Source organism: Rhipicephalus microplus, chromosome X (assembly GCF_043290135.1).
Source record: "Rhipicephalus microplus isolate Deutch F79 chromosome X, USDA_Rmic, whole genome shotgun sequence".
NCBI classification, from domain to species: domain Eukaryota; kingdom Metazoa; phylum Arthropoda; class Arachnida; order Ixodida; family Ixodidae; genus Rhipicephalus; species Rhipicephalus microplus.
The window spans coordinates 31,352,793-31,929,508 of record NC_134710.1 but is presented as its reverse complement, the minus strand read 5'-3'; the positions used below and the strand labels follow the sequence as shown (position 1 = coordinate 31,929,508).

The window sequence follows — 576,716 nt, the reverse complement described above, 5'->3', positions numbered from 1 at the left end:
CTGCTTTTTGCACTTTACTACACTATAATTGACTTCTTCCAACTCGCCCAACAAGCAACGTTGCTTCTTAATGAAACTTTAAAAACCCTTATCGCCATGTGGTCAAATCACGAAAATGCCATCGATGAAACGCCTATAAAAGAAAGGTTTCAGAGTTGAATTTTCAATGAAGTTAGCTTCCAAAATGCCCATATATAATTGCATAGTTGGGACCTACTCTAGTGCCCATAGATGTCCCGTTTGTCTGAACATATATCGTGAGTTATCCAATTCAAAGTTGTTTTTTTTCTAAGATGAGCTTCATGATGGTACCAATGGTTTCGCCATCAACTGGCTTGTCAAAACTCAAATCCTCGTAAGCTTTTATGTGAGCGAAATGTCATCGTTGTGTGGAATGTTTGTGTACAACAAAAAGACATCAAGTGCAACCGGAAGACTACCGTCTGAAGCACCTACATCTAAAATGTCTTTCAAGGAGTGATTTGTACCCTCTATAAATGACTAGAAAGTAGGTGGAATCCTGTTTACGAGACTACCGACAAACCTGGATAGATTTCCAGTAAAGGTTCATATCCAAAAAATGATGGGGTGTCCGAGGTTATTCACTTTGTGCATCTCGGGCAGTAGATAAAATCTACCTGCCACTGGGCTGAATGGAACGAGTGAACGGGCTGTCGCTTTATCGATCTTTTCGTTCTTTACAAATGTTAGTACGTTCCACAAATCGACCCCGTAGTCGTTTGTAGGATCGCCACAGAGGTCCGTAAAAGTTACGATCGGACAGCATGCCTCTCACGTTCGCTTATACAGGGTGTTTCAAGAAATGTGCCAAAAATTCTTTAAAAATCGCAGAAAGTGGGTATCTGCGTGATATTTGTGGCATTCACTTTCCTGTGGTAGAAGGCATCATCAGATGTGCTCAAACAATAATTAAGGTAGTACTTACAGAAATAACACAATCAACTTTTTAACCAGTGGAGATTGCCGGTCGAGTCAAATGGGCAAATTCAAGCCCTTCCTAAGAATATTCCATAGCCACTTTGAAATTTTGGAAAAGCGGCTGCTGGTAATCACCGCGAAGCGATGCAATGAGCCTAATTTAGCTGGCGAAACCTAAACCAACGCACGAAACAGCGCATCTACCGTTCACCTCGACAACACCCTCAGTGACACTGTTTCCCCCAATCCGAGGGAAACAGTGTCGTGATTGATGGCGTTGTAGAAGTGAATATTAGATGTGCAGTTTGGGGCGCGCGTTTTGGTTTCGCCAGCTAAATTGGCTATGATGATATATGGTGTTTTTTGGCGCAAGGGTCATTTGTTGGCCAAAGAGCGCCATTTTATCTTACTAAAAATATGGACAATGATTGTGATAAGCGGCTGTATAAGGGCCATAAAATTCCTCGCGATAAGGCGGGTAAGAACATGCAAGTAATAAAATGATGACCATGCCATGAAAGATGTGTGTGGTGTGAATGATGACAAAAGTTGGTGATAATAAGACGATGTTGGATATGTATGGCATTAGCACAAGTGCCTCACTCGTTCATACCCTTGCGTCCAAGGGCCGTGAGGCAAGTGCTTTCCTGTGTAGCCACCGCAGCAGAAACCTCTCTAGAGAGGTCGTGCAACGGTATGCCCGGGTATATGATATGAAAATTATGAATTTCCTTTAAAAACGCTAATAATGATTTGTGACTAAAAAGCGGTTCCCTACCGACGAACATTGCAGGGTGTAAAGGTATATGTTGTCGGTAGGATAGTGGGAAGTGGTGTCTCCTTAGAGTGTCTAAATGTTTACATTGAATTAAAACGTGAAGAACTGTTAATGTCTCACCACATTTATCACACAATGGTGGATCACCACCGGATAAAAGATGTGTGTGTGTCGTGTATGTGTGTCCTATCCTGAGTCTTGTTAGTGTTACCTCTGTTAGACGTGATTTTGATACTGGTAGCCAATGGCCAAGGTGTGGCTTGATAACGTGTAGTTTGTTTTGTGTGTGTGTATCCCACTTTCTCTGCCAGTAGTTCCTGAGGTTTCGTTTGAGAGACGGCTTAAGATCAAGGGCCGGGATTGATATAGATGTAATGACGGTGCTCTCATGGACGGATGCAGCGAGCTGATCCGCCCTCACGTTGCCTAGGATCTCACGGTGCCCTGGCACCCAGCACACTACAACATGTTGTTTGTGTGTGTAGAGTGTGCACAAAATGGAGTAAAGTGAGACAAGGACTGGGTTTTTTTGTTTTTTAAGACTGTGCAGAGCCGTTACCACACTGAGGGAGTCTGTATAAATTACTGCTTTTTGTATTTGTAATTGTTTGATGTGTTTAGCTGCCACCAGTATCGCGTAAGCTTCCGCTGTGAAGATACTTGTGCGTGGATGTAGAGGGCCAGCATCCGAAAAGGATGGGCCGACAGCAGCGTAGGACACAGAGGAGTTAGCCTTGGAGGCATCTGTGAAGAACTCGGGACGTGTGTATTTGTGTTGAAGTTCCAGAAAGTATGTTCGGATATGGGCAATAGGTGCATGTTTTGTAGCCTCTAGGAAAGACACATCGCAGTCTATAGTCTGCCACTGCCACGGTGGCGGGTATGCTACAGGAGCCATTAAACTGTGTTCGAGTGACACTCCAGTGTCCTCAGCTAGACCCTTCAGGCGAACTGAGAAGGGCTGCCTCATTGAAGGCCTGTTTTGAAAAAGAATGGAGCTCGCCAAGTCATTAATAGTAGAGTATGAGGGGTGCCTCTTGTCTGCTTTCACCTTAAGGAAATATACAAAGGACATGTAGGTTCTTTGCAGATGAAGCGACCACTCATTTGACTCAACGTAAAGGCTTTCTACGGGGCTGGTGCGAAAAGCACCCGTAGAAAGGCGGATGCCCAAATGGTGCACGGGGTCCAGCATTTTCAAGGCACTTTGAGTGGCAGACTGATAGACAACGGCCCCATAATCTAAGCGGGTACGAATAAGGCTTCTATAGAAGTTCACGAGGCATTGCCTATCACTACCCCACGTAGTACGTGACAACACTTTTACAACATTCATGGCTTTTAAACATTTTGTTTTTAAATACTTTATGTGTGGTACGAAGGTCAACTTGTTGTCCAAGATTAAGCCTAGGAATTTATGCTCCGCATTCACAGACAGACGTTGGCCGTTCAGTTCAATGTCGGGTTCTGAGTGCATGCCTCTTTTTCGGGAGAACAAGACACACGTGTTTTTTCCTGGGTTCAGCCGGAATCCGTTTTCCTCTGCCCATTTGGAGACCTTGTTTAAACCTAACTGAACCTGTCGCTCACACATTGCTAGGTTGCATGACTTAAAGCCAAGCTGGACGTCATCGACATATGTGGAATAGAACATGTTGCGGGGAATGGACAGGTGCAAGGAATTCACTTTTATAATAAAAAGTGTACAACTAAGTACACCACCTTGCGGTACTCCCGTTTCTTGCACAAATATTTGGGAGAGAGTACTGCCCACACGGACGCGGAATTTCCGATTGGACAAGTAACTCTCGATTATGGAAAGCATTCTACCGCGCACACACAGGTGAGACAAGTCTCTTAATATCCCAAAAAGCCATGTTGTGTCGTAAGCCTTCTCGATATCGAGAAACACTGAGAGGAAGTATTGTTTGTGGACAAAAGCTTCTCGGATCTGTGCCTCGATACGCACCAGATGGTCGGTGGTGGATCTACCCTCCCGAAACCCACACTGAAATTGGTCGAGCAGATTGTGTGTTTCAAGGAAATGTAAAAGTCGGCGGTTTATCATTTTTTCAAAAAGTTTACAAACGCAGCTGGTTAGTGCAATGGGCCTATAACTTGAAACTGAGGAAGGGTCCTTGCCCTGTTTCAAAATAGGGATAACAATAGCCTCTTTCCAGGAAGCAGGGATGGTGCCTGAAAGCCAGATAGCATTGTATAGAGAGAGTAAACTTTTTCGCGTTTCGAGCGGCAAGTTTTTCAACATTTCATATGTGACACGGTCGTAGCCTGGAGCGGAATTATTGCAAGAGTTTAGTGATGTTTGTAGCTCAGCTAAGTTGAAAGGTTGGTTGTATTCCTCGTAATTTGTGCACTTGGATTCTAGTTTCTGCTTTTCTATCTTTGCTTTGTGTCTTTGGAAAGCTTCAGTGTAGTGTAACGAGCTAGACACCTGCTCGTAGTGTGCACCGAGGAAGTTCACTTGATCTTCCAGGCTATCACCCTGTGTGTTTATGAGTGGGAGTGAGTGTACTTGTCTTCCTGCTACCCTACGAACCATGTTCGAGACTTTAGCCTCTTGTGTATATGAATTTATCCCTGATAAAAACTTGTGCCAGCTTTCTTTTCTGGCCTGCCGACGCGTTCTCCTGCCTCGAGATTTTATTTTCTTAAAGCTCTCAAGGTTTTCCGCTGTCGGCGAGTCCCGCAGCAACCTCCATGCCCTGTTCTGTTCCTTTCGCGCATTTTGGCACTCAGTGTTCCACCACAGAACGTGTCGTTTGCCGGGCAGTCCAGATGTTTGTGGAATGCACTTAGTTGCTGCGTCAGTAAGAAAAGCCGTGAAGTACTGCACAGCTTCATCTATGCCTAACCCGCATATGTCAGTCCAATTTAGGTGACTAAGCTTTTGAAATCGTTCCCAGTTGGCTTTGTTTACCAGCCATTTGGGAACATGTGGAGGACATTCATTTATTATTGGTGTACTCAAAACTAAAGGGAAATGGTCACTTCCGTATGGATTATTTATGACTTTCCACTGAAGTAATGGTACAAGTGAAGGAGATGCGATACTGAGGTCTATGGAAGAGTAAGTTTTGTTGGCAAGGTTATAGTATGTTGCCTCTTTCCTATTCAACAGACAAGCACCCGATGAAATGAGGAATTGTTCAATGAGACGACCTCGGGCATCACAGCGAGAGTCACCCCACAGACCATTATGTGCGTTCAGGTCCCCAAGGACCAGATAAGGTTCAGGTAGTTCGTCGATTAAAGACTGGAATTGAAGTTTTTCAAGGCGGTGGTGCGGAGGTATGTACAAAGAGCAAACAGTGACAAGTTTGTTTAGAATAACTGCTCGGACAGCCACCACCTCGAGGGAAGTTTGAAGGGGTAATTGTGTGCATGCTATACCTTGACTTACTATAACCGCTACACCACCGGATGGTAGCATGGCATCATCTCTATCCTTTCGGAAGATTATGTAGTTACGTAAAAAGTTTGTGTTAGTTCGTTTTAAGTGTGTCTCCTGTACACACAGCACTCTTGGATTGTGCTCATGGAGGAGTTCTTGTAAGTCATCGAGGTTTCGAAGAAGGCCTCGGATGTTCCACTGTAATATTTCTGATTGATTTGTGGGGTTTAACGTCCCAAAACCACTATATGATTATGAGAGACGCCGTAGTGGAGGGCTCCGGAAATTTTGACCACCTGGGGTTCTTTAACGTGCACCCAAATCTGAGCACACGGGCCTACAACATTTCTGCCTCTATCAGAAATGCAGCCGCCGCAACCGGGATTCGAACCCGCGCCCTGCGGGTCAGCAGCCGAGTACCTTAGCCACTAGACCACCGCGGCGGGGCACTGTAATATTTCTGTCTGCATATTTAAACAAGAGAGATACTGCTGTGTGTACAAAGAGTATCCTGTGTTGAAGTGAGCCTGTTAATTCAGGTGGCAGGACGGTCGTCCGGCCCCGTTATTGGTTTTTTATTTTTCTTAACGCGCTCCAAGGAGGCGCGCCGCTCTTTTGGTACCAAGGGTACCGTTGTATCCATTGCCTCCCCAGAGGCACTGGTTGCCCGCACATGCGAGCTGGTGGTTCGGATTTTAGGCCTCGCCTGGTGAGGGGAGGCCTTGAGACCAGAGGACCCTGGAGTCTCCGGCCTCAATTCGCTAGGCGGCGGAGTAGACTGAACTACTGCCGCCTTGGGGGCAGGTGCCACAGCCGTCGGCTCGCTCTGCGCTGGCCGAAGGAGTGACGAGGGCTGGTGCGGCGTTGCCCCCTGACGCGCCGCATCAGCATATGTAGCGCCATAAAATGGCGACACTCTTCGTCTTGCTTCCTTGAATGTGATATTTTCTTTAATTTTCAATGTGATAATTTCTTTTTCTTTTTTTCCAAAATGAGCAAGACCGTGAGTATGCGGCATGATTTCCGCCACAGTTCACACAGTGTGATGGTTCTTCGCAATTGTCAGAGTTGTGGCCTGACACTCCACATTGTGCACAAGTTTGGTGACCACGACAGCTTAGTGAGCCGTGGCCATACTTCTGGCATTTGAAACAACGACGTGGGTTAGGTATGTATGGTCTGATCGACGTCTTAGTGTACCCTGTTTGAATACTTTCTGGCAGATTACTGGAAGCGAACGTGAGTATTAGGTGTTTTGTTGGTGTTACCTTGTTGTCTCTTCTGATGGTGATCCTTTGTACATTGGTCACATTCTGACTCTTCCACCCCTCCAGAAGTTTGTCTTCAGTCAAGCCGAGCAAATCAGCATCAGATACTACTCCACTGGTTGTGTTCATGGATCAGTGTGGCGTTACAGTGATGGGAGTGTCACCAAAAGTTGAAAGATTCTGTAGCTTTTCAAACTGTTCTTTTTCTCAAACTTCAAGGAGGAGGTCTCCGCTGGCCATTTTGGTAACTTTGTACCCGGCTCCTAGAGTTTCTGTGAGACATCTGGCTACTACAAAGGGGGATACAGTTCTGGCTTGCTTGCTGCTTATCTCACTATGTATAACATGAAAATGGGGGAAGTTCTCAGTTGATCGGTTGAAAAATCCTAAGTCTTCGGTGCGTACGCGCTTTAAGGCGGTACGATCACTTAATAATGGAAATGCTCTACGCATGCCAATTTAATTTTCTTCAGAAGCGTTGGCGGCCACCCACCACGGAGCCCAACGAGGGGACGCTACAAGTTTGCGGGTGCTAAAACCTGCAGACGCCAGCCGTACAACGCTACTATAACCCAATGCGCCTAGACCAACGTAGGCTATTTGCACAGGGTTAACCCTAGCCGCCAGGAAGTTTGGAAGTAAACAGAAGAGAGGAGAAGACAGGACAGATAAATAGTAAGAGATAAAGACGAAGATGTAGGGAGAGAGAGATAGGAAAAGGCGACTGCCGATTTCCCCTGGGTGGGTCAGCCCAGGGGTGCCGTCTACGTGAAGCCGGGGCCAAAGGGGTGTGTTGCCTCTGCCGGGGGGCCTTAAAGGTCCAATCACCCAGCGTCAGCTCAACCCCCAGGATCCCCTTTTCCCCGGACACGGCAAAGCCACGCACGGCTAGGCGTGGGAGGGAGCCGAAACTCCCCCGTTAGCTCGGGTCCGTGGTGTCGCTACACACCAACCGCCTACTTGCGCAGGCGCCCCTGCGGGGCAGCTAAATTGGCTATAATTCATCACTCCACGGTGATTATACAATGTCCGCTTATCCAAAATATCAAAATGGCTATGGACTCGTAAGAAGGGCTTGAATTAGCCTGTTTCACTCGCCTGGCTATCACCACTGGCTAAAAAGTTAATTGTGTTAATTTCTATAATTACTGCCGTAATTATTGTTTGTACCCATCTGAAGATACATACTGCTACAGGAAGGCAACACCGCAAGTAACACGCAGATACTTCTTTTTCGTAATTAAAAAAAATATTGGACCCATTTCTTAAAACACCCCGTATAGTCATATATACTAAGAATGACAATAGCACCACCTTTGTCTGCCGGCTTAATTATGATTTCAGGGTTATTTCTAGCGCTTCGAGTGCCCTTTTTGTTCATAGGTTATGCCAATGGGGAGCGCGAGTTTTGTAAGAATCTATGACGTCTTGTTATACAGCCCTGATATATAGGTCTAAGCACAGGTCGCGTTGTGGCGGTGGGGTTTAGTGCTTCTGCTGAGGGAGTACCAGCCCGCTTTGACGGTCACTGTAATGACCGTAGAAATATCCTTTAAGGCGCATGTATCGGGTGGAGTTGTGAATGTCCTTAATAAGTTCAAATCGATTGAACCCACCGTTTGCCTGACAAAAACTAAGGCCCTTCGATGAACAAGATACCTGCGCGTCGGAAAGCATTTCCGAAGAAAGATTTATAACATTGTCATGCAGTGCTCGTTCTCCTTTATCGGCTCAATCAGCTCTAATGGCTTGACGAAGGGAGCAAGTTAGCACGCATGTACTTTTTTGCTTGATAGTATTTAGTTTTGCAAACTTATTTTTCTGGTAAGCTACCAAGTGATCAGATTCGAGTAGCGTTATCTGCGATAGCAGAAGCGCTTCTTTCTGAAACAGTTGTTTAGCGCGTGATTTCTTGTGGTCTATAACAATGCGCGTCAAATTTAGCGAAGCACTTTGTAAAACTTGTTGCCATCTCGCCTTGTGGTGAGCGGATAGCTCGGAAGTAGCTGCATTTAGTCGCAATTCTAACCCTTTGGGCAATTTGGACGATGTTAGATAAGTGGTGAACGTTGACGCATAAAGCTCAGCGCGAATGCTTTTGTCAGCTAGTTTTCTAGCATGTGAAAATGTATCGGGATATGTACAGAATGCAGCTTTACCAGTGAAAGGTCCAGGAAGTCACTTGGACACTGTGTACCGGTTTTGACAAAAAAAAAAGCTCAGGCGTTTTTTTTTTGTAGAAATTGTGAGTATAAATCCCTAAAACGCGCCGACTACAAGTGGGGAGTTTTCGACCATCGCCACCCGAAGCGTGAAGAAACTACGGACTTTCTCTTCGTGGAAGAGTATTGTCGCAGGCGGATTCCTGGCACCTACGCCTTCCCGTGCCCAAAATGCAGACTGCCCAAAGGGAAAGCGCACGAGTTGGTTTACTCCCTATAGGGAGTGTACCGCGTGCTGATTGTGACGCTTCGTTCATGGGGGAAGCAAACAACTTCCCCGAGTGGTTACGGACACCGGCGGCAGCGACGGACAACTACAGTGCCAGAATCGGCCCTTGTAATCTCACGAGAGACTGTTGTAAGGAGCCAACTCTTGTCAAACGGGTGGTGCAGTCCACCTGCCGAGTTTAGGTCTATCCTCTCAATAATCAGGGGATTGAGGGGTGGGGAGGATGGGGAATGCTGGGCACTCTCCGACAGCTTTGTACCAGCAAGAAGAGCTCAAAGAAGAGCCGAGCTGTAGTTCATCGCGGAGAGGACGTGCTAAAAATATTAGAACACTTTTTTTTTCTAAACTGACGAAAGGAACTGACCAGCGTTTCCGCCTTCGTCCTGCGACTCGTCTTGGCTGTCTCGACGACCTGTCTGCTGCAACTGCTTCCTCTTCCAGGTAAGGATGGGGTCGGGATCATAGCCCCGCTGCCGCAGTGTCTCCAACATCTCTTTGCGGCGGCGGTTCTCGATCTTGATGATGTTGCCGATTTTCTCGAGAATGAAGCGTGCCTGGTTTTCGAGGCGCTTCGCTTCAGCCGACAACAGACCGATGAGGTAGGCCTTTCGATTGACATACCTGCAAAAATTAGATACAAAATCAAATAATGTTTCCAGTGAAAGACGTTCGATCGCTGTGCTACCCAAAGTGGCAGAAAATCACGGAAATAGCAGAAAAAAAATCATAATCAAACTAAACCAGACCAAAAATGCAATCTTAAAATGCAATGTTTCCAGTGAAAGACGTTCGATCGCTGTGCTACCCAAAGTGGCAGAAAATCACGGAAATAGCAGAAAAAAATCATAATGAAACTAAACCAGACCAAAAAGGCAATCTTACTACTTCATTTTAATGCGTGACGCGCCGTGTTTTCTTTAGCGGAGGCAACTTGAAATTCGAAAGTTTAGTTGCACGGTTACCACTCGCTCACAAACCCTCGCAACCAACGTAATAAAACTCACGCTTGCAGGCGCGTATCGAAGAAGTCGCGCAGAATGTCCTCGGGGGTACGAAACGTCCTCAGGACGCCCTTGGAGTCAAACAGAACCATAGAGGACGTCGTGAGCGTAGTCTGCAGCTTGAACGCCTTGTGCAGTCCTTCTTCGCGGGCTTTGGCCAGCTTCTCTTCAGCCATGGTAACCACGAAGCGAACGGTGGTGTCTGTGTGGTACTCCTTGTAGTCGGATATGAGCGGCGGCACTTTCTCTGTGCCATGCAGCATAGTCTCCAGCACCGTTTCCTTGTACGTCTGAGTCCACACCCGGACCGGAAGCTCCGTGATCTCGATGCTGGTGGAGTTGAGCACGGCCACCTCGCCGCTCACGATGAACCTCTGCTCTTCGACCTGAGCAACAGCAGCGCAGACAAATTTATTACCACACAGAACAATCAAATTAATTAAAGGGGCCCTGCAGCACTTTCCTAGGTTTCCATAAAATGGCTTCGTTCCAGGAGTTCATTGCCTCACGAATTCACCGCTGCAAAAATGCTTGGAAGCCGTCGAGTACGACCAGAGTTGGGAATTTGTCGCTTTCTTCGCGTCCCGACGAGCGCGCTGGAAGCTAATCAAGGAGGGATGGCAAAGCGGAAGTAAGTTACGTCACAAGATGTAGATCCTACAGTTCTGGCTCACACCCAACCTTGGGGATAGGCGAAGAATCGGGTAACTTACAAAAAAATATATCTAATTCCTATAAAAGAGTATAATATTTCGTTTTGAAACCACAAAATCATTTTTAATCATTCTTAGGACAAAAAAGGTTACACAAATTAATTCGTACTGAAATGGAAATAAATTATTATTACATAAGAAAATTCGCTGTAGCCTACATTGATTAAGGACCTAGGTAACTCAATTTATTGTATGAATCTGTCTAACGAAATCTAGCACAGCCTCGGATACCTTCCTGTTGCTATGACTAAGGGTAAATCTACCTATGGATAGTGAGTTTGAAGTTAAATCTAATTTAATTATGTTTAACGACGTTTTAGATATATTTCTTAATGCAGAAAACTTTCTTGACAACAGATTAAAAAGTGTTTTATTGTTGCCTCTACTCCACAAAAAAACAAAGGGAGTGTGTCAGGTCGGATTTGTATAAATAAAACTAATGGTGAAACACGACAGCGTAACCTAGTGGTTGTCACTTCAAGACCTCTGTCATGACATTATGTTTTCCACAGTGCAAATAGATTATTAAAATACGGGGAATTTCTTCGAGATGGTGTAGAGAATTCCGACAGCATTATTTGTCTCCGAAATTTCGCTGCTCCTATAAAAGCTGTTGTAGGAGTAATAATAGCTGGTCCGCCTTACAGATTTAGTTGTGCATCAGCTGTTTCGCTTACAATTAAGCCTTTGCGCCCAGGTACCCATACTAATTTAGCATTAGGTAAGCGATTCGGTACTGTGAATTGAACTCTTTCAATGCTTTCAAATCACTGGGGGACGTGAGCGCACAGCACACTGATGACGAGTCCGTTTTTATTATGGCGGAATATATTTATGACCTCAATTTACGAAAGGCTAATACCATAACTAAAAATTCCGTAATAAAAGTGAGTGAAAAATCTGGAATATGGAGCTGCCTTTCAAGCTCTACTATGATCGAATTCGTAACAGTCAATGTCCGATCAGAAATGGACCCTTCAAATTTTTAGTAAGCTTCACCTTATTACACTCTTATTGCGGTACAGCTGCTTTTCATGCTTCACTACACTCGCAAATGTATTGACTCAAGAAAACACTGAGTCCAATATGATTGATTGATTTGTGGGGTTTCACGTCCCAAATCCACCATATGATTATGAGAGACGTCGTATTGGAGGGCTCCGGAAATTTCGACCACCTGGGGTTCTTTATCGTGCACCCAAATCTGAGCACACGGGCCTACAACAATTCCGTCTCCATCGGAAATGCAGCCGCTGCAGCCGGGATTCCATCCCGCGAACTGCGGGTCAGCAGCCTAGTACCTTAGCCACTAGACCACCGCGGCGGGGCACTGAGTCCAATATGAAGATGACAGATGTGGCAGAGGGGGGAGCAAAATTTATGCTGTTTTGGACCTGGAATTCAGGCAGAAAGTCCGAAAAATGAGACACTGAAAATTTTAGTCTCCAAAATTTGAGATGCTCTTGGCAGCGAAGAAAACTTTCTTCCAAGGAGAAGGATTGAGTTCTATGGACTTACAGGAAGGCCACGCGAACTACAAGGACGCTCGAGTTGAGAACTGATCCGTAGTCAATGTAAAATGCAACAGTGCTAAAAAAGTGCGGGACAACCCCTACTTGGAGGTAGAGCATCAGCCTCGCATGCAAGAGGTCCATGGTTTGAATCACGGTGCCGTACAATTCCCAACCGGATCGAAAAAACGCCTAATGATGAAATTGCACATAAAAAAGGCCCTGGGGTGTGGCCTCACTGGCGACCACAGCAAGTAATGCACTCCCTCGCCACAGCAGGATTGGTCACCCTGGTGCAGTACTTCGCCCCTACCTCCCTTATGAAAGTACCCATTAACCCTTGGCTGTCAGTCCCCAGCGGCTGCGAAGCAACCGACAAAGGTGGCTGTCAGACCTGCACCGCAGCGGAGGGTGCTAAGCATCTCTGGGTCCGGACAGGCGGTCATTGGAATCTAAACTTGGCTACGTTGAACGATAGAACGTAATCTCTTTAGGAGAGCCTAGCTGCGATATTCGAGGAATTAGAGGGTGTTAAATGAGGTGTCATAGGTCTCAACAAAGTTAGGACACATGAGGCTTATACATTGCTGAAGGACGAACACGTCCTATGCTATCATAGCTTAGTTGACAGAAGCAAAATAAGAGCAGGGTTCTTTATCCCTAAAAAGCGGGCAACGAAGAAGTAATATAGCATTAGTGAGAGAATAGCAAGTACCGTAATTAAGCTAATAAGAGGCACTGCGAATTCAGGGTATCAACGAAGCCTAAACTAGCATGCTGGAAGAAATCTAGAGCAGATCCACAGCCACCACAGTCCATCAAGAAAGTGACAAAAACCCAATACATGATCTCCTTAATGCTATTCACCACGTGGTTACAGGAGATTTTCAGGACCCTAGATTGGCAACGTATAAAAGTTATTTGAGAGTATCTTATGAACTTGACATTTGCTGATGACATCGCATTTATGAGTATAACTCAGGGGACGCATTGTAGCTCACGATTACTGAACTGGACACAGAAATCAGAAGAGCAGATCTGAAAATAATATGCATAAAACTAATGTGCAACAGTCTCGGCAGAGAACAGCGTTTAGCAATAGGTGGTAAGACAGTGAAAGTTGTAAATGAATATGTCTACTTAGGACAGATAGTAACTGCGGAGCCGAACCATGAAAGTAAAATAACTAGAATAACAAGGATGGCGTGGAGCACTTTGCCTCAAGAAGAAAGTATATAACAGCTGCATACTTCTAGTATATGTACCTACGGGGCAGAAACCTGGAGTCTTACAAGAAAGGGTCCAGCTTAAATTGAGGACAACACAGCGAGCGATGAAAAGTAAAATGACAGGTGTAAACTTAATAGACAGGAAGAGAGCAGTGTGTATCAAGGAACAAACGGTGATTAAGGACATCATAGCTGGAATCAAGAAGAAATGGACATGGGCCGGGCACGCAGCGCCTATACGCAGAATAACTGCTTGGCATTAAGGATAACTGATGGGATTCCAAGAAAAGTCAAACGCGTGAGACGGAAAATTATGTGGGCAGATGAGATTAAGAAGTTGGCAGGTATAACGTGGCCGCAGAAAGCACCGGACTGGGTTGATTGGCGGAACATGGGAGACGCATTTGCCCTGCAGTGGGCGTAATCAGGCTGATATTATATACTACAAAGTAGAGGACGTGCATTGAGATTTCCCAACGTATCATACATTCATTTGTACATGTTTCAATACTGTGATCATTTTAATATGTCGCGCAAATTGAAACCACTGTTTGAGTTCGCCTTACTAACCATAAGACGCATGCCACAAGCCTACCCAATTTACCTCTGTTCAGGCCCGTTAATATTCCTGGTCACTATTCTGATGAATTAACAGCTACTATACTAAAATCAGGTTCGCGAGTCATTCCTCATACGGAAGTTCAGTGCTGTCTCATCTAGCATAAAGAAAATTCAAGTGAGCTGGAGTTTCTTTCAGCACAGAATTAAATCATAGCAGCCTATCACAGTCTACTCATAATCGCTGTATACGCAGATTTCGGCTACGTTTTCCTTCGATCGTTCTTTGCATTTTTTTTTGTGCTGGATCTTCGTACCCCTTCAAATTAACGCATCCAGTGTTATTTATACAGACATTTGGCTTCTTTGTTTGCTATATTTGTTTGTTGAAATTATTTTCTTTCTTTGTCTATCTTAGTTGTTCAGCTGTATGCTATTCCCGTGATGTTCCATGAATACGCTAGTGATGTCTTTACACACCTTTCTAGTGCCCATGCTCCTGTCACTGCATTACTATAGTAACTTACTGCAGTGAATATTGTGCGATACTCACAGATCACATATTAGGGTCCCTTTATATTCCGTGTCTACATAATAAAAGTGCATTTCAGTATCGTGTTTTTCCTGATGGAGGCTGGTCCGCGGCTGAAACGATGGAAAAATAAACAGCTTTGGTTTTGCACGTCCTCTACTTCACATTGTTGGAACTAGTGGATGAAAAGAGATTATATATATATATATATATATATATATATATATATATATATATATATATTTGTGTGTACATATGCGTATGTATGTGTGTGACAATGTTAAAGCAAGCCGCCTCACCTGGTCTATGGATCCACGAAAGTTTTTGAACCATGGCTTAAGTATATTCGGCTCATCACCAGAGATCATCCTCCGCAGATTGGCAACTATATCACGAGGATTATGGTTGGGTATCTTTGTGCTCCAACCGGTGCCGATTCCCTCTGCACCATTCACGAGAACCATGGGGAGCACCGGGATGTAGTACTCCGGCTCAATGCGCTGGTTGTCATCGTACAAGTACTCCAAGACTGGATCGTCCAAAGTGGGAACGATGAGACGCGCCAGGGGTGATAGCATGGTGAAGATATATCGAGGGCTGGCCGCGTCCTTGCCACCCTGCAGCCTTGTGCCAAACTGACCGATTGGCTGCAGCAGGTTGATATTGTTGGAGCCGACAAAATTCTGCGCCAAGTTGATGATGGTCGACATTAGGGAGGCCTCGCCGTGATGATACGCAGAATGCTCGGCCACGGACCCTGCCAGCTGGGCGACCTTAATTTCGCGCTTGTCGTTGCGCTTAAAACAAGTGAAGAGAACCTTGCGCTGTCCCGGCTTCAGCCCGTCCACCAGGGACGGGATCGAACGCTCATTGTCCATATTGCTGAACAAGATGAGCTCCTTGTTGACGAAATCAAGGTAAGTCACGTTCCTCGTGTCTTTTCCGTACAGGTAGAGCTCGGGCAGGCCCATCTCGCGGCGCTGCTTGCGCTCCTCCATGCCACTGCGGAGCCAGTCTTTGCGCTGTTCGATCATCTTCTTGCTGAAGGCCAGCTCTATGGCGTGATCATCTTCGTTGCCTTGGTACCGGAACGTGATTCGGTGCCGCAACATGTCAGTGAAATACTCCTTGGCCTCCTTGGAGGTGCTAGTGCCGAGACCTTTGTAGTACTTGACCTTCCAGCGCTGCCAGTCGTCGGTGGTGGTCTTCCATTCTTCGAACTCGGGCAGCGAGTAGAAAGACAGCTCGTTGCTGCCGCGACTCGCCTTCACGATGGGTGTGATGAACTCCTCGAGGAACGGAAGCTTGAGAAGCGACGGCCAGTTGTGGTGGATGAAGTTGATGAGAAGGCCCTTGATGTGTGAGCCGTCCTGGTCTTGATCTGTCATGATCATAAGGCGACCGTACCGAAGAGTCTTCAGGTCGTCCATTGTCTCGTACTTTTTCTTGTACTGCAGATCAGAAAATAGGAATGTGTTGATTTTTTTTCATTCATTGTATTTTGTAATTTTAGTACTTGTATCATCTAGTATTAGCAGAGCTGACTATTTGATGATTGATTGAGATGTGGGGTTTAATGTCCCAAAACCACCATATGATTATGAGAGACACCGTAGTGGAGGGCTCCGGAAATTTCGACCACCTGGGGTTCTTTAACGTGCACCCAAATCTGAGCACACGGGCCTACAACATTTCCGCCTCCACCGGAAATGCAGCCGCCGCAGCAGGGATTCGAACCCGCGACCTGCGGGTCAGCAGCCGAGTACCTTAGCCACTAGACCACCGCGGCGGGGCAGCTGACTATTTACAAAGCACTAGCTGGACAATGTTAAAGCAAATAATCGCGTTTGGTGCGGAACAAAAAAAAAACACTAACCGTAAACAAGAGATACTCATTCATAAATCTAGTTCGCTTTGTAATATATACCTTCCTAAGTAGCTTCAGGGAGTGGGTGAAGCTCGCACGCCTTTACAGGTATGCAACTGACATGACGTAGTTTACAAACAGCTTTTATTAACACTCCTGGAAGATCATGATTAAGGATGTCTTACTACACAATACAAGCCGTAATGAACGCTTTAGCCATTGCCATTACCTATCTCAGGAAGAGGGTTTCAGCCCATAAGAAATGCGTAAAGTGGAGCATCTGGACATGCTCCACTCGTGTCGAACATGCTGCGCGTTTTCCAATAAGGTGAAACTTTTGCTGCTTAAATGTACTTCTAGTATGCAAAAGTAGCACGTTAAGTCAACCGTCTAGTGAAGCTTTGAGCATTTATGTGGGCAGCTTTAGCGCATTGTTTGGTGATTTCAAGTCATCTTTGATAGTGAAAGACACTGATTAAAGAAGTAAGCTCGGGTAATTTTCCTTGTCCTTACCGCTGTATGTTAGTCGTTGAAGGCAAAATTACTGACCTGGAGACCCATGATCTTGATAACATTGTTGATCTCGGCATTTTCCAAGATCTGCTTGTGGGTGGCCTCCCGCACATTCAGCATCTTTCCCTTCAGCGGAAACACGCCGAACTTGTCGCGGCCCACCACTGACAGGCCCGACACGGCCAGGCTTTTGGCCGAGTCTCCCTCGGTTAGGATGAGCGTGCAGTCAACCGAGTTCTTGGTGCCAGCGTCGTTGGCGTCCTCCAGCTTTGGAATGCCCTTCAGCTTGGAGTGTTTCTTGGACGAACACTTCTGGCCTAGCTGTTTTTCGGCCTTGAATGTTACCCATGACATAACGGACTCCACGACGCCGCACTTGAGCATCTGCAGAATAAAACGAGGTATGCTTTAGGCAACGTCCATTCCGTCAACAAAAAACAACTAAATTCGTTAAACAACAAAGACGTGTGGAAATGACTGATTGATACGTGGGGTTTAACGTCCCAAAGCCATCATATGATTATGAGAGACGCCGTAGTGGAGGGCTCCGGAAATTTCGACCACCTGGGGTTCTTTAACGTGCACCCTAATGCACCCTAGTACCAATAAACCAATAAACCGTGCACCAATAAACGTGCACCCTAATGCCGCGTGAAAAATCCATCAGGACGGAGCAGTGTTGTGATAACAATCAGTGAAGTCGAGAAGGAAAATATTGAGCTCATCCTTTCTGCTCTATATCATTTACACTTGGTTTTGTTGGTATTCTTTATCATACACTTGATTGATTACAGTAATTCTGAACTACATTTTATAGAACTTCTCAAGTGATAGGACCACGCCGCAAAAACGTACCACACAGTTGCATTAAAAATTTGTAAGCGCGTTTTCGCGCCTTCGCATTTTCCTCAGACAACTTTAAAGAAAAGGTTGGCTCACGGGGATACACAAACGCGTGCGACGCATCGAAACGGCTGCGGGTAATCTCGTCGAATAGTGGCACACGCTACATGTAGGCGAACAAATGCAATGGTCTTCATATGAAGTTCAGGATATGTTTTTATTGCACGCCTAACACACTGTCGTACTGCTCGAGTTTCCGGCCAAACGTGTCTCAATGAAGCTCTGAATTGTGTCGATGTATCAAAAACTGCAATAATACCCCGTCAATATTATTCATTAAGACCACTAAACCTAGATATATTCATAGTGCTATATGCATAATGCTAGAGTAAAAAAGCTGGCTTTTTAAAGTTGATTGAACTATCCCAAAGGACCGTAATTATTCTGCTCTCCTCTGTGCATCGTCGCTTTCGCTGCTTCTCAACACTGCTGCTTTGGAACTGCATACACGTATCCGGCTGATGAAGAAATGATTAACAAACCTGGCTATAGAACTTGTCGCTGAGCTCGCACTTCGAACCAAACTTCTTCGCAGGCAGCGTCATGTTCTCCTTGGTCTGGGAATCGAATGTTGGATTTTCAATGAGACAATTGACGAACATCCACAAGTAGTCCTTGACTTGCTTGCTCTGTATCTTCACACCTGCTTTGTTTTTCTTCTTGACGTTTTCCAAAACCTGCAATACATCAAGCATAATTAGGGCCCGTCATGTGAACATTAATAGCAACCATGCGAGTCTTTCATAAAGCAAATAAAGAGTCACTACAGTCAAAGAAAGAAACCAGAGGTATGTACTATAGGACAAGTAAATACCAATATGAATAGGATAGTCAAAGGAGCGGAGGAGTTTTGTAGAGATCTGTACAGTAGCCGGGACAACCATGACCATGATGTAAAAAGTAGCAGTAACCCTGATGACATCCCACCAGTTTTGACAGAAGAAGTGAGAAAAGCCTTGGAGGGAATGCACAGAAGCAAACCTGCTGGTGAGGATCCGGTTCGGGTAACATCAGATCTGCTGAAAGACTGAGGACAGATTGCGTTAGAAAAACTAGCCACTCTGTTTACGAAGTGTCTCCTGACGGGAAGAGTACCAGAATCTTAGAAGAATGCTAGCATCATCTAAATATATAAGAAAGGAGATAACAAGGACTTGAAGAACTACAGGCTGATCAGCTTCCTCTCCATCGTATACAAGATATTCACAAAAGCAATTGCTAACAGAATTAAGACAACCTTGAAATTCAATCCACCAAAGGATCAAGCAGGACTTCGAACAGGCTACTCAACAATAGACTACATTCATACTATCAATATAGAGAAATGTCCAGGATACACCCAACCACTTTATATTGATTTCATAGATTACGAGAAGGCATTTGATACAGTAGAGAGATCAGCAGTCATGCAGACACTGCAGAATCAGGACGTCTACGAAGCATATTGTTACTTGAAGGTACACCCCTCAGAGGCTCAAATGCCACCATAGTTCTTCATAAAAAAGTGACAGAATACCAATAGAGAAGGGTGTAAGGCTGGGGCATACAATCTTCCCAGCGCTATATACCACGTGCTTACAAAAGGTTCCCATAGGCATAGAATGGGAAGAGTTAAGAATAATAGTTAATGAAGATTACCTTAGTAACCTGCGCTTTGCCGAGGGCACTGCACACTGCTGAGTAACTCAGGGACAAATGGCAATTCATTAATACGAAATTAGATAAAGAGAGTAGAAAGGTAGGTCTTCAAATTATTCTGCAGAAAACGAAAGTGATGTACAACAACCTCGGAAGAGATCAGCCCTTCAATATAAGTACGTATCAGAGCACTTGAAGTTGTGAACAAGTGCACCCACTCATGATAGGTAACCGGGGAGCCGAACCACGAGAATGAAATGACTAAAAGAATAAGAATGGGGTGGAGAGCATTTCGTAATCATTCTGAAATCATGACGGGTAAAATGTCATTATCCCTTAACAGGAAGGTATATAACAGGTGCACCTTGCTGGTACATACCTACGGAGCAGAAACTTGGAGGTTTACAAAGAGGGTGCAGCTTGAATTGAGGACTACGCAGCGAGCGATGGAAAGGAAAATGATAAGTGTAGCCTTAAGAGACAAGAAGAGAGCAAAACGGGTCAGGGAACAAACCTGGGTTAAGGATATCATAGTTGAAATCAGGAAAAAGAAATTGACATGGGCTGGGCACGTAGCGCGTAGGCAGGATAACCGCTGGTCATTAAGGATAACTGACTGGATCCCCAGATAAGGTAAGCGGGTGAGAAGGAGACAATGTTAGATGGGCAGGTGAGATTAGAAGGTTTGCGGGTATGAAGTGGCAGCAGCAAGCACAGGTCCGAGTTGACGGGCGGAACATGGGAGATGCCTTTGTCCTGCAGTGGACGTAGTCAGGCTGATGATGCTGATGACGACGACGACAGACAAAAAAAAGGAACCAGGTAAGCACGTAGTCAGGGTTGGCCCACCAAGCACACACCAAAAATACACGCAAGCTGGGAACGACCACACTGGAACGCAAGCGTAAACAGTATCACTGTCGGTGTTACACATACGAAGCCTAAAACGACGCGAAACAACTTATATGCACCTACAGAGCCCCCATTTTACAATGAGCAGCTAGTCAAAAGTGGTACAGACTTCCCAATGTTCGGTACTCTTTTATGCTGCAGATGTCATTGTGCTGAAAGAGAAAGACGCCTGTGATACTTGCCTTTTTGACTACGTGGTCGGAGACATAGTCAACGTGACTGCCTCCCTTGGTGGTAGCGATGCCGTTAACGAAACTCATCTGCCGGAACTCGCCCGAGGCACTCAAGGTCACGGCCACCTCCCAACGGTCACTGACGAGCTCGTGGGCTACAACGAGCGGATTGCCCGTTTCGTCTTCCTGGTCTTTCAGGAACAGCTGCACGTACTCCCTGAAGCCCTTCACTGGCAGCCGCTTACCGTTCAGGTAGACCTGGGTGAAAAAAGCTTGTACACCATCACATAAAAAAGAAAAACTTTCGAAGTGAGCTGAAAGAATGTCCACTGACGTAACTTGCACGAAAGGTTTTACTGCCTTACAATGCATCACCACCAGTGTGAACCTTCATCACAACTTAGTTTTAAATACTCTAAAACCTGCTTGTCAACGCCCTCCACTAGAACATTTGAACACATTTTTGAGTCTTTCAGAAAACGTCGAAACTTACACTACAACTCAGATTCAGAATTCGCTTGAACCAGTTTTGAGGCTGCTTTTGCAATATTGAAAAAAAAACTCGTGAGCAATACGAGAGCGATGCAGTTTCGAAATTTAAAATAGCCAATAACATTCTCAGCAGGCTTTAAACCAAAAACATTAATGAAGGCTTTGTGTAACAGATGATGATGATGATGATGATGATGATGATGATATATGTTGTTTAATGGCGCAAGGGCCATTGATGGCCAAAGAGCGCCAGGAAATGATATCGGATGGGAGCAATGGTTATGGTAAATGGCTGTAAAAGGGCCTAAAATTCTGCGCTCTAAAGATGCGTAAGACATATATTTATTAAAATCATGAAAGTGAAGTGAAGCATGCCTGGTGAGAATGAGTCTTTAGTTATCATGACATCATAAAATAAAATCGTTATATTAGCACCGATTTCTCGCCAGCGCCCTTGGTTCCAAGGGCCGGGAGACAGGTGCTCTTTTGGATGTAGCATCCGCAGCAGCAGCCTCTTTTCAAAGGCCGTGCTACCAATCACTTGAGTAGATAACATGGAAAGTATTTACTTCCTTTAAGAATGCATTCAATGCTTTATATTTAAAAAGAGGTTCGCGACCAATAAACATAGCTGGGTGAAGGGGTATGTGTTCCTTGTACGCTAGTGGAAAATGTTTTTTCCTGTAAGCCTCTAGCTCAGAGCATTCAAGGAGTATGTGAAGTACGGTAAGTGGACGGTCACATCTGTGACAGCTGGGTGGGTCACCACCAGACAAAAGGTGTGTGTGCGTGCTGTGTGTGTGTCCTATTCTAAGCCGACAGAGACTGACCTCTGTACGGCGTGTTTTCGACGTGGGTGGCCTGTTACCGAGGTATGGTTTAATCAAGTGTAACTTGTTATGAGTTTGTTGATCCCATAACTTCTGCCAGTAAGCTCTGAGCTTTTTCTGTATGTTTGGTTTTAGATCCATTATAGGGACAGCAACTGAGGAGTTGGCAGAGCTTCCGTTAATTGACCTGGCGAGCTGATCGGCCAACACATTTCCTTCGATCTCGCGATGTCCTGGCACCCAGCACACGACGATATGTTGCTTGGAAGTATAGGCCGCGCAGAGTATTGAATAGAGGGATATAATTATAGGGTTTCTGTGTTTTTTTTTAAATTTTTCAATGCTTTTACGACACTCCGGGAGTCTGTGTATATAACTACCCTTGGCGTATTCAATTCTTTGATGTGTTTAACCGCTACGAATAACGCGTAAGCCTCGGCTGTAAAAATGCTTGTGCTGGTGGACAGAACGCCGGCATCCGAAAAGAGTGGGCCGACCACCGCATAGGACACGCCAGTATGGGACTTGGATGCATCAGTATAATATTCTGGACAGTCATATTTATGTTTCAGCTCTAAGAAATACATCCGAATGTGTATGGGGGAGGCACGCTTTGTGACAGCTACAAAAGATGTGTCACAGTCTATAACGTGCCACTGCCATGGCGGGAGCCGCAAAGCGGAAGGGCTGAGGTGGTATTCAAGCAGAGGGACATCTGTTTCTTCAGCTAGGTCTCTAACACGCAGCGAGAAAGGGCGTGCCATTGCGGGTCGATTGTAAAAAAGTTGAGAGCTGGACAGGTCGTTGATGGTGGAATATGCAGGTTGCTCACTGTTCGCATTTACTTTAAGGAAATATATGAAGGAAGAATATGTTCTCTGCAGATGGAGTGACCACTCGTCCGATTCTACATAAAGGCTTTCAACTGGGCTTGTTCTAAAGGCGCCTGTGGTTAGGCGGATGCCTTCATGATGAACAGGGTCCAACATTTTCAGAGCGCTTGGCGTGGCAGAGTGATAGACTATTGCCCCATACTCAAGACGTGTGCGTATAAGGCTTCTATACAGATTCATGAGGCACTTTCTGTCGCTGCCCCACATTGTTCGCGACAGCACGTTCAGGATATTCATTGTTTTCAAGCATTTATTTTTAAGATGTTTTATGTGTGGTACAAAGGTTAACTTCGCATCTAAAATTATACCTAGGAACTTATGTTCTGTGTTTACGGGTAGACGCTCACCCTTAGCGACCAGTTCAGGATCAAGGTGCAAGCCTCTTTTTCGTGAAAAAAGGACACAGGTGCTTTTCTGTGGGTTCAGTTTGAACCCGTTTTCATCAGCCCATTTGGATACCTTGTTAAGGGCGAGCTGAACCTGTCGCTCACAGATCCCAAGAGAACACGATTGAAAACCTATCTGCACATCGTCGACATATGTTGAATAAAAGATATTACGTGGAATGTACAGACGGAGAGAATTCATTTTTATAATAAAGAGCGTACAGCTGAGCACCCCACCCTGTGGCACTCCGGTTTCCTGTACAAATGTTCGGGACAGAACATTGCTCACTCTAACACGGAAGGTACGATCAGACAGATAGCTTTCAATGACACTGAACATATTACCGTGTATACCTATGTGCGAGAGGTCTCTCAATATTCCAAACCTCCACGTAGTATCGTAGGCCTTCTCCATGTCGAGGAACACAGATAAGAAAAACTGATTATGAACAAAAGCCTCACGTATGTGTGCCTCGATACGTATAAGATGGTCGGTGGTAGATCGGCCCTCTCTAAACCCGCACTGGTATGGGTCGAGCAATTTCTTTGTTTCTAAGTAGTGGAGTAAGCGGCAATTAATCATTTTTTCAAATATTTTGCAGAGGCAGCTTGTTAACGCTATAGGTCTGTAACTTGATACAGTAGAGCGATCCTTTCCCTGCTTCAAAATTGGAATTATAACCTCCTTCCAGGAGGAGGGGATCACACCTGAAAACCATATGCGATTATAAAGAGAGAGGAGCGTTTCTTTAGTTTCGGAGGGTAGTTCCTTCAGCATCGCGTACATTATGTTGTCAGAACCTGGGGTAGATGTATTACAGCAGCTGAGTGCTCTTCGCAGTTCTGCTAAGCAGAATGGTGCATTATATGCCTCATTTCTTGCGGATTTTCTATCTAACTTTTGTTTTTCTATTTGTGCCTTGTAATTCTGGAAGGATTCGGAGTAGCGTGAGGAGCTCGATGTGTGTTCGAAATGTGTGCCAAGAAAGTTGGCTTGATCCTCCAAGCTTTCCCCGAGGCTATTTACTAGTGGAAGGGAATACGTTTGTTGGCCCTTAATATTCTTTACCTTATTCCACACTTTTCCCTCGTCTGTGTACGAGTTTATACTCGATATAAAATTTGTCCAGCTCTCTCGTCTAGCTTGTCGACGCGTTCTCCTCACCTGCGATTTGACCCGCTTGAAATTTTCCAGGTTTTCTGCTGTAGGGGAATCGCGAAGCAACGCCCATGCTTTGTTCTGAGTGGTCCGTGCTTTCCTGCATGCGTCGTTCCACCATGGGACTCACCGTTTAGAAGACATGCCGCTCGTTTTGGCAATACATTTAGATGCGGCATCAAGTATAAAAGCTGTAAAATACGTGACAGCGTCATCTATGGTCAGGGCAGACAGTTCAGTCCATGTCATGTATGTAAGAGTACCCTTCCCAGTCAGCTGAGTCAATCTTCAATTGAGGAACCTGCGGGGGTAGTTGATCTTTGTTCGGCGCACTCAGGATGATTGGGAAGTGGTCACTCCCATAAGGGTTTTTAAGAACGTTCCACTTAAAAACAGGTAAAAGGGATGGCGATGAAATGCTAAGATCTATGGAGGAGTACGTGTTGTTTGCAAGGCTAAAATACGTAGGCTCCTTTATATTTAAAAGACATAAACTAGAAGAGAAAAGGAGCTGCTCAATGAGACGTCCTCGCGCATCACAGTGAGCATCGCCCCACAGGACATTGTGTGCATTAAAATCACCTAGAACCAGAAACGGCTCTGGGAGTTCGTCTATTAATGATTCTAGATCATGTCTGTGTAGCTGTTGATGCGGTGGTATGTACACAGAACATATGGTAATGAGTTTGTAAAAAAAGTGCAGCTCGAATGGCCACTGGCTCAAGGGCCGTTTGGAGCTTCAAATGTTGACATGCTATACTACGATCAGCTATAATGGCTACACCGCCAGACGGTACGACAGCATCATCCCGGTGTTTTCGGAAAATAATATATTGTCGTAGGAAGTCCTTGTGCTTAGGAGTTAAGTGCGTTTCTTGCACACATAGCACTTTCGCGTTGAACTTACTCAGAAGTTCTTGGACGTCATCTAAATTTCTAAGTATTCCCCTTACGTTCCACTGTATGATGTTGTCCATAGTGGAAAAAAAGAAGGGAAAAGTGCTGTGTGCAGAGAAGACGGAAATTAGCTCATTTTACAGGGCCTTTGTCAGGCCCGGTGATTGGCGTTCTGGCCTGTTTGGGGTGGTCGAGCGAAGCTCGCCGCTCCTTCAGCGCTTCCTGCGCCGTTTGGCTTGGACTGGTGTCCATAGCCTCTTGCGAGGCACTGGACGCCCGCTCTACAGAGCGATCTGTGCGTCGCTTAGACTTCGCCTCGATCGACGAAGTCTTTGTCCCCACCAAGCTGGGGGTTGATGAAGCCCCTTGGCCTCGTGATTGCCCTGGCTGCTGCCAGAGCTTGTAGAGGTTACTGGTGTGGACAGGTTGAATATGGGCAGGGCAGCGCTGGCTGCTCCCGCCGCAGGGGCTTGTGGCATTGGCCTCGGCACGCTAGGCGCGGTCCGGGCAACTGCCAAGGACCTTTGTGGTGCCGCCCCTCGTTGCACCACTTCGGCAAAAGGTGTATTTAGTGCTAATGATATAGAGGCCCGTTGTCTTGCTTCCCTGAATGTGATATTTTTCTTAACTTTTATAGTTATTATTTCTTTTTCTCTTTTCCAGGCTGGGCACGCTCTGGAGTATGCGGGGTGACTACCTTCGCAGTTAGCACAGAGGACCTCGTCATGACTACATTCATCAGCACTGTGGCCGGTTGTGCCACACTTAGCACACATCAGCTGTCCTCGGCATCTCTGGGATGCATGACCAAATCACTGGCATTTGAAAAAACGCCTCGGGTTTGGAATGAAAGGTCGGACATGGAGTTTTACATAGCCAGTTTCGAGAGTCTCAGGTAAAGTGGTTGAATTGAAGGTGAGTATCAAGTGCTTTGTTGCTATTTCATTGTTGTTATGTCTGATTTTGATGCGCTGGACATGTATCACACCTTGGTCCTTCCATCCATCAAGAAGCTCTTCTTCACTCAGTGTCATCAAATCTTCGTCCGATACCACGCCCTTCACTGTATTCATGGTACGATGTGCGCTCACAGAGACGGGGATGTTACCAAAGGCTACAAGGTGCGAGAGTTTATTGTGCTGTTCTTTGTCTTTTAATTCGAGAAGCAGATCACCACTTGCCATCTTCGTGGCCTTATAACCGGTTCCAATGGTCTCTCTCAAGCACTTGGCTACAAGGAAGGGTGAGATTGCTCTAGCTTTTGTAGATGATTGTTCGCAGTGGAGGACATGGTATTTTGGGAAAGTTTCTCTGTTTTTAGGCCAAAGTAGTAAAGTTGCGTCGGTGCGTACCCTTTTCGAGGCACGATCAGTTAGAGAAGGGGTCGAGGATCCCATGGGAAAATGTGAATTTTTCGGTAACGGCGCCTACCACCCACCACGGAGTCCAACAAGGGGACGTGGCAGAGCATGTGGGCATGTCTGCGCAACGCCAGCAGTACGCAGTTACTATAACCCAATATGGTTTACCCTAATTTGGATAGCCACACAAGGTTAACCCTTGCCGCCAGAAAAAACAGAAGTAAATTGAAGAGAGGAGAGAACAGGAAAGATTGAAAGTAAGAGGGAAAGACGAAGATGAAGAGAGAGAGAGACAGGAAAAGGCGACTGCCGGTTTCCCCTGGGTGGGTCAGCCCAGGGGTGCCGTCTACGTGAAGCCGGGGCCAAAGGGGTGTGTTGCCGTCACTGGGGGGGCCTTAAAGGTCCAATCACCCAGCATTGGCTCAACCCCCAGGATCCCCTTTTCCCCGTACACGGCAAAGCCACGCACAGCTAGGCGCGGGAGGGAGTCAAAACTCCCCCGTTAGCTCGGGTCCGTGGTGTCGCTACACACCAAACGCCTACTCGCGCAGGCGCCCCTGCGGGGCTTGTGTAACAGAGGTTCTCAGATGGCTGACTAGCAAGAACCAGATTCGCTTGGAACGAATATGTATAATGCAATCGCTAGGACAACGCCTCACCGCTGAGCATTCGTTTAGACCCTAAACATCTAGTGTTCTTCGTATGTCTTCGGTTGTCATGCAGGGTATTTCCAAGGCATTAAGTGTAAGTAGGGAGTTTCATTTCATACCACAACTTCAAGACTGGCTGGCAGCATTCACTGTCCATTATATGTAGTTTCATATTTGTCTACGCTTTATGGCGTCACTTGGTAAAACAATACTTTCATTCCATCTATTTCACGAGCCCATTGTCAATGGCAGCTGCTGCGACTAAACTTCATTTCCATCTTTCCCCTAGGCAAGGGTTTTTGTAATGGTATGAAAGCTCTAAATTATCCATTCGTTGCAGCATTCACATGGTGTTAAGCTTGTTTCGGTGATAAACTGCTGTCACGCAATATTACATCTGTTAACGTCACATACTTGCAGTAAGGTAGAGAGATGGGAGAGTTGAAAAGTATGCATACTCGGAAAATTGGCGTGAGTAGTAAATGGGCGCAAAACGATAAGGACACAGTGTTCGTACTGTGTCCTTCTCGTCTCGGGTCTGCCGTGTTTGTGCTGATTTTTAAAGTACGCGGCACACTTGCCTACATGACGCCCGTATTGCAGAAGCTTGAAACTCATTTGGTGTTTTTCCGAAGCAGCTTCAAGCATTGAAGTGTGAAGTGGTGGAATATTGGACTGCTACGTACATAGTAAGATATCCTGCAATAAGAAGGATTGAAGCGTGAAGTGGTAGATTATTAGACAAGGTGTTCGTTTAGGCTGGTTGGTTCATACTTGCAGTAAAACACCACCGGAGAAAATAATAGACTAGACAAGGAGAAGGACTCGTACATGCAAGCGCCTTGTGTGTGCGTGTCCTCAGCTTGTCGGTTTTCTACGGCGCCATCTTTACTGAGAATATTTGACTGTTACGCGCTCAAATGTTCTACCACTTCACACTTCATTCATTGAAACTGCCTCAATATTTGAAATTTCTTGGGCTCGGTTCCAGCTGGACATCTGAACTTTCAATCTTTGCATTCATGAGAATTTTTCGCTCACTGACAACGCCGGCAACATCGACACCGCATGTTCCGAGAAGTACGCTTTTTAAAGTACTCGCGTTGAAATAAGAGCACCCAAAAGGCTATCAGAATGCTGTGATGCAAAAGGCCGGCAGGTGAGTGCGAAATGTGGTGATTGATTTTTTGATATGTGGGGTTTAACGTCCCAAAATCACCATATATGATTATGAGAGACGCCATAGTGGAGGGCTCCGGAAATTTCGACTACCTGGGGTTCTTGAACGTGCACTCATATCTGAGCACACGGGCCTACAGCATGTTCGCCTGTATTGAAAATGCAGCCGCCGCATCCGGGATTCAATCCCGCGACCTGCGGGTCAGCAGTCTTCAAACCAACTCGTCCAACTTTACGCACTCTTACTTGTTTATATGAGGGCAATTACTGGTGCATCGCATCTATTTACGTGAATTCGCTGAACCAACTCATCCAGGAAAAAGTTTAAGGAAGGTGTATTGTACTAACGCGCCAGGCGGAATGAAATTCGAGGGGTAATTGAACGCACAGACCCTAAACCGAGGGGGGTCTGTGACCTAAATCAAAATGTTGAAGATCTTCCATTGCGTCCGAATTGTCAGAGTCTCTTGCCGACACTTGCCTTCCGAAGCGAGAGGTTGGGTGATTTGGACACATGCGGGATGTTCCCGTGAAAGGGATGACGGCCAGGCTCGTACTTTCGCTTGCTGAACCACACAGCGCCGATAACAAAAACGACAGAAGACAGTTCAACAACGAAGGACGAAACATCCTCAGCCACCTAACCCAGTTGCAACAAATTTAATGAAGTTTTTCTAGCATTCAGTAATCTCACCATCAGCAAATTACCGATATGAACTCCTATAGCACAGGAACTTATCTGCGAGCACACCCTCCGACACCGCGTGGCAGATAGGGGGCAGAAAACGGGGTAAGTTTGAGAGAAACAACGTCTCGCGTTCTATTGCATTCAGTAAACGTGGATTATGGGGTGCAAAATTTGCACAGTAAATTTTTTAAGACGCTTCGTGCACTTTCGTTGAAATATTTGGAGGAGTGAACGTGCCTAGAACGAGGAAACTAGTCTGTGAAAGAAAAATTCTGTGTGGAAAACATTAAAAAAAGCCAACTTCTGCAAAGTGTCAGGCTGCTCTTCATAGCCTTTCTCTAATAAGCTCTCTACTCACGGCTACAATATGTACCTGCCATGGTGAAAAGAATAGCTTGCACCTGACAGAACAGGAAAAAGTTTCGCGTTTGGCGTAGCTTCCCTGCGTCAATGTAAACGCTCGTTCGTGAGAATTGCAGAGCTGATATACAGAGCCACCGCAAAGCGAAAATGGACATCAGAAGCTCCTTTCCACGGAAAGCCGATACTGACGCTGCTGCGCCATGTTTGATGAAGAAGATACAACTTTCCGTGCTAGACCGCGATTTTGAATCCGAAGATACTTCTAGCACCTCGACCGAACTTGAGGAGCCTCAAACATCGAGGCACCATCTCGACATCGGCTGCACCCTCAAGTCTGCTCTCGCCGGTAAGCTTCACCACAGCAAATAGTATCCAATCTGCCACAGAAAATGGTTGATCACACCGACAGTTGGAGGGGGAAAAAAAGACTATTGGAATTCAATTCATCGCTTCTTTTTTACTCTGAGGAAAAGCACTCAGCGTGGTCACCGCCTTAGCATGCCCCACTATAGTGGTCAGCTAACCGGCAACATGCATGCCTTTTGCGTTATTTATTTAGTGTGCTCCTTGTTTTGGCCTTTAATCTTTAATGTGGTAAACCAGATTTGGGCTAGCTTCATAAAAAGCTGGCAATTTAATTTTAACATTGCGTAATAGATGGTTCTGTCGTTCTCGTACCGAGAAGCCAGATGCCACAATCTGCACTCATGAACATTTACTCATGCTAAGGAAACTGCAGTATGGACCGTATTAGTTTAAAATAAAACTTCCGTAGGAGTATGACATCCTTCTTCGTATAGGAAGGCTCATCCGTCACGATGCACAGTAGAGCACCTTCATTAAACAAAGAGTTAACTCAAAATGGTGCAAAAATTACCGCTTGGTTTCGAAATATGCGGACAATTTCTCATAATTTTATGTTATCCAAGAACTTTCTAATTGACTACGATTTTTGTTCTAGTCGACAAAGGTTAACTTCTTTCGGTGATTTTAAAACTACCGAAAAATTTATTGATAAGCTCTAGGACCAAAATATGCCGAAGGTTCTCAAATAAGAACAACCGATCTCCGTCCAGTTTATGTCCCACACCCAAGATTGCGTCCGAAGGCAAAAATGAATGGAAGTTGTCGTGGCAGTTCTCAAAAAAGGAGCGTACAATTTTGTATCTTTTACTTGGTTGCAAGTCTGTTGACGGTCCTGTTGCTATAAATGTTGATACAGAACAGACGCAGCAGCCTTGCTGCATGAAAGAGAAAGACGACGACTGCTGGTTTCTGATGAACTGGCGCCATCTTGTTCGCCGAGCTCTGTGCATCGCATATAGTTTAATAAATAAGTTACTCGTAACATTATTTGACTATCGGTTTCAACAAGGCATATCTAGCATTGAATTTTATAGTGAAGATAACATAGAAAATGATAAAATATTTTCCCAACTTCAGTGAAATAGTGGCCGCTAAATTGTCGGATGGTACCGAATTAATTTTTACACATGTCCAGCATCACTAGCCTTGCAGTAAACGTGTACCAAATGTATGTTTTAAAATGACTGTAAAAGCGGCGTCATGTACGTATTTCAGGCGTTTATGGGTACAGTAACAATTTCAAGTAAAACTTGAAGGAAATTTAAATGCGGGAACAACAATACGGCGATTACATACCGAGGCTAGCCAATGTTACACTTATTGTTCTCGTTTTCCTAGTTGCAGACAATGACTTAAAACGGAAACTTCGGACTAGCCCTTGGACGCCTCCAGATGCGCCGTACATTTTTCGAGCGGACGCTGCAGAGCTGGATCAAGCCAGGGCATTTCGACCAGCGTGGCTATCGCAGTATCCGTGGCTGGCTTGTTCCAGTGGGCTTAAGGGTGCACTCTACCCGTCACTGGCTTGAAAACGACACATTGGTGGCAGAGGACGACAAGGAGTTTTTGACGTCAGTGCCTTCAAGTACAAAATCTGTCACGAGTCCGCCAAGGAGCAAGAAAAGTGCGAATAGCACAAGGACACAACCGAAAGAAAATACAACTTCCTTCGCCTCTTCAACAAGGCAACCGATGTCACAATGCAGCTGGACACAGCCGCAAAGGAAAAAGCAGAAGGCAATAAGCAGAAACTTATCTCCATTACAGCAGCTGTGCTTTTCTGTGGCATGTTCACGATTTGCCTCTGCGATGTGAACAATCACAAAGCGGGATTTTTCAGGACCTTCTCCGATTTCACGTCGACGCTGGAGACAACGCGCTGCAAGCACATCTCGACAAGAGCGCCAAAAACGCAAAGTACACATCAGCGAGCATTCAAAACGAGCTGATAAAAATCGGCGAGGACCTTAGGGAGAGACATTGTGAATGCGTGCAACAAGTCCGGACAGTATTCGCTGCTGTCAGATGAATCTGCGGGCATATCAGGCACAGAACAGCTTGCTATTCATATCTGGTTTGTAAACCCAGATCTCAAGGCTGTATGAGAAGATTTTTTTGGTATGATTCTGCCAGAAATCTCGGACGCCGAAACCATTTCTGCCACAACTCTGAAGGCTGTTGACGACTTCGGCCTCAATGCTGAAAACATCGTAGGCCAAGGGTTCGCTGAATGCTCTTGAATGGTGCGTACAGTCTAGAATCAAGAAACAACACCCTCAAGTTATGGACTTTCATTGTGCTTCATATCAGCTGAACTTAGTTGTGAACAAGGCAAGCGCGGTGGCCGGTATTGGAAATGCGGTGGCATCCGTCAAAGAGACAATCAAGTTCTTCCGGGAGCGCCCCCACAGAAGGAAGAATGCGCCTTCGCTACCCTTGCTTTGTAAAACTAGGTGGACCTCTAAGTATGTCTCTTTCGCCAACACTTCATTGGAGTCATGGAGGCCCTGACAACACTGTCATCGTCTGCGAACAGGCGAACGCGGGAGACAAGACATCAATTATCGTTCAGCCTATGCACCCCTTCACTTTTAGTTTGCCTCACCATTATTGCCAGATATTCTGCTGTGCTTTAACTGGTCACAAATGTGTTACGAAGCCGAAGATGGACATTTTAAAGATGCAGCAGCATATGCGGCTCTCTACTGAAACAATTGGCAAGCACAGGGCAAAATCGGAAGAAAAAATTAAGTACCATTATTCTACGACCGCAGGAGAGCACAAATCAGTATGCCGCGAATCGGTTGCGCGCCAAAAGCATGGGAACTCCAGAAGAATTACTTGGTCTCTCTGCTCTCAGCGCTGGAAGAAAAAATGTAGAGCGCGATGCTCCCACATTTGTGCTACTTTATTACATCCATACGCGTTGAGGAAGCTCTCGAACTAAGATTTTAGGAAGCATCTCTGCGAGTCTGTTAATAAATACTTCGACTATGACAGCTTCATCTGTGAAGTGTAACTTTTGGCGTCGGTCATGGATGAAGGCAGACTTCAATAGAGACCTGATCGATCTTCTTGCATTTGCTGAGGGGATATATCCCACCATCAGTCGGGCTCATAGAACGGCCATAACCTTTCCCTCCGACAACGTGTTGTGCCGAACGTTCTTCCAGCACGATGCAGCATGTGAAGACGTGGCTTTGTTCGGTGACGACAGACGACCGCTTGTCTAGACTCTGCATGCTCTCGCTCCATCGTGAAAATTTTTAAAAGGAAAGACAAAGCTTTCTCCGAGAAAGTTGTACAACAATTTGCTATGCGCGCGCCAAGACACATGCCGCTCGCATTTAGAGACACTGAGTGAACGTACGGATAGGTTTCTAGCATGTACGAATATACGGTAATTCTGCCTAGCAGCATGTCAATTAACTGCATAACTGCATGTCATTTAATGTGGAAAAAATATAGAAGAGGAAACAGTTTCCCAGCAATTTCTGACTGCAAGCTGCATTGTTAACCAGAAAATCTGAATTCAGGGCTGCCTGCCTCAGCAGTGGTAATATTCAGCTTTGTGCCTCGTCGTCTCATAACTTCTAAAAATTCTATCTTGATGCCGAGGTGTTCCTACCTTTTGTGTGTGTGTGTCGATCTGTCTGTCCGTGTCTGTCTGCCCGCGCGCACGCATACGTGCGTGTTTGATGCGGACGTTATTCAATAATCTGAAACTTTTGTGACCCTTCAGATCAGAAAGATATCTTCATTTTCACCGTTGTGATCAGCCCCCCCCCCCTCCGCAGCTACATATTAGATGTGCCCCCCCCCCCCCCAAGGCCGAATCCTGCCGACACCCGTGCTGTGATGCAAAGCTACAGATCAGTTTCCCCAACGTGCGTTCACCTACATCGAAAAATATTTAGATAAAAGCTTTATAGTTCCACCTTCCTAAACAGAAGCGTGGCCGCCACAACCGCAACTCAAGCACAGGCAACTGCAAGTAACTATATTAGGTGAATGCCGTAGTGTTTAGCAAGGCCTGTCGTACGTGTCATTTGCTGGCGTAACGACGGAAAAATACAAGCCTCACGTACTTTCACTCCCTGTGTGCAGCCGGCCACGTCATACGCCCTGCGGGACAGCAGCGCCACTGTGTCGGCGTCCAGCTTGTGCATCATGAACTTGGCAAGGTCCGGATAGAAGGTAATCTTGGTGAAATCCTCGCCCTTGGCCTCCACCTTGATCTTGGGTTCGGTGGTCTTTCGCATATTGTCCTCCCAGACCTGCGAGGATGGCCTTGATAGTTACACCTTTTTACTTTCTGACGCTAATGTTATGCTTAGTCTACGTGAGACTCTGCGCTGGTGGTGCCTCATAGGTGAACTGACTAGCTGATACTTAATACCCTGATCATTATATGCACGAACATGTACATAACATGTTCTTTCACATGCTTGACAGTAGATCAGTAACTTTCTAGACAATTAAAATGTTTCATTGCGTACATTCGGCCAAGAAAGGCGACGCGCTAACTTTCAGCTGCATGTTTTCAAACATTCAAGAAGCCAAGACATTCGAGAGACTCACCTGCTTAAAAAGCTTCTTTTCGGCTCGCGAGTATGTCTCCACAATGAACTTCTTGCTGAAGATGTTGCACAGCTTGGCACCATAGCCGTTGCGGCCACCGGTGACTTTCTTCTCTTCGTCGTTGTAGTTGGACGAGGTGAGCAGGTGGCCGAAGATGAGCGTCGGCACGTGCATCTTCTCTACGCGGTGCTCGACCACGGGAATGCCCTGGCCGTTGTTCCACACGGAGATGCAGTTCTGCTCTGGCTGTATATCAATCTGGATGGACAAGAAACGTGTTTACGTTATCAAAGCAGCAACATTTTGCCCCTTGTACGTCAGATACTTCGTGAATGCAATTTTTATTCATTGATGTTTGTGTGTGAGAGAGAATAAAATGAGGGAAAGGCAGGGAGGTCAACCAGAAACTCGAGCATTCGGTTTGCTACCCTGCACTGCGATGAAACGGCAGCAATGAAACAATAGAGGACGTTCTCTGTCACTGCCCTTGTACAGAGTGCAAAGACGGCAGCTAGCTGCTGCGTTAGCTCGACTTGACGACAGACCCTTGTCAGAACAGTCAGTGCTTGAAAGGCGACATGATCTATCTTCGCACAGAAAATCAGTGAAGGCCTTATTGAACTTTCTGCGTGGTAGTGGCCTATTGAATAGACTATGGCACCCCAGCTCACTTTTTCTCTTTCGAGCATACATTCATTGGTGTATTATTTAGTACATATACAGTCAAATGATCAGCAGGGGAGCACAGTGCGCAGACCTGCACACTTCATTCAACCGAAGAAAGTGAAAACACGCCTTATAGGATGCATTGAATGTCCCGCACCTGACATTAGTGAAAGGAGGAGTCCTATTTTGAAGACCAGGTGTTCCTTCGAAGATCTCCTAAATATAAGTATACGGGCCTGTTGCATTTCGCCGCAGTCGAAAATGCGGTCGCTGCGACCGGAATTTGATCCTGCTAGCTTCAGGTGAGCAGTGGAGCACTATAACCTTTAGACCACCATGATGAAAATTGCTTCAAGTGATGCAAGACCGTTCAACAAGTAATGTCACTGAATACATCACTTCAATACGTCCGCGTCTTCGTGACGTTCATCAGCATTCCCCGTTAAACGATTTTTTCATGTCTTCGTAGCATTCGGCCGTGCTGACGGAGCGACAAGAATAAAGTCGACGTAGTCGCGAAAAGGCGTGAATCAGCCGTGGAATAAATCTGTTTAGGTAACGCACATAGGCGTACCAGCCGGAAGGGGGGAACAACGGGAACGCGAGCCCCCCCCCACCCCCCACTGAGAAAAGTTGGGGAACCTGAGCCCCCCCCCCCCCCACACACACACTTTTGATAGCGTTCACTACCGGCTGCACGATGAGAAAACCAAGAACTAAGGCAAAGTTTTCCTTCACCACAGTAATCACTCAGTTATACTGTTACGAGGAAATGAAAATGTTACCAGTTAACATTTTAACTGGGGTTCTTTAACGTGCACCCAGATATTAGCACACGGGCCTACAGCATTTTCGCCTACATCAAAAATGCAGCCGTCGAACAGCTCATATTATATATATATATATATATATATATATATATATATATATATATATATATATATATATATATATATATATATATATATATATATATATATATATATATATATATACACACACAACTTGCCATGGGCATGAACCGAACCTGCGACTTTCGAATAACGCGTTCGATGCTCTACCACTCAGCCATAAGCACGGCAGCTATCCCCCAGCCACTTTAATGGGTTATATATATATATATATATATATATATATATATATATATATATATATATATATATATATATATATATATATATATATATATTCGCCTCAGGAGTGAGGTAGGTTGTTTGCCCTCCCCCCTTTTTGCGAACGAAAAAGTTGGTGTGCCACTGGTAACGCAATGTAGCAACATTCTTGTTCATCTGCCTCTCCGCTACAGTAGTGGCTACCCGGCCCATGAAATACCATTCCAGAAGATTCCACCAGACACTCGCACCGAGCCAACATAGCTCTGACCCGCCCATCATCATCGCGCGGCTATAAACCATGGTGCGCTACATCCTGTTACCACTGCAATTGCCCAAATTTTCGCCAAGTCCAGCTATCTTGCTCATCAAGAAGGAGGCTCGTTTTTATCTCCGTAACATCATCTCCCAGCAGGACGCCGTCACGGTGGCTATGCTTCCTCCTGCTCTGCTATTCGTCGTGCTTCCTCCAGGGCCGAAGGTGTACGACCGACTTTGAGGTCTCTTGCACGCCCTACCACAAGCTACAGCGAAAGGTTACTAGCTCCTTGACGCGATAAACGTTGCTTCCAATCCTGAGGCTGTCACAACCACGCAGCCCCAACAAGCCAAGTTGTCCGATTCCACAGGGTTTTGGCGATAAGGCATCAATCAGTTCACAGGTATTCAAGCAGTCATCCAAAGACATCGCTTTCAACCCAGCTCCCGAGACTATGCCGTGCACGTCACGTGCCGCGAATGGGCATCGCCTTACGCCAACAGCTTTGTCTACAACATCGGCTATTGCCGACGCCGGCGCTCGTCTAGAAACGCAACTCCGTCAAACAGTACCGACATCAGCATGTGGTGTGCCAACGCCAGCGGCCGTACAAGAACTCGCAGAAGCTACGTGGATACCTCTCCGTCAGATACACGAACAGCTCAGTCATCAGGCGCCGCCGTGCCACTCGATTGTTCTCGACGACGCTCATAGCGTGCGCGCTCCAGCCCTGCTGCGCCCGCACTCGGAGTCACCGCCACCGCGCCGACGCTGCGCAGAACGCTTATGTTGTTCACTTGCGCACTGTAATTGCTTTTTTCCCTCGTGCTAATGAGCGCGCTGGAAGCTAAGCTGAGAGGGACGGCATGCGGAAAGAAGTTACTTGGCACACGCGTCGTCACCTTGAGCTGACAGTGGCGTATACAACAACTCTTTCGCGAGTGGGGGGGGGGGGGGGGGGGGGGGCAAACCTATTTTACTCGAGAGCCGGTATAATATATATCAAGAGAGAACATCGACGCACTCACACCTTAATATAAATTTGCATATACAGAGATTACACAACGCCACGAAGATACCATGAAGTTCAATCACAGTTTAACAGAGCGATTATTGGCGCCCTTAGCCCAATTTCCTCGTCCAATAATGCGACGCTCATCTTGCTATCACGCCCCTTTCTCTGATTATGCTTCGTCGGGATGGAGATGTACCAAGCGGCAACGAGAATACATTCACGTTTAACGGGGCTATAGCTGCCAAACATAAATGCATACATTCGGCAAACCCTCCTTTACCAGTGTATACACTAAACATTTATTTAACTCTGTAAAGGCGCGTTTTACTTTCGTGTTTTATGCCGATTCCCGTGACGGGGGGGATCAACCATGAATTTTCAACGAATGATTGCCGTTATATTTTTTTATAATGAGTATTACTTTTTCTTGCAAATATTCAGGCTCGTGTGTTTTAGAATTTGCTTTGTTTGCTAATAGTCTGAACACTATTTCTGGAGCGTGCAATTAATGTTATTTCTATTGTTATATTACTCTTACCTTATTACCTACTTCTCAACCCTTTTCTTTGAAGATGTACAATTTCTTGTGTTGAGGGCGTAATTTATTGTTTACACTCACAGTATATGTACAAACATTGCTTAAGGAGCTCCCAGGCACCTGCATAAATACGTCAATACAAACGGTGTAAACAAAATTTTTCTTTGATAGAACAAAATGTGGGTGATTATAACCTTAAACTATCCCTCGTTGCTTCCTTTTGAAATGGTCGTAAACAGTGTCATGCACACAGCACCAGCTTGTTACGCGAGGTACATATGAGGCGAAAATGATCCATCGCGTAATGACTACTTATGCACGACCGCGTAAAAAAAAATAGAGAATAAACTATTTTTGATACGGCATATTGTTTGCTATTGGTTCTACGGCATTGAAAGTTTTCCGTGTGCCACAAAATCATGACGTCACGACGCCAGATAACACCTCCCTCGGAATGTAATGCAGGTAGGCTAGCTGCCAATCGCATAAGCAGCGGCTACTTATAGCAGCTGGCGAGAGGGATTATGAGTATAAGTAAATCCACTTGCAGCATAACGTTGTATATGGTAGTTTGTGCATGTATACATCTCTATGAGCTCATACTTTCTGAGAGAAAGAGGAATAGAGAGAAGTAAGCAAGGGTGCACGTGTGTGCTTCTTTGTTGTCCGAGATGTATTTCGATCTGTAAAAGATTATTCAAGTTGAGTCAGAACAAACTAGCCCGACTCTTAACTGAGCCTCTGTAGTGCTAAAAACTGCGGTCTTACACCTTCTCCCCGGTCTGGTGGGTCAAGTTGTGGGGCAAGCTTAAAAGCTGAGCTTAATTCCTACCGAGCTCGAGTCCACTACTTTATTCGGGGCCACTTCGCAAGCTTTTGCTGTGGCTCCAAGTTACCATAAGCAAGGCTGATCAGGTTTATCAGAGACTAAAGCGGAAACAATTTTTGGCGTTTCAGTGCGGAAAAACTTAAGCATCAAAAACGCTTCGTTACCTTCATCGGCTCTCAACAGCTTCGACAGAGCAGCGGTGATGATATATTCTTTTCGAAGAAATTTACTTTCTAGAAGCAACAAATGATTTGACCGGTCTTTAAAAATTTTGATCGTTCTCATCCGTAACTGCCCTAACAAGTCACATAAGAATAAAAGCATGAACAAGTTACGTAATATTATATGGCCCCTGTTCAGTGCTTGCCTGCTCTGCAATACTACAGCACAATACACGAAAGCATCGCAAGGCGACCCACACCGCAAAGAGCCTAAAAGGAAAATCCTCACAGTGGAAATGTTCACTATGTTACAACATAGCCTCGTAATTTTTTGATTCTCCCGTAAGAACATAATTGAGTGATTGCTGTTGTGACGAAAAACGTCGCCTTATTTGTTGGTTTCCCCAGCGTGCAGCCAAGAGTGCCCACTGTCGAAAGTGGGGGGGGGGGAGGGGGGCTCAGGGCTCAGCTTTTCTGCCTCAACTTTTCTCAGTGTGGGAGCTCGCACTTCCGCTATGCTTGAGCACTTCTTTAAGTGCGAAGAATTTATTCGCGAACTCTGGCGACTTTTACCGTATCTATCTATCTATCTATCTATCTATCTATATCTATCTATATCTATCTATATCTATCTATCTATATCTATCTATCTATCTATCTATCTATCTATCTATCTATCTATCTATCTATCTATACGCCTGCGACTTCTGCCTTTCCTGGCCGTTTCAATGATAGGGTCTATACCAAAATGGGTATGGCATAACATGACTGTATGATGAGAATAACTGACTTGTCATAACATGAAAATGTCATGAGACATGTATATCATGAATATCATCAGTTACATGTTATGGTCTTGCTCTTGCGGTAGTTTCCTTCACATGACAGTGTAAAACTTGTACGGAATGACATGACTGCATGGTGAACATACGTGACAGGCCCTCACGTGGAAATCATGATATGCATGTCATGTAAGTCATGACTACACGCCACGCTCATGGTGTGCTTGCGGTCATTTCGCTAGCTTCACATATACCAAATTTGGTATTACGTGACGGGAATGGACGACAAACAAATGCCAGGCGCAAACACGATAATCATGACGTCGAAATTGCGTACGGCATAGCTCACGATCACCTGCCGATTTCAAAGTGACATATCAACCTTCCTCATGCGTTCCCACTGTACGTGGAATCTGCCCGTTTTTTTTTTTTTTCTTCAAACATGCGGTGTTCCTTCAGTGTGATCAAGAGCGCTCGTGGGCACGTGGTGGCGTCGATAACTATGCGGCTCACGACACTCAAATAAGCAAATGGCCGTGAATTCGGGTATATGGCGTAGTCATTTGGACATATGGCATCATGTTTAGAAGGAATATTTTCTAGCATACTTTGAAAATTTCTCTTATAAATTCCACACCGCGTCCTGTGCGTTTGGCTCGCGTGCTATCTGGAGCCTCGACTACCGAGTGGCATCGTTTTGGACCATGCTCAAAAAGTGTTTCAGGACCCCTATAAGCTATATAAGACAAAGCATATCACAGACAAAGTTACTGCACCAACAGAACGCGTGCCTCTTCATACCTTGATGCAGTCCATGTTCTTGTCCCGCTGTTTGTTGTCAGACGCGTTCACCAGAATCTCGTCGAATATCTTGTACAGGCCGGGCACGAATGTGACGCTCCTGTGCTTCATGCCACCGCCGCCGTCGTCGTCTTCGGGGTCGTACACCCACATGTTTTGCGTGACGGGCTCGACGGAGCCGACGTACGTGTCCGGGCGCAGCAGGACGTGCTCCAGCTGGCTCATCTTCTGGTAGATGCGCTCCACCGAGAGCCTCTTGCCCTTGAATGCGTGGGTGCTTTCCGCCATGTCACCCATGCCGTTTCCACGTCCACCCGCCGACGCAGCAGAGGCAACGGGCGGCTCACCCACGTCTTCCTCTTCCAAGTCGATGACAGAAGACATGCCGCTGCTTCGCGCCTGCAACACGGCCCTTTGTTCCTGTACAATCTGCTGGGGGAAAAATTCACGAGTACTTTAAACTAATGGTCCCGTAAGTCTGTCACTTCAAGGCTGCTCACCTTTACGTTACTTTTGAGTATTTTCTTGTTGGACCCCAAGCAGTGGCACCTAATTCAGTCACTGTTGAACGTGCACCGCAAGTCCTGCTGCTGTCTTCCGTGCCATGACCAGCGACAAATCTCGGCAAAAAGAGGCGGTGCTCACTCCTAAACTTGCATTTGCCTGTACATTGATTCGGTGAACTTATTGACAGACAGAGAAACTGCAGCGCACTCGGGCTAGCCGCCGGCCAAGAACAGTGACGCCCATCTAGCAAGCTAGCTGCATGGTGCGTAGTTGCCAATCTGCAACTGGGAATAAAAAGAAAAAAACCTTCAAATCGCTGTTACAAGGCGAGATAAACAAACGGCATGCGCATTCGGAGGCTTTCTGGCGTTTTGAGCGTGTCCGTGAACACGTGACAGCTCGTGAATAGGCCATGTGCAGTAAACCAAACAGCGATATCTATGCAGTGATGATAAAACAGGTATGCATGGATGAATGCATGCTACGAGCGTAGTCTTTATGGCGTGGTGGTGACATGTGCTCCACCAGACTCAACAAAAGCGGAGGCCCTTTTGTAGAAGTAATTATCCTAAATTTAAACAAAACGTAGATATTTGCTACTAAAAACGCCTCGCTTTGGGCAACACCACTTGTGTTAAAGCAACGCCACCTAGATTATTGGCTCAGGCCTCTGTCGGGTCCGATCGGGAGTCAGGCCAGGCCGGACTGCTGATTTTTTTTTTTTAGGGGGCGGGGCTTAGGCTCTCGCTTTGAGTCACTGGGCCGGGTTCGGGCGGGTAACTTCAAGGATTGCCGGGCTTGAGCCGGACCCGGACCGATGACCACGGTCTTTGAAGTGCTCTAGCGCGATTACTTGTTCCATGGCGTTATGCGGTTGGCCACTCGGCCATCATGCATGCATCCTTTCTGTTCTAACAGCGAGCTATTTTCCTCAGCTGGTTTTTGTTGATTCAAAACTACATGGTGCCTCAACGACCGTGTAGTGGCCTTTTGCAGCACTGCTCAGCATGCGCGTCGCGTCGTCTGTTCGGCGTTCCCGTAGCGTCTGTGCACACGCGAGTTTTAAAGACAACAGTCTTTCTTGGGGTACCTCGACGCAAAAGTTCTGGTATGTCTGTCAGTAAATTTGTCTGTTTGCGCCCGGTAACGATTTTGCTAAAGGCACCAAACGGTACGTCAAACGGCAAAGCGCGCACCAATATTGCTCAAGCTTCAGCGTTCATACTTGTGCAATTGTCAATTAAAAAGTAATTATTGCTCATATCTGAGGTACAATTACAACACGTCAATATTTTGTATGTGTGGCTTTATACTAGAGAAGGCACTGTCGTGATCCCACCGCTGATCACCAGTTGTTGTGATCCCGGGGTGCTGTGGTAGCGTGGTGTAGCTTCGGGTTGAGGAAACGAGCGCTTACAAGATGGGGATACGAAAAACAAACAAGGTTTATGGCACTATTTACAAATATTTACAGCATGAGGTTAAGAGTTCACAAACCACGAGCGTAATGGTTAAACCTTTACTTGGTTCAGAGCCTTCACAAACTACGAACGTGGTGGTTGAACCTTTACTTGATTCAGAGCCTTCACAAACTACGAACGTGGTGGTTGAACCTTTTCTTGGTTCAGAGCGACGTCCCGCACTCAGCGGCGTCCTTATAAGCCCTGTCGGGCTCCTCCTTCTTGCGGGGAACACCAATCACACACACACGACCGGTGCAAGGTACGAGCAGGCACGGCGCACGTGAACATCCAATTTCGAGTCAAGATCACTGCACTTAAAGGTGGCGCCAGAGAGGCTCTTGCTCGTCGTGTATGTCGCTGGTCGAGGGGTCCCAAGCTTCGGACAGCAGACATCAAACGGTCCGCCAAACGGTCCGCTCAATTAGCCGGGCACTTTGTGGCGGCGGTCGCCGTTTCTTCAAAGGAATACGCTCTTTGTTGTCCCCTCCGGAACGGCTTACAGCTTCGTGGCGACAGGACGTCTCATCCGCCGGCTAGCAGGGACAATAGCTGGCGAGCATAGACATTCGGCGAGTCGGCTACTTGTTTGGGGATTAAAAGAGCGCCGCTCCCCCGTCATCTCTGGACGCTGGTTCCGAGAAAACTGGAGTTCCAGGCGTGGGAACGCGGCCCGGCTACGCTTCTCAGCGACAGCATGGCGCCTGCTGACGCCGGTCATAACAGCTTCCCCCTCGCCAGATGAGTCACGGAGGGCAGCGGTCAACACTGCTGCTCGCAGGGACGACGAAAGGGTCCGTAGTCGAATCCCAAGAACTCGTCTTCGCTTGTGGCATGGTCTGAGTAAAGGCCGAATCTTCGACACCGTTTCTGCAACTGGACCACATGCACAAGCAAGCACTCGGCACCCTTCGAACAAACCAAGCCAAAAGAGGGATGGCAAACCAATTTTAATTACTAGCTTCAACAAAAGCTCACACTCAAAACTCTCAGGACTCACCCGAGCTGAGAAAGCAGACGTGCTACCTTACAAATTTCACATAATAAGTTGCACGAAAAAACTCAAATATCAATTTTGATACATCAAGAGCACCCCAGAATGGCTTAGAAAGAGCGGCTGAGCGCGTCAGCGTTTCCATTCAATTTGCCCCTTTTTTACCTAATGTCAAAATGATATTTTTTTTGTTTTCCTTTAGAATCAAGCTCCGCCTCACAAGGCGACTGTTCCTCGATGTCATGGTTTGCAGCCAAGGAGACAATGGTCTGTATCTACTTTAAATTTAGCCCTCCCCTGAGATAACACTGCCACTGATGAATGCTCTACACAATGCAGGCGCACTCCTTTCCTGAAGCGCAGTACGTTATCTCACGAGCCCAACTTCTAGCGCAAGCAACGCGCAGCTTTGCTTGATACCATTGTCGTCCTGATATAAAACAGCAGGCTCCTTTTCATCGCTGACCACTTTAATCGGTTCTGTCCCGCTGAGAGCATCAGTCAGGAACTCGGATTCAGTGAGCGCTAATTTTGTCCGAACGTCCGTCTTTGTTTACGGCCGCCCATAATTGTCTACCACTGAGACATAAAGCTCACCAGCCTCCCAAAATCTTAAACTACACTGTGACCTAACGGTCTACCTCAACGTTTAGGGAAAGCTTGATAATATGCTCATGATCACTAGATGAATCATTCTTCAAAGAAGACAATGACAAAAAATATAACAAACACTGCTTTCTAGCAGGTTTGTTCAGTTAGTTACCTGCCTTTGCTAACGCATTTGATTGAAAAAACCACTGAGTTCTTCTGAGCATTTTCAATTACTCTTAGTTCTACAGCGTTGCAGAATACACAGCACTACTAACCAAAAGCTTAATCCTTAACAATTTGTCCAATTGCTCATCCTTACGTTATGTTGTAATTCTTTGTGTCCAACACAAAAATAATCCTAGGTGCGATACTCATCAAAAGCACCTCACAATAATGCACAAGTTTTATGCTAAAATCGTGCCCCAATGACCTTCAATTCTTAATGCGCGCAACGACAACTCCACTGTGTCGCGCCAAACTTAATCAAATTATGAAATCATTCGGTTTATGCTAACATCTTCCTCAAATGCTCATTCACACCACATCCCCATGGCAGCGAAGGCATACGATGTCACACTAAACCTTTGAAAAAACTAGAAAAATGACACATTTTCTCTGTTTTTACTTTACGCAAATTTTCGCACTAGTGATTAAAGTACTTCTAGTTCGGCGGTTTTCCTTTTCAAAAATTTACACCGCTTTACATTACTTACAAAATTAAACAGACCAATATGCATCTCCAATTCAATAATCAGTAGCCATACTTAACACGCACGTGCAACCATTGTTAAAACTGACCGCCCCCTTTTCTCAACTAGATTCCTCTGAATCGCACCCGATGGGGTCGTGGTCCCGGCAGTTTTGGAGCACGCCCGAGGCTACAAAATGCACAAACACTAAGCAGTGCACTTCCGTCACACCTAATTTTACACTTCGGCCTATTCCCCGTAGGAATTTGAAAGTGACGCCAGTAGCTCGGAGGGAGCCTGTGCCATTTTCTCTTTGTATTCAACCCTGCGCGGTATTTAGCCACTCTGCCCTTTCGACTTTGACCCTTCGGGCAAGGCCGCTTTTCCGAAGTCGTTGAGCTGAACCGCGCGCTTCGTTGGGGTGACGCACCTCCCTTTCTCCCTCCACACCTGACTCGCCGCTTGTGCCTCCATGAACAGCCCCATTGACGTTTCCTTAAACGGATTAGTGGCCTAACCTTTCGTCTTTCGCGGGGCGGTGTGGGACTAGTCCTATGCTTAGGCAGTGCCGAACGCTTTCGCTTCTTCCTTTTTCTGCGATGTTTGCAAACCTGCTCGGTGTTATCGCTGCACTGCTGAAGCGTGGCGTTCTTGCCCTCAACAGCCACTGCGCTAACCATGCCTAAATTTGACAATGTCGAAAGGTCCCCCTGAGGCACGAAGAAGGTTTCCAGCCTCTTACTGGGCCCATTAGGGCTGCTGGCACCCTCTTCATCCACGCAAGGAGCGTCTTTCGACATCGTCCCCACCTCGAGACTGGCCAAGGGCTCGTTCTCGACATGCTCTAGATTGACGCCTTCGAGAATTCGCGGGCCCTTTTCTGGCGCAATCTGTTCCGTTCGCGCTTTAGGAGGCACCTCAACTTCCGGCGCTTTGCGACGCGCCTCGCTTTCAGACTCTTGTGCGAGTCTTTCTTTCTTTTTGCTAACAGAAGTTCCGAATCTTCTGATCAGCTCTGCTTTGATAATTTCATAGTTGTTCGCGTGCTGCTCACTGAGTCGCGCAACAACGTCCGCTGCCTCGCAGGGCAGAACCGTGCGTAGCTTCTGAGACCAGGTGTCTCGCTCACACTTAAGTTGACTACACTTTCGTTCAAAGAGTCTGAGATACAGGCCCATATCCCATGATACCTCATATGGCTGCATGTACCTAGACATCTCGAACTCTGCCTCCTTTTCGAGAAGTACTCCTCGCTGGGGTCCCATTCTCATACGCAACTCATAGTCTTGTTTGAAAAACTTTAGCTTGAGGCCTTCTCTTTCGTCTTCACTCTTTCCTTCCATCTGAGCTGCTCTTAGTTTTCTTTCGATGATGAGGTCCCATTCTTCACTTAGTTCCTCATCATCAGCCCCCAAATCATTAATCGCTTGAATGATTATGGGTTTTCGTGCCAAACCCTTTGTATCGATCCCCAATTCCTCACACAACAGCAACAAGTCCGACTTCTGCAGCTCCCGTAAGTCCATGATCGTACTGAGTGCTCGCTACTTCCAAAAATAACTTCCCGAAACGGCGAAACTGAGTCTTTCGGCAAAGTTAACTACCAGTTCTAAAATTTAACCCTCTTTTAGAACCTGGTTCACTCAAAGGAAAAGCCAAGCACTCACCCATACGTGATCCATGTCTCAAGCCAGCTGCTTCTCCTGGGCCGACTGTTGTTGTTCCTTGTAGCTTCGAATCCCTCCGCTGCCAACCAGTTGTCGTGACTCGGGGTTCTGAGTCGTAGCGTGGTGTAGCTTCGGGTTGAGGAAACGAGCGCTTACAAGATGGGGATACGAAAAACAAACAAGGTTTATGGCACTATTTACAAATATTTACAGCATGAGGTTAAGAGTTCACAAACCACGAGCGTAATGGTTAAACCTTTACTTGGTTCAGAGCCTTCACAAACTACGAACGTGGTGGTTGAACCTTTACTTGATTCAGAGCCTTCACAAACTACGAACGTGGTGGTTGAACCTTTTCTTGGTTCAGAGCGACGTCCCGCACTCAGCGGCGTCCTTATAAGCCCTGTCGGGCTCCTCCTTCTTGCGGGGAACACCAATCACACACACACGACCGGTGCAAGGTACGAGCAGGCACGGCGCACGTGAACATCCAATTTCGAGTCAAGATCACTGCACTTAAAGGTGGCGCCAGAGAGGCTCTTGCTCGTCGTGTATGTCGCTGGTCGAGGGGTCCCAAGCTTCGGACAGCAGACATCAAACGGTCCGCCAAACGGTCCGCTCAATTAGCCGGGCACTTTGTGGCGGCGGTCGCCGTTTCTTCAAAGGAATACGCTCTTTGTTGTCCCCTCCGGAACGGCTTACAGCTTCGTGGCGACAGGACGTCTCATCCGCCGGCTAGCAGGGACAATAGCTGGCGAGCATAGACATTCGGCGAGTCGGCTACTTGTTTGGGGATTAAAAGAGCGCCGCTCCCCCGTCATCTCTGGACGCTGGTTCCGAGAAAACTGGAGTTCCAGGCGTGGGAACGCGGCCCGGCTACGCTTCTCAGCGACAGCATGGCGCCTGCTGACGCCGGTCATAACAGCACACATAAGTAGCCCCGCCGTGGTGGTCTAGTGGCTAAGGTACTCGGCAGCTGACCCGCAGGTCGTGGGTTCGAATCCCGGCTGCGGTGGCTGCATTTCCGATAGAGGCGGAAATGTTGTAGGCCCGTGTGCTCAGATTTGGGTGCACGGTAAAGAACCCCAGGCGGTCGAAATTTCCGGAGCCCTCCACTACGGCGTCTCTCATAATGATAGGGTGGCTTTGGGACATTGAACCCCACATATCAATCAATCAATCACACATAAGTAATTCTAAGGACGGTAGCGTTTATCACGCTGCGCTGACAGTGAAACGCGACGCTCAAAAAGGGTAGTGTTTCCAACGTTTTGCTAAGACGACACGGTGGTGGCACCTGCCCGTCGCTTTGCATTCTACACCTTATCGCGTTATCAAGACAGGCGCGCATCTTTCTCCGTGCGCGCGCACGCCTTCCTTCGTTTTCGAAGATAACTGCCAGAGAGCGCACGTGTCTTACGTGCCTCTATGCGCTCGTTCGCCTTCGCTGCACGGATCAAAACTTTCCAACGCAGCACTTCCAGAATACAATTCACCAATTTTCTCGCGCAGAACATTAAATAAACGTTTTGTTCACTCTCTCCACACGCAAGACTATCGTTTTTCGACGACATTTGCAGTGAAACATGCAGATATGGAGCCTGTTTTTTTTAATATAGCCGCATTCTGATGAGCGTATTATCTGCAGCAATGCATACTTAGCATAAAAATGAGGTTTTCCTCAGATGTTGAATATTCTGATGAAACTCCATGCGTCAGCGTGGCCGTCGTTAACAATCTGAAATGAAGCACTGCGCGTTCTTACAGTAAATCAAATATTGAAGGAGAAGAAACATTTATTACGTGCCGTATACGTGGAGCTGAGATACAAAATGCGGGAGTTCACTGTTGGTCAGGCAGCCAGGAGACTGTCGAAACGCTCCGCTGCGAAGTGCAAGCGCGGCACTTCGCAAGAGGCCACCGTACGCACGAGAATCGCGTTCCGAAAATCCCACTTTATTTTCTCCAACTCCTTACATTACCATGAGGGCGCGACTAGTCAGTTACCATTTATACACGCTCTCTATACCCCCCCTTCCGAAGCAGGAATGTATTATGTTTAAGAAAACCCTACAGTCATGCAAAAACACGCACAAATCAGTCACAAGGTCAGAGCCTCAGTCTGCGTGGAGTCTTCAAACGTCCCCTAAAACGTGAATACCGAGCACCAGGAGACCCCTGAACTGGTGTACTTTCACGCAGCTCGTTGTCCGTCGCAGACTGACCAGTTAAGGCATCCTGACTGTGGTCACCTGCAGCATCTCACACCAGGCCTGGAGATTCAACGGTACGTTCATGAACATACATGCAGTCTTCTGTCTGTTGTACGGGCGAGGGTGCCTTGGATGTATTCCTCGAAGAAGCGGATGGAGAGTGCATAATGCAGACGGGGAACTGACGCTTGAAGGAATGCTGAAACAATTTTAATAAAGAACGAGATTATGGTGTCATGATACGTAATTTCGTGCCACGAACTCGAAAATCAAGCCGAAATTTTGTATGAACTAATGCAAATAATTTTATTTTGCCGAAAACAAACAGGTGCTGGGGACGTCATTGCGAGTCTCGCCGCCACAGTGATTGGTCGAAGCTCCATGACGTCACTGTCAGGAAAGTGAGGAGAGGACAGCCAATGTTTGATTGGTATGTGGGGTTTAACATCCCAAAACCACCATATGATTATGAGAGATACTGTAGTGAGGGGCTCCGGAAATTTCGACCACCTGGGGTTCTTTAACGTGCGCCCAAATCTGAGCACACGGGCCCACAACATTTCCGCCTCCATCGGAAATGCAGCAGCCGCAGCCGGGATTCGATCCTGATACCTGCGAGTGAGCAGCCGAGTACCTTCGCCACTATAGACCACGGGGGCGGGCAGTACTGTAAGAAGTACTCTAAACACAGTGAACGACAGGTACAGGGACCGTTCGGAGCAACGGCCTCTCGTCGCACTATTGAATGGACTAGTCTACGAAAAGGCATTATTGCCATGAAGCGCCCCATCGAAGCAGACATCGTTAATCACCAATTTCTGTTAAGCGTATAGGGCGTAATCCTCGTCCAGGCGAAGCACGTTTCGCAGGTCAAGGAGGGTTCCGCTTACAACAAGGGATGAGAGGAACGCAGCATGTTTTTGTACAGTCATAATTACATTTCGGTGTTGCTTACTTTGCTGAGCGAATTTTTCGCTGCCGATGTCTGTGACTTCATGCCTATGGGGATGATTTTATGTTAAACTCGGCATGTCAAGCAGCCCCGACGCAGTGGTAGCATTTAGTCAACTTTTTTTTTTAGCTTACTGCTCGAATCCAAGCATGTCTGCGATACGCAATAAGTAATTTTTCGTAAGATATGCTGCACGTTGGCAACACGATTTTGCACACGTTATTTTTGGGGGCAAACTTTCAGTTGCACTGTGACTTGATAGCAATGAAGTACTCCAATCGTAGAGGTTATATTGTGCAATCTGCGAGGGCAAGCTAATCATTGATGAGAAATGTTCACTTTGTCCCAATCAAAAGTGAACGTGTGACCGAACTATACCTACTCAGATAAAACTAGCTTTGTCACTGCGTATATGCGGTAAAACATTTGAATACGTGCAAAAAACGCGGAATTTTTTCGTTTTTTTTTTTGCAGCTTTCGTCACTCGGCTCCCTGAAACGATAGCGTTGTGGCAAGGTGTCTTTTGATGTTTGCAAGCCTGCAGCCGACTTTTTTCTTTACGTCAACAGATTCAGAACTATACAGTTCATTCTATTCTTCTACCTTACCTGATATGCTCCTAAAATTCTCAGCAGTTCTGGAAAACAATTAACCCATCATCTATTGCCCCTTCATCGAACATTACACTACGAGACGAACAAAATGTTTCAATTCCCGAACACAATACTGCGCAAGTATTGAATGAAACCTTCTGTTCTGTATTCACCATTGAACCAGACGGTGACCTTCCCCATGCCCTTTTTGTATGCCACCCGACAATGTCCAAAATTATTATTCAAGTCAATGGTATTTCCAAAATCATGGACTCATTAAAGCTCACTTTATCAATTCGTATAGATGCAATTAACATAAAAATATTGCAGAACACTAAACTTGTAACAAGTGTGATTTTATCTCACCTTTTCCAGCAATCACTCTCATCTGGAGTGGTGCCCCAAGACTGGAAGGTAGGCAAGGTCATTCAAATCCTAAAGAAAGGTAACTCGCACTCACCAAAAAACTATCGTCCCATTTTGCTCACAAGTGTATGCTCTAAAATAATGTAACACGTAATCTATTCCCACGTAGTCAACTTTCTCCCACCTCCTCATTTTTTTCATAAAAACCAACATGACTTTCAGAAAGGTGTTTCATGCGAAACTCAACTAGCTCTGTTTACTAACGACGTTAGCTCTAGCATTGATGTAAATATACCTGTAAACGCACTCTTTTCAGACTTTGAGAAAGCTTTTGACAAAGTTCCTCATAAACGCTTGTTCCTAAAACTTTCCTGTCTGAACCTTTACCCATTAGTTTTCCGTTGGATTTGGGACTTTGTAACTAACCGCCAGCAGTTCGTTTACGCTAATAATCTTTGTTCGTCTTTACGCCCCGTCATTTCAGGTGTGCCTCAAGGCACGGTTCTATGATCTTTGCTTTTCCTCATATATATTAACGACTTGCCGAATAATATTAACGACTTGCCGAATAATAATAACTTCTGACCAGCAGCTAATGGCTGTCCAGAGAGCCCGCGAAGTCGCCGAGAGCCTTAACCTCCCGGCGCCATCGTGGGTGGGGCCCCCTGACAGTACCCCCTGACGGGGACATTCTCGTCCTCTCAGGACCAAATAAAGTTCTAAAGTTCCTTCACTGACTGACTGGCTGGCTGGCTGGCTGGCTGGCTGGCTGGCTGGCTGGCTGGCTGGCTGGCTGGCTGGATCACCTCGTACTCTCATCACCAAGCCAGCCCATCGTCATTCAGACCGCATAAATCATGGAATAGCTATTTACCTGCCAAGTGCTCAAACTGCGCACCTTTCAGCTTTTTTTGTCAAGGCCACGCAAGATTTGAATGGCCTTCCTCCTCACGTTGTATAGCAATCCAGTATCAACAACTTCAAAGCAGCGATCGAACATCTATGCCTTAAATCTATTGTAATGGCCCACCCCTCATGTAAAACCCTTCATTGGGGCCTTTGAGGTATTGTAAATAAATTAATAAACAAATAAATTAATATTTCACCTCGCAGCATACGTGCATTCATGTTTCCAGCCCTTACATCGGCGTGAACAGGAGCATCCTCAAACCAAACAAAAGTTTCAGTGATTGGTTTACCAGTGATGAATGGATGAACGCTGGAGTTGTTCAGAGCACAGTGCACCATAAGTCATTTTTCAGAACGCGTGAACTCCGACAAGAACTGCCAGCGAATGCAACACGAGGATTTACGCTCCTATGCACCGTCCATGCCAGTTGGTTGTCTGTTTCGGGCATTCTGATGCGAGTCGCTGGAATTTCACTGCTGACATCAACTCCTTCGCGTTCATTCACGTTTGTGGTATTTCATTACAACACGACAGAAACTACCAGCCTTCCGTGTGGGCGAAATCACAAACGTGAGACATTTCACGCAGAGTAAGATACTGGGCGAGCGTAACCTTACCGGTACCTGAAGAGAAGTGGAGGAAACGTATACCCTCAAATCCTTCCGCCAGGCGAGAAACGCGCGCTAGTGTTTAAGGTAGAACTTTATCAGCCGACATGTATCGTCGCTTAAGTTCTCGTTTCTTGCATTCAGGGTCACTGCCCGAACATTGCTGAACTCGTTCCTTCCTAGCAATGCGAAGTCACCCCCTTGAAATACGCAGTCTATACGTACTGCTTGGTAGTTCGTGTCCCGAGTCAATCAGCGCCCTTCTATGATACTCAATAGTCGCACCGAAACGCCGTACGGTATAACTTGATGACTATTCCCCGAAAAGCGACGCTGCTCCCAGTGCACACTTGACAACTGGTGAAAATGAGAATACCGCTTGTCACAGGCAGGCAGCTTCATCGAAGTAGCGTGGCAGTGGCTGGCGCGGAAGAGCACTTTATGCTTTCAGTATTTCTGGCCTTTTCTGGTCTATTTAATATACCACTTCTATGAGCGCTTTAAAAGTCATCGGCACACCTTGTAGATGCTTTCTTCGCTTCTGCCACAGAATATTCCCGAATCCGTCACTCTTCCCACTGTCGAGAAGTTTACTGACGTGTGCTCGAACATTATCTCAACTTCGGCATTGCAAGTGGAGTTAGCAGTATGGGTTGCCAAATGGAAGCGAGAGAAGCGAGAAATGCTGAGCATGTCTGCGATGCAAGTGGTTGACGATTGCCCAGAACCATTCTTCCCAAACGAGCACCATCTTCTAAAGATTCTGAAAACTCTGCTGGTGAGCACAGCTGAAGCAGAACACTTTTTTTTTTGTCATCGCTGAGACGCCTAAATTTGGACCTGGGAGCTACGACAACAAATGAAAGATTGTTTTGCATAACTCTCTGAACATCCATCGTGAAATAAAAGTCCGCCTGGAAGACATTCTCTCTGTTCTTTATCGCGAACGTAGACGGCTTCAATTGAATGTGTGTGTGATATCAACCATAGGCACCAGCTCAATCAACGATGAAAGTTAGCTGATGTTATTATTGGATTGAGATGTTCTGATCAACAATAAAAACATAGTCGTTAATGATCAATTGAAGGGGTTTAACATCCAAAAAGCACGGTATGACTACGAGAGACGCCTTAGTGGGTGCTGCGAAAATTTTACCACTTTGGTTCTTTAGCATGCACCTAAATCTGGACCACCCTGGCGGGTAGTAAAAAAGACCGTTTTGGTAAAATCCGTATGCGCTACTTTTCGTCCAGCTGTAATGAAGCAAGTTCAACTGTATGAGAGTTATTGCTGAAAATCACTTTGACGGCATGGCAGAGTGATTCCTTTCTCTCCCGTGGCCTACTCCTCGCTTTTCAGTGGCACCTTTCACTTGCAGACGTGGTTCGCGGATACGAAAGGATACGGCAATGCAACAACCCAAATTTGCATGTGAAAATTCTCGCAAATTTTGGGTAACATATGGGGCATATATAATATGGCATGTAATGCGCAGGATAATCTTCGTGTCAAATGAAAAAGATAATTAACAGTATTATGCTATGTAATGTGCCTGTTTGCTGCTTGAGACATTGCTTGCACAGATTTTCTTTCATTTCTTGTAAAAAATCATGGTTACTATGTATATTGCTCGTAATTTTACGTGATAAAATGCCCACTCATGTTTCTTCATTCTGTACATTTCTTGTAGGGCGTCATATTGCTAGTTGCAGAAAGTGCTCGGTGTGCCCTTCTGGTCATGTCAATGTAAACAAGGAAACAGATGAAGTGAATCGATATATATAATTTGTCGTATATTTTTTCCGCTTTATGTTCCTTATTCTTGCGCTGTTTGCCACAGTGCTGAACAATAAAGCTTGTGCTCACTACTGCTGCCCACACTGCATTTCTCATTACGCTGCTTTAGGTTTATAACCACCATATTTTTTATTTATGAGCCTAAGTTACACGATGAGTATTTTAGTAGGTATTTCTAAGGCAGTGATTAGCCTGCACGTTTGCCTAGCTGTGTTGCACCTTCGTCACTAAACAACACTTTGAAGTGCCTTAGACGTTAGGGCATAATAAAGATATTTATTGCACTTTAGCGTAAAAGCCGAGTTAGGTGTATAAATAGAATCGTGCGCGTGTGTGCACGTGTGTGTGTTTAGATGTTAGTAGGACGTGCAAAGGCTAAATAGAAATGTTATTCGTTGTCTTGAGTATATCTTAGCACACGTACGAAGAGCCACACTGTAATATGCTTGAACGTGACCTATTAGACCTTGGACTGTGTCTGGCTATTCGCAATAAAACTAGAATCTTCCTATTAAAAAATTATAGTGATCGACTCTGGCAAGATCTGTTCCGGCGGGTACGAATATTCCACCACTTGAGCATTAATCCCGTCGCCGAGCCAACTTAAAACACTCGCGGCCGAGATTCCTTCCCAAAATCTCAGAGAGTGCTAAGCCTTGAGAAACACCACGACACGTTTTTTTTTTTTTTCGTATGCAGACATTATTCATTGTAAAAGCGCCCAGCAATGATATTGTGATAGCAGCAGCACTTAGTTTCTAAATTATGTCAGTGCGAAGTGACAAAAAAAATAAGTTGAGTAAGTGGCAGGGGGGGGGGGTGTTTGACGAAAAATTTCGAGGGGTTTGAACCCCCCCTTGGCTACACCACTGACTATAGTGTGGATCCCTTTACAGGACATCAAATGTTCAGCCGTTTCCTCCTCATCTCCACACGCACTACATAACGTGTATGTGCCTTCGTATTTGGCTTGGTACATCTTCGTCGGCAATACTCCCGTTCTAGCCTCGAACAGCACAGAACTACCCCGAGAATAATCGCAGATATTTTCTTTTGCAATTTCCTGCTTGAAAGTTCGATGGGTCTCCACTGATGATTTCGTAAGCATTCCGATCTTTCACATGTCCCTATCCGTTTCCTTCACCTTCTTCTTAACCGATGTTTCCTTTTGGCTTGGTATTCTGCTGTTGTCTAAATACTCGCTTGACAATTTTCGAGTTCGCTTCCTCCATTTAGTATCAATATTCTTCATTTACAAGTAGCTGAAAACATTTCTAGCCCAACGCTCCTCTCCAATTTTTCTCAATCGCTTCTCAAATTCTATCTTGCTGCTATAGCTTGCCTGCAACGATGTTCACCCATGTCACCCTGTACCCCCTGATTTCGGGTATTCCTGTGTGCTCCAAAGCAAGTTTACCTATGCCACGTTGCTTAATTTCTAATCTTGCTTGAACTTCTGATTTCGTGCACAAGACCGCATTGCCGAACGTCAAACCCGGGACCATGACACCTTTCCAAATCCCTCTCACAACGTCATACCTATTGTAGTTCCACAGTACCCTATTTGTTATTACAGCTGCATTCCTGTTACTCTTAGTCATTTTTCGTGCTCCCTTAGTCTTAGTCATCTTTCGTGCTCCCTTAGGTACTCAGTCCCGTTATTTATCCATACGCCCAAATATTTGTATTTATCCACTATTTCAAGCGTCACTTCCTGTTTCTTATGCTCACTGCCTTTGTTATCATTAAAAACCATGAATTTTTCCCTGCTGAACTTCAAACTTAACCTAACTCCCTCATTACCACAGACGCCTATCGATACCTGCAGATCTTCCTTGTTGTCGGCCATTATTACAATATCATCTGCATAAATCAATGCTGGTAATAACTGTTCAATGTGTTTTCTTTGCTTGGCAAAAGAGAGGCTGAAGCCGAGTCTACTCTCCTCTAATTTTGCTTCTAGTCCCTGCAGATACATAACAAAGGGGACAATGGACATCCCTGTCAAAGCCCGCGTTGTATCTCTGTAGGTTCAGATACCTGTTCTTCCGATTTTGCAAAATTACTGCCATCTGTCGGCCGTTGTGTGCATAGCCGTCATGTTAAAAGGGGGGGGTGATTCTTAAAAGAAAGAAAAGAAGAAGAAAGTGAGCCCCGTAACTGTCTGCATCATAGTGCAACACCTCAATAGTGGCTCACGAGGGATGGGGAGGATAAGGAGGGTTTAAACGGATAGGGAGGATTAAATGGGGATATAGATAGAGATAGGGCAGGGACAGAGAGACCCACAAACTGAAATAAGGAGAAGATAGGAAAGATGGGCACAGTCGCAGGAGCCCGATGACGGGGCACCACTCAGCGAGACTTCTCGTCGGCATCAGGAGATTGCGTAGGGCGAGCCAGTCGGCCAGAGCTGCGCAGTCGTCGGAGATCGCAGGGGCACAACCGGTCGGCATGAAATCCAGCGAGTGAGTCTGTTAGATGCTCCGCGTAGCGCAGTACGCACAGGTCCGCGGGTGTTTACGTAGACGTATACGTAAGGCATATCGACGTGAGGTGTGTATTGGCTGATAATCGCAATGCCGACGTATTGCTGCGTCTCGTGCAGCACACTGAGAGGAACTCTGAATGCGGACAGATGAGATTTCAGCTGAGAAGGACGCGTGTTCTTGCGCTCCCGTCTTTACCCCGATCTTTGCTCCGCGCTCTTGGCGCGCAGCCCTTTTAAGGGCTACATGGCACCTCAGCGAGGCAACCGGAAGAAAACAACGCAGCAGGATGCCGTCGTGGCAGCCTCGGCATCATCATCAGTGCCAACACAGCAGCAGCAGGCACAATACAAGCCGGCACGCTCCAAGAAAACCCAGCCACAGAAGGTCAGCAGCCATCACACTGCCACCCTCTCCCCGGCTTCGAGCAAAGCGAAGGTGCAGACCAAAGCTTCCTCGTCTCCTGCCAAGGCCGTGGCTTTCTGCGAGGGATACCCCCCTGGCAGCAACACTTCCTCATCTCGTCCTTCTACTGCGGCCTCCGAGCAAACGGCGTCTGCCCCCAGTGCGCGTGGCGTGCCCCAAAGCACCTGTCCGCGTTCCGATAGTCCCCACGTCGTTGGCGACCTTCCTTCGAGTGAATGTGCGGCCACCATCGTCTTTCGGCCCGTCGGGAAGAAGGCTAATTTCCTGGCGGCGTCGAGGGATGCAATCGCCGCCTTTCTTTCGGGGTTCCCAACCACCCAGCGTGTGCGGGTCAATTTCCGGCGCAACCTCGTTATTGTCGACACCCACCTTACCGCCCATTTGACGGACCTACTCCAGGCTTGGACGATCTGCGAGACCAAGGTTCGAGCCAAATAACTCGACCTGAACACCTGAGTTGGCGTGGTTTTGGAGTGGAGCAACGATCTCCTTCGAGGACGTCGCCGACTACATTGCTTCACTAGTGCCCCTCGTGTCCGGTGTACGAAGAGGCAACTGCCTCACCCTCACCTTCGCTGGGACTACCGTCCCGCTGGATATACTGCTTTACAAGCAAAGGCGCCCTGTTCGACCCCGCCAGCCCCGGCCCCTGCTGTGCTCCCGTTGCAGCCGCTTCGGGCACGCAACCGCCACCTGCTCTCGAGACGAACAGTGCCGGCGCTGCGGCATCAAGCACGCCCCAGGCTCGTGTGCAGCAAACCCCCACTGGATAAACTGTCGCGGAAAATATCCTGCAACCAAGCCGTGCTGTCGCATCACCATCGCAGGGCCGCGGTCATCATGGCCTCAACCGACGGCACCGTGACTCACCGCCAAGCCCTGGAGCACGCTAGGACCCCTGGCAGCAGCGCTTCCATCATCAAGAAACGCTCCTTCCAAGATGCAATCGTTGGTACCCGCGACACGACCTCGAAGGCCGCCCCTCGTCCTACAACGAGTGCGCCCGTCGTCCCCACTACAACGACTATGGCCTCGCCCTCATGCACAACTCAGCCGGCCCCTGCCGTCGTCCAAAAGCACTCGACGGCGACGCAGACACTACGCGCTTTTTCCCAACCGCCAGTTCCTGTCGCCGTACCCAGAAGCGCGACGCCTGAGACCGCTTCCTCGACCTCGCAGGAACTTGACATCAAAACCAGGAATGACATCTTGACTGGTCTTGCTTCGGGACTTCGAATTGTGCTCATGACCCTCCCAGTTCACTCCCACGAGTACAATCTTTGTGTTGTGTCTCTGCTCGCCTTCGAGTCCATGGCTCATCGGTTTGGCCTCTCCCTGGACGAACCGGCTGCACTTCGTTAGTTCTTCCCTGGCCCGTGTTAAAACGTGCACATCACTGTACCCTCAGCCTTCTTGGGGGTATTCTGTCAACTACGTGTGACATGCGGGTAATCTTGCGCGCGCGCCTCTGGCAGATCGAATGCGCCTTTTTTTTCCTCTACTTTTCTCTTGCCTCTTTTCTCGTGTCCCTTTAATTCCAATTACCCCATCCCCAGCGCGGAACTGTGGAGGTGCTCTCGTTTGAGAGAGGCAGTAACGAAACTGCGCTTATTTCTTCCTCTTTTCTCTTTTCTAAGTCACTTCAGTTCATGCGACATGACTCGCTCTCTGTATTTCGTGCCGACCGGTTGTGCCCCCGCGATCTCCGATGAAAGCGCAGCTCTGTCCGACTGGCTCACCCTACGTCATCTCCTGCCGCCGACAAGAGCTCTCGCTGAGTGGTGCCCCGTCCTCGGACTCCTGCGACCGTGTACATCTTTTCTATCTTCTACTTGCTTCTGGGTGTCGCTGTCCCTATGCCACGCTCTCTCCTTCCCCCTCTATCTCTATTCCTTTAATCCTATCATTTTAATCCCTCCTTACCCACATCCCTCGTGAGCTACTGTTGAGGTGTCGCACTGTGATGCAGACAGTTACGGGGCTCACTTTTCTTTTCTTTTTTAAGAATAACATAAGAACTCGGAGTGCTGAAGAAAAAAATGTAAGCCGTAAACTTTGTCCCCTGTTTTTTTTCAAGCTGATGGCGTTTCCAGCATGAGCTCCAGCTACTGCTCCTGGAATACGTGTTTGCGTTCTCATTTCTATACAAGTAAGACGTGCAATGGCATTTGTATTCGTGTTCCCATAAATTGCTGCACGCTGAAGCAAGGCAGTCTTTGCAACGTTTTCGCTAGCAACCATTTACCAAGTGAAGGCGACTCATACATTTCACGCTGAAGTCACATTCATGCAACGATCTTTATCGCAGCTAATTGCGTGTGCCTACATTTCGTTGAATGTGTTTTGTTTATTATGTTGGGGTAACGGCACACGCTGAATTAGAAGCAAGTGCGCGTCATCGGTTCGTTCTGAGGAGGGAGCAACGGTACTGAAGCGTACTTAATTTGTTTCGTAGAAAGGAGAACGCAAACACGTATTTCGGGAGCAGTGGCCGGAGCTCACGCTGGAAACGCCATCAGCTTGAAAATAAAGGGGGGGTGGGGGACAAAGTTTACGGCTTACCTTTTTCCCCATTGAGAGAAGGGGAAAACAACATATCCCACATGAATGGAGGCAGGACTTTATCATCAAACCACTTCCACGCAACATGCATCCTCAGTTCTTGACTTGTGGGGTTTAACGTCCCAAAACCACCATATGATTATGAGAGACGCCGTAGTGGAGGGCTCCGGAAGTTTCGACCACCTGGGGTTCTTTAACGTGCACCCAAATCTGAGCACACGGGCCTACAACATTTCCGCCTCCATCGGAAATGCAGCCGCCGCAGCCGGGAATCGAACCCGCGACCTGCGGGTCAGCAGCCGAGTACCTTAGCCACTAGACCACCGCGGCGGGGCTGCATCCTCAGTTCCACGAACATCGACGTCGGGCACGGGCAAAAGTTCACGACACCTACTCAGATACTGAGGGCGCCTTCTTTGTCGATGCAGCTGGACCAGTGAACGGCAAATATACAGCAAGCTTCATTTGTGGAAAACAGGTTGATTGTATATCAGCCCAGGACAGAGATCGACACAACTAGTATGGAAGAAGCAGGAATCTCCCTCGCCCTACGAAACCCAAGGTCCACTTTCGTTCTGACAGATTCAAAAGCAGCCTACCAAAATTTTTGTAAAGGCTACATTGGCCCCATTGCGCATTGACTTCTTACACAACTCTCGTCCTTACGCTCAGAGGGCGAAAGAAAGCAGCTGATATGTATATCCGCCCTTTGCGGTGTTAGAGGCAATGAGCTCGCCCATGCCTCGACCCGAGAATTTCTCTTCCGGACCTCCGACCCCGGCATATCGCACCCACCCTCGGCTATGCGTATGGACCCGCTCCTAACATGGACAGATATTCTAGAACATCAAAGACTCGAAAGGTAGAAACTTCCGCCCCTGGGGCCAAAGCCCAGTAAAGAATCTCAGGTAGCGTGGCGTCGCCTGCAGACCTCGTCTTACCCCACTCCGTACATACTGTCCAAGATAGATCCCGACACATATACCACAGTGCAGGTTCTGCGTCACTAAAACAGCCACCCTGTACCAGAAGGTATGGGAATACCCACACAATCCACCTCTACAACCCAGAGCACAGCACAACACTGTAAGGTGGGAGGCAGCTCTGTCCAGCTCGGATCCGAAGACCAAAGAGGCCCTCGTGAGACGAGCGAGGACAGCGGCCCGTGCCAATGGGATCCCGGACTAAGGAACTCACTCACCGACATTCTTTCCTCGGTCGCAAATGAATGTTTTATTCTCTCTCTCTACCTTTTTCCCCTTCAGCATTCAGAGTTCGTATCTGTGTGACGCAGAAATACGTCGGCATTGCGGTTATCAGCCAATACATGCCTCACGTCGATACGCCTTACGTATACGTCTACGTAAACACACGCGGACCTGTGCGTACTGCGCCGCGCGGATTCTCTAACATGGCGGCTATGCACACAACGGCCTACAGATGGCAGCAATTTTGTTGTTTACTCGAACCTCGCGAGAAAAAAAAAACATCCGTAGACATGTTGTGAGAGGTCGCAGATACTGCATTCGCAATAAATTCGCGAATGCAAAACCTCTTCAGTGTCCCTTTAAGACAAGATGTCTACGACTCCTGACTAGAACACTGTTTGGCGTCTGGATCACATAAGAACGTGGTCTTTGAGCAGGACTCAGAACTGTAGCCCACACTTTGACGTCTTGCAGCCACACCTCTTCTCCTTCATTTAGGGCACGGAGATGCTTTGCAGCATAGTGAGTATCGAAGTTCCTGGCTTGCACTTGTCGTTGTCTTTTGTCCCTGTCTTCAAAGTCATTGGTGGACGGCCAGTCCAGCTGGAGCTTCTTTCTCAGAACTGGGATGCACGTTCAAAGGGAGCGTCCCATCAGGAGCTCAGCTGGAGTATAGCCACAGATGTCTGAGGTGTTACGGTAAGCGAATAAGGTTAAGAAGGGATCCATGGCTTTTTTTAATATGCCCTTATTAGTCTGAACTATTCACTCTACCTCCCCGTTCGATTGCGGATAATGGGGCTACTTGTAATGTTCCGGAATCTATATACCTCGGCAAAGTTCCCAAATTCTGTACAAGCAAACTGTGGCCCATTGTCGCTGATCACGGTATCTGGAATGCCATGTCGTTCAAAAATGCTTTTCGTTGCGAGGATGACCGCATCAGCCCAAGTGGATCGCAGTGAAATTACTTCCGGATATCTAGAGCGGCGGTCCACTACCAGCAAGAAATCTTCAACATCCATATGGAATAAGTGTATGGTGACTTGCTCCCAAGGTGAGGAGGGAGCCTTGGGGTTGATTAGAGGCTCAGCCGGCTAGATTCTAGTAATAGCACAAAAGCGACAGTTGGATATGGCTGTCTTGTATTAGCTAGTGATGCCAGGCCACCAGAGCCAACTTCTGGCTAAAGCCAAACACCGGTTGATGCCTTGATGGTCATCGTGCAGTCATTCCAGCATGTTCTTGCGCAAAACATTTGCTACCATAACCCCATCACTAACAAGCCTTCAGAGACAGAGAAGTTTCTACGATATTCCCGAAAAGGAATCATGTTAAGGGGTAACCAATCATGTCTGGGCCAGCCTCTAGTAGAGTATTCTGCTAGGGTAGCGCACTCTCTATCCAAAGTCTGCTGGGCTTTGAAGTTATCCAGACATAAAGTCGAAGGGAGAGCCGCAAGTACCTGGGATACCTCCACGTTGTTTGCTGAAACTGGGTGAGACTTGACGGTCCCTGGACAGAGTGTCCGTCGTGGCTAGGAATTTACCTGGTACATATCTGTTAGAGAACTGGTGCGGAATCAGTCGTATCCGAAAACGTTGTACCCTTGTAGGCATGACGTCGAGGTCAGCTGAACCAAGCAGCTTGGCAAATGGTCTGTGATTGGTCTCGATGATAAACTTGAGGCCCCGCAATAACTCGTCGAATCTTTGGACAGCCCACGCTACAGCCAGAACTTGCTTTTCGATTAGGCTGTATTTATGCTCTGCAGTGGTGAGAGCACTTCATGCAAAAGCGACCGGATACCTTTCGCCGTTATGTTGGTCTAGTAAGAGTACGGCTCCAAGTGCACAAGAGCTAGCATCGTCAGATACAATTGTTATTAACCGCGTTACACGTCATAACATGCGGAAAAGAGGCACAAAAATGGGTCATTTTTAGGGATTCGCAGGCCGCTCTAGCGTCGCTGCAAAGTGATAAAAAACTCTGTCTAAACGCTTGCCTATTATATGAGACCTTAAAAGAACACGCATAAGCAAGAGAAATGAACCACGAGATCGCATTTCAATGGATACCAGGTCACTACAGTATTCCAGAAAACACTGCAGCGGATGCCGCGGCAAATAGGGCCCACAATAACGAAGGGAAAATTTTTCTGCCAATTTCACGCACAGAAATGCGTCTACTCCTTAGACAGATAACCTGTAGCGTCACCAAATACAAATGGTTCGACGAAAAATCTAAAAGTTCAAATTTATATTTAATAGACCTTTGCATAAAACTAAGCATTCCATCAGAGTTAAAGAGTAAATGGGAAATTTGAAACATCGGTCCACCCCCTACGGCTTGGTACAGGATTTATGCGACACTTCCTGCACAGGATAAAACGTGCGCCTAGTACAGACTGTTCGTGCGGCCACCTTAATTGACCAAAACGTACATGAGCGGCTTCTGGAGTGCCCGAAATATGAGACACAATAAAAAGTATTACGAGCAAGTTAGCAACTTTTATATATAGGTGGCCTTTCACGGTGATGGAAATAATAGGTCCATGGCCAACTGCACATCTTCAAAAAAGAGCACTTGTCGCCTTCAAGAAGTTTCTTGAAGAATCAAATATTTTACGGAAATATTGACCTACGTGATGTCGCCTTCACGCAAAAGGAAATGCGTAATATTTAGTTAGCTTGTTTCATATGTATAATCATTTGCCTCAGTGTGAACTGACCTTGTGTGTGGAACTTGTGTGCGCCAGGATCTTTTTTTTTTTTTCTGAGGGGGGGGGGGGGGGGGGGGGGGGTCCCAGACGACAATTGCGTTTCTTCAGGGGCGTGACAGGTGGTGGTGGTAGCGGTTAGAAGACGAGAAAAGGCACCTAATTTCTGCAACCCGGTCGGGAGCACGGCGCAGTGCCTACGACAGGGAGGCGCAAAGCTTACGCGTTGTGTTTTGACAACGCTTGCTCTTGGGGTGTTGGGGAAGGGGGGGGGCGAACGAAGGGGGCAGGCGAGAATTCGGCAGGAGGCTTCAGCCCACCCGTGACATTCCACCCCCCCCCCCCCATAGTGTCGCTGGTGTAGTCGAAACATGCGAGATAATGATCGTACCCCACTGGCTTCGCCCACTTGATTCGTGGAGATGCGTGGATTTGTTTGTTATTATTATTGTATCCATTTGAGTGGCTGAGATGCGGGGGCTGCGCGTGCGAGGAGAATCGAGGAGGGAAACGCGCGTCCGAGTGGAAGGGAGAGTATTTTCCTAAATAAAGAGATTTTATAACTATATGCGCTGAACAATGCTTTAACTTTCCTATTCATTGTCGGAATAAACGTATCGCTAGCGCGCAGGCACTCGCCACATGTATGTTTAGGTGGGTTACTGTATCAACCAGTTACTGTATCATATGTTTAGGCGGACTGTACCATGCTCACTTTGCGTGGTCGGCGGTTATTCAAACATTGATCGTTCTGTTACAGCTCTACCATTGAGTGGTGCAAAAGGGATCGACTATCTCTCATGCGAGAGCGATTATGAACATTTACCGAAGGCGGACACGCCTCTACGCACACGATGAAATAAGAAGCACTGATACCAGATTAATACTGACGATGTTCGTCCATCAATTTCCTACCTTTGACCCCTCCACGCCTAATTCGATAACCGTCCCCTTCACTGGAGAGGAGGCGCTGCGGTCACCGAGGTGAATGGACGCTCTTCACGTCGGCTCCGTTCTCATAGAATGATTTTGCAGCGAATACAGCCAGGAACCGCTCGGATTTATATACCATCTGATTCTTCTCGTCACCGAGAATCCGAAGAGACCATATTCTAAGGTGGGTGATCATTTTTCGAGATTTTACGACCGAAAACCAGCCCCCACCAAGCAGCGTCTACTATTCCTACGACCGGCGCTCCGCGTCGACTGGGGCAGCCTCACGATAGCCAGGCCTCGGCGTTCGCGCCATACAGGCCGTAATCATCAATAATGGAGGTATCGCAGCAGAATGAAGACGCCACCCAACGGGAAGACGAAGACGTCACCCAACAGGAAGATGACACAGGCAACGGGTGGACAGAAGTTCGGAACAGAAAACGTGCGAAGAAAGGTAGCCAGGAACGCCGTGGTAGCCCTAGCCCTATCCGAACACCTAGAACACGCGGTGCAAATCTGATATCCCGGATAACCAGAGCCAGCAAAATGCCAAGACTGCCGATAGGCGACTTCAAGATAGTTATAAGGCCAAGAGGAGGACTGCAGCTATCCAAGCTCAGCTTAACGGAGCTAGACAAAGCTGTGTATGAAGCGGCCGAGATCCCTTATGAAGAAAAAGAGACGGACACGATTTGTCCGAATAATTTTCAGAACATTTTGGTCGTTAGCACCCCAAACCAAGACCATGCAGACAAGTACCAAGGCATCAAGCACATCAAAGCCAACGACAAGCTGTATGAGGTGGGAGCATACGAGACGGCCCCGGAACTCACTGCCAAAGGTGTAATCAAAGGAGTTCCTTTGAACGAAACCCCACGGGACATCACCGCAGCTATTATTACAGCCCGAAATCCTACAGCGATCGCAGCCAAACGTCTTGGCAATACCACGACAGTGATAGTCCTTTTTGACGGCAGCAGAATCCCGACGCACGTTATGTACAGAGGAGTGCTCACACGCTGTTCACTATACAGGAAACAAGTTGACTTTTGCAAACAATGCAACAGACTTGGGCACAGGAGTGACATGTGTTGGAGGCCAAACGACAAGCTATGTGCGGGTTGTGGAACGCCTGATCCGAGCGAGGACCACCACTGTCAGCCACGATCTCAGCTGTGCGGCAAGGATCATCCCACGGCTGACAAACTCTGCAAGGCCAAGTTCAAGACACCCTACATCGTAAAACAACGCCAGTAGTTCCGACAATTTCAAGAGACGCTCGAGGAGAACTACCCCCCTACCACCAAGCCAACCGAACGCGGGAGGTCCAAATTCCGGACGAGGGCCACGCCTGGGTTCAGATCAAGGTCCTGGTCCTGCGCAACGCCCCGCGGCCACACCACCCAGTCTCCGGGACCGAGAAGGCGCACTACATCCCGTTCCAGATCCCGGTCTAAGCCAAAGGTGGCAATGGCCATCAAGGGAACCCGGCATTCACGGTGAGCTGGTCAGACGTGGCTAAAGGGACGTGCCCTGAGCCTTCGGGGGAGACTGCGCATAATGTCAGTGATATAGCGGAGCTGAAAAAAGAAAACGCTGAGCTTAGAGAATTGATATCACAACTTACTCGGAAAATTCAAAGTCTTAAAAACTGCACAAATAGAACTTCTAGTCAAATGCGTTCCGCGGCCCAAGAGCGCCTCGAAGAAATGCCAGATAACCGAATGGACGAGGACAGTACCCCGCCACCTCTTAAAAGGAAAGCTCAGGCGTCTAATGACAAAACTACGGCGCAAACCTCGAACATTAATCAAACATTGTCCGAAATACAGTAAGCAGTTAAGGAATAGGCAGAGGCAACCAACAACCTCTCGCTTGCAATATCCATGATCATGAATAGACTAGATAAACTCGAAGCTAACGTAGCCAATCTCAACCCTAGGACACCTCCGGTACTTCCAGCTACCAATCTTCCGATAAGCACTGAAGGAAATTCACACTTATCTCAGGGCACCACATCAGTGGCTATATCAACTAATTTCATGAGGCCTGCCTCCTTTCACCCTCCTCCCTCTTCGATAGCCAACTCAAAATAGGGAAGCCCAGAAAAAGGGACTTAATTATTTGGCAGTGGAATTGCAGGAGCTATGAGGGGAAGAGAGCAGTCTTGCAACAACACCTTAGAGACAGAACCAAACCGGATGTTCTAATTTTGCAGGAAACCCATGCTTTAGCTAAGATACCGGGATATCAGGCGATTGGCCCCTCAACAGGGGATATTAGAACACTAACCACTTTAGTAAGGAAGGGACTCGTAGCAATCTGCCACGACACCCGCATCACAGAAATTGAACATATACTCGTACAACTTGCCCCTAAAAGAAAAAAATCTCCGAGCATATTTATTCTGAATTTGTACAGCAATCCCTCACGCATACGACAACGCTTCCTTCTTCTCTTTAAGAAGGCCGTAGATATAGCGGGACCCAATCCACTCGTCATAGGTGGAGACTTTAACGCTGCACACAGTGCTTGGGGATACGGATACACAAGAGCCAAAGGAAAAACGTTATGGCAGGATATTCAAGAAACAGGCTTAACTCTCATCACTGACCCCGACTCCCCTACGCGTATGGGAACTGGGCTTGCAAGAGACACCACTCCAGACTTAACGTTAGTTCGTAACGCGGGGACCGCTAAATGGAAAAACACATTCGATGATCTGGGGAGTGATCATCGAATATTAGAAATCAGGATAGAAACCATGGCTGCCGCAAAATTCAGAGACAGATTAGATAGACTGACTGGGATAAGTTTCGGAAAGTCAGAAACGCGAAAAAACAAGACCCTATCAGCAATATAGAAGATTGGATCAAAGATGTCAATAACGACGTCAGCGAGGCAACGCGAAGTATCACTTCAAGTCCACCCCTAGAGCAGATTGATAGCCGTCTCGCACACATGTGGGAGGCCAAGCAATCACTACAGAATAGATGGCGGGGACAGAGGCACAACAGGCCCTTGCGCAAGCGCATAGCCAAGCTCAACAAACAGATCGAAGAACATTGTAAGCAGCTAAGCAAACAGCAATGGGACCAAATTAGTAATAGTCTCGATGGCCAAATGAATGCTGGTCAGACATGGCGCATGCTCAAACACCTGCTAGACCCAGATAACACCAAATCAGCACACAAGCAAACCTTGCGTAAACTGGTGCACCAGTATAACGGCAGTGAGGAGGACTTTATCGCTGAGGCTAGCAACACGTACATTCCCGCCATGCCTGTCATAGAGCACGGACCATATTCCGGAGGCCGAAACGAGCTCTTAGATGAGGAGTTTACTGTGGCTGAAATCAGGGCCGCGCTACAGAAGCTAAACACCAAATCTGCACCGGGACCAGACGGGATCACTAACAGAACACTACGGAACCTTGACGACCAAGCCATAGAGAACATCACGCAATATATTAACGAGTGCTGGACCGAGGGCACTATACCAAAACAGCGGAAAAAAGCTAAAATAATCCTCATCCCCAAGCCCGGGAAACCCCCCGATCTATCGAATTTACGCCCCATATCACTAACGTCTTGTGCTGGGAAGCTGATGGAACACGCTTTTCTAGACAGAATCAACACTTCTCTTGAGGAGAACGAAATCTACCCAGATTCCATGTTGGGGTTCCGCACACGGCTCTCCACGCAAGACGCCATGCTGCAAATTAAGCAGCAGATTCTAGGTAACAAAACAAGAGCTACCCGGGCGATCTTAGGGTTAGGCCTTAAAAAAGCCTTCGACAAAGCATCGCATACGGCTATCTTACATCAGATCTGCCAATTAAACTTAGGATCAAGAGCGTATAACTATGTCAAGGACTTTTTAACAGACAGAACGGCATCTATCGTAATGGGAGAACTGAGATCTGAGGAAAGGCTTATGGGTAGTGCTGGTACCCCGCAGGGTTCGGTCATATCGCCAATGCTGTTTAATCTCATAATGATAGGACTCCCGGCGCGGCTGAACTCAATACACGGAATACATCATTCTATATATGCAGATGATATCACCATCTGGGCGTGTGAAGGTAGTGACGGAGAGATAGAGCACAGACTACAGGAGGCCGTCACCACTATTGAGGAGTATCTTGATGGTACTGGCCTCGAGTGCTCGCCAGATAAATCCGAACTCCTCCTCTATCGCCCCACGCTTAAAGGCAGACCACCCAAGGGATACAACCGGGACCGTGCTTACGAAGAGATCCAAATTCACACCAAAAACGGCAGGACTATTCCTATAGTGCAACAAATCATAGTCCTTGGACTCATCATCGAGTCTAAGGGTACAAACGGTGAAACTGTCAAGAGGTTAGTAACCAAAGTCACCAACGCAATACGGCTAATCAAGAGAGTCACCAACAAACACCAAGGCATGAAAGAGACTAACGTCATCAGGCTTATTTATTCATTCGCCATAAGTCACATTATATACGTAGCGGCATATCTAAACTGGTATACAGCCAAAAAACTCAATATCATCGCACTCATACGAAAGGCGTACAAACAAGCTTTGGGCCTTCCAGATAGCACCAGCAACGAAAAACTGTTTCAACTGGGCTTACATAACACTTTAGAGGAGTTGATAGAAGCGCAACAGATTGCCCAGTTGGAGAGGCTAGCCAGCACGCGCACAGGACGGAGTATCCTTGACAAGTTGGGGATAAATTACCATAGGCAACAAAGAAGTAAAATGTCGGTTCTAAAGGTGATCAGGGAAAAGATTCAGGTCCCCAATCTGCCCAAAAACATGCACCCCGAATTTAATCAGGGCAGAAGAGAAAGCCGCGCTAGAACTCTGCTTAAGGCCTACGGCAGAGACAAGGAAGCGTTGCTCGTAGACGCAGCGGAGTACCCTAGTCACAAATCCTACGTTGCGGCAGTAATAAACACCAACCACAAATGCGTAAACGCGTGCTCCATACGCTCGGATAATTCAGAAATCGCGGAAGAGGTGGCTATTGCACAGGCCATAATTTCCCCAAAGTGTAGGTATGTCATCAGCGACTCGCAGTCAGCAATCCGTAACTATGCACGAGGAAGGATATCTCCCGAGGCAGCCAATATACTCCTCCGCAAGGCAAATCTCATATCATCCGAGGAATTCGAAGAAAGGTATATTATATGGTTCCCAGCCCACACCCCGTGTGCGTCGCTCATTCCCAACCTCAACGAGGAGGCTCACCACGTAGCGCGAGGTCTCACTTACCGCACTCGCAATGGAGCTTCACATGAGGTACTGGGAGGAGATGAGTGGTGGGAGAGGGACAGAATGTTTAGGTTCTGCGACATTATCCTATTCTACCAAAAGTCAAGGCGCAGATTTCCACCACCTAGCTCCACATTAGACAGACCTCAGGAGGTTGACTGGAGGCGACTTCAAACTAGAACATTTCCCAATCCGAAGCACCTAAATCGCATCTACCCGGAACTATACCCAGATGACTCGTGTAAACTATGTAGCATGAGACGCGCCTCCCTAGAGCATATGTTATGGGAATGCACAAAGATACAGGACGCCAATGCAGTCTCCCCAGAACAGCTTGGGGCGCGGTGGAAAGCCGCGCTGATCAGCTCAGATCGGACAGATCAAATATGGGCCATCCAGCGAGCACGGGAGGCGGCTGAGAGACAGGGTCTCTCCACCGCCCCTGGTGCGGCTTAGGCCCACGCCTCAATCCGCTGGTTAAATAAAGTTTGCTCACTCACTCACTCACTCCCCTTCACTGAAACTGACTGAAATTATTTCATTCATAGTTCCCTAGGCTCTGCCCTAGGTACTGACAACGCCTCCTCTAGAAAGATGCCTGAGGAATGGCTCGCACTCCCAGCGGAGTTGGCCTGCCTTCAGTTTTAAACAAGCTCCGCGCAGTGGCACTCGCGACCGACACTATCATCGCGGCGACGGGTTGTACCAGCTAAGCGTTCTTCATCTGCGGCCCATAAGGGCGCGTCAGTCGAGAGTTGTTCAAGACCTGCAATTGTGCACCACTGTTTCGGAGGCTATGTACAGTGTTGCGTTGTTGCACCGTCCGCCACAGGTGACGCTAGCGACCAAGAACATTTTCAAAATGAAAGAGAAAAAAAGTATGGCAGCTGTTTTTTTTTTTTTTCTCATACGGCAAGCATCTTCCTAGAGGAGGCGTTGGTACTGACAACGCCTTCTCTAGAAGATGCCTGCCGCATGAGAAGAAAAACGGCTGCCACACTCTTTCTTTCCTTTATTTTAGAATGTTTTCGGTCGCTAGCGTCACTTGTGGCGGATGGTGCGACAACGCAACACTTTGCATAGCCTCCGAAATAGCGGTGTACAGTTGCAGGCACGGAGGAAGGAAACCTTTCCTTCCTCCGTGGTTGCAGGTTTTGAACAACTCTCGACTGACGCGCCCCTATGGGCCGCAGATGAAAAACGCTTAGCTGGTACCGCCTGCTCCCGTGATAATGATGATGATGATGATGTGATGGCGGCCGGCCCCTTTGCAACGGGGGAACACACTCAGTGTCCTGGCCTCAAAAAGAAAGGTGGGAAAAGAAAAACAAAAAGCACAGAGAAAAAAGAAAGGACCAAGAAAAGGATCCACACTCTTGAACGACACAGGCAAGAGACGCGCACACAGTGGTCTAGGTCCTAAGTCCGCCGTATAGTTGCCCACCACTCAGTAAGCCGCCTTTTCGTGGCTGCGACCGCGTACCGTCCCCCCCCATTGTCGCTGCTTCCATCTTCATCAAGCCTTTGAAACCCGAGCGCCTGTGGGAGGGTTGCACCCTCCACCTGAGAAGTTGGGAGACTCCTGCAGTGAAGGACGAGATGCTCCTGTGTCTCACTCGCTACGCCGCAAACTCTGCACAGGTTGCTGACCACAGTGGCATCAAACTTTCTGCGGTACTCCAGAGTGCGAAGAGCCCCAGCTCTCGCCTCGAACAGGAGGCTGCTGCCAATGCTATTGTCATAGAGGCGCGACCCACAGATGCTGTCCTGGTGTTTCCTGTAGCACTCGAGAGTGGACTTCGCCTCCATAGCTTCTCGCCATCGGGTTTCTTCTGCTTCTCTGACTCGCATGCGGACCTCGACCGTCCACTTGGCTGCTGTTTCAATAGGACTGGCTTCTGCAAAGAAGCCATACTTCTTCTCCAGCTGGTAGAGTCGTCGTGTCCAGTCAGTCCTCATGCATGTTGCCGAAAGGTACTCGAACACGCGGCGCGCCCATCGAGTGCGTCGCATGAGCGTGAGACGACCCCGATAGGCAATCTTGCTGGCGGCTTCCCGAGCTTCAAAGCTGGACCATCCGACGTCTCCCTGAATCGCCTCGTTGGCCACTCGATAATGGCAACCGAGCGCTGCACGGCCGACCTCTCTCTGCTGACGCTCCAACCACTCCCGTGTCGTTGGCGATATGCACACTACCGCGTTTCCAAACGTCAGGCCCGGCACGTGAACCATCTTCCACAGGTCCCGGATCATCTGAAATCGGTTGCAACCCCATAGGCATCGGCGACGAAGGATTCGTTGAGCCTGCAACGCAGTCTGTCGAATCACAGTCTCGTGTAGACTATATTTTGCTGCATCCACACACAGGGTGACGCCCAGGTATCTGTAATCGTTGCGCGTGGCCAGCAGTTCTCCTCCTAAAGTCAACGCTGCTGCATCGGTACTCCCTCCAGTTAGACGGACAACCGCCGATTTCTTAGTGTTGAATCGAAGTCCAAGACTCGCGAGTTCCGTCTGGCAGATGTCGAGGAGGGATTGCAACTCCTGGTTACTCTCTGCCATAACCACCAGATCATCTGCAAATGCCAAACCAGGCAGGTGGAAGTTCTCTTCAGCACTAGTTGTGCTGAAACGCATGCTGAATCCGAGGTTGGAGTTCAACAAGGCCCGCTCTATTCTGGATGCGTATAGAATGTACAGCAATGGTGACAGTGGGCAGCCCTGCCTCAGACCCTTATTTACATGAATTGGGCCAGTAGTTATGGCACCCAACTGCACACTCACTACATTGTCACTGTACAACCGTTGTATAGTGGAGATTAGCAGCCGGGGCAGTCCAAGGTCAGACAGGCATGCAAAGAGAGGACCGTGCGGCACGCTATCGTACGCTTTTTCAACATCGAGGAAGCAGCACAACAGCGTTCTCCCTTCCCTGCGAGCTATTTCTGCACACTGTGTGACGACGAACAGATTGTCATCCAGACGTCTGCCTGGCCTGAAGCCATTCTGAAGCTCGGTCAGTAGTCCCTTGGTTTCCGCCCAGCCACTCATCCATGCTTTGATGACCCCCGCGAACAAGCGATACATAACACTGGTGACCGTTATTGGTCTGTAGTCCTCTATGTTCCTCGCATCTCCGCCCCTTTTGGGGATAAGAATCACCTTCCCTTCATGCCATTCTTTAGGGATGGGCTCGCCTTCGATGATGGCCGTGAGGATCTCTGCGAGCTGTTCCCTCGAGTCTTCTCCCAAGCACTTTAGTACGCGCGCTGGCATGCCGTCCAGACCAGTGGCCGTTCCAGCCCTAATCCGCTTCAACGCCCGTTCAACTGTGAACCTTGAGAGGGCCCAGGGTGGTTCTGTTTGGCTTGGGGGGCGTTCGGTATTAGGACTGATTGCCTCCTCTTTACTAAGGGTGGTGTCTGTATTCAAGTCTGAGGTCCCGAAAATCCGGGAGAAGTGCTGTGCAATGTATTCACAGGGCTCTCCGACTGGTTGCCCCGTTGCCGCATCTATGAGAGGAGGTGGCGGGGGGGCGGCTCTGTCCAAGGACCTAATGTATGTCCAAAATTTGTGTGCTGCAGATCTTCCTTCCTGTCTGATGGACTGGATCAGCCTAAGGTTGTAGTCTGCTATCTTGCACTGAATCAGGGTCTGTACCTTGTGTTTACGGTCCAGATACACAGCCCACTTCTCTGCACATACCTCAGTGTCAAGGCCTTTGACAAATCTTCGATGTTCCCGATTTGCTTGGCGGCGCTCCTTCCACGCCACCTCCACTTCTTTGTCCCACCATGGGTTCTGTGGCCTGCGTCCCGGCCTCTCCTGGACCATCTGGGTACGCATTACAGCGTCCAGTGCGCGCATGAACTCACTGTACGAGCGGGATTCCCGCCGTTGAGGACTACTTTCAAAATCCTTGGCGACCCTCTCCACGGACTTGCTCGGCAAGTACATGCCACGCCTGGGTGGAGGTGACATGCAGCCTGTTCGAAAGCCGCCCTTAGAGAACAACAGCCGTATGCGATTATGGTCACTTCCAAGGCTGAACTGGCCCTCTTCATCAATATGCACTTGTGCTATGCGAGCGGCCAGTTTTGCAGTCACCAGAGCATAGTCTATGGTAGAGCAATAATAGTCTTGGTCGCGAGCGCCACTGCGCGGCGCTTGCTCAAAACTGAAGGCAGGCCAACTCCGCTGGGAGCGCGAGCCATTCCTCAGGCATTGTTTAGAGGAGGCGTTGGTTCAGTACATGATCACGTGATACAAATATGTCGCGCGCGGCTGCAGTCACAGAACTACAGTCACTAGTGTACTAGCGCGGCTGTTGTGTTGAGGTTTTAGCGTTTTGTTTTGTGGTTTCTCGTTTAAACGTTTTGAGGCGTGGCGTCGTGACATAGATAATTATGTTACAATAGCTGTCATTAGAGAACAGCAGGGGTTCAAACAGCTAAAATTTGGCGGGGTGATGTCACTGTTTGTGAACGCCCGTCAATGTGCCTGACCGGGTTGACACATCAATACAATGTTTTCAGGAGCGCGCATATTCATTGTGCCTACGGGTATTGGAGGCCCACGGGTGCGACTCTACAAGAGCAAAGTGGTTGAGCTCGGGGCCACAGTTGTGGGCGACGAAAAACAGGCCACGCACATAGTCGTGTCGGAGTCGTTGGAAAGAGACCGTTTCTCCAAAATATTGGACCCAGAAAACTTGCCTACAGCTGCGAAAATCGTGAAGTGCACGTGGCTGAGCGAGTGCTTGAAGAACAGCTCATTAATGCAAACAACAACGCACGAACTGCCCTGGAAGTCATCGCCAAGTACGTGCAGCGACAGTAGTGTTTCGTCTAAGCGAGCGAAACTTGAGCTTGCAGATTGCGTAGATCAGCCTGGTGCGTCTCTGGGCGAGAAATCCTCAATGATGCAAAAAACTGTGGTTTCGGTACGTCCAACCTGCGCATTGATCGTTAGTTTTTTTTAAAGTTTATTTGCTCTGTGGTTTTACAGGAGCGGGAGCAGAGGCTAAGGCTGTCCAGCCTGAAGAGGCCACTGATCCCGATTGCAGTTTGGCACGCAGGCCGCTGAACGCCGCAGTATTATAACATATGACTAGTACAATTTCTGACATTGCACAATAACAACAGAAATAAGCATATAGTCTAATTAATGATCCTAAACATAAGGTTTGCCACACAATGCAAGTTGATTATCTGATGTTAGAAATCTAACACAAACTATATTAGGCATACTTAATATGCTGTGTTAATGTTTGCGTGGAATCTATGAGACCGTGTGGACGATTTAATTATGTAGGTATTTGTTATTTGACATGTTGTCCTCCATATTGGAATTCTTTAGTGTTGCTTGTGCATGTTCCAAGTGTTGAGTGTATGTCCAGTAATTATAAATATGTATAATCTTTTCATTCTAATGTTTGAATCCAGGACAAGTGGGTTTGTGCAGTTCCCTCCACAGACGTGCTTGTGAACAAGAATGCCCACATAACAGACCAGTTGGAGGTGATGCGTACTGCACCAACCATGTGAGCTTTCTGACAAACCGAGGTTGTTCTATTACAGGCCATGGTTGAAACTTATCAAAGCACTAAGGATCACTGGAGAGCACTAGGTTATGAAAAAGCCATCATGCAGCTAAAACGGCATCCTACCGAGATCACAACATGGGAGGTAATAAAGTATGTAGGAATACAACTTTTGAAACACTATTTAACAACAACGGCACCAAAGTATGTGTTGTAGCAGAGTTTACACAGCTACATTCTTATTTCTTCAATTCTAATTCACTTTAGTTCAGTAGATATTTGTTTTGACGTATAGTGAGCAGTGTTAATAAAACCACATGAGGCCTTGACAAAAGATAAATAAGTTACAAAAGCATATAAATCTCGGCTAATGTCGCTCAATTGTTCTAGCTGATGAAACCAAAGAAATATTGTTGTCTCCCTACTACAGTTACATAATCTAATGGCAGAATGCGAGGCCTAATTTTGAATTGTAAAACACCTTGGTGGTGTGCCGGGAAAGCAATGAAGATTATGCAAGGAACCTTTGGAGTGATTTCAGATTGGCCAGATGAGAGACGTATGCATCAGTCGGCACTTGTTGAATTTTCGAAAAACAGGTATTTTTACCGATATGAACACCCCAAAGTCAAGGGTGTGGTATCAAGTCATACCATTGTTAGTTCAAACCTTAATTTCTTTATATGTTCCTGTTGCTCATTTTTCTTGTATTATTTTCATTCAGGTATACATTAAATATTAAGCATAATCATAAATGAGTCTCAGAATGCAATATATCTTGTTCAGTTTGTGCTTTGATGTATGCAGCATTCATCTGTATCTAAAATGAGTACTGTGATTGAAATGAAGCTTGTTAGGGTTGAGGCTCGGGCTTATTGGTTCATGCCTATAACTTGGAAATACTAGCACAGACTTTTGGCTGAACACAAGACAAGGAAGGCAAGACAACAGAGCTGTTATCGTGCCTTTTTCATCTTGTGTCTTGTCAGAAATTTCTGCATTTTTGCTGTGTTTCGTTCATTTTGCACAGATACCTGCTTTCTATATATTGCACTTGTTTTGCAATAAACTTTGGTTGTTAGTTCAACGTCTTGTCTGCATGTTTATCTCATTCTGTCTTAGCACTGTTTTATTTGTCATCTATTATGTGCCAACCAGCCCAATGAAGCACACTGCACATTAAAGGGACACCTAATATAAAGAATTAGTTTTGATATAAAAATTATTGATGACAATTCTACTGTAATTAATTTTGCCATCATAGGTTTATTGATAGAAGATAAAATGAAGGTCAGAGTTTCATTTTTAAATTTCATGCTGAAATCTCTGCATATATATGTCAGCATGAGATCACAGATTTCAAAGTGTTTCTTTTTGTTCGGTGCCAATGAAATTTGCCAAAATTTGGTATAATAATCTTCCTCAAAGGGCGATGTTCTTCATCTTTGCCAATTAGAACTATGTAGACCTCAGTAGACACTGTCCGAATCTGTGGCAACACGACTATTTAAAGGGCCAGTAAACAACCCCTAGGTCCGAAAATTATTGTAAAGAGAAATATGTGCACTTGTATTTCGTGAACATGCTGCCGCAAGAATTTTTTGAATATGTGCTATATTAAAAAAGTTACAAGGGCTAGAACATCGTGTTCAGCTGGTTTCAAATATTCACGCGGTCTTGCCACCCTTCTCCTTCAGGGGAAGGGGAAGGCGTGGCCCGTTTTCGTGACTCTGCCCACTTCGGCAATGTGACAAGACGTCAGTAATTGACGTCATGGGTGAACTCGATCAGTCACAATGCACTTCCGCTTGCTGCGATGCCTCGCTGTTTTACGTTTACCTGGTGCCGATGCTTCTCCGCAGCCCAGTCCCTTGATTTGCAGCCGACAACGATTTGCAGCAAAACTGTGTTGCAAAATCGGGACATTAAGTTGGCCCAATTTTTTCTGAGTTAAATTTTTTGGGAGCAGACTGCCGCACCATCTGGGAGCAACAACACAAAACACAAATAATGCACTTATAGTGGGTGTGCATATCAACAGGTGGCATGAAAATCTGCTCACTCCCGAAGACTGGGTCAGTGAAGTGTCCCACTTTCGAAAGTTTCGATGCATGGAGCCTATGGGGAGTTTCGCAACTCCTATGATTGAATAGCTCTGTCGTAGCTGTGGGTGGGAAGAGGAACTGTTGTTGACTTCACTACTATTTGTTGAGACCTGGTTTAGAGCAATTGACAAGCTGCGTGCTGCATCACGTTGCCGAGTTGTCATCACTACGCGTGCAAGGAGATTGGTCAGGCGTAGGAAAAGAGCACGGGGATTGTTTTTCAAAATGAAGGCTGTGCGCGGTGCGCAGCTCCGTAATATTCAGAAAACGTGATCGCTGCTGTCTACTCTATGAATTACCAAGCTTGTTTGGGGGTTGTAAAAAAAATTTGGAGCCTGTTGCCTGGCCCTTTAATGCAGAAACTTCAAAGTGGTGTCACCACCTGCATTTCATTGGTGCACGTTTTCTCGCTTATCAGGAGCCTTCGTGAGGCAAAAGTTGTGTTTTTGGTATTGTGAACGGGTAATTTACCTACAAAAAAAATCGTTTTTCTCTATAGGGTTTTTTTAATGTACAAACGAATGTTAGAATCAGCTAAGATGTCATTATTTGTTTCCTGGCCACGTGCCCGTAAATGTCTCTATTTCAAAGCAGTTGCTGCAAGTACATGTTGCTGAAGTTTCTTTTCCACTGATAGGAAGCCAGGGCCCTGCCTAATGTAGGGAAAAGGCTGGCAGACAAAATATGGGAGATTGTTCAGCAGGGCAGGCTTCAAAAGCTGGAAGAATTTCAAAGCCAGGAGAATCTTGTTGCACAGAACTTGTTCACAAAAATCTGGGGTGCTGGGCCAGCAACAGCACAAAAGTGGGTCCAGCAGGTGAGTTCGGACTTTTTCCATAGCAGCTTCATAGATAGATTTATGCCTAAATTTGCCAAGTATGCCGGCAGTGTTTTGCTGTCTACACAGGTGTGTTCTCCTCTGCTAGAATAACTTGCCTGCATTGATGAAAACTAACATACAGTAATGCCAGTTAAGGTATGGTGCTGTTTTTAGAAGTAATTGTAATGTAAATGAGAATAGAACGAAGAAAATTGGAAGAAAACGTGACTTGCCATTGGCAGGATCCGAACCTGCGACCTTCGAATAACACGTCAGATGCTCTACCACTGAGCTACAGGATATATATTGTCCACTTTGTAGGGTCCACTTTGTAGGGTATATATTGCAGTGAGTGCTCCATACTCGGTGCAGTGGCGACATGTGGTGCTGACTGAGACTCCCAAGTTTCCATACACATACATACCCTATTAAGTGGACGGAGGGATTACCTCTACTAGCTCAGTAGTAGAGCATCGTACGCGTTATTCGATGGTCGCAGGTTCGGATCCTGCCGTTGGCAAGTCATCTTTTTGTCCACTTTCTATTGTTCACATTTACATTACAATTACTTCTAATAACAGTTCTCATACTTTCCCTGGCATTATTACCTATTAATTCTCATTAAAACTGTCTAACAATGAAAATGAACCCTTAAAATTTTACACTTTCCTTTATTCATAGCGAGGGTCTAGTTCTGGCAGACTTGATGCCTTGAGGTGGCATGCGAACTATTATTGGTCAGCTGCCATCTCGTAACACATACTACGTGACACCAAAACAGGCAAAAAGAGTGTTGCACACTTGCTGCAATAACAACAGGTGGCACTAAATGAAGCTCCCACTCTTACATGTACATATATACCCCACCAAGTGGACGGAGGGATAACCGCCACCGTAGCTCAGTGGTAGAGCATCGAACATATTATTCGAAGGTTGCAGGCTTGGATCCTGCTGGTGGCAAGTCATCTTTTTTTCCACTTTTCTTTGTTCACATTTACATTGCAAGTACTTCTAATAACAGCCCCCATGCTCTCCCTGACATTATTGTCTATTATTTCTCATTACTACTGTGTCTAACAATGAAAACGAGCCCTTAAAAATTTCCGCTGTCTGCATCGGGAGAAACAAGAATGTGGCGGTACTCTCTTTCTTTCTCTTCCCTCTTTCTTTTTATGCTGCAAGGGTTTTCGTTCACTGGAAGCACTTGCTGCCAAAGGAAATCTGAGCAGCCAGCAGAAAATCGGGCTCAAGCACTTCCATGACTTCCTTGAGAAGATGCCGTCTGCAGAAGCAGAGTTGATTGCTGACACAGTATGTCAAGAGCGTGAGATAGCCTTTTAACCATTGATGTGTTAACAGTGCGGTCACTGCAGGTGAAGAAAGCAGCCCTGTCAATCCAGCCTGCACTGGAGGTGATTCCGTGTGGCTCCTATCGCAGAGGCCGAGCCATGTGCGGTGATGTTGATGTCCTGATCACGCACCCTGATGGCAAGTCTCATGAAGGCGTCCTCTGCAAGATACTGCAGATCCTTCATGAAAGCCGTAAGTTCTCTTGAAAAACAATCTTTACTGCAACAAACAAAAGTGTGTCTGCATCATAATATGGCATATTTCCATTTTGTTGAATCGAATTCATGTCATGGCATTAAGAAATACAGTACGACTGGAACTATGTGTATGGTATTATACTTTTTTGTATCGTCATCACTTTAAAAAGTAAGTGGCTCTTTACTTTTTGTCAGTTCAACATTGCTTGACACTTTTTGACAATTCAAAGCACAGGGAGTATATTTATTTATTCATTATTTATTAGAAATACTTTCAGGGCTCTAAGCCACTATTGAAAGGAGTAGTGGGAGAAAGAGTTAGATGTACAGTTAACATAGAAAATTTTTCAAAGCATTTTCTAGAGCAGCCCTAACCTCTTGATCTTCTGTTATGCTAGCAGTCGTAGCGAGAAGGGGATTCCAGGGGACGCGTGTTCTCAAAGCAAAACATTCATTACACACTTATGTGTGATACGACGGTAGCTGGGTCCACATTATAGCAATGATTCCTCCTTGCTGATGTGTAACAACAAGGATAAACTAAAGCATCTTTTAAAGTGTTGTAATGATAAATTTTGGGGCATTAGTAATGTGAATAATTTATTAAAATGAAACATGCTGTGCAATTTGGAACAACTGTGAGAGTTTGAATGCAAGTCATATTAGTGGGATCCCATAAGGTGCCAGCTTACTCTAACTTACAATGTACTGAGGTTTTATAAAGTAAGTATGTGGACAATTCGTTGTAATGTGGTGAAAAACTTGCGTGCTTTTACATTTAGCTGTATTGTCATAACCCATTTATTGCATCGTTACAATACTCTATCTAGGTCGCTTTTGCAGCTTAAAATAATCAGTATTATCAATATATTTCTGCTAAAGTACCCAGTCGTCTCCGAATAGCCAGATAGTTAAAGACATTTAAAAGGCAAGGCGGAAGATCATTAACATAAATTAACAAGAGTAGGAGGACAATAATGGACCCTTGCTGGACACCAGATGTTACAGCAAAATTGGGTGAACAAAAATCGTTAGCTGTCTCTAACTGGCTGCTGCTAACTGGTTTAAAATTTCTTAATCTATGCAACTACACCTGGGTCTAAGTTTAAGTGGTTGATTGTGAAGATAAGTAGCTTGTGTGAGACAGTGAAATGCTTTAGCAAATTTGAAATATATGCAGTCAGTGTGAATTTCAATATTGCATTAATGAATAAGTCATTACTAAAACATAGCAAATGCATTTCACACTGCTTTAAGGCATCCATGCTTATAAATACTTAACACGGAATTGAACTCAAGAATTAAATGAGGTGTGGGTGTATTATGTTTTTGAGACATTTACTGGAAGGTATGTTAGTACCTAATATCGGGCAGTAGTTATTAGGCTAATGTAAATCAAGTTTCTGCATAGAGGCCAACTTCCTGAGGTAATTGTAGACATCTGTAATGACAGTTTCAAAACTTGTAGCATGCTTGGGCTTTGCCTTTTAGACTGGAACGCAGTAACATAGTTGAGCCTCATTTTCATCACCTTATCATTTGCTAGCTACGCTTTGATTCTCAATGGACATTTTAGTCATGCTGTGAGGAAAATGTCTGTGCGTATAGCATTGACTGCTTTAAACTATCCTAGAATTGCCAGTGCATGTACAGTTGTGAAGTGTCCACCACACCTTATTTTATCATTTTATGAATTACTGAAGTAGTTCCTACACAGTTGAACACTTCGTTTGTGCAATGGCTGATGATGATAGTCAATTATGCCTGAGTGCTTTATAATGTGTTGGTACCACCCACTCGTTGCACAATCCACATAGCGTGACAACTTGTCTGATTCATCTGCCATGCAATACTACATGCGGTAATGCGATAAGTATAACCAATATTATTGCACCAACTGCATCAATAATTTGTCTTTTAATAATGTGGGAATGCTGTAGGGGTGCTCTTAAAAGAATGTGTAGAAAGCACATTGTTCAGAATACTGCTGCAATTGCAAAGGACCACTGGAACATTAGATTGGAATCATTGAAGATGTTGCATCTTAGTACTGTTAATAGTGCTCCAAAATGTACAGGCTTGAAAGGCAGCAGCAAAGAAAGAGTTTTACGAAAGAATTCCTTCTTAGCTTTCGAAATCGCAGTACAGAACTGGCAGTAAGATTTTTTTTTTCTTATAGGAAGACCATTGATCAGTACTGGCTGTTAATATTGTACGTCAAAATGCCCATTCCTTTTTGTTACACAAACACTTAAAGGGGGGACATGGTGATTGATTGATTGATTCGTGGGGTTTAACGTCCCAAAACCACCATTTGATTATGAGAGACGCCGTAGTGGAGGGCTCCGGAAATTTTGACCACCTGGGGTTCTTTAACGTGCACCCAAATCTGAGTACACGGGTCTACAACATTTCCGCCTCCATCGGAAATGCAGCCGCCGCAGCCGGGAATCGAACCCGCGACCTGCGGGTCAGCAGCCGAGTACCTTAGCCACTAGACCACCGCGGCGGGGCAGGGGGACATGGTGTGTGGAGATATTTTCTGTATTTGTGGACCAAACATGATGAAAATATACATGCTTATGTAGTTTCTCCTGCTGATTTCGAATATGCAAAAGTTTTCATTGTAGGTCAATTATTTAGAAGATACACAATGCTGCCACTCTATTGTTTTCGGAGACAATAGAAAAGAAAGGGCTTATCAAAAAGTAAATATTATTGCATAGCTAGACAGTGTAATCAGCAATAATTCAATGCTGCAAGCAGATTTAAAATAAAGAAAAAGTAGTGATTCTGTAAATGATGAAAGTTGAGGAGTCATGTCATGGCTATCATATACAAAGAAATTTAATACCTTTTTAATACCTTCTAAACTTATATGGGCAGCAAATGGAAATTCTGCTCTCAGCACTTTGCAATACACAGATTGGGCTTTACGATAATGAGAAAATTATTGCTCTAGCTGTTCTAGATTATAGATATCTAGATATCAACCCGACATACTAGTAAAGTCACCAAAAAGCATGTTTTCAGAAAACTGAGAAAAAGAAATAAAACTCAATCATTTACATAACTGCACTTGAAAATGCTCAGTATGCACCGGGCATGTAGTCCTTTTGACTATGAGTCCCTTTGTGGTGCTTTTTCAGGGACTGGTGCATGTTCTCCTTTGCTTGTGGCTTCTTGACTAATGCTGCCGTGCGCCGTCGATCCTTTTCAGCCATGCGGCTGCGGCTTTGCCAGCTGGGGATTAGGCTCAACTCTTTCATAATGTCTTCTGATGCCTTTTTGTTGCCTGCATTGAACTTGAGCACTGCTTCTGCCACAGCTGCCTCCACCGTGAATAGCGAAGCACGTCGCTTCTTTGGTGCCAGCGCCCTGATCATTGAATGCAGGCATTCGTTGTCATTTTGGGTTTTCCCTCGCTGGCATCGTTGCAACAGCTTTCTGTCTGACAAGCACTCATAAATGGGAAGTAAGGCTTGGCAGACATGTGGAGGAAGCTTTCGACGATGTTTGGGAATGGGCTCCCCCTTGGCCTTTGCCGCATTTTGTTTGCACCAGGAATTTGGACCAGGTGGGCACAGAGTGAGCTTTGCCACATCATCATTGGACGTGATGTGATGATAAGTGGCCATCACTGCTGTGTGCACAGCATCAACATTACCACTGTGTGTCTTCAGAGCCCACCCATAATAATTGGTGAGCTTGGAGATCAGGTCTCCTGTCAAGCGGCCCTTTCCCCCAAGACTCTCAAGGCCAAGGCCTTTGTGTTTTGCAATCAAGTTGGGCAAAGCAGTGCCCAAATGCTTTTGGACATGATTAATAATGCAGTCCTCTTTTTCCACTGGGATATACCCATAAACCTTAACTTCTTGTAGCGCAAGGTAACTGCGGCTGTCCCCGTCGCAAAGCACCGTGGTGTAGCGCAGGTTGTGCCACTCAAGTGACTTCTTGAAGACGACGAGGGCAGCCTCAACCTCCATTTCTCCAGCCTTCTTGTCACTGCTTTTCTGACACTGGTGATGTTCCTTCACATAAGAAGGGTCACCTTCCTTTGGGCCCGACTCGCATCCAACACAAAAGTTGCTCAAAACAACGAAGTCAAGCACCAGCCCGCTGAACAATTCTATGACGGTGTCGAGACCAATATGCGACGAATGACTACGAGTCATCCATGACCCATCAAACGACATCGCGATGTTTCCCATGTGGCCTATATTAAGTTCGGCGTAAAGTTCGCGAACCGACCGCGCGCAGTCGCTCGTCAAATTGCGTGCAGCACGATCGGCCGCGGGTGCCAACTTGGTCTTCATGTAGTGTTGCCACGTTTTTGTGTGAAGACCCCGACAGCTGATGCCCATCAACGAGAACGCATCATTCAGCGCGGTCTGTCTGTTCCCCGTTGCCTGCATGGCATGCGCGGCCAAAACGTTCACAGCAAAAGGTTTAATCGTTCACAGCAAAAGGTCACAGCAAAAACGTTCATCGCTACGTACGTGCGGCGAGCTCCACAACGACGCAGTCTCCCCACAGGTTGAACACACAAAACGCAACTTCACGGCGAGTCCGAATTCCCGGTCGTCGCGTACAATCTGCAGTTCTCCGTTGCATGCCTTGCGCTTTGCGAATGCCAACAAAGCACTGTTCACTGTGTCCAAATCTATAATTGTGAACGTGGTTTCATCAGGCGGCCGAGCTGCTTCGTCGGCACCGTCAACCACGAATGCGCGTTTCTGCTCCGTCGCTGCAGCGGATGACAACTCCGATAACTTATCCTCGGCTTTAGCTCGCTCCTCTTCCAAGTCAGATTGCTGTCGATAGATAGTATCTAGACGCACGCGACCGCTGCTCGAAAGCTCCGCGGCTGACGGACTTTGCACAGGCTCCGTGACAACTGATGCGGTAGCTAGGCCTTCTGTGGTAGCGTCGACGACTTTGCCATAGGTCGCAAAGAGTGTAGCGTCTCGGGGGTTTTTCTGCATCACGGAGCGCTTCTTGAAATTCGTGACTAGCGTCCTTCACAGCTTTTTCGCACCAAACTTGTGCCGCATGCGGAATTTGCGTTCAGGATTTGACATCGTGAAACTTCTCCGCTGACACTGAGGCAAAATGGCGCATATGGACGTGCGCCTCAATACCCGGAGCAAACGAAGCCAGGAGCCTCCATCAATAGGAAGGCAAGCTGAAGTCACGTGCATGAAGTAGCGAATAGAAAGGCACTCTGATACGTACTTCTTTTTGCCACTCATTTTACAAGCTGCCAATGGTGGAATTGGACCCATTCTGGCGGGAATTTGAAGGCGAAAGACGGCTCTCTCAAATGAGACCAAGCGGGCCGCGCTGGCACACATGAAAGGGCAGGGGCACGTCACAGAAAGTGTGCGATTTCAACATCAATTTCGGCTCAGATTTAGCTAGAAAGCGCCATATAAAGGGTCTTAGCCGCTAAAATAATGATATTATAGGCATGAAATTCGCGGTATGAGTGCACTAGTAGCTGTAGATTTCAAAAACGTAATAAAGAAACTAGTTTTTTTGCGATTTTTCAGTCTCCACAACCCGTGTCCCCCCTTAACATGCTATTATAATTAAACTATAAAGAACAATGACTTTCTGAAATTTTCATTTTTGACACTTAATAGTCAATTAGTGACAATAGTTTGTTTTTATGCTGGAACTATTTGTCCTCAAACAATCACTGTTCAAAACCAGTAAAAGATAATTAAACAATAGAGGCCTCAAATTCTCTATTTATTCCAGCAGTGTCTGTCTACTTTGCTGTAGTCTTGGGTAGCCCTAGTTGTTTGTTTGTTTGTTTGTTTTTAATAGAAACCCGTGTTCGTAAAGTTATGTGAATCGGAGTGGTTACTGATTCCTGGTAAACGACTAAAGGAGGAGGCTTGGCATGTTATAGTGACCAGTGCGTAATGTGTAAATGTGGTAAAATGTAAGTGTAAGTGCGAGTTATGCGTGTGGGAGAGTGAACGATTCTCATTGAGTTTAATTCGTGTCAAAAAAGTTCAAAATATTTGCTCACAACTCGGCCATGTTTTAAAGGGATCATGTCTTTAACCCACATTATGTCTGGAAAGATAAAGACGCCAATGATAAAAAAGGGCAATTTTTGATATCTGATGGACAGCCAATGAACAACATTGTGCAGATCATCACAGAGTGACAGTGATTACAGATTACATCACAGAGTGACAGTAGTTCGTGACCCATAGTAGTTACGGAAAATTGTTTTGCGAGAATCGAAGAGCAGCAGCCCACCACGGCGGAAGGGAAGATGAGGTGCAGCCTGAGCCTCGGCTACCAACTTTGGGCAGTCCAGCAGGCACGTGAGGTGGTGGTGAGACAGGGGCTCGACGTTGCCTGGTCAATGAAAGCTCATCAGGACCAGTAATAAAGTTGTTGCCAACTAACGAATCAAAGAGCATGCATACACACGCAGGCTCAAGTGAAGCTAGCATGGACTAACATGAGAAGCAAAAGTATTAGCTACTGTCAACAAAACACCACCACTGAATAGGTAATCATAGTCACACTTGTAAACGTTGTAGTACTTTTTTTATATTTATGGAAAACACACGAAAGGAATTGAGTGAAGCTTAGTTGTAAAGCTTTGGTAGCAATAGTTATATTTGGGCCAAATGTAAGTTACACCATGATCTGTATTATTGAAATTGTATTTCATCGGCTCTTTTGGCTTGTACCTTGCATACACTTAAACATGATCATCTTTCTTTCTAAAAAACTATGGTTCTTTGATTGTGTACACAGGGCCCACTAAGGTGGTATGCCGAGAAAAAATTCTCATCTTGTGAGAGATTTCCAAAATTTTCTCAGGTATGTAATGTCACAAAAAACCTATTGAAACACTAATTTTATGTTTTGTGCATCACAGTTTTTCTGGGAGAGGCTAAATGTTACCCTCTTTAAATGTTACAGTGTTTATTGATTAGTTTGGCATTTAGATGTTATTTATTAGCCTGTGATGTTGTCATAAAAATATGCTTCAATCACAATTTCCCCATAACAAAGATACATGTAAGGTAATGCCAAAAACGAAAGTGACTATTGTAGAGAATGTTCATCTATAAACAAGCCCTGCCTTAGAGCACAGAACTCTTGTAGGACATGCACCAAACCATTCCACTCACTGCATGTGTAGGAAAGAACAGACAAGGTATCAAAAGCAGATCACAATCATAGTATTTCAGAAACAGTGAAAAACAATTAGTAAAGTAAAAGCCTAAAAAAAAACTGTGCACAGTTCAAAACCCTACGAGCATCTGGAAAAAAATACATAAAAATTTACATATACTTCATAACAAAGCCATCTAAAGAACATCGATATGCAACAGTTGTACTCACTATTGTGCAACAAAATCATCAGCTCGCTAGTGCAATTGCCTTTTTTCCTGATGTGAAAATCTTCCAGCACCTCTCGAGCCAGCTCATCCCGGCTCCTTCCAATTAGTCGCGCGTGATCTAGCTGCGGTGTATAGACACACGAAGCACAGTGGAACGTAAATGAGACCCTGTTCTATTCTTAATTGATAAAGAATGCTTCCTAAAATGGTCATTTGTACGGTGCCCTGTTTGGCCTATGTAGACCTTGCCACGGCTGAGGAGGATTTCGTAAACAGTGCCCACAGCACAACGCAGAAAGGGCTTTGTGTGCTTCTTGGTACACGCTGCCCTGGCACTGCTTGATGTACAGGCACAGAGCCCATAAAGCTTATTTGGGGCAAAGAAGACCACAGGCACATGGTGCCGATTTGTAATCTCTTTTAGGTTGTGAAAGATTTTGTGCATGTGTGGCACAACATGCGGTCTTTTTCTCTATCCTAGCGATAGCCCTGGCCTTCTGTGTTCGCCTTTCACTCTCTGGAGCAATGTTTCGGACACACTGACTTAGACTGAACAAGGAAGTCTGAATGCAGTAAGCCATGATCACTCAATGAATCACTCCGGGATCACTCAATGCCGTGATCACTCAATGAAGTGAATGCAGTAAGCCGTGAAGTCTCAATGCAGTAAGCCGTGTTCATTGTGTGCTACATGAATTGGTCAGCACGGAATGAAAACACATTGTAGCGGGATCATATGAAAGAAGTTCTTTTCTCATTGTAGGGCTGAACTTCCAACACATATGACCCTCACCCAGAGTTAAAATGTCTAAAGACTGCAGGCTCTTGTCATTGGGCAGCTCATGGGTAAAGGACAAGCTTTTTTCATGTTGTTGAAACAGGTTCAGAACCACATCTACCTCTCTAGAGTGCGTTACAAGATTATTACAAGTTGAAACCACAAGGAAATTGTCTACATATCTAAAAATTTTTGCCTGGGTCAATGGCACTTACTAAAACATGCTCGCTGGAGGCTAAAAAAAAATGCTGCACAAAACAGGTGCAATGCAAGAGCCAATAAATATGCCCTTTCTTCCAATAAACAAATCACTAATAAAAAAGACAAAGGTGCTATAAAAGTAAAATTCTAAAAATGTCATTAAGTTGTTAATAGCTATGCCAGAAGTACTGATAAATGTTGTGTCCCCATATTCCTCAATGCATTCCCTTACAGAAGATGAAAGTTCATTATGGGCCACTAAATAAAAAAGGTCCTCAGTTGAGATCGAAAAATCATACCTTATATCACCTTTGCTCTTCAAAAAATCCTCAATGTCACAAGAGTTCTTTTGTTGCAAACACATCTACAAACGCTAACGTATTTAAATTTTTCAACAGATAGTGACTCACTTTTGCGGCTGTCAAGTACCATTTTCCATTACAATTGACCTAAAAATTATATTAGTCTCGTACTTTTTCACATGAAAAAAAGGCATTCGAGGTAGTACCTTTGCATTTGAAAACTTATTTTGCAAGATTAGCTAAATTAAGGCTTCTGCACTATTTGATGGTATGACTTGCCTTTTTCCAAGAAAGTGGCTTCTTGGTTACTCAGTGCTACCAATAATTGTCTAATGCAGTGTTGTGTCTTTCTTATCATTTTTATTCTTGTCAAAAGTGTGCTACTTCACTATACAGTATAATAATTAGTCACCAACAAACACAGATTTCAACCCTATTGTCGCACCAAGTTTATAGTTCTGCCAATCATGAAAGAGGAAGTCAAGAACTTGAAACTTAGATGGTCATAGAATTGAAATTGCACATAGGCATCGCTTTCCTGGTGTTACTCTCAACTGAGAGCTCAGATTGGCACAACAATCTGAGATCTGTGATTTTAAAAGCCATGTCAATGGCCCGCACATTTTCTCCATTGCACAGCAGGAACAAAGTGGGATGGAACATCTACATCGCTACTCCATGTCCATTGTTCTCTTGTCTGGCAGAAAATTGCATAGTCTGCGCCACTTCTGCATAACATGTCCCAGATGCCTCTACACTGACTTCAGTTGCTACAAGCACGCATCCTGTGTCCAAGGATTCCACAGGCAGCATTAAGTTTACTGACACTATCAAGAGTTATACCCTTACGTCGGGTAACACTATTGCTATTGTCTACTTACACATGTTTCAACATACTAGTATTCATATGCCACTTCAGTATTTATTGATCAGAAGGCTTCACCTTTCCCCACAAACTCTTTCATGGGCACCATTTGATAAGATATCTCATGTTAGTCTTCTTTCATTATAACATCATTACTAGGTCGTATCCGCTGATAACTAGTACCTGAAGGCATGAGGTCAAAAGGTGCCACGTAGAGCAATGTTAGATATTGATGTTAAAAAGTATTTACGCCATCATTAAAAAGCCAATTATACACTAGTGCACTCATTAATCAACTCACTGAGATTCAGATGTAGCCGTGAGTCTGAGTATGAGCGAGTGCAGCTGAGCAATATTTTGGTAAGATTGAGTCCAAGTGAGTAGTTAACAAAATTTTTAGTTAGCGTAAGTCCAAGTGAGTCTTGTTAAGAAAATTTTGGTGAGTCTTAGTCCAAGCAAGCCCTAAGAACAACGTTTGTCAAAGTATATTTCTTCAGTGAGTCCAAGTGAGCTCTACCTGTTTTGTTGACCTATGTTAATGACCAAGTGATGAGTGGTGGTATCATTCGCCAAGAAATGGCATCCACTCTTTCATTTACTCACTTCTTTAAAAGAAAATTACAGTTTTGGGACAAGGACAAAGCAATAAATATGATAGCAATAAATTATACTTTTATACAAAGTAAAACAGCTAACTCTTTTGGATCCAATATCGCATAACTCTACAAAATGCTGATGTCACACAATACGGTCGCTTCAGGTAGACACACTGTTTTCTTTCAATCTGTCGTCTTAATGCAAAGCAATGAGAGCATCTGATAAGGAGAAATCTGTTAAGGACGAATCCACGCAAATTTTTGTGTTCGCTTTCACCTCATGCTGACTCGCCTTCTTTCAAAATAGACGGTGGCGTCATTACTGATGCACTAGTTATATCTGATGCTTTTAATAACTATTTCCAGTCTGTGTGTATTACTGACAACATTCTTTCTCTGACAAGTATTCCTTGTTCTGAACCAATTAGTAATATAGAAATAATGAGTGAAGGCGTCCTCAGCCTTACCTTGAAATTGAATGTAAAAAAAGTGCATCGCCGTGGACGGGATACGAAATGCATTTTAGTTTGCTACTCCCTGTAGTGATCCAAACATTTAACAATCATATTCAATAAATCTTTATCCCCTGGCACTGTTCCCTCCTCATGGAAGATGGCTAAGGTTCTCCCTCTCTTTCTCTCTTTAAATTAGGCGATAAGCAGTCTCTATTAAATTATAGACCGATATCATTGACTTCTCAGTCATGTAAAATGTGAGAACTAGGCTTGTGCGAATAGTGAATTTTAGGTTCGAAGCGAATAGTGATTTTGATCAAATAATTTCGAATCGAATTCAAATGTTACGTATGATATATAAAAAAAGGGAATATTTATCATTACCTAACTAACCTGCACAATATTTCTTTTGAACTGAAAGAAGCGCTCTATGCAAATGGCATTTTTTTTTCCATTCAAAGGAAGTCGAAACAACCTTGAGTAGTAGTTTGGGTAGGATGCAAGGGATAACCTGTAAGATACTTAAAATTTATTATACTTGGAGCATATAAGCCGTCTTAACAAGCTTAATAAAATGAATTGATTTGAGGGTAACATGTTCCTTTAAAGGGGCCCTGCAACACTTTTTCAAGTAGCCATGGAGCCGGTAAACATGGTTGTTGCCTCACAAATTTACCGCTGCAAAGTTTCTAGAATCAATCCAGTACAAGCGAAGTTCAAAAAAATTGTCGCACGCTGCAATTGCATTCTTTCTTCTCATGCCAACGAAATAGCTGGAAGCTAAGCAGGGAGGAATGGCACGGCAAAAGAAAATACGTCACATGCTCCTCGTCACCTTGAGCACCTCTTTTTTTTTTTTTTTTTTAATTCGAATACGCGACTTTTTAGTGCGATCGCGCACATACTCGTGGACAATGGGCAGCCTCCCGCAGCGGCTCCGGTAACGATGAGCGCGCCATGCTCAATTCAGCCAATGGCTGTGACCAGAGCCGTATATTCATTCTTGGCTGTGGCAAGTGATTTTTGAGCTTGTAGTGTCATTTACCGAGGGAAGAAAGCAATTTTTAGCTTTGAAAATTTATTGTGAATTACAGGCCGCGTGCTGCGCTATAATATTTGCCTCGTGTGTTTTCGGTAGCCTCGACTATCGATTGGCAACGTTTTCTGATCATGCTCAGTAAGTGTTGCAGGGCCCCTTTAAATTTGAAAGGTGGCTTATCGGCAAAGCGAATTTTCCTTGATTAGGTGCTTTCACGGCATACTGACATTGCAGTGAAACCACCTATACAAGTGGTTACCTGCGAACTAATATACATCTATTCGTTCATTGCGAATACTTCGAAAATATTCAATAATTTAAATTTAAATTGAAGTGAACTTGAATACTCAAATATTCATTCAAATATTTGAAGCATTCAAATATTGGCACAAGCTTATTTAGAACATATCATTCATAAACATATTATGCTCTTGTTGGAATCAAATAAATTACTATCTCTCAGACAACATGGGTTTAGACGTGGTTTTAGCACAACAATGCAATTAGTCGAATTCACGCATGATATTTTGCTCAGCCTTCATCATGGCGATCAGGTTGACGCTATTTTCATAGAATTTGCAAAGGCCTTCGGCACAGTATTACATTCTAAACTCTTTGCTAAACTCGACGCGATACTAAACAATCCTCAATTGGTTAACCGGCTATCTAGCTTTTTGTCATCACGATCCCAGTTTATTTGCCCCGCCGCGGTGGTCTAGTGGTTAAGGTACTCGGCTGCTGACCCGCAGGTCGCGGGATCGAATCCCGGCTGTGGCGGCTGCATTTCCGATGGAGGCGGAAATGTTGTAGACCCGTGTGCTCAGATTTGGGTGCATGTTAAAGAACCCCAGGTGGTCGAAACTTCCGGAGCCCTCCACTACGGCGTCTCTCATAATCATATGGTGGTTTTGGGACGTTAAACCCCACAAATCAATCAATCGATCCCAGTTTATTTCCTACAGGTCAACCAACTCTGTTGTTATTAATGTAACATCTGGAGTGCCTCAAGGGTCTGTTCTTGGGCCTTTACTTCTTACAGCGAAAGCTGTTATGAGACCAAAAATCGGGTCATGTGCGACGCCGTAGTCCGCCACCACCGCCTGTAACCATTATAGCATGAAATAAGAAAAAAAAACTAGTACCAAGGACGCAGTGGGGCTCGAACTCGGGTCCACTGCCTGCCAGCCCAGTATTCGTCCACTGAGCCACGCTAGTGCTTGGGACTTGTTCGCAGACTTCCCTTAGGCAGACTTGATGTCGAGAAAGAAATCACGTTAATATGAGTCATAAAGTGTTTTAGAACAATAAAAGAACAACCACACATTACACAATGCGAATAGCATAGCGAGTGGGTCGTCCAATGCTCCGACCCATTACAAAAGCTTGTTCTTGATGACCTATTAACTGTGGCACATACCCACTTCAGGCATCATTTTTCATCGTTGTCAGCCACTGCATGAACAATTGGCTCAACATTTTTTGCAAGTGTTTATCGGGTACCACGCTTCTCAGAAGAATCGCGAAGAATAGCATAGAGAATGCTGGCCTACTATCCAGAAATTATTATTAATGCCGTAGTGGGTACCCAGCAAGTGTGCTTTCAGCAGTTACCCAAGGAGTGTTTTCAAAGGCTCTCAAAGGCTGCTCTTCTAGCTTTTGCTGTGACTGTGCTGCGCCCTCCACTCAGGCCTGGCACTTTTTTTACTTTACGTGAACAACTTGCCTGCCGAAACCTTTTCTCCAGTTTGTTTTTATGCTGACGGTGATTGCATTTTGTATGAAGTGGTCAAAACACACAGCGACCACTATCGCTTGTAGGAGTCGTTTGCTGGGTTTTGAAATTGGTGCGAAACCTGGCAGATGAACATTAACTTTAAGAAAACCATGTTTATGTCTTTTTGTAATAAATTGCCCTCTGTTTTTGATTACTCTTTTGATAACTGTCGTGTAAGTAAGGCTTTCGAATATAAGCTCCGTGTTATTTTTACACACAATATGTCATGGTCTAAGCACATCGCTATATATATAACAATGCATTGAAAACACTAGGCTATCTACGTCACAGACTGTCTAAATCTCCAAAACACACAAAGCTGCTCTTATATACATCACTAGTTCATCCTGTACTTGACTACGCATCCATTGTCTGGAACCCATATAAGCAGTGCGAGATTCAAGAACTGGAAGCAGTTCAGAAAAAAGCAATAAGATTCATATGTCATCATTGCAATCGCAATTTCTCACCCTCTTCTGCTCTATATTCATTGAAATTAACTCCACTTCATTCGCATTGCTGAATAGAATCATTTTGCTAATCATCGTTTCCTCCACAGTTTAACTGTCAAATAACGAGGAATACATAAACTTTGCCCCACAGTCAATGACGAGAAGCGATCACAACCTAAATTTGAGGTCTTACTACGCTTGAACTACTATGTTCAGGTTCAGTTTTTTCCCACGTTCCACCGAAGACTAGAATTAATTACCTGGTCCTGTTCGCTCATGCCCATCGCAGAGTTTTGCAGCCGAAATTCACAACACATATATGTGATATACGTTGATCTGTTTGTAAATTGTATTTATTTGTTCTTTCTTTCCATGTTCTGATATTTATGCCTTAAAGGGCCACTCACCAGGCCCCATACCGAATTTTAGTTAGACAGTGGAAGTTGTTGGGTGTCCGATGAGGAACGTTTTGCCACAAAATTTTTTCGAATCGGTTCATTACGAGCGGAGAAAGCAGGTTTTTTGAAGCAGCGCGAAACAAGGGTGAGGGGAGGCAAGCTTGAAACCCTTGCCGCTCCTCCGCGTAGCCTTCGCAAGCCAAATCTCTTCCCCAGCCTCTCTGGCATCCGACCAAGAGGTGACGTGCTCATGACGTGCCCGAACAAGCCCAGCCCCCGTACACACGAGCGGCGTTGCTTTGTGGACCAGCGTTATTTTGTGGTCTTCTGCCTGTTTCTGCGGGATTGTTTGGAAACGCTGGCTTAGACGTGGTAGAGTAGATGAGCAAAATAAGTGCGCGAACGCGTAGGAGCGTATCACGGCGGTCGTCTGCTCAATGCGCTGACCGCGGGGACCCAAACGCATGCGAAACGCTGTCACATTAGCCCCGCATCTCGTAGCATTTCACGGGAAAAAATGTCAGAAAATCGCGCACAATTTTTTATTGCGTCTCATTATTTATTTCAAGTTTTATTCATCTCTTAAAGCAACAAATACATAAACTACGCATGTTGTGTTAAATAATTTTTGCCATGTCACGTGGTATAATGTTGACAACGTCAGAGCAGAGTCGTCTACGTAGAGGACCAACGTCACCGCAATGCCGTGTACGTAGGGCCATTCCTACGCCCATGTCATGCCCTCATTCTCTACGCGTGCGCCGGCAGAGGGGAGGGGGAGCAGCTTTCATCTTGAAATTTGATGACCCATTACCGCGGCGCGCAGCATTGCAAATTTTGGCAGACCTGATCATGTACGCCTCGTCTACGCATTGCGCTTGTCAGCTCAAAATTGTCAAACCGGGTGAGTGGCCCTTTAATGTTCACACGACATTATTATGTCACCTGTTTGCATTGTTCTCATTGTTCTTAGTTATCTTTCTGTGTATCCTTGTTTACCCACTCCTGCCATAGTGCAATTAGCATTGCAGTATGTGCAACTAAATAAATAAAATAGAAGGGTATACCACCAAGGTAACACATGTGCCATTGCTCACGACCACACCCTTATGATCAAAGCTTGGAGTTGCAGATCAAGCGTCGCAGCTCCTTCCTCCAACAAAAGATGACATTGTTCCCTCTCTGCTTGAGGAGCAATCGATATCGATAACAGGCCTCACACATGGGGTGGTGTGATCACATGCGCCCTCCATGCAATGGACATGGCCGTTTCCTTTCATCTCTTCTTTAGCATCATCAAGGTGTGACAAATTGAGCTCTATTTGATTCAGTGGACAGAATAATTTTAGGCTTCTCCATTGAAACTGTAAACCCCTGTCTCATCCCCCAGTAAGAATTTTCTTCGTGAATTTTTCTTTAGAATGCAGCCTGCCTCAGAAGCTCTTTCAGTCATACCTCCTTTTTGTTCATATGACAAAAGCTGTGGCTCAAATCTTGCTGCTATGTTATCAGTTTCGCTCAACCTCGTCAATTCCTGAACAATCAGGCAATGGTGGCAGTGAATCACTTCATTATATCTCCGGGCTTGAATCAATTTCTATTGTGTTCACGGTCTTCCCGAACAATCATTCTTTGACTAGTGTACTGGATTCGTTAAATTATTTCTACCGCTTGTGCATTGCAGTCTTCTGTAAAGACAAGTCCCAAAAGCTGTTATTAATATTTGACATGTCTTCGGAAATTTTCAACTCTTTATTCAGAATTTTGTACAAGCCTGCTGCTTCTCTGACTTATTCATTTCAGTGTACAGAAAAAAATTATGAATACAGTTGACACACAAATGCGCACGATTCAAAGTGGCATATGCATGATTCCAGCTTTTACACTAAACACACAACTTGGAGAAATCTGATACGCTTGCGAATTTCCCAAATGTGCTCACATGCTGACACAATTCAAAAGCCTTACTTCTTAGGGAACAGATGCACTTTTACAAAAAAAAAAAAGCCCATTTATGTTGCCTCTATGAAATCTTGGTGACTTTCATAGGGGCTTTTTTTTTTTTCCAATGGTATTCATGCACCAAGGAATGGAAGATCACCCCCACCCGCAAACAGGCTTCGAATGGCTGCATAGGAGATCCAGATGTTCTTACGGTGTTTTGAAAGCCTAATGGGGTAACCAGTTCATGTGGCAGCTGGTGGCTTTCATGCTGCTGTTTGGCTTTGAAAACTCTGAGCTGATTCACTGTGGTATACATTGAAAGCAAGGGCCTTTGTGTCGCATTGTTACCGCCTTTGTTCTATAGTTATCACCCAGCACTCACTGGTTATTGCTACCGCACAGCCACTTACAAAGGCTCATTACTGCACTTGAATCACTGAGCAGTGTATTCCTATTGCTTACTGTTTCCTAGCTTCAGTTCTAGTCTGCATCCCAGAGGTACAGCAAATTTTCTTGTGCAAAGCTATCTGTGATGTAGCTAGAGATGGGGCATCCATATAAATAAAAAAGTTTTTTTGATAGAGTCCTTCTTCGAGATGCAAATTCCTTACGAGTGGCAAAACACTTTGCTTGGCAAGATTTTCTACCAGCAAAAAACATTTAGTGAAAATCTGGTTTGTTCCCAGAGGTACCAAGATTCAAAAGTACTTATTACTGCTAACTCTGATAATTTACTGTTACAGAAGCTGTGATTGTAGTTGCCTCTGCATGCACACATATCATGTAGATTCTTCAAGAACATTGATTCCTTTATTTTACATTGAAACACTCGTTCATGTGCTTATACAGACTTTTTGACTGACGATCTTGCTGTACCACATGAGGGCGGCAGTCCCAGGAAGTACATGGGTGTTTGCAAGCTACCAGGAGAAGGCAATAAGGTAAGAGGGCAGCTACCCTTCTAGAACATCATTTTTCATGCTACCCATCATAGAATTGACTTTCTCTCTGGATATCTACAAACATTATGCTGTAATAGCTATGTAATTATACACTTGCTGTGGTAGCATACAAGCTGTCAAAGTGCTGTGCTGCTTAGCGCAAGTACATTGGTTCGCTTCATGGCTACATTGGCTTCAATAATATGGGGGCAAAAATATGGAAGTGCCCGTGCAAGTAAATTTATGTGCACGCTGAAGAACCCCAAGTGGTCAAAAGTAATCTGGAGTCCTTACTACAGTGTGCCTCATAATTGATCATGGCTTTGGCACATGTGCCATTTTCAGGCACTAACATTGCATGGAGGGCATGAGGCTTCTGAAGCATCATGTTTACACCACTTGAGACAATGAAGACTTAATTTAAGAGATGTCATCACGCTGGTGCTGGAATATGAATAGAACCATAGCTTCCCCAGATGCCGCTCACTCAGCAGTAGCTCTCAGATGCTCTATTTGGCGTGTATCTTAATGTTTAAGATGCATGATTGATGTAAGATTTTTAAGCTCTAGTGGCAGAAATTTGTATAATGATGATGCATTCTTATGCAATTCATTATAGATGGACCACTCGCACTTTACGGGGTAAAAATATGATAGCACATGTCTGACGAATATGTGGGTCAATCCCAGAGTGCAGTCTAACAGCATCTCAAAGCTATAGCTGTCACAATAGAATAATGGCGAAAACTGGCATGTGATGCATGCACCATGCACTGATGTCATTTGACAGTGCAAATGTCAAATTCATTTTATGCTCTCTACTGTTTGCTGCTCAAGCACCAAATTAAAGTGACTGCCATTCATGAAATGGCCAAGAATTACCAATAGGCTAGAGGAAAAAGATATTAATTAAAGGAGGGAGTCATGAAACACCTTCTGTCAAAAGAAACATCACTACATCATACCTGGAAGCATGCGATTATATAAAAATTAACTGTTGCTGCTGAAATAGTTGTAAATCATTTTTTTTTTCACATGTCTTGTCACCTGCATACCTGCCAAGTCTTCTATTGCGTCTTCTACTTTCCTGTCAATTCCTGGAAACCACACTTTCTTCCTGATCAGCTGTTTGTTCTTCACCAAGCCTTGGTGACCTCTATGTGCGAGGGAAACAATTTGGGCTTGTGTTCTTTCAGGGATTACTAGTCTTGTTCCTGTGAGCACGATGTTGTTTTCGGAGACTGTGAGCTCATCTTTGGTTCGCGCAAATGGTTTCAGCTTGCCGTTCTTTCACATGTCTTCACAGGCTTTTGGCGCAGTTGTCTGCAAAGCCTTAATCAGAAGCTGCATGTGAGAGTCAGCAGTGTACATTTTCTCGCCTTCTTGCACAGTAAGTGCCTTTGGAATAGTGGATGTACATCACCTTTGGAAAGGTGATGTACTCTTTTGTTGCACAAGTTTCTTGACTGTTGACAACATTGTTGCTGGCTGGTGTGTGTTTTGAAAGGTAGTCTGTCCGGTTGTCCTTTCCTGCAATGTGTTCAATGTTGAAGGTGTAGTGTTGTAGCCTAAGGCTTAGACATTCGAGTCTTGCTGAGAGCTTGATGCTTGGTTTTCGTATGGTGGACACCAGGGGCAGGTGGTCTGTCTTCACTTCAAAATTGCCTTCTGCAAGGTACAACCGAAAATGCTCAATGATTGTCACAATGACCAACATTTAACGGTCAATGTGGGGGTACCTTCTCTCTGTGGGAGTTAAAAGGCTCTGCTGAAGTACGCCAAAATGCTGCGACTTTTGTATTTTGGGTCTTTTTGCGCTAGCACTCCCGCTATCCCTTCTGGTCCAGCGTCTGTTATGATGTGGGTCTCTTTTGTGTCGTCGAAATATGTGAGAGTGCGCATTTAAACTATTTCTTTCTTTACACTGTCCAGGGCGTTTTGGTGCTCTCTATTCCAGCAAAATTCTGCATTGCATGTGTGAGCTTCCTTAGTGGCTCTACCATGAAAGCTAAGAGAGGAATGAAGCGGTTGCTATAGTTTATCATGGCAAGGAGACTTATCACCTCAGTAGGGTTTTTCAGCGGTGTCATTGCTGCTACTGCTTCAACCTTTTCTGTGTGTACACTGACTCCTGCAGAGGAGATCACATGTCCGAAGAACTTCAGCTTGTTAGTGCCCAGGACGCACTTGTTTTCATTAAGAGTGAGCCAATCTTCTTCTAGATGCTTTAATACCAGACCAAGTCTTCGGTTGTGTTCTTTTGCGGTGCGTCCAGAGATGAGGATGTCATCGCTGACATTTATTATGCCGTCCTCATCCGGAAGTACTTCTCTTATGGCATCTTGAAATATTTCTGCTGCAGCATTTACGCCGAACAACGACCTGCCTCTTGTATCTTCTTAGTCAACAGTGGGTGGAGAACGTGGTTATTACCCTGGAATTTTCAGCCAGCTCGAGTTGATGGTAGCCCTCTTTGAGGTCCAGCTTTGAAAAGTAGGCAGCACCATTTAGAATGATGATGACATCTTCTACGGTGGGCATGATGTGTCGCTCTCTAGCAATGGCGCTGTTAGCTTCTCGCATGTCAACACACATTCTCACTGCGTTAGAGTCATGACGTTTGGGAACAATGACTATTGGTGACACCCAGGGTGTTGGTCCGGTCACTTTCTCAATAATGTCAAGCTGCTCCAGGCGTGTGAGTTCATTCTCCAGTGCTTTCCTCAATTGGAAAGGGATGCAGCGGTGTTGTCGAGCTACTGGTCTGACGTCTTTTGAAATGTTAAGCTTGACTTGGAAGTTCTTGAGCTTGCCGATCTTGCCAAACAGCTTTGGGAACTCTTTCTTCACATCAATGCTGCTGTGTTCAGTTACCAGCTGAAGTATCGTGATGAGCTTTAGGTCTGATGCTGTCTTGTAGCTCAGGAGTGATTGGTGTGCTCCTCTGACGGCATATACAGCAGCTTCGACAACCTCGCCTTGGGCACGAAACGTTGCTGAGAACTTCCCCATGACTATGATTTCTTGAGTGACTCCATACGGCACCAGCTTTGTGGTTGTGCGTTCCAGCTGTGGCATGTGTAGATGCTTCCGCCAAGTCGTCTCACCGATGACGTTTACTCCAGCTCCAGAGTCTACACAAAACTCAAGTGATGGGCTATTGATAGACACTGTTACCACTGGTAGTTCTTGGCTCTGGCTTTGCGCATGAAAGACATAATCTTCGACATTTGTGTTTTGCTCTGTGCTTGCCGAGGTACACGTGGCATTGACAAAATGTACGTTTGGTCTTTGTTTGCAGAACTTGGCAAAGTGATTTTTTTCTGACACTTGTGGCATGTGGCTCCCCAAGCTGGACAACTCACTTTGCCTCCTTTGTGAGGCCACGCTCTTCCACAGCAGGTGTATTTCTGGGACTGCTTGCTCTCTGGTCGGTCGCTTGAAGGGTTGTGCTTTGTCTGGTTGATCTGAGGCGGGCCGCGCCGCCACTGCTTCTTCTTTGAAATCGCCTGCACCGGTTCGATGCGCTCACGGCTTTCCATGTTGGCTGCTTGAAGTTCTGCTGTCTCGAGACTGCGGCCAATTTCTATGAGCTTCTGTAGTGTAACGTCACGCTCTCATAGTGCACTTCGGCGCAGCTTAGCTGAGTTGGTGCCTTCTATCAGTTGCGAGACGATCTCTTGTTCTTCACTCGCAAACTCACACGTCGCGGCCAACTTTCGCAGTCTAACTTGAAACTGGTCGACAGTTTCCTCGGTGCTTTGCTTTGCTTGACGAAACACGTGTCTCTCGTACACCATACTTTTTTTTTTTTTTGCACGAAATGTGCGTTCAGCTTGGCTACCGCCATGGCGTAGTCTGTGCCTCGATCCGGAAGCGTCAGAAAAATATCGTGCAATGCATCTCTGGCGTAGTGCAACAGCATCGTGCATTTGTGAGCTTCATTTTGTATGTTTGGTGCTAGCTGAAAGTTTTCAAAACGTGCCTGCCATTTCATCCACCGGTGAGCGAGCAATGTTGGATCGGAGTACGGGTCGAATGGCAGGAAGGCGGGCAGAATGGCTTTCATGTTACACTTCTTTGTGCTCTATCTCTCTCTCCAGAACAGGTGATACTCGTCACCAATTTGTAGTGTCTCTACTCCCGGTCCGCAAGTGACATCTATTTAGGAGACAGGAACGCTCGGAAGCAAAGAAACTGAACGTACTCTTTATTTTCTAGTTGCCGGCTGCCATGCCTGCCGCAGTCCTCTCCCCCGTCCGCGCCTGCTCGTTGCATCGGGTTTAATCTTCGATGCATAGGGGGCGCTGCTTGTTGCCTAACTCTTCTGCAGATATTGTGGTGTCGAGACCATTTTCAGTGTCGATTTCCTGCATAGGAATGTTGCCCTTAAAAGGGCGCTGTACTGCCGTATAAAATGACATGCCATGTTGAGAATAAACAGTTTCCGCATGGCCTCAGCAGCTGGTGGCACCGCCTAGCAAAGGTGCTTGCATAGACACCTTACAAAGCACAGTGAATTCTGTGAATAGCTATCATTGGAACTTGCCCAAAAAATAATCTGAATAAACATTAAATACTGTCCACATGTTTGCAATCTTACTTAATTTTACAGAATACGGCTCAGAACAGAGCTCATGCTGGAGTGTTATCAAGAGTGAATGAATCACAAGCACTTGTACAGGTAAAAAAAAAGTAATTCTCAATCAAAATAAGTAGTAAACGCAATGTGTGCACACATATAATGATACTCATCATGCACGTGTATATTGAGCATTTCATAACCAATAGTAATTTAAAAGCATATTTCAATGGAAAGTCATTATTAGAACAAGTGCCTATATGCACATACATAACTATTCATTCAACGAACTGGGAGCGCGGAGGAACACACACAAAAGCCAAAAAAGAGGCACACAGCGTCTTTGCTTCTTCTGTGTGTTCCCCTGCACTCTCAGTTCGAACGAATATGAACTACCAACTAGCCCACCTTTCTATCCTGCTGCACACATATATATACACACCTATAGTATATACATGCATACTTGACACATGCCACATGACACAACACTAAGGGAACTATTATGCAAACACATGCATGTAATTGGTTGGAATTACGAGCGTAAAAAAATTTCTATTGTGACAGACCTAAAAAGGAAAGTGTTTTATGTTATGATCTGATTGAGTTAAATGAGTGAATTTTTTGTAGTGACTCAACCGGCAGAGCATTCGAGTCTGTAATCGTTCGAGGCAAAAAGGAGAATTTAGATGTGTCAGTACGTGTTCGAAATGGTGTTATTGATTCAGCATGGCGAGTTCTAGTTTCTCGTGACGTCAGAAGTTGTATAAGCAGAGAAGCTTGCAGTGCAGAATGCTTATTTTTTAAATGAAAAATTAACTTTAATTTCAGGATTTTACAACAAAGCTGAAGTTCTTGTATGTTATTTTTTTGTATGATAGCTGTTGGGGAGCCTGTCATGTAGTACTTAAAGAAGATAAACCTAATGCATTTACATTGAAGCAGTTCTATGGCATGGATGTTTTTTTTTTTTGGGGGGGGGGGGGGGCAAATAATGCATGCATACTCAAGAGTAGGTCTAATAATGGTATTATAGGCTAACAACTTCACCAATGGCATAGCAAGGCAAAGTGTGTATACTTGAGAAAGCATAATTTACAGAAGGTGGATGCGCAAATGTTAGATACATGCTTATTCCACTTTAAGTTCTTTGTTGCTGCTCTGACAAGGTACTTATATTCACTTACTTACTTACCTCTTTGAAAATGTGAGTTTGAATAGCATATGAAAAAAAAAAAAGGAATAATTTTTTCTTCTTGTTATGTTTGTGTAGACCGTTTTATCTGAATTCAGTTTCATGTCCCATTGGTTACTCCATTGAAAAACATTTACTAAGACAGGTGTTTAAATGTTGCTGATCATTCATGGTGATAACAAGACACAATCATCAGCGATTAGCCTCATTCTAATATATTCAGAGACAACTTTAACATTATCATTTATTTACATTAACAAAAGAATAGGAGTCCCGAAACACTTTTCTGAGGAACACCTAATGTAACCTGAAGTGTTGATGAACAGTGATCGTTTATATCAAGAAACTGTGTTCAATTTGACAAGTATGCAAGGACCCAATTTACAATAGTCACAGAGGCTGATTTATCAAGAATAGATGCAAAGATATGTATGACAGTTACCCATTGAGAGTCAGTGGACAAACTCTTCCTGAGTCCATGTTGAAATGGTGTTAATGTATTGTTGTCGTTATAAAATCAGTGATGTAGTTAGCTACAACATGCTCAAGAAGCATGTCGTTTCATGACAACACTATGTGTTACTTCCATCTGTTCATTTCAAAATCAACAAATCAACATGTGATGGCATCACAGCAGGAACAAGTGATGGATATTGGAAATTAGGGCGATAACTTGAAATTGACAATGTATCTCCTTGCTTCAATATCAGAACAATTCATGTGGTCTTCCAATCGTTCAGGACACAAGAAGTAGAGAGGGAGGCGCGGAAAATGATCCCAAGGAAATTGGCAATCATCTATGCATATCAATGCAGAAGGTACTGGGAATGTTATCGGGGCCTGACAATATTGAGAATAAATACAGCACCTGAAAGTGACACAATTTCTGTGGAAATGCCACGATGTATGTGGCATGTGGAAATGCTTGTATTTGTATTCTATTTCGAGTATCACTGGCATCAGTGTGATGATTTCTGGAAATAATTACACTGGAAATAATGGCAAGCTTAACCTGGTGGCACCTTTGTGGTTGGCACTTTTGCTGCCCAATTTTTTTATCTAGATTCTGAATTAACTCTATAGTGAGTGCAGATGAGTGAAAGACAGTAGCAGTGGCAGTAGTTGCAAGTTAGAACAAGTTTGTTGCTTAGTAAATGAGTACCAGGAGTAAACAAACACATTACTTTGCCTTTATTGTACAGTTTGAGTACTGTACTTCCTTCAAAACAATTTCAAACTTTGGCTCATTACACGAAAAGATTTGGCTGTGTTATGAAGGGATATTTTTGCAACAGCAAGTACGCCATTCGTAATCCTAGAGGAGGCTTGTTGAGCCAAAGGATGATGCAAAAATGAAAGGTGAGTGATGACATTTCATTGAATTACCCTCATCAGTTTGCCCATGACATCACTCAGGTGCTGGGAAATATGAGCGTTGGTGTTGCTCAGTGCTGTTAAGTAGAATTCCAATGTGGTCACTCAGTCAGTGGTTGTAGTTTTGGATGTCAATGGGTGCATATCAGTATAAAGTATAGAGATCAGTGCAGGGTGATGATGCATTTCGATAAAAGTTGTCGAAAAAATGAGTTGACTGCGATTATGAACCGTGACTACTTTTTAGTGAGAGTAGATTAGTAATTAGTGTTCATAGTGTGAATGCAAGTGAATGCATTGGCAGTACGTAGTGTGAACACAAATGAGTACAAGAGGTACTTTGGTGAATGCGAGTGAGTGTCGTGAGTTTGAGTAGATGCAAGTAAGTATCTGTTAATGTGAGGGGCACATTCATAGCTTTCATTGAGGGACAGAAAAGAGATGAAACAGATTTTGACAACACTATGTGTTACTTCCATCTGTTCATTTCAAAATCAACAAGTTGACATGTGATGGCATCACATGCAACGACAACAAAAGCAAGACATGAAAAGGTATGGCCTAAACAGTAGGAATTTGTTATCGTTGCTGTTGAATGTGAATTGATAGAATAAGCACTGCTTGGGCCTTGTAGGCGAAGTCCCTTGTAAAGACAGGGATGTTAGATGTTTGTGTGGCTTTTATCGCTTCTTACCTCACTCCTTTTGTAGGAAACACTACAGCTAGTTTTGCAACGTCACAATGGGTAGTCTACAGTATCATTGCTTGCGTTATGATGCTGATAAAAGTTTACTAGTGTCGACAGCTCACTAGAATAAAGCCATGAGGATAATTGGTGTGTTAAAAACATGAGTGGGCCAGCCATTAAAAATTAATCCTGCAGGTTCACAAGACAGGTTGCTCAGAATAGGCACGTAGAGATACAGCTTTCATTTTAGTGCATTGCTGTGCAGTTTTCACACTAAAGGCAGCTATATTAAGTCGACGCTGATTGTTGAAATAGCGGTCCAGAAACCTCGTAGTGTTACTTTTTTGCCAAGGAAGTGCTTATTTTGAAATAAAATCACATTTTAGTTGTCCGCATCGAGTTAGCGCACTTCAAATTACCCGCCTCAAGCAGAATGTGTCGCGTCACTGTTGCTGTGCCCAACGTTGCCCGGCTTTACTGCATGGGCGCCGACACTAGTAGCAGCAGAACGAAAGCAGCAGGTAGCCACAGCAGCAACAACGGACATTGAACAATTTCCTGCCATGGCCTGCGAGATGACAGGGGTGATTGGTTCAACTGGACCCCGCTAGATGGCGCGACCTGTCAGATTTAACCAGGCATCAACTTTTGAACCACTGACGCCATTCCCCATAGTAACGTCTCACAGTTCTTTTTTCCATGAGTCAAACAGACAAGAACAAGCGGCATTTTATTACGTCTCTCGGTGCACAGAAGGTTGTTCATTTAGTGCAGCTAATTTGATTACTAGTGATTTATTGTAAGTGGTACCTCTCACGCAATGGGATCTTTTTGTGAATGTCCCATTGTAGCACATAGGTTCTCGTGCATTTCATTTAATTTCTCGGTAAGTAGGGCACTGTTGTTAATATTGTCGTTTTAGATGCCATATGTTAAGCTTTCACTCTGACATAAATTGTTTTCACTTTAGTGTCCCTTTAAAGAGGCCCTGCAACACTTTTTAAACATGATTAGAAGACGCTGCTTATCGGTAGTCGAGACTCCTGTCTATATGTCAGCCAAATAATGTATCACTGCACATAACATGTAATTCACAGTTACTTTTCAAAGACAGCTAGAAACTGCCTTTTTTTTTCTCAGCAGATTACATTATCAACAGGCTTGACAGTGTCAAAGTAGGGACAGACATGGCCATTGTCTCATTTGAGCATTCTTGTGCTCTATAGTTACTGCAGCAGCCATGGAGTGTCACCACAAACCAGTACGGCACTCTTTAGTGTGCTAGAATTGCACAGTAGGTAAGCAGATGCATTCAAAAAAAGAAGAGAAAGATCTTAAGGTCATAACATGCTTAATATGTTCTGGTGCGCTAGTTGATCAGAGCTGTTTCATCAGTTATCATTATATACATTGACATAGCTGTCCCTCTGTCTTCTTAGTTTTCAACATACTCAACGTAATGAAAGGAGAGAGAAAAAAATGCTTCAAGTGTTCATTGAACCCCCGTACTTCTGCTCATGTAGGACATTTTCAGGGAAAATGCGTAAAAAACATGGACAAAGGAAGAGCATAAGCACCTTCAACTAATCTGTCATTGCATTGTCATGAGTGTAATTGCAGCCCAGATTTCCGAGAAACCAGAGTAATTGGGCACAAAGAACATACAACTTGTGAGCTTGTTGAAGTTTATTTTATTTTAAAAGCCGGAGATAGCTGTGTCACTAAGCCCTCTGTGGCATTGCACCCATCAGAGATTGGCTATCTTGATGCGCAACTGTAGGAGGTTTTTGGTTTTCGAGCACACGTGTGGTTTTTGTATTTATTCTTTCTTTATAATCTTTGTACTTTCAATAAAAGTTTCAATTGTTAGTATGTGCTTTTGCTGTTCCTTTCTCTCTTCGTCCACGCTTTTCGCACCTTTTTTCTTGAAAATGAAATACCAACTCGCCCAACAGTCCATTCTTCTAAATCATCTAGGACGGTTTTGTAAAATCTTTGCTGAGATCAATTCTTGAGGCAATAGGCACAGATAGAAAGGTCGTTGAATAATTTTTTGATAAAGAAATTAAGGCCTCTTTTTAATATGCAGTTTTGATTTAGATTGAAGAAGCAGTAAGCCTGTTCACATAAATTGGGAATTGGAAACAAAACACGGGTTTTTGTTTTCGTCATACCTTCTTCCTTGTGATTGTAATTGCAGAGCTGGGAGGGGGGCTTCACTGTCTGGGCTAACTTCCGCCCTTAGTCAGTGAAGTTGCTTTTGTAATTTATATTTAAAAGTTTATCTATGCATCACTTATTCATTTGCATGGTCATTATACATGTCACATTCAGGCTCTATACACGTCCAGATCATAGTGCATTTAGTGATTGGAGCCGCATAAGATGATGTGGTACACAAGGGGGAGGGGTACTCTTGCCCCACCATAAGTGAAGTTGATAGGTTGGTTCATCCAACTGGCCAAAGTGCTTTGTTTGTTTCCTTTTCTTGTCCAGTGCCTTGCATGGTTACACGTTTATTCATTGGTCATGTGATTGAGTCGTGACAGCCCTGCCAACTTATGTCTTTTTTTTTTCCCCTAGCACCGACGGTTGGACATCTTTGTGGTGCCCCAAGAGGAATTTGCCTGTTCTCTGCTTGCCTTCACTGGCTCTGCCCATTTCAATCGTTCTATGCGTCTTCTGGCACGTCGCAAGGGCATGTCTCTGAATGACCACGGCCTTTATGCTGATGTATACAGAACGGTAAGGGCAAGAACAGGTAGACCCTTCATATGTTTATAAAAAGATACCTGAGCTCCCTGTACTTGTGATTCAAGGCATAAGCTGAATCGACTTCCCATCTTGAGCCTTGCTGCACTGCAGCACATGGGTTTTGCTGCCTCTCAGGCAAAAACTGGTCGTTCATGTCCTCGCTTTCACCCTTCACTATGCTCTCACCATCTTCATGCACCTTGCATGCATTGTTCACTCATTTCTGCATGTGTGGCCTCATAAATTGGTTGCACTGTAGATTTAAGAAGATATCAGAGGTTGAACAATATTTCATGGTGTGAATCTCAAAAGGAGAGTGGTTAATCAAATATTTTTGTGGGATCGAGCAGGTCGTCTAAGACAATGCTGTTTGTGCAAACGCTGCGTGTCAGGGATGAACGGCCATATTTCCACTGTGTGAATATTGAGGTGACTGCACGAGTTCTGCAATGACGTGACTGTTAAAATGAATCTTCGTTGTGACAGTGTTGTCTGCTTAGAGCTGTCAGCAAACAACCATGCTTTCCTGTGCATTTGTCTCTCTCGGAATCTGATAGCTTGGAGACCAAGTTTGCCATGTGGCTTTAAATTTATTATGGGCTCAATACACATATGCCCTATTAAGTCACTGGCAGCATTATAATGTGCAGTGTTTAAATCCATGAGATTTTCACTTTCACCAAGGTTTGCTTCGGGATAACAATTTCTGATCACAACTTTAGTGCTAGTTTGATTTTTTTTACACCTCACTTTGTCAGCATAATATTAAGTTTAAGGAAATTTTTAATGCCCACTGTAATCATGCTTGTTTACAGCAGTGTAAAGTTTCATTTCGGGTAAAATATATAGATGCCAGATCACACACAGTGTGCGCTAATTTTAATGTCACTTTGTTTTTACTGCTCGCTTGGTCAGCATAATAGTGTACAATGCTCACTGTGGTCATGCATACACAGAGATTTATCCCTAATGATGACCACGCCTGATCTTGTGAAACCATTTATAATTTTAATGTTGCTTTGGTTTTTCTTAGAGCTCTTTTACAAAGCGGCAGCTTTGTAACGTCTGCAACACTAGTGCGTACAAGGCCATGATCATTTCTGGAATTTTACGTGCCAGAACCATAATATCATTATGAGCCATGCCCTATTGTGAGACTGGATTAATTTTGAGCACTTGGGTTTCTTTAACATGCAACTAAATCAAAGTACATGAATGTTGCTGAATTTCGCTTCCATTAAAATGCAGCTGCCATATACGGCAACTGAACCTATGACCTCAAACTTATTTATGCAATGTCTGCTTAGCTCTCACTCTCACAGCAGGTTGAATGCAAATAACAGTAATGATAATATGTGGGATTTTACCTTCCAAAACCACGATATGATTATGCGAGGCGCCATAGCGGAGGGCTTCAAGAAATTCGACCATCTCGTGTTCTTTAACATGCACTGGCATCGCACAGTACCTGGGTCTCAACCATTTCCCCTTCATTGAAATGCGACTGCTGCGACCAGGATCACACCTGCGACCTTCGGGTCAGCAGCTGACTATTGTTGCCACTAATCCATCGTGGCAGATAGTCTGCATGCGGGGTTAGTATATGCGCTTGGTGTAATCATGCAGCTACTCTTTACTATGAGCCACTGAGGTGATTGACCAAAAAAGTCATTCTGAGAAAACAGACTTTAAAAGTTTCTAACACATATTTTGGTCTAAAATGACCCTGCAAAGTAGCTAGAAATGTTTTTTTTTTTTCCTTTTCCCCTTTTCCTGCTTGTGTTGCAACTGTTCTTGAGCCTTTTTTACATGGAAAGGGCCTTTCTTCGCTGCCCGTTAATTGCCGGCATAGCACCATCAGTTGCCGACATAGCGCTGAGGTTTGGTTGCACAGCAACAGGTTCGCTATCCTCCGCGGCTAACTTCTCGCGTCCAAAAACGTGTTGGCAAATGCACAGTCGACGACGCGGTCGCACTGTTCGGGGCCGTAATCACTGCAGTTAGCGAGCGCAACGCACCAGGCACACTTGAGCACGAAACGCCTACACCAGCCTCACTTGTGATGACGGAGCGTTGCGCCGATTCTCGATCTCGCGATAAGCATCAATGCAGTAGTCGTCTTGAAGAGATGAAGGAGAACTTGCTCGGCATCGATGCGACTGTCGCCCATGCGTTGGCGCGTAAACGTGTCTCACCATGCGTACAAGCTTCATCGGACGCTTTCTTGAACAGAAGGCGTGCCGAGTCATAAACTTTGCCCTTCCCATTGTTAGTGACAGAACAACAATCAGCGTCCCGTGGACATGGCGAAAGATCATCTTGTAAAGACGGTGAAAGATTGAAGAGCACGCGTGAGAACCGAGCGAAATGACTGCAAACGGGAAAACAATGCACGCCAAGAGAACACCAGCGCTTGTAAGGCCGGCACCGGAGCAGACGGCGAGCCAGAGGAATAGGTGCATCATCGCGCGCAGCAGCCAATAGGAGCTGCATGATCATGTTAAACCCCACAAATCAATCAATCAGGAGCTGCGTGATCACCCACTCCCTCGAGAGGCGCGCCCTTCCTCCAATCACGGCTTTGCATCCGAGCCGCGGGAGATTTCAAAACTTCGAGAGCCCCCCCAATCATCAGTGATTCTCGCGTGGTCATGCCGCTGCTGCTGCAGGTGGCAAAAAAAAAGATCAAGAATTCGCAAGCAAAACAAGACCAAGATGGCGGAACTGAGTAGCGTGGTTGAGAAATTGCAAACGCGCAAATTGGGGTGTTGTCAGCGTTCGCTGGCCACTCGCCGGCTGCCGTGGCATGTTATGTAATTTATTTGATGTACTTTCGCGATGAATTAAACATTGATATGTACAGAAGCAGATAGTTTGTAAGACATACTACCCAAATATGTGATTTTCAAAAAATCGACTTTTTTGGGATTTTTCGGTTTTCAAAGAACGCGTCTCCCCTTGAGCATCTTATAAGAATCCGCAAATTATCGGAGCAACGTACCTCACATGTGAATTTTAGTTCCATCCCTTCATCTTTAAGCATGTTTAGAATGTATTTACTTTCCCATTTTCAGCGCGTCACTTGTTATAAAAAAAATTTTAAAAATCTATAGCTGTAGCACTTCTCAGCTGTCTTGTTTCAATGGCCCAGTCAAACCACGATGGTATTAAAAGCCAAAGCGCGTTATGAGCAGTTCATCATTGAATAACTATGAATTCAGTGTTCCAGCTCACATTCCTCACGATAGCATGTTTGAACCACATGTATCTGTAGGCAACAACTTGCATGCAGCTAATCTTCTGTTCGATGTACATCCGTCCAATAATACCTACACTGACAGAATTATTCATTGCACATTTCATGCATAGATATACATGCAGGTGCATTCAGACCTTATCAACAAGCGGCGGCGTGACCTTTTTTTTCGTTTTGTGCTCGCACGGCGCCAACGAGCCGTGGGCGGAGCAAGAACCGGTTCTCTCAGCGTACCAACTTTTACCACAGTGCTCCGCATGACCGCAGGGCATTGTGGGATTGCTTGAAAAAAAGGTCTGTTGTCAGCATGACATGCATGCCCACACTTGGTCTTCTGCGGACTGCACCTGTTCATACATGCCGGGTAGCGTATATTTTAACCAAACGTATGTGGGGTGAAAACTGGTTGACAACAACACTCCATTACTGTTGGCTAATGGGCCTTAGCCGGGACCACAGAAAAATTTGTCTCACCCAAGACTAACTGTGTTTTGTAGACATGTCATCTCATTATTTCTAAGCCTCTCATTCTTGTCTATTATCAACTTCAGCCATTCACAACATGACTGAAGCGTTGCTCGGAACACTGCTAAAGCACTGATAAACTGATTACCATAGTGAAACAGTGGTTGCTGACTCAAAGGTCACGTGTTCGATCCCAGCCGTGGTGGTCGCATTTCGATAAAGCCGAAATGCTAGAGGTCCTAGTACTATGTGATGTCTGTGCATTCCAACACCAAATGATCAGAAGGTTTATTGTACTGAAAATAGCAGGTTTAATGTACTTTTACATCCAAGGTAACTTCAGCCCACCAATTTATCTGCTAGCAGCAACTCTACCTCATTTTTACTCTGATTGATATATCCGGGTTTAACGTCCCAAAACCACCATATGATTATGAGAGATGCCATAGTGAAGGACTCAAGAAATTTCAACCACCTGGGGTTTTTTAACGTGCACCCAAATTTGAGCACACGGGCCTACAGCGTTTTAGCCTTCATCGAAAAATGCAGCAGCCGCAGCTTGATTAAATCCCGCAACCTGCGAGTCGGCAGCGAGTACCTTAGCCACTTGACCACCGCGGTGGGTCAAAAATGCCGCCGCCACAGCCGGGGTTACTCTCACTGGGCCACCACTGCTGGAAGTAAAAAAGCATAAGAAAACAAGAATAAAAGCAAACCTTTTGAACTGAAGGTACAATGCTGTTGATGCTTCACAGTGGGAGTATCAGCAGAGTCTGTGGCACTTCCATCAGTCTTCGGTGGTGGCTGGCACTCAGTCTTTGAAAAAAAAAAAAACAAGCGGTCAAATTTTTGCTTTTTGATTAGGCGAGGGGTAACCTTGTTTTTCCAATCATGCACTCTGGTTTTGTTCTTCGTCTGCAAAGAAAACGGAGCGTAGCAGTACACACAACACAACCAAAAAAAAAACTGAGCTATAAAAGCTCAGAGATTATGTACCTGATCACAGATGCAAATGCATGCTGCAGTGTGTTGCGACAGCGAGATGTACTCTCACCTCTTTCTTCTTCTTGGAGTATACCTCAGTCAAAACCTTGTGACGTTTCTTTAAAGTCACCTCTTGAAAGTCTCAGTCATCACCATCACACAGAGACCCCAGCTGCGGCGGCTGCATTTCCGATGGAGGCGGAAATGTTGTTGGCCCGTGTGCTCAGATTTGGGTGCACGTTAAAGAACCCCGGGTGGTCGAAATTTCCGGAGCCTTCCACTACGGCGTCTCTCATAATCATATGGTGGTTTTGGAACGTTAAACCCCACATATCAATCAATCAATCAATCAACCATCACATAGAGACTGATCAGCCACGGCTAAGTGGTCATTTATAACGACGACACCAGCATAGTTACTTAGGTCAATTCCTTCCAGAGCATTTCGCTTCTCCTTTTCAAGTTTTCCATTTGGTTGGCCTTACTCAGACTTCTTGGTGTGTTTCCTGGCACTCACGTCAGTAAGAGCACCTTGAACTCCCACTAGGTCCTGCAGGTTCACCTCGTCCATCCGGTACACCATGGTGGTTTGAGGGGGCTCTTCCTTGGCACTCACATCTCCTGGCCACTGCTGTTGCTGCTGGCGTGACTGACTTCCTGGCCGTGAGCCACCCCCACGGCCCATTCTGGCAGGTGTCCCCCCACCCCCGGAGTCCCTGTGTTGCACAGCGCCTCAATCATTGCGGTCACTAGGAGCTCCTCCTACCCCTCAGCATACTTCCCCACCAGATCGGCGGCATTTCTGACCTCCACCAGGGGCCTTCGAGCTAGTGGGCAAGCTCTTCTTGGATCCCGGTGACTGTTTGCGCACACTTTCGTCGAAGCCTCATCTATCTGCCACATCACTGCTTTCAGAAGCAGTTTCCCAGTCTTAATTGGCAACATCGGACAGGGCATCCTTACTTGGTCCTGCACCACGGCTTCCTCGTCCCTTGTTCCTCTCGGAATTGTCCTGTCTGCGAGGCTAGTTTTTCTGAAAGCGTAGTGGCAGTGGCTCCATACGGTTGGGGCACCGCACAACAGGACGACTACTGTTAGACCGTGGCTTGTTTACCTGGTTGGTAGATCTTTCCTTGCTTGCTTCTTCCTCATTCTTGCCATCCTCAGGTTTTCCAAATGCCGCTTTTAAAGTCGGCGGCCCATAACCCCCAGCTTGGTACTGACCTCTTGAGCTTCGGCCTAACGACATCACACCTCTACGACCTCGCCGTGAAGGCTCCCCTCGGGAAGAGAAGGCGCTTTTCTCTTGCTTGTTTTTAGCCTCATCTCGGCGAGGCTTGTGAGCACGACCAGCCTCTTTTGCTGTCCTATTTTTCCAGTCAGAATGGGGACAGGCCTGGGGCACAGCCGATTGATGGGCTTCTCTTCCTCAACACTAGAACTCTCCTCACTACCATCGTCCTTTTTGCAGTCAAAGCAGGGCCCACGCTCAGTCCTACTCTGACGATACTCTCGGCTGCACCCTCTGTAACTAACATTGCCACTGCTGTAGCCATTACCACCACGGCCCCCACGGCCACCTCTGTTAGCTTCATATCTTCCCCCACTTCCACCACGAGAATGAGATGCCGGCATACGCTTCTCAGCATCATCTTTTTTAGTAGCTTCCTTCGCCTTGTCCTCATCTGCACGGGATTTGTCCTTCCTTGACATCGTCCTTTCCATCATCCTTTGCAACTCCCCCCCATCACAGTGCACAAAGTTCTTCTTGCTTGGACCTGCACTGTTCAGCTGCTGCTGAGTAACAGGAAGTGGATGGTGTGTATGCCGATCCCGCCTCTTACTTTCACCAGGAGCAGAGGAGTGTGGAGTGTCAGACCAGTCTGGCACTTGCGGTTTATTCTTCACTCGCTCAGCTGTGATACGATGTGACTTCATTTGCGGCAATGACATCTCTTGCCGTTGATCAGCAGGAGGCCTGCAAATGTGATACCGAAACAGTACTTGTAAGCTTGCTGAAGAGGCTCAAAGAATTTTGAACTGCAAAATATTCCTCGTAGTAATGCACACTTTAGGTAATAAAAACAATACAAACATGAATTCACACAAAATTTCAGCATATTATAATAGACAGTTCATAACGAACAACTCTTGATAAATCTGTTAGAATAAACAAGGTACATATTCAGAAAGTATGCCAAGTTAGTTACTTTCATAGGAACAGTCATTACCTACTATAGAACTTCACTGATATGTTTTTTCGAAGATCATATACAGTCAAATCTCGGTATACAAATCTCAAGGAAGCGCTAGAAATCAGTTCTTAATGTGTCGTCTACCTTTGCTGGGTATACATCTGCAATTGCGTTATTCCCTAATAAGTGCCAAAAATAAATAAATCTGAAATATGACTGAATGCATGCACATTTGAGGACGGGCATGATCTTTTCCTGATGAGTGCAGATCAACTGCTGCAATATGAACTCTTCCAAGTGCGCACTCGTTTTATGCACTTCCCAACATTGGCATTAAATACCAGTTCTTTGCATTAGCAAGCCCTACTGTTCAAATGTAGTTTTCGCTCTCATTGCTCTCACCGCCATTTCCTTTTGTTCCAATGTAGTCTTCGCTCTCATTGTTCTCGCCGCCATTTCCTTTTCTTCTGAGTCACCCATTGGCTGGGGTGACCGACACGTCATCTTTTTTTGTGTGTTTGTGTTCACCGTCGTGGTTGTCCGTTTGTGAGCGTCTGCTCTTGCGATCGTGCGTGTTTTTCGATGCACCGTGTTTCCGCTTTGTACCGGCACTTTTTCACCGCAATCGAGATGCCTGGAGACTTGTCTGAAATCATCGACGTGAAGAGCTTTCGGAAGCCGTAAAAAACGGCCTTGCAACAAGAAGGCGCCGGCCACGAGTGCCCTTTGGCAGCTAGTTGCAGTCGCGGCCGAACCCGTTGGATCCGCCGGAAACTTTAATGACGCTATCTACTGACGACGCCGTGGGACCAAATTCGACGAGCGATACACTTCGGATTGATGCTGCATACTACTCAACGGCGGAGCAGGCGCAGCGAGTTGAGAAAGTCGGCTACCCAAAAGTTTGACCTCCTTGGAGTCGGCGCTTGAGAAAGGTTGAGAAAAGAAGACAAAAGAAAGGTCATGAGATTTCATTTGCATCAAGTAAGGTAGTGTAACTATGCACTTTGTAGAAAACCCATAGTCTCTCAATTTCTATTGCTACACGCAAAGCTTGCACTCATCTTTCTCAAGAGCATCAGGGTACTCCACGTAGCTGAGCGGGGGGTCCTTTGCGAAAACAAAGTCCTGGGGGACTGTATTATCCGTTGGATTTCCTGAGATGAGAGTTGCTGTGTAAGCTGCTGAACCACGTCGTCAGAATTGATGCTCTCACTACTGTCTTGACCACGTATACATCAGTGCTGCAGAGTTTCCATTCCGGAATTGGAATTATTCTGGAATCATTCCACATTTTCGTGCCCCCAGGATGGAATGGGGACAACGCTTGGAGGAATGAATTGGGAATAGAATCATGTGCCTTTTTGCACGGAATGGAATGGGAATGGAATTACGTTTTCTTCCGAAAATGAATAAGTGAATTGAACCTTCATTTTGTATAAGAGGATGGCTCTCGGTCGCAGTTTGGGAACTGGTGGGGATGTTAGGGATTGTTGGGTGTACAGCGCAAGCATAATAAAGTAACGTCAGTTCCTGTTAATTCGTTTTCAATAGAGGTTCAATAAAGTCGCTCTCGTGCGAGATGGTGTACCTCTACACCACTTGAAACAGCCCACTTAGTAGTGCTGTAGCCGGCGGAGGGGTTAGGGGGTCCGACATTCATTTACTGTCTGTTTTCAATTGTACATGTATATAGTAACGCCTAAATGCTGCGCTAGGAGTGCCTTCGCAGAACATATTTAGCACATTTCTTCTATATGCTGTTTTTCAAACTTCAAACATTAGTAAGTCAATTTAATATTGCCTTCGATTTAACAATAAAGCAGTATTTTTAAAATAGCTTGGCTGATCATAAGCATGGTACATTTATAAATAGACTGTGTTGCTCCAAAGCTTGTCTCTATTCTTTACGTAACCGCGATGCTATGCCGTTAGTATTCGTCATGCATAACTATGGTGGTAGTGTACCTTGCTTTTGTGGTTTGTGATTTTTCGTATTGTGAGCTACACTGGTCAAGGTCAAGCAGTTTCGCGTGGCTTATCAGGAGCTGTGCTGCGCATGCCTGAGAAGCAGTGATGTCACATGGCACACAGCTAGTGCGCCGGAGGCCTGGAAGTTCCTGGGGCGACGTGTCGCTAGTGGGCTGGCGCTTGACTCACGTGAACTCGCTCGCTAGTTCGTCTGTCCATCTGTCTGTTCATCCAAAGCTCGCACTACGTATATCTTGACATAACCAAGCTTAGCCAATGTTCGATTTTTTTACTTTTTTCCCTCCTCGGCAACATCCTAGCTGCCTGCTGCCTGTCCACCCTTCACTTATTTGTTTTTGCTTCTGTCGCCTTCGGCGACTAGGACGCATATTCTGAGAAGCTCTTCGTTAACTTGTGATGCGTATTGACGCTGGTACGATGCTCAAGCCCACTGCAAGCTTTCGTATATCAGCTTGTGCGCCATCTCACCTCATACTAACACCCTCTCGTTATGCAATACTGCCCATCCTCCCCTCTGTCTAGACACATTGGTGCCTTTGCCTATGACATATGTCACCAGGTATCCGTCTTTGGTAACATCTTTTGCGTACTTTTGCAGTTCTCAATGCATCTGATAGCATCAGCTTTACAGGCGCTCATTCTGAACTAGATAAAATTGTCTAGATGGCTTTCCTATGCTGAAGAATCACAGGAATGGAATTGAGCTTCCCGGCCATTCCCAGAGTGGAAATGAGCTAAGTTTTTTCCTTTCCGAGAAACACACTGGTATATGAGCAATGATCACTGAGGCACTCAGACATTTCTACAACATCATCTGCATGAAGTGGTCCATACACAATGCATCGTCGTGAAGTACCAACCACAACTCTGGCACCTCTTCGTCTACAGGCACTTTGCAGGTCTCTCCTTCCTGGCATCGTTTCTGAAGGAAAACTTTTCCTCATCTCACTCCCTCGCAAGCTGCACAGTCTACTCATTTTCTTAGGTTGCACATGGGAAAGCAGGACGCGTAATGGGGCACGCCATCAGCGTGGAGAGACGTGCGAGCTCTAGTCAGATTCAATTGTTGTATCCGATATTGTGGCACTCGAGCATCGTAATAAGCGATTTATTTCACCATAGAAAGCATACAAAAGGGGGCAGTGCCATCATTGTTCATTGTTATATCTGATATATTGTTACAGACAGTGTCCTTGTAAGTGGACTCGACTATAATCAATGTTTTTTATGGGTGCTGTTAAAAGGGCTGAAACATAGTTTGTATTTCATACAGAAGCCTTACTTCTATGGTAGAGGGAACCAAGAATAAAAACACAAGAACGTCATGGTTTCATAGCCCTTTCAGATGCCATAGATGAAAAAACTTTTTTTGAATGTCTCACGTAGGTACATTATTTCAAGGCACTCACTATTCTATTACAACAAAAATAAATTCATAATATTTTAATTTATGCATGTTATAGTTACTGATCCTAATAAAAATATCTATTTTTTCTAAATTCATTGATGCTCTGTTTTTTCATAAATATAATGAAATCTCATGCTAAAAATATAGTGCAAATTCATTCTTGGTTGCATTCGTTTTTGAACAAATAAAAATTATACTTTTCACAAGGCTCGCAGGAAGTGGCACATGAAACGACTCATCAAACGTGGTAGTGCCTTCAGCAAAGCAATCGTATGCAACAGTACCCTGGAAAATGAAGTTAAATGAAGACAAACTTATTATGCGGGAGGTTCAATCAATTCAAAGTTCAATATATTGTAACAAACAAATACAACGCCGGAAGCTAAAACAGCTATTTATTTATGGAAAGCTTGTGCCGCCCACTAAATACACAAGGGTTGACCTGAGTTTGCGAGAGAAATCCTCGTCAACCTCTTCTTTTTGCGTCTCGCCGCGTGCCGCTCCTTCGAAAAACCGCCAGCCTTCTTTTTCCAGCACGTGATGTCGTGACACGTGCAGCCAGCGTTGCATGGCGCGTTTGGCTTGTCAGTTGGTCTGGCAGAATTCATAGGAGCAGGAAGCGGCGCAAGACTTCAGTATGTGCCGAACAACATGCGGCAATATTGTGCTCTTTCTCAGCTCCTAGCTAATACAAATAGCAAAGGCAGGTGGTGTACACAATTCTGTACATAACATTTCGAAGAGATAAGTGAGGTTGTTTGTTTCGGTGAGGTAAAAAGTTTTTTGCCCCAAAGCTGCTCAGCCTATGAGAGACACCATAATGAATGACTGCAGATGATTCAACTGCCTAGAGTGGTCGAATCAAGTTTGTTGGAATGAGACCCTCATTACGAATGAAGGAAAGAGAAAATTTAAGGCCTCATTTTCAATTTTATTATACACAATATTGTTATGGGGAGACGACAGAAATGGTGTATTTACAATATTTACACAGTCACAGTAATTGGGTAAAAACTATGCTTGTCCGAATATTCGAATTCGCTTCGATTCGAAATTACATTATTGAGAATTTCAAAGTATTCGCAATGAACGATTAAATGCATATTACAAAATGTACCACCTGTAAAGGTGGTTTTACTGCAGTGTAGAAGTGCTTAACCGTGAAAACACCTACCCAAAAGAAATCCACTTTGTCGCGAAGTCTCTCTTCAAAAAAGGGTCCTGCAACACTTTTGAGCATTGTCAGAAAATGCTGCTGATCAGTAATCAAGGCTACTGAGAACACGCAAGCCAAATATTATAGTGCAGTACACGGCGTGCGACTCACAATGAATTCTTAAAGTCAGCTAAAATTGCTCTCTTCTTCAGGCAAATGACTCCACAAGCTCAGAAAGCACGCGTGAGGTATTTTCATTCCCCGTGCCATCACCCCCTGCTTAGCTTCCAACACTTTTGTTGGGACGAGAAGAGAGAATGCACTTGGAGTGTGTGACAAATCTTTGCCACGCTGCGCATACTGGACGAATTTCAAGATTTTTGCGGCGGTGAATTCATGAGGCAATAAGCTTCTTTAGTGATTCCTTTCCATGGCTACTTGAAAAAGTGTCATTTTATTAAGCTTAAAAGCTTGTTATAATGGCTTATATGTTCTAAGTATAATGAACTTTAAAATGTTAAGTATTTTAAGGGTTATGACTCGCATCCTGCATAAAGTCAAATCCTGGTACAACTCAAAGTTTTTCGACTTCCTTTGAACAAAAAAAATGCGTAGAGGTCCTATTTCAATTTTTTTTTAATATTGTGCATGTTAAGTCATGATAAATATGCCCATTTTTTTATATGTCATATGTACTATTCGAATTAAATTCGAAATCATTTAACCAAAATCACTATTCGCACAGGCCTAGTAAAAACAACCAAGGAGGCGAGAACAGGAACCACCTAGTCCTTGACTTCTTCGTCCTCTAGGTAAGCGGCACGATATTAATGAGAACAACTTGATGCCTTTGGGTAGGATGCGAGGGATTATTGGTCAGCTGCCGTAATAAGGTCACATGCTACGTGATGCCATAATTCCACACTCGCTGTCATGCTACTCTCAGTGCTGACTAATATATATATATATATATATATATATATATATATATATATATATATATATATATATAATAGTAATGAGATCTAACAGGCAATAATGCCAAAAAAAGTAGAGGGGAAGTTATTAGACCGAATTGTAATGTAAATGTAGCAAGTGAAAAGATGACTTGCCGGGGTCAGGAACCAAACTTGCGACCGCTCAATTGGTTAAGCATCAGATGCCAAAGAAGGTAGTAGGTTTGGTCCCTGCTAGCGGCAAGTTAGCTTTTTGTGCACTTTTCTTTCTTCGCAATTATATTACTATTATACCACTAATAACATCGCCCATACTTTCCTTGGCATCATTGTCTGTTAGTTCTCATTAAAAGGGCTATGACACCATTCATAATCTGCGTCATGTGGTTAATTCTTGGCTCTTGACAAACAAGCTGGGTATATTTCAGTGCATTTGATTGGGCACTAATTTATAATGAGCGTTTTTATAGCACGAGTGGCCCAAGAGTTGGAAAACACTGGTGCACTGACGAGTCGTGACGTAACAAGGCGTTTGCTTTCTGGGCATCTGTATTTCGACAGACTATTTTGTTTTGTTGTCAGCTGCATGTAATGTTGAGCTATTACTGCTTTCTTCAGCGCAGCATCGAAAGTTGAACAATTTGCAGTAGTTGAAACTTGTGCGGAAAATGATGGCTTACTCCATGAAGCATATGACGTCTCACACACCATGGAAAACGGTGTTCGCTGGCAGTGGGCAGGGTCTTATTGCGACTCCGGGTCCCGCGGGTCTCGTTTTGGTATTGGGCCTTCGTCCTAGGGCTCGTTGTCCAACAAGTCAAATGAGGGGCTCGTAATAACGACAAATATTTATTTACCTGGTTGTTACAAACTTCCCTGGTTGTGACATCGGCGACCTTTCAGTTCAGGTGTGCCTGTGCACCACCTTTTTTAAAGCCTTTGTCCTTCCATTTTTGCGCTATTACACTGTCGAGCCGATTAATCTGCGCTACCACTGACAAAACCTGACGCTGGGTTCTCCTTAACCCCAGAGCTTAACTCTTGAAGTTTTGCGTTGTTCCCAATTTCTGGGCAGTTTTTAGCGTCAGGCAGATTGTTTTCATGTCGCTGCACAAAGCATGTCTCTAACGCCACACAAGCACCGTTAATGCTTATGAAGTTGGACCTCTTGAAACGATCTTCTACCGAACTTGTGCCTGTTTCTACACCTGCGATAGCTTGGCAGTGTACCTTCTCACCCTCTGAGGCATTTTCCATGCTATCTGTGGGAAATACTTTCAATAGTCCCTGATCCTTTTTGGCCGTACTGTCGGGTTTCAGTAGCATCACGTGTTCGCTGCATTCAGAACTATCTTCGTCCTTTTCTCTTTTAACATCCAAAAGGTCATTCCCCTGCTGAGGCGTGGGCGCAGTCTCCAGCTCATCATTCCATTCAATGACCCTATCAGGGCAACTTTAACTAGCCTCGGTCCCACATGAAACGCCTTTAGGCTTGTTACAGTTTGCATACCAGCCATAGTCCCACTCTCTACATGCAATACCTTCGCACCATCGGAGAGTTGCCTGGGTGCGATTTCACTAGCAACGACCTGTCGCTCGTTTCTCTTTGCAGAAGGACCTGTTTGCGTGTTCCACTCATAGAGACGCGTACCTTTCTCGGGCGGTACCTCACAAACAGCGGCTTCCTCTGTGACTTTATAATGCACCGTACATGCCACTTCATTGCACCTTTCGTGCTCTACACATCTTTCACATATACACGCCGGACAACGATGCTGATGCTGTGACCAAATTTTACAATGCATCGTTGCTATTTTGTCGTATAATGCTCATATTTCAGACTCATGTATACGTTTTCTTTCGGCCTTCCTTTCAGCTTCCCTCTGCTCAATGTCCTTGACATACTCTGAGAGGGCCTTATAGTTCGTCTCTGTCCCAACGATCAGCTCGATCAGTTCTTACCTTATTATGGAGTCCGGCCGACGAATGATTCCTGTCTTGCAACTAAATAACCCTGACAACAATGACAGCCCTAGTTTTCTGCCTTGCTTCAAGTTACCTGTTAACTTAGTCTACAAAAGCTTCCAAAGCTCTGACACGGAATCCTGTCCTGTCACTGTTAACCTTGCAGCCACCCACAGAATATAGCTTCAACAAGCTATCTCACAATTATCCGTTTGACGCCAGTTACCCAATGGCCAAAACAGCTCTGTTATTGTTAACTTTGTCATCGCCCACATGCTATAGACTAAACAAGCTATCTCGTAATCCACCTAACGCCAGTTACCGAATGACCAAAACAGCTGTTCTCCCCACCAGCTTTTAATTAACACATTAGTAAATGCCTGGTAAAATTTAACAGAGAAAGTCGGCACTCACCCGGCTCGCAGCCATGCCTCCAGCGTCGTGCATCTCAGCAGTGCTGTTCGGCTGCCTCTCAAGAGGATGAGCTTGTAGCATCCGACCATTGTCGTCCAATTGCCTCTCGGAAGTTAATTAGGTCGTAGCATCTGACTGCTGTCGTCCAGTCATTGCTATGGTACTTGACTGCATCTCACCGCTGCCATCCAGTTATTGTGACTCCAGGTCCTGCGGGTCTCATTTTGGTAGCAAATATTCTCTTGTAAAGCGCAAGGGAATATACACCAAAGTACACAAAGGAAGATCTGAAAAAGTCAGCGTGTGTCCTAAAGCACAAGGCGAAATATTTAGTCACAAAGAAGTGAAGTGGGCAGCATCCCTTTGTCTCCTGGGCAGATATGGTTGGACAGACCAGTCTATGTTAAAAAGAAATTCTACAAAAACACAACTATGTTTTCAAAATGTCACTAGCATGCTGTGTAAGCTTGCAACACACTGATTTTAGTGAGATGTCTAGCCAGAGCTTCAAAAAAGAACAATTTAGAAGAAACAAGTGCTTCAAAAAATAATCAAATTATTCCTTACTGCTTTGCAAGTGTACCACATATGGGTTAACATGCAAACCATAGGACTTAGTGATAAGGAAGTCAACTTTCTGAAAAAATAAATTCATGTGCATACAACTTGGTGTAAATAAGAAACACCATGAGACCCCATGCCATAAAGTTTTCTGAATATACACTAGAGGGAACTCTGGCACTAGTGTCTATGGGAGCCGCAACGCACGGCACTTCAGCAAGCCTGGGAATAATGGGTAGTACACGGGTTTGTCTAATTGTTGTACTTATTTGTCCATGTGTGTTCGTGTGGCTTGGAGTTGTTTTCTCATGAAACAAGAATCAGCAAATGTTCAGTGGTTGCGCTTCACTACCTTAATCTTTTAGTCTTACCATTTCAAATCCGGTCACGAAGTTCGGAAGGGCCCATTCTTTCCTTCGAAACAAAGCCTAAACACAGCAATAAACGAAACCATAAGTGCGATTTGCCGCCAGCAGGTACGAAGACTAGGCAAATCCGTGTACTACCCATTATTCTCATGGTCGCTGAATGATGGCAGCACCAAAGTCCCCTGTAGTTAATTTTAGGAAACTCTATGCCCCACGCATCTTGCTAATGACTGGGATATTCAAACCTTTTTAGTTGCTCTAATAAATAGTGTATGTGTATGCTTCATGTGTTTTTGGTTACTTTGTTGTTCACACCTTTCTTTATAGAAGTATTGCTCCACAGTGCATTTAACAAGTTAGCTTGTAAGCTGGCATATGTCTTAGCACTTTGTGACTTGCACCTTGAGCTGCAATTTTCTATTCCTGACTTTTTCCACTTTCTGTGTTAATGTCAACAATTTTATAGGTGACATCGACACTGTGTGCATTCACCTTGCCAGCTTTGGAACTTCTAATGTCTGGAAGATACACAACGTACCATAACAAAGCTAAGCTTATAGCAGCTTCCTGCTTGCCCCTTTTTCTGGCACCATCTTCACTTATGACCCCTGCCCTCCTATCAAGGCTATGGTAAAGGTGTAGCTCCAAAGTCCAGGCCTACAGGCACCAGTGCCAAACCATGACTGGAACTATTCTTGTCTTCCCGTAAAGCATAACTACACTTGCCACAACGGCACTATGCCTGTCTTCCAGCACAGATCACAGAGGCACACCATACCTTCCTTTGCGATTGCATTGGCCGAGCAAGTGATGGCACAGTGCCCTGCCAGTAAGGGAAAAGGTTGGCAAAGCATTCATTACTGAACAACTGAATTTGAATGTTCTAAATTAGGTAATACAATGTCCACCCACCTGAAGCTGTGCACTGGAAGACTATATGCATCATGCAGGCCAATGATGTTTAGAATTGTTGTGTTCACGTAGACTTTCAGTGCGAACCACTCTGTCAGTCTATATCTGCCCTCAAGACAAAGTGACATAGATCTCAGCAGAAAAAAATGTAGATGCCCTTTTATGCTCACTTATTCTGTACAGACAGCATAAATAGGTGAACCACGCTCACCTAATGATGATGGTACACAGGCAAGCAAGCAAGCGTGTGGTGCTCGGCTGTTGACCTCGAAACGAGGGTTCAATCCCAGCAGTGGGGATCGCACTTAAGTGGATGCAAAAGGTTAAAGATCCATGATTTTAGACCTAGGTGAACATTAAAGAACCCCGGGTGTTCAATCTTTCCGAAGGCTTCCATGGTGATGTGCCATAATCGTGTCATGGTTTTGCCGCGTTCAACTCTAGGTATTATTGTTACAGGCAAGCAAGCAGTAGTTTGTTCTACTGTTGTTCTTTCTTTAGACAACGCTTTCGGTGGTTTTATCAGCTTGTAAGTTCTTTTAGGGGCGAAGCTCCTTAAGGCGTGGGCTGTGCGTCCCCTGTAGCCTGTATGTAGCCACCTCTAGTTTAGTTCTTGCAGTGTTCACTAGATGGCGGTACCGTCCCCTGTATGTAGCCACCTCTAGTTTAGTTCTTGCAGTGTTCACTAGATGGCGGTACCGTCTCCTGTATGTAGCCACCTCTCGTTTAGTTCTTGTAGTGTTTACTAGATGGTGGTACTTGTAGCTGATGATGAAAAGATGCAAGATGTTATAAACTAGAAAGCGGTACTTGTAGTTGATGAAAGACGCGAGATCTTATAAAATAGGAATGATGTCACATATGGTGCGTGTCATTGGTTGAAGGCAATCGTTCGATTTAGTGCGGCGACGTACGCTAGGGGGAGCGATGTAATAAAATCGAGTGGGCAAAATGTACAGAGGATTCATGGTTTACCAGGTTTACCTCCGGAGCTTCGCCCACTCATCATCATTCACTTCGTGGATATGGCGGAATTTTTTCTGAAGGGGGAGCTTGTGTATTTTATGACTTGCATATTCTAATTAGGGATCCCAGAAAAAATTTTGGGAAACACAGATTGAAGCATTGGGTCTGTATCTGTGCCTTTGTTCATGCTTTGTTTGTATGTATGTGCTCTTTTCATTTTTTCAAGACTTTTTGGGGCTATAGGTACATTTATGGTGGTATAATATGAATTAAAATTTGACTGTCTTTCATGTTCTGAAATGCATTGGCTTATATGTACAACCTTCCTTTTCCTAATCAGTTTCTTCTTTTTTGTATAAATATTCTATTGTCAAAAGCCTACTGTATCACCTCTAATTAATCGAATGACTTGCACAGGCAGTTTATGTCCAGTGTATTTTTTTAGAGCATTTTTCTGGCTCATAAGTCTGGAATTAAAAATATAAATTTTTAACTTGTAGAATATTTATGTGATGTTCGGTATAGTCACTGCTGGAAAAAGATCAACCTTCTTCAGCCACTGTGTCTTTAACAATTATAGTCGAACCTCTTTATAAGAGACACTGGTGTAAGAGACAAATTGGTATAAGATGCCAGTATGCCTACTTTTATATATAGGTGTTGATAAAAAAATGCATATGTGGTACCCTGCTCATAAGAGACACCTCACATAACAGATGAAAATTTTAGCCCGGTGCATGCCCTTTGCATAGCTGTATGGTGTTTTACTTATGAGTTGTTATGAATAGCAGAGCATTGGATATTTTTTAAATGGCAGGAAAAAAAAAATTAGCTCTGGTGATCTAAATTAAGCTGGTCATGTATGTCTGAGTGGGTACATTCTGGATTAAACCAGAGAGCCAACTGTAAAGGTTATCAAGAGTTCACTGTAATTTCAGTTTTCTTAGAGGGATACTGACACCAGTTTTTGAAGCTTACTTTACTGTCCAATACAAAGCTCCTTTTTAACAAGTGTGAAGGTCAGGAAATGCTAATAGGATACTTTATTTTAACATAATTTTTGCATGTCGCACCAACTGACATCGACACTAGTGGGATGCCAGGCTATGGTATCAAATTCTCACTGGTATGACTTCTTGCGATGACGTCAAGTGCCGAAACATTCAATACGGCTGCTTGTGCGCTGTCAACAGTCACGTAGTGAAGCAGCCATGGAAACGTCGTGATATCTTATGCAGGCATCTAACCGTAAAAACCTCTACAGTGTTGTGACATCAGGATGCAGTAGGAACGGAGACTAGCTTTTAAAAACATGTAATTTATTTTTCGAGGTGCACTCCCATTTACCAGAATGTTTTCTTGGCTTTTGAGGATTTGGCCTCTCATCTTATGCGAAAAAACAAGTGAAAATTTATGTAAAAACAAGTTTGCATATTTTTAGGCAGTAAATGAAACAGTTTGAAAGGTGGTAATCATTTTTATCTGTTTTGCCAATTTGGCTTGTTATAAAGACACCTATCTACAAGTATTTCTGTATAGACTAGGAACTATATAAATTAAGATATGCATGGTCTTATCGTCTGAGATTTCAGTTAATTAGTGCATATGTTGTTTGTTTTTTTCAGGGAGAAGAAAAAATAGGACATGGAAAACGGCTTCCCACGCCAACAGAGAAATCCATTTTTGAGCACCTTGGGCTTGAATATCGACCTCCTGAAGAACGAGACCATTAGCTGTATACTTTATGCAGTGTGGAGTTTATAATTCATCTTGTTTAAACTTTAATTTTTACCGGGGTATCTCTGAAAAAATGTGCAATATGCTTATCAATGGGCTTTTTTCAAAATATAGGACATTATAAATATTGATGTATCGGTTATGAGAGCATGCCATTGTAACACCTTGGCCTCTCTGGTGTTACATTGGGATACCACATTCCACATGATACCTTCAACTGAACCTTCACCACAGTCTTCAGCAAATGGAGAACATTTGACCATGGCAACAATCAGACTTGTAACGTTATGGAGAGTGCTAATAATCACTGGATCAGGATCTCAAATTCTCCATTGTGGTAAGATGATACAAATAACTCTTCTATTTCTTCCAAATGATAATCTAATCCAGGTGTCTAAAAAACATGCAGACCTTTTGTGGAGTGGCCCGCAGTTCACACGGAAACAATGTTTTATGACTTTGCTAAATAGTAGTGGCATTATTTTCTTGCCTATTGCAGTTGGGTTAGTGACAGGGATGGCACTGCTCTTAAGCGCTCTTTTGTTTGTGAGGCACCCAATGCTGTCACTATGAGTTTAAACGTCACTGTGAGACGAAAGCTCTATATTTTAGAATCGACGTCCAGATTTTCGTCATTTTGGTAATTTGTATCAGTATGTTTTTTGAAACCTGACATCAAATCCCCTTCATAAATAGATCATATATGGGTTATGCCAAAGGCATTCTTTCAAACGGCTAGGTTACATGACATTTTCTTCAAATTTTATCTGCCTGGCACCTTTTTTCACACTACATCTGGCAACTGTGGCTAGCTGGGGTGAGTTTGAGTCTGCTGATCTAATCTGACAGAAGAGAGAGAGAAAAAAGAAATGCACTCATTGTTGGTGGCTGCACAAAGACGCGCTTTCAGAAAATGAGACAGCGCCCTTCAATACATGTTGACCAGAATGCTGAAACAGTAGTCGTCCAAAGCATGCAGAGTGAATATCAAGATCCAGTGCATCCAAAGGCCGCTTCTCAGTGCTGAACATTATGATGCTCATTTTCTAGTTCTGTCCTCTTTCTTTCTCTCTTTATTTTTTCTGTTAAGTACTTCACAGATAGGCCAGCTATCACTCGGAAGAGCGCATTTGTGTGCAAATATGTGGACATCTGTGTTGTCGCATTGCAATTTTTTCAAATTCTGGGGTTTTACAGCCCAAAAACCATAACTTGAGAGGCGTGTGAACTTGAGCCTGTCAGTACACATTCATAATAAAAAACAGCTAGAAAACAACAAGATACATACAAAACGGGACACAGCACTGCCTGTCTGTTTCTCAGTGCTCTGTCCTGTTTCTTCCGTCTCTTCCTTGTTCTTTTTGTGCTGTTTTTTACCATAACATGCTTGTGGCGGAAGCCATTGTGGCATGCTCCAGCTTAAGTTTGACTAGGTGATATTTTTCATAATGTACCAAATCTATGTACTCAAGCGTTCATGCATTTTGCCCCCATAAAAGTGTGCGTGCCGTGACCATGATTTGACCTTGCAACCTCGTGCTTAGAAAGTGCGACTGCATGATCATTACTAAGCTGCCGTAGTAGATTGCATCGAGATTGCATTGAGACAGATTCCAGCTACATATGAAGGTAGGGTTTCTTGCAGCGATCTGGCACACTTGTGCACCTGCCATGGTTTAGGCACAGCAGCAGTATAGTAATAACTGCTGACTTTCTACCGCCATTTGTGAAGCTTTTACCTTTTGCAAAAGTTGCTTCCAATAAATTTTGCCAAACTAAGCACTTAAATGTTAAAAATGCTTCGACTGAACAATGATCCTTCATGACATGTGCATTAAATTCGATAGAAGGCTTTGTCATTTCAACAATGTATGCACTCCCTTGCTTTCTTTCTTATTATACAGTTTAACCCCTTTATAAGAGACATGCACGGGGGAACATCTTGTCTTTTATATGAGGTGTCTTTTATGATCAGGGTACTACATTACACATGTTTTAATCAACAATTCTTTTTTTTTTATGCAGCACACTAGTGTTTCTTATACCCCAAGTGTCTCTTATAAAGAGGCTCAACTGTATTAATAGGGAGTTTCAGCTTGTATTTATGCTTCTTTACGTTAGCGTGTTGCCGGATACCGGTTTGAGTTTACTGTCTTACCGGAACGCATATCTTTCAATGTTTTAGCTCCTCATACGTAAACATTTATGTATGTACATAAATGCGTATACCTTTATGTTTTTGCAAACCATAAATTGTGATGCTAACTACATGTAAACTGCATTTAACATACATAGGATTGAATCACCATTGAGGTAAAATCACGAGACATTCTTTATCGTGTATAGTATCCTCGTATGTGCAAAATAGTGAAAAATGCAAGGTTACTGCAACGATGGTGTCGCCATCTTGTAACACTTTGTGCAACCACAGTCATGAACACATTGGCTTACACGTTATGTTTTTGAAGTGAGAATGATTAAAAAGATAACTCATTTGTAATAACACCACTACATGGTTTTCGCACCAGACATATAATGCGCGGTGTTTCAGCCATAATTTGTGATTATCTGGTCCACTTTGGCCCCCCTAGATAGCATAATCCATCCAACTTGCCGGAGGATCGCACGTTCACGGCATCTATGTCTTAAGCCATTCTAACTTTGGTAATCTGGCTGAAACAATGTAATCCCTATCACCGCTCGCACTTCAGCTTATTTCAACTCGACGGCTCGAGTCCCCACAGTGCGGATACCGCTAGTTCCAACGAACAAAGGTGAATTTGGGAGATAGGGCGGGAAACGTAAAGCCTATCTAGTGGAAAGCGTAAAGGTTTACATTCCAAAAAGACACACACATGCACAGATTCTATTCGTTATCCGGTAAGATGGTAACGTAAAGAAGTATTCGTACAAGCTAAAAGCCCCTAATAAATGAACTGGCCTGCCAAGCACTATGTATGTCCTCAGCATGCTTCACTGTAGCATACCACTGCTATTGCTATGCAACTACGTTTTTTTTTTTTTTTCAATTCTTTTTTTCTTTTGTGATGGAGCTATAGCTGCTTAGCAGGCCAATGTGTTGCCACCCTGCATGTAACACACCACAAAAATGCAGACAAATTGCAGGAATGATAACATCTCCACTTCTTTCTCAGGACCACTCAAATATTCTGTCACATGCTAATACTGGGTATGATTGGTACACATACTGCTGGTTCAATGTGCTAACTGGTGAGATTGTTTCATGTGTGAAAACTAATAATTTGCCATCGACAAAAACTTCCATGGCATCGAAATTCAGCCTATCCGTTCCCCTGATGTCTTGATTTCTCTACACTTAAAGTGATCATGTGATAAATAGTAAGTATATAGCTAGACAACAAGCTCCTGATTTTTCGCATAGAAATATCCAGTGCCCTGCGAGATGAAAACGAAGACATACCTAAATGCTGTACAGTGTGAAAGTTGTTTATTTTTAATCTGGATACCTTCACTGGGTCAGTCTATTTCTGAGGGTAGTGCGATGCAAGTAAGCGTTATAAGAATAAAACAATGCAGCTGCTAATTGTACAAATATTGATAAACCTGCTTATAACAAACCTTCATATAACGACGTTTTTTTTTTTTTCTATTCCCCGCCGTTACTCCATAGAAGCACATGTATTTGCTACCTCTATGTAACAAAGTGAGTGCAGAAGACATTCTTGACATAACGAAGTTTCGCCGCGGACAATCTCGGAAGTTTGACCCGGGTTTTGTCATTTCGGCACAAGCATCCATATTCTGCGGTTGTCCCATCGCCGACGAAGCGCCGGTGGCACGCCCGTGGCCTCGGCGAATCCCAGAGGAGAGAGCGCTCGTTATTGCGGGCGGGTGTGCGCAAGGCGGTCGGGTGGGCCTGCGGCCCACGACTCGGCATTGCAGTCGTGGTGGTGATGGTAGTTAAAAGACGAATAAGGCGCCTCATTTCTGCAGCCCAGTAGGGAGCACGGCACACCGCCTATACACCTTTTCACAGGAAGGAAAAAAAAAAAAAAACGCCATGATGGGCCGTGCGCGGGAGTACAAAGGCTAAGGGCGCAGCGTTGTCAGTGCATTTTCGAGGGGACGCGCCAATTTGCACAGCCCAAGGAGGGCTATGGCGGCGCCCAGGGAGGCGTTTATAAAAAGATGAATTGCGGTCGTTCTTGCCACCAAGGGCGCATGAGCGGATGTGCCCTCTGCCTCCATCCAAACAAAAAAGAAAACTACTTTTGCGTTGACAGTGCCACGCTTTTAGATAGCATCACTTACGCGGAGTCGCGCTTTTCCTAATGTAGTTTTCCGCTGTGTTCGTGTCGTTTGCTCTTCGTGTTTGATGGCGTGTGTGCGTGCATGGTTTCACTACGTGCGCCCGAAGCCGTTTAACTTTGCTTTTGTTTTTTTAATGTGGACAACCGTGTCTTCACTACCGAGAGGATGTCAGATTATGCGCTGATGGAAACACTCTGAGACCACGGTGATGACGACGAATCTTTGGAGCTCGACTCATCACGCGCGCTTCCGTCTTGCGCCGCGAGGTCGCAGGACCATAGCCTTCGTGATTAGCTCTGGCAACAACACGACGGCACATTGAATGCAACGCAATTAATTCGATAGCAACAATTTGAAATTTTAAACGAAGTAAGGCTGGCAGCCAACTCTTTTGGGTCCGATATCGTGGAACTCCTACAAGACGCTGGTGTAAGCAAATACGGCCACTCCAGCCAGAAGGGATATTTTCGCACATTCTCTTCGCGTTTAAAGCGCACTGATGCTTGCCGAGATAGCACGCACGCCAGTGATCGAGACCGCACTCTTAAAATCAAAAGTTCACATAAGTAACCCCCCCCCCGTGTTTTTTCATGCTCAATCAAAACGGGTGGTTTCCTGTATTCTGTTTGAGAGTTTGACGGCAGTTATATCACGCGGGGGTTGTTATCGTATGCGCCCTCGGGGCGATAGGAAGTGTTTCGGTTCCCCCGGTGGCACGAACCATTTCGAGGCAAAACGGTTCGGTTCACCCAATAGCCGCTTAAAACCGGCTTGACTTGGCTTAAAGTGTATGAATAGATGGCGTTAAAATCGGTGTGTTAAAAAACACTTTTCAGGCGATTCGGGCGTTCTTTATTCTGTGGTTCAGGTAGAGTTCCTCACTAGCTTGTGACACACAGTCTGTGGCGGGTTCATCGTATTCTAGTCGTGATGTTTTTTTCTCCGATGTTGGTGTTGGATTGGACTGTAATCTGTTTGAAATGGCGAGAACCGCCTCTGCCCGTGGGGTCGTGGTCGCTTTCTGTTGTTAGAAAGTGATTCATACGCAAGTCGCTGCCGCTTTTCTTAATTCCTGTGATGTCGCCGTGCTTATCGAGTAGTTAACGTCATTCGCCCGAAGCACAGAATTAACACCTACCAGCCCCAAGTGTTTGCCACCAAATCTACAAGCAATGACAACGAGCATAAAATAAAGGCCTTTGGAACGCGATTTGTGAATATTGGTCTGATGCATGTACTACGCGGATGTATGGTAGGTGCATGCGTGTTGCTTGAGGACCGATCAAACAGCTGGTGTCACTTGGGAGGAAGTATATACTGTGCCAACGCTTTCATTGAAGCTTGTTCTTGCGTAAGTGCGCGTGATAGATACGGCATGCACAAGTTGGAATTAGAGAACGTTCTTGTTCGAGTGGCTTTATTAAGCAGTCACAAATGATGGCAATTTGTTTGCTTAGCAGTGTGTGTTTAGATTGGGGTAACCAACAGCGAAGGTAGTTGTGTGTGGGTGAGGAAATTAGTTTCCTTTGTCGCGGTGCCTTCCAAACAAATCCGTTATTTCTTCTCTTCATTGCGTCGGTCTCTTGATGTGGCACTAAATTTTGCTATGTGCTCTTCGTGACACTTCCTCTCGCTCTAGAATGCTCTAGTAAAAGTTGACGCTAAAGTTCAGCTGAAGTGTTTAAAGTTCCTTGCAGCTAACCACAGCAACATTTCTTTGTCTATGTGATCAGACGGACGCTCGTTACTTGGCATGCCTTTTATAACGCAAAACGTTTCTTTTTTTTTTTTTTCATTTACTGAACAGTCCGGAAAAAATCGGGGACATTTGTCCCGACTGGGACAGCGCAGGCAAAGTCTTGGACAGTCCAGCGAAATTCGGGACGGCTGGTAACACTATTTTAGGCAAGTGTATAACAATGAAAAAAAAATGTAATAAAATAGAAGTTTCATTGCTGGGAGCATTGTCGAGCTTCAATTGCTAACCCGTAAAGGTATTTTTAAAAGTTAACATTGCCGCAATACAGCAGTGTCATGGGGTGAAGTGCTTGCAGTGTATTGCAGTAAAGCATACATTATGCGCGCGTGTGTGTGTGTGAAATGGAAGCGTAGCACTGCTATTAGGCCTAATGCGATGCGCCGTGCTTTGTCTCATTACTGGTCATGCGACAGACGGCATCAGCACCAACTTCAACTTTTGTAAAGAGTCCATATGTTCCCCCCATAATTGTTTTTTTTAATTGTGGCAAGTGATTCACACTGCGGTAAACTTCTAGTATATCGCATGAATAATTTAAAATTGTTGCATGACCCCTAATAAAGAAGTGAAAGATACCTGTGACAGACTCCTTGGTACTCCAAATTTTGTGCCATCAGATATGTGCTCTAAGATGAAAATGATCATTATTAGTGAAATATATACTCAGGCTAGGTATTGAAGACGATTGTGCATGTTTTGCAAATTTCCTTTTAAAAGCTCATGCTTCACTTTATCGGGCTTTCTTTAGTTATTAAGAAAAATAGCTCCCCAAGAATGGTCTAAAATTAAACACACAGTTTGTCATGGGGCAAGTTGAGCTTAGCAAAAAAATGATTTATGAAAACCATTCTGTCGCTAACTAAGAGCAAGCTGGTTTCAGGAAACATGTTGACCTGAGATGATGGCACGTGTTCACGCATCTTATAAAGGCTGCTTGTTGTTATAATGTGGCTGTAATTGGACAAATGTCTGTCATCAGGTGTGGAGATACATCGCATCTCTGATGATCAAATTTTGAAAGAATAGGTTTTCAGGGGATGCTAAAAACTTTTTTTGAAGGGTTGAACATTAGAGAGCATTACTTTATTAAAGTCTCATATTTCATTGGGTTAGCACTGAGGCTTGCAGGTATGTTAAATGAGCATGGTCACTTGAGTAACACTCAGAGGTCAATAATTATAGGGTGAACAGCAAGGTATGTATGAAACAGGATTATGCAAATTGCAGAAATAGACATAATGAAGTTGTCGAGAAGACTTTGTTAACAGTACATTTACAGGCTTCATGCAGAATTTGCTTTCCAGCAGGGTGCATTTACTTTCGCTGATGCTTTCGATGGCATCATTGCAGTTCATAAGCACTGGTTTTACGGACTGCACATGATGATCTTGTTTTTTCAAGGTTCATGTACTGATTAAAAAGTATAGGATCTAGAAACTTACATGCTGTCTTAAGGCATAATCAGGCTCACCATAGAGGTAAGTGGTGAGATTTTAGTTAGTTGTATGTGGGAGGTCTGTGTACATAACATCATAGTAATCTTGCAATGCTGTAGCTTTATTTGTCTAACGAGTGAAGCTTCTTTTCCTGTTAAAAATTTCTGCCAAGCAAACAAGTTCCAACAGCAGGATTGGCCCTTGGACAAAACAGGTGGTAAGAGTGAGCTCATTCCCAAGCCCTTCGAGAGTACCCACTGAAGGAACTAGTACCTATAGGGCAAAAATTCCAGTGCACCAAGAAGGGCAAGGGAGGACGGTGCAGGTTAACATTTCAGGAGGGCATCTTCTGGACATCATCCTTCTCTAGCCACAAGCTTGTATGGCCAATGTTTAGCAGACTCCTACTAACATAAACTAGGTATAAATGTTGCTTCTCTATTGCAAGATGACACACCATATACCTTTTGAGAGTCTCCTCACCACAAGCTCTTACATTAGCCTAAAAATATTTTTTTTCTACGGTGCCCTTTTTTTGTCCTAAACAGTTGTCTGAAGCAACAATATGCACATTGTGACAGTCTAGCTGGTGACCACAGAGATGGCTCCCGCCATCACGATGTATACTCCACTCAAAATGTAAGACACTGCAAAATCATAGTCCGGTGTGCGTGTATACGACCTTGGACATGCAAGCAGTGACCACTTCTCTTGTGTTCTCTGCACTGGCGAATGCTTGTTGCACACCTGTTCAAGATTGTGACAGTGAAATTAGTTCTGGCAATGCTGTCTCAGAGGTAAGACTGTGTACGCCCTTAGGAACACCATGGTGGAGCGAGCAGAGATTCATATCAAATGTAGTAATAAACTGGCAACACCATGGTGATACAAGCACACTTGCATTAATTTATTACATTTTTATTGAGGCAGACATCACACAGCTAAGCCTAGTTGTGATCTCTTTTCATTTTTGTCTACATAGTTTTTCCGTTGGTCACAGCACAGGAAGAAAAATTTCTCTGTGGGAGCACCATATTTTAAGCTTGCATGACTCCAATGAAGCACTGTGCGAACAGATATATTGAAAATGTCAATACTTCGGGTCCTATAAATGGTGAACTGGTTGTCACATTCAGCCGGTGATCCTGCAGAAGCTTTAGCATATACTCTAAGGTCATTTTTCATCAACAATGCCACATACAATAGTTTAACAATGGTTGTTAATGGGCAAGATGATGCATAGCTTCAGGGAGCTAATTAAGCTAAGGGGGAAAATTATAGACGCCTAAGCACCACTGGAAAAATGAAAAAGCACAGAAAAAAAGCATCGGTCGCAGCTGAACTACAGAAAATATTTACACTGCACCACACATTCGCATCGTCTAGAATTTTCCCTAATAATGTTATACCAACCTGCCTAGCAGCAAGTACTTCTAAGGTAATAAAGTGCAGAATGACACTTTCATAAGACAGGGAACAGGACGCAAGTTAACTGCCATCTATCTTTGTTTGTGGCTTTGGTAGAAAATATATAAGGAAACAGACACATGTGAAGAGTGACAGTGTGCAATGTCACAGTCATCAAAAACATCACTTAACATTGCCTGCTCGAGAAATTTTCCTGGTTTTCAAAGTTTCAACAAATGTGTCACAATTAAATACACCACTTCTTTTCCAGCTTGAACTGCTTCCAACAGTTCACATCTATCAGGACTGCTGCCTGTAATCTTTGTCTGGTATTTAATCTGAACTGACATGCCCTAATACTTACACACAATCAGCCATATTTGTCTGTCTACCCTTAACAGCCTGTAAGTTCACGTGTAACAACACACGCTCCACCCTTCCTGTGGTCATAGTCCATACGGGTCATTATATCATTCAGTTAGCTGCCTAACTATAGTTTCATTCATTCACTTCATATTTCTTGAAAATAGAGATATGTGAACCCTACAACTGCTTTGCAAAAAACAAATGAAGTACCACACTTGCTATGATGGCTTAATTAAAAAAATTATTTCATGATGATGGCCCAGAAGCTTTCTCTAAAAAACATGTAAAGCCCATATGGAGAAGTATGCGTCCCAGGGAAATTCTGCAACTGCCAAATTCGAAGAGTGTGCAAAATATTCTACGATTTCGCATACCAAGTTGAATACTGTTCTATTTGATTCAGTCGCCATTATTTGTAGAACTAAACATTTTTTACTAGTTTAATGAAATTTAAAATGTTAAGTGCACTGAAATAAAGCGAAAATGTGTAAAAGTATCATAAGTTTCATCCCTGGCAGGTTATACGCATTAAACACGACAGCTTATCTAGTGCAGCTGGCTGCTTCGCTCTAGGAAAGTAATTTTGCTACCTATACAATTGTCACTTACGCTTTCTTAACACTTCTGTAGATTTTAAGGGCTTGATGTTTTCGCCAAATACTCGATTCCTACTTTTAAGATTTCTAGGAGTCCTTATCATAGCTGCAAAGGGAGATACAGCCAGTATTTGATGTACTTGTTTTTATATTGCAATGGAAATAATACATCAACTGGGAAATAGCAATGAAACATTTTGTGTTAAATTTTATTTCAAATTCGTTTTGCTGCACAACTTGTGTACCAAACAGTGGCTGACAACCATTGGGTGTATTTGCACCATGCTCTGCCATGACGAAGCACATGCATGAAACCTGAGAGACAAAAGCTCATGCATGCAGGTGCAATTATTATGTAGTCATCCCTTGAAACATCCTTGGTAATTTTAAATACTTGGCTGGGCAGATGTCTGTTAAATTATTCTCGAATGTCCAGGCTGGCTACAAAATGAGCAATGCTAATAATGTTCTTGGCTTGTGCCACAAATTTTTTACCACTCGTTCTTTAAAAATATTTCCTAACGCTGTTGTTGTACAACCAAACAAGAATATGTACATGCTCTTTAGCATACTGTTATTCACAAACTAAATGCCAGTTCATTAAAACTCAAGATAGTTAAACATTCATATTCCATAATTACGATCAAACTGCAGGTGAGTTACCACAACAACCAATCTTCCACTGATGTCATTATGTTTTCATTATGAATTTAGTGATTTGCATGCTTGCTTCTTTTTTTAAGAGTATGCATATTATTATACAAGACACCACAACTAACTCATTTATCAACTTCAGTATTTTATCACTTTCAATTAACCATCATATTGCAAAGTCTTGAAACAAGTCACTTTTAAGACCCACAAGTTTTCTTGTGCCCTTACAGTGCATCGAAGGCCCTGAAGTGTCAAACAGGCCAAAAGGCATTGGTAAGGCTTGTTCATAGGCATTGGACAAATCTGTTTACAAAATGTGTTAAAGGCACATGCGTGCACATGTTTTGGTTTGATTGTACGTTAACATAAAGAAAGGAAGAAGTGGTGCGACATTTCTCGCACAAGCCAAGCATGTGGTTAGCATTGCTAACTTTCACTTCACTTTATTATCTTAAAGACCCCGGTGAGGGGGTATTACATAAGGGGTAGGTTAACAAATGGAGGTTACAGAGAGTGATCTTCTGACAAGCAATATGTATTTATGTTTTGCGCAAACGTTGATGAACACGTGATGGCTGCAATGTCACGGGGAAGGCCATTCCAGTCCACTGCTGTGCGAAGAAAAAATGAGGCAGCAAAAGTAGTAGTGCCAGCGCGTGCGCATGCGATTGAATAAGAATGGGTTGTGCGGTGAGATATGCACGTTGGTGGGATAATGTAAGGTGCTTGATTGAGGAAACTGTGAAAGAACTTGTGAAACAAACAGAGGCTGGCGATGCGGTGATGCACAGAAAGATTATCAATATCAATGTCATGTTTTAGGGATGATATGCTTATTTCATATGAATATGAAGAGTGAATGAACCTAGTGGCACGATTTTGTACAGATTCTATTTCGTTTATTAGGTATATCTGGTGCGGGCTCCAGATGGGCGCTGCATATTCTAGTTTAGGTCTGATGAGCGATTTGTAAGCCAGAAGTTTTATGTCTAGTGGTGCGTGACGCAAATGACGCTTTAGGAAACCGAGGGGTCTATTCGCGGATGATATGATGTTGTTTATGTGAGTGTTCCAGGAAAGGTCAGATGTTAAGGTGACGCCTAGGTATTTATGACTGAACTTGTTCGATAGCGGAATTAGAGATTAGGTATGAGAATGATAAAGGATTACGCTGGCGTTGAAATGAGGCGAGTTTGCATTTAGTAGGGTGAAGTAAGCTTCATTAACTAATGATCACACCACTGTTGCACGAAATCCAGATCCTGTTGGAGTGTAGTTTGATCAGAAATGTTAGTAACTGTGCGATAGATGACACAGTCGTTGGCAAATAAACGGATATAGGAAGATACATGAACAGGAAGATCATTAATATATATTAGGAACAAGAGGGGTGCGAGTACAAATCCTTGGGGGACGCCGGATGTTACTGGGAGGGAGCTAGAACGGGTATTTTTAATGGAGATGAACTGAGAGCGGTTAGTAAGAAATTGTGTGGTCCATGCAAGAATGTTGGGTGCAGGTTCAGCTGGGAAAGTTTTAACAGTAGGTGTTTGTGCGGTACCTTATCAAAGGCTTTTGCGAAGTCGAGAAAGATTGAATCGGTCTGAAAGGGATGGTCGAGAGAAGAGTGTATATCATGAATAAATATAGCAAGTTGGGATTCACTGGATAATGATTTACGAAATCCGTGCTGGGACAAATGAAAAAAATTGTTGGTGTCAAGAAAGTTCATGATGTGTAATTATATGATATGTTCCATGATTTTGCAGGGGACGCTTGTTAGAGAGATGGGTCAATAATTTAGGGGGGACTGTCTGTTACCTGATTTGTGGACTGGAATGACCTTTCCCTCCATCCAGTCGTCTGGTAAAATTCCTGTTTCGAGTGACAATGAGAACATCATCGAAAAGTACACTGCAATAATTTCCTTAGTATTTTTTAACAATTTAGAGTTAATATTGTCTACGCCAGCTGATGATGAAAGTTTTAATTTGTCAATGAGTGATGAAATGCCACTAATGGATAACACAACATGGTCCATCACTGGTAATGTCGTAGAAGGTGGCGTAAGAAACGGTACGTTGGCTTCTTTAGTGAACACTGATGAGAATGCGGTGTTAAAGATATTGGCACAAACAGTGTCGCTTACGTCTTTATTTTTATCGTTTCTAAGCGTGATGTCTCGTGTTAGTTGCAGGTTTATGATTTCCGAGAATTTTCTAGGGTTAGATTTCAGAATTTTAGTTAAATCATTGTGATAGAATGTCTGTTTCGCTTTTCTAATTTCAGCATAATAAACTTCTTCCGCAGCATAGTACTTGCTCCATGCACACGCATTACCATTAAACTTCGCAGCTCGAAAGAGGTGCTTTTTTTATTTTCAAGTGTTTTCAAACTTGTGGATAACCATGGTTTATTTTTATTGGCAGTAAAGCTCACTGTGGGGATGAATTTATTAGTCAAGTCAGTTATCTTGTCCTTAAGCATTAGCCAGCTGTCATTGAGAGAACAGGAACCGAGACTGAGTTCGAAGTATGATAGCAAATCTTGTAATTCACGATTAATTAATTCATAATTACCCTTATCATACAAGTGAATCGTTTTGCGGAAAATGGAGCGTATTTTTGGGGTGAAGTTAAATATAGTATGGATGACTTTGTGATCGCTGATTTCACGTAAGTATGCAATAGATTTCAAGCTTTCGGGGCTATTTGTTAATACCAGGTCTAAAATGTTTGAGGATTCACTAGTGACGTGCGTTAGTTTGGTTACCTGTTGGATGAGGTTAAAGTTGAGGCAAACATCGACGAATTCTCTCGCTTCAGTATTTCCCGAGGTTGGTGAAACCTGATTGAGCCAATTAATGGAGGGAAAGTTAAAATCCCCATAAAGCAGAACACGTGCGTTAGGGTGTTTATTAGTTAGCTGGGATAAGATTTCGTTAAGTTTGCGCGGGAAGTCTCGGTCAGTTCGAGGGGGCCTATAGCATACGCCAAGCATTATTGCTTCGGGAGGGGCATGGCATATTACCCATAATGATTCTAGTTGTGAAGATGTGTTGATTAGAGAGCATGATAGTTCTTTTTTAGTGGCGATGAGTATGCCTCCGCCACGTGAATTTTTACGATCGTGACGAAAGAATATGGTATTTATCCCGCACTAACTTTATAGTTAGTGCGGGAGTTTCAGATTAATTCCAGCCTATTTTTTAGCAATATATCTATAACATGTGGTACAAATAGTTTCTGTTAGTAATTTCACAAATGACAACACTATTATCAGCAAATCATGACGAAATTTAGATGATAGCAAGGAAGGGGCATTGGCAGTTAAAATGAGAAATAAGCTGGGCTTAGCTGAGCACAAAGCGAGTTCAATTTCATGCGAAGCATTCAAAGTACTAAACTTTGTTCGGTAGTGCCAAGGTCCAGATGACTTAATTTTAAGGTAAATGTTTATGACTGACTCTCTCACATGTGTTAGAAAATTATAAAATAATTCAGTCTATGAATCACTCCATCAAGAGAATGGCACAATTTATGAGTAAATAAGTGGAGTCTAACTTTGAAGCGTAGTTTTAAATCTATACTGCGTAGTGTTGTATGAAATGTAGGGTGATATAGAGGTACTTAGCTGCTGAATAAGCTTTGTTAGAATATAATAATAGTAGTGGTATTACAACATATGTGCAAGTTAAAATGAGGAAAAATAATAATAAATTTTTAAATTTCAGAAGAAAAAAAGAAAATTAAAAAAAATTACAGCATATTCATGGAGTGATTGATTATGAGTGGGGTGAAGCGTCCGTCCATGCATGCGTCTATGTGTTCGATCGCGTTTGAGAATGCAGATGACACATGGGTAACACCGATGAGACGCGTGCCAAAGGAGCCGAGCGCAAGTGTCTTTAACGTGCCCGCCACTCTGCTTCGTTCATGCCCCACCAACGATCCACTACGTATGGTGACTATAAAGGAGACTGAGAGATCCGCTCGTTCCATGCATATCCAGGCACAGCCCCCCATGCAGCCAATCTGAGAGTAGGGGTACAGCGCCATCTAGTTATCTTTACCCAACTGCAGTTTCTATTTAATTCTTAAGAAAGCGCTGTCTATTATACTGTTCGGCAAATACTGCCTTCCTTTCTTTGTTTTCAATTCTCTCGGTTATGCGTGATGCTTGTACCATATCTAAGGACACAGTGAAAGATGAGGCATCAGTACCAAAAGGACTTATTTGGTTTGCATTCTTTCATGGTTTGGGGCAAGTATGAATATTTATAGCAACTTGATTTAAAAGTGTATTTATTATGTGTTTGTGAGTGCCTGTAAGGTGTTAACTTAAAATGACAGAAAAAAATTACTTCTGACGTGTCGATGTTTATGTCACTATGAATTAATTGAAATAAAATCTTTAGTTTTGCTATTTTTGCCCTACCTTGTAGTGTTAATGGACCAGCTTTCGTTTGCAACTCAGTAGGAGAATTCGTTATATTGAATTTATTATAAATATACCTCACTGCCTTCCTGTGCACCCCCTTTTAATCCTTGCAATTAGTTACTTTGTATGTGTAAACCCCACAATACTATTATAATCATGTTAGTAATATATTCATTCATTATTATTAGTATTATTATTGCATTGATAACATTGCACTTGATTTGCAGTTTACTCATTAAATCTGTATTTCACTGTTACACTGTTCAAGGCAGTATTTATAATGTCCTTACAAAGACCTACATATTTTGACTGCATTTAATGGACTCAGATATATCAGCCAGTCTTGTGGCACACCCTACAAGACAAGAATATTTTCGTCATTTCAGGACATCCCGGGGATGTTTTGGATTTTTGAACGAGGTATGTATTAGGGAATGACTGATGCACGGCTACCTGTTTTTTATGCAACCTTACCTTATCTCCAAAAGATCAGGTGATGGCAGTATGAGGCAAAGGAGTTAGACCTTTTCAGAGTAGCTTTATGCCTTTCTATAAATTGCAGTGCCATGTCCTCCTCTGGCAGAGAGGTGCTAGGCAATAGGAGGTAAGGGAGTGCCAGCCCGTTTAAACTTCGATGCAGCACACAGCAATATTTGGTTGTGCATATGTCCTGTGCTTTACACAAACTGTTTTTAGTTGTTTGCAATGCTTGAAATACCCTGTGCCTTTTTGAAATGAAACTTGTACTGGCATACAATGAACTGTAAATGTTGTCAGCATTAGATGTACAAAAAAAAACCATCATGAAGGCAATGTGCCTTATCACTTATTTGCCTTGCACTACAGCTATTCTGGGATGAAGAGAATGGCCATAAGGAAGATAATAATAATAATAATAATAATAATAATAATAATAATAATAATAATAATAATAATAATAATAATAATAATAATGATGATGATGATGATGATGATGATGATGATGATGATGATGATTCACACCAACTGGTTTCATTATAACAAATGATTCCCGCTGATTCCATTTCCAGGCCAGCTGGTTTCATTTTCAGTCTCGAGTGGTTCATGCTGGGACCAACTGGAACATGTTGCTAATGTGTTGGCTTGTACTTAGTCTCAGCTGTATACAGCCATGGTTTCAGTTAAAGTGAACAGAAACCGTGGAGTATTTTCACCTGGAAAGGAAAGAATGTAGAAAGTGATGCATCCAAAGGCAGAAAAGAAAACAAAGAGGAAAGATAAAACGGAACAGAGCAAGAAAAAAAAGGCGAGCTCTCAAAGAGAAAGAGAGAAGAAAAGAGAGAAAGAAGGAGGCACACGCACACTGAACTTCTCTCGCCCTCATTTTTGAGGGCTCCTCGTTTTTTCCCTGTGTCACTTTTTTACCGTTACCTGGCTAAATTTTTGCTCCTATACACAGATCGACTGAATCGACGGCGCACTCAGATTTAGCGTACATGCTCGTTGTCACATCCTGTCCCAAAATTCTCATGCCTGTCGTGCCAGAAAACAGCTTTGCAATGAAAATCACTATCGTGCAGCTCAGGAGCTGTATCATGCACAGATCATAATGTCAGCCTGATCGCACGAAGTAACGGTAATAACTTAGTAGTACACCATGCATAACACAAACGTTCAGTGGGCCTTTAAGTTATGTTGTCTTAACTGCAAAAGTGCAAGTTGTGCTTTGCCAGCATTTTCCTCAACTATGAGGCATACACTACAGCTGTGTTTTGTGTGAATATAAAAGAGAGTACTGCTTAAAATGTCAAGTACACTGACTATACAATTAAAAATATGGTAATCGGCATTTCTAAGAGTTACATTTTCTTGTAAAAAACTGACACATACTTATGTCAAGATTCGTGCCGAAAGTACGTCTTGCCCAAGGATATTTCTGAAAAATTCAGCATATTCCACGTAGCTCCAAAATCGACGTTATGCGAAGCATGCGGAGGCATGCTTAGCGTGACCATGTTGTGATTTTTTTATAGCGGCACGTCATGAAATTATGCCAAATATACGTCCAAATTTTCCACACACAGACATACATTGAAGAATTCCAAGTGTTTATATAACCAGTTGTTTGCACTTGTGCAATGATGCAAACATGAACTTGAGCATTAGGAACACCAGAATCAATAAACTGGTATGAAGTGCTGGTGCTAGTGAGGATGGTAGCCCTGGACGCTGCTGCATAAATCAACTTCAGTGCATGGCACCTAGCAACAGTTGACGTCAACCCGATATCACAGCTGCATCATAGGAAATTGGGCGACCCTTAAGGTTCGCTTTCAAGAATTGAACACGATAATGATACCCTGGCCCTAGTGCGTACTTCAAGCACTTGGTGCATGAAATATTTTCGAACTTGGTATGCACTCACTATGTGGTCTGAAGGAAATGTGTGCAGCAAAATGTGTGCGTTTTGTTATGGCTGGCCACCTTTTAACTATGAAGTCCTTAAGATAATCACATTTTCTGATGCCTGATTACAATGCACACTTGTATCAAGAAATATTACTGTGATATTACATATTGAATTGTGAAGGCAGTATACAGGACACATGTGTTTGCAAAGCCTAACATTATTTTCACTGCATTTTCAAGCAGATGAAGTTATTTTCCTTAATTTCCAAGCAGATGTGTGGCTGTGCGGTAGAACGCCTGCTTGCCATGCAAACGGCCTGGGCTTGATCCTCCCGCAAACTGGGAAATTTTTTATTACTTATTTTATTTGCATCTTTCTTGATTTTTTCCGATTGCTCACAAGGTTCATCACTCACAATCAACGATGCCCACGAGATTTTTAAAACTATCGCGTTAAAACTGGCATAAAAGGGTAACAATGTATGACCGATTGAATAAGCTTTTGCAGCTTATGCCAAATCACATTGGTGTGATGTTGAAATCCCTAGGTCCATTGTTAGACTACCAAATGTCATGGTTTTCACTTTTATGTCTGGTTAGGGGTACAGCAATTAACTGGCCAGGAAGTGTAAATAGATCTTTATTTGGAAACATGCAGAAGTATGATAAAGTCAAGCTCCCTTTCCCTTGAGTAATTTGAGTTGTATATGTACTTTGAAATGGTGTTTGAAAATCACAGCAGCTGTGCCATTAGACAGCTTCGTGGCAAAAGCTTAGTATCGAGTTCTGGAGAATTTCTGCACGTTGCCTCTGCAGCCCAAACAATCGTTAATCTGGCTTAAAATTATATAGTATATATATTGCATTCTCACTTTCAATTTTGCTTATTATGCAATTTAACTTACCCTTCGTGAATTCATCGATATTTTTCACATAATAACAGAAATTTGCAGAACGTCATGCCTAAAAATAGTGTGACACAATCTTCACTAAAATATGGCCATCAGTTTATGAGAAAAAAGTGGGACGCATGTGGCTCATCGACCCATGAAGCATCTTTGAATAAGTGGGGCAACACGTCACATTGTCTCATAAGGGCACTAAGCTGTAATTCTGCTGCCAAATTTCTTGCCCAAAAAGGCCCAATGGAAGCAGTACAGAGGAACACTTCTAAAACTGTGGGAGAAAAATTGCAGTGAACCTTAATTTCAGATTTTCTACGCAGTTCTGCGCCTCTGCCTGTGGCATTGAGTCTAGTGGCTCTGTCCCAAGGTCTTCACATACACGTCCCCTTTCAGCTTGTGTCTGTCTTGTCGGTAGGTGGCGATAATATTGAAACTCGTTGAAAACAAGGAGAAAACAGCAGGCATAGATGAGTGCACGCATTCATATGAAAATAAAGAAAAAGGAGAATATTGCTTTTCATTCACATTTAACGAAGCTGTGTCTATGCATGTCTTGTCTTGTATCTGCAATGAACAAGGGCGAACATCTTAGTTAAGCCTGCATTTTCGCAAATAATTAAAATTGTGGTAATGAATCATGGCAAGCCACTTTGACGTGGTGTCAATGCACTGAATGCTGTAAGTGTGTTAACAAATGCTGCATCATATTCGTGAACTCTATTCAGGTGCGGCATATTTGCTTTTCTCATATATCTTGCATGATTTGATGATCTTGAAAATTCGTGTTCTCTTTGGCTTCCTGGCTGTATGAAGCAGCAATTTTGCCATACTGTTCCTTTGGCACGAAATTTTAGCAACAGTATCTTAGCCACAGCTTTTGGTCTCATTGCCTCTCCTCATAATGATAAAAAATATCAAAGAATGTGCTGTTTCGTGGCATCCATCAAACATGAAAAAACAGTTATGCATGTATGCTATGTTGTTAGGCTATGCAAGGAACTGCTTCATCATTTTTCATTCGAGTGCACTTCCACAATGATTTTAGGCAGATATAATTTTTGCAATTTAGGAAGAAAATCTATAGTTGCATGCTAAAATTCTTTAAAAAATCTGAACAGAAGAATACCATAAATTTGAAACTTTAGCTACCTGGTATGCAATATGACACCGGCTGAAAAAAAAATATTAGCAGAATAAAAGATTTTAAACTCGGCGTATCACTGATACCATGCATTGTAAATGTGCAATATATAGTTTCTCAGTTTCCTTAATGTTTCTGGTACACCACAACTGGAAGGCATTGTGCTGATGGCAACGTAAAGTGGCAGAGAAAGTTTTACTGAGGAAAAAGTGGGATGCATTTATCTAATTGATGCTCAGCAGTGGAGCTTCCTCCACAGCAACAAAAAACCTGCATTTAACCACAGTGCATGCACACACCATCTCTCCAGCACTTTGCTCATGCACTCTGTCATGGCAGAATTTGGTACCAATGCAGTGAACAGCTGTAGGCCACTGTTTTCAACATGTGTTGCATATAAGACTCCATCAGCAACAACGGTTGGTGAAAACTGTTTCATTGCCTTTTTTGTGTTGCCAATGCGTGATTAGACATTCTGAATTACGAGCTTTCCAGTGACATAAAAGAAATGTACATTAAAAAAATTGATTGGCCGTAGGAAATAATCAAGCCCTCGAAATCCACAGAACCGTTGAGAAAGGGTAAGTATTCATTGGTACAAGCACATTCCTGGAGCTGAGTAGCCAGCTGCGCTACACAACTTCTCAAGTCTTTTTTCTTTTAATGTGCCAGGGCGGATGCTGTGTATCATACTGTTGCACAAGTTTTCTTTTATTTTGGTGTACTTAACATTTTAAAACATTAGTAAACTTTTAAAACATATACAGTTTTGCAAATCGTGACTGTTGAATTGAACACAACAAAATTAAATTTGGAGTGTTAAATCACTTAATATTTCTAGAGATTGAATCACACTTGTCTAAAACACCCAGCCGACCGCTCCAGTTGCTGCTTTCTGCTGAAATATGTTAATGCCGACGCCGTATGAATATCTAACATGGCATACGGCGTGCTAGGCCTTTGTGCGATAATTTAAGCGTGAACAGAAGCATGTAGCTAAGGTGACGTAGAAGCCGTCACTAACAAGAGCCATGCGCTCCGCTGCTCTGAACAAGTGTGATTCCACCTGTACAGCTGCAGTGTTGGCATTTTTTTGGTGCATGAAATTCTCCATGTTCACTTTACATCTGGTCTATTATATAAAAACATGGAAATAAAAAGAATAACAAATAAAACCTTTTAGGTCTGAGTGAGAATAGAAGCCAAGCTGCTTGTGTGCCAAGCAGGCATTCTACCATAAAGCCACGTGCCTGCTCAAAAATAATTTTCATGCTTTACAAATACATGCGTCTAGTATACACGCTTCACAATACAATATGTAATATCGCAGTATTTCATGGTACAAATGTGCATTGCCACTGGCCATCAGAACGTGTGATTATCATAATGACTTCGTTGTTTAAAGCAGCCACGAAAAACAAAAGGCACAAATGCTACTGGAGTATTCTCTTAGGACCATGTACTGGGTGCATATCAAGTTTAAAAACATTTCATGCACATAGTTGCTCATGGTTTAAAGCATACTACACAGTACCTGTATTGCGTGGTCTATCCTGTGTCCCATCTCTGCGCTCTTCGAAGTAACTATGTGTACGTATCAACAAGCTCGCTTAGCCACCATTTAGAAATCCATTACGCAGACTGCAACTATATGCGAAACCCTTACTAGCACAAGCCACTTTAAACATTGATTACGTAGTAATAATCTGTAGTATGAACTTTTCAAGTAATGTTACCCTGCAAAAAGTATGCACTAGGTGGTTGGAGTATGCACTAGGGATAGGATATCACTGTTGTGTTCTACTAAAACCTTGAGGGTCCCCTAATTTTTTTCACCAAACAATTGTAAGATTCATAGATAGTAATGTTCCACAAGCATGGTATTGTAAATAATCACCCTTTTGGCCTATACTGGAAGAGTGGAGGGGGTGTCGTTAGGAGTGAATTTACAGGCTGTTAAGAGTTTATGGAAAATTTGACAGATTGTTGTGTAAGTATGCAAGCATTAGGGCATGTCAGTTCATATTAAATACCTGAAAAAGATCACAGGCAGGGGTCCTGATAGGACTCTTGAAAGCATTTCATCCTAGGAAAGAAGTGATGTGTCATTGACACATCTGTTGAAACTTGGAAGGTCAGAAAAGTATTTCAAGTGTAGGTATGTGACGTTTCTTGACAGTACATGACTGTGACATTGCACACTTCCATACTGCACATGTGTCTCTTTCCTAACATACTTGCTAGCAAAGCCACAACAGGGTGTTTATCAATTAAAATTTTTTCAAATGTAGTGATTTTTCCAGGTTTTTCACATAGATTAAAAGCAAACTCCATGACCATAATGTCTTCTTGGAAAATGTGCAGTGAAAAGAACACTTTAGCAGTAAAAAAATAAAATAAGAGGCACTCATATAAAACAAATGAACACATTTTACACACACACTCATAATGTTGTGAGTGTATGTGGTAAATATGAAAAAATGTGTGTATCTGGTCAAAACAAAACTTGCGACCCAGGCACTGAGGAAGTTGGCTGTTTGATTTTTGGAACAACCAGAACACAACCACACAAATAAAATCAACTGTAGCTGCAAGTTTGAAGGAGCCTGCGATAGTCCAACAGTGCAGCCAATGCTGCTAAGAAACGTAAAAGTGGCGCTATCTCGTGGCATTCGTATAAAACAAGGATGCAACAGCCCGGCCAGTTGGCTTACTGGAGCACATTCTAGTTCATTATAATGGCTATAGCCTGCAGGCTATTTAGGATTGGATTAGATTACTTTGATTTAGACTGCTGTATTTACTAATGATTTGCATCCCCGTCTCATTTGTACATGTCTAAAATATACTTTTCAGCAAAAAGGAGTACTTACGTATTTTATGCGACCTTGTCTTGACAACGACTAACAACAATGTTGCGACAACGAAACTGTACAGCAAAATTTACTTTATCCTTTCTTTCACTCTCTTTTTTTTTACACAATGCATACATGCTTGTTGGTGTTTTATTTCTCTGGGTTCTGACACGTGGAGCACAATCAAAGTACTCAGACACCTGCAATAAAAGCTGCGGTAGCGTTTGAAGCGCTGATGTTTGAATATGGGGTGGAAAAAAGAATCTGTCAGACCGCAATTGCTTCCCCGATTCCATAGGTAAATAAAAGATGCAGAATCGTGAGTTAGGCGAATTGGTGAGTGTTCACCGTAGAATATTTTACAAAGGAACGGGTTAGAAGCAGTCAGAGAGGGTCACAGCGCTGATTTCACAACTGAAATTTATTTGGAAAAGGAAAGAACATATATAGAAAATATTGACTCATCAAAACTATGCACATGTACACATTTGTTACAACACAGAATGATTCATGTCTTCTCTAAGACCTTATGTTCTTCATCTAGACGAGTGTTACATGAAATACTTATGCACTTGTTGTTAGATCTAATGAAAATGCTTTGGCTACTTCACACATGCGCTAATCAACATGTAAATATTTGATATTTGTTTTCTACAAGTGGGGCACACACAGGGCTGGGTAGTATCGCAATAGTATTTAAGAGATACTTTTGAGTGTCTGTATTGCTGTATCGAGGCACTTTTAAAAAATGTATTTGTATCTCAGTAGTGAAATACTTTCACGGTGTATCGCGTGTATCGCGATACTATCCAGGACACGGGTATCTTGTTACTTTTTTTTTTTTGTAAATGAGCTGAGACGTGTTGACAATGGGGAAAAAAATTTCTGCTGTGACCTTGGCAGTCCACGGCAAGATATGCACCCACCATTTCTACATTTCTGCTGAGGGCGAAACTGACTCCTACCTTCTTGAAAGCGAGCTAGTTGCTTTGCTACTCGCATCCCATGATGTGTTTGAATGATGGCCTGCTTCAGCGTGACAACAATGTTATACTGCTATATTGAATTCTAGCACAGATATTTTCATTGTGAGGAGTATTGTATACTGCACAATGGGCGCCATTTTTTAAATGTATTTCCTCATGCCAATTGAATGAGTAGTGTTTGTTTTTCTCGTTTTTTTTTCACTTTTCTTTTGCAGCACCCATTTGAAAAACTGGAGCTTATTGCGGAAGCCACAAATCACCCAAAGAGAATTTGGTGCCATGTGCCATCTACGATACTTCTTTCTGCAGAGCATTTCTGAAAAATGCCACCATGGCCGAACAGCGATTCGAAAGAGGTCTTTTTGAGTTTCCTTTCGCATTCCTTGTTTTGTCCGTTCTTAATTCTTTCTACCTTTTCTAAGATGTTTCTAGAAAACACTAAAACTTCAACTGGAAGTTCGTTTGTTTATGGTGGTTCCAGCACTTCGCTTGAACTATGCTCCTTTTAGCATAACTAATAGTGTTGCTGTTGAGTTCCGGATTTCAGTGTACAATGCGTGTGACTGATGCTCTCATATGGCATAGTTTTATATTGCAACTGATATCTGTAAATATGTGGTTATTAACAATTATGTTAATAACCACATCCTTTGTAATGTCTTAATTCTTTGTAATGTCCTTTAATCCTTAATCCTTTGTAATGTCTTAATGACACTCGGAGAATGGCGAAAATATAATAAATCAATTTCATTTGCAAGTTTCAATGTGCTGCACATAACAAATGTTTGTATGGAGTATAACTATCTCTGACATAGACAAAAGTATTTTAGTATATGTATTCTGGAATACTTTTTTGTCTTTTTGCAAACGTATCTCTGAAATATCCTGTCACATGAATTACAAATTTATCTCAGTATCTGTATTTTATGCTTCCAAACCACGCATTTCGATATCTGCATTCCAGAATACTTTTTCGGGCATCTCTGCCCAGCCCTGAGCACACATCCACATGGCCTACAACGAGCTGCCAAATTAGACGTGATTTTAGCATCTGATAGCATTAGCCCGTGCTCTCTTAAGCACACGTTTATGTGATGCCCCATTTCACCTAAATATTCGCAGCTGCAAGACAGTGGAATCCCATAAACCACGCCAGTAGTGCAAGGAGCATATCTGTGGACATGACTGGAGACACATTTGTTCCCTTTCCCTGGCTGCTGACACAATGCTCTATCCACCAAAGTACACACATTATGCACTTTATTACGTGCTGAGAATGACATGTTTATGCAATAACGAGCACCAACATTTTTCAAACCATGTGCTATCCTGTGTATGTATAGGATAAATGCCTGCCTCTTTTTCTTGCTAATTTCTAGTGCACTAGAATCACAATGATAAAACTTCTCGATCTTTGAAATAAGTTTTTCCGACAAGGAGCAAATCACGTCACCCAGAAAGCCAGAATTTGCAAGGCGAGCAACTTGTGCATCAAATGCATGAGCCAAAAGGTGCTCGCGTAACTTCTGAAGAGCGGCACCCAGCACAGTTGATGCAATGGCTCCCTGTATGGTTTTGAGTGGCCAGAATTAAAATTTAGAATTGGCTTTATGAATCTAGGTTGGTATTGCTATATATGTGATCTTTGATGAAAGCCTGTCTTAAATCAAGAAACTGTAGCTCATCAATTTTTTGAAACTCCAAAGTGAAACGCTGACATTTCGTTTTCCTTAACATCTTTCTTTATATTAGCAACCAGTAAAGAGCAATTGTTAATGTCCAGTAGAACTAAGAAGTCATGGACATATCAAACAGTGTGTGATGATAACCAATTCAAATGCTTTTGCAGCTGCCCGTCGACATACCCAAAAAAAATATAACTAATTACAGGTATATTCATGATTCAATGCAGATACCAGATTTTTGGACAAAATTATTTCCCTTCCAAGACACAACGGTAGAATTCAGGTGGCCTGCATGAGCTCTAAAAACGATGCAATAGAGATGCCACACTGGCACTGAAACAACAACTCATCATTATCTTCTCTCATGCACTGCTTTATACACTTCAAATCTTCACATTGGGGCAAACAATAATATAAATCTTTTACGTCTATACCGAATGCATTGCGGCACAAAGAAGGTTGTTCACTTAGTGATAAGATGATAGATTCTGAGTTAGAAATTCTTAGCGGATCACAAGTCTTCAAACGCTCCGAATTTCTTTGAATATACTCTGAAACATTTATTTACCAAGTGTCTTTTTCTGAAACAACAGCTCTTAGTGGCAACATGAATCTTCACTGAAATAAAAACTGATAGTTTTTGCCTTTTTGCTTTTTTCACACTTGCCGCTACATGTTCCTGATTGAGCGTTAGTAACAGGGCATAAACTTATTCGTTCAGTCACCCGATTTGTGCATCAACACTTTTTTTTTATTAATATATACCCTAAAGGCCCATTCAGGCATGACGCAGGGGGTTTTAGTTATACAATGAATTTGCAAATCAGAACATTGCCATTATAAAATTAAAGTGGTAAACAATGTAAAATACAGTTCCATAGACAAAGATGCAAAAGGAAAAAAAATTGTGGCATGAATTAAAACTCAATAAGAGAGACACAGCTATAGTGCAAAAAATATATATATACAGAAAATTGCCATGAAAAAAATTGCCCCCTATCTGCATATTTGACCAAAAATGTCGTCGAAAGACTATTGTATTTCGCCTGAAAAGAGTGAATAGACAGAAATATTTATTTGATGTTTTGCACGAGAGAACTGGTGAATGGGATCCTGGAAGTGTTGCGTGAGACATGAAGGCCATCTGGCGGTAATTTCAGAAAACGAAAGGATGGCCTTTGTTATAGCGAGCACGCAGCACGCAGCATGCGTGCAATCTTGGAGGCCATACTTTGTAGATTTCAAGACAGGTAGCAGCACAGTATCGTCTTAGAAAAGCGTAGGAGACTCGCCTTTCTATGCGAAGCGTCGCATTGTCAGCTGCAGTGCTCAGAATTACTTATTTATACCTTTTCTAGTATAAATAAACACAGTGCACAATATTGACGTGTTGATATTGTGCCTCAAATATGCTCAATATTTGCTTTTTATTGACAATCGTACAAGTATGATCGCAGAAACTTGAGCAATACTGGTGGATGCTGTGGATGTGGTCGCACTTGAGCCTTTTTGCTGACAGACAGACCAAAATTTTTGCGTTGGAATATCCCAAGCAAGACTATCATCTTTAAGGAGAAAATATATTTACAATGAAAGAAGAGTAAAAATAAGCACATACATGCACTTACAAACTCACACAGATAGGTAAGTCATATGTCCAAGAAAATATTGAATTGGTTTACAAAGGCGGCATGATCAATGAATCAAGCGGTGTCGCTCGGCAGTGTGTTCCAGTGATGTGTGCTTCGAAGTAATGTGAGTGTTGATACATAATTGTGTGTACCAAAAAAGGCTGTATTTTGAATTGGTTGTCAATATGTTTCAAAATATTATTAGGTGTGTTTGTGCAAGCTTTACGAAGGCAGATTTACTACGATGAAATCTATGAAAATGCAACAACAGCAACGACAGTCTGCGTGTTTCAAGAAGGGGTAATGAAAGTGAGTGTGTAATATCTGTAGTGCTGCAGTTGCGAGAATACTACTTGGTGATAAATCCTGCTGCTTCATTTTGTATTGATTCTAGTTAATCGATGAGATATGATTGATGTGGGTTCCAGATGATGGATGCATATTCTATCTTTCAACGGACAAGTGTAGTGTACGCTAGCATTTTAGAGGTATAGTTCACCAAGTAAAGGTTTCTTTTAATAAATCCAAGTGCTTTTGGCACCTCACTAGTTATGATATCGATGCGCTTATTTTAAGGCAGGTCAGAAGATAAATGAATTCCAAGATATTTAAATAGGGATACTTTTTCAATGGGGAGAGCTTGAATTTAATATTGACTCATTTCTGTTTTATGTGCTCTTGTAAACGTCATGGCTTTCGTTTTGGAAGTGTTAATTTGCCATGGTGACACAAAATGTGAGTTTATTAGGGTCCAACTATAATGACTCGTTAGCTTGGGTACTGTCAATTTTTCTATAAATGATGTAGTTCTATGTAAATAATTTGATAGTAGATGACAAACCATGTCCAATGTCGTTGATGTAAATGAGAAACAAAACTGGTCCCATGATTGATCCCTGGGGAACACCAGACTTTGCATGTGAAAGTGAAGATGCATGTTCATCCACATAAATTGATTGGCTGCAGTTGCTCAGAAAATGATTTATTCAGCTTTTTTCCAAACCAGTGGCTACCTTATCATTATACATAGAGCCATCTAGAGTTGAAAAGAAGCCTTCCTTGTCAGCAACCAAAACATGCAACTTAGCTTCCAGATGCGTCTCAGACAGCATGAACACCGTTGTAAGGAGTGACCAGGCTATGTACAACAAAGGCAAGCTGAAAAAGCCAGTAGGCTTTTTTTGTGAAGCTAAGTTGCGTGTTTTGGTTACCTTCATGCTACCTTCATTTACGTACTCTTCTATGAACATAATGATAAAAAATACTCATGGATTTAATAACACCATCTCAAGGAAATGAAATGAGAAGAGAGCGTGCTACTCTTGAAATATCTGCAATAAGTGCATAGCGGAGGACTTTTGCAGCTGCATCGCCAATAATAATAATAATAGCAATAATATTATACAAGGCAAAACATAGCCCAGCTAACCTCTTGTGATGGCAGTTCTAACATAAGCACCAAACTAAAAGGCCTTCAAGCCAAGCCGAATTTGTGGCCACGACAAATATGCACAAATTTACCGATGTGAGAAATGCTGTGCTTGGAAAGTCAGATGTGATATGTGATATGTAGAAGGAACATACATCAAAATAGTGCATGTACCAACATGGAAGCTAAGGAATGCTTTAGTCAATGGGAAGAATAAGCTGCCGAGCGAACTTACTGTAGTCTTCTTTACACTGTAGTCTGCCACGAGTGTGACAACATGTCAGTCTATGAGACCTGTGATTTCAATGAAAGAGTTAAACAACACAACAGTTCAAAATGAAGTCACCAAATCATGGGTGGCCTTGGATGCCCTCGCTGAACATGCGGAATATACAGGCTTTCAAACTGACTGGTCAAGCAACCGTGTTCTGGTCGAAGAAAACAAGCTTGCATAATGCCAGCACCTGGAATCCCTGCACATTCACACAGCTGCACATATACTCAATAAGATTTATGGAACGCTGACCATATACTTTTGGTGCTTACATCACGCACCTAGTCATACTTAAATACGATGTACTTTTCTTATGGCTGTCATTCAGAACAATATCAGGTGCCCAAACATCAGTAAACTTTGTGTTATTTTGGTCGGTGTATCCTTTTGTTTGTACACTAAGAAGAAACAGTTATGCATTGCCTTTTTTTAGGCCTCTTCTAGCTCTTCACTGTAGTTGCAGTCGAAGGAGTGACTTTTTGAGTATTGATCAAGGGTAATGCTTATTTTTGTGATGGTGGCACAGACTGCCGCCAGTTTCCATGAATTAGCCAGGTTTTACCAAAGTTTTTACAGTTTTCCAGCAAGGCCCCAATTCCCCGACTTTCCCAGGTTGGTAGACACCCTGCACAAACAAAGATAGATGGCAGTTAACTTGCGTCCTGTTCCCTGTCTTATGCAAGTGTCATTCTGCACTTTATTACCTTAGAAGTACTTGCTGCTAGGCAGGTTGGTATAACATTATTAGGGAAAATTCTAGACGATGCGAATGTGTGGTGCAGTGTAAATATTTTCTGTAGTTCAGCTGCGACCGATGCTTTTTTTCTGTGCTTTTTCATTTTTCCAGTGGTGCTTAGGCGTCTATAATTTTCCCCCTTAGCTTAATTAGCTCCCTGAAGCTATGCATCATCTTGCCCATTAACAACCATTGTTAAACTATTGTATGTGGCATTGTTGATGAAAAATGACCTTAGAGTATATGCTAAAGCTCCTGCAGGATCACCGGCTGAATGTGACAACCAGTTCACCATTTATAGGACCCGAAGTATTGACATTTTCAATATATCTGTTCGCACAGTGCTTCATTGGAGTCATGCAAGCTTAAAATATGGTGCTCCCACAGAGAAATTTTTCTTCCTGTGCCGTGACCAACGGAAAAACTATGTAGACAATAATGAAAAGAGATCACAACAAGGCTTAGCTGTGTGATGTCTGCCTCAATAAAAATGTAATAAATTAATGCAAGTGTGCTTGTATCACCATGGTGTTGCCAGTTTATTACTACATTTGATATGAATCTCTGCTCGCTCCACCATGGTGTTCCTAAGGGCGTACACAGTCTTACCTCTGAGACAGCATTGCCAGAACTAATTTCACTGTCACAATCTTGAACAGGTGTGCAACAAGCATTCGCCAGTGCAGAGAACACAAGAGAAGTGGTCACTGCTTGCATGTCCAAGGTCGTATACACGCACACCGGACTATGATTTTGCAGTGTCTTACATTTTGAGTGGAGTATACATCGTGATGGCGGGAGCCATCTCTGTGGTCACCAGCTAGACTGTCACAATGTGCATATTGTTGCTTCAGACAACTGTTTAGGACAAAAAAAGGGCACCGTAGAAAAAAAATATTTTTAGGCTAATGTAAGAGCTTGTGGTGAGGAGACTCTCAAAAGGTATATGGTGTGTCATCTTGCAATAGAGAAGCAACATTTATACCTAGTTTATGTTAGTAGGAGTCTGCTAAACATTGGCCATACAAGCTTGTGGCTAGAGAAGGATGATGTCCAGAAGATGCCCTCCTGAAATGTTAACCTGCACCGTCCTCCCTTGCCCTTCTTGGTGCACTGGAATTTTTGCCCTATAGGTACTAGTTCCTTCAGTGGGTACTCTCGAAGGGCTTGGGAATGAGCTCACTCTTACCACCTGTTTTGTCCAAGGGCCAATCCTGCTGTTGGAACTTGTTTGCTTGGCAGAAATTTTTAACAGGAAAAGAAGCTTCACTCCTTAGACAAATAAAGCTACAGCATTGCAAGATTACTATGATGTTATGTACACAGACCTCCCACATACAGCTAACTAAAATCTCACCACTTACCTCTATGGTGAGCCTGATTATGCCTTAAGACAGCATGTAAGTTTCTTGATCCTATACTTTTTAATCAGTACATGAACCTTGAAAAAACAAGATCGTCACGTGCAGTGCATAAAACCAGTGCTTATGAAGTGCAATGATGCCATCGGAAGCATCAGCAAAAGTAAATTCACCCTGCTGGAAAGCAAATTGTGCGTGAAGCCTGTAAATGTACTGTTAACAATGTCTTCTCGACAACTTCATTACTTCTACTTCTGCAATTTTCATAATCCTGTCTCTTCATACCTTGCTGTCAACCCAAAAATGATTGACCTATGAGGTGTTACTCATATGACCATGCTCATTTAACATACCTGCAAGCCTCAGAGCTAACATAATAAAATTGAAGACTTTAATAAATTAATCCTCTCTGCTACTCAGCCCTTCAAAAAAAATTTTTACCATCCCCTTCAAACCTGTTTTTTAAACACTGAACAGGCACAGTGACGTGACTCATGAAAGGCATATCCGGAGCTTGTGGTGCAACTAAAATCTTTTTGGAGCAGCATAAAAGCTGCCTGAAGCTTTTAAGCTAGAGCTGTTGCACCACATGTTACAGGGAACTAGTTCATGAACATATGCATGCATGTTCACTTGGACTTTTGCTCAACATAAACGTAGGCTTTTTGCTTTTTTGCAGACATCCCCAATTTATATAAAGCTACCTAGCGCTTTCCGGGAATTCACATGGCATTTCTAAATGACTCTGGCTTTCAACGATAGTTTAGAGCTACAATACTGAATCACAGACTGGTAAGACTATTTATGCATTGTATTTACTTTCCAAAAAAAAAAAAAGAGTCTGATTATATTAATGCATTTATGAGTACAACCTAATCGTTCAATCTGTGGAGAAGTGGTTGCTGTCATCGTTTATGTACAGAATTGTTAGGTCCCTGATTAAAGAGCACTTCATAAAAAAAGGGTTTTGTAACTGGTTCTTACTGCCAATTATTTATTATGGCTCGACAAAATATAGAGTTATGGGGGAGTAAGTAGTTACACTTGGCAAACTGTTTGACATGTACAGTCGTCGAGGTCGAGAAGCCCAGCCGAGACATACCGGAATAGTGGAACACCATGCTTTCTAGAAGAAGTAAAAGTGATTGTACAGCATGCGGTACTGCTGATAAAATTTGCCCACTGTATGGACTTAAAACTTAACCACCTTGTATGAAATATTTTGAAAGTAAACTAACAAATAGGACCACAAATAAAAAAAAAATAAGTGGTCAGTTCTATATGCAGGTACTAAATTAGTGTATTTTAATACAGTAAAGCAAGACTGTTGTCCAAGCACAACTAGCTCATTATTACTTTTATCTGACAGTAACCACAACAGTTAGAAACTATTTGGCTGAAGTCACGTGGTAACTTTTGTAGTATAAGCGGGTTCAGATTGTTAAGAAAGTTGGTGCCCAGCAACGTTTTCAACTACATTGCACGTTCATGTCCACTGTGATAACATCTTCAAATCGCAGGGGTAACGTATGGATTTCAAGCGTATGCCATATACTTGCAACCTGAGAGAACACAACAACGAAGAGTGCACGCATGCTTGACACAAGTAATGAAATTTATGAAAAAGATGTAGCAGGTTTCGTCTCTTGGTGCAGATCCCTGCAGGCACTTACCTAATTCCCACCCCATTTTGCCAACAAGCAGCCCATGTAAAACGTTCGAACATGCGCTATTATGTCGGGTCATAACCAGTTTCCTCTAACCACCTTGCACTTAGTTCTGGCACGACATACGTTTCAAAGATCTATTTCTAGCAAACTGTGTGAGTAATTGTAGACCATTCTTCAACAGTTATTTTTGTGCTTATTCGATAGGAAAACATGAGCTACAAATTTTCTAAGTTTCTAAAATATGAATGGTAATTGAATTGTGAATGGTAATCTACACCCAGCCTTAGCATATATTTCCTTTATAATCATTTTCAATTTGAGGCATGGCACAAATTTTGAAGCACGACTGAAGCCTCTCATATGCATGTTTCGTTTATTTGAAGGTGCCATTTAACAATCTTGAATTAATCCTGCAATGAACTAACATCTGAATGCCTTGCGAATTGCCTGCCACAAAATATATTTTACTAGGTAAATTGTTCTGTGATTGTTACACAAGCTGAAGATGATGACGATACTGACTGCCGCATCGTCACTGATGAGGCAGAGGATAGCGCGTGTACAATTTAGGTGCACACACGAGGCCCAATGTCAGTGCTACATTTCCAATTTAAACACGAGCGCGCGCAATATGTATGCTTTACCGCAATACACAGCGTGCACTTCACCGCAAGGCACGACTGCCTTGCGGCACTGTTTAATTTTAAGAAGACGCTCAAGGTGGCAATTTTGAGCGAATATTTATAGTGCTCCCAGCATATCTTCAACTTTATTTCTTTTTTTTTTTCTTTGTATACACCCACAAGAAAAGACATAGCTTAGAAAACAGATTATCGTATTCGGCGACAACATATTTAAGCCACTTGGAAAATAACGTCGTGTGAACGCCTGGTAATAGTCCATCGCTTCCAACTTGTGCATTTCGTATCTGTCTCACGCAGTTACGCAAGAAGAAGCTTCAATGAAAGTTTTGGCGCAAGCATACACTTCACCGAAGCGACACATCGATCCTTACGCTACACACGCACTTACCAGACATACACGTACGGCATACATCCACAAATAGCATAACACACGGTGTTCATGATCGGGCAAGTCGTTACCACATTGCTTATAGACAGTATTACAGAACGAGACCACGTATTCATGCGCAGAGGCGGTTCTCGCGAATGCATGAGGCTCCCGGCCAAGCAAAGACCACGGATAAATAACCACCGCACTTAAAAGATCCTCACAAGCTAGTGAGGAATCTTAGACCTTTCGTTCCCACCACCTAAACGTCCCCCAAAAAATGTCCAACACGGCGATTCTGTCGCCGTCTATTCATACGTTTTCAGCCAAGTCAAGCCGGTTTTAAGCGGCTATTGGGTGAACCGAACCGTTTTGCCTCGAAAAGGTTCGTGCCACCCGGTGGCAGCAAACGCGGCCGGGGCGATAAAGATGGGCCGGCTTATTTGATCTCGTAGCGCTCGTGTCGTAAAAGTTACGATGCGCGGGGGCATGTTATCAATTTGGACTAGTTCATTCATGGCGGCGATAGCAAGAACCTGCCAAAGGTGTCCAAATCATTGCTATCGATTAATAACGCAGTTTTTTTACCGCTCAATAAGTGTTTCGGGTTGGCTCTGCCTTCAGTTCTCCTTTGTTTCATTTGCGCGTTTTTTTTTTAATTCTCGTATCGAACTTGTATATAACGATTTTTGGGGGAATTTGTCAATTTCATTATATCGAGGTTTAACTGTACTCTCAAACCTCTATATAGCGAACCTGAATATAATGAAATATTGGTTTTAATGTAGCAAATAAAAAATGTTATTGCAATAGATATGGTGATAAAAATATGCCTTTATAATGGAATTTTTGATGTAAGGGACTTATTTTTGTGTAAGATGCAACTTTGTAATAAGGAGGTATGAGTGTACTGCATATCGGCAAGTGGTTCAATTTGTATGCAAAGAGGAGTCGCGGCATGACTGTGTGGGAGAACGATGTGTGTATTACACATTGGAGGAGCTGTTTGATACTCGAGGTGGGCGTGGATAATAATGTGTTTTAATGGTGCATTATGGTAGAGTTCCTGTTGTGAAGAAAGAATCACGAGGCTCCAAATTGTTTTATTTGGTAATACATATATATATTCCGAAGAAGTGCAGTTCAATTTCAGATGAATTTCTTCTTAGTAGAAAGCTTTAATGTCCAAAGCAGTTTGCATAAATCAGTCCACATGCGTCGTTTGTATTCTCTGTGACTGGGAGTACAAAGAAGCACAAGGGCATGCATACACGGACGGCTTGAGTCGTCGACACTAAAACTCTCTATTTACAAGACTGTAAAAACCAGGGCCCCAACCGTTGTGGCATTTTCAATTTTGCAAACAAAAGGTTGGAGGTACTATATTATTTTTTTTTATTTAAATGGACCTGAAACAATTTTGACTACGGTCGAACCCTTTTATAAGATAGATAGGACACCACATAAGATAAATAGATAGGACACCAGTGTCCCGGGTTGATAGGAAAATACGGATTGCTAGAAAAATCGAGAGCTCTGCAATCACCAGCGATGCCAGCGTTTCCCATGAGTTGAGGAGGCAAAAGAGAGGTGAGAAGGAGAGTATGACATTGTCCATAGCTGCGTAGCCCTGAATTTGTGGTGTGAATGGTTTGATGACGCTCTAGCCTAAACGCTGACAAAATTTAAAAAAATCGTTCCAAGGTCCTTCAGGGTAATTCGTTTCACGGTAACTTCTAAATATTTATAAAATGTGCCATACTTTTTTTCTAGAACGCAGTTGGTTGATTATTGGAAATATAGTGGACATACTGCAAGATAAAACCCTCATTCACTTGCTCATCAGGGGTTTGCATAGGAAGACACCACAAAGGTCTTACAGTAGAATGATACTGTCAGTACCATTATGAAAACTTTATAGTAAACTGTGCACTTGTCTGGCACAGGTATTTAACACTCCCCCCCCCCCCCCCCGATGACCCCCTAATGTTGACAAAAAAATTACTGAGCTCAAAAAATGTGCAACACACAAGGAAGATACACAAGGGACACGGGCTACTTTCAAATGTTTATACAACGTCGTCATGAAATAAATACCGTTGGCACAGAACAGCACATAGCTGCAACAGTGTGACGATAGTTACAGCGCGAGAACAAAACGACGACACAGAGACAAGAAGGAGACGAAGCACTCTGTGTCGTCGTTTTGTTCTCGCGCTATAACTATCGTCGTGCCATACCAACTAGCCCAAGCTGCCACACTTCTATGCAACAGTGTGGATGACAAGCAAGTTGGTGCTGCTTTGTGAACACATAAAGCAAAGGCCAGATGTAAAAGAAATGTGGCTTTTTTAGGGCCTAGTTAGTGCATACTGGCACACCTGAAATGCTGCCCCACTCCCAACCCACTAGGAGGATCCGAACTACCCTCAAAGATTGATTCCTGGAGGCCAATCCATTCTCCTCCTCACACATTTTCAGAAACGCTTCTCTCACCGGACGCGTATATTTCCAATGATTGTAGATTTGTTCACTACTGATGGGAAGTTGTCTTTTTGTCCACTTTAAATTCTTTACATACACGCTGGACTACATAGTTAACAACAACAAATTATATCTTCTAAACCTACTTTGGCTTCATTATGTTGTATTTGATAAAGAAATGATCCCTTGATTCGTTCTTCTTTTTGTTTACCAGGCATTCATCAAACCTTTTTTGGGGGGGGGGGGAATTTAAAAAAGGAGTTTTATATTGCAATATATGTGTGTCACCGTCATTCTCTGGATCGAGTTGAAATACAATAAAAGTCTACAACTCTGTGGGTGCCACGATATATGTATATCACAAATCTGGAGACTTACAAAGAGGGTTTAGCTTAGATTGAGGACGACGCAGCGAGCAATGAAAAGGGAAATGATAGGTGTAACCTTAAGAGACAAGAAGAGAGCAGAGTGGATTAGGGAAAAAACTGGGGTTAAGGATATCATAGTTGAAATCAAGAAGAGGAAATGGATATGGGCCGGGCATGTAGCGCGTAGACAGGATAACCGCTGGTCATTAAGGGTAACTTACTGGATTCCCAGAGAAATCAAGCGTGTTAGAGGGAGACAGAAGATTAGGTGGGCAGGTGAGATTAAGAAGTTTGTGGGTATAAATTGGCAGCAGCAAGCACAGGACCGGGTTAACTGGCGGAACATGGGAGAGGCCTTTGTCCTGCAGTGGACGTAGTCAGGCTGATGATGATGATGCTAAAGGAAGGGAAAAAGATTTTTTAAAAATGATGTGCGCCGTCTTCGACGCGCGCTTCATGTATAAATTCCAGGGACCACACTTTTAACTCACAGAAAATCTATGCCTTTCTCTATATGCGTCAACCAGGCCCGTATCCAGGGGGGTAGCCTGCCCCACACCCCCTCGAAATTCTAATGGTTGCATGTATCTTAACGAAAATAATAACAAAAATGGGTGTTCTTCAAGGCCTTCAACAAGTCCCCCCTCCACCTTAACCCCCAGAAAAAAATTTCTGGCTGTGGACGAAGAAAAGGGGGGGGGGGGGGGGTCTATCCGCTCACCTTTGGAAACTCGCCTATGGGCCTGTCTTTTTCCGGCCTTCGTACGCGCCCAGAACACCACACACCCTTCTGAATATCTCTGTACTCTAATTTAAGCCACTAAATAACGTGCTTCTTTTAATTACTATGAATGCTTCGCCTCCCCGGAAAAACACATTTTTTTCCCTCCACATGCGGTCACATCGAAATCGAAACCATTTGCTATACTATCATCATTTCCGACCGCCTTCAAATGGGCCAATCAAGCACTTTTTGCAAGTAGCTGGCCTACGCAGCTGGTAGGTGTTCTGTGGCCTACGCGCCTACGCTTGTGATTTGTCCGAACGTGAAGCTGTTACTGCTGTTATTTGGTGTTTTTGCTAGGTATCGTCGTGACTCGTTGAAGCCGAGCTGTGCTATTTTATGACCTGCGAGTATGAACTGTGGGTGAGCGTTGCAAGACAGGTTGACAATGAGTGGGATTCTTACAGACGAGCAGAAAAGGCTGATCGAAGAAAACCGACAGAAAGCTCTAGCTCGGCGAGCCGAACGGCAGAAAGCTGGGGCAGCGTGTGTCGTGCAAAATGAAACCTCACTTGGTCCACCGAAGTGCCCCTCACTAGCCGTGCAGAAAAGCGTAAAGAATGCGCCACTCTCTTGCAGTAACTCTGCAGGTTTGCCCGAAAAAACCGTTCCACGCCAATGGAGCCAGGGTGCGAAACCTGGTCAAGAAGTGCCGCAGAGGGTAAATGAAGTGACGTTCGCTGCACCATCGACAAAGCCAGTGTCTGGTTCGTGCGTCATGATATCCGATGATCGGTTTCTTGTGGAAGCGCCGTACCACCAACAAATGATTGAAATATTTCGCACCATGCCTTCACGAAAGTATGATGCGGAGAAGAAACGCTGGAGCTTTCATATTACTTGCCACAATAATTTAATGGAGAAACTTAAATGCCTCAGGCCTGCAGTATTGGTGGCCGAGATTCCTAGGCTTGTCTTGAGAGCATTTTCAGAAATTCCTGAGAATTACGAAGTCAGTCTGAACAGCCTCGACTGCAAGCTCGAACAGGCGCTTTTACCCTTCCAAAAAGACGGTGTCCGCTCGGCCGTGCTGCGCAGGGGCCGCATCTTGATTGCTGACGACATGGGTCTTGGCAAAACTATACAGGGCATTGCGATAGCTGCGTACTACCGAGAAGAATGGCCTGTGCTCGTGGTGACGCCATCCTCGGTGCGGTTTACTTGGAAGGAGGCTTTCTTGCGCTGGATGCCATCGCTGAACCAAGATCAAGTGACAGTGTTGGTAACTGGTAGTGACAGTGTTTCACCGTGCCATCAAGTGATAATTACCAGCTATGATCTTCTGACAAAGAAGACTGAAGACTTGTGTGGTAAGTTCAGTGTTGTCCTTCTGGATGAGAGCCACTTTATCAAGAACTCAAAGACTGCACGAACAAAAGCATGCCAGAAGGCTCTTTCCAAGGCTAAGAGAGTAGTTCTTCTCACAGGCACACCGGCATTGTCAAGGCCAATTGAACTGTATACACAGATATGTGCTGTGCAACCAACATGTTTTTTAAGCATGCATGAGTTTGGCATTCGATATTGTGATGGCAAGAAAAACCAGTGGGGCTGGGACTTCTCTGGCTCATCCAACATGCACGAGTTGCAGCTGTTACTTGAAAAAACTGTGATGATACGTAGACTTAAATCTGATGTACTGTCACAGTTGCCAGCCAAGCAAAGGCAGGTTGTGTTGCTCGACCCTTCACTTGTGAAGACTACTGATAAACTGCTGCAGTTTATGGCTCGTGAAATGCATAACACCCAACTCAAAGTCGGGGAGAAAAGGGGTGTCCTGCTGGCATATTTTCGTGAAACTGGCATCCATAAGGTCAAGGCTGTGTGCAAATACATTGAGGATTTGGTGGAAGGTGACCAAAAGTTCCTTTGCTTTGCACACCACCAGGTAGTCTTGGATAGCATTAGTGACCTGCTTAATAGGAAGAACTGCAGCTATATTCGCATTGATGGCAAGACATCATCCGAGTTGCGCAAGCAACATTGTGACAAGTTCCAGTACAACGACATGTGCAAAGTTGCACTTCTGAGTATCACAGCTGCAAATGCTGGCATAACACTGAGCTCCGCAAGCTTGGTTATCTTTGCAGAACTGTTTTGGAATCCAGGCATACTCACCCAGGCTGAGGACAGAGTGCATCGAATTGGACAGCAGAACTCTGTTGTTATTCAGTACCTTGTGGCAAAGGGCACAGCTGATGACTACATCTGGCCACTTGTGTGCAACAAGTTGGACACTTTGGGAAAAGCAGGACTGAGCAAGGATAGCTTTTATGATGTAGATTTAAAGATATCTGCAGACTCGAAGCAGCCAACCTTAGAAGACTTCTTCATTGAAGACGAGCAGTGGCCTGATTTCGCTGATGAAGATAGCAGCAGTGATTGTACTCAAGCAAAAAAAACTAAGCTTCAGTAGTGTGTCATTTTCTGTGCACATTAACAAATGGACTGGTATGTTTTGTAATATCTTATATTTTGGATTTTACAGTAGTACTGCAGTATTAAAACAAGTAAAATTAAGTGACAGATGTGGCGTGCGAAGTGCTGAATACACGCCAGTTACTTCACGGTTCAACTAGTTTTTGTGAAATCAAGGAGGAGAGAATCCTCACTTGATGGTTGCACAGCTTGTGAATCTCTTTGATATTTCAAGTTTGCATAGAACTAACAGTTGTGCACACAATACTGGGAAAATAAATGGACACAGATTTGTCTTTATTTTATTCCTGTACTTCACGTAAAGCTCTGACTAAGCACATTTTGCTAGAAAGGACACTGTTATAATACGCTAACTGGCCATGTTTCATCATTATGGCATAGTTATTGTGTTGTGTTTCTCAATGTTGAAGTCAGGCTAGTGACATACTATGGGCTTTGCGTCTGTGTAAGTCAAATCTGCTACCTTGTCTTTTTGCTGGTTTTACTAATTCAATGTGAAGACAGTTTTGTAGTCAAAGGCAGAGCCATGCGTGATAAAAATGACGTGCCATAACACTGCCATACACACCATATCTAGGAAGAGTGAAGAAGTTCCTGATATAACAAAATTCTATTCCCCGGCAAGTACCTACAGAGTTCAATTTCACAATCAATCTGAATTATCTAAATAAACTTGACTGCCAAACTCAACTTAGCTGAGTTTATTCCCAAAGTAAATTAGGTTAACTGTGCTTTTTTTAGTTTTGACAAATACGGGTTGTTTTATCGAGCGTGCACTATAACACTCTCATATTCAAAAATCTGGGTGCTCTAGTCAAGGCACCATTTTTAATTTGACTAGGCTGCATGCTGTGCCCATGCATTGAACAATGTACTTTTCTGTCAGTAGTGCTTTTAGATACCATATGGCATTGGGGTGGTGGCACGGTGGTGGTTGCTCTCGTTATTTTATATTTTATGCATAACAAATGGCACTAATTGTCTCCTTGCAATCTTGATCAACCTGGTCTCTCAATTACTGCATTCATTTTTCATGTCTTTGTAGATCAGGAGCCTCTCGTAGCTTCACATAACTTTTTAAATGGCCTGCATTGAGTGGACATGAAGCGTCCCATGTCCAGTAGACATGGGAGGCTCCATGTCCAGGATGCCTTAACATGGCTTGAGTTAGTGGCTAATACGACTTGAAAGCTTTTGGGTGTCACTATGCAACAATTACAGATCTCAACCAAAAAATCACTTTCGTGATTTTACAAACTTCCTGATTTATTGAAGCAATTCGAGCATGGCCATCATTTTGTTTAATTAAGGTTCAACTGTGTATACAAAAATAGATTATTAATTTCTAAATAAAATTGAGAGCACCTCTAGAGGATTAAATTTGGATAGTTAGGGAAATGAAGACCGATCAGAAACAGTAGGCGAATGGGCAAAGCGGACTACTCTTTCAGTAGAGCATGTGCCTTTGTAGGTTGACCTGTATCTTTGACACAGTAACGTAAAAACAGCTGTGGTATATTGATATAAACTACGAAGAAATAGTATGAAGCAAATTTCATCAAAATCAAGCCAGTAGTTTGCAAATTAGTTCTGCGGAAACTCGCAAGGTTTCCCGCAAGGTGGTGGGTTTCCGCAACTAAGGCAACTAAGAGGCTTTTCTTTCCGAGACATCCGTACAAATTTTTTTGTAGCTTTGTGCTACAAACGGGTGGTTTTTTTTCCTTTTTCATAAGCCAGTAGTTTATATTGAAAAAAAGTGGGAAAACACTGTCCAACTGCCTCATGAGAGCACCATGTGGCGATTGCTTCAATGGTTATTTGGAATGAAACGACCCAAGTAAGTGGCGCAGAGTATCACTTTTCAACTAGTGAAGAGGAAAGCTGTGTGGGCTTCATTTTGGCAGAACACCACCTGTAGTTGCACCTCTTATGAGCCTTCAAAGCGTTCTGTTCTGTCCTTGAAAAGCTTACTTCACTGCAAGCACCAACTTTTTTTTTCTTGCTTATTTGATTGTCTCTACTTTGCTGTCAAAACTGTCTAGGACAGCTGCTGTACCTGAATATGTGCCTACTTTTCAAAAAGTATGTGATATAAAGGAAAATATTTCCACGCAATAATATCTGCAATGGCACTGAGGAATGAGCGGGGCAATTTTACTGGGGATTGTTCAGATGCATTTATCGGTTCAAGTTACTATGCAAATTCATGAAAAAATGTCATGACTGGAAGCTAAAAAGACTTCTTGGAAAAACCAGAAGGAGAGGAAATCATGCGGCATTTTAATTGGTAGGTTCTATTTATCTGAAGAAGAGGAAAATTTAAAGGCTATCATAAAAATTTGATCGACCCTCAATGCCATTGTAACACTTCCACCCTTCTAAAACCATGGTAAAAAAATTTTCTTGGGACTACAAAGACCTATATGGGTGACTTATCACTGTGCCAAGTGCGACGGGTGATTAAAAGAACATTTCTTCTTGAGATGGAAAAGTCAAATGGATGTGTCCCACAGTCGCAAAACGGTTAAAGCAGCTGCTGTTATAAAATTAAAGCACAAATTTACGGTAATATTCGCAATACCTGTTAATACAGTCAGAACCAGTGGGGAAGTATTTCTACAGCAGTGACAAAAGAAAAAAAATGCACATTTAATTAAAGGCTCGTTTTCTTTGTTAGACACAACAATAATGAGAACTACCAGACAACAATGCTAAGGAAAGTAAGATATTATTAGGAGTAATTGTTATATAAATGTGAGAAAGCGAACGAAAAGATGACTTGCTGCTGGCAAGTCATCAAGCCTGTGACCTTCGAACAACGCGTCCGTTGGTAGAGCGTTGGGCACGTTTTCAAAGGTCACAGGCTTGGTCCCTGCTCGCGGCAAGTTATCTTTTCGTCCGCTTTTCTCTCTTCACATTTACATTACAATTACTTCTAATGGAATCCCCTATACCAGGGTGTCTACCAATTTCCTTTTTCAAAATTTCCTGACTTTTCCAGGTTTTCCACTATGATTTGAAGTAAATTTCATGACCGCTACATCTGCTTGGAAAACTCTGTGCACTGAAAACAGACCCCTGTGTGATGAAAAAAAAAAATCGGGCGCTCCAATAAAGAAAGTAAATAAATGCACCACAAGTGCTCAGAATGTTCTGAGCACGTGCAGTAAATATGAAAAAATAGGTGTACTTGGCCAAAATGAAACCTCCGAGTAAGAAAGTAAGCAAGTTGGCTGTTTAATGTTTGGAAGAACCAGAAAGCAAACACACAAGTTAAAATTAACTGCAGGTAAATCTTTAGAGGAGCCCACGGCAGTCCTAACAGGCAGCCAAAGCTGCCAGAAAACAGAAGTGGCACCATCTCGTGGCATCTGTTTGAAAGGAGGACGCCGGAGCCTGGTCAGTTCTGCCACTGCAATATATTGTAGTTCACTATAGTGGTTATAGCCCAGGCTGCTTAGGATGTGCATTGGATTAGATTGACCTGTATTTACCGACTTAACTATTTAGGATGTGGATTGGATTGGATTTGATGCGACATGGACTGCTGTATTTACATCCCCACCTAAATTGCACACCTCTAGTACATACTTTTGAGAAAAAAAACACTACTACACTAGCACCACGTCCCTTTCGTCGAAGCTCCATGAGGCTCTGCGGAGCCCCGCTCTTAACGACCAAACCTGGGCGACCCAGCACGCCCATGAGGCGGCGTCGAGGCAAGCCCTTGACGTTCTTTCATGGGAGGCCTAAGCCCAGCCACCTAAACCTGCTGGTTTCTTAAAATAAAGTTTATTCCTCTTCCTCCTGCTGGCGTATTCTGTGCACCTAGCCTTACTGGATATTTTTCCGTCTTTCATTCTTTTCTTTTCCACGACAAGCACTTGCATGTTGATGTTTTATTTCTCTGGGTTCTGACGATTAGAGTTCGACAAAGTCCTCAGATGCCTGCAATGAAAGCTAGGGGTAGCATTTAAAGCGATAACATTTGAACATGTGCTGGCAAGAAGAAATCTGTCAGGGTGCAACAGCTTCCTCGATTCCATAGATTTATCACAGATGATGGCGGGTTACCTTCGTTTGTGCACTCTTTCACATATAAGGCTAAAAAAATAATCACAGATTTCATAATACCATCTCAAGAAACTAAAATGAGAAATTTAGATGTAGTTACCCAACACTACCCTTCCAACACGAGCTACTAGCAATGAGTGTGTAGCTGAGGACGTTTGCCGTTGCATTGCCAATAATAATGATGATAGTAACAATAAAATAATAATAATGAAATGCATGACATAGCTCAGCAAGCCTCTGGTAATGGCAGTCCTAGCCAAACCAGAAGGCCTTTAAGCTGAGCCATATCATGGTCAAGACAAACATGCGCAAACTTAACGACGTGAACTATGTTGTGGTTAGAAAGTCAGATATGCTGCATGATATGTAGAAGCAACAGACATCAACATAGTATGAATGAATATGAAAGCTAGGGAACGCTTTTGACAACTTGAAGGACATGTTGCCAAGCAAAAATTCTCACTGTCTTTTTTACTTTAGGCTGCCACAATTGTGACAATCAATACATCGGTGAGACCACCGATTTTAAGGAAGGAGTTAAACCCCCCCCCCTCTGGTTTGTGATCACCCAGAATCGACCATCTACGAAAAGTTTATGTTCCTCGCTAACACAACACGAAAATGACGTCGAGAAACTACGTGACCTCATATGCCCTGGCTAAACATGTGGATTCTACAGGCCACCAAACTGACTGGTCAAGTGTGCGTGTTCTGGCCAAAGGAAAGCTTGCACCCTACCTGCGCCTGAAATACCACCACATGCAGACGACTGTTCATATGCTGAACAGGAGTGGTGGAACACTTTCAACAATGTACTTTCGGTGCTTACGTCACGTGCTTCGGCATACATTTAATTTTCTACTTTCAGTTTTTTTATAAGTTACAAGATCAATAAATATACAGGTGAGGGTCCCAAAGTAAAAAAAACTAGTGGGATGCTGTGCCTTTCTTATGGCTATTTTTGTGAACAAGGCTTCTGTAGTGAGAACCATAATGTCAGTAAACTATTATCTTTTGGTAGGTGCATCCTTTCGTGTCTTTACTAAGAAGCAACAGTTGCACACTGCTTTTTTTTTCACACAACTTTTAGCTATTCACTGTAGTTGCAGCCGAAGGAGTAGCTTTTAAAGCTTTGATCTAGGGTAATGCTTATTTTTGTGATGGTCGCACAGGCTACAGTCAGTTTCCATGATCAGGCCAGATTTTTCAGAAATTCCCTGACTTTTCCATGACTTTTCCAGGTTTTCCAGGTTGGTAGACTCCTTGTATACTACCCTTGGCATCATTTTCTGTCAGATCTCAGCAGTGAGAGTGCTACATGTGTCTATTCAGTATATGTAATATTGTCATGTGGTGCTCATGGGTGATGTTTATATTTTCATTATAACTCGCCCTCCTGAAGCACTTGAAGTAATCAAGCTTTGCCAATACGATTTCCCTACAAATTTGCATTCTTTTTTTGTTTTTTGTTGTCGGCACACTTTTATTCAGTGAAAGACACCTGATCCCTGAGTGCTGTATCTGGAGTAGTCTTTTCAATGAGGGGTTCTTTTAATGATTACTAGAGAGGTTTACCAGACGGCACACCCAGTATGCTCCTCCAAATGGGTATAATGAAGAGTCAAGTGGTAGACCAAGTTTGCAACAGATGCAGAGCATACATCAAACTCACTACAGCACGAAATTAACTAAAGCATTTCAATGAGGTCAGTGTTTTTAAGAGAAAGTTCAATGGTGCTTTCACAGCAGGTGATGCATTATTTTTGTCAGTCCATGGGCGGTAAACATCTCATAGCTCAGGAGACAACAGCCTAATGAGAATGTTCAGTTTTGACACAAAAGCCTCTCTTTCTTTCCTACAAGAGCTGACGAAGTGGAGTGTCTTTTCAACACAGCATACAGGTCACACTTGCGACTTTGTTCAATCTGGTGTAAGCATACCTGTTTGTCATTTGAGGCCACAAGGCATGCAAAAGTCACGCGCTTATTGGTGCAGACCGTTGAACCATTGGTGTGTCTGACGAGGCAAAAGGTGGAGTGATTCAACGCTCCCTGCCATGTACACACCAGGCTACAACACCACACTCATATTGTCTTCAAGAGCACAATAGTTTATACATGGCCCCTGAGGTACCTTGGCCAATATGAAGTTATTGGAACACCTCTAGCACTTATCAGCAGCTATTTAAAACATAGAACACAGATAGTTCATGTGGGTAGTTCACAATCAATTGCTAAATTAGTTAATGGTTGCATACTTGGACCACTACTTTTCCTCTTGTTTGTCAATGATTTATACTCACAGCTAGTCAATGTTACTGTGATACTTTATGCAGATGACACAAATCTACTAATATCAGACAGGAACAAAAGTTTGTTAATTAACTAAGTTGATTGGTGTGTGAGATTTAACGTCCACAAAACCACCATATGATTATGAGAGACGCCGTAGTGGAGGGCTCCAGAAATTTCGACCACCTGGGGCTCTTTAACTTGCACCCAAATCTGAGCACACGGGCCTACAAAAGTTTCGCCTCCATCGGAAATGCAGCCGCCGCAGCCGGTATTCGATCCCGGTTCCTGCAGGTCAGCAGCCGAGTACCTTAGCCACTAGACCACCGCAGCAGGGTTAAATTAACTAGGTTAATGCTGTGCTTTACAGTCTTTGTCGCTGGTGCACCATTAATGCCATCACACTTAACCATACAGATTTTTTTTCCTTCCTCCAAAAGACGGAAAGTCTTAGCACATAATAGCATTATCTACAACAACTGCTTAGTAAAGCATGTCAATCACAAAATTCCAGGGAGTAGTCATAGGTTCTCACCTAAAACTTCATTTATATGCATGTAACATTGTTCTGAAAGCCTCATGCAGATCACACATTTTTTGTAAATGTCCGACACTTCTTTTCAATAGAAATATTAATTAAAATTATTATGCATTCATTCATATATAAGTGACTACATTGCTAAATGGTGTTACACATGCAAATCTCAGTCTAAATCCATACTAAATATCCAAAAAATAGCTCTTTATACAATAATAGCTAATCATGTGAATATTAGAGGTGACAATTTATTTCCAAATTTTAATATATCAAGTGCCCAAAATCTAGTTACAGTATTGATTCTAGAACATTAGAATATTTCACAGTAATCTCAACTTATTGGTGATGTCCACTTGTCTACCACCTCACGTTAGCATTTTTCATGCTACCGACTTTTACTACCTCAAATAAATGGCAACTACAAGTGTCAAACTTTGGAATTCAGAGTAACTACAATTTGGAATAGTCTTACTACCAATGTAAGGACAATCATGTCTCTTCACTTTTTCCTAGTACTACTAAAGCATTCACTCCATATCAATTCATCCTGCCATAGTAATTTGTAGTCATGTTGAATTTCGTTCAGATTTGCATGTACAAGTATTATATAATTGATTGATATGTGGGGTTTAACGTGCCAAAACCACCATATGATTATGAGAGACGCCGAGTGGAGGACTCCGGAAATTTTGACCACCTTGGGTTCCTTAACGTGCACCCAAATCTGAGCACATGGGCCCACAGTAAATATTATATAATGAATGTATTTAGTTTTAATTACTATAAATTATGTCATTTATACTTTTATTATTCAGTAACAGTGATCATTCTGTGTTAATATTTGTTTTCTGTATTTTATAAAATCTGAATTGTCTCGCTGTGCTATTGTCATTTAGTGTTCTTGATGTTGTAATGCTGTTGGGAACCTTTCAACAATTTTGTTAGTTCCCTAAATGTGCGAATACATGTACTATAAAAAAGACAGAAATAAACTTCAGAGAGAGAGATGTAACGCAGAAAGGCAGGGATTTTAACAGGAAAACAAGTATCTGGTTGGATACCCTGCCCTGGGGAAAGGGAGACAGAAAATTAAGGAGGGAGATAAGTAGAAAAACACACACAAAATTAACGCACGAGTGTTTGACTTCAAAGCAATATGTGTAGGGGCAGCTATTTAGAATTTTGCGCTAGACCAGTGAACAGTTGGCTTCTTTTGAAGTGTTTATACCGCTGAAGTAAATCCCTTAATCAAAAGTTCTACTAGAAGAGACATATTTAGGACTGAGTTATATGCAACAAGGGTATGCATTTTGTACAGATGCACAACTATGAGGCTAGAATCTGGACAAAAATTATGTGCTTCAGACTGCTTGTAGCCTGCTCCCAGTGGATCTCTCTCTAGGGCCATGTAACAATCAGAAAAACAAGTTTGCAGTCAAATATTGCAGAGCTAAGCTTTTTCTCGGGTAGACTTCATTCAGAATCAAACCTTGTAAAACACTTCTAAATTGTACAAGCCCGAACTCCCGAAGGTGTATTCTTCTACATATTTTTTTTTTTCAGACACATTGCACGTGCCCAAGCGAAGTTTGTTGTGGTCTATATTTCTTCAGTGACCTTACGCATGTGCATTGCATGGTGTCAGTGCTTTGGTAAGCAACGCGGTTAGCATCATTTAAAAAAGCTAGGGGCATACTGTGTTTACAATGACAAGTACTGATTGCGAGACATGTATTCAAGACACTAGTTTGTGTAACATTTGTTCGTACTGCTTCACGGTGCTCTGGTTTACGAATAACAGCCGTCCGCTCGGCATGTACAGCTCCACAATGCCGCGTAACAGTCCAATTTTGGCATTTAGTTCCGCTGGCGTCAAAAAAATGATGTGCGCCGACACGCTTTGAATAATCAACTTAAGCCCGTAAGCCGCAAGACCGACGTTTTCGCTTTCGTCACATATGGCCACAAAACAGCAGTCGCCAAACGAATGCCACACCACAATGCTGTCGCCCCCGTCGACGTCGCTGAAGAAAAACTGTCCTTTGCGTTCTGTCAAGTGCATCGTGACATCGCTGGACGAGCTGGAAACCTCGGGCGGCGTGTTTTTCATGTCTTCTACCGCGCTCTGATAAACACGTTTCAGCAGATCAGATCTGGTCTTTTGCTCCTCATTCATTTCGCTGGGCCCTCGAGCCGAATTTAAGTCGTCGGTGTCGCCACTGGCAGTGACACACTGGACCTCGCTGAACGGTGGCCTCTCGCTCCAACCGTAGAATGCCGAGTAAATAATCCCCGACGTTTTTTCAGACACCGATGCAATGAAAAACGCCAGAACCATCTTCGGAGTGGAACGATTGTGCATACACGATACGATCAAGGGGGGGCGTTTCTCGTCGTGAACTATCGCTGTGCTTACAAGCAGGATAATTTCCACTTAGGCGGAAGCTGCTTGTCCAAAGTATCCAAAATTACAGTGTACTAGAATTGCTGCATCCGAAGCGAAGTCACAGAACACCTACAACAGTCAGCTTCATCGATTTACCAAGTCCCGGATCGCGGACGGCCCGCGGACACAGAACACCTACTCCTCGGCCCACAGGTGCTTACGTCACATGCACGTGATCTAAAAGTCCCGAGCGGCCTCGGGCCATCTGCGCGCTTGGTGCTGACTGCATCCGCTGTGGCGTCTGCTATGCCGTCTGCTCCCTCCATAGCTGAAACACAGGTCACAACGCTGACTCATTTGCAACCTAAACAGCAGTTATGTAGTGAATTATACCTATTTCTGTTGTGATGCAACTTGCTGTAAGTGAACTACTCGAGCGCGAGTACATCGTAGACCGACACAGTCGTTCTACCGCTGTTTCTCCTAGCGAGTATAACGCGTGTTTGCCCGACCTTCGGGAATACGCACATGCTCGACGTGGCTCAGGACACTGACGACAAGAACTGGGTGCGCAAACAATGTGAAATACAGAAACATGCGAGAAGCGGACAGAAAAGCAAAGAGAGAGTAGCGCATAAAAATTTCCCGTGTCTAACTTAAGATGGCCGCACGTACCGCGCTGTCGTCTGCTAAAAAGAAATTGTTCGGGCGGTCCCGGGCCAGCCGCAGGCCACCAGGCTTGCGAAAAACGAACATGCATTCAAGCAATCCCGGACCAGTGGGCGTAGCTTCCAGTTGGTCCCCGAGAAAAACGAATGCGGCGCCGTCCGGGGCCATCCGGGACGTGTAAGTCGATGAAGCTGAGTGGCGAAGCCGCCATTAGTACCGCCATGCAAACGCGTACCACTACAGAACACCTACCGGCAATACCATGATCGGCACCAGAGAACAATCGTTACCTCAAAACCTATAAACTATGTCTATTTTCTTTCTCGCTTTCTTTTTTTTTTTTATGGTTCACGATTTTTGCGATCACTTGCACTGCCGACTCGAAGCAGACGTATTTCGTTTCGAAAACTGTCGCCTTATGCATTGATGCTACAGTGAACTTTTGGTTTTGCCAGCGCGCGAGAGACGGTTCGGCCGCGTCTCACGAATGCGTCTGCGGCGTCTTATTTGAAAATTGAGGTTGGAGCATCAATTGCTGGTGAAATGGTTCGCGAAAGTGTCGTTGTTTGGTAGGTAATCGTTGTTTTGTCGTGTTTGGCTCGTATTCTTTCTTGTGACGTGAGAATCATCTGGTTTCTCGTGATAAAGAAAAACGTGCCGAACCAGCACGCTAATTTAGCGCGTCTCAAACCCATATTTCGTGCCGTAATAATAAGCCCTATTTCCTTGTAGTGCAAGTGCATGTAATAGACTTTCTTGGTAAACTTTACAGCGTTGACACGAGCGAATATGCGAGGAACGGCGACTTTGCCCCGTCGCGTATCGAAGCGCAGGCAGAAGCAGTAGAAGTCGTCTGTAACTCGACGACTGAAAACCCAGGCAGTGAAGTGGCCCTTATGACTATGGTGGGGTATGTGACATCCTCATCGGATCAGGTTGTGTTCATGGCGCGTCGTTTTGCTGTCCTTGATCAAATTGTTGTATTTTTTTTTTTTGTCTGCACAGCCCAGAAGTCCAGGTGACGCTCACCAATGACGTCGAACGACTTCAGCGCAGACTCGCACAGCTCCAACCCAAAGGCTACATTAATTTTGTGGCAGCTGTCCATCTTGCCCGTGTATGTAATTTTCTTCGCCTTTTGCAAAAGGCAATATCGGGATAATCAGCCCAAAGAAACTTTTAACTATCGATGCATTACTCGTACTACACGTAGAGAAAAAAAAAAGAAAGGCTACACCTTAAGAAGAAAGCGAATGAGAAGAACTAAGCGCAGTAATTTGGGCGAATTTGTACTGATTCATAATGTATATTGCCTTGTATCTTGGGTGTTAATTATTCTGGACACTGTCAAATTTTCGCTATGTTGTTACATTCCGCCATTGAGCGATGCTGGTTAACCCAGTGAACTGCTATGACCTCTACGATTGGGCCAAAAGTCCGCAATTACGAAATTAGACAGTATGGTAGAATTAGACAATGTCCAGCTTGTCTGCTCACACGCTCCTAATAACATCATGAATGAGATTGAAAAATATTGCTTGAGCTCGATCGGCAACACGAAAAAATAGAATATATATATATAATCAATCGGAATTGATATTTGGAAGGTGATAGGCACGTTCGACGATCATAACATTTAAATATATTAAGTAGAAATTAAGATTATATTGATTTCAATCAAATGTCGTCTGCTTTTAGAGGCAAGGACCGCCATGATGATACCGTCCGACCAGTTTGCAGAGGGGCAGAGTCATATCATGGAAAAAGCTCGTAAATTATAGAACATTAAAGGGACCAAACACGAAAAAGCCAGAACGCTTGAAATTCTGTAATTGAACTTGCCTGGTCACTCGCGTCAGAACCAGTCCGCAGCGAGGAAAGCGTCCCACTTCGCAGATGGGAATATTCTTCCAGCGGGAAGGGAAATTGACCCCGGTAAGATTTTTACACGAGAATGATAGCTCACGATTAAGTAGTTATCTGATGCTAGTTTTTTTTTTTTGGGGGGGGGGGGGGGGAAGGGATGTTGTCAAAAAATTCTCGGGCCATGCTATCTGATCCGAAACCAAAAGTGCAGTCGGCATGGCCAGCGTCAGAGCTAGCGCCGTTGCCATCAGTAGAGGTAATGGCGGCCTAAACGAAAATGTTGACGGAAACCGCCGTGACGACACTTACTTTCAGACTGATCGAAAAAAAAAAAAACTACACTGATTAAATTTCATACAGGAAGCACGGCAAGCGGCAACAATTTTCGTGCCGTGTTCCTGGCGTTCCACCAGAACGGGTTAGCGAAGTGGTCAGTCTGGCTTAAGCCACGGTCTGTGTTCGATTGCCGAGAGGACGTTCAATTAACGCGGAATGTCAAACGCGCATGTTTTGTTCTTCGTGGCTATAAAGTACTGCCTGACTATAATGACAAACGATGTCAAGTGAACAGTTTAATTTCTTAAAGCTAAAGCTCGCTGGTATAAGTTTTTTTTTTTTTTTTTTTTTTTTGTCGTCGTCGTATTTTCTTGATAAGTCAGACGCGCAATCAAATTATGCTTAGTTTAGGTGATCCAATGTCATTTTGAAGTGAATTTTCTACATTGGACCTTTAGATGCGGGTGCGTCTATGGTTCCTATTTTTGCTTCAATTCGGTCAATTACATAGCTGCCAAATAAGTCAACCATGTATTTTTCCCCTGCCTCTTGCTTAATTGGGCCAATTTAGTCGGTGATTATAGGGTCTAAATGATGATGGTCGGCTGTACATCCTCAAAATCTCTAAAAGGGCAGTTGAACACTCCAAACCTACCCCCCCCCCCCCCTTCCTGCAATATAAATGGCTGTATCTAACCACACGAATAGCCCTCCTCAATACCACCATCATCGTTGATTCCTGAAAGGCTCCTGTTTAAGTATTACATAAGAGGAGAGCACATATAGAAGAAGGAATGTTGAAGCAGTCATGAATTATGTATAAACAATAACATTTAGAAGGACACAGAAGGTGGAATGCCATAATGTTCACACACACATGAGGGGCAGTCATTATCAATGCACTTGCTGTAAGGTACAAAACAGCAAACGTGGGTCAAAGTACATTAGGCATTGATAATCATGAAGTTATTTAGTGTAGTACAAAATTTGTTGGGTTTGATTACTGTGTCGACAGATAAACTACTCCATTCTGCAATAGCTAGTGATGAGAAAGGGTTACCAAAGAATTTAATTGAGCATTGAAGACCTTGAAGACTGAGGCTGTCTCAGTAACATTGTCTAGGGAATGGAGTAAGGAAGTAAAATAATAGAAGGGAAAGTGAAGAGCCAAATGCAGAACCAGAGTTTGGTAGTCAGAAAGAAGACCAGCTCCACCGAGCAAAGCCGTGTTCTGTGGTTAAACAGCAAGTGGGACGAGAAACGGTGCGGGCAGCAGAAAGAGGAGAAGCAAGGGCCAGGCAAAGGGCACTCATGAATCTTCGCAGTGGCTGCGTGGAAGAGAGTCTCTCTCAGCTCTCCTGTTATTCCTTTTGCTCACTTATTCCTCTAATTTCTTACCTTACACTGATGTTTAAATATCCTTCTAACTGCAAAAAGTGCTATAGTGAATACAAGGAGAGAGAGAAAGCGACAAGCCAGTGCAGCCACAACCAACCTCTCACACTGCTTGTGGTCAGAGAATAAAAAGGATCCCTGAAATTACAGATTCATATGAGAACATGGATACTTCCGTGATTGCCTAAAATACTGTGTTAATAAATGGCAGCTGCTAATAGGTTTCACATTTTATGAAAAAAAAATTCACATCATAAAAATTATATCTCCTGTGAAATGTTAAACTTTGCTAGCAACGTGCTCTACAAAGTTCAAAAGAAAAAAAAGGTAGCGCATAACATTGAAACCCAACTGTTCAGTGTGTGAACACTAGAAGCCATTATATGCATAAAAAACACCATTATATACGAAAAGAGACTGGGTAGAACATAGACTACCAGCTGCTTATCATACGAAACACAGAAAGCTATTCATACAAGCCATACAGTGTTCTTTTGTATGGCTCCCAGCCATATACAAAAACTCTGAGGCAGCCTACCTATTGTGCCACATGAAATCACAAAAAAACTCTGCATTCATATTGCCACCATTAGTAAAAAGTGTGCCGACTATCTTTTCCTGGTAAATATTCTTTTTTATTTTTTTTATATTACAAGGGAAAATTCATAATGACAACACTACAAAAACAATATAACCGAAATTTAAATAAAACTATGTCAGTGTTACAAATAAGTTCTGAGGGAACCCGCAAGATGGCAGAAGGGTTAAGAAAAGTGAAATAATAAAATCACTTGTTAGTAGGGTGGCTAGAATTGGGAGGTGTGAAAACCAGCGGCTCCAAGCTGGCCCCGATTCTAGATACTGCAGCGATGGTGCTGTAGTCTGAAGCGCTGCCAGCCTGCTCGGTGCGCCGCTCATGCATCGGCATCGTCCGGACTCTTTTTTTGGGGGGAGGGGGGTAAAGTCATGCTGCATCACAGCGGGGGGGGGGGGGAAGTGAAGCGCTCGTGGTGCATGAGGCCTGGTAGAGTTGGGGGGGGGGGGGGGGAGTGCTTGTTATATACCACCCCTTTCCGTCTACCTAAGCCCGTGCACTCGCGTCGGTCGTTGCTAGATTCTCAGCCATGAAAGAGTTTTATCAGTGACATAAACAGCTTTATGAATTTGCAAACCATTTATGCCACACTGAAGAATAATTAATAAAAGTACTGCAAACCTTTCGCCAGTGAGATAGCCAGACATAAATAGAGCGTCAATTAATGCGGGCTCGCTGGTGTGTACTGTATTGTCGGAAACACAGCGCTGGTCTTGTCGCTTCTGTGTGTCCCAGGCTAGCGTTATTTTCCCAAAAAATCAAACATAGATCAACCATTCATAATGCCACCATGTTTTTATCAAATGTTATTTTAAATGAACTACCGTTTACATGTTTTGTGAAGGCCAAATTTATCTTCATCTTCTTGATATTTATCTACACAATTACAGAGCAAAAAAAGAAAGCTTCTCCATGCAGGACACTATATGATTTTGAAAGTTTTCTAGCATTCTAACATTAACACGCAATAACCTTTGATAAATTGCATTCTCTTATACTATTAATTTTAGCTCAACAGTGCTAGTAGCTCTGTCCATTTGTTTGTTGCCCTTTATAGAATTCTGAACTTGAATTACGTTTGAGGTTGAGCCATCACAGAGCCAGCATGTTTTTAAATTTGTATAGGAAGAAATATGGTGACTAGTTTTATGGCTTTAACCACATTTAATTAGCACCATATTATGATGATGTATACTGTGGATGTTTTTTTTGCTATTGCCTGGGTTGAATTCCCATCAAAGGAAAATAATCGCTCGATCCTGATGTAAACGAATGTGACCACAAATTTTTCAAACTGCTTACATGTTCAAATATAGCCAATATCTGTAATACGCTGCTTACAATGCTACAACAAGCTGCCTACTATCTTTGAATGCAGGTGAAATGTGCAGAAAACATGCGTCAGCCTGCTTTAAAATAGTTGCTTAAAGCTGTATAGTCATGGTGGGTTTAATAGCCCTTAAATATCCACTTTTCTAGTTATCTAACTTTTCAGCTGTTTTTCAATGCTTTATATGGACACGATGTGTGAATTTTTCTTATTTGGGCCTACAATACACAAGGTGAGCCTCGCTGCATTGCTCTAAATACTTGATGAAAATATAATGTTCTAAAATCGAAAAAGAAAACACAACGTTCAAATGAATACACCTACCAAGCAATCGTTCGAACTTTAAGAGTTCTACAGATAAAACATTTAGTAATTTAGTGACTGGTGTTTGTCATACATGCACGTAAAAACTTTTGCAGCACTTGTTCAGGTTCTCTACACTTAACTTGAGCCAAACATTTTTTTTTCTTAGATGGCTGAATTTTCCTGTATAGCTCTATCCCCATTATACTTGTGGTACGAGCCGGGGTACTTCTATATACTTTTTATCTTTTTGGTCCCACAATAAAAAAATATTTGTAGCTCTACCTCACTGGGAAATGGCGAGCTTCTAAACTGCAAATCTGTCAACATGCCGGCGCACGGATAAGCGACACCTTTTTCGTGCATGCTTCGTGCACCCCGAAACGCGGCGCCATACATGAAGCACGGTCCCCGAGTTTTCTCAGTTTCATAGACGGCATTCCTCTTAATGCACACTAACACAAAGTACTCGAAAAACCACATCGAATGCCGAAGTAGCTGGCAAGCTCCCATCGCAGTGGCCAACTTTACCCTCTCCCCCATGTTAGCTGGCAGCGCCTCCAACTAGAACTCCATGTTTTGGCCTAACGGAGATATTGCACAAGGTGGCGCCTCTAGGCAAGGGAAACATGGCTCGCTTTTCACACCTCCTCATTATAACCACCTTACTGTTAGTAGCATGAAGCCACAAGGAAATCCGCACGGGTTTTCTTGTGACTTCCTGCTACTAACAGGTGGTTGTCTTCTTTCCCTTTCTTAACTTTTCTGCCACCTTGCGAGTTTCCGCAGAACTCATTCGAAATTCTTGTACCCATGTGCTTTGAGTTGTCGATGAATCGTGCTGTCAATAGCTAGCTTTTTGGTTGGCTCAATCGGTGCAGCGACCGCCCCAAAAGGCTGTCGGTTCTGGGTTCGTACCCCAGACCAGGACAAATTTTTCGGCAACAAAGAAGCTTTTCTTTTTGAGAAATTCGTATGGATTTCCTTGTGGCTTCGTGCTACAAACTGGTGGTCGTCTTCTTTCTCTTTCTTATGTCAATGTTAGTGGAAACTCAGGCCAATCAAAGCATTAAACAGCCCATAGGCAAAAACTTGGGTCCGGAGTTGCAATTATGTATGAGTCTTCAAAAAACGTGCAGCTATGCAAATTTTTTTTTTGTAACAGTGGAATTATACGCTAATGGTGGTCTAAAAATAGCCCCCCTCACTTGATTCGCTCTTTCCTTTGCTATGCATCATTCATCGGCTAATCTCTCCTTGCATCCAAAAGTGGCGAGCACGCCTACCTACAAGCAGGTTATTTTTGTGGATAATATAACTAGGTGCAAATGGTGATGTCACATCCACTTCTGGAAATACCGCAAGGCCTGGAGAGGACAAGGAATTATTTCTTTGAACTTGAGGTGCACCTGTAGATCATAGGTCTGCTGCATTTGGTATAGATGATCATGACGACATTGTCTTAATGAGCGTTTTTACTTGAAATATTGTTACAACGTTTTTGGAGATGGTTTAGGGGCCCTTCAAAGCAAATGATAGAAACATGACTGAGAGTATGCCAAAATACTTGAAACCTAATACGTGGCTATTTTGACTCCTTGCTTCATTTGGGATTCCTTTGTGATAACCATGCACACTTTGCATTCCAGAAGGCTTCGTTTTTTTTAAATTTTCTGGCACAACTGTCAAGGTTTTTGTAAAGTGCTATAAACAGTTGTGAAAACGAATATCACTGCTTTGTTCTTCAAGCTGTGGGATACTTAAACAGCTTATTCTGTTGTATATTTGTTCAGTTTCATTGCCAGGTGTACCTCTGATGGTGATGTGTTTAAGTGTGTTTTGTTTTCTAACAAGCCATTTGGAAGTTTGCGCTTGAGATGTCTCTTTCTAAGGCTTGTATTTTGTTGCGCATCCAGTATACATTGAACGAGATGTACAGTTTTCCACTGATAAGGGTGTGTGTGAAGAGAAAATAATTAAGTACTGTGCACAGAACATGCCACTTTTTATGTACAGCTTTTATTTGCAGCTCATTTTATACCTTTTATTTGCAGGTGATTCTCAGGAATCAAAGAGAGAAAAACCGCAAGAAGAGGATTGTTATTTTTGTTGGAAGTCCAGTCTGCACCACTCCTGAAGAGGTGTGGACACATAAAAGCTGCCTCAGAACAAAGACTGTAATGAATGTAACATTTTCTTACTCTTTTTTTTTTTTCAGCTCACAGTACTTGCTACACTATTGAAGACAGAGAAAGTGCATGTGGATATTGTGAACTTTGGGGAATATGTGAGTTACACACTTTACATTTCTGTTATATAAAGTTGATTACGCTTGCAGTAACATTCTCTTTGATGCTATCCAGGTGGAAAACTATGGGCAGCTGACAATTTTCACCAGCATTCTTAATGGAGATGGTACCAGCAGGTATGGCTCTTGCTATGAAAATTCAGAATTCGTCCAGTCTGGTTTTGAGCTCTGCTTGTACTAAAACATTGAGGAAACTACGTTACCTTGTGTACTTAAGGTGGTCATCTCTCTCAGCAACTCTAGTAACAACCTTGATTACTGTGAGTATGCAACGAGCTCTGCTTTATAGGCGGAGTTAAAAAGTGGCAGCAAAAGTGTTGTTGCGCCTGTGCGATTACAGGTTACTTATTTATTTGAGCAATACTGGTGATCTCATGGGAGACCGTATCAGGAAAGGCATACATATAGACAGAAAAGAAGCACCATCGAATCATTTATACAATGAAAAATCATAAGTAACCGACACATGATCAGTAGTAGCAATATGTATGGTATGAGTACAAATCGTGGCAAAACCACAAATTACAGAATCTACAGTGACATGGTGCACAATGATCTCATGAAGTTGTTGAAACATGTAATCCGAATACACGTTCTAGAAAAAAAAAAAAAACAGTGAATGTTACAGAAAGTGCTCACTGTGCACAAACAAAAGAACTAAGTTGGTTCCATACTCGTACGGTTTTAAGGAAATACGAATGTAATGGCATAGTAGAGCTCTATTTAACGTTCCAGTGCGGTTATTAGCCTGGGCTATAGAGTTTCTTATAAACACACTAGAGGGAACTATGGCGCTAGTGTCTATGGGAGCTGCAACGCACGGTGCTTCAGCGAGCATGGAAATGATGGTTAGTGCACAGATTTGTCTAATTTTTGCGACGCTGCATTTCTACTGCACGCAGATGACACTAGTCTTTTTGTTTCCGGAAAAAATTCATCTGAAATTATTGGCAGGACCCAAAGCGTACTTTCAGATGTGCTGTGGTGGTCTACTGCTAATGGCCTGTGAGTAAATGCGAGAAAAACAAAAGCTGTCGCTTTCAGATCTAGAAGTATGAAAATTAATCTCCACCAATCATAAATGCTTGATAAAATACCTGCGTAAATCGTGGAGAAACATAAACTTGTCGGCATTTTTTGGCTCATATGGTCAGGTCATGTCGAATCGTTGACCAAATCGTTATCCCGTGCTGCTGCTGCTCTGTCACAATGTCAAAATTTTCTTCTGAAAAAAAAAAAAAAAAAGCTAAGATGCAGATCCACCACGCTCTGTTTTCCTTGCATATATATTACTGCCTACTTGCCTGGGCCACCACAACCTTGGGCAACATAAAAACAATTCACTCATTGCAACAAAGAGCACGGCGCTACATTGCGAATTTACCACGCAGTATGTCTGTTGGTTCTTTGTTCGATCGCTATAAAATAATCAGTCTGAAACATATGTGCAACTTTCAACTAATTTATGACTACTTCTTTGCAAGAAAACAATTTCAAACATTTATTAAAGATTTATTAAACATAAGTGTACAACACACGGATTCATGGGCCAGAAGCATGGACAGATGGCTTGTTCCGAGCTCTCACACAAACTGTTTCCTACACTTCCTTGGATACACCTTACTCTCCGTACTTAATAAATATGTAAGTACTTTTTTGTGTTTACAAAAAGAGAAATGCATGAATTTTTTGTCACCCTTGCATCGTGTTCTTTATAGTGTTTTTTATTATGTATAATACGTCACCAGAATGAAATCATTACGCTTTGTATAACATTCTTTCTCTTTCTCGTGGCTATTGCTCATGAATGCAGATACTGTTGTTTAGTTTGCTCATTGTCTGTTTGTTCTACTGTTATATTTATTTGTATAATAGTCTTCCAACTTTTTAGTTCATTTCTCCTGTTTTAAATGTACTATATACATTAAAATATTGAATTTTGAAATCGCTGCTGTGTACATGGGTCCTCAGGCATTCTCAAATAGTTTTTAGAACCTCTTTTCACTTGAGGGACCCCCAACTTGTTGGTAAAAAAAAGCTTGTTGGAATCAAAAATTGATTTGATTTTTTATTTTCCTACTTTCAACTCTGGTTGGCTTCGTGTCGCTTGAAGTTGCTTTGTGATGAAATGACAATCAGCAAATATTCAGCAGTTGCACTTCACTGCTTTCAGGCTCACCATTTAAAACCCGAGCACGGAGTTTATAACCGTTCATTCTTCCATTCGAAACAAAATCAAAACACAACAATAAACGAAGACAGAAGCGTGTTCGAGGCCTGCAAGCACAAATCCGTGTACTACCCATCACTCCCTGATTGCTGAAGGATCGCAGCACCAGAGTACCCGTTAGTTAATTCTAGAAATCTCTATTGCCTGAACTAAAAAAACCAGGTGGTTGACAGCTAAGGGGGGTAATCTCTTGGCATTAGTCCTGGCTTGCTGGACAGCCCAGAGTGGGTCTGCATGTTCTCAGTTAGTCAAGACAGTGCGCCAGCATTATTCAAGGAGAACCAGTTTAATGCCGTGCTCTTTGTATAACTGCAAATTCATGGCGATTCGTGTCGTGGCATAATGTATAGAAGGCCTACCAACTTGGTTGACAGGCATTCAAAGCCTGCACCTTTCAAGTATTGTCAAATTACTCCATAAGGACGACCTCAAGTTTCTGCAAGCCGATAAAGACAGTGGCTTTGTCATCTTGTTTACCCAAGAGTATTGAACTAAAGCTGACACAGCCCTACAACACAATTTCAGAGAGGCCAAGGGCTACCACCCAGCCAAAGCAAAAAACCTAGCCATACAAAAATGTGAAAAAGCTGCCTGCTGAAGCTTTCAGTTGCAATGAAAGGCTCCAAAGAAATGTGCCTTTCAGTGTTTTTCTCTGAAAAAAAGCATAAAGAAGAGTCCCCCTTCCAAGTGATTGTGTCTGAAGTTGGCAGCGGTGCATGGGCAATTACTTGCAAAAAGGCCTGGCACTACGCAAAGTTGATGACCTGTTCCTCATCTGCAAGATGTGTGAAGTATTGAGGTACCCAAAAGTGTCTTGTCCTAAAGGTGTGCAAGCTTTCTCAATCGATATAAAGCACCTCTATTACTCTCTGCTCCAAGCCGCCTTTGCAGTTTGTGTGGGAGACGGAATCGAAAGATCCAACCACTTCCGAAATTCCTTCGACACGGACATTTCGAGGTTCCTGGTCTTAGTTTCTCTGTACCTCAGCTCGACCGTCATAAAACAAAATTAGCACTTGTATGTGCAAAAAGATGGCATCTGCATCAGTTGATGCATTGCTCCAATTCTGAGCGACTTGCTTCTGGCCCATTATAACAGGCAACTGCAAAATTTGATCGAAGCATCTGGTAGGGTGAAAGTCTTGCTGTACATCAACGACTTTTTGATTTTTTATCATGAGATCATGGCAGAGGGCAGCAAGGTCAACGAGGTTTTCGAGTCCTTTAATTTAAACTATCCAGGACTTTCGCTTACAAGGAAGCTTCTTGGGACCTCAGGATGAAGTTTGGTACAGAGCACATTTGTTGGGGGCACTTACCTCATTCTATGAAAGACTTGCTTCCATTGCCACCTCATCATTCTAAGCTTGTCAAATGGGCTAACACACTCTCCATTATGAAGAATGCTCTTCATAGATTGGCATAACTAGAAATCGCTTCTAGCTATGCCAATCAAGTTTGCCAATTAAAGAAGGCAGGCTTTTCTGACCTGTTCCTGTCCGGGTCGGCCCAAGTAATTTTGAATGAGCACCACAAGATGAAAAAAACCTCATGCTGCAGATGTCAGGGAAAGAGTGGCAGTCATACCCTATCTGCATCGTATTTCACAAAAACCAAGAAAGCGGCAGCAGATTCTAGATTAAGGGTGGTGTTCTCGGTGCCAGTCAAACTGGGATCACTGAGCAGAAAAGTGAACTCCCCTCACCCAAACGCTTCCACTTGCAAGCAACATGCTACGAGATTTGTTTCATGCAAGATCGAAGCCGTCTACGAAATACAGACGTCTTGTGGTGGATGCTACGTTGGTCAAATGGGTCGCTCCATGAACGACTGGCTCTAAGGGCACAAGAACAACCTCTAGGATAAAAGTGGAAGCATTCTGGCTATTCACTGTGCCCTAGTGTGGATGCACTCCAAGTTTTAAACAGACGCGCATCTTACGTAGTTATCACGATTTCCGCACCAGGGAGGTCTATGAAATGTTTAAGATTCATTCCATTGGGCCATCATGTGTAAGCGCTTCGTACATATCACTAACCAACAAGGAGGTTAATAGTTTCGCAATTGCACTTTGCAGTTTGATCTAGTAGCCAGAGACGCATGTGCAGTGCCTCCCTTTCCTTCATTTGCTTTCTTATTTTCTCCCTCTTGCCAAGGTGTATATACTTGTTCACATGAAATAAATGCTCATAAAGCGATAGGGTTAACTTTAAAAGACCCCTAAAAGACCCCTGAAAGCGAAAGTTTTGTTTGTGAGTTTTTTACAGTAAATTGTAGCTATCTGGTAATGCCGAAACTATATTGTAAATGCTCTAACGCATCATATAATTAATGTTAGCAGCGTTGATTCAGAACTGTCTTGCATCGGTTCGAAACGCACACCTAAATATCGTAAGAAACTAGCGCCCCACAGCAGAGCAGTGCCTGAGACTGTTTTCAAATAGGGGGACCCGCGTGTGGTGAAGAATGAAACGATGTAGGTGTTTTGAGCGTGTCCCCCTCAGAAAAAAGAAAGCAGTCCTGGCAAAAGCAGCCAAACCTTCCTTGAGGACAGCCCAACAACAGAGCGAGATAGTGACGGACAATAGTCCTCGCAGGGTGCCAGTTGAGGTATTGTGCGCTCCCCACAAATATTGACCCTGCAAAGTCACTAGGGGAGTCCCAGTCTACATCAAACCAAAGAAAATGTTGATTGCACCTGAATACTCCAAAGAGCATGCACACTTACTTTAAAACCAAATTAAAATATCTTCTAGGCTACGCTCGCCACTAATAGTCGGTCAGAAGTGTCCCTCATGCTGGACTATCAAACACAAACATCTTGAGTTTACAAGTTTGGTCTCAGGGGTCCTTTAAAAAACAAGAAAAGGACAAAATGAATCCAAAAACCACAGATGTAGCAAACAATGGAGTTGACAAGAAAGAGATACTGAAAGTGGTTAACACAATCTTGCTTTGAGGGAGAAACTAGACGGAACTGATCAAATTTGTTTTTCACAAACTGCCAGGTATAGGAGCCCCACTGTTAACTAGACAAAGTGATGCTTCTCTGATCTGCTGCCGATGCTTATGCTTATATTTTGAAAATATCATTGGAAAGCATGATTTTAATCAATACATGTGAGTATTTTCACAAGTCTGTAACTAATCAAGAAAAATTTCAGCAGCATGAAAAAAGCTAATAGACAGAAGGGGCCGACACGTAGTAGTGCTGGTTATATGAATTATTGGTCTGTGTTGCCTCCTTTTTTGCCTGTGTATTTTCCGCACTGTTAATATTTTTCATTACGACACATTTTTCATATAAATGAAATAAAACATATGTGCAAAACAAAATGGCCACCATTACAAGATAACTATCGCCACTAAGTGTTTTTTGGATTTACACCAAGCGCTACTACAGTACCTAAAGACAACAGGCCTGAGTGACCACTTGTAGACTGCATGTGCTCCCCTGAGTGTGCTCGTGATTGTGTGCAACTTTTTTTCCTTTCTCCTATCTCTTTTTCCCCTTCATCCCTTCCCCCAGTGCAGGGTAGCAAATCAGATGTGTATCTGGTTAACTTCCCTGCCTTTCCTTGCATCTTTATCTCTCTCTCTTTACACCACTGCAACTGGTGGATTCAGGCCCCACTGTTCAAAATTCTTTTTTATCCACCCACATTCATGTCAATGTATGTTATACGAAGTTTGTGGCTTCTAGCCCCATCAATGAAAAGGGTGTTTTACTGTTGACTTTATATTAATTTCAATTGAGATCATAATTACTATACTGTACAGTTAAAAGCAATAGATAATGTCCCTTGTGCTTTCCCTACCGTAATTGTTTGTTGGATATATTTTCTTGTGTTTAACAACGCAACAACAAAAAATGCCTTTTGCATCTCCTTTATACACTTTGATACATTACATGCTGAAAATACCTTACTGTAATCTTATTTACAGTATTTTCAGAATCACATTAGGATTATGTTGGTTAACATTAAAAACAAACTCGTGCAGTTATTTAATTATCAGTTCTGGCCAGCCATATTTAGAAATTAATAAAAAGTTGGCCCTCATTGTTTGAAAAATGGAGTTTAAGAACCTCAAATTCAACAGCTCTAATATTATTCATTCTTTAATTACTGAAAAATTTTGCAAATTAGTTTATAAAAATAACTGCTGAGCCAATAGCTATAGCTATTGGCTCAGCAGTTATTTGAGGAGAGATTTATGAAAATATTGAATTTTGTGTTTGAGCATAACAGGCCACTTCAATGTATATGAATTCAAAGAAGCCTTCTCCTAGTGTCAATAATGTGTATGTGTGTGTGTGTGCGCGTGCATGCATGCGTGTGTGTGCATGCATGTGTGTGTGCATGCATGTGTGTGTGTGTGTGTGCAACATTAATTTATATTTAGCTCATAGACATGTGGACATAGCACAGTTGAACTTCATGTACCATGATGAATCTTACACAGTTACAGCATTTGAGTTCTTGTGATATGAGCCACCTAATTGATCTTACCAAAGCATCTCTTCAATTTGAATGATGTAATATATTTGGCAGGAAAAGTGCATGGTATATTACACAAAGCCACAGTGAATAGTGGATTCCTGTGATCACTCATGTTTTCCTATCTGAAATGCAAATCTTGTCGAATGCTAGTGGATAGTCATCCACCACCCAGTCTTACCTGAAACACCCTGTGGTGATTGGATTTTCTTTTTGAGACAGCTGCTTTTGGGTCAAATCACACCTCAAAGTAAAGCAATGAGGCTCTGCTAGGCGAGTAAATTTATCCAATTGGCACAACAAAAAAAAAGAAAATAAAGCAAGCATTAAAAGTACATGCCTCATGAGGACTGTTATTGCAGATATGAAAAGTGGTGACACAAATAAATGGCCTTGGTGCATTCCAAAATCTAGTGGTCAATTCACTGCTGTCCAAACAACTATGCAGCTCACATTTCTATTGAATTATTTTCTGTAAAAGAAAGCACCTTAAATTATGTTGGCTTGTATGAGGCCATTCTAGGATTATGTATTATTTATACATAGATTAACGTGCCAAAACAAAGAAATATGAACACAGTTTCTGCGACTCAATCCCCTGTACACATTGCAGCACAAATGGTCATAGGGCTGAATCATCTTAGTTGTTCAATTTTATGTGCCTGTGCCAGACCAGGGCAGTGGTAAAATCGGTTCCCTTACATACTGTAGGTGCGTATAAACATTCCTCTTGACTAAACTTTGAAAGCCACTTTATTTTGCGCTGTTGTTAGATTTCAGTGAACAGTATTGTGCAAGTATTTTCAGGCTTATGATTGCCATAGTGACGATTGCATATAATCAAGGAATATTCTGGTTTTGTGAACCCTGGTAATGTATGGTATCAGTTAGTATGTAACCAGCCCCTTTTCTTCGAACATTGTTTGTTGTCTAATATGTGGCATTTAGCACACCTGCATAATTAGTGGCACACTGAATGCAAGACTGCAATAACACTGTTCATCACCAAATTGCTTCTACGCACTGTAATGTCCGACAATAATTGAGATCTTTGCCTGCTAGTGCCCAAATTTGTGCCTTACTCAGCTGACCATACATGCCTTCCCTGCAGCTCATGCCTGGTGACAGTGCCAGCAGGCAATATCCTCAGCAAAGTGGTCGCTGGCAGTGCAATAGTCCAAGGTGAAAAAAGCCAAAGAGACCCCAACTTTTATCTTGATTTTGAAGATGATGATCCAGCTTGGCTTCTGGTAGGTGGAACTTCTTTAAAATTGTCTGCATTTGTGTCACACACATGATGACATTTTTCATAAATCAAGAAGCAGCTCGGTATTGACTTAGTCGGCAGTATTTCAATAGCCTTATGTCACTTGCTTCGTACATCTTAAAGAGCTAGTAGACAGGCTTCGACGTTTTTTTACAGCCCCTAAAAAAGCTCAAGTAGACCATGGCGATCACATTTTCTGAATATTACAGCGCTGCGCAGAACCTCCATTTCAAGAAACAGTTCTCACGCCTCTTTTCTTTGCCTGACCGATCCCCCTTGTATCAGCAGCAATGCAAACTTGGCCATTGGCAACTTAACTTACCTCTGTCAATTGGTCTTTTGCCTTATGAAACAATGCCTTGGCCCTGCGGTGATGCAGTTTCGGCCGCGCAGTTCGCATTTTCATTTTTCCGTCCTGCCCTCTGCCATTTTGTGGAGCCCGAGACTATCAGAAGAAGCGGTATTGCCAGAACGAAAGCCTCCAAAATAAAGACGCGTCTCGCTGCTTTGTCGCTAGGGAAAAGGTTCACCTCGCACTGTGCTTCCTCCCCATGCTGCTATGACACGTGCTAACGAATGCTTTACGCCAACAGATAATAATGTGAAAAGCAATGACAGTTTGATGTGCTGTACATATATGCAAGGCATCACGAAAAAAAAAAGACCATCATGTGAAGGTTTTTTATTGCAGGTCTTGTAGTTAGATGGCAACCTGCTGACTTGTCATTATGCAGAGCACTGACTTTCATCAATTACAAAAATGACAAGCAATAACTGCTGTCAGCGAAGTGTATAGATATGTCTTATTTTAAGCAGCTAAATAAAACCATAATAAGTACTTAAAAAAAGAAAGACAAAGCTTTTTGATTCTGGCAGACATTTTATTAAACGTAAGTGAAATTGGTCGCACATTTAAAAAGCAATTTAAAAGCAGACCTTTTCATGCATGGGCATTCTCTAATTATTTTATGCAGGTCTATAACAAGTTGATGAATGTATTGAAGTATCTCAAGATACAATTGGCATGTACCGTATAGGATACAGTTGTTGCAGTAATATCTTGTATCATATCGCAGCACAATTTCAAAGGATCTTTGCTTAGCCCTGGTAATCGGCAAGTGCATGCTATGCGAGTTTGATTTACACTCCCTACTTTTCAGGCATTGCGCGTGTCTCAGGCCGAGCAACTATATCAAGAATACAAGGATTACGAGTATTACGAGGATTACGAGGCCTGCCGAGAAAGGGCTGGTTCAGCAGGCACTGATCCAGAAGCTTCTGACTTTGCGAGTGCATGTACGTGCTTTTAAGTTATCAACTTGTCACATGATGTTCGACTGAATGTGTGATGCCGTGAGATTTGTTTTGGCACTGCTGGTATTGCTGATGGCTCTCTAGTTTTCTTTAAGTACCATTTTTTTTTGCAAAACCTCATTCTTATTTTATGACTTAGTGGAATGAACTGAATGCCACCAAAAGTGGTTATACATGTGCTATTTAAACTGATCGAAACATTGAAATTCTACTCAGAAGATACAACTGTCCTGATAAACAGACTTTATTTGACAAGTTTATGACTAGTTGGTTGTACGTTTAGAAGACTGTCAGCATGCAGCAGGGCAGCGATGTCACATTTCACCAAGGCACATGCTGGGGTCACAGGTTCCTGTCCTCTTCCCTTTCTCCATCTCTCTTTTACAGTTAATGCTGAAATTTTACAGCTAATGTTGGTTTTGACTTGAATACATAAAATAGCAATAAAAAAAACAAGTACAGAGAACAAAGCACACAAAACAATCGCTACACTTCAACTGAACATTTTACTCTGAAAACATGACTTATAGAGAGAAAACAACAAATAATCTAAACTGATAGCAACGTCACCAATCCACATTGCAAGTTACACCTGCCAAATGATGCATTGTGCATATGTGCCCTTCCAAAAAGCCAATTTCTTTTTCTTTTGTTTTGTTCAATTGAAAGCACACTTACAAACCTACCTGCCTCTCCCTGTTTATATACATGGCTTCACGGATCTCACGTCAGACTTTGTTTACATCACTCTCTACCCCTTCCACAAAAGTACTGAGGCATGCCCCACCATTTAGGGGCTTTAACCCAGCTGGGAGCACTATTTACTGCCGGTGCTGTTTGCAGTGGTTCTGTGAACTGTAGTGGGAGCCGAGTGGATTGAGAGATGGGGGTAACGGCGGTCGGTGTTATTATGCCCATGCTCGATGCATGAAACGTACCATATGTTACCTCCTCTAGTTCACAGTGAGGCAGCTGGATGGGACAGCTTGTGAAGAATGCATTAGCTTCAATAAAGAAAAAATTGAAGAAAAGTTACTACTGGAAGATGGCAAGAAAAGAAATGTTCAAGACTTGGTGTTTTGTGTCGCCTACCAGCCCACGCCATGGCACAGAGCGACACAAGAAGAATAACATTATTAGGAGTAGCTCTATCAACAATATCACCAAAAAGATGTTGCATTTAACTCTATCATCGGTGTATCTAAACACAGCATTAATAAAAGTATGGAGTTAGGCATGTTGGTAATTCATAACTGGTCACATAACAGAAAAACTTGAAAGAGGATGAGAGAAGGGACGAGGACAAGCTCTTCTCTTGCCCTGTGGCAAATTTTTATGCTACATAAACAGTACAGCATTAAAGAACAGCTAGCATGTACGTTCTTCATAGAGTGGGTATAAAATGGAAGCATTCATACCGTTTGGATTTTTAGAAAAGTGCAACATGTGTGCCGTATGCTGTAATTCGTGTGTTGTGCCTGTCCACAGAAAGTAAGATAGTGTACATAAAAAAAAAGTGTGGAGGAAATAGATGACAATTGCTTAAACAACTTTTTACATTTTTTTTTAAATTAATGTCTAGTTCCATAACAGTATAGCTTTTTAACAAAGACAAGTTTCATAGATGCATATGTCCCTCCCAGGGGTGTAGCCAGAAACTGTATGGTTTCAACAACACTTTATGTATGTTCATGTGTGCATTTATATGCGTGCATGTACATATGCGCTAGCTGAATTGAAAAAATGGAGCGGTTTGATGCTCGCAACCCTCCTCTTGGCTACACCCCTGATCCCTTATCAACCTTTCTTAGATGGTTTACATAATTGAAATTGTCCTACATGCCTGTTCTGAGGTTCTGAGTCGGAACGTAATACCTAAAGAGCCAGTGAACAACGCCGAGGTCCAAAATATGTTATGAAGAAAAATATACACACTTTTGCTATGTCAACATGCTGCCACAAAAATTTTGCAAATGCATGCTATAGTAAGGAAGTTAGAGGGATTATAACATCTGTTTCAGAGGGTTTAAAATTTTCACATGGCCTCGCCTCCATTCCCTGCCATAGGAAGAAAAAAGGTGTAGCCTGTCCTCGTTACTTCGCACACTTTGGCAATGTGACACGACGTCAGCAATACATCAGTGGTGCGTGGCCAATGATCGAGCAGGACATCCCCGACATGAGCACTTGGGGGAAAAAAATTCAGTTCGAGTAGCACCTCTACCCTGGCAGTAAACTAGCTAGACGCTCCTCTGTAATGGAGGCTTTCGGTCTGACAATGCCGTTTCTCCTGGTAGTTGTGAGCCCTACAAAATGGTAGAGGGCAGCACGGGAAAATGGAAATGCGGACTGCACGACTGAAACTGCATCGCCGCAGGGCCAAGGCACCGTTTCGTAGGGCAAAGAGCCAATCGACGAGCTCAGTGGGGTGTAATGTTGCCCATGGACAAGCTTTTGTCAGACTGGATGTACTAAAGGATTGGTAAGGCGAGGGAAACAGGCGCAGGATTATTTTTCGAAATGGAGGGTCTGGAAATAGAGAAAATGTGTTTGCCGCAGTCTACTGTGCGAGTTGAAGAGCTTGTTTGCGGGATGTAAAAAAAAACAGAGCCTGTTTACTGGTCTCTTAAGTGCAGTTTAAGTATTTTTCTTTGGAAGCAAAAGTGAGCCCATTGACGGTTTGCATGAGCATAAAAAAACTGCACAGGCATAACTGAAAAGCATGAGCATAACCGAAACCGGGGTTCTGCTGTTATGGAGCAATTCACAATTATTTTTTATCAATGACTACAATTACATAAAATAAAGTGCCTAGACAACACTCATAATTTATAGACACTCATGCTTGTGAATGATATCTCCTGGTATCCTCTAACGTCCTTCCGCAAGCAGTGAAACGTGCCGAGACCCGATCACATATTATGCAAGTTTACGCTTATTAGAGCAGTGTTTTATTTTGTGAAACAGAGAACTGTGATACTACAGCCCTGCATATTGTTTTTTAAATGCAAACATTGCTGAGATGGAGTTGTGGAGTATTGTTACACAGGGTGTGTAACAAGCACACCATTTCTATTGTACAACTGAAAATATCTCCTCCCAAAGAAATATCTCAACAAGCAAGTTAATAGCCCAGTACTATAGTTTGTTATTTGTGAGTAACTCGTAGTCTATAATTAAAAGAACTAGTGTATCGAACCTGTGTCCGCATGAACCTTTGTACTTTTACAGTTATTACAATTTGGCAGGAATCACATTTAGGAAAAGCCCCGCCGCGGTGGTCTAGTGGCTAAGGTACTCGGCTGCTGACTCGCAGATCGCGGGATCGAATCCCGGCTGCGGCGACTGCATTTCCGATGGAGGCAGAAATGTTGTAGGCCCAAGTGCTCAGATTTGGGTGCACGTTAAAAAACCCCATATGGTCAAAATTTTCGGAGCCCTCCACTACGGCGTCTCTCATAATCATATGGTGGTTTTGGGACGTTAAACTCCACATATCAATCAATCAACATTGTGGGAAATGCTGCTCTACAGGAACACCATTATTTTCGGAAGTCTGATTTATTCAAGGGTCTGAAAAAAGTAAACAAAAGAATTGATGAGCCAAGTGCTTTGGGAATGTGTTTTTGGATACAAACTAGCAGAAATGTAATCTTGAACTGCTTGATTATAGAGGTACTTTAATGTTCACTGATGCAAAAACCTTCGAACTCTGGTGTCTTGTCCTCTGTAAGGCAGTGTGAAAGTACAGTCGAGCACGATTTGAAGGTTATCATGCAAGCGTCAACCGGCCTAGCATCTAAGGGCCTAGTTGGCACATTTGGTAACAGTGAAAAATCAAGATTACACAATCTCTTTTCCTTCGTTGGCTACTTTATACAGAAACAATCTCCCCTGCGACAAAATCTTCACCAGGGCTGCGCAGATACCAAGAAAAGTGTTCTAGAATACAAATATTTAATTACATATACAGACACTAAGACACATCTGTCTTTGGCGTAGCAGGATATTTTGTACATACATCTGCCAAAAGCCGAAAAAAGTATCCAGAAAAACAGTTACACAAATAGAAGTATTGAAATAACTTTTTGTTTAAGGATTCTAATAATTTTATGATATACATTTATGAAAGTCCAGTGTAATATTGTAAGCAATGTTGCAACACACTAAAACTTGCAAGTGATGCTTATCGCCCGGTTCACTAATGAACACGAGTGACTATAGAGGAAGCGTATTATTATTTTACATAAAAATCTGCTTTGCTGTGAAGGTTGTGCCGTTAACAGCATATGTGTGACAGCAACTTGTCAGTCTGCTTGACAGTGGCAGTGCAGCTCTAACACAAGACCTGCCAACTTGTCTTCAAAAGAATTAGGGCTGCTGCACCAGCCTTAAAAAATAATGACATTGTTGTCAAGACAAACAATACTGCCTCTGTGGATCTGCCATTAGCAATGCAGGTGATTTACTACGTGGGCCATTCTTTGCGGGTGGCGAACCCTTTGCCGTCCTCCTTGTGTTGCTGACTGATGGTGCACCCGAAGTCTTCCTTTCCCCTTTGCAAACTCGTCAGATCATTTTGGTCAAAAAAAAAAGTAACAAGAGACCCGTGTCCTGCACAGTATCATGATACGATCGAAACATTGTGATAGTACTTCACTATTGAGATGCAAATACATTTTTCTTATGTATCTCTAAACAGAAGCACAGATACTCAAAAGTATCTCTGAGATACACTATCACGATACTCTTGTATATCACCTTGCTCTTCACCCTTCCTCTTTATTTTTATTTAAGCTTTCCATTCATTGCATGTAAGCATCGGCTCTTTTCGCTGCGGACAATAATGAAGTGTTGAAAAAGATGTGTGCAAAACTGGTGCTTGGCACTGCTTCATTTGAACTTGCAAGTTGCCCAAAATGTACAACATTGTCATCATAAATAATGAAATTAAGATGTCTTCCTCAGGCAGGAGTGGTCGCAGCTGAAGGAACAGCAAAAAGAGATTGAAGCTAGTTGGATACGTCCCTTTCTGTGAGAGGATTCCGGGTCATGTTGCTGTTGTAGCTCCTGGGTTGAAACTCATGCGATAACCTTCAAATCACTCTCGACTGTATTCCCACTAGAAGATGCATGTTGGCACAGTAAAACGGAGCAACCTATTGAGCTTGAAAGCCTCAGAGGGGCAGAGTTTGTTTGAATAGTACTTATGCAATGACTGGTTTCACATTATTTTAGTGCCTGAGCATCTTCCAGTACTCCCACCTGATGTGCTGGCTAAAGATAATGTCCTGGGTACAGATGAGACCGATCTGGTGCTAGATGAGGTAAGTAAAGTTTAAGTCGTGACCATGGCCTGCACTGCCTCAAGCTATGTCATGCGATCGGCAAAGCTTCAATGGTTAATGTTATTGTGCAGGATTGGGATTTGGTTTACGGCGAGTTCGGTGAATTACTCGACGATCCACACTTTGTTTTGTCCATCTTGGCGAGCATTCATGGGGCAGAAACCCAGATAAACGACCAAAGTACTCCAGCAGATGTCATTGATGATGACCAAGCCAAGAAATTGGTCGCACATTTAAAAAGCAATTTAAAAGCAGACGTTTTCATGCATGGGCATTCTCTAGTTATTTTATGCAGGTCTATAACAAGTTGGTGAATGTATTGAAGTATCTCAAGATAGAATCGGCACGTACCGTATAGGATACAGTTGTTGCAGTAATATCTTGTATCATATCGCAGCACAATTTCAAAGGATCTTTGCTTAGCCCTGGTAATCTGCAAGTGCATGCTATGCAAGTTTGATTTACACTCCCTACTTTTCAGGCATTGCGCGTGTCTCAGGCTGAGCAACTATATCAAGATTACGAGGATTACGAGGCCTGCCGAGAAAGGGCTGGTTCAGCAGGCACTGATCCAGAAGCTTCTGGCTTTGCGAGTGCATGTACGTGCTTTTAAGTTATCAACTTGTCACATGATGTTCGATTGAATGTGTGATGCCGTGAGATTTGTTTTGGCACTGCTGGTATTGCTGCTGGCTCTCTAGTTTTCTTTAAGTACCATTTTTTTTTGCAAAACCTCATTCTTTTTTGTGACTCAGTGGAATGAACTGAATGCCACAAAAAGTGGTTATACATGTGCAATTTAAACTGATGGAAACATTGAAATTCTACTCAGAAGATACAACTGTCCTGATAAACAGACTTTATTTGACAAGTTTATGACTAGTTGATTGTACGTTTAGAAGACTGTCAGCATGCAGCAGGGCAGCGATGTCACATTCACCAAGGCACATGCTGGGGTCACAGGTTCCTGTCTTCTGCCCTTTCTCCATCTCTCTTTTACAGCTAATGCTGAAATTTTACAGTTAATGTTGGTTTTGACTTGAATACATAAAATAGCAATAAAAAAACAAGTACAGAGAACAAAGCACACAAAACAATCGCTAGACTTCAACTGAACATTTTACTCTGAAAACATGACTTATAAAAGAAAACAAGAAATACTCTAAACTGATAGCAACGTCACCAATCCACATTGCAAGTTACACCTACCAAATGATGCATTCTGCATATGTGCCTTTCCAAAAAGCCAATTTCGTTTTCTTTTGTTTTGTTCAATTGAAAGCAAACTTACACACCTATATGCCTCTCCCTGTTTATATTGTTACGGGGGAATAAAGTATACACTGGTGAGCAAATTCGTACTGGCGAATATACTGGCGAGCTAATGCGTACGACGCTGCTGCAGTCCGAGCACGTTCCCGTTCAGCACTTCGTCGTCGTCATCCTCAGGCATCTACTTAGCCCGTGACATTACCCGCCGGCGGCAGAAGCACCGTCCCGGTGCGATCAATTCTCGTGGCGTGAGAAGTATGGCTTAAGCCGTGAGACGTGCACTATATATCGGTCGGGACTGAAGCTGGTACTGACGTGGTATGGAGTGGAGCTATCTCATAGGTCACGCTGGTGACCTTGCGTATGACGCAGTAGGGGCCAACGTAACGGGACATTAGTTTTTCGCTCAGACCAACACGACGTGATGGTAACAACAGCAAGACGAGTGATCCCGGAGAGTAATGTACGACACGGTGCCGGCGATCGTAAGCACTCTTTTGGTTAAGCTGCGAGGCACATAAACGATCCCGGGCGATTTGGCGGGCGATGTCAGCTCGGGCCAGGGCATCACGAGCATAAGCAGTCGATGAGGGGGCATCAGATTGGAGCATGGTGTCCATGGGCAAAGGCGGGTCATAACCGAACAGTAGGTAAAAAGGGGGAAATCCAGCTGTATCATGACGTGAAATATTGTATGCGAAGGTAACGAAAGGTAAGTGAATGTCCCAATCTTTGTGATCCTTGGAGACGTACATCGCTAACATATTCGTCAAGGTACGGTTGAGGCATTCCGTGAGGCCATTGGTTTGCGGATGGTACGCTGTAGTGAACTTGTGGTGGGTAGAGCAGGATCGCAGGAGCTCATCGACTACTTTAGATAGAAAACAGCTGCCGCGGTCGGTGATCAACTGACGAGGAGCACCATGACGCAGAATGATGTCATGAAGAAGGAAATCGGCTACATCAGTAGCGTAGCTGGTGGGGAGGGCGCGTGTAACGGCATACCGCGTTGCGTAGTCGGTAGCATTAGCAATCCACTTATTACCGGTGGCCGACACGGGAAAGGGTCCTAGAAGATCGAGGCCGACTCGGGAAAATGGCTCCTCTGGTACTTCAATGGGCTGGAGGGTACCAGCAGGTCTCAGAGCAGGTGTCTTGCGGTGCTGGCAGAGGTCGCATGCCGCAACGTACTGTCGCACAGAACGGTAGAGGCCAGGCCAAAAGAATCGGCGGCGAATGCGGTCATACGTGCGTGACACCCCTAGGTGTCCAGCGGAGGGGGCATCATGCAGCTGGGCCAAAACGTCTGAGCGAAGATGCACAGGAACAACGAGTAAAAGCTCAGAACCATCAGGGCGGGTGTTGTAGCGGTGCAAGATGTCGTTGTGAAGAACGAACAGTTGTAAGGAGTGGTCAGGGTGGGGAGAGTGCAGACCATTGATAATAGCACGCAAAGAGGGGTCGCGGCGTTGTTCAGCAGCTATGTCGGTGAAGTCGGTAATTGAAAGAACGAGGGCCTCTTGCTCATCTTCCCTCGTGTCAGGAGGATCGACGGGGTAACGGGACAAGCAGTCGGCATCCTTGTGAAGTTGTCCGGATTTATAGGATACGGAAAAAGTGTACTCTTGTAAGCGCAGCGCCCAGCGACCAAGGCGTCCCGTAGGGTCCTTGAGTGAGGAGAGCCAGCAAACCGCATGGTGGTCGGTAATAACTGAGAATGGTCGGCCATAGAGGTACGGTCGGAATTTCGCAATGGCCCAGACGAGAGCTAAGCACTCGCGTTCTGTGATGGAATAATTTTGTTCCGAGCGCGACAACAGTCGGCTTGCATACGCGATGACGCGGTGCATGCCTTGTTGCCGCTGCGCGAGCACTGCGCCTATGCCGTGGCCACTGGCGTCAGTACGAAGCTCCGTGGCGGCAGATGGGTCGAAGTGTGCTAGGACTGGTGGATTGGTGAGAATGTCAACGAGCGACGAGAAGGCGTTTGCTTGCTGTTGGCCCCAGGTGAATGCGACATCCGTTTTGAGGAGGCAGGTTAGAGGACGGGCTACTTCAGCAAACTTCTCGACAAAACGACGGAAATAGGAGCACAGTCCCAGAAAACTTCGGACGTCCTTGGCTGAGCGGGGTGTGGGGAAGTCACGAACTGCTCGGACTTTCGCAGGGTCTGGTTGAACGCCCGCAGCGTTAACAAGATGACCGAGTACGCAGATTTGGCGTTGCCCAAAGCGGCATTTGGACGAGTTAAGTTGCAAGTTGGCACGTCGAAAAACATCAAGCACTGCGGACAGACGGGTAAGATGGTCGTCGAAAGTAGTCGAAAAAACAATAACGTCGTCAAGATAGCAGAGGCAGATGGTCCACCTCATGCCTCGAAGGAGAGAGTCCATCATGCGCTCAAATGTCGCGGGGGCATTGCATAATCCAAAAGGCATCATCTTGAACTGATAAAGTCCATCAGGAGTTATGAAGGCCGTCTTCTCTCTGTCTTTGTCGTCCACAGCGATCTGCCAGTAGCCTGAGCGAAGGTCTATTGAAGAGAAATATTTGGCACCATGCAAGCAATCGAGTGCATCATCTATGCGCGGTAGGGGATAGACATCTTTCTTGGTAATATGGTTGAGATGGCGGTAATCAACACAGAATCTCCAGCTATTGTCCCTCTTTTTAACAAGTACAACGGGTGAGGACCAGGGACTAGATGAGGGTTCGATTATGCCCTTATCAAGCATTTTATCGACTTCTCGCTGTATAATAGCACGCTCCGGGGCTGACACACGGTAGGGTCGTCGGCGAATGGGTCGAGCGTCACCGGTGTCGATGCGATGGGTTACCACTGATGTCTGGCCCAAATTACGGTCGCCGAAGTCAAAGATGTCCTGATAAGAAGCAAGCACACGGCAGAAAGCAGAGACTTGTTCAGAGGTGAGCGTGTCAGATAGCATTGGCTTGAAAAGATCGGAACAGGAACGTGACGAGAACGACGTTGACGAAAAATCGGGTGGCGAATCGGTGGTTAGAGCCGAAACTGTGTGGTCGACCAGTGGTGTAAGATGCGCAAGTGACATGCCGCGAGGAATAACTTGCGCTTAGAGGCCGAAATTGAGGACGGGAAACGAAGTTCGGTTGTCCTTAACGATAACCACCGTGTTGGAGAGTGCAACGTTGCATGTCATGGCGACGTCAGAAATTGGGGCAGCAACATAATCACCATCGGGTACTGCAGGATATGGCGAGAGTTGGACTTGGATTGCGGCTTGCGGCGGAAGTCTAAGGAAATCGACAGAGCGTAGACGAGGTGGGCTGGTAGAGACGGTCTCCGAAAAGGATGGTAGTTCGAGCCGAAGAAGACCTTTGGAACAGTCAATGAGCGCAGCGTGTGAAGTCAGAAAGTCGAGTCCAAGGATGAGGTCATGAGGGCAATTTTCCAGTACAGCGAACAGAACTGAAGTTTGATGCTCAGAAATTGTTAATCGTGCAGTGCACATTCCAAGCACAGCAGGAGTACTCCCATCCGCTGTACGAACGGTAGGTGCAATCGCAGGCGTCAGAACTTTTTGGAGGCGGCGGCGGAGGTCTGAGCTCATCACAGATATTTGTGCACCGGTATCAATAAGAGCAGTTATAGGTAAACCATCAACGAGAATTGTAAGGAGGTTGCACCACTGGTCGGTAGTAATCAGAGGATTTGCAGTCCGAGTCGTGTATGCAGCGTCACCTCCGGGGGCTGCACCGGCTAGTTTTCCGAGCGACGGTCGTAGGGAGACCGAGAACGGCGGGGTTGGGGCGAGCGTGACTGACGACGCACGAGCGATGGCGAGCGGTTGGTCCGACGTTCTGGATTATGCTCTGCACCTGTCTCAGCACGGTAGGACGGGGCATAAGGTGCACGTTCAGAGCGAGGCCGCCAGTCATAGAAGCTCGGTCGAGGTGATGAGGTCCAACGACTGCGGCAATGGCGAGCGATGTGTCCTGTCCGATGGCACGTGAAACATATGGGCCGATCATCATGAGTGCGCCATTCAGCTGGGTTTCCCCGTGGCGCGAACGTGCGGTTCGGAGTGGCAGCCGCAACGACTGGAGCCGAGCTGGAAGTAGCAGGGGCATTTTGATGAGGTGGCGAAATGCCCATATTCGCGATCTCTTGGCGAACCACGGCCTGTATCATTGAAACAGTATCGAGGTTGTGTCCTGGTGCGCTGACGCTAGACATAGCGGGAGCCATAGCCTCGAGTTCCCGACGGACTATTCTGGTGACGTTTTCTGGCGCTGGTGGTTGGTGTAGTAAGGGCAAATCTTCGCAAGAGGACGTAGTCGCCGTGTTGGGAAGGCGGTCAAATCGGTGAACTATGCGCCTACTTTTTGCCTGTTCGAAGCGACGACATGCTTCGATGACCGACTCCACCGTCGAGCAGTCCTTGCACAGGAGAAAATTGAAGGCGTCATCCGCAATTCCTTTCAGGATGTGTCCGACTTTGTCCTCGTCGAGCATGTCCTTGTCGACCTTGTGGCACAAAGCCAACACGTCCTGGATGTACGCGATGTACGGCTCTGTGGATGTCTGGGCACGAGTCGCAAGGTCTTTCTTTGCGGCCACTTGACGTCCGAAGGGTTTCCCAAACAGATAGCGCAATTTCTGCTTACAGACGTCCCAGCTAGTCAATTCTTCTTGATGTGTCTTGTACCAGAGTTTTGCCGTGCCATGCAAGTAGAAGATGATGTTCGCCAACATAAGCGTCAGACCCCAATGGTTGCTGCTGCTGACGCGCTTATATTGAACCAGCCAGTCATCGACGTCTATGCCACTTGTGCCGTTGAATGGGCCTGGGTCACGAGGTTGCACAACGATCGGCTGCGGGGCTGACGGATCTTGTTGACATTGAGTAGCCTGGTCAGTCATCGTGGTAGCTGCAATGCGCCGTCCGCTGCGAAGATCCAGCTCATTGGGCTGTATAGCGAGTGGTACCCTGCACCTTCCACCAATGATGTTACGAGGAATAAAGTATACACTGGTGAGCAAATTCGTACTGGCGAATATACTGGCGAGCTAATGCGTACGACGCTGCTGCAGTCCGAGCACGTTCCCGTTCAGCACTTCGTCGTCGTCATCCTCAGGCGTCAACTTAGCCCGTGACAATATACATGGCTTCACGGATCTCATATCAGACTTTCTTTACATCACTCTCTCCCCCTTCCACAAAAGTACTGAGGCATGCCCCATCATTTAGGGGCGTTAACCCAGCCGGGAGCACTATTTGCTGCCGGTGCTGTTTGCAGTGTTTCTGTGAACTGTAGTGGAAGCCGAGTAGATTGAAAGATGGGGGTAACGGTGGTCGGTGTTAGTATTCCCATGCTCGATGCATGAAACGTACCATATGTTACCTCCTCTAGTTCACAGTGAGGCAGCTAGATGGGACAGCTTGTGAAAAATGCATTAGCTTCAATAAAGAAAAAATTGAAGAAAAGTTACTGCTGGAAGATGGCAAGAACAGAAATGTTCAAGACTTGGTGTTTTATGTCGCCTACCAGCCCACGCCATGACACAGAGAGACAGAAGAAGAATAACATTATTAGGAGTAGCTCTATCAACAATACCACCAAAAAGATGTTGCATTTAACTCTATCATCTGTGTATCTAAACACAGCATTAATAAATGGAGTTAGGCATGTTGGTAATGCATAACTGGTCACATTACAGAAAAACTTGAAACAGGATGAAAGAAGGGACGAGGACAAGCTCTCCTCTTGCCCTGCGGCAAATTTTTATGCTACATAAACAGTACAGCATTAAAGAACAGCTAGCATGCACGTTCTTCATAGAGTGGGTATAAAATGGAGGCATTCATACCGTTTGAATTTTTAGAAAAATGCAACATGTGTGCCGTATGCTGTAATTCGTGTGTTGTGCCTGTCCACAGAAAGTAAGATAGTGTACATAAAAAAAAAGTGTGCAGCAAATAGATGACAATTTCTTAAACAACTTTTTACATTTTTTTAAAAATTAATGTCTAGTTCCATAACAGTATAGCTTTTTAACAAAGACAAGTTTCATAGATGCATATGTCCCTCCCAGGGGTGTAGCCAGAAACTGTATGGTTTCAACAACACTTTATGTATGTTCATGTGTGCATTTATATGCGTGCATGTACATATGCGCTAGCTGAATTGAAAAAATGGAGCGGTTTGATGCTTGCAACCCTCCTCTTGGCTACACCCCTGGTCCCTTATCAACCTTTCTTAGATGGTTTACATAATTGAAATTCTCCTACATGCTTGTTCTGAGGTTCTGAGTCAGAACGTAATGCCTAAAGAGCCAGTGAACAACGCCGAGGTCCAAAATATGTTATGAAGAGAAATATACACACTTTTGCTATGTCAACATGCTGCCACAAAAATTTTGCGAATGCGTGCTATCATAAGGAAGTTATAGGGATTATAACATCTGTTTCAGAGGGTTTAAAATTTTCACATGGCCTCGCCACCATTCCCTGCCATAGGAAGGAAAAAGGTGTAGCCTGTCCTCGTGACTTCGCACACTTTGGCGATGTGACACGACGTCAGCAATACATCAGTGGTGCGTAGCCAATGATCGAGCAGGACATCCCCGACATGAGCACTTGGGGGAAAAAAATTCAGTTCGAGTAGCACCTCTACCCTGGCAGTGAACTAGCTAGACGCTCCTCTGTAATGGAGGCTTTCGGTCTGGCAATGCCGTTTCTCCTGGTAGTTGTGAGCCCTACAAAATGGTAGAGGGCAGCACGGGAAAATGGAAATGCGGACTGCACGACTGAAACTGCATCGCCGCAGGGCCAAGGCACCGTTTCGTAGGGCAAAGAGCCAATCGACGAGCTCAGTGGGGTGTAATGTTGCCCATGGACAAGCTTTTGTCAGACTGGATGTACTAAAGGATTGGTAAGGCGAGGGAAACAGGCGCAGGATTATCTTTCGAAATCGAGGGTCTGGAAATAGAGAAAATGTGTTTACCGCAGTCTACTGTGCGAGTTGAAGAGCTTGTTTGGGGGATGTAAAAAAAAAACAGCCTGTTTACTGGTCTCCTAAGTGCAGTTTAAGTATTTCTCTTTGGAGGCAAAAGTGAGCCCATTGACGGTTTGCATGGGCATAAAAAAACTGCACAGGCATAACTGAAAAGCATGAGCATAACCGAAACCGGGGTTCTGCTGTTATGGAGCAATTCACAATTATTTTTTATCAACGACTACAATTACATAAAATAAAGTGCCTAGACAACACTCATAATTTATAGACACTCATGCTTGTGAATGATATCTCCTGGTATCCTCTAACGTCCTTCCGCAAGCAGTGAAACGTGCCGAGACCCGATCACATATTATGCAAGTTTACGCTTATTAGAGCAGTGTTTTATTTTGTGATACAGAGAACTGTGATACTACAGCCCTGCATATTGTTTTTTAAATGCAAACATTGCTGAGATGGAGTTGTGGAGTATTGTTACACAGGGTGTGTAACAAGCACACCATTTCTATTGTACAACTGAAAATATCTCCTCCCAAAGAAATATCTCAACAAGCAAGTTAATAGCCCAGTACTATAGTTTGTTATTTGTGAGTAACTCGTAGTCTATAATTAAAAGAACTAGTGTATCGAACCTGTGTCCGCATGAACCTTTGTACTTTTACAGTTATTACAATTTGGCAGGAATCACATTTAGGAAAAGCCCCGCCGCGGTGGTCTAGTGGCTAAGGTGCTCGGCTGCTGACTCGCAGATCGCGGGATCGAATCCCGGCTGCGGCGACTGCATTTCCGATGGAGGCAGAAATGTTGTAGGCCCGTGTGCTCAGATTTGGGTGCACGTTAAAAAACCCCATGTGGTCAAAGTTTTCGGAGCCCTCCACTACGGCGTCTCTCATAATCATATGGTGGTTTTGGGACGTTAAACTCCACATATCAATCAGTCAACATTGTGGGAAATGCTGCACTACAGGAACACCATTATTTTCAGAAGTCTGATTTATTCAAGGGTCTGAAAAAAGTAAACAAACGAATTGATGAGCCAAGTGCTTTGGGAATGTGCTTTTGGAAACAAACAAGCAGAAATGTAATCTTGAGCTGCTTGATTACAGAGGTACCTTAATGTTCACTGATGCAAAAACCTTCAAACTCTGGTGTCTTGTCCTCTGTAAAGCAGGGTCAAAGTACAGTCGAGCACAATTTGAAGGTTATCATGCAAGCGTCAACCGGCCTAGCATCTAAGGGCCTAGTTGGCACATTTGGTAACAGTGAAAAATCAAGATTACACAATCTCTTCTCCTGCGTTGGCTACTTTATACAGCAACAATCTCCCCTGCGACAAAATCTTCACCATGGCTACGCAGATACCAAGAAAAGTGTTCTAGAATACAAATATTGAATTACATATACAGACACTAAGACACATTTGTCTTTGGCGTAGCAGAATATTTTGTACATACATCTGCCAAAAGCCAAAAAAAGTATCCAGGAAAACAGTTACACGAATACAAATATTGAAATAATTTTTTGTTTAAGGATTCCAATAACTTTATGATACACATTTATGAAAGTCTAGTGTGATATTGTAAACAATAATGCAACACACTGAAACTTGCAAGTGATGCTTATCGCCCGGTGCACTAATGAACAGGAGTGACTATAGAGGAAGTGTATAATTATTTTACATAAAAAATCTGCTTTGCTGTGAAGGTTGTGCCGTTAACAGCATATGTGTGACAGCAACTTGTCAGTCTGCTTGACAGCGGCAGTGCAGCTTTAACACAAGACCTGCCAACTTGTCTTCAAAAGAATTAGGGCTGCTGCACCAGCCTTAAAAAATAATGGCATTGTTGTCAAGACAAACAATACTGCCTCTGTGGATCTGCCATTAGCAATGCAGGTGATTTACTACGTGGGCCTTTCTTTGCGGGTGGCGAACCCTTTGCCGTCCTGCTTGTCTTGCTGACTGATGGTGCACCAGAAGTCTTCCTTTCCCCTTTGCAAACTCGTCAGATCATTTTGGTCAAAAAAAAAAAGTAACAAGAGACCCGTGTCCTGCACAGTATCATGATACAATCGAAACATTGTGATAGTATTTCACTATTGAGATGCAAATACATTTTTCCTATGTATCTCTAAACAGAAGTACAGATACTCAAAAGTATCTCTGAGATACACTATCACGATACTATTGTATCACCTTGCTCTTCGCCCTTCCTCTTTATTTTTATTTAAGCTTTCCATTCATTGCATGCAAGCATCGGCTCTTTTCGCTGCGGACAATAATGAAGTGTTGAAAAAGATGTGTGCGATATTGGTGCTTGGCACTGCTTCATTTGAACTTGCAAAGTTGCACAATATGTATAACATTGTCATCATAAATAATGAAATTCATATGTCTTCCTCAGGCAGGAGTGGTCGCAGCTGAAGGAACAGCAAAAAGAGATTGAAGCTAGTTGGATACGTCCCTTTCTGTGAGAGGATTCCGGGTCATGTTGCTGTTGTAGTTCCTAGGTTGAAACTCGTGCGATAACCTTCAAATCACTCTTGACTGTATTCCCACTAGAAGATGCATGTTGGCACAGTAAAACAGAGCAACCTATTGAGCTTGAAAGCCTCGGAGGGGCAGAGTTTGTTTGAATAGTACTTATGCAATGACTGGTTTCACATTATTTTAGTGCCTGAGCATCTTCCAGTACTCTCACCTGATGTGCTAGAGGATGTCCTTGGTACAGATGAGACGGATCTGCTGCTAGATGTGGTAAGTAAAGTTTAAGTCGTGACCATGGCCTGCCCTGCCTCAAGCTGTGTCATTCGATCGGCAAAGCCTCAATGGTTAATGTTATTGTGCAGGATTGGGATGTGGTTCTCGGCGAGTTCAGTGAATTACTCGACGATCCAGACTTTGTCTTGTCCATCTTGGCGAGCATTCATGGGGCAGAAACCCAGATAAACGACCAAAGTACTCCATCAGAAGTCTTTGATGATGACCAAGGCAGTGAAGCTGCTGATGAGAATGAGGATGCCGAAGACGAGCAGAAGCCATGAGAAGAAAGCTAGACATGTGCCTTAATCAAATTTTATTTCCTGATCTCACTGTGTATGCGAGCCTGAGTTATTGTTTTTTTATAGCACCATAAATAAATGGTCGCTTTCATTTTTAATAAATTTTTAGAACCACCCATGCTCCCTGCATGCATTGTTCTCTTAGTTTTTTTAACCCAAGAAGAAGCAGCTTATTGCAGGATTATTCGATGGCTTCTTTTCCATTGTGCTTGTGTCTTCATTACATTCAAGGTAACCTATTTGATATTTTATTTACCATTTTCAATGTGCATTACATATTTTGCAGACACTGCAATAAGCATGCTTGGCTCATTGGTGCAACGTGCTGCGAATTTTGAAAGGAGGCCCACACTATTTTATTTGCACATTATTGCGAGTTTTGTATTTGGCAGCAAAAACAGTCACAGGCTTTAAATCTCGGCACATATAAGAGACTCTTTCTTGTGTCTTAAAAAAATAATTCCATCACATAGCAGGTCATCACAATAATTCTGATGGAATCACCAGGCTCTGAGGAAAATTCACCGCTCTCTAAGAACACCACGAACAGCATGTTATAGGAAATGTCACTAAGATAGTGATAGTTCATTGTGCATAATTATTCACACGAATGTTATACAGTACCAACAACAACTAACAGACAATAAAGGCAATGAGAAAGCAGGTGTGATTGATGACTGCCTAGGAAAAATATATGAATAAGTAAATTAAAGTGGAAGACATGTTTCTAGTGCAGGCTCCAACTGAAAATTGCTGAAACATTCAACAAATATGAGACATTAATGCAGCATCCTCAAATATAGGAATTAAGATGTTTCTGTCCGTTGACATAAAAATTAATTCATCAACTGCTACCTGTTATTTGGCCAGCATATGTTGGCACTGGCACCTCAGTGTGTAAATGTGGAACTAGATGAAAAATTTCTCAAATGCCCAACACCTGAATATTCCAACAGCAAAGCAAATGGCAAGCAATGCTGATTACAAGGGGGCCCACACATAGTGAAATGGTGGCCATTTTATTTTTATAAAAATATGCTTTATTTTCAGTCATATAAAAAATAAAATTACATAAAATAAAGAATGAGCATGAGCATCTGCCCTGGCTCAGAGAAAACTGCGCTCAGTGGCACTCCCAATAATTCAAACAAGTCGCAATCCGCAACAGTTCAATTGAACTAGAAGCCCCTGGTTTTTATTGCTCCTCACAGAAGTCGGCCCAGAGTGGTCACTAAGTTGCAAAACCAAACCAATCCAAATTTACTAAAGATGCAAAACAATAAAAACAGCAGCATTTCTGAGATGACAATTTGAACACCGCACTGAAGCTCTTGGGCAAGCTGCAAGTGATGCTTATGGAGTTGTGACAGAAGAAACACAACTGCAGATAACTAATTACATTTATTTATTATTGCATTCACTCTGCCACGCAAATAAAAGTGTTTTGAGGCATAAACAGCAGGATATATTTCACATTAGGGGTCACTGCTGACATGAATGTATGTTGGGGCTATTTTCTGGCATATCACGACCTCATCAATGGATTCTGTTTGCTGCTTGAGCTCCATGAAACTATTTATTGAAATCACATGTGACAAATGTGCCTACTTTACAATGATGAGTGGAGAGCTAGGTTGCTTCTTTGCATCCTGCCCGCACTGTGTGGTACAATGTTCATTGATTAATGTGGCGCCCACCCGCTTATTCAAACTCCACTTAATTGACACACACACACAGACAATGTGGATATATATATATATATATATATATATATATATATATATATATATATATATATATATATATATATATATATATATATATATATATATATATATATATAGAAATTGGCTTGAGCGGACAAACGTGCGAAAACTTTTATTGCTCCTACGTTTCGGCCGGGGTCCGGCCTTCGTCAGGGAAATATATATATATATATATATATATATATATATATATATATATATATATATATATATATATATATATATATATATATATATATATATATATATATATATTTGAGACACAACTTAGCAGTTGTCTTTATTTCTAACAGTTTCGTCCGGTGGACCAGTCTTCGTCAGGATTTGTGTGTGTGCGCGTGCGTGTGTGCGTGTGTGCGTGCGTGCGTGCGTGCGTGTGTGTGCGCGTGTGTGTGTGTGTGTGTGCGTGTGCGTGTGTGTGTGTGTGTGTGTGTGTGTGTGTGTGTGTGTGAGAGAAGGCAGGGCCCTGCATAAAACATTGAAAAAATAAAGCTTTCGTCCTGCGCATCCTCTGTATATCAGTATATATGCACAAATAAAAGAATGGGGGACAGAGGGCTTACTTTATTGTTAGCCTATATATATATATATATATATATATATATATATATATATATATATATATATATATATATATATATATATATATATATATTAATGAGAGCCTTTATATGATCTGCAAATAATGTGTCTCATGCATCATATTTTACTTGAGAGAGAGAGGGAAGAAATATCAGAAAGGTAGGAAGGTTAGCTGGGCTAAGTCCAGTTTACTACGTACCTTACTTTCCACTGTGCTTTTGATCATAAAAACAGTGCAAGAACAACAAATGCACAACGGGCATTTGTCTGAACAACCAACTTGTCCGACTTATTAACGTTATGAGCTTTCTCTGAAGCTCAAATGTTAAACCTACTGAGTTAAAAAAGTGCTCTTTTTCATTTGTTTAATTACAGCTCATATAAGCCACCATAATCAAATTACAACGTTCAGGCGTTGAGCAGCTGAATATCCTGTCCAAATATGCCAGAAACAATGTAATGGGTGATTGAGAGACTTACTTGAAGAAATAAAGTAATGCAGAAAGAATGATACTAAGCAGGATTTGGCAGCATGTCTTCCGAAGTGCAATTTCCCTTTAGCACCTATCTAAATGTAATTTGTAGCCACCTCATCCAAAAGTATGTCTTTTTTCATTCCCCTGACTGTGTCTGGCAAGGTAACCTCACCAAATATTTTCCAACGTGTTTTCTGTAAAAGCAACAAAACACAACACTTTCAGAGAGAGATGACATGCTAGTGTATATAAATTGATGCAGCCAAAAAAATTACACAAATACATTTTAGAGCAAAACAATTTGAATGATTTAGATCCGCATGTCTGTTTGTCATTATAGTATTGTGTCCTGAAAGTCCCAGCTAGCAGTTTAAGACTTGTGCGACCAGGGCCGTACCCAGGAATTTTTTTCGGTGGGAGGGGGGGGGGGGGGGGTTGCGTGTAGAACGGCTGCCATATTTTAATATTGACACAGGCTTATTTTCGTGAATAAAACAAGTACATCGCTTACTTGTAATAATTTGATGGTACTTTTCCATTATTTGTACCCAAATAAAGAAATTGGTATGTCAACCTCAAATTCTGGTTAAAGCAAGAAATAAGTTTGGACAATAGCACCACCAAAGCCGAGGACACTGCGACCAACGGCTCCTGATGAATTAACACAATGTAACCGCGGTACAAAAACGGTATGTATGTGTTACAAGCTGCCACTCTAGCGTCGCCAGCGCGAAGTCGGCGACGGGAATGGCAGCAGGTTAGGTCGTTCCGTACGTAAGCAGAGACAGTGAAGAGATCAGAGACGTATGTGGGGAAAAACAAAACTTTAGTGATATTGCAGCACTGCAGAGGAATCTAGGAATATTGCAGAGGAATCTAGTACAACACTTAACACCAACTAACAAAATACATATAAAATCAATAAATCAGCTTACAAGAGAGAAGTATTACAAACTACACAAAACTAACCAACAATAAAACTACAGATGAGAAAGTCCAAAGGTATAAACAGGTGAAGGGATACCTGTGATGACCGGCAGCGTTGAGTCCGCGACGATCGGATGCGAAAAGTCAGAGAGAGTTCTGGCACAACTGCGATGTCGGCGGTGTTGCAGCGCTGGTGTTTCCGGGAGGCTAGTGCTTGAAGCCGATCTCGGGCAGGTTGAGCTTACTCGAGATTCAAGTACCGATGCCTACGTTACAGACGTTGATTTCGCATCACAACTAGACGAATGGCTAAGTTTAGGTGGCCAGCCGACACGGAGCCATAACCACTTAAGGGATACTTCTTGATCTTCTTCTACGTTGGTCTTCTCTATCTTCTCTATGTTGGTCAGCAACTAGACTGCTTAGCAAGGCGAAATCCTGCTCTTAAATCGACCTCCGTGTCCCCTGATTCTCGTCCTGGGGGAAAATAGACCTCTACATGGGTCCAATCATGTACGTTTCATTGTTAGAAACTCCACCCTAAAAATATATTGACCACGTCCCTTTTTAATTAGGAGAGGGTCCTCAACTGAGCGAGAGTGACAACCTGTTGGGGTTCTCTCATACGGCTTGTCCACAAGCAGTTTTGCCCGTGAGAATGGTCAGTTTCCTTGGTTTCAGCCGGTGCGTCTTGCAGTCTACAGCTAGTTCGGGGTGCATCACGGCCTGTGACGACCCTGCCGACGCCGCTGTAGGTACAAAGGATCAAACATCGGCGACTAACGTTTGAAGAAGAACACCCCATTCAGTACTTCCCTGCACTAAAGGCCAGTGAACGAAATGAGCGAACGGTTCCACCGGTCAGCGGGGGAGTGCGGCGCCCGTTAATTTGCCGTTACGCTGGGTCGCAAAAATGGCAGTCCGTGACAGCATGTATGCAAGCAAACAAACAAGTCGCCCGACATTCCGACCTTCTTGTTACCGTTCGCACATTCTGGTTGCTGGATAGTTTCCTCGTAATTGCGAAAGGATAGAAGGGTTGAAGCTTGGGCTAGCTGGGTTTAGCTTTTAATCGACTCTTGAAACATAGAGGGAAGTTTAAACGAGGAAGTTTTTCCTTCTCGGCAACTTGCGAAATTTTGTGAGGACTTGTTCTGGGGTCACTTGAAGTTCTCGATGGATGCTGAGCAGTGCTAGTCCGGTCAATCTGTCGTTGTTCATATGATTTCGAAAGAAGCTCTTCAGCCTTCTCAGTGTCGAAAAAGTCCGTTCCGGGGTCGACGTCGACACGGGTAAAGTCGCCAGGATAGAAAGTAGGCTGTAGATGTTCGGAAAAAAGTCGCGGTTGGACATCTCTAAGGCCTGTAAAGCACAAGCTGGGCGATTCTTTTCTTCGATCTGGCAGCATTTGTTTACCCACAGTGTGAACTCTGCTTCAATGACATGAGCCGAAGGAATGTCGCCAAGGTAAAACTGCACTGCATCATCAATATCAGAAAGGCTAGCCGATGCGCAGAATTTCGGCAGCAGCATGTTAAGGCCAACCACGACCTTCTTATGGGCATCGAACCGGACTCTTAATTGATTTTCGAAGTCAGCCAGCAAAGGCAAATACACATTCCTCCGGTAGTATTCTTCGGGAATAGCAGAAGGTGCGTTGCTTCTTTGCATCTGCCTTCCAGTGATGCGTGGTAGGGCCATCTCAACATTTGTGATCGTCAGCAAAGAGAGCGACTTCAGAAAAATCTTATTAAATTCCATTTCCGCACTAGCCCTTTTTGTGGAAAGAATGTCTATAACATTCTTTTATGTGATCGCACGCTTGATCCAAATCACAGTCAATTTTTTGAAGAAACTTGCAAAGTGGCAGTGTCAAAGAGAAGAGGTCGCTACAGATCTGAAGCGAAACGACAAACTCGGGCTTCGTAATGGCATTGAGCAGTTGAGAAGCTTTTGATGAAGTATCAGATGACGCGGCCTCTTCTTCCAAATATTCGAGGAATTGTACAATATGCACGTACAGTTCAAGGAAACGCTGAAGTGCATCGTGACTCTCTATCCACCTTGTTTGGCAAAAGGAGAGAACTGATTTTCTTTTTTCTTGTGTTAAATCTTCTACTTTGTCTCGCAATTGGTTCGTCCTCTGTGGCGAAGCTCTTACAAACGTACAGGTTGAGGATACAGTTCCCAAACAGTTGCGGATGCTGGGGAGTTTGCATACGTGAAGCAGAGCAAGGTTCAACGAGTGGGCGCTACAATGCACGTACAACGCTTTGGGCGCTGTTTGACGAATGAAGGCTTGAACACTGTTAAGGTGGCCGCTCATTGATGCCGCGCCGTCGTATCCTTGCCCGCAAAGTAGGTTCAGGTCAAAGCCACGACCTCTAAGGCTGTTCAGGATTGTGCTCGCCAGCGCCTTGTCAGTGAGATCGTACACGGGAACGAAATCTACAAAATCTTCTTTAAGAATGGGCACTCCCGACGTGTCGTGTCCAACGTACCTTACACATAGGGAAATGTGGGCGGTGCGAGATATATCAGTGGCCTCGTCAGCTATAACTGAAAAACACGAACCTGAGTTGACGTTTTCCACTATCTTTCTTTGTATGATTTTACCACAAAGGGTGATCAACTCATTTTGAATTTTTGGGCTCGTGTACAGCGCATTCGCCGGAGATGTTTCCATGTGAGCTCTCAAGGCGGCATCTCCACATTTTGCTCTCATCCTAAGCAGTGCGCGGAAATTTCCATCATTTTTGAATGGCAGCACTTCAGACATATTTATTGGACCAGAGTCGTCTGTGCCGTGAAGCTATACTTCTTGCCTGCCATAGAAAAGGATTGTTTCTATTATTGGCAGCAAGTTCTTGCGGTTTTCTTCCGCCTGCTTTTTAAGGCCGTGGTCAAGTTGTGTTAAGATGTCATGCTGTGAGCAGGACCGGACTGCTAAAAAGTTCTCCGATAGCGTTGTTGACATGGCGTGATAACTGCTGGATGCGCTGCTCTTAAAGGCGTCCATGGCTTTCTTGTAATTGGCGAACTCCTTAGTTAAAAAACAGCCCAAGCGCTGGTGCTCCCCTTTTCCTGCACACTCGCTTGCGAAGACTACGCAATATTTGCATAATGCTCCTTGAAGCTTCTCTGAATAAACAAGACATGGGTAACGATCTACCCAGTGAGGTTGGAACTTCAGATTCCTTTTCTCTGTGGCTGGATAATCATAGTTAGCCGGAGGGGTCCACGGATTGAGCAGCAGCTTCTCCATCGTCTCTGGATCATTTACATTATTGCTTTTCGAGACAAACAGTCCCAAGTCGAAAATATTCGCACTCGTCGCACAGAGGGGAGGCGAACCAGAATGTGTAGGTGCCATGCCCCTCACCTTCCTTGGGCATTGCCCAGTGGTAAAGGCGTCACTTTGCCCAGCGTTGACTGTAGAACAAAGATCACTTGGAGTTGCACTGCGGCCACCATCATTTCCCGGCGGCGCATGGGTGTCCTGCTTGTGTTCGTTCTCAGGTGATTCATATAAACCGGTGCATTCTCCTGAGTCGCTACAGAAGTTCGGACGCGCTTGGCTTTCCACCAGTGCTGAGGAGGGCGAAGTTTTATCCTTCGAAGGAGGCGGTTCTTCTCCGTCCGCTTCATCGGTTCGAACTTTCTTGAAGTAAGACACAAGATTCCTTTGCTTCGTTGTTGCAGAGTGTCTTTTCATTTTGCTGCCGCAATTCTGTGCACGCACACAGAAGTGGCCAGTGGCTCCAAAAAGACGTTTGCGACTGCTTCGACTGCCTGGCGTGAACAGGGGGCGATGTTTTCTTCCTCTCTTATCCACTTTACAGTGGCTAGAATGTAGAAGTGTGATGAACGCGCCGGCTCCCGTGTGGCGTATGTGTTTTCTGAACGCCGCTACAGCTGGTGTGCATGCAGGCCCATTATTCTACTCCAGCTGCAGCAAACTGGATTAACGCTACTTAAAGACCTTTTCACAGAAGACTCCATGGGCACTGCATACTCCCCTTAATATATGTGAACCCCCAAGAAAGCACTGCCCAGACATTTGCACTCCTGTGGTACAGTCCAGAAAGGAGGTGTTACTCCATTTCTGTGAAAAAGTCACCTTTTCACAGACGGCTCCCTGGGCGCCTGTGTAATTCTCTCTGGGCTGCGCTAATTAAATAGCCGTGACCCCCCAAAAATGCACTTTGTAGGCTGTGACGTCAGCCTCTGTACTCCCGGGCGCAGCCCAGCTTGGCGGCGTTTTTTTTTCTACTGTGAAAGTTGACCGCTGATGCCGGATTGTGTGCCGGCTGTATCCTCGCTTTGTGCGCTTTGTAAGGAGGCGCATATACCTTCTGTGTACAGAAGAGGTAGATTTCCTTGCGTGTGGTTAAGGTTGTTCGAAGTTGCTCGGATATGCCGGTCTTTCAGTAGATGTCATCTTCAATGATTCGTTTTGGTGGCGAGGACTACAGTTTGAGAAAAGTTTGCCCTGCAGCCTGCGTCCTCGGAATGCGTTGCTGAGTTTTTCCGCTTAGGGGTTTCGTTCCCTGGCAAATTTGCGCAGGTCGTGTTGGTGTTGCCGTTGCTGTCGAACTGTTTACCTTCACAGAAGTAGACGCGCTTTTCGTAGGAACCCAAAGCCGACACGTGCGGTCCGCACAGACGGATAACTTCTCCAGGGGCAATGCACAAGGAAAGCATCTGGAATCAATAAAAGAGCTGCTACGGTGTGAAAGACGAAAAAAAAAAAAAAGACTCGAAGGAACGCGAGGGCGAAGTGCAAAGCTGTACAAATAGGGCAGGTGCGCTCTGGTAAAAGGGTAGGTTTGAAGAAAGGAAGAGGGATGCAATGCCAGGAAAGTTGCAGTGTAACTTTGGCAGCTGGTGGCCGCTGTGAAGGCGTGTAAATATTTTAGTATCACCCAAAAAGTTAAAGCATCAAAAAAATTTCGGGGGGGGGGGGGGTCAGAACCCTTTCACCCCCCCCCCTTGTTACGGGCCTGTGTGCAACTTTATCTACTATTTGACAGAAAGAGTCCCTCAACTTCCCAAAACCGGCAAAAAGTGATATTAAGTTGTCTTGTATATATATATATATATATATATATATATATATATATATATATATATATATATATATATATATATATATATATATATATATATATATTTCAAACTCTTCTGCGCACCTCTTTTCTCAGACGCAGCCAGTCACAAAAATCATTATAGTAAGAGCTTGCTGGTTTGACTGTCACGGTACCAGCACAATTATTCAAATTGAAATAATGCTGAATTACCGAACGTATTAAGAACACAACAAACAACTCTATTACAGCATTGCGTTTTCATTTCCTCGATGAGCACGTAAATCGAGTGCCTACTTTGCATAAAAGCAGTGTAAAAGCTGCCACTTTCGTCATTCGCGATATTCACCACGTGCGGCTGACGACCGCTGTCTTCAGCCAAAACGTGGTCTAACCACCACCACCACCACTACCACGAAGCACATTTTTTTTTTTTTTTTGTTCGCCGCAGAAATGGCTGCACACTGATCAGTCATCCAGATAAATTCCTTACAACAGCACAGTACACCTACCACTTGACAACAGCAGAAGAGGCGCCTGCGGCGAGTGACGCGAGAGGCGAAACTATGGTCCCTAGAATAGGGACCGAAACGAACGGGCCCACGACTGCAGGTATCCCGTTTTGGCGCATCGTAACAACTGCACCGCAAATTCCAAGACTACAGACTTACCTCTGTATCTGCTCGAAGACATTTCAGAGTTCTTCAGGTCCACAGTATCGCTGTAAAGCAGCTAAACTGCGTAGCTCAGGCCACGAAAGAAGTACAAATCGCGCGCGAGTGGAGCACGGCATGGAGGAAGGACACAGCTGCTTGAAATTAAAAAAAAAAAAAGGCGAAACAACACAACCACTCTACTACACTTTAATAAATGCAAAGTTGGTAAGTTGTATTTAACAACAAATGTTTTATTTCCTAATTACTGAAAGCCAGTAACATGAATATTCTTTTGCATTGTTTCAGGTTTTGAAAGACTGAATTGATTGGCGCGGTGTTTAAACTATAGATTTAATTCGTTTAAACAAACAAAGTTGATCGAAATTTCTGTCATTCACTAACACGCACAGCTTTCCCGTTTCTAAGACTGGAAATTTCAATTAAACACGTGATCTGTATGCTGGAAACATATTTCATCGTTATTGTTAATTATTTTTACAATATTTCTATTTTCACTTTTTTTTTTTCCTTGACTCGATGATCATTAATTCCCGAAGCAAAATCTAGCTAGCTTCATTTTGTGTGTGATGGGCGCCGGGTCACAGTCAGAATTATTGAAGCCGGTTGAGAGCACACAATGTGTTCGAGACAGGATATATTTAGGATATCCCTTGTGGGACATATTTAACTCGCATCAATTTGCTATCCCTCACAGGTCCGTTGATGTCCGCGGATCGCAGTTTTTCCGAATGTCCGACGAATATTGCATTTTTGTTGGGAAACCCGTCTCTGATTATATGGGAATAACACTACCTTCCTTATCAGACCAACTCGGTAGGCCCCTTGGTAAAATGTTGGTATCTTCATAAGGCGAGCAAAGCATGGCGTATGGAACATTTACCCACACCGCACGTTCCTCTAGCTGCTTCGCATTAGAAAGTAGCACTAGAAAGTATTTTCGTATTCCAGCTGTTGGCTTCACTCCCCACCACACACACAAAAAAATGGTTCAAAGTATTGTTTTAACAATAAATAATTCATTAAACGAAAAATGTGGAAAAAGTTATCATCATGCATTATCATGATCATCATCAAGCAGCAATTTTTCACTACTGACGACTTTCAGGAAGCGTCCTGGCGACTTCGCCAAAAACAAAAAAAAAACAAAAAAAACAAAAACGTTAACAGCACTGCCTGAGAGATCGTTTCCACCCGCGATAGTTCTGGCCACTACGCCGTACGACTTGTGGTCAGTATACCGATGTGGACGTTTCGAAAGAAGTGTTGGGGGGGGGGGGGGGGGTCCTTTAACACCTTTTCCTTGACCTCTGTCTCTGGTGCAGCAGCCTCAGCTGACCGAATTAACTTTTTTGCTAAGGTGTCTCAGAAATACCCCGCTACCTCAAGGATAAATGTATCTCAGTATCTATTTTAGGCTTTCGATTCATGCATTTCGATATCTCCTTCCTGAAATGTGTATCTCTGCCAACACGCAGCTGAAGCTTTACAGAACAGAGGCAGTGTGCGACTTGCCCGCGTGAAACGTCCACCAAATCACGCGGAAAAAAAAATGACTAAATTCCCCGACATCTGGGTGAATCTGATTCACGCATTTAACATTGATCCAATGAAACGGAACTATGTAGACGATATGCGCGCGGTCAGTTCGCAAGTCGGTTTCCTTGATCACCAATTTCCAGGAATGCACATCAGCGAACTCGCAGCACCCCGCCCCGTCTTGATAACTGTCTGCATGCAGGAAAACAAAAAGTAGGCGCTCGAATAAAATTGGGGACAGCGCCGTTGAAAGCAACTTCGTGCGGGAAGTGGGTCAGCCCTGCGGCCACGCGATGTGCTACACCCTGGGTACGCCACTACAATATATATATATATATATATATATATATATATATATATATATATATATATATATATATATATATATATATATATATATATATATATATATATATATATATATATATATGGTTGCTGCCCACGGCAATTTATCTATTTATCTTTTCACCCACTTTTCCTTCTTCACATTAACATTACAATTGCGTCTAGTAACTCCCCTTCAACTTTCCTTGAAATTATAGTCTGTTACATCTCATTATAATTGTGTTAAACACAGAAAAATGAGCCCTCAAGTATACACTTGTTTCTCTTATTCATTAACGAGGGTCTCGTACTGGCAGACTTGGTGTCATTAGGTTGTATACGAGGGACTATTGGTCAGCTGCCAGTTAGTAATAGGTTCGCGTGCTACGTGACGCCAAACAGGCTCATAAAGAGTGTACCACACTCGGCCACTTCGTCCACGTCATGACCCCGTGACAATCTATACAGATGCTAAATTACGAAAAGATTTGACCTCCCCCCCCCCCCCCCACTATCACTACGCCAAAGCGCTGTGCACTACATGAAGATACGAGAGGCACGCAAGATAAGCACTATTGTGGGACAAACATACACAAAAAATGGGAACGGTATAGTGATTTCACACAGTGTTGACAGCACGGATGTATGAACTTTTTGTTTTCCTTCTGCAGCTAGGGATACATTTTGGCGAAATTATGGCTTCACAACGAGCTGTCTTGTATGCTAGCTCCCATGTCTTTGGAAACAACGACCGTTTTCATATATGCACGAAGGAGCCCAATCACTTACTTGCTCGCTGGCTGGCGATACAGTAACAGTTCCATGTTCCTGACGTCGATTTTGTGTTATATAGCTGCAGACACTTCGAAGCAATCAAGAAAGGGAGGGTGCCTGCTGCGATCATCTGGCAGTGATGGTACTTCATCTGCTTCTGCAAAGGTCGCAGGATCGAATCTCGGCTGCGGCCACCACATTCCGACGGAGAGCTCTTTATTGAAATGCAGAGAAATTAGTCGGCATATAAAATTCGCTGACTTGCTACTCTGCGTAGGGAAGGGGATTGAGGATTAAAAGTACGAATAGGAAGAGAGAGAGGAAGAAAAAAAAGAAAAAATGTATATATAGATGATAGAGTAAAAAAAAAAATAGGAGGCGGACTGCTAAAGGCCTGTGCGCTTAAATTTAGCCAGCACTGGATGGTCAATGGCACCGGAGCCCTCCGCAATCTTATCATGGTGTTGGGACGTAAAAAGTCAGCAATTATTATTAAGAAAAAACAGGGTAAGGAGTCAATTGATTTCAAATAAGTCGATTGGTGACAAAGCTCAATCTGGACCAGAAGGTCAAGTTTTTCTGCGCGGTGCTATTCGAAAAAAAAAAAAACTAACTCACCTGTAAGCAAAAAACGTGAAAAGCGCTTTGAAGCTATTCACGACTGAACGCATCCATGCATCCGCAGACAATATTAGGCTAGTCATACACACTTAAGATTACACGCATAGATAAAAGCAAAACTGTAGGGATAAGCTGATTGACTGGTCTGATATGTGGGGTTTAACGTCATAAGATTACGAGAGACGCTGTAGTGGAGGGCTCCGAAAGATTCGACCACCTTGGGTTCTTTCACGGGCACCCAAATCTGAGCACACGGGCCTACAGAATTTTCGCCTCCATGGAAAATGCAGCCGCCGCAGCCGGTATTCGATCCCGCGACCTGCAGGTCAGCAGCGCCGAGAATCGTAGCCACTAGACCACCGCGGCTGGGCTGTGGATAAGCTATTATAGCGCGACAAACTAGCTGGGTCTTATCACCGGTTATCTTCATTCTCGACTGCTAACCCTTTAACCAGATTCTCCACCCCAGCCCTTAAACAAAGAACGTGACTTGAGTCATCTGCGTCCTGGCCGCCAACCATAACTTTTTATTTTTTTTTAACTTAAATGCTCGAAGTATAAATAACAATGGGAAGACTTGTTTTCAAAGCAATAGTTTCAAATGCTGCCCAACATTGAAAGCATATTACAATCATAAGCATATTGTATTGAGTGTGTGTCCGTTCTCATTCTCAAGCACTGTATTTATGGAGATCCTCTGGCTCAGACAATATGCGATTCCACAACTAAACGCAACAGGTAATAAGTTCGAAATTCGCGCTGCTAGGCGATTTTAACCTCGATGATTGTAAACAGCTTGCGAAACACTTAGGCACGTGTTCCAGGCAATCAATGCTGTAAGAAGTCACGTACGCCAAGAAACACACATCAACAACGTGGAGGAAGAGATGAGATGGTGGAACAGCTATATAAATACCGACCATGATCAGTTTACCGCGCTCTCGACAGTGTTAACGTTTCTGCAGAAAATGTAGAAGACATCCACTGAAGTTCGACGAGTTTGAGGTGCAAGAATATTTGTAAACAGACGTCTCGTGAGCATGCTTAGCGTGAAACATGACGTGCCGCACGATGCTTTCAGAACTTTCAGCAACGCCTAAACCGCAACTCGAGGAGCAGCGTATGCGTAGCGCACTTTAGTCCGAGGCGCTCACCGCGACGCCACCAATTGACTGCGTATCTTCGGCGATTCGTGCTACAGGCTTCGCGACCGTATGCGAGACGTCGTACGCCCGCAGCCTCTGCAGAGGCCTCCTTGAATGTACGCATCTTCCTTGGCTATGAAACACGCAAATTGCGACAAGCTCCACAAACCGCTAATGCTATACTATTTTTTTTTTGGTTAACGTTCACATTTCACCAGAGCGAAGTATATTCCAAATGTTTCATTTGCAACCCATTCCTCATCCTGCTCTGACGTTAGCAGACTGATGGTTCTCAACTTCGCGAACTGATTTGAAATGGCGAGCCTGAAAGGTGAAGTGGAATGCTGAACATTTGCCAGTTACCTTGCAACAGAACAACCTCACGCTACGCAAAAGAACGTGAACAAGTTTCCGTACTGTCCATTTCTAGTGGCTAGAAAGGTCGCACATTCACGCGCTGGCTGAAGCACCATACGGTGCAGCTCCTAGGCACTATAGCGCCAGTTTATTCGTAGACTACGGATAGGTTTAGAGTGCCGCCATAATGACCTTTCATAGAGGACATGGTAACACTTTGAAGAGGTCGTGGGTCGAAATCCAAGCACTGCGCATCTACGATGTGGTGCACAAGGTGCTGCCACGTTAAAATCGAAGTGTGTGCCATCTTCAGCTAATAGAAGCTCATTTCTTTCATACATCTCTTGGGATATACGTAAAACCACTCCGCAGCCCTAGAGAGAACGAAGCTGCAGCGCCAACATAAAATTTTAAGTGAACGAGATGCAGAAGCCCAGTTAAACCTACCAGCTTCCTCCGACATGCAAGCTAGAGTGGTTGAGTTAAAATATTTTCAGTTAAAATTTTCCTAAACGTCAATGTAATCTTACTTTTATATTGCCTTTGTTGGGGCTATAACAATCATTTAAACATGTTACTTTGTTTCCTGCAACATGTATCTGCAAGCATCTTGGCACAAACAGATTCTAGCAATAACTAATCTGCATGGAGCAATGTTCAGTGTCAGTTATAATACAACATTGATTGCAGTGTTACTATAATGTATTAATCAGCAAACAAACTAAATCACGATGGGGGAACACTGGCACATACATTGCGAATCAAAGTCTCTGGAAATCTTAGTCCGTGTTGGCACGCCAGCGAGTTTAGACAAGTATACATACCAAGGGTTAAGTCAGTATCTGTGTGCACATCGATCTCCATAGTCATTTGCAGCTACCAACACAAGGCAGTTATGGCAAAGTGCCTGTGAACTAACAACAATGCAACTCGGCAGTTTCAATTCAAGAATTTATTGCAAAACAAGTTCCTCTGTAAGGACTTCTAGATGATGACCCACCCCTTTCCCTATCTACCAGTGACGTGTTGATGTTTTTTTGCTTTTGAGAAGTCCATGCGTTGAGAGGAAACTTGAGAACAGTTCAGTTCTTGGTTGAATTTACAGAGTTCGCTTTCAGGTCACAGACTGCGGGGCCGCGAAGGCCCGCAATCTACATGGCACCCACTAGAAATCTTCCACTTCGCTGGGCAGCGACTTCTTCACTTCAGACCACTGATTGCACCGACGAAACAGGCCATAACACTTCACACAGACGCACAAGCACAGCACCGCGGCTCCAGGGAGTGCGGCTGTACCACCGAAAATGAAAAACACTCCGCGAGAAAAAAAAAAACGCACAAACCGTTGAACACCACACGGCACTGAACACTTTCGATGACGCGGACCTCTTGACCTTGATGATGTAGACTTGACCTTCAAGAGCTTCATTTACAAGTGGGTGCCATATAGATGCAGCCTGTGCCTGATGCATCTTTAGATGTCTTCAGGACCTTGAATAGTTCAATTCAGATGACGCTTGGCAGCTTTCGTTGTGCTGGAGTCTTCTTGTCTGTAACAACCAAAAAGGCTTTAATGGTCTCAGCAATTACAAACAGTGGCTTGCGCTGGCAGAGTAAGCTGAAAAAAGCAGGCTTTTCTTAACTAGCGCAAACTAAGCACAGAAAAATGTGCATTCTAGCCTGTGTGCCATGGGCAGTTATGCAATCCTGACAGTTGCAAATCCTCGCACTGAACATTTATTTTGCAGAGCAATTTGAATTTGCCACGAATATAGGCCAGCATATATTGTGCATTATGCAGCTTGTGGAAACAAGCTGCCTCGAAGTTGGCCCTCTGGAATGCACAGAAAATTTTGAGGCACACTGCAAAGAAAAGAAAGAAAACTTACCAGTCATAAAGGCCTCTTCGAGCTAAGTGTGTAGGCTCCTTGTGCACTTGTCCTGCTGTCTGTGATTTAATGTCGTGTTGTGACAACACCCAGTGTACCTTTAGTGTCGTGCGCTGCTAGGGCGACAGCACGGCAGCTACCCTCCAAAGCATGTTGGCCCACTGCCCACGGCGGCACAGTGAACAGCCCAGTGACAACTACCCGAGCTAGGCACAGTGTAGCCAGCCGACACGCCCGACAAAGAAATGGTTAAAAAAAAGCGTGCACTAAAGCCCCCCACGACAGCCCCAGTCGGCCCCGTAGCCCAAGGTGGACTCAACGTTTTTTTGAATATGCGAAGCAAGCCAGGGCCCATCGCGACACGACAACCCCACGGGTAACCTCGCCCTCGGGTCAGGCAAACGGGTCCTAGCGAGAACGGCGCTTGCAACAGCCAGGCCCTGTTTGTTAACACCCGCGCACTTCACAGTACCCCTTGCTGGGGTGCCCCTGGCTGGGGGGCTTCGCGCACACACACACACACGAGCGCAGAGCTTGATCTTCGTCTTCTTTCGATGTGCTTGCAGCTGAAGGCATCCGCTAATGACACGATGAAAACACCACACACCACCTAACGCTACCGCCGAAGAAAAACAGGAGCCTGAAACCGGAGCAACCGCACAAACCAGCGAGGGTTTAAACCCGTGCCGAAATTCCCGAGAACCAAGCGACGCGACGGAGCGCCGCGCACGCGAGCAGTAGTATCCCCAGTCTGGCTAGGCCCATGTTAAAAAGAGTGAGCTAAGCAGCTCTGAGATGCAGTCAAATGTCTTAGGGCCCGGAACGTCCGAGAGGTGCACGCAGTGGTTTAAGGTGCCAATGGTGGTCATCAGCCGGACCGCTCTATCCACTGGCCAGGGGGCGGACGTCTTCAGCACTCCACGAATCAGCTGGGCAACACTGGATCGTGTCATGAGAACGGCGCCCAAGACTGTGACCCCCGCAAGACCACGGTGAGCGGCCTCGGCCAAACGTGCCCCATGGCTGGCCACAGGCCCAGCTGAAGTCGCAGTATCGGCCATCCCCAGGTCGCACAGTGCAGCTAGCACTCACGTGCGAGGAGAGCGTGTGCAATGCACACCTGACGCAGCTTTCTCACCTATACACTACATACCCACTGGCCCACGTGTTCCACACCACTGAAGCGTGTGCGACCAAGCTACACGCATGCTCTGAGAGGTATGCCACAAGTTTATGTGCCGCGGCTACTTTATGCAGGGAAGCTGCTTCTGTGGCGACCGTCAGCGGAGAGCCCAACAAGTTGGGCGGCTCGTCCACTCAAGCTCGATGCCAAAGCCACCAGAGGTTCACAGCCGAAGACGGAGGGCGTCTGACCTCAAATACCTCCGCCAAACAACAGGAGCCCACCAGCGGCCGAACCACCGGGCCAGAGAGGAACTGCGCGCCCCTACTGGGTGCCCGCTGCCAAAGTTGGGCGCCACAGGAAGTGCGGCACAGAAATTCTGTGAGTAGTGCACACCGCGAACCCGACGGGAAGCAGTCCTGAAACGCTCGGAGGCTAGGTAAACAACGTATCACAATCAGAGTCGGAGGGCGTCTGACCTCAAAAACCTCCGCCTACAGACAGTATCCGCCACCCACCGAACCTCCGGGCGAATCGGGCGCAGCTACCATGGGCACATACATCCATAGGGCCTTGCTGCTCTTTCGGCATTAGGGCTCAGGCGGGAACTCCAGATAGCCGGGACGACCGCAAACGCTCGGAGCTTAGAGAACCAACAGTTTGCCGCCAGAGTCGAAGGGCGTCTGACCTCAAAAACCTCCGCCTACAAGCAGAACCCACCAGCCCCCAAAGCTCCGGGCGAGTCCGGCCGCAAACCCCGAGAGAGAACCACAGCCTTCGACGAGCCATCATGGACGTCTACTAGAGACGACGACCAAAACCCAGAGCCGTCTTCCTTGATGGGCGGGAAGACTCCACGTGAGCTCGGCGGCTATAGGCAACAGCCGGTTTACCACCAAAGTCCAAGGGCGTCTGACCTCAAAAACCTCGGCCTGAAGCAGAACCCGAAAGCCGCCAAACCGCCGGGCACGCCTGGCCGCCAACCCTGTGGAAGTGGCGACTCCAAATGGGTTGAACAACGATTTATCCACAGCCCGACCAACAACTTTCAAGGTCGGCTTTATGAAGGCCTCTCAGAACATGCACTGCTGGCCTTACAGGGACGCCCCTTTGTGTTTATGTTCCCTGCACACTGACAGCTGATGTGCCTTGTCTGGAGCGTCCCTTGACTGCTTGGAGCCAGGTCTCCCAGTGCCGGTAGATAGCTGAAAAAAAAGAAAATCTGCATTACACGTGAGCGGGTACACTGCCAGAAAACGATACCTAAAGAATGAGTGAGCGCATGCCCGTGGCAACATTATGCAGCTCCCGACCACACATTCACGACGCGGTGAAGCCCTATTTGTGAAGAGTGAGTTTCTCTAGCTGACAATTATGAATTCCAAGCCAAGTGCTGTACAAAGTTCAGCCCGCTCTCAGAGCCTCGACTGTCTCTGGGGAAATTTCTGGGCATGTTGACAATAGCATTGCAGGGCACCCTTGAAAAGAAAAGGCGAGTATAGCACAGCTGTTCAGAAGCACAAGTTTCAACAAGTGCACTTTACAGCACTAGCCAGCAGAGATCACGAGGTGCAGGCTAGTGCTGAGCCTGAAGTCTAAAGCTCAAAATTCTCAAGGAATACTAGGGAACGACACTTATAAGTCTAAATCTGAATATGAAATGCCACCACTGAAAGCAAAACACTGAAAAGGAAAGCAGGCATGATTGATCACAGAACTGGTTACGCCAATGAACAAAGGCAACAGTTTTATTGCGATAGCAATCAGACACACTGCTGGACTTTAGCTGCCGGTGTCAATCATCGTGTATGTGAGTGAGTATGTATGTGTGTGTATATATATATAATGCAAGAAAAATTATGTTAAGACGTGCACGGAATCAAACATTGGACCTTTGAAGTGTGAGGCATTTGCCACTGCACCACAAAGGAGCACCTCTCTATGTTCAAATCTACCACGTACGGACTTAAGGGCATGAGAGAAATGGTGCAACGAGTTCGCGTCGCCACATCGCCCTGACGCTGCGCTGTACACTCATCTCCCATGCGTGCTTTGCCCCATGGATAGGGAACAGGATGGACACTAACGCATGCACTTATCTCGCAGTGGGGACAATGGTACATCTTGGCTGTCCTTGGGCTTCCAGAGGAACGATTCTGTTACCGGACGCACAACGGTCATTGCAATCGTTCCACAGTGTCCGTTTGGGAAAATGGCATTTAACATTAGTGTATCTGTACCTGTGAGTACGTTTCGTGCATCATTTCCAACGCAGGGCACGTTTTGATGTGCTTGCCTTTCTAAACATAACCTAAATGGTTGCTATCACATTCATTCCTTAGCCATTTTGGCAAAGCTGCGACTTGGTGAACGCTGGTAAAGGAAGCGGCCCTCTCCTGGCGGCATGGCAAGATGACAGTTCAGTTTCGAAATTCTTTCAAACTTCTTTCAATAAAATGTACCCCAGACGCCACCTTAAGACTTAAGTGTGCAAAGAAAATGCATTGTGGGGTCCCTTGAGAGTGCCACCAAAACAACAAACTAGCAGCAGCCTACAAAACTTTCTAACACAGTAAAACTTTCTAACACAGTAAATAGTACAGTTCATACAATTCATTTATGAAACAAATCAAGACTTCCGATACTGCAGGATGGCAAGATCATATTAATCACCTTGCCTTCCTCAAATGTAGCCTAGCGTTCTCTGGAACAAGTTCACAAAACAAAGACGAAGTAATACAAGATCAACCTATGGTAAACAGCAGTTAAATCAACACAATTTGATGAAGACAACGATAGGCTAAGAAAGCCCCTGGTCATTTATACAAGGAGCGTTCTTGCATACCAAAGGTATTTATGAGACTGAAGCCAACTAGTGCAGCAAAATGAACCAATCGTAATTAAAATAACCATAGGTACACGCTCAATCCTTGGCAACAGTGAAATGCAGTCCATAAAGTAGATTCTTCAAACACGCATTCTTAAGCAGACATTTAGGATTCAATTCTGGGCTCCATCTTTTTTCGTGCTTTGCATAAGCCACCATACTAGACATTGTTAACGGGGAGACTCTGGAGCCAGTTTGCAGCTGGCATGAGAGCATGTGCGCATCATGCCACCTCAGGCCCTATTGCAAGAACACTGAAAATCTCAAGGAGGCGTTTGGTTTACTCCAGAAAAAAAATGGACATATTAGAAACTGAACTGTCCGGTTACTATGTTTCGCTCAAGATGAACTGCACTACTAACGTAGATGTTTCCTGCTTTTTAAGGAAGGCCCCCCAAAGCCTTTTTCCTTGTGGCCTTCGTTTTGTTTCTCTTCACATAGCAACGGCAATACGCGTTTTGCATTGGATGAAGAACCGATGTCACATGCACCCCTCCCCCAAACTTCAGACCTGTTGAAAAAAAAAAAAAAAAAACATAAGTGGTGGTCTACACTTTCTAACTGCTCTGGCACCACGCCAACACAACTACCAACTGATCGACCGAAGCACTGCGCATGTGTGCAACAACCTTTTGAGTAAGTTTTAATTGCGAATTCTTTAATGAACAGAGCGCAAGTTTCAGCCTTCGGAGGAGGTGCAAGTCAGAAAATGAGTTAGGATGCAGCAACGTCAGTTCCTTACAGTATTTCCACTTGAGAAATTATCGCAGTTTTTGTATATTGATACTTCTGTGCCTGTATTACTGCGAGGCTAAATGCAGACAAAGGTAGTTGGGCATACAAGGCTGACAAAAAATATGAAGGATAGCCATGAAGGATAGCGATGACCGCTATTGGTGCTTTAGGAGCAAACGATTTTCCACACAGAAGTGCTACCAAGGCATTTTAAGGGGGGGGGGGGGCAGCTTGAAATAACAGACAGGGGCGTGGTAATGACATTTTGTCTTTACTAGACGAAAAAATTCATAGCATAAAAATACTGTTGACGTGTGCTCACAGTGGCTCCACTCATTTGTCCTAATTGTGGATAGGTGGACTACAAGCACTGAAGTGAGGGGGTGCTAACAAAGGCTATGGGGTGGGGGGGGGGATCACTCTTACTGCCCCCCCTCCCCTGGATCCGCTGTTGGGTACAACAGCGGAAATACAATTCGGAGCTATTTTGGGAGCAGCAAAATGTTACTTTGCTGAAATGCACAAATGCATCCCCACTTAACACTGAAGGATTGAGAGGCAGCCCTGACAATGTGCTCATACTTTCGGGTCCAGAGAGCCAATCTGGCTGCTTGGACTAATGGGGTCTCGGACTAGGCCCAGCTTTACAACTCACACCAACGGGGGCACCCCCCACACCTTGAAAAAGAGGGGAAGGGTATCCCCCCCCCCCCCTTTGGACAGTGGTCACTGTTGGCTGCACACTGGGGAAGCTAACAAGGCAAACTTCTGTCACAACAGTAATCACTATATTCTCACGGGAGCATGATAATGTTACGAAGCTATGTTACAACATAAGAGGAGTTTCGCTAACATGTTCGCTGTGATGACTTTCCTCGTAGCCTTTTTGCGGTGCAGGTCGCCTATGCAGCCCTTTCGAGTCTTGTGCTTACAGAGCAGGCAAGCATTGAACAGGGGCCCTATAAAATGGCATCACTTGGTTATGCTGTGACTTCATGCAGTTATGAATGGGAACAACTAAACTTTTAAAAAAAAATGGACCGGTCAAAGCATTGGCTGCTTCTAAAAAATCTTTTTCTAAAAGGACAAATCATTGCTGCTCTGTCGAAGCTGTTGCAAAATGAACGATGAATCGCTTTTGATAAGTTTTTCCGTACGCCAAAAAGTGTTTCCACTTTATAGTCTACGATAATAAACATGAGCAGCCTTGGTAACTTAACGAGCCATAACGGCAGCTTGCAAAATGGCCACGAATAAAGCAGTGGGCTCAATGGCAAGCTAAGATTGCCCCAACGCGATACCAAACCAGGGAGAAGGCAGTCTTTGTATAAGGGGTGGGCTAGTTGGTGTGTTCACTCGACACATGCAGCCCCACTTATTCCTCTTTCTCAAGGCAAGTATGAGCTCTCGAGATGTATACACACACACAAAATACTAAACACTTATGCTGCAAGTGGAAATGTTTATTCAACTCCTAATCCATCTCGCCAGCTTGCATGTACTGCTGCTTATGCGATTATTACATGTAAAAGATGCTCTCCAGCTTTGTGACAAGTAGGCGATTTTGTGGCTAAACACTGAACCAATGGCAAGCAATATGTGGGAAATGGTTCATTCTCTTATTTTTTATGTGGTCATTACATAATGGGTATTTTTTGCATTATTGGCTAGTGCTGTGTGCATGACAGACTACACTAATTATACAGCTAACGACCATTTTGAAATAAAGCAACGAGGAATAGTAAAAAATAATTGCCCACTTTTTGTTCACGCTGTCTTGGCATATTTGGGGGACCGTTGAGAAATTCTAATACAAATACGAGTGTAAACAATACTATGCCCCTGACACCACAAATTATACAAGAAAAGGGTAATATAGCAATATCAATAGTAACTGCACACTATATACAGTGTCCAGACTTCACAAATAAGGCAAATTTTACTATGCCCCTGACACCACAAATTATACAAGAAAAGGGTAATATAGCAATATCAATAGTAACTGCACACTATATACAGTGTCCAGACTTCACAAATAAGGCAAATTTTACACATGCCTGAATATATGCAATAAAGTGTACTCCTGAGAATGTAGCAGCAATTATTCCTTGAAACAACATTATTTGTTGCTCCCTCTGTCAGGAATCTGCATATAACACGCAAGTAGAACGCGCTTGTACAGAGTTAAATGTTTACTGTACACTGGTAAAGGAGGGTTTCCCGAATGTATGTTTCGGTGTTTGGCAGCTATAGTCCCGTTCAACGTGGATGTATGCTGATTGACACTTGGTACATCTCCATCCCAATGACTGACATTCATGGTTAATAAACTTTTGTGGTATCTGTAGATGTTAGCCACGAAAGCATAATCTGAGAAGGAGGCGTGATAGCAAGACTAGTGCCGCATATTCGACGTGGAAATTGGGCTAAGGGCCATTGCCTAGGCCTGTTAAAGTGATTGAACTTCATGGTATCTAAAAAAGCGCGTCCTGTCACCTGTTTATGCAAATTCATATCGAAGTGCGAGCGCGTTGATAAAAAAGTTCTCATATATACATCCCGGCTGATGACGGTTTGCCCCCCCACCCCCCCCACCCGAACCGAAAGTTTTGAGGTACGTCACAGGGGCCAGAGTAGGCATCTCTAGAATGCTAAACTTAGTCTGCTAGTGGGAAGTCAAAGAAAACTTGCGAAAAAAAAAAAAATAAAGACCGGCGAACGAAATACCGGCAGCTGTGCAGTCGCGCTCAAAATGACACTCCCGCGTAGCCTCACGAATTCACTAGCCCTCATTTCCTTTACTAAACGCGTTTTTCTCACTTGGTCCCGAATAAATAGTTGAAATAAAATCAAGTTGAAGCGATGCGCAACTGTCGGAACTCGTGAGGCCACGCGCTCCCGAGTTGCAAATCACATTGAGCGCGCCTCTCAGAAACCCAAACGCCCTCCATTTTGCAGACAGGCGGCTTAGGAAAAATCTTGCTTCAATCGCCGCCCAACAGCCAGGACAACGATATTCTGCTATTTATTCCCGAGTAGCCGCATCTCTTCCAAGAGGCACGTTTTGGGCGCGTTCTGAGGGGTGTCGCTATTCTCATTATTTAATGGAGTTGCACGTGTTCACCGTAAAGCGCAACAGGAGAAAACAGCGGGCCTAACGTACGCACAAGGTTCGACTCGCAGCTCCCCACGACTGCATTCAGCAAATGTTCAAAAGGTCTTTTGATGCAAACACTAGTGCAGGCAACTGCCGGGAGAATGTCATTGCCAATACGCCGCGATTTCCCCCCATTAACATACCCATCACAACCATTTCTCAACACGAAAGTCGAACACCGTAAACGACGTCCCCCGAAATTCAGCCAGCCAACACTGCCGTCGGAGCGAGTATACTTTTGCCTTACGGGGTCACTGGACGACAAAAACACGGCATTCGGGATTGCATACGCATAATTTCTTCAACAATGCTACAATTCAGCGGCACGTCCAAATTATATGCCACGGTGGTGTAGCGAGTGTTGACCTGCAGATCGCGAGATAGAATCCCGGCCGCGGCGGTTGCACTTTTCAATAATATCTGAAGTTTTAACGTCCTAAACCCAACTCTCTGCGGCTTCTATTTTCTCGCAGCTACAACTTGTCTTTATATTTTTCGTAGTTTGATATGTAGGGTTTTACGTCCCAAAACCACCACATGATTATGGGAGACGCCGTAGTGCAGGGCTCCGGAAATTCACACCACCTGGGGTTCTTTAACGTGCACCTAAATCTAATACACGGGCCTACAGCATTTTCACCTCCATCAAAAACGCAGCCGCCACAGCCGGGATTCGATCCAGCGACCTGCGGGTCAGCAGCCGAGTGTCTTAGCCACTAGACCACCGTGGGTGGTGGTCGCAGTTTCGATGTAAGCGAAAACGCTTTGAGGCTCGTGTGCTTAACCTACAGGTGGCCGAAATTACGAGAGCCCTTCACTACGGCGTCTCTCAAATAACGGTTTGTGAGGTCAATCCACAGATATAACGTCTAGAAATGGCCAAGTCACCGAAGGTCGATTTGACGAGTACCAAAATAAGCATAGCAAGTTTTCACTGTGCCATCACAAAGATCTTTAGCTCGTTAAAAAACGTTTAGGAGTAACGGGGCAGTTGAAAAAAACGCTCTTTTCAGAGTGAGCAAGCTGCTGTCTTAGCACCGCACCAAAAAAACACGTTTGGGTAGTAAAAAACCTATGAAAATGCAGCCCGCAAAGCCACCCTCAAGTTTGCGCATCAATTTGCTGCGACGTAAATTCCGACTGTCAGCTGGTGACGACACTGACGTCGGCCGGGAAAAAAACACGATCCTTTGAGAGCCAGAGAAATGCCAAACTGAAGAAAATTTTGTTTAACCAGTATGGCTATACACAAAAGACCATATAGTAAATCTGAAAATGCGCTATTACAATAAAATTTTAGAATAAAGACTGACCATTTTAAACGAACGAATGAAGCAACTTTAGACATTGAATGTCCCATCAAGTAGTTTAAAAAAGCCTCTTGCAGCAGAAATAGGCGCATAGCAGCAGAGGCATTACCGGGACATTTCACTGTGCTTGCACGACAACGAACTGCATTAGGGAAGTCCATTCTTAACTCAGCTCGGCGCAACTAAACGTAAGTAAACGGCTGCATCTAATTAAGACATTACGCTATCACCAGTTGACTGCACGAGTACTTCGCTTAAGGCAATGCGATAACAGCAGCTACTACTCGCACTAGAAGAAAAAAAAAAAAATGTCGCGCCTAGAAATTTCGTTCAAAGGTCACTCACCGTACGGCGCTTGGGTGACCGCAGATAATGTTGCTGAATAAACGGGCTTTGGAGACTTGAAGCCTAAAATACAACAAAAGTTTCTTTTTAACATCGAACGAAAGAACATGTGGGAAGCGGAAGAAAGCAAGAAATCGCGCTGCATTTTAGTGCACAATCAACCGATGGCCTGCAGGTCTAGCTTTTATCAAAGTAATTCAATTGAGCCTCTTTACACCTACCGCTACCGTCGAAGACCACTATTCGCAAGGCTTAATTCTGTATTATGAAAGAGGGTACGAAGGAAAAAAAAAAAACATGGCTACCCCAACAGTCATCGGTCTCGCACCCCGATGAGCTAGTCCAAAAATGGCTAACATGGCATGCGCCGCCATTGGCGTACTCTGTTTAAAATTCCCAGGTAAGCATTGGCCTACTTATGGTGCGCATATACGACACTAAATATCTATACGCAACCGCTCCCAACCGGCGACCACCGAAGACGGTCGGGAATGGCGCCAAATGCCCCCGCCGGAAACAAGCGCCATGATGCCAAGAAGAGGATGCCGCGAGTGCCGCCGGCCGCCATCTTGGGAACGCCGGCACCCGCCATTCCGCAAGGCCTAACAACAAATCTGCCTCGTGCCAAACATAAAGAACACCACCACGACACAATTTCCCGTTTAAACTGACATGCTCGTCTTGCAAGAGCCAACACTCTGGTTGGTTTGTCGACGAAGTGAGAACGTCGCTAAACCCAACCGCCATTCCGCGCCCATCTGCGCCATTGTCTATTGTTGCCGCCATGGCACTCGATCCATAAGATCTAGCAAAGTCACCCGTTTTTCAGTATAAAACAACGCGCCCACCTGCGCGCAAGTCCATGGTCAGCAATTACGTCTCATCCAATGCATTGCGGCCCCTCCATTCAGTTTTCTTGATTATACGCCAACAGAAAACTGGAATGTTCCCGCTCAGCAAAGGAATCGCAAAATGTCGATTAATAAAATAAAGACTGCGTGAGCGCGAATGCAGAAGAGACACTTCGAATTGGCTGCTCGTCAACAGCGTCGGGGTAAAAGAAAAAAAAAATTATACGCACCACCATTTTGACTGCTGAGGCTCCTTGGCATGGTCGAGAAGTCGTAGCGTAGAATGACTTTTGGTTAGTTTGCTTTAACATAAGATTCCATAAAGCCCGTCTGGAAAAGGCAGCACGCAGTTAAGTGCCGCGCAAACAGTTAAGGCCTTTGTTAGCAACTACAGTTCCAGCACGAGACAGCACGTCCGACCTCCACGACGGCAAGGCAGCAACTGACGTTGCCTCGCTTGCCGCGCGAACAAAACTCCCCCATAGTTAGGGAATGTCCCTGGTCGTCCGAGGACACTTAGGACAAGCAAGGAAAAGTCGCTATCAAATGATGACCGTAGAACAGTCACACTTTCCTTCCTTATAGTCGTCTAAGAAATGTTATTAATCCCATAAAAAGCTTGAAATCGTTACTCACTACCCTGCGTACACCATTTGCTTCACTCCAGCCACAATATGGCCACTCAACTGGAAAGTACCTGAAAGGGCCGTTTGATTTCAGGAATGTCCCTAAGTGCAGGGATTTCTAGAATATTCTCGAATCGAATGACGTTGAAGGCAATTTCGTGATAGTGGCCATGTCTGAGCAAACGGTCAGGTTTGTGGGAGTGCGATACACAGTCGTGTGATCGCAATAAACGACACGGTTCAGACAACCGCATATCATCGGTCAGTTCCAAGCAAATGTAAGCCTGTTTTTCGCGAACAGCAGGGCGCTGAAGGCTCTGCACTGTGGGACAGACAAAGCAAGCTGCTTTTCGCGGCTTCTTTTTCTTCCTACAACCAAGTGGTGACGCTGCCATATGGGACATTCTTTGTCCTATATCGCACGGCACTTTTAAGCTCCGCGATCGAGTGAATACACGGCGACGAGCATTTATATGCGTCCCGAAAGCAGTTGGAACAGAAGTGTACATAGTATTCCGCAGTGAAATATACTGTGTGCTTTTCTGTATGGAACGTCGTATGAAATATTGTTATAACCATAAATACTTCCTGTTCATTATGTCCCTCTCAAGGTGCAACGTGCGAGGCAGCATGCATCTATTGCGGGATATAGAACGATTTCGGCGGTGAAACTTGCGATATGCTGGTTTTTACGTGTACGGTCGCTGGATGCGCGATAGATAGAAGGGGAAGGGGGGTTGACTGCCGAAAGAGGAAATCTGTGAATTTCGTGGCCACATTTCCATAGGGGTGGAATGGCAAGAACAAACGAAAGATGCCAGCGTGTCGACCATGAGTGTATGTTCAAAATGGTAAGTGGCCAAACTAATCGTGCGGTGCGTAGACACAACGGTGTCGCTCACAGCCATCATTAGGGTGGCCACTGACCCACGTCTTTATTAATAAGGGCTTTCAAATTCCATCACGTATTGAACCCACTCACACGTACGTACGTACGTTCCATTCGTATGCATGGGACAAACCTTCGAACGTAAGTAGTCGCGCAGATATATCAAATGCAGCATCAAGGGCGTTAAGCGCCGTTTCGGGGGGCACCTCGCATGACGCACTTCGCAAGGCTTCATTAAACATACCCTAATTATGTGTTTCCTTCAAGCGCTTCAATTCGTAAAGCTACGGGAAGACACACACTTCAGATAAAAGAAAACGCAATGCAGTTGTACAGTTCGTGTTTTTTTTTTTGGGGGGGGGGGAGGGGGGGGGCATGCTTAGGGCTAGGTGCGTGACACACTTTGCGGGCGAGTTTGAAGTTACCTGAACTACGATTCGTCTGCGCGTGTTGATCAGGCCGTTTATATTCGCTGACTATGCTCCCGGCTTGCTGTATAGCAGTCAAGCCCCGTAATACACACTGCCATCGCAGGAGCTGAACGCTCGACCAATATTATTTCCTTAAGTTATGTGCACAGTAAATAGTGTGCAAACTACGACATACGTAGTAATAAATGTGCACATGTAGTTCAAGGAAGAAAAAAAAAAGAGTTCGGGGGCCCCAAGTGTAGGCCTCGTGATTGCGTCGAACGGGCTCCAATGATTTCAACGCAGTGGCAGACATTTGCCGGGTTTCCAGCCGGCTTCCCGCCCGTTCGCCATGTTGTGCCAATTCTTATTTGTTTCTTGTCAATGTAAGCCTTCCCCAGACCAGCAAACCGGTTTTTCTCCCTGGGTACCGCTTGTTTCTAGCTTTCCACGCCCAACCTGGGGAAAGAGAAGTTACATGCAGGGGACATAGGGATCAAAAGTGGCGCCTATATGACCAAAGTGGCGCTGCATAGTGCTTGTCCGGCTTCTCCGTTTAGGCACCGGTTTTTTTCCATGCCACCACACACAAACAAAACAAAAAGAAAACATGAAACGGTCGTGAGGACACAGAAAAAAAAAAAAAAAAGAAGGGACGCCGGCCCTGGGCACACGCGTTCCTACGTATACGTACGCCGTAGTTATCGCATAGCCTGCATACACGACGTGCTTCTTCCATTTATAGCGGCTGAAAAATAAATAAATAAAAGCAGACACGTAGAGGTCACGCCGTCGTTGCTGTACACAGACACACAAGGGGGAAAAAAGCGGGAGGAATGTAGGAAGTGAGGCACACATCAGTGCTAAATGTGTTGTACTTCAACAGTTACTATTTCGCGACTTGTCAACATATGATCTGACGGGGACATGCTGCGCGATTATTCCACCCACAGCATGTTCTCGGCAGCTCGTACTTGCTTGCGACGATGCTCTAACCTTTTCGGAACCGGAGTTGTCAGGACTAATGGCTGAAATGTGTGTTATTCTTGTGACAGCAGCTACAAATGCACTTGCGCCAAACATGAAAACCGTTGAGAGAAAAATGCGTAATACGATAGCACACTCGCACACTTTTGACAGCTCGGGACCTATATATAATGACTGCAACGCTGTGTTCTTGAGGCAGCAGCTACGAAACGTTGAGAAAATGTAACGTGTATGCACATTCGTATTTGCTTGCGACTACTTCAACAGTTGCTATTTCGCGACTTGTCAATATATGATCTGACGAGGACATTCTGCGCGATTATTCCACCCACAGCATGTGCTCGGCAGCTCGTACTTGCTTGTGAAGATGCTCTAACCTTTTCGGAACCGGAGTTGTCAGGACTAATGGCTGAAATGTGTGTTATTCTTGTGACAGCAGCTACAAATGCACTTGCGCCAAACATGAAAACCGTTGAGAGAAAAATGCGTAATACGATAGCACACTCGCACACTTTTGACAGCTCGGGACCTATATATAATGACTGCAACGCTGTGTTCTTGAGGCAGCAGCTACGAAACGTTGAGAAAATGTAACGTGTATGCACATTCGTATTTGCTTGCGACTACTTCAACAGTTGCTATTTCGCGACTTGTCAATATATGATCTGACGAGGACATTCTGCGCGATTATTCCACCCACAGCATGTGCTCGGCAGCTCGTACTTGCTTGTGACGATGCTCTAACCTTTTCGGAACCGGAGTTGTCAGGACTAATGGCTGAAATGTGTGTTATTCTTGTGACAGCAGCTACAAATGCACTTGCGCCAAACATGAAAACCGTTGAGAAAAATATGCGTAATACGACAGCACACTCGCACACTTTTGGCAGCTCGGGATCCTATATATAATGACTGCAACGCTGTATTCTTGAAGCAGCAGCTACGAAACGTTGAGAAAATGTAACTTGTATGCACACTCGCACATTTCTTACAGCAAAATGCACAGCACGCCGGTTGGGCGCCGATGACAACATCGAAACAGCGATTCTTTTGTGCACGTTGGTTGCACAAAAGGCCGTCCAGAAGTAACTGTACGGATGCACCATACAGTCATGGTCGGCATATCGCCATTTTCACCTGAAAGGCCGGTCATGTACAGACGGAATCACATTTGTCTATAGCATTAGTGCGTCGCCGTGTACGCTGTTGTACGCAGCTACTTTTTCAAGTTAGCTACGTGCGGTTAACTATGTTAGGCGTCATTACGGCATTGGTATTTACACGTTCAACAGAAAACGGCAGCTAAAGTGGCCGACTGAGCGCTTAAGGCAAGTGTGAGGCCGTCTGTACGTTTCTATAGCAACTCCCGCAAACAAGTTTTCGGATCATGGTGCATTTAACACGGGACGGTAGTACCTTGTTAGGGCTAACTTTCACAACTGCCACTTTTGAAACCCTTGCTTCGCCTACGGCGATATTAGAAGCAGTATTGAAAAGAAAAAAAAAATGTCATGTCGAAGCTCTGAATGTGTCGATAACGACAGATAAAGCTGATGCACACGTTTATGGAGCATACGGTACTTTCAGAGCTGTTTCAATATTGCTGGCAGACCACGTACTCGAGCTACTAAATTCGGCGAGATTGTTCATGCCTATTCAAATGCGTAGCGCGACTGAGACAGGGCACTAAGAAACACCGATATCTCGGTCGCGCCGAGCTTCTGAATTTCCGCGGATTCTCTCCTTGTTTAGCAGGCGCTCGCGCCAATCGTCCGGCGAGGCGCTCAATTGTTCACAGCCATCACTATCTAGGATCCATTCATAAAGCTTGGCTGCAAGTAGTTACCTGTATTGGAAATTGTCGCTATGCCATTGTAGTGATTATTTTGCACTGCACGTAAGCTTCCCTGTGTAGCGTAACACTTTTGAGACCTAAAACGTTGTCAATCCACAAAAACCAGTAAATTGTGACTCAAACCTGCACTTTCCAATTGGAGGAAAAAAAAAAAAACACGTAGTTTCAAAGGAGTTCTAAAAATCTACTAACAACTTTGCCTAGCTACTAGTCTCCTCTCCCAGGTTTCCACGTGCTGCACATAGCTGCTACACTACGAGATTATTTCAGCTCTGCGACTGAACAAGGAATTTGTTCACATTCTGCATCTGCAACTATGCATGCAAGCATTCTACATATGAAATCTAGACTAATTATTGCATTGGCTCAATAACTGGCTGTGTGTGTTGGGCAAAGGAAAACAAAATAGTGTATTGCAAGATCGCCAGATTGCATAAGCACACAGGAGATTTAACTGTACAGTCACACTAAATACGTGTTGCAACATGCTGGCTGTGGTTAAAGTGACCCCAAGCTTGAACAATGACAGCTACAATGTTAAATTGGTTCAGACGATACTGCTAATTCAGATGGTTTACTTCAATTTCTTTTTCTCTATGTAGGTACAACTTTGCAGTTTTGGCACCATTTTGAGTACAGACAGCGTGTTGCAACTCTTATGGAGTGCGACTACACTGTGGCAAGCACGGCAATCAAGCCATTCAAGCACAAAGAACACAAACACTTTCAATTTTTATTCACAGTTTTGTAGGCTGAAAAAAAAAAAAAAAAGCTGCTCCAGAGCTTTCTTGAAATAGGTACGCCTTTCAGCTACACTGCGTTCCAGGAGAAGACAACAGAAGCAGCCAGAAATGTCTGAACGACCATCACACCTCCATCTTGCAACACCTGGCATGAGACCCAGCAAACGTTCCTGGCTACAGAACAAACACGAGGTTGGATGGGCAAGCACATGTCTCCGATGATAGAGCAACACAAAACAGGGGCAAGCACCACAACAGACCAACTTTGAGACAGGCTGTGGTAAACAGCACACACAAACACACACACACACTATAAGATGGGGGGGAAACAAGGGCACAGGAAACAACAAATGGTGCATGTGCACACGAGTCCCAGGCTATGCCAAAACACTGCACTTAGCCGGTGACTGCCATGGCGGCCACCGCTAGACATGGGCCCAAGCAAGCAAGAGGGGCAACAAACACCCTGCTAGGTCTAGCACCTAGCACGTGCTAGGGTCATGGTGCCACCTCGCACATAGACTGGGTCTCTCCCAACAGCATCGCAATATGTACACTTCCTGCATGTGGAGTTGCATGCAAACAAGGCTCTGGGCAAATAAGCTAATCAAGCATCTCCCAAGTGAATAAATAAACATAGTAATGGCTGGAAGTGCTCTTCAATTGGCAGTTGACGAGCCATCTAAGAAATGTGGCCACCCTTTGAGCTTAATAACCTTTCTTCAAACACCCCGTCTGGACAGACAACAAAAAGTAAGAACAGAACAACTGTTTTTTATTTATTTTTGCTATTGCAGTTACAGTTCCCTTTGGAACCCTCAACATGCGTCTAAAATTCAAAATGCCACAAAATGACACGATAAAAGCACTAAGTATGCATACTTTTTAGGTGTATATATATATATATATAATGTTTGTATATATATATATATAGATATTTATATATGAAGAAAGAGAGATAGAGAAAGATTTTTATTACACATATTAAAGAATGAGACAAACATACTGTCATGTCTAACTGCGCAGAACTGCACAACAAAGACAACCATTGCTTTGGCTAGCCTCAACATTAACACCAACTGATGTACACCAGCCTCAGTTTATATAGAACAAAATCTGCTTGGTGCTCTCGTCAAGACGTAAAACAATATAAAGCTTGCTGCTCCCTCCAGTCACAGCATTATAAATGTTCCACAAAATAAAAGCTGTTCATCCAGCACTGCTCAGCAAACCAACTGCAACAAAGGTACAGTTGAACGTTTACACAACTGCTCGACCCAATATTCCTGCATCTTGCAAGAAATTTCAAGAGCAGCAACTAAAAATGCAAAAGTTTGCTTGAAATAAAAATTGGATAAAAAAAGAAAGCAAAAAAGGAACACTCATAGTTCCCACCGAAAAGGATGTCCTCAAGCATTTGCAACAATATAGACAAGAAAACTAGAGAGCTCTTGAAGCGTTGTCATCTGCCATTGCAGTTCATTTTTCTTTAAACCAGCCATAGTTTGGTGGCAGTGCCTGCATCAGTCCTGGGAAGAATGAGCTTGGGTGCCTGGCAGTTTTTCTTCAGCAGAGCGTCACACCTGCACACGGCAAAGTAAACATAAAACAGCACACTTAGCCACACACATCTGTCACAACAGGTACCACTGCAATGATTTCACAAGTGAATGTGAAGCTGACTTCCCTGTCGAGCAAGCAAGTTAAGTGCACTCCAGCTAGAGAGCGTTCAAGAAACACGCTTTGCTGGCTGAGTGCGTAGCCTCACTGTCAGCAGTTGGAATGGTACAAACATGCAATGCATATAAAAAGACCCAGACACTCATTTTGGTTGTTAGACAACTTGTAAAAAAAAAAAAAATACAATTTTGCGTTTTGCAAGACGTGAATCATGACAGAAAAAAACAAAAATTTATTTCTTAAGAATAACAGCAATGTTGAGATTTCCCATTCAGTCCGTACTGGTGTGAACATGTACCGTCAACTCTTTGCCCAGTAGCATCCAGCGTATTTTACAATGTACACATCATTTTTCGCGAATAGAAAATACACAATCCAATGTTCTGATCTTGCTGACGAGCATTTTTGAAGCAAGAGGTTGGAGTAACATACTCCTACTCTCGCATATTGACTAGGGTCTTTATTTTCTAGGCTAAAGTTGGTAAACTTTCCACAAAAGAGTGCACATTGAATGCACATGATGCAAACGTTTTCTAAACCGCCAAACCTCATCAGCAGCTCATCAACTTGCCCACTTGGCAGGGCATAACACACAATAGTGAATTACACAGAGTGCCCTCAAGCTACTCTGAAATTGCCTCAAAACCAGTTCAGGAACCAGCTGCGATGAAGCATGGAGTTGTGCAACCCCCAAGAAGAGAACTGCTTTAACCACCATCTCCTTGCATCACTGTCTGAAAAACGTGACAATTTATTGATGGTTATGGCACGTAGCACAATACCTATCAGCTGTTGCCATTCCTATTGGCCATGACTATTGATGCCAAGAGTTTGTACAGTTGTGTATATAAACCACAATGCTTTCTGGGATGGCACTACGGTGCATTGAATACTTTCTTTGAGCAAGAATGGTTACGCAAAAATTAGACCTTAGTGGAGCAATCAGCATTTGCCCGATTTGTGGTTGCTCCAGCCAGGAGCCATTTTGCACATCTTGGGCAGCATACAGAGAAGAAAATCTCTGGCATATGTCATGCAATTGCAGAAAAAATTTGAGAAAAGTATGTCGTGTATGGTCTCCAGCTGGCACCACACTGTAAGTGTTCACTACATAAACCATTGTATCTGGAGTCCTCGCAGTTGCTGTGCTGTCATCCACACACTGTAAGTGTTCACTACAGAAACCATTATATCTGGAGTCCTCGCAGTTGCTGTGCTGTCATCCAAAGAAGTTTGGTGAACAGCTGAAGGCAGTACACATTCTTTTATGGCACTAAATCATCTTCAAACTAACAACCATGAGCCTCCTCATTAAAATGCTTTGGCAGAAAATATTAAAGCCCTGTCAGCCTTTGATAAACTAACAGCCATGAGCTTCCTCAATAAAATGCTTCGGCAGAAAATATTAAAGACCTGTCAGCCTTTGAAGTCACAAACTAGATGTGAAAACCCTTCCAAATGCTTCCAACAAAGTGCTGTCCCAATCTGGAAACAGTGAACGCTGCACTTAGCTGTTGTAGAAGTTACCAAAAAATGCGACTATGCGTGCATGTCAGACATTTCAGGGATATGAATTGGGCCAATATTTGTCCATGGCAGGATGGGCCAAACACGTCAACAAAGGGTCGACTCAAAGAGCGTAAGAAACAATAGGCCAAAGACGACCAACAGAAAACAGCAGTATTAGGGTTTAACGTCCCAAAATCACCATATGATTACGAGAGACTGAGACATATGATTATGTTTTTTGTAGTAATTATGATGTGAATGTAAAGACAGTAAAGTGGACGAAAAGATAACTTGCTGCAGGCAGGTACGAAACCGGCAACCTTCAAATAAAAGCAACGGTCTGATGCTCTACCAATTGAGCTACAGCAATGGTCATCTTTCCATCCACTTTATGATATATACGTCCATTTGAACCCCTGAGTGTTATCAGGGCTGCTAGTAGGCATGAGTGCGAGCGTGGAACACTTTTTTGGCCTGCTGGCATCACGAGGAGTGAGCTCGTGACCACTTTATCTTGAATGGAAAGAACATGGAGTAAGTTCGCTACTGCTGTACAATGGTAACTTTTCAGTACAAGTACTACTGTCATCCTGATGTCAGTGACATTCTCCTCTGTACATATAACTTCACTGAGACAGCAATAAGCTGAAAAGCAAACTTTGCAATGAATGTCTGATAAAAAATTTTAAATAGTATGTTGGCCCCCTCCCCCCAGTGTCTTAGCAATAAAGAGAAATCACAGGTCAACCATGGCAAAAAGTGCACCATTCTCTATAAAGCCAGCCCAAGGACCATGCGCAGTACGATTCAAATACAGACAGATAACTTTCTTAGTTTCACGCCTATTTGAAGCACACTCGCACCAAGCAACCGAGGGCACCACAAAAACAAAAATTGTGGGGAAAACGAATAGGCCGTGGCTAGGTGACAGATGAGCAGCTGACTCACTTGCAAATAGATGGGGGTTACTGGCTTCGATTCTGCCACTCGGAGGCAGCCTTCTCTTTGTCCTCTTTCTCCTTACGGTGCTTCTTCTTCTTGAGAAACGAAGGTGTCCGCAATCCCCCCTTCTTCTTCTTCTTGTCCTTCTTGGGTGACTCACCCTCGACGTCCTTCACTGGCGAGCTCTGCTGATAAAGACCAGAATGCCGCAGGCATGTTCGTCAGGACTAACTAGCTTATAAGCCATTTTTTTTAACGATAAAAACCCAACACAGTTCACCTCACAGCATATGAACATAATTACACTGCTTCATAATGACACGTCAGTAGCTTTCAACTCCATAGTCTCTCTGAGAACCTGCATAAAAAAACCTAGGCAAGCAAATTTTTTGCCAATATGTTAGGATACATACTAGAGCTATGTACTGTCGCAATAGAAAGAAATGCAAACAACGGAACACTTGACTTCCCACACAGTCAGCACAACCTAGCATAAGTCCACTAATCCTAGAGTGCGTGTCCACTGCCAACATGCCCTGGCAGTTGGTGAATGGATCTTTGCTTTCAGTTGGTCCAACCGTTGCGCTAGAATCTTTTTTTCGGTTGGGGCTCTCGCACCACACGAGTTCTGATGTTCGCCATGTCTTGCAGGTAATAAGCTTTCATCTACTGTGGCATTGCTCCTCACCTAACGTCATACGCACACGATGCGTACTGCAGATGATGGAGAGCCCAGAGAGCCCTACTCAGCTCTGAGCATCCGAGTACCTGTGAAATAAATTATTTTTATAAACAGCAAGTCCTGTGAAGAGGGGGCTTTCTTTTGTGAATTTTTTATTATTTGCCAAGCAGACCTGAGTGAATGCCGACCAAGCTGGCACTAAATATTTGTAATCTTATGCGCGCAATCATTATGATGGTATGAAAGCTTTTTGCATTATGCTTGCTGGGCATATTGAGAAGGCAAGCTTATTTGCCAGTCATGTCTGTCACTCTGAACACACGCGTGGTATGATAGAGTCGACCGGAACAAGATTTTTGTGCTACGGTGGAGCTGATAGGAAGCACAAGTTTGTCCACCTACAGCCACAACATATCGGAGCTGGACACACACTCTCGGACTAACGGACCTATGCTAGGTGACACTGACTGCAAAAAGCGGTGTGTTCCGCTATTTGCATTTCTTTCCATAGCAACAAAGTGATTATATCTCCAAGAGCGCGAGAACACAGATACTGAAGATCCATAAAAGGTTGATATAAGAAAGCAGGCTTCACACAATGATTCGGAATGCAAGAAGTCCAAGCCCTGTGTATCCTACCAACATCTCAAATTTAAAGAAATTAGCACTACCTTTCATAGAAAGCAAGCAAATCACTATAACTGGGCAATCTTCAGTGAAAGTGATGAGAGGTCAGATTTCATCTTTCGTTCCTTGTAACTTGAAGTAAGGCTATACTAAAATAACAGCTTACAGGGCATACAAATACTAACTGCAATGCACCATTTAGTGGCCTCAGGCTGCACTGTCAGGCAATACTTGATATCTATGATATACTTGAAGGGGCTGTTTATATGAAAACCGACAAGACCGAATCTATCACCAAGACAAAAAGATTTGAAGTGATGAAAAGTTGCTGAACAACGAATGCTGTCGCAGCCAACATCTGGGCAAGAAGAGTCATATTCATCAGGGACAGCAATGAATGCGCAGTTAATTTGACATGATAACACGAGTGTTGCTCAATGCAAAGCTAAGCGCTAGTATGCACAACTGCATGATGTTGAATGATAACCGAAGACAGACACAAAGATTGAACAATGGCATGGCGGTAACAGCCTTGTCGAGGTATTGCTAATACAGCCTTCACCCGATTTTCTTTATATAGTCGATACCTCCACAAGTTTACAGGTAGTCTCTTCCTGGTTTCTCCCTAAAATACTTTATCACATGGAAATACAATTGACAGGCAGAGCCTTTCCAGTGTACAGGCAAGTGCACCAGTTTATTTTTCTTGACTTTTAATGCGAGAGCGTTGGAAGAGCTCGCTGTGCAAAAATTGCGGCGTCGGCAGTGGAATCATTGGTTGTGAGCGAAATATCATTTTGTGAGTGACCGAAAAATCGAGAAACATGCAAATAGAGTAAATGAAAATTTCGGGGTTTCTGTAAGGCTCGAACTCGGGCAGTCTGCATGGCAAGCAGGTGCTCTCCCCAACAGCCAGACACCTGCTTGGAAATGCAGTGAAGAGAACTTTCTCTACTTGGAAATGCAGTGAGAACAACATTCAAACTTTACAAACACACGCATCCTGAATAGAGGCTTCACAATACGTGTAATCATGCAGTCATATTGCGTGGTACACGTGTACATTGCCATTGGGCATTCAGAAATGTGATTATCATAACAACTTCGTCGGCCACCCATTACAAAAGGCACACGTATTACTGCGCGTATTCTCTTAAGGCCACGTAGCAGATGTAGTGTAAGTGTGAAGACATTTCACGTGAATGATTGGTCATGGTTTAAAACATGCTACACATTACACAGAATGCAGCCAAATAAATGCAAAAGCTACACTGACACAAGCCACTTTCAACTTCATCGTAGTAATCCCCAATTTAAACTTCTCGAGCAACATCATACAATAAAAAGTATAAAAAGTATGTACCAAGTGGTTGAAGTACGCACTAGGGACAGAATATCGCTATTACGTTCAATTCTTAAAGAGAAAGCTTACGTATCCCCAATTTTACTCTTCTCTGGCGTGAAATCCCTCGGAGCGGATTTGACAATATTAGCAGTTTTGGCTTTTAGAGGTGCCCTATTTATTTGATTATTAACTACAGTATCCCTCCCCTCCTTGGTGCCCCCCCCCCCCCCCCCGCCAAAAGGCACCACAGTAAAATGTACGAAGGCTACATCCTAAATAGCTGGAAGATTGAAATTATTTACCATTTTAGGGAAATGAAAAGGAAAAAAAGCAGGAAAAAAAAGCAAGTCTGCATCTTCCACGGGAGTGAGAACCATGAAGGTATTAACTATTTTAGTAGTAATGCCGTCCATTTGCTAATCAGATAAAAAAAAAGCTATTCCGATTAGAACTTTTTGTTGTACATTAATTGAATAAAACCAATGAAATTTTAAGAAAGCTGAGGCACCATCCACAAGCGTGGTACAGCAGTGGTGTGCTCTCAAAATGCACTGTGATTGAATTTGACTGATGCAATGACAGTCCTACTTGTGAATAAGTCGATGTCTCTTACGTTGGCTGCTGGGAGCTGCATGACATGGCGAACTGATTACATGTTCAGCGGTTCCTAATAAAGTGTTTACATAATGTTAGAACTCTTTAGGGCTTAATACATGAGCCAATATTCAAAATATTTTGCTCAAAGAGAACTGCCACATCAGACCAATACATCTCATTTAAGAGCAACTCTGCTATACTGTGCAAATAAAAGGCAAAAAAATTTTAAGATAATCTGGGGGGGCTTTCTTTCGTTAAGCACACGCACGCACACACACACACACACACACACACACACACACACACACACACACACACACACACACACACACACACACACACACACACACACACAAAAAGACCTGTTCAAATAACACTATGTTGTAACTAACTGACATGTTTTCTTCGAATGTGCTCTGGATGAAAATACAACAGTATTCATTCTACTATATGGAATCTCAAGGGAGCAGAGAAATGGCGTTGGACACGACTACAATAAAATTTACATATCACCAAAAATAATTTTTGATTCCTTGTCGTGCAGCACCTACACGTGGTGCAGCAGACCACTGCACCAATGCGCCGCTATTGTTGGGAGTAGTGAATTGCACCCACTGGCACGCTACGAATAGTCATCTCTTCGTCAGTTACTCTCGTGTTGTATGCAAGTATGTGTGCGCGAGGATGAGTTTAGTAAAACGGGTAGGCTTTCATAAAGGTAACAATGCACGACTTTTTTCGGGCCCCAAACAAAACGAAAGAACATAAATTCACAGAACCAATTGTGTTTACGATTTCAGCAGCACTGACGCGCGACAATGTTTTTAAAGGGCGATTCATGTGGCTGGATGGTGTAAAGCTCGAAGCATAGCTAGGCAGTTACCAACGAAGTTTGTAAACGCAATCTTATTTTGCCTGCTTATTGTTGAGTAAATGATGGAATTCGTGTCTGACATGTGTTGGATAACCTCTTGCAATATGCGCAGGTAATGCGTATAGCTGCTGAGCTGCATTTCCACGTAGTTTTCTGTGCAGTAGTTCAGCTACATTATGTATTAAAATTTAGGCCGATAGTCTTGTTAAAATTTCTTTGCACCAAACTCCAGGGTCAGCTTAGATTAAAGGATATGAAAAACGTGCCATTTTTCATTGAGAAAAGTGGTGCACAAATAATACCACTGAGACGGCATTATAGCCGTTAGTAGCCAAACCAACACGTGGTTTAAGTACACACAAGAGGCTGCCTTGTTTATCTTTGTGGCCAGTGTTGAGGCGAGCCGGTAATTATTTCAAGCCGCTTCAAGTAGTGTGGTGTAGCTCAATGGCGCCAAACAGGCGGTGTTATAGCAAAGCTTATAAAAGGAAAGTTGTCCTAGCCGCAGAGTCATTGTCTAACGTTCAGGCCGGGCGAGACTTTGGAGTAGACGAAAAAAATGTGCGTCGCTATAGGGGCCGCAGCGTGGGACGACATCCCAGGAACTTTGTGCGCTTTTTTAAGAATTGCAGCATATCCAATACTTTTGATGGCACCTAGGATCGCGCCCTGTCTGAAGACAATGACAAAGAAGTCGGCGACGAGGGAAGCGGCAATGACAACACGGAATGAGCGCGGCATCAGCAAGCGTGTCATCTTTATGATGCAAATAACTAGAAGCTGCGCGAAAAAAATGACAAAAACACACACAACAGGACTAGCGGCTCTATGTTTCTCGAGTTATTTGTATCATGAACCAACTGCATTATGTCATCTTGATGTTCAATAAATGTTTTGTTCTTTGTGAATGCTGTCTTCGTTGTTTGTTCGACCATTTGAGGCAAGTTCTTTTTTTTTCCGGGTTTTAGATTTTTTGGGGGTCGGTCTAGATTCGAGTAAATACAGTACATTTGTACTCGCTGCTCGAACTGCATGAGTCCTTGAATAATTGTGTCACATGCCAGTTTTGTAAGCGTTATTTCAGCTGTCACATACCGCAACAGAACGGCGTGGCGTGGCTTCACTTGCACGGACAGTGCTGTTGTGGGCTATGGCAGTACACAGGAAATAAATTTTCAAATTCTCCCGGTTTGTGATGCATTTTTCCTGGCATGCGGCACTTGTTTACTGACTACAAAATGCGATATGGCGGAAAAACAACAGCAGCGTACAAGAAAAACTTATTTGTCGATTGCTTTTGGCTAAAGAAATGCAGACTGTAGACTCGAGGTCACTTTTCAGTCTGCTCTTCGATTCTTTACACAGTAACAATATCAGTTAAAAGGCTAGTAAACAAGCTCCCAACTTTTTTTGTACACTCACCCAAACAAGCTCGCCAATTCCTAATACAATGCTGCGTGCCATGCAGACCCTCCATCTTAAGAACATTTCCCATGCCTGACCAATCAATCCCCCTTGAACATGCAGTGACGCAAGCATTCCCATGGCCTACCCTTGGGAAGCTTGTTAATTGAGCTAGTTAATTAGTCCTTTGCCCTACAAAACAGCGACTTGGCCATGCAGTGATGCACTTTTGGTCACAGTCTGCGTTTTCACTTTCCTGTGCTGCCGCCCTCTGCTGTTTTGTAGAGCTCGAGACCACAGGGAAAAGCGGTATTGCCGGAACGAAAGCTTCCGAGATAAAGAGGCGCCTCGCTGCTTCACCACTAGGGAAGGCTGCTCTTCGCACTGCGCTTCCTTTCCGCAACGCTATGACATGGGCTCATGTGTGGAAGCTTTGCTCAGTTGTTGGCTGCGTGCCGATGACGTATCATGTCACATTGCCGAAGAGGACGGAATCACGACAGGCAACACTCCCCCTCTCTATGGCAAATAAGGGTGCTTTATATGTGGGGTTTAACGTCCCAAAACCACCATATGATTATGAGAGACGCCATAGTGGAGGGCTCCAAAAATTTCGACCACCTGGGGTTCTTTAACGTGCACTCAAATATGAGCACACGGGCCTACAACATTTCCACCTCCATCGGAAATGCAGCCGTCGCAGCTGGGATTCGATCCCGCGACCTGCGGGTCAGCAGTTGAGTACCTTAGCCACTAGACCACCACAGCGGGGCGTGGCGCTTCACCTTGTGTGGAGAGTTAATTCACAGTGAACTAGCTACAGCATGTCCTTCATAAACATGCTCACGGGGTCACTTGCTTCACGCAACGTACACTAATCCAGTGTTCCCACCTGTTCCTGAAGCATGGTCATGTCAAAAAAATGAAAATCTTTGTGCCAGGTGCATAGTTCCTACAGTTATTGGCACAGTTTACGACAAAGCAATTCACACGTGACACTGCGAAACACCCCTAACACGGCTACGCTTGTGGGTGGGCTGCTGCACGGAGCATGCCAATTCGCTTGGTTCTCTCCCGCACAGCAGCGCCACTGGTTCAGTGCGCATTTCCTACAGAAATTCATAGTAAAAAGTACCTTTGCAACAGAAATTGCGGAACATATTTTCATTTCATTTGTTTTAAGTTTTTGCCATGTGACACGACTGGGAGAGAACACCTGCCCAGAACTACCCTGTAAGTATGAAAGCTCAACAATTTTGCAAAGGCTCTCAACTTCCTTCATACCACACAGCTGCTGTGAATACTGCGTGTCTTCATTAGAAACTCAGAGCGAGTTTAATGGTGACAGATCAGTAAACCATCACAAAGCTGCCAATAAAATTGATGCTAAAATGCAACTGCTTCTCATTGTCAACACCTTACAGCTTGTGCCCATCGTTATAAACACACTACAACAAGCCGAAATAAGCAGTTTAAAACAACAGTTCTGGGTGTGATATATTCATTACAATTAACAACAGTTCTGGGTATGATATATTCATTACAATTAACAAAAACATAGCATAATTAGCATATGACTGATTAGACACAGATGAAGCAAAAGAAGTGGTGCAGCTGGTGGCCCGGTGTGTCTGATCAAACAGCCGGCCTTGCAAGTGTTTGAAATGCAATAAAAGGCACTTTGCAATAAGAAGTAATTTTACATGTTACCCAAATACAAAACCGACGAATTTACGGCTGTTGTTCCGTTTATGTGATTTCCATTCACTGAGACTTTGTAGGTTTACTTATTATAAATTTGGTTCTTCAAATTAGTTACTGTAAAAGAAAGAAAGCAACACTGAAAGAGGAAACGAAGTCCCATAAAACTAGCTCACGGAGTCATCCAGAAATTTGGCAGACAAGCATAAGGACAAACGAAAATGCAGAGGTAAGCCTACATCTCGTCAATAACTTTATTGTGTTAGAGACGGCCTTCAAAAAGTGCTAAATTTTCAAGAACACCTTTCCACAGGGGCCCCCCTTTTTTTGTATGAACAAGCCAGGGCATGATGCAATGAATTTTAATAACATGTTAAAAACGTGGGCTTTAGTGTAAAAAAAAAACAAGAAAAGAAGGCCTAATAGCTGCACAGACAAAAGCTGCAGTAACGAACCACCACCAATAAGCCAACTGATTGATGAACTTTGCAATGCAAGGACTATGGTTCCACAGTTCCGTGCTGTTGTTGCAACATTCACAACAAAAGCATGAAGAAATTGGACACATAAAAGTCAATATGAACCTCTTTGCTGCTGCGTGATGCTGCTGAAACGTCGCCACTCTCAGCCGACCTCAGCTTCTCATCCCCATTCACTGGTGCGTCACCTGCAATGACAACGAGGAATGAAACCAATACTACATAAAACTTGCAGACACCACTTGCAAGACTGAGGACCAGAGTTTTTCATGCTCTTTTTTGAGTGCTGTAGTCACAAAAAATATGGGAAAGAGAAAAGTGGAATAGGTCAGCTTATGATACAGCAGCACATTGGAATTTTCATATGCACAAAAGGGACACCACCGTGAAAGAAATAGCACAGAACATACAGAAACTAGCAAGGAACTAAAACAGAACAAAAAAAAAAAAAAAGACACAGCAGCACCATATGCAATAAAAGTGCTCTGGTGTTTCATGATTTAAATTTTGCATATTAAATTTACTGCAGAACACTATACATATGTTTGTGAACCAAGCCTTTTTTTTCGTAAAAATGATTGTGGGGTTTTACATCCTAAAACCATATGATTACAAGACGCCATAGTGGAGGGCTCCAAAAATTTTGACCACATGAGTTTGCCTAACTGCCAAGAACACGCACCTCTAGCATTATGCTTCCAGTGAAATGCGGACATCAGAACTGGAATTCGATATTGCGACCTTTGGGTCAGCAGTTGAGCACAACTAGTAAGCCATCGTGGAGGGTACGCCTTCATTTTTGCAAAAAGCTGTATACATTAATATTGCAGGTGACAGAATTATCAATGACTGTGAAATATTAAACTGAGAAGAAACTTAAGTATAATCCTAGTGTCCCAAGCAGAGCTACGAGGATCATTGCAAACAGCTTTTATTAGAGGTTATCCGCAGCAGGTTTCCCAGAGTCGATACAGGTGTCTGTTGTCGAGGGTTTGCTTAAAAAATGCCGGTTGGACAGTCGCCCTCGGGAAGCAGACATCCAACCGGCAGTGAGTAGGAGCAGAGTTGCAGTAGTGCCGTACCTGCACAAAACTGCTCATAACCTGAAGAAAGTAGCTAGTCGAGTGGGCATTAAAGTAGTATTCTCAGCACCACAAAAGCTTGGCAGGATAAGTCGCTTGACGGACCCGCACCGCAAGCCTGCTGTCGGTTGCTCCAAGAAGCATCGCGATCATTTTGTGGCGTGTGTTGAAGGGGTAGTTTATGGGCTTCCTCTGACTTGTGGTGGTATATGTATAGGTCAGACGGGTAGATGCCTTAATGACCGTCTTCGTGAACATAAGCTCAATGTTAAAAACAAGAATAATTATGGCCATTTGTCAGTACATTGCGTGGAATGTGGTTGCACACCCGTGTACGCATCCTGCAGTGTTCTGGCGAAGCATAAAGATAAAGACGTGCGAGAGATAATTGAAGCCCATGCTATCTTTCGCAAAGGTGACGCATGTGTAAGTGCACCGTCAGTTGACTTGTTAGATCGAGAAAGGGCTTTTCTGCTGGGCTAGTGGTTAGACTGGTGGCGCCACTGTACACGGATTTATAGGTTCGCGTTTCCTGAAAATAAAAATTGTTGAAGTTAGCGCATTGTGGTGTCCACTCTCTCCTGTCCCTGTCTCTTAGCGCTCAATATGTCGTCAAGCTCCCTTTACCAACACGCCCAAAAAATGGCACTGCTAGCTTTTATTACCTTTCCATAGTACCACACATGCTGTAAATGAAGTGACTAACGATCTTTGGAAACCACAGGCCAAGTAAAAGTCAATGCTTCAGAACAGTTAAAGTGTCAATAGTACACACAACACTGCTTTAGTTTAGTAATTGAGAAATTACTGTAAATTTAGGACACCATTTGTGCCACCAGTGGGGTATTTCGTAACACAGGCTCAATGACGTAGTAAAGCCTTGGATCAATTAATCACAAGTACTCAAGCTACTCACGACAAAAAAATTTTTAGTGCATTGCAAGATGTATAGAATGCAACACGCACGTGACTTTGCGTTTGTTGCAAACAAGAACTTACCGGAATCCAAACTTTATTAATATATATTAATAGAGAGAGGTCCAAATCAATTGCGAGAAGCGTAATGACATCATTACTCTGAACCACATGCCTTGGCAGTGTTCTGTGGCTTTTCATAGACTGTGACGAGGAAAAAGACTAGTGGCAAAGAGCCCTTCACAGTGTAGATCTTTCACATCAAGTACAGTCCACCCAGAAGGCCCACGGAAGTAAGGTTGAACTTTACTGTCCCAATGTGGGAGCGGCCTGCGTCAACCTAAGCATTGATCCTCAGAACCTCAATAAAGTTTACCATGCCATACATACATATCAGACTGATTCATAAAAACTAACATTACTCTTGAGAATGAAGTAAGTTCAGTTTTCACCAGGCTGCCTTCACTTTGGCTCCCCCAAAGCTCCTTGCCCCATAGAGTTTCCTAAATTTAAGTAGAGGGGACTCTGGCTCTGCGATTGTTTAGCGACCATGGAAATTATGGGTATGACATAGATTTGCCTAGTCTTCTTGCTTGCGGATGGCAAACACACTTGTGGCTTCGCTTATCTCTGCATTTTAGTTTTGTTTCGAAGAAAAGACCAAACCGTTTTTTACTTCGTGACCCGATTTGAAGTGGTAAGCCTAAAAGATTAAGGTGGTGAAGCAATACTGCCGAACATTTGCCCACTGTTGTTTCGTGACAAAGCGTCTTCAAGCCATGCAAAGCCAGAACGAATGTAAAGTACGAAGACTAGGCAAATCCATGTCATACCCATGATTTCCATGCTCACTGAAGTGCCATGCAATGCAGCTCCCATAGAAACTAGCCCCAGAGTTCCCTCTAACGTATATTTAGGAAACTAATTGCCTTGCCCTGCTCCGCCCTAGGCCTTTGGGCGAGGCAGGCATGGCGAATGCAATGTCAGAAGGCCGTTCTCAGAATTGGGCAGTTTGAATTGCAACAACAGTATCCAACCACAAAACACAATTTTATTTTCGCCTAAGCATTTCCTCTGTATAAAACAAGCGCTACAAAGTTTCTGGAATGCTATTTCATCAATGCATGTAGACTTTGGCCCGTATTCACGAGCACTCCGAGTCAAAACTCCACCTCAACGGATCACAGAGGACTGGTTCACTTTGCGATTTCTGCAACGTAGAAAGTCTCAAGGATCCCTTGATGTGGAGTTTCGAGTTGAGGAGCGTTTGCGCATACAGGCCTTAATATTTGCTTTGGTGTCACTTCAAGCAAACTTTCACAAGGCATGATACACTTGTCATATCCCACAAAAATGAAAAGTACTTCTCAGATCTCCCTGGCACTCTTGTCCACTGCATGAGACTCGAGTCATCACAGAATATCTGCGCGGATGAGTCTCGCATGCAACGCACAAGATGGCCTGTGCCTTGCGAGTGTTAGCACACATATTGGTGGTTCATGGAGATGTTTGATGATGCAGAATCTTGTCTGGTTGATGTATTATTCGACAAAAGTTAGGGGGACAAGACGGGAAACCCCCTCAGCAGACTGGCCGAATGAGTCCTAGTGCTTTATCTTACATTGTGTATTCTCTGCCTGGTTATCACGTCACATATCAGTAGGAACCATCCTTATTGCTACTTCTTGCTCTCCCTTCCAGTACAAAAGATGTTACTTACATGATGTTACAAAGATGTTAAAGATATGTCAGGACAAATAGTATGTTCACACAGACTATAAAGTAAAAAAAGAAAAACAGCTTATGTCATTGTTTACATTATTATATGAGCTGCTTGAAGAGACTTAAAAACTGATATACAAAATCAGTCTAAATTATATTTTTCAAAGAGTCGATTGTCATAAAAATGATAATCAAGAGATAATAAATTTTTCTTGTATTAGTACATTATTCTTTCACAATAACAAAATCACCATCCTTAATGACACTTGCTAAGTGAAAAAATACCTAAAAAGAAATGCAAGTGGCGACAAAACCTTGATGTTCCCATGATGAAGTCATCAATGTCATCAATTTTTGAGATCTAGACTGACATCGCTCCTAATCAGTAATAGTGAACTACATTGTCCTTCGAGGTGACCAGACACCTAAATTTCAAGAAATTTCATTCAATCAATAACATCAAAATACGAAAACTACACTCCAAAATTAGTGAAGTCGTGTGGAGATAAGGCTTAAAATTTAAAAACGAGACTGACCTTGATTTTTTATTCCTATATTAATGAACACACGATGGTGAAATTAGAGACATAAAAGTTCTCCAAGTACAATTTGTCAACCTAAAACGACTCATTGTTTCGCTTCAGTGCCCCCTTGAAGTCTTTTCTGTACTTTGGCTATATTGTAGCTGAAATTGGAAAAAAATCATTGCTCCCTAATGACACAATGCAATTCACTTTCGCCAAGAAATCATAATGCAGGTACCAGCAGATGCCTTTAAAATGTGAAAAATGGTTGAGAGCTGAGTGTGGGTCGCTGAAGATGGTATTGCCACTTGTAGTTTCCCTTCATGCCTTTTCTTACTTGAGTGTCCTCTTTTACGCAAGCTTTTGAAATTGTGAAAGATAATGTATCAAGACGAGAAAAACTTTTTTTTTTCAATTACTAATTGCAGGAATTTTATGTGCCAAAAACAACGTAATTATGAGGCACGTCAAAGTGCAAAAACTGCAGATAATTTTTCACTTGGGATGCCTCAACATGCACCAACGCTACACAGCACAAGGGCTTCTAGTATTCTGCCTCTATCAAAATGCAACTGTTGCAGCTGGGATCAAGCTAGTGTCTTTCGGGTCAGCAGCCATGCACCATGACAATTAAAAGCCACAATGGCAGTTGTTTTCTATTTAGTGCCCTTGCTGTTTCAAACAGTGCCATGACAATGTTACTACTGTTTAAATGTCACCCTCATGCAGATGCCTGCAGTGAAGGCAGTTTCATCAATAAAAAAACGTCGTTAAGACTGCAGCATGAAGCTACAAAAGAACTACTAATACCCGTGCCATACGGGCAGAGAAAATGGCATTTACCTTCTAATTCCTTCAGATTGAAGGTCATTCGCGCGGTGCCACACACATGAACGAAATGGCATTCGCCAAAATGCCATTCATCACCAAATGCCATCACCAGAACTCATTCGACTGAGAAATGCGTACTCTCGACGCCATAGCTGATGAAGTAATTGTATAAAACGACGTTTGATTGGACTGGAAGGAAACTTTTTGCGTGTTTTATTTACGTTAATCACTTTAAAAAACTGCTTAAAAAACTTCTCTTCATCTGGTAGGCGCTGTAAAATAAATGCACCAGGTGCCATTTTCTTTCTACACTGCGGATCTGACTAGCTTTGGCTCAAGTTGCTACACGGTCGGTTCAAACGTCATGAAACAAAGTAACGAACGAAATCTAACGGCAGCGTAATATGCTTATTTATACTTTTATATATTATCGGATGTGTATGAAGCTTGTAAACGCTTGTTTATTTTTTCATTGCTACTCATCCGATGGTCACGAGGAAGGTGCTGCGATCGACCGTAGGGTTTCTCAAAATTAACTAGAGGGCACTCTGGCGCTGCGATCGTTCAGCGACCATGGGAATGATGGGTAGTACACACATTTGCCTAGTCGTCGTAGTTGCGGGCGGCGAATCGTACTTGCGGCTTTGTTTATTGCTGTGTTTCGGTTTTGTTTTGAAAGAAAGAATGAACCCTTTTGAACTTAGGGACTTGATTCGAAATAGTAAGCTTAAAAGAATAAGGTTGTGAAGCACAAACGGTGAACATTTGCTAATATATGTTTTCGTGAAAAAACAGCTCCAAGCCACACGAACACACACGGAGCCAGAAGCAGGCCAGAAGTACGAAAATTAGACAAATGTGTGTACTACCCATCATTCCCATGCTCGTTGAAGTGCCGTGCGTTGCAGCTCCCATAGACACTAGCGCCAGAGTTCCCTCTAGTTAGTATTGTGGGAAACTATGCGATCGACATCATCAAGTCAAATGTCATTCACTTTGGATGTGTAGCAGCGCCGCCGGAAAAAATGTCATTGGGGAACTGAATGCCTTCGCTACCGAATGTCATTTTCTATGCCCGTGTGGCACAAGTATAAGACTTTCTTAGGAACAAAAGCTTTGCAGGCAAAAAATTTGGTCCAGGTAAAATGTTTAAAACTACTACAAAGCTTCGGTTCAAAAAAACCCATGTAGGTTTTCATGGTAGCTTGGTGCTCTTACATTGGGGTGAATTACTTCTTCCCTTTTCACGAGGGGTTCACAACCTGTGCATTTCATATTTTTTTTCCAAGTTGTAGGTGACATTTCCTGGGACACAATGAGATAATGAATGGAGTAAACATTCGTCATTCAGTTTCTTGCCAGCTTTGTTATTTTAGTCCCTCTTGTCATGGGTGACAGAGGCAGGAAACATGCTCACACTATTACTCGCAAGATGAATTGCAAAAACTAACCAAGATACACTGCTGACGCAAAACAAAAGTTCCATGACTAAATTTAATGTATTCACACAAGTAGAGACACAAAATACATATTGCACAACCTGGAAAAGGATCAATAGTAGCAGAGTACAAGCAGTTCTGAAGAATATAGTCATGTTTTCTGTGTTCAGAAAAAAAAATAAATACCTTACTGCTTGTACCAAGTGGTACTTACGAACTCTGGTTTCTTCTCAGCTGTCACAATGAATGATGGCACTTGATTTACATTAGTAGCAACGTCAACGGCTATTCTATGAGACCACTTTGTTTTCTTGACAAAACGTTGAGTGCTTCTCAGTACATTCCAGGCACTGCAAGGGTTCCTTATGCCAGTTTTAGAGCTTGCTGGCATTATTTCATAATAATCGGCTACAAGAATGCATGCGCTTTTCAGAGGATGTCCCTGCACCTGCATACCTACATTGCTGCTTGGGCATAACGAAAGGTAGCAAATGTATCTTCAATACAGCCCTCATAAAGGTGCTCACTGCAAAACTAGAAATATGGAACTACCACCAATACACCACAAAATCAAGACTTTATCCAGGCAACTAGGGGAGCAAAAATAAATAAATAAACCACCTACTCCCCACACCAGACTTGGTTGCACACACATATGACAATGAGCTTTATGGCCAAATTTCTACCAGAGCAGAAATACTTTGCTAAACGCTTCTGGAGAAACAATGCAATGCTCAACGACAACAACAAAAACTTAAAAAAGAAAGCTAAAATGGAGCCAGACTCCATACATGCCATGCCATAAGCTCCAAGTACACACACTTACTCTGGCGCTTGGGCTTGCGCTCTGACTGAGCTCGCCGCCCAAACTGTTGTGGCACGATACGCTCTTCCTCTGCACAGCGAAATTCATGCAGTGCCATGCACAGGGCATGCAGAGGGTGCACAAGCAGCATGGTCACAGGTGCAATAAAAACAGGGAACAGGAAAGAGGGGAGAAAAACAAAAGCAGCAGAAAATAAGTACACAACGAAACTGAAACAAGCAAACAGCTCGGGAAGTGCACACGTAAAGAAAGGAGCAAACAATGCTGACCTGAACTCAAACACCTGACTGACTAATCTTACAGTTGAAAAAAAAAAAAAAAAAATCAAGGTGAAACCATTTTGGGAGCTAAAAGATTAAAGGGACACCAAAGAGAAAAACGATGTTTTTCCGTATTCGTGAAGTTCAATTCCACAATCCTGAAAATGCCACTCTTACTGCGACACGACATTTAGTAAGAGAGGAAATGCGCAAAAAGAAAATGCGGGTGGCGACGCCACCTTTAGATTCACACACCAAACACCGTGACGTAAGAAATTTTGAAGGCATCACCCATGCAGCTTCCAATCGATAAAAATGAAGTACACTTAACCTGTGGGTGCCATAGAATTAGCATATGAAGTTTCAGAAAATTTCATAGAGCCAATGTCCGAAAATACATTTTGAAATTTGCTACGTCACGAGCAGAAATTTTGGCACCAAATTTAAAACTGAAACTTTAACCTTCATTTTATCTGCTAGTAATGAACGTATGATAGTGAAACATATGGCACTAGAGTTCTCGGAGTGCAGTTTGTCAATCTAAACCAAGTCAATGTTCCTCTTTAGTGTCCCTTAAGGTGCAAGTGGCTTGCTTAATAAGCTACTTTCGTACTAGAACTCAGGGGTGTAGCCAGAAATTTTCATCGAGAAAGGGGGCACCCCCTTTAAATGGCCATTTTACTCTTTGTATGCAATGGCGCAAAAAATTTCAAGGGGGGGGGGCATAGGCCTGGTGTGCCACCCACTGGCTATGCCACAGCCAGAACCCAGTCAAAAAATAAGTTTTCTTTAAAAGCAAAAAATTCATTTCTTGAGGATGGAGGCCTTTCTTACGTTAGCATTTTCGTTCTCCAGGCCACTGCTCAACATGAAGTAGAAAGCTAAAGCCATATTTCTCAGGTTAATACTTCTGCAATGTTAATCCCCTAAGCCATAAGTTAATATATATGCACTTATTTATAGCTAGTGGCAGAACCTCCATCCATGTACACGTTGTCTGGATGCCCCAAGGCAATTGTCTTCATGCTACTAAGGGCTTTAACAGACAAGTTCATGAACAGAAATAAGCCAAGGTTGCTAAAAAAATGTATCTACAAGGCCCATTGTAACAAAGCCTAGAAAAAGAGCACCAACAAAGGAAAACACAAGGAGACACAAATATGCATATACATACACACACACAAACACAGACACAATATGACAGAAAATTTTGTCATCTAGAGCAGCCCAAGTGTGCAAATATGCAATGCTTTAGTGCTTTAAAAACGACTGGCCAGAAATTCAGGTTCATGATGGCAAACTGCATCTTTTAAAACGGTGTGTTCTGCTATCCAGGCTAAATCTCGTGCCACCCGATCAGAAGAAGCAATCATCGAAGTGGTAGATACATATTAGCACAAAGTGCATTCACACACACACACACAAAAAAAAGAATGTCACGAAAATACAAACATTAGGCTTTTGCAAACAGTCAATTTTAGGTTCGATGTTAATAGTGATTTTGATGAAATAATTTCCTACCGTATTCGAATAGTGTGTGTGTGTGTGTGTGTGTGTGTGTGTGTGTGTGTGTGTGTGTAAAGAAAGATGGGCATATTTTTCATAACTTAACTTGGACAATATTTTTTTAATTGAAAAAAAAAAAAAAGCCTGTGGAAATGCCATTTTTTGCATCAAAGGAAGTGGAAACAACTTTTAATAGTACCCGGATTTGACTTTCGGCAGAATGCAAGTGACAGCCTGTAAAATTCGGTAAGTTTTAAAATTTGCAATACTTAGAGCATATAAGTCGGTATAACGAGCTTTTAAGGCTAAAGAAATGAATCTATGAGAGAGCAATATCTTCACTTAACCTTGAAGCGGCGTTTTGTGGCCGCGCAAATTTTCCTAGGACACGTGTTTTCATGGCTTAGCACCACTTCACTGCAGTGAAATCACTTTTACAGGAGATTACACTAAAGTATACTTGGATTAGGCCTTCCATGGCTTAGCACTCCACTGCAGCAAAATCACTTTTACAGGATGTCACATGCAAGGAATCACGTAAATGTGAGTAATAAAGCATTTTAGAACAGCAAAAGAACATCGAAGCATGACACAATGCGAATGGCGTAAGGAGTGGTCATCCAATGCACAAACCCATTACAAAAGCTTGTTTTTGATCACCTACTAACTGTGGCACATACCCACTTCAGGCATAATTTCTCATCGTCGTCAGCCACTGCATGAAGGATTGGCGCAAAATTCTTCACAAGTGTTAAGCGGATACAACACTTCACCGACGAATGACGAAAAATAGCATAGCGAATGCTGGTCCACTACCCAGAAATTATTATTAATGCCATAGAGGATACCCAGCAAGTGTGCTTATAGCAGTTACCTAATGAGTATTTAGAAAAGGCTCTGAAGGGCCGCTCTTCTAGCTTTCGCTGTGACTATGCAGCGCTTTCCGCGCAGGCCTGGCGTTTTTATTTGTTCATTCCAAATAATTCAGCTTTTTCAACAATTTAAATTCGATTCAAAGCAAATTCAAATATTCCCTTGATCGAATATTTGAAGCATACAAATATTTGGACAAGTCTAACAAAGATGCTTCCTTGACGTAGCTTGCTTAACAACTGCACTCTGTGCCAATTGATTGAACTACCGCAGCTCGGCCCAATGACAACCCTCTTGAGAGTTAAATGGCTGGCCAACACACCTATGCTAATTAATTGAAAATCATCTTTGAGTGAAACCTTTCTGTGGAAGTGGCCATCTGATAAAATGACACACCCACCATAGTCTGTTGTTAACTTGTACACAAGCTACCGCATGCTACTTTTGTTTGTTCACATTTTTTTTTGGCTGATTTGCTATCAGTTACTTTTTACAAGGGTAGAACAGAGTACGTGGGTTTGGGGGCTGCCCTGAAAGCACCCAGAAAGGTCTTCTCGAACAAATTAGGAGCAGTCAGAACATTCAGAGTAGATGTCACCCCGTTTCACAGCCCAAGTGAAGTAACATTTCCCCTACGCTGCATTTATTTTTTTTCTAACAAGAAGGTAAATTGCAAGAAAGTGTAAATTCAAGGGCTCATTTTTTTTTGTTAGGCAACACATTATTGAGAACTAGCAAACAATAATGCTAGAGAGAGTATAGAGGATGTTATAAGTAATTGTAATGTAAAACATTACAATTACACATTACAATTACTTATAACATCTCCTATACTTTCTCTAGCATTATTGTTCTCTAGTTTACATTAAGCTAAATTGTGCGAAAGCAATATGGGCACTCTCAACGGGTTTTTGCTGTTGTCATTGCCTTCACGTTGCGCATAAAGTGAAAATTGATTAAATGCACTCGCCCATTGAATACTTTCCACGTGGATAAATGCGGACGAGCGGGGGAGACGAATGTGCTGAAAAAGAGATAACCAGCCAAGCCATCTCCGTCTTTTGGAGGGCGCATCCCCCCGCTCGGGATGCTTGCCATAGAAGCAGAGAGGTAACCCGCCCATCTTGAACAAGCACAAAAAGAATGGACGTTGTGATGGAAAGTTTGAGGGGGGGGGGGGGGAGGGGGGGGGTGTTAGGGCAACAACTGTGAATTTTGCTTCTAAAGGTGTTTGCACGCGTGCTAGCTTGGCAGTCATCAGCATGCGAATGGCATATGTTTCAACGTGCTGCGCTCTCATTGCGGAAAGACTGCGCAAAAAGTCTTGGTTTCCCTGGCTCGGCTGTATCCTCTTACAGCAGCGTTTTGTAGAGTTACGTGAAATAGGACCTAAAAGAGTTAGCCACTGGCCTCACTTTTTATTGCTATCCCATTCATTTCTTACCTCTCGCGATGCACCTGTTACTTCTTTTAGCTATCTATGTGCAGTCCCCTACCCCCTCTGGTAACCCGAATGCTCAAGCATGGACCACTGAGTCAATAAGCGCCATATAATGAAGCAGAGCGGCGAAATTAATGAGAATACTGTGTGCACTCGATGAGCGATCCTGTGCTCTCTCCTTTCTGGGCTGTTCTTCCGGGAACCGGACATCATCCTCCTTTTGAACACAGTTACTGTAATCCTTTTCGCTTTTGTGAATGCTGCCACCAAGTTACAAAAAAATCGCACTAACGTTATACAGTCGAACCTCGATAATTCGAACTCGAAGGGGCCCGAAAATTTGTTCGAATTAAAAGAAGTTCAAATTATTGAAAGCTAAATAAACGGAGGGCCCATGCAGTGGCGCATGTGCTTTGAGCTAACACACGAGGAGGAAGTTTAAGAAGACTTACATTTATTCACAAATCACAGGAGATCCATTAATAATTGAAGTAATCGGTGATACGTGTCTGCACACTTTTGCCTTGCAGCAAGTCCATCAATTTCGCACGCAGCTTGCAAACCATTTCTACTTCGGCTTCAGCATTCTCCTGGCAAGAGAAGTTGCGCTCGAAAATGTCCAGCGCCAACACTTTTTAAGATGAAGGCAATGGCGACTGCTCCGTAGCAGAGCCTCCCGCTCTCCGCTACACAGCCCTCTGCTACGCAGCCGCAGCATGGCCAGTACGTAACGAGGAGGAGCGCCTCCACGCGGAGAAAACCAACACTCCATGGAGCTTTTTTTTCTTTTTTCTTTGCTCTCTTCGCACATGTTGTTAAAGTAGAAGGGTTACGTGGCAGAGAAGGGAAAAGAGGAAGCGTGGCACTAGCACATAAGAGACCCCCCCCCCCCCCCCCCGCCCCTCAAGGCACAGAGCCCTGCTCCTGCAAGGGGCAAGGGTTGCAGAAGATAGTGCCTTTTTCCTTTCCTTCAACCACACACATTCAACATAGCACCGGCTTTCTTTTTTTCTCTCTCTCTCTCGTCGCACGCGGCGTTGGAAGGAGGAGGGTCTTTACGTGGCAGGGACGGAAAAGGGAGAAGCGTGACACAGGCGCGTCGCAGATCGGCAATTGAGAGAGAGCGAACATTGCACTGCAGCCTTTTCTTTCCTTTTCATTTCCTTCGCGGGCAGCGTTGAGGTGTCGCAGGTGTCGCGGTGGGATTGGGCAGAGTGCCGAGAGCATTTTCGAAGTGCGGTATGTTTAAATTAACCGTCGGAAGTGCCTGGGCGTTCGAATTACCGGGCATTTTCGCCCATTGGAATACACAGCTTTGACGGGACCTCATCTTGAGTTCGAATTAACCGGAAGTTCGAATTAAGCGTGCTCGAAATGAGATTTGACTGTACGAAGTAATGCTGGCAGCTACTGCTCTTGGATCCAATATCGCGTAACTCTACAAAACCCTCGTGTAAAAGAACACTGGTGGGCCAGAGAGATAGGCTGTTTTCGCAGAGTCTCTTCATGATGAGAGAAGCCATACGTGCTGACACCTGCAGAGCTAGCGCATGCGCCAGCAATCACTACCGAACCATTATGATCAAAGTTAATAGCTACTGCTCGAGTGATCACTACATTGACGAAATTGAAACAACAATTTTGATAAAACTGAGAACACGATGTTTCAGCTGCGTTTTCGGGCACAGGGCTTGATGGCCGTGGCGCCTTGTGGCTGAATTCCGCTGCTACGGCGTAGTACTGTGCTGATAGAAGAGTTAGGCGCAACATAGGTGGTTCGGCGCATGATGGCAGAGGTAAACAGGTTTAGCACACAATGGCGCAGCTGTTCCACCCCAGCTTTTTATTGTAGTTTTGAAACCTAATGTATACCCCCTCCCTTAACAATGTCTTAACGAGTAATAAATGAAATTAATTAGCAAAGAAGTTAAGAATGACTAAAAAGCTATTAAGAAACAAGGTTAGAAACAAGTGCGTTTTCAATGTTTAGGTGTATTACCGAAGGCAGCCTGAAAGTGTGTGAGTGCGCAGATCTATAATTCATCAAGAAAATTGCCTGAATGGCGAACATACCCCAGCATGCTTTGCAGGGCTGAGAAGTATACGAGTACCTATGTAAATTTAATGAGTGAGAGAGGGAAAAAATAAGGAAGCAATTTCACCAGAGTAGCGAATAAACTTCCTGTGCTTCTTCTAAAAAAGACATCTTGAGAGCAGGGTAAAGACAAACTTCAGCAATTCTTTGACCATGTCAGGGTAATTGTGCTTTTATGTTGCTGAGTCACTTTTGTCAAGTGCCCGATAATTAAAATGCTCAACAAATTTATAAATTCAAATTCATAAATAATTTTGACATTGATATACATACAGCTATCTAAATGAATGGCAGGAAGGGGAAGATGTAGGCTTGTAATGAGAAATTTGTTAACAGGAGGTGTGTGCTGAAGCCAGCGCACATCCCCTGTTTACAAATTTCTTACCTACAGTCGAACTCCGCTACAACGAACACCGCTTCAACGAAAAATTTACGATTCCCTGTCCGCAGTCCATAGGAGTCAATGTATAAATATTGTCGCCACAACGAACACTTTCTTTGATTGTCCCGCTTCAAAATTTTATGATGCAGTTCCAGGCTCAGATATTTCTATGCGGTAAACCCAATCTTTCACATTTCGATGCATTTTCAGAGCCTGACGGGTACAAGAACCTGAAAATGCATCAGAGCCTGAAAATGCATCAACGAAGTCTAAAACATACGTTGTCACCACCAGAAACCACCGCTATACTACAGCTGTTCAGCAAGCATGGGCGCCGCCATTGCTCGATAGCGATGGCAATGGCAACGATAGCGATGACAACGATAGCGACTGCAGAACGATGCCTTTTCCGATTCCGGTGCTAATCATTATGTTAGCACTTGGCCAGTGTGGTAATTAGAGCGGATGTTTGTCCACATTATCAACAAAATCAGCTAACCGCGAGTGATGGATGATAAGAACGGCATAGAATAATGCAAAAGTCGCCGCTCCACGTCACCATGCCTCCATCTCAGCATTGTCGGATTCTTTTGACAGCGCACAGCTACTGGTGTTAATGTGTTAATGCAACTGTTTGGTTCATTCACGAAGACAGTTTTAGGCATTGTTTCAGCATGCTTTTCACCATGGCGTCGCTATGCATGGGTGAGAACCACATCGTGACGCTGCTGGGAAAGAACAGGAAGCAGCGGACATTTTTTGAATTTTGAGAATAAACCTTTCTTTGTTTTGCTAGCTCAGATCAGCTATAATTTTTTTTTTTCGATTTCACTACAACAAAATTTTCGCTTCAACAAAATTTTTCCCGCACCCCGTCAGTTTCGTTGTAGCGGGGTTCGACTGTACAGACATCCAGTAATAGAAAGGGGTAGGGGCAAATATTCCTGCCAAACTACAACATACATTTCATTAAGTGAAATTTTCCTACCTAGAAAGTATTCATAGGCGAGAAGTGATTCCATCACATTCATTAGGCACTGTCACATTAGTTTCTGCATGATGCACAGGTATTTCAATTGCCTAAGTAAATATGTCAAACAGAAATAGCATGCGAGGTATGCTATTTATATATGACATTATTCCGTGCCTACATGTGGAGCAAGACCTGCTCGTGCATATCGTTCAACTTAGAAACGGAGTGATAATTCCCTATACAATATTGCAATAAAGGAGAGAAAGGTGGAACAACACACAAAAGTTTAGCATGAGCACGAACAGCTGATACCTATATGCAACATACGGCTCTTTTATCACAGCGAGTGTTGATTTTGCTTATTTTATAAATATGTATGATTGAACTTATTCCAGGAAAGAACTGCTTCAAAGTGAAGCACATGAAGCAAAATTTGCTGCATTGCTCTTTAACGAAATGTCATTGTCTATCTCTCCAAGGTATATTGGGAATGATGCGAACTTCTTTCAGCTCACTATTACTGGCTTTAACAGTTTAGATTCCAAGCACTGATCTGCATTAGAGGTGACTGTGCAGTTGAGTGCTTGAAAGAAGACTAAAGAATACTTATCTACAAAACTAATTGAAACAGCATGCTTGATATCATGAAGCATTCAAGCATAGCTGTTCAAGCACTCACCCTCAGTGGCCAACCTTGATGACAGTGACCTCTTCACTCGAGCGCTGGATTTCGAATCTGCATGCAGTTAGGAAAGAAGCAGAACACTCCATGCAGACATGCACACTAAGACTAAGGCAAACCAGTATGCCATCCCAGGATCTACTCCAGGGAAGGTAGCAAGTGCAGGCACACACAGTAATCATCCACAATGTACAATGGATACAAGGATTTGTTTAACCTTTTCGGCCCAGCCATGGACTCTTGGTACCAAGACTCCTAGACTCCTGTCCACATTCCAGTAAAAATTCAGAATGGTGCTAGCTTTTCCTGATGAGCAACAAAGCACCACTAAAATGATTAATAACCTTGTAGTGCTCCCACTAAATTCGAAACAGCAACTCTACACTCGGTAACTCAAGGGCCGAAAGAGTTAAGCAGGAAAACAAGATCCTAATGGCATGGACAGGGACGGGAGTGCTTTTTGAACATGCTGCTGGGATACTATGTAACAATGGTTTTGCACAACACACCCATTGTTTTGTACGTGGTCATGCAAACGCTGCTGTGCAGCGATGCTGTTAGTGGCCTCTCTAGTCAATCTGGAAGAGATGCTGAAAGCGCAAAAAAAAAAAGCCAAACATTGGTATGCTGCACCACACAAAAACTAACCGTCTGTGATGATAATCTGTGGTTCTGTCATGTTTGGTTGAAGGTAGCGCACCGCCGTTACAACAGCTGTCTTCACTATTTTGAAAAAGGGAAGGTGCAAGCAGAATGCAGGCATAAGCGGACATAATATGCCTCAATCATACTACTATGTCATGGCAGCCAATGTAGCGACCTAAACTCTATCTGCTTACATACCTATGTAAAAAAAAAAAAGAAGACTGCGATTGTAATAGTTGTGATCAATGTACTAAGCATTTCTACTCGGAACATTATCATCAAGTGACTGTAGCCAGTCTTATGACACCGCGAATGCATGCATCAAAGCTTCACATGAGGCATAAGGTGCCACAGTCCCCTCTGCCACACTCATATGTATTTGGCCAAAATGCTTTGTGCCTTTTTACATCTTTTTTTTAGCTTCAATTTACTGCTGAATCAGCCGCGCACCTTCAGAGCACGTACATGTTATCGATCACATTGATCTTAAACACTGTTTCATGCATGGGAGTTGCAGCAAACAGTACGGTTTCCAATTTATGTGCAGTGGCCTCGCATGTGCCTTCTAAACTACATTGCTCATTGCTATTTCACAGTGTTTCTGGAAAGCAGCGTTTGCTTTGACTCTGTGAGTATGTTGGAAGCGTGCACACTATCAGAGTTCCATCGTATCCTTACATGACCGGATCAACAGCAACTGTGGTTTTGTGTGCTGTAGTTGTGGCAAACAATAGCTCCGTTTTCAATCTGTGAGCACAAGCCTCACATGTACCTTCAAAACTATGTCGTTGCTAGCTATGATCGTGCCTTAAGCAGTTTTGTCAGCTGCAGCAAGCAGCATTGCTTAGAATCTATGAACGTTGTATGAACATGTATTTCTGCATTTTTGTCCTTGCTACATATAACAGCACTGATAGCGACCGCGGTTTCATCCACAGTGGTTGTGGCAAATAAAAAGCTCAACTCTGACTGTGGGTGCACCAGTCGCGTGCATACTTCTGAAGCATCTACTCAATGCTGTTGCTCGAATGGTTTCAGTACTCAAGTTCATAATACCCATTGTGACACAGAAAAGCGTTTGAAACATCCAAATTATGGCCCAATAGACGCGATGGAATCGGCCTGGGAATTATACAATTTTGTATCAGTTGGGTTTAAATCACCGAGATTCTAATTTATTTAAAATGTTTAAAGCTGCACGTTTTACTATGTAGCATCTGTACATTTAAAATTCCCATGTACAACATGAAATGGGACTCCCACATGTAGTGTAAAGAATCGACAACAAGGCAAGATGGTTAAAACAAAGGGTTTAAAATTAATTAAGTACACCTCAAAAGAAGACAAAAAAGGAGACAATAATTCAAAGTGCTTACTCTGAATCAAAGCATTGATACAAAAAAGGAAGAATATTAATACAGAAAATGAGTCGACACAAGTGTGTCAAGAAAAGCTGAAGCATGTAACGCCAAAACATCGAAAACGTGAACTATGAAAAACAAATGGTCAAGAAAAAAAATCCTTGAGCTGGGTAATGAACTGGTCTCCACTTTTTTTCTTTTTTTTAAATGGTAGGCTTCCTTCATTTATATTAAACTGCCAGATGTGATGTCTTCGGTGATACAACTGATGTCCGATGTACTCGTAGATGCACGTTGATGCAGCATCCCGACTGGTAAACATATGCTCTTCCGCACTGAAAACAGTATCATGTCCACCATGCCCACCACACAATCTACATACTACATTCTGGCGAGAGAAACACTACATTGAGGTGGTTTCCTGTCAATGTGTGAAGAAACTGTTCGATGCTTGTTTCTTTCAGAAAAAGAAGAACAAGAACCTACAGGACGGTCAACGCTGCTGCTGTCCCTGTTGGTTTCGATTTTTTTCAGCAATGTTGGTACACACAGATTTTATGATGTATTGGGGATACTCTGGTCATTCCAGCTTGTTTGTCTCTCAAAGCTCATATTTATGCTGTGTTCATAAGACTTCTGTAAAGCAAAACCCAAAATAGTCCTTAATGGTTAATGACTGTGCTTGCAAAAAGGACTACCATAAAAACTACTTTGGGCTTAGCTTTGCACAAGTTTTGAAACACAGAAAATAAATGAGTATATAATAAAATTTCTGTGTGCTAACACTGTTAAAAAAAAAAAAATAAACAAGCACACATATTGCCCATTGCAAAGGGGAAAAAAAAGGCTGTTGTTTCTGATCTCCATAAAACTGCATGAATAAAGCACATAGGCAGTAGGTTTAACGTAGACATTCCCCTCCCCCACAAAGAAACAGACAATTTGCTCATGCATTGCCAGAAAATCACCACAATATATGTTAATCACATAACAATTATTGTTGGAGTTTAACATCCCGAACCCCAAATACGATTATGAGAGACGCCATAGCGAAGGACTCCTGAAATTTCGGCCACCTGGGGTTCTATAACATGCACCTAAATCTAAATACACAGGCCCTAGCATTTTCACCTTCATCGAAAACGCAGCCACCCGGTCGGCATTCGATCCCACCACCTGCTTGATTAGCTATCAAGCGCTTTAACCACAACACCATAATGAAGAATGTAGTGTGAACCCCAAAAGAAAATATATAGATTGTGCAATTGGTGGGATATATACATTCTTCAGTTTCTGTTGCGGAAGAGTATACATTGGTCAATCGCAAGGCTGCTTCAACGTGTGCCTACGAGAACATCAGGCATCAGAGAAGTCATCAGATATGGGGCTGCTATATTGTCTTGTGTGAAATTGAAATGACCTTTAGAAGTAACAACCAACTAATTCGTGAAATGATGGAGATTTACCACATGAGAACCAGTGCATTAGCCCTTTGGTTTTGCTGCATGACAAGAATTTTTTTTTATATACAGTTAAACTCCTTTATAAAAGACATGCACTGGGGAGCAATTCTTGTCTTTTACATGAGGTGTCTCCGAGTACCAAATATGCATTTTCTTATGAGCCTCTATTTCAGTGTATGCACACTGCTGTCTTTTATGACCATTTGTCTGTTACATCAGCATTACTTAGACAAAGTTTCAACTTCATAGTTCCATCTATGTTTCGCTGTTGCTTGCTTATGTGTTTCTCTTGACATGCATGTATTTGCCTATTTTCAGTATTCATCTACTTTGTTTTTCAATAAATGTTTCAGTTGCAAGTAAGCACTTTGTACTGTTGTCTCCCTTTCTGCCTTTGAAGTGCCCTTAATTCCTTTTACACCATGGCACATTAACATGATTGTAACAGCACCCACACCTTTTTTGCCACAATGGAGCAAACATTAGCAAGAGGCCCATTTTTTCCATCAAGATGCATCTACAACTCTCACTGGCCCAACCTCGACACACCCACCTTCTTCGTCAGATGCTGGTGATGTTGGTGACTGAGCAGGTGACTGCAGCGGACTCGACGTCCGCTGAGGGCCCTGGCTAGGGACAGCAACTGGTTCAACAAGCAATGGCTTTAAGCTGTCTGGCACATCATCATCAACTGCAAAGAAGCATAACAGGCTGCACATTGGCAAGCTGCTTTCGTGACGCCACATTTTGCAGAGCTGGAATGAATAACAAGACTACAGCAACAAGTGGTTGCACAACGAATTTGTCATAAAGCACCCAAAGCCCTTAAGAGCAGTAACTTTGTCTTATTTAGAACCTCAAGACCACCTGCCCGGCAAATTCCAGGAACATTCAGAACATTGATGCAATAACTTTGCTCTGTTGTTTGAACTGCTCTGTGCTGCTAGTGGCTGCCAGGTAAGACACACCAATGTTATTACAGTCATCTTTATTTTGAACTTAAGTTACATGAACAATACTCATAGATTCAAGTGAGACATCAACTTCTGTAGTGTAACAAGTGGTACTCGCAACTTCTAAAGATGCGTCATATCACGATGCATTTGATCTCGTGTTGGCTCTGATTTATGCCTTCAAGTGCAAATGCCTAACCTAACCTAACCTAACCTAACTGAAGACCATGGAAATTACACCACTTAGCCCTAAATTGCCCTGTTTCAATCCATGAGTATTGTATCCATAATTTCTCCGGATGCATTTTATATATACATGAAATGATACATGTTTATTTGAGTAATCCTGCCAAGCATGGCATGCTTATACATTAATACAAATAATTTAGACACCAACGACAGTGACCTAGCACTTTTGTCTGTGAAATTGTGTCGCAGTATGCTTGAAACCACAAATTTATAAGAGATTTGAGGTCAAGTACACTGATACGATGGTATTGTCATCAGCACTGACTTGAGAGAGGCAGGTGCTCTGTTAACAATGTCCATTTCACTCATTATCTAGGTAGCTGCAGTTGCCGCAAGCCTACACAAATGCATATATAGAATAAAAAATGTTGTGAGGAAGGAAACCTGGTATGCTTACAAGCTACACCATCATTGGCTTCCCGGAAAACTGTAGGAAAGGAGAGTTGTTTTACAGGTCATTTAAAAAAATCTATCTACAAACAGGAATTGCGATATAGCTTGCTCCCTTCAGCACTACTTTTTCTGTGGTGGTAAACATCCTTAGATGACTAGAAACATCAGTTACAGCAGCAATTAGAGAAATTAAGATAATGAACCTTTTAATTAGAGAAGGTAGGCAGTCAGGTCAAATGGAAGAATATAAGTCCTTTCTGCAAAAATTACGTAGGTGCTTCGAGATTCCCAAAAAGCTGCCGCTGATAATTTTTGCAGATTGATAAAACTTTACCCGCTTCCCCGGCGAAACAATAACGCCAAAGAGTGCAACTTTCACACTCTTCCAAGACATCTAAAATGAGTGAGTAGTTATATCAACCATTAACCTACTTTGTTTCTTGGGTTTGCTGGCTGCACTTACCATGATAACACGCATGGCACATGTAAGTTAAAGGAACTGATAAGGCCATGAATTATAGTGACAGATTCAAGCATCCTTTTCTTGATATGAGAAGAATTATATTATTAAATTGACTTTAAGAGTAATAAAAAAAGTGGCAAGATGTGCAGCCTAGCAGAAGGTCCTTGATGCTGCACTAAGGAATTGTTCTGTATCCTGCATGTACAGTAGACTCCTGTTAAAACCTTAAGAGACTAGGAAAATGTTTTGTTCAACAAGAGTTTCATTTACTGAGAGATGAACACGGGTACAGAAGTCAAGTACAAAACCAATCATATTAGAGGCAGTTTTTCTAGTCAAGCAGCAATTTTGTTCAAGAAAGTTTTCTTTAATTGGAAATCTACTGTAGTTTGATGCTTTTATGTGCACAATAATTAGCATTCAAAATTAGAGCATGTATATTGTTACTCATCCCTACCCTATTCTTTGCTACTTATGAGGTAAAACTGATGAGCGGCCCTGCCTTTGCGGCAACTAATGGAACCCGCCGAGCTGCCGCACATGTGCGTGGAGTGCAAGCAAGCACAGCAAACCGCAGTGCACAAACTGCTGTTACGCTCATTCCCAACTGTTTGCAACATATGTTGTGCATACACATGTAGCTGCAGAGCATTGCACAGCGTTGTACAATATACTGCAGCAAGAGGGTGGGAAAGGAAAGCGAGGGTCGAGAGGAGGGCGAATGAGCACAGAGAGCGAGAGAGGAAGAAAAGAGAAATAGAAAGAAAGAAAAAAAGATGAGAGAACGACTACAGAGAGCAAGTAAGACATAAAAAGAAAGAAAAGGAAGAAAGGAAAGAAAGATGCAGAAATATATATAGAGTGAAAGGATAGAAACGCACGCACGCACACACGCACACACAAAAGGTGAGAAATCAAGAGAGTAAGCATAGCTGCCTATTGTTTAGTATAGCAAGAGATGGGAAAGACAGAGGTGAGACTGTAAAAACCCAGCCAAGCCAGAACCAGCTAAGTGCCTACCAGCTCGGCTGTGACACAGCCTTGTGAGACTGTGCAAGTTTCACAAATTTTCTATCCCCCCCCCCCCCCCCCCCATTAACGCTATAATAGCAGTCTGTCCGATTTTCAAGGAATGTCTTTAAAACACGGTTAGAAAGTGAATTGCATTCTATGATGTACCTTAACGTGCAGTAATTTTGACATTAAGCTTCGAGCTCAACAGTACAACGAAGTACGTACTGTTGTTACGGAGCAACTATGATCCTGGCTATTACATGTATGGCAAGCGTAAACAGCAACTTGCCACACTTTCCAGCTACACTTTGCCCAAACCCCCTAATGTATCTACAACACCATGGAATATCTCATTTTTGAGCCACAAGCTTTCCACAAAATCTGCATGCACACATACAAATAAACCACTCACTTGATTCTCCACGTTGCTTTCTTTCCACAAGTCGCTTGTAATCTTCAAGCTCAGAGTCTGTTATGTTGTCAAAGGGGTTCTTACTGTAGGCAGTTTTGTAGACCATAGCATTGTGTTGATAGTCACGCTGGATTATCCCCTTGGATGCAGCCCCCACAAGCACAACTTGGTCGCCTGTTGCACTTGCCACGGCATCCTATAGGAGAGTCAATGCTCAAAAGTTATTTGCTTGCATTCAGATATTTCTCACTTGCCCCTTGGCAGGTGTTTAAGGGGGGACACGGGTCTTTGGGACCAAAAAATCGCGGAAAAAATAGAGTTTTGGAAAATGGCATTTTCGAAATCTAGAGGTCTTATTACACAGCTACACAAAGTTTCTCAGCTCTTGCATTAATATTTTAGCTGTAGCATAACTCTAAACAATACTGGCAGAATTGCAGCCGAAGTTATTGCTAAAAAGGTCCTTTTTTCGCAAAACTCAGCGGCCGTTTCACGAGTTGTAGCGTGGCTATCTTGGTCTCGTTTGAAAGAGCTATTTTTCTTCTTTATTTTCCCGCCAACTCCTATTCTAGGCTGTCATTGGCTTTCTCAAAAAAGCGCGCAAAAAAAGAGTCCCAGCGCAAGCTCATTCGTTGCCTAGCGCACGTGACCTCAGTTCGGCATACGATTGGCAGAATTCCTTTCTTGTCAGCACAGCGCTCATCCGCGCTGTTGGCCATGCGCGATGTTATCAGTGTGTGTGACCAACGCCTGTGTGGTTGGAGTGAAGAACGATGGCTCGGAAGAAGCCGCACACGAAAAAAGCATTTGGGGCGAAGAAAGTGCGACGCCACTTATTGAGAACATTAAGAAGAGGAGTGTAACGCAGCCGAACCTCGAAAGCATCGCGGCTGCCGCCGATACGGACCTAGGCCTAACAAGCCCGTCGTCGTGCGGAGGGGCCGATGGTCGCGTGCGTTGCGATACGAAGTTTCTGCAGCCCGCAGAATTGGAAGAGGGCAGAAAAAGAGCCCAAGATAAACTGCTGCAGCTGTCATCCACCCCCGCAACGGAAAAGAAACGACATCAGCTGACAGACAACGCCGATGGCGCATGTGAAACCCCTGACACGAGTGTGTTTACAATTGTAAGCTTAGATTTGGTGAACACTCTGCTTGTGCATGCGAAATGTAAATTATGCGGTGCTGGTGACCTAAAAATCCTCAGAGACAATCGTGAATACGGACTCGCGGTCAAGCTGCATCTCGTGTGCACGAACAGCAGTGACATGACGTGGACTTGGAGCTCGCCACGCGTCCGTGGTGAACCGAAAACAAACCCGTTCTGTGTGAATGTTCTCACAGCTCGCGCCATACAAGCTACAGGAAACCGACAAACAGCTTTTAATGATATTTTCTCGCTGATGAAGATTAGCCGTCGCCGCCTCCACACAAAGACGTGGCAAAGCTACCTCAAAGGTAAGCTGGTTCCCGCAGCGGATCATGCGGCCAAAAATGTGACAAGCGAGTGCGCGCACTCGGTTCGCGAGCTCTATCAAGATTTGTGCCTCAGCAACCCCGGAAACATCACGGTGTCGTTCGATGAGTCGTGGATGACTCGCGGACATTCCTTGCACATCGGCATCGTGATAGAACTGTTTATGGGGCTTTGTTTGGACTACGTTGTCCTGAGCAGTTTCTGCGCGGGATGCGAGACTGGCCCAAAGGAAGGCGATCCGTCTTTTGAAAGCTGGAAGAAAGGCCACAAGTGTCAAAAGAACACAAACAAAAAGTCAGGAAAAATGGAAGTGGAGGAAGCTCTTATTTTATGGAAGCGGTCCCTCGAGCGGCACGGTCTTCTGTACACTACAGTGCTTAGTGATGGAGACAGCCGTACGTATCTCGCACTTCAAGAGGAGAAACTTTACGGTTACATAGCAGTGGAAAAGGAGGACTGCGTGAACCAGGCACAAAAACGTATGGGCACGGCACTACGCAACCTCGTCTCAAGAAGTAAAGCTTCTTGCCTTCAGGGCCCTGGCGGAAAAGGTCGGCTCACAGCTGACCTAATTACGCGGCTAAGCTCCTATTACGGATGGGCACTGAAAACGCACAAAGGAGATGTGGATGCCATGCACAAGGCAGTGATGGCAACCTACCATCACATAATGTCTACTGACACTGCGTCGAACCATTCCTTCTGCTCAACAGGTCCCAATTCGTGGTGCTGCCAAAATGCCGCATAGGCTAGGGGTGAGCCAGCACCAAAACACCTTCGCAACCTGCCTCCTCATGTTTGTCAGGCTTTGTTGCCTATATACGAACGCCTGAGAAACAGAAAACTGCTTGAGAGGTGCCTGCGAGGGAAGACTCAAAACAGCAATGAGAGGCTCCACTCGGTCATATGGTCGCTTGCACCAAAAGAGCGCCATGCCTCCCTTTTTACCGTAAAAGCAGCTGTGGTGGAGGCAGTGCTAAGGTTTAATGCAGGAAATGTGAGACCAACTGCATCAATACTAAAGGAGCCGAGTCTAAGCCCCAGCACATTGTGCAGCAATCGTATGGCTGAAAAATATCAGCGGCGCCTGGAAGCTTCAACTCGAAAATGTGCATCAGCAGAAAATATGCACAGAGCCCTGAAAAAACGCCACACAGGCAACTATGTGCAGACAGACTATGTGCCAGGGGGCTACTGATCATTTACAACTGGTAACTTGTAAATATTTTATGATATTCTGGAATAAATTGAGCTGTTTAAGTTTTTCGCGATTTTCTCAGAACAAGCTTTTTACTCATTTTGCTTGTTTGGTACAGTGATATCTAAATTCTTGGGACAGCTACAGCTGTAATTTTTTTATATGTGATGCTGAATGCCTAAAGCTTGAACTGCTGCAAGCAGATTATTTGTTTTCTCTCTCTATAATTTTTTATTTGCTTTGGTTCAAGTTCATTAGTGGCTGTGACATAAACATCTAAGATTTGATGAGCTCCTAAATTGCAAATTGTTGTTGGAATTGAAAACTGCTTGTAGCAGTGCAACCCTTATGTATTCTACTTTGCATTCATGCACTAAATTTAACTTTCTGCTCAGTAGATTTTCATCTATTGTATCACCAATTATTAGAAATTAATATCTAATTATTTTGGTAACTAACTGAGTCACAGAAAAAATAACTACATTTTTGAAATCAGCACAACAAAATGCATATACCTGTGCTTTTAAATTGAATTTGGTTCATAAATAAAAAAAAAATAGCTCCAGGTACCATGTCCCCCCTTAAAAAAAAGGGGAAAAGGTAGCTCAAGCCTTTCACACTTTGTACACATTTGCATACACAACTTGTTTTTGCTAGTTGTGTTGACTAGTCTCTAAGAAAAAGGAAGGTACATTCAACTTTGATCGACTTTAACCTCCTGCGTAATCAATTGACATCTTCGGTTGGTGGCACTAGTGGAGTTTTCTATTCACTCGTGCAGTCCCGTACGTTCATCTGAGCACCACGCGAGCGGTGCTGCATGTCTGAATGGGTCTGCCAAGACACGTGTGCATGCCATCATGACACTGTGGAGATCCGACAGTGGAGCGCAGTGCGCTATATATATATATATATATATATATATACAGCACGACCGTGCTACCACAAGGTTACTTTTCCTACAAGGATTTCATTGGAGAAGGCACTGCAAAAATTATAACATTCATCGAGTATGTCGACAACTCTAGCAGCACAAGTGCCTGAAGAACGCACAAGCACCCATACTAGACATACAGTGTCTTGCAAGCATTTATAATCATTTGATTTTCCATCGTTGACACTGTTATTCCCAGTACAAATCTGCCATTGCGACAATGTGCTTGTCGAATTTTGACTGCAGTGTGTCTCTCGCAAATGGCACTGCTGTTGCAGATTCAAAATTGGCGATTCACACATTCATCTGGCCCGTAAGGGGGCCAGAAACTCTGGTAGTGTTCGACGTAACTTCCCTTTTACCAACATGGTGCCAGTGCAGCTCAGCAAAAGATGCCAAATGTGCCTTCATTCAACCTCATTTCGCTGCGTCTTGCTGCCCACATTCACTCTGCTGATGCCACAACCATGTTCAATGAGCTGTTCAATGAGTCACTTCCAGTAAGCAACGTGAATAGTACAATTTTTGTTCGCTCAAAATTAACATAACCTGCAAGAAATCGCAGAAGTACTTTAAGCACAAGATTGGTTTCTTTCCTATGAGAAACCACAAGCATGTCTGACCTCCGGACAAACAGATCGTTCATTTGCTCCAAGATTAATCTGAAAAATGCGCAAATCAATGTTACAGCAGGGAATAAGGCTGCTGGAGAGGCTAAAGGCACATTGGCGAGTGAACAAACTGAATTTGTGACAACTAACACAGCTGAATAAAGCGAAACTAAGAAGCATTTCATAACATTATGCACATACAGCTTGGACTACTTACCACATAACCGCACATGACCTTAGCGCATTACTGCATAACCTGACACAGGACTGGCTATAAAGCAGACTTTTCTTACTAGCGTTTATCATCTTCTAAACTTCATGTATACAGATATCGGTTATTGCACATCCCCCGAGATGAAAGACTGGTTATAATGTGGCTCGAACTAACAAGGTAATGACTGCACTTCTCAACAGAGGTACACCAGCAGGAGAGAGAGCGACATAGGCGCTACCAGAGTCCTTCAATTTTACTGGTCACGAAACTGCCCCGTAACTCAATGGGAGAGCTTCATATGATGCGTTGGGTTGCCGCGCGGTGGCGCCACCATCTCACTGAGGGGATTCGTCGGGCTGGTCGGGCGGCGTTGCGCTGGCTCGAACGACGCTGCGAGTTGGTTGCTTTGTGTGGGAAACGTGCATATCGTGCTGTTGTGATGCGGCGTTAGTGCAGTGACGATGCCGAACACGTGTTGTGTCCCGGGATGTCGTTCCGGGTACAAGGGCAGAACAGAAAAAGTTTCCTTGTTCTGTTTACCCAGTGACGGCGTGCTGCGCGAGAAATGGAAGCGCTTAATTCCAAGGCAAGAAACGGGTGACTTTTGCTTCGACTCTAAGTATGTGAGAGTGTGCGAGAAGCATTTCGATGACAGTGACATCATCCGCGCAGATAAATTTGTGGTGAATGGCGAAAAAGTCACTTCCGCGCGACACGCCCCTTCTGCAGCCTTGTGCCATTCCAAGGAAGTTTGACGGCTTGCCAGCGTATTTGACGAAGCCGAAGCAGCGGTCACGGACCCTGACAAGAAGGTCCCCAGCGAAGCGACGTCGTGAGTCGTCCTCATGTGCCCGTAAAACAGAAGTTCACGCCAAACCAGGCACATCGGGTGCCGCGTCGTGTGGTGAAGGTGAGTTTACGTTCAATGTTGTTTTAACTTTCTTGCCCGTGCAGTGATTATATCGGTGAAATTTCGAAGGAGTGTGTGAGCTGAAAATGCGCTATTTGAAACGATTTTTGAAATTGTTTTGCAGATCTTGCACTGCCCACAGATCTTGTCGGCGAGGGGCCAACGTGCACTTCGGACTCGGCGTGCCAGACAGATGAACTTACCAGCCCTCTCGCCGAAGTTAAACTGCTGAAGTGCCAACTTCGGGCAACGAAACAACAGCTGACCTTGTGTCAGACGAAATTGGCCAAGATGAGAGTGCAAGCGAGCAAGCACAAAAAACTTGAAGAAAGCCTTCAAAAAATGTCAACCCGCACGAAGTTGATTTTCGATCAGTGCGTGATGAAGGCGAATGCCAAGTCTGCGAAAGCTGCCAGGTAAGTTTAGAAAACAGGCCAGCGCGTGTAGGATGTTTGGGAGCAGTGTTGGTGTATTTCGGTGTCAAATTTGGTTCTTTAAATTACCCCACCATGCGTCTTCGCTGAAAATACACTTTAATGTTAACATTCCTCGAGCATGTTAAGAATATTGATTCAACAGGCCATATGCGTGTCACCACATCGATTTTGTTTCAGCACCCCCTATTTTTTATTACTCCAGCAGTTTCAAATAAAAGTTGTGTTTGCTTTCCACAGCATTCCTTTTATCCTTAACGTGCCAACAGTCTCACTTTGCAGTGCCGGTTGCTTATTGAGGATGAATACAATTACAGACGGATGAAGTTTTATATATTTTCGTATTGCCCATACTACAAGGTTAGAGAATGCGCTGCATATGTTTGCAACGTGTCAAATGCTATAGTTGCATAACATACGATATGCCAGAGAAACGCCAGATTGCATGTATTTATCCTGAACATGGTTCCTCTGTGCCTACTGTTCATTGGGCTTTCAGCACATGCAACTGGAAAGCAGCATACACCATGTCATATAATGGGGTATTCTTGAAGCACCTACGCATGAACCTGGTATATTGTGCTTGTATCCTTTTAGCAGTTTCGCTAATGTAAATGCATGTGAAATTCATTATAAAACAACTTTACTATTTAATGCATGTGTTTCAGTATGATGAGCCCCCTCTCCTATTTTTGGTGTCTGGTGCACACACATTATGCATGCATATAAATCATCTTGTCTGTGTCATGTACATGCATGTAATTCCAAATGCACTGCACGAATTTTTTTTATCCTGAAGGCCCACTATGTAGCATGTTTCGAAATGTGAGAACAGTTCCCTACTTTTCTCTTTAGGTACAGGAAAGAATGGCTTATGACTGTCTCCTTCTGAAGGTTAAGTCGGCGTCTGTGTACACGTTCCTTCATGAGAACGAATTTCTACCTCTCCCTAACCCCTGCACTCTGTACACTTACATGAAGAACCTGAAAGCTGACTTTGGGTTTGATGCAAACTTGTTTGCTGTTCTGAACGAAAAGCTTGCAGCGGTCCCAGAGAGAGAAGGACGAGGTTTAGAGAAATATCTATATTTAAAATCAAAAGCAGTGCCTGTGACTTTTGACATTGTTCCTAAGCCATTTGGCCATTTCTATTTTGCAGGAGCACTCATGTTTGATGAGATGAGTGTTCGCAAAAGCCTGCATGTCAGAGAATCTGATATGGCCCTGCTTGGAAAAGTCAACTTTGCTGAACACACCAGGCCAGGGGATAACGAGAAAGACTCTGATCATGTGTTGGTGTTCCTGTTTCGGCCCTTTCTTGGGGGCTGGTCGCAAACTGTGGGAACATTCTGCGCTTCCAGCGCTGCTCCTGGTTCTGTTGTGGCTAAATTGCTGCTGCAGTGCATTGTGCACTTGGAAAATTCTGGCGCTGTTGTCCAGGCTGTGACATGCGACAATTTTACAAGCAACCGGTCAGCTTTGAGGTCGTTGGGTAACAACTTTTTCCTGTAACAATCCTAGAGTACTGCTGTAATATATGGTTATACAGCTGAAATTTCTTCTTTACAGGCATACATGGGGACAGAAAAAAACCACAAACATCATTTCAACACCCCTGTGATCCGTCAAGAGAGATTTACACTGTCATCGATTCACCGCACATTTTCAAGTGCATAAGAAACAACCTTCAAAAGGTTGGGAAGTTTCTGGTAAGAAAAACGAGGCGTGGTTATGCTATACTTTACTGTACGAATTGTTTACAACAATAATTGAAATTTTGTTTCAAACTGCCAGAGGGTGACGTTTACCACGATCATTTCAAGTCCCTTTTGGGGTAGGAGGAAGAACAGGCTGGACTACGAGCTGTGCCTAAACTGACAAAAGCCCACATAATGCCCAATGCCTTCCAGAAAATGAGTGTGAGACTTGCTGTTAAGGCAAGTAATATTATGACTTTCTCTTGTGCAGCAGGTAGCATGTTTGGGAAACTACTCCTTCAGCCACACCTTAATGATTTTTTATCTTCAGTTGTTCAGTGAATATATAGCTGCTGCACTGGAGTTTTACAGCAGGCAAGATGTGTGCAAGGAGCTGCATGATTCAAAGGCGACCGCGGCATTCACCGGACGAATGAACGGCCTGTTTGCTTGAATTCTCGGAGGCCAGAGCACGTGCAGTATAACGAAGCGGAGCACATTGCAGTGAGAAATACCACTCGAGACTTTATATGTTATTATGGGTATCCTGCTTTTATTTATTGTTACAGATGTAACATGAATATTTTTCAGACATTAAAAGAGAACATGACATGGCTGAACAACTGTTGTGATTACATTGAGAGTTTGCCGAAGCAAAGACAGGCCTGCTTCCTCACCAAGCCCACGTCTGAAGCGCTGCGAGTAACCCTACTCAGTACTATCGCACTTGTGGAAAGACACACAGTGCAACATACATCATTTCGTGTTTTGATCCTTTCCCTTTATGCAGCGCTTTTAAATGTTACTGTACCACCTCATCGAAAAGAGAATATTACTGGGGTATCTGGGTGCTCAGCGCATTCCAGAGCACTCAACAGATTCATTAAAAGCCTACTCTGAAGGACGCGTACCAGCTTCTTTTCAGTTTTTTTTTCTCGTTGCATTATTGATAGGCCCGCAGCAGTCCGCAGCTACGGAGCTACCGTATGTATTGTGGTTACAAAGTTTTCTTGAAGGAAACAAACAAAAGATATTTTGAAATCGGTAAACACGGCACAGCGTTTGCGCCCAAAGACGCGAAAGCAGTTGCCGTTCGTGGCCGAGGTCTGCGGCGATTTATTCGAAAAAATAAAACCCCATTGGAGGCAGGTGGTATACACAATAATTGGGCGATTCATCGCTAACAACTACGAAAAGAAAAAAAGAAACACAGCGCGCAGAGACCAGAAGCAGCGAGCGTTTTCATGCCAAAAGCTGGCAAATATGCCGCACGCGCGGCGGCTGGATCCTCTCAGTGCGACGGTGGCGCCAGTAGTGGCTCCCACGGACTCTATATGAAACTAGCGCCGAAGTTTCGTGACCAGTAAAGCATTGAAGGACTCTGGCGCTACGAAGGAGAGGGGTCGCAGAACAATCTAACAAGGAGCAGAGAATGGGAAAAAAAAACAAGAAAAAAATAAGAGAAAGAAGGTTAGCCACGTAAAGATAACGGCGAAGCTGACTGACTATAGGTGCTGAACGAGGCCTCTTGGCTGATGCTAGGTCTTTGTTTGGCATAGACAGTGCCGAACCACAACCAGTCGCAGACTGTGGGAGAATGTCCAAACTTGAGTGCCAGAACTAACGTGCAAATCTGGCATGGGTCTATCGTCGCTGGTATACTCCACTTGCACCACGGCAGGCAGACATGGCGCGGACACTGCGCGGACTTTGTTCGTGGGCATGAATTGGCGGCGGGGGATCCTTGTCGGTGCATGCGTGACTGGGCAGTGGTAAACCCAGGTGGTGACCAGCCAGTGCAGCTGTGATATGGCCCTCTCTAGTCACGATAGCTGTGATAAGCAATGACGCGCAAGTTTTCTTTTAGCCTAGCTTCACAGAAAAAAAAAAAAAAAAAACCGTCGTGGGCGCGTAGCGCGAGGATGGGTTGTCTAGGCGTCGGAAAAACCTTTGTTCTGGTCACTTGCCGCCCACTTTTCGTGAGAGCGCTCAGCGCCGAATAGCAGCCCCCCTCTGCGTCAGAAAAAAGTTGCGCTGTCATAGAGTGCTGCGGGCTCTCGCCTTTCCCACCAGAAGGAACTTGCAAGCTTTTCAGGCTTTGGTTGTTGTGGCCGTTCTCCCCACACTGTTGGTTCTACTCGGACTGCCCTCGGTTGAGCTCGTGAGTGCGGTCTCGTTTGCACCTAATCTCGAGTTTTCTAGGGGGCAAACTTTTTAGGCATGCCAATTGAGTTGCAAGTTCACAGGCTAGACCTAACAAGCGTCAACCACGTAACCGCCTTATCGGTAGCAGCCGCTGATGTGCGGTTGCTAGCCGTGGCAGCTTAGGTGGCTGCTCGTGCCACAAATCTTGCGCATTGGCAGCCTCTGGAGAATAGTATTTTGCTTATATGGTGTATACGCGTTCCTTTGGCGACTTATGTTATATAAATGGTTTGCATAAGTGCTATATAAGCATACTCACAGCCACGTTAGTGCGGTGTGTGCACGTGAAGATACTCGTGCTAGGGCATTTCGACCTCGAGAGATTGTAGCTCCATTTTCAAAATATCAAACACCACATTTGGTGCAAAATAGGGGAAATGTAACATGATTGGTCTACTGATGCAGTTTTGTGCAACAGTTGTAGTTACGACATCCCTTGCTTTAATTAGAGCAACAATCTGGATATGTTCAAATTTCGTGCCCGTTCTCCTTTAAGGTAAATGTCAGTTTTTGAGCATAATAATAAGACATGGCACAAAAAGAAGATTAGTGCACAAGACGAAGCACTTGTGCCAATTTTCTCTCTGTGACATAAGTATATACTGTATTTACTCGCAGAATGAATGCACTTTTTTTTTTTAAATCTGAGCAAAGTTGGGGTGCGTTTATTATGCGGGAAAAATTTTATGAAAACTTCTTTGGGAGAAGCAAAAAATGCGGTAATGCAAAAAAGAAAGGTCGCTTAGCCTTTGGGATTGACATACGCGTACACTGTTTAGGATCAGCTTCTTTGTTGCACTTTACCCACATTCGGGGGTCGATGGCGCTATCTTCTGCAAGCTGTCCCCGTACTGCCCACGCACGCCATAAAAGAGCTTTGCGGCTATCTTTTCTAGCAAACGTTTAACCGCAACAGCGGTATCTGCTGTGATCTCAAGGGCGCCCAGAAATATGTGCTACGACGCTACAATGCACTCTACAAACTTCCCAGCAACCTAGCACGACGACCCCGACGATGCCGTTGACATTGCAGCAAGTAACCAACATTTCAGCAAGCTACCCCTGAAGCATCACAACAAAGTCAATAACAAGATTAACGACAAAATACAGCCGCCACCTCACTTCCATAAGAGAAGTTCTTGTATGCGCGGAGAACAAGCGAAGCGAGAATCGGGGGCGCTACCATGTTGCGGAAATTGTCGCAATCTTTTCTGGGCGGCAAGCGATGTTTCTTGGTTTTCCCGAAACCTGCGACACGACAGCAACGAATGACCCTTTGCAACAACAAATCCTGTCATCGTCACCTTGAAAATTGTGTACACTTGGTTGGGCCTTAAAATTTCGTATTTGCAGGATGCGACCGTCTGTTGGCGCGGGCAGCAATCATATGCCCACTAAGCCCTGAAAAAGTGCTTTAAGGCATATTTCTACTCACCTGCATTTTCTTAACTTCTTCCCAAGTAACTCCGTCAAGAAGGTTTGATTGTGGCCCTGCATTTATTTTCGAATTGAGGCGGTTTTCCTTCAGCTGTGGGAAAAAAAAATCGGGCCACATGATATGATACTGCACCAGTTTACACTTTCTAAAACTATCATTGTCAGGATCATCCTTCTCAGTGCATGCCAGCTAGCTATATTTCAAAAAAAAAAAAAAAAAAAAGAAGAAGAAAGAAAGAAAATTAATCCCTCCACATATTTGTTGTCACGGTCATTTTCATTCCGACATAGCAAGTACATTGACAGCACAGGCAGCAGAAACACTGAGCGAACTGTCATTTGCTATAATTTTGGCTTCACATTAGTACTTCCTCAAGCAAAAGGTCAAGCAGTGGCGAAAGTAACCCTTTGGAACAGCAAAATATTGTTTTTGTTTTTTATTTCGGAAGTCCCTTGCAAAATTGCATATCAGGACTTGTGCAGCTGCTACCTAGCTGTGAAAGTTTAGTGCAAAGGGCGAATGCCCCTTGAGTGATGCCAGAATATACTAGTAAAAGCTTTTGAGAGAGAGAGAGAGAGAGAAATACGGTGGACAACTGTTTGCAATAAAGTATTGAAGGCTTCACTTTGGTACAAATATCAAAGAGTATCAGAAGTTTACCTTAGGGGCACAGATTCCACATGCAACTAAACTAAAGGTACCAAGCTTCTGATTATCCCAGAATTCTGCTTGATGACTTCATATCAAGTACACCACTTAACCTTTATCGCTTAAAAACACAAACATTCTGACCATTTAAATGCACCTGTAGAGCATCCTTGTCCCCACAAGAGTAAACGAATAAAAAGAGTTGTCAGCCATTACACTCTAAGAAGGTGGATGACCAGCAAAGCTGTTTAGCACACAACACAGAGGTGATACAGAATTTTGAACCATAAATGCTCATGCCTTTCGCAACTAAATCCAAAATGTTGGTCCAAAAAGTCTTATTTGAATTTAGCATACACTCTTTAAAGTTTTTCATTTAAGCATCAGGGTATGTGCATCTTTTTATCACATCTTTTTACCTCATTTTTTTACTGCATCAACCTTGTTTGGCTTGGCATATGTATTAGGTGTTACATACATGATCTAAATTGGAATTTCCTGCCCTTCTTATGGATATGCTTCCTCTCTTGTGACAGTCATACAAAGTGAAGATTTGCTTATATGGCTCAATTCATAGCACGCAAATCGCCAAATTATAAAATTTAAATGCAATGTGACCCCATTAAACACGTCAAACCAACAGATGGGTATAGTTAGAGGCCTTTACCTACAAGTTACTTGGGTGTATCTATCGTACTGGCTGGTGAAAGCTAGATACGTTCTGGCTAGAGCTTCTTTCATCGACTTTCAGTACCAATTCTGTGCAGAAAACTAATTATTGCTCATGCATACTTCAATCCTGACGACATGCTAACTCAACTGTAAAAGTTGCGAGGACTCCTGAAACTCTTACCACATTGTAACACTCCAGAATGCACCCATGGTGTCCACTTGCCTTCTATACTTCCACAGCGCATATTGCGCAGCTTGAGACTTCAGCAGACATGAATATGTGCATTTAGTTCCACTTATGATGACCTTTCATTATTTTTTTCAATGTCTCACTAACGTCTCATGAAGAAGCATCACTATACCTGTACCCAATAATACACAAGCATGCAGTACCTAGCGGCACAAGTTTTAGCAGTGCCAGAACCAAGACATTAGTGCTGAAACTTGCAAGTAAGCATTAGTACCTGAACATTCTTCCTCCGATGTGCAACTGATTGTAACAAGCTAAAAGCAAAGTTACTTTTCCAAGCAGATTACAAAGTTTGATTACAGTGCATACTATGCCACAGGTTGGATAATGCTGAAAGAACTTATGCAACTTTGCACGGTGAGTAAGAATTATAGTGTTGAAGCAACTAGTGTAACCACCCTTGCATATCAATAAATATTCTAGGTTAAGATATTCCAATTCTCCATGGCAAGCATGTGGATAAAACTGACAAATCAGGAGCAGATGGCAGAGTTTGCTGCTGTTTATTCAGAAAGCAAGCTTTACAATCAATGAACACATCTGCCACACAGAAAAATATACTTTTTTTATGCACATAACGGCTCAGCTCATAGCAAGTAAGAGCTGACCTAGAGGTATCAACTACAACAATAAGCTGAATGCCACTTCAGTTGTGATACATGTTTCTCCACTATCTCTGCATTAACGCACCAATACAATTTTGCAGCAAGAGACAACAAGAGAGCAGCCAAGAAAGCCCAAGCCAAAACACACTTTCCTACATAAAAAAGCCTGCAAGCACAAAATGAACGAGAAACACTTAAATCGTAGCTTTGCTCCACACAGAATCCTCATGCATAAGCAAACATGCAAAAAAGTCGCATACATTTGATCTATTCATGTATGTCAAGTTCCAATTCCGTTAAAAATAGAAATGAATACAGCGAAACAAACTCTTGCATATTTAACACTAGCTGCAATAAGAATGAAAATGGGCTTAGACACCTGAAATAGCTGCTTAACTTCGGCTGCATCCACTGAGACTAACAAGCACGAGCTTTCAGTTTTATGTTTTTTTAGTGTCTCCAAAGGTGCCATGACTGAATAGAACAAGGGGTTAAAAAAAAAAACCTCTCAATGGGAAAGGCATGAACACTCAGCAGGGAAATGCTTCAAAGAAAAAAAAAAAGCAACTACATGTGTGTACTTTCCAGAATGACTGCAAGATGGCTCTCTCTCTCTCTCTCCTTAGCATAAAATGAAATTTTAGCCAGAATGCCCATCCCAGGCTGTCCCTTAATAATACAAAGAAAAACAAACAAACAAACAAATGAAGACTGACCTCTTTTTGCTTGCGCTTAAACTCAGCAGGGTCAGTGCCTTTGGGAACAAACTGATGGGATGTGTCTATTTTAACGGAGGTCGAGTGGGAGGGGGAACCTTCTTGCACCCACTGCGGGGGAAAACAACAGGCAGTCAGTGCTCATGCACTCAGCATAGGAAAAAAAAGGAGAGCAGTACTAAGATTCCTTACAGAGAAAGCAGGCAGAGGAAAAAAAGACACTTTCCAAGCACGATCACCTTTATGGCAAGGCCAGACAAACAAACAAAAAAAAAAGGAAAAGAAGAAAGACTGCTTGCAATACAATGGTCAATATAATGCATAACAAAAAAGTAACAGCAATCATGCAAGCAGGGCAAAAACACAAGCTTTTCCAGGTTTATTTTCACAGCTGCTCTTTCAGAGCACAAACACTACAGCCAAAAGTGTACCAAGTCAAACTACCCTTAAAACAGTTACTGTAGCTCCTTAAATACTAAACATGAACTAAACTTATATGTTCAGACATGAGCCCCAAACAACACATGAAGGGTTATTAACTTTTCTTGGCACACAGCTGGGATGTAAATTACACAAACTGCAACCAAATCTTACGAGACTTATTGATGAACTTAACACTGGAGCATACATGAATCAACAAAATAGCTGGCGGTTAAAATATTATATTATTTATCTTGTGTGGTAGACTACACAAACAGATCCATCCATCCCATAACTGTTCATAAAGCTGAAAAGCTTATAAAATTCGAGATTTAGAGCGAATTCCCTTTGGTAAAGGACTCTGGGAAAGCAAGTGCAAATGCAAAACTAACTAAGACCAACGAAAATAAGCAACAAGAAAAAAAAAATGCAGAATACGAGGACAAGCTTTTCAAAACAAAACAAATAAGCATGCCAGTGATGAGAAAAATGAAAGAAGGAAGAATCCTTCAAAGAGGAGCAAGCATAAGTATGCAATTAGGAGAAGCAAGCTTACTGAATCAGCTTCCCCACTCCCTCCAACTTCTACCCACTATAAAACAGAAACAAAAGAAAAAGATTAGTTGAAAATTCCACACAGGATATAAATCACACATGTAATATTTCAAACCATCCTTCATGAAGTGCAGGAAAGTGCAGGTCAGTCAATTATCAAAACAAAAAATTTCAAGAAAGGGAAGGGACAAGTCAAAGCAATAAAACAGTCAATACACAATTAACCACAATAAAGCATATCATACAGTATATTATAATGGCATGGGAGAAAGAAAAGTATGCTCAGGCAAAGACTCTTTTAAAGCAACATTTTTGGAATTCAAGTCAAGTGTGATAAAATAAAATAGCAGCCAACCTTGTGTCATGTACTAATGCTCACCTACAAAACTTTAGGGCACATGAAACTTAAGTGCAAATGAAAAATAGATGGCTAGACAGGCTACACAGTACACAACACTAAAATATGCACATAGTTCCACACTTGGAGCAAAGAGTAAATGCACTACAGCAATTAATGAGACATCTAAGGTTTATAATGTGCAAATGAAAGGCGATTAGGTAACCTTAGCTTAGACTGCTAGAAGTGTAAAGGACACAAAACTAAGAGCAAACAAAGAGTAAAAGACTGCACTTGAATTTAAAACTTAATGGCTTTCTACACTACATGAATACTTTTGTCGCATACAGTCAGTGTTACACAAATTGCCATTTAGGCCTTTTCACAATGCTTCCTATATTTATAAGCCCTAAGAACATCCCAACATGGATAATAGCAAGTTGATCACAAGCCAGAACTTCAGGCTCAGTAGCTGTAAACAGTGGCCATAAAACAAATGGCAAGCATCACATATGCAGTTATGAGGGAATGTGGGTAAGGCAGTTTATCACAAGAACAATCTTAAATAAGTAAAAAAAGAAAAAATAAAGCACCCTTTAACCAAAGCAAATAATGAGGTATTTGAAACAACACTAACAAATTTGCTTTAGACCCCACAGTTGCTTTTTTTTTTCACGAGTTCAACAGTTTATGGCAGTACAAGAAGAAGCAGAAGGGCTTCCCTAACAGTGGCCCATCACAAAACAAGCACTTTCCATTTATCCCCCAGCATGTGCTTACACTACAGACAATTAAATTTTCAAGTGGAACAAAGCCCAAATGATACAGAAATTGCAAAATTTCTCTACTCCGTTATATGACCCTGACCGAGCACCGTATAATTGATATCAGATACATTGAAAAGTATCAATATGATGCAATCTTAAAATTTTCTTCCCTGCACTTAAGCAATATATGCCAGAAATATGAGACATGTTATAATAACTTGCAATGTTTTACACAGAAAAACCATGATACGTATCATAAAGCACGCTCTAATGAGGAACTTCGAATTTATATAGACTACCTGAGGCTCATTAATGTACACCTAAAGCTAAGTCCATGAGTGCTCCTTGCATTTCACTTTCATCAAAATGCGGCTGCCATGGCCAGGAATAAAATCTGTGTCCTCGAGCTAAGCAGTACAACACTATACGTGCTATGCTACCACAGCAGGTCACACAAAGCATGTTAAAAAGCAAACCTGAAAAGGTAGGCCAAAGCTGTGAATGGTAAAAGAAAATCCCACTAACTGCCATAATTAATCCCAGAGCCTATCATAATGCTGAAATACCAAGCAACAAGAAGGTTGGGTAGGGCGACAACTCCTAGAAATCCCCTTCCAGGCTAAAGTTGCCTATAAAAACCCTTTAAAGAGCTCCATCACTGAAGCTTCAAAGCGCTGAAAGGGCAAAGATGATCACTGCAAAAAATGCACCCTTTCCAACTGCTCAAGCAAGAGCTAAATGTTTGCCGAGGACTAAGTGGTTTGCAAATATGGAAATGATCCCATGTGCACTATTTGAGCAAGTGAATATAGATTCTATATAAGATGAAGGAAATTAAATCCTGACACGACACATTTTACACGCACTTGATCTCCAAAGGAATTACTACAAAAAAAGCTGCTCACACTCAAGACGTTACCGTTGCGATTAAAAAAAATCCCTTTTCCACTTTCCTATTACCTATGTTATCCAAAAAGAACTGCATAAAAAGTTACGAAATATTTTTTTACGCCCTTATGTGGCACTGACTGGAGCAAACACTGTAGACTGTAGTAAACGTTTCCCGCAAACGTTTGGATTTGAAGTCTTAGAGCAAAAGCTCTGCTGTGGTAACTGGCAGTGCTAAGCGAAGGTGGAAGCAAATCATACAGACTATTTTTACCAAACCTCGCATCGGGAGCTCTGGTGTTGCCAGCTGCACTAGAGCTTGAAAACACAAGACAGCATCAGCATATAGCTGTCCCAAATATTTGTTATTGCATTTTCTTTTAACATCCTTGCTATGTCCTTTACAAGGTTGGAAAGGTGCTTGAGAAATGTCAAACAAGATTTCATTTTCTACCTGAGATGGAATGAGTGCAAGGACTTGCTGAAAACAAACCAATAATTAAAAAAAAAGGACTGGGGGGAGGGGCCAACAACTGCTCAATGCACTAACAGCACAAGCAAGTCTTACTTTCTTTACCAAGCTGAAACATTCCCATGCAAAGCAACCCTCTCTTTTACCTATGTAAGGATGATAATGTAAGTAGGGAGCAGAGTAAAGCATCAAATTACATATATAAATTTCTAGCACATAAATAATAGACCTTCTAGAGTGAGCTGACAACCACACTTTCAAGCGAGTATATATCCTGGCAAATGTGGTCTGAAAAAAGTACACGCACTGACACTAAAAGATGGAAAAGCAATTATATATATGATGAGTCTATCTTCAAATGGTTACAATAAAAGGATACATGTAAGTTCTGGGTAATACTGTCTATAATCCTCTTGTAGATTTCAAAACATTTTGATTACCACCACACATTCGGATTACTATTTGCCTATGTCAGTTTGAACAGTTGTAAAAGGAAACAGGTTTGTAGGCATCATGTTCATGCTTGTAATGCACTATAAGGTATGAAAAAAGGAGAGACAACGCAGAATGTTGTTGTTTTTAGTATTTCATACTTTTCACCGCATTACAAGCATGAAGACGTACCAACTAGCCCCCATGGCCACCTTACTACCCTACAATGGCTGCCAAGATAGTTTGATAGAGTGCATTTTTCTCGCAGAGACACCTTGCATATAATTACCAAACTTGTGAACGCCGCTTACAAATGTGTTTCAAGGTTGTATTCGAATGAATGTGTTCGTTGAGCAAGGTCTGACAGCTCTGCAACGCCCAATAGCAACAAAGTTGCAAGTGGAACTTTCACAAATTTAGAAAAATTGCCAATGAAAGGGAAGTGCCTCAAAGAGATGCCACAAAGTGCCACAAAGTGCCAACGTAACCATACAAAGAAGGCTATATGAGCATAAAAATGTACCCTTCCAAACTGAGGCAACAACCAGCTAGAGGAGCCAGAGTATGGGTAAGTTGATTGTGCACAGCTGACACGACACTGCTTGCACACAAAAATGAGGAAAAAAAAAACAAACAAACTAGTACACAACATAAGCGTGAACTAAGAACTGTTCATTCGAAGAAAAGAAAAATGACAAAAGTAACATGACGTGCGACAACGACGATTTGAGGTTGGTGCACCATTGATATATTCTACCGATGATTAAGTGTCTTTTTTATAGAGAAATTTAGATATAAGAGATGGACAGATTTATTGGCATACCGCGGATGGTTATTCTCTTGATGTGCAATGTGCACATGTACCATGATACCGATGTCCTTTCTGTTGTTCAGTTATACTAGTGATATATTCATCAAATAAATAGCTGTTCATTCGCACTTGTGTGTAAGCTTTTTTTTGGTTTTTTTTTATGTTCAAACAGCGCATCGCAAGTGTTAACAACCAGATTGAAAAGGTTGTTAAATGTAGTTATAGAACTCATTATAGATCTATTCAGAGCAAAGATTTGTGCTTCTTTTTAAGAATTAACAGCAGAGAGGGCATGCTGATGATGGTACGGATCAGATTTGACAAAACAAAAACTTCACAAAATGCTGATAATATTAATAACACATGGGTCACATGCAATTTCTCCTTGACTAAAATATAGAAAACTGATAAGTAAACTAAGGAAGTTGACTCCAGGGGGGTGCCCTATAGCGAAGCAATTGTCAATAGCAGATGACTGTGGCAAAAAAACCCTGGTTCTCATTAATATCATTAGAGCAAGGCTGACAGTCAAGAGTTTCATAAACCATTCGGTTAAACAGCTGACACTTGTGAACATAGTCAATGGGCACTCTCAATTACCCATCTTGAATAACTACGACAAAAGCCATCAATGCCCCGATTCGGTGACAACTTCACCCTGAAAATAGAAAGTGCAGAAGACGAAAAACTACAAGACAAACCTGAAGCCTGACTTCTTCCACAGCAACAAGCCCCTTCTTTTCCCATACAAAAAGAAAATAATTACCAAGCTAATCAGCTTAAGGTGCCCTGGCAAGCACATGACAATACTCTTCCAAAGATATGATGCCACTTAAGCAAATGCATTTTTATGCAAATAAGCTAATCACTGGCCATTATTGCATTACATGCTACAAGTCAATATACTTCATTAGCACTACTAAGAGAGAAGCTGGTTTGCAATTTCCATTTAACTACACTTGCCACACTGATGTCTGCAATAATAGAGTAGACTTATGGCGACTTGAGCTCCAATATTTCAAAGTTCAAAATATTGGTCGGCGCAGTATGTTTTCAATGTACGTTTTCAATATATTTTAAAGCCACCGAGTTCAAACCACTCCACTGCACTAATTTGATCAATTCACACCGTTTGCTTCTCCCCAATGCAAAATATATGCACTAAAAATGCTGCATTGATCAAAAAAGCGAAAAGAACAGAAACAGTCCGGCATTCTACCTATCGTGTGCAGAACGCTTAAGTCAGTTTTGCTGCCACACAGAGTTGTCAAATGGAAAAGCATACCAGTATTGGATAGGGGCTACTGGGTGTCGTGGGACACATTTTGCCACCTAATTACACACGCTTTTCTACAAACAATAATGGCAATGCTGTCTATGACGTTGAGAGTTACATTTCTCCTAATGTCCATAACATTAGGATAAAAAAAAAACGCATGCTTCCCCCCCCCCCCCCCATAAACATCGAGAAGTTGGTAGAGGAGGGGGACAAAAAAGCATGAGCTTCCTTTTGGTACATAACCCCCCCCTCTCCCATTCTACTCTCGGTTTAAAGTTCTCCGAATTTATAAAGTGCCCAAGTTGGCACATATAATTCTTTCTTTACATAGAACACAATATATACAGCAAATTCAGATCTAAAGCCAGGGTGTTGGTTATAGGAAAGTTTCGATGCACATATTCACTTCATGGCACTCTTTCACGGTTATGCAAGAAAAGAATGCTGCTTCGCGGCAATGTATAAGGATTTTTTTCTCAATTGTATTTTTCAGCTACATCAAAACCCTTTTAATTCCAACTCTTATTTCAAAATCCTGCTGCATTTAAACTATATCTGTGGTCCCGTATTTGGCAATGAAAGTTCAAGCGGATAATTTGAAGCAGTGGTGAGCACCATTCTGGTCAATCTGATAACTTTGGGTGCAGTGTGCCAATTTACAATCCCGATTTTGCCACGAATCCGCGGAGACAATGGTCATATGAAACAACGATTCTGTGATCATCTGAAATGTGTGCTCATAAAAGGAAAACAAAACATGCTTCACTGCAACACAGCAGTGATGTGCAGGAAGCATGTTGCATGCTTCTCTCAGGACGTCAGCACTTCATGATTTACCCAATCTTTCTGGGAATATAAAAAAAATTAAGGACAGTCTGGCAGAATTCGTAATGTATGCGAACCTTTGAGTGCCTGTTGCTCCATCAATTTGCGCACTTTCACTCTTAGCGAAAGTCTTGCTTGCAACGCCTACTTCAAAAACGGTTCGAAAGCTTCTATGATCATGTTTTTTTGAGCCAAAACACATAACAAATTTCGTCACACTGTCTATTATTAAATTCTTCATTTCATAAGAATAGACGAATGGTTGCAACGTGACGTGCTGACGCAGCGAGGAGCAGGCAACATGCTGCCCCGCGTGTCACTGCTGTGCAGCAGTGAAGATGTCTTGTTTTTCGAAGGAGCACATTGCAGTTAATCGCGAGTTTTTTTTCCCCTTTTTCTCTTTTTTTTTTTTCGGTGGCAGCAGTGAGGCCTGGCGTTTCCCCTTGTTTGTGCCAAAATTGTGACCAGGTATTGCTGAAAAACAACCCCTGGAGCTGCAAACTAGCCAGCACAGCAAACGACCGACTCGCCCTGACTACTTTGAATAATTTATTTCCAACTTCTTTGCATCCAACTTTATGTATATTCTGTTCATTCGAAAACCTGCTTAATTAGAAGATTTCTCATGGGCCCAGTGAATTGAATTAATGAGGTTTTACTGTATTTCTGTAGTTTCAGCTGAGGCTAATACGCGAGAAAATATAGTAAACATGTATTTATGAATGTTTTATCACAAGATGTTTTTTTGTACATTGCCCCATCTTCATATTTATGAAAGTTCTGATAATTTAAACAAAAGACCGAGAGCCTACTGTAAGAATAACACTAATAAAAATCTGAACAAAGCAGAATCACCATGGCAGAGAAAATGCTAATTGTTAGAATTCTTTCACTTCACTTCATGTACACAAATGTCATTGATATCTTTCATAGGCATTCAGTATTAAGTGGACTCATTGCAATGCCAATAGCTTAGCAATGCGGTATTGGCAGATGGGCAGCGATGTATAGCAGAAATGAAGCACAAGCAAGCGTCAGTGATGTCATGTTTCAAAAAAGTTACAAATGAAATACCTATGCCACACCCCACACTTCTTTGAACTACTCTTAAAGCGTAGAGAGATGCGTTCCATGTCATATGGCCTTTCTTATGCCTAGGAAGTTGAAGAGAAATTCCTGTGAACAGAACTCAGTGATTTTCATTGCGGTAGAATTGAGTACCGTTGTCTAGTAATCTGTAGTTAAAAAAATGAACACTACACTGCATCAACCAACAGAATAATAGACTTTAGCAACATTACATGCATATTTATTGACTGGAACATTAATAATGTACGTTTGTTAAAAAGCTATCCATGCCTGCCAGGGTGCATACCCTCCTTGCAAAACACCACTGTGTTGACATTTTGATGAAGTATCTCGATGCGTGGGGAAAGTTATTAAAAAAATTATACTTTACCATGATCTGAGCAAACTTCAGCAAAAAGCGTTAGTCATAAGTATCTAAATTACTCTCCCCAGCACTTTCTGTACATGAACATAAAACAGCTATGGCCTGTTACATGCACTGGCCAGCTTTCGATAAATATTACTCAGACTTAACAGCAGACCCATTTCCTGCACAGCTATAGAAGTAGGCTGTTTCAAATGACTTTTTGCTGCGCTTGCCTGCCAGGGTTTATTACCTAATAAAATGAAAGCCGATCAAAAGTCTTCGCACACCGACAAACTAGCCAGCAGCAGAAAGGGCCACACTGCATAAGCTGCCAAAGCTGGAAAGAAGTCAGACTCCAGAAGCCCCAGGGTAGCCCATATGAGAAGGCAGGCTTCCACTTGCGTGGCTGTTGCTGCCACCACCATTACCACCACCCACTGAGCTTTATGTGGCTTGAGGGGGCAGGCATCAGGAGCTGAGACAGCTCAAGGGGGCCATTACTGGGCTACCTTTGTGATCTTCTTGGGGTCAGCAGTGCCTGTCTCAAGCACTTCCACCCGCTGGTAAGTGTTTGGTGAATTCACCCAGCGCAGCTTGTCCTGAGTCTTCCGCCCATCTAACAGTTTCTTCAAGGGGCTACAAAGACAAAAGAAGGCGCACAGCATGAAATTTGCAAGGTGCACTCAACTGCCATTTAACTACTGGCACCAGCAAGTACTAGCTTCAATTCAGTGCTACACACTTGCCGCACAGCAGCAACGAAACTTCCTTACATTGCAATCTCAGATATAATGCTTTGTAATTGAGGTTACAAATAAGTGACATTTTCAAATTACATAAAAGTGAAATACTTCACTAACTAAAAAAGTACTATACACTTGCACATAAACGTGCCAAGGTCGGCAAAATTGACAGTTTATTATATCCAAACTCAACCTTTTATAAACAGGCATGTACAATAAACAAGAAAAAAGAGCCACTTTCAATACCAAAAGAGAGGGAAAGAAAGCTGAAAAAAAAAAAGCCCCCCAATCATGACATATGCTGAGCTGGCAAAACCCACTCCATAGGGTCAATGCTTATTATCATTATTATGCAAACTTGAAAGAGACAGGTCAACCACAATGTGAAAGCGAAGCTACAGTGACATAAAATGAGTATCCATGCCTTTTCTGCAACAGCATCTTGCAATCAAAACCTTGAGAGTTGCCTAGAGTGGTGTGTGTTGCCAATGTTATTGCGCTCACTCCATTGAACACTTGCTCTTCTCCCGACTCGAATGAACAGCAACGAAAACTACACCACGTTGTAAACACTAAACAGCACTAACAGCTTCAATTTGTGGCCTTTTTCATTCTACAAAAAAAAGCATTGGTATTATTTACAAATAATTGAGCTAGGCCCAGCATGAAATCATGAATTTCAGTTGCTGCTTTTTGCGAGTCGGCCTTAGGGAAGAACACACACATAATACTAATGTCATAATGCAAGTTATGTTGACATTTTCCAAACAAAGCATGTGCTTTCGGTAAAAGCTTTATGCAATCACAAGATATCAATTTCAGTTAACAACATATGTGCACCAACTTTCCCATTCCTCATAATGTATCTTCCTTTCCAACACACAGTGTGAGACATGCTCTAAAAGGCGAGCTGAATTAAACTAAGTGTTATAATGTATACGACAAAAGACTAATTGAATTCAGAGGAACTAAAATTTGGAATATTTTACTCATAGACGTTAAAACTGCACGCAACTTTAAGCAGTTCAGTAAATACTTTATTATGTATCAGGATATCTAACAAACTTATAATGACTATTTATGTGTACTTTATAAAAATCTAGTGCATTCGAATGTAATATGCCCACATTTTACACAAGAAAATTATGACATGCCCCTAGGCTGACGATAGCAGAAAAGAAAAAAAAAAAGAAAATGGACAATTTATCTTTCCCAATAATATTCTAATAGATAGATACCAAAACACCTCGCCCCAGAATTTAATTCCTCATGAATTCTCCAGACTTTTGCCACTCATGAACACATTTCGACCCTCAGTGAAGATGTGGCTCTGTATGTGCCACTGAAATGATCTTTCATAAACCACTGCCATTCCACTGGGGACAGATATGATCCCTGCAGGTAATGGTTGAGAAAAAGCTACTCCTGACCCCTGCAACTATAGGCGTCTGCTAATGTCGAAGTTGTTTTATTTTTTTTTTTTCATATTAAGACACACAGGCAATTTTTAATTCATTTTCTTGAAGGAGTACTGATGTGCTAAAAAAATTTTCGGATTCTTGCTTGAAATAAAAGTACTGGTGTTGAGAAACCTAAAACAAGTATTGTGGTGGTTAGAAAGGCATCAAATATATTTTTGACACCGCTGTCTGAAAAAGACACTTTCGGTTTTTATTTCAAGAGTGTGGCTTCTCAGTGATGTTGAAAAGCAGTGCGACCTCATGGGAAGACAGTAACTGGGGATGTACTAGCACCAAATCGTTGATTTGCTTGTGGTTCACGTAAACAACGATGCGTGAACTGTAGTCCAGTGACCCTGGCAATGATTCTGTCATGCTGCCTGTGTGCAGGACACAGAGCTCCCGAATTCAGGAACTGTCTTCGCTCGTCGGAATACTGTCTCATTGCAGTGTAGTATGTATTATGCTCAGCAACGAAAACTTCAAAAATCAAAATAAAATGTTCTATACGTGTTGTCCGACTCCGGTGTGTGGAGAATGTTGACACTGCATACCAAGGAAATGAAGTACGTCCCTTTTGCAATGTCTTAAAATCGTGTCAGTACTCCTTTAAAAAGAAAGGAAGGATAGGGATTTGTGTAAATTTGGTATATGTACAGTAAAACCTCGTTAATATGCACCTGCTAAAAACCGCGGCATAACTACGCACTAAAGACACTATGCATTAACCACGACCTACGAATTCGCATCTTTTGACAAGCGCCATCACCGCCAACAAAGAAATAAATACAGAGCCACAGCAAATATGGCCTAATGTACCAACCAAAAAGCCATCCTTCTCTATTTGCCAAAGTGCGGAAGAGATTCTGTCACTGCCATAAGAACGCCCATTAGCACCCCGTCGCAATGCTAACGAACATTTAAAACCTACTGTGGGGTCCGAGATATGCAGCAACGGACATAATAGCCGGTCCACGATAGGCTAACACTGACGGTTTTTTCTTAAACGCGGTAGGGTACCAGACAGCGAAATACTCTACTGGCTAGTTGCGTGCAGTGCTTCACCTACTCTGCACACGCTGTGGCTGCCAATTTGCTTGCTGTAGATGTCACCACTCCGCTTCAGACCATGCACAGATGCCACGAGCACCCCGGTGTGTTAACGTAGTGATTACGAGCATTCTACAAGCGATACTCCAAGATGTTCTAGCAGCCCTGGAAGCAGACGGACACGCTTTTGGGCTGCCCAAAAAAGTGTGCAGTAAGGTTACAACAACGCTTGCTGTATCGTGGGTGTGCCGGTGTTAGCAAGGTTTTTCGGTACATGCAACACTAAACTACGCAACCACGAGCTGTTTGCGTTTCTGCTAAAGTGGTGAACGCTTGAACACTGTTCCGCGAAATGAGGCGGCAGTGATCGGCGGCCCAGCGGCGCGGTCAGGTAGTCACCTATCATAAAAGCGTACAGTAGGCTAGAAGTGGCACTCCGCCACACGCGTGCCCGAGCAAAGGATGTTTATTGTGATAAAGCTTTTTGTCGGCGATAAATTATGCCGGCGCATTTGTTGGTTGTCACCACCATACCTTAGTTTTCTTCCCAATGATTACCTGCAAAGGTATCGCCAAAATCGCTTGATAGTCAAAATAATTTATCTGCTGATCTTCGGAGTTTTGAAAATGACTGAAAACCGTTTGCAGTAGGCTGTGGTGTCTGCAAGTTCAGCAGCGCGATAAACATTGTGGCGCAAATTGTTATCGCTGTAGGCAGTTGGTACGCTTGGACCGTTAGGCATAAGACGAACCCCTACGGCTTAAACTGACTGTGAATGTGTTAGGCTCTATGAGACTTGGTCAAGGATTTGTCGTAACTACGTTTTAATAATTAGTACATTTAAAATGCATACATGCTAACGAGGTTTGACTACATACAAATAGGTAGTTGCTGATAGACGCACACACATAGGCATTGATTGATACGTGGGGTTAAACGTCCCAAAATCACCATATGATTATGAGAGACGCCGTAGTGGAGGGCTCCAGAAATTTTGACCACCTGGGGTTCTTTAACATTCACCCAAATCTGAGCACTCGAGCCTACAGCATTTTTCCCTCCATTAAAAATGCAGCCAAGATTCGATCCCGCGACCTGCAGGTCAATAGCAGAGTACCTTAGCCACTAGACCACTGCTGTGGGGCTACACATAGACATGAAAGAGATAAGAGTAGCAGAGGAATGATGACACAAAAATAATACTGCAGCAGGGAGTATTATGAAGGCAACAACGTTCCTACCTGAGCCATTTATCTTCTTCCAAAAACTGAGCGATGGAGCTAGCTGATGGGGGCACCTCCACATCTGTCTTGAGGCGTGGCTGCTCATTACGCAGCAAAGGTTGCCGATAAATATATCCTGTTCTGTGACCCTGGAAAAAAAAAAAAAAAAAAAAAAAAAAAACAGCACAGAGCTATAACATTGAATGCAGCAGAATACCATGTACAGACAATTTTGGTCCCTCACACAGATGAGAAGGCGGCACAAAGAACCAAATACAACATCCGAGTATTATTAGCCCCTATATTTCCAGAGGACCTCCCTGCCTTTCCTCGACTAACGCCAGCCAAGCAGCGAGCCAGAGCTAACTTTGCATGCCCTGCTATACAAAAGTACCTTTTTAAATAAAACAAAGCTTCTTTCAATTGAGAGGCATCAAGACGAACTGATGCTTTAGAGAGATGCCAACTGCTGTGATGTGCAGTGTTGCTTATGGATTGTGCCGGTTAGCTACCGTATTTGCTCACACAATCCTCTCTCTTTTTTTTTTCTTCAGAAAACCAATGAAAAAGTTGGGGGTATGAAAATTACGGTATTTACGGAGGAAAAACTTCCCGTGAAAACATACAGAGCAGACTCGTGCGAATATTCGAATGCTTGGAATATTCTAACGCACATAACAGTATTCTAATACACTTCCATTCAAATTAAAATTATTGAAAATTTTGCAGTATCGAAATAAGCGAACAGGTATGTATTAGTCCACATGTAACTTTATGTAAGCGTGGTTTCACTGCAGAGAAGAGGGTGCAAAGCCATGAAAACACCTATTAAGGAGAAATCCACACTGCCGCAATGCCCCAGCTCAAGGTTAAATGAAGATATTACCATAGCTAAAGTTTTAAAGCTTGTTATACAACTTGTATGCTTTGAGTAAAGCAAATTTCAAAAGATGACATATTTTACAGCTTACCACTTGCATTTTACGGAAACTAAAATTCTGCTATTATTCAGTCGTTTTCGATTTCTTAAAAAAAAAAAAAAAGCAGGGGTGGGGGGTGGGGGCATTTGCACAGGCCTTGTTTCAAGTTTGTATATATACAGGGCGTTTCAGCTAAAAAGCACCAAGCAATAAACAATTAAAAATGAGTGCTACGCATCTACAACTAGCACATTATTGTTCTTAGCTGTATGTAGCACGTCAGAATATCTTTTTTATCTGCCAAGCACGGTAATTAACAAAGATGGCTTAATGAACAAGTTAAATACCGACTCTAGAGAAAAATTTGATTAAATAGAAAACTTGTAGCTCTTATCCAGAATTGACAAAATTTTCAAGTTATGGTAAGATAACATAGCTGGTTAATTTTTTTCTAGACCACATTTTCGTGCATTTGTAATTTTTCTAACTTACCCATTGAAACTGTGCCCACACATAGCGAACATTCTTCAAGGCCTCCTACCATTACAACAAACACTTTTGACTCGGACGTGGTCAAAATATGGTGCTTATGAAGCTTTAGAAAAGAAGAGAGTTAGAACAGGCTTTCTAAACAATGAGGGAGAAAGGCGCGCAAAGGCGCGCACTTGGACATGCCCCACCAGTTTACTTGTCACAAAGATACTTGAGATTGGAGAGTGCTGTACGCTACCATTAGACACTGCCACTGAGGTCGCTCACTTTTTAGGAGTTTCTTCCGTGGCAGTGAGGGGGGGAAAAAATGAGAGAAAGAAGAGAGCGAGTGCGTAACAAAGAAGAGGTAACATGAAGCTTTTGCACAGCAACCTTTTCTGGCAACAGACGTCAGACTCTGCCCAGGCAGCGCTGCGAAAAACCCTGCTATCAGCACCCCCATCGCCGCGCGGCCATAAATGGGTAGTGCACAGAAAGCTGTCCGCAAGCGAACGTGCATAGGCCCTCCTCTTTTGTTGGTCTTTAGGTGAGGTTTCCTGAAAATCAAAGACCTGGCAAGCTTCTTCCTTCAATAGAACCTCGCTTCATAAAAGTAGGACGCTCACCAAAACGAAAAGCGGGCACAATGTAAAAGATGTTTAATTTATTTTGGTGTGCTGCAACCGGCAGTTTAAGCGCAAGCCAGCACTGCATAACAGAGTTTGAGGCAAGCACTCCGACGTGCGTTCTTTAACGCCTAAATGCATTAAAACTGGGCTTACACATGATGCCTAAGTGATTAAGTACATACATGAGCAATCTATTTTATGATCAGTGGTACGAAACTTGCTTTATCCGGCCCTAATGGCTCTGACAAATTTCGTCTGCAGTTGCATCCTCCGTCAATTTTTCGCTTCCTGTGCATTCAACTGTTTTATTATGCATGCTTGAATGCTCTGTTGACGGTTGTTTTCCGTTTGTATATACTGCAAACGGCGATACATGCACGCCCACTTTCTCAGTGTACAACCGAAGGCAAAATCGATGCCCCCGAGATAATCGCGGAGAGCAACGAAAAGAAAAATGTGATTGTGGTCACGATCGTTTTGCGATTTACTTGTATGACGCACGCGTTCGCATTTCTCAGTTAAAGCCGGTATTTAGAGCCTTCAAAGCCCTACGTACGTAATGCTGTGTTGTGGCGACAACTTCAGATAATTGGTGGTAGCGGCGTGTGCGATGTTTATCGCGAGCGTCACTACTCTACTGTTGCACTTCGCGCACCGCGGTCAGAAAGTATGTTACGCTTCATAATCAAAGTTACTACGGTTCTATGTCAAGTCTACACAAAACAATAACAGGAGACCTACGTTATCGCACTTATTCAAGCGAAGATCTGCGGAGAACGCGAGTAATATTGCTTACTTAACACGTTCGCAACAGCCTGTATCAAGCGCTCTCGCCATTCTGCTTTGCGAAAGCTGCGGAAATCAGTAACACTGAAGTCATTTACATCCGTGGCAATTCACAATGCAACAGTAGCGCAGACTGGGGTCTTTTTTCGTAATACGCGAAGCTGTTGCGTTTGCTCTTGTTTTCACTGTTGTTCAGGTGAGTGAACCAGCAAGCACTTCCCGGCGGTTCGTTGACGCGCCCGACTAGCAGAGAGAAATTCGTAGCTCTTTTTTCGGAGTGCTTGATGCGCAAATACACCTAATATTTAGCTCAATCGTTGTTTTGTATGCTGTAGTTGCACCTGGTTGTGCAGAAAACTGTGCAAGGGATTTGGGCTTTGCACAACTCAAAACTGCGTCGACAGGTAGCACTGCGTGTCCGCAAAACTCCAGAGTCTGACGTCCATGTTGTCTACAGCTATACGAACACCTACAATGAACCTATGCCTTGGAATAGAATAAGCCATAAAATGCAGTAAGCGATGGCCGCGATAACTTTTCGTTGCATAAAAATTCTCTACGCTGATACCACAATGTGCTGCAAAATGTCATACATCTGTGCAACTTCTACGCGATTGCAGCAAGGCCTTCGCAGATGAGCATAAGAAAAGAGTGAAGGTGATGTGGCGGCTGCTGATGAAAGTGCAATTATGAATTTTCACCAGTACCCTTATGACAATCATCTGCAGCTGTTTGCTTGGCTGAACATGTGGAGCAAACTAGTTCTGATTGACAGCGATACCAGCAGTACAAGCATGCGATGCTGCCATTGGCAAGTTCACCACCCCCACGCTGTGAGAGATAAAGTGCACGTCACTTTTAAGAAACAATAGTAGCTCGCTGGTATTGAGCGTCAGGACGGCCACCGAGAAATGTCAATGCACTGACAGTGTACACAATCCCCGACGGATTTTTCGGACCTCAGAAATGGACCATCAATGTTCCATAGCCCAAATGCATTTTCCCGAATGATTTTTTTCGAAAAATTTATTCTCTAAAGTTCGATTTTCTGGACTAAATTACTCGTTTTGATCAGTGTCACTCAATTTCGATGGTGCCATATTAGATTTTTTGTTGGCTTGGTCAGGTGTGACTTGTAGTGGCAAAAGTTAAACCTGCTTACAATGAACCCCTATTTAACAAATTGCTCGATATAATGAAGTTTTTCTAGTCTCCGCCATTGCTCCATAGAAGCACATGTATTTGTTATCGCGGTTAGCCGATTACTTCTGGCAAAAACACGATGGTGCACTGAATTCAATGCAATTAACAAGATATCAAGAAATCGTAATGTTATACGAAGTAAGGCACCAACTCTTAGATCCGATATCGCGGAACTCCTAGAATACACTGATGTGAGCAAATACACTGGTGTGAGTAAATTTTTCAATATTACTAATAATAATTAAAAAAAAAACTAGGAAGAGAAAAGCGGATTGATCGCTAAATGAGGGTCTATATACAATGACAACTTTTCAGGCACTTTCCAATTCGTTATAAACAGGTTCTACTATATAGGCTATAGAGTTGCATAGCTGCTATGATCATGTCAATAGACACAGCAGTTTGCTCTCAGTAATTATGGAAAACAACAGTTTTGTTGAGACTCTGTGCGCAATGACTACGAGCCTGATTCAGAATCTGGTTGGTCGTCATCTGCGCTAGAACTGATAGCAATGCATAGTGGTTTTGTTCGACCACATAGTGTGTGCAATCTCACAAGAATTGGTGTTGATGTCAGATCATGACTGTTGTCCCCATGCTTGCATCAATTTGAGCAGCAGAATAATGGTGACAGCTGCTGACAAGCTCACTGGCAAAAAAAATTGATAAGATGTCTGTGGCAGTGCAAAATATGTCCCAGATGAAGCCATGGCACTGTATGGTGACCACACTGCAATAAAAGTTGCGAGCCGTCGCAAGGTTTTCGAGCTACTATCCTGAATTTTGACAAAATCCCAAGCAGGCACGCCTTCGCTATATGGGTGCATTCACAAAACTTCACTAAGTGAAGGTATCTTTCTCATATTTGTTCTATAAGTAGCTGATAGAAAATAGAAACTACACTCAAACCTCTATATTACAAACCCGGATATACTGACATACTGGTTATAACAATGTAAATGAAGAATAGTCTTGTAATAAATATAATATTAGGGATTATACCTTTATAACAAATTTTTGGATACAACAGACTTATTCTCGTGTAATATGCAACCTTCTTATGATGAGGTTTGAGTGTAGTTCACTTTGATGGGGCTATAGCTGTGGTAGAGTTTGAATGTATTTCCCTACACAAAGTACACTCAAACCTCATAACAAAGTCACGTCTGCCACGAAGATACTTCGTTATATCCAAAATTTCGTTATAAACAATTATTTGTAACACTATCTATGGCAAAGCTTTTGGTCACTTACTTCGTTATAACCAACATTAATGAGAACTAATGGACAATTATGCCAAGAAAAGTATAGAGGTATAGAGTATAGAGGAAAGTAATTGTAATGTATATGCAAAGAAAAGTGGATGAAAAGATAACTTGCCATGGGCAGGAACCGAACCTTTGGCCTTCGAATAACATGTTCGATGCTCTACCAACTGAGCTACCACTGCGGCTATCCCCTCCCATCCACTTATTGGGTATGTATGTGCATTAAGCGTGCCAGCGTCAGTCAGTGCCACCCGTTTCCACTTTAGCGAGTGTGGTACACTCATTTTTTGCCTATTGGCGTCACATAGCACGTAGTGCGTTATTCGAAAGCCGCAGGTTCGGTTCCTGCCCAGAGCAAGTCATCTTTTCATCCACTTTTTTTTCTTCATATTTACACTACAATTACTTCAAGTAATATTACCTATACTTTCCTTGGCATAATTTTCTGTCAGTTTTCAGTAATATTGTTTCTAACAAAGAGAAACGAGCCCTCAAGTTTACCCTTTCTTCCTTCATTAGTTATAACCAATAATTCGTTATATTGAGGTTTGAAGGTATCCTATTACTGTATTCTATCGTACAGACAAAGAAGAATATGAATGAAGACTACAACTGTTGGCAGACTCATAATATTTACTGTATTTACTTGTGTGATGAACCCACTTTTTTTTTTCCAGAAAAATTGGCACTAATTTGGGGAGAGGGTTCATAACGCGAGAAAAAAAAAGGTCACGCGAGTTATAACAGCAAAAATTTAGCATTAAGGTTTTGCTTGTTCAGGCTGGCAAAATGCATGACAAATCTTTTTGTAGCCCGAAGCTCTTGTTTTCTCCCGTAACGAGTGCCCACAGATAGACGCCGAAGTATCATCCAGCCGCTCTGTTCTCATGCCCCAGCACATACTTGACCAACTTTTTAAGTTTAAAACCAGCTGTGTAGCTGGCGTACCGGCCGAATGCGCCCTGCGCAGCAGGTGTCCTCAACTAAGTTCACTACGAGAAAATGTTTTTTTTTTTTTTTTTTTTTGCTTGTGGGAATAGAGGCTAGCCCGCTGCCTTTGCGTAAGCTTTGCTGCTTCTTTCTGCGGTTCTCATGTCCCGACTTGACTCTCTTCTCCTCCGTGATCTGCAGCGCTGGGAGAGCGGGGAGTGACATTTAACCCCTCTCACCCAGTAGCGGATGTTGATTGTGGCGCCGTGCGCAAGGTCTCTCTGGACATTTCGCACGCGCGCATCGGGAGCGACAGAGAACCTCTCCGGGACGACAAGAGGTAAGCACGCATTTCTTTTCCGTCTGTTGGCTCCCTTTGTTTTGGGGTCGTTCGGTCTTCGCCAAAGGCGCCTTGCGCCCGCAGCGTACGCTTACCTTTTGTCGCGCCGTCCAAACGCTAAGCTGAACGGTGCAGTGTCCTAGTGCGTGGTCAAACTGCACTGACCTGTATCTCTACGAAGCCAACACGAGCGCCTTTTCCCTCCCTCGAGCAACCGGGCCCTTTGTCCCGGTGTCCCTGTGAATCACTTTTGCCCACAGAGACGTGCTCGTGGCACCCTGTGTAGTACTTCTCGCCCGGGGCATGGATAAGCCCATTTGCTTTCCCGCCGAGCCCTTGCGACGGGCTATGTGCTGCGTTTTGGTGTGCCACAAACAAAAAAGTGTTGTGACCTTGAGCAGTACCGTGTTCTCACCACGGCGACGGTTAACGCGTGCCCTGTGGCTCGCTAAGACCGGACCCACGCTAGTGGCCGTAATCCTTCGGGACACGTTTACACTACATGCTTTATTCTCGGGCCGTTGTGCTTGCATGGTGCTATAAGCAAAGAGGTTTGTCCTGCATTCGACAGATGGTGCTTTGCCACAAAAGGCACGACTTTTAAATTTTGATTGACGTCGTCTGTGTTTGCGCTGCTCGCAACTGTTTAGCATAGTTGCGAAAATATGCGTAGACTTTTTTGAGTCCTTATTTTGTGATGTAATGGCTTGATGTATCGTTGTTTCGATCATCAACGGCACTGGGTAGCACACCTGAATAAAATAAACAGATACATTACAAATTTTTTTTTTATTTTTTTTTTTCATTTTTCAAGGACCAAGGCGTGGGGGGGTTATTATGGGAGTGGGTTCATTACGCCAGTAATCACAGTATATGAAAGGTTCTGCAGGCTGCCAAAATGTATAACAGTGATTTGTTTTGTTTAACTGCTGACCCCAACATTATTATAAGCATTTCGAGCACTTCCCCAGAGGCTCCTTACCGAGTTGTCAAGGGTGCGCATATGGGCCTCGAAGACTATGTCACAAGGGCGCCAGCGCTTGGGTTTCTCCTTTGGCTCAGCCTTCTCCTTGTCCTCATCTCCACCAGGCAAGGGTTCATCAACTCCCTTTTGGCGTGCGTGCTCCTCACGCATGCTGCGCTGTGCCTCTTCAGAGAGAAGGTGGACATTGTCGAAACCAATAGGTGCAAGCTTCATCTGGGCACAAGAAAAATCGGCAAAGATTACCAGAGCTAATCCTCCAAGGTACTGCCATGTTGCTTCAAGTACTACGATTCTGGTACAAACTGGTGCACAAAGCTCACGCCGAATCATCATTACCTCACTTTCCACATTCAGTAGAACCCCGATTATACGACTTTCAGGGAACCATGCAGAACAGTCGTATAATCGAAAAAGTGAGATTAGAGGCAATGATACTCGGCCTTGCAAAAAAAAAAAAAAAAAAAAAAAGTACAGACCACCTGAGTAAGCCCATTACACCACCTTGTGCTTCTGCAAGGAATGTAGATTGAAATATTCTTGCCAGTGGCAGCTAATAGCAGCATTACATAGTTGGAGATGTGAGCAAATTTTTTTTATTCTTTGGTTTGGTTTGCTTTATTCAAGGCAAAATTGAACAAGATTGCCTTGGGGGACACGACTAAAGGCTAAGTAAATGCCTGACTTGGTCGTGCCACCATGGCAGCAAAGCAGAAACATACCGCAAGTACAGTACACAGAAAATTACATCACGTGTTATCTTACACGGGTACCATAGTCGAACAGGAACTGCCAGAAGTGTGAATAAAAGAATAGAAATATAAACAGGCTTTATTCCAGTGGTGGCAAATACAAACAAATGCATGTTTTCTATCAAATAAATTAACGAGAGACATCTTGACTAGGAAATCGAGTTGCTCTACAAGACAAATTAATAATAAACAACAGGCAAAGGGACAATAATGAACAAGGTGCAACGTACACAAAAACATCATTAACTACGAATTTCAAAAATCAAGAAAAGCATCGCTTCCATCCACTAGAAACTCTTTCGTTATTTTTTAAAATAATCTAGCTGAAATTCCGTCTTCCAGTAAATGTAATATAGTTGGGCGTTTGTTTAGAATGTTTGGAATTTGTGACGCCAGTCGTTGGTCACCGTAGTTTTGTGCGTGATCTATATTTGTATATTAGGCTCTTTCTCAGCTCGTATGGTGTTTGTTTCACATATGTGTCCAAGAATAGTGATGTATTTAGTTTATACTGGTGTAATATCTCTAGACATACCTTATGTCTGTAAAACAGTTTTATAGGCAATACTTTGTACATTTTAAAATATGGTCGAGCACTTTCGTAAAGGGGAGTGTTAGATATAGCACGTATAGCACGCTTTTGCAATATCAACAGAGAATTAAGGTTTGTGGTGGTCGTTGTTAGCCACACCAAGGAGCGGTATGTTAGTTAAAGAATGGTAAAGAATCAATCCAATGTGCTCCTTTTTACTAATAAACTGAGTCTGAAAATTGCGTGCAAAATACATAGTTTCTACGATAATTTTGTCGGGACCAAACCGATTCGTCGTAAAATGCGGGTCATCGCGAAACCGGGGGACATGCATGATCGAAGTTCCACTGTAATTTGCTGTCCCCTTTACCTCTTAAATGGAGCAACAGGCCTGCTAATGAGGCCAACATCTTTGCCTTTCTTTCATTCATAATCTGTCTCTTTGGTAAAACTGGCTTTAGTAACCCACTGATGCTCTAGACATATTGTAATTGATGATTTGATTGATTTGATTGATATGTGGGGTTTAACGTCCCAAAACCACTATATGATTATGAGAGACGCCGTAGTGGAGGGCTCCGGAAATTTAGACCACTTGGGGTTCTTTAACGTGCACCCAAATCTGAGCACACGGGCCTACAACATTTCCGCCTCCATCGGAAATGCAGCCGCCGCAGCCGGGATTCGAACCCGCACCCTGCGGGTCAGCAGCCGAGTACCTTAGCCACTAGACCACCGCGGCGGGGCTTTAGACATATTGTAATGCAATATTTCATGAACCAAATTAATGAAGCTTGCTACATTCTAAATTTTCAATTGGTCTCCAAAGCAGCTCTTTACTTAACAAATGTAATCTAATGCAGCAACCTTGATAAAGTTGAATATACCAGAACCAGTTTAAATTGAAACAAGCACAAGAATGTAATATTGGTTTTGACTATAGCAGTATGCTACTGTAGCAACGATGAAAGTGACATTGATTTTTGGAGAAGATTCTGGAGCAGAAAAAAAATTTTGTTCAACCGAGAGAACAAATAAAAGAGCGGTTCATTATGGAGGAAATTTTAACACATTAGAGCCTATGGGATGCGGGTCGGAAATTGAAAAACATTCGTTGAAGCAGAAATTTCATAGTAGCGGAGTACGTTGAGTTGGAGTTTGTATATACACAATGTTAATACATGCAGTTTAATCTGCTAGTTTAAAGCCAATTTCTGTTTTCACTAAGGCTGACTGGAGGTCATGCGATTAAAGTTCACTGTTTAGCTTCCCAGCTTCATTTTGGAGCAGTTACTGACAAAAATCAGTTTGGAGACGCATTTCCCTTTTGGAACAGTTTGAAGCAAATGGAGCAGCACTTCTGTGACTTTGTAGTAGTCAAAACCCACAGAAACGAAATAGTGACAAGGAATTCACAACAAAATATTTTCCTGCCTCTGGCAAACACCCATAAGACTCAATACATCTTGCTTCATTTTGGAGCAGTTACTGACAAAAATCAGTTCAGAGCAGCATTTCCCTTTTGGAACAGTTTGAAGCAAATGGAGCAGCACTTCTGTGACTTTGTAGTAGTCAAAACCCACAGAAACGAAATAGTGACAACGAATTCACAACAAAATATTTTCCTGCCTCTGGCAAACACCCATAGGACTCAATACATCTTGCATTCCTTGACAATGATATACTACTGAACTGCAGTTTTGCAACAACGAAAATTGATGGGGCATTTCCCCACATACGTGCTCATGCAAGGTTAGCATAATCCAAAATTTGATCAAATGTATTTGCTTCACACTTAGACTGTGAAAAGGACCACCACATTTTGCTTACATGGGTGCCACCATATCAGTTTAAAAAATTGGCCAGGTGCCAGAAGCAGTTGCATGCAATGGACATTTGTCATTGCCACCATGCTGCTTGTTTCACGGTGCCGTGAAAAACGTTGCAGCAGGGAGGTTATACTGTCCCCTCCTTCAAGATAAACACACATTCGGCACAAAATATCCATGTTTGAGGAGGAAGTTTTTCTTTTCCCCAAATTTTGAGATGGATACCTTTCACCTATGCAAACACATTCCAATACGTACTTGCGTCTCGCAAGCTTCTATAGTTGAACACAGGTTAGAGAAGGCTTCTTCCACAGAGTCTCCACACACGAGCACCCCATGATTACGCAGGAACAGAACCTGTAATGTTAAAAATGCAGATAGCATATAACATATATTTATTTATAATAAATAAATAAATGAACCAGTTCTGAACAGCCTGTCTTGTGGTCCAAATGACAGTATGAACAAGCATAGGCATACATAGGCATGCATAGGGTTCCCCTTCAAATACTTCAGGGGGGGGGAAGGGTTGGCCCCTCCCAAGTGACGAGGAGGGAGAGGCAAGCAACATATAGCCCAAAATTAGGTCAATGAATGTTCATCCTAGCAAACCATGCATGTTCCACATAATATATTTACATTTCGATGTAGCTCTGTAAATAACATTTTCTAGAATTGGCTACACTTGCAAGAGTTTTTAGTTTCAATAACCAAGCCAAACCAGAGCCACACTGAAATAAAGCCATTTTTCATAAAGGCTACAGAGCTACAATTGCATATAACCATTTTGCATACTGCAAACTGAAGAAGCTACAGATGAACAAAGGGACATCTTGCACTCAGCAAGAACTTCTTTATATGTTTAGGTCAGTGAAAAACATAAAGACCAGCAACAAAAAACCTACACAACCCAGGGCACAAGACACTACAGTGCAGTCCACTTATAACGATATCGAGAAAACCTAAAAATATGATCGTTATAACCGGTGATCGTTATATCTGGACTGCCGCCAAAAAATCGTCGCCGGACGTACCTTTTGTAGCTCCAGGCTTCATTTCGCTATTTTCACCAATTAATAAATATTGTAGATAGTAGGATGTCAAAAACAAGACTTTATTTCTTACTCCGAAGAACGCATCACGGGTTCGCTGAGGAAGAGAGACTGACCGACGGCGGTGTGGGAGCAGTGGGAGGAAGAAAGCACAGCCAGAGGTACACAGCCGGAATGCCAACGAGGCCCCGCCCCGATGCCGCTGCACCGCTTTGCTTTTCGCTTTTTTTATTTTCTCTCTCTTTCCCGCTTTCGTTCGGCAAGCTACGAGTAGCTTGCCGGCTTGCCGTTGTAGAAGGCGGGGAGCCGCGGAGCGCGGCGCTTTGCTTTTCGCATTTTTTTTTTAAAATTCTCTCAGCCTCTCCGCGGTCGACGCGCGGCGAGGCGCAAAACGTGACACAGCTGGCGCCATCTGTAGCGCGTCGCGCCAACTCGCGATGCTCTCCTCGGCTTTTTGAACGGCCGGGACGCGCTGCCGGCGCTGTGCTGCAGTGGCGGCAGATACGTACTCGCCTACGCTAACTTTTCGTCTTGTCTCGGCATAGTTCGTTTCAGAGGAACTTATCAATCTAAATGTTACGATTATTCTGAATGAAACATGCCGTCCACGGCAAACTTTTCATCGTTGTATCCGATATGCGGTGGATAACATATCGTTATATATGGTTTTTTTCCCCATAGCCCCAATGCATAAAATGAGACTGTTAAGTCGACCCATCGTTATAACCGATATATCGTTATATGTGGTATCGTTATAAGTGGACTGCACTGTATATCAGCATACCAAAGATGAAAAGAAAACCTAGCATCAAACCTTGCTGTTGGGTCCCAGGCTCCGCGCAATTTCATGTGTGTCGGCAGAGCTGCCTCTGTATTCATGGTAGGTGACCTCCCCAAGCAGGGCAGCATCAGGTGTGATGGGCAGGAGACCTTGCTTCAGTGATGATACCTAGAAGATACACATGTCAAGAGGCAAAAAATTGAGGCTCACACATTGTACCCAGATTCTGTTTCAAACAGCAATTAATTTCAAACAAGCACTTCAATATCTGATAGCTTTTACAGTGAAAACGTCATTAATATAATTCTTTACAATAACTTTTCTCAGCTGCTACACTCTGAAATTAACGTTCGACCCAAGTACCGATAGGGTCCCATTTTGCTTCCTGGATTTGATGCCCAAAAGCAGCCTCTCTACACTAACACTTTACAACTTGACAGTAATAGTGGTGAAAGCTCAACAAGTTGACGGCATCTCTCAAGGCATGATGAAACTGCCTGCTAAACTGCTGCTTGAAAGCTTACATGCAAACTTTCGAAAGCGTATGCCTCCTAATAAGCAGAGAAACTTCACTATTTCAGACTAGGGCAACACACAGCAGCTATTCTTGTGATGAGAAGTGACGCTTTACCGCATTGGAATTACGGTTTAGGCCATGCGTCTTCATTGGTTCGACATTACAAGTCGAGCACAATACTCGTGCGGAACCAGATAAGCTATCGTGTGCTAAAAATTGTAAGAGCACTATTTATATTGCATTAGATCCAAAAAGATTTCTGTACTTGAATATGAAAATGTGAAAACGATTACAAAACTACCACATGAGCGCTGCACAAGAGCTACCATGAGGAGAGTCTGGCGAGTCTCTGTAAAAGGTGCACAGTGATTGGAAACAGCCTCCAACGTCATTGGGAGAGTGAAATGCGAAAGAACATTTTTTTCTGGTCTTCTGAGGTTTTGAAGTTTAAAGGCCATTACCGTGCACAAGTTTAAAGGCATTCCATTACCGTGCACAAATTTCGATGATTCTTTCTGCTTTCATCTTAGTATTCGGTACTGCATAAACTCCAGCGCTGCAGCATACAGAAAGAAAAAAAAAATGCGTCGCAGGGCCCCTTCAATGGCATGCTCACTGCCACATCCTGCTGAAAATGAACTGTGGCAAAATTACATGGTGTGCAAACTCACCGCAACACAGGGTGGGTGCTGGAGATGGATTATACACTTTATGTCAGGTCGGTTTGCATGGATGGCAGCATGCACCATATAGGCTGGCCGATTGAAATGGAACGTGGTGGTCCCAGAGTCGATGACGTTACTCTGCATGTCCAGCTTCAGCAAACTGGAAGCAGTCACCTCGTGGTACAGAAGCCCAAATGGATTTACCAAGAAATGCTCCTGGTCTTGGCTTACACGCAGCTGCAAGGACAATAGAAACACACTGGCTATTTAAAGAACACCTGCACACAAAATAAATACAAACAGGGACTTTAAGTGCAAGAAAAAGCAGGCACTTCTTTCATAGGCAACATCAAAAACAGCAATTTCTCAATACTTACCAATGAGTGTCACGAGTCAAATTAAGCCCATACTACCGTAAAAAACAGTGTATAGTCCAGACCCACATATAGCCTGAGGTGTATTTCGAGGATAGAAAACGGGTAAAAAGTTCTCGCCCTAATAAAGTCCAAGCAAAACAAACTAAAAACATTCATTCACATACTTATTGATCATAGTCTAATCCACTTTACTCTGAAACTCCAAGTTAGACATGGAGCACTTCTTGAATCAAGCACTTCTTGAAGGCACGACGAACGAGTGCCTCGCGATTGAAGGCACAAGCTTTGATTGATTGATTTGTGGTGTTTAACGTCCCAAAACCACCATATGATTATGAGATATGCTGTAGTGGAGGGCTCCGGATATTTCAACACCTCGGGTTCTTTAACGTGCACCCAAATCTGAGCACATGGAGGCACAAGCTTTGGTGATCCGCATGCACAGCATCGCTGGCGAGACCCGTTTCAGCTGTACGGCAGAGGCCACTACCGGCCCTCCACCCCTCATCCACTCCATATGTTTGCACTTTACGTGGTCCTTAAACAGTTTATTTAGGCACCCATCAAGCGGCAGAGCCGGAATGCCCTCCCGGGCAACGACGGGCTCGGTGCGCAGGGGTCGCCCAGCAGTCGCTTCACAGAGATGACATAGCAACGCTTTATTGCTCCCGAACGAAGTCTCTCAATTCTCATTCAGCAACGAAAAACGCTCCATTTTTCGGCCTCTGGAAACTTCACAGGCCTCTGCACACAAAGAAGACTTCCTTCCGTTTTTCTTAAACACGAATTCGTCGCTCATCTGCGCCAAACTACCACCCTGCAGCGTAGTAGCCAATAGTTTTGGCAGCTGAAATAACTTTGCTCTTAAAGGCAGCCAAATCTACTGCTTTCGCAGACTTCACAAACGTATAACCTGGTGCAATCGTGGCCGCCAGGAAGTAGAAATAACACTAGAGCTACCTAGCACGAAGCACTGATGACGATGATACAGTCGATCCTGGGTATATCAAGCTCTGATATACTAGAATTATTTTCTATATCAAACAGTATATATCAAACAGTATATAAATCCCCGTGAATTTCCCATACAAAAGTATGGGACTGTTGCACACGTACATCGAATTCCCGCAGAGCCGAAGCCCAGAAAGTGCATTTATTTTGACAAAGATTGCTCATTTTTTGGCCACATTATAAAAAGTTTCAATACCATCTCGCGCGAAGGCGATGAAAAGGCGGTGTAATTCGTTGGTTAGCCAGCTTTTGTGAGTGCACCAGAACGTGATGCGCGATCTGTAGTAAATTGTAACGCATGGACACAGTGTTTCCAAAGAGGCCAATTGCCAAGGGCACCAAAATCACATGAATGCGAAGTGACTCGGCGCCCTCATTCCTTTCCTTGTTTGTTCCCGCACAACGGAACGCAAGCCCGAAAAGCATAACCTACAAGATCCGCAACCTAGTGATTTTTTTTTTTGCGTTTTCTGTTATTATTTATAGAACACACACCTTTGGAGGCTACGCCTTTTTTTTTTTTGCTTTTCAATTTATGCTACAAAGGCACTAGTGCCATCACCAAGATATCAATGGCAAGGTACATGGTCATTCGTTGTTTCTGGACAGCCTTGTCACTTCCCGCTTGAGCACTTCAGTAGTTCTCACTTTTTTTCCTGCTGAATCTTCCACTGGGAGTCGAACTAAACATTGTGTCGCTTGTAGCGATAAAAATAATGACTGGTGCTTGAAACAACAACAAGCAAGACATCGTGCACAGTTTCCTCGTGGGCTTCTGCGACAGGCGATGACATAGTGTGCACCATTTTAGCTGACAACAGCGTACGGTGCCTCAGTGCATTTTGCTATTTATTAGTAGAGTCCACGGACTTATAACCATTTCCAGGCGCCACCTCAAACATGAGTACAGAAAGCGACTTTATCGGTGCAGATGACGACGTCGTTGTTTCTGACTGCGTGATGCTGATATCATGGTTGACGTTGCCGGTGCCCCGGAAGTGGACCCGTGCAGTTGTGAAGACGTCAACGCTGCCACTAAACAACACTTTACCGTGCTACAAAGTTTGCATCGGTGCTCACCGGCAATCACCGCTATTATGGCTAAAGGAGCGAAATTCGCTTATTTTGAAAGCTTCAATGCTCTTTTAATGAGGATAACTCGATGAACATGACTATTTTCACAAGAATAAAGTGTGGCAACTTGCAAGCTGTCACCTCTTCTTGAGCATACAGCGAGCGATTATGATTTCCGAAAGCCGTTTCGAGAGTTGCAATGCATAATATAAGCCTAAAATATGCATATTTTTTATATGAAATGATCAATATATTGAACTATTTTGTGATGCCCTTTGTGTTCGATATATTCGGGATCGACTGTAGCGTCCGCAATGCCAAAACCGAAAGTATGAGTTCTCAGCTAAAAATTCTTGGGATCAGCATATAGTCTGGGGCCAAAATTTCGTATCACAGAAACAAACAAGCAAATCTTGGACTATATGCAGGTTTTCACAGTATATATCTAATAAGCAACAGCACCGATGCACAATGTACATTTCACATCTAGCTGTGTCTCCAGTCATGATTAGAACATTCTCAAAAAGCAGTATACTCATTTGAAGCATGCAGTGGTTTCAATAAACCTAAGCTACTGTGGGTGCAAGTGGTCAAATGGTTGAATTACACATACTTGCAAATGCACCTTTCGATTCTCACTCCCCGAACAGTGGCCACTAATAGAGAGCCTCAATACCAAATCTCATCCTAGAAGTATACTTATTTATTTATTTGCTTGACAATACACCATTTCTGTGGTGCAAGAGACGAAAGACATATAGGTAAATGTCTTTACACTGCTAGCAGTGAAGTTAAATGGCCACATATTGTGAGCGAAACAGATGTATGCATGGGAAGGGGGTAAGAGGGAATGATTAAAGTGACTAATGGGTGCAACCGTATGTCCTTTACCACTTGCCCAATTTGGTCTGAAATAGCATTATGCATCTCCCAGTGTGAGCTGACAAGTAGTGCCTCCCATTGCTCCTCGTTATGATCTATACCAATATTTCCTAAAAATATACTTATGGTCATCTAGCTTTGTTTTACACCCATGTGAGATGTAAAATAGTGTTGGCCTGTCACTGCTACACTTGAAAGGTTTGGAATAACATTAGTACATGGGTATTCTTGCACTACATTCTGATCGAATGCAGCTCCGATGTCTGAAAATGGAGCCAGTTTCCTTGAGATAAGCAGTTCAACACCTCAGCTGCTAAGCTACCCCAGAGGCAGTGCTCTTTACTACTATATTAGAAACATATGTACTTCATTTTGAATAGACTTGGGTAAGTTGATATTAGCTGGCTTTTTTTAAATTCTAGCACAAGAGAAGAAGCACACATGTTTGTGTGCCCCTTTTCTCATATTAAATTTCTTGCACTACAGTTTAAAAAGAATCCAATGATTACTGTAACTCTTGCAAAAGGAACAGGAACGGAAACCAAATTACATGAGAGTTTACACATACCGTGATGTGGTTGAAGGCTGTTGTGGTCCATCCATATGCATCTAACAGGCGACAGAGAGAAGCAAGCTTGCAGCGCAGCAGCTTTTCTCCTTTTGAATAGCGCAAGCCATCAATCCCACGGACGTCATTGATTGGAACCAAGCAGCGTCCACCTCGAATTGTTGACTGCTTTGTCGCATGTGGCAGCAAGAGTTCGGTCACCTGCTGCAATGCTGCCATATTGGACGGTGTGTAGCCCTCCGACAGTTGCGACTCAATGATGCGTTCGAGCTCCTCCCGGAACAGTTGGCTGCACACAGGCAAACAATACAAAATGAATGTAAATTACATGCTCCTCCACACATAAAGTTATGATGTCAGTTGAATAGAGAATCAGAAGACATGGGTGGCATAAATTCTAGACCAGCATGCTAAAACCATTGCAATTTAATAACAAAGAATGAATACCCCGCCGATTTGTGTTTTCTGGACTTCCAAGCATATATCACACTAGTGTTCCGGAAATGAATCCAGAATAATTCCACATTTACACGAACCCGGAATGGAATGGTGACAAAGCTTGGAGGATTGGAATGGAATTAAGTGCATTTTAATGGAAATAGAATTACTACCTTTTGCGAAAATAGAGCACATTTTTGTTGATGTGCTGTTTTTTCAAGCTTCATACATTAGTAAGCCAAAACCTCGAATTTACCAAAAAACAGTAGTTTAATAAGGCTTGGCTGCTTACAAGTACAATCATACGCAACGCACCTACTATAATTCTGTCCTTATATAGACTGCGTTGCTCCAAAGTTCTTTATTCTTCGCATCACCATGGCTCTATTCCAAGGTATCTGTCTTGCGGAACTATACATTGGCGGCATACCTCCTTTACACATTGTGATTTTTTTTGCCCCTCGATGGTGCCTCAGTCGCCATCGGCAGCTTGGATGCATATACGAAAAAATGCTTCTCTGAGTTTTGGTGCATATTGACGCCGGTGTGGGTCGCCATCGGCAGCTTGGATGCATATACGAAAAAGTGCTTCTCTGAGTTTTGGTGCATATTGACGCCGGCGTGATGGTTGTGTTTACTGCAAGCTTTCCTAAACGAGCTTGTCCGCAGTCTTGCCACATATCAACCCCCCCCCCCCCTGCAATACTGTCTCCCTTGCCTACACACACGGTGCATTTGCCTGAAACTATTGCAAAGGTCTGTAGGTCAGTGCAGCACATACTCATACACGATCAACTGTGTGAACTGTGTGTGAAATGAACTGTTGTACAAGATGAACCACACAGAAAGTGCGCCTCCCCAAATCCCTACACGATGATTTGCTAAATCGTCATTTTAGCATTAACGCATTTAAGCTTAAACAATATTAAAACATAATTCGCTTAAACATGCAGTGTAGAAAAAAGGCCTGCTTATTCACTAAATACTAACCTATTCACTAAATACTAAACGCTTACTTGTCACAAAAAGCACTAACCTCCTAATAAGTGAAGGTAGAAAAACGCTGATTAGTGAAACTTGCTATTTTGCAAAGTAGTTTGTGAATAGTGCTGACTCGAATAACTAATACAGTGCCAAATATTTAGTTAATGGGCATCTATATGTGCATGCGCATTGCCACATCAAAATAATTCAATTACAGAAGTATATATAGGATAATAAGCAAATTGTAATTGTTCACGTAGATTAATTAGTGTCCACCAATTCATGTAATTACCACAGCAAGATACACAGAGGCATGAACAAATCACAGACGAGGACATACACGCAAATGCGCACATAGAATATCAGGATTTGGCCGGTATCGTATACTGTAGCAGCTAGCTGTCTGAAGACTATTTATATTTAGGCCTATATGTGCATGCGCATTGCCACATCAAAATAATTCAATTACAGAAGTATATATAGGATAATAAGCAAATTGTAATTGTTCACGTAGATTAATTAGTGTCCACCAATTCATGTAATTACCACAGCAAGATACACAGAGGCATGAACAAATCACAGACGAGGACATACACTCAAATGCGCACATAGAATATCAGGATTTGGCCGGTATCGTATACTGTAGCAGCTGTCTGAAGACTATTTAGGCTCCTACTTTGGAATAGCACACTGTAGTGGCTAGCAACCATAGAATTTCGAAAAATAATGGACTTTCGTACAAATCACCGTCCATCATTCTATATATGTACGTCATCACTTAGCAATAAATTTTTATTCTAAAGTAATCGATAAAATTAAGATTCGCCTGAAATTTTTTTGAGGCCTCTCAATTACTGCAAGATGTATTAATAGTAATAATTGTTATTGAGGTTTAACATCCCAAAACCACCTTATGATTATGAGAGATGCCATAGTGAAAGGCTCCAGAAATTTCGACCACCTAGAGGTTTTTCGACGTGCACCTAAATCTAAGTACGAGGACCTCGATAATTTTCGTCTCCATTGAAAACGCCGCCGCCGGAATTCGATCCCGCGACCTGCAGGTCAGCAGCTGAGTGCCTTAGCTACTAGACCGCAGTGACAGGTTGCTGCAAAATACACGATGGTGTTTACGAGAAATCTTGCAACGTATGTGGCTCATGGTAACCTAGTTAAAAAGACCAAGAAAGCATTCCCGGTTAATAATGGCTAATGTTTTAAGCTTTACTAGCTGCTGGCTATAGGAAAGAGATGCCGTGAAGGTAGTAAAATACGCTCAAAACAAGTAAATACATGTGTTCCCATATCACGTGATGCGAATAGACAACGAAGGTAAATGACACGTCCTAACATGATAATCATGACATGCGTGTCATGTAAAGCAGGGCTATATGCTACACTCATAGCGCACTCGCGGCCGTTTCGCTAGCTGCACATATACCAAATTTGGTATCCCGTGACGTGAATAGATGACGAAGGCAAATTACACGTCCAAACATGATAATCATGACATGGAAGTGATGTACGGTATAATTTACATCCACCTCATAACATTGTGCTGATATTGAAGTGACATTTCAACCTTCCTTATTCGTGCTCCGCATATCATCGATTCCTACTGTACGTGGGATCTGCAATTTTTTGTTTTCAGATTGTGCTAACCCTGCAAATACCATAGGTAGCAGGAGAACTGCCTCTATAGAAACTAGTAGTTTGGTTGTACACACACAACTTACCACATATTTTAAATCAATATAAATATGTGAAGTGCTTTTCTGCAAAGAAACTGAACGCACTTTGTAAACATGCATTCAATGCATGTTTACAAATGAATGTTTACATTTCCTATTTTTTACAACTATTGTTTTCAATGTTGCACTTATCAGAGCCAATTGTGCGTGATTTACAATAAGTCTTGCACATATTCCTGTCTTCTTATGCATTGACTGTTTTCATTAATCTTATATTATTTAGATCTTGTTTTGTACATTTGTGTGAATATTTAACTTAATTTTGAGTTGCTGCCAATATTTCTTTCCTTTTTTTTCATACAACCGTCACATATGCCTTGTAACAGACTATCCACTCAGTCAAGCTGTTTGACAACAGCATTTAGCAGATAGAATCCTTCAGAACTGTTGTATTTCTGGAAATAAAATCTATTCTATTTCGCAGCACGAGATAAGTCACCAAGCTACTATCCCTCAACCGTGATAACATGTTTAGTGTAGTTTTGTAGTTCTTATGCATCTGATGACATCAGTTTTATATTGTTACAATAATTCTTAGCTCAATAAAGCTATCAAGATATACGTTTCCTATGTTGAGGAATTGTAGGAGCGGAATTGACCTGCCTGGCCATTCCCGGAATGGGCCAAGTTTTTCTTTCTGAGAAATCGAAAATAATGGAATTATGGCAACTTGTGATTCCCCGGAGTGGAGTTGGAATAGAATGGAGGTGCCCATTCCGTAATACTGTAGCACACACACACACACACACAGCAGCCTACTAGCACCATAAACAAGTAGCAGCTTGGTGTCAAGCTAAGTTCTGTTTCACTTTCTTAAAGCCAATCCTCAAACTTATTACTGCTCATTCACACTATGAAGCCACAGATGCAACAATAAATGAACATCACATCTATGATTATCTAGGTTATGGCCAAAATATTTTACATATTCTGATGGCTGGCATTTTCATAACCATAACCGTTACCACAACGTGAACATTGGGCTTCAACTTCAACATGCCTAAATGCAGAAAAGCTTTACAGCATTAAATTCTAGGACTTAATTCTCGTGCTGCTAACAAGTGCACTGGAATAATGTGTTCTTGTGAAAAACCTAACGAGAGCAAATTTAACATGAGTGCTGTCCACCAGTCAATGAAAGTAGCTTTTTAAAGAGAACCCACAGCTTCAGCTACAATTTTAGAACATGAGACTTCTATAATTATTAATGCCAAATCTTGAAACCTGGTGTAATAAAGTGCACCTACTGTGACTACTACGATGCCACCTTGCCGATGCAATTGCGTGCCACCTGGCCGGTGCAATCGCAGTAGTCGCAAGTTTTTGGGGTAACAACAAATCAACAACAACAAAAAAAAAAAAACATTAGAAGACTGCACAGCACACAGCGTTACTTCTAGTAGGAAAGCTGAAGTTCCAGTAGGTGCAATGAATCGGACATAAACAGTGATGTAGCTTATGAGCGGCAGCTCTGCAGAATGTTCTAGCCTGAGTACAGCAAAAGAAGCAGGGCTTGTGTTCCCAATAGTAATTGTTGGGGTTTAATGTCCCGAAACCACCATATGGTTATGAGAGACGCTGTAGTGGAGGGCTCCGAAAATTTCGACTACCTCGGGCTCTTCAACGTGCACCTTAATCTAGGCACACGGGCCTCAAGCACTTTCGCCTCCATCAAAAATGTGGCCGCCGCAGCCAGGATTCGATCCTGCGACCTGTGGGTCAGCATACGAGTGCCTCATCCCCTAGACCACCATGACGGGCTAGGGCTTGTGTTCCTATCGCAGATTAGGAGTCTGCTACTCTACAACAGACAAGTACTTGCTCATGAAGTCACTTAAGTGCTCCAAATCTGCCACTGAAACTCAACAGTAGTCAAGCACTTGTATTAATTTGCAGAAGCACATTGGACGACAGAATAACATGCATGCTAGGAATTAGAAGCAATACACAAACTGCAGCTATTATTAAAAAAAAAAGTCAAAAACGGATATGCATAATAGTGTGGCTTACCTATTCATTATCATTTCCACACGCTTTCGGCGCTCCATCTCCTTCATATCTTGCTCTATGTCTGGCGGCCTCCACATTTGCCGCTGTGCCTCGGGGTCGTCAGGGTCGTACCTCTCAGCCTTGGCCTGGCCATCTGACAGGCCATTGGTCTGAGCCTTGGTCTCTGCCATCGTCTGTTAGTGTCCTCCTGTAAGAAGAGAGCAAAATTGCCCAAATTATAAAAAGTGATACATATGAGTGATAGACACATGGAAAGCTTTGCACACATGACAAACACATCAAGGTCAGTCATGTTCCTACAGCTCTGAATGTGTCCCCACATTGTTACAATATTGCCACGTTTTATTTCCCTATCGTCCCAAAACACCACACGATTCTCAGCGCAAACCGCGCCTGCAGTTTTCGAGAAGGTTCTGTAGTAGATCATTTCGATAAGATCACGCCCACTGGGCGAACGGTACAGATTGTTCTGGAACCTACGCCACCGCCAGCGATAACGCTAGAACATTCGACGGCAAGAGTATAAATGCCGACGCGCTTCGCCGCTTGTCAGTTGTTGATCGAAGGCCGACGCTCCGTTCGCCGCTATTAGTCCGAGACTGCTATCTGTGCGAGACTGCTGCTGTAATTGGACTTTCCGTTTACCGGGCACAGGTTCGCCCAAATAAACAGTTAAATCCCAACACGAAGTCTCCTGTCGTCGGCCACGTCACGACCCCGTGACATCTGGTAACTGCAGGCGCGGTTTGCGCTGAGAATCGTGTGGTGTTTTGGGACGATAACAGAAACTTGGGAAATGGAACGTGGCAATATTACAGTGCTTGAAATCACATTGTCAAACAGCACCTTCTAAAATCTGAATACTAACATCAGAAGACTTGTGCATGCACACAGTCTTGCTCCTCCAAAGCAATTTACACGCGCAGCACCAACATGCAGTTGTGTCAAATGCAGTATATGGTCAAACAGAGCCAGTTAAACCATAAGTGGATAAGCATGTCCAGATGTCCAATAGAGAGGCCATGTCCACATCAACACATCAAGTTTTTCACTGCATTTACATTCAGTTTACATTAAAAAATGAGCATATATAAAATCTCATATCGCTGTACAAAGGCTGCGAGAGGCACCAGTTATTGAAGGAGTATGGTTAGGTGTGTGCCCTCTAGTTCACCCCCCCCCCCCCCCCCAATTCTTACTTAGCCGAGGAATGGGAAAGGTATGCCTTACAGCGAGATTTCACCGTTCCATCCACGCAGCCGTGTTTCTGTGTGATACGAATAAAGACCGCTTATTATTTATGCCGTGTGGGAATGAGAGTTTGAGGCCATCGAAACAGTGGATAACTTCTCGGGCGAGTTGGGCGTTTGCTAAATATCTTGTGTCATTGTGTCGTAGCGTGTGGGAATGAGAGAGTTTGAGGCAATTCGAAACAGTGGATAACTTCTCGGGCGAGTTGGGCGTTTGCTAAATATCTTGTGTCATTGTGTCGTAGCGCAAAACTCGAAAGAAAACAGAGGAAGGAGATGAAAGAGAGGCGCTGAATACGTGGAAACGATGGTACTGGCAAGGCAGAGAGGGCAGGCAGAGGAGACAAGTAGGAAACGCGCCTCGCAGCGACGCATCATTGGCCCCCATCAAGTGAGACGCCGCCAACGGCGCAGTCTATGAAGAAGGGCTTGGCTGCGGGGCGAGCCGCCGACAAGTCGCAGCGCCGGGATGGGGGCCGCAAGCAGGGTGCGCTGGCGGCACGAAACCGCTGCAAATCGGAGACCCGCGCTTTGCGCGAGCCAAGCTCAGCGGGAGGCGCGCAGCTCGGGGCAGGCGGGTGTACCCGAATAATGCTGCTACAGCAGGTTCGCATTTTACGCGGCGCTCAAGTGCGAGGCCACATAAATCTGGGCGGAAGACGACTCTTTAGACGTCTCTGAACAGCCGAGTAAATGACGAACCGCATTCCCTTCAAGTCGTGATCGAATGAATGCCATAAGCTAAGGCAGGGGTCTCAAACTCACCTCAGCCAGCGGGCCGCAGACATGCATGCAATTTAGTCCCGCAAGGGCCGGGACAGTGAAAAACGCAAAACCGGGGGGAGGTGGGGGAGTTGGCGCAACTTGTCAGCATACCTTTCCATTGGAAAGAAAACCAGTACCCAATACGAGTCATTCCTCAAGGACATTTTGTGTCAGGATTCCAACATGTCAATATCGATCTCCAAAATGACCTGGACGCCACAAGAAAGAAAAAAAGAATCAAAAGAAACCGTGCGGAGCCAAGACGGTCACTTGCGGGCCACGTGTTTGATACCCCCGATGTAGAGTGTCAGAAACAGCTTTGTTTTCGATCCCTCTTTGTAAAATTTCACAGGTTCGTATTCAATAGTGAAACATGCCTTATTTTATGTAGTTAACTCCGTCGCAACGTGTTTCACACACGATATGAACGGGTTCTCTCCGCAGGATCAGCTCGCCCCATTTCGCGGTGTAGAGGACATCGGTGTCACCAGAGAGTTTCCTAATATACAATAGAGGGAACTCTGGCGCTAGTGTCTATGGGAGCTGCAACCAACGTTTTTATCTAAAAACGTTGGCTGCAACGCACGGTGCTTCAGCGAGCATCGGTACACACATTTGTCTAATCTTCGTACTCCTGGCCTGCTTTTGGCTCCGTGTGTCTTCGTGTGGCTTGGAGCTGTTTTGTCACGAAAAAAAAAAAAAAATCAGCAGATGTTCAGTGGTTGCGCTTCACCACCTTATTCTTTTAGACTAGTCTTTGCAAATCGGGTCACGAAGTTCAAAAGGGTTGAATCTTTCAAAAGAAAACTAAAACAGGGCAATGAACGAAGCCATAAGTGCGATTCGCCGCCCGCAAGTACGAAAACTAGGCAAATGCGCGTACTACCCATCATTCCCATGGTCGCTGACCGATCGCAGCGACCGAGTCCCTTCTAGTTAATTTTATGAAACGCTTTGGGTGTCACTACTTAGAGACGCGAAGAGGCGACCCGTTAAAAAAGACCACCATCACAGTTGCCGCGCTACGTTCGCAAGGAGGGCAGCCGACACGCCCTTTTCAATAAGCCGAACGGCAGGCAGTCTGCTATGCCGAGACGAACGCGGCTTCACATCAAGTGCTCCAAGGGCGGATTCCGCTGCTACAGGAATTGGCCGCTCATTGGCACGCGTCGTTCGGCAACGGTCCGACCTCGTCGACCCCGAGCGGAGAAAGAAAAAAAAAAGAAAAAAAAAAACAGAAGAGGGAGCAGGTCGTAGGGCCGTGTGGAGCGCTGCAGAGAGAGGGGAATTTATGAGTCTAGCCACCCTTCTTTGCATTCGCCTTGGAAGCCCGACGACGCAAGTGCAGACGCACCTCTTCCTGTTTCTCCTCTGTTCCGGGATTCGGTTCACTGCAGACGACCCACACCAGAAAGTCCTTCAAGTGTATGTATATTCAAGGAAGATTTAAAAAAAAAAAAAAACAGCGCTCATGTAATTAAGGGCCGAAATTCACGTTGCGTTGCTTTGAAATATCAAGTGTTAAAACGCAGGTGGCTCATGAAGATCAGCCAGCGCATACAAAAAAAAAAAAACTTCACAAAAAGCCGAACACCTATCTCGTAGCTGGCAAAGTGGACAGTCGATACGCATGACTGGGATCGAACCTCTGCTGCAACCACCGACGCCGCGACGCGCAGAAATGCCAATATTTCGAGCATCCAAACCACTCTAACTCCTTCAGCTTCACAGAGTGCGGAAATAAAATACGCCTAGCCTGATAAACGCATTCAAAGCAAGAGTAAAAGGTCGAGACAATTAAAGCACGAGTCGGAGCGTTCACGGAGTATTAGTGTATGTGTATAGTACCACATTCCATGCCGACCAAGACGTTGAGGCAACAAGATGACGTAATACAGGCCCGCACCAAGTAGAGAAAGATCACAAATGTCAGGGGTGTAGCCCTGTCGCTTGGGGGCTCTCACACTAACAATCGCCGCCTTGAGTCTGCGCCTGGAAAACGTTGATCGCCAAACCACATAATAGGCGCTCCACCACAGTCCACTCAATCGCAAAGCATGGCAGCAGAGATCGGCAACACGAAAGGTGCTTTCTAGAAATAATAAGAGTGCACATTTCGTACTCCACTGCTATCATACGGCGTATATGGTCGCGACGCAGTTTGGGGCAGTGTGTATTCTGCGAGGACGTCTTTCCTTTGGCACCTAAATGGGCAACAAAAAGGTTCGCCTGCACAAAGGGGCGCATCAGGCGATCGGTACGACAAATTAAACCACGACGCCAAGCGAGCGCGGTGGGCCACAAATGGGGCGCGCCCGAAGCGAGGCCGACATCTCGTTAAAAATGCCTATACGACGTCCGCTGCTCGCTCAGAAGCAGCGATCAATGCGCAAACTGTCTGTACAAACGCGTGGCCCAACGAGGACAGCCCAGAAGCGGACCAGCTACTTTTTTTTTTCTAATTTTTAGAAAAGAAAGCACTGCTGCGCAAACACGGCGCCGTCTCGCTCCGCCTCAGTCAAGCGTGCAGTTCTGCACCCATTTTCCTCGTACTGCCTGCCGACACAACCGCTATACACCAGCGGTAGAGAGAGGGTGTACGGCACCCTGGCGCAAATCCACACGCCGTAATCGGTCAGCTGTCAAACGGTATTCATTTCACAGCAGCGAAACTAAATGCAGGAGAGACGGGTTCAAAGCCTCTGCGAGCATCTTGCATGTGTGACGCAAAAAAAAAAAAAAATGCCCGTGGCGAGTGCCGAATTATTCATGAAGGGCAACGCAAGCAAGTGACGATATCACACGAGAGGCTCTCCAATTTATCAACCAGCCGGCGCTATAGCGAAACACACCTAGCGTCGATCTATGCAGCTAAACTTCGTGCGCGACAGCTCACTCAACCACGCCCCGAAAAAGAGAAGCACGCTCCATCGGCAAGCAGTGCTGCTATCGTGGAGCGATGCCTTCTGTCTCATGCTATGCTGTTCTTATCATCCACCACTGGCGGCTGGTTGATAACGCGATGATAACGCGGGTTGATAACGCGATGATAACGTGGTTGATAACGCGATGATAACGTGGTTGATCGTGATGATAACGTGGTTGATCGTGATGATAACCATCGCTCTGACCCCGCGCGAAAAGCACGAAAAACATTAGCCTAAAAAAGCATTCTTCTACGATTGCACCAACGCGTATCCACTCCGCATCATGGTGCACTGCACTGGCACACGAAGAAGCTCTTTCCACGGGCTCCACTGTTCCGTGCCCCTATATGTGCGTGAAGTCAAGATATCGCGAGCAATGCGCGTCACCAAGCGCCTCTCTTGCGAGCACCGTCACTCGAAGCACGGTTCCACATGTTGGGTACGCTCCCTCACAGTCCGCGTTTTCGCATGACGCGAACCCAAAGCGGCTCGCGATGTAAAGTGCCCCATAAAATATTTTCAAGCATGCCAGGGTTGTGTAACAAAAAATAAAGAAAAAACATTATGGCATACAGCGTAGCCCGTAATGCCACAGATGATGAACTCTTTTAGGTGCGGTCGACTTTGTGGGAGAAACTAACAAATGTGAGTGGAAAGGCACGGAGGATAACCAAGAGAAAAAATTCCGCCATGCTACAATACACAGGAGGAGAGCTGGGAGAGTGGATTTCTCTCCTCGTCGAAGTCACATTCACAGCACTAGTTACAGTGCTTACAACCGATTGATTAATTGATATGTGGGGTTTAACGTCCCAAAACCACCATATGATTATGAGAGACGCCGTAGTGGAGGGCTCCGGAAATATCGACCACCTGGGCATGCAGCCGAGTACCTTAGCCACTAGACGACCGCGGTGGGGCAGTGCGCACAGCAATGAGTGGCTATTTACGAAGTGAAAAGGAAAGAGAAGGCGCTTTATTCTGTCAACTTATTGGAGCCAGTGCTGTTTCACATGGAACCAGGCCCGTAGCCAAGCTGTCTATATATATATATATATATATATATATATATATATATATATATATATATATATATATATATATATATATATATATATATATATATATATATATATATATAAATGACTCCAACAAATGCCCCCGAAAAATATGCCTGGTCACGAGCCTGCACGAAACCCAACGTTCCACTATAAAAACTGTGCGGCTTCAGTCTGGAAAAAAGAAAAAAAAGTGGGGAGGTGTATCACAGCGAAGGTCGACCGCCCACGCACTTCCAGTCCTCAACGCGGGTGGTGGGCGAAAAGCTCCCTCGCAGCGGCTCTGAAAACCGCGCGATGCACTCCCGAGCGTAGGCGAGCTCGCAGTTGGCCGCCCGGAGACATGCACTTATCGTCAGGGGGTGAGTGACAGACAGGCTCATTGTCTTTGTGCCCCCGAGTGGCCAACAGCGGGACCAGAAGGGCCGCACCCATTGTTCGAAGCGCGCGCACACCAGATGGAACACCTAATCGCCGCCGAGTGGCCACAGCGGAGACGCCCAGCCGAGGGACAGCGCCCGCACGAGAGAGCGAGAAGCCGCCATCCGCAGCCACCAGTCGGCGACACCAAACAGGCCGAAAAAGCACCGCGATGCTCCTCGCTTGGTCCGCTCCATAGGCGAGAGTCAGTCGGTCAGCTCTGTGCTTGCATCACGTTTAATCGACTTACACACCGTCACGATTTAATGAGCGGATACACCCTGGCTACAATGCACCGATTGATTGATATGTGGGGTTTAACGTCCCAAAACCACCATATGATTATGAGAGACGATGCACCGAGAATTCTACCCACATATCCGGAACACAAACGGAGTGAACACTAATCGACGCAGCGACACCGCCAACTTGCGGCGGATCAAGGAGGAACTCTCGGTGCACCTGTCGCACACAGAGCCATTCATGCCGAATTCCCCTTGCGTCATTTCTCCTTTCTTTTGTCGCCGCACCGAGAAGTGCGGGCGAAGCGACGACGTGACCTGAATCACTTTTTTTCCCCCCTCTCTTAAGCGTCCGGCAGTTCTCGGCGGCGCCGAAAGAGACTACAGCGGCAACGGCGAAAGACGCGCATATAAAATACATATAAGTAACGCGCGCACACACACAATGGGCGAATGCATGCAAAGCAAGCGGGCGGAACGGGTACGACTACCCGCGCAAGCGGCGTCACTTCAGGGACGCCACGACGAAGGCTTGGAGGAGTCGGTCTCGGAAGTTTCTCACCGAAACAACGCAGGGCGCAATGCAGGACACCGCGGCTACAATCCCACCGTCGGCCAGGAAATCAGTAAAAAAAAAGGGGGGGGGGGGAGGGGGTCCGCTGTTTCACATTTTTATCGATACGAATACAAGAATGTCACATGTGTTTAGTATACAAAAGGAGGTCCCAAAGTCAAAGACTGTATCGGGATCTACTGTTAAGGGCAAATTGTGGTAAAACAGTGTAACAGTCATGCGACTTTGAAACATACCACGGCTCTAGAGTTTTTTTTTTTTTCCTTCGATTGAGGCGCCTCGGGTGCCTTCGAAATCCGGCGACCGCGGAATTGACTTTCGTGGTAATTATTACCGGCCCATCCTCCTCAGTGGGCGCCCATATGCAGTCACAATGGACACAGCAGCTCGCAAAATGCCTCTGCGGTTGCCATGACATCGCCGCGAAAGCCACAACTACCGAGCGGGTTCAATGTCCTCCCACAAGCGCCCACCACGAGTAGGGTGTGTGGGGGTTCACACACCTGGCAGTTTTTTTTTTTTTTCGATCGGAAGAGTAGTACCACCAGTGGACACGCACGCTAAGTTAGCGCCTGCTAAACGCGCCGATGGGCACAGGTCTAACGGAAAGAATATATATATATATATACAAACAGACATGCACGGACGGACGCTTCGCCCCACTGATCATCATCATTCACTCCGTGAATATACTGCGATTTTTCTTTCTTTTTTGTCTGCTTGTGCTCACCAAAGCCTCGTGTATTAACAAGTACCACGACGAGGGCTTCCTTTTCGTCGTCAAGAGTCGAGCAGACGCGCAAGAGCTCGACCAAAACGAGCCTCCCCGTCAGCAGCAGCAGCCGGGGGAGGCGTCCCCCGATGGGGGTCGAAAGAGGCGCCCGCGGGTCGAGACGGTTCCGCCCCAAGCGGCGGCAGGCTGGCGCGACGGCGGTCGCCGGGGCAACACATTGGCAGCGACAATGTTCCCAGAAAGCACCATTGCAACACCACTGATGCAGGTCGATACGTTCCCCACGTGACCAATGCGAGGCAGTCAGTTACGTCACCTCAATGACAGCGCCGAATAAACGGAACCCCAGAAGGGCAAAAAAAAAAAAAAGAGCTCGGGCGCCAAATGCTTGCCAGGTGACCATGCCTGAATATACGTACTAGTCCTTGCCTATGTTTCCCACGTATTAGCCAGATAATTTCTTCATACGTTTCATGTGAGAAAAAAGACGCTCATTTGCCTTACCCTCTTTAGCGCAACAAAGCCGTGCCGCAGAACCACAAGATCTTACATAAATAGCTTACTATCTGTACGTAAGACGCAAAATGCCTTGCATGCATTATGAGAATTATCGCGAAGAAAAGGATGACGCTCGCATTTTTCATTGCCAATCCAACGCGCTTAATTAAATATTTGTAAAGCGCCGGTGCGCACGTGCGGAAAGGGTAATATTAGTGACTCAGTCACACCTTTTGCACCCATTCAAACGAAGGTCCCGAGTACCCCGAGTAGTACCCCTTCCCACCTAGAAACAGCCGTAGCGACGCCTGGCGACAGCAGCCTCCGCCCAACGACGGAAACGCTTGCGACAGAGAGGATCCTTTATCGACAAACGCATCAGCCCGGCAAGCGCGGAGAACACTTGCTCGAGGGGAAGGGTAGGGCTCGATAGATTCATCGTGTCACCGTACACAATGAGAAACTCGCGCGGCTTAAAGAGGCTCGTAGTTGGTCCGCAAACTTACATTTTACGCTTAACGGTCTTTCTTGCCTCGCCGATTCACATCGTTCGTGGATGCTCGCGAGCTCCACTTTACCGAGACACCAGCAGCCGAGTCGAGACAAGTCCAAATGGTAGCGCCGCTCGCGACCTCGTTTAAGGGCGGCTGGAATCAAGGGCTCGAGGGGCAACTCCAGCCGGTGTCTATCGTTACTTACAACCCAGTTTGAGCCGGTCAAGGCAAGGTTACAGTAGCCACAAACGAGGGAGGTTGGTACAAGTCGTGCGATCTGGCGGAATCTTCACGATTTAAAGACAAGAGCATGGTGCATCCTACATCTCTTCTGCAGCAAATTCAACGCAGATCTCGAGGCATAATGCCAAAGGAGTTGCCTTTCAAGTGAAGCTTTTATGGCTTAGAAATTCGCGTCGCATTATGATTTTGCCGCAGCGGTAATTGAATGTAACCTAAATTAAATAGCTGAAATGCAGTTATTCATTGCTTTTGCAGTGGAACTACGTAGTTACACCCGAATAGGGGCTATTCGCTCCTTTTAAAGACAGAATGCAAAGGATTACACACGGCACGGAGGAGCACTTTCCTTCTTGTGAAGCACTTTCTTTTTCTTTTTGAGTAACTGGAGGAATGTTCGCGCCATGTGCAAACAACCCATCAGTGCTTACACAAGTCTGTTTACTTTCAAGCGTTAGGGCAGCGCTGTGTGTGGTGTAGTGGTTAGTGTACACGCATGCTGACCGAGGGGTCGCGAGTTCGAATCCCGTGTGTTCGTTAAAGCGTTTTCGAATTTTATTTCTGAGTGTGATGCTTGCACATCCATAGTACATCTAATCAAATGCCAGCACGCACTTTAAAAGGCTGGCCAAGCCAACCAAAAACCCGATTTTTCTTTTGCTAACTGTTGCTCCTTTGCGGAGTAACAGCGAGAGCGTGGTTACTCATTCGCAGCAAAATTGCGCAATGAGTGTGGCGAGTTGGTTGCTCCTTTAAATACCCCCCCCCCCTTTTTTTTCTCCTTTACTTCTTATAGAGTGTGCGGGGAGTTTAAAAACCTCTCAAAAGCTGGGTGCCGACCCCGACAGCGCGGTACATATGTGGTACTTACCGGTAAAACACTACTCTTGCCGCGGGCGCTCCTGATAGCGTACGCTATGATTCGATTGAACAATACCACGCTTCTGCAGCATAAGCAATCAGACATTTACAATAGTGGAGTGGAGCAGATTAGCCTCACACGTTCTGCCGCACAATGCAGCGTAGCATGTAAACTGCACGAGCTAGGAAAGAATACATTTACAGCGAGCTTCGGAGGCGTAATCCACTATCCCCCGTATTCAGAAACGTTCCTCGTCTCGAATTCCATCCTTCACTTGGCTGAGTTGAACACTGCGCCGTTGCTAGACTGAAATTGACACTGCGCTTCTCGCGAATCGCTGCAGAATATTGCCGATATGCAGTGACTTGGTCGGCCAAGAGAAGGCGCTCCCATCAAATTTTTCAAGTCGAGGAGAGCCCTTGAGTGGAGGAGCGTTTGTGAATACGGGGGGTAAGAAGTTTGTCTTCAGATTCTTGGCCATTTAGACTACTCGCGACACAACTCTCGATATGAACAGGCGTGCTTATTGGGACAGATTAGACAGCAACGAGCCGGAGTGGGTCCAATCTTGAAGCATGTCTATTAACAGGGCAGGAATCGGTCACACTGTGTGCCGATATCAAGCCAGTTCGTGCAACTTATCGCGCGCGCTATATACATCTACGAGTCCATCTGGAGGTAATGCAGATCTCAGTTGGCAGATACTTTGAGACTGCTATCGTACAATTGAGGCTCCGCACTCCGTGCAAAGAACAATAGACAGAGTAGCGTTAGCGTGAAAATACGAAGGGAAAAAAAAAAGGGCCTTTATACCCGTGCGCAGCAATATTAGTACTGCTAAAGACGATAGTCTTTCTTGGGATACTTGAACCCAAAAATTTTGGTCTGCCTGTCTATTTGTCAACCAAAAGCCAACCACATCCGCAGCGCCCAAGAATTCCACTCTGGTTTCTACGTACGCACTTGTGCGTAGTACCGATTGAAAAAGCAAATGTTGCGCATATACGAGGCAGAACATCAACACGTCAATATACTGTGGCGCATTTCTTACTATAACAATCATACATAAGTAATTCTAAGGAATTTATTACGCTAAGCTGACAATGGAACGCTATGCACGAAAAGGCGGATGTTCCCGGCGCTTTGCTAAGACGGCGCTTTCCCGGCGCTTTGCTAAGGATAGGTGGTGGCACCTATCCGCTGCGCGAATCCAGGCACTTTAACGCAGCGCCTCCAGAATCTCATTCACCGACTTTCCTTCTCTCCAGAAGGAAGACTATCGTCTTTCGACTACATCTGCAGTCGAACATGCAGATACGGGGCCAATTTTTTTTTAGTAATGAAAATATGAAGCAAGCAGCAAAAGCGCAATTTTTTGTGTTGCAGATTTGTTTGCACCGATCGAAGTTAGGCCTGGGACGTTAGATATTGGAAGCTATATGTATATACAAAAAATTAGGCTATCCGTAATACTGGGTGGTCGAAGCTACCTGAAGGCAAGCGAAGCCATTTGACAGCCGCTGGCTACGAAATGTTCGTCCCCGCCAACGCCAAATTCAGTTCGAAGCGGGCGTGCAAAACCGGCGCCATGTTTTACACTACGTAGACCACACAAATACGACAATGCCAAGCCTGAAAAATAGCGTGCGTATATACGCTAGACGCTGCGAGTGCTTTAGCGTACTACGCATTTAGATTCTACTATGCCGGTAAGCCCGCTAAACTATAGCCGTCTAACATTAGCGTGCAGCCAAAGTATACGGAAGAATATCACAATACTTGACTAGCGCAAATTCGCCGAAATCAGGGGCACACGTTTGTTCTGCGCGCGGCTAAAACAGCATATGCACCCATATACCAGGGATAGTGAAGACTAATTTTTAAGGTGTAATAATGCGGCCATACGTTTTTCTTTAGGTAGAATTAGAGAAATAAAGTGGTCCAAAAATTAACTTCCAAAATAACCAAATTAATTCTCTCAGCCACATTCGAGGCGATTTATGCAAGCGTACAAGGTTTCGCTTTGGAAGTGCACGCGGAACATTGTCTATACCGCTGACGTGAAATAGAATGCCAATTCTTTGTATCCGAGCAACAGGTCAATAATTCTACCTGAAGGCATTGACAAGGAGAGAGAGAGACAGGTGGTAAAGAGTGCTTCAACGATGGAGATCGTTCAGATCAAGTACAGTCCGTCCAGAAGGCCCACGACACGGCGGTAGGGTTAAACCTTATACTGTGCCGACGTGGGAGTCACCTGCGTGAACCGACGGGTTCACCAGGACCCGAATGCTATTCCTGACCAGAGGGGGCAGATTTTCTTAAGTCGCATGGATCACAGAGAAAGTGTAAACCAAGGAAAGCAACGGGTAAAATAATTGAAGCTTTCATTACAAACGCCCCTTCAAGCTATTTCGCATCCTAAAGGCAGTGTTCCGGACTAGGTTAACGCTCGCTGCGCGACGAGGAACACAGTGGGCCACGCGATGAAGGCGGAAGACTCGGCCGGGCCGCCACTGACACGCCCGGCCAACACAAACACGGGGTCACACGCATTCACCGCACTATGAGGAGCGTCGACAACTCCGGCACCGTGCCAGCAGGCCTCTTTTTTTCTGAGAGCGCGCCGAACAGTCTTTACCGCGGCGTGGCCGCCTTATCAGCACTGCCGCGAACGAGTGTGAAGACTCGCCGCAGACACGCCCCGCAAACGTAATCGCCGGGCTCCAGAAAGAGACCGTGCTACGACCGACCGTCATAAGCGTGCCTGCACGAGGTGGCGCGCTTCGAGTGATGCCATTTGGCGCTCGCGACGCCGCACACGTGCCGTCCAGAGTGACGCTTCGAGACGCCGAGCTCGTAGACAAGGCGTCGACGGGAAACCACGGTCCATCAGACACGCCATTCTGGCCAGCGACACTTGATTGATTGATATGTGGGGTTTAACGTCCCAAAACCACTATATCATTATGAGAGACGCCGTAGTGGAGGGCTCCGGAAATTTAGACCACCTGGGGTTCTTTAACGTGCACCCAAATCTGAGCACACGGGCCTACAACATTTCCGCCTCCATCGGAAATGCAGCCGCCGCAGCCGGGATTTGAACCCGCGACCTGCGGGTCAGCAGCCGAGTACCTTAGCCACTAGACCACCACGGCGGGGCTTCGTGTCCCTTTGAGCTCAATGAAAAAATTTCTATAGATAAAACGTTTGGTTGGGGTCTACGAGAAGCTGCCAGGATCAATAACGTCATGGGGAACTGTAGCTGCAACTTCGGCGTCGCACACACATTTCCTCTAAGCCTCTCCTCGGGGTAAGGACGGTGCTTTCAGTATTGTAAAATTGCTTTTACCGTAACAAGAAAAATCGTCTTAAGTGCAGTATCCTCGGCGCAAGAAGGCGTCACTGAGAATTTTTTTCCCCCTTTAAGCCAACGCTAAATATAGTTCATTCTTCTGTCACTAGGTGCAAATAAAACATCACAGCCGCTAGACCATATGGTTTGTACTAGTTCAAGTCATGCCTCTTAGACTGTGCGATGGGCCAGCTACATTAGAGCGCATGCACGTTGGACTCTGTCTTGCGTGGCTTAAAGTGGTAAACGTGCCTCTACTACCTCAACGACGTGATCGTGTTTGAGCCGACATTTGAAGGCCACCTGGAACGCCCGAAAACTGCCCTCTCAGTGTTTCGCTCAGCTGGCCTCCAACTCAATCCATCTAAAAATGCCACTTGGGTCGACGCGAAATCACCCTGCTCGGACATCTCGTCAACGCTGCAGGAATCTAACCTGACCCAGAGAAAGTTCGCGCTGCGCGACATTTTCCTACACCAACGTCGACGAAAGATGTCCGCAGTTTCACGGGTCTATGCTCGTATTTTCGTCGCTTTATATAAAGAAATTTGCCGATATCGCTCGTCCACTGACCGACCTTCTGAAAAAGGATACCCCTTTCTACTGGGGACCGCAACAAGAGCACGTATTGGGCGTGCTTACAAGTTTACCTATTCTCTCGCACCCTTCAGCGCCCACTGTAGTAAACGCACTGACGCGAGTGGTCATGGCATCGGCGACGTCCTCGTTCAGCGTCAACAGGGGCACGACCGTGTCATCGCTAACGCGAGCCGCCTTCTCTCCACGCCCAAACTCGATAACCGAGAGAGAATGCCTTGCGTTCGTTTAAGCTGTCACGAAATTTCGACCGTACTTGTCTGGCGTCCCTTACGCGTCGCAAATGACCACCACGCACTTTGCTGGCTCTTCGAAGGACCCAACTGGACGACCTGCGCGTCGGTCATTTGCGTCTACAAGAGTACGACTTCTCGATCGTACACAAATCTGGGCGCATGCACAGCGAAGCCGACTGTCTTTCTCGCAATCCCGTGGATCGACCGGCCAGCACGGATGTTGACATGGACATCTGTACTCCATCCTTGTCGGGCTTCCTCCACTTGAGCGACCGGCAACGACAAAACCCTGTTCTCCCGCCTAAGCCACGCGCCCATTAAACCTTGTTCACATTGCATGGTGGCATTTTATACCGCCGCAACGTTCAGTCCTACTGAGCTGTTAGTAGTTGTTCCCGAGCACCTGCCACTGGCTGTGCTCCAGGAACTTCACGACACTCCTACTACTGCTGGCCATGCGGGCATCACTCGAACTTACGACCTCGTAAGGCGTGCTATATATATATATATATATATATATATATATATATATATATATATATATATATATATATATATATATATATATATATCGTTCTGTGCGTCACAATGTCACTTATTCTGACCTGTGTCAGCGGACGGAAGACGGCTGCATGTCTTTCTTACCTTACCTCCTGCTGGTTTGCTTCAGCCAATTGAAGTCCCTACATAGCCTTTCTCGCGTGTGGGCCTCGACTTACTTGGCCCATTCCATATTTCTGCGGAACAAGTGGACTGCCGTCGCAACAGATTATGCAACCAGATATGTCTTTGCGCGAACGATACCGGCCAGTTGCGCTACAGATGATGCCGACTTCCCAATCCATGACGTCCTTCTGCCTTATGGCGCCCCTCGACAGCTGCTAACGCATCGTGGCCGTTACTTTTCGTCAAAGCTAAGTCGCCCACGACCTGCTCAGCTCCTGTTCCACTGAACACAAGATCAAGAACACAAGATCGCCGAACGCCTGAACCATACTCTTAACTGACATGCTTGCCATGTATGTTTCCGACGATCACCGTGACGGGGACGCCGATTTACACCGCACATTACATTTACTTACAATTCGTCCCGTCACGACACCGCCGGATTTTCGCAATTCTACCTTTTGTACGGCCGCGACCCCGTCTTGCCCTTTGACACGTTACTTCCCCCTGGCGTACAGTCCTCAACGACTGATTACGCCCGCAATGAAATCACCTCCACCGACCATGCCGGAAAGGTCACTCGTCATCATATAACATCACAAGCATCTCAAAAGCGACGCTAAGACCATCAGCGCCGAGACAGACAATTTTCTCCTGGTTCCCTTGTCCTCCCCTCTGGACACCTTCACGTCGTGTCGGATTGGCGGAAAAACTCCTTTCTCCGAGCCGTACAAGATCTTGCGCCAGCCGTCTGACGTGACGTGCGAGATCGCACCGGCCGACGTGTCGTTGCTGCCTCGCGTTAAGCACTGTTCACATCGCCAGACTCAAGTTACCCACATCAACTGATGCCCCGCGATTTCCACCGGGACGGAGCTCAACCCGCCGGGACGGTGATGTTGCGACAAAGCGCACGAGAAAGATCGCTCGGACTGCAAAACTATAAGCCTCTTACTTAAAGATCCTGCCGCCCGGTTCTTGGCCGATCCCCCTTTGTGGGTGCGCGCTAGGATAACAAGAGTCATCATCATCAGAAGAGGACGTCGCTTATCGCCACTTGGGCAGCAGCTATGTTAAATTGTTTCAAAAATTTATTCTTAAAACTAGGAATATCACTTACTGCTCCTAATATTTTGTCTTTTGGGGCTGCTACATTAGGACACAGCGACAGGAACATATGCGGGGCTCTCTGGGAATTCCTATGTAACACAAGAAGATTACCTTGATGAGCCATTGATCAGCTCTCGATTTTTACTAGCTAATCTAACATTTATTATTTAGCTAATACACCTTAATGATTTAACCTTCAGAAGAATTTCATATAACGATTACACCTCAGATATTCAACAAATTCTATTATTTCTCTTTTTTTACATTGTGCCAAATTAACCCCAAAGTCAAAACAAGGCAATCCTATTCCCCTAGCCAGGAAAACCTAAAGGTATTGACTTGCATTAACCAACGGCTTCTTTGCCAGTCCCCCTTAGTGGGCGAGATCCACAAAAGAAATGATCAAGCAAGCAAGCAATGCGCTCGTGTGCCTACCGTCTTCGTGCAACAATATGAATGCGAGACAGGAGCGGCCCCCACCCGCCCCTCCCGTCTCGCAGCGAACCACACGAACGCATGCGGGGGGGTCATTCTCGGCGCTTCACTCGGAGGACCTCGTGCTGGACCGTCGTCTCGTCCGCGATCTCCTGGTGTCATGCCGCTCTCGCCAATCGGTGCCCCGTCCACAATCCCCTCAAGACCTATCGATTCTCTCTTCTTTCATTTGTTTTTTAGCTCTTTCCCGGTTTTCCGCTTATACAGTGTCAGCTGTATCCTTGCACAAACAGCAGTGATCGGACACAAGGTTTCCAGGCAAACAAAAAAAAAAATGAACCAAGAGAAGCAAATAAATAGTCAAAAACCGCCACGCATTCAAGAAAATCACCACACTTTTTTTTTTATTTCAATGACCAAATGCAGGATGAACCTTTCCGCGAAAATGCCAATACGCGTAGTGTGAATACTAAAAAGTAAGAATTACTGAGATTCCAAGGTAAATTATTTACTTCAGCATTAATATCTCTCGCACAATGAGGAAGTATGTGAGCCGTTGCAAAAATGACTCTCCCTTCATGCATCTTGCATGGCTATTCTTAACACGACGTTGCGACAGTAAAGAAGAGTATGCTCAACGCGCTCATAAACCACATTTGCTGGCAATTTAAACCCACGAATTGTAGTCACTATTGCAATGATTACTTTCGCGATGACGATTCCAGAAATCTACTAAGAGTTCGTTGGATAACCTAGAAGTATTGACCGTTGAATTCGGTGTGGTGTTGTTCTAGAGACAAAACTAAGGAACTCGAACACAGGAAGTGACGACACAAGCGCTTATAAATGACATTTAGTAAGCGCTTGTGTTGGCTCCTATGCCTCTTGCTTCCTGTTTTTTATTTCTTTTTTCAATTCTCTCTAAAATTTCTGATACAAAACTTCTAATGTCGATGAGCGCCCTGAACGTGGAGCACTTTGAATTCCCGTTAAAATGAGGCCTCGTGAAACAGTTTTCTAAATCTCAGCGGGGTATCCAAAAGCGTTTATGGCGTACGTTAGGCCAGCTCGACTGGCAGGTTATAAATACGTAGCTTTTTCGTTCGTCTTATGAGCCTTCTTGCCCCTGCTTAGGTTACTCTGCCACCTTTTTTCATTAAAAGTCGTTATCTGTGCGATCAAAGTGCCACATTAAACTTTGGGAGCCGGAAGCACACACACCCAACACCCGCGGCTGCAACGTTGCCAGACACTGACGTTGCGGCTCAAGTCGAGGGGGCAAGAAAGTAGCCAAAAAGGAGCCAAGACGTTTCTTTCTGCCACGGCCAGCCTAAAAAAAAAAGTAGCCAAACCTGGCAACACTGGTGCAATGCACCAAGTAGCCCCGCTAAGTGTTCTAGCCCACTACACCCTATAACCCCACGAACCCTCGTGCTAACATGCAAAGCAGGCAGCGTTCGAAAGAGCCACGCCTTGAGAGGTGCACCCGTGACGCTCGTTCTCCCAGAGTGGCGCGCCGCGGGACTGGCGCCAAAGTGAAACTTATTTTTAAAAACAAGAGCGCCAAGGGCGCGGGTACGGCGTTGTGCACTTGACGCACGCAATATGACAGGCAAGAACTGCGGAGTAGCCACTCGGCGTTAAACCCCGGCACCATGACAGCAATGGAGCAAAGTCCATTTAAAGCAGAGCCACAAATCCCGCGTTGTCTCTTGGCCGCAGCAGTTTTACGAACGCGAACGGGCTTTGACACAGGTCTATAAGACCACCCCGTATCACTACATCATCTTCTACAACGCACAAATGACACCGCGACGTGGTTGAAGCGAACACTTCTAAGACAGAAGAACTACGCGTGCCAGTTTCGGCAAGTTGGTTCGGGAGCGAGACACGAGAAATCACGGTAATGTCTGTTCAAACCACGATATAATTAAGAGGCACGTCGCTACGGCAATTTAAACCACACGGGATTCTTAAACGTGCACCGACGTGGCACAGGTCGGCGTTCAATCCGCGTCTTTTGGGCCAGCAACTCTGGGTCACCGCGACGGAAACTGCGCATTTCTTTTCTTTCTTTTAGAATGCAGCACAATTCCCGTTTCATTAAACGTCCAAACAGAAACGCCGCTAGCAAGCAATCTTTTCTGCTATTTGCACAGGCGAATCTTTTTTTTTTTTTCGGACACGTTTTTCAGTGATGGCCACTACCAGCGCTTTTCGTAATGAAAATCTATTCGGACTCTTGCGGCAATGTGTTGTACCAAAATACCCACTCTCTTACATTAGGTGCTTCAAGAAAAATTGATCATCAAGAGATTATTTATAACGGTCCCTATTTTCCCCTTCGCCACTTCCGTGACCGTGATGCCGTGTAATTATCACCTACCTGGCGCGATAATAAAATGAATGAATCGTTCATAAAGTGGGGCTGCAGAGGCACTAGATAATAAAAATTATTGAGCAGGGGTGTCATCAAGGTGGGAGATGAGGAAATGGAGCGAAGAACTGTCAAAACAAGCTCAACAATATATACACGGAAGAAGTGACGAGCATCAATAGAAAACGCAGCCTCTACACATTCTTTTCCCAAGCGACTGGAGCACCACGTTTCGGAGTTGACTTTTTTTTTTTGTTTCTTGAAATGGGGCCCGATACAAATTAAGTACACAGTACTGCTGCCAGCTTCCATGCATTCCCGTCACCGAGTAGGTCGTCCACTGGGGGCTCTTTTAACGAGTCTTTGAAAAAGCAAACGCCAACAGTTTAGGCTTTCCATCCCATCTCGACGCAGAATGATCAAAGGATGGCTTACGAGAGCACATAGTCTTGACGCCTGCACCGAGCAGTAATTGCACGAATTTACGAAGTGCGTTCGCAACTGCAACAGTGCAATTAGGCGCTGTTCCTCAGGTGCAGAGAGCGAGGCTGGCAACAGGTGTAGCCGCATAACGGCTCGCTTTCATCCACATAATTGGTCAGAAATCTTGCCGACAAAAGCGAGATTTCGGTAAATCACGCGAGGGAGAACCGGAGCCTTGGAAACGGTCGTATAATAGGACCGTACCCATGTCCCAATGAATATGCGTTGGTGCCGGGTTGCCAGGAAGGCCAAGACGCGGTTGATGACGAAATCAAGGCATAAATTGAGTCCAACCAGAGTTTCACGATACGAAAGATTGCAGAAGCATCGAACATGCATAATGCAACTGTTCACGATCATCCGACGAACACTAAAGTGACTATGAAGTACCTAAGCAATCTAGAAGTTTCTAATTAACTCAAATTTTATCTGACAACTCGGAGAGAGCGACATGCTCCTCAAAAACTAGAAAAAACGGTCCTAAATTTTTTTTACCGATTATTAACTAGTGGCAGAAAGTGGATCGTGCACAACAACGTATACGGCGCGTATACTTTCGTGGTCTCGAAAGGCTCATTTGCCTCTTGCTCGAAAAATCCTGTATTCTGCGATTTGACGTCATTTGGTGGTGTTTCATACGACAAACGACATCGAAAATTGCAGACCTGCGTCGGAAAGAGATGATGTTTTGTGTTGATATTTCAAAGATCTCATCTTTCCTTCCTCGGAAGCAAACGATTTCCCAAGTGCCCTGCCGGTAACTGAACAATTTGAAAGAAACCCGTTGTGTTGTGCTGTTTCGTTTTCTTTTTCAGTTGTTTTGTACCAAATGTATACACCTGCAAATAAAGGAGTTGGTGACTTGATCTTCTTGGAGGCGGACGTGTTTCTTCTCTCGGCGCTGCGCGCCGAAGTCGTGGGTGTCTGCCGCCGGCGGCGTCGGTCTGATGCGGCCTTCGTTCTTCTTCCTCGGCGTCGCGGCCACAACTAACCCCGACACAACAAAACCGTCATCTGAAACGGCCAGAACTCGTTAACCGAAAGGTGATCGCGTTTCACCACTACAACGCGAAGTCACACAAAAGTCTGGTCACACGTCGAAAACCTTTCAAGCTCGCATGGGCTATGTAGTCACACCCATCATACTCGCCTGCTCTTGCACCGTCAGACTCGACACTTGTTTCAGCCTCTGCAACAGTCATTGCGTGAGTTAATTACATTCCGATAAGGCCGTATATAAGCACCTCATCTTTTTTAGCGGATAATTTCCAAAGCTTGCCGACAGGTGGCGGAAAGCTACCTAGCGGGGGGCCAAGCCAAAAAGGATTATCGGTTAAGAAGGTGAAGGAAGCTGAGATTGACATGTGGAGAATCGGCATGATTAAGAAGTCCGCACAAGAGATCTATCGAACTTTTAAGCAGGAAATTGCCAAGAAAAGGATCTATGATAATACTCGGGGTAGTTCTCTACTGTTTGAGGCCAGGACGGGAGTATTGCGAACAAAGACATATCGGGCCAAATACTAAGGGGTAGACACGGTATGCAGTGCGTGTGGAGAGGAAGAGGAAACCGCCGAACACCTGATAATGTTCTGTAAAGGGCTTCACCCTATAGTTCAGGATGATGGCGCAGAGTTTTTCAAAGCACTGGGGTTTAGGGACCGGGAGGGCAAAATAGACTAAGCGGGTAGAATTAACTAGAAGGGGGTTATCTGATTGGTGGCTAAAGTCAAGGCACGAGTGAAAATTAAACCCTTCACTGCAAGTACGAATCCCCAACCTCACTATTTAAGGGGAAAAAATCTATTTTTTGGTTCATTAAGTATTACGGCTTGGTGGCGCTAGCCACCACCCGATCTAACGGGTACAGCCATATGATTGTGACAGAAGCACGGGAAATTTAGTGCGTGTGGAGAGGAGGAGGAAACGGCTGAACATTTGATAATGTTCAGTAAATTGCTCCACCCTGTAGTCCAAGATAATGGCGCCGAATTTTTCAGAGCATTGGGGTTTAGGGACAGTGAAGGCAAAATAGACATTAAACGGGTAGAAATAACCAGGAGGAGGCTAACCGATTGGTGGCTACAATCAAGGCACAAGTGAAATTCAATCCTTCAACACAGTGATAGTACTTAACTTTATGGCTAGGTGGCGTGAGCCGTCGCCCTATCTCAATGGGACAGCCGGATACATCCATCCATCTATGGTCAATTGTAACACAGGTTTTTTATGGTATCAAAAAATAAGGATTGTTTTTTATCATTGCTTTCCATATACACACAAATTGTATGTATTTCAATAAATGTTAATAGTGCTGATAACTTCCGCAATTTTCACTGAGGATCATCTTTGTTTGAATATTTAACCTACATTTTATAAGCTTGTTGTAACGATAATCGTTTTTTATTAATTTGTATGTATATTTCTATGTACTGTTGTGCTGTACTTGCCCGAGGTGCCAAGTCCGGAGACTATCTCTCCTTTCGCCCCCTTTGTGGGCACTTTTGTGAAGAATGCCCGAATAAATAAAATAAAAATGGCAGATCGTCTCGTGGCCTGCACTATTAGTTGGCATCGCCAGATGGCACCACGTCGACAGAAACGAGCGCCGTGGTTCTCCCCCTTCGCCCAATGCACGAGGGAAAGCAGGCGTACAACCCGGTCACCCGCCAGAGAAGCAAAGCGCGTCAGACGCAGTGACCGTAGCGCCGGTCAAGCAGCACACGGCGGATGGAGAGGAGATGCGCGATCGGCAAGAGGCCAAACCGGTTGTACAGTGCCGAGACACTGCACCGGTCGCCGCGACACGCCACTGGTTCCTGCCTCAAAATGGATGCACAACACGCAGTCAAAGAACGGCAACGACCGTCTTTTCCCATTTCTGGAAAATGGGTTTGATTAGTGCGACGGCAGCATTTTGCTTTGTGCCGCCAGACCACAACTACGCACCAAACGGAATCGCGCAGGTGGTTCTCGTTCGCGCACGCGAGGCGATTCGGGGAAAGGCCCCGCCCAGACGATAGCCTCCGAGACCGAAAAAAAAAAACCAGTCCCCCCCACCGCATGCACTGGGCAACGTTCTCCGAACGCAACCGGCCGCCCGGTTCATGACGTCATTCTCGATGCGCGCTCATTCGTGCAGGCTCGCATACACCCGCGCCTTCGAAGAGAACACCCCTCAAACTTCGACCTGTTTTGCAGCGCGAAGCGACAAGAAATCTATAGGGATTTGTCAGAGAGAAAGCTTCTTAGCAGTCAAAAACTACGATGGTTGGCGCTATGGGAAGATAGGCCACCCAGGAAAGGCGTTGGTCCCGAGTTCGATCCCCGGATGAAAACGAATTCTTCAGTTTTCTTTCAGAGCAATCTGTATGGATTTCCGGGTTGGGTATACGTACTACAAAAGGGTGGTTGTCGACTTCCTAACCTCCCGTTGCTTAACGGAATTCAGCAGAACCAACTCGCAATTTAATTTTACTGCAAGAAGGCAGAGCCGTTACCACGTGCCCCCTTCGAAGGTTATTAGCGTTTCTTCCATTTTTATCGGAGCAGCAAGGATGAAAACCAGCTATATCGGGCAATGAGGCTGCCAAGAGTAGCCGCGTCTTGTTAAACGCCCATCACGCCTGGATGCGACTTAAGCACCAACAGGGCACCACCCAAAGGTTAAAGGCGAAAGGCTGACACAACAAACCAGACACGCGCACGTTGAATGCTAGGTTTTTCCGGGATGATAACGAGCAGATGCGCCAGCTTTATCACAAACTTTTTGCTCCAATTTCTGGTTAACTTCCCTGCCTTTCCCTCATTTTATTGTCTCTCTCTCTCTTGTGCAGCCGCAGCAATAGAAAAACAAGCCCTCCGTCTGCCGTGGTGGTGTAGCGATTACAGTGCCGACCCAAAGGTCGCAGATGGCCGAAATTTCCGGAGCATCCCAACCATCCTACCCGATTACGGCGTGCCTCATAATCATACCGCGATTTTGACACGTAAGAACACAGGTATTATGATAACAAAAAAAACCCACTTCATTTCACACAGAAAGCGGCGCAAGATAAACAAAAAAGCACGGCCACTGCTGGTATGCGGAGCTTTGTACGAAATAACTCGCACTACGTGCGGACGTAAAATCATGTGTAAATGGACATCATTTTACATTTGCGAGCTCACTATGCTCACGGACAACTCTTCTTGAGTAAGTGATTCTTAAAAAGAGAAAAGTGAGCACCGCAACTGTCTGCGTCATAATGCGACACCTCAACAGTGACTCACGAGGGGTGGGGGTAAGGGAGCATAGAGTTAACTCTATGGTAAGGAGGGATTAAAAGAGATAGAGATAAGGGCAGAGACAGAGAGACCAACTCACAGAAGTAAGAAGAAGATAGGAAAGATGGACGCGGTCGGGAGAGTCCGAGGACGGGGCACCACTGAGCGAGATCTCTTGCCGGCGTCAGGAGCTGGCGTTAGGGCGAGCCCAGTCGGCCGGAGCTGCGCTGTCCTCGGAGATCGCGGGGGCACAACCGGTCGGCACGAAATCCGGCGAAAGAAAACTGCGGGGGACGGAACATCTGCACGTGCACTTCGCGGCGAAGTAGTCCGGTTCCGCTCGTGCTTCGAACGAGGACAGTGTTCGAATAACGACACCGCCTGCCTAGACAGCAATTTGCGAGTGAAATCCGTCACAAGCCCTTTCAAGCAAGTCGTCGGAATAGCTGCTGGAGGGTGTCGAGCGCTCACCTGAAGAGGACGCCATTTTGACTGAGCTGCATGTAAAACGTGCAAAAAACGCGAAATGACACTGCGTAAGATCAAACGATTGATTGATTGATTTGTGGGGTTTAACGTCCCAAAACCACCATATGATTATGAGAGACGCCGTAGTGGAGGGCTCCGGAAATTTCGACCACCTGGGGTTCTTTAACGTGCGCCCAAATCTGAGCACACGGGCCTACGACATTTCCGCCTCTATCGGAAATGCAGTCGCCGCAGCCGGGATTCGATCCCGCGACCTGCGGGTCAGCAGCCGAGTACCTTAACCGCTAGACCACCGCGGCGGGGCCGTAAGATCAAACGAATGTGAATGTCTCATTGGTGCGCGCTGCGTCGCTTTCTAAACAGCGTCTCGTAGGCAAAGTTTTTTTTTTTTTTTCATGACTTTCCCGCGGAAAACACGGACGTAATTGTGGAGCACAGGCCCACTTTAGCTCCGTAGTCTTCCCCTGATGGCCAAGAAAAGTTGCGAAAAGAATAAATGCACGCGTATTGAACAAAAGTATTTCATCAGAAGCACAGGTGTGCACCCGTACTGTCCTTCGCGTCGCTTCATATCGGCTCCATGCAGAGGCACTGGTTGGCGCAAAATAGGGTAAGCAGTTGCACACGGCGAACAGCATGAAGTCGCTTGTAAGGAATACGGGTGAGAGGCCACACGTTTGAGAAAGACGAAATGTCAGACGAGTCAGCTGCCGCCTTCGCGTCCAAACGCGACACTGCAATGAATTTGCCCGAATGGCGAAACCACGCGACCAGGTTGCCAGCGGCTCTCTATCTGCCGCGAATGTTGGAGGGGGGGGGGGGGGGGGTGTCACGATCGCCGCAGTCCACAGAGGGGACGCGCAAAATGGCACAAGGCGAACACAAGCACGCGCCCCCTTCGATCTCGGGATGCAGCAACACAAGCCGGGCGATACAATGCGCTCTTGAGCAACGGTCAGGCCGCAATGGAAGGAAAGCCGCGGCACGAAACGAACCCACGGTGCACGCCTGGTCTGCGCGTACTCCTACACAGTGCGGGTGGGTTACTGAAACAATCGCCCACTTGCATCAGCGTGGATATTTTATTATTGACACTTTTCGTATGGACAGAGCCAAATTCATTTCATACACGTTAAAAAAAAAAAACTGGATATGGATATCCAACCGATGCAAACGGTGAATGCCAAGTGCGTGCGCATTAAAAAAAAAAAATGTTGAGAGCACCCCTACGCGTCAAGATTTAGTTTCCAAAATATGCGAATGTAGTCGTGCTGGATGCCCTTACAAGGGCCCACACTGCTCGCGAACGAATCTCGCCCGGCATTCTCCTGACGACGCAAAAACACTCCTGTACTTAAACAAAACAAAAAAAGCCCACAAAGAATCATATTCAAACATGACAAGCGACGTTAAAAGCGCGACAGAGATACAGAGAAGGTTGGATGGATGAGGCAACCACCAACTTCCTCAGGTCGGGTCTAAGGCCCCTGCCGAGGTGTATTGTAGGTCGTAGCAGTCTGCATCCGATCCCTTCTGACGGGGGGCACCACGAAACCGGGTGCTTAGCTGTTCAGACAGGAAGTACTAATCATATCACAAACGGCGCTCTGTAGGTGGCACGCACACAAGACCATAAGCAAAAATACTAAAAATATACTAAAACTAATACTAAAAATACATAAGCAAAAATACACCGAGCTGCTGCCTTAACGTCAATTACTCGTGCGTGGGCAACTTCCTAGATATATAGCCCAAGTGGACGCCCGGCTTTCTTATAACGGGGCGAACACACCAATACAAGCCTTCACGGCCCGAAGTTACACCTGATGTACCGCCGTTGGTACACCATATCGAACCAAGTTGGCTCATTCTTACTGTGAAAAGGGATTGATAAAAAGAGAGAGAAAATTTGAAGCATAAATGCCGACGCCCCGTCGAAATTCCAGCGCCAGATAGCGCTGCGCGGTCAGTCGAGAGCTGCAACTCGGCGTAGGTAACTATGCAGCATTGGGCAACCGGACGTCTTACATCGACGGACACGAGGCCTCGCTTTCCGTTGACGCCGGCCCACATTCATAACCAACTACCTTTTCACTGATGAAACTCCGCTACCCCGGCGAGATGGTTGCACGGCCATGCGGCGGTCGTCTTCGATTACGCATTTCGCTTACGGTAAGTCCCACTTTCGCACCGAACAACGACCGTTGCTGAAGACCCGTCTGCAGTACAGCTGAGCTCGTTACCCTGGAACCCTTTTCAAGCACTTTTTTTTCCCTAGAGGGTTGCAGACTTGTGTTTAGCAAATGTAAAAGCAACGGCATTAAAATAATTATGATTTTAATCACGCAGCGAGACCACTAACATCGCTGCTGACCGCATCAACGCTCCCGTTTGCCCCATCGAAGCATCAACGCGCGGAGGCCGGAACCATTCGCGGCCAAAATGATGGCACCAAGCGCCGGCCTTCGCCTGAATCGGCGGTTATCGCGGCATTGCACAAAAGGGGAATATTGGTAGGCTTTGTTTTCCTCTCACGTGCTTTTTTTTATCGAAACAGATATACTGTGGCGACAAAACAAAAATATACTGCAACTTCAAAACACAACTGCGCTGCTGCTTCGCATCTGGCTTGCTTAGACGAGTCGGATTTACAAACGAACGGCGCATCTTGTTTGCATACGTTCGCGAGCTGCCTCGTCTTGCACGTGTGGACGTTGTACAAGTGGTGCGATAAACTGCCACACAATTTATCGGCTGAACCCAGCGCCGGCGAGAGAAGGCCGTCGAGACAATATCCCAGCGCTGGCCCGTTCGTAAGATTATACCGCGGCACAGCCCTTCGAGACGCTCGCCAGCAAGCCGAATACACACTAACTACCCAGACGCGCGTGTGTACTATATGTGCGCGGGAAGCTTTCAAGCGCCTTTCACAGAACTGCGGTTGTGGGTCCACCACTTCAGGCATGCATGATGCGTTGCCGGCCCATCGCATCAACAGAGAAGCGATTGAGGTGCCCAGGAAAGAGAGAGAAAAAGGCGTGGCATCACGTAGCAATTCATATCGCCGAAATAGAGAGAGACCGGCCCCGAAATATGTTCACAGGAAGCTAGTTGTTTAGTCCGTATACATTCTAAAGTGTTAACGCACCCCCCCCCCCCCCCCCATTTAACGTAACCACGGCACAGAACTTTTTCTTCTCCGCTTTATGGGTGCAGTTCAGCCGAAAACACAATAAATCCTGAACCGCGATGATTTCTGGTCCCTACCTCACGGACGGAAAATCCCGGCCGACGAGCGCAATCAATTGAGAAGCGCTTAATTTGCGCCACCATCTAGGCATGGTCCGTCTGAACGTTCGTAACCGCAAACTGGCCAGAGCCGGTCCGGCCGCTCTTGGCTGGCAGCCAAGTCGCAACAAAGGATACGCGCGCGGCCGACGCCAAGGTAACAAGCGACAAAAGCGCCCGGGATTCGCCACTGCAGTAGGAAGCGCCGAGTGACCCAGAAAAAGGCTGCTCTTAACCGAGGCCCCCCCCCATCTGCATTGCACGCGGCCGGGAAAGGCGACACAGGTGGTAGCAGTAGGCGGCCACTCCGCAGGGACGCGCCCACAGCCATCCCACTCTAAAACAATGTCTCCCGCACTGACATCCGAAAAGCCGTAATCAGCGCCGTTAGAGAAAATTGTGGTCCCAGATATCGCGAACAAGCTGGCCGTTGTTAAGTAAGCACACGTGGTCCGTGAGGCACACCCATCGGGCGCCGAATTCCCGCGGTAAGAGATTACGCACCACAAGACTATAACGCCCAAGTCAGATACAGCCCCCGCGCCGCGGTACCACAGCTGATGAGAGATTACTGCAGACCGATTCCGCATTGGATGTTGTCGTGTCCATTTTTTTTTCCATCCACGACACGTTACACCATTGCCCAAAGGATACGGACAAGTTGACCACGGTCGGGGGGAGTGCATGAATCGCTGCTACCAGCCTTCCCCTTCTCATGTAAGAGTTGAAACTTTTCATACAGTACAACGCATTGAAAATATCGCTATACACACCATAAGATATTATCTCACCGTCACAATAACTGCGTTTACAAGGGCTGGACTTAATGTACACACAACGGGAAAGATGTGAACGGCTCTGCGGAAACCTTAAAATCTCGCAGCCTAATGTGCCGCAGCTTAGTCCGCGCGGTTATCTGCACAGTCTCGATAAACAATCCAGTTGCGAGACTCAGCCCGATGAAGATGCGATCCTAAAGAGCCCGGACCACGGGCCCCTCCCACTCTTGCTACCTGTCTTATTTAATAAAAATATGTTCACTCTATCTCCGGACTAGCGGCGCTTCGGGACTGCAAAGCATCACGCGCGTCCTCAGTCTGCCGTGCTAGACGGGTGCAGCGCTGCGCAAACACGCGGCGCCGCTGAAAGGGAGCACGAATCCAGTTTGGCCGGCACATCGACCGGCAGCGCCCAACATGGCGGCCGGCGTGGGTAGCCGAGCCGCCGCATCCTCGCGCCGGCAACGCTACCTGCCGCGGCGAACAATGAGAGGAACCGGCTCGGTTGCTACCCGACAGTGTTCGGCCTCCGCTGTCGGGTGCAATGCGACGCGCCGGTACCGTCGACGAGTTACGCGAGACTCGGGAGGGGGGACAAAGTGCCTCCTTGCCAACGGGTACCATGGCGAGACATCGCTCAGCTTCTCAGAGCGTAGATCGCGCCTCACTTTTCCAGGCTCCTCTGTCGGCACGATTCAAATGCACCATCGCTCCGAGGAGCACCGGAAACCAAAGACAGGCGAGCTGCGTCGCTCGCTGCCTGTATTGTAGTAACGAAGCCCCGCTTCCCCGTCGGGCGAAAATGAAGCCGTGCACACTTTCATTCGCCGGTGACGATGGCGCTGCGATTACACTAACTGGTAAGGCAGCAACCTGACAAGTTCGCAACCCCAAAAGCTGCATCTATACTTGAACGACTACGATTGCTGCGACACTTCAAAGCTGTACTTCTAAAGCAATATGAGTACACAATGTTAATTTTATTTTACTGAAATTTTCACGCTGAAATCTACAATCGATATCATTGAGGTAATGTCATCACGACAAAAAAAAAAAGGGGGGGGGACGCATTCTCAAATGGGTTCACTACCAATTTTTCAAGTAATTATCAATTGGTCTCGGCACTAAAGTAAATTGTTTCAAAAATCGATTGCCCCAAAATATTTCTCGAACCAGTCTACAACGAGTGAGTGAAGTACCAGGTATTTGTAGCACACTTCAATTGAGCTCTTGTCCCGGCGAGCACGCTGAAAGCTACACAGGGAGGAATGACACAGGGGCAGAGAAGTTGCGTCAGCGAGGGTCATTCACGGACAAACCCAATTTTTCGCTCACAACCAACGAGGACGACATCGGACTAAGTGGACTTTCCGAGACACACACGCTTACGTGTTAAAAATTATTACGAGATGGAAACCAGTTACCACCAGCCTATGCACGGTGACTGGGTCGTTGTCACTAGAGGGACGCACTGGGTTGGGGTGAAGGAAAAAACAGTCGACAGCGAGAAAGGCAGTCTGTGAATGAGAGTTTCAAGATTAAGGGGACCGACAGCTTCCCACAACACGAAATGAGATGACTCCACTGATTCAAAGATTGCCCGTCACATTGACTCGAACCAACCGTTTTTGTAGATTTATATCCTTATCTCTCCATTAAAAGTTGCGAAAAATGCACTGTGGCGCTTCTGGTGGCAAAAATATGAATGATCCGATGCACCAGGCACACAATGTTTGGTTGCTGTACGCGGTCGACGATTTCTTTATCGGTATCGAAATATTGTTCATTCCTTTATATTAAAAGATATTACTCCATAACAATGAACACATAGGCCTGCGTTAGCAGTATGCATTACAGTAGCGCTGCCTTCGCATTACGTAACGATCTCATACTTGTCGGATCGTCTGCAGCAACTTTTCAGCGTGCTCAAGCAACCGTTCAAATAAATCGTTGAATCCAGCCTTTATGCCTGCATTGGGTACTCGACAACTTCGAATATAAAATTGTAGTCTCGAACCAAACACAAATGGAATGGTGAAGACTATTTGACTCGCACGGTTTCCAGTGGCGATCGTGCATGCAATCTCAGATGCCCAGTGCCAGTATAACGCAAACAAGTACCAATGGAGCGTATGTAACACTACCGCACTTAAAGGGACACTAAATGCAACTGACAGTTTTATGCCAGAGTGGAAGCTCAATGTATGACGTCATCTCAAACAGCAATATTAACAGTAGTGCCCTATTTACTGGAAAATTAAGCTATATGAATCATATGACACGCCCCACCAGTGAGACATTTTAGAAATGATCCCGATGACGTGAGAGTGTCTGGCTACAAATGTTCACTAGTATTCAAACCAGCTGCAGTTAAAAAAGAACCTTCCGTGCATCAAGAGTCGTGATAAAATGTCGCTTGTCCATTTCTGTTTGATTTACAGAAAAAGAACCAACAACCTAGCTTCAGTATGGGTAATGGCGCGAGTGGTTTAAAAGCTCCATTTTTGCCTGGTTAGGCTGGATATGTGATGCCATCTAGAGGGGCCCAGAACTAAGTAATCGGAAAATTGTTAAATGGCCTTTGTTGTTGCTGTGGCTCCTGCTACTTTCGCTCTGCTGCTACTACTGTCGGCGGCCACGCAGTCAAGGCGAGCCACGTTGGGTGCGGCAACAGTGACATAAAAAATACCACTTTCAGGCAACAGATTTGAAGTGCGCTAACGCGATGCGGACCACAACAAAGTGATTTTATTTTTAAAAAAAAAGCACTTCCTTGGCACAAAAGTAGCACTACGATGTTTCTTGACCGCCAATATAATAATATCAACGTCGACTCAGTGCTTGCTTTCAGAGTTCCTTTAACATAGCTTAGTGCTGTTCAGCAAAACAGTGGCACTGCGACTACGCAGTTAGGCAGTATGTGGTGTGGTTGCTTTATTGAAACTAACATCGATACTGTTGTTTAGAGTGATTGAACAGATGCGAAGATCTGTTTGTCGTTTGAACCCAGGACTTTTTATAAGCTCTCCACTAAGATTGCCGAATATATAGACTGAAATTAAAAAAAAAAAAAAAAACGGTTAGGCAGGGAGCGCACTGTCCATTTTACATTCTTCAACATTAAGACCACTGACAAGTGACCCACCTTCCCTTTCTTTTTAACACCGCTTGTAAATGACAGCGGTATTTCTGGGGAAGCCACCTAAGACCTTTGCAATCATTACAGCAGATAATTGGGAGAAATTGTGAGGAATTTTTAAAAACGGCTCAGCAACACAAGGACCAAGGAAGACCAAACACACGGGTCTACTTTGCTCTTTCTTCGTCTGTGTGCTGCTTGCGCCGTTTTTTTTTTTTTTTTTTAAAGATGACGACTAGTGCGATCTTCAAAACGTCTTAACGTTCCCGACATCTGCCACCACCAACAAAAAAGGCTTTAGAAAGCACCCAAACAACACTGCCCACATTGTACTTAAGACGCTTGTTGCGATGGAACGCAATTTGTCAAGATTTGCAAAAAGTGGGAAACCCTTTGACCTACGTGTAGAAATTTATCCATGTTTACCAACAATAGAAGTCACAAAATGTGGAAATTGGAAAAAGCAGAGCAGCAAAAAGAGAGCAGAGCCGTGGCACTAACAACCGAGGTGTTAGTGCCAAATCTCTGCTCTCCGTTTCTGTTGCTCTGGTTTTTCCAATTTCGACATTGTGTGGCTTTTTTTGTGGTTAAGTGTGTACCAATTTGCCCAACAAGCAACTCTCCTGAATGCATCGCGTGGCTGACGTTTACTTTCGACATGCATGCAGAAAAAAGAAAAGTTGTTGCAGAGTATTTCTGCTACGACAAGAAATTCTTAGAAAAAAAAATTATGTAAGGTGCTGTTGTGTTACGAAACTTGTTTTTGCCAGTTCCTCGGACTAGTGGGAAAGAAAGGGCAAGATACAATGCACGTAAGATCGATTGAACACTCTGCATAGTCAACGCGACTTGATTTTGAACCTTAATGTGCTGGTGAAGGCACTACGAGGTTCGACGGGTCGCTCAACATACCAGGACAAACTTCGTAAATATTTTGCCTTGCTCCACATTAACACAGCCAAAAACATAATAGCAAATTTCGTGCACAAGATTCCGTTTGTGTAAGAAACGACCATAACTAACAGCCGAATAACTAAATGTTTCTACGCTAATTAAGATGAAGTAGCAAAACTCAGAAAAACAAGTTCACACATTGCTTTTTTCTACTTGGAATGCAACATTGAATGCCTTAGAATTATGTCGAGCGAAAATTTAGACATTTGCAGACAGTGCATCATAACTAGCGTCTGAAGGGGATATTTGTGATCGCGTATTACCTTTTTTTTTAAACAACAAAACTGAATAGAATTCATGACTACTTGACTAATAAAAATAAAGGGGAGGGGCTCCATTATAAGACAGGCAGAACTTGCTTCTAACCGTCCAGTGGCAGTGCAGTGGGGGGATGCAGCGACGGAAGATGCTACTTCTCAAATCCCTCTCCGTTTCAAGTCTGCAGTTTACGTGCAGTAGGATGAGTGATTTTCTCAGCCAACGACAAAGAACGCCAATTGCTTATGCCGGCAGATGAGGTGAAACGAGTGGTACAGTTTCCGCTAGCATAATTTATATTTTCATAGAGATTACAAGTACAAAATAAACATATTTACTTGCTTTCAATATTGAGCCCAATAAGCGCCGTCGCCGACACGTCCTGTATCTATAGCACTATTCCCCTTCGCCCTTTTTTTGATGGCTCAGGAGAAAAAATACATAAAAGCTACTAGGCTGCACCATGCGTTCGTTTGGGCAGACATGCTTATCAATTAGAAAAGAAAAATTTACAGGAGTAAAACCAGCGATTTCTCAGGAGAATGGCGCTCAAAAGGGGCGACACAGCTCGAGTCTTGTTTTAGTACATATACCAGCGCCTTTGTTCATTGAGATATGTATTCTCTTTGAAAAGTAAATAGTACAGGTTAACTTAATGGTTTACTAATTAATGCGATGCTGCACTGTGATTTGGTATGTTTGCTGCGATACACTTCCTCAAATATTCACTGACGACGGTAAATAGTAGATTGGGGTATAAGTCTCGATACCCCGATATGATTATAATACGCATCGTAGTGAACGATTTCGACGTGTGGTCCTTTGACACGCACTGACATTGCACAATAGAATACACGGACACTTAGTTAAAGATGGTATCGCCGGGGATCGAACACGCGTGTTTCAGGACGACAGCATGACCTTTCGAAAAGGCTGATCCTTTTTGTGTTGGGCAGGCAAGATTAATTTGCCCTAGCCAGTGAACCAAAACAAAAAATAAATAAAATTAGCCCAGTAATTGCTGCGGCACCACACCGCGGCGAAACTGCTTTGGGGAAACCGGGAAAGACTAGTGATGGTGCGTAAATTCAGAATGACAGCGTGTATGCATGTGCACCTCAGGTGCACGACCTGTGCCTGCGCGAGAGGCGCCGCCACCGGGTGCCAATGAAACTAATAAAAGGAACATAATGAAAGTGAAATTTTCTATATCTACTACACCAGACATTCAGGTTCTTTGAGGGGTAGGAAACTGATTTGACTAATTACTCAGCTTAAAGCCAGATCATATTTGCAGATTGGATGATAAGAGCACTGAAATGGGTTTTGTTGCACAGTTGCTAAATGCATGTGCCCCTAGCTCTCAATGTGTCGCCCACTACATATAAAACGGAGTATAAAGAAGGGGCAGTGTCATGTAACCCTTTAATGCACGCCACTGCCGAGGTTCCACACAGTGAAATGACACCACATTCTGGCGGCCATTTCTGAAAGTGATCAGAAAGCATGAAGCTAAACCAGTAAGCTGCTGTCAACATCATACTACGCATCATAACACTGCATAAAACAATGACCTGCCTTTCTCGCCTTCAGAAAACAACTACCCCAGGGGTGCCCCGCCCAATGTATATAGTAACGAAAGAGAAACGACAGTTGCAAGCCACACAGACTTTGATTCCATAACTATTCTTCGGCTTGACGACAGTTGTCCATATATAATGGTGAACAATCTTAAAAGCTCCCCATAGTAAAGGTGAGGCGATACAAGGTCAATTTTCCAACCCAATAGCGAAATGTTGCTAATGGAACACAATTTAATGTTTCAGCAGTCCTACAAAGTGGTTCTTTTATACACAACACACACATCACGGTGCATATATAGTAAATCAGTATGAACACGCACAAAAACGCCCAGCTTAGGTTGGCCCCAAACACCGCGTTTGATGTTGCAGTCGTGCGACAGCTGCATCAATGACACAAGTTGAAAAAAAAAAAAAAACTGATTAAAATCCACAATTCCACCACTATAGCTTTTAGACGAATTCGTTGCAGATGCCAAACATGGCAAAATACCAGTTTTCAGCCAAATATAATTGAGACTGCGGCGAAGCCCCTGCGGCAACAACCGCGCAGATGAAGCAACCAGCGGGCGCCGATTACTACAGCACCTGCCAGATACGTTTGCACACAAGTCTGCAGAAGCTGTTGGCGATAAGGCAGACCGATGCAGATGCAAGCGTACCACACGTCTGTTACAGTCGGTGCTACACACACCAACGAGTGCAAACGTGACGTGCATATCAAGTTCGACTACCCAGTTCTGACTAGCGATGCGTGCCAAAAGCTAGAACAGCAACCGGAACTAGCGCAGTACCTTCAAGCTTAGTGGGCAGGCAGCACGCCTATCGACAACCACGAAGTAAGCAAGACGGAAGATTTCAACTTGCCAACTATATCCAGCACACGCACAAGTTTGTGCGGCGAAAAACTGATGCTGCTGATCACTCCTGCAGACTGCTACGATAATAAAAAAATATGGACATAAACCTGGACAAAATGCACGCAGCTTCACGACCGATGGTTAGGCGAAAGCTATCGGTAGTGCGACTTGACACCTGGACGGCATCGCGCGACGCGTTCCCGGACAGCCCTCAATGGCGAATAGGCGTGGCACATCACCGCACGTGGAGGGGACACTAGGCGGCTCGCAGACGCGAATCACGCTCGTGCTTCTTCATCGCAACATTTTTGTAAGACACACTCGAAACGTTGATGAGAGAGAAACTTCGATATGCCAAGAAAATGGGCCATACACGAAACCTGTCCTTGGCTCACCGCCAGGTTCATAGTTCCCCGTGGAGTGGCAGTGTGTCAGCACGCGTCACGCAAGTTTTCATCCCGAAACAGTGAGCGTCGAAAGCCACCTTCACTATTCTGCCGCAGGAGACTATCGCAATTCCCACCTATCAATTGGCGACGATGAGGCACCGTGTTATATCCACGGTAATCGCAGCGTTCCGTTAGCTGCCGAAGGTTGCGCAGACTAAACAAAAAGACTCCGTGGTGGAGCCAACTCGTGCCAAGACGGCAGCAGTGAAGATGCTTGCAAGCGGCGTGCGCGACAGCAGCGGAACATGGCGTCCAAAGCTAGACTTCCATCGAAACCGCGCCTCGCGCACGCGCGTCAAACTTAGTATACATAGAGTCAGCGCACAAACTTGTTCATCACGCTCGCGGCACAATGGAGAAAAGTGTAATGATCTGGCTTCCCTTAATCCCACATCGATAGTGGTGACCGCAAGCCAAGACGACCGCACACCTGAAGTGATTCTCCCCCTCTCCCATATGCGCTGTGGAGAGCTTGTAAACTACGCCGGTTAAGCCTGAACTTAGTTTCAAGAGGTTCAAACTGATGATGAAGGAGAGCAGAGAGCAAGTGATGCGAGTCAACTGCATATCGAAACGTCTTCCACAAGCGAAGGACTGACTTACTTTCGCTGAAGTCGGTCTCTCAACAGACGAACGTGAGCCCAACAGCTATCGTTCAAAGTGACTCGAACAGCGGACGGCAGGGCGCGGCACAGCGCTCTTCTGTCAAACGCGTTCACACCCTCTGTACAGGCATCCAAAAAAAAACTATTTGCAAGAAATTTAACTGTAAATTAAGAAATAACTTTTAAATATAATAAAAATTTTAGTAGTATTGAACAATATTTTTAATTTATTCAATTAACATACGGGAGTACAAACGATACAGATAACTAACTTAAGTAATATGAGGTTTGTTTACAACGTAATTGTTTTAATGTTTTAATCATTAAATTAATAAAAAAAGTGTATTAGTGTTATGTTTCATATTATTAACAACATTTCTGTTTGGGAACAATATTAGGCTCGCAGTGAATGCAAGCACTCTGTCACGTGACCCTTTCTCGCCATTTTGTGTGCGGTGCATGACGTCCTCTAGGAGCGGAGCACCTTTCTGGCGTGTTTGATAAGTAACAATTTGCTCTAGTAGCTCCTAATGGTCTAGAATTGTATGATCCATCATGCCGACGTATTTTCAACGGCCTGAAAATGCTCTTAAGCGAGCGAGAGGTAAGATCGCATGCGTCAATATGGGTCGTGCGTTTGGCTCGGCGTTATCCGGCATAGTTCGGACACGCATATTTCACTGTGCTCGCGACATTTTGTGATCGTTGAGCGTAGCTGGTGCATATGGCATCGTATTGCTATGCTTGCTCGCGTTTTGTTCTAACGAGCCTTGTAATTAGGTTTTTTTTCTCCATTAGCCTGTTACCGGTTGCGGTACCGGTGTGACACTCGCTTCTAACCTTGCTTCGTAGTACTACGATGTCACAATACAGGGCCTTTATCATCTTTTTCTTTCCTCTGTGATAATATGCTTGTGTCGTAAAGTTTTGATGCCGCTGGAACCGAATTCATTTTTCTTTTATCACATATTGCAATCGTTGAGCTTAGCTGGTGCATATGGCACCTTATTGCAATGTTTGCTCGCGTTTTGATCTAAGGAGCCTAATCGTTACGTTTTTTTCCTTCTCCATTAGCGTGTTACCGGTTGCGGTACCGGTTTGACTCCCGCTTCTAACCTTCTTGTTTCGTAGTACTACGATGTCTCAATACATGGCCTTTTTTTTTTATCTTTGTCTTTCCTCTGTGACAGTATGCGTGTGTCGTCAAGTTTCGATGCCGCTGGAACCGAATTCATTTTTTTGTCATCAGCTAAGCCTGGAGTTTCGTGATGAAACGTGTTCACGCCCGTCGAAGCGAGCTGCGTGGCAAAAAAAGAGGTCGCGCAGCTCGGCTCGTGTGTTTCACACGTTAACCTCACTTGTACAGTCAGCCACAAAAGTTTGCGGACCACGCGTGGCCAAGATCCTCTTCGCGACACTTCCGTTACGTCATCAGTGATCCACAGCAGCGCTACGTTAAAGATGCATCCCTCCTTAAATCCACGGCCCGTCGTTTTTCGCACTGCGCAAATATTTTCTACCTATCCCTTTCAACGTAACGCGCTCTTTGGTAGCCAGGGCTACTTGCTGATATTTGGAGAGCATTATATCAGTTCTATTTTCGCGTAACTACACTGTTGCTTTTTTTTTTTTTCCTTTTGTGCGTGAGTGAACGGTGAGACAGCCATGGGACACAGATGCTTAGTCGGCAGGCAGAATTTTTTCGTTCCTCCCCCATCACTAAGTGATATTGGCGGCCGGGGTTTGATTGCCTGCGCCCAGGTTTTGCTGCCCAAAGCTCGAACCACCACGCCGCCATAGTGGTTACATTTGTAAAAAGAAATAATGCGATGACTCTTTTTATAAATTTATTCACGAGGCATTTGCAGAAGTGTCATGAAATATAGATATCTCAAACATCTAGTAGGAAGTCAAATGTCCGCCGTTCTTTAACGCCTCATTGACGCCTGTGGGCATCGACTCGTACAAAAATTTATTAACGTCTGGTCGACGACGCAGGCTTTCCCATTCTAGTGCGATTGCTTGCCACAGCGTATCGGCCATGCGGCCGTGGTTGTCGCGTGTGGACAGCCGTTTCTTCAACGTGCTTAAGACATTTTCGATGGGATTCAAGTCGGCGCCACACGGAGGCCACTCAAGATGACAAACAGCATGTTCTAGCAATGACTGGATGACACGTGCTTTATGTACCGGGCTGCGGTCGTGTTGAAAAAAGTAGCAGCCGTCACTGAAGGAACCATCCATCGCATACGAAAGGAGGTGTCAGGTGATGACATTGCAGTACCGAGATGCAGTGAAGAGCCCTTTCAGACGCACAATGTGACCAAGGCCATCTTTGCTGATTGCTCCCCACCCGCTCATGGAACAGCGTTTCGCTGGATAGAACACTTTATGTGTAATTAAGCAGATACCTGCAGGAAATAGCGTACAATTAGGTTCCAGCGGTGCTTCTAAAAATGCTGAGATTTCTCTTGTGTGTGAACTGTATACTGCTATTATAGAGTTGGCAGTAGAAAAACTGGGAGGATCATTAGATAGTATACCTAAGACCCACTGGCAGCTTTAATATAGCTTCAGAGTAAGTAATAATACAAAACAATTGCTAAATTAGTGTTTTCAATGTTATACCATCCAGAAAAATCTCCTAATTTTCAAAACCTCATTTTACGTGAAAGATGTTGTGATGTAGAATTATCTGCGCGAATACACTGTAAACACAACTGCAGTTTCGTGGACGCCAAACCCGCTTCCGTTGGTCCCAGCGCGTGGAAAAAAGTTGACTCGTCGCTGAAGGTGATATTGCCCCATTTCTCTGTTGTCCGATCGTTCATTGCTGTTGCGAAAATGCAGGCCAAGCTCTCTCAGCCTTCTTCTCACAGACGATGCCGTGAGCGAGAGTGCTTCGCGGATGTCTTCTGCACTTTGAAAAGGATCAGCCACGATGGAGGCCGTAATCAGTCGTAGCCCTTGGACGCCCACTGCGCTCCATATCTGTGAATCTGCCATCATCGCGGAAAGCCTGAATAGTCTAGGGCGATGCGGCTCCTGTCGGTTCGGCGGCGAATTTCGCGCTGAGGTACTCTCTACAAATAAACGCACAATGTGCCTTCTTTCGTTCAGTGGAACAGGGAGCGGCTTCTTTCCTGATAGGCAATCACCACGTGCCCTGAAGCAAGTCTACTACGTTTTCAGCAACTGATATGAAGGTGCACCTATGCGTGCAAAAACTTTCTATGCATCCGCTTTTTCTTTATTTTTGATGACAGTGAAACACCTCCCATACCGTTTCTCTCAAGGCGCAGAAGCAGCAATGCTCATTGGATCAAGATGCTGCCTAACGAAAATGCGCCAGTAAACGTCACGTAAAAACTTCGTCGCAACGATTCGTGAAACTTACCTACACACTGGCACACCAGTCGACAAAGGTTGCAGTGATTGCTCCAGTACTGCTATCAAAGCAGATATATGGCGGTCTTACCGCAGACAGCGCTCTGCGTTAAGACAGCGAACTACGAACTTCGTGCCCGGGAATGAAAAATTGACATGCAGGCGAGTACCACGAAGGCTCATGTCCGGGAAAGCGCCCCTGTCGCCGCTAGGTAGCGCAGATAGGCAGTTTGGCACGTGCTCGCGTGGTCCGCAAACTTTTGTGGTTGACTGTACGTACGCTTGTGGCTTACTTGGTTGCTGGCTTTTTTGTGGGCCACTGAGCTTGACAAACGCGGCTTCTTTCTCTTGCAGAATTCATCGATGTCGGAAAGAAACATCGTGCGTTGGACGCTCTTTATGATGTTATCAAGAGCCGAAAACATCGAACATGGCAAAAAGTTCACGAGCCGATTATGCAGCAGTACTTGGAGCTATGTGTGGAACTCAAGAAAAGTCACATCGCTAAAGAAGGTCTCTTTCAGTACAGAAACATATGCCAACAGGTAATTTATACCTTCACTGACTTGTTCGGTGCATGACTCGTGCCTGAAAACTCTGCTGGATGTGGCGAAAGTTGTGTGCACTAATTTGATAGACAAAGTTGTCATGGCCTCGAATCTTTCATCACAGTGGCCTTTGTGGAGAACCTGCACACATTCGTATGTTATTTATTGTCCATTTTCTGCAGCACCAACATTGCATTTTTCCAGTTGTTGTACAGGTGCTCTCAGAATAATGCAGAATGTTGAACACGCTACCACTTACACAATACGCACCTTCCGTGGCGTTGTGCAAGCAGTGTTTTTATTATTTTACAAAAACTCCATAAAAGATTTCATAATTTTTTAGTTCAGATGTAACCTACGAGTCTCTACGATTACATTCCTTTCAGTGGTTGCATAGAGAAGGTACAGAGGGGTCCACTGTTAAAGGGAACACCGGAATGCGTGTCGTCTGCTCGGCACCACTGCCGGCCGGCAGAGGCAACTATTTTCGTGCAGGGGCAATGGGCGGCGCTCGTTTGTTGTCTGCTACAGTTGTGGCCTCACGTCAGCCTGTCGTGAAGTCGGGCATGACGCTTTGAAATTTGTCCCCAGGCTGCATTGCGAGCTCAGATGGAAAGTAATGAAAGAAGTTGCAAGGAAATTGGTTCATCCAACATACTACCTAACCGATATTTTGGTGGTTAAAGCAGCATGGCTTGTTTACGGCCGTCTTTTTTCTAGCATAGCTTTATAAAGAATAGTCTTCTTGTGGAGCAAGGCCCGGCCGCGATGGTCTAGCGGCGAAGGTACTCGGCTGCTGACCTGCAGGTCGCGGGGATCGTATTTCGGCTGCGGCAGCTGCATTTTTGATTGAGGCTAAAATGCTGTAGGCCCATGTTCTGAGGTTCGGGTGCACGTTAACGAAGCCCAGGTAGTCGAAACTTCCGGAACCCTCCATACGGCGATATGGTGGTTTTGGGACGTTAAACGCCACACACCATCGCATATTTGGAGCACGTATTTCATGCGCACTGATGCAGATTGTCTGCTGCAGTGCGTAAGCTGAAAACTGGCGTCGACGGAAAGCTTTTTCAAAACAGGCAATTTTTTATCTAACGAGAAGGAAAACGGTAATCCCACTGATGGGCCAGGTGATAGCAATCTGATTAGAGATCATTCCAGACATTTTTATTCTAGCTAGAAGGAAAGCGACTATTTGAACGTTCCGCGACAACGGCCACGCTTTGTGACGAGCTGAAGCGCGGCCGCAAGTGCAGCTTGAAGTTTGCGTCCAGAAATGTGGGCCCCATGACTGAAAAGGATATCAGTTACGTAGTATGTTAGATAAACCAATTTCCTTGCAACTCTCCCATTACTTTCCATCTGAGCTCGCCATGCAGCCTGCGGACAAATTTCAAAGCGTCATGCCTGACTTCACGACAGGCTGACGTGCGGCCACAACTCTAGCAGACGACAAACGAGCGCCGCCCACTGCTCCTGTGCGAAAATAGTTGCCGCTGCCAGCCGTCAGGGGCGCCAAGCATGTAATAGCATGTAAAAAAAAAAGGCATGTAATAAAAATACATACTTGGTGTTCTTTCATTCAATAGGTCAATATAAAATCATTAGAAGATGTAGTACGTGGCTACTTGGACTTGGCTGAAGAGAAAACTGAGGCTGCTCGCGAAGAATCCCAGCAAGCAGTAGTTGACATCGACGACCTTGACAACGTGCAGACTCCAGAAAGGTGAGCCATAAGATTACTTGGTTCGAGCAATAATTTTCACATGTTACAAATTTAAGTGCTCTTTGTTGTTCCTACAGGGCCCTGTCTAGTTCTATTTCAGCTGGCTTGCTGTGGAGAAGCTGAGATTTATATCCCCTTGGCTACACCATATTTCTTACTTCTGTATCATAGAAAATAGTTCACTAAAAAACAATAATTGGGTTGTTTGAGTGAGTGTTACTTGCTTGGAAAGTACCTAAATGCTTGGTATTAAGAAAAGATGCTGTTAAAAAAACCAAGTTTTTCCCACAATTACATATTTCTTGTTATTACTCGCTTTCACAGTCAGTTTCTATCTTCATGGCAAAAATAAAATCCAGGTTGTAATTAAACTTAACTCTCTCACTACCGCGGGAAAAGGGGCCATTTTTACTAGGTGCAAAAAACCTTTTTTGCTAGATACTAGTGCCTTGTTTACATTATTTGGTACGAAACTAGCTAAAAGAATGTTCTGCCCAATAATACAAGCGTTACATATATACTTATTTCGCACATCAAGAAAAAAATGTTTATAATGAAAAGTTTATACAGTGTTTGTACAATTAATGCTATAGACGGTTTCGGTGTTTCTAAACAAACTGGCTCGCACTGAACGGCCTACCCCAGAAGACTTCCGGTGCGCCATTTCCGGTAATGCTTTTTCAATTGGTCCCAGCGATGTTTTCGTGGTGTGTTTGAGTTTGCTGCTCTATTATTTCTGGCGCATTCCTTAGGATGTGTTTGGAGCGACATCTAGTGTCTACACGAAGGGGCTCGGTGTAGCGCACGTGAGGTACAGGCGCGGCCACTGCTGCGGTAGCATGGCTCGCGTGGCCGACAGGTACCGGGCAAAATATTCGTCGAGGCGTTCTAATGAGCGCGGACCCCAGCTGCGTGTTACTTTTTTTTTATTGTAACTTTCACATCCATGTAACAAAAAACGTTGCAAACATTTGTTTGGTCCCATAGCCTAACCGGCTAGTAGAGGGACCAATTGTGTGACATACCTACATACTTGCGCAAGCGGTTACACAGCGACAAAGGACATCAACCTGGATACAATGTTTAAAATAGAAAAACAAAAAAAAACATGATTGAACTATACAAAGAAACATAGCGCAGAACATAGCTACTTATAGCACAGAATAATAATAGCACTAGAATAATAATAATAATACTAAATGACTATGCAGACGTATTATTTAGAAAGTTCGCATGAAGTGCATGCTTCATGGCCAATGGAAAATTTCTAGCCTCTTTCACATCTAACAGTGGCTGACAGAAAATGCACAAACTGCAGAAGTTTGTCAGCGACCTTCATTGAGCCAGTTGGTTCTGCATGTCGACGATGTGGTTATGCTTTCTGTAGGCGCGGACAGGGAATTGACAGCGCACACCTGTCTTTTCCCTGTGCGCTTCTTCAAAGCACACCCAAATCGTTGATATGCAGGAGAAAAAGTTGCTTGATCCATAGTGAAGTTGTACAATTGAGTTTTTCGACTGGAACTGAAAACCTGCCTGCTGTCGAACCATGAATATATTTGTGTTTTTGTCTAAGCACACAACCTCAGGTTAAAAGGTTATTTCTGTGCCTGTGTCACACCGGGAACTTCAGGAGCAATCAGAATCACTCGCGATCTGAAGTGTTCATGTGACTGAGAAATTGTAAAATCTGCTGACGTCAACTGCAGCTGGGTCACGCAAATTGTAATGGCTTACTCACGATTAAACTATTCATGAACAAGCGATGTCATTTGCTCACACATATTAGAGCCCACTTGCTGGTGTTGCTTTCCAAAAAATGAATACAACGACAAAACGTGGACACCGCGACATACACTATGCGCGATTCATGGTGAGCACGCTGCTCAGTGTCCCACATTGCTTGGAACAGTATACACATCAATGTTGTCACTCAAACACCTTTGCAATAGATTTTAAGTGTTAGCTTTTACGTAGTGCTACCCATTTTAGACGTCGGTACACACATCTGCTACGAGTGGAATACGACAGTGACCGATGCGTTCCCAGTAACTGGGGGCCCTCTACTGGTCTACCGTCCGAGTATCCCCTCTGTACCATTAGTCAGCTCCGAGACTTGTATTGCGTTTTTATGAAGGCGGCAGAACCTGCGTGTTCTTTGTGGGAATCCAGCTTTTTTTGCGTGATTACTGCAATGTAGGTGTTCTTTCTATCATCATGGTTCGTAAAACAGAACGTTTTCATTAGCATCTGAAATTAGTTTAGGCTTGCAGACTGCATCCTGGCTTGACACAGCTGTGCCCGGGTTGCGAGCGCTTCATCAGAATAATTTCATCCGCATATAACATCGAAACACAAGCAGCCGCGGCCAGCAATGAAGGCTAAAACCGCATTAAAACGAGCTAAACTGGAAGTTTCCGGGGGTATTTTTTTGGTGAATGCACAATGTTGCCAGAGACCGACAGGCGCTGGCAAAACAGTATAAAAAGGAAGATAACATAAAAATAATGAGCTTAAAGTAATTCAAGATATACAATTTAAAGCTTCTTATGTTGCAAAAAAGTTGTACACGTTTCGAAAAATTATTGCCAAAAACTTTCCACACACAAAAAAAAGTTAGCAAGGGTGTAGCAGTATATGGGTTATCCTGTGCAACTTGCCATCGGGGACAGGGTCTGTGCTCTCAGTCCATGACACTTGTAAAAGTAGGGAATGAAAAAAAAAAACTGTTTTTGGCATAATTTTTGAAGGAATGAGACCTGTAAATAACTCTGAGGCATTCCACTAGAGATGAAGCCTAGGCAGTTCAACATTTTCTATGTAGATGAGGATTCCAATGCACTTCATCACTTGGTCAGGACTGAAGTTCCTCCACAAATCGTCTCTTTTCGCATACGTTTGCCTCTTCAAAATGTGCATCCATGCATATTTGTTGATGTAGTCGCAGATCATGCTGGTCAAATGCGCAGTGAACAGCTGGAAGAAATCGACGGTGCGGACAAAGCGGCGTGCCCTACTCTGGAGTGCACCTCCAACTTCGGTCCCCGGGTTTAGTCTCGAAAGAAACTGCACATGCTTGATAAATGCCAGCAAGGAATTGTATCGGTAGGAAGTTGAGACCCTCAAAATGATTCTGTGAGTACATGCTCCACTGCCCATAACTACTATCTAGACAAAATTTCAAAATTTGTGCCGCCACACAATCAGCGATATACAGTATCTGAAGTTGGCATGAAAGCCTATGTAAAATAATTTTTTTTTTAATCTTTCAGAGTAGCATCTTGCTTAAGGGGGATGAAGCTTTCGTAGAGCGAAAAAAAGCCAAGAAATCACATTTTCAGTTTCTGCAGCCCTTCTATCCAATTCCAAAATTTCTCCACTGAAAACTGCCTAGAAGTGCTTCTAAATATTTGTTGCACTTGCCAAAGTAGCGAGAATTGTTGCGAGAAAACACCCTATTTTTCAAGTCATCACTACGCGATGGCGTGACTGAGCAATGTTGCTTTGGACTCGTTGGAAAGAGGGTTCTCCATGCTCGAATTTCGCACTTCAGCTGGCTCATCTTGTTAAAATCAAGTGAGCAATAAGCAAATGTTGTCTGAAGGTCGTCTCTAAGCCTCTGAATAGGCATGTTCGCCGTGTTGCTCCAATATGCCTCGCTATTAGCCGAACTGGGAGAGCGTGTCTGCTTCTTGCGCCTGGGTGCTTCGGGAGGTCACAGCTGTCAAATCATGCAATTCAGTAGTGACGCGTACGCACTCATTCTGAGCCGTATAAATTATATATCAATTGTGCTCAACATGCTAAAACAGCCTTACACAAAATTACACAACACTCAACAACATAACACACTCGAGGCGGCTTCGCCAAATTCTGGTTCACCACGAGGGCCCGCGGGCAGACAGCCTGCGGTGCCGTCCACAGCAGGCCCTCCGCTAGAGACCACCATTCACGGCAACCGCCACCTAGGCGTCACCGCCGGTGCTACGCACTAATCATGCTGATGATAGTGGTGACAAATTCTTGCGTGCACGCCACCTAATGCTCGGTAGTTGTTCAATGATTCCATTGAACGAATGTAAAGGTAAGGTACAGCAAACCAAGGTAAAAGAAATCTCGCACACTGATGCCAGTTTTCAATTGGAAGTTCAATTCCGCGAAGACTTCTATGTTGTCCCTTATACATTCTAATACCTCATCGTGAGCCAGTGAGTATAGTATAGGGCCTTTATGTCAATTGAAAAACCGAAAACATTAATTTGATTTGACTATTTGAAAAATTCTATCAGTGCCATCGAGTTTATCAGAAATGGGTCATCAATCTTTAGACACTTTAGATGGGTCTGAATAAACAAGCAGAGTTGCTTTTGCCACGTTCCACTTTCTGTCACAACGACTCGGAAGGGCATTCGGCTTTATGTGTTTTGGCAGAAAAAAAACATGCTGAGTCCATTTTTGTCGCTTTTACTAATATGCTGAGCTAACTGTTTCAACTCTAGTTTACAACAGATTTCCATGGTTTGCGTTTTTACTCTATCTAGACGAATGTCGGTACAACTTTAGAAAACAGCAGATAGCTGTGACCGCCTTTTCTAGAGACAAGCAATTAAGAACAGCGAAACCACCCTCCATATCTGACGGCACGACACAAAGTTCGTCTCTCAGAAACTTGGTGGTCTTCCGCTACAGAAGTCTGGTGCTGGTAGGCTTACACCCCATAGGAGCATGTCGACGCCTTCCGAGATGCATCTGTCCGAATCCTTTGGTGAGGCACGGCCAGCAATAGAGCGCACAATTGAAAGAAGCTCGAGTGCGGACCTCTCTTGGTCGACAGCGAACTTTGGACATAGGGCTAGGGTGTTATGAATGTAGTCGGGGAGGACGACATCTCTGCAAGAGTGGACCACACCCGATTGCTGGGACTTGGTTGAGCACTGCGCACGAAGGCTAGTTAGCACACGTTACCACAAGCTGTTTGCGGTGTGTTCGATTTGGTCGCAGTACTCTCGCCATCTTTTCTTGTTGAAGCTGGACAAACGGTGTTGCGGTACGTGCACTGTTGTCGGTGCCATTCAGGCCGCAGAATTTTGCACACCGTATACCATGTCCGATAGAGGGATGGTAACCTCCAAACAAGGCTTTAGCGTATAACAACTGGGACACTTGTTAGTTTGCACTCATTTGTACTTGCGATTATATTTCGTGCATCGTTTTTGTTTTAACAGTGCATTAAGTGTCGAGCGGTAAATGTTGTTAGTTCATTCTCATCCGGTGTATGTTGTTTTTGTGCGTTATTTGTGCGTGATCAGTGCGCTGCACGTTTTGATCTGCTTGCCATTCTCAGCGTAACATTCTAAGTTGTTGCTGTCACATTCATTGCTTCGGATTATTTGCATGAATAAATTTTTGAGGGGAAGACAAGCCCATTTTTTTTTTATATAATGTCTGTTGTTGTCTGTTATTTGATACCTAATCGAAATTTGATTGGTAATATCCTAATCACCAACACTAAATTTGATGGTCGGCTAAAACTTTTCAGCAAGGATATTCAGAAAAAAAGGTTCTGTCACCCCCTGATGTATCAATCTGGGAATCGTCATAGTTAATTTCACAGTTCTAGCATCTTTTGAAAGTTCTGCAGGCCTGGAATATGAGAACCATGTGCACTATTTTGACATATTGTCGTAACTTGAAAACCAGTGAACATAACTTCATGAAATTTTGTAGTAGTTCTAGTGGTTTTGCTATGAATATATCCTGAAAATTTCATTGAGATATATCAAAAACGAAAGTTGGTATCGTATGGTAGCCTCCCCACGTGAACATGCCGATGCCAACTGCTAACACATTAGAAATGCCAACGCTAGGCATAGTGGAAATTCCAAGTGAATATTTCAGTTTTGTTTCATTCTTGCTATACTTGAAGGTGCCAGATCATGTTGCTAATTCAAGCGAATCTCTTTCCAGTTTGTTATTGAGTGCGGTCAGCAGTGAAGACACCCAAGATCGCACTGATCGCGTTGTCCTCACTCCATGGGTGAAGTTTCTGTGGGAGTCCTATCGTCAGTGCTTGGAGCTTCTTCGTAATAACTCGCGTGTGGAATCTCTCTATCATGACATTGCACGACAGGCTTTCAAGTTCTGCCTCAAGTACAGCCGCAAGACTGAATTCCGCAAACTTTGCGATCATGTAAGTGTTTGGCCTATTGAAATTTTGTTTTCCTTTTAGGATAACAGTTGACACTGTTGGCCTGTACGACTTGCTCTATTGGTTATATAGGTGTGCAAGTGCTGCACACAAATGGCACTTTGCATGTTCTGTGCCAAATTTGGCAGTTTTATCTTCTACCAAGCATTACGCATTGAATACGCAAAAGATGCCGTAATATCCATATTCCGAGTAGTTTGTTTACGTCGTATCATGGAGCATAGTGCTCCCATCTGGCGTGAACTTAACACCATGCATGAATCTTGCACCACACGAATAAAATTCTTGTATCCTGTTATCAAGACTGCTACAGTAAAAGCTCGTTAATTCGAACTGCGAATGGAAGCCGCCTCAGTTTGAATTAACGAAAGTGAAGAACAATAGTACACAGCGAGTAGGGCATAACAATTTATTTTTTGAAAAAAAAAAAAAAAACTGTGATCGCAATGTGCGTTCTTTCCTTGAGGGCGACAGCCAGCACTTTGGCGGAAGGCCTCTTCTTCGCCTTCTTCAAAACTTAAGACTGGCGGCATTCAATGCGGCCATGACTTCCGCAGCAGAGGGCCGCACTGGTGCTTCGTCCTCCTCCTCATCATCGTCACTGGCAGTGTCAGGTTCTGCACTTCTCACCTGACATATTGTCGCCATCCGTGATTGCACCACACACCACTGCACTTGAGTCCACAATCACGTGTCCGCAAAGCAGGCGTTTTCCAAAACGTTCGCCATGGGGTCGATGACGCCGTGTTCGAGCACTGGTGGCTCGTCAGCTTGCAGAGCTTTGGTGCTAAAGCCACAGCGGCGAAAGCAATTTGCTATCGTAAGCGCTGTCACTCGCTTCCAAGCATGCACAAGCATGTGTAGTGCACTTAGGAGCATCACTTGGCAGTTATTGCATGAAATAATTCATTCCAACATATGATCCCGATAAAATGATTTTAAATTTCTAAATATACTCTGGTCCATGGGCTGCAGTACTGCTGTCGTGTTTGCTGGAAGGAAGGCCAGCTCAATGGCCTTAGTCAATGGCCTTAGTCTCAACATTGACTTTATGAGCCGAACAGTTGTCCACAAGAAGCCGGACTTCGCGGCCACAATGTTTGAACTTCTTGTGAAGCTTCCCCAGTCTGATGGGAGGGACCGGATGTTCTCTTGAAGCAGCGAAGACTTCTCGATTTGCCTATCAAAAAGAGAGGCAACTTCTCGGTCCCGGTCATGTTTGCTGCAACCATCACAGTTATCCGTTCTTTACTTTTCTTCCCTCCCGTGCCCTTGTTGCCTTTATACGTGATAGTTTTGGCGGGCAGCACTTTGAAAAATAAGGCCGTTTCATCTGCATTAATTATGTCCTGCGGAAAATGAAGCACTTCATAGCGCCAACCTTCACATGTTGCCATGTTGACGGCGTTCATTTCACCCAACACAGCAGGGAAATGAGGTCGTAACGCTCGCGAAAACGGTGCAACCCCCATCTGAAGCAGCGAAGTTCGTTAACTTGGCCTGTATGACTGGGCCACTCTGTAGTATGTCCTGCGAACTCATTTCCTTCATCCAAATGAGAAGCGCTTTCTTGAGGTCAGGATATTTCGCGGGCCGCAACCTCCTCCCTCCTTTTGCTCGCAACTTCTGCCTCTAAGGCGTCGTCAATAGTCCTCCTATTTTTTATATAAGTAGATAGCGTCGTTTTCGGTATCCCATGCTTTTTCGCGATATATCTTGATTAGGCAAGAGTCCGGCGTCCACTTCCCGCATGATATCGGCTTTTTCCTGAAGTGTTTTGGCACGGTGTTTGCCGCGGGCACACGCCATCAAGTCGGAGCAGCAGAATTGCAACAGACGGGAAGCTACTACCGGCGCTACCGCAACAAGCGTTAGCCGAGGCCTAACACCGACACAAAGAATCTTGACAGTAGGAAGCTACTCCCAGCATCAACAACCGAGGTGTACGACGCACTACACGCACTCTGTGATGCAGACAGTCAAATCATAGAAGCCGAAAGAAACACAAAACCAGTTTCACTGCCAGGGTGCAACAATGAGTGCAATAGCATCAAATTTCAATCTTGTACGTAGTAAGGCTGGCGGCAGCTTTTATTAGATCCGGCATCTCCTAACTCTACGAACACTGTAAGAGAATACAGTCGCCGGCCGTTTATTCGGACTTGACAGGAACCGTCGAAAAGTCCGAATAATCAAGAGTCCGAAAAAACGGATTTGGTAAAAAAAGCACTTTTATAGGCCTGATCGCCCGAAAAAAATGTCTATGCGTGTCTGCACAGACGCACGCTTACGCGCGATCACGTCGGCCTGTACCTCTGCGAATATCTGGCCGCCGCTGTAGACAGACAACAGCATCGATATGGCTTGCGCTAAGTCCGCATTTGATGGTTGTGGTGCAGGCGGCGTGTGATCGTCGGAGTCACTGTCCGCAAGCGCCGGCTCACAGACCTGACGGACGATTTCGTCATCGTCCAACTCTGCGCAAGGCAAAACGACACTGTTAAAGTTGACGAAGTCTTCAAACGTACCCACCCCCACATCGACCCCGCTAGCACGGAGGTCGTCCAAAATGTCTGCTGCTGCAGTAGGCGGACTCTCAATCGCGCGGCACTGTCCTCCTCAGTCCCAGTTATAAATCCTGCGTGGCGGAAGCAGTTGTGGATCGTTTCCCGAGTCACTGACTTCCAAGCATCGGACAACATGCTGATGGCTTGGCTGTCAGAACATCCACGACGTAGTTTTTGTCACTGTCGATGCATAACAGCATCCAATTCAGGAGGCGCGACCGATAGTTAGCTTTCAAGTTTTTGATGACGCCCTGGTCAATTGGCTGCAACACGCTTGTTGTGTTAGGCGGCAAAAACTCCCCTGTCATAGCTTTCAAGTTGTCGATATGCCCATGGGCACTGCACTTGTCGACGAACATCAGCACCTTGTGATTTTGCAGTTCGTACCGGCGGTCGAGCTTGCGAAGGTACTGTTTGAAGAGGTTTTGCGTAATCCACGCCTTCGAATTCGCTTCATACGACACAGGAAGTGATTTTTCACGCCTTTAAAACATCTCGGATTCTTTGATTTCCCTATCACGAGGAGCGGAAGTTTCTCTGTCCCCGTCATGTTGCCTCCTACAACAACTGTCAGTCGCTCCTTGCTGTGCTTCCCCCCATGACAGTGTTCACCAGACAAAGCTAGCGTCTTGTCGGGCAGCATCTTAATAAAAAGTCCTGTCTCGTCACAAAGACGTTTTCTGGTGGATACTGGCGCAGCAGTGCGCACAGCTTGTCGGCGTGGTAGTTGGTCACGAGTGTTTGGTCGACCGAACCACTCTCACCGCACATTCGCTTGAAGGCCAGGTCGTACCTTTTCTTAAAGTTGCGCAACCGGCAGTCACTGAACTTGCAGCCGGTAATACCCATGCGCAGGGCGAGTGTCTCTGCTTTCTGTCTCAGCAGATCGCCAGACACGGTTATTTTCCTAGCCACCCTAGCACTCAACCACATGTTCAGCGCCTCTTCAATGCGGGTGGCTGCCGTCCCGGAAATTTTTCTGCGTACCCGCAGACGCTTTCTCAGCTGCCTCCAGGATCTTAGCCTTCTGCTTTAGTTAGTCCGAGACGGTTTGCTTGGAAATAGAAAATTCCCATCGTGAGTGTCTTTTAGCTCTCACGTTGGCCACGTTTCTTGTGCTACCGACGGCGCAGCAACGGGTGGCGTCTGAGTCATTTCAGCACGCCACGGAACACGCAAAAGAGCGAGAACACAGATAACAAAGCGAACCAGGCCTAGCCGCAGAAGCAACTGATTGACACGCTGACACATGCCAAACGCCACAGCAAACGGACTCCGTAGGTGGCTTGGCTTGGCCGCTCGACTGGGTAAAATAAAATAAAAAAACGTGTCGCTACACATAGCGTTTGAGATCGGCAATGGCAATTGCTGCATGCATTTTGACACTGGCCTGACGTTCATCTATAGCGAGTGCAGCATATCAGTGCTGGCAACCTAGCAAACGTATTGTCAACGTTGCTGTCAGCGCGTAATGGCGTACAGCGACACATGCAGTAAGTTAAACAGAGTCCGAATAATCGAATGGCGCACAGCGGGGCGTCCGAATTTTCGGTCGGAGTTTACATTAGGATCAATGGAGCGAGTGGCGGTGCCACAAAGATGTCCGAATAAAACGGTCGGCGACTGCACCGCCGTTCCCGGGAGAAATGATCGTTTTGCATAGTCTCTTCGTGTTGAGAGCGCGGCACGTAGAAAAGTGTACGATCCCTTTACTGATGCTTGCCCAGATAGCGCACGAGCCAGCAATCGCAACCACATCCTTAGAATCAAAGTGCACAGCTGCTGCTTGAGCAACCCCCCCCCCCTGGTCATGTCTTTCCCTACTCGTTTTTGCGAGAACATCCCCCCGTCAAGACCGCAGGATGTTGTTGCATGTGCTGCTTTCTAAGCAACTCAAATGGGCCAGCTCGTTTGAGCTTTCCTTGAGCAAACACAAAATGCTATGGGGATGGTGGGAACTTCTAGTTTTTATGGAAAATGACGACAGCAGCAAAAGCACGTCGGACATCGCAATGGAAAAAAACACTTGCCGCGCCATTGCTATTTGCCTAGAAAACAGCACATTGCTATCTGTTTTGTTGTTCTCATTTCGGTCATGGCCAGGCCCGCAGCCCTGGGGAGGGAAAGGCCCCACCCCCCAAGTTGAAGAGGGTGATTTACGGAGAATAAATAGTAAAAAAATACAAGTTTTTCAAAACTTTCAGCAGGTGTCCCCCACCCTTCCTATGCAAAAAATATTCCTGCCTACGGGCCCAGCTATGGCATGTCCTGTGCATAAGTTTTTGCAATAAATTTTCACAAAGTGGTATTGGGAGCATGAAATGAAAGAAATAACATTGAAAGATCGTAGGACGGCAGAACGGGCAAGAGAACAGACAGGAGGTGCACATACCCTAGCTGGCATCAATGAAAAAAAAAAAGACCTGTTCACATAATGCATAGAGCATAAAACCATTGGTCGCCAAGGTATGCAACACACAGTAGGACAAGGCAGGGGGTTAGATCGAGCGATGAAACTCGGAAGTTCAAAGGGATAAAAAAGAAAGCTCGCGCAGGATAGGGTTAACTGGAGATCATTGGGCGAAGCTTCCGTCCTGCTGTACACTAGGACAGCCTGTGCTCAGAGTGATGAGGATAGTTGGGTTTAAATGAAATTATCTTTTATTAGCTCATCTAGGGTGATCAGCTGCTGTTTATATAGGGTGCAGTGTGTTAATAAATTTTTTAACATTTCGACATTTAATAACGTTTTTCATTCATTGAGGTCTATAATAGCTACCCAAAGCACTGCTTAGATGTACATTTTAATGTTTTAACTGCTCGAATTTTTTCGTGTGTGTTTCTAGATAGACAAGCCTTAGCAGTGCTGTGTGACCCTAGAAATTTGCTTCGAAACTGACTTGCATTGCTCGAAACACTCCTTTTGGTGCTCCAAAGCTGCTTTGAAATACCCATTTTACTGCTCCAAAGCTGCTCCAAAACAGCATTTTTCCTTCTCCAAACGACTGAAGCCTGCTTCCACCTCTTGTTTTTTGCGTGTTCTTGCTTGATGAATTCTTGCTTAACACGAACAACACGGGAGTGTTTGTTTGGTTTCCCATAGACTCAATGCAAAAAAAATCTGCTTAAGACAAATCTCGTAACAAGCCTCTTTTGTTATGCAACCAATGACCGAGATTCTGTGCAACAAACTTAGTCTTGATGGGGGCCTTCAGGTGATCAAGAGAAAGCAAAATGGGTGCAGGGACATACGCACTTCCTGGTGCAGACTGAAAGCAAAATGAAAGCTAATTTCGACATTGTGGGACAAAGCGAGGCAATGGAAACGAAAGGTCAGCCTATAAAGGTAGTATCTCCCTCACCCATAGCCTGTAGGTGGAGAAAGGGCCAGCTTTATCAGCAAAGAAACAAAAATGTTAGTCGTTTCAGATGCTCTTCGTAGTCATCAGTTTTCCAACAGAATATCAGTGGAGATCAGAAGAATGCAAGAGCTCGTTCAGAAAGGAAAATGCAAACAAAAAGAGGAGAGAAAAAAAGCCATATGAAAGTGAATACTGGAACAAAGATTGTCTGCTAATTATAATTACATGAAACGAAAACCACACATGTGGCACTAGCACTCCCACCAGAGAAGTCTGATGCATTGTCATCGCCGTGACGCAATGGTGCCTGAACACATGCTGTGGTCAGTTCTCATTGTTCTGCATAGGGCCTGTGTGCTGTGTATCAGGTCGCAGAGAAATGCAGCAAATTGTGAGGCACCATTTTCATTATGAAAGTGCGTGACAAAGGAAGGAAGGGACAAAGGAAGATATATAGCACACTAAATATAGCGTTTTTGTGTGCCCGAAACTTGTGATTGTGAGCAGTGTAAATGGAAATTTTTAGCGGCATGTCGTTCAGGAAAAGTTACTACTGGTTGAAAATAAGAAAATATCTGAACCCCAAAGAAAATTTTGCAGACTCTCATAAGCAACCTGGCGTTTACTGCAGACTCTCATAAGCAACCTGGCGTTTACTGGCTCTGTCAAGGTAGCGGTATGCAATGCAGGCACTTGCGAAAGTGATAGCAAGGCCATAAAACAGCCTTTTGGAGGGTGAACAGTCAGCAGAATAAATTTTTCAATCTTTGAAAGAAAATTCTGTTTGTCTCTCCTTTTATCTTTTTCTAATTGTCAAAATAGTTGTCAAAAATTGTCAAATAGTGCTACGTTTGTAGTGTTAAAATATGGTAGCAATTTAGTTATGATTATATTTAATATGAACTCTCGAAATTAAGTACTTTTTAGAGTAGCCTAAATACTCTACTTGAAAGCATATACAGTGGAACTCCATTCCTATGTTTTCCAGCGAACCGGGCAAAAAAAACTTAACAGTCGGGAAAACACTAGAGTAGAGTGAGGAAAGCTCCAAAAATAATAAAAACATCGCTGCGTTGAGTTCAAACAGTTTATTTCAACAAGCTTTAAAAAAAAAAAAACGAGCATGCTTGACTGCTGCTTCTTACGTTCGCTGGAGAGTACTACGTGCTGTGCATTAACGTGAAATGCTCCGTTACTCTCGGTGTCGCTTTGAGGTGCGATGTACCTCAAAGGTACATCGCACCTTTGTCCAGGGCCGCGGCGGCTTCTGCAAAACTTCGATCTGCCAACTTCCCAGACTTTTGTGGCTCGTCATAGTCACCGGAGTCGCCAGCTTCACTTGCGACAGTCTGCGGCGATCTCTGTGATGCTCTGGCACTCCGGAGTCACGAGGGCAGCACCCACAGAGACTTCGTCGCAGGCCACTCCTATGGCATCCAGCGCATTCATAGCCTCGGTCAGCTCCTGTTTAAAAGAGGCGGTTTCTGGTTTGTCTAGTTCGCGGTTCCTACGGAAGCCACACCTCGCGAAGCAGTGCTGCACAGTTGACGCGTTCACTGCAGTCTACGCTGAAACGACGTAGTGCATGCCGTCAAGTACGGAAATTGTCTTAGGCTGCTGTCCGCTATCAATACACGCAAGACAGTGCCTCGCAATGCTTTTTCTGTACAAATGCTTTAGGCTTTTTATGACGCCGGCATTCAGCGGCTGTAAGTGGCTTGTAGTGTTTGGAGGGAAAAACACAAGCCTGGCGTTCCGTAGAAATGGATCTCTCGGGTGGGCAGCACAGTTGTCCAGGAAAATAACACTCCTGTTCTGGCCACCCATCTTGTTATCAAAGTAGCGCAGAAAAATTCATGCACGGCGATTACTTCTTTAGTGGCATGGCAGTAGGCGAATGTTCTTCAAGCACCACTGGTTCTGGTATTTGCCTATCACCCATGGCTTCAGTCTGTCTGATCCATCCATGTTTCAGCACAGGAGCACTGTCAGCCGGTGTTGGCTGCATTTGCCTCCGTGGCAAGCTTCATGCTTTAGGCTTAACAATTTGGATGGCTGTACCCGGAAAAAAAGCCCCTTTTGTCAGCGTTATAAATGTTGCGAGGCTCGTACCCCTCAATAACAGATGACAGTGTCGATTTCCAATAGTCTACTGCTTTGATGTTGACACTTTCCACTTCTCCACTTAAGCGATACTGTGCCTCTTACGGAAACGGTCTATCCATCCATTTGACGCAGCAAATTTGGTGATGCCCAGTCTGTCAGCTACTTCCATCGCCTTCTCATGCAAAATGGTGCCGTCAAAATTAATACCGGAGGTGCGAGCTTGTCTAAACCAAGTGAGAAGGGTCTCGTAGAGCGTCCTGCACTTGGCGCCACGAGCCTGCTTGGCTTTTGGGCTGAAGAGCACCACGTTTTCCTCTCTCTCCGCACGCTTCGCGATGATGCCGTTAAATGTCGACGGTGGCAGATTAAGATCTTTGGCCATGTCGACCCTTTTTCACGCTGGCTGCTTGTTGACTGCGCGAAGCACGTCGAGCTTCTCTGCAAAGGAAAGCGCTTTCCGCTTGCGCGACGCCATCAGGGCTGATCTGGACACGATGATAGCAGTGAACTCGACGTGCGAAGCTCAGCCAATAAAAAGCCTTCCTTTGTATGTAGTGGAGCCGGTGGTGCACAGGCAAGAGCGATAATGATGGCGATAGTGCTATAGCTTCCAGACTCGATAGCCACATAGTGGTGGCCTCTCCAGCTCGCCTGTGGCTTCTTCCATCCAGTTTCGTAGCCAAGACTGAGAGGTCAAATCAAAATGGCGGTGCCAAGCAAGAGTTTGTGGGTTGGGCGTGTGCGGTTGCGAATCGTCATACAGGAGTGGGCCTCTAACTACAGCGGAGTTTCACTGTATTTTATCATGCTGAGCCGAGTAAATGCTTTTTCTTGTTCCTTTCCTCCACATAAGTGTACTTCATTCAGTGTTTTCAAGCAGCATATTTGGGTGTAGTTGACATGTTAGCATTTGGTTTTGGGGGGCACTTTTGATAAGACAAAGTGGTGATCGTGGCCCCCTTCGTGTTCATCTTATGGCGAATTCCATTAAGATTATAGGAGGGGCAGGGCACTGAGAGGAGTACCACTCAACCTGCAGCTGATATTCCAAGCCTCGGCATATTCTTTGTGGGGCAGCAGCAAAATACGTTTGAAATCGGTCAGCCACATATTCTTCATTAGCCTAATACGTAGCATGCTTGTGTAGTGACTCATTCGGCAAACGTCCAGCTCTTATCGTAGCAATCCGTACAAAACAGCGATGTCCAACTACACATGGTTGCTACCATTGCCGCTGCGCTCGCCGGCTGAAGAAAAATTTGGAAGCTGTGACGTTGAAGTACCACGTGACTCGTCGTACTGCACCTACTCTGCTTTTCAGGCGAGAGCACTGCAAACTGCTCCTGGCTGCTCTCGGTGCAGCAAGAGCACTCTCGCTCTACTCATGGATGACGGTGCTCCTGCTCTCCCAAATCGCCATTAAATGGAGTCTACTACTGTAGTACCCGCATATATTCAGACATACTGTATGTTTAGCAACTTTGTTCACAAGCCTTATTTTGTGGATACCCTTTTCTAGCTCCCTTATAAGCGAAGAAAGAGCATGTGTGTGATGTTCAAGCGCTGCTTTATGCCTTCCGTACGGTTGTAGGTTCATGAAACCATCACATCAGACTTTTTTTGTGTGTGTTGGTACATGCTAAGAGTTTGTTAGAGCAGGTAAAGGTTACACTTTTGTGTGTATATATACATATTCAAATTCAAGTAAATTAAGCACAGATGGCATTAAAACTCCATTATTTAGTGATCATCAGTTTTTTTTCTTTTCCCATTTTGTCCAATGTAGCTTCGGGCTCATCTGGGCCAGATCCACCGACATCAAAGCCAGCAGACTTCAGTGAACCTCAATAACCCTGAAAGTCAGGCCATGCATTTGGAGACACGTCTTGTCCAATTGGATAGTGCCATTCAAATGGAGCTCTGGCAGGTAGGTTGCTAAAAAAACTGCTGTAGACCAAGCTTTTGCTTTGTGGTAGTCAAGTTGGGTCACTATATAGGATACATGCACCGGGGAGCAATTATTTTCAATTAATTGAGGTGTCTCTTATAACATGGCACCATGTATGTATTTTCTTATCAACCCCATTGCAATGTAAGCATACTGGTGTCTTTCTAACTGTCTGTTGCATTGTTTCTTATAAAGGGGTTCGCTATAATTACAGTAGAATAGAATATCGGTGATACACACTGGGCTGATATGAATTTTGGCCAGATATGAATTAGTGCAATTATATTGTCCATTCATTCAGCAAAGTTTGGATGTTACAAACAGCTTGCAACGCCGCGACTGGTCATACGCACTTGGGTACCGACACTATTAAGCAACGGCTGACAGAAGTGTGCTCTGGAAGTTTCAGAAGTATACAACCGGGCAACCTTAGTTATTGTTTCACAAAACTGCTGTGCTCAATGCACGGCTTCTGTCAGTGTGATCGTGTGCGGCAGCGGCAAAACACAAAGTACATGTACTGTGGTGATAAAAATTTTGGAGACCACGGGAGCACATGGTGAACAGCCCCATGACGCCTTCACGGCTACTGGAAAAGCTAGAGAGCGCGCACTGCTTAAGCGCGTTCTTTTCTACCTTCCAGCCTGTGCTTTCGCTCCCTTTAATTGTGCCCACATTGGAATGCCAGAAAAATCGCTTCTGCAGCCGTCGCTGAAGCACCAAGTGATGATATCGTGTCAAATATCGAATTTATAGTGGCAGTGCTCGATGCGCACCGCTTCTTCGTTTCAGATGTTCCACGGCAAGAAGTTACACTTGAATATAACGAAATTTTCGGAAAAATTCGTTATAAAGAGGATTTCGTTATATGCAGGCTTAGTACAAAAATTGAAAAAACAAACTCGCAAATTGAACAAAAGAGAACTGAAGGTAGAGCTAAACAATAAACACTTATTTAGCGGTAAAAACTGCGTCCTTGTTGCAGTAGCATTTATATGTTCACTCTTGGAGGGTTTATGCTGTCGCTTGGACAACAATTTGGACAACAAGTCCAAATTCATAACATGCCCCCGCGCATTGTAAAAGCTCATTCACACCGAATGTGGGGTGGCCAGAGCGGTGAGGCGGCAATGCCTAAAGCGGGCAAGACCTCCTCTCCAGGCTGCAAAGGTGGAAGGAAAACCAGGCAGCAAATCTGATTGCTCCCCCACATTTTTTTTCCCCCGCTTGTTGACACAATTGCCACGTCAGATGGCGCGGCAATGCAGTTTTATCGGATTGCGGTCGTCGCTCGTACCTCCCAACTTATTTTGTCAACGAGTGCACATCCATCATTATTCAAGAAGCAAAATCAGCAAATGGTTATGGGTACACAACAGATCAGCTCGTGCTTTGTATGCGGCTCACAAGTCTGAATTGTTACAGGAATTCAGCTATTCGTTTTATTGAAATTCGAATGCTCTTGACTAGTGTGTGATCGTGGCAAACGTTCTTGTGTCAATGCACTGATGCTTTCCCATTTTCACAAGATTTGCATTTTTTTATGATCCCAAGTATTGTCCAGTGATAGACAGCCATAAATCTGAGTACTCCAGAAGAAAGTGCACTGGTTTATACCAGATGAATAGAGAAATAGCGTCGTTTCAGTGGGATTTTATATGTAGCTTATACCTTAACAGCAATGGCTCGGTTTCAACTCCGTTCAGGGTACGGCCCACTGAAGTGTTTATCGCTTGGCAAAGTTGATGTGCACAGCGTCGAAGACCTTTTTCCCAAGACTTCTAAACAAGCAAGGTGGCACTAGATGAGTCTCCGCTTTTACCGAGCCTTTGTTGAAATGTGGCAAATACAATTGAGCTCCAAATTTTGTTTCTACTATCTGGAATAACAAGCAGTTACAGGGCGTCAAAACGGCGCTTTAATCGACAAATGCTTGCCTAGCACCACGCATACGCGAGCTGTTATTTTTACCAAGGACCCGAAAAGACTCCGCACACGCATCTAGGCTAGACCTGACGTTCTACTCCCCGTGCCAAATCAAGAAGTCGCCATGCGGTGCTCTCAACATGAAATTGTGTGCATGCTGCTCACTGGCTACCCCGCGCCTAGCTGTAGCAGATTACCTTCGTTTGGTTGGCATAAACGCAGCGCCATGGTGGCGGGTACTGCAGCCAGCCGCCTGTTCCCTGTAGGCGAAGCAGGGAGTTGCGAAACTGAAAAATTATCTATAAACGTTGGGCAAATCCGTGTACTACCCATCATTCCCATAGTTGCTCAACGGTTGCAGTGTCAGAGTCCCCTCTAGTTAACTTTAGAAAACTGTATGGTTGAGTTTTCACATTGATTGATATCTAGGTCTATCGCCAGACCAACCAACACACTGCGTGGTTACTTTATCTAGTCAAATGAGCCTTTCAAGTGAGCCGAGAAGTTGTGGCTTAAACCTACACCAACCGTGAAATAAAAAATGCCCTCACCTCCGCGAAGGGAATCGAGAGGAAATGCGAATGCATTTCTTGCGCCAAGAGAGGGTACCGTTGCCGTGTGACATTCGCCTTTACCGACTTCTGCCATTGCCTTGAAAGGCGCCCCAGCCAGTGAATGGTCGAGAGTGAGGAGCAAGCGGATGACACGTTGGGGTGCCAGCATCTCGAGCGCACGTTTCCGAATGTTTTTGAGAGGTGACCAACCAGCAAAAGGTCCACAGTGAGGCCAACATCTTCATGAGTGGATGGGAGAGGGTGTGGGAGTGGGGCACAAGGAGAGGGTGAGCTGCACCTACACTCTCACACCATATACAGTAGAACTTCGATTATACGTCCCCCAGTCCTGCGATGACCTGCGTTTTACGACGAATTGGCTTGGTCCCTTCGAAACCTCCATAGAACTAAGGTATTGAAAATCTCAATTTTACGATGCAATTTTACGCCGGCCCCGCCTCGTACGACGCTTAGCTGGACTGTCCGAGAAAGAAAAAAAAACCTATGACGACGCACGCATGCTGCCACGCAAGCACACTGCGGCCGTATGAAAAAAGTCGGGAAACTGAGGAACCGAGTTCGTTCCTCCGCACGTTCTAGCACAATATCCGCGCTGCCACCACAGCGCGGATATTCTCTTTAATTTTTCGACACGCTGTCTGCCATAGCTAGCCAGAGCCAACGTTGTCCAGGGCCAGCATTCGTTTTGCTTAGTCGCATTGCCCCGACCACTTTTCGTTACAAACCCCTCCGTTCTTTGTCTCCCCGCTATTCTGAGCACCCCACATCGCCAGGCGAAGCCTGTGTTTTCACACTGCCTCCGATCTTTCGAAGACTGGTCGGCCATCTACCCCCTTTTTTTTTTTTATTTATCGCTCGTATTGTCTGTTGTTGGCGTCGCCGGCCTGGATTGACCAGACCATTTGCCAACATAGTCGGCCACCGACTGTATCCAATCGTCTGCGTCAAGTGCACGCGCATACGCTACCCCACTGACTCTGATAATTTGCGATTTTTTTTGCCTTTAGGGCTTGTTCTCGCTCACTTCGCATTCAGCTCATCATACCCTACGCAGGCGTGCAGAAGCGCGAAGATTGCTGTTAATTTGCGCAGAACGAATTGCGAAATACAGTTAAACCTCATTATAACGAAATTGGAGGGCCGTAGCGGGCATTTACTGCAAATATTATGCACTGTACTTACCCCCAAAAAATAGCGGGTGCAATATCATCCCACCGCACGGTGGTATGTAACAAAATAACCGCATTCCCAAATAAAAAGGAAAAAAGTCATGCAGCTGTTTTAATGCACTTCAAAATACACAGCTTGCATTTCAGGCAGACTTAGCGGCAAAGAAGTCCGTAATTGGACGTTAATGCATCTTCCTGATGCGAACGATGGCTCGCTTAGCTGCGGCCGCAATGTTCAAGCCATCTTCGCCGCCCTCGTGAGCGCCGAAGTAGCGGCGCAGTACGTCCACCGCGTCTAATGCCTCAAACGCCGTCGGCACGTTTGTCTCCTGTTCGTCGACAGAGTCATCGTCACTGGTTTCGTTACGATCAGTGACAGCGCACACAATATCGTCATCCAGGAGTTGCTCCGTTGCCACCACTTCAGAGTCCGCACTCACATAGTCGCAAAACGACTCGCTGTCAGGCACGACACCGGCGTCACGAACTGCCGTCCATGATGCAGCGACTTCGTCTGATGTGGCAAAACCGTCCGGCACAGTGGGCTCGTCTGATGGCTCATCGCAGGCGTCTGGTGCGGCGGCAAATGAGGCGTGTTGAAAGCAGTTTGCGATCAAGGTCCCCGTTACACTCATCCACGCCGCCTGAAGCATTTCGAGCGCAGCGTACAAGTCAACATCGGTGTCTCGCTTCATCCTCATGTTGAGTAGGAGCTTGTCTATCACACGCTTGCGGTAACCTGCCTTCACGACATAATCACGCCTTGGTCAAGCGGCTGTATTTTTGCTGTGCAGTTGGCAGAAAGGAACAGCAGCTCGATGTTTTGAAGCACGGCAGCGGTATGGTGGGCGGTGCAGTTATCTAAAACAAGGCACACCTTGCGGTTCGCCTTTGCCAGCTTCCCGTCCCATTCACAAAGCCATTTTGAAAAAATCTCCCTGGTCATCCAGGCTTTGCAATTGGCTACGTACTTGACTGGGAGCTGCCTCTTCCCCTTAAAGCAGCGAGGGGATGCACTTTTGCCAATTACGAAAATTGGCAGCTTCTCAGAGCCGGTCATGTTTGCACAAAGTAGTGCAGTGATCCGCAGCTTACTTTGTTTGCCGCCATGGCACGGCTCGCCTTTGAGGGCTAACGTCTTGTGCGGCAACATCTTGAAAAAGAGAGCGGTTTCGTCCGCATTAAAAATATCCTCCGCGCTGTATTTTTCTAGCTGCCGCACGATGTTTTTTTCGCCCACTTGGTAGCCTCTGCTTCGTCGACAGATTGCGATTCGCCGCACGCCGCTCTCTCGACAATGTCGTGGCGCTCCTTGAAGCGTTGGAGCCAACCCGAACTTGCTACGAAGTTGTCATAGCACATGATGCAGGCCAAGTCTCTCGCTTTTCTTTGCAGCAAGGCGCCGCTCACCGGCAGATTCACGGCCCGCGTGTCCAAGAACCATTTAAAAACTGCCCGTTCGACCGCTTCAAAGGCAGGTGCCCTCATCCTCTTAGCGCTTCCTTTCACGCCACGTGCAACAGCGTCGATGATGGACTCCTGCTTGCTCAAGATGGTTGACAGCGTGCTCGTCGACATGCCAAAGTCTCTTGCCACGTTGCCTTTCTTGGTCCCCGATTCGACGGCTCTTATCATAGCCGCCTTCTGATCTAGGGTTATGCGTTTTCGCTTCCCGCCTGGCGCATTCATGTTGCTGGAATCACGAGCGCAGCACGATAAAAGATAAGGCGGAAGCTGTCGAAAAAGAGAAGAAACACGCACGCAAAAGCAACGCGGCTCACGTCGGCGAGCGACAACACTTGTGGAGAAAGTGACTGTGAAGAGGTAGGGGCAGAAGGGGCGCTCTTTTGCGCTGCCCTCTAGGAACCGGTTACTCAAGGGGAAGGGGTATGTCAGATTAGGAAGCGCACCTCAGTGCCATGAAAAAGGGGAGAGGGAGAATATAAAGAAGACACATAAGAAAATAAAAAGGCGAGACGTTCGCGGAACGCTCCGCTGTCGGTGGTAGCCAAGCGGCGCACCTGCAGCGACCTCTCCTCCGGAAACAGAGCGTGCTGTCTGCTTTGCGCGTTGCTGGAGGGCGCGTGGTGGGAGTTTTGAACTGCTAAATACAGTTCTCGGGTTGCATGCCGTCTCAAATTCGCGTTGTGAACTGTCGTGACATCGGCTCAAAATTTTACTTCCCAACAAAATTTGTTCGTTATATGCCGTAACAGGCAAATTTTGCCTTGTTAAAACGAGGTTTTGAATACATTGGTTTGTATGGGGACTTTCAAGGGGAATTAGGATTTGCTCGTTATATCCATTATTTCGTTATAGCCAGTCTCGTTATAACGAATTTTAACTGTATCGTAGTTGGTGAGGCCACAGAAACCTGCCAGTGCGGATTTCAAGTTCAACAACTCTCAAGTTTTTCTATGTGCGCATTTCGCGGACATTTTAAGCAAGCTACCCAACCTGCCTCCTTCCAGTGTGTACTGGTTTTCAAGGTCGCCCTTCCACCACATTCTCCCCTCTCTATCGCAACTTCTTGCCCTTCTTCTCTCACAAATTTTCTCTCCTCTCTTGATCACAACCCCTTTGCTCATCTAAACCGCTCTGAGACGCCAGCCACGCTGGCTCGAATTAGTTTGATTTTTCAACTAGAAGCGTGCCCAGAGCCGTTCCACGCATTTTGGCATGCGTGTCGCGCGTGCGGGTCTTGCTCGCTCTTGGTCTGCGTGTTTGGTCAGGATGGCAGACGGGAGGACTTGCACGCTTTTTCCTGCTGCTCAACAGAACGTCGAAAGTGTGACGGCTTGCTTGGGCGTAATTCGCGTGTTAGGTGCCGCGTCGCGTAGCGCTTGCTGTTGACCAGACCGCCTGGCAGCCAACTTGCCGCTTGGGGGGGGGGCCCGGTATTCAGCTGTGGAGATGGTGAATATTTCATGGGTGGCGGTGATGGCTATATGCGCGCGAAACTGTTGTCGCGAAGTCGACGTCGGGCCCGATGCCGAGCCTGAAGCTTCCAAACAGGATCATTCCAGCAGCGATTTCTTTGCCCTGGGAAAGCGGGAGGGACATCTGTTGCAGTGGTTTAATTACGGTCTATGATGATGCCAACACTGCGCAACCGTGCACGGTTTAGGGCATTGTGAATGAAGTACGTGGCGTGAGCGATTTGGAGGAATCGAATTGCGAGAACGACGATACTTTGGAACCAGTGCCTCATGTAGCTTATGCCACGCGCCTCAACGAACGGGCACTCTGCCGTTTTAAATGAACTCGATACCGCCCTTATCGCTTCTGCATTTCAAAATACGTGCATCACGGACTTCTTGGGCAAAAAAAGTTCATTTTCACTCGCAAGTTTTTAAAAGCTGTGTTTCATTTGGTACTATGAACTTTCGGATACAGTGAACAGATGCTGCGTCAGGCTCAGGTTCGTTATACACGGGCTCGACTGTATTTGATATTTTGTTCTACTATATGCCTAAGGGTTAAGGGCAAGCTTTCGAAAATGAAAAGCCTGCCATGATGTCAGGGTTGCAGTGTGTGTTGCATAGCGTTTTTTACATTGTGTGTGCACGAGTGTTCGTTCTGGCACTTGCACATTTTAATTTTCGTATTTGTGCATTTTCATTCTTCAGGAGGCATACAAGGCAACAGAGGACATACATGGTCTGATGACCCTTTCTAAAAAGTCTCCAAAGCCACAGCTCATGGCTAACTACTACCAGAAGCTGGCACTGGTTTTCTGGAAAGCGGGCAACCACTTGTTCCATGCATCTGCCTTATTCCGCTACTTCCACTTAGCCAAGGACTTGAAGAAAAATATTACACAAGAAGAGATTCAGCGCATGGCTTCACGTGTTGTGCTGGCCACTTTGGCTGTGCCAATGCCTCCAAATCGACCTGAAATCGATCGTCTTGTTGAGACTGAGGAGAACGTTGGTGAGAAGAATCAGCGTCTGCTGGCAACCTTGTTGGGCCTCAATAACCCACCAACAAGGGCCAGCCTAGTAAAAGAATTGGTAGGTCATACTTTTGTTGTCCTGTATGTACCACATTCTCTAGGAGTAAGTTAGGTGGGTGATTCCACATTACAGCTTTAATATATTTTGTGTTATTCATCATTTAAATCTGGCAAAATGCCAGAGCAGGTAAACATGGTACTGCACCTCTTCATTTATGTTATAGATGGTAATTGCAAAACTAGTAATTCTGGATAGCAGCCATATAAATTGGGACTTAGCCGCCATGCTTGCACACACCATCCTTCAATAGTTGGAACTCGATTTTGAGATATTTTGATTTGCCATTTAAGTAGGGGTTAGATTGTGGAGACTTATCCTATATCTTAGTCAAAACTGATAAACATATACAGTTGAAACTCTATTTAACAAAGTGATGGCTATGCTTGAAGAGACCAACAACCCATTTTCTTGACACAGTTTTTTTTTTCAGCACAACCGAAAGCTTACTCTTAGCAGTGTTCACAGTTGCAGTCGTAACGCCCAAAAGCACGTACTTACTTGATAAGCAGTTTTTTCTGTTTGAAAGGCTCTGAACACCGACGTGTCTTTTTGTCCAGCAACGCTGAGATTGGATAGCGATGCCCATAGCCCTTCTAGCGACTTGTGCATGCTGTAATTGTTCTGCTTTCACAAGAGTCCCTGTAACTATGCTTAACCACGTTTATTCTTAGCTTCACCACTATTTTTGAAAATAACAAGCCGTTTTAATGAGAAGATGTGGCTTTAAAACAGCTTCCCTGTATTTGTACCGCATTGTCTGCGCTTGGCGCATGGTTGAAGCGCCTGTGTCGTGGATGGCTTGTCCCGTCATCGTTACTCTCTCGACACACAAGCCAAGACAAGTCACTGCGCATCATTTTTGAGACAGTGTAGGTAAAAAACAAAACAAACATGTCACTCTAAAATGTTGGTGACTTGGAAACAGCGTGCATGGCTTCATGAGCACGTAGAAAAGTTTCTAAAGAGGCGCTGACCAGCACAGGATCATTATGTCATGCGAAGGCAGTGCCACTTTACATTAGTTAACTAATATAACAGATGTTGCAGCAGCTGTATTGTCAGTTTCTGTGCAGCTTAAAAACTTCAAGTGATCAGGACTGAAAATTTCTGATGTTACATATATGATTACTAATCCAATAAAACTATCCATAGTGCTATTCAAAAAAAAAAAAAAACTGTCTATTTTTAGAGCAGAAAATTCCTACTGGAGCCTACAGAACTTGTATAAACCCTTAAAGTTGCACAAAGCAAGGTGCTACTATGCTGGCATGCGCAGTGGCTTCCTGAAAATACAATCATAACTGCCATCACGCAGTCAATACAGCCCATATCAACTTGTGGCATTATGCTCGGCTTCCTATCTTTCTATTGAGCGAGCTTCTTGTAGTACATCAAATTGTCTTGAAACATACATACTTACATTCAGATATGAATTGACTAAAGTTTAAAAACAGCAAGCTGGCCAGAAGAACTCTTTTAAAGCAAACTTCCCAAATTAAGGGGGGACGCGGCACTTCGGGACCGAAAATCAGCCAAAAAATCAAGTTTTCGCGGACCTTCTTTTCGCGTTCCCGACATCATTGCGCACCTATTTACAAAATTTCATAGCCGAATACCATCAACTTTTATCGTTATTCAACTTTAAAAAACCGAAAACGGGCGTCCTGCCCTTTAAATTGAGGGCGAATAGCGCAGGTTTCGGCTCTACGATACGCGGGAACTACGCGCTCGATCGGTGCCATTTTGGTCTTGTTTGAAAGAACGCGTTTTCAGCTGTTTTTTTTATTCAGTAAGCAACATTGAGCGTTTCCCCGGCTCGAAAAACGGGGCCTCAAAGACGAAGAGCCGCGCTCACTGCCATTGGCTAAACGGCGCACGTGACTGAAATGGCGCTTTCCGGTTGGCTGGAAGCTCGCGGCTTGCGCCTGCACACGCGACCCGACGCCATTTTGAAAGGGTTACCGCTGTGACGCCTCGAAATCGGCAGAGCACTCTGAAGCTTCTGATCGTATCGCCATGCCTGGAAACGCAAAAAAGTATCGGACCGTGCACGCATTTGGTCGCAGGAAACGCAAAGGTCGTGGGAGAAAGTCTACGAAGTCATCAGAGCCCTTGGTTGACTCCGACGAACGATGTGTCGACGCTCCGCGGCCGTTCAGCGATGGTGCGACCGAGCGCGTTGCCTCCGACGACGATGACGGTGAAGCGAACTCCGGACGACTACGAATCGACGCCAAGGTGGTGACAAACGCCGAAGTTGAAGAAAATCATGCCCGGGAGAAAGCGACGCTCGACTGGCTTTCATCGGCGCCAGCAACTGCACGGAAAATTGACTTTTTCACCGCGAGTTGTAGCGAGGCAACCGCACAGGACTCGGACCACGCTGCTCCTTATCTGCTTATGCATCTAGATATCCTAAACGCGATAATGGGTGCCTTGTGTTGCAAAGCCTGCCACGGACCGGCTACGATCGTCAGAGGGGATCGGGACTACGGACTTGCCGTGAAAGTGCTAGTGCAGTGTGAAAGGTGTGGCGAGATCGCGAATGAATGGACTTCGCCCCGCGCGAACGGCACGAAAACGTGCAATCCGTTTGAAGTAAATCTTCTCGCTTCGAGGGCGATGGTGGCTACCGGCAACGGCCAAACGAAAATGAACGATATTTTCGCAACAATGGGCATCTCACACCGCGGTATGCACCACAAGACGTTTCAGCGGCATTTGAAGAACACGCTGGCACCCGCTGCAACGCGAGCGGCTGAGTCCGCTATGAGCGAATGTGCGGAAAAGGTTAGAACAATTTATGATGACTTGTGCTTCGGCCACCGGGACAATATTGCCGTTAGCTACGACGGCACGTGGAAGACGCGAGGCCATTCTTCCCACATCGGCGTGGGCACAGTTATCGAATTATTTAGTGGCTACGTGTTGGACTACGTCGTTCTTTCCAACTTTTGCCTAGGCTGCGAGGTGGGCCCAAAGCCTAGTAGTGAGGGCTATCAAGAATGGAAGGCTAACCACAAATGCCAAAAAAATACGAACAGCAAAGCGGGGCAAATTGAAGTGGAGGCGGCTCTAATTCTATTTCAGAGGTCGCTTGAACGCCATGGCCTGCGCTACACAACTATGCTGTCTGATGGAGACTCTAGGACATTTTGCGCCATACAAGACGCCAAGGTGTATGGTTACATTGACGTGCAGAAGGAAGACTGTATTAATCATGTACAGAAACGGATGGGCACGGCATTGAGAAACCTGGTGCAGAAACAAAAGTGCGATGGGAAAAGAGGCCTTGGTGGGAAAGGCAGGCTCACAGGTGAGCTGATCACCAGGCTGAGCACATATTATGGCCGGGCTCAGAAATCGCATGAAGGTGACGTGGGCGAGATGCAAAAGGCTGTGATGGCCACATACCGCCACGTCACCTCCACTGATGAATGCTCGGACCACAGTCTGTGCCCAGCTGGTGAAACTTCATGGTGTCGGCACAATGCCGCAAAAGCAAAGGGTGAGCCCGACCCCAGGCATGCCTACAATCTACCGAAAGACGTGGCAGAGGCATTACTACCGGTTTATACCCGGCTTTCGGAAAGAGCCCTGCTTCAGAGGTGCGAACGCGGCAAAACGCAGAACTCCAACGAGAGCCTACATTCGGTAATCTGGAGTTTGGCCCCCAAGGAGCACCATGCGTCCCTGTTCGCTGTTGAAGCAGCTGTTGCAGAAGCAGTGCTGCGCTTCAGCACGGGCAATTTGAATTCTGCAACGGCAATCTTAGGTGAAATGGACATGAATGCGACAAGTACTGGTGCCAGGAGAGCGAGAGAAAAAGACCACCGTCGCAGCATTGTCTCCAACAAGAACAGCCTCATTGGAACTCCGGAAGCTAGTGAAGAGGAGGCATGAGCACAGAATGCATTCAGACTATGCTTCTGGTGCGTTTTGAGGTTGTCTTGTTGCATCTTCTGCAATAAAAATGTGTGCCCACGTTTTTTCTCGATTTCTCAAAACGACAATTTTCATGTGCTTCCCATTATGCCGGAGCAATATCTCTTGTTCTATCTGGGTTATCATTACGATTTCTTTTTTGTTTCGAAGATAAATGCAGGGGATGTGTCGTAAAGTAAGTTTTATTGTAATAATTTTTGGAGAAAATTCTCCAAATGGATCTTTTGTTTCAAGTGTAGATGGGGAAATTTTTCATGTCATATTCAACATCCCACAACTTTGCTTCGAAATAGCCCAGAACAATGATTTATACTTTATTGCACACTGTGAACATACCGAATTGGTTCTATAGGTTGCACATCAATATCCAAGTTACAGTTAATTAGCTAATTATGCCTTAATTGAAAAAGTCGCAGTTCATTATATCTTTAAAACTAATTGTCACAGCAAAAAAAGAATTAGATTTTTGAAATCAGCAGTAAAATCTACATAGGCTCTCCAAATTTGACTGAGGTACTCGCAAAAATGAGTTTTTGGAAGGTGTAGCATCCCCCCTTAATAGTTGCCAACTTCAACATTGCTTTGCATACTTTGGGGCGCTAGCGAAACTTTTAACCTCTGGGCTAAGCATAGTGGTGAAAAAGCAATTGTCCACACATCTCATGAAAAGGTGGTTTCACTGCAGTGCGAGACTTTTATACTGCAAAACCATTCATTCAGGGGTAATCTGCACTGCCACAAAGCTACACTCCAGGGTTAAATGTGTGTATTAGCACCTTGTTCATTTATTTTTCTAAAAGCTTGTTTTATGTGCTTACTTGTGCCATGTATCGAAAATATGAAACTTTAGCTTATTTCACTCCTTGTAACATTAGCCCTATTACCATTCAAACCCTGCCACTCTCTGAATTTGCTTCCACTTAGTTCTCATGCACCTTATGGCTATGCAAACCCTGCTACTGTTATCTATCAGAGGATTTCATTTTTCTCAAACTGTAAATTCATGACTGCTTACTCTTGATGCCTCAATACTGCGGCTGCTAGGGCAGGTACAATTTTTTATGGAAGTCTGTACGTATTTTAATTAAAGTATGGATGCCGAACGAGAGGCACAACCCTTTTTAATTACTCATGGAAAAAGTGTATGCTTTAAGTTCATGTTGCCACATTTAAAACGTCAATTTTAATTAAGTACTTTCTTTTCCACCCAAGCCTTAAACAATAAATGGGTAAACCTAAGATATTTAAAGAGCAATACAAGTTGCTAGAAAAGTATGTATGTATTTGAAACCAGCAGAACAAAACTGTACAAGAGGTTTGTTTAGTCACGGTTGCTAAAAAAATGCAAAAAATATGTCGAATATGAGTCTGCGCTCTTGAGACTCAATCTGTTCTTTGACCATGCCTGTGACTTAAAAACAGTATTTTGATTCTACGTTTCAGAAACTTGCAGTTATAGGGTGCACTAGCTCAGAATTTCATGGTGCAAGTGAACACAATGGCAGAACAGTCTTCATACATTCTTCCCTCCAGTGTGTGCATGTGTGTGCAATAATTTGTGTACCCTAGGTCACCTACTTTGTTCAGGCAGTGATCATACCGTTGGGTTTTAACTCAGGTGACAGAGGGGATGTGAAGGGAAGGGGGGCAAATAAATGGAGTAGTACTGGCAAGAAGAGTTTATTTGTTAGTTGATTAAAAATAAAAATCTGCATTTTTTGGATCTTGTTTGATGCTGTTCATTGTCCAGAAGTGGAGTATTGTTTATTAGCCAGCTGGTCAAGTGGTACCATTTCTTCTGCACTATATTTTCAACCCTGGAAGGCCATCAGCCCAGGTGCCAGGCCTAATTAAGTGCTTCTAGCAGAAATGAGGTTATGCTTTCTTCTTTCTGTAAGAAAGAAAAAGAAGGCAAATCACAACACACAGCTGCCTGCCTTCATAAAAACAAAAGGAATACAGTCTCAGTGCTAAAGGGAATTTATTTACTACTCATGGGAAACCTTTACAAAGTCATGTAGTCATCTGCATACACGCCAGAAAATGAAATGGCATTGCACAGCACGAAGTTCTCTCCTGTTGCAAATATGAAGTGCACAGAAGTCTGGTGTCTTGGGGTACATTCAAGACCCTCCTAAAGGTGATGTTGATGTTGACAGGTGCGGCTTGGTGTGGTGGGCCTGGCACCTCCCCAACTTCAAGATCTGTACCGTTGGCTTGAAGTGGACTTCCAGCCTCTCAAGTTGTCCGGGCGTGTCATGCAGTGCTTTGACTTCATTAACAAGTGGGAAGAATGCTCTGAATTGCGCATGTATGTGACTGCTCTGCAAGATATCACTATCATGCGACTGCTGAAAGAGGTGCGTTTTCATTGTTGGTACATGTTTGTTGTCTGTGGTGTTCACTTTTGCTGTCTTTCACTGCAGGTGTCGCAGGTGTATCAAACCATTGAAATCAAGCGCCTGCTTGAGCTGGCCCCTTTTGCCAATGCCTTTTACTTGGAGAACATGGTGGTGGATGCCGTGCGAAGAAATGACTTGCAAGTCCGCATTGACCACAAACGTCGATGCCTGCATTTCGGCTCCGAGCTTAGTGTCTCTCAGCAAGAGGAAGTGGTGGAAGGGCCACATTTGCAGGGTATGCCTAGTGAACAGATTCGTTGTCAGCTTGTCAAGCTGTACTCTGTCCTGCAGCGATCAGTTCATCTCATCAGACCAGAAGAGATCAAGGCAAGTGTTTGCGTGTGATAGGCTTTGTCTAGCAGGTTTTAATTTTCCATTTTGTGCATTCCCCACTATTTAGGACTCTACGAAAGAACTCAAGATGCATATTATAGATGCATACCGCCTGGTCTGCAAGAAAGAGCACAAGAAGATCCTTGAGCGCCAGCAAATAATAGAGGCTCGCAAAGAGATGCTGGAGAATCTCACTTTCCAGCGGGTGAGTGACAATGTTTTGTACTCTTGATTGTTTCAGTTGACATGTTTACAAAGTCGAAAATGCACACTCTTCACTTTGCAGGAGGAAGAAGAGCGCAAACAAATGGAGGAGAGACAGCAGAAAATGCGTGAGGCAGAAGAAGAGCGCATAGTGCGCGAGGCAGAAGAGCGTGCCAAACAGCGCAGCCAGCGAGAACAGGATGAGATGAAGAAAAAAGTGGTGCTAGAAAAGATTGAGCTTTTGCGCAAGACTGATATAGGGGCACGCATATTTGAGGGATTAGAAGAAGAAGAGCTTGAGCGGCTTGATCCTGAGGAGATACTGAATCGACAGGTAGAGCAGCTGGACCGTGAGCGTAAGGAAATGCAAACAAAGTTGAAAAAGCAAGAGCGAAAAGTTGACTACATGGAACGTGCTAAACGTCTGGAAGAGATCCCTCTGTTGCAGGAGGCCTATGAGCGCTTCAAGCTTGAAGACCAGAAGTTCTGGCTGCTGAAAGAGGAGGAACGCATTCGTTTGCTAGTTCAAGAGCGAGAGGTTGCACTCCAACACAAGATGAGGCTGTCGCGCATGCGCGATGACAAAGAGGAGTTCCTAAGCAAGCTGACGCAGGACCGCTACTCCGTCTACAAAGATAAGCGCCAGCAGTTCGAGCAGCGGCTTGAAGAGGAGCGCCGCAAGAGGCTAGCAGCTCGCAAAGCTGAACGCAAAGAAGAGCGACGGGAAAAATTTTTGCGCGAGCGCGAAGAAGCAAGACGGCGAGCCGCCCTGGAGGAGCAGAAGCGCATCGAGGCTGAACGACTGAGTAAGCTGCGGGAGATGGAGGCCATTAAGGCAGCGCGCGAGCGGGAGATTGAAGAAAAGCAGCGGAGAATGGAAGAAGAAGAGCGCCAGCGCCAGGAGGCTGAGAAGATACGGCAGCCGACTAGCCGCACCGAGGAGACAAGCAGCTGGCGCAAAAGGTGAAATGTTTTGCCTTCTGTTCAAACTTGCCTAATGTGGCATTGTTTTCATAGATGACTTTTTTTTTCTCCCTCTTTACTTTTCAGAGACGAGGAGCCAGAGCGCAAAATTGAGTCGTGGAGAAGTAAGTAGCCTGAATGCTAGCATAGAGCTGTGAAAACTCACAAACTGTATACACGTTCATCTTCTCAGGCCGTACTCGTGACAATCGTGAGAGCGAAAAAGAGTCCTTTGGAAGAAGAGATCGTGACAATGAAAAGGATCGTGACAACGAAGACAACTGGCGCCGAAAGAGAGACATTGATGACGGTGAGGCTACCAGAATGTATTATGTCTATGTTTAATAAAATACTCGGAAAACATGGGTGACCACATCTTTTGCAGTTTATTGTAGTTTAATTTTATTATTCAATTATATGCAGAGCCACCCAGATCAAGAGCGCCAGAGTCGAGCTGGCGCAAAGCTGAGCCAGATGCTGACAGAAGTAGTTCGTGGCGTCCCGGTGGAACGTCGTGGCGTTCAGGGGACAATCGGGTGCGAGATGGTGGTCGTCGGGACTATGGGGAGGAGCGTCGTCCACCACCACCTCGAGATTTCGAAAGAGAGGATCGTGGTCGTCCTCCACGGGATTTCGACAGAGAAGATCGTGGCCGCCAGGAGTTTGGTCGAGACTTTGGGGATGACCGCCGTCGTAGGGACTTTGGACGAGCCCGAGAGTTTGGAGATGATCGCCCTGCCAGGTCTGGGGAAAGTGAGAACTGGCGTTCTGGGCTCAAGGAGTCCAGAGGTGGTGGGTCTGGCTGGCAGTCAGATGATAAACGTCCATCACCACGAAAAGGTGAGGCAGCACAACGCACTCCAAGGAACTCTTAGCACTACATCTGCATTGCTGCCAAAAGCCTTCATTTCCTCCAGCAGTGAATTGCTGGAAGTTAGACGTGCCGTTACAAGCTTTTTCACAATAAGTGTTTTCTTGAAGTGGTGATCTTGCCCCACAGCAAATGTCCCAGTGTGTAGTGCTGTGTATGCAAGAAAAACTTTTGCATTTGCTAGCTTTTTTATCTGAAAACTATGAAGGCATGCACCCATGCACATACAAGAGAAGAGACAAATTCAAGAGTTCTTACTACCACTCCTCTACTGTCGACATATACTATAAGGTGGCAGATCACGTTGTGTGTGAAATAAAAATACCAGTCAATTTCGTGCATTTTCCTTCTTTTTGCTTGATCACCAATAAAACATTTATCCTTATCTGAACAATAGTCTGAATCGTTTTCCTTGAACATTTTTGCCTACCAATAATATCGGGTGGACTAGAGCCGCAAGAAAATGTGCCCCCTGGTACTGGAGTGTGCACTCAACACATGCTCTTTCCTGTATTGTGTGACCTAGCACTGCAGAAAATTTTTTATAGACCACATGCAGTGAAGATCCTCTTTCCTGTATAAAGTATGTGCCCTAGCACTGCAGGGAATTTCGTATAGATACGAGGGCTACCCACTACACAATATGCATAGGCCTAAATTCTGTTTTCCACCTCTGCACAGATCACATTACTGGCCCCTGGAGAGACAAAGAAAGCAGGCCAAACAAGCCAGATGCCAGTGAGGATGGCTGGAAGACAGTCCACTAAATGCAGTGCACAGATCCTTACTGGCCCCTGGAGAGGCCATGCTATACTGGTGCCGGGAGAGGCAAGGCCAAGCTATACTGGTGCCTGGAGAGGCAAGGAAGCAGCAGGCCAGGCTCAACAAGCCAGATGAGGATAGAAAGTAGTCCACTACATCCAGTGGTCCTGCCATTGTTATTCAAAAACTGACTTGCCTACTGAAGCTGGCAATTTTCAAAGTAGAAGGGCAGAAGAATACGGCATTCTTCTTTATGTAACTACATGCACCCAAGAACCACTGCAAGAGGTTTGCTGTAATTTTTTTTTTTTCAGCATTTATTCTTAACAATCAATAAACTGGTACACAATACTTGAAGTGATGTGAACAAATTTACATGATGCAACCATTTAAAAGATGTACAGGCATTGACATTTGAACCTTCAACTCAATATATGGTTTTAGTCAAAAAAATAAAAAGTGGGATGTAGACTTATTCTGTGCCTACTGTACAATGAAAACCTGTTATCATTAATGGAAAAACCTTTTACAAATGAAATGAACATGTGTTGAGAGCACAGTCAATGTGGAATGCTAGTCTTTAGCATGCATGCGACGTTTTTTTGCCACTTGCTCTTCAGCAGGCCTTGATCTCTTCCTCCTTTTCCTCTTCTGAAAAGTAGAAGTGTGTGCACTGATCGAACTGACCATCCAAGATTTCTGCAGCCACGTGGTATAAAAGCCCAAACAATTTACGATTTCATAACATCCATGCATTGTGCACATTTTAAAGGGAGGCTCAACTGTACAGCCGCAGACACGTCTGTGTAGAGCACGCGAGCAGCCGGTGTTTGCTCTGCATGGCTAAACCTTGGGGCAGTATCGGGCTCCGGGGTTTTCAGCCTGACAACTAGGCCACTCATGCTTTTGATACACCACTTCAGAGACAAACTGCCTCAAGGTTTCACCCCGCAGAGCGAAAACAGGCTGTCCATGCGCTCGACACAGACGTGGCCGCAACTGTACAGATGTACTTAAATTTGTTCCAAGCACGTAGCAGCAGATGCAGTACATTACTCTAAATGGCATAACTTCATAACCGCAAAGCCCAAGGGAACTTTGCTGATTATTTGGACCTTCCCTCTAAAGTGGTCACAAAACAGTCATGACAGCCAAGGTACTTCAAGAAAGCAAGCACATAGCATGAAACATCTTCATGGAAAATACATACAAGGACTTTAGACAGAGGGCAAACAATACAAAGTTGTGTGCCATCTGTCGAAAGTCATGCACATGTCTTGCGACAAGCTTTTGCAAAAAACAAATTAGTCATGCACCTACACACTATGACATCTGTAAATGCACATATTGCAAGACGGAGGAGGTAACATGCTTGCTATATATACATTAAAAAAAAGGGGGAGGGGGAATCAATCCTTCATGCTCAATAATAGCTACACAACACATTCACACAGTTGTATGTAAAAGCTATAAAAAATACAGGAACTGTACATATTCGATTCATACAACATCCACTTGTTCACCAACAATAAAAGGTAGAGGTAATCAACATTGATTCTCATTAGTTAGGCAGCAGTTGCATAGCTGAGGCAATTATTTTCGGTGGCATAAAATACTGTATCGAAAAAGCCAGCCTTTCAAAAAAAAAAAAGTAAACATGTTGGCCAAAAGACAAAACTGTACGATGTCTTTAATACCATGTTTGTGACAGCTGTAATAACCTAGTAAGCATGAATAGAACTTGACCTTGGCCCTTCAGTACGATTTGACTTAGCCCCCCCCACCTCAATTTCTAAAACTGCAAAACAGCAAAAAAACTGAAGAGAACAAGTAGCACAGGACAAATAAAGCTTTGGTCAGATGTGCAATGACTATCAGATTTACAGCTGTACCTCAAGTAGCCTCAGCGTACAATAAAAAATTCATAAGGCACTTGCTCTAATATCACTAATACTCCACATACAGAAAATGTTAGGCTACTGACAAAATTTATTCATATTGTAAAAAAAAAGGTTATGTATGCAGAAATAGTGACCCAGTTACCTTATTCTGATTGGGTGACTACAATTGAGCAAGAATTTTTTTTTTTAGTGCAGTAGTATCTCATCACTGACATCCTATTTGTATGCACCAACTTAATTACAGTTGGGTTGCAAAACAGATAACATGCAATGTATACCAAAGAAAAAAAATACCTTATACTCCACACGGGCATAGAGTATTACGTTGCATAAAAGCTGTGTTTCTGCAGCTATAGTCTGACTTTTGTGGAGATCAGCCAATGTTTTTATATTGACAATGACACACATACCACTGCATTATAGAAAACTTCTTTCACTACCAGATCATACACACCACTAAAATGTTGGCCTTTCTGGAGCACCAAGCCATCTTGTACGTGTGCGCTGTACGTATGTGTTCAAAAGGAGTATTACACAATGGAAAAGGCAGCGGATTTCATGATACAATGCAACACATTAGTCTGGATTGTATACTTGAGAACTTCCATTTTGGAATGTGAAAACATTCCAACATGAAAGCTACCCTCACTGTTAGTTACTCCTGTCCTATGAAGGTTTTGAAGAGTAATGTTTTGTACAGAGGTCTCCCTTGTGTCTGCAGAACATACACAGCAGCTCAGCCATGAGTCCTAACTTTGCCATTTTCGAGAACGAAGCAGTAACAAAGCTTAGGTTCAGACGACATGAATAGAAACAACAGTGTGTTGGCCACTGATCACATCACTAAACATATAAGCCACCACTTTTTGTATACATGCATGGTAAAACATTTCATTTTGGATTCTGGCATCACAATAAATAGATGTCTGCAGTTAATACGCTGAATTTCAACATGCTACATTATAGTCTCTTCATTAAGACGCCAATATTGCAGGTTACTGATAGTAGGACCAGTAGAACAATAAACATTTTCCGTTAGCTTCTCAATTTATCTCATTCAATCTAACAATGGTGCTCGAAATTTCATGCATAAAAAAATTGTTTCAGCACAGCACATTTCTTTTTAGAACTTCCAGTGTCATGAAAAGTCGAGTTTCAATCAGCACTGTCATTTTGAGAACACGGCAATGTTAACGCCACTAATATTGTGTATGTGCTGTGGAATTTCGCCAACGCAGCAGGTGCCACAGTGGCCCCTATATTGCTAGTTATGACTGATGTCATGTAATGCAATGTGCAATGCTCATGTGTTGCCACTGATCAGATACACTAAAACTGTATAAGTTACTACAGTAAAAGCTCATGAATTCGGATTTCACGGGACAGGAAAAACTGTCTGAATTAACCGAATGCTGAATTAACGAGTGAACAGGGAAAACAACATTTAAAATCAAGCTGCAGAAGCATACCTTTATTTGTTGAAGTATTTTGTAATTGTCGTCTGCATTTTCGCGCAGATTCCGGCTGACATCACAATTTTTCTTAACTGTTCCAAATGGCCAACAGCACGCAAGCTATCGGGAGTGTTCAGGCAAGCGTCCTCTAATATTAACAGCGCCTCCGAGACTTCCCGTGAGGTGCGATGAGGTCGCGGCTGTATCTCCTCGCATGATTCTTCGTCGGAATCGTTGTCTTCATGGGCGCCCGTGACATCGTTAATAATCTCTTAATCGGTCAGAAGACCACTCCTGGCGACACCATGGTCAATCGCGATGTAGTCCTGAAAGGTCACATCTGTGGGAAGGACAGCATCGAAAGTCGGGCAGTCATCGTCGGTGGACTCGGCTGACACCTCCTCGATGCCATCGTCAGCTACTGCTGCATGCTCGGGCCTCACAAAACTGCTGTGCCGAAAACAGTTGGCGATGACTTGCGGCGGATTGTTTTTCCACACGTGCGTGATGATGTGCACTGCGCCGAGTAAGTCCACTTGATACAACTTTCCAGTTTCTGAGCATAGGATCATCCGCTCTAGCAGGTGCTTGCGGTACTTCGACTTCACGTAGTGAGTGATACCCTAGTCCATCGGCTGAAGAGCAGACGAAGTGTTGGGCGGCAAAAAACTACTTTGACGCTCTTCAGTTCGACTGTACAGTTATGGGCACTGCAGTTGTCAACAACCATAATTATCTTGCGGTCCTTCGACGTGAAGTGCCGGTCCAACTGCTGCAGCCAGCCGCGAAAAATGTCCGATGTCATCCATGCCTTCCTGTTCGCTGTGTACTCGACAGGAAGGCTTTTGACGTTCTTAAAACAACGTGGCTTAAGCGCCTTCCCGACGACAAGTAGTGGCAAGCGCTCCGTGCCAGTCATATTGGCGGCAAGAAGCACAGTTATCCTTTGCTTGCACTTCTTGCCACCAATGCATGCGTCCCCTTTGAAAGTCACCGTTTTGTCGGGCAGAGCTCTGAAAAATAGAGCAGTTTCATCTGCATTGAACACGTCACGTGGTTTATATGCGGCGATGTGCTCCAGCAGCTTCACATTTCTCCACTCGGTGGTCACGCTTTCGTCAACACTGGCCTTTTCGCTGCACACACTCCTGAAGGCAACTTTGTGTCTCTCTCGAAACCTCGCAAACCACCCTTCTGACGCTTTGAACGATTCAATGTTCATCATTGCAGCGTACTTCTCACCTGGCGCCATGATGAGAGGTCCGCTCAAAGGCAGATGCGCGTTGCGACAGCCAGTAATCCACCGGAGCAAAGCTTCTTCGAGCTGGGGATGAGCTGCGGTTCGCAACCGCTTTCTAGATGCATGAAACTTCTCGCTTTCGAAGGCTTGTCGAATCTGTTGTTCATTTTTCACGTACGTTTCCTACGTGCTCCGCTTCACGTTGTACTTGGTCATAACCTGCTGTCGCGATTCACTGTTCTTCAGTGCTTCCAAAATTTCCACTTTAGTCGCCAAGTTCTTCGCGTCGTAGTTCTGCCGCTTTTTCGGCGTTGCCATCAATGTAGCGCATGATGGTGGTGGCATGCAAATACGGTCACAATTGAAGAAAAAGAGAACTCCGCAAGAAGAGATGGTTACGACACGACAACACAAGAGAAAATGGCGTCGGAGGCGCTGAGTGGAGAAGAAAGAAGACGCCGACGTTCGGTGACGCTGCGATCGCCCCCACTAGTTGATGATGATTGCGATGCCACTCAGGTTTCGGTTTCACTCCAGTGGTGCCAGCGCTGCTATATCACACTTTTGTGTAGCAGCAGCCGTCAGCATTTGTCCGAATTAAGCGGTGCGGAGCCGAATTGCGACGAAATAACGAAGGTTTGGTCCCATAGATTAACATGCACTTTGGCCGGGACCAATAGAGCCGTCCGAATTATCCGAATTAACGGGTGTCGAATTAACAAGCTTTTACTGTACTACTACATAGATAAACTTCACTTGCGATAAAGAACTAATTTTTTCTTTGCCCACAGCCACACAAGTTTGTGCACTTGACTTTGTCTTATTAAACGCCAATGAAAGTTTTCTATGTACGGCCCCAAATGCAGGATTACAAACACTTCAAGCATGACAAAAAGCAAGCTATGGGAGAGTAATATGCTTTACATGCAGGTTCATGCAGAGCAGAAACAATTCAACATGACACCAAGAAAAGTGCTGTCACTGAAGCAATAAGGAGTGACAAAATAATGCATACTTTTGTGAGACTGCTCCTTTGTTCATGATCTTGAATTGTAGTGGCAGCCAAGAAAGACACTACCCTTATATCTGCTCCCTTGTATAGCCGACAAATGGTGTCTTATGAGCACTAGTGCTCTTTTCACATCCTGCTCAAGCTATGCTCTCTTAATCCTAAAATGGCGTTATATAAAATGCAAAAGTGAGAGCTTTACATGAAGTTCATGCAGAGCAGAAACAATTCAACATGACACCAAGAAAGGTGCTGTCACCGAAGCAATAAATAGTGACAAAATAATGCATACTTTTGTGAGACTGTTCCTTTGTTAATGATCTTGAATTGTAGTGGCAGCCAAAAAAGACACTACCCTTATATCTGCTCCTTTGTATAGCCGACAAATGGTGCCTTATGAGCACCAGTGCTCTTTTCACATCCTGCTCAAGCTATGTTCTCTTAATCCTAAAATGGCGTTATATAAAACGCTCACCAATGTTCTAAGGTCTATGTTCAAAGGACGTGCATTGAGCACCTGCAAATGATACTGAAGCTGTTGTGTATTATGATAAATATGATCTCTGGCACGGCGTTTTCACTGGGGCAAGTTATGCACAGTTCGCTGCAGTGAGAGCCATGATACCTCCTATGCAGAGTGCAGTGTATAGGGGGCAATATAGTGCAAATTACCTGTCGCATATTAAAAGAATAAAAGTAACTTCATATTTCATAGTCACGAAAACGGCACAAAGTGACTGCAATGTGGAACTGTTCTCTGTATGTCACGACAATTACGCACTCCCTCCACTTTGCACAATTCAACTTGCATTGTAAGCCACACTAATCCAGAGCTCTACATGAACAACTGACCTCTTATGTACCATCATGGATAAATTAAGCATGAATGGGACATGTTTCTAAAGGCCAACTCCAGGGATTTTTTTACCATGCCAGTATAATGGTGCTTTTAAGTTCTTGAGACACTTTTGTCGCGCACCCAATAGCTGAAATGCTTGCCAAATTTGTAAATAATTTGCAATTAGCTTAAAACTGCAATACCGAAACCGGAACTCAACTAAGTGCGCTTCGACGTGACGTAGGCGTTTGCCCGAACCTGCCTGATTGCGCATAATGCCCGCCAGATGGCCCTACCTGTCCATGCTGGCAATCGACTAATGCGATTACGCTGTTATGGTATGCGGCCAGCAACGCAACACCACTTGCCACCTATCGCACGCTCACCAACATAGAAAAGAAAATGGCACGCTCATCCAAAGAAGTGCCGGCAAAACTCACAAAATCCATAGCAGACAAGCAGATGCTGCAGTGGCACTATACTTCCGCCAGGCAAAACTCAACCTCACACTAGTCACACACACAATGTAGCCATCAATTCTGGCAAGCGACGTGAGCGTTTGTAGGCAAGGTATAAAATTCATTTGAAAAGGATCTGCGAAACTCTAAAGCCTGCAATTTGACATGAATGGCCCAAACGTGCAAATAATTGTACCCAGTGAATTTCATTGAGGTTCATTTGACCTCGAAAAATCGTCGGAGTTGGCTTTTAAACAGACACTTCAGAAGTTCAATTATATTTTTACTCCCACAGCTACATTTGAGTAAGGGTTTGCAGTATAAGGGCTCTGCAATAGCTTTAAGACTGCAGTGATTCAATCAGCATACAGACCTTAATTACTTTAGCACTGATCTTAATTTAGTATTCAGGCATGAATTATTTTGTTTCAATGATGGCACATGGTCATGTGCCTCAGCCACACCGATTCCACAAACACAACAAGCACAACATAACGCAGCTGAAGGTCAGAGCCACAATCAACTGCACCAATCAACCAGTGAAGCAGGTCTTCAGCCTGCTTTCAGGCTGCAAAAGGCATAAAGAGTGACATTTTCAGCAGACAGCATAAACAACAAACTTCCAAGAACGCTTCAGCAGACAGCATAAACAACAAACTTCCAAGAACGCTAGAAAGCAGTGCAAATATGCGCAAGCGCAAGATTGGGAGACAGTTACAATAAACACATGTAGCAAATGGATGACAACTGCATCAGCAGGACATTATACAATCCTCGAAATAAGACTACTGTACCATTAAAAATACGCTGCCTTTCACTGCAGCCCTCTGCAGAAATGTGCAAGTAGCAGTGTCGAAACATTATTCCAGTGGTGGAACCACTCTGGCCATGAGTACCCTTGCTGTAGGCTGCCCGAGTGGAACCGTGTAGCACTTAATAGGGAGGACTATTATTTATTTGTGATACATAAGGTACCGGTATTCCCACAGCGCCTCCTTCCAGCACGAGAGGAGATTCAATAAGCCGGTTTTCACCATTGAAAATCAAAAGTTACCTAGACACACTAAAGGGGGTGATGATCTTTACCAACACTTACTTTTAACAATAACAAGTTGGTTGCTAAAAAAAAATCAGCAGCCAACAGCTCCTACCAAACTCTAAAAGCACTAAAAGTCATTGATTAATTACATAAATTCCCAAGTGCTCCACCTGTTGGCATGAGATAAAAAAAGCCCTATGCTGACCTGGCTACTTGGGTAAGTATCATGTACTGCCATTGGTGCTCACATGGCTAACAAAAACGTGGTACTAATTATTAAATCACTATCATGGGTGATTTTGCATATATTTGTCAGTTAATATAAACAATATTAATAAAAGGGACAATGAAGCTCTATTACACTCCTTTTGCCTCATTATAAGAATGTACTTCCGCCCTCCCTCCTTCATTTAGCAGCTCTCTGAACTGCGCTCCGAGTTAAACTTGGTTGTTTCTACTTGTTTCCGCTACCTTCCTTTTCCCCTTTATGCAATTTAAATCTGTAGCGTATGTCACCACTTCAACATGACTTAAAATTTGCTATGTTAAAGAGTTATTAAAGACACCAGAGGCTGTATCAGTCATATTTGGTGATATCAACTTCACTGGCAGGCAACTTATCAAGCCAGTAGAAAAATGTCATTAGCCACATGAGAGATTTAACTAAAGGCCAGCTCACACTAAAGTGAAAGGAGAATACAGTCCAAGGAATGCCCACATCACATTTTTAAGCAACTAGTGAAGCTCAGGTTCAAGTATATGGGTGTGCTTTCATGGCAAATACTATATCATGTCAGGACAAGTCTTGACTCCTCTAAGCTTCTTTCGATTGGCTAGAAGCTGTTGTAATGACAAGCTTCTAGAAATTGCAATCAAATGCTTTGCATCTGAACCACCCACCACATTGAAGCTTCCAGCACCTGGGAAAAATGTGAATTAGGCAAATTGCACAGGTGTGAAATAGTTGGGATATCCTACATGCCTCATAACTCTATTTGTCTCTATGTATTGAGAATACAGTCCAAGTAATGCCCACATCACATTTTTAAGCAACTAGTGAAGCTCAGGTTCAAGTATATAGGTGTGCTTTCATGGAAAATACTATATCATGTCAGGACAAGTCTTGACTCCTCTAAGCTTCTTTCGATTGGCTAGAAGCTGTTGTAATGACAAGCTTCTAGAAATTGCAATCAAATGCTTTGCATCTGAACCACCCACCACACTGAAGCTTCTAGCACCTGGGAAAAATGTGAATTAGGCAAATTGCACAGGTGTGAAATAGTTGGGATATCCTACATGCCTCATAACTCTATTTGTCTCTATGTATTGAGAATACAGTCCAAGTAATGCCCACATCACATTTTTAAGCAACTAGTGAAGCTCAGGTTCAAGTATATGGGTGTGCTTTCATGGCAAATACTATATCATGTCAGGACAAGTCTTGACTCCTCTAAGCTTCTTTCGATTGGCTAGAAGCTGTTGTAATGACAAGCTTCTAGAAATTGCAATCAAATGCTTTGCATCTGAACCACCCACCACACTGAAGCTTCCAGCACCTGGGAAAAATGTGAATTAGGCAAATTGCACAGGTGTGAAATAGTTGGGATATCCTACATGCCTCATAACTCTATTTGTCTCTATGTATTGAGAATACAGTCCAAGTAATGCCCACATCACATTTTTAAGCAACTAGTGAAGCTCAGGTTCAAGTATATGGGTGTGCTTTCATGGCAAATACTATATCATGTCAGGACAAGTCTTGACTCCCCTAAGCTTCTTTCGATTGGCTAGAAGCTGTTGTAATGACAAGCTTCTAGAAATTGCAATCAAATGCTTTGCATCTGAACCACCCACCACACTGAAGCTTCTAGCACCTGGGAAAAATGTGAATTAGGCAAATTGTACAGGTGTGAAATAGTTGGGATATCCTACATGCCTCATAACTCTATTTGTCTCTATGTATTGAGAATACAGTCCAAGTAATGCCCACATCACATTTTTAAGCAACTAGTGAAGCTCAGGTTCAAGTATATGGGTGTGCTTTCATGGAAAATACTATATCATGTCAGGACAAGTCTTGACTCCTCTAAGCTTCTTTCGATTGGCTAGAAGCTGTTGTAATGACAAGCTTCTAGAAATTGCAATCAAATGCTTTGCATCTGAACCACCCACCACACTGAAGCTTCCAGCACCTGGGAAAAATGTGAATTAGGCAAATTGCACAGGTGTGAAATAGTTGGGATATCCTACATGCCTCATAACTCTATTTGTCTCTATGTATTGAGAATACAGTCCAAGTAATGCCCACATCACATTTTTAAGCAACTAGTGAAGCTCAGGTTCAAGTATATGGGTGTGCTTTCATGGCAAATACTATATCATGTCAGGACAAGTCTTGACTCTTCTAAACTTCTTTCGATTGGCTAGAAGCTGTTGTAATGACAAGCTTCTAGAAATCGCAATCAAATGCTTTGCATCTGAACCACCCACCACATTGAAGCTTCCAGCACCTGGTAAAAATGTGAATTAGGCAAATTGCACAGATGTGAAATAGTTGGGATATCCTACATGCCTCATAACTCTATTTGTCTCTATGTATTGAGAATACAGTCCAAGTAATGCCCACATCACATTTTTAAGCAACTAGTGAAGCTCAGGTTCAAGTATATGGGTGTGCTTTCATTGCAAATACTATATCATGTCAGGACAAGTCTTGACTCCTCTAAGCTTCTTTCGATTGGCTAGAAGCTGTTGTAATGACAAGCTGCTAGAAATTGCAATCAAATGCTTTGCATCTGAACCACCCACCACATTGAAGCTTCCAGCACCTGGGAAAAATGTCAATTAGGCAAATTGCACAGGTGTGAAATAGTTGGGATATCCTATATGCCCCATAACTCTATTTGTCTCTCCAGGCAACCAATGATGGTTCACCATTAATGAATGAGATGCAAAATTCAGAACTGAGGAGCGGCCATGTGATGAGTGTGCAGTGCCAGTCAGCAGTGCCACATCTGATGGCCCGCTCACCTTGTCATCCAAGCTATATTCCACTTTCCTTACTCGTCCGTCACGGCCACGCAGCATTTTGGTCTCTGTGGTTTGCATGGACTGGGTTGCGAGAAAAACCTGACAGCAAAAGACATAAGACATGAGGCAGCACTCTGCTTGCTTACCACTAAGAGACAAGTTCTAAGGTCTTTGAATAATACAAGTGATTTTCAAAAAGCGCTGAGAAACCACTTTGTTTTTGTGCTTTCATATTAGCCCTGAGAATAAGGGTAGCGCTGCGATGACGTCACGGCACAAACTCTTTCGACAGCCATCATGGCTCGCCCAAACAACGTGCTCTCTTTTTATGCTGTTGTGAGTTCTTGGGTTCATGTCTTCTTTGTCTCAGATTTTGAATGACGAAAAAAGCAGCAATGCTGTTTCAGGTATAAAAAATCTATTTGTGTATGCTATCACCAACCGTGCCCTCGCTCCACCAAGCATATTTCAAAAGTGGTGATCAGGTTGTATTGTTCTTGGGAGATTCTTTTAGGAGTATGATGGTTTCTCTGCGAGAAGTTTTATTTTGTACCGGCTGCATCTGCACATCTCTGGACATCATTTCTAGCGGTCTGTCAGACCTGTACTGCAGTTTAGATAACCGACTTGTAGTAAATAAATTTCGCTTGTAGTTCATTACCTCCGAGGAATATGCAAGGCTCAGGAATTTTTTTCAGGGGGTGTTTTTGGATAGAATGGCTAACTATGGCAACTGATGGTTGACGTGAAGGTGTGTAAATACTTTAGTAAAACACGAAAAATTAAAGCATTAAAGAAATTAGGGGGGGGGGGGGGCGTGTCAGAATTCCCTCAACCCCTATCTAGCTACGGCCTTGGCAGCATGAACTGACAGGTGGAAAAAGCATGAGAGATGAGTTTGTACCTCACTGAGACAAATAAAAGTTTTTTGTGCGAGCTATGTTGTCAAGTGCACCACGGCAACAGTTGCGAATGCTCAACTTACTGGTGTCTGTTCGGCAAGCAAAACCTACTAGTGATTCAAATCAAGTTAAGATTACAGTTTGTTATGTGACTATCAATTGAACCAGCTGTTCATGCAAGGTACGATATGCCTGCATAATTCCCGAATGTTGAGAAGAAACCTGTACTACCTGCGAATACTACTATTTTTACAAAAGTACTATGTAACTAGTACTATAAATTTGTTGAATTTTTTAGATATGCTGCTAAACAAAAAAGAGAGAAATCTTAAGGGTTCACAATTACTACAAGTAACATTTGCTATGCTTTTCTTGGATTTTTTTGTCTCTTAGTTCTAATTAAATATGCTAAGATTTTTTTTTTGCTAGAGAAGTTATCGAAAGTTTTTTGTAGCAGAGAACACAATTTTGGCGAATTGCCTATTTTATTTGCAGATGTGCATGGAACTTGCATAATAAACTGCAAAGTCATTGACAAATTAGTCATTTAGAAATTATGTACAGTAAAAGCCTGTTGAGTTGGATTTACAGGGTCCAGAAAAAGTACTTTAATTAAATGAATAGTGAATTATCAAAAGCATCGAGAGAACCATACTAATGCCTGCTACATGAACAAACTTTCATTTTGCTGACAAATATGTAAATGTTATACTTACTTTGTATAAGAGCAGTGCAAAAGCTACAATTTTCATCATCTTGCCACTTTGTTTACAATGCGACCATGGCGTTGCCAGCGACTCCAAATTTAATTAGCTCACAACATGCTCTGCACCCCTCCCTTATTATAAAGAATTACCATCACCACATGCATGTGATCTTAGTTCATTCACAAGTAAACTGACCGGCAACCAATTGTTCATCCATCACAATGTAGCAAAGAATTTTTATTGCAGCATGCCGGCTACAGCTGAAAGCTCATCTTCAATAGCTTGCGACAAGTTTGACTTTTGTGATACTACTACACGCACATAGTATCAAGCTGAGGAGTGCCAGATCTGCATGCACAAAAAACTGCAGGACTGATTGATAAAGATGGCAATATGGACAGTGCCACCTCGCTACGGTGGTCTGCGAAAGCTATTTCTACTCTTTTGCATCGCAAATTTCAGTGCTTCGCACTCGCCGTAATCCAAAAGATTGTTAGAATTAACCGAGCTGCGGTAAAATATACTAACCAAATTGACAGGAGTTTGATGCTATTAAATGATCAGCCAGTTGCTGGCCGAGACTAGGGAATGCGACCGAATTACCAATTTTCTGATTTAACGAGAGTAAATTTAATGCACATTTTACCGTAATTTTATTTGTAATACTGAGAGACAAATGCATCAACTGCGGAGTCTGAGGCAAGCTGTTATAAAGTGGGAACAATTTAGCAGAAATGTTTCCTTAGCAATGGTTACTTGAAACATGTGGTGGAAACAATGTTTTGCAGCCCTGCATGATCATTTCACAATGAAGCTTTCGTTCACACAGCAGTTTGTTCACTAGTAAGCCTTCTTGTCCAAACTTTCTACAGCTTAGTTAACTATAGATAGTAATAAACGCTTTCACCTTCTACCATATGATATTTACACCATGGAGCAAACACCACTGAATTGCAAAAAAGCGGGGACACGGACAGTGCAAAAAAAGGCAATCATCTATGGCGAAGCACACGTCTCCTTGCCACGACGTCACATCGTCGCGACTGCAGCAACATTAGTGTTCGTTCTCGGGGCTAATAAACACAAAAAAGAGAGAGGGAGACAGAGAGAAAAAAGAATCACCATAAAAAAGAAACAAAACAATAAACAAAGAAATACTGATGAATGGCCTCTGGAAAACAAGTACACTCAATTAGAAAAAATGCATGCAACCATTTCATTACGCAGAAGCAAACAGTACTCCTATCATCATTGAGAGTTGGGTCACTGAGAACATATATAATATATCTGAAATGGTGGTTTTTGGTGACAGTAAGCATACTGTAAATAAAAAAAAAAGAGTAAAAATGTGGGGTCTTATGGTTCCTTACTTAGCACTACACACGTGCTTGCCATCACCAGTGAATAACGCTGTTGAAGCAATGAAAAAGGGGAAAAAAAAATGAGACACACACATATTGACTTGGCACTAACAAAATCATAAATATTAAAAACTGATGGTCTTCAAAGAACTCTGTCAGGGAACCCCTTCGCTAAGGGCCTATTCACACTGGGCAACAAGTTGGCCAACGCTATCCGCAACCACACAAAAACGTGGTGTCAAACACTCTGTTACAATAAGCAGCTCGCAATTGTTGAAAAGCACACTGCAGATAAATTTTTGGCCAACCAATAAACTCGTTAGAAACATGCGAGCATTACTAAAGCAAAAGCTGTCTATTTTTGCTGTCTAATATCAATCCCTGTCTTTTCACCAGATTCTTTTATACTTGCCAAGCAACAATGGCTACAATAAGCTTTCTCTGTGATATTACTCGTGCCACCAGTTTTCTGCAACAAAATATCTCTTTAGCTAGGGCTTCATCTCAAATTTGAGCATGCCTATGCTTGGTTGCTTTTGCCAGTGGGACATGCAGCCGTGAATATACAAGAAAGGTGCTCTCATTATTGAAGACTGTCAGTAATGCCTTAGAGCCATTATGACAGGTAGTCTTCACGATTTGTAGCACGCAGTGAACCAAAACAATGACAGGACAAAACGCATACAAGCAGGCTTACTTTGCTGCCATGTTCACCCTGCATTGAAAAACCTCCAAGAGCATGAGCCAACGCTTCCAAATCTCCACCATTTGGTAAAGTTACGACTGTGACTATGGCACTCATGTGATGCATTCAAAGACGACAGGGACTGTGCGGTGCATTGTTTAATGTGCCTCTTGTCTGTATCACACAAGTGCTATGGTTACAACAGAATCAAATAAGCTAGCCCAACAGTCTGTACTCTGGGCAGAGATAGTTTTGTCGGTAAGAGGTTCCCTTGAAAGCAACACACTGCACGACAAAAGCAAAGACAACACCATGTCATGTATAGCGGAACCCTCACTGGTAGCGAAGCTTCTGTAGAGTAGCAACATGACAAGCTGTGTGTCCCTTGCTGAAGCGTGCCATTTCTAAATTACAAAAAAAAGAAGTGTTGTGCACCCTTGGGGGCGTACAGAGTTCAGGCGTTTCACAAGGAAAATAAATGGGATGAAGCCAGATAAAGCTTCATAGCATGCGCTGCGTCATGTGCATGTCGAAACAGAAAAAAAATAGTAATAATAAAAAATGAAAATAAAACTTAAAAAAAAAAACACGGGCACAAAAATGCGGCTACACATGCTGTCGCCAACACTTTGTCGTTTGCCTTTTGTTGCTGAAAGTTGTCACACCAAACAGCATCGTTGCTGTTGGCAACAAAGATGTTGACACACGTGTTGACCAACACGTCGGGAAACATGTTGGTCAGCTGTTGGGAAACATGTTCCGCAGTGTGAATAGGCCATAAGACGCAGCACATCTTATATGCAACATATGCACCTTATTTGAGAGTCCTTAATTATGTGCTGTAAAATTAGTACTAAATGATGGGGCATGTGAAACTCCGGAAGATAAACATGGTAGCGTTGGAACAGTGCCAGTGCTTCATGCTTGGTCTTACATAAGGGCTACAGGAATAGAAAACTGCAGTAGTAGCATGCCAAGGTTCAATCTGCAGCACAAGAGTACACAATCTGCCAGGCCACTAGGGTGCTTAGTTTGCAATATCATTGTTTCGCAACTATTAAAGGCATTGCAATAAATGTCACCATTAAAGCAAAGCAAAACCTCGATAACTCAAACTCAGTTCATTCAAAATCTTATATAATTAGAGGCATTACTGTGGTTCTTTATATCCTAATGTACTTTGACTAGATAATTCAAAGTGATAGCCTGCATCTACTCTAAGAATAGGATGATTATGAGTGGCATGCGGCAATACTGGGTGCAAACTTCACCACAGACCTGGTGAAACAGTGGCCCTATGGAGCAGCGAGTTAGTGCCACATAACGATGCTAATGATAGATACGTGAAGCGCCCCAGCCCCATTGCTGTCACTACAAGAACCATTGCATGCATGATACACTAGATTGCCCAAATATGCACCTAAGAGGTGCTTCACTGCAATACAGTGGTTGTATGTCACAAGCAGGCAGCAAGTCCTTTGCCCCAACTTTACTTACATGCACCATTGCACCATCAGCATACCCTGAGAAGAGACCATTCTTCCTGTACACATGCAGTGTGAATGTGCGTGATGCTGACCTGCACATTTTTTGTCGCATAGTGTCCCAAGGATTAATATTTATGTGTTTCAAGGGAGGTCGTTTTTATGAAGGTACTTTTGTTCAGAGTGTGAATGTTAGTAGTGCCTGTGTGGCCAGAGTGCCTTCTATGCATCCTGGTCTTCACAGACACTAACCACATCCATCAAGATGCACCAATGTGCCTGCGTTGCCCCACTTGTCTCATATTTTTCTACCGCCACCCATTGCTATCTTGGTATTATCTGAAAGCTCAAAGTTTTGTCTCGTCTATTTCCACCTTTGTTGAATACAATGGCCCCATAAGAAAACGAGAAAAAAAAATGGTAACAAGAAAGGCCGGTAGGACCAAATTTTTTATGTATGAAGACCTTCAACTTGCCATTGTTCCGGCATTGTGCACGGATGCTGCTGCAGAACTTCAGTCATCAACAGTTTATTTCTTGGCTGACTTCATGATTGTCAACAGCGGCAAAATGACGTTCACTTTAAAAATTTCGGCAAAGAAATTGTACACATAAACAAAAATGTGATCCCTTTGTTTGATTATGAGGTGGTAGGAAGGAGGCATTTATGGCAAAGATGAGACACGCCAATGATTACACCGGACTGAAAGAGTAAAAATAAAGCCCGGGGTTGTCAACTAGTACACCGCGTACATTGCACGCGTTTTTCGTAAGCAATGTACGCGTACTTACGCTCCTCAATGCACAGCCTCAAGTTATTACTGCCCTGTATCGAGAAAGGGTGCATATAAAGTCACCCTCGTAGAAACTGTGCAAGACAGTGGCCTGTTTGTACCTGCCAGAAATGCGGTTGCCGTGTTCAAATGCATACTTAGGAGCCCTAACGATAGATCTATAAGTTGCATAATGTTCTATGGTAAAACAGTACGAATCAAGGTGCGACACGGTGGCGAACACGTAGTGTTATCACTGCTATTGCCGCTTGCTGTGACATTCGGTTTAGGTTGTGGTCATTACATTCTTAAAGGAAGCAGTTATGTGATGGTGCTACTTATTTAACCTAGGACCGCTGGATTAAATACAGTGAAACCCCAATTATACAACTCTGAGGGGACGACGCAAAACAGACCTATAATCCAGACGTCATATTGTCACGTGCTTGCCGATTCAGTCGGTGCCTACTAGGCCTAAGTCCGGAGTCCACACATGTTCCGCCTCTTTCCAGCATGGCAGCTCCTACGACATCCACGGTTATCCCGCCATCGCAGACCACTCTTTCCTTGCAGGTGACTCTTGAACATCCTCGCGTTCCTGAAGTTTTCCGTGGGGAAGAGTACGAAGATGTCGAGGACTGGCTCGAACAGTTCGAACGGGTCGCTGCATTCAACCACTGGAGCGAACAGCACAAACTTGGCCGTGCATATTTCGCACTAGAAGATAGCGCTCGCATGTGGTATGAGAATCGCGAGGCTACATTCCAATCTTGGGAAGACTTCCGTCGAAAGCTCCTCGCTACATTTTTGAACTCGGACCGACGGGATCGCGCACAGCAAGTGATTGAGGCCCACGTTGCAAAAACCCAATGAAACAGCCGCCATGTATGCAGAAGGTATGATCCGTCTGTTTCGACGAGCTGACCCTGACATGCTCGAGGCGAAGAAAGTGCGTCACCTAATGCAGGGTGTTAAAGAACAAGTGTTTGCGTGCCTCGTACGAAATCCACCTACAACTGTAGATGAATTCATAAGAGAGGCGACTGTCATCGAGCGCGCACTGCAACGACGACGCCAACACTTTGACCGCCTGCAGAACCACACGGCAGTAAGTGCTGCAGCTCAGAACACTACCGTATACGAAAGTTCCCTGCGACAAATGATTAAGGAAATACTGCGTGAGGAACTTCGGGCCCTCTCCGTTCCCCTTGCCCAACCGCCAGTCGCATCTGTTGCCGAAATCGTCCGCCAAGAGTTGAGGCAAGCCATTACACCAACCGCGCCAAGCCCCGAGCCACATCCAGTGAGCTACGCTGATGTGGTCCGTCGTCCTGCACCGACATTTGTGGCGCCACCCTTCTAGCCACGACCCGCTGCCGTACCTTGGTGGCAACGGGATTCTACGAGACGACCACCAGTTCGCCGCACTGACTTATGGCGCATGGCCGACCGTCGACCTATTTGCTTCCGCTGCGAAGGACCCGGTCACTATGCCCGCTATCGCCGTCATGGCAATTCCGGGTTCGGGAACTTTTCTCGTCCCGCTTCTTTCCGCTCCGAAGACCGTCGTGCCCACGAGGCCGATCAACTATCGCCTGCCCGAGAAATTCCACCGCGTTGCTGGCGATCTCCACCAGCTGCGCGTCCCCGTGACTTCCCTCAGAGCTAATCGGACGTCACCAGAGGCCGTTCGCCTAGCTCGCACTGGGGAAACTAACCGATGCGACTTCGGGGGGCAAGGTTGCCAATCGTCAAGACACTGAAAAGTTCCCCCACTCATCGCAAGAAGGTATGACGACTATGACGACGAATACTAATGCCGATGAAGTTGTACGTGCCGATCTGAGCGTTCTCATTGACGGACATCACGTTGCAGCACTGGTCGACACAGGCGCCGACTTCTCAATCATGCGACAAGAGCTCGCCGACCGCCTTAGAAAGGTCAAGACACCGTGGACAGGGCCGCACATAAGGAGTGCTGGTGGTCAGCTGATGGCTCCCACGGGTAAATGCACCACTAGATTTCGCATCGGGGATTCCAGCTTCGTGGCCACTTTTGTCCTGTTGCCAGACTGCTGTAAAGAGTTAATTTTGGGCATGGATTTTCTTCAAGATCATGGCGCTGTTATCAACATCCCTCAACGTATGGTGACGTTTTGCGCACATCCGTATGCCGACAACAGCAGCGAAGAACCACGCGGCCGTTTGCAAATAGCCGACGATGTGACACTTCCACCGAGATCCTGCTGCTTTGTGTCGGTGTCTAGTGGCTGTCTTTGCTATAAAGATGTGATAGCGGAGCACATAGTCGATCTTTTGTTCACGCAAGGCATTTCCATCGCGAGGGGCGTCCTGGCGCTTACTGGTGGACAGGCAGAAGTGCTCCTCACGAACTTCAGCAACGAGCGCTGTCAAATCCAGAAGGGTACCGCAATTGCCTACTACGACGATGTAGACCAAGCCGGAGATTGTTTTGCCTTGCAACCAGATGACGCGGCTGTCCCTGCCTCGACAACTTTGTCGGTGGACATCTGCTCTACACTACCGCCCTCCGATAAAAAGCGCCTGCTTGAACTTATACACCAATTTGAAGACTGCTTTTTGCGTACGTCAAAGGTCCAACAAACACCATTGACCAAGCACCGCATTATTACTGAAGACAACACGCGACCGATTTGGAAGAACCCCTACCGTGTGGCTCCGAAAGAGCGCGAGGAGATTCAGAAGCAAGTACACAAGATGCTCGCGGATGACGTCATACAACCTTAGAAAAGTCCTTGGGCGTCCCCCGTGGTTTTGGTCAAGATAAAAGATGGCAGCTTGTGCTTGACCGCGCAGTGACCCCGAGCTAATACCACTCATTGAATATTTAGAAGGACGACGTAAGGATGTGCCGCGGTTATTTGCCAGAGGACTGCCATCTTTTCGCTTGCGAAACGATGTTCTCCATAAAAAAAACTTCTTACCAACTGGCAACCCGCACTTGCTCGTCGTGCCTGCCTCTCTTCCAAAAGAAATTATGGAAGCGTGCCATGATGAAGCAACTTCTGGTCATCTAGGCTACACCCTAACATTGTGCCGACTACAAGGCAAGTACTACTGGCCAAAGTTACCCGCTGCTGTTAACCATCACGTGCGAACTTGCACCGACTGCCAAAGACGCAAAGCACCTCCCAGCAAGCCAGCTTTTACATCCAGTCGAAGCACCAGCGAAGCCGTTCACCCAGATTGGAATGGGTTTCCTGGGTCCCTTGCCAACTTCCACAACAGGGAACAGATGGATAATCGTGGCCACCGATTACCTCTCCCGTTATGCGGAGACTAAAGCTATGCAGCGCGGCACAGCAGCAGAAGCCGCTCAGTTCTTCATTGAAAACATCGTCCTTCGGCATGGCGCCCCGACAGCAGTGATCACAGACAGAGGACCTGCCTTCACCACTGAGCTTTTGGAGTCGGTTCTCAGACTCAGCGGTACAGCTCACTGGAGAACAACTGCATACCATCCGCAGACAAACGGACTTACGGAGCGCCTCAATAGGACCCTCACAGACATGATAAGCATGTACGTTGACACGGAACATAAAAACTGGGATAAGATATTGCCGTACGTGACCTTCTCCTTATAATACCGCTCGACAAGAAACCACTGGAATGACGCCGTTCAGGCTGATCTATTGTCCCGAAGTCACGACAACGTTGGACGCTATGTTGCCGCATGAGTTTGACGATACCCATGTAGACGCCGAAGAAATCACTCAGCGCGCCAAGGAAGCAAGACAGCTCGCGCGTGTGCGCATCTGTCATCAACAGCATCAAGATGCACAACGGTACGACCCCCGACACAAGTTTATAAGCTACACCAGGCGACAAGGTCTGGGTCTGGATTCCGATACGTCGACGTGGACTGTCGGAAAAACTGCAAAGATGGTACTTTGGTCCATACAGCGTCACCCAACGCTTGAACGACGTGAACTATGAAGTTGTTCCCAACACTGACTGTAGTTCTAAGTGCCAAAAGCATTTACCCGAAATCGTACACCTCGTGCGTATGAAACCGTATTTATCCAGTTGACGCCACCACTTCATACGCCTGGTAGAGCGCCTAAGTTGCGCATTGGGACGATGTCTCTTTCGGACGGGGGCAAATGTCAGGTGCTTGTCAAAAAGAAAGACAATGGCAGTTGTGCATATGCCATGAAGTACAAGGAAACGGATGAAAAAAAAAAAAAAAGAACTCTCTTGCGCGTTCTATTAAAAGAGCCGCTTCTGGTGTCTCAATCTCTGCGGCAAGACCTCTGTTTTGACGTCGGGACAATATAATCGAAGAACTAAAAATATGGGCACCGATGCTCAGTCTTTCCAAAAACAGGTACAGACTGCCTGACTAAACCCGTGGATTGACTCTGCACTTCCCCACGAAACATAGATTACATTATTTCTTTAGATGGCAGTTAGGAATTTATTAGAGGAAGAGGGAGCAAAGCTTTATTTTTAACTTCTAAAAAATCATATCCAACATGTATCTTCTGTCCTATACAAGAAGTCTGAACACTGAACATAGCAGCATCACGTCTTTTTTTTTTTTGTGCTCGAGGCCTGACACTGAGGGTGCCTCGAAGAGAAGGAAGGAGATCTTCAGCTACATGTCGATGAAGTAGTTTCTACTGGCTGAAAACGCGAACATATCCGGACCTTGAATATAGGCCTGTCTACTAGCTGAAGAAACTCATGTACACCGAGCTAGTCTAAGTAACAGCACTAAGATATGCTCGCAATGGAGGTGTATCAAAAAGCTACTTTAAAACCAGGAAAGCTGGATCTAATCGCCAACATGGGGGCTCATAAGCTTTCTTTTTGCACCTGGGATGGTATCAGGCAGCTTTCGTAAGATTCAAGGATGGGGTGAAATTTCTTCATATTGCCACATGCACTTCTGCATACACTTTTCACGCAATCTGGCTCATTGCACGTGTGACAATTGTCTTGTGCACACCACTCCAAAATCTCATACACTCTCAATTATTTTAGATCATTCTCATAAGCAGAAGTGTGCAATGTGAACAGCAGAATTTATTCTGGAATTAATGTGACCACCAATGATAAACTTGGAACCTTCAATACATAAATGCTGACACACCTTGGAGCTCATCATCACATTACTCACTGGCCAATAAGTGTTCTCGCCACTATCAGTGTATGGAATGCTTGTACCTTGACATTTCATGTTCTTGGCACAAGTTCGCCCAAATAAAAAGTTTAGTCTTTAATAGCCCAATAGCATAGTCTTCACACTCTAACCATGTGGCAGTATAATCAATGCTTTTAATACACTATTTTTATGATGGTTCTGCCAGGACTAAATCGATTTGTTGTAAAACCAGAAGATGTATAATGGAGGTTCAACATAATGTACAGTAGTTGGACATATGGAAAACATTACCCTTGGTGTCACAAACTACTAAACATGGCATACAAGCATTACTCCGAACTTTCAGTAACACCAAGTTTGGCAGATAAAAAAAGTGAGTAGAATTACATAATCAGTAAGGTTTCAACTAGCCCTAGTTAAAGGGACCGACAACAGACTGCTCTCAACCCACTTCTATATGGCCCTTGTGCGCGCACAAGCCCGTGACTGCGAGTGCGACAAAAACAGGAGATCAGCTGTATGTCAACCAGGAAAAGTTTCCATGAACCAAAAATGTGAAATATCAGCTTTTCAGCTAGCTGAAGCTACTCTGTGTGGATAGAGCTAGCTTGACTAGGTAACAACACTGGATACATACGCGCACAATCAAGGTGTGTGGAAGAGCAGGAGCTTCCCGGGGAATAAATTTTCCATTCTGAGAAGACATCCTATCTCACTCTCTAATTTTCTAATCATCAACCTAGGGGAACGCAAGTTTATATTTTGCACTCGTGAATATTTGGTCAAACATTTACTTGAGTAATGGCGTATTATTCGGTTGGGCATTTTCGAGCGCACTGACAAGTGGCTGCGCCTTCAGTTGGTTCTTTCAGAGCTTCAGCCTTTGACTCGGAGCGCTCCCCGTTGCTCTAACTTCGAAGTGAGAACGTAACGCGATCTGACCGGGAGGACAGATCACGTAACACAAGCCAGCCATTCACGCAGCTGCTGGCAGGTGAACAAAGTAAGGAGCACGAGTGTGCATTTCGGAAGGGGGTATCGTCGGGTGCCTAATACTTCGTACACGTCCCTTGTTAATCCGTTTTGCGTGTGTGTGGGGCGAACGAGGAGGCTAGCGAAAGTGGAGGAAACGTCATGCTGTCGCTACAGCAGCTCCTCGTGATATGCCTTGAAGATAGCAGCTAGGACGAGGATGATTGCCAGATTTATGCGCTGTGCTCAGGAGGTTTTCGCTATATCTAAACATTTCAGAGAAAGAAACAATAAGAAAGGTCAGACTATGTCCACTGAACTGATCGGCATCATTTGTTGACACGGCGCAGCAATGTTTCCCCGGCAGCTTGCCGCACTCGCTGCGCGGTGGCGCGACAGACGCGCTGCTCTTGGCTGCTCCGAGTGCTCAGAAAACGCTGATGTATACGTTTGGTACGCTGTCTCTTGCGCTCCGATTGCGAGCTGCCTCTGCATCTGGCGGCTCTGAGCCAGAGGACCAGAGCGGCCAACCGAATACGCCATAAATGTGTGGTTTTTTTTTTTTTTTCGGACAAAATCTGAGTCATCGCAAGATGCTAGGTTGGCGTGAAACTGTGTCGTATAACCTCAGTTTTTAATACATTATATCTATGGAGATTCTGCAATGCGAGTCGTCGCCAAACCGGGGGCCGTATAATCAAAGTTCCACTGCATGAAGATATACTCCAGCAACACTGTGAATTGATAGCGATTCCGATTGAATTTACATTAGGCTAAAGGTTTTGCTTTCCCAGGAACAGATGAAACTGTGGTTACCCACCTTTATATAGAAAATTTCAACCATTTTAGAATATAAAAAACAACCAGAAAAAATTTTCTGAGCACTTGTATCATGCGAGACCTGTTTACCAACTAGTGAGCACTAAAATTTAAATTTCAAGCAGATTACGAAAAAAAAAAATTTTATCACAAAAAACCCTACTTGGAGCACTATACAGTCGCCGACCGATTTTCCGGACTCCAAAAATTCGGACTTGTTGGATATTCCGGACTTCATAAATGCACCATCAGGGATTCCATAGAGCTAATGCATTGTTTCGACTGATTTTTCGGGCGAATTTGCCTCTGAAAGTTCGATTTTTCGGACTAAATCGCTCGTTTTGTGCCACGCTCCAAGCCATTGTGAACGCCGCCATGTTGGATTTTCTGTCGGCTTGGCTAAGCTTGGTCTTCAGATGCCTTTCCTGCCTCCGAGATTGGAATGCGCACGCCATGTTTTAAGTTTCGGAGGCCGTGTTTGCTTTTTAAAAGACGCGGTGATGGATGCCGTTTTTTCGTCTTCGGTCAGCACTATCGTCATCACATCGCACGGAGAGGAGGCGAAAGAAGGATTCTTTTATTGTCGTTGCAGCTTTTTTCAGTCGCCATTCTGCACGATTCGCTCGCAGGATTTCAAGCTGGACGGTTGTGCCCTCGCGATCTCCGTAGCTCCCGCCGACTGGTTCGCCCTCCGCGGTCTCCTGAAGCCGTGCAGCTCTCGCATTGTGGTGCCCCGCCCTTGGACTGCTTCGACCGGATCCCCACTTTCCTATCTCCTTCTTTTTCCTCTCGTTGGCTGTCTTCTTCTCCGTCTATTTTCCTTCTATTCTTTTTATCCCTCCTTCCCCCCAACCCTACAAGGCACTGCGCCGTGTCGCCTGAAGGCAGACAGAAATTAGGCGCCTTTTTCCTCTTCATTCTAACCACCACCACCACCACCACCACCACCACGTGTTGTGTCGCGTAGCGTCGAGACGTTGTGTGCTTCGCAGCGGCTATCTGCGGCATTGAATTTTGTGTTCTCGGTGCCATGGCTCCGCTATCTGTGCCATCGCGGGAGCCAGGTGGTGTGAAGAAGCGTGGGAAGTATACGACCCTGACGATGGAGAAGAAAGCTGCCATAATCAAGCTAATAGAGAGTGGACGTTCGCAGCTAGATGTCGCTGGATGACGGTCGACGCCGGATGGCGGTCGTCGTTGTCGTCGGATGACAACGACGACCGCCCGCAGCCGTCGGAGATCGCCAACGCGGTGACAATTTTGTCGAGCGTTTACGGCGACGATGTCACCTTGGCGCAAATACGGGCAAACCAAATTGCCTCCAAGCGTAGTTTGAGGCAAGGCAGCATCAAGGACTTTTTTAAACCTGCCTGATGCAATAAACTTCAGATTTTTGGCGAAAACGAATTTTTCGGACTGTTCAATTTTTCGTACTTTTTTTCGGTCCCCGCCAGGTCCGAAAAATCGGTCGGCGACTGTAAAAAAAAAAGACATGTACAAACCTTCAACATCACTTAAATTGTGCAGAAGGAATAAGAACACTGCTATTTCAATATTTATAGTATTTCTAACTACCCCACTAACAAACAATAATAAAATTGACATTAGCGTCAGCCACGTCTGTTAAATCCTTCGACAAAGTCTGAGCATACAAATATAGATCTGCCAAGCTGGCAAGCTTAAGATTCGTAAAACTGAGGAGTAGGTGTGGCAAAAATGAAAGAAAAAAAATTGGCATGCAGTTTTGTTTGATTTTTTTTTTAGGGCTGCAGAAATGTTCTACAGTGCACAAAATTATTGCCAGCAAGTGTTTTAAGCTTCAGAGATTGTATTAGTACCAACATTATGCTGTATACACATGCATGAGTAACTGAACAAACTGTGCGGTGTCCCAACAGTGCTAACAGCCCCTTCCAAATCTTAAAACGCTTTTCCGTGGGCCACTAGTGTACCGCCCCAATGGTGGCTTAAGTGGCGTTCTTCACGGGTCAGAACAAGGACAACATGTTTTCTAACTTACCCATAACCCACCCCGCCAACATTTTTTTTTTTTGACGGTGGGCTTAGGGCACAACTTCTCGGCTCGCTTGCAAGGCCCGTTTGGGCAACGGCACCCGATATCTATCGCGTGTGCCACTGATATGGCAACCAAAGTCGTCGCCCTCAACGCCGGCGTTCACACCACGTTATTTGCTCACGCGCAATAGCAGCGGCATACGCTTTCAGCATTTGCTGACTACAAAATTCTCATTTCCCACAGAGTGTCGCTGGCCACGGCAACGGATTTTGGTTTTGAATTTCCGTCGTCCCGCCGATAGATATCCGCTGCGGTCAGCGAAACGATGGTTGAACGGTGTTGTTACCTTATCTGGTGAATTGCGTTTCGCGGGTGTGCTGGCCTAATCAGTATATATTGCTACGGGGTACCACAAATGAACATTGTAGAAAAGAGGACGATGTTTAGGGCGAGCTCGTGCAGACCGAGCTCCATATTGTATGCCTGCCTGTTTACCGAAAGTAAAGGCATTTTTCAGACGCCTTCTCTCCATAACATTTTGTTGGAGAGTGCGGGTCTTCCCACAGTCAACACCACGACGATTCTACGCAGCGGACGCTCCTTGGCTGCCTGTGCGATGCCTGATCAAGACGAACACGAGGATTCTTCGGAGACTACCCCAACCGTGCTTCGTCCAACTACGCAGCAACCAACAGCACCGCATCCAGCTGCTACTAACCGCACCGTCGTCCTGACTCAACCGCGTGACCCAGGCACATTTTCGGGCAGTGACAGTACTGACGTGGAGGAATGGCTTCAGCTGTACGAAAGGGTGAGCGCTCTTTACAACTGGGATCCGACGCTCATGTTGGCCAATATAATTTTCTACCTTGATGGTACAGCTAAAGTTTGGTTTTCCAACCACGAGGAAGATATCACGAGTTGGGACATCTGTAAACAGAAACTCATCGATCTCTTCGGCAAGCCCATCGGGCGTCGTCGTGCTGCGCAGAAAGAACTAGCGTCCCGACTCCAGTCCGGCACCGAGTCTTACGTCACATACATACAACATGTGCTCGCCCTCTGCCGGAAGGTTGATGACAAGATGCCGGAATCTGAAAAGGTCGCGCACATCCTCAAAGGAATCGCCGATGACGCCTTCAATCTCCTCGTATTTCGAAACTCATCGACCGTAGACGACGTTATTAATGAATGCCGATGCTTCGAATACGCGAAAAGTCGCCGTATCACTCCACACTTTTCGCGTCTTCCCAACACGGCTGCAACATCAACCTGTGAGGACGCCCGTTTGGCACCAGCCCCTGCTGCTTCCGACAATATCGTGCGCATCGTGCGCCACGAAATCGAGGCAGCATCTCCCCTGTCTGACCAAGTCCAGGCCCCTGACGATTCTCGTGCCACGATTTCTTTAATCAAGAGTGTCGTACGCCAGGAACTGGCCAACGCCGGACTTCAGACGCTATGCCCCGTTAACCGACCTGACTACCGACTGCCCAGTACACCTAATATGTCCCGCGGACCGAACAACCGCCCACGTTACCGGAACCCCGCAGAATGGCGAACTTCCGATGACAGGCCGATCTGCTTCAACTGTGGACGAGTGGGCCATATTTAACGTCATTGCCGCACTTCCTGGGGTTGGCAGCCATGGTCGCATTATGCCAACACCCGACGCCCATCTGCTGGCTCTCGGATGCCGATCTACGCGGCACAAGATGATGCTTCGCCATCCAGGCCTGCCCAACCAAGCCGCTCCCCGTCGCCCTCTGGACTCATGTCCCGCTCAACTAACTGACGTCGCTCCCCCTCACCCTCCTACCACCAGTCCTCGGAAAACTGACGGGCGCAGCTCCTAGAGGTGAGCCTGCTTCGACGACCCGACCAAAAATTCCTCTACACACGATACCCGGAGACAACAACTTGATTAAAGTAAATGTTGACGGTACTTCTGTGGCAGCACTCATTGACACCGGCGCTCACATATCAGTCATGAACTCCAGCCTTTGTGCTCGACTCAAGAAAGTGCTCACTCCTGCTCCGATCACTCTTGTCCGAGTAGCTGATGGTGCAACACCAGCGGTCACCGGGATGTGTGCCGCCCGTGTCACTGTTGCTGGACGTCATACCACTGTTCTGTTTTACGTACTGGACCACTGCCCACATAACATCATATTGGGACTCGATTTTCTGTCGGAGCATTCCGCCATAATTGAGGGTTCTGCTTGTGTTGTTCAGCTTGTCCTACCACACGCCGTTGACCCTCCTGATCCTGCGCCGCCAAAGCTATGCTCCGCCGACTTTGTTCGCCTATCTTGTCGAGCTGTGACGTATATCGACGTCTCTTCTGATCCACCTGTGGCTGACGGCGATTATGTCATTTCGCCTAATCCTACAGTACTCTGTTCGCTCAATGTTGCGTTCCCCCACACCATCATTACAGTGAAGAACAACGTGGCATGTCTCCCTATTGTGAACTTTGGACTTTGCTCTGAAGTGCTGCGACGAGGAATATCCCTTGCAACCCTTGCCCCGGTCGGCGACTACCACATACCGGCCTTAACAGAGGATACACCGTCATCTGCAAGTATTCAGTCGCGCAGTACACTAGACTGCATAACTGGAATGATTGCCTCTGATCTCCCGGCCGAGCATGTGTCTGCGCTTCGTGGCCTTCTTGTGTCGTATCAAGACGTCTTTGATCTCTGCGACCGACCCCTAGGCCAAACGACCGTCGTAAAGCATCGGATCAACACCGGTGATGCAAATCCAGTACACCGGCGAACCTATCAAGTTTCCTCCACCGAGCGCCACGTGAACCAGCACGAAGTCGACAAAATGCTTGCCCGAGACATCATTGAACCTTCTTCAAGTCCTTGGGCTTCGCCCGTTGTACTTGTGAGAAAGAAGGATAACAACTGGATCTTCTGTGTCGACTACAGAAATCTTAACAAGGTTACAAAAAAAGACGTGTATTCTCTGCCGCGAATAGACGACGCTCTTGACTGCCTTAGTGGAGCAGATTATTTCTCTTCAATCGACCTTCGTTCCGGGTACTGGCAGATATCAGTTGATGATCTGGACCGTGAAAAGACGGCATGTATAACTCCCGACGAGCTCTATCAGTTCAAAGTAATGCCGTTCGGGTTATGCAATGCCCCGGCTACATTCGAACGAATAATGGACGCTCTTCTTCACGGTTTCAAGTGGTCAATCTGCTTACGCTACCTTGATGACGTCATTGTTTTTTCGCCAACTTTCGAAACTTACCTCGAGCGTCTCTCAACAATTCTTTCGGTTTTCCGCAAAGCAGGGCTCCAACTAAACTCGTCTAAATGTCACTTCGGCCGCCGGCAGCTCACAGTCCTTGGACACCTTGTCGATTTTTCTGGTGTTCGTCCCGATCCTGAGAAAATCCGTGCTGTCAAAGATTTCCCTGTGCTGACCTCTGCGAACGATGTTCGAAGCTTTGTGGGCCTTTGTTCTTACTTTGGTAGATTTGTGCGGAATTTTGCTGACGTCGCACGACCGCTCACGGAACTACCAAAAAAAAATGTGACTTTTGTGTGGAGACCTGAACAAACCGGAGCATTCGTTGAACTGACCAGTAGACTTACGACGCCACCGATTCTCGGCCACTTTGATATATGCGCTCCAACGGAAGTGCGTACCGACGCCAGCGGCCACGGAATTGGAGCCGTTTTGGCACAACGACAGCATGGCTGGGAGCGCGTTATTGCATACGCTAGCCGTCTTTTATCGCCAGCAGAGCGAAATTACTCCATCACAGAACGCGAATGCCTCGCACTCGTCTGGGCAGTGGCTAAATTTCGGCCGTATTTGTATGGACACCCGTTCACGGTTGTCACTGATCACCACGCTTTATGCTGGTTGTCGTCCTTAAAAGATCCTAGTGGACGTCTCGGCCGGTGGGCTCTACGGCTACAGGAATATTCCTACACGGTTGTCTACAAATCAGGTCGCCACCATGAGGATGCCGATTGCTTGTCGCGTCATCCAGTAGACCCAGCAGACCTTTCTGAGAGCGATGAGTCTACTTGCGTTTTGGCACTTTCCGCATTTAGCAACATCGGAGATCAGCAACGCCGTGATCCTCACCTCAGAAATATAATCCTTTGGCTTAGTGGTCCCACAACTCCTCCGTCTCTCCGTATGTTCCTGCTCCAAGATGGCGTCTTATATCGCTACAGCATGCATCCTGACGGACCTGAGCTGCTGTTGCTCATACCACAACATATGCGTCAGACTGTCCTTGCACAGTTGCATGATATTCCGACAGCTGGTCACCTGGGAGTTTCAAGAACTTATGACCACGTTCGACGTCGCTTTTTTTGGCCCGGTATTTATCGATCCGTCTGTCGTTACGTTGCCTCATGCAAATCCTGTCAACACCGCAAAAAACCAGCAACCCTTCCAGCGGGACGCCTTCAGCCCATTCACATCCCATCCGAACCATTTCATAGGGTAGGTGTTGACTTACTAGGACTGTTTCATTTATCGGCCAGCAGAAACAAGTGGATAGCAGTCGCCACGGATTACACCACTCGGTATGCCATCACACGGGCCCTTCCTACCAGTTGTGCGACCGACGTCGCTGACTTTCTTCTAGAAGACGTCATATTACACCACGGCGCTCCTCGGCAACTGCTTACCGATCGGGGTCGCTACTTTTTATCACAAGTTATCCAAGACATATTGCACTCTTGCGCTACAAAGCACAAGTTCACAACGGCGTATCATCCTCAAACCAACGGGTTCACGGAGCGGCTAAATAGAACCATCACGGACATGCTCGCCATGTACGTTTCTTCCGACCATCGTGACTGGGACTCTGCCCTTCCATTTGTAACGTTTGCCTATAATACGTCTCGGCAAGACACCGCAGGTTTCTCGCCATTTTTCCACCTGTACGGACGAGAACCTACGTTGCCTTTCGAGACGCTCCTTCCTGCCGTTGGCCACACGTAAGAGTATGCCCGCGATGTGCTTTCTAGAGCTCTAGAGACACGTGAGATTGCTCGCCAGCGTCTGAGCGATTCGCAGGAACGACAACGACAGGTCTACAATGCGTGCCATCGTGATGTCCACTACAGTCAAGGTGACACAGTCCTTCTCTGGACGCCATCGCGGCGAGTTGGCCTGTGCAAAAAGCTGACTTCACCGTACTCGGGTCCGTACCGTGTGATGCGCCAAGTCACCGACGTGACATATGAAATTGAACCTCTTAACGCCACCAGCGCGCGATCGTGTTCTGACGTTGTTCACGTCACTCGGCTGAAACGATATTACTCAGACCAACCAAGCACCGAGACGGTGCCTTCGCCGCCGGGGGTGATGCTACGGGGTACCACAAATGAACATTGTAGAAAAGAGGACGATGTTTAGGGCGAGCTCGTGCAGACTGGGCTCCATATTGTATGTCTGCCTGTTTACCGAAAGTAAAGGCATTTTTCAGATGCCTTCTCTCCGTAACAATATTTTACACTGTCGTTCAGGGTTAGGGTCTGTGTGCCTAAATCTCTGGATTGATTGATCACGCAAGCCACAGGTGACCATCGTGGCCTCCATTTCTCACTGAAATTAGAACTGAAAAAATTTGGAGGCTGGTCAGGCATTTTGGTGGAATATTGGCAAGTTTCATGATTTTGATGCAGCTCGGCACAAAAATAGGAAATTGTATCAAATTGATGAGTGCAGCAAGTTGGGCGGGTTTGTAAAGATGCGCAACTTCGAAATCTTAGCGCCAAAAAATGGAGACAAAAGGAAGAGACGTAGACAACATTCACACGCGTTTCCGAACAAACGTGGTTCGAAGTTTCCACCCTTGTTGTCTATGTCTCTTCCTTTTGTCTCTGTTTTTTGGTGCTAAGATTTCGAAGTTATGTATCAAATTGGCCCATTTTGCGCAGCTGTTGCACCCCTAATCATGTCATACATCAAGCAAAGACGACGAGCCACTGTTCTGCTTAGGGTAAAAGAATGCATATCTGAATGCTTTATGTTGGAAGAGATGATAAGGCGCTGCACTTCCACGCTAATATAGACAATGAGAAAACAGCGTTCGCTTCAGACTAGACAATAGGCAATCCTTAATTTGTGTTCTGAGATTTTATCGGTTCCTTTTAAAGAGTGAAACATCATGTCTGAAAATCATTTCCCCCTGTTGTAGTGTATTTCTGCAACAAAGTATTTTGCTTGGATCCCCCCTTTTACACACCTCTGTGTGTGTGGGGGGGGGTGTGTGTGTGTGTGTGCACGCACACACATGCACACACACACATAATTTCTAAAACTTGATTTAGCTTAAACATTTTTAGGTGTGAAGCACTTTAGAGGCCCGAGCTGTCTCGTCTCATGCCGTCGCTCAGCATTATGCTCACCAGTGCTATAGCAGAGCCCTATACAATATGTGAAACGGAAATGAGGGTGAGCAGGATGGAAAGGGGAGAAGATAAAGCATAGCACAGACGTGTATAGTGTAGCAACGAAATAGGAAAGGGTGCCTCTGCGTAACAAATGAAGGTTTCGTTTAGCACTGCAAATGCCAAGCAGGCTCCTCATTTGTAATGTAAACATGCGCTTCCTCATGCATTCGACCATCTCCAAAGGCTGCTCCACACTTTCTACAGCTCTCGCACCGAGTATTTCACATATGTGTTTAACTGCAAGTTCCTGCCATAATGATGTTTAATTTCATGTTTTATATAGCTTTTTTTTTCTCACCATGTTTGAAAGTTGTACTTTGTGCACTGGTATTGATGTAGGCTTTTCACTTTTTTTTATTGAATGTACCAGGACTTCTTTCGCAAGTACAATAATACACTCGTATGGGTGCCCTTAAGGTTACAAGAATTAAATAGATTTTCTTATGATCCCTACGGCTTTGAATTAACTAGGTTTTACTGTACTCTTTTAAAAATAAATAACCATCTAAGGTAAACTACTTTCTGCATTTGCACTTCTCTATAATTTTGACCAAAGCTTGGAGGGCACGTTAACATCAACACAGAAATAGGCACTGACCTGTATGTGTCTCATGACCTCCTCGCGCATTTCAATAGCCTTGTCAAAGACATAATGGTCAGAATTGTTGTACATGATGGCATTTTGAAACATAAGCATCATGTCACGCTGGAACTCAAAGGTTGTTCGGATGCTTCCATTTTTTATGTTTTTCTTGATTGTCAACAAATCCATTGGTCTACAGAAAAAACAAAGAAATAAGGTCAAACAGAGAAAGACTGTAATAAGAATTAGCATTTCAAAAAAATTCTTTAAACCTGTGTACGATGCTAAGATAACCAGGGGCCATTTCCTCTGTCACTGGGCGTAGGAACACATTTGCAAATCTGGAAGCGAAAATGCAGAGAAAACGTAAATACATTCACTTTAAGAGCCCCACATCTATAGCTATATACATACTTGTGGTTCGCTGCTGCTCTCCAGACCAACATAATGGATTTCTTCCATACCTTGTAGTCTCTAACAGACTCAGAATCCTCCCTGCAACACAGTAGAACATCAATCTCAAGTCTCACTCCAAACTTAATAAGAAGGAAGAAAAATATTACTGAGACACTCCAGCACAAGCAAACAAAACTGCTTTCAACACATACCAAATGCTTGTTTAAACTTAAGAGAATTTTTTTTCAGTAGCTTGTCGCACATGTCGCATCTTTCACCTTTGATTGCTTGGAGAGGCAGACATTATCTGCACAATAAATTACAGCAAAAAAATATTAACAAAAGTTCACTAATAAAGTTTTGGACTGGCTGCTTTCTAACATATAATGCTTTTACAAAAAAACAAGTCAGAGAGATAGGAAAGAACGTCCATTTGGACCAAATTATAAAGATGGCACCATTTTTTAAATATGAGCTCCCAGACTTTGGGAAAATGGCACACTTTTCCATTTCAATTATTTCATTAGAATGTAAACACTGATGTATGGGACAAACGGGTATGAGACAAGAAAATTAGACTTTGCAAGCCACCACGAAGAATAAGCAAAAGAAAAAAGTGACGATCTTTCCTTTCACTTATTCTTCCTCCATGATTTGAGTCTGATTTTTGTCATATGCACCAACTAACCCAACAACAAGTTTTACTCAAATATATTTGTGCTACAGCGAGCCTTAACTTATGCTTATTTCTTCCCGATAGTGACACTCTTTTCTTTCGCCTATTCTTCTTCGGTGGTTTGTGTCATCTAATTTTCTTGTGACATCCACGAACTAGCCCAACAAGTTTTACGAAAGGGTATGAGACACCAGAGGCATGATCCTCGATGTGTTCACCTAGTGGACTGTCCACTTAAGGGGAGATGCTACTCGAAAAACGATTTCCTTTAATAAGAGTCTGAATTTAACACAAATTGGCATGCTAATAGAGTTTTTTCTCCTCTTTTCAAATATGTCATTTATTTTCATGTAGATTGCTTGGTTTTCTTTCTGCAGGTCAGATACTGCACAATTATGGCCATTGTTATGCAACAATTCTCACCTATGAAAATTTGAGATAAAGCATGCAGATATAGCTGACTATGATCCTTTGGAACTGTAGAGTGCAAAAATCTATATAAATTTTGTGTGTAGAAAGGTGAAATACAATAATAAAATAGAAAAATTTACTATGGCTCGAGTTGCCAAGGGCTTTCAATGTTATGTAATTTTTGAAAAACATAATCAAGCAGCACTGACAATCTGAATAGATACTTGCACTCTATGGGCCTTCATCATGCTATGTGCAAAATTTCATAGAGGTATGACAATTCTAAGTATACGAACTAGCGTGTATAAGAAGCACAGATCACACAAAACTGCAAAAGAAGAAAAACGCATTTGAAAGTTTGAAACCTTTTTTTTTTATCACAGAGTTGTTAGAAATGCATAATCTTTGGCCATAATGTTCAACAGAACTTTGAAAAGCACTGCAAGTTACTAGAACTGTCCTGCAGCATAGGTTGTGCCCTCACGGTCCTTGCGAGCCCTATCTTCTAGCCGTGCCCTTTTCACTCCACGACTGCGGTGGGCCCTTGCTTCTGCTGTCAGACGCTCGGACATTCTCTTGATGCGCCTCGCATCGCCGGAATCACTGAAAGTAACTAGATATCTAGATGGCAGTATGTTGAGCTCTTCCACGATGTGCTCGAAAGTAGCATGACTCTTGTTGAACCACAGGATTGCCATAGCTGCGGCAGTCTCGACAACCGTTCGGAAGACAAACTTAGTCTTGGGGCAAAGTAGCCAAATTTTGCTGTTCAGGGATTCCGATGGGTTCTGGGTTTTCCCTTCGATGCATCGAGCAAGGAGCTTCTCATCCGTTAGCCGCTTATAAATGGGCAAAACAGCCAATCCTTGTGCTTTTGTCAAGAGAGGTGTATGGCGTGGTGCAGGTTCACCAAGTGCTTCAGCGCATTGATGTTTGCACCACGACTCTGTTCCTGCAGGGCAAAACTTGTGGCTGCCAGCACTGTCGGTAGAGCATGAGTGGAAGTACGAAGCCCATACTGCAGTGTACATATCCCGTACACTCCCCCTGTTGCTTGTTATGGCAATCTGATAGTATGTTTGGAGCTTCTGAATGGCTGGCTCTTTCATTTTCTGCCCTCGTGGTAATGGCACATGCAGCTTCCGTAGCGGGGTGCCAAGACTCTTGGCCACATGATTAGTGCGGTCTTCTTTTTCTATATTGACAGCACCATAGACTTTTGACTCTGCAACTGCACTATATGCTTTGCTGTCACCGTCACTCAAGAATGTCATGAAATGCAGTGGGGTGTCATAAGTCAATGTTCTCTGCCAAATGCGCATTGCAGCCACCGTTTCCATGGCATGGGAGGAACAGTCTGCATTTTTTTCACAGACTGGGCCATGGAATGCCTGCCACACTTCCTCGTCTGGGCCCATATCCTTGTGCCTACTGCATGTCAGGCAGTAGTTTGATATGACCTCGAAGTCTAAGCAGAGGCCAGTATCTAAGGAGATAACTGCGCCAATCCCGTTGTGGCTTTTGTGGCCCCTCTTCTGCCAAGTGCCGTCGAACGTAACAGCCACATCAGTTTCGCCTGCTACTTCTTTCGTCAACTCTCTGGATCGGCGCAAGTTTTCACTCACAGCTGCCATGGCAGCGGTGTGCACCTTCTTTGCTATCGAAAAAAATCCTTGATGGTGCATTGGCTTTGGGAGTCCAATAATGGAGCAAAATCTCGACAATTGCTCATGCCCAATGCCGACAACGCGTGCAGCCACCACCGCCTTCCCATTTACAGCGAAACTATCTCGGGAGCTCCCACTGTCGTACCGTTGGCTAACTCGGCTGCTGCCGTCCGGCGTAACACGCAGTGACGTATAGGAGCACGAAAGAACAGTCGCTGAGCATTCGCTGTTTTCGCAATGAAGTTTGAGGAGCGATGAAAGTCCCTTGCGCTTTTCTGCCGGCTCCCGAACGGCAAGTTTTTGAATACCGCAAGCAGGGCATGCCGCACCTGCCACAAGTGCCGTCAGCAAGAGGGTGTCGCACAAAACTGTCGTTGCACAAACCTCATCGCGCTGTCTTTCGTCTTTTTCGAAGAAGCCGAGCTTCTTTTCCGAAGCACTGACGAAAGAAAGGGCAGCGTCAATCCCTTCATCGCAGCCACTGTCGCTCGCGCACTCGTCGATGCCGCTGTCAGGCCTAGCAAACGTAGGCGCGTACTCCTTCGTCGTCGTCGTTTGGGGCGCTTTACGCCACCTTCCCTTGAACTTGTGCTTCGTTCGAAACTTCTGCGGTCTCACGTTGCACTTTTTCGGGCTTGTCATCGCGGAAATATGCGTAGACGCGCAGAAAAGCAGACGGACCAAATGCCGATGGCCGCCACTAACACAGCTGACAATGACTGGGTAGCCAATGGCGATGCGGCTTAGGGTGCCGCGCGTTTCAAACCGCTCAAACCACGTGATAAAAAAGCCTCGTTTTTATTTTTTTTGCCCACGTACGAAACTGGCGGTCGTCGGAGCTGTAAGAAGAAGGCCGGACGCAACTTTCCCAACCGATCGCGATGGCGGGCAGCACTGCGACGAGGAGCAGCGCGCAGTCAAAGATGGCCAATATCGGCGCAAATTCACGAAATTTTGAGCCACCGCGATGCCTTCATACACATTTTTTTGCATTTTGCGGTTCGAACTTAGTTTTGAAATTTTCACAGATGAAAGAAGAAGGTTTGAAGATTACAATGCAATAAAAATCAGAAATACGAGAAATTTCGCTAAAAACGCGATTTTTCGACTCTCATCTCCCCTTAAGCCTCCACTTCTTGGCTGAGGCTCGGCAAGCAGCACACCTCTTTCAATTCCATCTTCCGCAACATCACTCTAACGTCGCGAAGCTTTCAGATCTCTCAACCCAAATGAGAGGGACGGAATGCATTTAACAACAACAAATGCTATCCCCAGAGATCTGCCTGGAACACACATCTTGGAGGCCATGCATGAACTCTAGATCACACTAGCCCTTGAATTATGTTTAATGTAGCATTTCCTGCATTGTTTTCAAACACCTGGACTCCTTTATACACACATGTTCATACTTGTCAAGTTTGTTTACGTATACTGTTATTGCACATTTTGTCAACTTTCTTTCTCTTTACGCTGGAAATGTACTAGCAAGTATGGTGCATTGATACGGTCAACAGCACCTCGATGTTACGGCTCGCTGCTTTTTCAAGTCACTGAATGCACTCCATCAAGGTGGACAGGTACACAAGGTGGACACACCGAGAATAGCTTCCGCTCCAAGTGTGCCTGTACTGTATAAAAATGCACACGTGATACCCTGCTTATAAGAGACCCCTTATGTAAAGGTAAAAAAAAACTGCTGCTCAGTGCATCTTATGAAGGAGTTCAACTGTATAGCAGTGTAGCCAATAAAATTTTTGCACATTCCTTCTGTACTTAGGCAGCCTTTGTGAAAGATGCCTATATGGAACAACCACACAAAATGAAGCCCCATGCTACAGACCACATCTAACTTTACAGAGCCCACAGGGCCCAGGATTTGTCTGAAAAACCTGGAACAGCATAGTATGCCTTCTACAGCTATTAAGTGCTCCAACTGCTACACTCACTTCCAAATAAGCAATCAGCACTGAAGACCGACCAGAAAGTACACTCATTAGTTGTCTCTGCTTATACTATGAAAGGCGCATTTTTGTATATACAAGAAAAATAATGAAAACATAGTAACCCTCTAAAGTAAAAATTTGTCTGATCGGTGAAAATTACATCAATCATGAACACATGGTGCCAAGGGAGAAAATGTTTACGTCAAAACATATTTCAGCTCCTGCATGAGAGCTTTGACAGCAACAGCAAGAACACCACCTTCATTCATTTATAAGGCCATTGTATCACTTTTTACAGGCAGTGCACATAAAAGGAAAAAAGGTTATCGGTGCTTTTTGGTGCGTAACATAGCTGACACAAATTTCGGCCCGACACAAATTCGTAAAATTCCCACTGTGTCCAATGAGCCATAATTTGAATGTTCCGAACCCTTCTGCATGCCTCACCGTGCGATACAATATTGGGCGCAGATGCCGCTAAGCGACAACCGACAGCAGCATGCTCAGGAAGTGTGCCTGAAGCCAGCGCCCAGAGACTGAAAACGGAACTACTGTTTGCCGCAACTGCTGCGAACAAAACTGCACGGTCGCTGTCGACACAATCCTCTGTGGCAAGGACGACAGCTACGAAAGTACAGGTGTACCAATGCTCATTAAGTCATTAGCTGCAACCGAGGTAGACATTATCATAGATAGCAGCACACGGTTCTAAAGGCACGGGCACTGCTAGCGCACACAAATTTAAAACAGAACTATCGCTAGCCGCAACTGCGGCGCAAAAAATTGCGGTAGCTATCCATGTGAGCATTGACAGCAACTAATAACCAGCTGTTCATACCTATGCGGCTGATGCGACAGTAGACTAAACGCACCAAAGGTTTAAGTTAACCCTAAAGAAACATAGCAACATTCTGTCAGCGTGGTTCGCAAATGCTGCTGATTGGTAGTCGAGGCTTCTGAGAACACGTGAGCCAAACATTACATCGCTGCAAGTGGCCTGATATTTGCAATTGATTCTCGAAACCCAATTCAAATTGCTCCCCCTTAACCCGAAAATGATGCCGTAAATCCAAATTATCGTGTCAAAAACCCAATGCCCACAGCCATTCAGCTGATTTGAGCATCGTGAACTGCATAGTTATCAAGGCCACTGCAGGATGCCTCCACATGCCCGCGATCATATAGAAAGTAAGCCATGGGTAATGATGCGCACTGACGAAAGAATGCACATTCAAGCCTCTTTGTCATATTACTCCCAGCAAAGCATTCAGCTAGCTCCCTAGTATCAAAAGAAAGAGAAAGCGTTTGAAGCATGCGAAAAACCTCTGCGATTCCGCTGTAAGTTTTGGATTCTAAAAATTTTTGCGGCACTCGACTTGTGAGGCAATAAGCTCTTTTAATGAAGCCATTCAACAATTAACTAGGCAAGTGTTGTAGGGCATTTTCAGATGAAGCTCGGACGCCGGTGTCCACGGCAGCCAGCTTCATTCATTCGCATGTGTCCCAGATAGACAAATGCGAGTTCTCTCTACCAAAATGAACTTTTTGTGCATATATCACTATTTGAAAACATGTTTAACTAGTTTTATAACAGTGCAACTGTTTAAACCAGATGTAAAGTGTCAAACTTGCCACCACCATCATCATCAAAAACGGGTATGCACCACAGGTTTTGGGCAAATCCCACTACTCCGCTTAGTAGAATGCTTCGTTGGGCGTGTTGGGTTCTTCTTAAATAGATTTGAATGCAAACGAACAAGATGCAAGAAGAGAAGACGACTACATATAGTCTCACAGTCTTTTCTTTGCGCGACCCCTTGCAAACATTAACATTTCTTTTTAGATGAGAAATTTGGTTCATATGAATATTTCTGCTCGCTTTTGAGATCAGTATCACTTATATTTTACTGTATAAAATATTTTCGAATGAACATGTGGAAAAAGTGTCAGTCCCATTTAAGCAATTCTTTTTGATCGAGATTATACAGTACCAGTAAAAAAAGAGTAATGCTCACCCCTTGAAGGATGACTTGTCATCCCTCAACTTATCAACTCCATCATCTTCAGTTTGTGTCTCGTACATTGTTTCTTCATCCTCTTCAGTCTGTGTCTCTTTACCCTCATCTTCAGTCTGTGTGTCACACAACGTTTCTTTACCATCATCTTCAGTTTGTGTGTCACACGTCTCTTTATCGTCATCAGTCTGTGTGTCATATTGGGTATCTTTATCATCGTCCTCTTCAGTCTGTGTGTCACAGATTGTCTCTTTCTCCTCGTCTTCAGTCTGTGTGTCACACAACGTTTCTTTACCCTCATCTTCAGTTTGTGTGTCACACGTCTCTTTATCGTCATCAGTCTGTGTGTCATATTGGGTATCTTTATCATCGTCCTCTTCAGTCTGTGTGTCACAGATTGTCTCTTTCTCCTCGTCTTCAGTCTGTGTGTCACACAACGTTTCTTTACCCTCATCTTCAGTTTGTGTGTCACACGTCTCTTTATCGTCATCAGTCTGTGTGTCATATTGGGTATCTTTATCTTCGTCCTCTTCAGTCTGTGTGTCACAGATTGTCTCTTTCTCCTCGTCTTCAGTCTGGGTGTCACACATGGTCTCCCTCTCGTCGTCTTCTGTTTGCGTCTCATACATCGTTTCTTCACCTGATCCTGATGAGATGATTATTATAGTGGAACAGGCATCTTTAGATTTTTCTGCACTGTCATCTTCATGAGGTGTAAGCTGAGAATCTTCTTGCAGATCGTCTTCTGCAAGATATAAACATTCATAACCATTAGTGGTCTTTATTAGTAGTGTTTACACTTAGGGCGGAAGCTTAGACGAGGTTGTACGACAGTGCTTGTCGTCTGTACTCTTTGGTCCTTGTTTACTGCGCTTCAAATTTTGTTCCTTAGTGTTTATATAAGACATTTAGCCAATAAACATTTGCCCTCCAAAAATAATGTATCCGGAAATGTGTGGTAGCAGCAGAGTACAGATTAACTATCATTTTACTTGAGGTTTCTCAAGTAAAATGATAGAAACTCTCATATTAGCACCATAACATAAAATGCTCCACATATATACACTTAGTGCCCAGACCCTTTGCCTCTTTACATGTATCATTTGAATCCAGCATGTCAACATGACACAACCATCATAGTTAAGCGAGGTTGCACAGATTATACAAATTTAGAGCCACTTGTAAACCTTTCAAAAAAAAAAAATCCTTTCAAAAAAATTATTCGCTCTTGAGCACAATGCTTTGCATGGAAACATGCCGTGAAAAAATGAACTCTGCGAACATCTTCTGAGAGATGCGACAGGTGCGATGCAACAGGCGCCATTTTCTATTTACGTTGTGGATCTGACTAGTGTTGGCTTAGGTTGCTACTGTCGGCTGCAACATCGTAAAACAAGGCAAGAAACTAAAACTTAGGGCAGCGTAATATGATTGTGTGGCTGGCACAACCCCTGACAGCACACTTATATCTACTGTCACCTACTCTCAAACAGAAATACCTGTGTCCTCTTTCACTACGTGTCTTATGAACACATGCATCTGTATGAAATAAATGCATAAAAAGGGGCTGCATGCTCAAGCCGACATTTCGATGAGTGGACGTGTCTTCAAGTTCCAGCCTTGAAGAAGACTTATCAAAACGTCGGCTGGAGCCTGCAACTCCTATTTATGGATTTTTTCATTACAAGCTTCCATCTTCTATATGCTCGGAAGGAGTTATTATTGCAGCGTACCAAACACAATTGAGTATTACCAAGGATTGGGGGGTGGTAAACATAGAGAGTTAGCACAACAATCACACAACAGAGTTCTTTGCCTTTGCCAGATAGCATGCACTGCCATGTCCACTTTCGAAAGTAAAGCTCGTGACTGCACACAGGCTCTTCCAGAACCGTTAATTTCAGATTTACCACCACACTCAAAAGACAATTAACCTTCAGTGGCATCAGTCACGATTCGGGCTGATTATTATTATTATTAAAGAGACCATATATGTCATACATGGTCTCTTTATCGTCGTCTTCAGTCTGTGTCTCATACATGGTCTCTTTACCTGACAATGCTGAGCTGATTGTTATAGCGGAACAGGCATCTTTAGATTCTTCTGCACTCTCATCTTCATCAGCTGTAACCTGAGGATCTTCCTGCAGATCGTCTTCTGCAAGACATAAACATTCATAACCATTAGTGGTCTTTATTAGTAGTGTTTACACTTAGGACGGAAGCTTGGACGAGGTAGTACGACAGTGCTTGTCGTGTGTACTCTTTGGTCCTTGTTTATTGCACTTCAAATTTTGTTCCTTAGTGTTTATACGAGACATTTAGCCAATAAACATTTGCCCTCCCAAAATAATGTATCCGGAAATGTGTGGTAGCAGCAGAGTACAGATTAACTATCATTTTACTTGAGGTTTCTCAAGTAAAATGATAGAAACTCTCATATTAGCACCATAACATAAAATGCTCCACATATATACACTTAGTACCCAGACCCTTTGCCTCTTTACATGTATCATTTGAATCCAGCATGTCAACATGACACAACCATCATAGTTAGGCGAGGTTCACAGAACGTACAAATTTAGAGCCAGTTGTAAACCTTTCAAAAAAAAAAAAAAAAGAAGAAAGAGAGATAGCCTTTGTACATTATGATTTATTCAATTTACACTGCTTACACTCCTCTACCTGCCAAACGCCTTGGAGTACGGCATTCAACACTACTTCACTGCAAAACTGCACCAATGGTACATAACACTAACATTGCAGCGCATTGACAACTTCTTTTCTCTCGTTATAAAGATTGTAAAAAAGTGAAGGACTACCTTATGCAATAAAAATAATTGCCTACGGTAAAGAACATCACAAGTGACTCTTTATACACTTTATTATATACATATAATGAATACGGCCAAAACTGGCACTATTTAGGACACTTTTTTTATTATTCTACAATTTAAGGTGCTTTTTTTCCCAACTAATTTATTTCGTACTTTACGCATGCAAACCTCACTTTTCATTCTTACTATGCAATAGACATGCACATATTTCATGTTACTGTGCATTTGATTGAACAATACCATATTCAACATTTGCTTTTGCTCCAGAGAGACCATGTGGCCATTTGCACTTGGCTAACTTTATCAGTGGCCACTCACCTGGAGTCTGTTCATCCTTCTTTGACAGTACATCAGGAGATTCTAGTGGAGCCTCATCATTATTTGCCTCGGATTTCGCAGCATCTTTAGCCGAGTCAGACTCATCAGCTGCAGGCTGGTAATCCATGTCATCCTTTTCATCTCTGTCATCCTTGTCCTTTGATCCAGATTCCAAGCAAGCCTCTTCCACAGGGGCCTCTACGGCCTCCTTGTTGACCTCGCTCTCAGGCTTTGTCTCCTGCTCAGCGCATGTGCCATGTTCAGGCTCCAACTGGACACTTTCTTTGTCGTCATCCACAATGATGCTGGATGAGAGAGAGTCCTCAATAACTGACTCAACGACCATTTCCTCTGCTGCCACTGTCTCCATCACTGGCTCTCCTGCACCAAAACAAAAATTAGTGAAGCTGCTCAACATAGTGTTCACAAGTCATTAAGGTTAACACATGCAAAAAGTCACGAAAAACAAATGAGATCTGCACGAAACACGGAGCACAATCACAACACAAGCTGGAAGAGCAGCCTTAGAGCCTAATGTAAAACTTTCCAAGGTTACCTATTGCAAGTACAGTCGGCCAATGTTTTAGATATCGTGCACGAGTGGCAGTTTTTTGGGGGTATCTTTGCCATACAACTGAATTGAGTTTCAAAAAAGAGTGAGGACAAGTGTATGCCCACAAAGCACATGTCCATAAAGCAATTTTTTGCAACTTCGTTCCATAATATGGTGCTAAGAGAGAAAAAAGTGGCCGTTGCACAGTATAGTTTGGCCGACTGTACAATTGCAAAACACCCACTTCACAAAAATCCATCATTTTGCGAAGTAATCATGCATCTGTATGCCAGTGTGTGCACCTGCATAGATGCACACTTTGTTAATGCTGCGGCTGCCAAAAATTTCATGGCTGAGTCCTTTGTAATGGGTTTTCAGCTTTACACCACTTATTATGCAATAAACATGGTGCAACTTTATGTACTGCCAGGTGGTGTTACATTGGTTAATGAGACTCCTGAATTGCCATAACGTATCTATAGGATCCCCCCCCCCCCCCCCCGCCTATTTTTAAAGCATTGGCGTTGTATAATGGTGGAACACTTGACTGCCACACACAATGCCTGTGTTACATCCCAGCACAAAACCTTGTTTTTCTTCTAGAGTGCAGCTTTTAGCGGCCCGTTTTTTTGTTGAGCGTAGTCAGCACAACGAACAGAGCGAACGAGGGTGAAGGAGAGCGAATGCGAAGTGTAACAAAGAATGAAAGACAGTGATAGCAAGGAGAGTGTGAGGAGGACCTAATGACAGCAGCGAGATGACAGGTCCCACAGCAGCCACCTGAGGCACCACAGTAGTGCAAGCCGTCATGCGTCCGCTGTTGTGGAATGCGCATACATGTTAGTGGGGTGTCTCACCAGTTCTCCAGGACCAAATACAGTTCATTTCACTTCACTCTGCTTACGGCACTTTCTTCTTCACACAAACTGTATACCTATATACAGAACAGTCTCAGCCAGTTCTGTCTGAACAATGAGCAATGCCACTGCTGCTCAAAAAGCTGGTCGAGCAGAGGCTCAATGTCGCTGACACCAGAACCACAGGTGTGGGCCCCCGAAGCAGAAGCATTCGCCTCAACTTATCACAAAATCAAGACCACCTAAACAGCTGCCCTCGGAATTGGCATCACACAGCATGACAATTGTGGGTGAATTCTTCTTCCCTCATGGTGTGTGCGACAGGTGCGACAAGCACCCACGGCAGATGACGTCGCCACCAAAATAGACCGCTGTTATCAGGTTATATCAGCTAGTGCCTCAATCAACAGAAAGACATAACAGCATTCATCCCACCTGCTTTGCGGTCAGGAAGAACACTTGACAGAGTTGGCTCTAGGACGATTTGGTTCCCTGTTGCCCAATCACAAGTATGCAGCAAGCCTCTCATGTAAAGGCTGTTTGTGCCAACGAAAATTGGTGCGTATTCTATTGTCTGGTTACTCTAACCAAGAAGAAAAAAAATAGTTCTCGTGCTATGTCTACGCTACAATGAGACCAAATGCTTGCTTGCATTCTACAGCAGACTCCACCACTTTAAAAATTTTTAATGTAAAGTGCCTTTGGCACGCATCTGAAACTTTGTTATGAGCACACAAAAATGTCCTTGCAAGCTTTGTAAATGAGTACAATAACTTCAGTTACATGCCTTGATCAGTTTTATTTTAACATGTTAGGTTTAAAGAAAAAAAAAGTCATGGAGCCTGGCTAGCGGATTCATAACAGTGGAACCTTGGTGCAGAGAGATACTATACTTAACCACAACCTTTCTTGACAGCACTGTGGAAGGTACAGAGCTAAAGTGCATGCCTACTACCATGCCAAAAAATAGTACTTCCGTTTACTGATAATTTTCTCATTTTCCTTTGTTGAAATACAGTTATTGGTCACTTTTAAGAATGCCTCAATTCTCTTTCCCTTCTCTTATACCCGTGCCACACGGGCAGAGAAAATGGCATTTACCCCCGAATGCCTTCAGATTTATTGCCATTCGCGCGGTGCCACACGGGTGAATGACATGGCATTCGTACGAATGCCATTCCCCACCAAATGCCTTCGCCAGAACTGAGTTGACTGAGAAATGCCTACTCTCGACGACACAGCTCGCGAAGTGCGATTTACCTTAAAGTAAATAAAACAAATAATATTCAGCTAAAATTAAAATTTCCCGTCTTTTATTTGCATTAAACTCTTAAAAAGTGATTTGAACGTTATACGAAGATCAGGTTGAAATGGTTTGAAATTAATTGAAGTTCAATGTCCTGAAGCTGGCGCATAATGACTCGTCTCTGCTCCAGAATTATTCGCTCTTGAGCACAATGCTTTGCACGGAAACACACAAGTGCTGCCGTGAAAAAATGAACTCTGCGAACATCTTCTGAGAGATGCGACAGGTGCGATGCGACAGGCGCCATTTTTTATTTACATTGTGGATCTGACTAGTGTTGGCTTAGGTTGCTACTGTCGGCTGCAACGTCGTAAAACAAAGCAAGAAACTAAAACTTAGGGCAGCGTAATATGCTCGTTTCTACATTTAATGATTATCTGATGTGTATGAAGCTTGTAAACGCTTGTTTATTTGTTATTGCTATTCACCCAATGCTCACTTGGAAGGTGCTGCGATCGACATCATCAAGTCAAATGTCATTCACTTTGGACGTGTAGCAGCGCCGCCGAAAAAAATGTCATTCGGGAACTGAAGGCCTTCGCCACCGAATGTCATTTTCTATGCCCGTGTGTCACGGGTATTAGACAGCACCACCTCTTCGGCACACCCGTTATCCAAAGTAAACATAGCGTTCATGACTTCGTGGGTCATTGCGCAGCTACAAATTCATTGTTTAGTTCTGCAAAAAAAATATCCTTACGATATGACAACAAAATGTACACTGAACCATCAAAACGTTTCTCCATTCACATTAGCGTGTACACATAATTTTGTAAAAGTGTTAAAGGGCCACTAAACAGGATACACCCCCCCCCCCCACCCCACCCCCCCACACAAATAAGCTAGTTAATTCTCAAGCTCGTACAGACTTCAGCGATCATATTCTGTGAACACTGTAGAGCTGTGCACCACATAAACCCTCCTATTTCGCAAAACAACATCAGTTTTTTTTTTTTTCTTTTCAACTGACCAATCTTTTTTGTACACGCAGGAATGAAATCTTGCCCATCAGCAACATTACGCACCCATGAGCTTGTCGATTGGTTCTTTGCTCTATGAAACAGCCCCTTGGCCCTGCAGTGATCCAGTTTTAATAATTAAACACAGTCTGCATTTTCATTTTCCTGAGCTGCTTTCTGCTATTTTGTAGAGCCTAAGACAAGTGGGAAAAATGGTATTGTCAGAACGAAAGCCTCTGTGATACAAAGACGTCGCCCTACTTTACCACTAGAGGAAAGGTGCTCCTCGGCCTGCACTTCCTCCCCGCACCACTCCGACACACCCTTAAGTGGGGGAAGCCCTGCCCGGTTGTTGGCTGCATGCTAATGACTTAATGCTGACATCCTATTACATTGATTAAGTGGGCATAGTCATGACAAAGGGCTACGATTCCCCTCTCTGCTGGGAGAAAAAGGTGGAAAGGATAATCGAGAAACCGAAACCAGCCAATGCGGGTCGTTTTAAGGCCTGTACCTTCCTTATTACAGCCCTTATTCGCTATGTTCTTGCGGCAGCATGTTCCCATTAGAAAATTTGGACCACGAAGTTATTTACTGGCCTTTTATCGATGCGAGTGAGCAAAACCGAAATCAGCCGCAAGCTGTCACACTACTTGCAGAGCAACATAAACGCTCAAAAGCGTTGCGCATAGCCTTCGCTCATGTAAAAATATACCCAATAATGCCCTGCTTCATGCTATGCTTGGGGATGAACAGATTCCCTTGAATTAAGGCTACAGTAACATTGTCAGCGCATTGATTATCTTTACTGCCAACCAGTACGAATGGCACCGTTAGTAGCTCCACAGCACGAAGTACACAAAACTTGATGCTTGTCACAAAAAATATGTGTAGTGACACCACATTCTGCGAATATTCTGTGCAAAGCAGGCTGCCAAGATTGAAACTGCCTTCCTTTGCTACCCAGGACACACATGCCATTGATATGCTTGCCCACTTCTACTACAAAGCAAATAGACAGTCATTATCTTTTCATGTTGGATATTTATCTTTCCACCGACCCGACAATCCCACATTTGGCGACCCAGAAAATGGACAGTAATGCACCGTCATAACCAAGCAAAATGCCCTACAACAACGGCTTGAACTACTGGAGAGGCACCTATGCACCCAGCACGAGCTCATCCAGAAATAAGAGCAAAAGCTTCAGCACCAACGCAAACAATCTGTGCAGCAGCACCCTGGCAACGACTCCTCAGCTGTAGCCGTGCCTGCAGACTCCACAGAAGACAACATAGCCCCTGCAAACGGCATCTGGAGGGTCGCTCTCAAGGTTCCGCCATTCTGGGTGGACTCACCCGAAGTATGGATCACCCAATTCGAGGCCCTATTCTGATTGATTGATATGTGGGGTTAAACGTCCCAAAACCACCATATGATTATGAGAGACGCTGTAGTGGAGGGCTCCGGAAATTTCGACCACCTGGGGTTCTTTAACGTGCACCCAAATCTGAGTACACGGGCCTACACCATTTCCGCCTACATCGGAAATGCAGCCGCCGCAGCCGGGATTCGAACCCGCGAGCTGCGGGTCAGCAGCCGAGTACCTTTGCCACTAGACCACCCCGGCGGGGCGAGGCCCTATTCTCCCTGGCGTGCATCACACAGGACCGAAAACGCTACAATTATGTCGTCGCCCACCTGGACACCCGCTCACCAACAAGGTCCGAGATGTCCTCGCCAACTCACTAATGGCCAACCCTAACAAACAACACGAGAACAAACTTATCACTCTCGGACGACCAGAAAGAGCCTGTCACTTTCAGAGGACCAGAAGGAGCGACAACTTAAGTCAGTAGAACTTGCCAAGCACAAGCCTTCACAGTTTCTTCGCCACATGCGTGCTCTCGCCCGCGACATAAAAGTCAAGAATTCTTTCCTGCGAGCAGTTCGGCCACAATGATTTACATTGCACGTTTAGGCCCTTCTGCATGCACAGATTACACTACCGCTTGATCAACTTCGTCTGAAATCGAATGCCGCAATGTAAGGTTCCGACGCGCTATCGCCGCCCTACACCCATCACCTGCAGCTCATCACTGCAAGCGAGCACCTTTCATGTTCAAGGAGCTACATATACAGTGAGTGACGGTGCCGCTCACGTTGACGCCAACGCCGACGGTAATTGATTGATTGATATGTGGGGTTTAACGCACCAAAACCACAATATGATTATGAGAGACGCCATAGTGGAGGACTCCGGAAATTTTTACTACCTGGGGTTCTTTAACATGCACCCAAATCTGAGGCCTACAACATTTCCGCCTCCATCGGAAATGCAGCCGCCGCAGCCGGGATCAAATCCCGCGACCTGGCCAGCAGCCGAGTACCTTAGCCACTACCTGGGGTTCTTTAACATGCACCCAAATCTGAGGCCTACAACATTTCCGCCTCCATCGGAAATGCAGCCGCCGCAGCCGGGATCAAATCCCGCGACCTGGCACAGCAGCCGAGTACCTTAGCCACTAGACCACCGCGGCCAGATCCCCCTCTAGGTATTATTTTATAAAACTTTATGATGTAACCAAACCCAAAAGTGCCGCCACGTGCGCTACAATGTATACCCAGGAAACCTTTTTTTCGATTTTAGCGATTGGCATGCTCTTGCAGTCGATCATTTTAACATCTGCCACTTCGACCCACATAGCAAGCACAACGGCTCAAAGGAATTCTGTACACAAAGCCCCTCATACATGCCACAAATTAGTTACGATTGTTCACATCACAAAGAGATTCTCTCTTACTTGTAGAAATGCTTCTTGAAAAAAAAAAAAAGTAAGCAAAGCTTGTGTTAAGCATAAAAAACTAATTACACTTACCCCGACCTGCTAACACTTTTTGTCAATAAGCGAAGTAATGCTTCTTCGAAATCGCCGATACTTTTTGTCTCTTTTGCGCTGTCTGCTTTTACGCCAAGCACACACATTTGAATTCTCTCAGGGCAGATCCCTCACAGCCCCTGCTGTAGGGCTCTATCATTCTTCTATATATAGAAACAGGTTGCTTCAAAAAAGGTGCAATGCACGACCTGATGAACACACCCTTGCTCTGAACAGTAAACAGTTATTTACTTGGAACTAAGCTGATTCGAGATAAAATTGCACCAAAGCAAGGAAATTTCATAAGCTTAACACCTCTAGGTTTTGAAAATCATTTTCAGGCACGTATGGAATCTATAAACAATTTTTATTACTGCTTTTAAGCAAGGTACGCTTGAAATTCATCAATAAAAGCAATGAGATCCAACGTTGCTCGACCATCCTTGTTTTTGTGCTGTAGCAGGCGAACAAAAAAATATGTGCGCCTATATCTTGAGAAAGCAGTGTATGCGTTATTATTCATCAATACACGAAAAATGTATTCTGTATTCTTTTTTCACAGTTACTCTCGATCCCAGACTAGTGGAACACCTGCCCTTAGCAAGAGAAGGTAGAAGAAAGCTTTCTGAATATGCTGGCTCCTTTAAAGAGCTCCTTAAAATAAGGGGACATGAAGGGCTCCTCACGTAAGGTGAGAAAATGGTCTGAAGTAAGGAGCGTTTCAGAATACAGAAAGTCAGCTTGCCTTCTGCTGGGGAGACTGTCCGATCAACATTTTCCTCCATGACTTCTTCCTTAGACGCAACTTTAGCTTTCATTTCTCTGGGTGGCACATCTTCAGGGACGTCTTCAATGACCTTCATAGGGTCCTTAGGAGCAAGGGATGGAGCAGGCAATGGCTCTGGTTGGGACTCCACCGTCTCGACTATTGGAACTTCACAAGGTGTTTCAGAAGGCTCACTGACCAGTGGCACTGTCATGCCTTCCACAGTCTGCTTGACAGGGGACAACACCAAGCCTGGTACCCTGCGAAACCAAGATCCCTTAATTCACATAATACTGCCTTGCATAGTGTGACACATGCTAACACTACAACTGTGAAAGAATGGTAGTCTTTAACAATCACTAAAACATCGCATCAGCTTCTTGGTTTTGAAATGTCTACAATGAAAAATACATGCAATATATACTGGCACTGTTTAGCTAGTCATATTCCTCTTTTAAACATCAACACTGATTTACAAAATAATCGTCTAATGATTGAGAGCTGATTGAATTGGGAACAGGTATCTCGGTGATACTACCCAGATATTCCGATTTGGGGTAATTTTTGGAGCAGCAAAATTTTCCATTTTGGAGCAATCTGGAGCAGCTAACTACAAATCCTGGAAAAGAAGCAAGTTGTAATTACATTCAAGGAGTTGAAAAATTATTCAGAGAGACTTGTGAAGTGCTAGAAATATTTAAATTCATTTTAAATTTCATGGAGCCCATGATCTTAGAAGCACTCCCTATTTCAGTTGATGATGCAAGAATAATGGCATCATGCTATTGAGCATTCTGGAAAAACTTGTTCAGTGATTATTTTCATAGCAAATAAACAGAACACTGGGTGAATAAAATTGTACTTCATGAAACGACAATATAAATACACCTATGTGGTCATCAGCATATATGACAAAGACAAACGCTGTGACATACAACGCTAGAGACTCACACAGCCCCAAGTGCATTTCTCTAAGATGACTTCAAGAATAACAAAAAAGTGTCTCTTTCTTCACGATTGAATAGACTGCTGGTCTTTGGAGCAGATGCATGTTCTTAACGACTCCTGAATTCTAAAACATCACTTAGGCATTAGATAAATATTTATATTTATTATTAAATATGGCATATGCTAGTATGCAGCTAGTATACAAGCAGTATAGTTGGCGTAAATCATGGGCGGAGGAAGGGTTAAAAGAGTATGAATTTTTCTGGTGTTCAGGATGTGAACACCCCTTGCAAATGTCCCACATGAGATTTAGCTTAAGCACAAGATATGATTGAGTTAACAGTTAAGTATAACACAACCAACTTTTTGAAAGGCTTTTTATCTTTTACTGCATATCCTATTAAATGCCCCTCAGATGTGCAAACTATAAAAATCGAAAAAAAATGGGAAAAAAAGAGACTGAATAGAAAAATGCAATTGCTCAAACCCGGACTCAATGCTCGTTTTTTTTTAAATTTTATTTGAATGCATGATTTATTTCCTATATAAATAAACATACAACCCATATTAAAGAAACGAATTGGACACCACGGCCTGACATGTGTCACCCCTAGACTAGGATGATAGTGTATGCAGCTTGCGTTTGGTTTCGCTTATGCTCAAGGGATGGTCCCATGGTTCAACTTCATTCTCTTTAGCTTGCCAACATAATTTTGGAGCAGCATGGAGCAGCATTTGTCTTTTTGAGCAGTTTAGAGCAGCACTTCCATCACTGATGACGTCACTCGGCTAATCTTAGAAAGCCAACCTGCTCCAGAACTCATCTCTGTGCTGAAACTACACACACAAACTTCATTTCCCTTTTACAGTAATATTTTGCATGACTATGGTGTACTGTCTTTACTCCAAAAACCCCCTGACGTATCCTTTAAAAAGTGCATAAAAAAAATTTCGCATGGTACCTTATGCATACGCATATCAATCATACAGATATTCTGGACTGGTTTTTGCCGTTGTCACGGGTATAGCCAGAAATTCAAAAAAATTGGGAAAGGTGTTGCACCTAGATCTGAAGAGTGGGTGGGGGGGGGGGGGGGGCAGGCAAAAGCTCGCTTAGCGCGTAAGTGAAACTAACAAGGTGTAGATCCCATATTGCATAGCTCAGAAGGATGCTGCATAAAGGGACAATGATCACTCTAGTTGCCGAGGCTTTCGTGCTGTCAATTATATATGCCACGGAGTAAAAATTTCGGAGGTGGGCGGAGGGCATGTTGTCTATGTGCCCCCCCCCTCCCTGGCTATGCCACTGGCAGTCATGTTTTGTGTAATGTCCCGATTGATAACATCTCCCGCCACATCGTGTTTTACACGTGGGTAAAAGCACGAGAGCAGGGGGCGGCGGCGAACGCGGTTAGAGCAGATTAGACGAGCCGACCTGTCTTCTATGCACCGAGGGCGGATGCGATAACATCACCCCGTGTGCCAGGCCTCCCATCGATTGTTACTCAAGCAGAGAGAAACGCGCCACCCGTGTTAAAGGGGAAGGATGGCATGGTGAAAGAAAATACATCACACGCGCCTCGTGACCCTTCAACACTTTCTCTCTCTCTCTCTTTTTTTTTTTCCGGATATGCGACTATTTAGTGGGATCGTGCACAGTTGCGTGTAGGCCCCCCGCGGCGGCTCCACTAACGACCGAGCGTGCCATGCTCAAATCAGCCAATGGCTCATACAATGGGCTGTGTAAAGTGATTTTTGAGCTTGTAGTGTCACTTGCCCAGAGAAGAGAGCAATTTTTAGCTGACAATTAAAATTTTTTGTGAATTGTGTGCTGCGTCATGATATTTGGCTCGCGTGTTCTCGGTTGGCCCGACCACCTATCGGAGCGCTTGCTGACCATGCTTAAAAAGTGTTGCAGGGCTCCTTTGAATTTGAAGTGAGACTTTGCAGCAGAGCGGATTTTTCCTACACAGGTACTTTCACGGCTTAGCGCCTCTATACTACAGTGAAACTACCTTTACAGGCGGCTACAAGCAAACTAAAACACATTTATTCGTTCTTTGCGAATACTTTGAAATTTTCCATAATATAAATTTGTATTGAAGCGAATTCGAATACTCTACTATTCGTTCAAACACTTTAAGCATTTGAATATTCGCACAAGCCTATGGAAATGTGCTTCAACCTTTGCTCGGGTCCGGATCGCAGCCAGGTGTTAGTACGCTTTGCTTTCAGGCACACATATGTTTCATGCCGAATTAAATATTGTGAGGATGTTGGCACAATTGTAACTTTACGTTGTCTCAACCGAATATGGTGAAAATTTGGTGATATAACCTTCAGCCAGCAGGAAGTGATGTTCAGCCCAAGAATGGTACCTGGCCGTCACCTCGGAGTAGTTTTGTAAAGTGAATTATGTTAGAGTGAAGCTATAGGACCAGGAAACTCGGCATTTCGGGCACCTTTTACGCAGAGGAAGTAATGACGAAAATTTCCGTTAACAAAAATGAGTATGCGTAGTTGCAATTTTTGTAGAAACAGTCTAATGCTAAGGATTACAGTTCTTAAGGAATGGTCACGGCTGAATAGATGATGAGCTCCATTTGCCTGCTGATCTGTTTGGGCATATCCGAACTTCCACAACCCCACCTCACCAAAACAAGTAAATTCAGAAAAAATATTACCAATTGGCAAAGTGGAGAAGATACAAAAGGTGCTCCGAGGACAAGGAACTTGAGTACCAGACAAATTCCATTCTAACGATTGCTAAAAAAAACTACGCTTTTAGTTTGATCTCAACACTGCATTACAATTAATGCACTCGATGTTACTTACAAGTGTGCAAAACCCTAATACATGAGGGAACATGAAGTGCAACTTGTTGAGTTTGCAGCATCATTTACCACGTCACTGTGACTGTCTGAGCATTACCAATCCTCAAATGAAAAATTGTTAACATGATTGCCATCGAACCCCTGTTGAAACCAATAAGAAAAATTTGCCCCTCTAAAAAGCATCAACTACACTGCATTGCCATCTTTACAAGAGAAATGTGTCTGGGCTCAGCGATTTTTCTCTTTTAACAGCCAGTTGCTTTTAAAACTATGGACATGTACACTGTCATCCTTTATGAAAGGGAACACGTGAACGCGTGGCCTGCGCTCTGCGGCGGCTACCTACAGAACCATCAACCGAACATCAAAAGAAAACATGTTCGCTTTCAGCAGCGTCTGTTGCTTAAAAAATATAAGAACGAATTATGACCGGTAGACAAGCACTGCTAAATTGCACTCTCTCTGCTCACGTCTGCAGTGCGTTGTCCACTGCCGACATATCAAACGTTGTTTATGACCACGACGCGAGCGGCAGTGATCGCCTGAACTCGCTTCTCGCGCCAGCGATCAGGGAACATAATCTCGTAGCGCTTGTCTACCAGCCATAACTTGTTAGTTTGCTTGGTCATAGATGACGCACGTGCTTTCTTCACTTGTCGGCCGATAGTGCTGTAGGCAGCCGTCGCAGGCTGCAGGCAACACGTTCGCGTGTTCCCTTTCATAAGGAATGACAGTGCACATTGTAACGTGGTCACGACGTTGACGAAGGCAGCAGTTGATGTGTTTAAAATGAAACTGTTTATTTGAGCGAACCCACGCTCGGGAAAATGAAAACTTAAATTACAGTAATACATGCTATACACTGATGGCGGTGAACAGAATGTCGGCCGTGGATAATTTGATCTGTGATGAGCAGCATGGCCTTTATACATGCAACATTGAACATTCAAACCTTACAGCTGGTGTTGGTGTACGCTCTCAAATAAACTAAACTGTTGGCCCTATATGCACAGTCTAAAAAAATGACCTCAGACAAGTAAAGATTCTCCCACAATGCGTCGTGATCAGCACCGAGCGTTGCTAACAGTTTTTGACACGCACAGCAACATCTACCTAGTGTGAACAAGACGAAAAATAATCACTTGCAGTTTGCTGCCATTATCAATACTGTGCTAAAAAAAAACAGGCTTTACAGAAGGCCAATGCTGAAATGTAGGAAATGCCATCAGAACTGCATTAAAATTAAAGTTGTAAATATAGTAACAATCTCCACATTTACCCTTTAACGCCAAAGGTGATTAAGGAAGAGAAAAAAAATGTGGCAAACCTGGCATCATCAGTGATCAACGTAGCATCATCAGCAGTCAACATGGCATCACCAGCGGTAAACCTGGCATCATCAGTGGTTAACATGGCATCATCAGCGGTAAACCTAGAATCATCAGCGGTCAACAAGGCGTCACCAGCGGTCAACCTGGCGTCACACGCGGTCAACTGGGCGTCACCAGCCGTACACTTGGCGTCATCAACGGTAAACTTGGCATCATCATCGGTAAACTTGGCATTCTCTGCAGTAAACTTGGCATAATCAGATGTAGTATCTATGCCGTTGCTGCTCTTCAGGGGCGAGAAAGTGGTCACTTGACTAGCAACTGGTGACAAGACTGCTGGGGATGCAGTCAGGTATGGTCCTGAAGGAAGGCAGCCCCCAGGAGTGCTAGGAGGCAATTCCAGCAGCTTGGATAGCTTTGGGCCTGCAGAAACAGAGGGAAAACAAAGATGAAGGATAAGTCAAATGCAAACAACCAAATCTCCTCAAGTATGCAGAGGTTAGGTACATGCAAACACAAAAACACTATAATTGAGCCCCTTAATAAGAGGGACTTACCTGGGAACAGTCATTTTTTATGAGGGCTCTTACCAGCGGGGTACCATTTTCTTGTTTTCCGACTAACCTTTACTTTGATGTAGGCACGCCATAACTAAAATAAGCACAACAAATGCTACAGCCACTTGCAATAGGTTTACCCTATACCATTTAAGTACCCTGCAACTGGTTTGGTGGATTGACACACAGAGAAGACAATCAATGGCTCCTCCAGCACAACTCGCACTACTTGACTACTGTATTACTTTCTTGGAATTCGGTACAGTGGCTTGTTGACACCAACCAAGATGGAGCAGACTGCTTAGCTCGCATTAGTCTGGTAGATTTGCCATTAATAGAAAAGTAAATGGGTAGTATCAACAGCGCACTCTGACTAAACTTTGGCCTTGCAGACGTAACATATGACATGCTTGTTGATAGCGAGTAGCACCAAGGAGGCTTCAAAAATTGCTGTAGTGAAACTCGTTGCCCATGAGTAAAGCTGTGCCCACTGAAAGATGGTGGCCGCGGCTACCACCTTAGTAGGGGCCTGATCAACTGTCGACGCTCGGCAAAGAAAATGGCGTGTTTTCCTCGCACGCTTGACAAGTTTAAGGGGGGAGGCTACCATCGGATACCAACTTTTTGTTTATTGAGATATCTTAATGAAATTTTCAGGATAGACTTATAGCAAAAGCATTAGAAGAACTACAAAATTTCATCAAGTTATGTTCACTGGTTTTTAAGTTACAGCAGAATATCAGGGTAGTGCACATGGTTCTCTTATTCCAGGCCTGGAGAACTTTCAAAAGGTGCTGGAACTGTGAAAATAACTGTGATGATTCCCAGATTGATACTCCAGGGGGTAACAGAGCCCTTTTTTTGAATTTCCTTGCTGAAAAGTTTTAGCAGACCATCAAACTTTGTGTTCGTGATTAGAATATTATCAATCAAATTTTGATTAAATATAATAAATAACACACACAATATATTGAAAAAATAAGCTTGTCACCCCCTCAGAAATTTATTCATGTACATAATAAAAAAAAGACTTATGGAAATCCAATGAGTGGTTCCAGAGATATGGCTGGAATAAGCAGCCTCACTAGCCAAAAAAGTCATTTTGAGAAAACGACGTTTGAAAGTTTTGAGCACATAGGCAGTTCTAAAATGAACCTGCAGCATAACTGGAGGTGTCCTTTGGCACTCTCTTTCTTTGCCGCCTTTCCATCTTCTCTAGGGATCGCTTCTTATCCTTTTTCAAGTGCAGAGAATCTTTCTTGGCTGCCCGTTGAATGGCCAGGTGGCCAGGTGTTAGCCCCACTGATGAAGCTAGCTTTTGGGTGGCCCTGTAGCAGCCAGCATTGTATCTTAGCACTGCATCATGCAGTGCTGTCTCCATAGCAATCAGTGACGCATGCTGCTCTTTGGGCATGAGGGACCACAGCACAGAGTGAAAGGACTCTGATGCATTCTGCGTCTTTGCTCCCAGGCAGCGTTGCAGAAGAGAAGCCTGTGAGAGCCTCTCATAAATGGGTAGAAGTGCATCTGCAACATAGCGTGGCAGCTTGTACGAATGCTTCGGAGGTGGAACACTGGTAATCTTGCTGGGATTGTGACGACACCAGGAGTCTGCACCCTCTGGGCACAAGTCGTGGTGCGGCTCCTCATCCGTCGACGTCACATGGTGGTACGATGCCATCACTGCCCGCTGCATTGCAGCCACATCATCGGAATTGTTCCGTAGGGCCCAGCCATAATCTGTCAACTTGTCGATGAGGGCCTTTGTCAGCCTGCCCTTCCCTCCCAAAGCCTTGTCACTTTTCTGCACAAGGTTGCGAAGTGCAGTCCCCATCCTCTTCTGAACGTGGTTCAGGCATTCCTCTTTTGAAATGAGGACCAGTCCATAAACATTTTCTTGTACAAGGGCAGAGAAGGTGGCACTATCTCCATCAGACACGAGCGTTGTGTAACGGAGGTTGTGCTTCGACAGTGAGCGTGAAAAGAGGATGATAGCTGCCTCAACCTCCATTCTCCCTGATTTAGAGTCGGTGTTTTTCTGGCACACATGATTCTCCAGCCAGCATGCATAGTCTGCGTCTCCAGGCTTTGGCCCTACTTGGCAACCAAGGCACTGATTAGACAGAACAACGGCGTCCAAGATAAGGCCCGTATGGTATTTGATAATTGCCCCGACTCCAATATGGGATGTGTGCCCACGCTTGTGCCATGTTCCATCATAAACTGTTATATCCCTGGTGAAATATTGATCCATTTCTTTGTAAGTGGCTTTTACAGCAGAAGCAGATTCTGCATAGAAATTTTCTATGCATTGTGTCTGCGGTTCCCTGAATTTCTACAGGTGCTTCTGAAAGGTCTTGTGATGGAGGCCACGATGGGACACGTTCATCGCTGCCCAAAAATCGTTGAGAGCTGTTTGTCCTTTGCCTATTTGTTTTGTTGCCATAATGGCTCTTACATTCACATCAAAGGCCTTTGTGTCATCCTGACGAGATGAACTCCATGAGCTTGAAACTACTCCACAATGCAAGCATACTAGCTCAAGCTTTGCAGCAAGTCCAAGTTGGGTGCCTCCTCGTACCTTTATCAAAATCGCGGTGCACCGGTGGCACAGGGTCCGAGATAGCAGGTCGTCTAGGGCATCCATTTGCACAAGGAAAAATTTTTCGCCTTCACTTGTAGCGGTGGCAGCTTCATGATCGCGCTCCATTGCCTGAAATTTCCGCTCCGTCGCTGGCATAGCGCCAAGTTCTCTTTGCACAGCAGCGCGTTGTTGATCCGCCGCCTCTTTCTCCTCGCACGTCAGGAAACTTGTTCGCAAATGCACAGTTGACGACACGATCGCACTCGAGGCCGATGAAAGAGAAGATGCGGAAGCCACTGTCGATGAGCACGAGACACCAGGCGCACTTGTAATGACAAATTCTTGCACCGGCGGAGCAGGAGTCCCGTTGCTAGGCGCGCCGATGCGACCACTCTCTTGCGTAGATGAAGCAGAAGCTGCCCCACAGGTACCGTCGGCGCGATCACCGTCGGCGCACGTGCGAGCGGAGAGCCTCGCCACGCAGACAAGCTTCATAGCTCGCTTCCTTGCACCGAACGATTGTAGCGTCTTCTTTTTCGTTGGGCGCATCGTGAGCGAACACAACAACGGTCTCGTATAGACTGTTGAAAATCGTCTCGTAAAGACAGTTGAAAATCGTTTCGAAGACAGTTGAAACGTGGAGAGTATGCGAACGGCTGCAACGATACACGGAAGCGAGCGGAACACAAAGACGCCGGACGGAGGAGCAGCAGACGAGCGGCCGCATTATGCGCAAGAGCGCTACGTCATCGCGCGCAGCAGCCAATGGCAGTCGCGGGCTCCCCCGCATCCTTGGGGAGCGCGCGCTTCGCCCAATCCCAGCTGCGCGCCTCAGCCGCGGGAAACTTGAAAGCTCTCGCGAGCCCTCCAATCATGAGCGGCTTGCTCCTCTCCTGCGCTGCCGCCGGCGACGCAGGTGGCGGGGAAAGAAAGAGCAAGAATTCACAAACAAAACAACACCAAAATGGCGGCGCTCCGTCGAGCGGTTGAGAAACTGCGATCACGCCAAGTTGGGGTACTTTGAGCGCTCGGGCGCTGCTCGAGGGCCGCCGCGGCATGTTCTAAACTTTATTTCAAATGGTTTCGCGACGAATTAGACGTTGATATTTACAGAAAAGGTAGTTTATGACACATACTGTCCGAATATGTGGTTTCCCAAAAATCGACTTGTTCGCGATTTTTCGGTTTTCAAAGGCCGCGTCCCCCCTTAACGTGGCAAGTTTTTTCAAGTCACTTACTGCTCAACGTATGTCTGTTTTTCTTAGTAAGCATCAAATTTTTCACAAATTTTATTGAAAATTAGGTCACCAATACTCGTCCCAGTGCTCCTAGAGCATAGAATTGCAGTATGTTATTTCGTCGGCAACAACTATCTTATTTTATAATTAACGTAGCATTTACGCTACCAGATCAAGGCCACTTTATCTCCAAGTAGGCACCACCAGAAAAGAGCATGTTACCGAGATCTTTGAACGGAAAAAACCTGGTTCATTTTTGCTGGTAAGGCATTGTCAGAGTTTACACACCAACAATTTCTTCTTTTTTTTCAACATTTTTGCGTAGCACTATCGTGAGCGTACGCCACGTGCTTCCAGTTGTTATTGAGTTGACATTTCTGTTCAGCAAACTGGGAATGCAGTAACACAACAAACGAAGGAAGAGTCACACTACCCTCGCTCACAGTTTGCTAAATGAACATGAACTAACATCTAGCCCACTTTTCAATTCTATTGGGCTGACAGACACCCACACGTGCAGCCATGCTTGTACCCTTGGAAAGGTTAAAAAGCTTCTCTGCTATGTATTCCCTTTGCAGGAATTTCTCGTTTTATAGCTGACTGATCCACTAAGTTTGCTTAAGTTATAACAAATAATGAATGCACAAACCTGTCCCTATATTTTGCTTCCAAAATGCAAAACTGCAGTTAACAGCCAATGGTCATGCAATCAAAATTGAAATGTCTCATACAAACAAAATTGTTAGCCTATAATGGAGAATAGCTTGTCCCTTATAACCGATTGCCTTCTGCGTTGTTACGAAAGAATGCAATGAATGGTAGTGACAGGGTAGCTAAGCATTTGGGTTAATAGTGTCTGTTGATATTAAGGTTTTGAAGGATATTTCGACTTCGCACTCACGTAAACACTGTATAGTGCGGCTGCAATTTTACTGTGATCAAGGCTCTAGCAGTGAAGTGATTTAGCAAAGCCATTTTGTTGCAGCTTCTGGAGCAACTCACTTTGAAGCAGTATAGCAACCATATGAAGCAGTCATTTGCTACACATTTTCGGCCGAAAACATTTGTCTCCGAGCCCGGGTTGTTGCACCACATGTCAAAGGAAATTAGTTTACGCATGCATGCAGGCACATTCACTTACAGCTCTTCTTAACATGATATTAGGCCACTGCTTATTGCTTTTCTGTAGACACCCACAAGTCAGCTCAAGCCACCTACAACTTCTCGAGAATCCATTTCTTATTTGTAAATGACTCTGGCTTTTCCTAGACACAATAATTATGAGATCTAACAGACAATCATGTCAAGGAAAGTATAGGGGATGTTATATGAGGCAACTGTAATGTAAATACGAAGAAAGAAAAAATGAAAAAATAACTTGCCGTGGTCAGGAACTGAACCTATGACCTTAGAAATTTGATGCTCTACCGACTGAGCTATCATGGCGGCTATCCCCCCATCCGCTTGATTGGGTATATATGTGAATGAAACGTGGGAGCATTAGCCAGCGTCACCTGAAGCCATGACGGCAAGTGTGAAACACTCTTTTTCTGTCTCTTTGGCGACACACAGCACGTGGTCTTATACGAGCAGGCAGCTGACCAATAATCCCTCGTACACTACCTGAAGGCACGAAGTTTGCCAGAATGGAACCCCTGCAATGAATGAAGGAAAGAAGTGTACACTTAAGGGGGGAGGCTACCCTGGAGACCGAACTTTTTTATTTTTTAAGATATCTGGATGAAACTTTCAGGGGTTGTTCACTACAATAAAACTAGCACAACTGCTAAGTTTCACGAAGCTGTGTTTCTTAGTTCCAGAGTTATTGAGGTTAAACTGGGTGCTTCACATGGGTGCCTGAGGAAGAGTCGTGAGAAATCCCAGGACATAGTAGAAAGCTGAAATTCATTGTGGTCATTCCTTGATAGCTATCCCAGGGCGCTACAAAGCCGTTTTTAATCCCCCCCCCCCCCCAAAATTTTCACGCAACTTTGAATTTGATGTAACCAGTAATGACCAGATTCATCAAAATTTAATTGTTTATTATAAATTGAGAGCACCAATTTTCAAAAAAAGGAGCTTGTTACGCCCTTGCAAGGTCATTCAGGAACAGAATAAAAAAAACGGCACACAAATCTGATGAACGGTTTTCGAGTTCTTGCTTACCTCAGCACCAAAACTAGCAAAAAAATCCGTTCTGAGAAAACAGGCCGAGAAAGTTCAAAACAAGTGTTTTCTTCAAAAAGCTCCAGCACAGTAGCTAGAAGTGTCCTGGCGCACTCTTTTCTTCTTTTGCCTGGCCTCCATCTTCTCTTGGTGTCTTTTAGAATTCTTTTTTAGGCGTAAAGCGTCTTTTTCACGAGCTCGCTGGATGGCCAGATGACCTGGTTGAAGTCCAATGGAGTCCGATATCACTTGGGTTGCTTTGCAGCAGCCGGCATTGTAGCGCAGCACTGATTCATGCAGTGCTGTTTCTACCGCGATCAAGGATGAGTGTTGTTCCTTCGGCATCAGAGACCACAGAATGGAATGGAATGATTCTGATGCATTTTGCGTCTTCGCTCCCAGGCAGCGCTGAAGAAGCGACTTTTGTGACAGTCTTTCGTAGATGGGCAGCATAGCTGCAGCGACATAGTCCGGTAGGCTGTGTTTATGTTTTGGCTGTGGCTCACGCTTTGCCTCTGCAGCTCTATGGTGGCACCACGATTGAGCCCCCTCTGGGCAAAGTTCATGGTGAGGGTCTTGGTCAGTCGACGTGACGTGGTGATATGTTGCCATCACTGCACGCTGCATGGCTGTTAGGTCAGTTGAATTGTTTCTCAGGGCCCAACCATAATATCCTGTCAGCTTTTCAATGAGGGCTTAGTCAGCTTCCCCTTCCCACTCAGTGGCTTATCACTTTTCAGCACAATGTTTCGAAAAGCACTTCCAATCCTTTTCTGAGCATGGTTCAGACATTCTTCTTTCACAATTGGCACTAGCCCGTACACATTCTCTTCTGTGAGGGCAGCGAAGGTACGGCTGTCTCCGTCGGACACAAGAGTGGTGTACCGCAGGCCATGCTTGGATACCGACCGCCCAAAGAGAGTCAAGCCTGCCTCCACTTCCATGCTTCCCGATTTTGCGTCTGTGTTTTTCTGGCAAATGTGGTGCTTCTGCCAGCTTTCATATGCTGCATCTCCAGGTTTGGGCCCTGTTTGGAATCCAAGGCAGTGGTTTGAAAGAACTACAGCATCCAAGATGAGACCTGTAAAGAAGTCAATTACCGATCCCACTTCGATGTGTGATGTGTGACCCCGCTTATGCCATGTGCCATCGTACACTACGGTGATGTCCTTGCAGAAGCTAGGGTCCATTTCTTTATATGTTTTGATCACTGCTGTGGCAGAATCAGCATAAAACTTCTCCAAAGCGGTGGCCTCTGGCTTCCTGAACGCCTCTTTCAAGTGCTTTTGAAACGTCTTGTGGTGAAGACCTCTGTAAGAGACGTTCATGGCAGCCCAAAAGTCAATAAGAGCTGTTTGCCCCTTGCCTATTTGCTTTATAGCCATTATGGCGCGGACATTTACATCGAAGGCCTGCGTGTCCTTTTTGCGGGGTGATGTCCATAATTTATTGACGGTGCCACAAGAGGTGCACACGACTTCAAGTTTTGTTGCAAGTCCAAGCTTGGTGCTCTCTCGGACAGTCATAGCACCTTTCAAACATTCTTTGCACACTGTTACGGCTGAGCACGACGTTAAAGATGTTCATTTGAACGAGCGAAAAATGTTCGCCCTCACTTGTCACTGCAGGTGCAAGAACCGGCTGCATCAGTTGAAATTTCTTCTGCGTCGCCGGCGGGGACTCGAGTTCAGCGCGAACGGCGTCACGACGTTTCACATTCGCATCGATTTCTTCCTTCGTTAGAAAATGCGTCCGCAGATGAAGCGACGGTCCACTCACGCTCGATGGCGGCGCCGATTCAGACGAAGTGCTGGGTCCGGCGATATCAGAAGCACTCGGTGTCACGCTCGATGGCACCGATTCAGACGAAGTGCTGGGTGCGAAGTGCTGGGAATAGTGGAATTTCGATGATCGTACAAGCCGCATAGCGGGCCTCCGCGCACCGGACTTCCGCACTGACTTCGGCTTCGTTGCCAGCATCGCCCGCAACAACAAAGACGAAAGGCACAGAACTAGTGCAAAAAGAAAAAAAAAACGAGAGAAAATGATCGAAAAGATAGCACAAGGCGAAGAGCGGCTCGTAAGCAGATGTCTGTCAAGGCGGACGGAGCAGAGAGCAACAACGAAGCGAGCGCGCTGGACGCGCCATCGAGAGGAGCGACCGCCCCCGCTGCTGCACAGCAGCCAATGGCGGGCACGCTTTCTCCCGCGAGATATGAATGCGCTGCTCTAGCCAATCAGCGCTCCGGATCGCATCGCGGGAAAACGCCAATAGCGTCTCAACTGTGCTGCCGACGCCATTTTGCAGGGCGGCGAACGAGAGAGAAATGATGATGATATATGGTGTTTTTTGGCGCAAGGGCCATTTGTTGGCCAAAGAGCGCCATTTCATCTTACTAAAAATATGGACAATGATTGTGATAAGCGGCTGTATAAGGGCCATAAAATTCCTCGCGATAAGGCGGGTAAGAACATACAAGTAATAAAATGATGACCATGCCGTGAAAGATGTGTATGGTGTGAATGATGACAAAAGTTGGTGATAATAAGACGATGGTGGATATGTATGGCATTAGCACAAGTGCCTCACTCGTTCATACCCTTGCGTCCAAGGGCCGTGAGGCAAGTGCTTTCTTGTGTAACCTCCGCAGCAAAAACCTCTCTAGAGAGGTCGTGCTACGGAATGCCCGGGTGTATGATATGAAAATTATGAATTTCTTTTAAAAACGCTAACAATGATTTATGACTAAAAAGCGGCTCCCTACCGACGAACATTGCAGGGTGTAAAGGTATATGCTGTCGGTAGGGTAATGGAAAATGTCGTTTTCTTAGAGTTTCTAAGTGTTTGCACTGGATTAACATGTGAAGGACTGTCAATGCTTCACCACATCTGTCATACAATGGTGGATCGCCACCAGACACAAGATATGTGTGTGTCGTGTATGTGTGTCCTATCCTGAGTCTCGTTAGTATTACCTCTGTATGACGCGATTTCGATACGGGCAGCCAATGACCAAGGTGTGGCTTAATAACGTGTAGTTTGTTTTGTGTGTGTGTATCCCACTTACTCTGCCAGTATACCCTGAGGTTTCGTTTTAGAGACGGCTTAAGATCAAGGGCCGGGATTGATATGGGTGTAGGGGCAGTGCTTTTGTGGACGGATGCAGCGAGCTGATCCGCCCTCACGTTGCCTTGAATCTCACGGTGCCCTGGCACCCAGCACACTACAACATGTTGGTTGAGTGCGTAGAGTGTGCATAAAATGGAGTAAAGTGAAACGAGGACAGGGTTTTTTTGTTTTTTAAGACTGTGCAGAGCCGTTACCACACTGAGGGAGTCTGTATAAATTACTGCTTTTTGTATTTGTGATTGTTTGATGTGTTTAGCTGCCACAAGTATCGCGTAAGCTTCCGCTGTGAAGATACTTGTGCCTGGATGTAGAGGGCCAGCATCCGAAAAGGAAGGGCCAACAGCAGCGTAGGACACAGAGGAGTTAGACTTAGAGGCATCTGTAAAAAACTCAGGACGTGTGTATTTGTGTTGAAGTTCCAAGAAGTATGTTCGAATATGGGCAATAGGCGCATGTTTAGTAACTTCTAGGAAAGACACATCACAATCTATAGTCTGCCACTGCCACGGTGGCGGGTATGCTACAGGAGCCATTAAACTGTGTTCGAGTGACACTCCAGTGTCCTCAGCTAGACCCTTCAGGCGAACTGAGAAGGGCTGCCTCATTGAAGGCCTGTTTTGAAAAAGAATGGAGCTCGACAAGTCATTAATAGTAGAGTATGAGGGGTGCCTCTTGTCTGCTTTCACCTTAAGGAAATATACAAAGGACATGTAGGTTCTTTGCAGATGAAGCGACCACTCATTTGACTCAACATAAAGGCTTTCTACGGGGCTGGTGCGAAAAGCACCCGTAGAAAGGCGGATGCCCGAATGGTGCACGGGATCCAACATCTTCAAAGCACTTTGAGTCGCAGACTGATAAACAATGGCCCCATAATCTAAGCGGGTGCGAATGAGGCTTCTATACAGGTTCATGAGACATTTCCTGTCACTACCCCACGTAGTACGTAACAACACTTTTATAACATTCAAGGCTTTTAAACATTTTGTTTTTAAATACTTTATGTGGGGTACGAAGGTCAACTTGTTGTCAAAGATTAAGCCTAAGAACTTATGGTCGGCTTTGACGGACAGACGTTGCCCGTTCAGTCAAATGTCAGGTTCCGAGTGCATGCCTCTCTTTCGAGAGAACAAGACACACAAGCTTTTTTTGTGGGTTAAGTCGAAATCCGTTTTCATCTGCCCATTTGGAGGCCTTATTTAAACCCAGCTGTACCTGCCGCTCACACATTGCCAAGTTGCATGACTTGGAGCCAAGCTGGACGTCGTCGACATATGTACAATAGAACATATTGCGGGGGATGGACAAGTGCAAGGAATTCATTTTGATGAGAAAAAGTGTGCAGCTAAGTACACAACCTTGAGGCACGCCTGTTTCCTGGACAAATGTTTGGGAAATAGCCGTGCCCACTCGGACACGGAATGTCCGGTTTGACAGGTAACTTTCGATTATGTGAAACATTCTTCCGCGCACGCCAAGGTGGGACAGGTCTCTTAGAATTCCAAAACGCCATGTTGTATCATAAGCCTTTTCGATATCGAGGAACACAGAGAGAAAATATTGTTTATGGACGAAGGCGTCTCTGATCTGTGCCTCGATACGAACAAGGTGGTCTGTGGTGGATCTACTTTCTCGAAACCCGCACTGAAATGGGTCGAGCAAATTGTTTGTTTCAAGGATATGTACAAGTCGGCAGTTTATAATTTTTTCGAAGACTTTGCACAAGCAGCTTGTAAGTGCAATGGGTCCTTGCCCTCTTTCCTTGCCCTCTTTAGCTTGAAGCTAAAGAAGGGTCCTTGCCCTCTTTCAAAATGGGAATAATAATAGCCTCTTTCCAGGAGGTAGAGATAATGCCAGAAAACCAGATGGCATTGTATAAACAAAGTAAGGTTTTTTGTGTTTCGTCTGGTAGGTTTTTTAACATTTATACACCACACGGTCAGAACCTGGGGCAGAAGTACTGCAGGAGTTTAGAGATGTTCGGAGCTCAGCTAGACTGAAAGCTTGGTTATACGCCTCGTATCTAGTGGATTTGTGTTCGAGTTTCTGCTTTTCTATTCTTGTTCTGTATTTTTGGAAAGTGTCGGTATAGTGGGACGAGCTGGATATCCGTTCAAAGGGTGCACCGAGGAAGTTCGCCTGATCTTCCAAAGTATCACCCTGAGTGTTTACGAGTGGGAGTGAGTGTACTTTTCTTCCTGCTACCCTACGAACCATGTTCCAGACTTTGGCCTCTTGTGTATACGAATTTATTCCTGATAAAAACTTGTGCCAACTTTCTCTTCTGGCCTGCCAACGCGTTCTCCTGCCTCGAGATTTTATTTTCTTAAAGCTCTCAAGGTTTTCCGCTGTTGGCGAGTTCCGCAGCAATCTCCATGCCCTGTTCTGTTCCTTTCGCGCATTACGACACTCCGTGTTCCACCATGGGACGTGTCGTTTGCCGGGCATTCCAGATGTTTGCGGTATGCACCTGGCTGCTGCGTCAGTTAGAAAAGCTGTGAAATACTGCACAGCTTCATCTATGTTTAACCTACATATGTCTGTCCAACTCAAACGTGTAGTGTTATGAAACTGTTCCCAGTCTGCTTTGTTTATCAGCCATTTGGGAACGTGTAGAGGACCTTCATATGTTGTTTGTGAACTCAGCACTACAGGAAAATGGTCACTACCATATAGATTATTTATGGTTTTCCATTTGAGTAGGGGTAGGAGTGAAGGTGATACGATGCTGAGGTCGATGGACGAGTAAGTTTTGTTGGCAACATTATAGTATGTTGGCTCTTTCCTATTCAACAAACAGGCACCAGAAGAGAAGAGAAATTGTTCAATGAGACGACCTCGTGCATCAGAGCGAGAATCGCCCCACAGTCCACTATGTGCATTTAGGTCCCCAAGAAGCAAATAGGGTTCAGGCAGTTCATCTATTAAAGACTGAAATTCACGTCTTTCAAGACGGTGGTGGGGAGGTACATACAAAGAGCAGATGGTGACGAGTTTGTTTAAAAGTACCGCTCGAACAGCCACCGCCTCAAGGGATGTCTGGAGTGGTAAATGTGTACACGCTACTCCTTGGTTAATAATAATGGCTACGCCACCGGATGACGCCACAGCATCATCTCGGTCCTTTCGGTATATGACGCAAGCACGTAAAAAATTTGTATTGGAGGATTTCAGATGTGTTTCCTGTACACACAGCACTTGAGGTGAGTGTTTGTATAAAAGCTCTTGGACGTCGTCGAGGTTTTTAAGCAGGCCTCTGACGTTCCAATGTATAATTTGTGTTTCCATATTGGAAGTAAAGTAGTGCTGTGTGTACGTTAAGGGAGTGACTTGTTTAAGCTGAAAGGTCGAGCTCAAGTAGCAGGGCTATTATCAGGCCCTGTTATGAGCTTTTTAGTTTTCTTGGCGCGCTCCAGAGAGCCGCGCCGCTCTTTTGGCACCAGGGGTGCCGCCGTATCCATTGCCTCCTCGGAGGCACTGGATGCCCGCTCATGCGAGCTGGTTTTTCAAAGCTTGGGCCTCGCCTGGCGAGGTGAGGCCTTGAGACCCGAGGACCCTGGAGTCCCTGGTCTCTGTTCGATAGTAGGCGGAGTAGACTCAACTACTGCCGCCTTGGGGGCTGGCGCCACAGCCAATGGCTTGCTCTGCGCAGGCCGAAGGAGTGGCGAGGGCTGGTGCGACACTGCCCCCTGGCGCGCCGCATCAGCATATGTGGAGCCATAAAATGGCGAGACTCTTTTTCTTGCTTCTTTAAATGTAATGTTTTCTTTTATTTTTAGAGTGATGATCTCTTTTTCTTTTTTCCAGAAAGAACAGGAACGTGAGTACGCGGCATGACTACCACCACAATTCACACAGTGTGCAGGTGCTTCGCAGTTGTCGGACGCATGGCCCACAACTCCACATAGAGCACAAGTTTTCCGGCCACGACAGCTTTGCGAGCCGTGGCCATATCTCTGACATTGGAAGCAACGGCGGGGGTTGGGAATATATGGCCTCACAGATGTCTTTGTATACCCAGTCTGAATGGTTTCCGGCAAATCGCTCGAAGCAAAGGTCAGTACTAAGTGTTTGGTTGGTATTTCTTTTTGATCTCTTCTTATCTTAATACGCTGTACGTTTGTCACGTTCTGTCTCTTCCATCCTTCCAGAAGTTCCAGAAGTTCAGCTTCGGTCAGGTCAAGCAAATCTGCGTCCGATACGACCCCGCGAGATGAGTTCATGGACCTGTGTGGCGTAATACTGATGGGTGTGTCTCCAAACGTTGTGATGGTGTTCAGTTTATCGAATTGGTCTTTGTCACGTATTTCAAGGAGTAGATCTCCAGTGGCCATTTTGGTAACCTTGTATCCGGCACCGAGAGTTTCGGTTAAGCATCTAGAAACTACGAAGGGGGATACAGTTCCGGCTTGCTTGTTAGTTTTTTCGCAGTGTATAACGTGGAAATGAGGAAACATTTGTCTTGGACGGATGAAAAAAATTGAACCCCCAGGATCCCCTTTTTCCCGGACACGGCAAAGCCACGCACGGCTAGGCGTGGGAGGGAGTCAAAACTTCCCCGTTAGCTCGGGTCCGTGGTGTCGCTACACACCGAACGCCTACTTGCGCAGGCGCTCCTGCGGGCGAACGAGAGAGAAAGAATTCACGGTCAAAACAACACCAAGATGGCGCGGGACGACCGCATGGTCCGGGAATGGCCCGCGCGCGAAGTTTGGTTTGATTTCGAGATTTGCGCCTGTTTTGGACGCCGCGGTGTCCTCAAAAATAGTATTTTGTTTGCACTTTGCGGTTGAATTAGGTGCTGATAATTACAGAATAGGTAGTTTATGAGACATACACCCCAAAAATAAGGTTTTTCAAAAACCGACTTTTTCGCGATTTTTCGGTTTTCAAGGGCCGCGTCCCCCCTTAGAGGGAGACACGAGTATGGGAGGCCAAAAATTTTCCCAAAAACCGATTTTTTGAAGTATTTTTTCTATAATCATTAAGGTCTAGGGAAGCTGTGCATAAAATATTATAGCCCTGTAATGCGTATTTGTCGAGTTATTGGGTCCCAAAGTCAGTTTGATGACCATTTTCGCTTCCGAAACCACCCCAAGAGTGGTCGTATTCAACGCCAAAGGCGCGAGAACCGCACCAAGTAGCGCGGCCATTTTGGTCTCATTTTAAAGACGCATTTTTCTATTATCTGTTCCTAGCACAAGACATTTTTCATCTAGCAACAATACAGCTATCGCACATAAAGAAAAAATGAATACTCGCACATCATTGGTGCGTTTTTGTCAGGTGGGGCAGTTCCCGGTTTCCTATTGGACGCAAAGGGATTCGTCTGCTAGACAGCGGCCTGCAAGCCGCCATTTTGCGTAGAGGCCTAACAACGGCTGTGCATTCGGTGCAACGGCAGGCGGTCATCAAAAGTTCCCGAGTGCTCATGCGTTCGTAAAAAGGCGCAAACGGCGTCCGAGAGCCCTCACCTTATCACCAGCGAGACCTGCTGCCGAGAACTCGGAAGAAGCAGGCTGTGCCAGCGCTATCACCGCCGCGGCACCCGCGATCGCAGACGCGATAGCCGCGTCCCAAGATCACACGAGAGCTGTGCGCATCGACACTCGCCTGGTTTCCGACGCTGAAAAAGTGGCCATCGAGTGTCGTGCGAGCGATGTTTTGCAAGATCTTTCATCGAAGTCTGCCACAAAACACAAGCGTTCTTTTTTTTCGAGACTCGGATGGAGCCTCAACGCCTGGTACGCCGTTCACCTCGTTAGCTTAGAGTTGGCCAACGAACTTTTTCAGTGTATGAAGTGCGGTGTGCGTGGCGGGCCTGGCAGAATCTACAAGGAAGACCGTGAATATGGCATAGCCGCGAAACTTGTTCTCACATGTGACGAGTGCGGTAATCTGAGGACCGTATGGAGCTCGCCGAGAGCAGGGGGGGACGCAGCACACGGCCCCTTCGAAATTAACGTGCTCGCGGTTCGCGCGGCAATAAGCACAAAAAACGGGCAAACTGGGCTCAACGATATTTTTTCCGCTCTAAATATTTCATGGAGAGGCTTGCACACCAAGACATACCAGGATTATGTGAAATTGAAAATGAACCCTGACGCGAAAAAGGCTGCCGCGCGCGTTATTGACGACTGCGCGAGCACCGTGAAAACGGTGTATTCCGAACTCAACTATGGAAATCCTGGAAATATCGCCGTTTCCTTTGATGGGACTTGGCTGACCAGTGGCCACTCATCCCATATTTGTGTAGGGACCGTGATTGAACTATTCACGGTTTATGTGCTCGACTTCGTCGTCCTATCGAACTTTTGTTTGGGCTGCTAGCTAGGGCCGAAGGAGGACAACCCAAGGTATTCCGAGTGGCTAGCTGGTCACACTTGCCAAAAGAATACCTCCAGTAAGCCAGGACAAATGGAGGTGGAAGCAGCACAAATTTTATTTGGCCGCTCATTGGAGAGACATGGGCTCTGCTACACAACCATGTTGTGTGATGGAGACAGCCGGGCCTTCAACAGTCTGCAGGAGGCACAGGTTGGCTTCGTGCCAATAGAAAAAGAGGACTGTGTCAACCATGTGCATAAGCGCATGGGCACAGCACTTCGAAACCTCCTGCAAAAACAAAGAGCCGAAGGAAAGCCAAGCCTTTGCGGCAAGGGCAAACTGAGAGGCGAGCTGGTCACAAAGGCAACGTCATATTATGGATGGGCTTTACAAACCAACCAAGGAAGCACTGAGGCCATGAATAATGCTGTCTGGGCAACCTTTTATCACGTAGCATCTACTGATGCAAGCCCTCAGCACTCTCACTGCCCAACTGGAGAAAAGTCATGGTGCAAGTACAACGAGGCTGTTGCCAAGCAGGAGACTCCTCCGAATCATCGCTACAACCTGCCGGAGTATGTGGTTGATACCTTGCTGCCCATTTACTCGCACCTCTCTGACAAGAAATTGCTGGAGCGTTGTCAGCGAGGCAAAACACAGAACCCAAACGAGAGCCTGCACTCCGTCATCTGGTCGCTCGTGTCCAAAAACAAACACGTGTCGCTTTTCACCGTTGAAGCTGCTGTGGCCGAAGCTGTCGCAAGGTTCAACGCTGGCAAAGGGAGAGCAGATGCCGCCATATTGAAGGAGCTGCACCTGCAGCAGAGTGTTGTGGCCGCTGTAAGATGCTCAGAAAAGGACAGTTGCCGACTAGTGGCATCGGAGAAGAAGCATGAGCATGCTGAAAACTTCAAGCATGCTATGAAAAGAAAGCGCACCAAGGAGAATGATGATGACTACATTCCTGGTGGCTTCTAACATGGTTAATACACCGATTCATACCTTTTTTGTTAAATATAAGTGCTCAGCATGTTCCTCAACTTCTTTTCTCGTTTTCTCAAAATAACATTTTTCATCACACCCTAAGCTATCGCCCACAGTATCTTTTGATGTAGCAGTCGGATTTTGATCGTTCTTGCAGCATTTGAAAGCTTATACATTGATTAGTGCAAGAAAACAAAAAAATGTAATATTTTTATTTACAATAGTGATTTAATTAGCAACAAATTTAAGCAAAAGTTTCAGATTTCTAATGAGTATACTTGTTAAGGGGAGATGCTACTCGAAAAACGATTTTCTTTAATAAGAGTCTGAATTTAACACAAATTGGCATGCTAATAAAGTTTTTTCTTCTCTTTTCAAATATGTCATTTACTTTCATGTAGATTGCTTGGTTTTCTTTCTGCAGGTCAGATACTGCAAAATTGCAAAAAATGTAATATTTTTATTTACAATCGTGATTTAATTAGCAACAAACTTAAGCAAAAGTTTCAGATTTGTAATGAGTATACTTGTTAAGGCCATAACTCTGGTACCAATGAAGCTAAAAATAAAATTATGGTTTTGTTGCACTCCCTGGCCTTCATGGAATGCTGTCATATCAAATTTGTAGCAATATTTTATGAGGAAGATGTCAAAAGGCTGGGCAGAATGCAAGTTTATGTAACAGTCAATATTTAACAATCTAAAAGTGATGGCAAAAAAAACTATTTGCATATTTGTTTTCAGCTGTGAAAAATACTAATTGTATATAAATTTCAGCTGGAAATACTGAAAATTAAAAAAAAAATTCAGACCCAGTGTCTCCCCTTAAGGGCTTGCTCTCTGGGTTAGATACAATATCAATGAGATCTAACAGACAATCATGTCAAGGAAAGTATAGGGGATGTTAGAAGGGATAATTGTAATGTATATGTGAAGAAAGAAAATTGGATGAAAAGATAACTTGTCGTGGCAAGAACTGAACCTATGACCTTTGAATAACCCGTCTAGTTACGATTTAGTTAAATACAGAAGCACACTCTATGTAAATTTTTCATGCATTCTATTTACTTTCCAAAACAAAATAGCCTGATTATGCTAATGCTTTTAGTACAACCTAGTCCTCCATTATGTGGACAAGTTGTACATTATGTACAGAATTGTTAGGGTCCTGGTTAATGAGTGGTTCATAAGAAACAGGTTTTAGTAGCTGGTCCTCTCTTCCCTCAATTTATAGCACTTGACAAAATTTATGGTGACGGGGAAGCATGTCTTTACATTTGACAACATGTTTGACATGTACAGTTGACAAGATCGAAAAGCCCTGCAATGATATATTGGAAGACTACTGGGACGCCATGACTTCTCAGCGAAGTGACACTCACTGTAGAATGTATGGTATTGTTGGTATAACGTTCCCATTGAACGGCTTTAAAACTTCAGCACCCTGCATCGAATATTTTTAAAGTAGACTACAACAAATAGCACTACAACTTAAAAAAAAATTGAAAAGTCATTCTACATACACATACATAATTACTGTAATCAAAACAGGCAGCTCTAGTAAGACTGCCATCCAAGATAAACTAGGTCATTATTACTTTTATCTGACTGTACCTCCAACAGTTACAGTGTAGACCGCTTATAATGTAAGTCACGGGAGTTGTAAAAATCTGCGCTATAAGCCGTACCGCGTTATAACCAAAGCATGCTTTTTTCGGCCTTTGCCTATGTGGGCAACCCACCTTTCAAAAGCAATTAACTACACTTTTCACTCGCAGACACATTTAACACAATCACAACACGGCACGGAAACAAAGTTCTCAAGTCCAGCATCAGCGGAAGAACGCCATTATTTTCGTCTGGCGATGCTTGCGAACAGCGCTGCGAACAATTTGGTCCTCCACAAAGCTTAAGCACTGAAGCGATTTCTCGCTCAAACTGTTTTTCGCGCAGTACGTTTTCACTTTAGCGAGCTACTCCAATGCGTCTTTGCACGGGAAATCTGGTTCTGGCGTCGGGTCGACATCGTCTTCGCCGCCTGACTCGTCGTCCGTTGCAACCTCCGCACTACCGCGCACCGCTGCGACGATTGCGTCATCTGTGCTCGCTTCCTCGCAGACAGAAAGCTCCGACTCCCCGGTATCGACAAATTCTTGGAAAGTGTCGGTGGCGGTTACAAAGTTGCTGTCAACGAGGCAGGACCACATGTCGTCAGTGTTGAGGGTCTCCTCGGCGAGCGACGTGTCACTCAGCTCATAGCCTTCCAGAGCCTCTGCATTGCGCACGAAGCCTGCCCTCTTGAAACACTAGCTTATGGTATCGGCTTTTACCTGCCACCATGAAGCGACCACCATGTCAATTGCGCCTCTTAAGTTCACTTTAAGAGGCTGCTGCTGCTGCATGCTCAAAAAACTCTCTCCCAAATGCGCTTTTTGTACGGCGCCTTTACAGTTGCGATGACATCCTCGTCAAGAGGTTGACTTTTTGCTGTAGTGTTGGCAGGCAAAAACTTTAGGTTGACTGCGGTCAAGTTCGGCTCGACGTTGTGGGCCGTGCAGTTGTCGAGGATAAGCACGAACCGCCGCTTCTCTGCCACCATATCCTCATCAAACTTGCAAAGCCAGCTGGTGAACAAATCCTGCGTCATCGACTCCTTCTTATTGGCTTTGTAGGTCACTGGCAGGCACTCGCGCTTTTTAAAGCAACGTGGCCTTGCCGATTTACCTATGACAAAGAGGCGGTGCTTGTGCTCTGGGCTCTCAGACGGCAACAACACAGCGAAGCGCACACAGCAAATCCAAAGAGGAAAAAGGAGGAGGTTGAGAAAAAAAAAAGCATGCTACCACTTCTCTCCCCCACTCCACGCAGCGCGCACCCGAATTGGACGCTGCCACAGTCGCCACGGTGACGAAAACACGCTCCCTCCTTCATGGGTCTCCCCAACTCCCTCCCTACTGTACCCTCTCTTCTCCTCCGCAATGTTTAACTTTTCGCGGCGGCCTCCACGTGCGCCCTCCCGCTCACACTCCCAACGTTCCGGCGCGCCAGGAACGCCGCCGGAAAACCGTGCCGACCGTGCTCCGTTCGCCGATTTTATGGTCGCGCGCCTAAAAGCTCCGCGCTATTACCGGTATTCTCCTTCACGCGCCTACGCAATAAACAGTCGGCCTATACATTGAGTTCTATGGGCGACATATCGGTGGTAAAAAAAACCCACGTTATAACCAATCCCGCGCAAAAAGCGGTTGCGTTATAAGTGGTCTGCACTGTATAAACTATTTAATTCCACACAGTAATTTTTGCAATACGGACATGCTGAAACTGTTTGGAAGAACTGAACACTGCACTTGCTTCAACTACCATATTTACTCGCATAGGTGCACTTGCAATAGGTGCAACCTAGTTTGGTTGTTGTTGTTCTTTCCACACATAATAGGTGCTCCGAAAACTTGGCCGTGATGAGTAATTTTGTACTATAGTTGCACAACTGCAAATCGACGCCCTGTCACTTAACTAAAGCGATGAAAAATAAAAGAAAAAAGAATGCAGCAGCGCTGCGCAGGCTCGCAGAGTGAGAAAGAAGGGCAGTTGCCTAAACGCGGAGCAACCTTTGCACCCGCGCAGGCATGACTCTGTGTGTGTTCCGCATGGAATGTGCGGTCGAGTCCTCATTAAGTGCACTTTCAGTTTCCCGACCAAAAAAGCGTAGTCATTATTGCGCTTGCTAGCTTGTGTGCAAATTTAAAAGCTAATCGGCTTTTTGATGCAAGCCTTTGCTGCCACTGTGCAGACTGCCTGTCTAGATGTCTACCATGACTCACCAGATGATGTGGCAGAATGGGGAGACATCTGAAGAATTGATGAGCGTAAAACTCTATCAGCAGTAGAGCATGTGGGCGGAGAGCAAACTGTGGTTGATGATGTGCTTGGAGACAGAGTGCATGTGGCCAGCTGTGATCGGGGACTGCTTTGCTGCAATGGGAAAAACACAACCATATCAATGATAAAGGGCTACAACATTTGCCTAGAAGGGTACGCTACAGTGTGAATAATGCTTGTCTAGCATGATCAAGTGGCTGTATCAGGGGTAAGACGGCCGAGACTGAATTGGGAGCACTTTTAGGAGCAGCAAAATTCCAATTTTGGAGCAGACAAACCTTTCTTTTGGAGCAGATAGCGGCATTTCATATGCTGTTCTAGGAGCTTGAAAAACAAATTTTTAGCAATGTGGGAGCACAAGTGCGTATTTTAATTGGCTTATAATAATATAACAGTGAAACAGACTTTGAAAAAAGTTTTGAACAGATTATCGCCAGGCATGAACTGAACTACCATTTCTAACAAACATGTGAAATAACAAAAATAGTTCTGAATAACATGGTGTGCACAAATGCAGACGAACGACAACAGAAAAGAATAGATAGGGGCAAGCACTTGTCCCTGTCTATTCTTTTCTGCGGTGGTTTGTCGGCATTTGAGCACACCAGGTTACCCAGAATTATGAACCAACTCGCCCAGCAACAAGATTTACTAAAAGTTCTGAAAACTGGGTTCTACAAAAAGATCTGAAAAAGAAAAATAGATCAACCTCAGAAAGAATTTAAAAATTGAGATTGGACGAGAATCGTAGTTACGTAACTATGGATCTTCGCTTAAAAACAGTGACATGATTTAACACACTACTGCATTGACTTTTTCTACGTCGGTTTCTCTATCTGCTCAGATGCGTGGTTTGCATGACGTTTCCCCCTCCCCAAGTGCACTGCAAGCTTTTAACAGACAACAAAAGTGTGGTGCATCACTGTTCGCAGCCACCTTGCGATTGACTGTTTTCAAAAGCGTGGCGCGGGAGACAAAAAACCTCGCCGCACCAACAATCTCGTAAAGTGCATGCATATGGCATTAAGTGATAAGCGAATATGGTACTAGGTGATAACGCTGCTCGACGCGCGCAGCCAGGCATTATTCCTACATTGACATGTTCTAGCACCGTTCATGTAGAACTCCTTGCGCTTGCCACCTGCGTCACTCCACAAACCGCGTAAGGCTCTGCGCCTCACGCATAGACCAGATTGTTGAAGGAAAAGAAAAAAAAAGAAGAGGAAAAAGAAAAACATGGAGGTATGCCAGTCACACTGCGGAACGGCCGTCAACCGTCACACCATTCCGACGTAAAGGTAAGCCTAAAAGCTTGGGTAGCTCAGCGCAGGCACGCGGCGACGCTTCTGAAAGCGCTGATTGCGAGTTTCGATTATGAAACGGAGCAGTGGCAAACCACCGTTTATAAAAACTGTGCCACGCGATCGCCGACGTGTCACGAGTCAAGAATACAGTCGACGTCCGATTTCCCGGACGCCCGAAATTCCGACATGCTTGATTTTCCGAACTCATCTATGGCGCCGTAGAGTTCTTCATAGAGTCAATGTATTAAGAAGTCCAAAATTTCGGATGCTTATAGCCTTCGGCATTCGATTTCCCGGACTTGTTACTGTTAGTCGCCAACCCAAAGTCACCACCGATGCCCCCATTTTGGTTGTTTTCATATCCTCGAACCCACCATACTTGCCTCACAGACATGGCCAGAAGCAACGCCGCCGACCGCCGCAACGCGCTCGCGGCTGCCGTAACCTCGAAACCGCACGTGTCGCTCGTTTCCAGCCGTAGCTTAGCCGCTTAGTCAAGCTAAACCTCACTGTGTTCGTTCACATGTTTTGTCAGCTCTGCGGTCGTGTCTGGGACTGATCTTTGCTGCTGCGCGCTATCTTCAGTGATCACGTTTCCCAACCTTCAGCATCCACCGAGTTCCTAGCCGTTTCGTGCAGCGCTTTTCATCGAGCGGATTCGCCGTTTACAGCGATGGCACTGACTGCTCCTTCATATTCGTCCACGCCTTCGAAGCACACAAAGTCCATTGTAGGCTCACGATGGAGAAGAAAGCCGCCACCATTGAACAGGTCCAATGGGGTCGGTCGCAGGCAGAGGTGGGGAGGGAGTTCGGAATTTCGAAGAAAACTCCTTCGGACTTAATCAAAAACATGGTAAAGATCTTGGAAGCCGCTACCAAATCAATCGGGGATGGAAAGAAGAATGCAAGCCAGGGTGTTACCCCAAGCTCGAGGAAACGCTCGTCGCGTGGCTCAGTGCCACGATCTCTGAGAAAATCCCGGTGTCAGGCGACATCCTGAAGCAGAACACGGAGGTTTTCGCGCTTCAGATTGGCGTGAAGGACTTCAAGTTCACCTATGGATGGCGTCGCGATTTCAAGAGCCACAATGACTTGAAGTTTAAGAAGATGTGCGAGAAAGCGGCAGTCCTTGCTTCAGCAGTTTCCATCTAATGATATTTTCAACACCACATCAATCCTGCAGCCGATGGACCAAGGTGTGATTCGGAACTTGAAGCATCATTTCAAATCACGCGTGCTCAGCCGCATGGTGCTCTGCTCCGACAACGGCAAAAGCTACACTGCCATCAGCATGTAGCGGAATCGTGGAAGGCGGTTACGCAAGAGACTCTGTGGAACTGTTTTCGCCACGCGGGCTTCACACTCGACGGCGAGGCGGCCGTCTTACTCCAAGTGGACAGCGTGCGTGACGAACTGCCATCCGCGGATGTTGCCTTCGATGATCTGCGCGCTGCTGGCGTGTCAATTCCGGCCGGGATAACCTTTGAGGGCTTCGCCGACGCTGACAAAGACCTCGAGATATGTGCGGTCTTGGCCGATGACAAAATCATTCGTCAAGCTACGGAGGGTTTCGACGACTGTGACACTGAGAACCAAGAGCCATCTCCTACACAGCCAACGTGCTCGGAGTTGACGCGAGCGCTAATGACATTGTCATCGGTGTACATCAGCAATATTATGTTGGGTGAAATTGAGGCAGACATGATCGCAGGCGATTGGAACACCGTGCAAAAGAAAATAAGCGACTTCTTTGCGCCCAAGTGCTGACCTATGAGATAGCTGTGGCCACATTGGTTTTTTTATATATAAACAACTCTTTTCAGAGCCACCAAAATGATGCATTGACTAAATTGCAATGGGAATTTTGTACTCCGGCCGTTACCTTCTCCGTCAGCGAAAAATACCAACAAAAAATGTGCGTTTTCATGTGCATTCATTTTTCTATACATTTTTGCAGTCCCTTGAGGGTATGGGAAATCGGACTTAAACTGTAAAGCACCGATGTGCCCGTTAATATCGTTTACACTGATTTGAATGTGTGTTTAGTTACTACATGCTCACAAATCGTACAAGTTTGTTTTTAATGGGTCTCTCGCCCACTGCAGACACCAATGTGCGGATTAGGCATGCGATGGCTTTTTAATGTGCAATGAAAACTCACTTGTATAAATAAATTAGTCGCTCATGGGGGTAAACCGGGAGCGTGTTGCACGCGTTCTGTCGCTCACAGAACCCAGTTTGAGAACCCACACACCAAAGCGTCCAGAAGACGTACGAGCGGCGGCACGGTGCGAGCCGCCGCTACGCCTGCGTGCAGCGTCGACACTCCTCAACCGACCGCCGGGTGAAAAGAACACTCTCGCCTCCCAGAAGATGCAAAAACTGTCGCAATCGAGTAGCTGTCGCTGTTACGTCTTTTCGGGTGGACGCATTATAGCTTTGTGTACCCACATACGCTTCGCATGGAGAAGGATCACTCCACGTTTACGCAACAAAATACTTGCTCACAGCGAACGCGCGCGCATAGGTGGCCACATGTAGCAGCACCGACATGAAAACCATAGCGACCCGAGAAACGAGCTACGCACAACAAAGAAGTTGAGAGTCATCCCCGCAATGCATGTCAATCGGTTAGAATGGCCAACTCTGTGGTTTTCGCTAAGCGAAACTGGCGCCAGAACATACAGCCTAGCTAGAAGCAGTGGCGTGCTCAATGCACGGCAGCATATTTTAGCGGGGTCACGCATATTCACAACAGAACAGAAAAGATTATGGCGTTACCGTGCAAAATTAAAAAAAAAACGCTTGGGCGCGTCTTATTTTCTTGGTATTCGTGGCGCTGCTCAGAAAATCATGTAGACAACTCAACTCATTCTAGTTCACTATAATTCAGTGTTTTTTTCCATACTGAAGCTGAGGTTGGTATCAAAATTCTTGCTTTTGAGGCTGTTTTGGAGCAGCTTGGCGCAAGACAACGAAAACGTATCAGAAATGCGCAATATGTGCAGCTGTCTCACCCATGCTACATGAGCATTTAAGAACACTCTCCAAGTTTGCTCAAAGCATGCAGCATCACTATATACTGTCCATAAAATGTCGGTCCGTGCGTTTTTATTTTTCACTCCTTTCTTTAAAGAACTTCTTTTTAAGAAGAACGCCAACCATGTCATTTTGAACTACCCAAGGCTGAAATGAATTTGAGAGCAAATTAACAAGCTTACCAATGCATTAACCACTAAAGAATGTAGCCAAACCAGTGCCATTTAACTTGACAGTACAACCTTAGCAGGGGTGGAAGCAAGCTTCAGTCCTTTGGAGCAATGCAACTTATTTTTAGAGCATATTTATAGGATCACTCATTATTGTTCACTAATTCTTATCGTTCTGGTAAACAAAAAACAATTCCAATGATTGTTCAATACTGACGAAGTTACCATACCGCCAATACCCCCCCCCAACACACACACACGCGCGCACAGTCGGTCTTGGGTATATTGAACTCGGATATATCGAACTACTGGCTATATCGAACACCAAAAAATCTCCTTGAAAAACACATGTAAAAGTATAGGGCACAGGTGCGCGTATATCGAACCCTTGTACGTCGAAATATTCTATAAATCGAACGGTGTGCCACGCTGGAGCCGTGACACTGATCACAAACGGCGAGCCTTGGCCTCAAGTGTCAACTTTTGTGCATAATTACCTCTCTGAGTGGATGCAGTGGAGATGGTGTCAAAGAGCGGAGACCCGTAACAGATGACACTGGACTAGATGGAGTGGGGGACTTGAGCAATGAAGTTAACAGTGATGTTGAGACGACAGGTGGTGCTGGAGGGGTACAGGACGTCACATGTGGCAAAGACGAAACCACTTTGGGTTGTGGTGTGCACGGCCTCTTCACTTCTGGTTTTTCCTGGGCTTGTGAAGTCAGAGCGTCCTCCACCTAAGCACAGTAATAGTCAAATACAATTGCATTCAGCCAACAGAACTTCCAGCACAAACAAGCACGTGATTGAGTAACAGGCAACATAAATATTGTGGCCAACCTAGACTGTATTGGACCACAAGGCCTCCTTTCTGTTCTTATGCTACAGTGCACTAGAATATGGGGTAGTGTGTTCAGACGCAATCATTCACATGCATCGCGTGAAGCGGCACGCGTGGATAAAAAACACAATCTGCTAGGCGGTGCTGCTGCTGCTGCATGGGCTGATGGAATAGTCAGTCTGCCTTTTCAGCTGCTGTGCAGTGACTGTTGCGTATGTTCGCGCCAACCTAACTAATTTTTTTCTTGCGATTTCTTTGCTCGCTAGTGGCCACGCTACATGGAAGCAATGCCAGGTTGTCTGCATTATTAGTCCTGCTTCACGGTAATAGTTCTGCTTCGGACTCTGAACCTGATGTAGCCAACAGTATAGAGACAGCTTTACAGAAACACTCGCTCAAGCTTTGTGTGCCCTCAATTTATTGGAGCTCTCATCGCATTTCAAACCACTAAACAGTTGTTTACTGCCAGCTCATTATGGGGAAAAACGACAATCTTGTATATACACGAGACAGCAGTGATTTTCTCCGGTGACTTCTTTGGAATACTGAGACAATCATGCGGATCAAACGATCATCTCACACCAACGAAATGTTTTATCAAGTGCTTGTGATTTTACAGCCTCGCAAAAGCAATCAGCTTGGGCAAAGAAGTGGCCCATGCCCCCCCCCCCGCCAGGATTTTTTTCGCCATGGCATAGAGTGAAAAATGACAATTACAAGGGGAGTCCCTCCCTAAAATCAAGATTAAAAAAATTTCATAACTCCACATAAAAAAATTCTATATCCTAGAAAATATGTTAATTTATAAGTATAAAATGTCATTAAAATACAAAAGGGAGCTTTAAAAATCTCTGAATTGTTTTGTATAGCAAAAATATATGCGTAACTATGAACGAAACTACATAGCTACTTGACATTTTCTCCAGGGTGGCCTCCATTTGGTTGAAGGCACATTTGTCAGTGCATGGTTAATGTTACTTCTTGATTTGTCATACGTATGCTTGACTTTAACACTCAAGCATAAACATCCACACGGAGAGTCGGTGGGGGTTGTCCCTTCTCCCCTCCCAGCCAAAATCGACCCCATACACTAAGTAAAATATGCGGGGGTGGGCTGCAGCAATGAACATATGCCGTTCTTAATGAGGAACTGTGTGCACACCTAAGCACTCAGCTACTCAGTCATTGACTAACATGCTATTAGTAAATGAAAAATGCACATTGGTAAATATGATCATCACTAGTAGTATAAATATATTCACTAAAAAATGCAAATAAACAAAAAAGGTGACTAGCAACTCGGCAAAAAAAAGAGGCCCAATTCCACTGATCATAAGCGTGACTGGTCACTATGGTACTACATGCCAAAACCACAATATGATTACTAGTACAAACAACATCTCCAATACTTTTGGCATCATTGTCTGTTACTTCTCATTAATAACACTTTATCACCCGTGGCACTCCTCAAGGTGCTGTACTACCTTTTAAAATGGCTATGGCCCCTCTTCCCTCACAGCTATCACAAATTCCTGACCTCCACCACATTTTTTATTCGAACGACATCACTATCTGAAGTACATCTGGATCTCCTGGCCACATGCATGACACTTTACAACGTGGCCTGTTGTAAGCGATTGTTTGAACAGCAAATAGCTGTTTTGGATCAAATTTATAGCAGTTAGAATAGTGTTTGAAAGAAGCTTTTTAGCTGAAAAATGCGTTCGGAATCGGCTTGGAGCAGGCAAAATGGAGTTTGAGATCACTATAAGCAGTAAAAAAAGCGCCGAACTTTTTAAAGGATATCAAAGCATGATATTCTGCTCTAACGTAAACAAGAACACAATGCCAACAGTCCAATAGCAGCATTAGTTTATGCAAAATGTTTGCATCCAATAATGTCACATGCACAATTCACCACAACACAAAATATGTTCAGTGTGGGTGCATGTGCATTAGTGACAACGCAACACCACTTATGGGAGTGACAGGTGTCAAAACTTTTTTCGCTCCTAGTGTTCGAAAGGATAAGAGGTGCGCACCTACAGTCACCCACCTCTCCCTCCATTATCACCTCTTAGATTCGCCACTGGCAGAGGTTCAGAACCTTGGTTCTGCAAAAGCGGTACAGTGAAATCTTGGTAGAACGAACCCCACATTGACGAACTTTTCAGATTAACAAACTTTTCAAAAAATCCCTTGCCGACTGCTAATAGTTTCAATGAAAAATTATTTCACTACTACGTACTTCAGAATACCAAACTTTTCAGAATAGCGAGCGTTAATTTAGGAACTTATGTTCTGAAATCCGTCGCGACCACCGGAGTGGTACGCAAGCTGACGACAAAAGCGAACGGACACCTTGCTTCTCGGAAGACGCGCAACGGTGTGGAGGAAAAAAAAAATGGAAGGTGACTTTTTTTTCTTTCTTTTTGTTGAAACACAGACACTGCAGGTTTACAAGCGAGCGCAGAGACAAGGGCAACACGGGAGGGCAAGGTCAGGGAGGCAAAGTGGGAGTTGCGGAGAAGGAAACATGGGCGTGAAAAACCTGAGACAGCAAGAGAGCGAAAAACGAAACACGAGAAATTTTCTTTTTTAGCACTTTTTTCTTCAACGTGACACTTCGGGTTTTTCCTTGGAGGCCTTGTTTTTTCAGTGGTGTTCATCTCTTTTCTATGATTACTTATCACGTTCGCAAAGCAAGTTGGCGTTCGCGTTGCGGCGATACTACAGATGAGTTAATCTCTGCTTGCGAAGAAGCGGAAGCAGTTTTCGCTAAGCGAGGCAATGGATATTCTTCGGCAACTGGAAGGCAGAAGGCAGGCTGTTGCGACCGAAGAACCGAATCGCACCAAAGGAATCTGGATCAGCTGGAGGCCTTCGCACTGCAAAGTTTGTGCTGCTCGCGTAAAAAAAAAAATCACTGACTTCTTTAAAGTAAAAGTGCATTTTTTGGTGTTTACTTGTGCATTTGTTTTTTTCTCGTGAAAAACGAGTTCAAGGACCCACCGTAGTAAAGGTAAGTCATTTTGGTCGGCGAAAAATAAGTATTTATGGTTAATTTTCGAGCTTTCACAACAACGAACTTTCGAAATAGCGAACGAATTTCCCCGGTCCACTGAAGTTTGTTATACCGAGATTTCACTCTATTAGATTTCTGCGAGTTCAAAGAAATAAGTCCACTACATACTGTCTATATCCCAATAATTTACACAGTTTACTACTTAGAGAAACAACTTCGGATTACACTTAGGATTTAACTAAACCACTACAAGCCGCATTCACACATCAGTTTTCTACGAAGAGGGAGAAACTCGCGTAGCAGCAGGACTCCATACTCGTCATTACGCGGTTAGTGGACACACGGTGGCCGCGCTGAGCACGTTCACAAGTGTAGTTTTTTAGAATTGCATGGATAGGAATCGCACAGAAAGTTTTGCAAGCTGAGACTTACTTGTTTAACCTTCTTTCACAATTTACAGTGACAGTGGCTACTGAAGCGGCGTTTTATAAGAAACGCGAGCGTAGTCACGCGTTACTTCTGGCTCGCGACGCGTCAGTGTCTGCCTGGAACAGTTGCTATGCGCACTCGTTCGCCAACGCATCATGCCGGTTTTCTAATGAAGTCACACTATGAGCACTACAATACGAGCTAGTGGCAACACTTCATGCCAGACATGTGCTCCCGCATATTTGCAACTCCAAAAAATGCTTCATGTGCTGGCAACACCGGAAAAAAAACAAAGATTGCTACGCCGAACAAGGTCGATGCGACACTTTTGCTAGGCGCTGTGCTGAAGTTTCTTGATTGTGACGTTGGATCATTCTGCTTTGTCGAAGGCAAAAAGATGCTGGCAGCGGATAGCCTCATTCTCATCGCCGTCAAGGATTTCACTGGCGAAACAGCGGAAATAGAAGCACTGTGCACGCAAACACCGAGCCTCTTCGGAAACCTAATCAATTTAACTGAGGAACCTGTCTAGCGAGCCCGAGGTTGAAGACCCCATAGCCTCATTCTCACCGGCATTAAGGATTTCACTGGCGAAACAGTGGAAATAGAAGCACTGTGCGCAAATATCAAGCCTCTTCGGGGAACCACATCAGATTTACATGAGGAACCTGTCTAGCGAGCCCGAGGTTGAAGACCGCAACTGCTGATGAGTAGCGTGCCTTTCCAAAAGGTGCTAGCACTTTTGCATTGCGTTTCTACTCTGCAGGCAAGGTCTCAAAAGTTTTCGAGGTAACTACACTCCAACTCGTGCTGCCAATTGCATGTATCCCATTGAGTTCCATTGTCCCGTAAAAAGCTTAATACACATGCCGTTCACTTGATTACAGAACAGAGAAATACCTGGGCAGTGTACTTCAACATAAAGCAAATCGTAGTTCCGCAGTGCTAGTTTCTTTTGCAGTGCTCCTCTGTTTTGTTCGCGACCCTTGTTACTAGCTTTCTACTAAGTACAGTGGTACCCCGATCATACGACTTTCAGGGGACCACACAAAACTGTCATATAATCCAGGCGTCGTATAATTGAAAAACTAAGATTATAGGAGATGGCACTTAGTCTTGCCCCCCCCCCCCCCCAAAAAAAAAAACGTGCACAGACTGCCTGAATAACCCCACCGCACGACCGCATAGGTAGATTAATTTATTCTTGCCAGTGGCAGCTAATGGCAGCATTACTTAGTTAAAAGAGGCACGAGCGAATCTTTTCTCAACCTAAAATAAAAATTTGAATCCAAAAAGAGTATCCTTATATCAATAAATAAAATCTGAAAATTATCTGCGCGAGATAACAATACCGAAGCTGCTTTGCCGACAGCCTCCTGTTAAAAGAGTCAGACACAAGACACAGTGTCATCACTATCACATAATGGCAATGGAGCATGGGTTTGCATAGAATCCCCTCGCACGCAACTGAGCTGTGCGCGTTGTAAATTGTTGCCTTGTGAAATGCAACTAGTGATGTCCCACTCGTATTATGAGCGTTGATGTCAAGCGAAAGTAATTTTGCACGGTGAAAACGGCTGCGCCATGCCCTTATCCATGCGCAAGCCGGTGCCTGCGAGTGCGACAAAGGCAGACCAGCTGCATGCCGAAAAGGAAGTTTCCACGGACAGAAACCGTGAAAACATCATCTTTTCAGCAAAACTGAAGCTACTGTGTGTGAATAGACCTTGGCTAGGTAACGATTCCGAATACATATGCACGCGATCAAGGCATATGTAGAAGAGCCTGAACTTTTAGGAGAACAAATTTTTCATTCTATGAAGACATCCTGTCTCACTCTGCTTTTGCAGTTGTCAACCTTGGGGAAGGCATTTTAATATTTTGCACTCATGAATATTTGGGCGAGGTTTAATTCGAGTAGAGGTCTTTTTGCTTTCAAGCAGAATCTGAAAGGCGTCGTTAGACGCAAGGTCGGCGTAAAACTGCAGCGTAAACCAAGGTTTTTATTTCATTATTTCTATGAGCATTTTGCCGCGGCTAAACTAATTCGTCGTAAAATGCGGGTCGTAAAGAAACCGGACGACGTATATTCGAAGTTACTTTGTAAGGTTTTGTGCTTCCCAACACTCACTTGCTTGTTAGTGTTGGCAGTAGTTGGCATTCAAAGCAGATATATACACGCACGCTACAAATGCACGGACATGACATAAAAGCACGAACATACATACACACACGTGCAACCTTCGCACGCATACACACACATGTGTGCATGTACATACACACATCCTAAAACAAAAATATTCGGCAGGAAAGATTACAGCAGCTTAAAGGGGCACTGACATGCAATTTCACGGTCGAGATAGCCTGAAGGGTTGATTCCCAGAAACATTCGTATATCATCTGCAAAATATCAACAGCGAATATAGCTGAGAAGGTATTTTGAAAGAATTTTGAAGTTTGCACGAGCCCTCGACTCCATCGTGCCATTCACACCCTCGAAGGGGACCCCTAGGTGACCCCCTACTTCTCCCACGTCACCACGCTGCAGCCAACAAAACAAGTTATGATGACGTCATAGCCGCCATTTTTTTTTTCCACGTTTGTTACCGCAGTCTATATTTCTTTGTGGCTGGTTGCGAGTGCGTGGCGCAGGCTTAGAAATTTCTGTGTTTGGCGATATTGCAGTCACGTTTCCTATTCGCATGTAATTCTTGATGCGGACCATGCGAAAGTGTGTGACAGTGCTGTGTGCTGACGTGGTCAAAAGCTGCGCACGCCAAGTGGCAACGGTTGCACCCAGTTTTTGGAGCTCTCTCAAACCGAAACAAACTGATCCATAATAAGGAGCCTGTAAATAATCATCTGTCGCGTGCTATAGCAAACAATGTGTCGTGTCATGACTATGAGTTCCCCAGCAACACATTACAGCAGAAAAACGCGAGTCTAAAGTTTTTGTGTCAGTACCCCTTTAGTTTAAAAATGGTTAGCAATACGACTTGCGCAGAAGACAAGCATATGCGAAAAATACAGTCCCACATGTAACGCATCCAATTTCCTGAACCGTTTGCGTATACAGTCGACTCCCGGTAATTCGAAGTCGCTTAATTGGAAATTTCAGTTAATTAGAAATGAGCAAGTGGTCCCATCAGTTTTGCATGCAATCGTATAGAAAAAAATGCTCGATAATTCGAAGTTAAAAACCCATAATATTGGTTAATTAGAAGTTTTTTCAATCGACAGTCTCGTCGCGACCGTAATTTTATAGTAAAGTGGGGAACTTTTCATATGCCAAAACATCTGCCGGACCGCGCTGGTGTCTTCGCCATCACTACTGTCCGCAGCGCCACAGATCTTGAAGCGGCAATCTTTTTAACGCTGGCGAATCGCATCGGCGGCATCGACTGACTCTTTAGTTGACTTTTGTCGAGACTCGAGTGTGTCACTGCGTCACCCGCGCGCTGGGTTGATTCCACACGTGTTTCCACCCTTCTGATTTTGAGTGTTGTGGTGGTGACGTACGTTTGATAATGGCAACTCGTGGCCCTTACCGAACGCTAGACCTAGCGACGAATGTCGAAGTCTTGAAGGAAGTTGACCAGGGAGGCACCGCCAAACAAGACATTGCAAGAAAGTACGGCATTAAGCCTAACACGCTGTCGACTTTCATAAAGAATAAGCGCTCAATATTGAATGCGTTTGAAAGTGAAAAATTCGAGACATCGCAAAAGCGGATGCGCACCGGCGCCTACCCCAAGTTGGAGTAAGCACTGCTGATTTGGATCAGAGAGGCACGAAACAACAAACTTCCTCTCAGTGGTGAAGTCGTCACGGCAAAAGCGTCATCGCTTGCTGAAATGTTGGGCATCAACGACTTCGCTGCTTCGGATGGGTGGCTTACGCGTTTCAAACATCGCCACGACTTGATTTTTAAAAGCGTGTGTGGGGAGAAGGCGTCAGTCGATGAGGAAACGTGCCTGACATGGAAAGCGGGCAAGCTTCGCGAGTACCTCGGAGAATACCAGCCGGCAGACATTTTTAATGCAGACGAGACTGCGCTTTTTTATCGGCTGCTACCGGACAAGACCCTGACATTTAAAGACGACGACTGTTCTGGAGGCAAAAGAAGCAAAGAGAGAGTGTCAGTGCTTGTCGCGGCGAACATGACTGGCACAGAACGGTGTCGCCTGCTTGTGATCGGGAAGGCTGCCAAGCCTAGGTGCTTTAAAGGCGTGAAGACGCTTCCTGTGGATTATGCCTCGAACAGAAAGGCGTGGATGACATCCGATATATTTAAGGACTGGATCACCAAACTCGACCGCAAGTTCGCGCAATCAAGCCGTAAGGTGTTGTTCCTTGTGGACCAATGTAGTGCCCACATGAACGTACCTGCCTTGAGTGCCATCCGTCTTGTGTACCTGCCTGCAAACACGACGTCCGTGTTGCAGCCCATGGACAAGGGCATAATAAAAAATGTGAAGGTATTGTATAGGCAGCATCTCGTCGAGCGCATGCTTTTCTGCATGGACAACTCATCGCAATACGAGGCGAGTTTGCTTAGTGCCATCAACATGCTAGCGCGAGCTTGAACCCGCGTGAAAGAAGAAACCATCGCCAATTGTTTCCAGGCCTGTGGTTTCATGGAAAACTCGGGGGATGCTTCTCCTTGTGCACCAGTGGAAGTGCAAACAAATGAGCTCGACGACGGTAGCTTTCGCGCCGCTCTCGGTGACGTCCGTTTTGACGAGTATGTCGCTGTGGACAGCAACGTCGAAACATGCGGTCCACTAACGGACAGCGAAATCGTGCAGATGGTTCGGCCCCATGACTGCATTCCTGAAAATGACGATGATGACGACGACATCCGAAATGAGCCACCACCGAGGGCTGCCGATGTAGCTGCGGGTCTTGCTCTTGCGCAGCGGTTTTTTGTTGGAGAACACAACGCCGAAGAAGCACTTCGACACGTGTATTCCTTACAAAACTTGCTAGCCAGCCAGATTCGGCAAGCAGAAGAAGATGACAGACTATTTTTCCTCAAAACTGTCGCGCTTTTAAACTAATAAAAGTGCCGTTTTTAGTGCTTTTTGCTTAATTCGAAGTTCGTTTAATTCGAAGTTTTTTGCGGTTCCCGTGAACTTCGTATTAACGGGAGTCGACTGTATAAACGAAACTATTCCGCGCTTAGAGTTGCTAGAATACAGATAAGAATGCAGACAGGCTAAGTAATAGTGTGCTCACCAAGTAGAATCTAGTAGTCGCGAGCGAATTGATTGGAACAAACTACCATAGTGTCCGTCGCCTTCTTTCCAATGCTTTAGTCCCTGATTTGCGCTGTTCTCAACTGCGCGTCGTCTACATTCTTTGGGAAATGATAGAACGATACGTTAATTTTCATCTTTCCATCTCGATGTCACGCATTGTGGCACACTGCAGTTGACTCTGGATATCGCTTTTTTTTTTTTTTTCTTTCTGGGCTCGCATGTGCAGCATAGTGAAAATAAAGGAACTATGCGGCCGCTTCTCAACATGCGCAACATGGTAACATATCTCCTTTCAAGGCTGACCCTGTTAGCACCGTTTCCAGGTGCGGCCGCTGGGTGGAGAGCGCTCACTTGCAATCTCGAATAGGCTTTGTGTTACTATCGGTATGCCACAAAACCCTCGCACAGCGAAATTGACATAGAACACCCCATTTGCAAAATATCAAGCTACTACACGTAAAGCTCCAGAAATTATTATTATACATGTGTAGATGCCACTAACAATATGCAACACTCAACACACTTTACAGCAGCATGGTCTGCATGCAAGATATTACGATAACCACAAAGACTGAGAAAAAAATCAATTCTATGCATATTATAGACAGTTCCTCAATACATGTGATGAGCTCCAAGACTGCATACAAAAATGCCGAACGGTAAATAACAGCAGATGTTTCAGTTATTGGTTGATTATCACAAGGATAACCCCAGCAGTGAAAAAAGACTGAGCGAGTTTCGGGGCAGTATGGGAAGCTATGCATGTTTGGAGCCAAACCAAGAATATTTTGAGCCAGAAATGCTCCAGTGACTTATCAACTTTGGTGCAGTTGGCGAATTATGTGCTTGAATTGGCACGGTGTGGTACAGATAGATAGATTTGTAGCAAAATGGTACAAATGGTACCGTTAGACCACTACTGATTAATGTGCTGATGCTTCGACAAATATGTAACCGTGACTATATTCCACTGATCTGAAGAACCATTATCAAATTTTTTGTGAATTAGGCTTAGCAGGTGTGGCTCAACAAACAGCCTGTCTCATAAAAAACAAAATATACCTAATACTTTGTCTTCAGCATAAATTGGCACAAAGCGATGGCTCATTTCACCATTTATTTGTTGCTGCCAGTACGGCGAGTGAGCGACGAGCGCATGTTCGCACTGAAGAGGGAAGTCACGTCTGCATGGGCACTGCTAGGATGGTTTGTAACCACAGTAACTGGCGGTTGCTGATACAGCAACCAGACGCACACAACATCAATGTGAAAAATAAACATATGAAGCATCGGTGTGAGGAAGCATGCGCCAAACCCAAATGTCTCAACCCTGCCAATTGTAAGGTAATCATATCTGGAGCTGCATGTAGCTGCTAAAACGTGTGGCTTGCTTACACCCCGCAGGTTTGGCAGTACTGAACTGTAGTGATCATATGGAGTACAGTCAATGTCCTGCAGTGGGTATCAGCCACTAAATCAAAGGACAATGGCAAGGGACCAAGCTTACTGGTACCATGCGGCATTTGCAGAACGGAGTGAAAGAGGAAAGATTTATGTGGCATGTGTGAGCAGTTTGGACTATTATATCCAATTTTTATGAAATACATAAAGTTACAAAAAGCCCCCAAACCAGGGATGGCCACTATTAAAGGAAGAGAGGAAATTCTCGCATCAATGTCCCTTAGCTGCTTTGAAAAATTCCGAAATTTTCATTGAAAATTGTAATTACTTTTTAAAAACAGCATGTTTTGTTTTTCTTATGAGAAAAGAAAGACAAATACAATTTCAGAAATGTCTGCAGCACTTTCCATAATTGTCCGGTGACCCCAACAGTGATTTCTGCGATTCAGGCTGCATAAAGAGTTCGTAAACTCAGTAGAAGTGTATTGACTCATCAGAATAATGTCCATTGCGAAGGGGTTGGCTTGTTGATGCTCAGCAACAAAAACTTTAAAATCAAAGCAAAATATTTTATACGTGTTGTTTAATGCTGGGGTGTGGAGAGCTTTAATAGTAAATACCAAAGAAATGAAAAAAAGTTTAATGTCTTAAAATATGCTTGTTTATTTTAAAATAAATAAACAATGTCTTAAAAATATGCCAGGGACCCTGTGACATTTTCATGACTACCTTCCTAAGCACTGAAATGCTTGTAGTCATGAATGACAAGAGCAACACAAGAAGAATGATAAAAATTAGTGCATGAAAACTGAAACTAAAAGTCTTCGCGAAGTTGAAAAATCGAGCAGACGACAAGAAGCGCTCCCTTTTGCCTTTAGATCAGTGGCGAGTTCTAATCCCCGCGTACCTCTGACAGATACGTACATGAAATCTCACCTCATGGTAGCTTTGACATACTACCTTGCCAAGTCTTTTTTTCAGGGCATTTTTATCATTATGAACCACACACGCCATATACCGTATTTACTCGCGTAATCCTCGCACTCGCATACTCGCATAATTTTCGCACCCCCCACATCGCCCAAGAACAAATACGATTTTTTTTTTCCTCGTGTAACTATCGTACCCCCGAAAACTTCAGCAATAATGTCGTCTGCTTGTTCCAGCCATTGATGATGATAGCGCGAACCATCTGGTGCCATCTCTTAAGCATCAAGCATCCTATTGCACGGAGATCCAATCCAATCCAATTCAAGCCAAGCCGAAGTGGCCAGTGCGCGTAGCGGCGTGTTTTGTGTGTTGTGTCGGTAATCTTGGCACGTTATGGGGGCGATACTGAATCCACACGGCTGCTTAGAGTTGCAAGTGATAGATCATGCGCTAAACAACGGCAACAGGGCCGCCGGTAGGCCATTCAGAGCCTACGAGTTTTGAGTTCGCTACTGGTGACGGCAGCTGAAAGCGACCAAGACGCGTTAGGTCTGCCGTGTGCCTAACACTGGGATTGATGGTAAACTTTATTTCTTCAGAAGGGAACTGCGGACGATACTGTTTAATAGCCATCAGCCCAATACTGACGTCCTACGCTTACTTTTTGAGGGCTCCTGTACAGCGCCGACCGCTACCGCAACGCCCACAAGCTTCGCGTATGGTATTCTAATTCTCGACTATTTGCTTCCACTTTCTGTGTCTCAAATAAATCGTGCCTTGTGTTGAACCTCTGCTTTTATTGTTCAGGTAAATTCTAATTAGTACTTCTTAAAGCTTGCTGTAAGGTGCTTTTGTGAGAATTCTGATTTGCGGCCACTTCGTTTTCTTTTTCGCTCTCTGCGTTTTCGTAGAAAGTTTTCCCCGCATAATTCTCGCACCCCCCAACTTTGCATCGGTTTTCTGGCAAAAAAAAGTGCGAGGATTATGCGACTAAATACGGTAGCAGATGCTCCAATGGTTTGTCCTGTAGTGCACACAGATCTCGACAAATTGACAGACTGAGTGCAAGCTCTTGAGACTAAGTGTTGACATGCATGTTGTATGAGGTAAGAATGTGCCCTTGCCCTGGCCAATGATTGCCGGTCTTGGGTGTGGGCCTGGGACCGGTCAACAGGCTAAGAAACTGGCCAGACCAGTCTAAAAGAAGGCAGGTGGCAACACTATTAAGTTTCTCAGGAAACTCACATAGGTGACTTGATTTACTGTAATCGGTTCAGATGTCCCTCCGGATACTGCCTATTAATAGAGAGTCATTCTCTACCAAAAGCGTGGCTACCACTCACCTCAATGCTGATTGGAGATCCAACCATGCTGTCTGGCTCACGATGTTCAGATTGTGAGCTGTTCCGCTGCATCTCTTGCATGGAACTACTCAAGACTGTCTTCGAGCATGAAGGTGGTTGTACGTCAGCATTGAGTACTTCTAGCTGTTGCTCAACCTCAGGCAAGTTTTCGAGCTCCCGGTCAATGGTTTCTGCAGGCACATCCTCACTGACAATAACAAGGCAACAGTAATCAAGCAGGGCACAGTGGCAGGCTTGATGTAATAAAGGTTTATGTAACTTCTATCACAAATATTTGAGGTAGTAAAGGTTTAGTTAAGCGGTAGCGTGATCGCAGGAACAAAGGAGTTGCCATGCCACAAGTGTTAGTTGAAAAAAGCAAGTTTAAGAATAGAGACATGGCTTTCCCATGCCCAAGTTGTGACTGCGGCATCTTCGAGCATGGGTTGAATAAGTTCAGAAAAAGTACAAAAATGAAAAAGAAACAAAATGCTTTCCCGTCTACCCGCAATACCAACATTCGGACCCCCCGAACAAGCTCGCAAATTCGTACACTAGACTGTAACGATCACATTTTTAAAATATTACAGTGCCGCACAGACTCTCCAGTTCAAAAAACAATTACTGCACCTAACCAATCCCCCTCATATGCACAGTGACACAAACATATCCACGCCCAGGTAACCCACAAACTTTTCACGCGAACAAGCGAGAGTCGGCAGCAAATACAGTGCTTACGTACGTTTTGGGTGTCACTACACTATAATTTTATTAGATTTCAAAGGATGAAAAAGTGCCCTGATCAACTTAATCACGTTCCTGATTTAACAAGAGAATTAGAGCACATTGGCAAATTCATTTTCAACTGTATGTAGAAGTGTTCAAGCCAACGCATCACAACTTAACATGATCTGGGCCCTTGCCAGAACTTTCATATTACACAATCTGTAACCTGCCTTATGTCTTGACATTTGCAAAAAACACCAAACTGAAAATTAAAATGCACTAACTTTCGAGTATAATGATACCAACAATTATAAAATGAAGAAAGGCCCACAGAACATTCCCTGAACCCAAAACTCTGTCCCATACTTCGCAATATATAATTAACAAGTGTTCCAGTATACGTCTAAATTTAAATTAAGCTTTCTTATAATTGGTTTCCTAGTGCATGGTTGCCTTGCATCACTTGTAGTATATGATGGTGAAATTCATCACCATTTTTTTTTTCCTTACCTTGGCAGGGTGAAAGCAGAAGTGTAAAATCATATCAATATCAACATTCAGTGGTATATTTTCCTTCCATGCGACTCATTTACCAAAAAACACACATATTCGAAATAGGACTCCACAGGTTATGCCTCCGTCACAACGGCACCCACGAACTTCTTTAGGATAATGGTACACGAGACTTGCCAAAAAAGTTCAACCTCAAGCAGCATCACAAATCATTAAAAAGGTCCTAACAACATTCACAAGGAGCTCATTTGGGGCTGTTTGATTTTTGTAACATCGTTCAAGTTAATAGGGCCCTGCAACCACTTTTTGAGCATGGTAAAAAATGCTTCCGATTGGTAGTCAAGGCTACTGAGAACACGCCAGCTAAAAATTAGAGAGCAGCACGCGGCCTAGAATTCACAATAAATTCGCAAAGTCAGTGATAAATTGTTTTCTCTTCTCTTAAAAATGACGCTACAAGCTCAAAAATAACTCGCTGCAGCCATTGACTGATTTCAGCATAGCGCGCTCGGTCGTTTCTAGGTCTGCCCTAGGAGTCTCCAACTTGTCCACACGAGCGCAGCCGATTCTAATGTAAAGCTGCGCATTCAAAGAACAAAAAAGTGCTCAAGGTCACCAGGCGCATCTGACATATTTCCTTCCCCCGTGCCATCCTTCCTTGCTTGGCCTCCAGCGGTTTCGTCAGGACAAGAGAAGAGAAAATACAATTGCAGCGTGTGAGAAACCTTTGCAACTCCGCTTGTACCGGACAAATTCTGAAAATTATTGCTGCAGTAAATTCGTGATGCAATAAGCTTCTTTAGTGAACACATTCCATTGCTACTTCAAAAAATGTTGCAGGGCCCTTTTTTCAAGTGGCTTATGCAGAAAATATTGTCATGCGGCAGGAATTCGCTGGAGCCATGAAGCAAGGAGCAAAAAGAGAGCGAGAGGAGCGAGCAGTTGTGGGGGGACCGTCCTGTCCTTTGCTTCCATCCGTAACAAGAGCTAGTTTCCCAGCTCCACCAAAACTGCAATGATCCGATGGGCTTATTTACAGCATGAAAAAGGTTAGAGATGCTTTGTGCAGAGCAAAAGACAGGACGGTCAGCCCCACAACTTCTCACTCCGCAAGACCACTTCTTCGTCCTCGTCTTCGTCGCTCCAGCGAATTCCTGTCGCGTGACAATATCATGAAATACATCTCATGCACAGAAAAAAAAATCTAGAATTTTTGAAAGTAAAAATGATTGATTGATTGATATGTGGGGTTTAACGTCCCAAAACCACTATATGATTATGAGAGACGCCGTAGTGGAGGGCTCCGGAAATTTAGACCACCTGGGGTTCTTTAACGTGCACCCAAATCTGAGCACACGGGCCTACAACATTTTCGCCTCCATCGGAAATGCAGCCGCCGCAGCCGGGATGCGAACCCGCGCCCTTCGGGTCAGCAGCCGAGTACCTTAGCCACTAGACCACCGCGGCGGGGCGAAAGTAAAAATGCATTAGTTCAACATAGCCACACTGACAGCCATGCTGGCCACCTTGTGGCTAATGTTAATTTCTGCAGCTAGAGAAAGAGGCAGCTAAGACACTGCTCAGTTACCATTTACCACTTATTGTTCTTACAACATAAAAAGACAAACAAGGATGCAGCAACCACACACATGGACAAATTCAAAATTGTGACACGCGAGGCATGGTGAAGAACAAGGGCATTGATGTGGAAGTATGTGCACTCTGGCCATGCACATTCTCAATGGTTTATGAAACTAAAACACCTTGAATATAAAATGTATCACTCTTTTCACTGGGTAATTTCGCATTTTGTTTTTATTTTTTCCCTTTCTTTAAATGTAATCAAAGATTACTCGGGATGAGAGTATTTCATTTTGCTGCTGAGGGCTGGGCAGTATCGAAGATACATGCATCTCAGATACTCTTTGGGCATTTTGTATCTGTATTGCGATACATCTCGCAAGACAAGTACCGTATAAACGCGTGTAAGGGCCGCACTTTTTTTTCAAGAAATGAGGGCCAATTTTCAGGGTGCGGCCCATACACGCAACGTCCAATTTTTTTTTTAATACAATACGTCTGAGGCAGTTCTAGGGTACACATGCTGTGATTGAAGAGAAATTGACTGCACGTTAGATAGCATATAGATAACTAACTGTTTACACCAGCAGACAAGAATAATATAAAAGTTTGATGCAGTTCGATTTGCTCTACATATACAAAATACCTTGTGGCTACTGTACACTGACCATTGGTATTGGATAAACACTCTTTTATGGACAATGTAAAACTGCACACTGTTATTTGCACTACCTTCTTTATATTAATAACATTACAAATGACCTTAGCAGCAAAATTACTGTTTGCCTATTTGAAGAGGATTGCCTAATATATTCTAAAATATCATGTCATAATGATCGAAGTTAGCTTCAGCACTACAATCAATTACTAATTGGTGCACATGATGAAAAATATAATAAACCACGAGCAAATAGTATATGCGCACATACCTAGGAAAACAAAAAATGTGTTAGTTTTAATATGCTAGATGGTAAGCCATTGAGACAGATGAGGCACCTTAAGTATTTAGGCATTACAATATCTGATGATTATCTTGAAGAAAGCATATTACTAATTTATGTAATACCGCAGAGATTAAGCTTTGGACACTAAGGCATAAGGTAAAATTTGCCTTCCGAGATGTTAAACAAACTGCATACATAACTTTGATACGACCCGCACTTGAATACAGAAGCATAATATCGGATCTGCGTAGACAGAACGAAATAAAAAAATTTAAAATATACAAAGACAGGAAGCAAGATTTATTATATTGAAATATAGGTACACAGAATCAGTGACAGAAATGCTCACTCAACTAAACTTGCCTGAGCTTTAATCGCGGCGAAAAGTGGCGAGAATAAAATTCCTTCACATAATGAAACACGGATGCTTTAACTTTAGCCATCAGAGATACATGCAAAACAGAATTCCGCGTCTTTCACGGTGTGTCAGATCGAGTCATCAGGATCAAATTGTGCCCATACCCGGAAAGGTCGACACCTTTAAATACTCTCTCTTCCCGAAAATTATTGAAGAGTGGGACATGCTTCTATCGCATAATATAAATAAAATGAACTCTTCAGAGGAATTTCAGAAATATGGTACCGTCCTATTACTCTTCCACGTAACCACATATAGGTGTCATTACCTTCTTTTTTTTTCAGTGATAAGCGGCTTGTATGCTTTGACATTATTTTAAATAAGTATATGTAATTATAAAAAAATTCCCGATTTTGATAATTATAGTTTTGAAGCATATGGAACAGAGCATGTTGAGTATAGTGTCTAGGATTGTGTTCCGATCCGCTAAATGTTGCTCACTACTGCGTAAAACTTGAATACTTTTGTGTGTTGGTTAGATTTGCTTTTTGTTTGCATTACGATTTGTATGGTCTATAGGGTGTATATTTGTTTAAAGCTGCCAGATGCATTGTCTGTCCTGATTTCCCTGTGTAGGGCTTGTGTCTTTGAACGATGTGTGGAGTGTATTTCAGTACTCCACCCTGTATCGGCATTTTGGCTGTAGTATACACGAATAAATAAATAAATAAATTGTGTGAATGCTTCGTATTGAAGCTTGTGAGATTAAACGGCAACCCACCAGATGGTCGGCAGGCTCAACCGCTACTCTCATCAATTATAAAAATGACAAGCACGAACGCAAAAACGCAAAGCAAGTCAGCGATGTGCTTAAAGAGCTGTCCTATTAAGCAGCTAAAACAAACCCTAATGCATTCTTTCCGAAGTAAACGAACGTACTTTTACCAAGCACGACAAAGCTTTTCAAACACCAACAGACATTTCATTAAAATGAAATGAAACTGATCACATTTAAAAAATTTCTAAGCAGACCAAAAGCTCAGTACTACATTATGAGGATCTTTAGCAAATTTTTGAATGTATCAAAGTATCTTAAGAAACAATAGTTGCAGTAGTATCTTGCATCTGTTTCCCTAACACTTTTTGCCTGTGTATCTTGTATATTATCACAATACAATTTCAAAGTATCTCTGCCCAGCCCTGTCACCACGAAGAGTTGCTGAAATCTTTTTGTGAAAAGCTCCGTTTAACTTCTGCAAGGTAAGGTAATCATGTTACATGTAGCATTTCTTCAATGAGGGACCAACAAGAAGTTAAAAGGAGTTTTTGCTCATACTACAGAGTTGAAGCTGCCCGCAAGTGTAGTTTCTAGTATTTCTAACAATACATTCGAATGACAATGTAGATGTGCTAGCAAGAGCTACTCACACCAGGATGCTCTCCAGCAGCGCCACTAGATCACCATCCATTGCTCCAGAAACAATACTCTGAATGTCTTCTCGTAGTAACCTGGAAACAAAGTATTATTTCAACTAGCTTGCACAATAATTTCATAATTGATAGTGCCATGTTGACAAAAGGCAAGCACTACTATATATTACTGCACCAAATAAAAAAGACATAAGAGAAGTTCGCACCCCAAATCAGAATAGGACGTTGACACATGCTCTCAAAACCCCCAGAAAATTATCATTGATATGAGGTTGCATGACAGCATGAAGAAGACCACTCTTTGGTTGTAGTTCTGTAGTCTCTATGAAGATTCTAATAAACTGAGAGTTCCAGCATAAAAAATCTACCATGTCAGCTAAAACCACTATCGTGGAGGGGTCTGGATTAATTTTATCCTCTTAAAATCCCATACCAATAACCACTTAAAATGCACATAAAACAATCTGTCCGACGCTTCTTACAGTACACGCTTGTTAAAATGTAGGATTCATTGGAAAAAAAAAAAAAAAAAAAAGAGGTCCGTGGTGCAACCTCTCTGGCGACCACCTGCCAGTGATGCAATTAGTCACCAGAGCAGGATTGGCAACCCTGGTGCAGTACTAGGCCACTACCCCCCTTATGAGAGTACCAATTAACCCGTGGCCCTCAGGCGCCAGCAGCTGCGAAGCAACTGTCCAAGGTGGTGGTCAGACCTGCAATGCAGCGGAGGGTGCCGAGAATCTCTGGGTTCGGATAGACCGCCATTGGAATCTGTACTTGGCTATGTTCAACACTCGAACACTATCTTGTGAGGCTAGTCTAGCTGTGCTATTCGAGAAATTAGAGGGTGTAAAATGGAATCTAATAGGGCTCAGCAAACTTAGGAGGACAAGTGAGGCTCATACAGTACTGAAGAACAGACACGTCCTATGCTACCATGGAATAGTTGAAGGAAAAAAAATTAGGGGTGGGGTTTACAGGGGCGAGACTAAATTGGCAGCAGTTTCTGGGGCACAGAATTTCAATATTGGAGCAGAAGAATCTTGCTTGGGTGCAGTTCGCAACAATTATTGTGTCGTCCTGCGAGCTTGAAAATACAATTTTTTAACAACGTGGGGACACCAGTGCATATTTTAATTGGTTTATAATACACAACACAAACAGATTTCAAAGGAAGTTTTTAAACATAGTATCGCCAGGTATGAACTGCACAGCGTTTTTACATATCATGTGACTTATCTGGCCCTCGTAACAAACATCTGAAATAATACTTCCTAAGAAAGAAGGTTACGTTAAAAACCAGGTTCCCCAAAACATTTAGAAAGGAAAACGCATCACAGTCAAAAATAAATTAAAACAATGTCATTACACAACAATCTTAATTACGTAACAGTGGTACCTTGCTTAAAGAAAAGCCCGACGTGATAGAAAAGCCCGAAGAGCTTTTAACAAGCAACAAAAAGCGCGCTGCCAAGCCGTTGGTGGCCACTCGTGCAGAACCACCTTCAATATTACAGCGCTGGATCCAAGAAACCTCGCCGCACCGACAATCTCGTAATGCGCGTGCATATGGCACTAAGCGATAAACACCTCTCCGCTCCAGCAACTACCCGTTTATTATCACGGCACACGGTGACTATTTTTTTCTTATCGTAGGTCATCGCCGTCGATGTACAACTCCCGATAATACATCCACTTGCGATTGCCGCTCTGCGACTGGCGTAAAGCGCTCGCTAAGCGTAGATAAGAAATTCCTGTCCAAGAAAACGAACCGCCGAACGTACTTTATAGCATAAGAGGGAAAGAAAGGAAAACGAAGTCACACTGACGCCGATCGATCGCCAAACGAGCTAAGCCTAATAGCATAGCCAGGGCCGGCACGCATGCAGCGACGCCTCTTAAAAAGCACACGTTTGAGAGTTTAGATTACCAAATGTAGCAGTGGCGAATCACGAAAATTGTACCCCGTCATTGCCGACGCGTCATGAATCACGAATAAAACGACGAGGTGCCCATTCATACCTCTGAAAAATTTTGAACGCACGTTCTGCCAAGACGGCCCCGCAAATAACCAAGCGCGATTCTGGAACCAATCCTTGCGCATGCGCCCGAGCATCCACAAGACGTGTCGCGTGCAGGGAAATGGCGTTACGTTCACAGTTCCTCCCTCGCGGAAAACGCACACGCGTAGGTGGCGTTGTCAGATAGAAAGGAGACGCGGCGCGAAAGCGCTCTGTCCCAGAGTCACAGCTAACTCATCAACTCATCAACATCTGTACGTCTGTCCCGGCACTTCCTCCCCCCCCCCCCCCCCCCCCCAGGGTCGTGTGAGGGGGACGTTTTGTTTCGGGCAGACGGCCATGCCCTGGCAAGGGGGCCACCGCTCGACGCCAGACGCGGCCTGCCTCCCGGCGTAAGAGCCAGGGAAACCCAAGCTAGGGCGAAGCAAATTCGGTCGCGATGCACAAAGTAAATGTACCCTGGCAAGGTGAGCTATCGCAGCGCGTAGGTTGCACTGCGGTCATGGCCCGTCTCCTAACCGCTAGGACCCAGCGAGACTCGACACAGGGGCTACCCTTCGGCACGGTGACCCTCGGCACCACACGCAAAGCGGACGTACCTAAACACTTGGCAGCAGGACTGCCCTTGGGCGCGGTAACTTCAGTCACTACAACCCGTGCCCTCACACTGTCGCTCGGCTAAGAGCCGACGACGACGTGCCCAGTACGGATGGGCTATCGCTCGGCGCTTTGCAGTCACGGCCCGTTTCCTCCCCACTAGAGCACAGTGAGACACAATCCGTCCCGTGGGGTCTACGGGAATACTATATGGTGCAGAGGTCAATGTTGCTGCACGCAAACCAAACGTACCCAGGGAAACCAGCACGGCTGAAAGCCGGCCTAGACCTTTGCGAATAAGGGAACCACCCTCCGCCTCGGCGAGTAGAGTCGCCGGGAACGGAGGAGGAGCCAACACGGACCTTGCGGGCAAAACCCGACAAGGCGACAGGATCACCTTAACCCATGCAAAGCTCGGGCGAGCAACCATACAAACTAAACTCTGGGGCAACCGGCTCAATAGGCCAAATCGTGTAAACTTTGAGAACGCCGTCATTAAAAATTGATGGTTATCTGCCCTCCTGACTCCCTAAAAATCACTGCCCGACGGTGCCACATCTCATAAAACTTCTTTGCACCTAGGCGCTGCCACTCTCGGTGGAGAACGAACCAGACCTCCTTAAAAACTTTTGTGACCATTTTGTGAACTCCGGGTCGCTTCCCATCAAAAACGGCACAACACCGTGCCACCCACACTTAGTAAGAGCATTCAACAAGCAGAAGCACATACTGCTTAGCCGCTTGCCCCGACAGAGGATGCATAAAAGTAACGGTGTTGAAAGGAACACCGGGGTGGCCAAACAAGCTAGCTATCCTTCGATGGAGTGCAGCTGGTAGTGCGCACTGGGAGAACACGTGAACCAGGTCACACCATACTGCCAAAAAAGGGGCACGTTCTTCGTTGAATTCTCGTGAAGGGCCTGACCTTCAGGGGCAGGCATCCTCTGACCAGGCGATACATGAATGTACCACGCGTGGCATTAAAAAAACTGGCAGTAATGAACCTCCAGTTAGGACTATGGTGGGACAGGTCAAATGCTACACAGTTTGAAAGTCTATCAACTAACTCGTGGAGTTTGATCAAACTAAATCTATATCGGGGTCGACCGCTTGGAGACGGGCCAAAGTAGAAGCGGCCCCTGCATAGAAGGTAGAAGGTGTTCCCGCCCGAGGCACCAAATTCAAAACTGCCGCAGGTGAGAAGAGCCTCAGCCCCGTGCTCAGAAAATACGACTCAAAGCTTCTAGTAAGGAGCATATCTGAATCGAGAGCTACCCACGTCCATCTAACGTGTAACGCCGTGGTCCCAACGCTAAGGTCAGGAATACCGAGTCCTCCTTCGTCCCTACGCAACTTCAGAACGAGGCGCGACACAAACGGAAAGGCACGACTCCAAAAAAAAACCGAAAAGTTTCTTTTCCAGGAGAGCCTTGGTATGGGGTTTACCTGGCATAACCGAACCTACGTAGGTATGAAAACTGAACAAAAGTGATCGAATTATCGTGGTCCTAGCTGTAAGTGGACAAGACAAGGCACCGAGTTCCCCAATCCTGTCGGTCAGCTTTTGCCTTGCTAAGCGCCAGTATCCGGTAGTCAGGACATCCGGTTTGAAATGGAAACCCAATATACATAGGCACTTTTTTATAGGGAGGCCACGCACAGGACATGGACTGGAGGGAGCCCAGTTCAGATCCATGACTGTGCTCTTCGACTTCTTTATCCTGGCACCGCTCGCCGAGCAGTATCCCTCCATAACATCCAAGACAGTGCAAACAGTTGCCCCGTCTGGGACGACAATAGAGAGGTCATCTGCATAGGCGAACATTGCCAATGGGGGGGAACCTCGCAGTAGAGGAAATCTACCGATGCTGGTGTCTCTAGAAAGCCTGTGCAAGAGCGGCTCGAATGCGAGCAAGTAGAGAGCGGGCGAAAGTGGGTTGCCCTGTCCGACTCCACGGGTCATACCGAAAAACTCCGAGACTCGTAGGTGATCGCACACGCCTAGGTGACCGCAAGCAACTGCATTGACATGAAACAAGCAGTGACCGGAGGAACGCGCTATGCACAGCAAAGGATCCGAGAGTCACCCCGTTATGCACACTACTCGACTCTGCGGTTTTCACAAGGCGACAGTGGCACCAGAACCGAAGGCGTTTGACTCAGTTCAGACATCAGCAGTAATGCAGGCACTATGGAATCAGCCCATAGAAGAACCCTACTAAACACACTGGAAGACATATACAGTGGATCCACAGTCACCATAGTTCTTCCCCAAAAAAGCGACAAAATCCCAATAAAGCAGTGTATAAGGCAGGGAGACACGATGCTATTTCCAATGCTATTCACAGCGTATTTAGAGGAGACTGGGAACAGTTAGGGATAAAAGTTAATGAAGAGTATCTAGTAACCTGTGATTCACTGATGACACTTCCTTGATGAGTAAATCAAGGGACGAATTACAGCTCATTATTACTGAAATGAAAAGGGAAAGCAGAAGAGTAGGTCTGAAAATTAATATACACAAAACTAAAGTAATTAGCAACAATCTCGGCAGAAAAAAGCACTTTGTAGTACGTGGAGAGGCGCTGGAAGTTATGAAGGAATATGTCTACTAAGGACAGGAAGTAACCACGGAGCCATCAGAGTGAAATAACTCGGAGAATAAAAACAGGGTGGATCGAATTCTACAAGCATTCTCAAATCATGACTGGTAATCTGCCACAAACCCTCAAGAACAAGGTATATAACAGCTGCATCGTGCCAGTACTTGCCTACAAAGCAGGAACCTAGAGGCTTACAAAGACAACACTGGTAACGAACGACGCTCACTGCATCGTCCTCAATTTAAGCTAAACGCTCTTATAAAGAGGGTTCAGCTTAAATTGAGGGCGACGCAGTGAGCGATACAAAGGAAAATAATAGGTGTAACCTTAAGAGACAACAAGAGAGCAGAGTGGGTCAGAGAACAAACCGGGGTTAAGGATATCTAAGTTGAAATCAAGAAAAAGAAACAGACGTGGGCCGGACACAAAGCACATATACGCAGGATAACCGGTGGTCATCGAGGGTAACTGACTGGATTCCCAGAGAAGGCAAATCCAAGAAGGGGAAACAGAAAGTCAAGTGGGTCAATAAGATTAAAAAGTTCACAGGTATAACGTTGCAGCAGAAAGCACAAGACCGGGTTGATTGGCGGATCATGGGAGAGGCCTTTGCCATGCAGTGAGCGTAGTCAGGCTGATGATGATGATGACCCAAGCGGCTTGCGTACCCAAGACGTTGGGGCAGCGGCACTGCGCACGCACAAAGCCCTAAGCACATGAGTCCTTGAATCACGGGGCTGTGCCTTCGCGCGGTCAGAAATGAACACACTGACCGCCTAGGGTACATCATTTGCCCTAGTAGATCAGATCTGCCTCAAATCTAATAAGCAGTCTTCGTGCGCTCTGTACTTCAGTTCGAAACTGATGCTTTCATTTGCTTTAAATTAATGTGCTTAAGCTTTCACAGTAGTGTCAGAGCACAGTAAGAACCGAAACTAGCTTTTAAGAGCATGCTGAAATTAAGGCACACTCATGCTTACCGGTACATTTTTTATGCTCTCGAGAACTTAGCCAATAATTTGGTGCAAAAAAAAAAAAAAAAACAATATAACGGCCAAGTTCAAGAATTGCGAATACAGCAGATTAGGGTGGTCGCACCAATCGACCCCCCCCCTTTTGTACCAACAGAAAAAAACATCACAAAACAAAAAGGGTGGGGGAGGAGGGAATCCATAAACACCGGCATTGCAGACACACAAAGATAGGGTTTACCCAATTACAGTAGAAGGTGCGAGTCTCAAAAGGGGTGTGCAAATATTCGTATCATAACAACTATCAAAATTTATTTCTGCCAAAAGAACTTGCATATGTCTTCCTGGGAAACACATGAATGGACGGGACGGCGCAGCCGCCTGCTGGAAAAGCGCAGGTTGAGGCCAACTGACAACGAAATGCCCAAGTATAGCCATAGCACACAGATTGACAGGAACAACATTAATAGATTCTTTTGACAAGAACGCCAAAGCATTTTTGGCTTTTTTTACAACTTTATTGCGTTTATTCTACCGCTGCGTAAGCCGCATGCGCTCCGCTAGAAGTCGCTACGGAAGACTGCATCACCGCGACCGCCGTATCGCGCGGCGGCTGCAGAAAACGATAGTTCTGTTTTCGATGCATGTGTGCTGGCTGCGCACGTGCTTTCCAAACCCAGTCATTTTTTGCTATCTATGATTGCATCTGCTACGGTTTTGTCCACAGAATTTGTGGAAAGCACCGTTACTTTGATTGGTCAAGCGTCGGACGCTTGTTTACTTTCAAAGTTCTGTCAGTTACGCCGTCGCCGTGCATGAACGTGACAAGAGCTACTGCTGTTTTGTCTGCGGCGATTGTCTCAATAATATTCACAGTTCTGACAGTATGTGTGTGCGCTGGCCGAGCAAGTCGAAGCTGCCAGCACGCTGCTCTCGGTTTTCATTCGACGGTTTCGGTACTAACGTTCATACGGCCTGCCCCGAAGAGGAAAAGTGTTTGGAATATCCAAATTTTGGCCCAATTACCCCAGTAGTATTTGGCTGGGGAATTTCACGCTATCTGCCAGCTTCGCACCATTGAGATTCTACTGTACATTTAGATAAACGTCTCCTAAATTCATTTACAGTAAAATGGGATGGGTTCACGAAAAGCCTGAATCGAATTGGGCTGCATTTTCCTCAATGCGGCCAGATCACGCACAGAAATTTCTATTTTCAGGAGATTTTCCTGACAATCTTACAAACTGGTCGAAATCTGTGAGTCTCCCGGAAAATCAGGGAGACATGGCATGTATGCGAATAAGTGAAAAATTTCATGTCAGTACCCCATGAAAAGTACAGAATTTTTTTGAGGGCTCTTTTCCTTTTTTTTACAAAACCATAAGGAAAACCAGCACATTGAGAAGGCAAGGAACGCATAGGGGATGCTAATTGTACGATTTTAGTGCACTGTTTGAAGTGTAGTGTATAGTAACTACAGCTTGTAAAAAACAAACTAAATTCATTATTTTCCTTTGGTTTCGTCCTGAAATGAAGATTGTGTCTGCCAATTCCAGCACCTAATCTTTAACCTGGCAAAAAGTCTGGGTGGCAAATTATGATTTTGTCAAATACACCTTTAAAAATGAAATTTTCACCTTGATTTTCTCTTTTATTAACAAACCCATCATGGTGAAATGAATGACACCAGAGTTCTCGGAGTAAAATTTATCAATCTAAACAAATTCATTGTAGCACTTAAGTGTGTGTTTACCACAACTGCGCACGAAGGAGAGCACTTGACGACATTAACATCCATTAGGTCAAGTGTAAACAACAACTAACTACATCACAAGTTTGTGTCGGCTGGCATGCTCCTTGAGAGTGCTCCCCCAAAGTTAATGTCGAGCTCACCTGCATGCAATGGCTAGCGTGGCGAGTTAATCACTCTTGTGAGTGCTCATGTGGCAAGTTGTGTTTACAAAAAAAAGAGCAATAATAATAAAAAACTCGACACCACTGCCTCCAACATAAGCTGCTTGTAACTCAACCAAACAAGGGTTTCTATTATGATAAATAGGGTCTTAGCTACTTCTCGTGACAGAAAAAACAAGACATCCACTTTTTGTGTCCGTACTCGTTTGAAAGCATTGCACAAAAATCACCAATCAAGACACAGTTCTACACAACCCAAAGCCAAGAAGACATTGAAAAAAAAAGAGAAAATCTCCATTACTGTCTGATAACCCATAGGGAAAGGACTGTCGAATAGAAGAGGGTAACCATGCCTCTAAGGTCCCATACATTAGAGGCGTATATTATAAAGTGCAAATGGCTAATTAATGAGCATTTACATAAAGCCGTAATCTGCCACATAGTAAGCTAAGAGGTACAGAAATTTCCAGCTGCTAAACATACCCTTGGGCATATCAGTACAGTAAAAGCTTATTAATTCAAACCGACACCCAGGTTCTGGCACAAGCCTATGTATTTCTATGGGGCAACACTTCCAATATTCGAGCATGTCCATATCCACAACAGCTAATTCAGACTGAAAGTACCTGGTTTTCATACCTGCTCGCAGTTGTCGGCCCATAATGATAACAATCTGTAGCAAAGCCAAACTAAACGAAGTTTATTAAAGATGAAAAACAACGAAAGAGCAGCATCTCTCAGCAGATGAGAATTTGGATGCTGGGCTAGAGCTCTCGGGCAAGCTGCAAACAATGATCATGACATAGGGACAGAAGTAACACAAACATATGCAAATTACTGATTACTTTAAATTTTGATTGCATTCAACTTTGTATTGAAAATATACATGTTTTGAAGCACAAATAGCGCCATATATTTCGCCATTAGGGCTCACCACTCAAATGAATGCATGTCAAGACTTGTTTCTGATTAAACAGACTGGTAAATTAATTCTGTTTGCTGCTAGAGCTACATGCACTTAATTTACAAAGTCACCTGCCACGTACATGTAGTAGCACCAAGTTTGCGATAACTAATGCAGAGGTGGCTTCATTGCGATCTGCCCATGCAGCTAGGGCATGATGCCTGTTCATTCTAGTGCGTACACATTCATTCAAACTGCACTTAATTTGAACAGCAGAATCGCGAGTTGCTGGACGATCATTGTGGAATATTTCATCGCGCAACGGGTTAGATACGGACAAGGAAGGGACAAGGCGCTAATGTCCCTTCTCTGTCTGTATCTCACCTGTTACACTGTAAAATATTCTATGATAATTTGAACAATTTTACATTCCCCTATAAGTTGAAATTAACATGCTTTTACTATACTAGGCAAATTGTAAGGCAGACAAAATGTCAGTTTTATTAAATGGCACATAAAAAAAACCTTCAGCAGCAGATTTAATAGTTTTGCTTTATGATGCTTTTAAACAACAACTTGAGAGCTTGAAAGCAAGCAAGAATTTAAGAATAATAGCAATAGTGGCAGTGTAATGTAGGCAGCAGTAAACTTGGGAAACCAATATGTGACAGTCCAAATTAAAGGCAAGCACGGCATTCATTTTTAGTAAAGAAAAAACATGTGAGCATGGCAAATAGCCTCACGCCACATATGCGGCATGACACAGCAACGAAATATGAAAATCAAAGGATTTCGATAAGGTTGTCCTTATTGCAACAAAGAGTGCTTTAAAAAAACTGCAATGTGGACTGACCAAGGAATGGCTCTTTCTCCCTTTGTTTTTACAGGTCACCAGAGCAAACACCAAATGGGAGGTTCCAGGTTATATAAGCCAGACACTCACGTGTTCCCGTTCATTAAAATGACGACTGTATCTATACCCTCATGCTCTAAACCACACTTTAATTAAGGAATATGGTTTCCTACACCATTTCCAGTAATGTAGCTAGAAATTTATTTTGGGAATGAGGGGGGGGGGGGGTAGGCATTCATACAGCATGTATGTTCGTGCATTTGCATGAGTGCTTCTTTATTGATTGATATGTTGAGTTTAACGTCCCAAAACCACTATATGATTATAAGAGACGCCATAGTGGAGGGCTCCGGAAATTTCCACCACCTGGGGGTTCTTTAACATGAACCCAAATCTGAGTACACGGGCCTACACCATTTCCGCCTCCATCGGAAATGCAGCCGACCTGCGGGTCAGCAGCCGAGTACCTAAGCCACTAGACCACCACGGCGGGGCTGTGTGCCTATTTATACAGCCGTGAAGCGAAATGATAATGGGGGAGGGGGGCCCTCTCCGACTGCTCCCCTCAACTTTCCCGTTGAACGATGTTCAATATCGGGAATATGTGGATGACAAGAAAATAAAACGATGAAGACAGCAGCACACGCGCGCATAGGCAACATAAATTTAACCGTGTTGAAATGACAACTGATGATCGCGTTGTGACACAGGGCAGCCCAAGTCGCGACCAAAATCTACGAGAAACAAAAGTAACAAACGAGGATAACTAATCCGCGTGTGTTACTCAGTCCCCCGTCCCCAGATTACGCTATAGATCTTGTCATGACCCAACAACTATCCCAAGCAGTCACTCTTCCGCGTCTTAGATGAGAGCGCAAAAAACAGAAACGCAGCAGCACACGCTGACAACTGGGTGCTTTTACCGCCGTCACCCCTGTGGTAGAATACACAACAACCCCCCCTTTTTTTTTTCGAGCTCTGTTCCGCAAGATGAAGATTAAGACACACGCTTAATTTACAGATTCACTGAACGAAATTACAACCAAGCACGAACAAGTGCACACAAGACAAGCACGAACCAGTGTTTTGAGCAATGAACGCAGCTATCAAGAAACAGCTATCAATATATACTCTACATATACTCACTCTCGCAGGACATTGCTTAATTAACATACACCAATTAAATCTTTTTACTGGTGCCAACAGCAGCGAAGAAATCACGGGTAGTGCGCTGCATGTTTCTCTACGAACGCGCGTTCCAAATGAGTGTCATTATGTGACAGCTCTGAACCTCACTAAAAGAACAAAGTGCGTACTTATGTTGTTGCTTTTCTTCTTGGATCAGTTTCTTCAGTTCTTCAATGCGCTCCAAAGTAAGATTTCGGACGATTAAGTCACCGGGGGTGTCCAAGTCACCGCAATCTCCTCGCGTTCTCCTACAAGAATGCGGCGCGTTGAACCACGGTTCAAACCCACGTGCAGTGTTCAGAACGTGGAGGAGGAGGGGTACGAAAAAAGGCGAAGGGGGTAGGGTGCGCGCGTTTCATGACTTACTTGAGAGACTCCACTTTCTCCAAGAGATCGGCATACTGCAGAGCACAATTCTGAAAAGGAATGACGCGCTAGTAATACAATCGGGTGATTTGGATAGCAAACATTAAACAGCAGTGTCGTTATTCAGTCTACCTTTTGGGAAAACCAATCGTTCGGTCGATTAGGCTCGCCCAAAGGCCGTATCGCACTGCTTACGGACATCCTGAAATTTAACGTACGGTGATCGTTATTGCGCGCGCAGAGCACAGCACCAAAACGACGTGCAAGATGCTAGGCAGGTCACTTACCAATCCTGGTCTCCGCTTCTTAACACCGATGACGCCAAACACAGCCGTTCGCGCGTAGACCATGTATCTGTAGCAGTTTCTTTCGGGTGGCTCTCTGGAAGATCGGGCAACGGAGAGCATGGTTCGTTGGTTGGTACTTCAAGCGGCGTTTCACTTGTCATCACTACTGCATCGCATTTGGCGCCAAGCGTTGCAACTGCGCGAACTCCTTGGCGGGCCACAGTAAAGTCCCTAGATGAAACAAGTTTCCAAGGTAGCGACACCCTCCCTTTTTCTCCTCGCTTATTTGTCTGAAGCGCCCCCTAGAAGGTTTAAAACTTTCATTCAAAATCAATTGTTTGGGTTCTGTTGCTACGGTGAATAGATGTAAATGAAACAAAATGAAACGAAATAAGACGTAGAATAAACAGTTACCTTTATGAACGTTAAACGGCACAACACAAGTGCAAGCGGGATGTGCGTTACTCAACCGGCAACGTTGGGCAGTTCTGTACTTTACACCACTAGCCATGGCGTCTCGCGTAGTACATTTTAGTTCCACGGCCGCGGTATTTCGTCCAGTTCTAACTAGTTCACTTCTCCGATTGTGTTTTGTTCGTGCTGTGACACAGTGAACGTGCTTCTTGCTGGATCCTGTAAGTGGCCACAGGGCGTGACGTTGTGACGATTGATTACAACCGGCTTGTGCACACGCAAGAAAAAAAACTACGACCAGACTGATACGAACACTCGTCCAGCAGCACTGCGATGACGTTTTTTTTTTTTTTTTTTTTAATGTGCCCATTTGGACAATTGTGATGCCAAGTGATTCTGATGCGGTGCTGGGAACTTCCTGAAAAGTGAGAGTTCTACTGGTGAGGTGTCTCGAAGCAGCGCGTTTCAGGTCAAGCGGGAACTGGTCAAGAGTGAAATGTGAAATGCTTCGTGAAAGAGTGAAGCAGGCTGCTGCATTGCACCTGTTCTTTGTAGCATTTATTTGGCGTCTATTGATCGTGCTTTAGCAAATGCCGTTGACGCAGGAAAAGTCCCTAAGATTTTTAGATATGTGGACGATTTTCTCGTGGAGTTAGCTTCTACTAACCCTGTAACGCACTCTTGGGAGGTAGATTTGGTTTTGAACCTGTTCAGACAACATGGAAAAGGCTTGCTTTTTACCCATGAACTGCCCATCGACGAAAGCTTGCAGTTTTTATATATTAACCTGACTCTGGGCGAGGGTCATGTCTGTTGGAAGTTCAGCCCTAGAACGAGAAAAGGACTTCTTTCATATGATTCTCCACATTCAAAAGTGGTGAAGAGCTCTATAGCTGCTATGTGTTTTCATTCTGCGCTGTCCAAGTCATGCCAGCAGACAGTGTGTGATAGTTTTTTTCTGTCAGTTATCGCGGCTCACTGTAGCCGGGTTTACTGATTCGTTCTTAGTGTGTCTAAAACATTGCTTCAGAGGCTGAAAGGGGAACGCAGGAGGCCAGAGCCATCGCTAGGCACTATGAATTATGGCACTATGAATTATGAAATTATTGTGCAAGCTAGTTGACATAATACTTTGTTTCCAGGCATATTCGAGAGGACATTCATCTTATTGTCTGGATCAATGGATGGCGATCTGGTGACGCTGCTATGTGAGTAGCTCTTGCTAGCATATCTACATTGTCATTCGAATGTATTGTTAGAAATACTAGAAACTACACTTGCGGGCAGCGTTAACCCTGTAATATGAGCAAAAACTCCTTTTAACTTCTTTGTTGGTGCCTCATGGAAGAAATGCTACATGTAACATGATTTCCCTTATCTTACAGAAGTTAAACGGAGCTTTTCACAAAAAGATTTCAGCAACACTATTAGTGGCGACAAGGCTGGGCAGAGATACTTTGAAATTGTATTGTGATAATATATAAGATACACAGGCAAAAAGTGTTAGCGATACAGATGCAAGATACTACTGCAACAATTGTATCTTAAGATACTTTGATACATTCAAAAATTTACTAAATATCCTCATAATGTAGTACTGAGCTTTTGGTCTGCTTAAAATTTTTTTAAATGTGATCAGTTTCATTTATTTTAATGAAATGTCTGTTGGTGTTTGAAAAGCTTTGTCCTCCTTGGTCAAAGTACGTTAGTTTACTTCCGAAAGAATGCATTAGGGTTTGTTTTAGCTGCTTAATAGGACAGCTCTTTAAACACATCGCTGACTTGCTTTGGGTTTTTGCGTTCGTGCTTGTCATTTTTCTAATTGATGAGAGTAGCGGTTAAGCCTGCCGACCATCTGGCGGGTTGCCGTCTAATCTTACAAGCTTCAATACGAAGCATTCACACAATTTATTTATTTATTCGTGTATACTACAGCCAAAAGGCCGATACAGGGTGGAGTACTGAAATACACTCCACACATCGTTCAAAGACACAAGCCCTACACAGTGAAATCAGTACAAATCACCACTTTTCACTGCAATGAAAGCTCAGGCAAGTTTAGTTGAGTGAGCATTTCGGTCACTGATTCTGTGTACCCATATTTCAACATAATAAACCTTGCTTCCTGTCTTTGTATATTTTAAATTTTCTTTATTTCGTTCTTTATAAGCGGATCCAATATTATGCTTCCGTATTCAAGTGCGTGTCGTATGAAAGTTATGTATGCAGTTTGTTTAACTTCTCGGGAGGCAAATTTTACCTTATGCCTTAGTGTCCAAAGCTTTATCTCTACGGTATAACATAAATTAGTAATATGCTTTTTCCAAGATAATCATCAGATATTGTAATGCCTAAATACTTAAGGTGCCTCATCTGTCTTAATGGCTTACCATCTAGCATATTTAAAACTAACACATTTTTTGTTTTCCTAGTTATGTGCGCATATACTTTTTGCTCGTGGTTTATTGTATTTTTCATCATGTGCACCAATTAGTAATTGATTGTAGTGCTGAAGCTAACTCTGATCATCATGACATGATATTTTAGAATATATTAGGCAATCCTCCTCAAATAGACAAACAGTAATTTTGCTGCTAAGGTCATTTGTTATGTCATTATTATAACAAAGAAGATAGTGCAAATAACAATGTGCAGTTTTACATTGTCCATAAAAGAGTGTTTATGCAATACCAATGGTCAGTGTATAGTAGCCACAAGGTATTTTGTATATGTAGAGCAAATCGAACTGCATCAAACTATTATATTATTCTTATCTGCTGGTGTAAACAGTTAGTTATCTATATGCTATCTAACGTGCAGTCAATTTCTCTTCAATCACAGCATGTGTACCCTAGAACTGCCTCAGACCATGTGTAGAAAGTAGCAGTCACTCTGCTTGAGACAAAACCATTTATTGAGCCAACTTGTGCTCAGAAAACTAAGTAACTGAAAGTACAAGCAAAACGTGCTGTACTCTAACAACGGCAATAAGTGTAGTTGGCCTTCGGTAATCTGATCATCGCCAGGACGCGTCTTGTTTTATAGGTAAGTGATCGCACTTTCCAGCATAATTGCTCATGCTCGTGTAAGTTGCCGAACAAATTAGGGTGCTCACGTACTATGCGTAATTTTGATAATAATTGTTGAGGTTTAACATTCTTAAACCACAATATTATTATAAGGGACGCTGCAATGGAGGGCACCATAAATGTCTGACCATCTGCTGTTTTTAATGTGCACTTGAATCTGAGTACATTTACCTGTAGCACTTCACCTCCATCAAAATGTGGCTGCCGAAACAAGATCAGTGCATAATTTCAACAACACTCGGAGACAATCTTGTATATTTTGAAACATTGTGACGTGGTTTGCGCTGAGTGGTGATATCAGTTTTTTGTGACTTAAACCCAATCACTCAAAAATAAAAAGTAACAGCGTGTGTCACTATAGGTGCACAAATCGTCGCAGGACAGTGCCACTGTTGATGCTATCGCCGCCTATAGCTTTGATTAGCTCGTAGTTTGTAGATCTACATATTTTTTGTGATTTCACTACAACGAAATTTTCACTTCAAATAAATTTATTTTTTGCACCCTTTCAGTTTCGTTGTAGCGAGGTTCGACTGTATAAAAAATATTTTTCGTGGCAGATGTGGCTTTTTTTATGAGTTCATATATAAATTTTTTTATGTGTGTATATATAATTTTTTGTAAATCTGGTTGTTTCTTCAGTGTTCGATGTGTATTCTAAACCAGTGTAAATCCTGACATGTCCTGAAAAAAACGGAAATGACATGTCTGAAGCCATACATCTGTGATCAAAACTAACTTGCATTGCTATAAAACACACACTTTGATGCTCCAAAGCTGCTCGAAAACTCCCATTTTACCACTTCTAAGCTGCTCCAAAACAGCATTATTCCTGCTTTCTGAACTGCTCCACAAGACTGAAGCCAACTTCCACCCCTGAGGTTGCTGTAAAGCTCAAAAGAACAGCATTGCCATGTTGCAATGCTGTGGCAACCCCTTTTTAAGAGGCATGCACGGTGCAGCAAATCTTGACTTTTTTATATAAGCTCTCTCTTATAGATAGGGTATCACGTACGTATTTTCTTGTCAAGCCTTATTTGTGTCTTTTACAAGCAGTTGTCTCTTACATCAGTGTCTCTTATGAAGGGGTTCGAATCGGTCTGGCAGTGCTGGAATGGAGAGGAGAAAGATAATTTAGGAAATTTTTCTTTATATGGCCGCCCCAGAAATGTTGCCTGCGCAAGTCTTTCTCGTGGAAGTCTTAGTGCTCATTCACTCACACACACATGCACGCACACACACACACACAAGCACACTCTCTTTCTCTCTCTCTGTGAAGAGCTAGGCCTTGGGTAAGTGCTTCATCTTAAATATTTCTCTGTTGTTTTGCAATGCAGCTGGGGAAGGTGCGGATCAGCATTCCATGTCGAGCGATAACGTGTCCACACCTACAGTGCTTTGATGCCTCGCTGTATTTGCAAATGAATGAGAAGAAGCCAACATGGATATGTCCAGTGTGTGACCGGCCAGCCACCTTCTCGTCGTTGGTGACTGATGGGTGCGTGGCTTTGTGTGCATTTACTTTTTTTTTGGCCATGGCGAGGATGGCTAGACTCACACCCAGTGCTGTTAAAATGGATTGCAGTGACTGTATGTTTTGAGGAACTGCACTGGCCCTTGAGAGACTGGGTTGCCATAACTGCCTTAGTCACGGGGAAAATGGTATGACACTCCTGCAGTCCTGGTTTCCAGCCTGTTGCTGAAAGAGATTTCAATGCAGTGTTGCCTGCTCTCTCTTTACACCTCCATTCTAGCTATGTCAGCTGTCATGACTGGAACTATTTTTACAGTGAGTGTCAGCTAAAATTTTTTTCTGGCAAATGTAATTGCTATGTATTTTCACGTCTTGCAAAGGTTTTGTGCAGGGCTTCACATATCCTAAAAACATAAAAAAACAAGTACCTGAAAAAAATGTAAGTACCATTATTACTTGCGTAATGAATGCACTCGCATAATAAATGTATCCCCCCAACTTCGGTCATAAAAATTCTTATTTCTTCCCCCCCCCCCCTGCTTAATAAACGCACCCTTTACATTTATCCGCTGTAGTTCCGCCAACGGACAGCTGGTGCCTCCTCACCCATTAGATCATTGGATCTCTTCCGTTTTTGATTACTTTGCCAACCCCCCTCAATCACCTATGCTCCCCCCCCCCCCTTCGCCCGTTGCCGCGTGCTGTAATAAATGCATCCCCTACATTCATCCGCAGCAGTCCCACTAACTGACACCTGGCGCCTCCTCACCGGTTCGCTCTATTCAGTTCTTTATTACTTTGCCAATGCCCCTCAACCGCCCGGGCTCACTCCTTCCTCGCCCTTGCTGCGTGTCTATTGCTTTACTTTCGATCTGTGCCCGGCAGGTCCCTGGTCTTACCTGTGCGCCACAGCCAGTTAACAAGGAGAGTAGAGAATCGCAGCTGATACCATACAGCCAGCGAGTGACCTCCCTCTTTTTCAGCCAACTTTCTTTGCACGCTCTTGGGTGCCCCTCGAGATCACAAGCAGATACCACTGTTGGGAGAAAAGAGGGCAGCCCAGGGACAGCCTGCAGAAGATAGCGCCATCGACCACAGAACATTAGTAATGTGCAACAAATAAGCTGTTTCCAAGCCGTGTACGCGTATGTGAATTGTAAAACACTGAGCAAACTAACCTATTTTTTGTATTACTGCATTTTTTTCCTTCTCCCAAAGAAGTTTTCATAAAATATACCCCACGTAATAAACGCAACCCCCAACTTTGCTCAGATTTTTTTAGAAAAAAAGTGCGTTCATTATGCCAGTAAATATGGTAAGTTTTTTGTGTAGGTGTCATCAAAAAAAGGGAAAAAGAACACCAGGCCTGCACATACCGCACAGCACAGTGACAACGAAAGCCAGAAGAGTGGCCTTTCAGAGCCTTTGTTGAACACTCTCAAGACATTTTTCTCATGTGATCAAGATCAAGACATTTTTCTCATGTGAAAGTAAGTGAGGTGTATACTGTAGGCAAGTCAAGCAGCGATGGCGTAGTGGTTAGAGCATCCGCTTCGCATGCAAAAGGTCCGTGGTTCAAATCCCGGTGCCGCGCAGTTCCTAACCGGATAAAAAAAAATCCGCGTGGTGATGGAGCTGCATTACGAGGTCTGGGGTGCGGCCTCACCGGTAACCACCGCCGGGAACGCACTCCCTTACCAGAGAAGGATTGGCCACCCTGGTGCAGTATCTGGCCACTACCTCCCACATGCATACGTCAAATAACTCACGGCCCTCAGTCCCCAGCAGCTGCGAAGCAACTGACCACGGCGGCGGTCAGATCTGCAACGCAGCAGAGGGTTCTAAGAATCTCTGGATCCGGACAGGCCGCCATTGTAACCTGAACTTGGCAACGTTTAACGCTAGAACCTTATCTAGTGAGGGAAGTCTAGCTGTACTATTCGAGGAGCTAGAGGGTGTTAAATGGGATATAATAGGGCTCAGTGAGGTTAGGAGGACAGATGAGGCCTATACGGTGCTACAGAATGGGCACGTCCTTTGCTATTGGAGCTTGGCTGACAGAAGAGAACTAGGAGTGGGGTTCCTAATTCACAGAAACATAGCTGGCAACATAGAGGAATACTATAGCATTAATGAAAGGGTGGTAGGTATCGTAATTAAACTGAATAAGAGATACAAGATGAAGGTGGTACAGGCTTACGCGCCTACATCCAGCCATGATGACGCCTCAGTTGAAAGCTTCTACGAAGACGTGGAATCGGCAATGGGTAAGGTAAAAACACAGTATACAATACTGATGGGAGACTTTAATGCAAAGGTAGAGAAGAAGCAGGCTGGAGACCAGGCAGTAGGAGATTATGGCATCGGTACTAGAAACGCCACAGGAGAGCTACCAGTAGAATTCGCAGAACGCAATAATTTGCGGATTTTGAATACCTTCTACCAAAAACGAGAAAACTGCAAGTAGACATGGAGGAGCCCTAATGACGAAAATAAGAACGAAATAGTATAATGACCGCACACCCAGGAATCGTGCAGGATGTGGAAGTGGTTGGCAAGGTACGATGCAGTGACCATAAAATGGTACGGTCTCGAATTCGCCTGGACTTGAAGAAGGAAGGGCAGAAACTGATACGCAAGAAGCCAATCAATGAGCTAGCACTGAGAGGGAAAGTACAGGAATTCAGAGTGTCGCTGCAGAACAGGTACTCGCCTCTTAGTGAGGAAACCAACTTTAGCGTAGATACAATGAATGATAATCTGACGAGTATCATTACGGAGTGTGCAGTGGAAGTTGGAGGCAGGGTAGTTAGACAGGACACTGGCAAGCTTTCCCAGGAAACGAAGAATCTCATTAAGAAGTGTCAAATCATGAAAGTCTCAAGTACAACAGACAAAATAGAACTGGCAGAGATTTCGAAGTTGATTAATAGGCGTAAGGTATCCGACGTAAGAAGGTATAACATGGAGAGAATTGAACACGCTTTGAAAAACGGAGGAAGCGTCAAAGCAGTGAAGAGGAAACTTGGGATAGGCAAAAATCGGGTGTATGCACTAAGGGACAAAGAAGGCAAAATAACTACCAATACGGATAGGATAGTTAAAATAGCGGAGGAGTTTTACAGAGGTCTGTACAGTAGGCTGGACAACCACGACTTTAATACTTAAGAACTAGCAGTAACCCAGATCACACCCCACCAGTAATGATAGAAGAAGTCAGAAAAGCTTTGGAGAGCATGCAAAGAGGCAAAGATGCTGGTGAGGATGAGGTAACATCAGATCTGCTGAAAGATGGAGGACAGATTGTGTTAGAAAAACTAGGCACCCTGTTTACGAGGTGTCTCCTGACAGGAAGAATACCAGAGTCTTGGAAGAACGCTAACATCATTTTAATACATAAGAAAGGAGATGACAAGGACTTGAAGAGTTACAGGCCGATCAGCTTGCTCTCTGTAGTATATAAGCTATTTACAAAGGTAATTGCTAACAGAGTAAAGAAAACATTAGAATTCAATCAACCAAAGGAACAAGCAGGATTTCGAACAGGCTACTGAACAATCGACCACATTCATACAATCAATCGGGTAATAGTAGAGAAATGCTCAGAATATAGCCAACAACTATACATAGCCTTCATAGATTACGAGAAGGCGTTTGATTCAGTAGAAATATCAGCCGTCATGCAGACACTGCGGAATCAGGGCGTAGATGAAGTATATATAAACATCCTGGAAGAAATCTGCAGGGGATCAACTGCTACCATAGTTCTTCATAAAGAAAGCAACAGAATACCAATCAAGAAGGGTGTAAGGCAGGGGGACACAATCTCCCCAATGCTATTTACCGCGTGCTTACAGGAGGTTTTCAGAAACCTATAATGGGAACAGTTAGGGATAAGAGTTAATGGAGAGTACCTTAGTAACCTGCACTTCGCCAATGACATTGAATTGCTGAGTAGCTCAGGGGACAAATTGCAATTCATGATTACGGAGGAGAGCAGCAAGGTGGGTCTTAAAATTAATCTGCAGAAAACGAAAGTAATGTACAACAACCTTGGAAGAGAGCAGCGCTTCGAGATAGGTAATAATGCACTTCAAGTTGTAAAAGATTATGTCTACTTAGGGCAGGTAGTAACAGCGGAGCCGAACCACGAGATTGAAATAACTAAAAGAATAAGAATGGGGTGGAGCACATTTGGCAAGCACTCTCAAATTATGACAGGTAGATTGCCACTATCCCTCAAGAGAAAGGTATATAACAGCTGTATCTTGGCAGTACTTTGCTACGGAGCAGAAACCTGGAGACTTACAGAGAGGGTTCAGCTTAAATTGAGGACGACACAGCGAGCAATGGAAAGAAAAATGGTAGGTGTAACCTTAAGAGACAAGAAGAGTGCAGAGTGGATTAAGGGACAAACGGGGGTTAAGGATATCATAGTTGCAATCAAGAAGAAGAAATTGACATGGGCCGGGCATGTAGCGCATAGATAGGATAACCGCTGGTCGTTAAGGGTAACTAACTGGATTCCCAGAGAAGGAAAGCGGGTTAGGGGGAGACAGAAGGTTAGGTGGGCAGATGAGACTAAGAAGTTTGCGGGTATAAATTGGCAGCAGCAAGCACAGGACCGGGTTAACTGGTGGAACATGGGAGAGGCCTTTGTCCTGCAGTGGACGTAGTCAGGCCGATGATATATATATATATATATATATATTTTTTTTTGGTCACTAACAATGTCCCCCATTATTTTGTCGGTGCATATACATACTACAAGGTTGACGATGTGCTGAACGAAAACTTTATTTCCCAAAGTTTTATTCGAGGTCAGGCCTTCATCAGGTAGGCTTTTTTTTGCCAGAGAAAAGTTTTTTCTCGGATGAAAGCCAGTCTTTAGATAGAAAGCAAAAAAAAAGTTCTCTACCTCGTAGTATTTCTTCTACTGGATCATATATATATATATTGTAACAGCGAGCTGGGATAAGATGGTTTTATTTACAGGAGGTGAATGATGGTCGTTTGCGGCAGCACACTGCGGTCGTGCCAAGACTCTTCGTCTTCCTCTGCTTCTCTTCTCTACCTTTTTCTAGTATGTTACATTCCCCCGTAAGCAGACGAAGCCCGTAGGGCGAGTTATAATTCACAGGGAGGGTAGAAAGGTTTCAGGCGAGCAACGTGAGTGAGCTGCGTTCTGCTCGATCGTCGGCCATTGGTCAAAAGACGAGCTATTACGTAAGTGAGCTGGCTTAGACGCTCCAAAACTACAAATTGGCCTGAATATCGTGACAGAAGCTTTTGACACAATCCACGCTTGCGTTGCGATGTCCAAAGTAACACCAAGTCACCTTTTTCGAATAAAACTGGTTCGTGACGGTCGTCGTATCGTTCCTTCGAACGACGTTGAGAGGCCACAGTACGAAGACGAGCGATTCGACGGGCTTCTTCCGCGAGGCACAGGGTGTTTGATACAGAGTCATCATTGTGTAGAATGAAGGGTAAGAAAGTGTCTAGAGGGCTTAGTGGCAACCTGGCGTACAACAAATAAATTGGGCTGAAGTTCGTTGTTTCATGTTTTGCCGTGTTGTACGCGTACGTGATAAAAGGCAGCACTTCATCCCAGTTTTTGTGATTGGAAGAAACGTACATGGCAAGCATGTTGATCAGCGTTCTGTTTGTCTGTTCAACGAGGCCATTGGTCTGCGGGTGATACGGTGTGGAATGACGGAACTGTGTTGTGCACATGCGTAGAAATTCTTCAACGGCATCGGCAGTGAACTGGCGGCCACGGTCGCTGATAATAACACGCGGTGGGCCATGGCGAAGAACCACGGAGTGAAGCAAGAAGTCCGCCACGGATGCAGCGGTAGAAGAGGGAATAGCTGCGGTTTCGGCATACCGCGTAAGATGATCTACGCAGACGATTATCCAAAGCTTCTTATTGTTAGATAACGGAAATGGACCCATAATATCAATTCCTACTTGTTCAAAAGGTGTGCTGGGTGGTGTTAACGGCTGAAGGTGACCTGGTGTAGCGGTGGCCGGGCGTTTGTGACGTTGGCACGTCTCGCAGCTAGCGACGTAACGCTTCGTCGTTTCGTACATCTTGGGCCAGTAAAAGCGTTCCTGCGTGCGGTTTAGCGTTCGTATGAAGCCGAAATGACCGGACGTCGCATCGTCATGCATGGCACGTAGAACATCGGAGTGAAGGCTCTCGGGGACAACTAGAAGAAAACGTGCTCCAGGTCTGGAGTAGTTAGTTTTATAGAGCAACTTGTTTCAAATAGTAAAGCGACCGCTGTGTTGGGAGGCACGTGTGGCGGCAAAAAGAGGATCCAAGTTGAGATCGCTGCGTTGTTCTCTCTGGAAATCAGCCGCATTGGGGAACGTGCTTGTAACAGCAGCAAGGCAGTCGTCAAAATTCTCAGCATCGCAGTCAGTAGTCGCAAGAGGAATCCGGGAAAGGCAGTCTGCGTCAGCGTGACGACGGCCACTCTTGTACGACACCGTAAAGTCGTATTCCTGAAGTCGCAGCGCGCAACGTGCGAGGCGGCCAGAGGGTTCACGCAAACCAACCAGCCAGCATAACGAATGGTGATCGGTAATTATCTTAAATGGCCTCTCGTAAAGATAACAACGAAACTTCTGTACTGCGAAAACAGCTGCCAGACATTCCTGTTCCGTAACTGTGTAATTGCGTTCTGATTTGCTCAGGCAACGGCTGGCATATGCCACGACATGCTCTGCGCCATTGTGACGTTGTACAAGCACCGCACCTACACCGATACCACTAGCGTCCGTGTGGACCTCAGTCGGGCAAGATGGATCGAAGTGACGCAACAGTGGTGCTGACGTTAGTGCAAACTTAAGTTGTGAGAATGCGGCGTCACACTCTGGTGTCCAGTTGAAGGTTGCATCCTGTCGCAAGACGTTTGTCAGCGGATACACGATCTCCGCAAATCGTGGAACAAAACGACGAAAATATCAGCATAGGCTGACAAATGAGCGAAGTTCTCGTGCGGACTGCGGTGATTTAAAAGAGCTCACTGCTTCTATTTTTCGAGGATCGGGTCTGACGCCATCCTTGTCGACCAAGTGCCCCAGCACGAAAGTTTGACGTTCGCCACAGCGACATTTTTTAGAATTCAGAACCAGCCCAGCTTTTTCAATGCAGTCGAGAACAAGACTGAGACGGTTGTTATGTTCCTCAAACGTACGACCAAAGATCACAACATCGTCAAGGTAGCACATGCATATCTCCCATTTTAGACCACGTAATACTGTGTTCATAAATCTTTCAAAGGTGGCTGGAGCATTACAAAGGCCAAAAGGCATGACATTAAATTCAAATAAGCCGTCCGGAGTTACGAAAGCAGTCTTTTCTTTGTCGCCGGATTCCATAGGTATTTGCCAATAACCTGAGCGCAAATCAAGCGTTGAAAAATAGGAAGCGGCATGCAAGCAATCTATGACGTCATCAATCCGCGGTAAGGGATATACATCTTTCTTCGTCACAGTGTTTAGACGCCTGTAATCTACGCAGAATCTCCAGGAACCATCCTTTTTCCTGACAAGAATGACCGGGGCTGCCCACGGGCTGGGTGACTCTTGCACGACTCCTTTGTTCAGCATGTCCTTTACTTGTTTGGCGATAACTTTGCGCTCAGAGGATGACACTCGATAGGGCTTTTGGCGGATGGGGTGTGCAGAGCCAGTGTCTATTCTTTGACGAGCGCGGGACGAGGGTAACTGAAGGAGTGCATCTCTATGTTTGAAGTCGAAAGCAGCAACATGCCAGGAAAGGACCTGCACCAGCGCTTGCCGTTCCGTTGTACTGAGAGTCTTGCTGATCATAGCAAGCATTAGATCTTCATTATGGCGAATATCACAAGCAGAGGAAGAGGTGGGGAGGTCCGTAGCTATTGCTGCTATCGAGTTGCATGAGGCTTCATCAAAGAGAGCTATCTTCATTCCGCGAGGAAGCACAACCGGCGTGGCAGAACAGTTCAGTGCCCACAATGTTGCTACTCCTTTTGTCATGCACACAACAGAACAAGGCACAAGTATGTCCTTCTTAAAACAGTTCTTGCGTAGAGGCCCCACTACGAGGTCAACACAAGCATCATCAACCGCTGTAGAAGAGACTCGAACGGGTGTCAGGCACCAAGATGGTGCTATCACTTCATCAATCACACTAAGTGTGTTCCTGTCTTCGCCACGGTAGTCTTCTTCGGAAAGCGACGGTATAAATAAATTGTTTAGTGATATTTCCCCACTACCACAGTCAACGGAAGCACCGCATTGCTCCAGGAAATCGATACCAAGAATGACATCGTGCGAACAACGAGATAGAACCAGAAATTCCGATACAAATACTTTTCCAGCCAATGAAACACTGACAACACATATACCAAGAGGATTAAGCCACTCGCCTCCTACACCACAAAAGGTGATTGTATCGTCCCATGAAAACATAACTTTGCGACCTAAGCGGTCTCTGAAGGCGAGGCTCATCACAGACACAGTCGCCCCAGTGTCAACTAACGCCATCGTCGGTATTCCATTAATCAACACATTCACTTTGTTTTTGATCATAACAATAGGCAGAGGTATATCTTGAAAAGACCGTCCGGCGACCTCACCTCCATTGGCCGCGGATGCTAGTTTCCCGGCGGCAGAGAAGAACGACGCACAGGAGACGGCGAGCGACGAGAACGGTTGGATGGTGGTGTCAAACTCCGCTCGGATGCTGGCGAATCACTGCGTCTGGTCTCGCGCGAAAAACGGTCCCTTGGAAACAAGTCGGCTGTCCGCAGGTCATATGAAGCACCGGGTCTAGGTGGCGAAGACATGGCTGGTGTCCTTCGTGATTGGCGGCGTTGTTGGCGGCAATACCTAGCGATATCCCCAGTGAAACCACAGTTGTAGCACATGGGAGGGTCACGGTTTATACTATATTCAATGGAACGAATCCTGGGCCGCTGCTGTCGGCGAAGAAGTTCGTTATCACGCGAAGAACGGGTTTCTGCCACTCTCTGGAATTCATTGTATTCGTCGTAAGTTACATCTTGGTAGTAGGGTTGGTACTGTCCTTGCCGCAGTGGGACGTAGTCTGGCTGAGAGCCCTGAGTATAAGAATGTGGCTGTGCTCGTCGTGATCGTGCGTTATAGGCAGGGCCTCTATTGTATAGACGTGGCTGATACTGAGGTGTGGCATCAGAATCCTCAAAGCCCTCCGCCACTCGGTGCGAGGAGAATGAAGCAACGTTTCGCTCGAACTCTGGTGGCTGATAGGGGGGATGAGTGCTTGGGCGGTTTGCCACTTGCGCGTACAGGCCGAGTTCTTCACGTACTATCTGCCGGATGTTGTTGCAAGATCTAGCGCCTGGTTGCTGTCTATGCTCGCGATGGTCGTCACATTGGGTAGCCTGCCGAACTTCGGCGTGATGCGTCTCGTCTTTAGTTGTTCAAAAGTGCGGCAATGACGAATGACATCGGTGACAGATGTCAAGGTGTCTTTCGCAATGAGGAAACTGTAAACATCCTCGGCGATTCCTTTTAGAATGTGCCCGACTTTGTCTTCCTCAGACATTCCGGAGTCAATGGTCCTACATAGCTTTATGACTTCCTCAATGTAGGTCGTGCAAGTTTCACCTGGCACTTGAGCGCGTTGCATTAGCGTCTGTTCTGCTCTTTTCTTTATCGTTGTTGGGTCGCCGAAGCGCTCTTTGATTTCAGAAACAAATTTGTCCCACGTCGTAAGCGTTTCCTCCCGATTCTCGTACCACATTAATGCAGTATCCGTTAGAAAGAACACGGCGTACAAAAGCTGAGAAGCGGCATTTCATTTGTTAGCAGAGCTCACCCGTTTGTAATGGATGAGCCAAGCCTCGACGTCTTCATCTGGTCTGCCGGCAAAGGGACGAGCATCTCTCAGTTGTGGAGCCGAACTGGTCGGCGCAGAAGTCGAGAGGGGTCGGTGTTCATTTGCGTTGTGGGACATGTCCAGACCAGATGCATTCGGTGGAAGTCCAGCAATGCGACTCGTCGAAGAACTTGCGGTTCACCTTCCGTCTTCGGGTGTCGATTACCCAGCACGTCCACCACAACTGTAACAGCGAGCTGGGATAAGGTGGTTTTATTTACAGGAGGTGAACGATGGTCGTTTGCGGCAGCACACTGCGGTCGTGCCAAGACTCTTCGTCTTCCTCTGCTTCTCTTCTCTACCTTTTTCTAGTATGTTACAATATATATATATATATATATATATATATATATATATATATATATATATATATATATATATATATATATATATATATATCACAGCTGGTAATTTTTTCATCCACTTTTCTTTCTTCTTTGTTCTTATTTACATTCAATTGGTTCTAATAACTTCCCTTTACATTCCTTGGCATTACTGTTTGTTATATCTTATTAATATTGTGTTAAAACACGGAAATACGAGCCCTTAGGTATACACTTCTCTACCATATATATATATATATATATATATATATATATATATATATATATATATATATATATATATATATATATATATATATATGAGATTTAATGGTCAATAGTGCAAAGGAATGCATAGGGGAAGTTATTAGAACCAACGTAATGTAAATAAGAAGAAAGAAAAGTGGGTGAAAAAATAACTTGCCGTGAGCAGGAAAAAATCAGTCCTTATTGAACTACAGACCCATCTCTATCACATCCCATTCTTGTAAAATACACGAACACATAATTTTCAAGCAAATTATAGAATTTTTAGAGTGCAATAATGTTTTATCTGATGCCCAGCATGGTTTTCGACGCGGCTTCAGTAGCATAACCCAGCTCACTGAATTCGCTCATTACATCCGCCAGGTCCTTGATGCTGGTGATCAAATTGACGCAATATTCACAGACTTTTCCAAAGCTTTCGACACTGTTTCACATTGCAAACTGCTAAAAAAGCTCACTGCTATTCTTAAAAACGAAGCATTAGCAAACTGCATTTCTTCTTTCTTATCCAATAGGGCTCAGTACGTGCAATTCAAGTCTTCTCATTCCTCCACTTCCACTGTAACGTCTGGCGTCAATCAAGGTTCAATATTAGGCCCTCTTTTATTTCAAATTTTTATTAACGATCTGCCAAGTAATGTTCCTGTTAAAATCCGCATGTATGCTGATGATTGTGTTTTGTATCATACGATTAAAACTGCTCATGATCACATCATCCTTAACGATTCATTTGCTTTATTTCAATCATGGTGTGACACTTGGCAAATGCAAATCAGCTTCCGAAAAACGGTATCCATGTCATTTTCCAAGCGTTCTTCCCCCTCTCCATTTACCTATTCGCTTAATGCTTGCCCTCTTGGAATTGTTTCACAATACAAATACCTAGGCCTCCTTTTCACTCAGGATTTATCTTGGTCTCAACACAACGATCTCATGTGCAACCGTGCGCTTAAAAAATTAGGCTACCTACAACGCACTTTACGTTCAGCAGCTCTCAGCATACGGGTCCTCACTTATAAAACATTGGTTCGTCCAATATTGGAATACGCATCTGTTGTGTGGAACCCACACAAAAATTCGGACATCAACATAATAGAATCTGTTCAGAAGAAAGCTGTACGCTTCATTTATCGTCGCTTTGACAGGTATTTTTCACCAAGTTCCCATCTTCCTATCTTACAGCTTACCAGTCTATCTTCCCGTCGACACGCTGAATGTTTGAAGTTTCTTTATACCGTAATTAATTCCCCACGGTTCCCTTTACTCAGCAAATATATAGCACATGCTAGAGCAACGACCACCCGAAATTACCATGAGTTAAACATGTCTACCTTCGCTCATCGTACGATGGCGTTTAAATATAGTTTTTTTGTTCATTCTATTGAATTGTGGAGTTATTTGCCTGGTTACGTTCGATCTTTATCATTGGATGAATTTTTATTGCATATTACTAACCATTGATGTAGAGCGCACTTTTTATGCTCTTCTGTGATTGTATTTGCCTACTCCTGTGATAGCCCTGCGGGGCTGCAGTATGTTGAAATAAATAAATTACTTGGCGTTATTGCCTGATAGATCTCATTAATATTGTGTGAAAACACGGAAAAACGAGCCCTTAGGTATATACACGGTATAACAGATGTAACAGTAATGCAACAGCATATAAGCGCATATGTATCGCTTGCAATAATCACGTGAGTGGAAACATCATAAAAACAAGTACAACAATCAGAAATGAAATCTATATGGGGGCCCCGTATCACATCCTACTTATAAGCAATCAAAAAACAAGTCACGACACGTGCACAAGGATTACAGCTGGTACAAGCAATAACATCTACAGCGGTCACTGATGCAAGACGCTGAGTATCCCCGTACTCTCATTTAAACCGCCTGCGATTGTATTGAACTTAAAGATGAGAAATGATTGGCGCACTTCCTTGTCATGATGCGTTCGGAAGCCAGTTTCGAGAAGCTTCCGGACTTTAGTAGATCAGTTCTATAAGATCACGCCCACTCTGCGAACTGTACAGACTATTCTGGAACCTACGCCACCACCAGCGATAACGCTAGAACATTCGATGGCAAGAGTAAATGCCGACGCACTTCGCCGCTTGTCAGTAGTTGATCGACGGCCGACGCTCAGTTCACTGCTATCTGAGCAAGACTGCTACTGTAATCGGACTTTCCGTTTGCCGGGCACAGGTTCGGCCAAATAAACTGTTAAATCCCAACACAAAGTATCCTGTCTTCGGCCACGTCACAACCCCGTGACAATATATATATATATATATATATATATATATATATATATAAGAAGAAGAAGAAAGAAAAGTGGATGAAAAAATTACCAGCTGTGAGCAGGAATCGAACCCACGACCTTCGAATAACGCGTTCGATGCTCTAACCACTGAGCTATCACAGCTACGTGCTACGTGACGCCAAACTTCACGTGCTACGTGACGCCAAACATGCGAATCAGAGTGTTTTCACACTCGTTTTTTGGCTTATAGATGGCGCTGACTGTCATTCCTACTTCTAAATTCACATATAAACCCCAAAAAGTGGATGGAGGGACGGCCGCTGTGATAGCTCAGTGGTTAGAGCATCGAACGCGTTATTCGAAGGTCGTGGATTCGATTCCTGCTCACAGCTGGTAATATTTTCATCCACTTTTCTTTCTTCTTATTTACATTCCATTGGTTCTAATAACTTCCCCTGTACATTCATTGGCATTACTGTCTGTTATATCTCATTAATATTGTGTTAAAACACGGAAATACGAGCCCTTAGGTATACACTTCTCTCCCTTATTTCATTGAACGAGGGTCTCGTACTGGCAGACTTGGTGTGTTTAGGTTGTATAAGAGGGACAATTAATCAGCTGCCCGCTCATAATAAGTTCACGTGCTACGTGACGCCAAACATGCGAATAAGAGTGTTTTCACACTCGTTTTTTGGCTTATAGATGGCGCTGACTGTCATTCCTACTTCTAAATTCACATATAAACCCCAAAAAGTGGATGGAGGGACGGCCGCTGTGATAGCTCAGTGGTTAGAGCATCGAACGCGTTATTCGAAGGTCGTGGATTCGATTCCTGCTCACAGCTGGTAATATTTTCATCCACTTTTCTTTCTTCTTATTTACATTCCATTGGTTCTAATAACTTCCCCTGTACATTCATTGGCATTACTGTCTGTTATATCTCATTAATATTGTGTTAAAACACGGAAATACGAGCCCTTAGGTATACACTTCTCTCCCTTATTTCATTGAACGAGGGTCTCGTACTGGCAGACTTGGTGTGTTTAGGTTGTATAAGAGGGACAATTAATCAGCTGCCCGCTCATAATAAGTTCACGTGCTACGTGACGCCAAACATGCGAATAAGAGTGTTTTCACACTCGTTTTTTGGCTTATAGATGGCGCTGACTGTCATTCCTACTTCTAAATTCACATATAAACCCCAAAAAGTGGATGGAGGGACGGCCGCTGTGATAGCTCAGTGGTTAGAGCATCGAACGCGTTATTCGAAAGTCGTGGGTTCGATTCCTGCTCACAGCTGGTAATTTTTTCATCCACTTTTCTTTCTTCTTATTTACATTCCATTGGTTCTAATAACTTCCCCTGTACATTCCTTGGCATTACTGTCTGTTATATCTCATTAATATTGTGTTAAAACACGGAAATACGAGCCCTTAGGTATACACTTCTCTCCCTTATATATATATATATATATATATATATATATATATATATATATATATATATATATATATATATATATATATATATATATATATATATATATATATTGAGAGGAAGAAGATGACACATGCGGAAGCGCATTGCCATCGCCTGGCTACGCTTTGCCTGCTGCTGCTGCTATCTTCCCGGTCGCTGTGTACCTCAATAAACCCTCGTAACAATATATATATATATATATATATATATATATATATATATATATATATATATATTGAGAGGGAGAAGATGACACATGCGGAAGCGCATTGCCATCGCCTGGCTACGCTTTGCCTGCTGCTGCTGCTATCTTCCCGGTCGCTGTGTACCTCAATAAACCCTCGTAACAAGTGGTGAAGCTGCTGGGTTGCGCCAACCTGGAACTTCGCAGCCGGAAACTCAAGCCAGCCTCTGCAATGCCGGATGAAGTACCAAATCAGCCGCAGCTACAACCTGATGTCCTGGTGCCCACATTGGTCTGCCCTGGCCGATCGCGTTGAGACGTCCTCCGCTACGCCACTGATTGCCAAAGAGAGGGAAGAACACTCAACCTCTTTTTCTATCCGGTTCCCTCTTGGCTATGTGTCCCAATCACTTCACACATACAGGGATTCGTGCTGGGGCCGAGAAGTAAGAGATGCTACGACCTGTTTCTGTTTACTGATTCATTTAATTTATTACTAACTGCAAACATCGTATACCCGCGTACGTCAACCACTACAAAAAATTATAACACATGATTTAGACACTCGCGACATTCGACACAGGGCAGGCGCATAAGGAAAGTAACTGCAACAATACAACGATATGCATATATAAAGGAGACACACCAGGACACAAATGATGAGGTTATCAATGAATAAAGCCACGCAATGTCTCAACACGCCGCTTCCCTTCCTGCAAAGCTCGTCTAAATAAGGTGCAGAAAGTTCGTCTCACGAATCGTTCATGTTGTCGGTCTTCATCGTCTCTCTCAGCGATTTCCATCTTAACCTTCTTTCATAACGTCCCGCAGTCACTCGCTTCCTTGTTTCCCATCTCTAACTTTCATTCTTCGTCATACCATCCCTGCCTTATTAGTCTTCATCTCGTCGACTCTCATCGCTATCTCTTCACACCGTTATCTTGCTTTTTCATTCCGTCTCTCTACCATCTCGAGTTCATCGCATCATATCTCTGACTCTCCTCGTATCGTCTCGTAGTCCCTTTTTGTAGGACCCGACTCCGCCCTACCGGTGCACCAAACCAATCGCCACTATCGACGCGGCATATTTTCTTGTCAGTCGGAATGTATCATCTTCGACGGCCGCCCCCGCGGCCCGCACCAGTAGAAAACCCTCTCCCAAACAAAGCCAAGCAAGTAACGATGTACAAACTCAAGCCTCAGAGAGAGAGATAGGCGAGCTGTCCCAAGACACTTTAATTACGGGCGAACAATGGTCCCGATGCTTCCGACAAGGTGCGTCGTCTGTAATGGCCAACATCCTGAGTTTGCAGTGTTGTGCCAAAAATGTTTTCGGCCGAACCAATCGTCCCGGTTTCTGGTACTTGATGAGCCGATGTCCAGAACGAGTCTCGACGTCTCCACGCAGCTTGGTGTCTCCCGCGAAATTCTCCGTAGTCGCCGCTTCTTCGTCATTCAACGCCGCGGGTGGCCATCCGTGCAGAATGCAGTAATGAGCCCTGGAGCCACGGAGGACCCGACCCGGCACAGGCGCTGCGGCAGGGTCGCATTCCCCGAACCAACAAAAGGTGCTCTGCTGCTCCCCCATGCCACAAATCTGAAGGGTGCGCGCGGACTATTGCCACCGCACACTGTCACACTGTCTGTAGACAACAAGGCGCCGCCCGGTACTCGTGCTTGTGCGGGGGGGACCCGAGAGAACAGTAGGAATAATCCTTCCAGGTACTCCACTCCGGAATGCCTATTCGTTACACCGAAGGTTTTCTTTTCCTTTTTTTTTTATGCGTGGGTTTCAGAAACGAGCGAAAACATCTTGAAAGGACCGAGGTTCAGTCCGTGTTTGCGGGGACGTCACAGCGTCAACGCGACCCGCCAATCTTCAGCGGTACAGAATAGGAGGATGTTGAAGACTGGCTCGCGAATACGAACGGGTAAGCGTGATCAACCGCTGGGATGAGCTGCGAAGCTCGGCTACGTGTCATTTTATTTGAGTGGCGTGGCCAGCGTGTGGCATCGAAACCACCGACGCGACTTCCCGACGTGGGCTGCTTTCAAAACGCACGTGACGGAAGTATTCGGGCGCCCCGCTGTTCGCAAGCTTCGAGCCGAGCAACGGTTGGGTGGCCGCACGCAGCAGAACGGTGAAACATTCACCAGCTACATTGAAGACGTTGTCGACCTGTGTAACCGCGTTGATGTCGCAATGGCCGATACCGATAAGATCAGGCATATCTTTAAAGGGATTGAAGACGACGCCGTTCAGATGCTGCTGGCAAAGAACCCGTCTGCAGTGTCTGAACTTGTCACTCTTTGCCAAAGTTTTGATGAGCTGCGCAAACAACGCACAGCCACGCGCCGCTCTCATCCAGAGGCGACTTCAATGTCGGGATTGGCTGTTGCTCCTGACAACTCATCTCTGCTGCTACAGATTAAGGATTTCGTTCGTGAAGAGGTCGCTCGCCAGCTTTCGCTGATGCCACTTGTTCACGACCAGTCGAATTCCCCGTTGGCGTCCCCTCTCCAAAACATCATCAGGGACCAAGTCGCCGAAGAGGTCTCGCCTTCACTCCATCAGGCTCCGACTGCTGCTCCCCTGACATACGCCGCAGTCGCTTCCAGGTCTGTGATGCAAGGTTACAGCTTGTAGTCCGCCTATTCGCCCGCCAGTAGCGCCGCCCGCCCGCCCAGTCGTACAGTATGCACGAGCCGGCGACCCTTGGCGCACGCAAGACAACCGTCCCATTTGTTTTCGTTGTGGCCCTGTATGGCATGTGGCCCATTACTGTCGCTTTCGTGCACCACCTATCTCCAACAGTGATCGTCCACTATGGGTCACGTATGCGCCACATCAATCCCGCCGCAGTTATTCAGACGACTACGAATCTGATCTTACCTCACGGACCCCACCCTCCTCTCGCCGCTCGCCTTCTCGCCGCCGCTCCCTTTCCCCCATGCACCGACGGCGGAGTAGCGCAGTTCAGGAGACGAGAACTGCGGTTCCGGCGAAATGCATAAGGCCCCAAATTTCTCCCCGAAACGTTATTGAAGTCGCTATAGAAGGAACATGAACGATAGCCCTTGTCGACACTGGCGCTGCCCTTTCAGCGATTGATGCCCGCATTCGCCGCCATATCGGAAAAGTCACGACGCCTGTTTCTGGACTATCCCTTCGCACAGCCAATGCGCAGCACGTCGGGCCATCCGGTGCCTGCACAGCCCGTGTCGTCATGCAGGCTGTTCTTTATGTGATCGAATTCATTGTGCTGCCATCTTGTTCTCACAATGTCATATAGGGTGGGATTTCCTCTCTACGCATCGTACGATCAAAAATTGCACCCGCGCTGAACTCGAGTCGTTCCCATTTTCGACAGACGTCATCAGTGACAAGGACACATGTCGCAAAATCAGTTTGTGACGACACCATTTTGCCTGCCCAGTTTACTGTTCTTGTCTCCATCTCTTGTGACTCTGAAGACGGCGGCTCAGTGCTTTTCGCACCATCTGCAATTCTAGCTCGCCGTCGATCATTGCCATTTGCCGTTCTCAAGTTCCATTCAGGCGCCTCTGTGATGCACATCACCAATCCATCGCCCGAGCCAATCACTTTACGACGCCGGGAAACCCTCGGTAAAGCCGAGCCACTGGCGTCATCTTCGATATTCGACACCATGGACGACCCCACTGATATGGCAACCCTCGAGACATCAACTCCTCGGCCACTACCGCGATCTTTCACACTAGCTATAGCCGGCGACCTTACGACGGCACAACGAGACCAACTTTTTCGCTTGCTCGACGATTTCTCTTCCTCTTTTGACTGCTAAGCAAGAGCACCCGGTCACACAACGACTGTTTCGCTTCGCGTACTATCGACACCGGAAGCCATGCGCCCATCCAACAGCGTCCTTACAGAGTATCGGCGAGCGAGCGGTGCCTTATCGATGACCAGGTGAATAACATGCTTAAATGCGGTGTCATTCAACCTTCCAACAGTCCTTGGGCATCACCTGTCGTCCTTGTTCAGAAGTAAGATGGCACAATACAATTTTGCGTCGATTATCGCTGGCTTAACAAGATTACCCAAAAGGATGTGTACCCGTTGCCACGAATTGATGACGCACTCGACTGTTTGCAAGGAGCGGAGTTCTTTTCTTCCTTGGATCTCCGCTCTGGCTACTGGCAAGTGCCCATGGCTGAGACTGACCGCTCCAAAACCGCGTTTGTAGCACCAGACGGATTATATGAATTCACTTGTAGCGAGAGAGGAAGACGGGACGGCGACAAACGTGGTCGTGTCGTTCTCTCGCCACTTTATTCTACGCCTGAAGCGGAGCCGCGTGGCTTTCCACGTCCGGCACACCAAGTGCGCTAGCTTGTTCTCTTCCTCGCGCAGCTCGAGCTCGCATCAGCTGCGCGAGAGGCGCGACGCGGTGATTGAGAAATGATGATGATGATCATGCACTACAGGGCTCCCCCCCTAGCGCTTTGCGCGATTTGAAGTGTATATAACAAAGAAAGAGAAAGACACTATATACATGAACGACAATCCGCAAGGTGTCCGTTTGGGAAGTCCAGTTTGTCAACGTGTAGTGACCATCGGGAACCAGTGGGTCTCTGGTGGGCGACACTGGGAGTTGCGCAGTGGACGAAGAAGTAAGCGTTCGGAAACTGTGTTTGTGCACAAGTGGGTGACAGGATGACCAGCTGGGGCTAGCTGGGAGTGCACAGGGTGTCGCGAGTGAGCATTGCAGGTAGAGAGGCGTTCAGGGTGAGGTGACGATGGGTGCACAAAAGCCGATTTGGCCCCTGCGCGCGAAGCAATTAGAAGTGGCATAGTGAAGTCTTGCAGACTACCCATCGACAAGCAACGGCTTTGACGGTGCTTTCGCGGGCGTGCACAGCACTGGTGCCGATGTCGGTACGCAGGTGTCGTGACGTGAGTGGTATTTGAATATGAATGGACTTGACCACTTACGTTGGCAGTGAGTAAGTAGCATTGTACACGTTGGGTAGAGGTGAATGACGTATGCGGCTTGTAAAAGGGTGTGCCTACAGTCCAGTTACACGCCATCTCGCCTACGGTTTCCGTCAAGAACTCAGTAGGAGGTGTGTCATTGGATCCAGCAGATATGGACTCTGGAGGAGGCTCAGTGGGCGTACCTTGACTTGGGGAAACACCTTCAGTAGTCGGCGCACGTTGGTTCGTGCGCAGGTCGGTATGGAAGATGGGTGCCTGTATGCCAGGCGTGAGATGTGCGGTCTGCTGTGACATAGGCAGACTAGGCACGTCGTCCTCAGGAGCATCGGTCATAGTGGCAACATCTCGGAAGTTTGGCCGTGGTTGACAGCTTGTGGCTTCAACTTCGCCTGCGAGAGACTGCGAGGGCGAGGATGGTTGCTGCTGGCAGGACACGCAGATCATTGAGGTGAGTGGAGAGGCACCTTCGGACATTGTCGACACTGAAGCCTTCGTGACCGGGGGGTGAATAGCAAGCATGACGATGTCCGTAGTAGTGGTAGACACCAGGGCGTTCGGTGATGTTGCCATCGTAGAACCTGACGTGTCAGCCGTGTTGTGAGCCATGGAGGTCGGCCGAGACGAGCCGGTGGCAAGCATGCCTGCAGTGTCATCGGCCGAGGATGATGAAAACACAAACCTCGTGGCTGACTGGTTGCATTCAGCTCAAATGTCGAGAACCTTGGCGGATGGGCAGTCGGGTGCAGGACACGCGTCGCTAGTGGCCACACGAGAGGTTAAGTCTCGTTTATCGGACGTTGTTGAAGGTAAAAGTTTCGAGGTCGGGAAGTCAATAGCGGGCGAAAGGTCACCTGTGCCAGGCTCCGAGGCGGGTGGCAAGGTAGCCGTCGTGGAGTCTGGAGTCGCTGAGGTGTCGCGTGCCGTTGATGTCACGGAAATTGTGCATGTGGCAGGCATCTGCGGTGAACCTTTGTACGTGGGCGCCAACGGAACGCTGCTCTCGGTGGTGTAGTCAGTGGAAGTGCGAGCGTCTTCTGCCTCGTCGTCGTGGTCGGGTGCAGGATTCAATGTTCCTGTGACCGGATCTAAAGTAGAGGGAGTCGTAGCCGGAGTGGTGAGGTCGTGGTCATTAGAGGGTTGCGTGCCGGTCGGTAGCACACGTTGCGACGCAGTGACAGCCCCAAAGTCGCGGGTCCCTGGAAGCGGTCGGTACGTGAGGCCGTTGCGGGCGAGCACCGCAGTGCAGAGGGCATCGTAAGGCTGCGGGCTGGTGCTTGAAGTGGCAGCGAGATGACGCAACTCTACTGGAAGGGCGTCATGAAGAATGGCGTGCATCAGCGGCTGGTCCGTGACGCCATTCAACGCAAGAACGGCATCGAGCTGCATGGACCATACTTTGGGGTAGGTTGATTGGAACGGCGACACTGGCGGGCAGAGTTGCGGGAACATGGCAGCGGGCCGCTCGGCGAAGGGCGTGTTCTCCGGATCACCAATGTATCGAGAGAGGAAGACGGGACGGCGGCCAACGTGGTCGTATCGTTCTCTCACCACTTTATTCCACGCCTGAAGCGGAGCCGCGTGGCTTTCCACGTCCGGCACACCAAGTGCGCTAGCTTGTTTTCTTCCTTGCGCAGCTCGAGCTCACATCAGCGGTGCGAGAGGCGCGGCGCGGTGATTGAGAAATGATGATGATGATCATGCACTACACACTGTAATGCCATTCGGTCTCTGTAACGCGCCCGCCACCTTTGAACACATGATGGACGGCATCTTACGCGGCTTGAAGTGGCACTTGCCTCTGCTATTTGGATGATATTGTCGTATTTGCGCCAGATTTCCCGACCCATCTACAACGGTTGCATCAAGTTTTGACCTGTGTCCGAAATGCCAGTCTCCAGCTTAACTTGAAAAAGTGCCTATTATCTGCTAGAAAATTAACTATAATAGGCCACGTCGTCTCCAAAGAAGGCATTCTTCCCAATCCTGCCAAACTTTGAGCCGTATCCGAGTTCCTGAAGCCTACTAACCTGAAAGCACTGCGCACCTTCATTGGGCTATGCTCCTATTTTCGGCGCTTCATTCGTAATTTTGCTACTGTCATCGCACCTCTCAATACATTCCTCCAAGGCGACAACGAACTTTCTACCTGGTCAGAAGCTTATGACGATGCGTTTACGGCACTTCGACACCTGCTTACGTCTCCGCCAATATCACGTCACTTCGCCCCGAGCGCACGCACAGAAATTCACACTGATGCTAGTGGTGTCGGCCTTGGTGCTGTGCTCACACAACGTGACGATGCCAACGCCGAATACGTGGTTGCATATGCCCGTCGTGCACTCACAAAACCCTAGACAAATTACACCGTAACCGAAAAAGAGTTCCTGGCTATCATATGGGCTCTACAGAAGTTTCGCCCCTATCTTTACGGTCGCCCTTTTAACGTCGTAACAGACCACTCTGTTGGTTGTCAAAACTCAAGAACCCGTCAGGTCACCTTGCTCGGTGGGCCCTCCGACTCCAGGAATATGACATCCGGGTCGTATGTCGTTCTGGCCAACAACACTGATGCTGACGCCCTGTCACGCTTCCCACTCATTTCAGACGCCAGTGCATCTAGTCACAATCACGATATTTCACCATTCGACATCTTGGACATGGCCTAAGCGCAACGAAATAACCCTTGGATCGCCACAATTCTAAACTTTTTGTCAAGCCCCCTGACCACCCCAGCTCCACGAGTGCTACGTCGCCAAGTGCAGCTATCCGTGATGGTCTTTTATACCACTGTAACTACCACAACGATGGCCCCACATGGTTATTGGCCATGCGCCGCCATCTTCGTCGCGATCTCTGCTCCGCTTCCCACAATGATTCTCAGTGTAGCCACGGTGGCGTGTTCAAGACGTACACGCTCCTTTGCCTACGCTATTATTGGCACGGAATGTACAACTTCGTCTGCAAATACGTCCGCTCATGCCTCGCCTGTCAACGACGCAAACCAGTCTCGCACCTCTCCACAGCACCTCTCCAGCCGCTTCCCTGCCCAGCCCACCCATTTGATCACGTCGGCGTTGACTTGTACGGGCGTCTCCCATGCACTGGTGCTGGCAATCGCTGGATTGTCGTCGCCATGGATCACTTGACAAGCTACGCTGAAACCGCTGCATTACCCGCCGCAACAGCCAAGGACGTTTCCTCGTTCATTCTACACAGCTTTGTTCTCCACCATGGCGCCCCTCGGGAACTGCTCAGTGATTGCGGCCGTGTATTTTTCTCAGACGTGTTGCAATCACTGCTATCCGAATGCATAATTATTCACCGTACCACTACCGCATATCACCCACAGACAAACAGATTAACCGAACTCTGGGGGACATGTTGTCGATGTACGTTGCGTCAGACCACTGAAATTGGGATCTTGTTCTTCTATTTGTCCCATTCACCTACAACACCGCCTGCCAAGCCACCGCCGGATTTTCACCATTCTTCTTGCTATACGGCCGTGAACCCACTAGCACCATTGATACGATTCTGCCTTATCATCCAGACGTTGACGACTACCAGCCTGTGTCTGAGGTGACTCACCACCCCGAAAAATGCCGACAACTGGCCCGTTCTTTCACCTACGACCAACAGTGTCGCCAAAAACAGCGTCACGGCTTCGACATCCCTCCTGACACGTTCACCGTCGACTCTCTCGGGTGGCATTGGGTCCCGCCAGTTGCTGCTCCCAGCCTTTCGTCTAAGCTTCTTCCGAAGTATCGCGGACCCTACCGCGTGGTTGCGCAGACCTCTCCTGTTAATTATGTGGTCGAACCCGTTACTCTATTTTCTGACCTTCGTCGTCAGGGGCGAGAAACAGTCCAGATTAACCGTCTCAAGCCGTATTATGACCCTCTGACCGCTCTCTAGGGTGCCAGGATGGCTACCTCACGATACCGGGGGTTATTGTGAGGAAGAATATGGACACATGCGGAAGCGCATTGCCATCGCCTGGCTCGCTTGGCTGTTCGCTCCCTGGCTATGCTTTGCCTGCTGCTGCTGCAATCTTCTTCTTCTCGGTCACTGTGTACCTCAATAAACCCTCGTAACAATATATATATATATATAGATTGAATACATGATCAGGATGCGAGTAAGCGGCAACATGTTTCACATTTTTCCGTTTTTCTTGGTCGCCTCCGCTTGCGGCGCGTCTTACCTATACCCAGTAACAATGCCAGAATTACCCGCTCGTTTCCGGCGGCTCTCCGTCTCTCTTTTCTAGTTCCTCTCCTTCTTCTGCTTCTTGTTGTCTGTTGCTACCTCGTTCGCCCGTTTGTCTCGTTTTTTTTTTTTTTGATCGTTTTGGAGAGTCTTCAAACTGTGAGGGTGACCCTCTGCTACGAGAACTTGTACCATTTCACTTAGATCCTCCGAAGAAGGCTGGTCCACCAGCCGAAAGTGTTAGGATTAAATAATTATTTTATTGCTTTGTTTCCTATACTGCACTATTCTCGAAGTTTGTGTGTGTGTGTGTGTGTGTGTGTGTGTGTGTGTGTGTGTGTGTGTGTGTGTGTGTGTGTGTGTGTGTGTGTGTGTGTGTGTGTGTGTGTGTGTGTGTGTGTGTGTGTGTGTGTGTGTGTGTGTGTGATAGCTGTAATGGTGTACTTCACCTTTGCATGCAAAGATAAGTGATGCAAATTAATTTGTATCTCACCTTTGCAGCATGCCAGCATTCTAGTGTTGTGTTGTAGTCTTCGTTCTGCTCTGTAGATGTGTTCTTGCGTATGTCAATTGGTTTCCTCTTACAGTTGCTCAAAACCAGATTTGTTGTTTCACAGATTTATAATATTGGTAACGTTTTTTGTGGTGACCGCCTTTCAGTTAGCAAAACGAGCTATCTGTGGCCAACTACGGGTATTACCTCTAACAAGGGAGGGTCATCTTTGTATTTTTTTGGTGATGGTGCAAGTATTCTGCCTTTGTGCCATTCTTAGTAGGCTTCTTAAATTTAGTGCAGAAGTTGCTGCGGCCAGCACCCACTGTCCAGAGCCACATTACTTACTGCTCTTCACCTTTTGTCAAAGAACATAATTTTGCACATTATGTTCTGGAGTTTCACATTCAAAAACTATAACGAAATATGTGCCATGATAAAGGGACTTATATTAACTTTTACCCCCTGGGTAGTGCGGTATGCTTTACAACAAAAGCACGTGGGCACAATGGCACTATGCCTGTTCGCTGCAATGGTGTCACTTGGCTGCAAAGCTGGAGTTCGTGGGTGCGATCCTTGCAGTGGCAGTCCCATTCGGATGGAGGTAAAATGCTAAAGGCACATGTGCGATATCTCTGCACGTTAAACACCACCAGGTGGTAAAAATTGCCAGAACCGTCCACTATGGCACCCTCATAATCATATCATGATGTATGTATAATATTATTGTAGTTGTTGTTATGTCTCCATCAAAATGTGGCTCCACCAGCTCTGGCTTCATTCCGCCATCTGATTCTCAGTATCAGATCGCCTTAGCTGTCTGAGCCAGTGCAGCATGGGGGAATATGTTGTTGTGTAGAGAGCTTCACTTTCCGAATGTGTACGATTGACGGCAAGCTTGGATTTTGTTTTTATCAGTTATTTTCGATAAATTTTGCTTTCTCTGGCAGTTTTCCTGTGGATGGCATGCATGTAGCAGGAAAATAGCATTTTATTGAGGCATTTGCTTTCTTTGTATTTGCTTAAAGGAAACCTCCTAATTTAACAGGTCACCACCTCTAAGGAAACGTGAAGACGTTGGGGCGCCAATTGATGACATGTAATGGGCACGACCCTACTGAATATGACATTCCCCAGGGGCGTGTCATGTACTGTTTTGTTATATCACAGCTTCTTTATCTTTAGGTTGTCGATACATATTTCTTCAATATTCAATTCCAGCTTACACGTAACTTAAACATTTATGTATGCAACATCTAGTCACTGTGCGCAATGTACGTGTTTTTTGTGCTATGTGCCTAAATAAAAAGATGTGTATGCAATACACTTGACTCTGTGTTTCTCTCGCACAAGCTGACATTTAGCATTATATGTTGCCATCTGTCAAATTTCATTTAATGAGAGTGTTGCGATTTCGGAAGGGTCAAATCACGCAGTTTATCTATGCTTTGAGGTGCTATTTTGACTAGTTCTTTTCAAAAATGCACTTTGCTAAAGAATTGTGTGTGCATTAGTCTAATCTCATTAATTTCAGTGAGTGTCCAGAAGAACTAATTAATTTAGCATCTGAAAGCACAGGAAAACTTATTCATGCCTTGAACTTCTGACATTTCAACTTCAAAGAGTAAAAAAAAAAAGACTATAGAAGACTTGTTTTAGAAGACACCCGCAATAAAAAGACATCCCTTAATCTCCCTCTTATGTACACAGCGTGTCTTTCGGGATTTGTTTGGTACTTGCAAGGTATAACCCTGGGTTCAGGAAAGTGCGGCCAAATCGACCTGCAAGAGATGTCCGCCGCTGCAGTTTTGGAATTGCAGTGGATATCCGATTTCCAGTAAAGTCGTCCTGTGGACGTCCTTAGCATATCATTGTTGTCACTGGGTATGCACCGACTTTCACACAACCTCAAGAAGGTTGCAAACAGTCATGGCGTGCCTATTGTTTCCACACCACAGAAGCTATCTCAGCTTTGCCCACATATTTATTTATTTATTTATTTATTTATTTTCAATACTGCCAGTCTCATTCCGAGACCATAGCAGGTGGGCGTACAGATTGTACATGCAGGTGGTACATTAACAGAAATGTAGTGAAATGACAGTCATCACAAAGTACAAGCGCGAAAAATATACAAATTGTTTACATCTGCAAAGACAAAGAAACCATCACCAAAAAGAACACAAATTTTGCATGAAGTGCAGTGGTACACAGGCAAACAAATAGCTAACTTCCAAACACTCCAGTTGACACTTGTACACTCCACTAATACGCTTTCACTGGTGGCGCAATGCTTCTGGTAATGCGAGTATTGCCGCATTAAGAGAACATATTTTCTAATTTTAGTGCAAAGTCGGATACCGATTTCGCACTAGTTATGGAGGAATCCAAACAGTTCCATTCCCTTATGGCAAGTGGAAAAAAGGAGTGTTTGAACGTGTCATTGCGGTAAGAGTACTCTTTCAGTGTGTATGAACATATAATAAATGATGGGAACAAAAAAAGTGGCTGGTGGCGAGAAGCATGCAAACTCGTACACAAAATGTGCCAAAATGTGTCTACGAATTTCCGCTATCCTGCGGACAGACGTATGTCGGCCAGATGGGAAAGTGCGTGAATAAGCGTGCGTGGGAACACAAGCCGTCACTAAAAGGTAGAGATGGGGCTCATTCGCCACGCCACTGCAATTCACACACGTGTGAGCCATATCTGAATGCGATTCAGACTCGGGGGTAAAGTAGGGCGAGCGACGCTTATCGTGTGCACTAGCGACGCCTATTTGTTCCCTGCGCAAGCAGCACGGGTCGTGATTAAGATGTTATCTGAGCGATACGGGCCCTTCTTTTTGCGCATATCTATATGTATTGCATTGCACTATAAGCATTATTTGTTCGATGAGTGCCTTGCTCCCATGCCTTTGCATATATATTGCACTGCGGTAATCTTGCGATAAACAGTCGAAAGTTTGCTCTCCCCGTGAACCCTTCCCTCGTTATTTCTTCGTGCGACATCTTTGGCTTCTAACTGAATAGAGGTGGAAAGGTTGCTTTATTCATTGGCTGTTCTTAGGATGAAGGAGCTGAAATGTGATCGAACACCAAATTTGAGTAAATGGTGACAAGTGGTGATGGTGTGTTGAACATGACAAGGTCAGCATATGGGATTTCAGAAAAGCGTTTGATTTGGTTCCCCGTAATTTATTATTGCAGGAAATGACCCAATACAAAATTAACCCGGAGGTTATTAACTGGATAGCAGAATACTTAGATTCCGGGCAGCAGTACGTCGTCGTGAACGGCGAACAGTCATCCACTGCCAATGTGACGTCCGGGGTCCCTCAGGGGTCAGTACTGGGCCCATTATTGTTTTTAATGTATATTAATGACATCACCCTGGACGTACAATCGTCGATGAGAATGTTTGCAGATGACTGCATCGTTTATAGAGCAATAAACTGCGAAAGTGATCGGGGCGCAGTTCAAGACGACTTGGACAAGATAAATGCATGGTGTAAAGAATGGCAAATGCAACTTAATTTGGAGAAGACAATGTGTATGACGTTTTCTAGAAAGAAGGATAAAGCTTCGCCTTCGTATACTATAAACAAGAAGGTCTTAAAAATAGTCTCTAATTACAGGTATTTGGGCGTATTTTTCACGCCAACTCTGTGTTGGCACCATCATGTTGATTATGCGACAGCTAAGGCTTGTAGATCGCTGTGGTTCCTGTGGCGAAACACGCGTGAGTTTCCCCAGTCCACGCGGGAATTACTATACAAATCATGCGTGCGGTCGATACTTGATTACGCGAGCAGCGTATGGGACCCGCCCACTGCCCTCGATAAAGATAAATTGGAAAAAGTGCAAAACATGGGCGCCCGTTATGTCCTGGGAAACAAGAGCCACAACTTCAGCATGACGCGCTGCAAGCAAGCTTTAGGATGGGAACAGTTAATCACACGCCGGGCTAAGCAGCGTCTCAAGCTTTTCCATGATGTATACTTATCTCGAACTTGTATTCCACGTGACAGCTACATCTTTCCACCTCATTACGTGTCTGGACGAGTCGATCACATTTACAAAGTGCGGGAGTACCGATGTAAGACAGCAGCGTTCAGTAATTCTTTTTTCCCTAAAACGGTTTCCCAGTGGAATCGATTACCTTCAGTGATCATTGTCGCTGCTGGTGGTCATTCATTTTTCCCTTTGTTAGAGTCAAGTGAATTGTTCAGTTGATGACGGGTGTTTTGTTGTGCGGTATACATATTGTATTTGTTTTCGTCTTACTGTACGTTACCCGCTGGCATTTTTCGTACATTTTTGTCAATCTCCGTTACGTTATGTATTCAGTGTACTTCCTACTATCTGGTTAGGCTGAACTGTACTTGCCGCCAATTGAGCTTGTGTTCTGTCTTGTAATCATGTTGTATTCCCCCCACTGTAATGTCTTATGGCGCTGTGGGTATCAAATAAACAAATAAATTAAAAAATAGTAACAATTGGTTGGGAATTGGTTGATTGTAATAGAGTCTGTGGATATGACAGAAGAGGAGAACTTTTTGCGAGGCATATAAGTAATATAATTGAGGGATTTGTTTCACACATGATATACTTAAAGAACTCCTGACCGCAAAAGTTTTGTTTGTGACCTTTTTTTTTGTAATTTGTAACTTTGGGTCTGGTAATGCCGAAATTATATCGTGAACACTCTAACACGTTGCATATTTAATGCTGTTAATTCAGAACGAATTTATGTCAGTTTAAAACGTTTGTCTAAATAACATAAGAAACTATAGTAGCTGCGTGCACTCGAGCTTCGGTGATGCTGAACCCACCGTTGTCAAATAGGGGGACCTGCAGGCGGTGAAGAATGAAATGATGTGGATGCTTTGAGCGCGTCCCCGATCAGAAAAAAAAAGAAGAGCATTTCTGGCGTAAGCAGCCAGAACCACCTTTAGAGCGAGAGGGGTGACGAACAATAGTCTTCGCTGGGGGCCAGTCGGTGCGCGCCCCGTAAATGTTCTCTGGCGTTGCCAATGCTTGCTTGACCTCTGCAACATCATGCGGGGGGGGGGGGGGGCTGTTTACGTCAAACCACAGAAAATGTAGACTGGACCTGAATACTCGGATGAACACTCACCCTTACTGCGGGGAACAGCGCAAAAAACTGGACCGAGAAAGAATCGAAGATACGACGCAAGTACTCACCCTTACTTTAAAATCAAATTAAAATATTTTATAGGCAATGCTCATCTCTAATAATCAGTGAGAAGTGCCCCCGCATGCAGGACTTTCAAACAGCACAAGCATGTCGAGTTTACAAATTCGGTGTTATGTGTCTTCAAGCAATGAGTTAAGTTAAAAATTGCGTGGCTCAGTTTCATGCTCACTATACAGAATGTCATTCGGGTCTCAAATAATGCATGCATATTCAAGTTCGAAACCTCACCAGAATTTTATAAAGTTGGAGCTTATACAGATGGCTACAAAAAAAGAAGTTATGGCACAGAAAGCCAAGCACTCGATTGGCATTGCAGCATATATGACATGCCTGTTCCAGAACCGTTCATTAGTTATGCATGTGAACAGTGAGAAACTTGTTAGGAGGGAACCAAAGACAGTGGCCAACTGTCCAAAGTAATTATAGTAAGAGAAAGTAGTGCTTTGGTGACATGGCATTCAAAGTGGAAGACTTTGCACTTGTCATTGTCAAGCGTTATGCTGTCAGCAGCACCAAGAACAGATAGTAATTAAACTGAACTTGTAGAGCATGATCACAACCATTAATAATAAAGCGACAAATTAACAGCCATCAGCAAAAAGTTTAATATAGCTGGATGTTACATAATGATAGTAAGTAATATAAGTGGTGCAAATAGAAAAATCACATTTTCACCGCAAGGGCAAGACAACGAATGCGATAACAACCAGTTGCAATGCTGTACGAAGCAAAGGCTGGAAGCCAACTCTTCGATCTGATCTTGTGTAACTCCACAAAATGCCGGTGTAAAATAATGCAGCCGCTCCAGGGAGAGCTGCCGTTTTCACACAGTCTCTTCGAGTAGGGTATACAAGCCGTGTGCTGATGCCTGGCGAGATAGCGTGAGCGCGCCAGCAGTCGCGACCACATGATCACAGTTGCTGCTAAAGCAACCCACTCTCTTTTCATGCTCTTTGAAGACGGGCCAGCCGGTTCCTTTCTGCTTGAGTAGCAATCGACAGCAGGCTCCGCCACGGCGTGACGTCATCCCGTGCACCCTCCTTTCAACATTACATCTCTGCTGCAGCCGCATTCGACGCCTCTGCCCGCGTGCCTTTACCCGCAGGTGGACCACTTCATGCCCGGGGGGGATATTATCGATTCGGACTTCATACGGAACATGAGTGACGTCGATAGCGAAAACCCGTGAAGAGAGCCCATATTGCGATGATGCCGTTGCCGTGAAATTAACGCAGGCAGCAGTCGGCGCGCGTCCAAGATGAAAACCTTTTATATGGCCAAACTTGTGGCTGGGAAGCGGAAATTCATACTACAACAAGAAATGCACGCTACCCCAGCAAACAGAGCATCGGTCGTCGATAAACTCGTTCGTGGCAAAGTGCCTCAGAATTTATTAATGTGGCATCGAACATTCGAGTGTTATCGTTGCTGGTTGCGTTTGTTAGAGAATAGACTCAGCTATTTCATTTGCGTGCTCAAGCCTAACAGATGATCCCAAAGTAATGCGGAATACTCAGACAGTCTGGTTCGATTTACGCAAGACAGTATCTGATAAATGAGTATGTGGCACTTCCTCCACATCCTCCTCACATGTCCCACCTTCCCACATCCCCCACCTCCGGCTGTGGCAGTGTCATACTGGGAGACCATCATGACCAGCACTTCTGCGTTCGATCAGCGCCGGATCATCTCGTGCGCCATGAAGAGGATCGCACTTCAAGGGCTTTCCTTTGCTTTGTAAGGGTGCCTCCTCACTGCGAGGGTGCACCCACGTGCCATGAGGGGGCTCGGCCCCCACGCTACACAGTGGCAATAAATGTTTCTACCACCACCTATGTGGCAATATAATTGCTATTGCAAAGTAGTAGTGGAGCGATGATGATGATATAGATAGCGTCGCGAAGTATGTGCGAGGCTGCTGGGGTCGAGAAACAATATATTAGGCGCTCTAACGAAAGCATAAGACCAACCTAGCTGACACGACACAGCTTTACATTTGCTAACATCATCATGCAAAATGAAAACAGCGTGTAAAGCTGGATCAAAAGTTCTGACAAAACTTTTAAAAAGCAGTCAATTCATTGGGTGGCATCAATGTGGTGGAAAAGATTACCCGCAAAAAATAAGAAAAAAGCTGCATTTCAAAGAGAGCAGTATGCACATTGACTGATTGCAAAAAGTAGTTCTTAATTCTCAGAAATTTTACATGATACAGTTCTGTTCAGGCAATGTCACAGAAAGTCCGACAGAGACGTGCTTAAAAACACACACACACACACACACGCACACACACGCACACACACACACACACACACACACACACACACACACACACACACACACACACACACACACACACACACGCACGCACACACACACACACACACACACACACACACACACAGTCGGAACCAGATAAGGGTCTTAACTTCAATTTCAAACATTAAACACCTGCACAGTTGAACCTCTTTTTGAAAACATCATTTTGTACCCGGCGGTACTGGTAATCGAACACAGTACATCCCACAGAGGAGGCTGACGCTCAAACTTTACTTTGTTTACAATATGGTTAGCTTAATTTTCGCGCCGCACGAAAGACCAGTCAGAAACTCCGGCTGAAACGTCTTCTACGCACCTACGGATGTGCGTCTCTCCGCTATGCGCTTCCGCTCTCCCGACTACACTTTTTGGCGATGGCGTAGGTGCAATGGACGTTCGCTGGCTGTTGCTCACTCGCTTGGGAGTTTGCGGTGCCTGTAGAATGGTCTGATATTCACGGTTCAGGTGTGATCTTCCAGCAAAAAGTGATGGATCTGGTGAAGCGGGTTCTCACATTCCTCACTTTCTTTGTTTGCTGCGGTTGTTTAGCGTTCCTGACCGTGTCGCTTGCAACTCAAGATTGGATCAATGCGAAGCCAGTCATGTTAGTTTATGTGAACAATACCTCAGTACAGCAAGCTGAAAATGAAGGGAAATTCAAAGGAGAAGTGTTTTTTGGACTGTTTCATGGCAAGAAGACGCTCAATTACGGGCTGGGCCCCAGGCACTCAACTTTCAGCAGTATGTATGTTTTGACAGTTGCTAAGCCTATTTCCTCATTTAGTCAACTTTTAGAACATTATGAAAGTTCTTCAAATGATATTTGCTTAGCCCCTTAGGCGTGGTGTGTAGCCCTTTAGCTCTTTTTTAACTGGTGTGTCGTTCTGTGGAATGACGCGTGTGTGTGCGTGTTTTTTTTTATTGTACAGTTAAAGAAGAACTGCAGAAGAATCCGACGCTGATGATCTTCGGCCTGTGGCTCGTGACCGTGCTTGGCATTTCCTTGGCTGTTGTGTTCGGGCTTGTGAGCTGCATATTCGCGATCGTCAACTCTGTGATGACGCCCGTAGAAGCAATCACGGGAAGGGCCGGCCTGTACCTGTGGAATATTGTCGGAGGTTGGTGCCATGACGGGTCGTTTCTTTTTTTTTTTTAAGGAAGTGTTTTTGCATTAACTGAGATCGTGCCCAGCGTGTTGAAAAAAAATAAATAAATACAGCCTATTGACACTCCCACTGTTTGATTTTGGTGGCGCAGAGGGCTGGCTGATGCACCGTGGACCGCTGCTCGGTGTTGCGGTGACGTTAGATAGAATCGTGCATTTTCTTTTTTTTTTATTCTGAAATATAATTTTAACATTGCAGCTCCTTCGATTCGAGCCGTAATTTTCGTTTGAACATTGTCTGCCGGGATGCGAACACGCTGGACATGGCTTTCTTTCGCTCTGCCTTTCCGTTTAAATGGAAGCGTAAAAAAAAGTGCTCTCTTGTGATCAGAACTATGTAGTGTTGACACTGGTTATTCTGTTAGGAAACCGTTGAAAGCGAACAGTTGTCAACATAACCGGTCGCTTTCAATGTAGCACATCACTGGACGTCGCAAGAAAGATGCTGCGGCTAATCATGTCTTGTGGGGGCAACAAGTGGTTCTGGGCTTTTTTTTTTTAATAGTGCGTTGGTTAAAGTAGTGTGGATCTTTAGTACCAGTGGCTATGGCCTGAGGCCACGGGTCCGTCCCGAGTTTATTTTACGATTGTGAGGTAGCATCAGAGGTACAGTATTGTAATGCTGATTGCTTTTGTGTTCTGAATTTCATGTGTTGTACCCTAACAGTGGTATCTTCCAGATTATGGGTATTCAATGCAAAGAGAATTTCATTGGGTCTCTACCTTCTGATACGCAGTGGTTAGAGTGTAGCCACTGTGGCAAGGAGTTTAATTTGCGACACTGTGCTCAACCGGCAAATGCTATATTCACTTAGCAGCCATACCCATAGGTAGTCGCCCATATTTACCAGTACAAATGATGCTCCACTTGTGCATGTTTTCACATGTGAAACTCCCTCATGCAGTGCCCTTTCTAAGGCATGCGAGGTACTATAAACCTGAGGAGATTGCCTGAAAAGCCACATTTATATTCTGTTGTTCAACACCCAATTCAGCCTTTTCTTGTATTGTAGACTTGCACGAAGAGTTGAGTTTGTTTCTTTTTGCTATGTAATGTGATCGGGGTGCATAGTGTACAAAAACAAAGAACATACTGGTTACGTTGTTGGACAGAGTAAGCGATTGAGTTAGCTGAAAAGCGTCTGCCCTATCTTTGGTTCCTCTGTTCAACAACCCAACTGGCATGGTGCATAAGCAAGTCCAACAACCAATGGTCTGAAGAGTAGGACATTGTTTTCTAGAGTCCATTAGAACAGGAGAATCATGCAATTGCAAAAATTGCATTTTATACCCAGTGTCACATGGCCTATTCATATGCATGTGTGCAACAGAATAGTTGAGAAGTGGGCTAGTTGGTGTAGATTCATTATGGCAACTTGGCAGCACAAACAAACAAGACAAAGTAAGAAGGTACAGAAACAAACGCAGACTGAAACTTGGGTTAAATTGTAGCAGAAATATATATACAAGAGGAAATGAGGGGGGATCAACATCAGGTGTAGTCAAGGAATGTAATCTCACAATCTAAAATTGATACAGAGGGTGAAGTGACACAAATATCAGTGTTGTTCTTTATAAAAAAAGGCTTCACCCATCTCCCTAGTCCTCGCCTCATGATGGGCGTACAAAACAAAGGCGCGTGGAAATTCTGGTGCGCAACCACACTTTGCGCAATGCGCAGAATTGCCTGCAAATTATGCAAGGCTACATCCCCCGGCTACCTACAACATCCTATGACAAGTGCAAACCAAGTGCAGGCTTCAGCGCGTTGCAGTACTCACGCAAGCGCACATACAGGCAGCGCCCAGTCTGCCCAATATATACCCTACTGCAAGACAGTGGAATGCAACAAACCACGTTCATTCAATAGTTAATAAAACAATAGACATGTGCACGGAATCTGGCGTTGGACCACCAAATGTGTGCTGTGATGGGTTTATTGGTAACTACAGTCGAAGTGCTATTTACACATAAGCTGCTTCTGAGGCTTCACTAAGTTCATATCTAACGCTGTTATTCAATGTTAGGCAACCTGCTAGCAGCACGATGTGTGCATGTTGTTTTTATTCTGTGTAATTAAAAACCTAAAGTAAGGAATACAATCTCCAGGTTTTCAAGACTTGGCTGAAAAGAAATTTTTGTTGGCCGAGTTGGTGTACGTTTATGGAATTTATAGCATGACGATAGACCAAAACGCAAAAGAGGACATGGTACAGAGTGCCGCTAAAAACCGATTTATTTAGCGAAAATACGCATACATATATAGCTTTGTCAGCGCATGCACAGAGGACATTTTTCACATCAATGGTGGACGAATAACTTTTTCTCGCACTTATACAACGCTACAGATGTGCCACTAATGCATATGTCTGGACTTGGTTGGAAGGAACAGGAGAAAAAGCAATGGCAGGGATGTCAACCGGCTGAAAAAAGCCGGTATGCTACACTACATTGGGGAAAGACATCGTGGGAGATTGAAAGTTTCAAGTGTGAAAAAAAAAAAAAAAAGAGATGTAAGAGAGAGGAGGAAACATATTTGCACCTATGACTGTCACAGTCTGTCAGTCTTTCGTGGTGTATGGCATTACTGTTAGCCTATTACCACCTGTGCAAGTATGTTATCTTCAAAATTTTCTGCGTTTTATGGTGAAGCAAACATAACTTCTAATGCCAAAGGTTTTGGGGATTCCTGTGAAGGGACAGACAATCCATGTATGCCTAGCAGTTTAAAGGGACACTAGAGGCAACTATTAAGTTGATGTTGATTGTTGTAATAGCAGTCCAGAAAACTCGTAGTGTTACATTTGTGCCAAGGACGGGCTTATTTTGAAATAAAATCTCGTTATAGTGGCCTGCATAGGGTTAGTGCATTTAAAATTACCCGCCTCAAAAAGCCGACCGCCTTGCATCACTGTTGCCGTGCACAACGTTGCCCAGCTTTACTGCACGGTCGCCGACACTAGTAGACAGAATGACAGCAGCGGGAGCCCCAGCAGCAACAATGGCAACAGCGGCCATTGATCGATTCCGCCATTGGCGTCGAGATTACAGACGCGTTACGTTTCAACTGCGCCCAACTAGATGGCACGACCTGTCCAGCGTAACCGTGCAAAAATTCAATTTTTGAACCACTCGCGCCATTCCCCATAGTAACGCCTGGTGGTTCTTTTTCCATGAATCAAACAGAAACTAACGGGCAGCATTTTATTTCGCCTCTTTATGCACGGAAGGTTCTTTATTTAGTGCAGTTAGATCGATTACTAGTGATTAAATTGTAGGCGATCTGGCTGATTTCATCGGGATCTTATTGAAAATGTCCTACTGCGGTGCATGTATTCTTGTGCATTTACCGTAATTCTTTGGTTAGTAGGCCACTGCTGTTGATAATATTGTCATTTTAAATGTTATCATACATTGAGGTTTCACTCTGAAGTAAATTGTTATTTGACTTAAGTGTCTTTTTAAGGCCCCTTTGTAATCATTTTAACTATAATATATGGGCTTATGTGTGCTCTTTGCAAAAGATAAAAAAAAAAAAAAAACTGGGGTCTGTAACTCATATCAGCTAGTGGGCCACTCAAAAAATTTAATCCATCAGTGGGCTGGTGTAGTGCAGTTAGAGGGAATGAGAATTTGAAAAAAAAATGTCAGCTAACGTTGCTGTTTGAAAGAACTTGTCCATTTCTCATGTATTCTTCACTTTTAAAGGGATTTGATGTCATATTTTGAGTAACCTATCAACAATGACCTCCAGAACGACTGAAATTTCGATGCCGATTCTGAAGTATGAGTTTTGTTCCACAATTGTTTTAACCCATGAAGACTGGATGAGGTATTCATGAAGAAAAATACTTTAGGCCATTCACAACTGTGTCTGCCGCGGTGGAAATGTGGTTATGTTCGGTTAAGTTCGATCCCAGCCGTGGCAGTCACATGTTACAATCATGAGCAGCAAGAGTCGAGTTTAGCGGCTGGGTGTGCAAACAAAAGTACCGTACTTAAATGTAAAGCAAGGTGCCCCCCCCCCATTTTTGTGACCTAAAGTTGACCCTAGCTTTATAATCGAATGCTGGAATAACTATTTTGTTTTCTGGATGCAATGAAAATTTACACCTTGCATTACACTTCTGGTCACTTTCATCATCATCGTCAGCCTGACTACGTCCACTGCAGGACAAGGCTTCTCCCATGTTCTGCCAGTCACCTCGGTCCTGTGCTTGCAGCTGCCAATTTATACCCGCAAACTTCTTAATCTCATCTGTCCACCTAACCTTCTGTCCCCCCTAACCCGCTTGCCTTCTCTGGGAATCCAGTTAGTTACATTTAATGACCAGCGGTTATCCTGTTTACACGCTACATGCCCGGCCCATGTCCATTTCCTCTTCTTGATTTCAAATATGATATCTTTAACCCCCGTTTGTTTTCTAATTCACTCTGCTCTCCTTAAAATTACTTACCTACCATTTTTCTTTCCATTGCTCGCTGCGTCGTCCTCAATTTAAGCTGAACCCTTTTTGTCAGGTTTTTGCTCCATAGCTAAGTACCGGCAAGATGCAGCTGTTATATACCTTTCTCTTGAGGGATAGTGGCAATCTACCTGTCATAATTTGAGAGTGCTTGCCAAATGTGCTCCACCCCATTCTTATTCTTTTAGTTATTTCAATCTCGTGGTTCGGCTCCGCTGTTACTACCTGCCCTAAGTAGACATAATCTTTTACAACTTGAAGTGCATTATTACCTATCTCGAAGCGCTGCTCTCTTCCAAGGTTGTTGTACATTACTTTCGTTTTCTGCAGATTAATTTTAAGACCCACCTTGCTGCTCTCCTCCGTAATCATGAATTGCAATTTGTCCCCTGAGCTACTCAGCAATTCAATGTCATTGGCGAAGCGCAGGTTACTAAGGTACTCTCCATTAACTCTTATCCCTAACTGTTCCCATTCTAGGTTTCTGAAAACCTCCTGTAAGCACGCGGTCAATAGCATTGGGAAGATTGTGTCCCCCTGCCTTACACTCTTCTTGATTGGTATTCTGTTGCTTTCTTTATGAAGAACTATGGTAGCAGTTGATCCCCTGTAGATTTCTTCCAGAATGTTTATATATACTTCATGTACGCGCTGATTCTGTAGTGTCTGCATGACGGCTGATATTTCTACAGAATCAAGCGCCTTCTCGTAATCTATGAAGGCTATGTATAGTGGTTGGCTATATTCTGAGCATTTCTCTACTATTACCTGATTGATTGTATGAATGTGGTCGATTGTTCAGTAGCCTGTTTGAAATCCTGCTTGTTCCTTTGGTTGATTGAATTCTAATGTTTTCTTTACTCTGTTAGCAATTACCTTTGTAAATAGCTTGTATACTACGGAGAGCAAGCTGATCGGCCTGTAATTCTTCAAGTCCTTTTTATCTCCTTTCTTATGTATTATGTACTATGGTCATGTTACAATCGCATAAATATGATATACAAATAGTAAATGGCAGCAGGCAACTATGCAGCATAAAGCTGCTTAGGCCTCACTACCAAAACCTTTGTGATGAATATATCTATTCATACAAGGTAGTGTCATGGCCACTGGATAAAAAAAAAAAAAAGGTGTGGCCTGTTGCGTGCCACTGACGCGACTTCCCAGGTCTAGTTCACCTTGCGCCCGCTGTGGCGCCAACACTTCTCCCAGGAGAAATGCTTGCACATGCATTGCTATGCGGGACAGTAGGCTGTAAATAACACGTTTTGTAGTTGCATATCACAGGTTCGACTCTGAATTGCTATTTGAAGTACCTATTACACCACATATGTGAACAGTTTGCCCTACGAGTGCCAATCTTTAGTAGGGTATAGGCCTCAATACTTTCTATGAAGGCTGCCTGTTTACCTCACCTTAAACGAAAAGGGTCACTGATTCCGTTCATTGGGAAGCAATCGCCAAGCAGATTGCGAGGGCTGACGTATCGGCCCACTGAAATGCACCGCAAAATCAGGCATAATTTAAATGTAGGTCATTTTATTGCACCAACAACGCCGGTTGTGGCCCACAGACAGAGTTCACAACACAAACAAAATAGATTCTCAGTGAAGGCATCACACAAACTTGCACACTCGGCAGGTAGCATTAACAACTCCCAAAATAACTGAGAGGGTATTTAAAACCATAGGAACAAACTTACCGCACTACAAATGCAATCTCTTGCATTACAAGCTGTGTGAGAATACACGCAGGCCATGAATATTCACCACACATGTGTTCTCGACAATGTTCTGAACGTTTCTCGAATATTTCTCTTCAAAGAAACACTGAAACCAACTCCAGTGCTGAGCATCATCCCGACGACATTTTTTCAAAACAGTACTTCCACAGCGGCATCAGTAGATTCTTTAGTATTGAACGACCGGCACCACACGACTCACTTGAATGGCTTGAAGATAACTTCTTGGCAGAGTTAACCACCCGTCCTACTCTTCGTCGCCTCTAGTATCCTTCCAGGTTTCACAAAGAGTCCAAGTAATTGTACGGCTTGTAGAACCCATATCATGGCGATAGCCAGGGGAAAGGGTTTCGTCTCGCCGGTTCGTCTGGGAAAACGGTCGCCCCCAAAAGAGGCCCCACTTCGATGTCTCGATTTCTTCTGACCTATGCTGGTTGGCTGTCGCGTGTGTAGAGGGTAAGGGCACGTATGTCCTGGGCACCTTTTGATGTTTGTTTTATTGTTTGTCATGCACGCCCTTGAAGGGAACGGTTGGCACAGTGATTTGATGCTGTCGGCTGGAGGCGGCGGCACGCATCTGATTGAGTGCTTGTTTGTGAAAAAATAAGTGTCCTGTTATGAATAATACACATCCTGATACACTTTTGGACACTGTAGATCACAGTGGAATACGGTGTACTTCGAAGTAGCATCTTTTTTCATGTTCGAGCTACTCAGCGGCACACAACAGCTTCGTGGCGCCACCCTAAGAAATCCATCTGCCACGCACGTGCGCACAAAAGAATCTTACTCGAGCGCAGGAAGCATGAGGCATGCTACCTCCACACACGATTACATAAAAAAAAAGCACGAGAATGCACATGGAGCTGCAGTAATCCTCGCGCAACCAGATAATAACACGAAGTGTCATCCTCTTTGATGGGTGAAGTGTCAGCGCCCTCTCCAAAAAAACAAAAAACAAAACAAAAAAGTAGCCACAACTGTCAACTCAGCAGAGATGCACTCGCCCATTGATGGCGACGCGATGCAACAGGCCGCACCTTCTTTTTTACTCAGCGGCCCTGGTAGTGTGAACAAAATTTATGCATTGTTGTTTGGGAATCATTAAAATGAAATATTTGGGCTACTGGAAGCTGGACTACATCGCAGTGGGTGTTTTTGCCATTTTTTCAACTATTGTCCTGTTTGTTGGCATCCATTTTTATTTTTCTTGTGCTGTTGCACTGATGGGGTCACATAAAAAAATATTTTGCATACTGTGCCATTCTCTTGATTATATATATATATACACACGCACGCACACATGCAGGCACGCACGTGCACACACACACACATATATTTTCGGGTAGTGAAAAGGCAAGGTACCGCAATGCCTTTAAGTGACATCATGTTGTGTCCAAACTTTTTTTTCTTCATGCAAAACACATGTTCCGCACACATTCTTCTCGTCAGCGAAGCTAATGGAAGAGCCGATCTCTTTGTTCGTTGTCGCACCCACATTGCTGGGATCTCTTATCTGGTTTAGCTGTTCCGTTGCCATTGAGGCGCTGTTGCGTATTCAGTGTTTGCCACATCTACAGTTTTATAGTGCAGCATTTTATGAACATCGAATAAATTTGTGGCAGAAGGACTGAATTTTATTTTGATCACCACATAATTGTTTAGAGTGTCAATTTATAAAATGTATTCTTCATGCAGCTTTGCACTGAAAAAGTTATCAAAGCAGTTATTTTATTTATGACCTACAGCTTTATGGCTGCCCTTCTTTTTCTGTGATGAACGATATCTGCAATTGATGGAAATGTTATCCAGTTTTTCATAAAAACTCCTCAATTTATATTTCAGTAATTGGATGTAAAATGCAACCTGCTTTTCCAAGGTTCTCCATAAGTGCAATATTACGTGCTTTAATGTGCTCCTAAATGAAAATGCTGCTGTTGCAAAATTGCCCCCCCCCCCCAAAAAAAGTAAGTTCTCAGTAATATCACTGTGAAGTGGATGAAAAGTAAAAGTACCTTACAATTGAATAGGCAAGGAAAACAAAAATGTTTTTTGCTCCATTCAATTGCTGTTTGAAGGTGATGTTTTAGGTGCTCCAGAGTAATATGGACCAATAATGTCACCAATGATTTTGCAGTTTCACCGTAAAACTTATTTCCCCCCTTTTGTTCTTTGACACATCTTTAGTATATGCAAATGGCATTATTTTTTTGGCATAAGCAGGCCTGTTTGATGTGGAGGCATCTGGGCTCTAGGCAGCGGATGTATGTGAAGACATATTGTCAGTGTGAAATGCAGTGAGGCACACTTTGTTTTAAGCACAATTGCAGAAAATCTTTCTCACACACGGGCATCTCCATCGCTGTAAATAATCACATAAGATTGTATAAATTGTCATAATAAGCCTTGTATTAGTCTGTTATTTTGGTAGTTTTTAGATAGTTATAATATTATATTTAAAAATTCTACGACAACACTTTCTTAAGAGAGTTAAGTAAAGAAGTTTGAAGTTTGAAGTTTATTATTATTAACAGACTGGCGATACATAAAATGAAGAAGACGTTTTACAGACTAGGGTCCCATAGTCCGAAGACTGTAGGGGGACCCACGATGAAGAAAGCATGTAAACAAGTGCAAAGGCAAATGGCAAGACAATGTAATATTAACAAAACAATGCTATAAAGCAACTATAGAAAAATAACGAAGCGATAAAACATAGTAATAATCACAACTTCAACAAATACAATCGCTAAGTCAAAATGCAAAAAGGACAACATAGAATAATTTATAGTGATAGAAGATATAATTTCAAAGTTTTTTTGAATGTATACAAGTTGGATAGAGACTTTATATTTGGTGGAATAGAGTTCCATAATGAAATAGCTGTGAATGACAAAGACTTTATGCCGTAATTAGTGCAAACTCGGGGTAGTAATAAATTTCGCTCCAATGCGAAGCGAGTGCGGTTAGTGTTTATCAATAAGTCACAGTTGATGAGGTCGAAGGGTAGCCGACGGTGAATTATATTAAAGAACAAACAAGTACAATGAAATTCAAATAACCTACTAATACACAGAATATTGTATTGTCTAAGCAAAGAAATAGCGTTCGAACGACGAGGGCTGAAAGTGATAATGCGGATTGCTTGGTTCTGTATATGTTGTACAGATGAGATGTACGAGTGATAGGTGTTGGCCCAGGTAATTATGCCATAGTTAAAATGACTATGAATAAATGAGAAGTAGAGCGATAGTAATGCATTAGTGGAAAAATATGGCCTAGCTTTAATCAATGCACGAATACCAAAAGCAGTCTTTTTCTTTATGTCTAATAAGTGTAGACCAAAATTAAGGGTTATGTCTAAACGTACACCGAGAAAAGAAACAGTATCACAAGCATGGATAGTATTAGGACCCATAGTTATAGCAGCAGAAGTTAACAAATGTTTATGAGCAGACCTGAAAACCATGAACTGAGTTTTAGAGGTGTTTATCGTTAGATCATTGTTGTTGCACCATAAAACTACATCGCTGAGTACAGAGTTTAGTTTTGATATTAAAGATGGAACTGTTTTGGCCTTACATGATACTGTGGTGTCGTCAGCGTACAAAACACAATGTGCAGAGCAAATGACGTCAGGGAGATCATTAATATAAATAATGAATAGGAGGGGGCCAAGAATGGACCCCTGCGGAACACCTTGATTGGTAATCTTAATGTTAGAGTAAGAGCCACCTGTAAAGACCACATTTTTTCGGTTAAACAGGTAACTTTTCAGAAAATTTAAAGCTGGTCCAGTAATACCATAAGAATCTAACTTATTGAAAAGAATGGAGTGATTGAGCGTGTCAAAGGCTTTAGTTAAATCCAAAAAGACTGAACCCGAGAAGTTACCAGTATCAATGGAATGTTTGATGAAGTCTGTCAAAGAAAGCAGAGCAAGGTTAGTGGAGCTTCCATGACGAAAACCAAACTGGGAAGGTTTTATAACATTAAATTTCGAAAGGTAAGAACTAAGACGCTTTACAAACAGTTGTTCAATTAGTTTACTTAATGATGGAAGAATAGAGATAGGCCTATAATTTTTAATATCATCTTTATCGCCTTTCTTGAAAATTGGTATAATTTTTGCACGCTTTAATGAGTCAGGAAAAGAACCTTTAGAAAAAATGAGATTGATTATATGGGTTAAGGGCTGAGAAATTATATGAGCCACCATCTTTAAATGGTGTGCACAAATGTTATCCAGACCGGGAGAAGTATTTTTAAGATTACGAATAGCTGATACTATTTCGTCAGAGGAAGAGGGAAAGAGAAAAAATGAGTGAGGTAAGCGCGGCAAACTAGGTGAAGGAACATTTTTTGAGGAATTGGATGACGAACAAAAATACTCAGAAAACGCATTAGCAATGTCGTCAGAGTGACAATAAGTAGCGTTATGGTGAGTGATTTTCGTTATGGGCGAATTAATTGTAGGCGAATTCAAGAATTCATTGAGCAGTTTCCACTGTTTTTTATGATTATTTTTGTTCTTTATAAATTCCTCATTATAATAGCGTTTCTTGGCAAGTTTTAGCAAAGAGTTAAGAGTATTACAGTAACTTTTATAGCGAAGTGCCAAGGCGATATTAAAGGGTTGTCTCTTAACTTTCCTATAGAGGTTATCCTTCTTTCTGAGACTGGTTAATAAGGCAGATGTCATCCAAGGGCTTTGAGGCTCTTGGTATTTCTTGTTATAAGCAATAGTGTGAGTACTAGAAGAAACAGCTTCTGAGAATAAAGAAGAAAATGTATCAACCGCTGATTGTGGATCAGCTTGCGAGCTAACTTTGGACCAGTCACAGTTTGAAATTGCACTGATGAAATTGTCTTTGTCAAATCGCAGTGCAGTAAAAATTGTGTTGATTTGAGTTATAGGGCTATCAAATGTGATGAAGATGGGATAATGATCGGTAATATCGACATCAACCACCCCGGACACTCTAGGATTAAAGTTACAAAAAGCATGATCCAAAAGAGTGTTAGAGCCACGTGGGTTGGATCTAGTGTACGAATCGATGAGGCACGTTAACCCGTACCCTAGAAGGCAATCATTATAGGCACTTGTAGTTCTTGAATGAGAATCTAATAGGTTAATGTTGATATCGCCTACCAACAATACATTTTTGTTCTCCATTGATAGAGTGTTCAGGACAGTCTCAAGAGCCGATAAGAACTGGATAAATGAGGAGGAAGGTGAGCGATAGATGCAAGCGAGTATTAAATTTTTTTGATTATGAGTAACCTGTGGCTGTTCAATTTCTATCCAAACTGATTCGCAATAGGGGATGGTAATATGAAGGTCCAATCTGCGAATATAATTAATGCCAGAAGAAATGAAAATGGCTGAGCCACCATAGTTGTCAGATGCACGATGACAGTATTCAGATTTGTATGACGTAAAACCATATAGATTAGCATCCACATCGGAAAGCCAGGTTTCTGATATACATATAAATGAAAAAGAGTGTCTGGTAGAGTGAATGAAACTATTAATGTTGTCGTGATTCCTTCGCAAGCTACGTGCATTGAAATGAACTAGAGAGCGTTGATTGTCAGATAGAAACGAAATAAATTCTTCAGCAGAAAAGGACATGATTGACAAGTACTCGTCAAGGACAAAAAAAAAAAAAAAATTAGAAAAAGAGAGAGAGAGAGAGAATTGTCCCTAGAATCGATAACACGCGACTTAGTTGAAAACCCGAAGGTCGTTCTCAGACTTTAAGATGAACACTTTGCTGCTGCTAGTCTGACGAGCCTTAATCTGGCAGTTGTCCGTCCATAAAAACTGCCAGCTCTAAAAACTGCAAGAAAGGAGCAGTGGAGCAGGAAAGCTAGCAACCTTCCTTGCAACGGATCATTTTCGCCTGTTTCAACCACCTACTGCAAGTAGCATTCTTCCTATTCCCATTTCCGTATTATTATCGGTGTATTTCCTCCCCTTTTGCTGCAACTTTAAGTAAAGTTTGGAGCAACATAATAATTGATGCTGCATAGTCACTGGCGCTGTTACGTGAACAAGTCAAATATTACTTGCAACAGAGGGCCTAAAGTACTCTTGGAATGATAAGTTTGTAGTTTACTGAGTTTGGCTGAGTTAGACACACCATTTTTGCAGGTCTCTTTTGTCTGGTGGCCATCATTTCCTGGATGGTGCAGTTCTTCCTCAAGCTGAGCCACAATGTTATGACTCAGGATGAGCAAAATGACAAATGGACATCGGACGGACGGGCATCACTGGGCTACAGCTTCTATTTCTTAGTGGTAACTCTAGTGCTCTTTTCACTGAATGTTTGTATATTGGTAGTGGCCAGCTTGCAGCCATGGGGCTGGAAGAAGCCAAAACACATCACGCCCAAAAATCCCGAGGGTGTGATCATGCTTTACTGATATGGCACCTACAAGTTGTCTGTTACGAGGCATCCATTGCACTTTGAGGTCAATGTAACTATGTCGTGAGGTGCAGTGTCAAAAGCTGCCACCTCATCAACGTGCGCTAGGGTGATGCAGTTCTATTCCAGTGCTTTTCCTTTTCATGTGCAGTCTGGGGTCCAAGCATTGCCCAGTTTGCTTTATTGACTAGTTTGGCTAGCCCTGGCAGTGGATAAAAAAAGTTTATATTATGTAAGCCATGGCTTCATATGTCTACTAGTGACCTTGGCTTATGCAAGCTTAGTGCCTTCTTGTGTTCAAATATTTTGGCAGCTGTGTTGCAGTGTTCCAGCCTGAATATTGTTGCTTTTAAAGGGGTACTAACAAAAACAGGAAAAACTGACGAAACCTTGCAATTCTACTCAGAAGATGGGGCTACTCTGATTGATTTCGCATGTTTGCGAAGAGTTTGCTGTATTGTTGATGGACTGTCAGCGCGTGGCGGCCTCACGCGAGCGGGAGCTGTGACGTCAAATTCGCCCAGGCGCAGGCACGGTGCACGACTTCCCGTCCTCTTCCTTATCTCCACCTCTCGTTTCATTCTACTGTGCCCCGTCTACACAAGTGCTGATGCTTTGCCTCAGCCGAGAGTGCTGTTCGCAATCGGTGGTGTTCATACCGGTTCTGGGAACCAGAGAGGTAGATGAGCGGGTCGAGAGCGATGGATGGCATTGTTGGCTTGCCAGTTTCGGGTGGGTTTGACGTTGCCAAACGTCGCCTCTTGTGGTTCACTGCGCGGCGGCTAGACGTAGCAGTTTGTGAAAAACGTATTAAATTAATACTTTTCCTGTAGTTTATGCCCGAATGAAGGTTATATCTATTGATTTGAGGACCCAAGGTTTCAATTTGGTTGAAAATCTTGGTGGCAAAAATTTTGTCAGTATCCCTTTAATGCTGCTTGCACTGTTGTCTACTCCAGCTAAGTACATACAAGCTTTTTGGTGCAATGAAAGCTACAGCGCACATTAGCCAGTAAAATGAGTAAATGTGCAAATTGTCAATTTGTGCCCCTGACCGTTTGGCATGCAACACGGCAGGTAATACACATCTTCAGTTGCATGTTGCACTGAATATTAAAAAAAAATAAATAGCACAATGTTGTGTCGGTGACTGGCAACGCTTCAAGCTTGATAATGCTGGCGGAGATGACTTTGAATTCACCAACGGTTATTTTTGGGACATTTGAAAGTATGTGACCACCTATGTGGCCCCTATTGATACTCAACAATTTTTTTATTTGCAGCTAATTAATGCTAAAGTACACAGATAATTTTATTGTGTATTAAGCAAAGACATGACAGCGAGCACTTTTAACAGCTCTTGATGTAATAGAAGTTAACTCTGAACTAGAGTATAGCTTCCTTGAGGTATTTGATGTTATCATTTGAATTTTGCTGACCGGTTAACTGAAGACCACTGCCATAACAATTCATACAAACATGACCTTGGAACAATGGTGACGGCCAACTTTATTGTAACGCAGCTTGTGATCACAGCAAGATAAACGAATTTGGTGTAGTTGCAGCTGTTATCATCCCCATGTGACATTTCATACTAGCCTAGTGTGAATGGTTGACTTCCACAATGTGCCGTTGGACTGTTTTGTAAATGACATTGTTCGAAATGATTTGTTCAACCTAGAACTTTCTATTTTATTTGTTATGAAGTCAAGAAGTTTTCTAGCTTGGCTTTACATAGGGAGGGAGTGAGCATCTGTGTGTATTATTCCAACAGGTCATTGAAACAAGTTTGTACAGAAAACCATTATGCAGCAAAGAGCTCATGGTATAAAATATATTCCTACAATAGCTTACTTAAAAAAGTGTGCTGTTGAGTTGTATTTAAAAGGCAATTCAGTGCATTTTCTGACAGCCCACAGTAGAAATTTGGTGTGCATAGTATTGTTGTATGAAACATTTTTTGTGTGCCTGCTTGAATAGTACATACTGGTTACAGATAATTTTATGAAAAAGTCGTCCGTCCATGCGAGAAGTTGACCTTCACAATTAAGCCTGAGCATTTTGAGCAGCACGTTGTATGGCATTTTGATGCTTGCTCTTACGAGTGTACTTTTTTTTTTTACTGTGAAAGTCCACCACACAAAAGGTGCCATTTTTGTACCATGTACATTCCATCTCACCTATTTAAGCATACTAACGTTCGCCTCAATTTTCGATGCACATTTTTAAAATGCTGACTTTCATAATGTTTTGACGCAATTTTTTTGTATTTACATGCAAAATAAAGTTTTTACTTTTTGCATCAAGTTTTGGAGCTTTTACTGAACCTTACTGAAAGCATTTGTTGTTTTATATGTTGATCGAGATCCAAGAAAAGCCCTTCTCTAGATTGCTGCACACCTGCTTCAGTGGTCTAGTGGTTCATGTGCTCAACTGCTGACCCAAATGTCACGGATTATGAATCCCGGCTGTGGCAGCCACATTTCAATTGAGGCCAAAATGTTCAAGGCCTGCGTACGTATATTTAGGTGTTAAGGCCCAACCACATGCACGCAATTTCCTAACAACAGCGTCAAACTTGCTCCGTCGCGTCCACATGTCGGGGACAAAGTGTCATTGTTGCTTGAATGAAAGCTATCGCGATTTGATTGATTGATATGTGGGCTTTAACGTCCCAAAACCACTATATGATTATTAGAGACGCCGTAGTGGAGGGCTCCGGAAATTTCGACCACCTGGGGTTCTTAAACGTGACCCAAATCTGAGCACACGGGCCTACAACATTTCCGCCTCCATAAAAAATGCAGCCGCCGCAGCCGGGATTCGATCCCGCGACCTGCGGGTCAGCAGCCGAGTACCTTAGCCACTAGACCACCGCGGTGGGGCGAAAGCTATTGCGAGCATACCCATAAATTGCGAATAGAAGTTGAAATGGTCGATGACAACATGCCAAAATTTTTTGCCTTGTGTGTCATAAAGAAGCCACAAAAGCGTTTCATGGCCTTCTTTTTTCGTGATTTTTGGTTGCACTGCCACAGGGTGCCCAGAAACGCGTCGCACTTCGCATGACGATTTCCCATAACAGTAAGTGACCATACTTGTGACAAGCTACCTTTGAAACATCAAAACAAACCTTTGATAACGAGATTTACAACGAAATACGGTCATTCTCTCACTCTCCGCGTGATATGCGAATGGAAAAAAGGTGGTCGACACCTTGCATTCCTTGAAGTACACGCGGATAACAAGCATAGAGAGCTAGTTGCAACTGAAGCGAGGACCATGGGTGCAGCCATGTTCCCGGAAATCGCCACGCTGGCTTCTGAGCAAGAAGCGATCTTTTCTAGTTACCAGTAACTCGCAACGCGACAAGTGGCGGAGACAGATGGGCCTGCACTACAGCAAATCCGGTTCCTAGAAAATCGCGTGGATGCAGTTGGGCCTTTTGTGAACTCCAGGTGGACGAAATTTATAGACTTCTCCACCATAGTGTTGCCTATAATCACATCAAGGTTTTGGGATGCAAAACTCTGTTGGATTGTTGCACACGGATATAACTGCTTTCCCACTGCTGCTTAAGAGGCTTGCATAAGCTTAAGTCCAGAAGGAATTGTGCCAGTGCTCAGAGTGCTCCTGTTGGGTAGTAGGCCAGAAAGGTAGCTATGAAACAGATCTTAAATTAACTTTTTATGCTGTGTGTAGTGTAGGTGATTAAGCTATCACGTTTAGCTGCCAACTGCTTCAAACGCTTAAGCAAGTGTTCTAAGTGATGAAGAAAAAAACTGTCTTCTGGATGTCGGTGGAGACCACTTCTGTCCAGTTTGCTCGTGTTTGGCGATCTTTGATTTTGCAAATCTTGAGTGAGGCTTCGTGAATATTTCCAACAGGCAGAACGAAAGTTATACTCATCTATTTACACGATAATTTGTGCAAGTTATTTGTAAAACTATTTTGTCATGCAAGCAGTGTTTTTATGCTGACACTTTAATGGCAGTTCTGATAGTGCTATGGGCAAGTTTTAACATTTGTGGCATCTGTGTACTATACATAAAATGGTAACGTTCTCGAGAGGCACATGCGACACCATTACTGCAGTGTTGTTTACTCCGAGGTGTGCTGAAAAAAACGTCTGCACAAGTGATGGCTCAGCTGTCTGTGGACAGGTGTAATACCCAAGTTAACTTGACTAAAAGGGGCCCTCAAACACTATTCAGCCGATCTTTCTTTATTCCTAGGTTGTTTAAACTGAAGTACAGACAGAATAATGCAGCGAGAACGACAGTGATAACAGCATGCAGTGGTAAGTTATTTGATTTAGAAAGTGCAAAATACAAGAAATAAATGACTACCCTTAACTTGATAATGTGGGGTCACCTGACCACATTCCATTTGCCCCCCGACTAGCCTGAGGATGTAGGATGGCTCCCCCAATGAAAGTGCTGAAAGTGCCTACGTAAGAGAAGCTCGCACACTATTGTTGCGTGTTCTTTCCAGGCTAATGTTGACCTCGTTGCCACCGTAACAAACATGGTGCCTGACGCAAGAAGCGGGTATTTCCTGCTGTTCTTTGCAACTTCCCGTGTCCCTCCCCCCCACCTCTTATTCTGAGAAAGGAATTAGTGGAATGTCTAGGGCGTTGAAGTAGTGTTGACCTTTTACAAGTTGTTCAGTGAGCTGCCCGACGAACTGCAAGAGTGTAGCACCCCTTCAACAACCATCCTAGGGCACGTGCGGAAAGAGACAACTCGCAAACTCACAAAAGCAATAAGAGGGAAGAGAGAGTAAGAGAAGCCTTTCGTATGGACACCCAATCCATGCAAGCCAAAAATCCAGTGGCAAAATGGTAGCCAGCATCTCTGTCCTGCTTTGTAGTCGTAGTGATCGTTTTTGTTGCAGCCATGTCTTTCGAGGTTCAATGAAGAAGCACCGAAAAGAAAAATGAAACAGGAGTAATTTCAATTCTGATGGCACACCACGATTTCTTCTAAGGTTGCATTTATACAATCATAGGCTGCAGCCATCCTCAGTCATTTCTGCCCACAAAAGTTCCGACGAGCGCCACTATGCACTTAGGTGGTTGGCAGCGATGCAGTGATTTCATGTCGAGATTAAAGTATTAACTCATTTAATATTGTTACGAGGAGATAACCTCTAGGTAATCGGCACATAACAATATCGACACTTAGACCAATGCTAAAATTATCCCCAGCCATTACTCTATGTAAAACACTAATAAAAAATAGGTGCTTCAAAAATATTGTAACTGTCAAGCCCAACATTGATGGGGTGTCTATTAACACTGCATCCTTTACCCTTTGCAGTCCGTTGTCGAGCAGCGCTGGACAACGCAACACGGCTGTAGTGATTTGCTGTCGGGCACCATCAGACTTGAGTGCTCGTGGTTTGAATGTTGCTGTTTTCTCATCGCGAGTCGCTTGCATTTTTTATTACATCAAGCGCCGTCTTTTGAGGAATAAGCAAGCTTTGTTTGTTGAGGTTTACTTTTTTTAGCACTAGGGTGTAGCACTATGTTTAGCTCGGAGCCTAGAGCGTACCAATTTGCGCACGGTTTGCTGAGAACCATGGCCACGTTTTCACCGCATGCATTTTACGGTGGTGCTTTTAGCGAAAGTGAGGATGCCTTAAGTGAGAAAATTTCGTGCTTCTACCAGACGGTGTTTTGACAGAAGTGAGTGAAGAAGACAACAATGAAGGTGGTGGAGACACTTCTATTTTTCTGCTAAACCAGCAGTAACAACCCGGGCCTGCACCCAGGAGAATCCCTTGAGCTGTAGCATACGCTGCCCAAACATAGGCAAAGGAGTTGTCTTCAGAATGCAAATCCATAAATAAATATTCTGCAAGTTTTTTTCCACAGTTTGTGGTTTTTTTTTGCTATGCCAGAAACTCGCAAAATAGCTTTGGATCGGTAGAGCCGGAAAGTGGGTAAAAGTTTTGGACCGCAAAGGGTTCATTTCATTGTAGCTTGTTTAATTCATTGACAGTGATGTATTTGGCAGCAAGATCAAGAATGCTACAACACGTAGTGTGTTTTTTGATTACAAACTTCTACATTGTAAAATTTACTAAAATGCTTGTATTTATTGTTTTAACTACAGTAAAGCCCTTTTATTCAGTTTATCTCTTCAAGCACTTGGAATTTATAAACAGGGCTGGGCAAGGATACATCTCTATTGTATCGAAATATGAAAAGATGCCAAATCAAGAAGTATTTCAGATACAAGCGAGTAAATTCGTCCAACAGAATACTTGCCAATAATATCTCAAACAGATATCGAAAAGCCTTATTCCGCTGAGATGCTGAATTGGCTGACGCAACCTTATTTTCATGCAGAAACTAGTCTAGAGTAATGAAATTGGTGTGTTCTTCATAAATTGTCATGCCAACTGTGCCTTTAAAAGACATTGCCAGCCATTGCCCATGTCTCTCAACCCACTCTGTTCCAACTATAGGAACTGCACCGGCATGGCAGGGAGCAATGCTACTGGGTGGCAGAATGTCTTCGGACTCCTGCTGAGGGGGGAAAGTGGGATGTAAAGGAGACATGTAGAAAGAGAAGTAGTAGGAGAGAAAAGCGTGCACCGGCTGGCTGGTTTTGTTGCTAATGCTTCTGCTGCCAGCACACCTTAGCTGACGACCAGTGACATGAAGCTGCACGTGCTCAGAACCACAGCCATCTGTTGAAAAATGTGTACTAAACTGTTCATCGGAAGAGTCACGTCTTCTGAAAGTAGCCTTCAATATACTTGCACATGAGTTAATTCCTCATTGTAGAGACACTGTTGACACTTTTGCAAGTTCAAGGTTGTTTCCCTGTAAACTTCTCTCTGACAATCATTGTTTGTTCTTGCACTAAAAAAAAAGAATGGAGACAAAAAAATCATGACAATGGATTTTGCCCATTGTCTTTTTCTCTGCCCCTATTATTTTGGGAGCTTTTTGTAAGATAAACACAGTTATGTTGTGCAATCCATAATATTTGCCTACCATTAGACTCTAATCATTGAGTAATTTTTTTCCAAGTATTCTCTTATATCTGCATCTGTGTGATTCATAATGAATCGATAGCACATTTTCTGTATAATAGTCTCTGTAAACCTATTATAGAACACATTAATTACTTTGTAACAAGCGTGTTCTTCAGAGGAGTTTCAGCGAGAAACTCGCCAGGGCAAGCAAGACAGCTGCAGAACAGAAAACAGGAGGCCGAGAGCGCGACACACGAACTTCGTCGTCTTTTCTCTCACTGGCACAGAGAAGGTAGTGCCGATGTGCACCGGTACAATTTTTTTCCCGCACCATGAGGAGCCATCCTGGCGACGGCGACTTAAGGAAAAGACGCTATAGGTGGGTCGTAGCAGGGCTTAAATCGCATGACGTGAACTGTTTCATGGCCTCGGCCGCGAAGATCGGGCGATGTGTTGACCGGCTCGACGACGTAGTTTACGGGAGATGTCGGCTCCAGTATGCGGTAAGGACCGTGGTACCGTGCGTGACAAAAGTTTCGTGGAAAGTCCGGGAGTTGTGGATGGGACCCAAAGCCAAACCAGCTTTCCCGGGGAGTAATGGGCATCAGACGCAGCTGTGTCATGACGGAATTTTCGGCGCGACTGATCTTGCGTGGCGTACGAGTGAGCCAGTTTACGGCACTCTTCAGCGTAAGCATTTAAGAGATGGGATGGCCCTCAGAAACGTCCGGTTGGTACGGCAGAATGGTGTCCATAAAACATGAAGGTTCACGTCCATACAGGAGAAAGAAAGGAGAGAAGCCAGTGGTAGTTTGAGACGCAGAGTTGTAAGCGTAGGTGACAAAAAGAAGTACGCGGTCCCAGTTTGTGTGGTCTTCCGACATGTACATCGCCAGCATGTCGGCAAGCGTACGATTGAAGCGTTCCGTCATGCTGTTAGTCTGAGGATAGTATGCAGAAGTGGTACGGTGTACAATGCTGCATTCTTTGAGCAGAGCCTTGATGGAATTTGAGAGGAAGACGCGGCCACGGTCACTAAGTAATTCACGTGGGGCCCCATGGCGCAGAATGAGATGACGAAGTAGGAACCAGGCGAAGTCTTTCGCGGTGGCGGCTGATAGCGCAGATGTTTCTGCGTACCGTGTGAGGTGGTCGATGGCGACTATTATCTAGCGGTTGCCATCAATAGTGGTCGGGAGTGGACCGAAGAGATCGACTCCGACGCGGTCGAATAGTCGGGCAGGGCAGGGCAATGGTTGTAAAGGACCAGCAGTGCTGTGAGTAAGAACCTTGCGACGTTGGCACGCAGGGCACGACTGAACGTACCGGCGAACGTATCGATACATGCCTCGCCAGTAGTACCTCAGGCGAAGATGCGAATACGTTTTGAACGAGCCAGCGTGACCGCACTGAGGGTCGTCGTGGAAGGCACTGCAAATGTCCGCGCGCAAATGACGGGGGATCAGAAGAAGCCACCTGCGACCTTCGGTCAGGTAATTGCGACGATACAGCAAGCCTTCACGAAGTGCGAAGTGTTGAACTTGACGATGTAGGGTGCGTGAGGCGGAGTTTGGGGCCCGTTAAGACAAAATGTCAAGCAGGGAAGCAATCCAGGGATCTTTGCGCTGTTCTTCCAGCATGTCTGTGATGGCCAGAGATGATGAATAACAAGTGGAAGCTGGTGAACCGGCAGTGTCGGAAGGCAGTGGCGATAGAGATAGGGCGTCAGCGTCCAAGTGTTTTCGTCCAGAGCGACGAATCACACGTATATTGTACTCCTGTAATTGTAAAGCCCAGCGAGCCAGGCGTACAGTCGGGGTCTTTCAAGGACGACAGCCAGCATAGAGCGTGGTGGTCGGTAACAACATCAAACTGGCGCCCATAGAGGTAGGTGCAAAATTTACCGATTGCCCAAACAATTGCCAAACATTCCTTTTCTGTGACGGAGTAATTTGGCTCCGCCTTTGTGAGGGTACGACTGGCATATGCTACAACGTACTCGCCAAAGTCTGGTTTTCGCTGGGCGAGTACAGCGCCAAGGCCGACACCGCTAGCGTCCGTGTGTATTTCTGTAGGCGCGTTGGGGTCATAGTGGCGCAGAATTGAAGGAGACGTGAGGAGTAGGCGAAGCTTCGTAAATGACTCATCGCAATCGGCACTCCCGGCTGAGAGGTGGTTGCTGCCGGCGAGAAGCTGTGTCAAGGGGGATATAATAGAGGCGAAATTGTGGATGAAGCGCCGAAAATATGAACACAGCCCAATAAAGCTTCGGAGTTCCTTTAGAGTGCTGGGCTTGGGATATTCGGCAACTGCTCGAAGTTTGGCAGGATCTGGCGAAATTCCTTCTTTGGAGACGACGTGGCCTAGGATGATAAGCTGACGGGCGCAAAAATGACATTTCTTCAGGTTTAACTGCAAGCCGGCGTTAGTGAGGCGCTCGATAACTTGTTCAAGGTGAGCGATATGAGAGGGGAAATCTGCAGAAAAAACCACTATGTCATCTAAGTAGCATAGACAGGTCTGACATTTGAGGCCTCTGAGAATGTTGTCCATCATCCTTTCGAAGATAGCAGGCGCGTTGCAAAGGCCGAAAGGCATTACGTTAAATCCGTATATATCCGTCAGGGGTGACGAACGCTGTTTCCGGATAGTCGGCTTCAGCCATGGGCACTTGCCAGTAGCCTGAGCGCAAATCCAGTGATGAGAAATATTCGGCTCCTTGAAGGCAGTCCAGGGCGTCGTCGATGCGGGGTAGGGGATAAACATCCTTCCGTGTAATCTTGTTTAGGCGACAGAAGTCAACGCAAAATCTTATTGAACCGCCTTTTTTTCTGCACCAGCACGACAGGAGAGGCCCAGGGACTGTTAGATTCTTGAATCACACCACGTTTCAGCATGTCATCGACGTTGTCGCTAATAACGCGGCGTTCGGCCTGCGATACCCTGAAGGAACGCTGTCGCAGGGGAGCATGATGACCGGTGTCAATACGATGAGTCACTGCAGACGTGTGCCCCAAAAATGGCTGGCCAACGTCGAAAGAGGCGCAAAAGCGTTGAAGCAGTTGAACAATCTTTGTGCGCTGGACTGGCGGAAGCGTGTTATCGATGCTACGAAGGAGGATGTCTTGGACAGGGGAGGTTGTAGCCGCGGCAGAGGTGACGGCATTTATCGATAACGGTGTCTTTTCGCACGTTGCATCCAAAGGGAAGATGGCCTCAAAACTGTATAAATGTCCAACACATTCGCCGCGTAACAGAGTTGTCGAGCAAAGAAAGGGATTGCACGCGTAGAGCACACCGGCACCATGCACAAGGGTAACAACGGCAAATGGGAGTATGAGGTTCCGTCGGCGGGCACAGTCTTCAGACGGTGTAAACAGGGCAGTCAAATCACAAACTGAGTCAGAGGAAACGAACACCAGGGTGGCAGAGAACGGAGAAATGATAGCGTCAGTAGCGACAACCAATTTAGGCACCGGGCTCGGGACTTCGACGACTGTGGTACTGAAAGGGGACAAAGCGAGTCGAGCTCCAGCGCAGTCAACGAGCGCATCATGTGTAGAAAGGAAGTCCCAACCGAGGATCACGTCATGGGACGCATCTGGCAGGACAACGAATTCCACAATGTAGAATGCGTCGTTCATAACAAGACGTGCCGTGCACGCCGCCACAGGCTTAACGTGCTGCGAGCTCACCGTCCGTAATAAAAGATCAGAAACGGGTGTCGTCACTTTCTGCAGTTTGCGGCACAAAAGTTCACTTAAAACAGAAATGGCAGCTCCTGTGTCGACAAGAGCGTTCGTCGCGACACCATCAATAATAACCGCGATCTCGTTCGGAGGCGAAAGATGAGGCCTTGAAATTTTCGACGAGGGCGCAGTTTGTGCCTCAGGAACTGCGGCTCTTAGTTTTCCTCTTGCGTGGGGTTGGTACGGCGGAGCATAGGAGAAATAGAGTGGCGCCGGGGAGGAGGAGATCGACGTGAGGGGGAACTGGGACGGCGTGAATAAGCGCCCGATGAGTTGGCGGAAACAGGGTATCCTGGCTGCTGTGGCATGTAGACGAGGTTGGTCATAATATTAAAGGGGCCATGACATGGTCGCCCACTAATTTGCGATTTTTCAGGGAAAATTAAAGTAGAGGGTTTATTGTGCCTGTACTGTGTGAAAAATGGGCTGAAGGAGAATATTTAATTGCAGAACGAGTCCGAGAAGTCGCTGGCTATAAACCCTGCCCACCATCGGCGATCGCCATTTTGCCATGGAATGGAGCTGTCGTATTCTGCCTAAGTTTTAGCCGCTGCAAATTGTTCAGTTTTCAATGCGAGCTTTAGAAACCTATAGTAGTTCCGTTTTACACGCAGCCGACCACAAAACAAAACTGTTGGCCAAAATACCGACGCTCGCAAGGCAAGCAGCTCGTTTTAACGGCTCCGAGTGCACAAGTGTTGTCAGCCACTTGGCGTGTTGATAAAGATGCTCGTTATAAATTAAGTTCTCAACCATATGCACTGAAATTCCGCCAGCTTGTTTGTGGACACCCAAGGAATTAATCCTTGGGTGTTCATAAACAAACTGGCGAAATTTCAACGCATTTGTTTGGGAGCTTCATTTCAACCCGGATAATACAGATTATGAGTAAAAACTGGGTGTCATGGCCCCGTTAAGTTGCAGGTTCATTAAAATGTAAATTTGAGCTTGTTGGTCTTGTACCACAAATGAGCCACAATACAATTTTGATAATGGATGCACAGAAATAAACACTTATAGGAAGAGTGCCCCAGTGAAAAGTTTAAATGTCAGATATCAGTCGGCTCAAGAAGACATACCGTATAGCCATGATAGGAAGCCAACCATATCAAGGACATAAGGATGAAATCAAAAGTGAGAAGTTGTATGACGATTCAGCGCATTAAGCACTGCTACATGCTCAAACCAACGCAAGGCTGTTTCGTTATCCGCATGTGTTACAGCCATAGGCGTACCAGCCGGGGGGGGGGGGGGGGGGGCAAGGGGGGCACGAGCATTTCCTCTGAGAAAAGTTAGGGGGGCTGAGCCCCCCCACTTTCGACAGTGGTCACTGTTGGATGCACGCCGGGGAAAGCAACAATTAAGGTGAAGTTTTCCTTCACCACAGTATTCACTGAATTGTGTTAATACTAGGGAATATTACAATATAGTCAAATTTCTCTAACATTGTAGTTGTGACGATTTTCCTTGTAGGATCTTGCGGTGCGGGCTGCCTAAGCGGCGCTTTCATGCCTTGTGCTGTAGCATTGCAGACCAGGCCAGCACTGAACAGGGGCCCAACAACATTGCATAACTTGTCCACGCTTTCGTTTTGCTGTGACTGGCTGATGCAGTTATGGATGCGAATGGGCAAACTTTTTATGGACTGGTGAAATCATCTGCTGCTTCAGGAAAATTATTTTCTTTGATCAAAAATAGATATCATTAGCGCTGCTTTGTCGAAGCTGCTGTGAGCTGATTAATGTTACGAATCTTTTTTAATGTTCTAGTGTTATCTGGAAGTGCCAAAAAATGGTTTCTGCTTTAGTCTCCGATAAACCTGATCAGCCTTGCTTATGGTAACTTGGCGCGATGATGGCAGCTTGCAAAGTGGCGACGAACAAAGCAGTGGACTCGAACACAGTGGGAATCTCAGCTTTTAAGCTTGCCCTTTAACTTGAGCCACCGGACCAAGGAGAAGGTGAAAGAGTATGGTTTTCAGCACTATGGAGGCTTAATTGAGAGTCGAGCTAGTAGGTTTTCATTCAACTCGAATGGTCTTTTGCAGCTCAAAATACAACTTGGACAGCAAAAAAGCACACATGTGCAGCGCTGCTTATTTCTCTCTCTCTCAGCAAGGACGAGCTCACAGAGATGTGTGCGCACACAAACTACTAATTGCCTTGATGCTGCAAGTTATATATTTTATTACGCTCATGTTATTTCACCTCGGAAGCTGCTATAAGTAACCGTTGATAATGTGACCGGAGGCTACTTTACTTGAATATTATTTTAAAGAATATGCTCTCCGACTACCCAAAAAGTTCTAGGTGTTGTTCAGTGCGTGAATGCCCTGTTTAATGTGCATGGGCTGTAATGAACACCGCGACATTTCACAGACTCCTGGCGTCATGTCAAAGGCAGGCGATTTTATGGCACACAGACAATTTTAAGTGCCGAAGAACCATTGGCAAACAATATGCTGTCGTGTTGAAAAATAGTTTATTCTCTTACTTTTTTCGTGGTCGTGTACAAGTGATTCTTAAGCGATGTATTATATATATATATATATATATATATGGGATATCGCACAACGGGAGCATTGTCAACAAAGATAAATATATTTATTTATATATTAATAAATATAAATAAAAATATAAATAAATATATTTATCCTTGTTGACAACGCTCCTGTCGTGCCATATCCCATACCTACAAGAAGACTAACTGGCAGAAAGTGTTCACCATGTTCTCTTATCTTGTCCAGCCATTCAAACAGTGGTAAATTGGGACATGATTACCCTAAGGCACCAATGTTTGAAAAATGGTAAAATAAAGAGGGCAAACCTGCCGGTAGAAAATTTATTTACAAGACGGCCGGACTTGTCATACTGATGCATAGACACCTGAGCAGAAGCTGTCCCAATAATTTAGCGAATACCATGTTAGCAGTGGCGACCAAGATGCGCTGCCTGCCACCGAATAAATTTCATGAAGCACTGCTTTTTTCAGCGTTTGCCTGTCCCTCCATTTCAAGGAGTATTTCAGAACACGTATGTTGCAGTAAATGAATGAGTGCTAGCAAAGTTCAGTCTAGGCACTCAAATTTACCACAGTAAATATTACTGTTATGATAATATTTCTCCACTGAGCAATTTATTTTAAATTAATCTGTAACCTACACTTTATGGCGCAGGTCAAGAAAGCTTTTGTTGAAGCATAAAGCAAAAGAGTATGCTATGAACGCTGGCTCATTTGATTTTTCTGAAGCTTAAACAGTCCAAACGACAAACATAATTAGAGAAACTAATTTAAAAATTCAAACTGTTACCCTTGTTCCACAGAATTTGTCTCAGCCATTCAAGTTTGTTCATTAGAAAAAAAAAAATTAGCATTTGTGTGTGATCATCCGCACTGAAGTTGAACTATCCTAAACTGCTATATAGCCTCAGTTACTTCTGCCAAAGGTGTATCTTTAAATACATAATACTGCTTAGGATGTATCGAAAGTGAAGTTACTGATAAACCACCTGCTGAGGGTCTCTTGATACAGATTCAAGATGCCTAAAGAGTACCCAAGGCTTCAACAGTGCCTAGCCCCGTTTTTGAACATCCCCATGATTCTGAAAGACCTATTCAATGGGCAATAAGACAAATGTTTGTAGCGAATTGGCTTAGGGTTTTATGACGTGTTGGCAAGGCTGTATACAGT

At 44.5% G+C, this 576,716-nt stretch overlaps 9 protein-coding genes, 4 long non-coding RNA genes and 1 pseudogene across 35 annotated transcripts in view; 6 read left to right on the top strand and 8 right to left on the bottom strand.

Moving 5' to 3' along the window:
• LOC119176621 (DNA topoisomerase 2-alpha) overlaps nt 1-41,363 on the bottom strand; it is a 56,535-nt gene extending 15,172 nt beyond the window's left edge. The window contains exons 1-10 of one of the 4 annotated variants that reach the window (XM_075876154.1): nt 40,907-41,363; nt 40,407-40,860; nt 34,244-34,501; nt 33,751-33,939; nt 20,408-20,656; nt 18,158-18,352; nt 16,809-17,156; nt 14,692-15,843; nt 9,853-10,235; nt 9,213-9,469 (exon numbers count right to left, since the gene is read on the bottom strand). In XM_075876154.1, the coding sequence (XP_075732269.1) occupies nt 9,213-9,469; nt 9,853-10,235; nt 14,692-15,843; nt 16,809-17,156; nt 18,158-18,352; nt 20,408-20,656; nt 33,751-33,939; nt 34,244-34,501; nt 40,407-40,790 (3,415 nt within the window). In that variant the 5' untranslated portion in view covers nt 40,791-40,860; nt 40,907-41,363. The remainder of the gene's footprint in view (nt 1-9,212; nt 9,470-9,852; nt 10,236-14,691; nt 15,844-16,808; nt 17,157-18,157; nt 18,353-20,407; nt 20,657-33,750; nt 33,940-34,243; nt 34,502-40,406; nt 40,861-40,906) is intronic. The other 3 variants (XM_075876153.1, XM_075876152.1, XM_075876155.1) reach the window with 3 other exon arrangements.
• Nucleotides 41,364-73,613: 32,250 nt separating this feature from the next.
• LOC119182102 (DNA polymerase lambda) lies at nt 73,614-126,550 on the top strand. 4 transcript variants are annotated; one of them, XR_012886608.1, is made up of 10 exons: nt 73,614-74,298; nt 74,801-74,875; nt 74,936-75,043; nt 77,641-77,820; nt 79,006-79,134; nt 79,197-79,365; nt 96,403-96,494; nt 106,914-107,075; nt 119,286-119,352; nt 126,308-126,550. XR_012886608.1 is itself a non-coding variant. In XM_075876149.1 (9 exons), exons 1-9 carry the CDS (start codon nt 73,882-73,884, stop codon nt 126,413-126,415), a joined length of 1,440 nt encoding a protein of 479 aa, XP_075732264.1. In that variant the 5' UTR covers nt 73,615-73,881; the 3' UTR covers nt 126,416-126,550. The 4 variants fall into 4 exon arrangements, 3 of the variants coding, with proteins under 3 accessions (XP_075732266.1, XP_075732265.1, XP_075732264.1); XM_075876149.1 differs by lacking the exon at nt 119,286-119,352 and having other exon boundaries at nt 73,615-74,298; XM_075876151.1 differs by lacking the exons at nt 74,936-75,043; nt 119,286-119,352 and having other exon boundaries at nt 73,614-74,176; nt 74,801-74,898.
• LOC142776838 (uncharacterized) lies at nt 99,668-101,159 on the bottom strand (annotated as a pseudogene).
• Nucleotides 126,551-141,711: 15,161 nt separating the features above from the next.
• LOC142774982 (uncharacterized) lies at nt 141,712-151,977 on the top strand. Its single transcript, XR_012886607.1, has 3 exons — nt 141,712-141,790; nt 149,861-150,001; nt 150,768-151,977. It is a non-coding gene; the product is annotated as an uncharacterized LOC142774982 (long non-coding RNA).
• Nucleotides 151,978-153,922: 1,945 nt separating this feature from the next.
• LOC142774981 (uncharacterized) lies at nt 153,923-159,961 on the bottom strand. Its single transcript, XR_012886606.1, has 2 exons — nt 159,464-159,961; nt 153,923-155,289 (listed from the first exon to the last, which is right to left on the bottom strand). It is a non-coding gene; the product is annotated as an uncharacterized LOC142774981 (long non-coding RNA).
• Nucleotides 159,962-163,266: 3,305 nt separating this feature from the next.
• On the top strand, nt 163,267-165,796 carry Marcal1 (SWI/SNF-related matrix-associated actin-dependent regulator of chromatin subfamily A-like protein 1). Its single transcript, XM_037426748.2, has one exon. The coding sequence runs from the start codon at nt 163,467-163,469 to the stop codon at nt 165,492-165,494; it is 2,028 nt and encodes a 675-aa protein (XP_037282645.2). The 5' UTR covers nt 163,267-163,466; the 3' UTR covers nt 165,495-165,796.
• A 5,885-nt stretch (nt 165,797-171,681) lies between these two features.
• LOC119175775 (uncharacterized) lies at nt 171,682-175,198 on the bottom strand. Its single transcript, XM_037426747.2, has one exon. It carries the CDS (start codon nt 174,781-174,783, stop codon nt 174,157-174,159), a length of 627 nt encoding a protein of 208 aa, XP_037282644.1. The 5' UTR covers nt 174,784-175,198; the 3' UTR covers nt 171,682-174,156.
• Nucleotides 175,199-175,376: 178 nt separating this feature from the next.
• LOC119176603 (26S proteasome non-ATPase regulatory subunit 4) lies at nt 175,377-209,652 on the top strand. The gene is made up of 11 exons (XM_075876147.1): nt 175,377-176,386; nt 176,482-176,593; nt 183,296-183,382; nt 183,460-183,528; nt 183,605-183,666; nt 191,390-191,528; nt 192,706-192,841; nt 198,098-198,186; nt 198,689-198,806; nt 209,151-209,233; nt 209,326-209,652. The coding sequence occupies exons 1-11, from the start codon at nt 176,373-176,375 to the stop codon at nt 209,518-209,520; spliced, it is 1,104 nt and encodes a 367-aa protein (XP_075732262.1). The 5' UTR covers nt 175,377-176,372; the 3' UTR covers nt 209,521-209,652.
• On the bottom strand, nt 183,239-220,285 carry LOC142774980 (uncharacterized). Its single transcript, XR_012886605.1, has 3 exons — nt 219,048-220,285; nt 184,647-184,774; nt 183,239-183,416 (listed from the first exon to the last, which is right to left on the bottom strand). It is a non-coding gene; the product is annotated as an uncharacterized LOC142774980 (long non-coding RNA).
• A 4,848-nt stretch (nt 220,286-225,133) lies between these two features.
• Nucleotides 225,134-226,173, bottom strand: LOC142774978 (uncharacterized). The gene is made up of 2 exons (XR_012886604.1): nt 225,700-226,173; nt 225,134-225,360 (listed from the first exon to the last, which is right to left on the bottom strand). It is a non-coding gene; the product is annotated as an uncharacterized LOC142774978 (long non-coding RNA).
• A 16,542-nt stretch (nt 226,174-242,715) lies between these two features.
• On the bottom strand, nt 242,716-361,507 carry hts (adducin 1-like protein hts). 12 transcript variants are annotated; one of them, XM_037426733.2, is made up of 19 exons: nt 361,406-361,507; nt 325,419-325,605; nt 320,236-320,524; nt 316,330-316,560; nt 315,175-315,309; nt 313,567-313,665; nt 310,196-310,411; nt 302,685-302,815; nt 298,699-298,825; nt 290,945-290,980; nt 289,969-290,079; nt 287,075-287,167; nt 275,961-276,156; nt 273,030-273,167; nt 269,656-269,730; nt 260,796-260,864; nt 253,562-253,644; nt 245,754-245,935; nt 242,716-243,199 (listed from the first exon to the last, which is right to left on the bottom strand). In XM_037426733.2, the coding sequence occupies exons 2-18, from the start codon at nt 325,586-325,588 to the stop codon at nt 245,771-245,773; spliced, it is 2,364 nt and encodes a 787-aa protein (XP_037282630.1). In that variant the 5' UTR covers nt 325,589-325,605; nt 361,406-361,507; the 3' UTR covers nt 242,716-243,199; nt 245,754-245,770. The 12 variants fall into 12 exon arrangements, with proteins under 12 accessions (XP_037282630.1, XP_037282631.1, XP_037282632.1 ...); XM_037426734.2 differs by having other exon boundaries at nt 245,754-245,932; XM_037426735.2 differs by lacking the exon at nt 269,656-269,730 and adding an exon at nt 269,005-269,061.
• Nucleotides 361,508-361,837: 330 nt separating this feature from the next.
• eIF3a (eukaryotic translation initiation factor 3 subunit a) lies at nt 361,838-400,776 on the top strand. Its single transcript, XM_075876138.1, has 14 exons — nt 361,838-362,011; nt 365,149-365,339; nt 366,932-367,068; nt 373,036-373,258; nt 383,098-383,238; nt 390,559-390,942; nt 397,050-397,250; nt 397,317-397,619; nt 397,693-397,830; nt 397,912-398,792; nt 398,880-398,917; nt 398,986-399,102; nt 399,216-399,632; nt 400,345-400,776. The coding sequence occupies exons 1-14, from the start codon at nt 361,963-361,965 to the stop codon at nt 400,428-400,430; spliced, it is 3,306 nt and encodes a 1,101-aa protein (XP_075732253.1). The 5' UTR covers nt 361,838-361,962; the 3' UTR covers nt 400,431-400,776.
• LOC119176601 (uncharacterized) lies at nt 396,555-512,106 on the bottom strand. Of its 5 annotated transcripts, none has more exons than XM_075876135.1 (18): nt 511,853-512,106; nt 511,698-511,767; nt 511,566-511,615; nt 511,328-511,447; nt 500,146-500,226; nt 494,596-494,803; nt 481,863-482,102; nt 476,793-476,943; nt 455,982-456,408; nt 450,852-451,132; nt 443,553-443,933; nt 442,451-442,555; nt 440,398-441,142; nt 433,704-433,784; nt 433,562-433,630; nt 433,305-433,482; nt 411,395-411,493; nt 396,555-396,781 (listed from the first exon to the last, which is right to left on the bottom strand). In XM_075876135.1, exons 1-18 carry the CDS (start codon nt 512,011-512,013, stop codon nt 396,737-396,739), a joined length of 3,492 nt encoding a protein of 1,163 aa, XP_075732250.1. In that variant the 5' UTR covers nt 512,014-512,106; the 3' UTR covers nt 396,555-396,736. The 5 variants fall into 5 exon arrangements, with proteins under 5 accessions (XP_075732250.1, XP_075732248.1, XP_075732247.1 ...); XM_075876133.1 differs by lacking the exon at nt 396,555-396,781 and adding an exon at nt 399,160-401,076 and having other exon boundaries at nt 511,853-512,105; XM_075876132.1 differs by lacking the exon at nt 396,555-396,781 and having other exon boundaries at nt 399,160-411,493.
• A 239-nt stretch (nt 512,107-512,345) lies between these two features.
• On the top strand, nt 512,346-564,592 carry LOC119175770 (clarin-2). 2 transcript variants are annotated; one of them, XM_075876145.1, is made up of 5 exons: nt 512,346-512,706; nt 513,409-513,474; nt 516,693-516,853; nt 549,413-549,601; nt 562,013-564,592. In XM_075876145.1, exons 3-5 carry the CDS (start codon nt 516,850-516,852, stop codon nt 562,282-562,284), a joined length of 465 nt encoding a protein of 154 aa, XP_075732260.1. In that variant the 5' UTR covers nt 512,346-512,706; nt 513,409-513,474; nt 516,693-516,849; the 3' UTR covers nt 562,285-564,592. The 2 variants fall into 2 exon arrangements, with proteins under 2 accessions (XP_075732260.1, XP_037282629.2); XM_037426732.2 differs by lacking the exons at nt 512,346-512,706; nt 513,409-513,474; nt 516,693-516,853 and adding an exon at nt 548,834-549,224.
• The last annotated feature ends 12,124 nt before the right edge of the window (nt 564,593-576,716 follow it).

Excerpts from the sequence above, each read along its gene's own strand:
- LOC119182102 (XM_075876149.1), top strand. The coding sequence starts at position 73,882 with ATGTTTTCAGGAGCGCGCATATTCATTGTGCCTACGGGTATTGGAGGC. Across the intron at positions 79,366-96,402 it reads GCAGATCCTTCATGAAAGCC|ACTTTTTGACTGACGATCTT; the intron begins GTAAGTTCTCTT and ends GTGCTTATACAG. Across the intron at positions 107,076-126,307 it reads ATGCTGATGTATACAGAACG|GGAGAAGAAAAAATAGGACA; the intron begins GTAAGGGCAAGA and ends TGTTTTTTTCAG.
- Marcal1 (XM_037426748.2), top strand. The coding sequence starts at position 163,467 with ATGAGTGGGATTCTTACAGACGAGCAGAAAAGGCTGATCGAAGAAAAC.
- LOC119175775 (XM_037426747.2), bottom strand. The coding sequence starts at position 174,783 with ATGCACAATCGTTCCACTCCGAAGATGGTTCTGGCGTTTTTCATTGCA.
- LOC119176603 (XM_075876147.1), top strand. Across the intron at positions 191,529-192,705 it reads ATGATCCAGCTTGGCTTCTG|GCATTGCGCGTGTCTCAGGC; the intron begins GTAGGTGGAACT and ends CCTACTTTTCAG. Across the intron at positions 192,842-198,097 it reads TTCTGACTTTGCGAGTGCAT|TGCCTGAGCATCTTCCAGTA; the intron begins GTACGTGCTTTT and ends ACATTATTTTAG.
- hts (XM_037426733.2), bottom strand. The coding sequence starts at position 325,588 with ATGGCAGAGACCAAGGCTCAGACCAATGGCCTGTCAGATGGCCAGGCC. Across the intron at positions 316,561-320,235 it reads CAGCCTTCAACCACATCACG|CTGCGTGTAAGCCAAGACCA; the intron begins GTATGTGTAAAC and ends TTGTCCTTGCAG. Across the intron at positions 290,981-298,698 it reads ACCCCAAGAAGATCACAAAG|TGGGTAGAAGTTGGAGGGAG; the intron begins GTAGCCCAGTAA and ends TCTGTTTTATAG.
- eIF3a (XM_075876138.1), top strand. The coding sequence starts at position 361,963 with ATGCCGACGTATTTTCAACGGCCTGAAAATGCTCTTAAGCGAGCGAGA. Across the intron at positions 362,012-365,148 it reads TGCTCTTAAGCGAGCGAGAG|AATTCATCGATGTCGGAAAG; the intron begins GTAAGATCGCAT and ends TTTCTCTTGCAG. Across the intron at positions 399,633-400,344 it reads ACGTCCATCACCACGAAAAG|ATCACATTACTGGCCCCTGG; the intron begins GTGAGGCAGCAC and ends ACCTCTGCACAG.
- LOC119176601 (XM_075876132.1), bottom strand. The coding sequence starts at position 512,013 with ATGACAAGTGAAACGCCGCTTGAAGTACCAACCAACGAACCATGCTCT. Across the intron at positions 500,227-511,327 it reads GAAGAAAAGCAACAACATAA|GTTACTACGAGAAGACATTC; the intron begins GTACGCACTTTG and ends CTTTGTTTCCAG. Across the intron at positions 451,133-455,981 it reads TTGATCACTGATGATGCCAG|GGTACCAGGCTTGGTGTTGT; the intron begins GTTTGCCACATT and ends TTGGTTTCGCAG.
- LOC119175770 (XM_037426732.2), top strand. The coding sequence starts at position 548,972 with ATGGATCTGGTGAAGCGGGTTCTCACATTCCTCACTTTCTTTGTTTGC. Across the intron at positions 549,225-549,412 it reads CAGGCACTCAACTTTCAGCA|TTAAAGAAGAACTGCAGAAG; the intron begins GTATGTATGTTT and ends TTTATTGTACAG. Across the intron at positions 549,602-562,012 it reads CCTGTGGAATATTGTCGGAG|GTCTCTTTTGTCTGGTGGCC; the intron begins GTTGGTGCCATG and ends CCATTTTTGCAG.